The sequence below is a fragment of the Podarcis cretensis genome, assembly GCF_951804945.1.
Source record: "Podarcis cretensis genome assembly, chromosome: 15".
Taxonomy (NCBI): domain Eukaryota; kingdom Metazoa; phylum Chordata; class Lepidosauria; order Squamata; family Lacertidae; genus Podarcis; species Podarcis cretensis.
In genome coordinates this window covers 17,956,893-18,523,950 of record NC_137185.1, presented here as the reverse complement: position 1 = coordinate 18,523,950, position 567,058 = coordinate 17,956,893, and the positions used below count along the sequence as shown (strand labels likewise).

Genomic DNA, 567,058 nt, shown 5'->3' with positions numbered 1-567,058 from the left:
CCTACATTTGGGGGCCCCTGAAGCTTGCACTGTCATGGGTGGCCCTTAGCAGTCAGCAACCGAGGTCTGAGTAACCACTGTTATCTTCTTCACTGGGTTGTTCCATGACAGATCACCATACCTTTACAACACCTGTGCTACTAAAACTATGGAATTGTTGAAATACAACAAGAAATTAATCAATTTAAGACATGTGACTCAAATTGGGTGTACTAGACCAAACATTTTTAAGCAATGTGGACTAAAGTCCTCTGGTATTAGAGGCCCTGAGGCTTAAGCTTCATTAGTTTCATAGTAGATCCACTCCTGTGTAGGATCACCTATAGGAAGAATCTTAAGAATATAAGAAGAGCCCATGGAATCTGGCCAATGGCCCATCTAGTCCAACATCCTGTTCTTGCAGTGGCCAACCAGATAGCTGTCAGAAACCTACAAGCAGGACCTGAGTGCAAGAGCACTCTCCCCTAACGTGGCTCCCAGCAACTGAAAGCTTGTGAAATGTAAGTCTTAAGCCATAGGCTATTAAAAGCCAGGCGAAAATGAACAAGACAAAGGGGTGGGGTGGGGAGAGAAATGGGCTAAATCCTACTATTAGTGCCTAGGGTCTGAATCCCAAAATTCTAGGATCCAGATTTGATGAGAGTTTGCATTTGTAAGAGCCATGGAAGATGTTTCAATCCAACAGCTAGTTCAGCTACTGCTGAAATGCAAAGTCTTGGTGTATGCTTGATCTTTTTGGTAGTCCAGTACCAAGGATTCCTAGCAATGCCCTTGATTTTCTTCGTATGACTGTCTATAGAATCTGGAGGGCCATTTTCATTCCTCATTTGAGAATATCAAGAATGAAAGCAATGTCCTTTCCCAGTTGTTCTCCTCCCCACTGCTTCCCACATGGACAACACATTGGGGGTGAGGGAGGGGAGTTCTCCCAACCCCATCTTTTCCATATGAAGCTTGTGATGGCAGTAAGGAGATGTCTAATGTTCTCAGTGAATCAAGGTCTCAGTAGGAGGGCAAGTTCCCACTGAGCACCATGCTTTGGATCCTCAGCTGAATGGAAAGGAGCACACAAGGGTTGCTTTTCAGATTACTGAGTTGTCCATACAGCATAGTCGTGTCCAATATATATATGAATAATTTTTAAAAACATCAGTTCGTTTTCTCTCTCTTTTTTTTAAAAAAAATCTCATTAGCTTTATTTTTTGAAAATACATACAATCTAACAAACAATTTCCATATAACCTCACTCCCAAGAAACTTTCCATGCACATACTACATAAATAATATACAGTCAAGAGTTGGTTGCATAAGGTGTCTTCTGCTCTCCATCTTAACAGATTGTCCTAGACTGAGCCATGGGTAGTTGACAGAATATGTGCAGCTTGCAGACTTAACATATAGAATAAGAGAACAAGAAGAGCAAACGTTTAGAGAAGATTGGAAAACATTTATTGAATATATGGGAAATAACTGTGTACAGCTGAAAACGCTGGCAGCATTAATATAAATTCAACAGTGTAAACAAGTTTTCCTGGATGTAATAATGGAATACTGAATGTATAGTTTTTGTAAAATATGCAGGGATTTATGATATGCAAAATGAACCGTGGGAAGAAAAGAAGGGAAGTCATTGATATCTGAAGGATGTAAAATTAGTATTTTAAAATGTAAAACAGAAAACATAATAAAAATTATATACAAAAAGAGAGAGTTGGTTGCATAAGGTGTCTTCTACTCTCCATCTTAACAGACTGTCCTAGAATGAGCAACATTGTCCAACATGTGCCATAACACAGTTTTGAAATCGCCTTTGGGCTCCTCCATTACTTTCTCCATAATGGCTATATTCCATGTTTACTCTATCCCACCATGTCTCTGGAGCTAAGGAAACTGGGTTTCTCCCGACCATTGGTTCCCCAGCTCGTGAGGCCTTTCGTTCTCATTGTGTGGGCCGAAGCCACCCCTCCTTCCCGCTGCCCTCCGCTCCTCTCCCCACGTTCGCATTATGAGGGAGGATGTTTATAATGAAAAATAAGTAGAACACAAAAGCAGGCTAAGGGGCAGGCCCCTCCGGTGGGGGATATTAGAAGCGTTAGGCTCCAACCTCCATTTAGGTCTAGTGTCTGAAGAAAGGCAGCCATTGAAGCCACACGGAGGGCTGGTTTCATAGATACAGCAGGGCCTCCGTCAAACTTGTGACTGTATGAAGGGCCAGTCTCCCCAGCAACCATGTCTCTAATGAGTTTTGAGGCTCGCTGTCTAATCTGAAGTAAAAATGTCACCACAAGTCGGCCCCGGGCTGGCAGCTTCCAGCTATGGCCTATCTAGAAACCACATATCCAACTCACGCCTTCTGGTTGCTGGGGTGAAAAGGCCTCTTTATTCTCCACAGGGAGAGGTAGATGAGGGTTTGAGCTCAAACAAGGGGCCTGCCTTTTTTTTGTATGTGTGTCTTCCCCCCTGCCCGAAGCTACGTTTCCCCCCTCTTGTTAAAGGACCCCTTTATTATGACTTTAATCTTGGAAGTTGGAGGGAGCAATAAGCCTGGAGAAATTGGAAAGAAAGATCCCTCTCAGTGGGGAAAGGCCCCAGTCAATGGTGTGTGAAAAGAGAAGGCAGCAAAGGGGATTAGAAATGTCAGCTTCATGGGAAATACTTGATATTTAATAGCGTTAATTGATTAGCGCAAAGTCACTGACATCCACATCCTCCACGGGGTGAGCGGAGCCCCATCCAGCACGCTTGTTAGAGCACAGGTCTATACAGAGCTACATGAAAAAACCTTGCATATGGCGGTGGTTGAAGTTCTCCAAAATGTACTTGTTGGCAAAAGTGGTGTGACTAGAGATAGCAGGGTTGACATCTCTCCAGGGATGAGAGGGCAAGCAATCAACAGGGACCAGCATGCCTTAACACATCAAATATACTGTATATACAGAAACTCTTAAATTTGCTCAGAAGTTGCTAGCATTGAAGTTTATGGATGCCATAGTCCAGTGTTTCTTCCCAAGGTGTCCAGCTGTTTTTGGACTACAATTCCCATCGTCCCTGACCACTGGTCCTTCTAGCTAGGGATCATGGGAGTTGTAGTCCAACAACAGCTGGATACCCAAGTTTGGGAAACATTGTTCTAATCCATAGAAGCAAGAAACTTGCCCTCACTGAAGAAAGCATCTGTATTTCATATGATGTCCTGGATGCAGCCTAGTGCCCATAAACCAAAGGCAGAGAACCTTTTCCAGCCCTAGGGCCACATTTCATTCTGGACAACCTTTCAAGGGCCACATGCCAGTGGTGGGTGGGTCCAGAGGCAAATGTAGGCATGGCAATTAATAGAAATGTGATCTTCGTGTGGTAGGCTTGCTTCTATGCATACATACAGATCCCTCTTTATCCTGCATATAGACAAGCAAGAGGCATTCTTAGTTTAAGGGCAAGTTCAAGGCAGGCAATAAAACCCCAGGATGCAAAGGAAGGCCAGGAAAGGGTGTGGCCTGGGGAGAGTTCTAGGGGCCAGCTAGAGCCCAAAGAGCCACATTTGACCTCCAGGCCTGAGGTTCCCCACTCCTGTCATAACCAATAGTCTGATGAGGTGGTAAAACTTTATGCAGTAAACCATCATAAACTAACCGAGAGACAACATGGCTTCAGCTTCATATATTCCTCCATGTAGAAAATAAGATGTCCAGAGGAAGAGGCTAGCTTAGTCTTTTCCCTGCAACTTGGGCAAATCAAACCCGTAATGCTTTTTATTATTATTATTCTGCTGTACCTGCTCCGTTCTACAGGAATTTGAAATAAATTGTTTCCCCAGTTATAGCCCTCTAAAATGGCCATTTTCTAAAAGGGTTTCAGAATATAGCTTCCAAAGATGGTTCCATTTGATTATAAATCCTGAGAGAATAATATGTGCTGAATGAAATTGCTGGGAAATAGTTTTAGCTTATCTTTATCAAATGTCAACAGGTTAACTGTGTTGATCTGTTGCAGAAAACAGTTCAGCGGCACCTTAAAGATTTATTGGGGCAAAAGCTTTCATAACAAGAGTCCACATTGTCAGATGCATGAAGCAGATATACATGAGTATAAAGTAGTAGTAGTAGCAGTAGTAACAACAACAACAACAACAACAACAACAGCAACAATAGCAAGCAAAAGGGCTGTAAAATTATTCCACCATCGCTTCACAACTCTGACTAAATTTGATTCTTAGTACTACTTCATGAGACAGTTTTGCAATCAGCTGAACATTTTAGGAGGTGAGGTTCGCTGTAACAGAATGGGCAAAAAATGGGGAAACTGGAAAAAAAAATCACACAGAAGGACAGAGGCTAAGAAATGGAAATATTAGGTGTAGACCTCACTCATGGAACAATAATGGGATATCTGTGCTTTTGAGGTGCAAAGTTCTCATTAAGTTATCCCGGGGGTAGAGAACTCTGTTCTAAAATAATCAAATAATATAATATTATGTTAGACTAGATGGAACTCTGGCCTGATCCAGTTGGGCTCTTCTTATGAGGGGGCATTTTAGCTGTTTTAGTGAGCATTCAGTTCATTATTACATTTTTATCCTGCCCTTCCTCAGCAGAGCCCAAGGCAGCGTACATGTCTCCTGTCACCCATTTTATCCTCAGTACAAGAACCCTGTGAGGTAAGCTAGTCTGAAAATTGGTGTCCAACCCAGAGAGTAGGGTTTCGAACCACATGCTAGAAATGGAATCATACACTTGCAGGGGGGGAAAGGTTAAGAATTGACTACAAAGAAAAGTCATATTTCCACCGAATAAATTGCCTGCTTTTGTTAACTACTTAAGTAACTGCGGGCTGCAGAGATCGATTTTCTCCTCTTGGTAGGCTTGGGCCCTCATGCTAAAGATGCTTGCAGGAAGGTAAAGGTAAAGGTAAAGGTACCCCTGCCCGTACGGGCCAGTCGTGTCTGACTCTAAGGTTGTGCGCCCATCTCACTTAAGAGGCCGGGGGCCAGCGCTGTCCGGAGACACTTCTGGGTCACGTGGCCTGTGTGACTAAGCTGCTCTGGCAAGCCAGCACCAGCGCAGCACACGAAAATGCCGTTTACCTTCCCACTATAAAGCGGTACCTATTTATCTACTTGCACTTAGGGGTGCTTTCGAACTGCTAGGTGGGCAGGAGCTGGGACCGAAAGACGGGAGCTCACCCCGCCGCGGGGATTCGAACCGCTGATCATACGATTGGCAAGTCCTAGGCACTGAGGTTTTACCCACAGCGCCACCCGCGTCCCCTTGCAGGAAGGTAGAATGTAATAAATGTCTGACCGAGAACCATTTTCATTGTGCCTGCATCACTTCTGCACTCCAAGTCACTCTCAGTGTGAACCACTAGAGGGATCTGTCTGCCTCCTCATCGAAAATGCAGCGGGTAGCTGTGAAGGACACTTGGTGGTGCTGTTGCCTCAGTCATCGCAACAGCCACCCAATTTTGTTATATCCAGAAGTTATCAGGGTTAAAAACAGCAAATACGCTTCATGTTAGTGGGGCAAAAGACGGATAGTCATGGTTTACCTTAGCTTTGAATATATCTTCTACAACCTTCCAAAGAAATCAGGTAAAAAATGGTGAAGGTACTTGTGAATTAAGAAGTACCTTAAGAATTAAGGTACTTCTGACACTTAATGCTCCTATTGATTGTTATTTTTGTGTTTTTTATATTTTAAACAGCCTTATGTTCTTCAGATGAAGGATAGTATAAAAATTCTAATGATAATAAATATAAACAAATAAATCACCATCAATAATAATAAATGAATGGCCATCAATGCCAATCCACATATCTCTGCCCTGAGCCCGAGAAGCTTGCAATCAAAATCAGGAATTTTCAGACTTTCCACCCCAAGGGCCCACTTGAGATGGCTAAAAATTAAGAGAGATCTACTAATCACAAAATAGCAGTGCAAAGGAGGGGGCAGTAATAAAATGAAGGGTGATGGAAGTGGCAGAGTGACGCAGCCTCCCTTTTCAGGCAGAATTTGGAGATCCAGAACTAAGAAGTCTTTTAAAAAGTTTTGATTTCACATATTTCATACTTGTCCCATGACATATTTTTTAGCCATCTCCTGTCATTTCCTCTCCCCTTTCCCTTTCCCCTGCATCTTCACAACAACAACACCAAACCAATGGGAGCACAAAAATATATTTCTAATTTTTTCAGGCTGCAGGCTTTCAGTGACTTAAACTGGTAAATCAGTTGCCAGGACCAGTTTTAACTCCTGGGGCTGAAAGTTAAAGAACACCCCCATTGTTTATTGGAGGTTCACGTTTGTTGCAGCAAGGGGTGTGTGGATTAGCAAGGTGACTTATCTCTTACTGTTACCTTTGCAAATTCTCCGTTAATTTTTTTTTTTAAAGGAATTTATATTAAGGCTTTAGTGATATATGAATATATATGCAATTCACAAACCAAGAGGTAGATAAAAGGCAGAGAATTAGTCAACTGAAAATCCATTAATTGGTTGAAAGCCCTCTTGATTAGTCAGCATGGAGTCTCTTCAAATTATGCAGCACGCCGGAAGCTGCCATTGCGATCTGCACAGGCAGAGGGCACAAGTGGTCAGCAAAGGAATGAAGGTGAGGACTGAAGATGAAGTCAGTGCATTTGATGCACTTTCCAGAAGGAAGGCTGAACAGAAAATGCAGGAGTTTAATTGAATTGTGTGATGGGAAGTTATAAAGGCAACCCTTCAGTCCACCTGCATTTTGTTGTGGAGGACTGCACCACGTGTTTTTCTTTTTCTGAATGCCGCAACCCCAGAGTCGGCCACGACTGGACCTAATGGTCAGGGGTCCCTTTACCTTTTTATATATAGCCAAAAATGATGACTGGTCCACACATGGATGTGCATTGCATTATATTCATGGTGTTGCCAGTTACTTGACAATATGCTGTTGAATGTGGGCAGGTATCACAGATCAGATGCATAACACAGACTTTGCAGGCAAGAGGCTCAAGGTTAAATCCTGGCATCTCCAGTTCAAGGATCAGATAGCAGGTGCCTGAAAAGATCTCTGCCTGGAGAGCTGCTGTCTGTCACATTAAACAATGTTGGGCTAGATGGAGAAACAGTTTGACCTGGCTTGAAGCAGCTTCCTGTGAGTGAATCGTTTTTGCTGAGAAGGTCTGAGTGAGACAAGGTGAGATAATAATAGGAAAACTCCTCAGATTGTATAATGGCAAGCAAAGCCACCCCACTGGATATGCTGAGAGTATCTCCATCAGGTTACTCCCTTCCCTTAACTGCCCCCTGGCAGCAACCATTCCATCAGGCTGCAGAAAAGAGAGAGAAGAGGGAAGCAGGGCCACACCATTAGTCTTTTGAAGGACCAGCTCCATCAAACACCTCTTTCTCTCAACTGTCCCCTGGCAGAAGCCATTCTGTCAGGCCGCAGAAGAGACCCAGCAGGGTCCACTTCCAGATTGTCACCCTGCAGGCAGGCGTTGTCTTCTTTCTCCTGATCTTACATGAGCAGCTCTGGGAGCCCTTTTGGCAAAAGATGCTTTAAATAACTAAACAAATACGGACGTAGTGCTGCAAATGCAGCCACCGAGTTATGACTCTGTATGCACAAGCGACAGTGTCAACTTCCTTCCTGTCAACTAAAGAGCTTATATTCCTGCATGCTGTGAATGTTCGATTTACTCTCTCACCATAGCTGTCAACGTTTCCCCTTTTAAAAGGGAAATTCCCTTATTCCGAATAGGGTTCCTTGCAAGAAAAGGGAAAAGTTGACAGCTATGCTCTCTCACAGATACCCCATTTCATTTCGTGCCTTGTGTTCTTTGAGATTGACACATAGCAGCCATTATCCATCTCAGATGCAGCCTTGTAAGTGTGGAAGCTACACCTGCCGCCAGCTGTTGACAGTTTCCTCTGATTGCTGCTTGTTCCCTCTTTCTTGTCTAATCAAGCCTCAAGGGATGGGCTGCACATCACTGATGTCAGTGCTAGACCTCACACATTGCCTCTTTCTTGGTGCATTAGCATCAGTTGGGTTCACATCTTTGTAGATTGTGAGCACACATTTGCAGCGCCATCATAAAACACCCTTATTTAAAAGCATGCCCTTTTAACTCTCAAGGGTGAACCTTTGGGTGTGATCCGGCGAGGCTCCGCTTATGACTTCAGTGGCACTTTCTTCCCTGGCGGTGCAGCCGAGGCAAGAGACAGGATCATGTGTTATACATAAAGGTAAAGGGACCCCTGACCATTAGGTCCAGTTGTGGCCGACTCTGGTGTTGCGGCGCTCATCTCACTTTATTGGCCGAAGGAGCCGGCGTACAGCTTCCGGGTCACGTGGCCAGCATGACTAAGCTGCTTCTGGCGAACCAGAGCAGTGCACGGAAACGCCGTTTACCTTCCCGCTGGAGCGGTACCTATTTATCTCCTTGCACTTTGACATGCTTTCGAACTGCTAGGTTGGCAGGAGCTGGGGCCGAGCAATGGGAGCTCACCCCGTCGCGGGGATTCGAACCACCAACCTTCTGATCGGCAAGTCCTAGGCTCTGTGGTTTAACCCACAGCGCCACCCGCGTCCCTGACTCAGGTTATACATGCTGCTCTGTAAATATGGGTTACAGTGCTTGGGACTCTAGTTTAGAGAAAAGGCCAGTAAGAGGCAGCATGACAGAAGTTTATAAAATTATTCATGGCCCTGGAGAAAGTGAACAGAGGATCATTTTTATCTCCCTCTCTCATAAGAACTCGTAGTCATCCAATGGATCTGAATGTGGGAATATTCAGGACAGATAAAAGAACGTCCTTCACACCGAGCAGAGCTAAACTATGGAACTCGCTTCCACCAGAGGCAGAGATGACCACCAACTCTTATGTCTATAAAAGAGGATTAGACAAATTCACGGAGGAGAGGGCTATTGATGGCTAGGTGGCGCTGTGGGTTAAAGCCTCAGCGCCTAGGGCTTGCCGATCGAAAGGTCGGCAGTTCGAATCCCTGCGGCAGGGTGCGCTCCCGCTGCTCGGTCCCAGCGCCTGCCAACCTAGCAGTTCGAAAGCACCTCCGGGTGCAAGTAGATAAATAGGGACCGCTTACCAGCGGGAAGGTAAACGGCGTTTCCGTGTGCGGCTCTGGCTCTGGCTCTGGCCAGAGCAGCGATGTCACGCTGGCCACGTGACCCGGAAGTGTCTCCGGACAGCGCTGGCCCCTGGCCTCTTAAGTGAGATGGGCGCACAACCCCAGAGTCTGTCAAGACTGGCCCGTACGGGCAGGGGTACCTTTACCTTTACCTTTAGCCATGATGGCTATGCTCTGCCTCCTCAGTTGGTTGCTTCTGAATACCAGTTGCTGCAGACCACAGGAGGGGAGAGGGCTATTGTGCTCGAATCCTGCTTGCAAGTTTCCCACAGGCATCTGGTTGGCCACTGTGAGAACAGGATGCTGGACTGGCATTGCCTTACACTGAGTCAGACCCATGGTCTACGTAGCTCAGTATTGCCTACACTGGCTGGCAGTAGCTTTACAGGTTTCAGGCTGGGGGCAATTCCCAGCCCTATTTGGAGAAGCCATCAGGGACTGCAACTGGAACCTTCCACTTGCAGGGCAGAGACTCTACTGCTGCGCTAGGGCCCTTCCTAATGGCCACATAAACTCAGTTTGATGGCAGCCATTTTCCTCGACTCTAATGCTATTTAACAGAGCTCGTGCTAAACCACATCACCAATTAATTAGCCACTCCTTGTTGGTTTGACGGCTTCCTTGCCTTTGTCCTGGATATTTGTCGGGCTGCCTGTCTCGCCAGCGGAGCACAGCCGCTCCCTCGGAGGGTCTTGCAATCTCGGCTGTTATGTCTGGAAGGCTGCTCTGGGTTTTGGCTTCGGGGTCCCAGCCCTTTGGATCTGCATAGGCTTGTATGGGAATCTGAGTCCCCTTTTGACTCTTGTTTCCTTAAAGCTTAAATTACCCGCTGAGTTGTGGGCTCGAAAAATCCTCTGGCTGAACATCTTTCAGTGCCAAAGAAGATTAGCTGAGCGATTAGTTCCACACACCTCTCGGATCGGTTCCTGTTTCTTTTCTCTGCTTTCAAATGTAGTTTTGCATAATATACATAAAGGCTTGCAGTAGATGGCTGGAGGCGGGGTGGGGGTGGGGAGGAAAAAGAACATCCTGATAGGGCTTTGTTTTGCTTTGGATTATCTTACATGGGGTGAAACCAGAGAGGCCTTGCTATTAATTTTCATGCTTTAGGGCATCACTTAATCTCTGCAGTGGTTAGGAAGGAATCTTATCCCTTCCAAAAGAGCACTTTCAGGTGTCATTTTACTGAGGCCAGCCCACCTACTGGACAGGTGGGACTTGATCCAGAATGCTGAGCCCTGCAAGGGAAGATGTGCGAGACAGTTTGCAAACTCTGCCCCTGGGCAGCACCTTCAGTCTTCCCGTCTTGGACAGCAGAGCAGTTCACTAGTCTAACGGGGCAAGCCAGGCCCTCCGGAAATGATGGGGATATTGTAATGGGTGGAGAAGGGGTTTAGATAACACCCTGAAAGTGGATTCTGTCATTTACTCAGTGAAGGCTGGTCCATATGGGCAAATGGGACACTCTTTCACTCAGTTCAGTCTTCCGTCAATCAGCTCCCACCTAAGAACAAACGAAGAGCCTGCTGGATCAGATCAATGGCCCATCTAGCATAGCATCCTGTTCTCACAGTGTCCAACCTGTGGGAAACTTGAAAGAAGGACTAGCGCACAAAAGCACTCTCCTCTCCTCTGGTTTCCAGCAACTGGTATTCAGAAGCATTTTTTATTTTTAGGGAAGTGCACACTGTTTGGGTCTAGATTGAACACGCTGGCCCATGGCCCCACCTATCCCCCCCCCCCCGCAGTCAAATTCTACATAGTTAGTGCAACAAGCAGATTTTGGATATAGTGGTACCTCGGGTTAAGTACTTAATTCATTCCAGAGGTCCGTTCTTAACCTGAAACTGTTCTTAACCTAAAGCACCACTTTAGCTAATGGGGCCTCCTGCTGCTGCCGCGCAGCCGGAGCATGATTTCTGTTCTCATCCTGAAGCAAAGTTCTTAACCTGAAGCACTGTTTCTGGGTTACCGGAGTCTGTAACCTGAAGTGTATGTAACCTGAAGTGTATGTAACCCGAGGTACCACTGTATTATGAAGAGGCAGAATTGCTTAACTGTACACCCGCAAGTCAGACTGAGGAAAACACTGGTTGTAGTAGAGTGAAAGAGGGTGATACAAACGCTCTCAAAGATGGACACTAAATGAGAAAATGCAGAAAAGAAGAGAAATGTAACTCTCTTGTACGGATTACTGTCTAGGAATGGAAAAATTGGATATATATATATATATAGTATGTCCTCTTGAAGCTTATCCAGCAATCAAAACAAATTTCCCCAAATCAGTAGCATGCACATGCTCTACCCATGAAGACACGCACCATTTAAATGTTCTCATACTTGTTGCAAGTGTTTACATATTTCATTGCACTCAGGCACATGCAGGAAGATACAGAAGTCCCGTCATTGCCCATGTTCTAAACATACATGTGGTCTGAATCATCTCTCTTTGGGATATACACCCATTTCCTTTTTCATACATATCCATATCCTGACTTGAGTATCGCTTCTTGCCTTATCTGATAATTTTCAAAGAATTTCTAACATGAGTTCCGGAAGTGGGGTCTGGTTGGCCTGATGCAGTTTCCAGTTTCTTTTATTCATTTACACCCCTCTCCTCCTCCATATCACTTAATAAACTCCCCAACCCCCAATCTCCAAAGCATGTGATTGCATGTAAATTCTGTGTGAGAGCAGTGTTTTATTGAAGTTCTAATGAAATGAGCGTGCACTCCTGGTAATGAAATGAGCGTGCACTCCTGGTACAACATTTCCCCTTCAGGTATTTCAGAACTTAGAGATTCAGCAGAGAACTTGGATGGTGGAGGTGGGATTTTGGAAACATCTTTCTGGTGCACTGTATCCACTTATGGGCAACACAGTTTAAGATATATGGAACAAGATGGAACATGTGTAGGAGGGCTGCCAAAATGATAAAGGGACTGGAAACCAATCCTGATGAGGAACAGTTGAGGGAGCTGGGTATGTTTAGACTGAGACATGATAGAATAGCCATCTTTAAATATTTGAAGGGCTGCCACCTGGAAGATGGCGAAAGCTTGCTTTCTGTTGCTCCAGAGGGTAGGACTCAAAATGATAGATGCAAATTGCAAGAAAGGAGATTCTGTTTAAATATTAGGAAGAACTTTCTGACAGTAAAAACCATTTGATGGTGGAATGGGCTTCCTGAGAAGGTGGTGGGTAGACTCTCCTTCACTAGAGGTTTTTATGCACAGCTGTAAGTCAGAGCACTAGCCCATTAAGATCCCTGCAATCCCTTGCAGGTAAGAGTTCTTGACATCATTAGGTCCTGCCTGGGGATGTAAGAGTTCAATGGAATCTTGTTGGAGCAACATCTACTTCCCCACAAGAGCTGTCCAAGGTCCTGTAGAACTCTCTCCTGTTATCTTGAACTTATTGCCCAAAACAATGCTTCTCATGAGGGATGATTGCCTGCTCAAGTCCCAGGATTTGTTTCGTCTCCATTGAACAGCAAAGCCTTGTCAACCAAATCTTAATCACCAGAAACTTCTGTGAAAATCCTAGGAGAGTGTCCAACATTAAAAAAATTAATTACAGGTAGCTGGATTGATCTGTTAGAGAAAAGTGACCCTAATCCAGATTAGGAGCCCCACAGCTCCTTTTTGCACACAAAAAGACATGACAAATCTAAGTACATTTCTAAGCCATGTGCTTAAATTTTTCAAGTAGTTTAACCCTTGTACTCCAGAAGTAATACTTCCTAGTTAAGTATGCTTGGGGCTGCAGCTTTAGAGCAGTTTCACATGTGAGGCTTTCATATATGTAAAGCTCTCTCACTTTAAAAGTTACATGAACTTTAAGTGTTGCTAATGTTTGAGGTGTTTGTTAAGATGACACCCCTCATCTAAAAATAAAGCCAGCTGGGGATAACCTGCAATTCTTCTTACTTTGGTATGATGGGTGATTTTGTGTTTCAAAGGAAGCCACTGGTCCTCATGTGGAGTCCAGCTCTTAGCCTCTCGTCTTGCTCCACAATGGGGCCTCTGTTATTTCCCTGCGCTCTTAGGAGACAGTGTGGGACTGCTTGAAATGGTAGCTATCCATTCAGCTTATGGGGTGGAGCTTGGCTTCAATCACTTCATTATCAGATTGGAAGCCTCTGTGGGCTGAAATTAGCTTTGAAAGTGTGACCCAAGCGGAGAAGTTGGCATGAGGGGGCTGCACTCCAGTCTTCCTCCAAGACTTTCTAGGCAGTGCCAAGGAGTGTCCACCACATTATCCCCCGCCATTTCAACTTTAACACTGTTGGGAAAGATGAGTGGGATCCTAGGAGACAGAAAAACGCTTAGCAAGGTCCAGGCAGTATACTAATAACTAACCCGTTCCTTGCTCTAAAATAAAATAAGATAAAATAAAATAAAATATGGAAATAAGATTGCAAAATTCTGGAGAATGAGCAATATGTGAACATTTGTTTGTTTTTTTAAGACACATATTGCACAGAGTTGGTTCCAATTCACAGCCTCTGTTTACATTGCAAAGACTCCCACACTTTGCCCTAGTTATGAAACTATGGAAAAGATTTTCCTTTCCTCTGTGGCCCCTTTAAAGCCTCATGCAGGGCCCAGTGGAAAACAGACGTGCAGCTGGTGGAATTTAACAACAACCCACGTTTATTTGTCAGAGGGCCTTTCTGGGCTGGTGTGTTAAGGTCTGAAAAAATATCTTTAAATAAAACCCCAAGGTTATTAGCTAATCTTTAGCTTTCAATTTTACTATACCATTGTGAGTGATTTCCTATTTGATTGTTGGTTTTAAAACAGTTTGGTCGAACAGTATTTTCAATTCAAAGCTATAAGGAGGGAACGGGTTTCTGAGAATGGCTGGCAAAAAATCTAAAAGTGTGAGCAGGAAGAGACAGGAGGAACACATTTTTCTGCCATTATTATTATTATTATTATTATTATTATTATTATTATTATTTCTTACCTGCCCTTCATCATAAGATCACAGGTACTGAATAAACACACACACGCACACACACAGAGAGAGAGAGAGGGGGGGAGTTTTTTTCTGGGGGGATGCAGGGGTACGCATACACCTAAACATTTTGTGAATCGAAGTTTGGCCTCATTGAGGGGCACTATTTCAAGGGACGTGGGTGGCGCTGTGGGTAAAACCTCAGCGCCTAGGACTTGCCGATCGTCAGGTCGATGGTTCGAATCCCCGCGGAGGGGTGCGCTCCCGTTGCTCGGTCCCAGCGCCTGCCAACCTAGCAGTTCAAAACCACCCCCGGGTGCAAGTAGATAAATAGGGACCGCTTACCAGCGGGAAGGTAAACGGCGTTCCGTGTGCTGTGCTGGCTCGCCAGATGCAGCTTGTCACGCTGGCCACGTGACCAGGAAGTGTCTGCGGACAGCGCTGGCTCCCGGCCTATAGAGTGAGATGAGCGCACAACCCTAGAGTCTGTCAAGACTGGCCCGTACAGGCAGGGGTACCTTTACCTTTACCTTTTATTTCAATATGAGTAGGAAAATGAAGGTACCCCTAAACATTTTTTTAATAAAAAAAGCACTGCATGTATCTTACCAGGTAAACAGTCATGGCTCCCCTTCCCAAAGAACCCTGCGAACTTTACTTTTTGCTTGAGTTTCAGTACAAGCAGAATTTAGTACAAACATGGGGCTTGACTCTTTTATATTTATTATATGCATTTTTTATGTATAATTTTGCTTACGAATAATCAGGCTTCTTCTTTTTTTTTTTTTTTTAAAAAAAGGCAATTTATTAGTAGCTCAGACATAAGCCAGCACACGGTACAAAAGGTGGTCTAATGCCAGCACATTCTGATTGGATCAAAACCACCATATTCTGCGTATGAATTGGTTCAAAGCAGATTCCTCCTCCCTCCATAGTCAGTTTCCATTCAGCCCTCTGACTTTCTGCCGGAAACTAACTAACTTTGTATCAAGACCATCCCATTGGATCAGGACCATCCCATTGGAGTGAAGCCCCATCAATTTCGTGGGAACATACTTTCAGTGACGTCCACTTCTGAGCAGATCCTTTCCAAATCGAAGAGCTGTTATCCCACATATATTTTCCTAACAGGATCCCAACAGATGTAATTCAGGGTTTGTCTTTTCTTTTCATTAGGAACTTCTTCTTAAAAAAAAAAAAAAAAAGTCTCATTTTCAAATGTCTGTTCGGTTTTGCCCAAGAAACAAATGCCCCCCTCCCGGCAAAAAATGCCCTGTTGCAACGAGACCTGGGGCTGAATGAGATGTCATCATACCCCACATTTGTCAGCCTCAAACAGATGTTCATTGCAAAAGAAAAGCAAGGGGAAAGAAAGTGTTGGCCCTCAACAGCTGTCTTGCACTTATCACAGCCCAGATATCTGTTGGCTAAGCAGACTGCAAGGATCCCGTGCAGCCAAAATAAATATAATACAAGGGGAAGGAGGAGGATTGGAGCACAAATATGCATGACTGCCTGGGGTTTTGTTTCCTAATTTATTAGGATGTTTGTGTCTGTCTGTGAACTTCTTAGGACAGGTTCACTTACCAAGGTGGATAGGTGCATTGACAAAACACAACAAAAAAAATCATAGTATTGATAGTGACTAACAAGACAGCATCTTAAAAAGCAGAGACATCACCTTGCCAACAAAGGTCCGTATAGTTAAAGTCATGGTTTTCCCAGTAGTGATGTATGGAAGTGAAAGCTGGACCATAAAGAAGGCTGATTGCCAAAGAATGGATGCTTTTGAATTATGATGCTGGAGGAGACTCTTGAGAGTCCCATGGACTGCAAGAAAATCAAACCTCTCCATTCTTAAGGAAATCAGCCCTGAGTGCTCACTGGAAGGACAGATTCTGAAGCTGAGGCTCCAATACTTTGGCCACCTCATGAGAAGAGAAGACTCCCTGGAAAAGACCCTGATGTTGGGAAAGATGGAGGGCACAAGGAGAAGGGGACGAGAGAGGGTGAGATGGTTGGACAGTGTTCTCGAAGCTACAAACATGAGTCTGACCAAACTGCGGGAGGCAGTGGAAGACAGAAGTGCCTGGTGTGCTCTGGTCCATGGGGTCACGAAGAGTCAGACACGACTAAACGACTAAACAACAACAACAAGAAAAAGAAGACAGAAATTTTAAATTTATATAGCAAAACATTTTGGCCCTCACCTTCATCTGTTAGGAATCTAACGTTAGCAGTCATGGACATCCAGTGAAGCTGAATCTTGGAAGGTTTTGGACAGATAAAACAAAGTCCTTCATGCAGTGCATAGTTAAACTATGGAACTCGCTGCCACAAGAGGCAGTGGTGGCCACCAATTTGGATGGCGTCAAAAGAGGATTAGACAAATTCATTGAGGACAAACATGTCATCAGCTACTAGCCATGATGCCTATGCTACACCTCCACCAACAGAGGCTTTATAGCTCTGAATTAGGGTTGCCACACGTCTGGAATTTCCTGGACAAAGCCAGTATTTGGCCCTCTTAAAACAGCGTCCGGATGGAAATCGCTGAAATGTCTGGACATATGGCAGCCCATGCCGGAAGTGTAGATTTTGGCGGATTTCATTAAAAATAGCTCAACAACTTTGCCAAAAAAAGCTTTTTTGTCTGGATTTTCACTTTGTGATATGGCAACCCTATTGGAATATCAGTTGCTGGGAATCACAGGTAGGCAGAGTGTTGTTGGGCTCATGTCCAGGTTCCCATCGGCTTCCGGCTGGCCGCTGTGAGAAAAGGATGTTGGACTAGATTGGCCATGGCCTGATCCAACAGGTCTCTTCTTATGTCCCCATGTTTCTAGTGTACAGTGTAAAAGCTTAAGAAAGCTAGATATAAGAGGGCATGGCACACATCAAGGAGTAACCACCAGATATTGCCTGAAACAAAATTTCAAAGAAAATTTGGAGGTCATTCTTAAGTGCAACATCATGAGAATTGGGAAAGAATATCGGAAATTTCAGATAAGACTAGGAATTTAGGTAAATGGGTCGAAGGCAGTAAATCCTCATGCATAGGGAGGGGCAAATTCATCAGTTTTGTTTTTTCTCAGTTTCCCCATTTTAAATTCATTTCTTCATATTTCCATATAAGTTTGATAATCACTATATATATGGTCTTCATGGAAATTGATCAGCATTTTAGTGCAAACTTATTATAACATGCACATTTTTTAATTCAACTTTGCCTAGCATCTACATTTTTGCAAAGCACTTTTCCTTAATACGGTGCATTTTTATATGACATTTTCATTAACCTTTGCATTTATATTGTTGTGACTGAATGGGGGCAGGGGATGTTAGCCTTCATGAGGCCTGAGTCCCCTGCAATTCTTGGTGTCCTGGATCGAGCAAGGGTTAAAATCTAATGGATGAGTCCATTGTTGAAGTAGCTAAACCAGCTTCTTGGTGGGTTAATGGGACTAAGCATGGGCATTAATCTGAAAAAGGAATTTGCTTTTTGCCAGAGGGCAAATTGGTGGGCCTCCTCTCTCACCTGGCTGGTGATGTGTGTGAGCTGTGAGCTGGGCTAAAAGCAGGAAGAAGCCAGAGAGAGAGAGCAATTATTATTATTATTATTATTATTATTATTATTATACCACCCTATATCAGCTATGTTTGATTTCTGCTTGACTATGGAAGAAGCAATACCTTCTGGGGCATTAATGCTGTGAGCCCCTCCATCTTAGGCTCAGGTTGTATACTGGTGTAAATAAACCATATATTATAAATACACCACAGCATCTCTGTCCCTCATTCCAAGGAAACTGGAGCCTGAGCAAGTACCTCTCACTGCTCAGAGATAGGGGTGGCGTGCAGCAACATAGTATACATTACTTGGCTAGGGAATTACATTTCAAAATTCAAATTTCAAATAAGATGGCTACCTTTTGGGTTTGTATATTGTTCTGCAAAATGCAAAACAGGTACGTAGGCTTACCTTTAAATGCAAATCACATCAAATTTCTCCCACATCCCTTCCCATGCAGCAGTTTAGAATTCATAATTCACCCCAAATTCACCAATGAGTATGAACTAAAAGCACAAGGCCATTTATTCTGCCTTTTTTACTGTCTTTCTCCAGGCAAAAAGGTTTTTGTTTTGTTTTTTTAAGAGGTAGCTCTTGCAGAATCCCATTAGATAAATATAATTGCCTGCAACAGCATGCTATCAGCACTGAAAATATCTCTTCGGAGCAGTGTTGAGATGTATGGCAGGCTGTGCCATGCATGCTAAATGAGGATGCATTTATAAATGTGCAGTGGAAATCGGAGCCAAAAATCACACACAAACACATACATATAGCTAGGCATCTCCCAAAGGCAGAAACGGAGGCAGTGATTTATCAGGACAGGTAGCAAAAGGAAAAAAGAAGGATATTTCTCTGGCAAAGAGGTCCAACTGGAGCATTTCTCTGCCTTCGTTTTTGGCACTTGGAAAATGATCAGGTTCCTGGTGCTCTTTCTGATTATCATCACCTACGAGTATCCTTTCCCTCAATTTGTTTCTAACAAGGGCTTTCATCAGGTGCTAGGAGGAGAGGAAAGAGATGGGAGGCAGTAATGTTGCATTGCTATGGAAACAGAGATTATATTGTCCAGGGCAGCAGCAAAACAAAGGGGAAAGGGGGGGGGGGATAATCTTAAAAGACCTAGTGCACAAGTGGAACAATAATATTATCCCCAAATGATGTGTCCAAATTGAAATCAGCTGCAGGCCTTTGACTCAGCAGTCCCAAACAGGCAGAGGAGCTACAAGAATGAGAAGACTGGATGTTGTGGAAGAGCCGAAAGGTGATACCCTGAGAAGAAATTAACTTCTTAGCCAGGTGGCCCCCTCAAATCCCCAAACCATTGTCATCAGTTTTGTTACTGCACCTCTGAGACTTCCAGCTCACACAATATTAGTCGGGGCTAACAAGAGGCAAGGACAACACACTCTGTACATGCTTAGAGGCAATTATTTCAATAGATCATCACTCCTATGGCACAGTACAAAATAAAACTCAATAGTTTCCAGAGCCTCCTTTAGGTAATGGCAAAGTGCTAGGCTTTTGAATACAAGGTATTAAAAAATTAAAAATCAGGGTTTAGTAAAGGAATGGGGAACCTGTAGCCTTACACATGTTGTTGGGACTCCTATCAGTCACAGCTAGCATGGCCAAAGGTTGGGGATGATGGAAGCTGGGATTCAGCAACATCTGGAGGGCACCAGCTTAAGGAAGGCTGCCCTGTATGTTTGTATAACCTTCAAAATAGAATTGGAGGACTTTAAAAAAAATATTGGGCAAATTCATGGAGGAGAAGGCTATGAATGGCTGCTAGCCACAATGGCTATGTTCTGCCTACATGGTTGGAGGCAGCAATGCTCCTGAATATCAGTTGCTGGAAAATACAGGAGGGCCCTGTTTGCAGGCTCCCCACAAGCATCTGGGTAGCCACCGTAAGAAGAATAGGATGCTGGTCCAGATCAGGCTCTTCTTATGCTCTTACATTCTTCATTGCAGCTACCTTGCTAGACAGAGATTTTGTGTGTGCTATGCAAATGGACATCAACTGGGGAAGCTGTTCTCATTTTCTGTCTCTAGGCTAAGCATGTATATCCCTTTTGGATGTAACTGTGAGGTCACTGGTCGTGGGCAACGGAACTCCTTCATTATTTATTTTGATTCTTACCCCCACCCTGCTGCCAAGCACAGAGGTGCCTATACACTCCCCTAAAACAATCCTACTAAAAACATTCTTATTTAGACAAGCCTACCCAGGTGCTTAGAAAGTTGGCATGAATTTTAGCCTGTTTGGGTATTTCAACTTGTATGTTTATAACTGTGCCTGTAGATTTTCCTTGATATTGTGGAGTTTTCTTTGTAAAACACTTTGAAGTTTTTTTCCTACAGTCAAGAGGTGTATACATTTAAATAACTAAATAGGGAGTGGAGAACCTGGGCTTCTCCAGATGTTTTTGGACCCCAACTCCCATCAGTCCCAGCCAGCATGGCCAACAGATAAGAATGATGGGAGCTGGAGTTCAACAGCATTTGGAGTAGAGCGGTCCAATGTGCAGCCCAAGAGCTGCATGCAGCCCTTGAGACCTTTCTTGGTGGCCCTTGGCAACATTTTATGACCCCCTGCCCAGCCCTCACAATGCTTTCGCAAAGCTACATAAGAGAGGCACCAGGCTTTGGGAAGGAGGCATTAGGGCTCTGACATGGTCCTAGAGTCTGCCCACCTCCTTCCCAAAGCCTAGTTAGCCCTTTCCTAGCTTTGGGAAGGAGATGGGAGGGCTCTAGGACCTGCCAGAGCCTTGTGCCTCCTTCTCAATCCTGACTGCTTGCTTAGCTGGCATTGGGAAGGCAGCGCGAGGACTGGAGGGGGCTGTCAAATTTTGGCCTCACAACAAGCCAGTGTGCGGCTGGTGTCGAAAGTACTCTTGCCGCCCACTTGGTATGAAAAGTTGGACTGCCCTGATCTAGAGAGGTCCCCTGCCTTTGCATTATCAGCAATATAATTGCTCTGCTTCGTTATTACAAAATGACAGCGGAAAGGAGGTAATGTCTGGCATCCCTCATGTCCAGAAGGGAGTCTGCCAAAGGTGGAGTGGAGCGAGACAGGAAGGGAGAGCCAGGGAACCTGGGAGAGACTCGCTTCAGCTGTGAACAGATAGCAGTCAGAAGCTCTGGAGGACACTGGATTGTTGCAACATTTCCTATTCCCGTTGAAAAGTCTTTGATCTGTCTCTCTCACACACGCACACACATAGCTGCCAGATTGCAGCTGTCTAGCAAAATCCAGGAAAGGTCACTGGACAGCAAACAGGGATGGGCAACCACATCAATTTCGGTTTCTCACACTTTTCCATTTTTCTAGTATTTTCAGTTCAGCCACATCAGTTTCAATTCTTCTTTTAAAGTCCCCTTGAAAATCCACCAGCATCTTAATGTGCATTTTTCCTACCATGCACATATTTTTCTATGCTGTTTTGCCTAATGTGACATGTTTTGGGAATGCAGTTTCCCCAAATAGAACTCATTTTTTTGTATACTGTTTGCAAATATCCATGGATTTATATGCACGCTTTACCCCAGGACATGCATTTTTGTACATGTTATTTGGCTGGAGAACTGCACAGAAAAGTCTGGAGAAGGGCAAATCTTGGAGGACAGCTGTTGCATTGTTATGGAAAGAACACATTTGATAAATAAGCCTTTAAATGTGAACTGAATCAAATGTCTCCTCCATCCCTACTGGTCAGTGATAGAATATATTCTTCTCATGCATGAGTCCCCATGTTCAGTCTCCAGGACTGCAGAGAGCTGCCTTACTCCATGTCAGTTTATTTGTCCATCATTGTTGCATACTTTGACTGGCAGCCACTCCCCATGGTTGCAGGTAGTGACCTTTCCTATTGCTTGCAACCTGATTCTTTTAGCTGGAGATGTAAAGGTTTGAACCTGGGGCCTTCTGCCCACAAAGTGGAGGCTGGACAATGACAATGAACCTGTTCCTTTCACAATTCCTGAGTTCAGTTCACCCCATTTGCATGTTAGTTGGCCAAGCAGAAGAAAATGTCTACAGATTTACTGTAATCACAGAATCATAGAATTGTACAGTTGGAAGAGATCCCGTGGGCCATCTGGTCCAACTCATTGCAATACAGGGGTCTCAACTAAAGCATCCATGACAGATGGCCATCCAAGCTCTGCTTAAAAGCCTCCAATGAAGAAGAAGAAGAAGAAGAAGAAGAAGAAGAAGAAGAAGAAGAGTTTTAATTTGATATCCCACTTTATCACTACCTGAAGGAGTCTCAAAGTGGCTAATGTTCTCCTTTCCCTTCCTCCCCCACAACAAACACTCTGTGAGGTGAGTGGGGCTGAGAGACTTCAAAGAAGTGTGACTAGCCCAAGGTCACCCAGCAGCTGCATGTGGAGGAGCGGAGACACGAACCCGGTTCCCCAGATTACGAGACTACCACTCTTAACCACTACACCACGCTAGAGTCCACTACCCCCTGAGGGCAACTGTTCCACCGTTAAACCGCTCTTACCATCCTGGTGTTTAGTCGGGGTCTCCTAATGTGTGAGAGGAAGGGTGAAAGCTGTGTGGTAGAACATCTGGAGAACATCTGTGTTAGGACATCTGTAGGTTCAACCCCTGGCATCTCCAGGTAAGGGCTGGAAGAAACCCCTGCCTGAAATCTTGGAATGCAGTTGCTGGTTGGTGTGGACAATATTGAGTTATTTCTGCAAATGGAACTTGCTCCCACAGGGGCTGTAATGGCCTTAAAAGAGGATTGGACAAATTCATGGAGGAGAGGGCTGCCGATAGCTGCTAACCTTGATGGCTATGTTCTGCCTTCCCAGTCGAAGGCAGTAAGGCTTCTGAATAACAGTTGCTGGAAACCACAGGTAGGGAGAAGGCTGTTGTGCTTGAATCCTACTTGCAGGTTTTCCATAATGAACATCTGGTTGGCCACTGTAAGAACAGGATGCTGGACTAGTTGGGCCATTGGCCTGATCCAGCAGGCTCTTCTTCTGCTCTTAGGCATGCTGTAATCAGTGTGAGCTCCCTGCACCAATAAATTCCTCTGCTTCCCCCAAACACCAACCAAGTCACTTTAAAAGCTATTATGTTCTCATCATCTACAATTGTTGCAAATGTTCTGCTCAGTTGGTTGAAAGAGCGTTGCTGGGAACCGTGACGAAGAGGCCGAAGGAGTGGAGCAAAGGCCTTTCCATCACTCCACCTCTTCCTTCATCTTAGCTTTAATTGTTTTCGGCCCTGAGATGATGTCGAACAGCTGGCCCAACCAGCGCCCCGATCATGTTGCTCCGAGCTGCTTTGGCTCTCAGCAAGTCAACAGGGAGGGGCTGGAAGGGAGGGCTTGGCAAGCCGGCAGCCGCTCTGGACTCCGACCCATGAATGAGCTCAGAGAAGCAGGAGAGAGAGGAGGGGAGGCATGGAGGGCCTTGGAAAGGATCAATTCTGTTTATTTATTTTTCCGAACTGAGAAAGGCTTTAAGCTGTTGACTAGAACCAGGCCTAGGAGGAGCAGGTGCTGAGCAGGTCGGAGACAAATCTCTCAATAAACCTCTTGCACACACCTTGCAGGGCATCCTGAGAGATGCTGTTTACGTCCCTTAGCAGTAGGGGAGAGAGGACCTTTTTGTTCTCGGTTGAGGGCTGCCAGGTGGGGAAACATTTCTAGCCTGAGGGCCACATTCCCTTCTGGACAAGCTTCTGAAGGGGGTACATTCCCCGGGGGGGGGGGACCAAATGTAAAAAGGGCAGAGCAAAGAACAGACCTTGGTGTAGTGGGCTGTTCCTACACAGGTTCACAAACCACTTTTTAATCCTCCATCCAGACAAGCAAATGCTTTTTCCAGTAATGTCAGTAGATTCTTCAAGCTTGAATGGCAAATGTAGAATTCTTCATACTTTCGGAAACATGCTTTTCAATATTAGCTGACATATTAACTATTCTTCTGCAAATTGGGCCTGCTCCCGGTATGGAATTGAACGAGTCTCCTCTAGCACTCTGTTTGAGTGGTGATTCTGGATCACAACTAGGATTGTTCTCAGTATCACTTGATGCTCTTGCTCTCCTTTTGAAAGGATACCTATCCATAATCTGCAAATTAATATATATATATATATATATTGATACGATACAATACAATACTACGCTATGCTATGCTATTCTACACTGAAATGTTCAATTGTTTCTTTGATTGTCCTTGAATCTTCCTGCCACACTTGCCATTCTCTTTCCCCACACCAGTGTGGCATGCCACACCCTTTAAAAACCACTGGGCCATAGGTGCCAACTCCCTGGGGCCCTGGGTGCTGGAGCACCCACAAAATTCCCCATAAAGGGGCCAGGCACCCAGAAATTTCAGTGCCAGGGCCATGCACACTGCATGGCACCCACGCCCCCAGGCACCCATGGATGTGGGGCCAAGCTGGCACTCCTGCACTGGGCTATGAACTCTCTTTGGAGCCATGGCTATGGACTTCCTTTGGGGGTCATGGCTGTGGACTCTCCTTGGTGGGCAAGGCTTTGAGGCTGACATGATGAGCTTCTGCACTTCACAAACATAGCATCCCACCGCTGTTCTACACACAGTTAAATGTTGTTGCTTTTTAGTTGTGCATGCCAGAGGCCCCAAAAAATCCCTTGGCATAAAATGTGTTTTTGACTTGATTTATCTGGATAATGCTGCTAGCTATTAATATGTAGTAAGAAGCAACCACAGCTCATGTTCTTAAAATACACTGCCATTTCTTGCAGTTTTTACTTGAACATATCCAGCATGGGGCCTTTAAACTTTGTTGAGAATCCTACCTTCTCCCCCAACCCTAAGTCTCTCCCTAAATGAATGCACACTGAAATCTATAACCCCCAAAATTTACCCTCTCACTCATCTTTTACTGCAGCAAAACGTGAAATGTCATGGTGGGGGTGTCTGGGAAATTCAGACGACTCTGCCCTGCTTGCACAGAGAGAAGGTTGCTCTGCAGACTTTTCCTTGGATAGCGGCAAATAAAGCAGGCTACAGGATTTGACCACATTCCTTGGAGGTATTGCAAAAGCAAATGACTCCATAATAGACTTTAAGTCTCAGTCCACGTGGCGAGTGACATCTGGCAGTTTCTTATGTGCACTGATGTATCATTCCTGGAAATTATGTTGTCATGCTACGTAGCGAATGGTTCATGCCACCACAATTTGGGGCTTGATGCCAATTTTTATTTTTTTTAGTGCATGTGACCAGGGTTGTGGGGGCGGGGGAGAGGTAAAATGTAAACTGTGGGCTGGGACGAGTTGTCCTTGGCAGAGAAAAAAAAGTCCTGAGTCATTGTTATGCTAGGCTGCGCGCGCACACACACACACACACACACAAGCATCCCAGAGTAGGGACAACAGATGGGATCTCTGAAAACCACCTGGATTTGTTCTGCTAATGCAGGGGTCAGCAAACTTTTTCAGCAGGGGGCCGGTCCACTGTCCCTCAGACCTTGTGGGGGGCCGGGCTATTGGGGAGGGATGATGCAAGAGCACCACAAGCCCAGTGGCTGTTTACCTGTGTCTTGCGAGCAGCAGGGGAAGGCGGCGGTGGCGAAGGGATGATGAGTGGCACGCGAAAGGGATCTGGAGAGGGGCTGCTTAAAATGTTGGCCGCTTGAGCGCTGCTGCTGCTGCTGCTGCTGCTGGCACTAACAAAGTTCAGCCCCTTCCTCCTCTAGGCAGGGCGGGAAGAAGCCAGGAGGAGGGAGGGAGGAGGCGCCAGTGCCACCACTGCCATGTGACGGAGAGGGAGGGAGAGGGAAAGAAAGTGCGCACTGGCGATCCACGCGGTGATTCCCGGACCTAATTGAGAGCTGCATTTGCTTCTGGGTAGCCTTCCAGAGACCACATGCCTCTGTTGGGTGGGGCCAGAGGCAAAAATGTGTGGAGCAATTTATGTAAATAGGAGACATTCCAGCCAGGCAAAAATACTTGCTCAAGGATGTATTTAGATTTTACATATTCATTTCAATTGTAATTTCAGCACCTTTTAGGAATGTTTCAATTGCGCTGGAATGGCGTTGCTAATTCTGCTGTCATCTATGGACTAACTCAATAAATGCTTTTCCCGGTTTGCTCAAAGCGGAGAGGGGTGTGGCCAGGGGGAGAGTCTTGAGGACCAGACGGAGAGGTCAAGGGGGCCAGAGGTTCCTAGCAGCCATGCCCTACAATTGGGCAATCATCCCAAGAAGGAAAAAAGAAAGCTCTCCAGTTCATGGGTGGGAGGACTGCGACGGCAGAGAACTATGAGCATTTTTCAAACCCCAAAAAGTGATTTTCTCCGCTGTGTACCCACTTTCTCAACACTTGTGACTTGAACAAACAAGAATGAGCTTATGCATGTGCTGGAGGGTGTTTGTATAGGTGCAGGGACCATTCCTTCTGCTGCCCTGAGGGGACTCCAGGCACTGAGGTGACATCAGAAGACCTTCCAATGGAACTTGGGTTGCTAAGGTAAACTCAGGGTGATGTCAGCTAACAGATGTCCTGAGCTGAGGAAAGGTTTTGTAGGCTGGCTTTTACATGCGCTAGGGCAGAGTAAACACTGCCCTTTCTTAGGATAGCCAAATCTCTTAAATAACTCCCCTACCCCCTTATATTGCTGGCGTAACCAGCTTAAAGAGTTGTTTGGAGAGTTCTGGCCTCGTGGCTTTCCTTGGTGAAATCTGCCCTCTTCTGAAAATAGATCATTTCCCCCAGGGTGGGGACGATGGGCTAATTATTCATTGCCTCGGCTTGCCAAAACACCCTTTGCAAGAGCCTGGCCTGATATAAATTCGTGCTGATGTAACGTTCTGAAAACAAGCGAGCTCAGGGATTGGATGGTAGCCCTTGGAGGAGATGTGAGAGCACTGCGTTGCCCTGGCTATGGGCTCCTGATGCCCTCTCAGAATGCACCATATCTCAAGAGGGAGGTGTCACCAGCAAGATTTTAAGCAAGCAACATTCCCTCAGGCATCAATCACAAGCTAAGTCAGGGGTTGACGACTTTTGGGGGGCCCATAAGCTTGTTTGCAAACTGGAGGAGCAGTTGGTACCATGCATGTGCCAGAACTCTCCCCTCGAGTGCTGATAGGTGCCTATTGGGACTGGTAGGGTGGAAGGCAGGGAGCCCAACAGTAGATGGTGCCAAAGCCAATGAGAGCCAGAGCCAGCTAATTCTAGCTTTGTTCCCACCCTTCTCCCTGATGTGTTCTGCAAGGGCCACAACCACTAAGGACTTCTGCACATCTGCCAATGGTTGTCTCTGTTGAAGATTCATCAGCACTCTGTGGACAATGGTCACATCCATGCTATGCATTAATGCAGATTTAATGCAGATTTTAAGCATATGGCTTCCTTTTGGAACTGTGGTTGGATAAGGGTGCTGGGAGCTGTAGCTCTGTGAGGGGTAAACTGGGGTTCTTTGGAGGGATGCCATGTGCTTTAAATGCATGGTGTGGATGTGAGCAACATCAGGCTTTAACCCCCACGATGTTGGTGGGGCCTCTTGGCAGGCCCAGTTGAGGTGCTTATCTGTGACCAGCTCCCAGAACGCAGGAGCAGGTGCCTACTTGCAGGTATCTCTGCATGCCAAGAATGACTCGCAGGCTGCTGACAGAAGGAGCATTGCCTTTTGCTTACAAGAAGAAGGAACTGTGATTCGCCCCATTTATAGCCTTCATTTCACTCAGCATCTACCTTTGACTCAATCCATCCTCTAACATGGACTGCTTTGTACTCACATCAACTCAAGCCGCTGTACCACCCAGTCCGGCCAGCCAGTCTGGGCAGCGGTGTTAAGAGAAGACAACAGTGTTATGCAAGGTGCTATTTTATTTATTTCTTTTTGTCCATCTCCATAACAATGTTGGCACAAGCCTGCATCACCTGTCGATTCCCTGCCCCGTCTAACAAACTGCAAACAGAGGGCACGGAGGATGGAATCCTGCTTTTAATGGAGAGGGGTCTCTCTTGCTTTCTTTGCCCTTCCATTCCTCATCTGTCAACGATCTCGGCTAACTGAGTCCTCACGGACCTGCTCTGGCCCTTGTGTTAAGGAAAACCAACACATTAGTACAAATGTTTTTCTGTGAGCTGCTGGGATCAGTGATTTAATACCAGCCGATATTTGATAGGGGGTGCCCAGGGAATACAGACTGGAAACCAGGAAGTAATATTACATGAAAGGAAAATAGAAACATATTCCTAATGGGTTAGGTCATATATATTTTTTCACTTTCTCCGCTGTAAAATCTTAAATTAGCTTTCTCCTCTTTTTCTTTCACACTTGTTTCTTAAAGAAACTGATTGCTTTCTCTATAGGATTCCTTGTCATCAGGTGATGTGGCTGGAGCGTCCCACTTAGCAAGTAGGAACAAATCAATTCCATTACGTTCATCTCTGCTCAGATTTCAGGATTTGTTTCCCTGGCTTATTTGAAAGCGCAGCAGATTGCCTCGCCATCCTATAGCAGCCTGTACATCTGGCCCCCATTTCAAGTGCCCACCGGAAAAGTTTAGGAAAGCAAAATACAAGAAGAGTGCTCAGCATCTCGAGGTGATCACTGGATGTTGCCTAAAGCAAAATTTCAATGAAAATTTGGAAGTTCTCCTTAGGTGAAACATTGCAGGAATTGGGAAAGAAGCTCAAAATATTTAGATAAGACTAGGAGAGAAAAAATGGGGGGGGGGGAGAGAGAGCTTGAACATTGTCATGCATAGGGAGGGGCAAATCTGTTGGTTGGGGGGTCATCTAGTCCAACCCCCCGCAATGCAGGGGTCCCAACTAAAGCATCCATGACAGATGGCCATCCAACCTCTGCTTATAAACCTCCAATGAAGGAGAGTCCACAACTTCCTGAGAGAGTCCATTCCTCTGTCAAGCAGCTCCTACAGTCAGAAAGTTCTTCCTGATGTTTAGTCAGAATCTCCTTTCTTAAATTCATTGGTTTGGTTTCTACCCTCCAGAGAAGGAGAAAACAAGCTTGTTCCACCTCCCCTTTAGATATGTGAAGATGACTGTCTAGCAAATTGAGTTCAGAGAGTTCCCCTACATCTGTGTGAGGAGGAGATGGGGATTCTAGACTGGGGAGCGACAAGTCCCAGGCTGGCCTGAGCCTGTCTTGATTTATAACCTAATCACAGGGGATGACCAATTTATGCATCATCATCAGGCTGAATCCTTTTTGTTGTTTTATAATCAGAGAAGTTCCACAGAATTCCTAGTCTTTATTTCGAGGAATATAAAAGCACCCAGCATTCCCATTCTAGCCTGGTGAGGTTCTTCTCAGCTCCAGATTCATCCCCTATAATAAACCCAAAGAAACACACCGCATGCTTGAGGCTTGGCATTCCCTAATCTCTCTGTAGATGATTCCAATCAATTATTGGCACATGCTAGTCTCTTCATGCTTTCCGATGCCCAGAAGATCCTGTGCTGAGCGCATCCAGCAGAGATCAGATGGATAAATTCCATCAATGGAGAAACTGGGGGTGGGGGGCACTGAAGAGTTTAACTCAGTGGTTCCCAAACTTTCTGGGGCTGCCGCTCCCTTGGTTTCATAAACTCATCCCCAAGGCCCCCTACCCAATAAAAAGCATTATTCAGAATAGCAGCTTGCATGACCAACTTGCATGACGAATAAAATTCAGAACACTAACAATTAATTGCACATTTATTCAAAATCCAGTTAAAATTCTTTAGTTCAATTCAACAAAATTGATGAACTATGATTGCCATATCTCAAAAAGTAAACACCTGGACACAAAAGGGTTTTTTTTTGGGGGGGAGGCGCAAAGTTGTTGAGTTTCTGTGTTTTTTGCCCAAAGTTGTTGAGCTTTTTTAAATGAAATCTCAAGAAGAAGAAATCAATTTTTGAGCTTTCTTTTTCCAACGGCTAAAATGTACACCACCATGTGTCCGGACATTTCTGTGATTTCTGTATGCCAACCCTAGATGAACCAACTTTTCAAAGTCTATAGTCATTTATACCTCCAGTGGCACACCCCCACCCCCACAGGGAACCATGCACATCACCTTGAGTTCCTTGGAGGAAAATGTGGGCTATTAATGCAATAAATAAATATGTACATAAATAAATTTCCTATGTTCCTAAGTAAATGAATATACACACAGTGTTTCTAGGGTGCCGTAAAGGGGCAGAACAGTAGTTCAGTGGAAGAGTGCATGCTTGGCACTCAGAAGGTCCCAGGTCCAGTTCCCAGCATCTCCAGATATAGTTGGGGGTACCCCCTATATGAGATCCTAGTGTAAATGGGCCAATGGGTCCGACTCAGTAGAAGGCAGCTTCCCATGTTCCTGTTCATATGAAGTTTCTGCTACAATACAAAGCAAGAAACTCAATGGTAAGAATGGAGTCACTCTGCAAAAGAACGCCAACAAGAGATAGTTCGATACAGATTGCATAACACTGTGCAAAATACGTTTTGCAAGATCTCAGCATAGTGCTGACTCTGTGGGCGGCAGCCAGCAAATGATTTCATAAAGTCAGTGGATAATTTGCTAAACTGGCCCCAAGTCAATCTGCTTGTCTTTATATTAGTGAAAAACAGAATATAGCTTAATAAAAATAGCAACAAAACAACATCCTGTTTATTAAAGACAAGCACCCCCAAATTCGCCCTCCAGATGTTTTGGGACTACAATGCCCATCATCCCTGACCACTGGTCCTGTTAACTAGGGATGATGGGAGTTGTAGTCCCAAAACATCTGGAGGGCCGAGGTTGCCTATGCTTGGTTTAAGAGAACTTTTCCTGGGTCTTGATGGAACATGAGCTCTGTGCAGACGTTCTTTCAGTGGGGTTTCCAAGATGCCCCATTTGTACATTCCAGCAACATGCCGGGGGGTGTTATGTTAGAGGATGCTCACCAACCCTGACTCCAATGCCCATGTCATGTGTCCACTGTCCTGACCTTTCCACATTGAGTTTCTCAGCATACTGAGCTTACACTCATGACTCCTGCTCCCTCTTCTTGTGTTTGAATGCTGGAGGAGAGGAGGCCTCTGCTCCTGACATGCCCATACTTGGTTGAGGTTCTACATGAAGCCTGCATGCAAACAAGTGCTTGCATATGGAAGCACTCTCCATACAATCAGGAACCCTAATTTAGCAGAGCTGCTGATGGCATGCAGAAAGCCCTCTAAATGGATGTCAGGGGTCAACCAAGGGTGTGCCTTCCAGGTGCTCTCGGACTACAACTCCCATCAGCCCCAGCCAGCGTGGCTCATGGTCAGGCATGCTGGAATTTATAGTCCAACAACATCAGGAGGACACAGCCTTGGCTGCCTTGGGTGTGTGTTGTACATGCATAAGTTCTATGCTAGTGTTTGGCCACAATATCTATACTGGGAGCAGAGAACCCTAGACTTTTAGTTGGAAAGGACCCCAAGGGTCATCCAACCCCCTGCAATGCAGAAATCACAACTAAAGAATCCCTGGCAGGTGGTAATAAAACTTCTGTTTTGAAAGCCCCCAATGTAGAAGAGTCCACCAACTTCCAAGGTAATCTGTTCCATTACTGAACAGTTCTTCAGGGCATGTGATCCTGCCCTCCTCTCTGACCTTTAAAAGATTGTCTGCATAGAGTTGGAGCTCTGGATCTCAGTACAGTGGTACCTCTGGTTAAGAACTTAATTCATTCTGGAGGTCCGTTCTTAACCTGAAACTGTTCTTAACCTGAAGCACCACTTTAGCTAGTGGGGCCTCCCGCTGCTGCCGCGCTGCCAGCGGACAATTTCTGTTCTCCTCCTGAAGCAAAGTTCTTAACCCGAGGTACTATTTCTGGGTTAGCGGAGTCTGTAACCTGAAGCGTCTGTAACCTGAAGTGTCTGTAACCTGAGGTACCACTGTAGTGGCATTCTTGGGGTTTTTTTTTCCTGAGGTTGAAACAGCATTAGACTGCAGTTCTCTTTTAGATGAGAGGCCGCTGCCTTTGATTCTGCTGTGTCATCTAGTAAACAGAGTTTGGAAACATGGTCACAATAGTATGGAATAGGATACCAAAATATTGTGGAATGCACTAGTCAGTGTATTGCAAAGCGTTTTCTGGACACATCTAAGCAAAGTATATTTAAGCAGGGGTGGGTGGGATTTTTTTTGGTTTGTGTTTGGTTGAAAAAGCATTAAAAGTCTTTCCATTTTCAGTGTAATCATTTTAGGATCCCCCCCAGGGATTTTAATGATGTGTTGCAGGACAGTTTGCAGCGCTTTGTGTGCAAACTTGAGCAAAAGACGGGAATGATAAACGAGGGCTCAGACTGAGTGATGTGCTGTTTGCCACAGGTATTTCTGAAACATTTCTGGAAAGCTCTCGATGGGATTTGGAGGGGCTTCTTAGGAGATAAGGAGGATTTTGAAAAACCACTAAGGCCCCAGACATACTGTAGATAAGTAAGTTAGTAAGAGATATGCATTTAAACAGATAGTTTTACTCCACGGTCCTAAACATAGAGAGTAGCAATTTCCAGTGCAAACCCAAGTTTAGAAATTTGTGTAGGGCAAAATGAGATGTTTATCTTACAACAGGAAGCTCGGTTCCTTAACACAGTGCTTTTCCATATTCTGCTTTCAGAGAAACCCTAGCACATTGGCTTTTCTTCACAGAAACTTGCTCCCACAGGAGGCAGTGATGGCCACCAATTGGGATAGGCAAATGTATTTCTGAAGGAGTTTCTTCCCCGCTGCATAGCCCTGACCTGAGAAAGACATACAGTACTTCTCTGTTAATCTCTCTTCAAGTTATACCCTATTCTTATTCAGCTTACCTCTGTAAAGTATCCATGGTTTCTTATCTTTCTGGACTCCTGTCTACTTTATTCCATTCACTCTGCTAAAAAGTGATGGGCCCATCATGCTTTCCCTGCGCCATCCTGCTAAATTTGTATGCACATGCTCTCACCTCTGGTGCCATTGCATGCAGTTTCTCCAGCGCTAGGTTGCAATTTTAACACCCCACAATGTCAAAGAGCAACACTACACTAAGAGCATTCTGGGCAATGAAAATGGCAGCCCCGGATCTCCACTGGAGGCCGCCTGGTGATGACTGGAGCATGCCTACTGCCCAGTAACAAAGGAGGAGATCTACCAGAGAAGACTCTTCCTGAGGGGTCCCCTCAATCCTGGAGCCAGCCTTGTTACACAGCCTGGGAGCTGAAAGAGGTGGCTGTGGCAATTCATTGCATATCGTTTCAAAACAACCAGCCCAAAATCTTGGGCTGCAGGCCTGTGTCATTTGACTCTAGAAAACTTCACCAGGACAGGCTGATCCTCTAGCTGGAGGTGTAAAAGAATGTTATAATATGTGGCAGCGCTCCGAAAACAGGGAGTGAAAACAGGAAATTACTCAGCATGCCATGAGAGAAGGAAAATGTTTCCCTGCAGCAAATGGCTTCATAGCCAAAGCCTGGAAATAGCAAAAATAAATTGGATGCCACCTATAACTCAAAGATCTATGTGCTCATTGACTGTGTGTGTGTGTGTGTGTGTGTGTGTGTGTGTGCGCGCGCGCGCACGCACGCGCAGGAGAACAAATTGTACAAAAAACCCAATGTTTTTAAAAACCTTGTCACAAGTAATTATAAGCACCCATACATATTTATGCATTGCAGCCAGGCAAATGCACCCACCATGGCAACGCGTTACAGCTGCCTTGCAAATGTTGCATGTCAAATGAAGAAACCAGATTGCAGACCCAGCCTGCGCATTCTACCTGCATGCTTTCTGGTGGAATCTTGAAACCCAAGAGCTACTGAGTAACATGTTGAGGCTCATCAAGGAGAGGCTCTAGGAGATAACAGGTAAAGCCATTGCAATACATGAGGTCAATGGTAGGAGCATCTACTTTGCATGCAGAAGGTCCCAGGTTCAATCCCCAGCATCTCCAGGTAGGGTTGAGAGAGAACCCGTCCCAGTTCTGGGCCACCACCACTTAAGAAGGTTTTTGACAACCTGGAGTGTATGCAGAGGAGGATGACCAAGGCTTATGAAGAATGGTTGAAGGAAATGAGTATGTTTTCCTTGGTAAAGAGGAGACTGGGAGGAGATGTGATAGCCATCTTCAGATATCTACAGGGCTGTCACATGGATGATGGAGCAACCTTGTTTTCTGTTGCTCCAGAGGGTAGGTCCCAAACCAAAGGATTCGAATGACAAGAAAGGAGATTCTGACTAAACATTAGGAATAACATTTTGATGGTAAGAGCCATTCAACAGTGGAACAAACTTCATTGGAGGTTTCTAAACAGAGGTTGGATGGCACCTGTCAGTGATTCTTTTGCTGTGATTTCTTCATTGCAGGAGGTTGAACTAGATGACTCTCAGGGTTCCTGCAAACTCTACAGTTCTTTGGTTCTATGAAATCATTGCCAGTTGATTTGGACAATACTGAGCTTGATGAACCCAATGGTTTTACTTTCTTTATGGCTATGCTATACTCCTAACATCTGCTAACATTAAGATATGCACCGAGGGCTCATCCACACTTCTGCTTGCCCTGAATTATAGTGAGATTCTTCTTCTATTAAGCATATGCAGGAATAGGCTGCACCACTGTTTGCAAGAAGATGGAAATGAAGGTGAAAGATACAAGTGCTCCCTTCTTTCTCCCTTGCTGGGCAAAAAGCAGCTTGGGAGTAATATATAAATGACTTCACCCAAGGTCCTGCTCTTTTAAGCTGAAGGATCAAATGCTCCTTTACTATGATACCTCTAAAGTGAAAGAATGTTTTTTAAAAATCCATCCTTCTGGGGACTAAGGAAGCTGTCTTCTACTAAGGCTATTGATTCATCCAACTCAGTATTTCTCTGATGGTATTGGGCTTCAACTCCCATCATGCCCGACCATTGGCCATGCTGGCTGGGGCTGATGGGAGTTGGGGTCCCAGAGCATCTGGAAAGCATAGCATTGGCAGACCCTGACATTCATGCATAGGGCTTTCTTTGTGCGATCTGGAACACTGCTAAAGGAGGGTTCCTGGTTGTGTGGAGAACCTTCTCCATGGAAACAATTGCTTGCATGCAGTCCAATGACATCTGAAGGACCCCGTGTTGGCTCCCCCTGGTCTACACTGACTGGCAGCAGCTCTCCAGGGTTTCAGACAGAGACAGGAGATGCCAGGGGCTGAACCCACAAAGCATGTACACTATCACTGTGCTACAGTCCTTGTCCCTTTGTCAGTCTAAGACTATGAGTAAACCAGGCTAGTTCAAATTTCTTCAGGGTTGCCCATCTGCATTAAGTGATCTTGAGGACACCCCTTTATTCCTTCCAGCGACTCGATGCTGCAGGCTTTCTGGCAGGACAACCCCCTTGCTTTCCTGAAGTTTACAGTCCTCTGTGCTGTTGCCTTTGGCTCCATCACAATGGGCAGCGATGCCTTTTACTTTTCAATTTAATAATCTTTTGGCTGCTGTCAAACATTGTTTCTCGTTAGATTAGCGGTGGAGGATTAAGCAGTGTAATGTTAGGGAGGTATTTCCTTCTTCTTCGCCAATGGGAGGGAGTTGGCAGGAGGGGCTCTGCCTTCCTTTTGCATGGCGTAATGCTGGGTTTGAAAAGAGATGTTGAAGAAGGAGCCGATTTGCATGGAGAGAGGTGCTGTGACCCTAAGCAACCTCTGTGCCTGTGCAGGATTGGGCCCTTGATGGTGAACACATGCAGAGGCGGGCCTGGGGCAGTTGGATTTTTGCTTGTCCAATACAAAGGAAGTACTACCTGCCAAAACTGATCACCTATGGTTTGTATCCAAGGGTAATCATTGAAATTTATAGACATGGCTAACTTCGATCCATGAATTTCAGCAGCTAAGAGACAGCGACTGGCCCAAAGTCAACCAGTGAGCTTCATGGCCAAACCCTGGTCTTCTAGGTCCTAGTCTGCCACTCTAACCACTACACCACACTAATATCTGACTGTGATGAGATGTGTGGTCTGGAAGGACAGCAGAGGAAGGAATGCATCACATGGAATTCCTTCCTTATGGTTTACTTTTCTTTGACTCAGCTGTTGCTAAGTTCTCCTCAGAAGTCCCTGGGTGCTTCTTTCCTTCTGGAGGGCAGGTTGCAGCAACTTATTGCAATGCAAAAAGATATCATCACCTCTTAAGAGATCTGGATCGTGTATTGCTGCTGCCAGGCATCACATCTAGGTCTGACGTTGTAGAGCTGAGTTGCAAGAGAAGAAAGTATTCATCGGTTTGATCCCAAGTTCACTGGAGGGCTTTGTTTCCTGGAAAGAACAAACTCCTGCAAGCTGCAAGCACAGCAATTTCATTAAGAAATATTATCCCTCTCTTCTCAAATTGTCTTGCTTATCTGTGGGGTGATGTCTTGCCATTATCTTGGTGTTGTAAGAGTGCATCGGAGGAGTGATAGAGACAGATATGAACCCGCCAACTTTACCCCTACATCCCTGCCAGATTTGCAAAACTAGCCACACCATTACTGTTTCTCCCCAAACCCAGCTTTTTGTTTCCCTTGCATGGAAGAAAGACATCCTGGAGTCAATAGGAGTTTCCTCCTGAGAAACATATGGCAAGCACAGCACAGTCCATGAGCATTTCATTCTGACATTGTGTGTTGAAGGGATGGCATGTGGAAGATGGAGCAAGCTTGCTTTCTGCTGCTCAAGAGGTTGGGACCCAAACCAATGAATTGCAAAAGAGGAGATTCCAAATAAATATTTAAAAAAGAATTTTATGAGGATAAGAACTGTTTGACAGTGGAATGAACTCCTTTGCAAGGTGGTGGACTGTCCTTCTTCGGAAGTTTTCAAACAGAGTTTAGGTGGCCATCTGTCAGGGATTCTTTCCCTGTGATTCCTTCGTTGCAGGGGTTTGGACTGGGTGGCCCTTGTGGTCCCTTCCAGGTCTACAATTCTAAGAGTCTATAAGATGAAAGATCTGAAAGCAAACTGCGTGTCTCAGTCAAATTCAGAGGAAACAACAATGAAGAATGCTAACACACCTGTTCCATTTTGTACAGAAGACCAGGTAATTCCAAATGACACAGTGATGTGTAACATACAAGGAAGTGGTAATTTCAAAGAATGGTTGTGTTTCGGTTTGTGGATTGTTGTGGAAAGTGTGAATTAAGTAGGTTTGCATTTAAATGACAATTGAATCATGGTCCACACTCATAGTCTGGAGAACAGATGAATGTAAGATGAGCCTGCTGGATCCGACCAATGGCCTCATCTAGTCCTGCATCCTGTTCTCACAGTGGCTGTGTGAAGAACTGGAGCAAGAGTCTGGCTTCTCTGTGCTCATACCATTGACCTTTATTCAAGAAACAGAGCAGAGGCATCTTGGATCTGAGGCAACCCTTGCATGAAAACCCCTACCCTTTCATCGGTGCATCTCCATCTTGAGTTTCTGTGTATTCTGATATCCTGTGGGAAACAGCTTTTTAATATATTGTTGGGGACACTTCCAGTCCACTCTCCTGCTAAGATGCTTTGTCTCATCATAATATCATGCACCTGAAAGCATGACTTGCTGAAGGCCACCCATTCAGCTTGAGTGTTTCCCACACCTACGCTCAGTCCTAGCTTCTGCAATGCACTTCTTGCTTTTGGAAGGCTGCTCCACAAATTCCACTGCATTCCAGAGGGAGCCAAAGGTTTAAAATCCAAGGAATGCCAGGCTGTGAACCCAGAAATCTCCAAGTCTCTGCAACCAACAGATCCACCTGTCTTTCAACAAGTCTAAGACAGGAGGCCTTTTGCTGTTAGCCATTTGGTTTGTGTTGTGATGGATGGAGATATATATCAGTTCTGCATTAAGTCGAAAGGGGTTTGAGGTGTGCTGTCAACGGTGCTTGCCATAATCCACCAGGCAACCCTGTCTGACTTTCTCCTATACTAGGATGATGGAGAAATAGCAGAATCAGTTTACTGAACAACTTACAGATGCATGCCTTCTGGATAGTGTCTACAGATAAGCAGAGGAATGGCTGAGAAACTGGGGACACAAATTAGGTTACTCCAAAAATGCCAGGATCACCATAGAACAACACCATTTTATGCCCGAGAAGGGCCTGGAGAATACTACTACTACTACTACCACTATTATTATTATTATTATTATTATTATTATTATTATTATACATTTGTATACCAGCCCTCATCTGAAGTTCACTGGGCAGTTCACAACATAAAAGTACAATATAAGAACACAAAATACAAAATAAAACAAAAACAAACCAATAACCCCTGATTCAGTTGACATTTAAAGGTGAACCTACCAAATTCCGAAACAACAGGGGAACTGAATTGAAACTCACACTTCTCCAAATTTGGTAGTTGTGTGTACAAAACATGCGTTATATTAGGGGGAAACGTTTTGCAAAAAAAGGTGTACGTTAAGGAAAATTGTATACAAAAAATGTGTATATTAAGAGAAATTCACAATGAAATACTGCTGAAGTTTCAGGAGGACTTTTTATTTTTGATGCAAAATAATGTGAAAATGTGGAGAGCTGAATTTAAGATTGGGGAAAAAACCTGAAACGGAGAGACATACTGAAATGGGCAGATTTGCCCATCCAAACCAGGTAGGTCACCCTCCTAACATTGACCAAAATAATGCGAGGAAATCACATCCTGTCTTGTATTGCATATGACACTCATGTATGTCCATTTCAGCATAAATGTAAGTTTTGTGCCATTTCAAAAAAATAGATTTTATTTTGTGGTTTGGTATTGTTTTTATTTTTGAATTACATATGGAGGGGACCACAAACTTTTCAGTACTCAGAGCCTCCAAAAGGTCAAGCCCTGACCACAAGTGTTATCAGCCCCAGCCAGTCTGATCAATAGTCAGGACCGATTGGACTTGTAGACATCTAGAGGGCCACAGGTTAGCCAATACTTGAAAAATATTTTTTTTAAAAAAACAAAAAACCTAAATGAGGCCATGTCCATCTGTAGTCAACCCATTCTTTCTAGCATGTCAGGAGTGTACCAGTGCATTCCCGTCTCATTCTATTGTGTTTGTTGTAGGAGCCATAATTGTCCACCGGTGGACCCAAGATCAACCCTTTTTCTTCTTAACAGTCTCACATGATGAATTCAGGGCAGCACCATGTCTTATAATGACAAGCTCTGCATTCACAAATTCTTCCACTTGTACCTCTTCTTCAGTAAAGACATAGGATAGGAAGACCCCTGTGGGATCAGGCCAATAGCCCCATCTAGTCCAGCTTCCTGCTTGTATAGCAGCCAACCAGATGTCCCATATGTTTCCAGCAACAATTATTCAGAAGCATGACTGTCATTAGACCACCATTCTGCTCTCACAGTGGCCAACCAGATGCCTCTTCTGGGAAACTCTCAAGCAGTAACTCTCTCCACCTGCAATTCCAAGAAACTAGTGTTCCCAACTTGTACCTAGTAGATGTTCAACGTGCAATAGGATCTTCTTCAATCTCTCCCAAATCCCCTCCACCCCACCCCCAGCTGTGTTTTTGTTTGTCTCCAAGATGGCTTTCAGTTTCGCATAATGTTTTCCCATTATATGTGGCTCTGAATAATCAAATAATGAGAAGGAACAAGCATAAATCAGGAAACTGTTCGCCCATGCCAAAGGAACACAGGGGAGAGAGGGAGAGGACATATGGAGTTCATCACCAATGAGGGAAGAGGAACAAAACAATAATGAAATGACAATAATAAAAACAGGATAGTGTCAATGGAGTGTGAGCCCGGCTGGGGGCATTTGCAGAGCGATTGTCTTTTCATATATGGCTTGTAAGCACTTTTTGTGGTTTCCGTCAGATCCCTTGGGTATCCTCTTGGCCAAGCCCCACTCTCTGTTATTCTCAGCTTTTTAAATTTGCTGCCCTGGCTGTCGCTGGCTGGGTGACGCTTTAACAGTTGGGTGCAATTAGCAGTGTGCTGGCAAGAGATTAAGGGTTCCGCGAAAACCTTCCTGGAGAACAATTCCAAGAAGCTGAGCTGCAGTGACACTTTCCATCTCACGTGAACTCCAAGAGTTCTCTCTCTCTCGCCCCAAGAAAACTCCCTCTGCTAATTCCCCGGGCAGAAATTAATCAAAAAGGCCCAGGTTTGTCTTGACAGCCAAGACTTATGATGGAAAGAATGTTTCTTGGTGGAGCAAACCAACCAGGCTTTGAAATCAGAGCTCCTTTGAAACTGGTCTGAGTCGATGTGTTGACATACATGGACAGCATTGGGAGCTGGGCCACAGAGGGTACTACAAACAGGCTGTTTCATTTTTCTGCTGCCAAGTGTTTGGAAGCCACAACTGTGCCCCACAAGAGCATGTTGGCCCCATGCTTTGCTCCATTGTAGCATTGACTTTAAATATGCCCATTCAGAAATCTGATGGAAAGAGACATATCCCGCCTGCTGAGAACATGTGACTTCCCCAATGATGATGAACAGTGTTGCCTTCTCCTCCACAAGAGGGTCCACCAACTGACATCAGTGCTTTTAATGTGCGGGGAGGTAGTTAACACAATAAGAACTCTGCAGGATCAGGCCAAGGGACCATCTACTTCAATGTCTAGATCTGCTGGAAGCAGGAAGCCTCCATTGTTTGGGGAGGCTTTCCGGACAATACAGAACCTTTGAGCCTACATCAGTAGAAGCAGGCTCCCACCTCCAGCTTGAGGAGGAATCAGTACTAGTCCCCATTCCTCCGTGCTCATCATTTCCTGATTAGAAGAATGTCTAACAGGGCTGTAGAGACTTTGTTGGTAAGAGCTTTGTGGCAACCACCAGCCTATGTATAAGCAATAGATACCACCATCAGGGCAGATGTCCAGGGACCCATTCAACAAGATGAGCAGGAGCGACCCTCAAATGTACCAGGACTGACTCACCACATTTTGGAATAAGGGGTGCAATCCACATCACCATCTAAACAGGGGTGCTGGCTTAAAGACCAATGAGTCCAGAGTCTATATTTACATAAGTGCACCAGTGCAGTTGAGACTTCCTGACTGTCTAACCCAGGATTGTCTACATGGATAGTCATTGGCTAGGGAAGGTCTTATGCATACATAGGTCATTCCAGTGGAGGCTGACTCCTAGGGCTGATAGCTCAGTTGATAGAGCATGAGGGTCTTAATCTCAGGGTCATAGGTTTGAGCCTCAAGTTGGACAAAAGATTCCTGCATTGCAGGGGGTTAGACTAGGTGACCCCTGTGGTCCCTTCCAACTCTACAATTTTATTATTAAATGTTTATTATTTTATTCAAATCACCTTTTCCCCAAGGAGCTCAAGGTGGCAAATGTGATTCTCTCCTCATTTAATCCCAAGGCAGGTTAGGCTGAGAGGCAGTGACTGGTCCCCAAGTGTACAACCAGTGAGCTTCATGACTGAGTGGGGATTTGAACTCTGGTCTCCCCGGTCCTGGGACGCAGGTGGCGCTGTGGGTTAAAGCCTCAGCGCCTAGGGCTTGCCGATCGAAAGGTCGGCGGTTCGAATCCCTGCGGCAGGGTGCGCTCCCGCTGCTCGGTCCCAGCGCCTGCCAACCTAGCAGTTCGAAAGCACCTCCGGGTGCAAGTAGATAAATAGGAACCGCTTACCAGCAGGAAGGTAAACGGCGTTTCCGTGTGCGGCTCTGGCTCGCCAGAGCAGCGATGTCACGCTGGCCACGTGACCCGGAAGTGTCTCCGGACAGCGCTGGCCCCTGGCCTCTTAAGTGAGATGGGCGCACAACCCCAGAGTCTGTCAAGACTGGCCCGTACGGGCAGGGGTACCTTTACCTTTACCTTTACCTCCCCGGTCCTAATTTGACACTCTAACCACTACACCACATGCAATACGGTGGCTTTGTTTTATGATGCTGAGCATTGTTTATCAGAGATACCAATATAGAGGACTGAGTCCTATCCCAGGGCTACAAAATATATTTCTTCTAGCTGTGTTTGGTGGAAAGACGGAAAGTATTGTGCTGTGACTTATTGCATTGGGGGACAGTGAGAACATCTGGCTATGCAGGTGAGCAATTGGGCTCATTTAGCAAGCAATAAAAAAACACACATTTCCCTTCTTGTTTTGTTTTTGGACTGCCTTCTCCCTCCCTACCTCTCTCCCCAGCCACCAAAATATCCATACTGGTATAAAGCTGACAGTAATTCTGTAATTGCAGCTCATTGTAAAACAGCTTTTCTTAATCACAGAATATGCCTGGCATGCCGTTATTGATTAAAAATAATTGCACACATGGAAGCCAAGCCATGATGTATTGTTTGGGTTCTGGAAAAAATCAAGAGGCTGCAACTGCCTGGCTACATTGGTGAAATGGGAACATAGGAAGCTGCCTTATACTGAGTTAGACCCATTGGGCCATCGAGCTCAGTGCTGTCTGCACTGGCCGACAGCAGCTCTCTAGGCTTTCAGATGGGGACCAGCTTTTGTTAGTGCAAAATTTGTATTGCAAACAAAGTGCAATTTCTCTTTTAACAGCAGAGTACACACAACTTTAGGTGTCTCCTTCTTCTTGAGGAATTTGCTATTCAGATGCCATGTTCCTAGTCCTGCATAAAAAGGACTGCACATATCGTGTGCATCTGTCACCCATATCATGTGGCTCTTGTGTCCCCTAGGAGACCATCCCCTGCAGGGAACTGGCACCTGGAATTCAGTTACCCCAGGCAAATGTGTTGGCAATCCAAGTCATTTTTTTATTTAAACCCAAGGCAGTTTCCAAATCATTTAGAACCAGGTAATAAAATTTTCACTCATATAATAATAATAATAATTTTTTAAAAAGTCAGCTCAAAGAAGAAATGAATGAAAACTGCTTCCTGGCAGCACAACCTGGACAGAAAATTACTTCTTAAGGAGTCATGTCTCCACCAGATCTCTGAAAGGCAATGGAGGGAAACCCTGACAAACATCAGGGAATGAGTTCCACAAAAAGGGACAGCCACCGCTAAGGCCTTGTCTCTCCTAGCCCTTTGCCAAACTTCAGAAAGGAAGGGGGCATTGGAAAGGACTTTTCTGAGATCTCAGAGCACATGGGAACATGTCTTAGGAAAAAGCAATCTTTAAGGTAACTGTGTGATTGATTTGTTCTGCCACAGAAGGAGAAGCATGTGTTTGTTTAACACAATGTATATACTGCTTAATTGTCAATAAAATTTCTAAGTGGTTTCATAGGCTTAGGTTTGTTAAATTTGTGCATTGCTTCTGAGAAAGCTTCTAAGTTATTAGCAACCAACATTTAAAAAATTTCAAATAAAACCACATAAGCAGCACAATCCTATGGCTGGTGTTGTCCGAATGCCGGGTTGTCTTTCCCTGGCACAGGTGGAACCAGGCAGGCCTCCTCCCAAGAAGAACATTCCATAAACAGAAGGGCTACCACACAGACGTCCCTGTCTCTCTTTATCACTCTCTGAACCTCTGTCAGAAGTGTAAGAACATAGGAAGAACCAGTACTGGGTGGCCCCATCTAGTCCAGCATCCTCTTCTCACGGTGCTCATGGGAAGCCCACAAGCAGGATATGAGTGCAAGAGCCCTCTCCCCTGCTGTGGCTTCCAGCAACTGGTATTCAGAAGCATCACTGCCTACGGCCATGAAGGCAGAGCATAGCCAATGTGGCTGCTAGTCATTGATTGGCTCCTCTGTGAGTTTGGCCAGTCCTCTTTTAAAGCCATCCAAGTTGTTGGCCATCCTTGGCTCCTATGGGAGTTTAACTATGCACTGCATGATTTTATCTGTCCTGAATCATGCCACAGGTTACCATGTCAGGGTCCAGGCAGGTTCATACCAGGCAAGGAGGTCCTTTAGCTATCCACCATAGCTTTGTGTGAGGTCGGCCTTGCTCTCATTCCAGTTTGTTGCATGCTGCTGATGGAGAAAGAGAAGCTTGCAGTGTGATGGTGTCCATCATGTGTTCTACATTGTTTTACAGGGAGAAGAAGGCTGTTACCTTCAGAGGCAGTCATGCAATGGTGGTGATGTGTAGCCAAGTTCTCAAAAGCCAACAATTTGGCACCATATCCCTAAAAAGTGTGCAGATTTGTATCTTTGCATTTGTCAAAGGGAAATATGCTTGAGCTAAACATTTTGTGTGTGTGTGGTGGGGGAGGAAGACTTACATTAAGCTCTAATTTTAATTTCTGCAATTATGTTTTCCTGCCTCCAGCACTGGCTGGGCTCTTGTATCCTAGAGGCAAGCGAAAGTCATGTCATACTTTTGGCAAACGGTGCAATATTCAGTCAAGGTCAGGGGGAGAAAGGGAATTTCTTCCTGACCTCAGCTGATGATCAAGTGATTCCCTGAAGCAAAAAAGATTGATTGCTCTTGCAATGTTTATCCTAGCTAGTATAACTACGGATGCAGGGAGGAGAATGTGGTCGGAAGAGACTCTTCAGAGCCAGAATTCATGAGCTCCCTGCCCAGTTTAGTAATGTACTAAGGCTTCTCAACCTACTTACCCTAGAGTAATTCCATGGATTCATTTGCACTTGCTTAGTAGAAACTTTATTTGCAGAGTTAGTAATGGTTGGGGTTAGATCCAAAAATCCCCTTTCTCTAGGGTAGCCATGAGCCATGGGTCCAAGACATTTATCTTATGTCCCACCACTTTCCCTGGGGAATCCCATTGTTTACTGATGAATCAGTACAAATGTCAATAGGCGGAAAACCTGATTCAGCATCAAGCAGCAGGTTTTTCAGGGGAAAGCAGTGGGACAAAAGGAAAACCCTTTGGACCCGTGACTTGAAATCACAGGACAAACAAAGGTGTGGATGAGCCCTTAGGGAAATAACAGAGAAATAGAAGAAACCACCATGTGAATGCAGCCCAAGTTCTCCTTAAAGATAAGGAACTCTAACAAGGGGCCTTGAAGTTGTACATTAACACTGCGTAAATGAAAACCAGGTTGAGTAAGAACATAAATCACCTGTCACAACCTCCCCCACTATGGTGAAATGTACTACATTTACATTTAAATTATAGCAATTCTTTCAACATTTGTGTCCATGCATATGAATTAAATTTGGATTAAAACAATAATAATTACAAATTTGTAAACCGCCTCCCCTTGTCCTCTCTCTGTTTTTTGGGGTGGTGGTGATGTCTTTCCTCTGTCAATGAGTAAGGTAAGGGACCATCCTATATTTCTTTGATGGAAGAAGTGTTCCTCCAACAGAGGCACTCCTTTCATTAGACAGAACGTTTGGGTTCTAGCCATTGCTAGTCCTCTTTAGAGTAGGGCGACTGAAATTAATCGACTAGCTTAGGTTCATTAATTTCAGCGGGTCTGTTCTGAGCAGGATTCTCCTCAGAAGCAAGAAACAACCCTTTGTATTTACTGTAAACCTATGTGTCTTAATTGTCCCTTCACCTGCCTTTTTCTTTGACATATTTGCTGTCCATCATTTCATGGAGCTATTCTTCAAATCCCAAACCAACTCCTGGAAAGCACATAGTTCTACAGCCTATCCTCACAATAGCAAATGAGCTATATATGGTGAGCACAAAGATTCCACAGGAACTAAGGAAGGTAGGGATGAATGCAATCCCAAATTTCTTTATAAGAATCCAAGCTCTCCTGAAAAAGAATATGATACAGATAAAGGCAAATGGCAAGAAAAAGCATCCTCATCTCTGAGCATCTCTGAGCACCCCTTTTTCCATTGCACAGGTGTCTCTACTCTGAGCCTGGAAGAGTATGACACAGGTATGCTTTGCCTCCTGGATGGAGGTTTCTGACAGCTGCGAAAACAAGCACCCTCCTTCACGTCAGATCCTCCAGCTAAAGTAAATCCATGAGGTCATGCCAGAACTTTTGTGTCACCCCTGTAATAATTAGGATGCTTGCCCAGTTGCCTCAGCAGCCCCATCTTGCACACAGGTGTGTTGACTTTAGGCAGCTGGCATAACAAGAATGTGCCAGCACAAAATCCGAAAGCAGCTCAGGGGAGGCTGTCCAAAATTAACACAGCTAACTTGTGAAATATTGTCAGAGAGAGGCATGATTCTCCTCTTTTTTTAAAAAAAAAGGAAAAAAGAAAAGGAACACCCCCACACCCTAACAAACCAATCATGATGGAGAAAAAGCAGAAATTGAGCCTGGCAAATTGTAGAAATGAAAGGGAATCTTTGTCCATGATCTCAAGAGGGAAAGGAGCTTGCAATTAGCTACAAGGCAGTTCACACACGTGTAAAGCTTGATTTCTCATCATTAGATGACCCACAACTGAGTGTCTGAATGCTTCTGAATACGAGGTGCTAGAAAACACACAATGGGAGAGCGAGCTTGGGTTCTAATCCTGCTTACAGGTTTCTCACAGGCATCTGGGTGGCCACTGTGAGCACAGGATCCTGGACTAGATGGGCCAGTAGCTTGATACAGTAGGCATTTCTTATGATTCTGGTACAAGGCAAGATGGTGACACACCCACACTGCACCCTGTTCCACGTACAGAAGCCAACTGGACTTTCAACTCAGTATGTTTCTGAGCACAATTCAAAGTGTTGGTGCTGATGTTTAAAGCCTAAAGTGCCTTGGCCCAGTATACCTGAAGGAGCGTCTCCACCCCCATTGTTCAGCCCGGACACTGAGGTCCAGCATCAAGGGCCTTCTGGTGGCCCTCACTGCGAGAAGTGAAGCTACAGGGAACCAGGCAGAGGGTCTTCTTGGTAGTGGCGCCCGCCCTGTGGAATGCCCTCCCATCAGATGTCAAAGAAATAAACAACAACTATCTGACTTCTAGAAGACATCTGAAGGCAGCCCTGTTTAGGGAAGTTTTTAATATTTGATGAATTAGTGTAATTTAATCTTTTGTTGGAAGCCGCCCAGAGTGGCTGGGGGAACCCAGCCATATGGGTGGGGTATAAATAAATTGTTGTTGTTGTTGTTGTTGTTGTTGTTGTTGTTGTTATATTACTTCAACAATAGGAACACAAGTGATTTCGAGGGCAGTAAGTCTCAATTAGGGACGCGGGTGGCGCTGTGGGTAAAACCTCAGCGCCTACGGCTTGCCGATCGCATGGTCGGCGGTTCGAATCCCCGCGGCAGGGTGAGCTCCCGTCTTTCGGTCCCAGCTCCTGCCCACCTAGCAGTTCGAAAGCACTCCTAAGTGCAAGTAGATAAATAGGTACCACTTTATAGCGGGAAGGTAAACAGTGTTTCCGTGTGCTGCGCTGGTGCTGGCTCGCCAGAGTAGCTTAGTCACGCAGGCCACGTGACCCGGAAGTGTCTCCGGACAGCGCTGGCCCCCGGCCTCTTAAGTGAGATGGGCGCACAACCCTAGAGTCGGACACGACTGGCCCGTATGGGCAGGGGTACCCTAAGTCTCAATTGGCAAACCCAGCTCTGTCCTCCAATATTTTGCTGCTGTCACCCCATCTCATTTGTCTCACTTTGTCCAAGGGGTCAAGCCAACTCTGCATATAAAGCATTATTTTGGGGGTAAAAGTTCTAAGTGATGGTGTCTGATCTTCCTGGACAGGACAGCCCCAGCCTGACTTTCCCCTGGAAACCAATACACTCAGCTAGGTACACCTTAGCTGTACATCACAGATCAATGCACATAGCTACTATGAAAAAGTAAGCATATGGAAGCTATGCTGCTGATGGGAAACAAACAAGTTCATATATTCATTTGATTGATATCCTAACCCTTTCCTCCAAGGAAATAAGGACAGCATACATGGCTCTCCCACATCAATATTTATCCTCATGACAACTCCATAATAGAGATGTTAGACCTGGAGTAAATGACTGGTCTAAGTTTACCTTATGAGCTTGTGGCTGGGTGTAGAGTTGAACCTATGTCTCCCCACTTTATGTTCAATCTCTAACCCAAGGGTAGCCAACATGGTTCTCCCAAGATGCTGTTGGACTTCAACTCCCATCAGCTCCAACCAGCATGGCCAACAGTCAGGGGTGATGGGAGATGTATTCCAAAAACATCTAGAGGATACCATGTTGGCTGGCCTTGCTCTAACTGGCTCTCAGTGAAGTTGAGAAGGGGCTAGAGTAACACAGAAACCTCACCATAGACTCCTAAGGAGGAATGGAATAAAAGGAAAGGTCCTTTTGTGCATCACCAATTCATTAAATAACAGGAAGCAGAGAGTGAGAATAAATAATATTATTATGCTGCTGCTGCTGCTGCTGCTGCTGCTGCTGCTGCTGCTGCTGTTAGACACCATTCTCCAAATGGAGGAATGTAGAAAGTGAAGTCCCAAAAGAAACAGTATTTTGACCTGTGCTTTTTAACTTGCTCATTCATAAGCTAGAGTTAGGAGTGAGCAGGGTGGTGGCCAACTTTGTTGATGATACTAAAGTGTTCATGGTTGCTAAAGCTACAAGATATTGCAAAGAGTTTCTCCAAACTGAGTGAATGAGCATTAAAATGGCAAATGCAATTCAACGTCAACAAGCGTAAAGTGATGCGTGTTGGTCTCAGAGTAAGGGCAGGGTCTGGCTTCAAAATCATGCTGCAGCATCACGACCTTTCCACCTTTCCACAGCAATAGCATGGATGTCTATTAGATGGAATTTCAGGGGCAAGTCTAGGCCCCATTCTTGCAGTGCTGTTATAACCATCAACTCAATCAACTAAAGGCTGTATGTTGAGGCTTTATAGCAGTAACAGTTGCCTCTGAAGGTGGGGAACTGTGAAATGTATCACCCCAGTATGGTCCTTGCAATTTTGAGGGATGCCAGAGGCCTCCCAAAGGACCCCTGCATGTCTCCATACAGGTCAGAAAGCTGGTGTTTTATTTTCTGTGTAATGCACAGATAAGTTGGTCTCATCGCTCCACAAGCCAGGAAGTGAAAGGCTCTTGTAAGCCAGGCCTGTGTGATGTCATCTGGCTTCTCAAATAAGTTAACAAAAGTCTAAGCAGCAAGAGGGCCAATCAAGTGTGTCGAAAAGGCAGCTGGAGACGATGCCTTCCTAGGATTTTTTTCCTCAGCTGATTTCTCCCTTTGGCAAGATTTGCCTGCCAAAAACACACGCACATGTGATACAACGAATAAGGAGAGGCAAACATTTATGGCACTGTGGGGAAGAAGAATATGAGACACTCTGAAAAGGACTGTTACAATTATTCTTATGCAGGTACTTGGTCTTGTGTGGATGTTACTTTTATGGACATTTGCAGATGCAGGAATCATCTGCGCCTCTGCACAGCCACTAACATTGGAAGGGACACATCATTGGTACTCAGAGCTTGCCCACACTCATTTGCATCTGTTCTGAAATGGGTACAAAGACTGAAGATTCAGGACAGAGAAACAAAAATCCTTTTTCATGCAGGGCATAGTTAAACTATGGAACTCGCTCCCACAGTGATGGCCACCAACCTAGATGACTTAAAAAGAGGATTAGACAAACTCATGGAGGAGAGGGCTATTGAAGGCTACTAGCCATGATGGTCGTGTTCTGCCTCCATAGCTGAAGGTAACAATGCTTCTGAATGCTTTCCAGTTGCTGGAAAACAAAGGAAAGGGGGTGCTCTAGTGCCCAGGTCCTGCTTGTGAGAACAGGATGCTGTGCTAGATGGGCTGTTGGCCTGATCCAGCAGGTTATTATGATGTTATCAAGGATCAGATCCATTAGTCAGCCATTTGTATATTGCATTTGCAGTAAATACAATACATCTGGGTGTTGGTGTCAGAGCTGAAGGGGCTCAAGCCCAAAGGCAGAGCCAAGGATGATTGATTGTTGTTGCACAGGCAAAATCCCAGCCCAAACAGGAAACCTCTGCAGCATTTCCTCTTTACGAGAACCAATGGCAAGCCTGGAGAGGCGGAGTCACGGCAGGGTGTAGGGATGCTCTAAACCAGTGATGGCCAATGGAGGGGGATGCTCTAAACCAGTGGTGGCCAAATGTGGACCTCCAGCTGTTTTGGGACTACAGTTCCCATCATCCCTGACCACTGGTCCTGTTAGCTAGGGATGATGGGAGTTATAGTCCCAAAACAGCTAGACGGCCAAGTTTGGCCACCACTGCCTAAACCATCATCCCCATGGCTCACAGCACAGGGAATCTTTATTCAATTTTATTTCACAAGATTTATATGTTCATTGATTGCAATAAAACCTGAATGTGGTTTGTAAAAAGAATAAAGCAATAAAGGTTTGCTTTGTTTATTGTTGTTTTGACCATCATGGTCATATCAGCCACAGGAAACACACACATACAGCATTAAGGGACAGTGTCTGTCAAAATGTGAATAAAACAATTACATTATTGGGGGGAAATAGTTGCTGCACCCACTTTTACCTCTGACCCTGCCCACTGCAGGTATGTGGCCCTTGGAAAGCTCCCCAGAAGGGAATGTGGCCCCCAGACAGGAAAAGCTTCCTCACACCTGCTCTGAGTAAAAATGCTGGACTTGTTTCATAGAAATAATGTGCAGAAAATGCGAGGCAGAGGACTGTGAAATACCTGGTGCTTGCAGCCACCCCCACGTTCTCCCAGCTGCGATCCTGCCTTGCTCTAGGTTATGGCTCATGGCTTGACCTTTCATGGTCTGCTGTGTGACTCCTGCTCCACTGAATTAACACACTGATCTCTGGCGATAACAAGTTTACAAGCTGGTCTCTGGCCAAGTCGCATTCCAGTCTTATCTTGTCTTGCATGATTTACACTTTGCAGAATTAAGCCCAATATTTAGTAGAGCGCCCTGGACAAAACAGAATGCTTTCAGTTACGTAAGCGAAGATCCCCTGAGAAGTGAGGTTTCTCAAGAATCCACCCCACCTCCCACAGGATGAACTTCAGCAAAACCTGTGGTCATCTTACATGAAGGCATCTGCAGGGTTTTGTGTTCTGTCAAAGCATCCGAGGGGTATAATATCTGGAGGTCTCACTTCATTTGCTGTCGTAGTAACTCTCTGGCAATACAAACCCAGAGAGTTCTGAAGTGATTAGGCAATATCAAATATCCCATCATGAACCTAATTGCTGCTAGATAAACTCTTGAATGAGCAGCTAAACCAAAAAGTGTCCTTCTGTACAATCCAGTCAAGAGCTACAGTGCAGTGAATATGGAGGGTTTGAAAATACGGAATTTGTCAAATATGTGCTGTAGATAAAGAGAGAGAAAAGGCATGAAATAGGGGTGGCTACGGCACCCAGCATCTCTGACCAGTGGCCATGCTGGCTGGGGCTGATGGGAGTTAGAGTCTGACATCACCTGCAGGACCACAAGTCCCCCATCCTTGAGCTAAATACAAGGCTGCAACATTGCCTTCTGCAGAAGTGAAACTGGCACCCTTCTGCCCTTGCATTACACTCTTCTGCCCCCAAACAGAGGACAAAAGTGCATCCTCTGGGCAGCATGAGAGAAAGAACAGGGGCTTTCTCTGCAAATGAGGGTGGATGAACACACTGGGAGCATCTCCAAAGAACGGGGTGGCTGCCTTTATCGAAATAATCCTGGGTTGCTTGCAACTTCACGGATGCTTAAAGCTTGGCTCAAAGCAACAGGGTGTTGCCCAGCCATTTGTGAAAGAGTGTGGGGCCAGCGTTGGCAGAACTGCCGGAGGCTGCAAGCCAAGAGGTGAAGTACCCTGGCAGCAGTGCAGAGGAGCTCAGAACTGGGGAAGTGAGCAGGGCTCCCTGGCCAAGGCTTGGTTGCATTCTTCTGAAACCCAGGAGGTGAGGTTTGATGTGCAAAAGACAAGCAGGGTTCTTAGAGTGACTTCAACATCAGGGGAAGAAATAACCAGGGCTGTGAAATTGTGCCCTGCCCCACCGCACACACACATGCACACATGCTGCCAAGGGGCAGGGCAAGATTTCAGGGAGTATCAAAGCATGGTGCCTCAGGCTGGAAGGAGAGCCCATTTGTCAGTTTCAGATTATTTTATTTCATGAAATTTATAGTGTGAAAACAACCTCAAAATGGTTTACGAAAAGAATAAAATAATAAAATAATCAGTAAAAACAACTAAAGTTTTTTTTTGTTTTTTCTTTAAAAAACTAAGAACAGATCAAAACATATCAGCATTGAACATGTCTGGGTAGGCTTGTCTAAACAAACTGTTTCTCTCAGTTTCTTATTTTTCCAGCCTTAAGTTTCGTTTGCCCCACTTCCACCCACATATGTGATTTATTTTTTTAAGTGCATGAAAATTCATGCTCTTTTTTTTTTTTGCACCCTCAACCTAATATATCAGCTTTTGTGCATAGTTTTCCCTAGTGTGTGCATTTTTTGCAAGCAATTCACACTTAACCAAATGCATCTTTCATGCATTCCATGCTATTTTCATGCGTCTGGGCACACATTCTCTGGGCGTTGCATAATCCCGAGAAACACAAATTGGGAAAGAAATTTTGCTTCAGGAATTGCAAATTTCATAACTTTGCATTAAAAGGCAGCCTGGGCAAATTTCTCCCCCACTCCTGGGCGAGACGGAGCTGGGTATAAGCCGCTCCTCTACCTTCCTATGTTTGTGAACCAGCTGTCCAAAACTAACTCTGCCCTCACCCAGACCTACAGTGGTGATGCCACCCACCATGCCAGCGTTACATCACCTGCCTCTGATGGCTTGGCAGCAAAGCAACCACGTCTTAATGAGCAGCGAGGAAGACTTTAACAGCTCTGCAAGCACAAGCACAGCCAGAGATGTTCAGAGGAGGCCGGTTGTTGGCAGCGGCCAGCCGGTGGCTTATTCTCGACCCCCTTTGCACTATGTCATCTCACATCTGACTTTTCTAAATTAAGCTGAGCTGGTCCCTGCTGAGTGCAGGATGGACGGCTCTCAAGCACACTCACGATCGGTCAAGCCTGCGAGGTGGAGGCTATCGGATCACCTTAGGAGCATGCCGCCATTCGTGTTGATGCAGCGAGAAGCAACAGGATGGCAGGGCCTGAAGTCCACTTGCAGGCTTGGTGATTCACTAGGATAAATTATGTAGACCATGTCAGGAGCTCAGCCTACACTCGAATAGGACCCTGGTAGAGACACATGCCCAACTGGCATGCTCCCTCCCTCCTGGTCGATTGTTCGGGAGCTTCAAAAGCTTTCTTCCGCCTGAACATCACAGCGACCAATGCCAACAGACACCAGCACACTTAGGGATCCGCAGAGTCTTCACAACTTGCGTGACAGACCTCAGCAACTCAGCATTTTGGCTAATCTACTTTATTTCCATATAAACACACATGGAGCATTGCAACATGGCTCCCTCTCTCTCTAGCGTCAGACAGCAAAGGACAATAGTCCTACTTCATGGAACACAGTAACACAAACATCCTGTCTCCGTCACTTCCCACTCTGTGGAGTCAAAACATATACCATCATGTGATAGACAAAAATCCCATGACTGCAATCATGGAGCAGGAATTCTAACAGACCAGGCTGGTCCTGTGGGTGAAAATCATTTCTGCATTCAACTGGGACTACTTGTAGGGCTGCGGAGATCAAGTAAGACTCTGTGGGGCAAAGATGTGATTTGGCACTTCCCAAGGCGGTTGCTCTGTTGATTAAATTGGACCACTCCATGAATATTGACCCAAGCACCTGAATTCCTGCAGCGACAGAGATCCTGGCCCTGTGCAATGCTAATGACAGGAAGGGCTCTTGGCATCATCATACAAACACGGGGGGGGGGATTATTGCTTTGGAGAACTGAATTGAAGGGTGGGAAAATGAGAAACAGAGAGGGTCCAGAAACCAAGGCTTATGAGGTTGAGGAAGCCTGGAGAAAAGAAGACTGAGAAGTGATAGGATAAAGGTAAAGGGTAAAGGGACCCCTGACCATTAGGTCCAGTCATGATCGACTCTGTGGTTGCAGCACTCATCTTGTTTCATTGGCCGAGGGAGCCGACGTACAGCTTCCAGGTCATGCAGCCAGCATGACTAAGCTGCTTCTGGCAAACCAGAGCAGCACATGGAAACGCTGTTTACCTTCCCGCCGGAGCGGTACCTATTTATCTACTTGCACTTTGACGTGCTTTTGAACTGCTAGGTTGGCAGGAGCTGGGACCGAGCAACGGGAGCTCACCCTGTCACTGGGATTCAAACCGCCAACCTTCTGATCGGCAAGTCCTAGGCTCTGTGGTTTAACCCACAGCGCCACCCACGTCACCCGCAATAGGATAGCCATCTTCACATATCTGAAGGGTTGCTACATGGAAGATGGAGCAAGCTGGTTTTCTGCCGCTCCAGAAGGTGGGATTCAAACCAACAAATTCAAATGACAGGAAAGGAGACCCCAGTTTAATATTAGGAATAACTTCCCAAAGGTAAGAGCTGTCTGGACTATCTCAGAGGTTGGATGGCCATCTGCCAGGTGTCCTTTAGCTGTGATTCCTGCCTTGCAGGGACTTGGACTAGATGGTCCTTGGGGTCGCTTCCAACTCCATAATTCTGTGACTCTATTCATCCACTCTAATGCCTGCTAAGTATTCTGAAGGCTGCAGTTTGCTTTGCAATTGGATTACATTTCCGGAAACAGCTGCCTTGAAGTGAGTTGCATCAGAGACCCTTTATGTTTGGGAGTTGCTGCAGTGACTTTGTCAGCTTTTATTAATTGTAGAGCACAAGCTGTGTGCCAACACACCTCCTCCCATTGATTTATTAGTCCCTTGGGGATCCTGCAATTCTGCTTTGTTTGAGCTCTTTGAGGCTAACATATATATCCACTCTTTTATCATTCCCTTCCTGGTCCTCCTGACTGTTTATCTCCCTCCTTGCCCGTGTAATTCTCTGCCACTGAGCACAAACAATCCAAAGCCCCCTTGATGTTATAGCCAAAGCTGTCCTTATCCAGCTTATGGTTTTCAGGGCAGCCTAGAACCAGTGCAAGGAGATCAGATGGATGCTGATTTTACGGCAAGTCTCGAGACTTTATGAGACTCTCAGCCACTATCCCACGCTAGATTCCTGAGCTCTAAAAGCCTGAAACAAAAGCTATTTATCCACACAAGGGTTGAGTAAGTCTACTGAATCATATTCAGGGGGGTGGGTTGAAAGTTTTGCACCACAATAACCACACCCAGGAGCTTGGGAGAACGCAGCTCTTGCAGAATCACTGACTGACATCAAACAGTGTGTTTATGCCTCTCTCTTTTTCTTTTGATTGCCCAACATGGTTTGGTATAGCCGGCGCACAACCCTAGAGTCAGACACGACTGGCCCGTACGGGCAGGGGTACCTTTACCTAGGGACGCGGGTGGCGCTGTGGGTAAAACCTCAGTGCCTAGGACTTGCCGATCACATGGTCGGCGGTTCGAATCCCCGCGGTGGGGTGAGCTCCCGTCTTTTGGTCCCAGCTCCTGCCCACCTAGCAGTTCAAAAGCACCCCTAAGTGCAAGTAGATAAATAGGTACTGCGTTATAGCGGGAAGGTAAACGGCGTTTCTGTGTGCTGCACTGGTGCTGGCTTGCCAGAGCAGCTTCGTCACGCTGGCCACGTGACCCGGAAGTGTCTCCAGACAGCGCTGGCCCCCGGCCTCTTAAGTGAGATGGGCGCACAACCCTAGAGTCGGACACGACTGGCCCATACGGGCAGGGGTACCTTTACCTTTTACCATTAGGCAGAAGGAGGTGCAGTAGGAGATGGCATGGTGGGGCACCACCACTTGCCTGACCTCCCATCATAAGAACATAAGAAGAGATTGCTGGATCAGGCCAGTGGCCCATCTAGTCCAGCATCCTGTTCTCGCAATGGCTGACCGGATGCCTGTGGGAAAACTGCAGGAATTCGAATCTGGCATTCAGAATCATTGCTTCCACCACCTGTAGAGGCAGATATAGCCATAGCATAACAGAGGACGCCACTGAAATTTGAGGTGCCAACGTCCACCGCTAAACCACCACTGCCTAGGGCACATTTCATTGAAAATGTATTTATTGCACCCTTCTTCCGAGGAGCTCACGGTGACACACATAATGATCCTCCTTCCCACTTTATGCTCACAACAACCCTGTGAGGTAGGTTAGGCTGATAGGCAGTGACTGGCCCCCAAGGGTCACCCATTGAGCTTCATGACCAAGTGGGGGATTTGAACCCTGGTCTCTCCCAAGTCTTAGTCTGGTTCTCTAACCACTACACCACACTGACTCTAGGCAGCTCTCACAGCTATATGTTGCCTGAAACCAGTAAATTGAAAACACTGGAATGGGTTCAGACCTCTGCCTCTCTGACTTAAAAATAAAACACTAAACTTTCCTCACCACCTATAGTTAGCTCTTTGCCCTCTGAGGCCTTCCTTCAGCCTCCTCACAAAAATGTCAAGGTTTCATGCCAACTCCCGAGGCTTCAAAAGACCCCTTTGTATTTGTTCATTTTATTCACATATAAACTTTTTGTAAAAAAAAAAAATTAAAAAAAATTCCATGCTTGTATGTGTCATTCTCGGGGGGAGGGAGAGAAGGAACTTGGGTTATAGGCCTCTCTCATTTCTGCAAAGGAGTGTGCCAAAAGAATTGTGTCACTCACGAAAAGCCAGGTCTTGTTTCCACTCCCAACTCTAGAAATGGAGTATAAATTTGATTCCATTCACATTTGAAGGAAAACCTGCAGAATTCACACTTGACGAAACAATAAAGGATACACAGCTGTCCTTTGAAATTTGTACTTCTCTGAATTTTGTGATGCAGTTCTCCAGCCTAGGAACATGTACAAAGATGTAGATATACATTTTCCTCTTGCGTTACTTCTACTAAAAAGAAGAGATTATGTCTGGTCCAGGCATCCCCAACCCCATGGAAATAAATAGCTCAATGGACTCACATTGTGAAGCAATATTGGCTTTCTTTATTATTTCTTTATAGAATTGATATCCCACCTTTTCCTCCAATGAGCTCAGGGTGCCATACATGGTTTCCCCCCTCCTAGTTTAATCAACACAACCACCTTAGGTTTGTGGATTAGGCTGAGGCGAAGTGACTGGCCCAAGATCACACCCAGTGAGCTTCGTGGCTAAGTCATAGAATCATAGAATTGTAGAGTTGGAAGAGACCCAGAGGGTCATCTAGTCCAGCCCCCTGCATTGCAGGAATCTCAACTGAAAGCATCCATGACAGATGGCCATCCAACCTCTGCTTAAAAACCTCCAAGGAAGGAGAATCCACCACCTCTCATGGGAGTTTGTTCCACTGTTGAACAACACTTACTGTCAGAAAATTCTTCCTGATGTTTAGTCGGAATCTCCTTTCTTCTACAGTGGTACCTCGGGTTAAGAACTTAAGAATGGAGGTCCGTTCTTAACCTGAAACTGTTCTTAACCTGAGGTACCACTTTAGCTAATGGGGCCTCCTGATCGTGTGATTTCTGTTCTCATTCTTAGGCAAAGTTCTTAACCTGAGGTACTATTTCTGGGTTAGCGGAGTCTGTAACCTGAAGCGTATGTAACCTGAAGCCTCTGTAACCCAAGGTACCACTGTAGTTTGAATCCATTGGTACAGGTCCTACCTTCCAGAGCAGGAGAAAACAAGCTTGCACCATCTTTCGACAGCCCTATAGATATTTGAAGATGGCTCTCATATCTCCTCTAGGTCTCCTCTTTTCCAGGCTAAACATACCCAGTTCCTTCAACCGTTCCTCATAAGGCTTGGTTTCCAGAAGGCTCTTTTTATGTTCTTATGGGAATTCAAACCCTGGTCTCCCAGGTCCTAATCTGGCACTCTAACCATTATACCTCACTATTTACACAAGTGGAACTGCTGTGACACCCCCCCCCCCAAAAAAAAATGAATCCTGAAAACTGCATTCTTATGAGGAGTTTGCAAATTCTGCTGGAAATCTCTCGCTCCTGCAATCCCGCCCCCCAACTACAGTTCCCAAGAAGAGGGCAACAATTCCTCAAGCAGCTTAAATCTGTGCTGTAGATATCCCCAACGAGAAGAAACTGCTCAAGACGAAATGTGTGTCTGACCTCACAGGAAAGAAGTGTGAGTTTGTGAGCCTCTGGAGAGAAGCAGCCTACGATGTCTGCAGTCTCCACCCTGATTGTTCGAGTGAGCACCTCCATCTCTGCAACAGGCGTGACTTTGGGGGAAGGCCAACCATATGTATGTATGTTTCCATTCGCTCAGGGAGAGCGGCTCTTGGGTTTGGTCCCAGGCACCCCTAGAGGGCTGGTGCTAGGAGGGCGGCAGCTGCAGCGAGAGAGTAATGATGCTCATATATCACCTGGATGTCAGCACCAACCTGGGCAAAGGGCGGCAGCTCAGTGTTGCAGCTGCTTGCGCCTGCCTGAGCAGCAGCGAATGATGCTGTTGAAGGACTCAGCTCTGGAGGGAGAAGAGAGAGAGAGGTCTGAAAGGCCTAAGGCAGGGTTGGCAAACTTCTGTAGTCAGAGAGGTCGTCATTCTCTTGGCAGCTGCTGAGAAGAAGGAAGGATGTTGTCCCCTACAAACCGAACACCCCTCACAAGTCATAAGAACATGAGAAGAGCCTGCTGGATTAGGCCAACAGCCCATCTCGTCCAGCATCCTCTTCTCCCTGTGGCCAAGTAATGTCTGTGGGAAACTCACAAGAAGGATTCGAACACAAGAGTCCTTTCCTCTCCTGTGGCCTCTGGTGTTCGGAAACACTGCTGCCCCCAACTGGGGCTGCAGGGCATAGCCATCAATAGCCCTCTCCTCCAAGCAATGTTGTCATGTTCTGTGACATTGCTACCACTCTCTAGCAGGCCTGCCAACTCTAGGATTTCTTGTGTTTCTCATGTTTCTTGGGAAACACTGGGTTAGGCCACCAGGAGCTTTGTGGGAGAGGGTGCCACAAGTTCACTACTGCTGGGGTAAGAGACTCATTCCCTTTGCTCACTCATGCTTTTTTCCCAAGCCAACAAAACAGAGTCAAGGGGATCTCCTCAAATGAAGAAGAGTCTGATTAGGGGAGTTTAGGATTTCATCACCGTTGTGCAGCAACCACATTCTTGTGCACTGCCCTCGAATTCTGTGGTCAGACTCAGTTAAGAAATGATCCCAGCTGGTTGAGAAATCTGGGTTTTTTCCACCTCCCTCGTTCTTTGATTGGAAATTGGGAATGGTGATGGAAAGGGTGAAGAGGAAATCTCACAGCTGCAACATAGTCAGCAAATGCATCTGATTCATCACTTGGGCTGCATCAATCTAGGTGGGGTCTTGGAAGTTCAAAGGCTTCGTAGTCCAGATCTGCATTTCATCTATAGGTATATCTGGCAGATAAGGGACGTGGGTGGCACTGTGGGTTAAACCACAGAGCCTAGGACTTGCCGATCAGAAGGTCGGCAGTTTGAATCCCCGCAATGGGGTGAGCTCCCATTGCTCGGTCCCTGCTCCTGCCAACCTAGCAGTTCAAAAGCACGTCAAAGTGCAAGTAGATAAATAGGTACCGCTCCGGCAGGAAGGTAAACGGCGTTTCCGTGCGCTGCTCTGGTTCGCCAGAAGCGGCTTAGTCATGCTAGCCACATGACCTGGAAGCCGTATGCCGGCTCCCTCGGCCAATGAAACGAGATGAGCGCCGCAACCCCACAGTCGGTCACGACTGGACCTAATGGTCAGGGGTCCCTTTACCTTTACCTATATCTGGCAGATATAAATGCCATGCATGGACAAAGCAACCATGTCTGGATCTCAGGAAGCTGCCACTGGCCCATCTAACTTAGTATTGTCTGCACTGACTGGCAGCATCTCGGGGCTTCTAGCCTTCTGCAGGGCTACCTGAAGTTACCAGGGATTAAGCCTGGGGTCTTCTGCATACAAAGTAGATGCTCTACCACTGAGCTCAATCGATGCTTAAACTGGGGAAAGACATGTTAAAAATTTGGGAAATGTCTGTTTTGGGGGTTCTGAATTAAAAAGAGAAGGAGAACCATCCCATCCCTATTCTATAGGATCAACTCTTGAGGCAGGGGCTATGGAGTGCTGCTTTTGACTCCTGGAAAGTTGGAGCATCTTGGGATTGTGGAACCCCTATCAGATTCTAGGTGGAGCCTATGTCACAACTCGGGAACAAGGGAGAAAATCTGTTTGTTTTTCACAGGAGCAATACAGGAACTGAAGCACAGCTATCCATCTAAATTCAGGCACCTCCAGATTTTGTGGTGCATTTCTCACACCCCAAAATGCGTAAATGAATGCATATATTAGGGGTGTGTGGCAATAATGTACGACAATGCACATGGGGAAAATAATTGTGGCAATAATGTACAAGAACACATTTTACTAAGGGAAATTGCTTGCAAAATAAAAAAAGTGTCTATTAGGAGAAAGCCCCACTACAATGTTGTGTAAAGTTTCATAAGGATTTATTTAAAAATGTAACACAAACTGATGTGGAAATGTGGCAACCAAGACTGGAAAAATGAGAAGGTAAGTGAAACTGACATTGAAAGATTTGTCAAATCCCACCGAATGCCCCCATAAAAATTTAAGCCAGTGTTTGGGCACCCATTTTATCTTGATGGCATTTCCCAAGGCTAATTGCATCTGGGGCATGTTGAAAGTAGGTGGCAGTTGCCTTGAAGGAGATCAAAGAGCAGTCAGCTCTTGGCCTAGCAACTATAAATGACTAGCCTCGACTCAGTATACCTGAAGGAGCATCTCCACCCCCATCGTTCAGCCCAGACACTGAGGTCCAGCTCCGAGGGCCTTCTGGCAGTTCCCTCACTGTGAGATGTGAGGGAACCAGGCAGAGGGCCTTCTTGGTGGTGGTGCCTGCCCTGTAGAACTCCCTCCCACCAGATGTCAAGGAAATAAACAACTATCTGACTTTTAGAAGACATCTGAAGGCAGCCCTGTTTAGGGAAGTTTTTAACGTTTGATGTTTTATTCTGTTTTTAATCTGTTGGGAGCTGCCCAGTGTGGCTGGGGAAACCCAGCTGGATGGGCGGGGTATAAATAAATAAATTAGTAGTAGTAGTAGTATTTAGAAGAGGTACAGTTCAATGGTCAGGGGTTCCATTGCATACACACAAAGCTCCATCCACTCAGAGCTTCTCCATCCTCTCTGGTTCTACATAGGGACAAGATAACTCAGGAAACCCAAACTGGAATATGCACCAGATAAGGGCCCTGAGCACTGTAGAGGAATAGGAAACCTTGGCCATGCGAGGCTCTGAATGCAGAGCTTAGAACATGACCAGGACCATGGTTCAGTTTTCATGCTTTTCTTGAGATTATCAGTAAAAGTCAGAGTTAAAAACAAGCACCCATATAATCAGTAGTTTGGAAATAAACTAAAATCATAAATAAAGAAATGGAAATGACCAATTAAAATGCACAGCAACTTTGGGCTTGCCTAAACAAAAGGGTTTTTTAGTAGGCACCTGGAAATGTACAGTGATGGCACCTGCCAGACATCAATGGGCAGGGAGTTCCAGAGAATAAATGCCATCACACGGAAAAACTGATTCCTTAACAAGTGTGGAATGGACATCATGTGACTCGTGTGAAATTGCTAATTCTGCAGAGTCAAGAGGTTATACTTTAGGCATTTTAACATGGTCATGAAAACTTTCTAAAAAATTGAAACCTATCTCCTGCTCAGAGGGATAGGCAATTTGCACATGCTCAGAGGAATACAGCTAGGGGTCTCCAGCTCTTTTTTAAAAAAATAAAAATAAAATAAGAACAACATTAGGCAAGGGGAACTTGGCTTCAAAGGGCCCACCTTCCCAGTTATTCTTCCCCAGCCTGACTGTGATGTTGCCATGGTAACAAACAGAGAGGTGTCAGGGAAAAAAACAACCCCAGGAGACAGGAGGGGCTGTGTTTTGACATGATATGCCCCATAATATGCCCCCTGGGCTAAAAAGCACATTATGAGGCCTTATTAGACCCTAATTCAATCTTATACCTCCCCCTCCGCCCGCCTTTCCTCCAACCTCTTTGTGGCATTTTTTGTTTTTTTTATTCGTTTGGCAGCAAAAGAAACACACACACACATTCTTGTTAAAAATATTTTTTTTCCCCCTTGCATACTTGCTGCATGAGGAAAGTCGAGTGGGGGACGGAGCGGTTTGGGGAAAATCTCACACAGAGATTAGGTTACAAGGGACAGCTGAGTGTATAAATCCACTCCCCAAAGAGGGTCATTAGGAATAGTTCTGGCAGAAGTTTCTCCCCCCCCCCATCCTCAATTCATCTCCTCCCCTCCTGCCCCAGTCCCTCCAACATAATGCTTTTTGTTCAGTTGTGTGGGGGGGGCATACGGAACAGAATAGGAGCCTGCTGACTTTGAAACATGGGCTACCCCTCAGAACCCCCACTCTCCTCACAGCTCATCTTGGAGGAATAATTGTTTAACTTTTCTCCAATGCTGGAAGACACAACAATCCCCAACGTGGTATGGAAATAAATTGGGGGAGTGGGCAGGTGGACCGGTTGGCCCCAGAGAAATCTATGATGCAAATCAGAGAATCATAGCATTGGAAGGAGTCCTGAGGCTCATCTAGTCCAGCTGAAGCACAGCTGAAGAATCCCTGACTAAGGGCCCTCCAATCTTTGTTTGAAAACTGTCAAGGAAGGAAATTCCACCACCTTCCCAGATAGTCCATTCCACTCTCAAACAGCTTTATAAAATCATAGAATTTTAGAAATCATTCCAATGTTGGTCTCTGCTTATTGTCCAAGAACAGAGGCCTTCAGGGAACAAATAAATAATAATAACAAATTTTATTTATACCCCGCGTTCCCACCAATAAAATCACAGTAAAAACATAATGGGGTGCGGGGAGAGAACCAATTTAAAATACAGGTTAAAATGCAATTTAAAATGCAGCCTCATTTTAAAAGTAGCCAATAGATCAAGACCATAAGGGGAGGGAAACATAAGGGTCAGACAGAGTCCAAACCAAAGGCCAGGCGGAACAGCTCTGTCTTGCAGGCCCTGTGGAAAGATGTCAAGTCCAGCAGGGCCCTAGTCTCTTGTGACAGAGCGTTCCACCAAGTCGGGGCCAGTACTGAAAAGGCCCTGGCCCTAGTTGAGACCAATCTAACCACCTTGCGACCTGGGACCTCCAAAATGTTGTCATTTGTGGACCTTAAGGTCCTCCGCGGGGCATACCAGAAGAGGTATGAATTAGATTCAGTGTTGGCTCAGATGCATTGCTGTTGTTTGCTGCAGCATCGTTGATTTATTTACAGCATCCTCCACCCTTTTAACCTGTTATTCAAGCAAGAAGAGGGGACATGGCTTAGGGCAATCTTCACCAGCAAGGTGCCCTATGCATGTTTCAGGACTATAACTCCCATAAGGCACATGTGAGCAGAGCTGAGTGGGAGCTTAGGAGATTTTCAGAGCCTCTAATACTGGCCTCAGCTTTGAGGCATGGACTTTTTTTTAATGACCTTTGAATTTTAATCCGGCTCAGAATTTATCCTGAGCCGGAGAAGAATTCCTCTGTTCCATCCCATGAAATTTTTGGACTCCTATCAGACCCAGCTCACATGTGCGTTTCTTATTTTTGCTTTAGGCCAGCGTTCCCTTAAGGGGGAGTCTTCCGGATTCTACATGCTAGTGGTGGGCAGGGCCAGAGACAAAAGTGGGTGGTTCCATGGATGCAACTCCTACCTTTCTACGGGGTGCTACATTTCAGCCCTGCAGAAGTCATCGTTTTCTACACCTACCCCCCATGTACAGCCAGCCAGCCTCCATTCAGTGAAGTGAGAGTTCAAACACACATCTCAGTCAGGTGAAAACATTCAAAGAGGGCATAGAACAGGGCCAATGAGTGGTGTTGGGAAGGCCAATGGTCTCGTAAGACTGTTGACATCAGGCAGGCTCCTTCACTGTACCATTTCCAGCCCCTGCTAAAAACTTCTTTGTCCAGACAAACCTGCCCAGATATGCACAATGTTGACATATGTTTGAATCTGTTTTTAGCTTATCATTGATTTTTTTTTTTTTTAAGTGTTTAAATAAGTGTTTTTGGTGATACTTTCATTGTGTTATTCTTCTTGTAAACTACTTTGCGGTTTCTGTACAGCCATGTGACATACAGGTAAGAACTTAACTTGTTCCAGAGGTCTGTTCTTAACCTAAAACTGTTCTTAACCTGAAGCACCACTTTAGCTAATGGGGCCTCCTGCTGCCGTCGCACCGCCGGAGCACAATTTCTGTTCTCATCCTGAAGCAAAGTTCTTAACCTGAGGTACTATTTCTATGTTAATGGAGTCTGTAACCTGAAGCGTATGCAACCTGAAGCGTATGTAACCTGAGGTACCACTGTATAAAGTTTGTGAAATAAAATAGGAAGAAGTTCTGAGGGTCAGACAAAGAAAGCTGTCAGGCCACATTTGGCCCCTGGGTTTCTCACCCCGCTTTAATCTCCCACCCCACCACCACCCCACCATTCTAAAAATTGAGAGGAACTCACAATGGCGGTGGCAGAAGTAATGGTTCCTCACCCCATCCCTCTTCTCAGTGGTTAAATTGTTTGATGAAAAGTGCCATGTTATTGTTATGCAGCTGAGAACAGCCTGGCAGAGGCCCAATGCTTCTTCCATTCCCAATCAGTTGGCAGGATCCGCAGAGCAAAACTTTTCCAAATGCTGGTTTCATTTGCATTTCACAAGCTGTAACTATTTGGTCCTGTAAACGAATAACAAGTGGTTATTAGAAGCACATTGCTGGAGGATTAGCAGCCCCGTGTGCCTGCATCTCTTATGAAAGGGATGGAGGTGGATAGCTGCAGCTTGAGGAGCTCTGTGAGATCTTTCTTCCCGTGCCGCATGCAGCCAATGTGGTTCTAATAAGCAGCTATTAATGAACCGACAACAACTGCTTTATTAATGCCAAATAGAAGGCATATTGGAGAACGGGAATTGGCAGTGGCGTTGTGTTATGGAACACAGAAGAATTAGTCGCTCAGAGGCTGAAAGCTAAGAGATGTGAGCCCTGGTGGGTTGGATTCCCCCACCCAACACAAGATTTGGCTAAGAATTGGATAGGATCTGGAAATGGATAGGATCGAGGTGGCCATCCATCTAGTGTGTAGTCAACCCTGCATGAGTTCTGTATGCATAAGGAGTTGAACTCAGGTCTCTGGTGGCAACTGAAGGAGGACAGTGTCAAGGGGACACCAGCCAGTCATTTTTGTTGATGGCTAAGGAAGGGTTAAACCCCTCTGGGAATTTTAGCTCTGGAAGGGTCATGTGATAGCCTTCTCCTCCATGAATTTCTCCAATCCTCTTTTGAAGCCATCCAAGTTGGTGGTCATCGCTGCCTCCAAAGGGAGCTAGTTCCATAGTTTAACTTTCTTTCTTTGCTTCATGCACCAAACTCTCTTGCCATACTTGGTGCCAACATCCTCCAGTCCTCTTGCCATCTGGAACGGCCTCTCTGGACCGCACTGCCTCATTGACTCTCCGTCTATTTTTAAATTTAATTCAAAAAGATGGCATCATGCTCCAGTTTCTCTGTCTCACACTTCCCATCCACTCCCCTTAAAAGTGTGTCTTTTCATTCTTATTTCATTTGTGCAGTGCTTTGGACTGGGGGCACATACTGTCCTTATGAAAGAGGTTAAAAGCAAAGTGGAGGTGGGTGTGTCCCCTTCTACCCTCATATGACCCTCTTGGCTCTCTTCATCCATCTCTTCTACAGATAAAAACAGGAATGAATCTCTCTGTGTGTCTCTATTTCTGAAATCAGATCTGTGCACTAATGCTTTGCTGCACACCTGAAACCATGCTTTGGCTCCTACAAGGGAGACATCTTAGTGTCCCTGTACAGTTGCATCAATTTTTTATTTTTTATTTTGCAAAATGCTTCACTGATATGCAGATGTGTTTCTGTGCATTGACATACCACACACAAAGAAGCTTTATGCTTCCATGTGAACAGTCATATCAATTGCGCTTTTTAAAAAATGTGTGTGTGTGTGAGTGAGTGAGAGAGAGAGAGAGAGAGAGAGAGAGAGAACATGGACCACAAGAAAGAGGCGAGGCCAATGCGAGAGAAATGTCAAATTTCAGCAGAAAAGAATAAGCTGCGTTGGCAGGAGGGGAATACAAACAGAACCTATTTCATCGTTTCTGAGGCTTTCATCTCTCTTGGTGTTTATGTTCTTATCACCAAAAGGGATCTTTTTGTTTTCCAACATGCTGAGTTTTCAGAAGTGTGTGTGTCTGTGTGTGTGTTGTGGGGGGGGGGGGTCCCCGCTCCCCTAGCCTGGGCTGTTGATGTTTCTTTTCTGGTTGCTAAGCTTGTCTCATGCATGCTTAATGCCTGATGAGATCATGGTGCCACTTAAATATTTCACGGATAATTCAGGGTTATTCATTAACAAAATTGTGAACAAGCAGGTGTATTCATGAACTTCATGGGAAAGAAAACACACACACACCAGGAAATGACATTGAGGGGGAGCAGGGTGTGTGTCTGTGTCTCCCCTAACCAAAATTGTAAACTGCATTTAACATGAAATATATTAACCCTGAATTTTCTAACCTACACGGCTGTTATTTAACTCAAACTAGCATGCAAGGTGTTATGTTTTTCTCTTTGTAAATCCACCAAAGAACAAAATAAAATAACATTGGGATTAAGGGGTTTTCTCTGGGCAGTGGAGGGAATGTGTGATGTGCCCCATTGGTGTAGCTGTGGTAGCACTTGCCCTTCTTCTGATGGGAAATGGGGGTTGAGGAAGGTCAGTTGGCAGGGACTGATAAATGTCCCTATTTTCATCTGAGGCATGTTGTAGGGTATGTTGTCAGTGGCAAGTAAGGCCAGAGGCAAAAGTGGGAGGAGAAAAGAATGCAAATTTTACCATTGTGCATTAGTCTAGTTTCTACACAAAGTCACACCCCCAGCTCTGTCCTCAATCCAGGAGAGAGTAAGTGCTGCCGTTGGTGCTCAAGAACGCATGGCACTCGGGCAAAAAACTCTTGCAGGGGTGCAAACCTCAAGAGCACTCTCACTTTCTGAGGCTCCCCGATACTGGTATTCAGAATCACATCACCTCCAGCTGTGGAGGCAGAACTTAACCATCTATGAATTGGCTCAATTGTCTTTTAAGCAATCCAAGCCAGTGTGATGTAGTGGTTAAGAGTGGTAGTCTTGTAATCTGGTGAACCGGGTTCGCTTCCCTGCTCCTCCACATGCAGCTGCTGTGAGACCTTGGGCTAGTCACACTTCTCTGAAGTCTCTCAGCCTCACGCACCTCACAGAGTGTTTGTTGTGGGGGAGGAAGGGAAAGGAGATTGTTAGCCGCTTTGAGACTCCTTCAGGTAGTGATAAAGCGGGATATCAAATCCAAACTCCTATTCTTCTTCTTCTTCTTCTTCTTCTCCTCCTCCTCCTCCTCCTCCTCCTGTGAGAGAGAGTTCCACAGTTTAACCATGCGCTGCATGAAGAAGTCCATTCTTTAATCTGTCCTGAATCTTCCAACAAGGTGTAGCCTGGGAGAGTCTCGAGGGCCAGAGAGAGAGAGAGATAGCAAGGGCCAGAGAGAGGCCTCAGAGGGCCTCAGGTTCCCCACCCCAATGTAGGTGGTCTGAAAAGAGACTGTGTGGAGCAGGAGAGCTATAGGGTTGGCCAAGCTCTCAAAAGAATGCGTAGAATGCAACAGCAATCACCACGATCTCCCGCTAGAGTGACTGGGTCTACAGCACATGCGATTCCATGATCCTGGCCAAGAACTGCGAATCCAAGAACCGGACACCGCAGAAGAGGAGGCCAGTATGGTGGGGGAACGCCCTGCTAATCAAAGGCCTTTTGCAATTAACTAGCCTCCAAACTCAGCACCCAAGGGCTGCCAAGAATCTGCAGCCAATGCAAACACAGAAACGTGAGCGATATAGGAATATAGGTGCCCTTTTGCACACACCTCTCTCTCTCTCTCTCTCTCTCTCTCTCTCTCTCTCACACACACACACACACACACACACACACACGAAGAAAGACTCAGAGCTAAGAATATTGACCCTTCCCCCATGAAGTCTCTGCAGAGAAACACGATGAGAATGCACAAGGCCATGCATGGCTGGAGGGGAAGAGGGAGGGACGGAGGCAGTGGCGGGGAGGGTGGGAAAGTCTCACAAATTTTTAATGAAAGTGCAATCAAACCTCCTTCCAGATGTCCAGCCAGATGTGCAAACAATGGTTGCACAGAGAACCCTGGGAGGAATGGGAGAAAGTCCTCACCTAACTCTCGGGGTTCCTCCTTCTCTGCCAGGGTGAACAAAGGGCCCTTTGCTCCATAACCAAAGGGGCATTTCTCATCTGCCATCGCCCCTCTCTCCTTTTCCCCGGCAAAGGTCTTGAAGGCTGTGTGGAACCATTAAGGCTCCACAATTCAGGCTGCAACCCTGTATGTACTTAGGAACATAAGAAGAGCCTGCTAAGGGCCCATCTAGTACAGCATCCTGCTCTCATAGAGACCCACCAGATGCCTCAATGGGAAACCTGCAGGTGGGATTTGATGCTTCCATTCAGAAGCATTGCTGCCTCCACCTGTGCAGGTGGAGTATAGCCATTGCGGCTAGTACCATTGATAGCCCATCAATTTGTCTAACCCTCTTTTGAAACCATCTAGGTTGGCAGCCATCCCTGCCTCCTGTGGGAGGGAGTTCCACCGTTTAAGTATGTGCTGCAGGAAACATTGAATGAAAAAGCCACTTCCCTGTTCCGGTATAGCTACAGGTACAGATCTGCTAGAATTTCACATGCTCTGTGTCCTTGTGTTATGGGCTGCAAAATAAAGGGGTGGGAGAATGATCAAAGAAGGCTCCCATCCAGTGCTTTTTTCTGGGGCTACGCAGGGGTACACACACCCCTAAACATTTTGTGAATCCAAGTTTGGCCTCATTGAGGGGCAGTATTTCAATATGAGTAGGAAAATGAGAATATCCCCATAGGATATTTTTTTTTTTTTAAGAAAAAAAGCACTGCTATTTAAAATGAAGGCTACTGTGTAAAAGCCTCAAAGTTTCAGTTTTCTCAACAGTCTCATTTTTAGAAGCTTAAAAAGAATGTAATCTATTCCACAACCTAGAAAATAAAGAAAAGCAGAGCTACAAAAGTATATGTAATATATAAAGTCCTTAACAACCTATGGGATCGCCCTGCCCCATATATGCCCACTCAACTGCTTTGATCGGCAGATTTGTCCACATAATTCCTGTTCTACTTCTGTAAGAACTTTTAGTGTGGCAGCACCTAAACTTTGGAACTCCCTGCCTCTTGAGGCAGTCACCTTTTTATCACCTGCTAAAAACATTATTGTTTAGTCAAGCCTACCCAGGGGCTTGGAAAGCTAGTGCAAGTTTTAATCTGTTATTGTAACTTTTCCAAATTAAACTATTGTTGTTAATTCTTCCTCATTGATAATTGTATTGTTCTATCTGTTTTGTAAACCTCTTTGAGTTTTTCTTGCAATCGAGTGGTATATAAATTTTACAAAATAAACAAATAAAATAAATACAAGTTGTCAGGGGGGTGTGTGTGTGTGTGTGTGTGTGTGAGAGAGAGAGAGAGAGAGAGAGAGAGAGAGAGAGAGAGAGAGACGGGGGGGCAGAGGGAGGGAGGGGGAATCCTCTGTTTCCCAATAGGGAGTCAATAATGCATCAGTCTGGAAAATAACTCTCTCTCTCTCTCTCTCTCTCTCTCTCTCTCTCTCTCTCTCTCTGGACAGCTTTCTGTTCCCCAGCTGGTGTTGACAGCTCTGTGATCTGCCAATGAGGCCGCAGAAATCTCAGACACTCTAGCTGAGCGAGAAGGACTTGGAACTGCTGAAAGGTCAAGCAGACAATGTCCCAGAGAGCTGAGGTCTTCCCAGCACATCCTCTTGCCCAGCACACATGTACTGGCAAGAAGACGGAAGTCTCCTTTGTTTGTGCATTCCAACACATCACCAGTGAATGGGGAGCCCACTCAGAGGGACCAGGCAGCCAGCCACAAGTCTATGGAATTTGCCATTTCTCAACCACTTGTCTCAGAAGTTGTCTTGTGTTGTTTTATTTTAGATGCTAGATTGTCAACAAAGTCTGACTTGCTTTTCTGCTTCTTGGCTGGCAGTTGTGTGGCCCCCACCTGTTCCAGTTCTCTCCTCCATCCTCCTCCTTTGCAAAGAAACAGTGGTTTCATGGAGGTATTAAACAGCATGGGGGGGGGGGACACTGAACCCGGAGGAACCCCACATAGAAGGCTCACAGGGCCAGAAGGTACTCTATACATACCTGTAAGTTGTTTCAGATTGTTTTTAATCTTGCATTATGTAACCTGACCTGACGGGTGGGTAAATAATAAATAATAATAATAAAAGAAATAATAACAACTCTGTGTTTCTTTTTTTAAAATGTGGAACATCTGCTATCAAAGAGGCAAGGCATGCTTTGTTTGTTTCCACATCTCTCAAACATTTGTGATATTATATGAAATAAAATTATTAAAATTTAAGGGGGGAATGTTACTACCTCACCCCCAATACCAAGAATCATTCTTTTCAGGGATTGTGAATGGAATGACCCAAATTTGTTTTGTGTGGACAGGCGGAGTCCCCCCAAACCCTGGGCGCCCCCCCATGTTGAATAACGACTCAAGACAACGTGCTATGGGATTAAAATTGGCCACAACTTTATTACATTTCAGATGTGGGTAGACCTTGGCTCAGGCACTGGGCGTTTATCCCTCCCAGTCCCCCGCCGGGGATCTGGGGAACATCAGGGTTATCCAGTGTGGGGTGGGATGGGCTGGCTCTGGAGAACGTCTGTTCAAGCAGAGAGAGCCCGCCCCCGTTATGCCGCCGTCACAGGGGAGGTCAAAGCCTCCCCTTCAAAAACCCCTTTAACAGGGAACCCTGGTATCGCCGCCACAAAGAGGAAGGGGGTGTGAGTCACCGCTGCATGCCCCCCCCCCCATTCAGGGAAGATAGACTAAAGGATTCCGCCCAAGGCCTGATACCGTCAAAGTTGTGACGTTTTGCTACGGGAAAGGCAAAAAAACCTGCCAATGCAGGGGAATTCCTTTCTGGCCCTTCAACAGCGACCCTGACATAGTATCACCCACGTACCTGTGGAGAAATGGTTAACCTGCAAAAGAAGTCTTAACTGAGAGTGGGTAGGGTGGGAGAAGCTCTGGAGCCAACTGAAGATTCCCAGGTAAGATCCTCCCTCTATTGTGTGGGCAGGTAGTCCCTCCCCCTACCTGGCCTGGTCACCTTGGGAATGCTTCCCCAGGCGGGATTGGACAACTGACTGAGGTAGGCAGAGACCTCCAGGTATCCCACCTGGGGAAAGGCAAAGCCAAGCCTGTGCTAATGGAGCCACATAGGGTCCAGGGGCTGCATGCGACCACGCAAAGGGCGCCCCCTATTTAATGTGGTGAGCAGTCTTTGTCTGTATGTTTAACTTTAGTTTTGATTCAATTGTCTTTCTTTCTTTATTGTGTATTGTTGTTGTATGTTCTTAAATAAATAAAAATAAAAGAATAAGAATAATGAGAATAATAATAATAATGTTTCCCATTCAAATGTAAATGTAATTGAATCCTGCCCCCATGCACACTCTCAAATGAGCCTTAATCTCCCACCCTCTGCTCACATTGCTTGAGATCATGGGAACGAAACCACCACCCACCCCAATGTGGAACACCCAGCGTGGTCCTCCTGGACTGTTCTCAGGATCCCCCAAATGTAAATGAATTATCTCTGTCCACAAACTTCCTGCAACCGAAGTGTTGAAGGTTGATTCTATAACATACAGGGGAGAATTAGGGAGTGGCTGTCCCTTTGCTGAAATTGCAGAGGCATCTCTTGATTGGGCCTTCGACAACATGGCCTCACCTATCTGTTGGGAAAATAAATAAAAGAATGGAAAGAGTTGCGGTGCCGTGCTTGTGTGCATGTGTTTGCGTTTGTGTGCTCACACACACATAAACACGTAAGACCTGTGTGGGAGGGGTCTGCATTGTGTGCTTGTATGTTTAGCTGCAGATTGGAAACACATGCAGGCTGAAGGAAGCAAACAGACAGAAAAAGGGAAAGGGCTTCCTTCTTTAGGAGCTGTTATTGCTCTGCACTCAAGGAAGGAATGTCCCCCCCCAGCCCCCACCCATTTCTTTCTCAGCTTCCAAGGGGGGCTCTTGTGTCTCGTAAATAACCCCAGCGGAGGCTTATAGTACAGTGCATGGCTTTATTTTCTGAATCGAGCTGCAATGCACCTGAAGCTATAATTGTGGAGGGGGTTTCGAGAAAGGGTAAAATTAATTCCAAAGCAAAGAAAATTGGCTTTTAAAACAACTTTATTTCTCTCTCTCGATTTCTTTCCAACTGGAAAATTAATTATTTAAAAAGCAAACCATCAAGGAAGCTGAGCCCCAGCCATCCAGAGCAGGGTGTTTTCTGTTCTTTTCCCCACCCTCTCCATATGAACTGATAAACATTATAATATACAGTGGTACCTCGGGTTAAGAACTTAATTTGTTCTGGAGGTCCATTCTTAACCTGAAACTGTTCTTAAACTGAGGTACCACTTTAGCTAATGGGGCCTCCCGCTGCTGCTGCACCGGCGCCACGCAATTTCTGTTCTCATCCTGAAGCAAAGTTCTTAACCCGAGGTACTATTTCTGGGCTAGCGGAGTCTGTAACCTGAAGCGTCTGTAACTCGAGGTACCACTGTAAAGAGCTAGTGTGGTGTAGTGGTTAGAGGATCAGACTAGGACCTGGGAAACCAGGGTTCGAATTCCCACTCAGCTGTGAAGCTCTCTGGGTGTGACCTTGGACCAGTCACTCTCTTCTCTCAACCTAACCTACCTTGCAGGGGGGTTGTGGGGATTAACTGAGGAGGGGGAGAACAATGAACACAACCTTGAGTTCCGTGGGGTAACAAGTGGAATAAAGGTAAAGGGACCCCTGACCATTAGGTCCAGTCGTGGCCGACTCTGGGGTTTCGGTGCTCATCTCGCTTTATTGGCCGAGGGAGCCGGTGTACAGCTTCCGGGTCATGTGGCCAGCATGACTAAGCCGTTTCTGGTGAACCAGAGCACCGCATGGAAACGCCATTTACCTTCCCGCCAGAGTGGTACCTATTTATCTACTTGTACTTTGACATGCTTTCGAACTGCTAGGTTGGTATACAAATGCAAAAAATAAATGAATGAATAAAGGCTCAGACCATTGGTACTTTGCTGGCAGCAGCTGTCTAGGTTCTCTGATGGAGAAAGTCTTTGTCAGGCCTTTTCGAGAAGAGATGTGACTACAGTGGTACCTCAGGTTAAGAACTTAATTCGTTCTGGAGGTCCGTTCTTAACCTGAAACTGTTCTTAACTTGAGGTACCATTTTAGCTAATGGGGCCTCCTGCTGCTGTCACGCTGCCGCCGCATGATTTCTGTTCTCATCCTGAAGCAAAGTTCTTAACCCAAGGTACTATGTCTGGGTTAGCGGAGTCTGTAACCTGAAGTGCCTGTAACCTGAAGCGTCTGTAACCCGAGGTACCACTGTATACTGTACGTGAATATCAAAATTTTGTAATGCAGAGCTCTGGCCAAGTGATGTGCAACAGCTGCAATACCTAGAAAATTGCTATTTCGTGACTTACTGCTCCCAACCAACAACAGCGGCAGCTTTGTGTGCAAAGTGTAAGTGGCAAAGTAGACATGCCAACAAATTTTTGAGTGTTTGCTAATATATTTTATATTTTTGGAGGCTCTAAACATTTTAACAGCTTTAAGATTTCTTTCAAATAGCCATTAGATGTTTCCAACATGCTTCTGTTTTATCTTAAATTGCATCGTCGTAACATTTTGATGTTTGCCACTCCAGACTCCCTCTAACAAATAAGAATCCCAACTGGAGATAAGACAGTGTAAAACCAAAATCGAGAAATTCGCCCACCTTTAATTTTAATCACCACAGTGCTGGAAAGTGGCTTTCTGAGCCTGCGCTCCAAGAGCGGCCACCTAGAGGATGCTGAAATTGAGCACCACGATGTTGTGGATGCTCATTTTTATTTTTCATGGCGGGAGGGAGAAGTAATCCCCAATGAGGTGTGCAAAGCCACATGGCATTCGGTGAAATGGTGGGAAAATCCTGTGCCTGTTGTCTTCCATCAGCGGTGGATATTTCTTTATGAGCAACACCGAGGTTTACATTTTCCACCATCCAAGTGATTACCGAGGAAAGAGATTGTCTCATTTTCTCATATACATGTATCTCGTCTTGATTGCCGTGGCAACACTGTGTATGTTTTTCAGGACTGGAAGGACCGAGGGATGGAAAAGGAAGCCAGGGAGTGGACACGAAGGGAAGAGTCCAGCAGAAATTTTCCTCTGCTCCTCTGTGGCTGATCAGCTAATACTAATTTAATGTGCCCTCCCAGGATTAGTCATCGAATCCGAGATTTCCTTCTTTCTCCTTCCCCGCCTCCTTGCCAAATCAACTGTATTTATTTATTTTTCATCCCAATTTTCACATTGATAATTAACTTTGTCGTGTTCTCAAGTTTATGGGGGAATTGAGGATGGGAGCCAGACCAGAATGCAATGCAGAACCATAGAAACACAAACAAGGGATGAGGTCTCTCCCAACAAACACAGAGTATTCTTTGGGAGGGACAACATCATCACCAGTGACCTTATTCTGGGAGATGCCAAGTGTTGAAACATAGGAAGAGATCTGCTGGATTTGACCAAAGGCCTTTCTCAGGGATGGGGAACTATTGTGAGTCTGAGGGCAGCATTCCCCTCTGAGGGCCGCATATCAGTGGGCAAGAGCAGAGACAAAAATTGTGTGGAGTAATAAATGTAAATTGCATAGTAGGCTGGTTTCTACACACGCTGCTACCTGTCCTCCATTTAGGCTAAGGTTACCAGATGTCCCCGTTTCACAGGGACAGTCCCCAGATTTACAAATCAGTCCCCTGACAAAATCCATCTATTTAGTAGGAAAAGAATCTGGTGACCTTAATTTAGACAAGCAGCAAGCATCGTTGGAGTTCAAGGGCCCATTCCAGCCAAGGAAAAAACACTCAAGAAGGGAGCAGAGCAGGGCTGGGGAGGCTCCAAAGGGCTACATAGAGAGGCTTGTGGAGCCACATTTGGCCACATTTTTATTGAACGAGCATGGCAGCCATTTTGGTTGCTGTGATCTCTTGCAATTTTGCATCGTGGTCCCCCCCTCCAAAAAAACCCCACTTTTTTAGCACAGCGCCAAAAGTGTTTTGGGGCACTGCACAAGATTGCAGCCCTTTGGAGGGACACACACATTTTTTCAGGGGAAAACCGCACTGCAAAATTGCACAGGATCATGGTAACCAAAATAGCCACAAGCAAGCACACTAACACTCTCCTGCCCTATGAACTTTGATTTTGCACTAATATCAACATCATCGTAACAGGGCAATTGGCTCAGCTGTCCAGTTTGCTGTCACCATTTGAAAGAGTGGGCATCTCTTGTAGCAAGAACAAATTGTGTAATAATGAATTATGGCCCTGGTGATTGCGCATGTCTTTTTGGAAAGGATCAAAGTGGATGTCACTCTGTCTCCACAGAAAGCAATGACAAAACACGATAGGCATTATATAGGTGCCAGGACTCATGTTTCCTTCCATGCCCTTGGCTCCAATTTGCTCCAGGTATGCATGAAGTTGTTATCAGTTCAGCCAAGCGCATCTATTGTGTAAAGTCAACGGTCTCCGTCTCTTGAACAGGCTTCGAGTTTGAAAGCAGGTAGGAACACGCAGCCACGGTATCAAAAATCAGAACACACAAAAAAACAGAATTGCATTTTATATACACAAACACACCCTTGGGATTTGTCGCCTTCAGTTACGATGTGGCACTGTTTCCGTAGTTTGTCGTGGCTAGAGTACATCTCTGAATTAAGCAGAAATCATATCTGGAGTTGATTGATGAACCGATTAAGAGGAACAAGCCTCTCTTTGTTCCTTCCTGATATCTACAAAAGTAGCTGGCTGCCTGGATATATATTTCTTCCTGCTTAGATCCTTGAATTAAATTAGAGGCAGGCAATTCCACTGTTCTCAGGAGCCACTCTGCTGACCAGTGAGTGGTATGAGGAACAGAAATGACTTTTGGCACACAAACCTCCCTTTTCTTAGATCAAAGGTAGCCAACGTGGTGCCTTCCAGCTGTTGTTAAACTACAACTCCCATCCTCCCTGACCATTGGCTCTTCTGCACGGGGTTGGTGGGAGTTGGAGTCCACTGCCATCTGCGTTTGAAGGTTGTCAGTGCGCTTGTCTCAGGGGAGGCTGACCCTGATGATGAATGCTAATGAACTGAAATAAATCATAGCATTTCCATTTGAACTCCCAAGGGAGATTTTGGAAGTGGATAAAAGTGATATGGAACTGTAGAGTATCTGCACACACTTGAAAATATTTTGTCTTACTAGAGAGGTTGCAGGCAAACAACTTGATAGCGAGAAGGGAGAGTCACCAGGTCAGGATTAACATAAAACTGCTACAGGGCCTAGATCTGTGTTTCCCAAACTTGGGTCTTCAACTGTTTCTCGACTACAACTTCCATCATCCCTAGCTAGCAGGACCAGTGGTCAAGAATGACATGAATTGCAGTCCAAAAATACTGGAGACCCAAGTTTGGGTCCTCCCTTAAAGAGGGCACGTGTTGCAGTGAGACCAGGCCACCACACCCTGTGGGTGGGTATGATTGGATAGCCACAACACCCAATTGGTAGGTCCCTTGATGCAGGGTTCAATCAGGCCAATGGGACGCAGGCTAAACGGATCAAGGGACCTATTTATACCTATGCAGGTGACCCAGAGCTTTATTGCTGTAATCAATAAAGTTGTGGCCTAAATTCTTGTCTGAATTTATTTCAGGGGGAGGTTTAAAGGTCTGAACACGCAAACACTGGCCAAGATCTTGCCTACCAGCTCCCTTCTGACTTTTAAATCTTAAATCATAGATCTTATTTGTGGAGAAGAGGACACTGGATAGCTGCTAGCTCGGCCTCCACAGTTAGAGGCAGTGATGTTTCTGAATACCAGTTGCTGGAATCCACGGGAGGGAAGAGTGCCCTTGTGCTTGAGTCTTACATGCAAGTTTCCCACAGACATCTGACTGGCCACTATGAGGACAGGGTCTGCCAGACTATGTGAGTCATTGGCCTGATCCACAAGGCTCTTCTTTTATGTTCTCATCCAGTTTCAAGCAAGTATGGCCACATTCTAATGCGGTAGGCCTCTGATTATCAGTCTCTGGGAGCAGCAAGTTTGGAGAGCTGATCTTATGGTCATGCCCTGCTTGTGGGCTCCCCATAGACATCTGGGTGGCCACTGTAAGAACAGGATGTCGGAGTAGATGAGCTACTGACCTGATGTGGCAGGGATCTTCTTATGGGTGTGGCTGGTCAGCAGAGGGAACACTCCACGGTCACAGAAGAAATCATCATAGGTGGCCCAGGAAGTGGTAAATCCATCTGAAAGTGAGTCGAGAATAAACTTGTGGTTTAAGAAGTGGTGCGTGTGACTCACTGGAGAATAGGTAGTACTATTTCGGTCCTGGCGCAGCTTGAACATTAAGGATCTCTGGGGACTTTCTTTTAAAGTTACTTACCCCTGTTGTATGGAAAGGTTTCCTCCACATGGCTCAGTGTGTTGCTAGTTGTTGTTGTTGTTGCCTGAGGACCGCATTCCCCAGTGGCCAAAGCTCCCCATTTTATGGTCTCAAAGTTTGGGAGAATATAGAAAGAATGGATTCTAACACCATGAGAGCATAAGAAGCGCCTGGGTAGAATCAGGCCAATGGCCCATCTAGTCCAGCATCCTATTCTCACCCAGTGGCCAATAAGATACCTAAGGGAAGTCCAATCTTCTTTGTTTGTTTCTTATTTCATTGCATTTTATATTCCACTTTTTTCTCCAAGGAGTTCAAGGTAGTGTACATGGTTCTCCCCACTCCCCATTGACGTAGATTAAGTTGAGAGGCAGTGACTGGCCCAAGGTCACCCAGTGAGCTTCATGGCTGAGGGGGAATTTGTACCCTGGCCTCCCAAGTCCTCGTCTGGCACTCCAACCACTGCACCACCACTGGTTTGAACCACAACATCACAATGACACCAAAGCAGGGTCTGGGCGCAGGACTACTCTCCTCACCTGCGATTCCCAGCAATTGCCATTCCAAGGCATTGTGCCTCCGACAGAAGAAGTAGAATATAGCCATAGATGGCCTAATCCTTCATGATTTTTTCTACTCCTCTGTAAAAGCCATCCAGGTTGGTGGCCAATATTCCCCCTTGAACAATATATTTGAATAATTATTGCCTCCTCCCTCCTTTTCTCCATCTGTGTCAGTCACTTCCTTTTTCAAATAAACATGCTGACATGGTCACATTTTGCTAAGCAACGTTGTCGAGATTGAGCACAATTGCCTTTTACAGGCATCAGAACTTGTGGGTGTGACAAGAGGAACAGGGCAGGCAGTTTTTTTTAAAAAAAAGTATTTTCTTTTTCTTTTAATGAAATCCTTCTAAGGCACGTAAAGTTTCCCTGCCAGGAATTGTGATCCCAACATGGAGCCCTGAGGGAAGCACTTTGCCCTAACAGCTTGAGTCTAGGACCAACATTGAGGTTTTTAATATATTCTTAAGGAGGAGGTCAGTTACAGAACGCACTTGTTTTATTTATTTTTTACAGGCAAGCGAAAATGCTGTTTTTCCCAGCACTGAAAATCCTCTTTCAGCTCTTCCCCAAACCCCTCAGAAATCACTTGGGAAGTGCATAGCTTCCAAGTGTCCCGGTTTTCCAGGGACAGTCCCGGAATTACAAAAGCCAACCCAGATTCTGATCTGATCCTGGAATGCCCCTACTTTCCCTGCTGCCACTGAACTTGGGGAGGAGGATAAGCCGCTGCTTGTCCTGAGTGGTGGTGGCAGTGGCAGCAGCGAGGGAGCATCCCATTGCCTCTCCATGGCTGCTGGTGCCAGTCCCCTCCCTTGGGCTGCTTGTAGCTGCTGGAGAGCAGACAAAGAGCAGGAGAGGCTGCTGCCATTGACGCCTAGCCCCTCATGGTGCAGCGGTTTTGGAGCAGGCAGAGGGTAGGCCACCCTGGGCAGGAAGAGACCAGGGTTCAAATCCCCACTTGCTGGGTAACCTTGAGCCAGGCACTCTTAGCCTAAGATACCTCACGGGGCTGTTTTGGGGTTAAATGAGGAACAGGAAAAGCATGTATGGCACACTGAGCTCCTTGAAGAAAAAGAAATGTGCTGGGCTAGAAATACAATAAATACATAACTGAAAGGTAGAGGGAAAGAGATGGAACATGAAAACAAGACAATTTGGCCACTGTCACAATTGACATAATCATCATCATCTTAAAATATTGTTTTTAAAGGTAGTGGTAATTGATAAAGGTGTGTGTGTGTGTGTGTGTGTGTGTGTGTTCTTATTGATGTTGTTGATGATGATGTGGCCCTGCAGACATTGCTGGACTCTGATTCCCATCAACCCCAGCTGGTGTGGTCAGTGGCAAGGGATGATGGGAGTTGTAGTCCAGCAACATTTGCAAGCCCATGCATTTCCCTTCACCCTGCCTTAGATGCTAAGCCCTGGGAGAATGGAAGAAGCTAGCAGAGAAGATGGAGGAGACAAATATCCTCTGCTGCGATGGAAGAAGAGGCCTCTGCTTCTCAGCAGACTCAGCAAAGGCTGGATGAGAAAGTGAGCAATCCTGCAGAGCATGAGATTAGAGAACAATTGAGGAGGGAAAGCCTGCGGGACGGTCTGGAGATGGAATGTGAAAATCTTCTGCCGGAGTAAAACATGCTTGTTTCCTGGCCTTAATGGGCTTGTGGTCTGCTGCAGGAGCGCTGCCCAGTGCTGCTCAGATTCCAGCCAGGGAAGGGTGCCAGCTGAGCCATGAGAACCCTGATGGAGTCACACGAATGGCTTCTCAGCTGCCACGGTAAACTGTCCTGTATCCCTGTGTCTCCATGGCAACCAGCCTGCCTCTCCTCATGGAGAAGGACAAGCATCATAGTTAAAAGAGGCAGAGCCAATTGTGGTGGGTTGTCATCGTGGCAGGGGAATCATTTCAACTCTTGTTGTGGGGTGTTTTTTTCCTTCCAGAAACTTAAATGTGATCCCTATTAAGGTTGTCCCAGCAGGATCTCAAAGTCTAGGAGAAAGAGAGTATATCTACATCTCTCTGATCTTATGTTCCTCATATAATCCCAGTGCATAAAGGGATTATAAAAAGTCCATTTTATTGCACCTGACTATTCCGTCTTTCCACCCTAAAGGGGAAATACTTCATGCTCCAGATTGATGTGTGGCTTGTGGTGTGGCTGGGATGAGCCATGAAATCTGGTAATTTAATTTGTGCTGGGGAAATTTCAGGTGTTCTTCTGAGCCTCGGGAGCTAAGTGCTTGCTGTCATACCAGCTCAAGTGCACCTAATCTTCTGTGGTCTGGAAAACGCAAGACAACTAGACCTGGATAGAACTAGGACCAGAAAAAGGCATCAATGAAGCTACATCAGTATGTTGAAAGCACATGACTTCTCCCAAAGCATCCTGGGAACAACAATCTTCCCCATCACAGAACTTTTCTCTCTCCAGGCCTTTCATCATTTTATAAACTTCTATCATGTTGCTTCTCACTTGGCTTTTCTCCAAACTGAAAAGTCCCAGGTCCTGCAACCTTTCCTTCCAGGGCAGTCGCTCCATCCCCTTGATCATTTTGGTTGTCCTTTTCTGAACCTCATGTTGTGTACCCACCCTACATTTAAAGCATACACCTTCTTCCATAGAATCCTGGGAACTGTGTCTTATTAAGCTTGCTGGGAACTGTATTTTTCCCCATCTCTCATAACACTAGAACTCCTGGACATCCAATGAATCTGACAAGCTGGAAGATTCAGAACTGATAAAAGATAGTCCTTCTTTAGGCAGCAAGCTATGAAACTTGCTCCTGCAGGGGGCCATGATGACCACCAACTTAAAGGTAAAGGTAAAGGGACCCCTGACCATTAGGTTCAGTCGTGACGGACTCTGGGGTTGCGGCACTCATCTCACTTTATTGGCCGAGGGAGCCGGCGTACAGCTTCCAGGTCATGTGGCCAGCATGACTAAGCCGCTTCTGGAGAACCAGAGCAGTGCACGGAAAAGCCGTTTACCTTCCCGCCGGAGCGGTACCTATTTATCTACTTGCACTTTGACATGCTTTTGAACTGCTAGGTTGGCAGGAGCAGGGACCGAGCAATGGGAGCTCACCCCGTCGTGGGGATTCAAACCACCTCCTTCTGATCAGCAAGTCCTAGGCTCTGTGGTTTAACCCACAGCACCACCCGTGTCCCTTGGACCACCAACTTGGATGGCTTTAAAAGGCAATTAGACAAATTCATGGATGAGAGGGCTATCAAGGGCTACTAGCCATGACAACAATGTTCTCCCTCTACAGTTGGAGGCAGCCAGTGCTTTTTCTGGGGGGATGCAGGGGGACGCATACCCCTAAATAAATAGCAATAGCAATAGCAATAACAATAATTTATTATTTATACCCTGCCCATTTGGCTGGGTTTCCCCAGCCACTCTGGGCGGTTTCCAACAAAGTATTACAATACAGTGGTCTGTTAAACATTAAAAGCTTCCCTACAACAGGGCTGCCTTCAGATGTCTTCTAAAACATTGTGTGAATCTTTGTACTTTTGTCCATTTACTGTATTTATTTTTCCCAATTTGAACTATAAAATGGCGATTTTCTTGAGTCAAAATGAGAGTTTCCCTAAACATTTTTTAAGAAAAAAAGCACTGGAGGCAGCAATGCTTTTGAATACCAGTTGTTGGAAACCACAAGAGGGGAGACTTGCCCTTGTGCTCAGCTCCTGTTTGCGGGTTTCTCGCAATAGGCATTTGCTTGGCCACTGTGAGAACAGGATGCTGGGCTAGATGGGTCGTTAGACTGATCCAGCAAGCTCTACTTTTGTTCTTTAGTTCAGTGAAGAAATATGTTGTAATACAACTTCTTCACCATCCGGTCACTACCAAGGCCTCGTTTGCACAACCAAATATCAATGCAGAGTGGTTGTGCTTAATCGCCCTTCCCCAACCTGGTGCCCTGTAGATATTTTGAACTACTGTTCCCATAAGCTCCAGCCAGCATGGCCAATGGTCAAAGAAGATGGGAGTTATTCTGAAAGATGTGGGGAAGCTGTGCTAAACCAACTACTTTTGTTTAGGTGGGTGGGTAACCCAAACTCAGCCTATCTCTGCCTTCTACTATTTATAAGGTAAACCAAATAAATGAATTTGCTGCATTCTTTGCTTAAGCATTTTTACAGAGAAACAGTCAGAATGATAGCTCCTTTAACCAAGGCTGGCAATCTTTTCTCTTTTTAAAAAACTGCAGTGATATAAAATGGTTCTTAACACTTTAAAAAAAAATCTGTACCAAACTGTATTACAAAAGTAATATTAATTAAGGTATAAACATAAAGATAAATTATCCCCCTTCCCCTCATAAACAGCATTTCAGGATTCAGATTACATTTTTTAAAAAGCAGAATATGTACTCTACAAATAGGTTTAAGAATCTTCTGTTTAACATAATATTCCAGCTACTTCTCTCTCTCCCCCCCTTTACAGCATTCATTGTTCTCTAGAACCTGCTATCAAAACAAATGACTCCATTAATTAGATCCAGTCTTTCACAAATGAGGTCACTTTGGGCATCTGCTGCCCAAAGCAATGGCTCCCCATGGCTTTGTCATAAGTTGAAATCCTCCACATATTGCTAAGAACACAAGTGCCTGTTGGATCAGGCCAATGACCCATCTAGTCCAGCCTCCTATTCTCACATTGGCCAACCAGATGCCCCAGTGGGAAGCAGGCAAGCAGGATTCTAGCACAGGAACAGTCTCTCCTGGTATTCAGAAGCACTGCTGCCTCAATTAACCATCATGGCCAGCAGCCAGCCATGTTCATCTCAGGACTGGAGAAAACATGGTCCATTTGCCACATGCAGTTCCTCAAACCACAATGTTTGGATCTAGCTTGCCTGACATGGTGCGCTGACCCTGCTTTGCTGAGGTCCCTCATCTTACTAATGAGCACCCTTTTCTGGGTCAAGGGCCATGTTCACTGTTGAGCAGCCTGTATGGGGGGCATGGTAATTTTTGCTGCCACCACAATTTATTGTGCTTTTGCTGCAGCAAGATTTCCTTTCCCACCACCAAAATTTCTAGCCAAACTGTTGCCTTCCCACTGAATTATAGCCTGTTTGCCATTTCCCAATCGCTGGCACATTCCTTGCTTGACACTCTGACATCAGCTGTGTTGCCTGACCATAGAGTACTCCATGTAGAATGTTGCATAGATGCTCTACTAGTTATACTCAGTGGCTGGTCCTTCTTCCATCGATTTCCACCCTTTGCTATAGAAATTAGAGCCAGGAAGACATGTTGGCAGCAAATGCAGAGACTCCCCAACATATGTCTGCTTTGGGCCTTAAAACTGAGCCATAAAAGAAAGCTTGATTCTTTCAAGGAGGCAAAACTCCCAGACTTTTCCTTAATGATTGACTGGGCTGCATTGCTTTCCCTGCAGAAGACCTGGTTGTATATCTAAATGTATGTCAAGAATAAAATAATCATTCCCAAGAACAATGGTGGAAGCCGCCCAAAAATGTGTTAGGAGGGGAGCATGAACGTTAGCCTTGGAGTCCAAGCAAAATATCAGATGGATGAATCAGAATGAAAATGCATAATATATGGAGTTATTTTTCATTTTCATACAAATGAAAGGTTGTGTTTTTCTAGGGTTCCCTCCCTCTCTTAGTTTCGCGCCTTCAGTGCTGGAGCAAATGTGTCAAAATGAATCTTGGTGCAACCATTCTTTGGAGAGTGATAAAAAGAACTGCTTTGATTACAGAGCTAAGATGGTTTCAATCAGGCTCCATTTAGCAATCACATAAAGATGTGCCTTTATTGTGATCGTCAATAGCTTTTGGACACATCGCGCTCACTTTGCGGATCTCTTTCTTGGTGCCTGGTGGCGTATCTTTGTCAGAGTTAATTAACTTTGCTTTCCACCGATGCCAGGGATAGTATTTTTCCCCTCCTCGCTTTGTGGTATTCAGCAAAGACAGTCTTCAAATACTGGGCTTCTAAGAAGTTAGTGAGGTTGTTATCAACTTTGAAATTCCATGGTTGGCTAGTAAGTTCTGATGCTTATTATAAGGGATGTGAGAAGTTATTGTTTTCCATTGTTTGCTGCACGCGGCGCTGTTTCCATACCACTACAGTTCAGCATCCAACAAAAACTTTGCTATTTGACTTTCTGTCTGCTGTGGTGGATTTACATGTAATTAATTACACCAGTTAATTACATCATTGTTACATTTTCCCCACACAATTTATTTCAGTGTAAAGAGCATTTGTTTCAATGTATAGAATATGCAATGCAAATGGGGTGGAGTCATTGATTATGTATCATTTGCAAACTGAAAATACAGCAGCAGCCCAACTGCATTTGCTGGACTGAAATGAGAGTGGAAATTGCCAGTGTTCGCTTATTCATCTCATATCTGGGAGGAAATCAGCCCAGCAAGTGTGATCAGTATTTGCTGGTGTTATTTTCAAGCTACAAATGATATGTAATTGATTGTTTCCTTCCTCCACTTTGAATTGTGTTCCCTTTGAACTGAAATGAATGGTGTGGAATATTGTAATATTGATGCAATTGATGCAATTACATAAAATTACAATTGGTGTTCAATGTTATTGCCTTCAGTCAATTTAACTGATTACTTTCCTCCCATTTGCTTTGTGTTTCCTTTACACTGAAACGGTTGATGTGCTTCAACACAATCGTAAAGTAAGTTTCATAATTCACTGAATCAATTGCACATGCAATTTCAACGCAGTGGACAGTCTTTGGTGGAAGACAAACTGCCGCGAAACAGAAACAGTTCTGCATGTGATGAACAGAGGGAAGAATGGAAAACAATGCATTCTCACATTCTTACCTCCAAAGATTTCATGTGATTTCTGATCATGATGGCATCAGGGTGGTTATATATGAGTACTGCCTGCAAAATTTTGGGGGCAGACATACTGCTTACTTCCCAATCAGTGCATGTCCCATAACTTCCTGCTGAAATCCTTTAACTATCCAGTTCTCGTTTATTTTTTGTCCTGCTTTTGTTGCATTGTAGCACAAGACTTGCCCCTCCAGACTACAATAATGCAGCAACATTGGGGAAGCCCCGCAGAGCAACCAATAAAGTGAAATGTTATGTGGACAACCCAGGATAAATCTACCACTAATGCACTATGATGGCATCAATTTCATGTTGCAGAATGCATCAACACACACAAAAGCACAGTGGCCCCAGATTCATTGATTAGATGTTATAATAATCAAAACACTGTGGAATGTGAATTAAATTTGCAATACCCACTGGTGGTTAACCCCTTTATATAAATTTTGCCCATCAGAGATAATGACAATATATATAGATACCACATTTTTCTTGTGGGAGAACAGGATGGGGGATCTGTGGCCCTCCAGATGTTCTTGAACTCCAATTCCCATCTGCTTCAGCCAGCATGGCAGATGATAATAGATTACAGGAGTTATAGCCCAACAAGATTTGGAGGGTCCCTGGTTCCCTGCACATTTGGCAAGGAAAGAGAGGGGGAGGGAATTGTTAGGACCAAACAGGGTAGATGAACAACTTGCTCTGTGATGGGAAACAAACATTCTCCCAGCATTTATTTTAACTGCATGCTTCAGCTTTGCCTCATTATTTATCTATCTACAGGGAGCCCAAATTCATTGGCACAAAGGCAGCTCGACTGCATTCTGAGTGGACAGAAGGGGGAAGCCAAAATCATCTGCAAATAGTGGTCAGTTTCAGCCCCGTCTCATAACCCCTGGCCTTCTTTCTGTAAAAAGATTCCTTTCTGGATTAAACATCTCTTCTGCGTCAGTGAGCCCTTGGCCCAGAAACATCCTTTGAGGTCAAACTTTCACAAAGTGCGCAAGATGCACACATTTGCCGGGTAGCTTTGATTTGTAACAATAGTCATCCATCTCAAGGGGCGTCCTATATATCTCAGACCAGGACCACCCCATGTGTCTCTGTAGTAGTGAAGGACATAAGAAAATAAGAAGACCCTGCTGGTTTAGGCCAATGTCCCATCTAGTTAATAATAATAATAATACTAATACTAATAATAATAATAATAATAATAATAATAATAATAATAATAATTTATTATTTGTACCCTGCCCATCTGGCTGGGTCTCCCCAGCCACTCTGGGCGGCTTCCATAAAAACCAAAAATACACTAAAATATCACAGATTAAAAACTTCCCTGAACAGGGCTGCCTTAAGATGTCTTCTGAATGTCAGGTAGTTATTTATTGCTTTGACATCTGATGGGAGGGCGTTCCACAGGGCAGGCGCCATGACCGAGAAGGCCCTCTGCCTGGTTCCCTGTAGCTTTGCTTCTCGCAATGAGGGAACCGCCAGAAGGCCCTCGGCACTGGACCTCAGCGTCCGGGCAGAACGATGGAGGTGGAGACGCTCCTTCAGGTATACTGGGCCGAGGCCATTTAGGGCTTTAAAGGTCAACACCAGCACTTTGAATTGTGCTCGGAAACGTACTGGGAGCCAATGTAGGTCTTTCAAGACCGGTGTTATGTGGTCTCGGCGGCCGCCCCCAGTCACCAGTCTAGCTGCCGCATTCCGGATTAGTTGTAGTTTCCGAGTCACCTTCAAAGGTAGCCCCACGTAGAGCGCATTGCAGTAGTCCAAGCGGGAGATAACTAGAGCATGCACCACTCTGGCGAGACAGTCCGCAGGCAGGTAGGGTCTCAGCCTGCGTACCAGGTGGAGTTGGTAGACAGCTGCCCTGGATACAGAATTGACCTGCGCCTCCATGGACAGCTGTGAGTCCAAAATGACTCCCAGGCTGCGCACCTGGTCCTTCAGGGGCACAGTTACCCTATTCAGGACCAGGGAGTCCTCCACACCAGCCCGCCCCCTGTCCCCCAAAAACAGTACTTCTGTCTTGTCAGGATTCAACCTCAATCCATTAGCCGCCATCCATCCTCCAACCGCCTCCAGGCACTCACACAGGACCTTCACCGCCTTCACTGGTTCTGATTTGAAAGAGAGGTAGAGCTGGGTATCATCTGCATATTGATGAACACCCAGTCCAAACCCCCTGATGATCTCTCCCAGCGGCTTCATATAGATGTTAAAAAGCATGGGGGAGAGGACGGAACCTTGAGGCACCCCACAAGTGAGGGCCCAGGGGTCTGAATACTCATCCCCCACCACCACTTTCTGAACACGGCCCAGGAGGATCTTGTTCTCACAGTGGCCAATCAGATGTCTGTAGGAAACTCACAAGCAGGATCTGAGCACAAGAACACTCTCCCCTCCTGGTGTTTCCAGCAACTGGCATTCAGAAGTATCGTTGTCTCCGACTGTGGAGGCAGAGCATAGCCAGCATGGCTGGTAGCCATCAACAGCCCTCTTCTCCATGAATTTGTCCAATCGCCTTTTAAAAGTTGGTGGCCATCATTGCCTCCTGTGATGGCCTGGGATTCGGACTCAGACGCTGAACCTGAGGGATCTCAGCCTGCACAGGATTCCCCGCTTCCAGAACCAGCTGAGCCAAGGCTGGGGCATGAGCCTGAAGGATCCTCACCTGTGCTGGGTCCTCAGGTGCAGGCACCAGCTGAGTCTGCTCTGGCTCCTGAGATGATGGAGGATCCATTGCCTGCAGGTGCTCCACTCTCAGCCCCGTCAGAGGAAGCGGACGTTGCCTCTGGGTCCGGTAACCCTCCAGCCTCTCCTGAACTACAGAGGCTCAGGGCAGAGAGGAGGAGGGAACTAAGTTCCCACAGGAGGAGTGCTTGCCTCCAGGCCAGGAGAGGCGAGTCACCAGAGGATTGGGGCCGCCCTATGCCTCGGGGCAGATAAAAGCTGGCCAGCCCCAGTCCCAAGTTGTTGGAGCAACATTGTTGGTTGCTAGTTCCTGCCTGAACCCTGTCCTGCTTTCCTGCCAGAGCTCCTGACCCGTCCTGTTTGCTTGCCTGTCTGTTCCTGACTTCACCCGACTCCCTGCCCAGCACCCAGCTTCAGCTACTACGGACTGCCTCCACGTTGCACCTCTGACCAGGGACCGGACTTGGACCTTGCCTCTCGGGTAACCCACGGGACCAGCACACCTCCTGTGGAAGAGAGTTCCATTGTTTAAGCATGTGCTGCATGAATAAGTACTTCCTTTTACCAGAAAAAGACACTCTCGCCTCTCGGCTCAGCTTGAAAGTAGAGTGGGAGTTGTAAGGTGCCTCACAAAGGAAAACAGGTCCCTTCTTGGAGGAGCTTACAATCCAAAGGGACCCTAAGAAGTCCCATGCACAGCTAAAGTGATCTGAATGCAAAGGCATTGAGCAAGGTAGAAGTTCCTTTCCTGTAGGACATCTCCCTTGGGGCCATTCCGCCCCAGCTGCACACTGAACACTCTCACAAACATGCATTTAATTCCTGACTGATTAAATGGGTTCCTGTATCACTGATTAGGTACATAGCCCTGAAAGACCAATCGCTGAGGAGCAATTTTGTAGCCATTAAAAAGTCATTAATCCTCTATAAATATGTTTTTAATCATGCTCATACTTAATAGAGTGACACAGCCTTCTTATTGAAATGCCCAATTGGAAACCATGGAAAGAGACGTTTCAAGGTCTCCCCATTCCCTAAAAGCTGATTAGAGAGTTTATAAAACTTGAAAGGTAGTGGAAAGGCAGATGGAGGGAAAGAGAGAGCAACAGGGTTGCTCTATATCCAACTATGGTGCTCTTCATACATGCTCATCAATACACGCAGCTGACACACTCCTGCCTTCCGTTCATCTGACTGGAGTGTAAAGGTGGTTCTACTATCAGCATGTTCTTTACTCAAAATTTCTAATATCATATGGGGGGGTTAATAGCAGTTATTGTGACATCACGAAGGAATAAGCTGATAGCAGCATAATGCTTCTTGATGCTGCTGCAAAGACTCATCTCGTCTCCATTCTTGCCCTCACCGCCACCTCCTGAGTTGCAGAGCTGAGCTACATAAACCAGACTGGTGTCTTAAATGCCTTCAGCCTGAAATGTTGCAGAAGCCTGATTCCCATCTAAATGACAGGCTGTCCCCCAGGAGCTGCTCTTTTAAAGGAGAAGGTGTTTTGAGACAGGAAAGAATTTGCATCTCATTATTGTAGCTGAAATAACAACCCTCCCCCCCCCAAACATCTTGAATCCAAGGCTTTGCCAATCCTTCTCTGGTGCCAGGGCTTGGTAAAACAGGGTGGCAAGATCAGCCTCAAATGAGCACTGGGAATGTGAGACTTGTTTGCTCTCATGGCAGAGCCAGGGAAATGAAGCAGAAGAAGAGGGCCGGGGTGTGAAGCTGTCATGTGCAATCCTCCACCTATGTAAATTGGATTAACCTTGAGCATTCTAGGCTCTGAAGTTGAGAGCACTCTTGGCAGTCGTGGCAGGACAGGAGGACAAGAGATGAGCCTATTGAAAATAAAGTAAGCACGCTGCAGAGCAAAATTATGGAACTTGAGGGCCTCCAACCAAGATGGTTTTCAGAGAGGATTGGACAAATGCATGGAGGAGAGGGCTGCCTTGGGCTCTAGATCCATCTGTTGGTCCATCTCTTTTTATAGAAAAGCTCTATCTAGCATTACTTAGGCTTAGCATTCTTATTGTAACCGAATTTGTGTCATTGTGCGAGGGGTATTGAATTATTATTTTTTTGTCTATAATTTCAAAAATGCAATAAAAATTGTAAGCAGAATCTCTCATCCCCCCCTGGAGAAATTAAGCAAAATGCCTTCCCCCAATTTCTTTTGGGAAATGCATTGCTGTTTCCCAGGCAGTTTTATTCCTAATCCTTTGTTTGCTTGATGTGTCCAGGAGCAAATGTCCTCTGCAGGAAGAGGCAAGCGTTTGGAAGGAGAGGTGCTTGCTTTGGAAGGGGACACGGTACTCCTTGGCAGCCTGGTTTGGGTGTTCCAAGTACTGCTTTGTATAAACCTTCCTTGCTTCCCTACCCTCTGGGCTAATCACCTCAAAGAACTGGCTACCTGGTCTGTGAAGACAGCCAAGCACGTTCTTCATGATGCGGAGCTGCGTTAAGCAAAGGCCCTCCCAGCACAATGCATGAAACTTGGGTGAGATCCTTGACCCGGCAGGCAAGACTCTTTGGCTGCCTCGACAGGAGAGCCTTGGGTTGCCTCCCAAGAAGTGTCCCTTCACTGCTCACAGAGTCATCAGCCAACTAGACTTAGCCCACAATGGCTCTGGTGCAGCCAAGGGACAGGCTGCCTCCCTCAGCAAAACTCCTTCAGCATCACACACACACTGAGAAAAATCGCTAGGCTTTGGTTACTCAAAAGCATGGGTTTCTGCTCTTGGGTCAAGCACAGCTTTCCCCAACCTGGTGCCTCCTGCCCTCAACTACTGATCACACTTTCTAGGGCTGATGGAGGTTGTAGTCCCTCTAGAAGGCACCAGGTTAGGGAGGGCTGATCTAGTGGGTCCATGTGAGGTTCCACAAAAGGCTGTTGCAATAACTGACAAATTCTTGATCCATCCAGTCTTCGTCTCCTGGCTTGCAAAACCCAGAAATCTTGACCCATCAGGCATCCGAAAAGTCATCAGTCCACTCCAAGCTTGTGGTAGAAAATTCTCTTTGGGAGCTCAATACAGAGGCTCACTCCAAATTCCCAATTAGACTGTTTTCAGTAATGCATTAGAGGACAGAGTCCAAAAGAGTCTGTGTGAGTACATACCTACACAGGAGATGTACATCATCTTGGTTGTTCATTAGCCAACCACCTTCGAGCACTTTCTGACACCTTAACACCCTGCCTTGGTTGTAAGTCGCTTTGGGTTGCCCTGGGCCAGATAAAGGGACTAACAAATTTAATAAATAATAATAGCACTTCACCATCTCTCATCCCACCACAGATGTAGGAAACATTTATTCAACCCAAGTTCTTTCCTGTACATGCAGAGCTCTCCTTACACCCTATTTGGAGTCATTTCCCACTCTAGCTTGGTTCCTCCTAAACTAGTTCTAACCACTTTTGTGGTCTGGCTGCACTTTTGCATACCTGACACTGGTCTCACTGATCATAGGTTTTGCGGAATTTCTACCTCAAGCTTCAGGAAGACAAGACATGCCTTTCAATCACCGACAAATCCATGATGGCTTTGGCCATTTTCTCTCTATTTTTTAAAAAAGTGTTTATTAACAATTCAAAAAATATACAAGGAAAGGAAGAGCAAAAATAAACTGGTAACTGTCACAATGAACCAGGAAGTCTCAAGTTCAGGTGCCCACCCGAGTAACCAGCTTGAGTAACCAACTTGCCAGGTGGCCTTTGGCAAGACATGGTCCTTGAACCTCAGCATCAGTTCCAGGCTGTTATCCATCTGCCATAATGATGGCGCTGGTTGCCTGCATAGCTGGTTGCAGCAGTGATGGTTGTACTGCGGAAGGTGGTGGTTGCTGGCAGCCGTGCAGGCCTGAACTTCAGCCCAGATGCTCTGCCTGATGGGCCACCAGCATTGCAGCATTGGGAGCAATCAATCAGAAGGAACCTTTCCTTTAACAGCTCCTCTCTGTGGCTGTAAAGGCACAGCCTTGTCATCATAACAAGGTTAAAGACAGCTGGAAAGTTTGAAACCTGGGTCTCATTAGGCTTTATTAACCACCAGAGAGCTTTGTTTGGAAAGTGCTAACGGATAAGGCTGACGAGCAGCTTCGTTAATTGCAGCAGGAGGTAAGTGTTGTTGAGGAAATGCTTCATGGTTCCATAGCCAGCGGAGCCCTGGTTCGTGATGTTCCAGGAACCAGAAACTTGGTTGCATCAACTGAGAGATCTAAGATTTCCTATGGACCTCTGGAGTGGCTGTACTGGGTGGTAATTTGTTTCTTAAAAGAGGGAAGTATCCACCCCCATGTTGGAGGTAGGGGTGGGGGAAGAAATTGATTCAGTTTGCGCATAAAGGTGAGCCTATCTAATTTGCACTGCCTGAAACATGAACCAAAATGCAACCATTTTTCAAAATTCACACTTGTCTGAATTTTGCAATGCAGCCAAACATGCACACAAAAATTGCTTTGCAAAAATTTCTTTACTGGGCAAAAATGCACACAAAAATGTGTAGATTAGATTAAATTTACACTGAAACGCTGGTGCATTTTAACGATAGCTTTAAAAACAGAAACTTTGCAAAGCAATGTGGAAATGTGGAGAACTGAAGCTTTCCCCTATGCATTTTCTCCCCGTCATGCATTAATTTATAAACTTCTTTCATGTCACCCCTTACTTGCTTTTTGTCTAAATTTGAAAGCCCCAAACCTTTTCATGTAAAGGAGTCATGTGGACAAATGGATGAGGTGAGGAAAGCTAGGGCTGGAAGAGGCAAGTTCTAACCAAGTGAGATAGACAGGCAGAGAGATGCAAAGTGCTTGCACTCTGCACGAAGGGTGCTCTTCTCTGGTGAAAGTAGGTGGGGAAGGCCCCATGGTAGCGTCTGCAGTTGATCAACTCTTTGAAGCAAGCTGCCTTGAAAACACTCAGCACATGAAGTGTGAGACCTCCCTCTTATACAGAACCGGTTAATCCCTAAAGTACATATAATTGTGTTTAATTACCCATGCAGGATGGGAAAGTGGATCACCCATCCTTTCAGCCCACTCAAGCTTCCCCATCTACTAACTAGCAATGACACACACACACACACACACACACACACACACACACCACACACACACACACCAACACACCATTTGCCTGGAGTCTAGAATGTGGTCTGGACTCGCTCTGCTTCAAATTAGCAGCCTCTGGCTTTGGACCATTTGTGGCCGCCCACAAACATTACAGCTTCTCTCCCTCCCACCCCCACTCCTGTAAGCTTGGGGGTCTGATCTTCCCCATTCAGGGAATTTGGATTAAGAAGTCAAGCATTCATGGGGTGTGGAAGTGCTACTCTGCCTGTTGATTCAGGTCTTATCTGATTTCAAAGCCAGTCTGGAAAACCACTCTAGAACCTGTCTTTAAGTCCTGAGAAGGAATGGAGAAGGTAGCGTTCTGCCAAGCATTTGCAGTTACGGTATTTGAAATTCAACTCAGCTTTCGCTAACAGGGTGCCTTCCAGGTGTTGTGGACTACAACTCCCATTGTCCACGTGGTCTGGCTGTGGATGATGGGACTTGTAATCCATTGGCAGCCTCAGTAGGGCCCCATAACCTGGAAGAGGCATGATGTGTAACCAAATAATTTCTCTGAAGCTTCATCTGACCTTTTATGCTACTTGGTGCAATGTGGAAGTGATAACACTGTCAGAGCATTGGTCCCTTCACTGGCCTTGAAGCCTGAACGGATACTCAACCTTACCACCCTTCAGACCCATGAGCAAAGGAAGCAGTTCTCCAAGGTTTCAGAAAGGCACATCTCATAGTCTTGCTACCTGTGGCTCTTTTAACGAGAGATGCCAGTTCTCAAAACCTAGGTCCTTCTGCTCATAAGGCAGGTTTTCTGCTGCTCTTCTACAGGCCCCAAACCTCAGTGATTCTTCCGGCTTTTGTGAACTATTTTTGTACATAAGGAGCTGAGGCCAATTCCTGCTCTCCACCATTACACTTTTATTAAAATTTCAGAGACCAGTCAGGGGCCAAGTCAAATTGCTTCCAGCCTGCATCTTGGCCATCTCTGATTTATGATTTTAAAAGGCACCTGGCTCACACTGTGCCTGAAACAGGACTCAGGGTAAAGGTAAAGGACCCCTGGACAGTTAAGTCCAGTCAAAGGTGACTATGGGATACAGCACTCATCTTGCTTCAGGCGAAGAGAGCCAGCGTTTGTCCACAGACAGCTTTTCTGGGTCATGTGGCCAGCATGATTAAACTACTACTGGCGCATGGATGACAGTGACAAGTGCCAGAATGCACAGAAATGTTGTTTACCTTCCCGCCACAGAGGTACCTATTTATCTACTTGCACTGGTATACTTTCGAACTGTTAGGTTAGCAAAAGCTAGGACAGAGCAACGAGAGATCACCCCATCATGCAGATTTGAACCTCTGACCTTCCGATCGGCAAGCCCACGAGGCTCATTGGTTTAGACCACAGTGCCACCCACATCCCAGCACTCAACCACAGGACTCAACACAGTCACTCACAAGGGGCAGTTGCGGTTTTAGAGGAAAGGGGGGCAGTGTAGATTGTGCATCACGCAGTATTGGCCTGCCTCCCAGGTGAGGTGACCGTTCACCTTTTTTGTGCTGTTTAGCTGTTCAGAAGGACATAAGAACTTAAGGAGAGCTTCCTGCATGAGGCCAATGGCCCTTCTAGTCCAGCATCCTGTTCTCACAGTGGCCAACCAGATGCCTGTGGGAAACCTACAAGGACTTGGCCACAAGAGCCCTCTCCCCTCCTGCAGTTTCCAGCAACTGGCATTCAGAAGCATTGACCCCGGAGGCAGGACATAGTCTGCTCATAGTCAATGACAGCCTTAAATTTGTCTAAAGCCAAGAAGAGACCTCCTGGATCAGGCCAAAAGGCCATTGAGCATCCCGGCCTCACAGAAGACTGTAAGCAGGATCCAAGTGCAAAAACACTCTCCCCATTTCGATTCCTGGCAACTAGTCTTCAGAGGCATCCTTCTTCTGCATGAACCACAACGTCCCAAGATGTTTGGACACAGTTTGGGGTCATGCAACACACTGGTTTGAACCATATATTCCAGCACCCTCTGGTCTGGGATTAAGACAGATCTGCATTTAAATGGATTTAATGATCATTCCCTCTTCCCAAGGGGGTCTCAGAACTGTGGTTCTGGAATGGAGTCCGCAGATATCTGTGACCAAATGTTGGTCACTGTCAGACTACAATTCCCAGGGTTCTTGGTGGGAGCCGTGATAGTTCACTTGCCACATACATTCATGTTGGGAAACATGTGTTGATCAGGGAGGAGCAGGTGGGTAAATAACCTTCCCTGGCCACAAAGGGACTGCATAGCTTTTTAATCCATTTCAGCTGCACATGATCAGGAAAAATGCAGTTGCCTACCGCTGCCTGCTGTCCTCTATCTTCTCTTTCCAAAATATATTCCATGGGGACTCATCAGCAAAAAATCTAAGCTGCTTGCTATATTCATCCCACTCTGGGAGTTTTGACCCGTCGTCCTGGGAATCAGCCTGCTCTGTCCTTGGTTCCATTGCAGACCTATGTTTATCCTTCCCAATGCCTGGGGGGAAGAAGCAACCAGCGGAGAGAACCACCCATGCCCCCTTCCCAGTTTTCCCAGTGAAGCATATCCAACGACACAAAATGATTTCTGAGTTTTCTTGTCGGCTCATCCAAAGCCTTTCTCACGGGAAGATGTCACTTGGCTTAAACCAAGACAGCACAGAACTCTGAATTACCCCCTGCCGTTGTTTGTTATCTCTGTGCGCATTTTTTTATCTCCTCAGCATCTCCCCATTCTCTGTCTTTGTGTATACATGCTCACCCTCCCACAAGCATTTAAGTCTTTGGGCACATCTCCATCTAGGGTGGTTGTGTGTCCTAGATTGCAGAGGAGAGCGCTCTACTTTAAAGGGCGATGGGAGGGCAGTCCTAGGAACTTAAGTACAGTAGCCTTATTTTGCTGAGTCAGAACACTGGTCCATCTAACACAGCACCACCTACACTGAATGGCAGCAGCTCTCCAGGAATTCAGATAGCAGTTAGAGCAGCAGTTCTCAACCTGTGGGTCCCCAGATGTTGTTGGACTACAGCTCCCAACATCCCTGAGCTCTGGCCTTGCTAGCTAGGGGTGATGTGAGTTGTAGTTCAACAACATCTGGGGACCCACAGATTTAGAAAGGCTGAGTTAGAATGTCAGGCCAGGACCTGGGAGACCATGGTTTGTATCCCCACTTGGCCATGAAGCTCACTGAGTGACCTTGGGCCAGCTACTGCCTCTCAGCCTAACCTATCTCACAGGGTTGTTGTGGGGCGAACCATGTATGCTAACTTGTGCAACTTGGAGAGAAAAGTGGACTATACCTGCAATAAATAAATAATACTTTGACGTGCTTGGCTTGTTTGTTGCTTGCTGAGGAGCCCAGAGAACTCTTGTTATGGGGTAGCTATATAGAGGCAGAAATTAATAAATCAACTGTGTGTCCCTTGCACATATCCCTTGAATGAAGAACACACATCAGACCTCACCCTGCTACTAGTAACTGCCAATATATTGTATGCCACTTAAGAACATCAGCTGATCATCAGCAAGCAGATGAGCAGCATGTAAAAGCATCACTTAACAGTTGCTGCAATGCATTCCTACATCTGTCTCTTTGTCTGTGTCTGCTTCAATCAAAACTATGCAGGATATTTTAATTTAAGCTTAAAGCACGTGTTGGACATCTTTCCCCAAAGGACGGGGGTGTGATTTCTAAATCCAGAAGCTAGGGTAGACCCCCTGTCCAGAATGAAACATTGAGCCCCCAGAGATCATAAAGCCCATTGCAGAAAAATGGTAAACCCATTAAATGAGACATCATGCACTACATCTTTACTTTGGGATGATATTCTAGACTTTGCTGCTATTTGGGGGTCACGGGAAAAATGTAAATTTTAGAATGGGGTCATCTAAGTAAAAAGGGTTTGGGAGCCCACTATGGCTACTCTTAAGGGGAAATCTAATCCTTCGGCTGCTTTTTTGCAAGTAAACATGCTACGCATGTTTCTCCCTGAAGGTTGGAAAACTGACTTGACACTAGTCGAAAGGAGAGGTTGAAATGTTTTGCAGCTGCAGCAGTAGCAGTTAGGGCTGCACTCATGGGGTGAAATCATGGGGCAATTTTCAGGGTCCCAATCAAGCAAAACATCTGAAGAATCTTAAATGGAATCTCTATACAGTGGTACCTTGGTTTGCAACCGTTTTGGATTACAACCGTTTTGGATTACAACCATGTCAAACCCAGATGTGTGTGTTCCTTTTTTGGGATTACAACCCCCCCCCCTTTTTTTGAGGCCCCATTGGCGAAAGCGCGCCTTGGGTTACAACCTGTTTTGATTTACAACTGGACCTCCGGAATGGATTATGGTTGTAAACCAAGGTACCACTGTAATAACTAGCAATATTTCCTCACATATTCCACATATACATTCCTAGACTTCCACCAAATTCTGCCCAAAGCGGAGTGTACCTCATAAGATGGTTCTGGGGATTAGCTCCATTTACAATGAGAGGGGCTTTTTGTAAGAAGGGGAATGGAGGCTGGCCTTATTGGAGAAAATGGGACATTGCCCCCCACACCTTCTGTCCTCAGCCAGCACCCACCTCCCTGCCTCCTTGCTTACACTCAGTCCAGGGGGTGACACCGCCCATCAGCTTCCTCCTCCTCAGCATTGTCCTTGTAGAACTCATCAGGGAGGGGGAGGATGGGGACAAAACTAGGATTAATTGGTGCTGCCTCTCATTGGCTCCTTGCTTACACTCAGTCCAGGGGGTGACACCGCCCATCAGCTTCCTCCTCCTTAGTCTCAGCATTGTCCTTGTAGAACTCATCAGGGAGGGGGAGGATGGGGACAAAACTAGGATTAATTGGTGCTGCCTCTCATTGGCTCTGGTGCCACCTACTGTTGGCCTCCTTGTCTCCCAACCTAGCAGTCCCAATGAGCTGCATCCACCACCAAAGAAGGATTAAAAAGCATACTAAATGATGGCGCTAATGATGAAGAAATAAACAAGGAGACTGTTTCTTAATTATGCAGGGTTAGGGTCCCCAAGGTGGCACCTGTGAGCACCATGGTATATTTAAACACTTCCCTTGACAGCTGCCAAGAACCCCCACCCCTCACACTTTTAAAATTAGTTTTTGGGGTGCTTATGCTTGCACTTGGCTTTTGGTTTGGAGGTGTAGGTGTTTTGTCAGTCTGCCAGGTTTTGAGCACTGTCCGTTTTTCTTCTGTGGAACAGGTATTTCTTGGAGCCCACAAAAGTTCCTTAGATTTGCAAAGGTGTCCCCAGGCCCTCCCAGTTCCTCAGTCTGTCCCCGAAGCTCACTCTGATTCGTGATATCGAAAAGTGAATATCATAGATATTCACTTTTCACTCTGCACTGGTGAATATCATAGAGAGTGGAGGAGTCTTCAGTACACTGTGGGACTCCCAGTGAATAGTTACATGGGGAAGTTTATTCCTCTTTCTACCAGCACCCCCCCCCCACACACACACACAACACTCATGGACCACCTAATAATTATTTAGAGATTGGTTGCATAGGTTTCTTGTTTTTTTAAAAAAAAAAACCACACATCTGTAACCTATAGCTTTAAACTACAGACTGGGAATTCAATGTACAGGCCAGTCAATCCTAAAACCAGCTTGGAAATAGATATCCTTCTTTGTCCAGTTGGCCCCTCCCACTTATTGTTGTTGGCAGGGACACCGAAGAGGCCTCCAGATCATAACTTGTCAAAAGCACAAGTGAGAGAAAATTGTTCTCATCTGAATAAACAGGATGAGTCTATTTGCTGGGGGCCATAACTTTCCAGCTAAGAATTCATGCTGGTGTTCATGTTTGACTGGCATATTAGACTTGTTCCCGTCAACTCCTGGCGGTAATGGTGGATAGTTTACTGATCAAGCTGCCCTCTTCCTTTAATTCTGGGCTGCGGAATACAATTTGTTGCTAGTGTAATTGCACTGTCAAGGAAGAGGGAAAGTGCTTGCAGAATTTTCTGCCTCTGGTGTCCAAAATTTGACCAGCCTTGGATGCAATGCACTTTGGCAGTGGGATGGTGCCATTGGTTGCAAATGTACAAAATGGCAACTGGAACAAATTGGGCAGCCACACTTTACAGCTAGAGTCTGGTGGCTGCTATATCCTCTTTCCTGGCTGACCGGACTAAGCTCACTCCTGGTAAAGGATGTCAGAGAATTTCAACAAAAATGGAAGGGCAAGAGGAAATTGCCGGGGGTTGCTTATTCGTCCCACGTGCAGAATGGAAATTGATCCAGTGACTACAATGTTGTTTTCAGTCCACAAACAATATGCAATTGATGACTCCACAAACACGCCCTCAGTTTGCGTTGCAATGAATGGTGTGGAATAGCAGAATGCTAAAGCAATTAACTACATAAATGTCCTCCACAGCAGATGGCAAGACAAATGAAGTAGCTTTTGACAGAAGCTGAACTGCAGCATAATGGAAACAGCACAGCTTGTGATTAACATGATTTGGAACAGAGATGGTTGCCTTCTTACCTCCTTACTCCCAATTCTGCTTTGGATTGACCTTGGAATTAGGGTTGCTAGATTTTGAAGAGCAAAAAAGAGGACATATTTGCCAACTTCTACTTTTAACTATGGCTCGCTATGACTGCTCTACCCATGAAAAAAGAGGAAATGTCCTGGGAAAAGAGGGCATATGGCAACCCTACACCACGATGCAGGAGGGGTGAGGGCTCTTTTGCTCATCTGCTGTTTGATGCTTTCCCATAAAGGGCATCTGACTGGCCACTATGAGAGCAGGATGCTGGACTCGCATCATTGGTATGATCCAGCAAGCTCTTCTTATGTTCTTAAGGCCTGCTTGTGGATCTCCCTCAGCCTTCCATCCAGCTCTGGTCCAAATCTGCCCTAACTTGCATTTCAAGACCTTGGTAGCTGAACTCCTGGAAGCCCAGTGCAGATACTTCCCTAATTCAAAGCCCCACTGACAGCCCCCCACCCTGCCATCACAAACTCCTTCTCCAGAGGTGCATCAGGATCCCACACACACACTCCTTCCTAAATATTTTTCTCCCTGTATGGAATGACTGACTGTGCTGAGCTGCGAGATTCATGTCATATGTGTTAATTCCACATCAAGCTATCCAGCCAACCTAAACATGGCAACTTGGCCAAATAATATACATATATAATTCTGCCCTCCCCCAGCTTTGCAAATGCGAGCCTCTCAGCTCGGGACCCGCCTGCTTCTTTGCAAGCCTGTGCTGAAAGAATTTGGCTTCCCAAAGCAGGAGGGGGCTCCAGCCCCCAGTAAAACAAGCCAGTTGCTTTAGAAGAGATAAAGGCTTTTAGGCTGTGCCTTGTTTTCACAGGCATTTTTTGCAGGGAGGATGAAGAAGTGAATGTGTTTTTGAAGGTTGGGGGAACTGGTGGCAGCGGCTGCTAAGGAGGGTTAAATTCCAAGAAGCACTGGGTGATCTTCCTCCACACAGTCCAGACAAAGCCTGCGAATCTTGGCCAGCTTCACCTTCCCAACAACTTCTCCCTTGCATCTACTCTGCACAGATTCCCTTAACCGCTCTTCTCCAGGCACAAAACAATCTGAAGTGTTGTCAGCTGCTGCTAGAGTAGATCTATGTGTCAGTGATTTTAGGGCTCAAATGTCCAAACTTGGGCCAGAGAGACAAAGGCTGCCGACACATGACATTTTGCTCTAGAATCAATGGAGAATGAGGCTGCATTGACATGGCTCTTTATTCCACCTCCATGCCGATTCTCTCACTGATAATTTCCACATTATATCTGAGCTTTCGCGTGATGTAAAAGCTGATTCTGGAAGTATAGTGGAACATAGCAAAACTATGGTGGATTATAACGCAAGTTTAGCATTCATTTCCACATTATTTGCAAACGTGTTTTTTTAAATCAAATAACACAGAAATTAGCACAAATATATCTCTCTATAGTTCCAGACGCGGAACTATAAGGGACGCAGGTGGCACTGTGGGTAAAACCTCAGTGCCTAGGACTTGCCGATCGCATGGTCGGCGGTTCAAATCCCCGCGGCGGGGTGCGCTCCCATCGTTCGGTCCCAGCGCCTGCCAACCTAGCAGTTCGAAAGCACCCCTGGGTGCAAGTAGATAAATAGGGACTGCTTACCAGTGGGAAGGTAAACGGCGTTCCGTGTGCTGCGCTGGCTCGCCAGATGCAGCTTGTCACGCTGGCCACATGACCTGGAAGTGTCTGCAGTCAGTGCTGGCTCCCGGCCTATAGAGTGAGATGAGCGCACAACCCTAGAGTCTGTCAAGACTGGCCCGTACGGGCAGGGGTACCTTTACCTTTTTACCTTTATAGTTCCAGAATGGGCTTTTAACCTCCTTCCCATCCAAGCTGGTGGCAATCACTACATCTCAACATAGTGAATCCCATAGCTGTGTGAGCTTCTTTTCTGTCCTGAATCTTCCAACATTCAGCTTGGTTGGATAGCAGCAGATTCTAGTATTATGGGGGCATGGGACCTTCTCTAGCCATTTAGCTCCAGAGCATACATAAATCTGTACACCTCATTCATGTCACCTCTTACCCACTTTTTCTCTAAAGTAGAAGGCCCCAAATCTTGCAAAATTTCCTCATACAGGCATTTCTCTAACCCTTGAACAGTTTGGTTGCCCTTTTCTGAACCTTTTCCATCTCTACAATATCCTTTTTGAGGTGTGGCTACCCAAACTGTAAACAGTATTCTAGGTGCAATTGCACAATAGATTTGTATATGCTATGATAAATACTGGCAGTTTCATTTTTGACTCCTTTCCTAATGATCCCTTTTTGTAGCTGCCACACACTGGGTCAAACTGTTTATCACCCCATCTACTGTGACCCCAAGGTCTCACTCCTGGTCAGTCATTGCCAGTTTGGACCCCATTAGAGTACACATGAGATAGAATGTTTTGCCCCAATGGGAATCACTTTACACTTGCTTACAGGGAATTGTATTTGCTGCCTTTGTTTGTCCTCCCTGCCTTCTGCCCTACCAGCCTCAATGGGCATCAACCACCATGGTTCCGCTTCCTGTTCTTTGACTGGTTCCTAATCCATCAGGTCTTCTATGACTACAGAAAGCTCCTCACCCTAGAGAGCCACATTCCACAAGTTGGGGATGGGTCACCTGGCATTGTGATGGGGAGACAGAGCTACTGTGCTAGCCCCTGTTGCACCCGCTTCGTTGCAGGGCTGGCCCAAGACATTTTGGCACCTGAAGCAAACCACAAAATGGCATTCCGATCCCCACCAGGGAAGAAGGTCTGAGTGAAGATCTATATCAGGAACAGGGGTGGGGAAAAATAAAACTCTACGTGGATTCTGCCACCTAAGGCAGTTGCCTTACCTTGCCAGCCCTGCTTCACAGTTAGTGTCATGCATAAAGAAGGCTTTTGCAACCCTGAAATCTGTGCATTCAGAATTGAGGTTCATCCTTCCCTGCTTTTGGTTCACCAGAGTCAAAAGGCAAGAGGGGCTGGGAGGGGAGTAACATTATAAAGCTGCCAAATTTAATAGGAGTCTTTCCTCCTCAGCCTATGAAATGTGGACTGCTGTGTTCCTTCAACAAACACAGCTCTGGGTGATAAAACACACCCCCCATTGGCAAAAGGAAATAGACATCAAATGTCTTGCTGTTTTTCTGCTTGCTTGCTGTTCTCTGATTAAAATTTAAGGGGAGGTGATGGGAGAGATACAATCTTGACCCTGGCGGCAGCACAGGGGGTGGGGGGACGACAGAGAGATTATTATTTGTTCATGAATATAGCAGGAATCACAAGGCAATTTTGTTTTGTTTTTTTAAGAAGGGCAGGGCACAGCTAGGAATTTGTCAATAGAACCAATGCAAGTTCTTTCCAGATGGAACATGCATGGAATGTGATTGACAGCTTCACTTTAGTAACAATATATTGGTATCAGAGAATCATAAACCTGTAGAGTTGGAAGGGACCATAATGACCATCTAATCCAACCCCCAGCACAAAAAGCCATTCAACCTCTGCTTAAAAGGAGACTCCATCCAAGGGAATCAGTTCCACTGTTGAACAGAAATTTCTTCCTAATGTTTAGTCGGAATCTCCTTTCTTATGATATGAATCCATCGGCTTGGGTCCTCCCCTCTGGAGCAGCAGAAAACAAGCTTGCTCCATCTTCCAGTGCTTTAGATATTTGAAGATGGTTATCCTATCACCTCTCAGCGATCTCTTCTCCATATTCAACAACCTCAGCTCCCTGTAGTAATGAACGTATCGACAAGAGTTTCTGCTGTTGAATTGCAAGACACAGTTTGATGGAGAGAAAGATAATGTTCTTTGTAATTCCACATGTACATTCTTCCCATTGCTTAGTGGTGTAGTTCTGCAAGGCTTGACTCCAAGCAAACAGGATTCTTCTTCTTTGGTGGTCCCTCGTAGTCGAGTAAGATTGTCTTTCATGAACATGGTCTTAACAGTGAGTCTGTAAGTGACTGTGGAGGCCAATTCTGGATCCACACATCCTTCCACAGTGGGGACATTGGTTTCTGGGCAGGAGTTGATCACGGTGAAGATTTTCCAAATGTGCCTTCCTCTTAGCACGTTTCTCCCTTTCATCTTGAGTTTGAGCATCTTCAAAGTCCATGACACCTTTGGTAAAGGCTGTCCAGGCCAGTGTTTCCCAGTTGTCAGAGTTTATGTTACTTCTTTAAGATTTGCCCTGAGAGAGTCTTTAAACCTCTTTTGTTGACCACCAGCAATACGCTTTCCATTTTTAAGTTTGGAATAGAGTAGTTGCTTTGGAAGACAATAATCAGGCATCCGAGCAACAAACAACAAATGGATTAACAGGACTAATGCTCTTGTTAGTAGGCTCCTGGGTTTTTTTATGTAGGTTGGGTTGCTTGTGGTTGGCACCTCATTAGCTTGCCCACCTATTCAGCACATACGCATGGCTTTTTCCTTTCCATAAAATGAAAAGTGCAAAAAGCAAACCCATCCTGAGCAAAGACTGCAGGCTGAGGAGAATAAATCTGTTTCTGCCTCTTCTTGTTAAAAGGGTGTTAATGGACATCTTCCCCTTTCCCTCTTCTCCTCAGACACCTAAAGGGCACACAAACCTAGCCAGCTCCCACTTCTGCTGAGGAAACATGACCAGTTTTATTGTCTCCAACTGGTAAGTAAATAATCTGGAGGAAGCTTCGATGTTACATTTACAGCAAGCAAGCAAGCATGTGGGTTGCAGATGCGCCACTACAGCTTACACTCCATAAAATGGTGACACACTACCAACAGATAACGAAGTCCATTTCCACTTCTGTTCACTGCAGTAGTGCATTCCTGAGACCTGTAGCCAATTTCTGTTTCTTGAGTAGCCCTGATCTGCTCTAACAGTTTTTAATTTAAGAGAAAAGGCAGGGAAGAGGAAACATGATAAAAGTTTACAAAATTATTATCGAGAAAGTGCGGAGAGAATGGCTTTTCTCCCTTGCTTAGCACACTAGAACTTATGGATAACCAATGAAGATGAACACTGGGACGATTGAGGGCAAAGAAAAGTAGTTTTTTTTTCACACAGTGCATAGTTTTGGAACAACATGGATACCTTTAAAATAGGATTAGACAAACTCCTGGAGGTTAAGGCTATCAATGGCTACTACTAACCACAATGGCTATGTTCTATTTCCACAGTTGGCGGCCGTATGCCTCTTAAAGCCAGTTACTGGAAGTCACAAGTTGCGTGAGTACTGTTGCATTTGCTTGTGGGCAAATGCAACAGGGCCATCTGGGTGGCCACTATGAGAACAGGAGGGTGGCTTAGATGGGCCATTGGCCTGATCCAACAGGCTTCTTCTTCTGTTCTTAACAGCAAGAACTAATCCATGCTCTCCAACACACTGAGGCAAAAAGTCAGGATGTGCAACTTCAAGGGGCCGCACTCCTGTGAGAGTCATGTGACGCTTTTTCAGGGCTGTGCTCTTGTGGGGCCCAAAAAAGCACATTTTGGGGTGCCATGTGAGATTGTGGCCCCTTAAAAAGTGGCTTTCTTGTGTGAAAAATGGGGTGTATTGATTTTATCAGGACACTTGAGGGGTATTCTAATCACACATGACATTGTTGATCCCAGATGGCCCTGCATAGTGTCACTTCCTAGCAGCAGAGTTGGGGGTTGTTTTGGAAGTTTTCTGTTGGACAAATGGCACCCCAAAACTAGTCAGCTTCCCAGCAGCTGTCCTGGAGGGTGAAAGCTGCCATCTTTCTTTTTTACCCAGAAGTCCCCTCAGAACAATGCTACATTACAAGCTCTTGTCATCCTGACAGGAGTTCTGGGTAAAGGTAAAGGACCCCTGACCATTAGGTCCAGTCGTGGATGACTCTAGGGTTGTGGTGCTCATCTCGCTTTATTGGCCAAGGGAACCGGCGTACAGCCTCCGGGTCATGTGGCCAACATGACTAAGCCACTTCTGGTGAACCAGAGCAGCGGCCGGAAATGGCATTTACCTTCCTGCTGGAGCGGTACCTATTTATCTACTTGCATTTTGACGTGCTTTCGAACTGCTAGGTTGGCAGGAGCAGGGACCGAGCAACGGGAGCTCACCCCGTCGCGGGGATTCGAACCACCGACCTTCTGATTGGCAAGTCCTAGGCTCTGTGGTTTAACCCACAGAGCCACCTGCGTCCCTGGAGTTCTGGGTAGAATTCTTTAAAAAAAATGTTGTCCCTCAGTCATTCTGGTCCCCAGGGAAATGCCACTGTTGTGAAAACAGGCAAACAATAGTTTGAAGTGGGGAGTTGGGAGATTGGGTACACTTTTCAGGCCCCCTCTTCAACCCTCCCCTCCACTTCAATCTAGGAGTTCTCTGCGTAAAACTTTTACTATTGTTCTTTTTTTTTAATTTATAGAAATAAAAGAATCTCTCCAAGGCAACATATATAGTGTGTTCCCCACCACTGCCATTTTTACCTTATAGCAACCCTGTTGTTCACCCAATCTCCTCATTCTTGGCTGTGCTCTGAAGTGAGGTCTTTTTTGGTAAGCAGCACTAATGAGCCTGTCTGAATATTAATAGAATTGGTTTTACAGGGGAAGGAGCTTAACGGGGCAATTAGCACAACACAGGTCATGGCAGCCTTACGAAAGGCTAATGAGGTTCCTTATAGGCACCTCCATTGTAAATATTTCCATCCTGGTTGGGCCAGTCTGCCCCTCATGCCAGTAGTCCTTTAGGAATACTACAGGCCTTCTCTTTTTTTTTGTCCTTCAAAGTACCTTTGATTTTTTTTTTTCTCCCTCCCTCCTGGCACTTTGAGATTTATTGGAATGAAGTTGTGGCTGAGTTGAACATGAAATGAGAGTATGTTAACTTTTGGCTCACAGATTTCAACCCAAAAAAACAGAGTGGGGCTGCTTTGGTCATCATGGCTTACTTCCTTTTGATTGTAAGCAAGTGCTCCCTCCCACAAAACAACAACAACAACAACAACAACAACAACAACAACAACAACAACAACTGCGGGCATCATTCTCAGCCTTTCTGTGTTATAAAGAGAGTGTCACATTTTCTAGGGCCAAGAAAATGTCACATGACTTCCACAGGGATCAATTAATATAGGCCGTTAGTAAAGGAAAACATCGTACAGGGCCACATTCCTTCAGGGTTAATTGGTTGGGAGCCCTATAACGGTGGTCGGTAGCCAAAAATGAGCGAAGCAAGAGTCAAAGCGGTGTGGTACCCACCTTTTCTCAAATTCTATCTACCACACATCTCTCTCTCTCTCTCTCTCTCTCTCTCTCTCTCTCTCTCTCATACTCCTCACTCACTCTACCACCCTTCCCCTTGCCACACTCATGAAATTAGGCAAAGAGCTGCTGGAAGTTAAGATGACAGTCACAGGCTGTCCACCCTTTTCATACAGCCTGGAGACAACAAGAGCTGAGTGCTGAAGGAGTTTTAAAAAGCAGAGATTGGGCAAGACTTTGGAAGCCATACCCACGTCCTCCAAGTTGCTCAGAGCAATGTAGACTGAATGGCATTTTAGTGTTGATTTCTCCTAAGAAATATGTTCTTTATGCTTTTTGACTAATGTACATATTTTTCCAAGCAATTTCTACCAATACGCTGCATATCTGTGTGTTATTTTTCATTTTAATGCACAGTTTCCCCTGAAGTACGCCTTTTCAAAAACACTGGCTGGAGAACCACATTGCAAAATTCACAGAAGTGTGAATTTCAAAGATTGGCTCTGTTTCGGTTCACATATTGTTTTTGCAAGGTGCAAATTTGTAAGATTCACCTTTAAATGCAACCTGAGTCAAATGTCTCCCCCCATCCCTCCCTCCACGAACTATTGTTAAGGGAGATGTGGCAAGCCAAAGCAAGAATTTACCAAGAAGCAAAACCAAAACAACCCAATATTTCAAAAGTTGATTTGTGCCTTTTCAGAGGATGAAGACAGAGTGTCCTTAAGCACACTTGGCCCAGCAAGACAGACATTCCAGATCTTTTCCAAATGGAGGAGACCAGAGACCCAAAGGGTGTGCAGCAAAAGGCTTCCCTGCCGCCTGTTGGTTGTTGTTGTTTCTTTCTTTAAAAAATATATGTTTCTTAGAAACTGCTATCCAATTTGATTTTCCATTGTTTGCATTGCATATATTGGACAATGGGTCAGCTTTTTAATTGTTTCTTGCACTTTTTTCTCAGCTGGGCTTTACACGCCAACCTGGAGCAGCAGCATGAAGACGTGCTTTAGACATAGTTGATCTGCTTGCTCCCTCAAGTCTCCAGCACAGCACCTGTAGTACAAATGTTCCCACCAGTACCTTCTATGGCACTTGTGAATGTGCCCAGTAAATATTCCCTCAAAAATCCACAATGCCTGAGCAACTATTTGCTCTCCTTGCTCAATTCTTGTTTCTACTGGTTCTCCCTCTCCTCCGTGGAACACACACTCCTTAAACATGCCCACATTTCATTGGATACCAGGATTGGGCACACACCCTCCCTCCAGTCCACTCTCAAGAACCGGAAGAAGCATCTATCTGTGGGCAAGCACACTGGTGGCTGATTCCCCATTGGTGGTGGTGGGATCACACCCTGGCATAATAGAAGATAACCTTACCTGTCCAATGTGTCATAGATGGAGATGTCATATCCACACCATAAATTTAAAGCACACTCTAAGCTCATTTGAAGAACATGGCTTCCTCCCAAAGCAACCTGGGAACTGTAGTTTACCCCTCACTGAGCTATAATTCCCAGTGCCATTAATAAACTACAATTCTCATGATTCTTTGGAGACAGCCAGGGATTTTTTGAGGCGGTACACAGCGCTATACCATACTGCCACCTCTTTTCACCTCTGCTGCGTCCACTTCCCCCAGAACCATTTTGGTACAGCTGGCCAAAGTGGGTCTACCACAAAGTGGTGCAGCTAGAGCAGCCTGCATGTCAAGGAAACAGCCACTCTAGCTGTGCCACTTCATGGTAGACCTGTTTTGGTGGGTTGTGCCAAAACGCTTTCGGGGAAGTGGTGGTGGTGATGGAGGAGACAGACAAAGGGGGGGGGGCAGAGTGGTGCATACCAGCACCTCCTTTTTTTCCCAAATAAAGCACAGGAGACAGCCATATACTTCAAACTCGTGATGTGGATGTGATAATATGAATGTTCTTCATGGTCTTCTCAGTTTGTGGCTGAGGATCTTATTTATCCAGGTGATTGATTTATCATTTGAGGAATCTTGGAAGGGGAGATCTTTTTTAAAAAAATGGGACTGAGGAATTAGTATATATTAGAATAATGAGAAGTAACATCAGGAGGTAGAGGGCCACATAAAGGAGGGAAACTGTCTAGTTGTTTCACATCAAAGTCATCTGTTTAATTTCCTAGACCTTCTGATGGGTTTCGTCTGGGTGGGATAATGATACCACCAGAGCAAATGAAGAAATTTGAATGTGCAGGACTCATGTTTCTGATTAAACTCCAGTGCGGGAAAGACGAGAGTTTCTTGATCTCATATTTTTGGAGAGGTTTGCTTCCTCCTTCTCTTGCTTTGCCAGGAGGGATCAATCATTTCCCCCTCTATCAGCCGAGTGAATGATGTCGCCTTAATCTTTTAGGCAGCTCCATCACTATTGGCTGGGTGGGGTGGGGGACAGCAGAAAAACAACCAGGATGAGCCCATGTTCAGACAATGATGCAGCCTTTCCAGTGTGACAAGAATCCAGCAGCACGATAAGGGGTGTTGTTGTGCCAAGTCTGGAGATCTAGTCCAATTCCTGGCTTTGCCACTAGAGTTTGAAATGTTAAGGTTTGTTTGTCTATACTCTATAGCAGGGGTCGGCAAGGTTTACAGGCCATGGGCTGGATCATCCCCACGGAGATTATCCGTGGGCCAGACTGGTACAGCACAACACCAGAAATCACGTCTGTGCATATCCACGACGCCAGAAATTGCTCATGCGTATGCCCAGACGCTGAAACTTGTGCCTGTGCAGAAGCGATTTTCAGTGTCTAGACATGTGGAGATGCGATTTTCAGTATCTGTGTGTGCGCAAATGCAGTTTCTGGCACCACTTGGCAAGTCCCCGTGCCGCACTGCACCAGTTTAGCGCAGCATGCGGGGGACTTGCCAAGCAGGCAGCTGAGTTCAGAGGCGGCTCATGGGCTGGTAAAACGGTCTTCATGGGCAGCATCCAGCCCATGGGCTGCACGTTGCTGACCCCTGCTCTATAGGACAGAAGCAGGACCTGATCTACTATAACATGCTGGAGCAAAGGTCACCAGCACAGCATCCTTGGGTGTCAGTGCTCTCACGAGTACTTCTTATGGCACATGTGAAAGGTCTCGGTAAATATCTTCTCTAAAATCCACAATGCACTTTTTTTTTTGCTATACTCAGTTCCTGTTTTAAGGGGCCTAACCTTTCCTCCATTGAAAGTGCCCCATTAAAGATGCGCATATTTCATTCCATCTTCCCTTCCATTCTGAACAGAGGAGAGGTACAAAGGACTTCTTTCTTAGAGTGAGTGATTGATATAGGTGACTTTTTGATATGGGGGTATCTCCACACCATTTTGTGATTCCCACCCCTTTCTTTTAGATGTGGCAACCATTTCTTGCTATGTCACACCCCTCCCTGGCAGCCATTTTCTTTTATGTCACAGACAGCAGCCATTTTGGGACTTTCTTAAAAGGTCTTATTTTAACATTGGCCCCAAATGATTGCCAAACCTTGTGGAAAGACATGAGTGGTAGATGGATCATACTACTTCAATTTACAGAAGCACAACAATTTTTCAATGTTTCCCTATGCATATGTATATGTATTAATATATAGAGAGTCCCTGCAAATAGAAAAATAGCAAAACAAGGAGAGGGTTGAGATAGAACTTTTCTCTGAGATGCACTACTATCTTAGCAAGGTATTTATGTATTTGCTCAGAGGATTTCTATTCTGGTTTGCCAGAAGCAGCTAAGTCATGCTGGCCACATGACCTGGAAGCTGTCTGCGGACAAATGCCGGCTCCCTCGGCCTATAGAGCAAGATGAGTGCCGCAACCCCAGAGTCGTCTGCGACTGGACCTAATGGTCAGGGTTACCTTTATCTTTTTATTATCTATTTAAAAGGTTTTTAAAAATCTAAAAATTATTAAACTTAACTTTCCTTTTTTGTGTGTGCCAATTCAAAGCTATTGTGCCCATAATCCATTGCTGGTTCAACACCTCTTTTTGGTTAGGATTGTTTGTTGTCAACTTTCCCAGGACTTCATCTTTCTTCTTCTTTACATGAGCCCAGACAATCAGGGATCACATGGTGAAGATGACATCATGGACACTGTATGACTTGGCCACAGGGTGACATCAGTGAGGACAAAGAGAGCCACAATATCCTCTCCCAGAAGCTCAGAAGCTCCAGTCCAGCTGGAATGTGATTCTGAATGTGCATTTTGATGTGCTCCGGAATGTGCATTGAAGCAATTTCTGGTTCAAGCCAATTAGCATTTGCTTTATGAATCTCAACCATGAGCAAGCATGGATTAATTCCTGTTTGGGGCCTAAAACCACAAGGAAGGGGATAAAATGTGCTTTGGCATTCCTAGGTCCAGCTGTGCCCTACCTTCTTGATCCTTTTCTTTCTTTCCCTTATGCAGAACTGATTAAGAATGCCCCATTCATCTGCCTCATTGCAGACCTCATCCCATCCCATCAGCATTGTCTAGAAGGCAACTGTTGCCTTTACCAAAGCCTCGGGCCAAGTCTTCACAATGTCTCTGTGTCTCTTTGTTGCCATGTTAGCACATTCTGGAAGGGAAGCGCTGGGATTAAGGTCCCGTTTATAATCTGTGCAGATGTTGGAAGAAGCCAAAGAGGACTAAGCTAGAAAACCAAGTGAAGGAAGGCCGCGGTGACAGGTGAGTGAAGGGAGTCAGTGGGCAAGGCACCACCAGCAGGTGACTTAACCCCACCACCTTTAGGGATAAGCTAATGTTAGCTCAAATATGCACAGGAAGACTGTTTTGATTAAAAATGCTAAGCCAGAGAAAAATGCAAAGACTGGTTCTGCAAGTGATCAAAAACAAAAACAGCTGGCTTTGCATTAGTTTAGCATCCATTGACACTGCCTCAAGGCACCCTATAAAATAACGTAATACATGAAATGATATTTGGTCTAAAGAGTTTCCTTACAATGAGTTACATCAATGGTCCATGTAGTACAGACCTTTCTACACCAGCTTCCCACTTATTTCATACACAGTGCCCGTTTTTTTCCTCCATTAAAATTGAGAGCATAGTTTACTTTTATGCACACACATTATCTACTGTATCTGTCTGTCTGTCTACCTATCTATCATCTATCTATCTATCTATCTATCTATCTATCTATCTATCTATCATCTACTCATCCATCCATCCACTGAACCCAGAGATGGGAAACCTGTGCCCCCCACCAATACTGTTGGACCTTAACTTCCATCAACCCGAGGCAGCAGGGCCAGTAGTCAGGGCTGGTGGGAGTTGTAGCCTCTGGAGTAGGAATGGGGGATAAATGTGATTCATTTCACATTCAAAGGCAAGTGTATATAAGTCACACTTTCCAACACAATATGTGAACTGAAACACAGAACTGTCCTGTGAAATTTGCACTTCTCTGAATTTTGCAGTGCAGTTCTTCGGCCAAGGAAGGTGTGCAAAAGTGCATACAGTGGGGTAAAGCATGCATAGAAATGCAAGTATTAGTGGAAAATAATGTACAAGAAATGCATTATATTTGGGGAAATTGCTTTGCAAAAATGTGTGTATCAGGCAATTGACAGTTTCACCCATCCCTACTGGCATGTGTCTGCTCTGGGTAGAGTCAGTGTCATAAATGGAAAGGAGAATCTTCCATCCACTTCAGGATGTCCTAACAAACCCCTGAGTAGATTTTGAGCAGTTTGGGGTGGCAGGGATGAACCAGATCTCCCAGTGCTACCTTGATAGTTCCATGAAGTAAGAGACAGGAAAGCGATGAAACAACCCAGGTCAAGCATGCCAGAGAAAAGGCTGCCTGGGGTTTACGGTTTGTGTGAAAACAAATAAGCAAGCTCCAGGAAGAGCTATAAAAAGAGAAAGAATGTAACAAAGCCGTATGATGGGAGCCAAGCAGAGCTCCGTCGCAGCTGAAGGCCATCAAGTTTTTCAGTTACATGTTCTGCTGATCTGCAAATGTTGCAAACAAACAGCACCAGGAAACATCCGTAAGGTGACTGGCCTTGGAGGCGAGGAGCTCCCCGAAGGGTCCCCGAAGATTGTAATAAATCATACTCAGTGAAGGCTACCTTGATAATACAGCAGGGTCAGTAGAGGTGAAAGTGCTGCATTGCAGATGCCATTTTGCACCACATGGTAGTAATCAACTGCTAATTAAGAGTGTCATCATGACTGAGAGCCAGGAAAGTCAATAGGCAAAGGACAGAATCACCCAGGGTAAACTCAAACAGAAGGATTTATGGATAGTCAGAGGACACACAATTCACACATGATGTGGGACAAGCTGACAGCATAGAGTGAGACAACAAATGGCTCGGCAGTCGGAGCCATTCTCCTCTGTCAGACGCCAGAGTTGTGCATGCACATGGTCTGGATTTGGCCTCCTAAGCTAGTTTGCTGCCTCTGGCACAGTGCAGGATACTATAATGTCATCAGACTTCTAATGCCTGAACTGGTTCCTCCTCTCCGTTCCAGCTGGTCGTTCCAAGCAGCGGCGGAGCATATGACCGCAGTGCCCAGGGCGGGTGCGCTCCCGAGGGGGGCGTGGTGTGTAGGGTGCCCTCCCAAGCATGGGATAGCCGCTTGGGTGTCCAGAGCAGCATGTGCTCCCTGCTGCCCGGGACGGAGCGAGGCGCCATGGCGGACATTCGGCGCGCCACCCACCCGCGACTCCCAGGCCTCCCTCAAGCTGTCAAAACGAAGGGGGAAGGGGGGAATGCCGCTGGCAAAATGGCGCAGCTCTCCCCCCCTTACCCCGACGGCTCAGAGTAGGCTTGGGAGCCATGGGCAGGCATGTGACATGCCTAATGTCACCCCCTTCAGTGAGGGCACCCGAGGTAGTCCGCCCCCACCGCCCCCCTTCCTATGCCCCTGGTTCCAAGATATCTGTAAAACTAGTGCCTGAGTTTGTTTCCTTCCCTCCTCCCTCCTCCTCCCTTTTCCTTTTGTCTCATGTCTTTTAGACTGGAAGCCTGAAGGCAGGGACTGTCTTGTATGCATGTTACTGATATGCATATGTCATTCTGGGAATGTTTGGTTTGGTTGGTTTGGGTTGAAGATTGGAAGAGAGACTCTTAATCTCAGAGTGGTGGGATGGAGCCCCATGTTGGGCAAACTTAGTCTTGCATTGCAAGGGCTTGGATTAGATGACCCTCGTGATCCCTTTCCACTCTACAGTTCTATGGATCTATGAAATGAATGGTGGTAAATGTGCATGGTTGCGAATTACGTTAAGTATGCATAGGCTGCCGTCTTCGTTACATAACATCCCTTGGTTTTACGTGGCTGCCTTTGATTCCATATGCCTGCTTTAGCAAACTGGACAACGTTCCTTTTCCTTGCAGGGGCCTTTCCCCTTCCACCCGAATTATAAGCACATGGACATGTATTTTTGCACTTCGATCCTGGAAGCCTTCACAGACACAGCCAGTAGATTACAAAGAGCCAGATGCCTTGTCTCCAAAGTTGTTAACTCTCCCCCTGCTTTTCCAGACCTCTTTCTCTGGAAATCACACTCATCTGTAATATCCTGTCTTCACTCTTTTCTTGGAACCCTGCTTTCATGCACCATCTTCTCACTCCTCTCTCACTCATGAGGCCCTGACTAGCTGCTATGTGCATCTCTCTCTCCAAGAGGCTGGGAGCTCGAATAAAGCAGGGGTGCCGAACTGGTGGCCCTACAGATTTTGCTGAACTGCAACTCTCATCATCCCTGACAATTGCCCATGCTGGCTTGAGGGCTGGTGGGAGCTGGAGCCCATCAGCATTTGAAGGGCCACAGGTTCCCCATCCTTGCAATAAAGGAATCAGGGAGGGGGATTTTTATCCCTTTCCCTGTGAGCCCTTTCTTTTTTTGCTCAAGCCACCCATCCCCTACCACTTTTTCTCTTTTCAGGGAAGAGGAAATGGGTATCCATGGTGAGAAAGAACATCCACACTGAGGAGGAAAGTGAAGATATGCACATTCCCCAAGGCCTATTGATTATGCATATTGACCAGGAAATGTGCACAATTCCCTGTTCTCTCTCTCTCTTCTTTTTATTCCTTTTTTATTTAATTTTATTCCTTTTCTATTTTATTTTTATTCCCTCCACATTGGCACATTATGTGCACATTCTCCACAAGGCCTGGTGAATTTGCACAGTGACAGGTTGTTATGCACAGTAATCACTCAGCTTACAGTACCTGTAACTCATGTACTGTACCTCATCTTACTTCAAAGCGAATCATCACCCTCATAGGCTTAGAAAATTATTAAAAAGAATCACAAATAAATGCAAAACAATTTCCCTGTGTTTAGAAAAGTAGCACACTTGGGAGAAATGCTTAGCATTCCTCTCTTCTTGATATAGTTCACTCAATGCAAATAACTTTTTGCCTGGAGGAGTATTTGAAAATACATTTCCTCCCTCTCCTCCTCCCTGCAGTCTGTAGTGGTACAGTCCATAATTCTGCTATCCCTCCATCCTGCCTAACCTGTTGGTTTTGCATGTGGCTCACAAGAAGGAGCCTTTGGAGGAATCCAGATGAATGCTGCTTTGTTTTGGAGCACTATTCCTGATTTTAAAGGTAGTTTGGGCACTTACACTGTTCCTGACCATCATGCACAGGTGTTTAGTATATAAAAAGTTTTTGCAAAACAGAAAAGCACACATCTTATGCCTCCAAAACTCACTCTGTGGAAAGATGACTGTGTAAAAGGGAGTCCTTGAAACTTCCTATGACTTTGGGAAATAGAGATGGTGTATGTGGTTCTGGGCTCTTCCAGACAACCTGTTTATTGAGATTTTGTCTTGATTTACTTACACAGAGGTTAGACTATGCTTCATCATTTGCTTGTGAGATGATGATATGTCTTCCCATTAATCTTTCGTTCATTCCCCACTTATCAATACATTGCCCATCACTTTCCTAACCACTAAACAACTCTCTCTGTGTGTTTTTAAGTGCATTTGTTGTGCAAGGATGCCAGAGCCCTTTAACCCACTTTAATTGCACAAACCTGATATGCACTTGAACCCTCTTGCAAAACAGTGACAGTATGGAAACGTTCTCTGGGTCCCGTGTGAAGAAGTACCATTTTCTAGTGACATCATCACAGCATGCTGGGGCCATGGCAGCAACAAAGAGTCCTTCACTCTCCTCTTGACGTGGGTAGCCCGGATCATATGTCTCCCACATAATAACTGTGGATGGTGTGAGAATGAGGTGAGGATTCAATGAAGCCTGTCCATTTTTCTTTCTTGATGCCAGGAGCCTGGTACCACAGGCTAGCTCCCCCGAGGTCAAGTATGTTCATTGTGCGATGCTCGTACAGCATGAATGCAAAATAACTCCCATTGTTGCCAGCACAGCGAACACTTTATACAGTGCTGAGGGCTTCAGGGTGTGCCTTGGATAAAACATAAGGACATTTACAAGCCACTCTGGAGCCCCATCTCATCCAGAATTCTGTTTGCACGAATGGCCACTTGGCTGCTCCAAAGGTGCTGACAAGCCATCAACCCTCTCCTGTTCTTTCTCTCCAGCACCTGCCATTCAGGTGAGGTAGTATTTGCATCAGCTGGATGCATTTCAATCTCAGAGTCATCGTCTTTTTGTAGGCTGCAATCATCTACATATGTCCATGCGTTAGGTGCCTCTCCACCTTCCAAGCTGATAAGGGTGGGCAGCTGGATTCTGTTTGCTGACTTGAAAAATCATTTACTCTCATCTCTCAAGTTTGAATTTTCTCTGCTGGTGCCAACTTCCTTGCCGATCTCTGTTAATCTACAAAACTGGGTCAACTTCTCAAGTACGTACAGTATTGTCTTCCCTGAGTATCAACTCAGCATACAAAATAACCTTTGGGGTGTCAGTGCCTATAAGCAAATCTTTTCCCAGCTACGGGACAACTATTAAACTAGGGATCAGCACTAAGTTCTTCTCCAATTTTTTTTTTTTTTTTTGCATGAACTTGGGAGAGTTCTAAGGGGTGGGAAGCTTCATAAAATTGATCCCCCCAACCCCCTGCCCCTGGCTCACCTTTTCTTGTTGCTGCCATCAAATTTTTCATGGTCCTGAAGGTGGCAAACATAATTACAGGAATTCTGGTGACTGCTAACCACCACTCCACCCCATACCCACAGCTGACTTCAGGGTGAAGGCAGGAATCAACCACTCAGGGCAAGGGGTGTCTGAAATTTCTGATGAAAATGGAAAGTAGAGGCACTAGGCGCACAGCCCTTGTGTGAGACGGCTCTCCCTGACGCTGTCTCTAATCGCTCGGCCTGGTTGCAGGAGCTCAAAATAAACAATTAGAGAGAAGCAAATGCACATATTTCGAATGAAGATTGGGAGATAAGACTGCTAATTGAAGTGATCTCTGTGAAGTGGAGAGATGGGCTGGATTCAACAATAAATCAAGAAGAAGATATATCAAAGGTTCGGTATGTTGGAACGGGACTGAAAAGGGGGGGGGGGACTTTTCTGTTTTTATCTTATGTGAGTACCTAACAATCCTTCCCCCAAGAAGAATCGTTGCAATTACTGATTACAAGCAGGATGATTAAGAACTATGCGGAAATAAATTACTAATCAAAGACATGGCTTGTGGGAATATCTGGAAAGGAATGAAAAGTCTCTGTGACGCGGTTACAAAAAGAGATTTGTTACGGCAGGCCTGGCTACAGGATGGTCGAGGGGGAGGAGGACCATGGCTTGTTATTATATCGGACTGTAATTTGGAATTAATTTGGAATTAATGTGATGTGATTTGATTGGCTTGTTAATAAAAATTATATTAAAAAAAGAAAAGAAAATGGAAAGTAGAAATTGCTTGTGTTTGCTTATTTATCTGAAACAGAAATCATTTGAATGAATATGGTCAACATTCGCCATTGCTTTTCTCAATCCACAAGTGATACAAAAAGATATGTAATCGATGGATGGGTTCCTCCTCTAATTGCATTGTGTTTTCTTTGCACGGAAATGAATGGGCTGGAATAACATAATGACAATGTGGTTTAGATAATTAATTAAGTTACACAATTTTGCCACAGTAGACAGTGATACGAATTTTGCAGTTTTCAGTGGAAGACAAACTGCAGCAGAATGGAAGCAGCGCTGCATGTGGTGAATACAGGGCAGAATGGAAAGGGATGCCTGCTTACCTCCTCAGGGCAAGACCAAGACATTTTGCTGCCTGAGACAAAGGGCAAGATGGCACCTTCCCATTCTAAATGAAGCATCCAACAAGACCAGCATATGGATCTTACTTCAACACTAACAGTGCAGGAGGTCGTTCTCCACCACATCTGGGGCATCAGGCTATCCCAAGCAGTGTAGAGTAGGCTAGCTTAGGGGGCTCTGAGAAATGGTGCAAGAAACATAAGCTGCCTGAGGTGGCCTCACTCATCCAAATGATAGGGCTGGCCCTGCCCACACTCTGATTGGCTCCATGATGATGCAACAAGCGCAGTTCTTCCTGTACTCAGTGCACCGCCTGATTGGATGGGGCAGAAAACGCTGCCCATGCAACTCATGGGAACATGATCACCACTGGTGAATTCCAAGCATGCTTTATTCCACAATGCTCAAAATTATCAAAAGCCCCCCCCCCCCCCCCGCCAAGAAAAATGCCTCACATTTGCAACATGCATAAAGCGTGGTGAAGTATCAGGAAACATTTTGGCTCTGCCCTAGCACATGCGTGGTCATTGCACCCTCCCTAGCTCCATTTCTAAGAAGAAATATACACATCATCAACCAGGCAGGGCAAGTGATTTGTTCAGCTTTGATTTAGGTTGCTTCCAGGCACAGGCAATTTAGCAACACTCCATCATTACTATTCTGTTTGAAGTTCCAAGTGCAATAGCAACTCTAGTTCCAGACTTCTGGAATCCAAATCACATTCTGTAGCCAAGTGGGCAGTCTCCCTTTTCCCAGCTCTAAATGCTCAGGGGAGGGGGGGCCTAATTTTCATTGGGTGAAATGACCCCCACCACTGCCGCAAACACTAAACCTGCAACTATGGATGTCTTAGGGTGAGGAGAAAAGAAATACTTATAGGTAGGCATGGAGGAGATGCAATAATTCACAGCTCTCAGACTTACATGCAGATCCGTTATCAAGAAGATTTCCCATGTTTTGAAATTTTGTAATGCTGTTTCATTTCGTTCTATGGAGGAGATGCATACAAAGGGCATTAAAAAAAACCTGTTTACAAATTGCATACAATACAGGCATACTTTTTGCTGCATTAAAAAACAAACAGAATTAGCAGAAAACAGGAAAGACCTATGCAGTGTGCCCACTCCAGGAGAGCTGAGGCTGTTCCCTCTCTTCCCCTCACACTCTAGCTATGGGGCAGCTCCAAAGGTTTGACCATACATGATTTTTGCATATACATGTAACCCTTGTAACTGAACCCCTGCATAAGATGAGGGATTCCTATATATTTGTAAACATCTTAGGCAAAAGAGCATTGAGGAATGTATCAGGAGAAATTAATACTAAAAGGCGGATGGATTTTCATTAGGTTTTTAAAGGAAATTCATCAGCCAAAGTGGAAAACTGAAGTTTAGCTTTGAAGAAAGAAAGAGAAAATGAGAGAAACCTACATTGACATATTTGCCTATCCCCAGCTATGAGATATGCATATAGAATCAGTCCTCTGTTGTCAGATTGGCAGGCGATTCCCTGATATTTATTTACATATTTTAACAACCCCCGCCCAGATGATAAATTACAAGAATTTGATTCCTGGCTGCATTACAGATAAGGAATTAGATGCAGGATAAATACTGGGCTGTTTAATGCTTTGGGGGAGGGAAAATCACTAAAACAACCCCAAAACGGCTGGAGTGACTTTGCTCAAACAATAAAACGCGCTCTTGGTTTCAGTCCAAACATGGAGAACTTTTCGCCCCAGAGGAATCCGATGCAAACAGTTTATGAGCCACTTGAAAAGAGAAGGTAGTTAAGAAAAAAGCAGATGTCAAAATTTCTCACTGGCGCAAGAGAGCTCTGGAGTTTTAAATCTCATAGGCTTGCCTTGCAATCCCTGAGCCTGCTGCTATCTGCAGTGAGTGGAATATACCAGTTTTTAAGGGGGGGGTTGTAGGGGGACTTCATTCCTGAGGCTGAACCGCTAATGGTTTCCTGGGCTTCAGCCATCACTAAAGGAGGGTGTTCTGTTATCTCTTGACGTTTCTGCCATTAGCTCCTGGCATCAGAGAGATGACTGGCAACAGCAGACATTAATGCCAAGAGTCTCAAGGGCTGGGAATTCCTTTCAGGCCCCAAACAGCCAAATAAAGGCATGCTCCTATAGTCATTAAGGCCAGTAGGAAGAAGTGTTGGATTTACTAGAGACAGGGAATACAATCTGCCCATAAGCTTTCTTGTTGCAAACTTTCTGTTTCTGAATAATAGCTTTAATGGGTGATGAGAAAGGGGTCGTTTTCTTCCTGCATCTCACCCTCCCTGCACACACCTTTGTATCTGGGATGTGTTGTTCATCCTGCAGTGGCCAAGATTTATTTATTTATTGGAAATTCATTTAGAGCATTGTAAACCTGCTCCCAAAGTGCCTTATGTACAATCGGTTTAAGGCAAGGCAGCCCCACCCCCTGCCTGTCTGCAGGCCCGCACTGTAAAAGACATGGCACAAAAGGAAAAGGGATGAGGAGGGAGGAGGGAGGAGGCTGTGGGGAAAGCAACCCCAGGCACCAATTCTCAAAGTGGAATAGAAGTTCCTGTAATGACCAGCTGTGCTGGAAACAATCTCAGCAGCAAGTGGTGCCCAATAGAGCTGGACTTTTTGGGCTCTTTTCCATTGCTGCAATGGTTGCAGATGAATGACAAATACACAAGCTGCACAGTTCTGGAGGAGAAAATAGGAAGCATGTACAGAATTCCATCAAACTGTCCCATGTGGTGAATCGAAACCCAGTCATACAAAGATATATTATTATTATTATTAAAGGAGAGGAAGAGCAGGGGAGATTACTCTGTTGGTTTAACTCACTGCCCTGCCAAAATTCAGCCCATAAAGAAAAGCCTTGCAATATCAGATCATAAGAAGAGCCCTTTTGGATCAGGCCCATGGCCCATCTAGTCCAGCATCCTGTTCTCTCACTTACCAACCAGATGCCTCCATAGGAAAACCGCAAGCAGGATTTGAGTGCATGAGCCCTCTCCCCTTCTGCAGTTTCCAGCGACTGGTATTCAGAAGCACTGCTGCCTCCAACTGTGTAGCGGAGCATAGCCGTCGTGGCTAGTAGCCATTGATAGCCTTGTTTCCCATGAATTTTTCTAATCATCTTTTAAAGTCCTCCAAGTTGGTGTCCGTCACTTCTTCCTGTGAGAGCAAGTTCCATATTTTATTTTATATATAATTTTTTATTAGTTTTTTAACATATCTTTTTCAACAGGAATTAAACGTACTTTTACATCTTATACAATTTTTTTGACTTCCATCAATCACATCTGAAAATTTTCCAATCTAATCACTTAGTATACATTTCTTACTTTCTGTATTACAGTGGTACCTCGGGTTAAGTACTTAATTCGTTCCGGAAGTCGGTTCTTAACCTGAAAATGTTCTTAACCTGAAGCACCACTTTAGCTAATGGAGCCTCCTGCTGCCGCCACGCCGCCAGAGCACAAGTTCTGTTCTCATCCTGAAGCAAAGTTCTTAACCTGAGGTACTATTTCTGGGTTAGTGGAGTCTGTAACCTGAAGCGTATGTAACCTGAAGTGTATGTAACCCGAGGTACCACTGTACATTTAAATTCTCATAACTAATATCTTTATTCTTTTTCTACTTTGTAACGTTTCATATATTTCTCCTTACAAAACTTCTTGTATTTCTACTAGCGTAATTTGTTGATTACAATTGCTCTTCAAATAGTTCATATACTTCTTCCAATCTTCTGTAAATCTCTGGTCCCGCAGGTTTCAAATCCTTCCTGTCATTTTATCCAATTCTGCATAGTCCATTAATTTTGTCTGCCATTCTTCTTTCATCGGAATTTCTTCTTGCTTCCATTTCTGGGCTAAGCAAGTTCCACATTTTAACTATGTACTCTGACAAATGTTGGAGCATTGGTGTGTTACACTCCCATGTCCCCAATGTCAAGCCTTCCAGGGCACCACTGAAAAGGAATAAGGTCACTGCCCGATACTGCCAATTCCACCAACACAAGCCCCCACCTTCTGGACTTATCACAGACCCTCCAACAGTGTCTTTCAAAGGCCCCATCAACCCAGAAAGCCTGAATTTCACCTGACCTTTCCTGATGAATGGGTGCAAGGTTCTGTGCCTAGTTTTCCTTGCAATTCCCCTGCTGACCACAGCCAGGACTGCCAATCCTCAGGTCACTGATTCGATATTTGCCTCAGGCTCCGTTCCTGATAGCCCCCCCCCTTCCCATATTAGGGGCCTCCCGAGATGCTAAACGAGCAAAATTTTAAAGAACATTCTGTATCCTTAGGAAGTAAAATATACAGAAATAATAAATGGCAATAGTATGTAACCATCTGGTGCCTTTGGAAAAGAAGCAGCTCATTCAGCTGCAGGGAGCAGCCTGCTAAGATTCTTCCAGGGAAGACCTGCAAGATGCCCCACCCAGTGAACTGCTGAGATTTCTATCTCAAAATATACACTTCCCTGCAAAACAGAAAACATATTGCAACGTTTTGACACCGCCAAACATCTGTCAGCCCAGGATTTCAAAAGGCAGCACTTTAAGGTTGCCATTTTTCAAAAAGTGACAATTTTTTTGGCAAAGGGCTTTTTAGGGGTTTTTGGCCAAAGTTATGGAGCTTTTTAAAGTTTTGCCCAAAGCCCTTTTTTGCAAAAGAAGAAGAAGAAGAAGAAGAAGAAGAAGAAGAAGAAGAAGAAGAAGAAGAAGAAGAAGTTGGTGAGCTATTTTTAATGAAAATCGCCAAAATCTACACTTCCGACATGGGCTGCCATATGTCCGGGTTTTTCCAGACTTTTCAGTGATTTCCACCCGGACACTGTTTCCGACGGCCAAATCCCAGCTATGTCCAGGAAATTCCATACATATGGCAACCCTATAGCACTTTTAAGAATTAGCAATGTCTACCCAATCCCCATTGGGTTTGTTTTTTAAGGAACCTCAATACTGCCATCTATGAAGCATTTTATGCTTGGAAATGACTCCCAGCTCTAGGACTGCTTCACATGCCTGGCTTTGCACAGAGAATAATCCCTTTGATAGAAAAGAGCCAGGTGGCCCATCCTATAGATCAAGCATGTCCAACCAGTAGATCGCTATCTACCGGTAGATCCCCGACTGATCCTGGTAAATCGCAGGACCCTTATCGATCATGGGATTAAATAAAGTTTACCAAAAGTTAACAAATAAAAGCTGAAGAACTCTGGGCAATCCTACCCTGAAAAAGTTCAACAACTCTGGGCAATCCACCCACCCCACGCAAAATATTTGCCACCTTGAGCTCCTTGGAGGAAAACTGGATTTGAAAGTGGGTTATGTGTGACAAGCACACATGCAAGAAAAATATGTGCAAACTTTGTGTGATTGAGGAGGACTTTTGATCTTCAGTAGCTCCTCTGTGGTCTATAAACTGGAATAGAATGTTGTCTCATTTGTTAAGCGAACACCATGCGAATACAACAGATTTTTTGTGTGATAACACACTGTGTTGTGTTACACGTACAAGTTTAGCAAGTGCATGGTTAGTTCATGGGTGTGCTTCTATTATTGATATCCATCATTAGAATCTTAATATGATCAACGGGTACAAATATTACTGTGTTTATTATTAATGTAAAAATGAGGTCGCACATTTATTTTATATCCAAGGTAAAGATGAAAATAAGAAACCCACATGATGGTCTATTCGTGGAAGAATGGAAGGACTTTTTGGAATATCTGGTGGGGGGGGGGGAATACCATATTCAGATAAAATCGCTAACAGGATTTGAAATATGAGCAGCAATGGGAAACTGATAATATGTGAAAAAGAAGAATATGTATTAGAAGAAATGTTTATTAGAATGCAGTATGTAAATGGGATGGGATTAAGAACAGCACGGAGGGAAAAGTGGGAAGTCAAAATTTAAAGAGGAATGTATAACAAATTTGGAATGTGGAATTTACAGTATATGGGAAGATTTTAAAGGTTTTGTTTTGTTTTGTTTTAAGATTCATAAAAATATTTTTAGCCAGTCTGCCCTTGCTGAGGGGGACCACAATTTATTTATTTTTACCAGGGTTCAAAGCCACTCTAAGTAGCCCTACCCAAGTGGAACAGAAACCCCCAATCTGTATACATAGGCCATATCTCTTTCCTCATATACCTGTGGCCTCAAATAATAATAATTTTTAAAACCCACACTCTCTCTATGTGTCCAGGCCTTTGAATGTGGAAGGAGGCATTATGAATCTCTTTGCTAGTTGCCCAAATATGTTCTGAATGCAATTTCTAACAGGAAACTCTGTTCTCCTCTCTTCCTTCCGCCCCCTTCCTTCGCTGTCACAAAGGTGGCAAAACCGGTTCCCACACTGAGATCACACTGTATCAAATGCAACACTCGGGGTGATAATGCACGATTGGCAAAACGGTCTTCCCTCAGCTCTATCTGAAGGCTGGGAACAGAACTGTTGTGCCAAAAAAGCAACAGAAAGGATTTAGAGGTGGGGAGAATTTTTTATTATTATTTATGTGTGTGTGTTTTTTAAAAAAATCACAACTCCCCATTCTCTGTATCAAACTCATTCTCTGGCCTGACTTATGACTGCTTACATAATGGCGATATTATTTATTAGATGGCAATGGAATGGGTTTTGCTCTTTCTTTTTTTACAGGGAGTCGGGAATGCTGGCTTGGGGCTCATAATTGTTTTGCGATCCTTGCGCAGAGAAAGAAAGAAGGAAGCACATAGGGAAACTCCCATGGGAACCCTTCGAGCAGAGAAAGTCCTCTTTGTTCACAATCTCTGTTCGCTCCAGCAGGATCATAAAGTGGGGAACAGCCTCAGGGCTCATCCAGACTATCCCTCTCCGGTGGCAAAATTCCCTATATTCTGAGGCCATGAGAAGAGCCTTCTGGATCAGGCCCAGGGCCCATCTGATCTAGCATCCTGTTCTCACTGTGGCCAACCTGATGCCTATTGTGAGAAACCCACAAGCAGGAGCTGAGCACAAGAGCAAGCCTCTCCTCCTGTGGCTTCCAGCAACTGACATTCAGAAGCACGACTACCTCCAGTAGCCATTTTGTCTTCCCAGAAACTTGAATGTTTAGACATTTTTAAGAGACATCACCTTGCCAACAAAGGTCCGTATAGTAAAAGCTATGGTTTTCCCAGTACAGTAGTACCTCAGGTTAAGTACTTAATTTGTTCCGGAGGTCCGTACTTAACCTGAAACTGTTCTTAACCTGAAGCACCACTTTAGCTAATAGAGCCTCCTGCTGCTGCTGCTGCACCGCTGGAGCCCGATTTCTGTTCTCATCCTGAAGCAAAGTTCTTAACCTGAAGCACTATTTCTGGCTTAGCGGAGTCTGTTACCTGAAGCGTATGTAACCTGAAGTGTATGTAACCCGAGGTACCACTGTAGTGATGTATGGAAGTGAGAGCTGGACCATAAAGAAGTCTGATCGCCAAAGAATTGATGCCTTTGAATTATGGTGCTGGAGGAGACTCTTGAGAGTCCCATGGACTGCAAGAAGACCAAACCTCTCCATTCTTAAGGAAATCAGCACTGAGTGCTCACTGGAAGGACAGATCCTGAAGCTGAGGCTCCAGTACTTTGGCCACCTCATGAGAAGAGAAGCCTCCCTGGAAAAGACCGTGATGTTGGGATGCACAAGGAGAAGGGGACAACAGAGGATGAGATGGTTGGACAGTGTTCTCGAAGCTACCAGCATGAGTTTGACCAAACTGCGGGAGGCAGTGGAAGACAGGAGTGCCTGGTGTGCTCTGGTCCATGGGGTCACGAAGAGTCGGACACAACTAAACAACAAATGTCTGGAATTTTCCTGGCATTCCCAGATATGGCAGTCGGAAGCAGGGTCCGGGGGGACATTGCTGAAATGTCCTGGAAAATCAGACTGGGAACAGTGAAATAAAATAAGTTGTTTTTTTCCCCCATGGCACAGGGGAAGAGAACCTGTGAGGGCCCTCGACACACTGTTGAACTCCAGCTCCCATCAGCCTCAGGTAGCATCGTCAGTGGTCAGAGGATTATGGGAGTTGGAGTCCAACAACTTCAGGAGAGCGATAGGCTCCCCACACCTGCCATAGCAGAAGATAAGAAATTTCAGAATGGATGAATTGTGAAACATAGGCCACATCCATGAGACATTTCTTTTTAATTCAACATACAACAACGTTATACGGATAAGTAATGAAATATTGCACCCTAACTCAGAAGTTGGTATTTAGGCAATACATACACAATAACAGGCAGATAACCTAAGTTCTTATCCCAAACTTCTTTTTGTACAGCAGGCGATAAACAGTTGATGATGGCCAAAATGTTTTATCTTGGGGGGGAGTCCTCCATTTTCATTTTTAGCCACATACATAATAAAGCTGTTCCATTCCATTACAAAGAAATCTCTGTGTTTTAGGCCTTGCGACAATTTCTTTTTGTCATTTAATTTTTCTACAAGTACTATTTGTCACACTTTGTTGTACCAATTTGCCAAGGAAGCACCTTCTAAATTCTTCTGGTAAAAAGGACCCCTGACCGTTAAGTCCAGTCGCAGACGACTCTGGGGTTGTAGCGTTCATCTCACTTTACTAGCTGAGGGAGCCGGCATTTGTCCGCAGAAAGTTTTTTCCGAGTCATGTGGCCAGCATGACTAAGCCACTTCTGGCGCAACGGAACACCGAAAACAGAGCAGCGCATAGAAACACCATTTACCTCCCCGCCAGAGCAGTACCTATTTATCTACTTGCACTGGTGTGCTTTTGAACTGCTAGGTTGGCAGGAGCTGGGACCAAGCAACGGGAGCTCACCCCGTTGCGGGGATTGGAACCACCGACCTTCTGATTGGCAAGCCCAAGAGGCTCAGTAGTTTAGACCACAGCACCACCCGCGTCTCCTAATTCTTCCGGTATCTGGTTATTATGAGCCTGGCTGCTAGTAGAAGAGAACGCCACACAGTTAAAGCGCCATTCTACTACTTTAGAAGTTATGGCTTCCTTGAAAGTGCAGTTTGTTAAGGGTGCTGAGACCTCCCTATTCCCCTCACAGGGCTACAGTTCCCAAAAGAGGGATTGGTTGTTAAACCCCCTCTGATTCAAAGATTTGTGAATGCATTTATGTGTCAGGTGTTCTGGGTTGTCCCCAGCTAACCCCTACTCAAGAGTAGACCCACTGAGATTAAAGGGTGTAAGTTGGCCATGCATTTTCATGTCAATGGGTCTACTCTGAGCAGGGCTAGCATTGGAGACAACCCTCAGACCTTGCATACTGAGGCGTTCCTTCGCATTTCCTTCCCACCTGACCACATGACTGGCTGATATTGGGCGCCATGTTCCATTTCATTCAATACATTTTGCCAGTGAATGTTTTTAAGGGCAAATCTATGCCTCCCTCCTTTTCCGTCTAAGTTTCTGTCTGATGTCATTCTGTCTAGCATCCAAGAGCTCAAAAACAGAGCTGTCCCCCTGGGAACGATTTCTGAAATAAACAGCCGAAAGGGCTGGGCTGGGGGAGGCACATAATACCCTGTTAAAAATTAATAAAACATAAGACCCGCAGAGCCTTCTTAATAAACTCAAAAGCAACACACAGCCCCAAGACTTCAGAGGCATAGTACGGGACTCTGACATGCCACACCCCACCTAGGAAGTGTGTTACTTACTGCATAAAGCACCACAAGCTTCCATTTAGCAATTAGTTCAATTTTTCTATTCTTGTACTCATAACTGGGACCTGTCTTATCATTAGGCAGAGTGAGGCAGTGACCTCAGGCAGCAAATGCTGGGGTGTAGATAGGCAGTGGCTGCAGCAGCCTCCCCACCATAGCCATTTATTAAGAGCCCCCCTAAAGACTCCTTTCTGATGGAAGATGGAGTGGTGTCCACTATATGGTGATACCTCTGCTCTCTGAGATGGTGGAGCAGGCTTCCTCAAACTCAGCCCACCAGATGTTTTTGGCCTACAACTCCCATGATCCCTAGCTAGCAGGACCAGTGGTCAGGGATGATGGGAATTGTAGTCTCAAAACATCTGGAGGGCCGAGTTTGAGGAAGCCTGTTGTGGAGGATGCTGTCCCACCAGACAGAATCAATGACCAGCCCAGTTGGCTTAAGAATGTGGGATGGCAGCCACCATCTTGTCTTTCACCTCAGGCGGAAAAATACCTTAGGTCGGCCCTTACATGAAGGATCAGCTTGACAGACACGTGGCGATTTCACACTTAGTTTTACATATCCCATAATAAAACTCATCTCTTGGATGGAGAGTAGAGGGAGGTTACACCTTATTTTTGGCTATGGAACCATATTCTGAAAGAGCTTAGCCCTGGAATGGGTTAAACCTGGTTTGCCACCACAATAAAATATCAATTTATCACAAGTGTGTGAAGAACATTATTAAAAGATTCCAGTTTCGCAGGCTGAAGCAGTTTAGTCTTCCATCGTGTTTTGTTTTTACTTTAAAATGAACAATCAAACAGGAGATTCCCCCCACCCCCAGCTGAAATCTGGGGTGGTACATTCCAGCAACAGTTACTTCCAATGAGTCTGCTGATCATGAAGCTCAGCTGTGTGAATGCGTTCCAGAGAAAATGAAGGTAGGTCAAATTCTCCCCCTCCATCTATTTTTATAAATCATGCTGGAAAAAACAACAAATGATGCAACTGTAATGACTCCCCTTTTGTTCTCCTATAACTCATTGCAGCAGCATCTAGAGTTGTCCAACAACCAGAGAAGCCCCAACTGCTCCTATGCATTTATCAGCAACTTGATTTATGTGAAATGGAGAGTGAAGGTTTTTAATGGACATTAATAGGGATATAAGCAGACAATCCTCCCCACTAATTGCACTGTTCATTGCAATCAGTGCTGTTTCCATTTCACTACAGTTCAGTTTTCACTAAAACCTATATTATTTGTCTCACTATACGGTTTTCCCAGTAGTGATGTATGGAAGTGAGAGCTGGACCATAAAGAAGGCTGATCACCGAAGAATTGATGCTTTTGAATTATGGTGCTGGAGGAGACTCTTGAGAGTCCCATGGACTGCAAGAAGATCAAACCTATCCATTCTGAAGGAAATCAGCCCTGCGTGCTCACTGGAAGGACAGATACTGAAGCTGAGGCTCCAATACTTTGGCCACCTCATAAGAAGAGAAGACTCTCTGGAAAAGCCCCTGATGTTGGGAAAGATTGAGGGCACTAGGAGAAGGGGACAACAGAGGATGAGATGGTTGGACAGTGTTCTCGAAGGTACCAGCATGAGTTTGACCAAACTGCGGGAGGCAGTGGAAGACAGGAGTGCCTGGTGTGCTCTGGCCCATGGGGTCACGAAGAGTTGGACACGATTAAACGACTAAACAACAACAACAACATACACTGTGGTCAAAACTAAGCTATTCAATTACTCAGTCAATTATGTAGTCAATTTCAATGCATTTCAATAAACTGCAAATGTCAACAGCAACGTATAAAATAATGTAATTATTTATGCAACATTTTACAAACTAAAAAAAAAAGCTAATATAGTGATTTGCATATGCACTCACTTGCATGATCTCCAGACAAAGATGCAAATCTCAGCAATTTCAGCTCCTGTTTCTGTGTGACTTCCCCCGACATCTGTGCCTCCTAGTAATGTCTTGCACAAGAGTAGACATTAGTTAAGGATGTTGGCTATGCCCGCAATGTCATGTTTACAGGAGGGAATCCACTGGAGACAGGGAAACATCAGCTTGCGGGCATCGATCAAAGATAATGAAGCTGTTGTCTTTGCCCACATGAAACTGGCAATTGAAAGAGTTGGGAGGACTGTCTGCTAGACGTAAACACTGTTGAAAGCAAGGCAAACAAGAGAGTCACAAAATACTTTAAGTGAGATCCCACCCCCAGGGACACACTGGCTGTTATTCATGGCAGAAAAGTAAACGGAAAGACCTCTTCTGGATCTTAGGCAGGCTGCTTAACAACAATAGAAACAGAGTTTGCTAGTTTTCATTTATACACATGGTATAAATGAGTCCTGCACATTTCTATTAGGAAGGGCCATGCCTCAGTAGTGGAGCATCTGCTTGGCATGCAGAAGGCTCCAGGTTCAATCCCCAGTGGCATCTCCAGGTAGGGCTGGGAGAGAACCCTGCCTGAAATCCTGAAGAGCCTCTGGCAGTCAGTGTAGGCACTACTATAGAATCATAGAATTGTAGGGTTGGAAGGGACCACAAGGATCCTCTAGCTCAACCTCCTGCAGTGCAGGAATCTTTCGTTCAAGGTGGGGCTGGAGCCCAGAACCCAGAGATCAAGAGTCTCTACCAACTGAGCTGGGCTGCATTTGGATAGCACTTCGTTCCATTTTCTAAAATACCCACATTTTATGTGATTTATCACATGACGTAAAAGCCACTTCTGGAAGTCTAGATGAAAAACGAGCAGAAATGTAGTACTACAGCTATGTGGGCTAGGAACTTTCTTGACAATTTTCTACTCATGCATGGCTCTGAACTGGGCAACATGGCTACACCTATGGTCTAGAGCAGTCTTTCTCAACCTGTGGGTCCCCAGATGTTGTTGAACTACAATTCCCATCACCCCTAGCTAGCAAGGCCAGAGCTCAGGGATGATGGGAGTTGTAGTCCAACAACATTTGGGGACCCACAGGTTGAGAACTGCTGATCCAGAGGAACATCAGAATTAATATATAGTGTATCATGCCACATCTCCCTCACAGAAGTGATAAGTTGTGCCAACTGTTCATCTGTTCAGATTTCTGTTCCTGGTAAAACTGGATCTCTCTTGTTTTGCCTTTTGGGGATGCCCATTGTTGGGGTGAATAATAATAATATACCCCGCCCATCTGGCTGAATCAGATGAGTTGCAATTTGGCAGGCTCCGCCTCTCTTAGGATCTCTTGTATCTAGAATGGAAGAACAGGAAGGTCCTCATGGATCATAGAACCTGCCACATCACACCCATCCACCCTGGAATATATTGAAAACCTATTGTTAAGGCAATACTGTGTCCCTCCCTAACTGAAAGAACAGATCCCTACCTGGCTATTACTCATGGGAGACCAATTGCAAAGGAGGGGAATGCAACACATACCAGCGCTAGAATAGAGCCTTCAACAATGTGTAATAGTTGGCAGCAGAAAGCTCTGGGGGAAAGATTCTTCAGTTTGAGAACTGGGATGTTAAAAGCATGTCCTATTTTAATGAACTTACTAAGTCATGTTGGCACAGTCAACATGACACAGTGAGTTTATTAAATTTTGCTAAAACTAGGAGAAGCAAAGAGAGGTCCAATTTCAGGTAGGGACGGGGGAGGAATTTGATTCAGCACACATTTAAAGACAAACCTACATCATTCACACTTTCTGCAACAATACGCGAACACAGCAATCCTTCGTAATTCACACTTCTCCGAATTTTGCAATGCATTCTCCAGCTGAGTAACAAATGTGTATATACAGGGGCAAAATGACATGCAAAAATGTGTTATATCATTGATTAATTAATGTCATGAAAATTATACACTGCTTGAGTGTAAAAAAAAGCAACAACCTCAAAACAGTTTACAACAAAAATTTGAACCAAAAAATTATCAATGAGAAAAATTAACAACAGTAATTTAAGACTTCTGAAAAGTTAAAATAACAATAGATTAAAAAAAAAACTTGAATCACCTTTCCAAACATCTGGGAGGTATTCCTTCAGGGGAAGGAATAGGTATTATTCGGCAAAATTGTATAGAAATGTGTGTTAGGAGAACTTCACACTAAAATGCTGGTGGGTTTTCCTGAGGAATTAAAAAAAAAAAAATCACAAACTGTGGAAATGTGGAGATCTGAACCTGAGATTGGAAAAATGAGAAACTGGAGTAACCACAATAGGATTGTCTATTCCTAATCTCTGAAAAGTTCCCCTGGTCATACAACACACCATTCAGTGCTAATCGATGCAGCTTTGATAAGGAAGCAGGACGGGCAGGGTGGAGACCTCTAGAGCCATTGAGGGCCCTGCTCTGATTTCATACAGTACGAAAATGTTGATCCAGCTCAGAACTTGGCAGTTCGGCACAAACTCCAAATGCCTCCTAACACCGAGCCGTGTCACCGGATTATTCGCCACTACTGTTGCGCTGGCAGACAAGGTGTTTTGCAGCCGGTGGGCAGACTACCTCACACATAGAGATGCTAAGATGGAAAATTGGACCCCTCACCCACAGCCATAGCCCCACACAACTCTCAGGCAGTGTGAGAAATGAATTAGCTTCAGGAGGAGGAAAGTGGCCATCTGAAATCCCCATCTTCAGCAGTGCGATCTGCTTCCTTCGCAATGTCCCTCTGGACACAGTGCTCCCGTGTGAAGGCAATATCAGAGCGACATAGGTGACATCCGCCTGCCTTAAGCCAAGTTGGTGAAGGTTTCGGCAAGATGCCACCGGAATTCAAAGATGCTCCGTCATCCGCACGCCAGGTTAATCTCTGTCGCCGGGGGAGCTGGCAAGCAAAATCGTTTGGAAGAGGAGACCTCCCTTCGCCCTGTCCCTCTCCTTCTTGGGCTGCACAAATCCCTTTTCCGACACGTGCACCAAACCCGAGCTGAAACGTTAGCACAGAAAACAGGTGATAAATCATGGGGCAATTGATTCAAACCCTTCCAGGGAATGGGAAACATATGGCAAAGCGGTTCTAATTAACTGTTTGATATGGCTTCAGTCAGGCCAATGTTTCACGTTTGGCTTGTTCCAGGGGCCTTCTCCATGGCAACTGACATTTACCGGAAAGCAAGAAAATCCTTCGTTCGAGAGACTTAAAGACACCAGTTGCAGTTCAGCTAAACCACAATTTTTAAAAGAATACTTCCCTCGAGCCGGTGCTTCCTTCAAGAAAGTACTCAATTCCCCATTTGGTGGGGAAACTAAACACAGTAAACCAGTCCTTTCTTATCGGTTAAACCTCCAGAGTTTAGTTTTTCTGGCGAATTACATGGATCTATTATGGAGGCTCTGAAATCCAACTGCATTGTGGTTTGGATGGAGCAGAGGGAAGCTGAATTCGAAGCAATGGGCTGGAGGGAACGGGGGAATCCTGGATCTCTCTTTTTTTGCCTGTTGGGGATGCCCATTGTTGGGGTGAATAATAATAATATCCTGCACCCTGTTCCGACTCCAAGGAAAAACTGAGGGAATATCTATACTGTGGACTTAAATGGGGTTAATGAATGAATTTCTCCAAAGTACCCTGGGAATTGTAAGTCTTTAAGGGGTAAGTTAGAAGGATCTAACACAGGCGTAAGGAATTGTTACCCTTATCGCTGTAGAATTAGCTGTATCTGCATTGCAGCCATGAAGAAGTCAGAGATTTCCACACTCCCTATATACACTAGTGGCCAAAATGGTGGAAACTTTTTGGAAAAATTGTATTTCTGGGGTTTGATGGCTCATAACACTACTTTTTGGGGGAGTAATACCATAAAATTATATATCAATGGAAGGATAACTTTGTTTGTTGCATTACATTCTTCATTCAATTATCTATAACACACACACACACACACACACCCTCCATCTATGCTGGCAAGAGGACAAATTCCAGCCAGGCAAAAGCATTTGAGGAGGGTGTTGAGCAGAGTCAGTGAGGTGCGCGGTCTGGAGAGAGTCCCAAGGGCCTGTTGGAGAGCCGTGGAGGACCACATTCAGGCCCCAGACTTGAGGTTCCCCAGCCTTGGTCTAAAAGAAAGTTCACCACTCTGACCACTTGGCATACACCAGCTTAACCCTTAAGGTTCACCCCTCCACACACCCTAAGTGTCTTGGTAATGTTAGTTTGAGGATAGTGTTTGAAACTTTGGTCACCCCCACACCATACATTTAAAACATGTGGCTTCCCCTAAGAATCCTAGCAACCGTAGCCTAGCCTTCACAGAGCTATAATTCCCTGCCCCATTAAGAAACTACAGTTTCCAGGAACCTTGGTGCTTTAAAAGTATATACAGTGGACGTTCAGGTTGTGAATGTGATACGTGCGGGAGGCATGTTCGCAACCCGCAGCACACACGCGGGTTGCGATTCGGCGCTTCTGCGCATATGCAAAACACGATTTAGCGCTTCTGCGCATGCACGAGCACCAAAACTCGGAAGTAACCTGTTCCGGTACTTCCGGGTTCGGCGCAGTGCGCAACTTGAAAACGCACAACCCAAAGCATCTGTAACCCAAGGTATGACTGTAGTGTGGATGTGATTCCTGTTAGAGATCTGATGCAGAACTCTGCTGTCTGGGGAGGGAGAATGACCATTTGATCAGTTTACCTATGATATAGATATACCCTAGTTTTATTAAGTGCCCATCCTCTAATAAAATGTCTGTTCCATGCTCCATATTGATTTATCGGGATGAGCGCCATGCACTGATAGTGGCTAATGCCCCTTGGGACTGGTAGGGCAGAAGGCATGGAGCCCACCAGTAGATGGCGCCAGAGCCCATGACAGGCAGAGCCAACTCATTCTCATTTTGTCCCCAGCTGCTTCCTCCTTGCTGAGTTCTACAAGGGCAACACCAAGACTATGGAGGAGAAACATAAGGACATCAGAAAAGCCTGCTGGATCAGGCCAGTGGCCCATTCAGCCCAGCGCCCTATTATCGCTGTGACTGCCAGGCAGATGTCAATGGGAAGCATGCAAGCAGGACTTGGGGGCAACATTCCTCTCTCTTCCTGAGGTTTCCAGCCAATGGTGTTTAGAATCACCCTGTCTCTAACAATGGAGAAAGAAGAGCAGGCTGGCAGGCAGTGCCACACCCCAGCCGACCTAGAAGTAACCAGGCAGGTGGGTGGGGGTTGGTTGAGGGCAGGGTGAGGTTGGTGGGGCAGTGCCCACTTCACCCTCAGGCCAAGCGCGATTGCTTTCAATTATTTATTTTTTTCCAGTCTGTGCTGGCAGGATGCCCAGTTGCTCCCACAATGGGCAATTATTCCCGTAACTCAGGTCCCAAATACAGTTCCTCTAAGCTCGTGACACACCAAATGGCCAAGATTTATTCTCATCTGAATCACCGCAAACGGCGATCCAGGAAGTGAGGCAGCGTGAGCGAGCGAGGAAACACGTCTTGTTCCAACTGCCTAGGCAAATGCAATGGTGCATGCAGGTCCCTCTCAAATGGCAGATGAATGAGATGTGGCGCATAGATCTTTGGCTAGACGGATCTCCAAAGATAAACACTTGACAAATCGCAGAGCTTTGTCTGTCTGTCGGGACCGCATTGCTACATGCGCAAAGTTTTATAAATAGGTAGCAAAGATTGAATTCCGGGGGTGGAATTTTTTCTGGCCAAAGACTGTGCTCCACCATGGACAGCCTTTCAGGGGATAGGTGATAGTGGTGGGTGGGGCAAAAGCAAAAGGGGATGGGACAACAGAGGGGGAAAGAGGGTGGGGCCAGAGAAAAATGGGTGGGGTCACGGGGGCAACTGCATTTGGAATACTGTATACAGCATTCCACCTCAGAGGTGATTGTAGAGTTGGATAAGGTTCAGAAAAGGGCAATTCCTTTTCCAGAGGGAATGAATTGGCACTGGAACTAATTCCTTTTTCAAAATGAACTTTCCATGCACAGGGACAGGCCATTTCCAGCCTCCTTGGAATGTTGTCTGACTGTGGAGTGGACAGAAAATATGGGAGGGTGAGGGTGGAGGGGCTGGAACCCTGAACAGAAACACTCTGCGCTGCAAAATTTTGTTGCAGTTTCCCCTTTTGTTTCCACTAATTTTGAACATCTTGTCAAGGTGTGGGGGGGGGGGGACTGAGCAGCATTTCACTGGAAGAAGCTTGTTTCCTTCTGCAAGGAATCCTGAGGACTGCCAAGAAAATATAATTGCTCTTAACTGTTTTCCACAATGGCTTGGGAAAGTGAGGCTGTGGCGGGGGGGGGGGGCTGTTTCATTTTCTGGGGGGGGGGAACTTTGCTGATTTTTTTTTGTTTAAATTATTAACTCCTCATGGAGATTATAAATCATTATATGTTACAGGTATTTGGAGACTATAAAGTATATTATGGATATTACTGACCAGCTTCCAAGAAGGAAAAACTGCTCAGTTGCTTCAGCAATCTTTGCAGGGGCTGCTGTGCACATCACTGGGGTTAGTGGGGAGGCAACCTTAGAGGCGTGTTGGGTTTCCAGATGGGGACATCCAGCTGGGCCAGATGGATCCTTGGCCTGATCCAGCAAGCCCATGGCACTCTTGTTTCTCAGTATCTTTTTGGCTAACTTCCCAAAAAAGTGGGGGGGGCTTTGCTTCCTCTCCCCTCCCCCCTTCACTGGGAGAGCAGGTGCAGGAAGATAAGTTTCCGTAACGGGTAAGATTCTCTCTGGGAGAGGTTCCCACTGGCCTCTGGGAGGTTTTCCCTGGCACTGGCATGACGGAGGAGGCGGGAGGGAAGGAGGGAATGTGGAAGTGTGATAATGCAGGAATGTGGCCGTTTCTGCACTGCCCTCTGAGGACAAGGGTTGGGAGAGTCAACAGAGATGGAGATAGGAAGCCTGGGAATTAACTCTGCGCAGGAAACTCCACCTTCCCCATCCTTTTTCTGCCTTTAAAATTAACACAGGCATGCTGGATATGCTGGCAAAGCACAGGTGCGGTGGGGTGGAAGGGCAGAAGTGGCTTTGGAGTGGGTGTGGGTCAGGTGCCGTTGCCGGTCTCCAGAAAATCTGCCATTTGTTCAGGGCTGGTGGGAAAAAACGCCCAGCCCACTCCATTCACACACAAGCACACACAGAGACATATACCGTATTTTTCACTCCATAAGACGCACTTCTTTCCTCTTAAAATCTAAGGGGAGAGGTCTGCGCATCTTATGGAGCGAATGTGTGGTCCCTGGGGCTGGGGGGGAGGACCCGGGCTTCCCCCGCCAGCCCCGACAAGCTCCTGAGCAGCTCTGGGGTAGCCCGCGAAGCCTCCGCAGGGCAGCGGGGAGCCTTCATCCCACTGCCATGGGGAGGCTTCGCGCTGCTATCCCTGGCTTTTGCAGGAGGTGGGGGAAGGGACAAAGTGAGGCTCTCTCACTTCCCCCACCTCCCGCAAAAGCCCCCAAGAGCTGCATATTTTTTTCTTGAATTCCCCCCCCCCCCAAAAAAGGAGGTGCGCCTTATGGTCAGGTGCGCCTTATGGAGCGAAAAATACGGTACATACTATTGTGAGTTTGGAAGGGGTGTGTAAGAGTCTGCACCCCTTCCAATTATTGTGATCTTGTATCTGTGGGGGTTTTTTTGTTTGTTTGTTACCTGACCTTCGCCATAAAGTCCCAGGGTGGGTTACTGCATTAAAAACAACACTAAAAGCAATTTGAAACAACCCAGAAAAACAAGGTGGGTCCCAAAAACATACACCACAGAGTTCAAAAGCCAGGGTGGAGAGGTGTCTCTTCAGCGCTCGCCAAAAGCAGTCCAGTGAAGGCACCAGACACACTTCTGTAGGAACAGAGGTCCACAACTCAGGAGCCACCACAGAGAAGGCCCTCCCTCCCTGCATATTTACAAATATGCAGGCTGAACGTGGTTAGACATACAGCTTAGACATCCAATAGGAAATCGAAGTGTCCCCTCCCTCAAATATTTACAAAGATAGGCAGTACGCTAAGTTGCTCTCAGAGCCAAAATTCAGCTCTTTGGGTTCCTCTATTGAGTATTGACCCTGGCTTGCTTGCTCAGAGCTTACGAGGAGTTTAGACTATGGGCACTGCCAGACTGTCACTGTTTTGGGGGTGGGATATTCCATCACATGCAAAATAAGCATTGGGGGGGGGGCACCCCAGAAATTTTCCATTGGCAGATTTACCATGTATGGTATGGTGCAGCTGAACGAAAATGAACATTATTTATACAAATATAGAGAAATAAACATTATTTTCCATAATACTGTAGGTTTTTTTTCAATTTTAAAAAAAGAATAATTTTATTTTTACAGTTTATTACTGCTTATATTTTGAATTAGATAAATATGTGGACCCCAAAATCTTTTAAGTGCTTATGGCCTCTATAGGTCCCGGTAGTGATGGGGGATGTCAGCCCCCTGATTCAAGGTATTGAGGGAGCTGGAGCCCCTAGCGCCCCCTATACCTGGTGCCGGTGAGTATTCAGAAACATTGCTGTCTCCAACTGTGGCAGATTTAGGAGGCACAACTACAGTTAATGGGAGGCCTTGCACAAAACTCCCCACTTCCCTAAAAGGTTGGACTTTTTGCATGAAGGAAAAACAACAGGCAGATGCAGTGGAAAGTGTGGGATAGCACTCGTTTTGACACACCAACATCTAACCTCTCTGTAAGCAAATCAGAATAAATGCCTATTAAGTAGCCAGCGTAATTTTATATCCCAGAAAACAAAGCAGAATGAATGCTCAATCAACAGGTCCTCTGGAAGTGTCCTTTATCCAGCCTTTATTGAGGGTTTTTTTTTGGGGGGGGGGGAAGGTTATCCAACAGTGTGCATCCATTTTGATTTGCTCGTGGGGTGTTTATACGCCTTCCTGTTAATAATCTCATCTTCTCAATGAATTTCCCCATCACTTTCCTAAACACACAAAGTTACTTTCTTCTTCAAGGTGGGTTTCTGGTGCCAGAGCAGCAGAGCACTTTACCTGTGCAAACCTAAATGTCTAGCATGCACTGGAATTCCTCCTTCAAAATTCTGACCACTTTCAAGTGCCCTCTGTGTCTTTTTCTGCCTCTCTCCTTCTGCCTCAAACTGTTGTTTTGCTTCACAGAAGAGACACCTGCATCACATCCTCCAGAACTCCAATCTGAGATAAAGTATTCGGGATTAGAAGAAGCCTTTACACTTTGCAGAACTGACCCCTTAGCACCAGATTCTTCCGCTCTGGTTTTTTTTCTTTAAAAACATCATTGTCTTCTGGGAAAACATGTGTTTTCACCTCTAAGCCCCTTTCAGCCAGCGCTTCCTTTTTACACAAATACACAAACAACCTTTTTTGGGAGGGTAGGTTGTTTATGAGGAGGCTTTAGTTTGGATCATGCAGCTCAAAGCAGCTTTGAAATAACCCCGTTAAAACCTGAAGTTGACAAATACACACAAGCCTCACCCACAGAAAGGCATGGAAGATGGGAGAAATGTATGGAGGAATAAAGTTTAGCAGACACAATCATGCACCCAGTCTTCACAGTCTGCTTAAAATGTTCCTCCTCTGAAAACAAAAATCAGGGTTGGTTGGTTTCATTCACAACGCAGGTGGCGCAGTGGTCTAAACCACTGAGCCTCTTGGGCTTGCCAATCAATAGGTCAGCGGCTCAAATCCCTGCGACAGGGTGAGCTCCCGTTGCTCTGTCCCAGCTCCTGCCAACCTAGCAGTTCGAAAGCACACCAGTGCAAGTAGATAAATAGGTACCACTGTGGCAGGAAGGTAAACAGCATTTCCGTGTGCTCTGGCACTTGTCACGTGTCCCGTTGCACCAGAAGTGGTTTAGTCCTGCTGGCCACATGACCCGGAAAACTGTCTGTGGACAAACACCAGCTCCCTCGGCCTGAAAGTGAGATGAGAGCCGCAACCCCACAGTCGCCTTTGAGTGGACTTAACCGTCCAGGGGTCCTTTACCTTTACCTTTTATATTTCTTTTACACTGCCTCTTTTAGATTGTTATGTTACTGTGATAGCTTTTTATACTTGTAAAAACTTTATATGCTATTCATCCATTAGAAGCCCACTGGAGAGCCGCTATGGTGTAGTTAGTGGTTAGAGTGTCAGATTAGGACCTTGGAGAGCAGGGTTCAAATCCCCACGCTGTCATGAAGCTCGCTAGGTGACCTCGGGGCCCAGTCACTGCCACTCCACCTGACCTACCTCACAGGGTTGTTGTGGGAAAAATACAATAAGGGGAATAATTATGTACACCACTTTCAGCTCCTTGGAGAAAAAGGTGGGATATAAATGCAATGAATAAATAAAATATTTTGTTATTATTATAAATGAAAATAACAACACCTAGGGTTGCCATATTTCAAAAAGTAAAAATCCAGACATAAAAGTTTTTGAACTTTTCCCAGACATTTAAGCAATTTCCACCCAGATATTGCTTCTGACTGCTGAATCCCGTGTATGTCTGGGAAATTCCGGACGTATTGGGCAACCCTACAACACCAGCAATATTTCAGCATAGATAGGTGCCAGAAACATTGTTACTTTACAATTACATTGCTATATTTTATGACAACAGCCTTGATTCACTATACAGTGGTACCTCGGGTTAAGAACTTAATTCCTTCTGGAGGTCCATTCTTAACCTGAAACTGCTCTTAACCTGAAGCACCACTTTAGCTAATGGGGTCTCCCGCTGCTGCCACACTGCTCTTGTGCGATTTCTGTTCTCATCCTGAAGCAAAGTTCTTAACCCGAGGTACTATTTCTGGATTAGTGGAGTCTGTAACCTGAAGCGTCTGTAACCTGAAGCATATGTAACCAGAGGTAGCACTGTATTTTATTATATTCTGCTTATTTAAAATCACAGAATTGTAGAGTTAGAAGGGACCCCGAAATTCATCTCTTCCAACCTCATGGGCTTTGAAGACACTCGAACTCAGGATGAAAGGGAGAAACATGCTAAGAGGAAGGCACGCTTGGCAAACTCTCACTATGATCAACTCCTGCCCAGAAACCAATGTCCCCACTGTGGAAGGATGTGTGGATCCAGAATTGGCCTCCACAGTCACTTATCGACTCACCGTTAAGACCGTGTTTATGGAAGACAATCTTACTCGGCTACGAGTGATCGCCAAAGAAGAAATGGAGGAATCACAGCTATTGTAGTTTATTCATTGCATTCCATGTTGACTTCCTTGGGAAGAATTTTATGCTTAAAGGCAGTGTGGAAATTACTGAATTGTAGGGCAGAACATGGGGAAACCTCTTCAGGGTCAAGGGCTGCATTCCCTTTGGGGAAATGTGGTTGGAGGCGACAGACTTGTTAAGGACCCAACTCCCCTCTCTCCCATTCATATACACTCTCACCCTCTCTCTCCTTCCTCCGTTCAGCCATTTCGGATTCATTCTCCCTCCCTTCCCCCTCCTCTCCCTTGGCTTTCAGGGGCCACAAAAAAGAACCTAGAGGCTCACATGCTCCTCCTGGCCAGCAGGTTGTGCTCTCCACCCCGCTGCACCCCGTGAAGTAGGTTCACCAGCTATCAGTTCAATCAATATGAACATTGGAAGCTGTGTTCTACTGATTCAGACCACTGGCCCACTCTGCCCAGTGTACTGGCTGTCTGAATTGGCAACAGTTTTCTGGGATCTTTCCCGGACCCGAGATCCTTTTAAACTAGGGCTCCATCCACACTGTAGGTGTAAAACAGTATCAAACCACTTTAAACAGTCATGTCCCCCCCCCCCCCCGAATCTGGGTATGGTTTTTGTTTTTGTTTCCAAACAAGTCAGAGATGACAGAAGCAGCACATTTCCCCCAAGCTTTAACAATGCATTTTTGTTTTTTTATTTTGCAGCAGAAAATAAGATTAACACCACTTCTAAATCTCCCTCCAAGACTGTTTTTTTCAGCTAGCCTAATAGAATTATTCAGGGATCCTGTGGCATTATAATATCAAATGGTTTCACTAATAAGATTACATGTAGCATTCCAGAATATCTGGATTATTGGACGAGGCCAGAATGTACGCCTTCTCGGATGGTGTTACAGCTCCAACAATCGCTTTGTGCATTGCGGTACATCTGACCTGCAGCAGTCTGTGAACAGCATAGCAAGCAGAGCCCTGCTCCTCCTCGTGTGGGGAGGGGGCCCCACTCCATTTGTCAAAATATTAGCTGGAAACAGAGTGTGATTGTTTGATGTAGATTTATTGGCCAAAGGAACAAATCAGCACTTCTCGCGAACTGGGGGCTCTCCATCTCTGCCGGTGATTTACGGCGACAGCTACCCACACGCCTTACCAAGCCGCAAGCTGGATCCAGAGATCCTTAGAGGGAGTTTAAAAACATTTGGCTGATTTATAGAAGAGGAAACAGCTTTATGTCCCTCTCCAATGGACTCTCAAATTCTGGCAATAAAGGCTAACGAACCTTCTTCAAAACAATGTGGTTTTTACTTTGCATAAGAGATAGACACTCTAAGGCTGATCTGCAAATGGCGGGTAGTGGGGGAAAGGTTTGGAAGTTTTCACAGTTGTCCTCAGGTTTGTATGTGCTGGAAAGGCTGAGCATAGCTGAGCCTCCATTTATTATTTCAGTCAGGAAGTGCCTTCATGCAGACTTCATAGTGACTGGAGAACATAAGACGAGCTGTGCTGGGGCAGATGAGAAGTCCACCTTATCCAGATTCCTATTACTAACTAGAAGCTGGTATTATTATTATTTTTTTTAGTTTTTTAAAAAAACTTTTTTATTTGTTTTCAAATAATTATGGACCTACAGAGACAAGAAAACAATAACACAAATTTAATAATATATCCAGTTAAAGGCAGGGCATATAAAAACAAAACATATTAAATTATAACACCCAAACAGGGATTCTTTTGCTTCAGTTCCTGCATTGCAGGGGGTTGGTCTAGATGACCCTTGTACCACCTCCAACTCTATAGTTCTACGATTCTGTAATAGATGCAAAAAGGCACATGCTGCTTTGCATTTCATATATATATATATATATGGCGGTTGACAAGCTGAACACCCCACTTCCCCCCTCTCTTACCTATCCTGAACGGATAGCTCAGATCTAAATAATACTAATAAAGTTTATGTATTTTATTCATTAAATTTCTGCACTGCCCTTCATTCAAGGATCACAGGGCGGTTTACAATATGAAAACAAAAAATTATAAGTCAAATGAGCACTGAAATGGAGAGAGTCCCTAAGTTGCTGGTGTCAACGTAAAACGTAACATGACTATACGTTACAGAATGTGGCAGGTATGTAATACTCAGAGCCTGTTTAGCAATCTAGAAAGGCAATATACAAATTAAAAGTGAAATGAAAATGAAAGGAGAGAGAGAGAGAGAGAGAGAGAGAGAGAGAGAGAGAGAGAGTCCTGTCTTTGTTTGTCTGCTGCCCACCAGTCGACTAAAGTCCATTTCTCCTAATATGTTGCAGTTTTGTATGCTATTTCTATGAACATCTTCATTTTCAGGCACTCTTCCCCTTAACATGCATTTGGTCAACATTGTTCGGATGGAGAACGGCATTGCAAAACTTGGAACAGTGCAGATTTCAAAGATGGCCATGTGTCGGTTAGCAGTGCAATTTGGAAAGATTTGGCTTTAAATGCATACCGAATCAAATTTCTCCTCCACCCCCACTCAGAAGACATGCACCATATTGCATGGTTAATAAACCTAAACAATGAACCCTGGGACCTGGGGACATTTATCAGATTGAAAGCGCACAGTCAGCTCTCTGCCTATTAAGCTTCCATGCACAAAGAACCAGCCCATCTTGACAGTAACGAAATGTGTTTTCCTTGCTTTTTAGGGAGGGGCCAGAGCTCAGGCCAAATATTAAGTATGAAGATCAAATACAATCAGGGGCCAAACACTGACATCAGTTGTTTAATGATTATTTGGGTAACATTTGAATATCCAGAGAATATTTGATGCACGTACACACCCAAAAAAATCTGCAGACAAGAACTCGGAGGACAGTCCACATTCACACTGCCTTAGAGCCCCCATTTCAACTGGGCATCCAGTTCTAAAACCCCTACATGCCTGCACTGGCTTAATGGAGAAGAATGGTCCCTAGCACTGGTCTTCAACTTGTGGTTTGGGATGCACTGGTGGGTTGCAGCCGGATTCAAGGTGCGTCACAACAGTACCACCATGCAAATGTGTGGTAAAGATGAAGAAATAGGGTCCCTAAATGCATGTTTGGGTTAAAGGGTCCTGGATCTGAAGATACAGTCATACCTCATGTTACATTTGCTTCAGGCTGCACGTTTTCAGGTTGCATCCTGCAGCGAACTGGAAGTACCGGAAATAGTTTTGCCGCTCGCGCATGCGCAGACGCACAAAATAATGTCATACGCATGCACAGAATCACGACACGCGCACATGCAGACGCGCAGACACGGGTTGTGTTCAGCTCATGTTGCGAAAGGGGCTCCAGAACGGATCCCGTTTGCAACCAAAGGTACCACTGTACTTGGTCTTACCCTAAGAACATAAAAGCCTGCTGGAGTACCAATGGGGCTTCCCCTTCCGCCTCATTCTAACAACCAACACAGCACAGCACATGGCTACCAACATACCTGACGCCTTGCAACTACTAAAGAACCTCAGACTCGACCCTCGACCAGAATGGCAGTTGATAGACCCACCAAGGGACTGCCACGATGAAACAACAGCAAGTGACTGGACGACAGTAAAGAGGAAGGCGAAACCACAGAAACGACATGGCAATGCAAACCAGTACAGTCAAGCACCGCTCACAGAATCATCCCACCGAACATACACCACATGACGGCAAGCCAGCCTCAACCAAACCGACATACCATAGATTGACAACCCGGCAACAACACCCCCAGCTGAAGGGAGCAACTGGAAATCACCTCAAACCAATAGACTGGTGACCCCCCTTCCCCTTTTCCTCTCCCACCGCATGCCATTAAGAAGACACTGCTGGATTAGGCCGCTGGCCCACATACTCCAGCATCCTGTTCTCACAGTGGCCAGCCAGATCCCTATTGTAGGAAACTCACAAGCAGGACCTGAGCACAAAAGCAAGTCTTTCCTCCTGTGGTTTCTAATAACTGGTATTCAAAAGCATTACTGCCTCCACCTGTGGAGACAGTGTGTGCCCATCATGGCTAGTAGCCATCGCTAGCCCTTTCCCCCTCCATAAAATTCTCCAGTCCCCTTTTGAAGCCATCTCAGCTGGTGGCCAATACCGTCTCCTGTGGGAGCCAGTTCCATTGTTTATCTTTGCAAACAACCTTGAGGACGGAGAACCAAGGGCATAGCGATGCTGTAAAATGCAAGCATACGGATGTATTACCTTGCATCTAAGCCTTTTCTGCATGCTTTGTGATATGATTTGCTTTTAAGCCATGAATTCCAGAGAAAGAGAGATGGCAGGGCAGGGGAAATGATATTGCATCATATTCCATGTGGTTCGTCTTTGCCACGGCTCCCTGTGAGCTTTCAACTAAGACTTGTTAAGCAGATCACACAACATTAATGATAAAAGTATGGTCTTTGTAAACAAGAGCCCCCAGCCCAAAGCTTGGATCAAATCCCTCCCCTCCACACACACAACTGTGATTGGTTTCAGAAGAGTTTAGTTTGGACATTTATTGGGGGGAAATGTAGTTAGGATGAGGCGAATGAGCAGCAGGAGGAAACGAGCTTGAAGCATTCCCCTCAAGAGTCCCAGAAAAACCAGGGCAGTGACCAAAATGGCCACCACAATCTCACATGATTTTGGGCCGTGATCTCATCCCCCCAAAAGTCCTGGGGGGCCATGATTTTGCTCAGGTCGTGTGATTCGCATGCGGCAGTGACCCCAAAAGATGGAATCCTGGCTTTGGGCCATGTTGTGTTGGAGGGTATTGCTTGAAGATGGAGCTGCTTCGTCTTGACTGGATATGTAGGCCTCTCTGCCTTCTGCAGTCCCACCAAAGGGTGGTAAAAGAACAGAAGGGTGTGCTGTGTGGAGAATTTAACATGCAGCATCTCTTTTATTTCTTTTTTTAAAAAGTTGTCTTTAGAAAAGACCCTGATGTTGGGAAAGATGGAGGGCACAAGGAGAAGGGGATGACAGAGGACGAGATGGTTGGACAGTATTCTCGAAGCTACCAGCATGAGTTTGACCAAACTGCGGGAGGCAGTGGAAGGCAGGAGGGCCTGGCGTGCTCTGGTCCATGGGGTCACGAAGAGTCGGACATGACTAAACAACTAAATGACTAAACGACTAAACGACAACAACAACATTAATGCACTGCTTCATAGCCAAAAATGGCTCCCAGAGAGACTTGAATTGCATATTTATTCAAAATGCAACCAAAGCTATTCAGTTTCATTAATTCAAACAAAAGTGATGAACTTGATCCAGGGATACCAGTTTTTCAAAATCTGATAGCCATTCACACTGCCAGCCCCTCCCACCTTCCTGCTGCCCCATAGTGTCCCCCAGGTGATCCCATTGCCCCACAGGGGACACTGCCCATCCACTTTAAGAGCCACTGGATTCGACCAGGGATAGGGAGCCAGACATTGCTGGTCTCCCATCTCCCATCAGCCTGAGGCAGTATGTCAAATGGTCGGGGCTGATGGGAACTGCAGTCCAACAACCACCCGAAAGCCTCCGTTTATCCTGGACCTCCGATGACCCGGCTCTCTGAGGACAATTCTGCGAGGAGCGAGTTGTGAGATAAAACAGTTTTTTTAAATAAATAAAAAATAAATAAAAGCAGCTCAAGGACCAGCAAGAAAGAGGAATGTATTTTTGGAAAGAAGGCGTGCCCGGCTTGCCAGGAAAAACGATATTGTCCTGGGGGACTAGCTGCCTTTTGTGTAATTAGCTCATTTCCCATCAGCACGAGAGCCAGCCCCAATGCAAACCAAGTGTTGAGCGAGGTGCCTGCCAAGGGCTGCAGAGAGTGCAGGCCGAGGAGGAAGAAAGGGGGCAGAGCTTGGCTCACCCCACCACCCTCCTTGTGGTCTTGCTGCCACCCCTCAGTGCCTTTCCGGGGCGCACGAGCCGCCTGAGGAAGAACCAGGCTAGCAGGTGCAGGAAACTGTTTATATGGGAGTTAGGAAAAGATGAGGTTCCTGGCAGGTCCACGCAGCCTTTAGGTTTGGCTCAGAGCTCAGCAGTGTAAACTGTGGGATTAGAGGAGGGAAAACCACACACACCCCTGAATGCCGCAGCGAAAAGTTTGTGACCTGAGGCAGGGCATTTGGTTTCGGGGTTTCCCCCCTCCTTCCTTTCCCCTCCTCTCTAATGGTGGGTGGTGAGTGCGAGGGAGGGGAGACCAATTCAGTGGAGGGAAGGGACAAGTGTGCACCACCTTCTGCCTCTGAGAAAGCAGGCAGCCTCCTAGGGAGGCCTGCAGAAGCGTCACCAAAAACCAGCAACATTATGAGGGACAAGAACAGGTCTCGGAAACCTGGCAAGCACAAACATGGACACAAGCTTCAGGTACCTAAGGAAGGGGCGGAGAAGCTTTCTCAGCTTGGGGGGCCGGATTGCTTTCTAGGCAAGCGCCTGAGGGCCATGTGGCAGTGGGGGGCAGGGCCAGGAGCAGAATCAACAAATCTCCCTCTGTTTTCCACCTAGGCAAGCAAGAAGCTTTATCAGAGTTCACTGAGACATTTTAGACAGGGCAAAACCGTCAAGGTTAGTGCAAAGCAGGTGAGAGGCATGGCACGGAGAGAAGGGGGTGTCACCAGAACCAGGCAGAGAGGTCTGGAGGGTTAGGTTCTTATGGATAATGCAAGGATTCAGGATCTGGAAGGTAAAAGTTAGGAGAAAGAAAGAAAGAAAGAAAGAAAGAAAGAAAGAAAGAAAGAAAGAAAGAAAGAAAGAAAGAAGAGGGGAAGGGAAGGCAGGAAGGAAGGCAGGAAGGCAGGAAGGAAAATAATGGATATCTGATTCTGAACTAGAGGCAAAAATGGGCTGGTGAAATATGCAATGCTGAGCAACCTTATAAATTTGTCGGTTTGAGGTGCCTTAAATTCATCTCTTAGGGTCACTATTTTGGGGGGTGGGATTCAATCATACCCTGACCAATTCAGGCTGCACAGTTAAAGCCACTCTGAAGCTGTTGCAAAACAAACCTGCTTCCCCAAAAAAAGATCAAACTTTTTTTCCCAGTAAGCAAAGTGACAGGGAAATGTTTGGGATGGAAAGTGTGGGATAAGAGCCTTTGTTTTTCTGCAAAGAAGTCTGGCCTCTCCGCAAACAAATCAGAATGAGGGCTCACTACACAGATTGCCTGGACTCGATTGTGATCCTGACCCAGTTATTTCACATTTTAGCTGGAAGCGGATACTGATCTACTGGCGAAGCTGCAAAAAGCTGCAGCTGTTTGTATGATTAAGTTCCATGTTTTGGAGTGAGCATTTTTATAGAGGCATTGGAAGAATCTGGGAGATTCACCAGAGAAGGTGGTGGCCACCCCTCCATTGGAGGTTTTTAAGCAGAGGCTGGGTGGCCAACTTTCAGGGGTGCTTTAGCAAGGATACAGGGGGTTGGACTAGATGACCCTTGGTGTCCCTTCCAACTCTACGGTTCTTTGATTCTTTGGTTCAAAGCACCAGATGCTTGTCTCATCCCTCTTTTTTAGCAGCCTTCACTGCATCTTGTGGTTGTGAATTCCATAAGCTGTTTAGGGTTGCCGTACGTCCAGAATTTCCCGGACGTAACTGGAATTTGGCCGCCATGAACAGAAGTTGTTGAAATGTCCAGGAAAATCTGGGTGTATGGCAACCCATGTCAGAAGTGTAGATTTAGGCAAACTTCCTTAAAATTAGCTGAACAACCTTTTTGTGTCCAGATTTTCACTTTTGGAAATATGGCAGCCCTATATTTATGCACCTTCTGTTGTCTGTCCTTAACACACTTTCTATCAGGATCTTTGGGTGACCCCTTAGCTACATGGACATCTTTAGCAATGCCCCCAAAAGTTCTTCCATAGCACTTTTCCGCTACCCAAGGCCTTTCAGACTACAACTCCTATCATTCCTGAGAATTGGCCATTCTGGCAGGAACTGATATAAGTTGCAGTCCAAAAAAAATTGAAAGGGCATCAGGTGGGAGGAAAATCTGCCTGTGAGCCAGTGTGGTGTAGTGGTTAAGAGCGGTAGTCTGCTAATCTGGGGAACCGGGTTCGCGTCTCCGCTTCTCCACATGCAGCTGCTGGGTGACCTTGGGCCAGTCACACTTCTTTGAAGTCTCTCAGCCCCACTCACCTCACAGAGTGTTTGTTGTGGGGGAGGAAGGGAAAGGAGAATGTTAGCCGCTTTGAGACTCCTTAAAGGGAGTGAAAGGCGGGATATCAAATCCAAACTCTTCTTCTTCTTCTTATAATGTATCTAGTGGCTTGGGAGAGGGGAAACAGAGCTGAGTGACCTTCCTGTTTTGCCCTCCAACCTGCCGAGACATCTTGGGAACCCCCTCTGCCATTTTCTTTACAGGTTTTAAGGGAGAAGCACTCAAAGGCATTGGGAACAGGAAGCCAACCAGACATGGGGAACTTGCAGCCCTCCTGAGGTGCTTGGACTACAGTTCCCATCAGCATTGACCATAGCTGTCAACCTTCCCTTTTTTGCGGCCATTTCCCGCTGCTTCCCGCTGCTATCCCGGATTGTTAGATATCCCGTGGACTGTCCCCGGGACAGGTGAGGCTGCTGATCCCTTATTTTCAAATCTGAAAATTGACAGTTATGGCATTGACCATGGGTCATTCTAGCTCAGGCTGATGGGAGTCATTGTCTGAAGGCCACCTGGTTGGATAAGGCTGTCATTCTATCGCTTGCAAGACTTGATATACAGAAATGGACAGACCCATGTTTGGAATATTGTGTACAGTTCTGCTTATTATAAAGATATTGCAGTGTTGGAAAGGATTCAGAAAACAGCAAAACCAAAATTTGCAAATTCCCTGTGAGGAAAGATTGCAGCGTTCGGGACTTTTTAGTTTAGAGAAAAGGCAAGGAAGTGATGACGTGACAGGAATTTAAAAGTTTTGCATGGCATGGAGAAAGTGGAGAGAGAAAAGATTTTATTCCTCTCTCATAACATCCGAGCTCGTGGGCATCCAATGAAGCTGAAAGCTGGAAGATTCAGGACAGAGACAAGAAAGGACTTCTCCACACAGTACAGTACACAGTTCAACTGTGGAACTCGCTTCTGCAGGAGGCAGTGATGGCCACCAACCTAGATAGCTTTAAAAGAGCATTGGACAAATTCATGTGGGAGAGGGTTATCCGTGGCTAGCCTTGCTGGCTGCTTTCTGTGTCCATTGGCAGAGCTAGCATTGCTTCTGAATATCAGTTACTGGAAACAGCAGCAGAAGAGGGCTTGTGTGCCTGGGTCCTTCTTGTGGGTTTCCCAAAAGAGGCATCTAGTTGACTCCTGTGAGAATGGGACACTGGACTAGATGGGCCATTGAGCTGATCCTGCAGGCTCTTCTTATGTTCTTATGTTCACACACCAAGTGGGTTGCCCTAATTTGCCCTTTTCTCTCTGCTCATGAAGGTTTTGTTTTTTCCCTCGTCCTCCTCCCATAGCTGGTTATTTTTGTTGCTTTCATAGATTTCAATCTTGCACTGAGCTGACCTCTAGCTGTTCCCTTTTCTTCATCGTCATTATTATAGTTTGGTTTGCATTAGCTCTGCTTCGTTGTTTATGGATGTCCTCCGCTGCTACTTACCAGGGCTGGGACACTGTGGCTTTTGCAAGGAAATCTCTTCAGGAAGAACAACATGAGCGAAAGACAGAGCACAGGGTCTTCATGTTCTCTCTTATCGGGGCCCCAGCAGAATCTCAATGCTGTTGAAGCTCTGCAGATAATTTATAGCAAAATTACTCCCTATATCTCAAACAGGATTGTTAGGTAAGGGAACTGGGAGCAGCGACTTTGGTGAGCTTGGCTCAGTGGCGTAGCGTGGGTTGTCAGCACCCAGGGCAAGGCAAGTAATTTGCGCCCCTTAACCCATGGATTTGCACCCCCTAACCCATGGATTTGCGCCCCCTGACCCTAACCCCCAGATGTTGCGCCCGGTGCTCCCGGCCCCCCCTGCACCCCCCACGCTACGCCACTGGCTTGGCTGAAGCAGCCGCACAAATTCATTTAAAAATAATAGTTCCGTTCCATTTATCACCAAGTAATTATAGTTGGTTGCAAACGATGGGAGTTAGAGATATTCCAAACCATCACTACATCAAGTGTACATCTCTGTAATTTTCAGAGAGGTCTTATTTTCCTTGTGGAGAGGATTGTATGACTTCCATGATTTTACATGCAAGGAGACCCCTGACTGTGGGTATCTGCACACAAAGCAATGCCTTTCACAGTGGACACTCAGGCTGCAAACGTGATCCATGCAGGATGCATGTTTGCAACCCGCAGTGGCATGTCTGCACATGCGCGGGTTGCGATTTGGCGCTTCTGCGCATGCGCAACTTCCGAAACCCAGAAGTAACCCGTTCCGGTACTTCCGGGTTTTGGAGCATCCATAACCTGAAAAAACGCAACCTGAAGCAACCTGAAGTAACCTGAGGTATGACTGTACTGCTTTCACAATGAAGTAAGGTCAGCAGCCGGGAGGCGAAAGAACAAACTGGCTCAAGGAGGCTGACCTTGTTGCTAAAAGCACAAGATGCTTATTCCTTCAAGAACTCCGAGTCCCAGAGGTGTCTATTCCCTCTCTGGCATGTTGCAGCAACCACCCATTTGAAAGATGGTCAGATTAAAACGGAAAGCTTCAAAGATGCATCAAAGAGGCTTTGTGCAGGCAGGCCATCCTTCTACGTCAGTGGTGGTGAACCTATGGCACTCGTGCCAGGGAGGGCACTCAGAGCCCTCTCTGTGGGCACACACGCCATCGCCCCAGCACAGAGTTCTCCAGGCATTAATTGTTCAAAAGCATGCCAAATGCAAACTTTTACCTTTCAATAAAAAAAGTTTGTATCATTGAAAGCTCTGTTATTGTGTTTTTCTTTTAAGACAAAAGATGTTAATGTATGAGTTGTTTTTTCTAAACTAAAACCTCAGTATTCAGGTTAAATTGCCGTGTTGGCACTTTGCGATAAATCAGTGGGATTGGGATTGCAGTTTGGGCACTCAGTCTCTAAAAGGTTCGCAATCACTGTTCTAGGTCCACATTCTGTTGCCAAGAGAGGCTAGTCAGAGAGGCCTCCAGAGCCCACAAACTGGACAGGACACTGTAATGAGGAGGACTGCTGCATGCAGAAGGCCCTAAATTTGATCCCTGGCATCTCCAGTTAGAACTGGAGAAAACTTGAACAGAATGGCCTTAGTTTCTTATCATGCCATGAGCCATTTGAAAATCAAACCTTGCTCGTCAAGCCAGGCAGCAGAGCGGGACCATAGCTCAGTAGCAGAGGAGATGCTTTGAATGCAGAAGGTCTCCAGGCTCAATTCCCAGCATCTCCAGGTAACCCTGCATGAAACCCTAAAGAGCCACTTTTAGTTGGTGCAGACAATGCTGACTGAGAAGGACCAATGGTCTGGCTAGGTATAAAGCAGCTTCCCATGACCCTCCTTGGTTGTTTGCCTGGATAGTTGGAGGTCCAGTTCCTCTCAATAAGGCAGCACAGTCCTATGCATCTCTCTGCAGCCGTTAAGCCCCAAGAAGTTCAGTGGGCTTAATCCCAAGTCACTGCATGTGGAACTGACATTTTAGCCCACATTCACACCACACATTGAAAGCACTGTGATGCCAGCTTACACATTTATGGCTCCCCCCCCCCAAGGAATTCTGGGAGCTGTGGTTTGTTAAGGGTGGTGAGAGTTATGAGGAGGCTTTCCTATTCCCTTTGCAGGGACGCAATTCCCAGAGTTCCCTGGGGAAAGGGATGGATTGCTAAACCACTCTGGGAATTGCAGTGACTGGTCCAAGCTTCATGGCCAAGTGGAAATCTGAACCCTGGTCTCCTAGGTCCTAGATCGGTATACCCTTCAACATTTCTCCGATGGAAACAGAGACGTCCCATTCCATAATGATAATTTTACTTTTTATACCCCACACATCTTACTCGGTTGCCCCAGCCACTCTGGGCAGCTTCCAACATATACAACATAAAAAAAACTTCTCTATGCAGGATTGCCTTCAGACGGCTTGGGGGTTGGATAACTCCATACCCTGCAAGATTTCACCAATGAAAATAGGGGCGTCCGCGTCCTATGGAAAAGCAGGACATTCCAAGATCAAATCAGAAACCGGGACGGTTTCTCTAAATCAGGGACATCCCTGGATAATAGAGACACTTGGAAGGTCTGGACCATATTGGCTCTTGTCCATTAGGAAACAGGCATGGAACCATTCTATTTCACCCAGGAAATGACTTAAGTTGGCTGTTACTCAAGAGGAATTGGGCAAAGGGAAGGGGGAGAATGTGGTAAACTCTGTGGATGGTCAAAAGCTCTATTTTAAGAGACTGCCCTCGATCCTTGCTGCTTTGGGAACAACTGAGACCATTTTATAGTTTGTGGGAATTAAGTTAAATCCTTTGAGACAACCAAGCAGGATGCATTAGCCATTGTATGAGATAAGACCCTGGTTGGAAGCTTGTGAACATTTTTTCTCGTCTTTTTACAATGCCCTTGTGGGTTTTCTGTTACGTTCTGTGTTTTTGTTTTTTAAAAAATGAAGAAGAATTGGAACTCTTAAAAAAAAAAGTGAATGAATTATTGCTCTTCGATGTGGGCATGACTTGGCCCACACACCGACTGTCGTAAACATGCATGGCTGTGGTACGCTGTGACTTTTCTGTCTGGTGATGGAGAAGGTGAATTAAAGCCCACGCATCCCTTTTTGTCGTGATGACCTGTTTTGACTCTCCACTTTGTCTCACTGTATAATAGACTGCCTGCTGTTCTTTGCAGACAATGAATGATTGGCTTTGAGAAGAAGAAGAAGGGAGCTGGTAAAAGCTCCTTTTGACATAGCCTGGGGCCCTGAACCACCCATTCAAAATGCCTCTGACAATGAATTTAATTGTGTGCTTCAGATCATCCGTCCAGCAAGGCTGGAGGTCCAGGCAAGGATGAGCTCTTGGAGTCTTAATACAGAAGCAAGACAGGGGCTGCTTTCTCCTTGAGGGAGCAATCATTAACCGCCTTTGGTATTTCAGTTCAGATATTCAAAACTGGTTTGGGCTGGGTCTCGATAAAACGTCTTCACATTCTTAACTCCTCTCTCCATGAAATCTTTTGATTTCATACTCTCAAGAATGACTGGACCAGAGCTAAAACTGAAACAAAATTCTACTTGATTATTTGGGGGGAGGGGAGAGAAAATGCAGAATTTTGGCCTTGAGACCTGCCCTCAAAAGTCAAGCATGTGATCCTGGAGGTATTCTTTTTCATAATCTGGTTATTGTGTCGGCAGGTTTCAGGGGTTATAACTGATTGATTAATTGCCTTTTGGAAGACGACAAAGGCCAGAAAATCTAGGGCAAGAAAGGGGTTGGTGTCATGATTGAACAAGCGAGTCTTCATTTCTGACCGAGTTCAGCCACAAATGACATTTCTCCTTTCTGGAACTGTTCCAGATCAGCCCAGAGAAGCAAAAAAAAAAAGAGGGAAAGCCTCAAAATGGTCCAGGAAAGAGAAGGGAAGGGAATATACTGTATTTTTCGCCCCATAGGGTGCACTGGCCCATAGGGCGCACCTAGTATTTTGAGGGGGGGGAATAAAGAAAAAAATATATTTCCCCCCCCCCCCAGGTGCAGGACTGGGGCGGGGGAAGCCCGAGCTTCCCCCAACCCCAGCCCCCAGAACAGGCTGCTATCCGCAAGCCTTGGGAGCCCGGCGGGAAGTCGCACCAGTCTCCTCAGGCTTGCGGATATCTGCCCGAAGTCCAGGGTGCACTGCTCAGCGCACCCCAGGCTTCGGCATGCAGGCTGCTATCCGCAAGCCTGGGGAGACTGGCACGACTTCCCGCTGGTCTCCCCAGGCTTGCGGATATCTGCCCGAAGCCCGGGGCGCACTCCTGTGAATAAATAAATTTACAACCTACAGTTCAGACAATTATATACATAATAACTAATTATAAGTAGTAAACAACGTATTATTATTATTATTATTATTATTATTATTATTATTATTATTACACATATATCCCAGCTTTCCTTCTCTTCAAGGAGCTCATTGTGGCACCCATGATTCTCCCCTTCTTCATTTAATCCCCACAAACCTGTGGGGTGGGTTAGCCTGCGAGACAGTGACTGGCCCCTAGGGTGACCCAGTGAGCTTCATGGCTGAGTGGGGATTTGAACCCAGTTCTCCACAATGCTAATCCAAATCTCTAACCACTACACCCCACTGCTGATATGCCTAGAATAGGAGTGTGGAACCTCACAGGACTCTCTATGTGCCCTCAGGACTTAAGAGAGCCATGACCCTCCCCAGTTCCCATATTCCCTCCGCAGGCCCGTTTCTCACCCTCAAGTGCTTTTTCCTGACTAGAAGGCAACTTCGAAATGTGAATGGCTCTGGTTCTCACTTCGGCAGCACATACACTAAAATTGGAACGATACAGAGAGGATTAGCATGGCCCCTGCGCAAGGATGACACGCAAATTCGTGAAGCGTTCCATATTTTTAGGACAAGACCTGCCAAGGAAAATAAAGAACTTATTTATGTATGCAACAACAGCGGCAAGCGTCTTGATAGCACAAGGATGGAAGAATGAGGAAATCCCGACAAAAGAACAGTGGCAAGGGAAATTGATGAACTATGTAGAACTGGCTAAACTGACATACAAACTACGAGATAAGGACAACTGTGACTTCCAGGAAGAATGGGAACTTTTTACAAATTACTTTTTAAAAAAACAAAATAAATTGGACTCCTTGGCAGGTTTTGAATAAACATACACAAATTTATTGATTGTTAACATAGTAGACAGATAATATAAGGGTTTAGACAATTTCAAGGTATGCAGAGAAGAATATGTGCTGAGAAATCAGAGGGAGGAGCTGAGGGAAGACTCGGGGAGGGGAAGGCAGGAAGGTTCGATGGGGAGGTGGGGGGAAAAGGGGAGAATAATGAATATGATATATTTTGATATTTTGTTATGATGATATTGTTAATTTTTTTTAAAAAAAGGAAATGTGAATGGCTCTGGGGTTGCCTGGAAAAGAGGGGTGTTTGTGTATACAAAGGTAAAATAAAATCCATTGCTCTGCCCAGTTTGGTATCTGACCCTGCCCATCATTGACATGTGACCCTCCCCAAAAGGTTGCCCCCCCCCAAAGGACACACCTTTGTGCTGAAAAAAAGGTCTCCACCCTCCAACCTAGAATATCCTATCCTGCAAGCTGGGGTGGTCTATAAATAGGCAAAAGAAACAAACAAACCCTAAACCTCCACTAAGCATAGTACAAACCAATATCAATTACATTAAACATTAATTGTTTTTCACTACAAAACTCAAGCCCTCTACATTTCCCCATGAGAATGTCAATAATAAGCTTGCAACTTGCATGCATTCCACTTGCATTCAACTTGTGCACATTCAGCTTTACAGGTGTGATAAAAAATAAAAAGGGGGCAGAAAGGGGGCAGGGTTCTGGGGGGAAATGACATTAGCAATCCCACCTATCATCAAACCCAATGTGTTCTGACTATATGCTACTGTATTTATCGGATCTAATGTGCACCTGAATGTTTGAAACTTTGAAATCAAAAAAAGTATTTGGTGGCAAATGTCAATGCGCCATCAAATCTAATGCGCATCGTAATTTTTGCTATGTAATTTGGCCCAAAAATGTGTGCATTGTTTCTAGTAAATATGGTATCTTGGCTTTAGGCGTGATCCCTGGAACGTAACCCCCACATAAATTGTGGGATTGCTGTAATTGTGGATCCCTTTTTAGGTATGTAAAAATAGGCATATACACAATGGATAAGAAAATGTTGACTTCGTAGAACAGGGCCAAGAGACTGTGGTCCTCCAGATGTCAATGGACTACAACCCCCATCATCCATGTGGACTGTAGCTGGTGGGAGTTGGAGTACAACGCTTTAGATTCTACACTGCATACAGTGTTTATTCTGAAACCACCAAAGATCACATTATTTGGCATCCCAAGGAATCCATATCTTAATGGTGTTACTGATCATGAGCTCAGAAAGGTGGGAAACCTTCACCACAGCCCTGCAAGGTAGGTTAGGCTGAGAGAGAACATCTGGCCCAGAGGCATCCAGTGAGCTTCATGGCTGATGCAGAACTTTGTTCTCCCCAGCCAGAATCCAACATCCAAACAACTGCATTACCCCAGCCGTAAGTGTCTGTGCAAGGTTGTGATTTTGAAATGCCAGCCCAGTGATTAGTGTCCAATAGTGTTGGGGAAGAGGGCCCGGTATTCACCCTCTTCCCCAACACACACACACACACACACAGGGCCCTTCATTTTGCCTTACTTCTGCAAATCGCACATAATTTCAACCTTGCAGCCTCTCTCCTTTTAAGCAAAAACATCTGCCTAATGTATATAAATCCCTCACCCTGCAAAGTCCTGGCAATTGAGGCTCCCCCCACCCGCCCACCCCCATGTTTACTCACATCAGGCTTGTTCAAAGTCACCTTTGACAGTCGAACAAATGAATGCATTTTTCTCCCTTAGCGTTCAGGCAAATCTCACGTTTCCCCAAAGGAGACCTGGCACAGCCGATTTGAAGGTTGAGAAGCTAAAAGCCCGGTCAGCAGAGCAGGTTGACGATACCCGTTTTTGAATCAGATGAAGAGCAGGCGTTGACCTAAGCCCAGGCTAAAACCTGTAGTATTTCAGGTGAATTTTGGGGTGCTTGGTGGGGTGAACTTTGGGGAGGCAGGAGGAGAAATTCACTTACCACTTTCCCTCTGCCAGACGGCATCACCTGTTTTACAGGTTCACTAGTGGCTCCCATTCTCTTTCTTTCCCAATAATGTCCGTGTGAGCAAAACTACCTCATCACATACTGCAGGGAAGCTTTTTCTGCCTGGGGGCCATGTTTCCTTTTGGGCAACCTTGCAAGGGCCACATGTCAACAGTGGGTGGGGCCAGAAGCAAAATGGGGTGGAGCAACAAACCAAACCTTTGTTGAGCAGGCTAGTTTCTACATGCACTCATCTCTGACTTCCATCCAGACAAGGAAGAGGCATGATCAGAGCTCAGGCTTGTGGAAAAGAGATGTGGCCTAAGGACCAGACTGAGAATTCTGGAGGGCCACACTCAGTCCCCAGGTCTGATTTTAGGAACAAATGGCAGCCACCAGCAAGGATATAATTTCTTCCCCCAGAAGGCTCCAGTGAATCCTAAGAAACTTAGGTCTACAGGATCAGGGCAGAGATATAGCCACCAGCCCATTGTCCCTGACTTAGACACTGGCTCCTGGGGGGCTTGGCACTTCGGGCCCCCAATATATTTCTTCTGAGGGGGCCAGACCTTCTCAATGTCCAGAGGGAGTCACCAGGACATCGCACGACGTCAAGCAGGGCCCCCTCAATCAACTTGAGAAGCTGGCACATCTGGCCCCTGAACATCCCTGGATGCTGTTCAGTTCTCTGAGAGAAACTGAGGCACTGAATTGGAGGGGGTGCCACTGAAGTGAGAGGGGGGAAACCCTATCACCAGCACCATCTTGACTTGGCTAACATTTGAGAGGAACATCTAAAAAGAGAATGAGCTGTGTGAATGCATCTTTTGCCTAAAAACACTTAGGTTTGGCTCATACTTTGGTCAGCTCTGGGTATTTACCCTCCATTTTGCTTGCCAGAAAGCAAGGAGCCAAACCAGAGGTGGGAACACCTAAGGGACCAGCTGTAGGACCACCGAGAACACAGAGCTCAAGCTGGTCAGGCGAGGTGGTTAGTGATAGAAGCTGCCTTTCGAGGGCCTTGTTTGAGTTTCCATTTATTTACCTTTCCTGGAGTTAAGTTCTGGGCCAGAGCCATTCTCTGAACTTCTAATGAGAGGCAAGATTGGATCCAGAGATTAGGTTTCCTCAAAAGACAACCCACCTTTGGCAGGTCAAGCCTGTGCCAAGATTCAAAAGCTCAGCTGATGAGGTGAGGAAGTATTCGATTGAGCTGGGCTTCAAAAGCATGAATGAGAAACATCACTTTGAAGAGCATCTTGAAAGAGAAAGTGGCCTGCAAGTGCTACAGAAACACCTCCCCCCCCTCTCTTCCTGAACCTGGAGGGGATTCAGGTTACCCAAAGGAAGGAAGGAAGGAGACAACATCAAAAGGAAACCTTTGGACATCTTCATGTGTAAACTGGAGCCTGTAATGTTTTGATTCAGATCCATAGTGAGGCGCCTGACGTGTCATGAACTTCAGCCATAACCTGGGCTGAAAGCGATTGGGAGATTTTTTTGCTGCTCTCAGTGAAAATAAATTTCCTTTCTCACATTGTGTTATATGCAGGGAAGGTAATTGTAATCCCAAGGGATTTATTAATTACAACCCCCATCACAAAAGTAGTCTACATAGACTCACAAAGATTAGGAATAATAATAATAATAATAATAATAATAATAATAATAATAATAATAATATTATACAGGACTCTTTTTCAGCCGGAAATCACAGGAACTCAGTTCTGGCACCTCTTGGTTGGGCGCCATTGCCATTATAAGAGAACCAGCGAGGTATTCATGGTGACTTCCAGCACCTTTTTTTCTAGAAAAATAGTGCTTGATAGGGACGCGGGTGGTGCTGTGGGTTAAATCACAGAGCCTAGGACTTGCCAATCAGAAGGTCGGTGGTTCGAATCCCCGCAGTGGGGTGAGCTGTCTTCGCTTGGTCCCAGCTCCTGCCAACCTAGCAGTTCGAAAGTACCTCAAAGTGCAAGTAGATAAATAGGTACCACTCTGGCGGGAAGGTAAATGGCATTTCTGTGCACTGCTCTGGTTTGCCAGAAGCGGCTTAGTCATGCTGGCCACATGACCCGGAAGCTGTACGCCAGCTCCCTCGGCCTGAAAGTGAGATGAGCACCGCAACCCCAGAGTCGGTCACGACTGGACCTAATGGTCAGGGGTCCCTTTACCTTTACCTTAGTGCTAATACAGTATTACATTCATTCATTCATCCCCACCCCTTCACCCTAAAGTCCTGGGGTAGATTACAGCATTCAAACAAAATATAAAAACAATTGAAAACAACTAACACCAGAAGAGCCCTGCTGGATCGTTTCTTTGTGACTGCAATGGGAGCCCACTGTTTGAAAAGGAACTTGCAAAAAAAAAATGCCAGTGAGATCCCCATTCCAGAAATGCACATATCTGTCATTTTCCAAGCTTCGAAGCTTAGTTGTGTTGAACCTCTTTCCACTGCTGGGACTTGGATGTGCTTCCCCTCACCCCAACCCTCCTCCTTGCTTGTAGTCTAGGCCCCTGGCTGCCTTGCTATATAAGGCAATGAAAAACGAAACGGGAACTGCATTTTCACAAATAAACACACCAAATGATGGTTCTCAGGGAGCAAGATCACTGACCGGGGGGATGCTGACATTTCCCAGAATCCTTTGTGCCTGGAACTTGGACCGTTCTTCTGTGTCTGCTCTGTCTATTAGGAGAAGGTTTTCCGTTACTTCTTACCGCATGCTTAGGACTGGTCCAAGTGTGTACATAAGGGAGAAATGTTTGGTTTGGTGTCACTCAGAACCTTTTAACTTTTGGGGGAGCGGGGAGCTTCAAAAAAAAAAAAGCAGCTTTCGGAAAAATACTTTGATGTAAAAATAAATATCTTTATTTATTTTTTAAAAAAAAAATACCGTTGAAAACACAGCTTTCCCAAGGACTGGTAAATATAACCCATTCAGAGAATGCATTGCAACAAAATGTAGCGATGGTCATTAGCAAATACCCCTTTGAGAAATGGGATCCATGAAGGATAGCCTTCCATGGGTGATCAAAGTTTTTCTGCAGGGAGGCGGCTTTGGGCAAAATGTCCTCAGTGAGATCCCTTCCCTGCCCCCTGCCCCCACCTTAGCATGGACCCATATCCTTCTCAACACTGTCTCCATTACCCTGTCTGTCTGTCTGTCTCTCAGAGGAAGAGTAAGCCACGCAAGAGGCACCGTATTTTTTGCTCTATAAGACTCACTTTTTCCCTCCTAAAAAGTAAGGGGGGATGTGTCTGCGTCTTATGGAGCAAATGCAGGCTGCGCAGCTATCCCAGAAGCCAGAACAGCAAGAGGGATCGCTGCTTTCGCTGCGCAGCGATCCCTCTTGTTGTTCTGGCTTCTGAGATTCAGAATATTTTTTTTTTCTTGCTTTCCTCCTCCAAAAACTAGGTGCGTCTTATGGTCTGGTGCGTCTTATAGAGCGAAAAATACGGTACATGCTGCATTATTTCCTCACTCTTCTCACCAAATTTTGTAGTGCAAGGCCTCCAGCCGAGTAATGTGATCGCAAATGTATACACCAGGGCAAAGTACACCTAGAGATTGCCTGCGTTAGTGAAAACGGCATACAATTGCCTCATATACGAGAAAATTGCTTTGCAAAAATGCACATGTAAGTCAAGATTCCCTACAAAAATATGAATGTGAGTAGAAATGCCTGTTAAAAGACTGCTGAATTTTCATGAGGCCTTAAAAAAAGGAAACCACACACACAGACCGATGTGGAAATGTGGAGAGCTGAACTTAACATAGGAAAAAATGAGACAAAGAAGCCAAAACTGCCAAGTTCACGCATCCCTACTCATTGGCCGTTAACTTAGCTGTGTGTCCCTTCCGACTCTAGAATCCCAAGAGTCTATGAACTTAATTGAATTTGCTAGCATGAGGCCTGGTGATGGTCACTAGACAACAGGTTGAGTTGTATCACACCACTTCAACAGTCATGTCTTCCCCCAAAGAATCCTGGGAACTGTAGTTTGCTAAGGGTGATGAGGGTTCTCTCAGAGCTACATTTCCCTTAACAGACTACCAAAGGGGAAGCTATGGCTGTCCAAGTGGTATAAGAGTACTTTAAATGTATGGTGCGGACAGGACCATGGTTAGCATCGGGTCTTTCCTGGTCCTTGTTGGAGCTATGAAGAATTGACATTCTGTATGACCTTCTGTATTCAGGGACTTGGACTAGATGACTCTTAGTGGTCCCTCCCAATGCTACAATTCTAAGAGTGGCAGCCCCTACCACTTCAAGTCTTCACTTTCCAACAAAAATCCTATACAACTGATTTACACATTACCTTGCAACCATTCTGGCTTTACCCCTGAATGCGGCTGCAGCTAATTCCTGTTCTTTGATGGGCAAACCCATTCTATAACCCAAGGATGGGAGACCTGCACCCCCAAGCAACCACTTTCTGGACTCTCACCTCCCATCAGCCCTGACCAGCATTGCCAACAGTCAAGGAGGATGGGAGCTGTAATCCAACTTCTCCAGTGCCACAGATCCCCCCCCCCATGCCTGCCACAACCTAAACTGGAATTCGTATGGACTTCTTCGCAACTTTATGCATTTGAGGTGTAACAAACTGGTGAGTCAGACACTTGCTTGTCACCCTTTTAAAAGCGTAGAGTGGGAAGTCTCAAACAGCGCCTGAGATGATGGGAACCATCCACAGAGTGCTGAGGTTTGGGTGCATTTACAGAGTTAAAGTCAGCAAGGCCAATTTTTGTATTGTGACTCATGCAGAGTTTATTATTATTGTTGTTTATTTATTTAGGTCAGGTGGAGCGCTGAACAACAGCCAAAAAGACTGGATAGAAATTGCAAATCAGAATGGAAAAATAATTACATCTTGCATGATCCATAAAGTTACAGGAGAAGCCTCCTAGCTACCACTTCCTTTAAAGTCTTTTTTTATTATTTCCTTTTATTGTGAGGAGTATTTGTTTCCTGGCAGGGGATCAAGCTAGCCAGTTTCATCCTTCTGCAGAATTGTGCCGGATTTCCAATGAGAAGACACCCTGCCTCCCTTTTCCCAAACGGCTGAGTGTTTCACCCAAAAGGGAGGCTAGATTTCCTCCCAAATTACATTTCATTAATAACTGCCATTGTTATTGCAAACTGGGATTCCGCGAGGGATTATTTCTAAATCTGGAAAAGCAACATTTCAGAAGCAGTGGAAAATTTCCCCATTATCAGCCCTGAGGAGGTTCAGAGAGGAGAGATTAGCCTGAACAACACAGAGATCTTTTGCTCGGGAAAGAAAAATAGAGAATCGCTAGACTGGAGTTATGTGAAACGGGCCCTGGAGGGGACAAAAAGAAAACAGTTGCATCTGGTTGAAAGATCAACAACAGTCAGGTGTTTATCTTGTAGTCAGTCTTGATATACTTTCATGTGAATTCTTAAAAAGAAATCAGCTGAATCTTTTTCTCAACAAGCCATCATTGGACTAGCACATATTTACATCTAAATATGATGTGCATCAGTCTACAAGGCAGAACTCTTTCCTAAAGTTTGGAATCCAAGCAAAACACTGAAAAAAAGAGGAATGTGGGGGTGGGCAGGCCGCAGAATTACTGGGGGAAGGTATTGCTCTCATTGTTTTGCATGCAGGAGGTCCCAGATTCAGTCCCTGGCAGCTCCAGGTAGGACTGGGTGAAATCTCTCTCTGAAACCCTGAAGAGTCACCTCCAATAATGATGCCCAATTTTCAGCTAGATGGACCAACAAATAGACACAGTTGCTAGCTGACTGCTGGAGGGAGGAAACCCAAAAAAGTGTGCGGGAAGGCAATGGCGGAGCTTCATGCTCTGGCACCGGGGGGGCAGAGAGCAGGCGGGGGCAGGGCTGTTGCGTGTCCTGGGGACAGGGCACGCCGTCTGCAGTGGCATGGCGCCCAGCACGGGCAGGGGGGGGCAGCCACGATGACACCCTACTGGGATCGCGCTGCCGGGGGCAGTGCGCTCCCTCCACATTCCTCTTCCTCCACCAGTGTGGGAAGGAGGCATGGAGCGGAGGACTCTCCGAGGAGGCGCAGCTGAACAGGAGTGTTCCACGCTGCAACATTTTGTTGCTGGTTTCACTTGCGTCAATAACAACTCGTTTCAAGATGTAATCCCAAGCACTTCAGTAACATTTCAGTTCCAGTTTCTTGGCGGTGGGGGGGGGGGGGACATCAAGCTGAAAATGTTATAGGGTATCCAGCCAGCCAGCACTTTACTGGCACAGCCGAAATGTTATCCTCTTGGCCGGTTGCCAGATTTAGAGAATGGAAAGAATGGCTGCAATTTCAAGCCGGGCCATTCTTGAACATGTGCGCGCTACGCTCTAGCTGAGCATGCTTCTGCTCTGAGACATCGCCTGGGCTGAGGGGGATGCACAGTGCATTCATGTAACCCAATGGTTCCCAAATTAGCAGTACTGCCCCCTGGGAGGGCTGGGTTACCTAGGTGGACTCTTAAGAGGCAAGGGGGCAGCATGGGGGCACTGAAGATGCAAATGACAACCAGACCCTGAAAAGTTGGTATCACTGCATCAAGTTCACCCATTTTAGTTTTAATTGGATTTTGAATAAATGTGCAAATAATTGTTACTGGTTCCTCACCCCACCCAAATAATTTTTATTGATTTTCATGTAAACACAAGAGCAATATATAACTACAATAACTTGTCCCATCTTATTCAGTTTCATATGCAGTACACAGTACACAAGAAATATATTTATTTATGCTTTATCAATTCAGCTACCCTCTCCGTTATTGGTTTTTCTGTTATTGGTGGAATAAAAGTACAGTGGTACCACAGGTTACAGATGCTTCAGGTTACAGAACCCAGAAATATTACCTCGGGTTAAGAACTTTGCTTCAGGATGAGAACAGAAATTGCACAGCGGTGTTGTGGCGGCAGTGGGAGGCCCCATTAGCTAAAGTGTGATACCTCAGGTTAAGAACAATTTCAGGTTAAGAACAGACCCCCAGAACGAATTAAGTTCTTAACCTGAGGTACCACTGTATCTTCTGTCTCGTTTCTAAAGGAAAAGACAGGAAGCCAAGTCTTGCCAAAAGTGTCTATCCTTCAATTACCCATCTGTGGCGAATAAGGCATTCCAATGGAGCCATATTCCAAATATTATTCAACCAGATTTCAATGGGGATTCCTATAGGTTGTTTCCAGTATTGGGCTATTGTTAATTGGGCTGCTGATAATAAAAGAAATACTAAATCTCTGCATTTAAGGTAATTGTTTAAATTTGAGTCTAATGATAACAAGGCAAGAGCCAAACTGGGATTGCTGTGGAACTTTAGAAATAATGTGAAACACCTTTTTCCCAAAAGGAGTATATTTTTACAGTTTTGAATCTTGCTGTGTTTTTTAGATTTAAAGAATCTTCTTTAACCACAATTCTGAATGGTAGTTTTGATAAGGTAGGAGGCACTTGGGATGAATTCATGGAACCAATGGGGGAAATGCCCTGAAAAGGCCTGGGAACCAATGAGCTCATGGCCTGCCATCCCATTCCCTCCCCTCCCACCTCCTGACAGCAGCTACTGGAAAAGATGTGGTACAGACACTTAGGCCACAAGCACACCATGCATTTAAAGCACTACAATCCACTTACAATAGACTTAGCAGGCCCACAGGTCACTTGGTCACAGTCTTCCCCACTATGGTGAAATGTATCAGATTTCTACTTAATTCTGCACCTAGGAATTAGGATGTGCAAATATTATGCCATTCTGTTTTGACCTATTTTGGGGCAATGCAGACTGGGATGCGGGTGGCGCTGTGGGTTAAACCACAGAGCCCAGGGCTTGCAGATCAGAAGGTCGGCGGTTTGAATCCCCGCAACGGGGTGAGCTCCCATTGCTCGGTCCCAGCTCCTGCCAATCTAGCAGTTCGAAAGCACGTCAAAGTGCAAGTAGATAAATAGGTACTGCTCCAGCAGGAAGATAAACGGTGTTTCTGTGCACTGCTCTGGTTCGCCAGAAGCAGCTTAGTCATGCTGGCCACATGACCCGGAAGCTGTACGCCGGCTCCCTCGGCCAATAAAGGAAGATGAGTGCCACAACCCCAGAGTTGTCCATGACTGGACCTAATGGTCAGGAGTCCCTTTACCTTTACCTTTTAGGACAATGCAGAAGAGCTTGCCCAGGATGCTCTGCTTGGGTCCATCAGTATTTTTTGTAGCAATTTCTTTCCCTTTGAGCAAAGCAACTCTGCAAATGCTCAGAGGCCCTTTGTCCTAGGTGTGCAAGTTTCTTTAAAGCAAGAGGGCAGGTGACAGATAGTTGAATCTTCAGAAAAAGAGAGAGGGAAGGCCAAGTCTCATGCATCTTTGTAGATCACACATCATAGGTGTCCTTACAGTTTCTGCTTCCTGTTCTCCCCGAGACATTCACCACCATCTCCATCTGCCTTTCCTTGACTTTGCCATACCCAAGGACGGAGGAAGGGGGGCCTGTGGGGGCGGTGTCACCACTGGGGGGGGTGACATAATAATAATAATAATAATAATAATAATAATAATAATAATAACAACAACAACAACAACAACAATAATAATTTTATTTATATCCCGCCCTCCCCAGCCGAAGCCGGGCTCAGGGCGGCTAACAACACTAAAACAGTACAACATTATAAAAACATTATAAAAATTAATTAAAATCAAAATTGATGGCAACCATAAACTAAATTTTTGTAAAGATTGCCAAAGGAGGGAGTCAGGCTGCGCCCTGACCAAAGGCCAGGTGGAACAGCTCTGTCTTGCAGGCCCTGCGGAAAGATGTCAAGTCCTGCAGGGCCCTTGTCTCTTGTGACAGAGTGTTCATCATGGGCACTCATCATGGGGCCTGCAGTGCACCCAAGCCACACATCTCTCCTGGGAGAGACGCAGTGGCTTGGGTGCGTGTAAGCTCCACACTGCCCAAACGGTCCACCCACTGCCTCCCCCCACAGCTGTAGGGCGGCTGAGTGGGAGGAGGCAGGCAGACTCCAGAGGCCCTGTGGTGCGCCCCACCCCATGGCTTCCTTCGAATGGCTTCCTCTGGAAGCACCCAGCTTCTTCTTGCTTGCAACACTATGACGCAGCACGAGACGAGTGTTTTTGCAGATGCTAAGAGGCAAATCTGTTCAAGTGGCAGAAAAAGATTGCATTTGGGCACTGTGCAAAGTGCGGAGACTCCCTTACATACCCAGCCTGCCTCCTCTACTTTCCCCAACGCCTCACCAGTCCTTTCCAATCTGCTAAACCACTGAATTGCACTTGATAGCTATTACATGTGTAGCCCTGCCAAAACTAGCTCCCGAGGGTGAGCAATTACACACACTTTCTCAGACTCGCAGAAACTTTTTATCTGTTTGACCTCGCTTTAACAGGCCTGGCCCAACCTTTTCCTTGATTCTCCAGAGTTTTCCACAACCTCCTGTATCCCCTTTCCCCCAGACCTACATGTTCCTCCTCTCAACAAGCCTCCCAGTTTGGGCCCCCTTCAGCCCCCGAGAAAAGCCTGCGCCTTTGGCCCGCTGAACGCATGAAGGGTCTCTCCTCCCTTGTAAAACAGCTTCCTCCACCCTCTCATTACTCATTTCGAGCTGTCACAGGCGTCACCAGTGAGGCCATTTAACTGCTCCCAGTTGAAAGCAAATTAGTCAACCCAAAGTAGCTGGACTTTCTGACACCCACAACAAGGTCAGCACAGCCTAGAAATCCTTAGATGTGAGACACTCTTCCTGGAGCTTAGATTTTGGAGAGGGGTTTTGTTTTTGTTTTAAAAAGGTGGGTCTCACCTTTCATGGGGTGGTCGTGTGTCCTGCTTTGCAGGGGACAGTCCTCTGTCTGAAGGGCTGCCCAGTGTCCAAGTCCAGTTTAAGGTTAATGAGCCCTGTTAGGAAGAGAGAGAAAAGGTAGGAGCCTTGAAGTTGCCCAGGTGAGCAGCACCTGGGCAGCAGACCCAGCATGTTTCCTAGGGACAGATGTGTTTGCTACTATGGCAAGATGCATTTTTATTTAAATGGCAGTCATTATTTCCAAAAACTGGCATCTATTTAATAGATTTGCATCTCAGCCTTCGTCCCAAAGGAGACCAGAACAGAACTTCTAGACCTGGTTGCATCTGTACAATTTCCAGAGTGGTTTAACAATCAATCTCTCTTCTCAAGAAACTCTGGGAAATTTAGCTCTGTGAGAGGGGAATCAGCATCTCCTAGCCATTCTCAGCATGCTTAACAAACTACAATGCCCAAGATTCTTTTGGGGGCAGGGAATCATAGCTGTTGATAATGGTATGGTACTGCTTTAAGCATATAGTGGATCAGGCTACCAGTGGCTCCCAACCACAATGGCTATGTTCTAAAGTGGTATAATAGTCTTGTTTTGTTTTTAATATTTTTTATTTGCTTCTCAAAAAGAAATAACAGAAAAAAGAAAAAAGATTTTATATATATATATATATATATATATATATATATATATATATACATACACACACACACATCCAAAACCATATCAAATCCAAAAAAAATGAGATTCTATGAATCTCATGACTTCCCTCCATCTCGTCCCTGGGTCCTTCAGATTTTATTTTCAACTGCATATCAATAGTATTCCAGTTTTTCACAACCCATATTATCTATAAATCCTCCTTAAATTACAAGTGTTCCTAAAATCCTACTAATGTTTTAACCTGTTTACAATAATTTTGTGAATACATAATAAACATTTCCCATTCTTTTTTGTACAGTATTTGTTGTCATCTTGATTTCTGAGCTTCCCAATTAATTTTGCCATTTCAGCATAGTCCATTAACTTTGCCATTCTTCTTTTGTCTAGACTGCTTCTTCCTTCCGTTTATAGGCTAACAGTATCCGGGCGGCTGTTGTAACATAAATAAACAGCTTCCTTTGATCTTTTGGGATTTCTGTACCTATAATTCCTAACAGAAAACCTTCTGGGTTTTTTTAATAAAAGTTACTTTAAGCATCCCCCCCCCCCATTTCATTATAAATAATTTCCCAGAATGTTTTGGCTACTTTACATTTCCACCACATGTGGTAAAAGGTACCTTCTGTCTCTTTACATTTCCAACATATATTCTATATATTTTTGCTAACTTAACTGGGGTCAAGTGTCACTGGCACATCATGTAATTTTCTTTCAGTAAAGTACATGCCATAAATTTCAGATCTGTCTTCCCTAGCCTTTCCTATTTGAATATCTAAAGTGGTATAATAGTGATTTACATCTATGGTGCAGATGTGGCCAGATCTGAGCTTTCTGGATGCATCCCATATCATAAACTCCCATTGCTTTGCTGGTTGTTCTGGCCTTTTCCCCTTCTGGTATCTGTCACAGGAGTCTGAAAGATTTCTGTTTGCCTCATTGATCATGCCTGGATTTTTGCTTTATTCTCTTTATCACCGGTTCCTTTGTGTGTTGCACAGGCCATGTGGGAAACCATGGCTTTGAGTCTTATCTGCTCCCTGAATTCACTTGTGTTTGCTGAGATAGTTGCCAGATGGATATGGGATGCCAGTGCCGAGATTCCTGCAGGTCACTTCCGGGAGGTGTTGTGTGCTCCCATACGGCAACAGGCGAGCAGAGCCCCTCACGTGTGCACTGCAAACATGCAGTGAAAAGCTTCTCCATAGAGAAATCCATCTCTGTTAAGTGTCCGGAGCTGTATATAAGCCAGCCTTCATAGCAAGGTGATATGAGGTCAATGCACTTTTACAGGAATCATATAGCATTGTATGACCTCCCTATTTCCTTCAGGCAGGTAGTTAATGCATTTCTACAATCGTTTCCCTCACAATTCTTTTCCTATCAGCCAGGCAACAGGCAAGCATCCAGAACAGGTTCAGAAAAGGTCAACCCAAATGATGAAAGAGATGGAGCAGTTCCCCAGAAGGAAAGGTTGCTGTTTCTGGGACCTAGGGGGGGGCGAGTAAGAGGTCAACCAGGCCATCTGCTTGGCCACTGTGAGAACAGGATGCTGGACTAGGTGGGCCATTGGCCTGATCCAGAAGGCTCTTCATATGTTCAGTCCATGCAGACAGTACTCGTCAAGGAAGACCAATAGTCTGACTCGGTAAAAGGTGGCTTCCTGTGGCTTTTTAAGGTTTGTGTCTATGTTGCAATTAGACCATCCCAACTGCAGAGCAGAGAGCTATTGTGTTAACTCGGTGGTACAAAAGCAAGACTTTGTCCTCCTCTTCCTATCTTTTTCTTTTCTAAACAATTGACAACGTGGGGGGCTATTTCAGTGGCATGGGGGGGGGCTGGTGCAAATTTATGAGGTGGAGCAACCAGGTGCTCCCATGACAGGCTCCCTCACTGAGACCAGAACCGCAGGGAAGTAAGCTGCATCTGGGCCAGGCCTTTGGGGCTGGGGAGCTACCACCTCCTTCTTCTCTTTGTGGCCAGCGAAGGGATGCCCACATGTGCCCCTCCCCTGGGCTGGCTGAGAGGGAGGGAGGCTGAGGCCATTGCCCCCCCCCCCATGGACAGAGGGAGGAAGAAGGCAGGAAAACACTGCTGGAGCCACATGCATTGCCAAAACACCTTGCTGTAAGGACAGGAAGCTGAGGCAACACCATGGCGCTCCTGGCTTGGTGTTTCCCTGTTTTATCTCTGCTCCCAAGTTTGAGCTGTTTTGGAAGGAGAGACTTCCTTGATTAGATGCTGGTCCCAGTGAAAGGAATGACTACTGTGCCCTGGGCACAGGCAACCCACGCTATGCCCCTGAGCTATTCAGAGCTGGCTGCTTGCTGGTGCAGATGCCCATCTACCATCAAAGTTTCCAGGTCTCATTTATGCTCCAGGCCTCTTTGTAGCCTTCCGTCTGACACCTCTTGGGAGTGCTGAATTCATTTACACTCCCTCTCTTTATCTTCCCCCTCTCAATATCAAACATTTCAAAAATAAATGGCTGAACCAAAATTAAATTACTCTCACGCCGCCTTTACATGCATTTAACAGCCTCGAGGGTTCGGCATCTCTCTGCTGAGGTCAGTGTTAATTACACTAAATGGAAACCCCCGGCAACCACATGGCAATGGGGGCGTCCATCAAAAAACCTACCACAGTCAGCCTTGACCACAACAGCAGAGAGATTTACCTAGCTAAAAGAGTTATAATCTTTAACAGCTGCTTGCTTTTCTCCAGTCCTTTGATTCCCCCAATATGTAGAGATTGAGACATAAACTTCGGAAGCATGTAATAATCTCTTATCATGTCAACAGTCACTTGTTGATCTGGTCAACAAACAGGTAGTTTAGTAATAGAGCACGTGTTTTGCATGTAGAAGGTAACCTTTCAACAGTTTGTTTTCAGCCCCAAAGGCACATTCCTCCATTGTCTCCCGAGACAGGCAGATGCCAGCAGTAGACCAAAAGGATCACAGGATCATAGGACTGTAGAGTTGGAAGGTACCATGAGAATCATCTAGTCTAACCCCCTGCAATGCAGGAATCTTTTCACCCTACATGGGACTCGAACCCACAATCCTGAGATTAAGAGTCTCATGCTTTATCATCTGAGCTATCCATAGACCACTTGATTGTAATAAAAACTTCAAAGAGGTTTACATAAAAAATAAAACAATAAAATTATTGGTAAAAACAGTTAAAACAACTACAGTGGACCCTCTAGGTACGTACCACTCTGTATATGTAACTTTCAGGTTATGAACGTGTGTACGTCTGGGTTTTGCAGCGCGCTCGTGCGCAGAAGCACTCAATCGCACCATGCACATACACAGAAGCAGCGCCTCTGCCTACAGACTTTTCAGGTTGCGGACGGACCCCCGGAATGAATATAATTCATATCAGGAGGGTCCACTGTATTTAAAACATGCTGAATACTTAAAATCAGCAATAAACAAAAAAAACATCAACACAACATCATCAGGCTTAGGAAAAATACATATCATTTAAACACGATATCATTTAAAATACACACATAAATATTCATATTACAAGACAAGGATGGAGCAAAGTCTCCAAGAGTGAGAAAGAAGATGTTAAAGACTGGTCCTCTGAAACAAACTTTGCAGGATCTAGCATTGTCCAAAAGATGACGGTCAAATTACTTAAACATTCCAGAGTGACCAGCCAAGGGGTGGTGGTAATAAATGAGAATAGGAAATGAGAGTTGAGGGGGAGCTGGGGGCACTCAGCATCTTGGTGACTCCTATGAATCGGGCCCAGTTTGCTCCCCATTTCAACTTGAAGTGTTTTCTCCTCCTTACAGCTCAGCAGGGATTACATTGGACGGATCCTGTTGTGACATTCCCCCTTCAAACACCACCACAATTGCCAACCATTAATAGCTTTCTTGGCTGCTTCAAGGCCAAGCCTTGTGCAGGCCAAGAAGAGGTCATCTTTCTTGCCCAACGTCAGGTTTTTCCAGGTCATGAACTAAGCTGCCTTGTATGTAGGGACATCCAACTCACTATTGTCTACTACATTGACCAGCAGCATATCTCCAGGGTTTCAGAAAGGGCGTCTCTCACAGCCCTACCAGGAGATACAGGAACCTGGGGCCTTCTACGTGTGAAACAGATGCTCCCCCACTGAGGAAATGCAAAACTCCCCCTGAGGAAAGTAATGGGGTTGATTTTGGAACTCTTTTGGCTTCAGTTATTCCATATTTGTGTCAGTGATTCACTTGATGCAAAAACCATTGACAACCTGAGACTTTGTGGACAATCCTTCTCTAATCACCCAGGAAATTTCACCAGGCAAGTGGAAACTCTTTCAACTGCCCTTGAAGTTCCTCACATGCTTCCCTTACAGTGCACTTCCTTAAACTTCCTCCTTCTATGAGGCTCATCTTTTAGTGTTGTGGGTGGGACTTGTCCTTATTCATACTCTGTTTTACTGAATGAGCATTGTTTTCCATTTTTTCTGGTTTTAAATTGCTTCGGTTTCTTGCATTTTACCTTGTCAAGTCACTATAATACTTTTTCTTTCATAAATGGTAAATGTAATCAGTATTAATACTTTTATTTTTTTTTAAAAAAAAATCCAGTACATATACGATTGCAATCTGAATTTTCACATTTTGCTTTGAAATTCGTGTTAAGCGAACTTTCAGTGACAATTCTTTGATCCTTACAGGAAGGTTTCCTGTCATGGATGAGAACACAACTGGAAGGTATGAGGCTGTGCAAGGGGATAGATCTGAATATATTCTGTAGCATAGGGTTACTTGGGCCAATGTTTTATTTTTTGGTGTGTGAAATTTAGAATAAGTGCGCAGAAATTCTCTGCATCTGGTTGTGCCATGTGGAAATCATGGCAAGGGGGAGATCAGCCTGGCTTCATCCATTGACCAGTGAAGGAGTAGCTGCTCCTCTGCTTGCTTTCCTCTTCCCTCCTCAGTCCCCTTTTCTTTTTGTGTCATGTCTAATTGATTGCAAGCCTGCGTGTCAACAAGAAATGACTAAATTTGTACTTCTTGAACCAATGTGAGAACTAAAACACAGCTGCCCTTTGAAATTTTTATTTTTTTAAAAATGCAGTGCAGTTCTGCAACCAGTATGCACTAAAATAAATATATTAGGGGAACGTGTACATAGAAATGCATATATAAGTGAAAATAATGTACAAAGCTGCATCATATTGGGGGGAAAACCCTTGCAAAAATGTGTTTATTATTCAACATTGCATTAAAAATGTGCTGCTTTGATGAAATCAGTTCTAAAATGCTGGTGAGTTTTCATAGGGATTTTAAAACCGGTGGAAAATTGCTGCAGAACTGTGGAGAACTGAATTTAAGATTTTTATTAAAAAAGGAAGAGAAAAGTGAAATTGACGGATCATCGCTCCCTAGTCTATTGACAGCCCATTTGACTCTCACGGCATCCATTCCCATTTTTTGAGATGCCTGAAGGCCTAATGTGCAAAATAATCAAATTATGGTGCCGTAAATAAATAAATAAATAAATAAATTATTATTTATACCCTGCCCATCTGGCTGGGTTTCCCCAGCCACTCTGGGCGACTTCTGACTGAATATTAAAAACACAGTCCAGCATTCAACATTAAAAACTTCCCTAAACAGGGACATCATATCTTTTATTTTAAAAATTGTTTAAATAGAAGGGTTTATAGCTGGCAACAGCAGCCTCTCCCTGCTGTGTTTTGCCTCCAGTTTGCTGAACTATTGTGAAATAAAACAGCAGAATAAGAAAGCTGGCCAGACAAATATGGCCTCTTGAGCTTGGCCTGGGTAACAGCACCACAAACCTTTGGGGTTACTCTGACCTTGGAATGGAAGAGCGGTAGAAGAGATTCTGCTTTTTATGATAAACAGATTGCATTTGCAAAATTTTCTCCACTGCAGCAACAAGCTTGACTCTGGGAGAGAGAGGGGTGAGAGATAAGGCTTTCCTACTTATACTTTGAGCTGCTTTCGAACTGCTAGGTTGGCAGGAGCAGGGACCGAGCAACGGGAGCTCACCCCGTCACGGGGATTTGAACCGCCAACCTTCTGATCGGCAAGTCCTAGGCTCTGTGGTTTAACCCACAGCGTCACCCACGTCAATAAACTAGAAGCCAGTTGAAGATCAACCTCTATGCATGTTCCAAGACAAAGTGATCAGACTGGGGGTGGAAGGAAGCTCCACTCCTGACCCCATCACCTTTGTCACTTGTCATTCCCTCTGTTCATTCCTTATCCCAAGGCCCCTTTCCCCATCCCTCATATGTAAGGCTGTGAGACCACCCCCATGGCTCAACTGAAGTCTCCCAATTTCCAGCCCCTCTCCTAGGTGGCAGGGGGAGGGTTTAAATCTGCAGGTAGGTGAGTTAACCTTACAATTATTGGTTGTGGTGGTGAGGATGATGATGCCTGCAGCTTGCAGGTCCCTGACTGTGGTTAATGCTTATTGTGTCGTGATTAATAACGTCAATGGGAACTAGCCCTGTGACATCACCAAAGGCCACTTTTAGGTCTCAGGTTTGGGCCCTGAAATCCTTGGGATGCTCCTGACCTGGGAACTCTATACCTAACCTCAGACCCCCATCATCCTACGCCCTCTCCCATCCTGCAAACAGCCCCACCCCCCACAATGTTCCATGAAAATATACTTTCTCTTACACCTCTCTCATCGCTCTCTCAGATACTTATACTGTTTGAGCCTCAACAAATAGAATAAAATACAAAACTCCAACCTGTAACAACAGTCAAATTCTGCTGCTAGAGGCCTCTGCCTCACATTGCCTCTTGTTAGGGCCGGCCACCGTACAAGAAAGCTCAAAAGGCACAATGCAGAAGCACTGACACAGTCTCCTGCTGATACATGATCACAGCCAAGTTGGCAATCAGTGAAACAGGGAAAATTCTCAGCCGGAGGAAATGGCAGTTTGGGGACCACATCACCTGCTTCATCTATTGACAACAATGCCTACCGAAAATAGCCACTCTCACTTGAGCCATTCATAATCCCCATTGTTTCACAGGAACACTGAGCACACCAGCTTCCCCAAACCATGGGCAGCTGAGTCACATGTGCCACACACAGGCAATCCGTTCTCCTTGCTCTTGCTGGTAAATTTCCTCATTGGCACCATCCTTTTCCTTGACCCACAACCTCTGTGGAGATTCAGGATTCCTGTACATGATTGTTTATTATCCTTGCAGCCCACCCTTCCTCTAAGGAGTTCTGCCTGGCACAAAACAATTTCTCCCTTTCCATTTCTGGATTGTTCCCCAGCTTGCTTTGCCCAGTGTCTTCCAACATCATCCTTCTGGTTTAACTAGGAGAATTATTCCAAATTCCAAATTCACTTTGAAAGTGGAGCATTTCACTCCTGCCAGTTTGTTTGCAACTTTGCTTTTCCCTGCAATGAAATGCTGCAAAAGGAGGCATTCTTTGGTGACTGTACAGAAGAGTGCACCAAGATTCTTTCAGTGCAATGTTTTCTCAGATTGCAAATGCTCACCGCTCCCCTCCCTGTGTGTTGGTAAAACACCACACAAAAGGCATCTTATTTAGGATGACATTGCAAGGAAGCCGTATTCAAACTGTCTTCAGGGGCACCCCTTACAAAGCGCATTTTTGTTTAGTCGTTTAGTCATGTCCGACTCTTCGTGACCCCCTGGACCAGAGCACGCCAGGCACTCCTGTCTTCCACTGCCTCCTGCAGTTTGGTCAAACTCATGCTGGTAGCTTCGAGAACACTGTCCAACCATCTCGTCCTCTGTCGTCCCCTTCTCCTTGTGCCCTCCATCTTTCCCAACATCAGGGGCTTTTCCAGGGAGTCTTCTCTTCTCATGAGGTGGCCAAAGTATTGGAGCCTCAGCTTCACAATCTGTCCTTCCAGTGAGCACTCAGGGCTGATTTCCTTCAGAATGGAGAGGTTTGATCTTCTTGCAGTCCATGGGACTCTCAAGAGTCTCCTCCAGCACCATAATTCAAAAGCATCAATTCTTTGGCGATCAGCCTTCTTGATGGACCAGCTCTCACTTCCATACCTCACTACTGGGAAAACCATAGCTTTAACTATACAGACCTTTGTTGGCAAGGTGATGTCTCTGCTTTTTAAGATGCTGTTTAAGATGCTGTTAAGCGCATTACAGTAATGAAACCTGTAATCAAGACACATATCACTTGCAATCATAAGTACAATCACACCAGATGTTGCCTAGCAACCACTCAGATTGGCATGATCCTTGTGAGTAACTCAAGCGCTATTGGCTGTGTGGTTCTGAGGGAGTTTCCCCCATATGTTTAGTTGTTTAATATCTTCTTGCAATTTTTTTCTCCTCGCATTATGTCCCAATTTTGTTCAGCCTATCCAGTATTATCCTTTCCTCTCTGGACTCCACCTGCATTGTTTAAGTGAATACAAATGATCCCATAGGCTTGTGAAAAAGTCAGCTCATTGTTATTTGGAACCTCGCAGAAAAAAGGTGGGAAACTACCCATGGATATTCTCGTGACACGAAGAAGTGCAGAAACCACCGGAGATTGGCTGAGCTGCTCTGATGTCATGGAAAAGAAGGCAGCAGTGCCTCTTGTGTCATTGGCTGAGCTACATACGTCCCTTTGTGGGCTGGACGCGGGTGGCGCTGTGGGTTAAACCACAGAGCCTAGGACTTGCCGGTCAGAAGGTCAGCAGTTCAAATCCCCACAACGGGGTGAGCTCCCGTTGCTCGGTCCCAGCTCCTGCCAACCTAGCAGTTCGAAAGCACATCAAAGTGCAAGTAGATAAATAGGTACCGCTCCAGCGGGAAGGTAAACGGCATTTCTGTGCACTGCTCTGGTTCGCCAGAAGCGGCTTAGTCGTGCTGGCCACATGACCCGGAAGCTGTACACCAGCTCCCTTGGCCAATAAAGCGAGATGAGCGCCGCAACCCCAGAGCTGGTCATGACTGGACCTAATGGTCAGGGGTCCCTTTACCTTTACCTAAGCCTAGGAAAGATGGGGCAAACAAAGTCCAAGCACAAGAAGGCGGACAGAAAAAAAGAAACAAACTGAAAGACTTAAGAAATTAGTAGTGGGGATTTGAAAAGCAAAAACTCCAGGGGGGAAAGCTGGAAAGAAGGGTCTGGGAAAAGAAGGAATACAGAGAGGAGAGTTGTGCATGGCCAGGACAGCTGCTGAAGAACTGAGGAATGTTCAGGTTCCATACTGACTAGGGATGGTAGCCAACTATCACACCCCATCAGCGCAAGGATTTCTGATCGTGCAACAGGACCTCCCCCTGCGCACTCCCCACACCCTTCCCATATCTTCTCCAGAGGATTGGGGGAACCCCAGAACAGATAAAGGGGACATACAGGGGAGGAGAGGGGCAGGCAGCCCCACTGTGCAAGTAGAAAGCCATGTACTCTAGTGCTCCTTCAGAGACAACCCTCAAGAACACAGCTAAATCTTTGACTGCAAGGCCTCTGCTGATATATATTATGCTGCCTGAGGATGAATTCCAGTGTCACATTTTTCCCACCACAGAGGAACACCCGTGGAGGAATGCATGGGAAGAAACAATGTTGACAAATGCAGAAATCCATGTGCTCAACCACACACACAACAGGGTGCAGACATCTAATCTCCTGCCCACAGATCTTTCCGTCCCTGTCTTGATGTTGCATCTGAATGTAAGATTTCTCCATGAAGGGACAGGAAAACATCTCATTAGATCCAGCTTTGGAATAGTTAGAACCAAGCTTGCATTTTTCTTGCTGAACTTTGCTCAGCAGAAAAATGAGGGCTGCTTTTGAGAGTCTCCTCATCCAAATTTCTCATCTCACTGTCCTTTTGAATTACCTGGTCTTCTTTCCAAAATGGAACAGATGCATCAGCAGTCTCCATTGTTGTTTTTCCTGACCTATGCTGACAGGTGCAGTTTGCTTTCAGATTTTTACAGAATTGTAGAGTTGGAATGATCCCAAGGGTCATCTAGTCTAACCCCTTGCAGTGCAGGAACCACAGCTAAAGAATCCCAACAGATGGCCATCCAACCTCTGTTTAAAAGCCTCCAGCAAAGTCCACCACCATCCGAGTTAGTCCGTTCCGCTGTTTAACAGTTCTTACCATCAAAGAGTTGTTCCTAATGTTTCATCAGAATCTCCTTTCTTGCAACTTGAACACATTGGCTCAGGTCCTATCCTCTGGAGCAGCAGAAAAGATATTTGCTCCATTTTCCAGTTGACATATTTGAAGATGGCTGACTATCATATCGCCTCTCAGTCTCCTCTTCTTCAGGCTAAATATTCCCAACTCCCTCAAATATTCCTCATAAGGCTTGGCTTCCAGACCCTTGATCATCTTGGTCTCTCTCCTCTGCATACGTTCCAGCTTGTCAATATCCTTCTTAAATTGTGGTGCCTAGAACTGGACACAATATTCCAAGTGTGGGCTGACCAAGGCAAAACAGAGTGGCACTGTTACTTCCCTTGACCTGGACCCTATTCTGTTGATGCAACCTAGAATTATGTTAGCAATTTTAAAAAGATCTGTTTCTTTATTCACTGCCTTTCTTATGCAGTGAATAAAACAATCAATGTATGCATTGATAAAACACTGCAGAAAAAGGTAATCCTGATGCAGTTGTACATACATTGAGGCTATTTTTGAGAGACATTTCACTCTCAGCTGCCTCATCTGACTAACATTGGCCCTCCACAGACTTTCCAAGCCTTGTAATGGGCAATACCAGGGCCTTCTACATGCAAGGCACATGTCCTGTCACCATGCAGCGGCCTTCTGCCTAATGGTTTGCTAGAAGAGAAGGCAATATGTTCTTAATAAAGTTTGTTTGTCACAGCAAAATGGAACATATGTGTCAGAGCTGCCCCTAGGTCCCAGCTCACAGAGGACCAACGCCAGGCTGTCGTTATGTACAAAAGTCTTTATTGAAGTTTGGTTTCCATTTCAAAACCACAGCGTGCAACTCTACGTCTTAAACCCTAGACCGGCGAAGTCCCGTCTGACTCTCCTCCCCTCTGACACCAGTTTAAGATCCTAGCCCTGCTCCACCTTTTCCGCTGCTCTCTCCTCCTCTGGGTCCTCCTGCCCACTGGGGCATTGCCCTTTCTGGACTCTTCCGACGCTGAGTCGCTTAGCTCCTCCCCCTGCCTCCTGCGGGCTTTAGGACCCGGTTCCCAATCCTCATTCTCTGCTGTCCCGCGCTCCTGTACATTTGAACTTGCCTCTCGTGCCAACCCAGTGACCTTTCTCCTAACCGTTACACTACTTCGGTCACTGCTTCCCTCTTCCGGGATACTGGCCGGATCTGACCTCCCCTCCGTTGTCCGACTTTCTGATGGAGGCGTGGTCAGCTCTGCCTCGTCTTCTCTCCCTGGTGGGGAATGCACTGGCCCCGATACTTGGGACTCTTCCCCCCCCCACTCTGCTCTGGTGGGGAAGCTGGTCCTGATTTCCAACTATTGCTCTGGGAGTCCCTGCTGCCCCCTTGCTCCTGGGGCGTTCCCCTTGGGAACCCCCTACCCCTGGCCACTGGCGCCCCCTTCTGTGAATCTTCCGATTCGCTGGAGAGGCTCATGGAATCCCTCGGTCCACTGTCCTCTTCTCCTACGCTCCCCTCGGATTCTTCCCCTTCGCTCTCCATCTCCTCTCTTCCCTGTGCCTCTGCTCCTGAGCCCCTGACAAGGCGCAAGACCTTTTTTGCCTGGAGACAAAATTATCAATCATTTTCCGTGAATGGTTTAAATAGGATTTTGGTAGAGGGTGTTGCTATTGAAAAAGAATAGTGGTTTTCCCACCCCCATCTTTACGCAAGTAGACCTTTCTGTCTCTGCCACAAAATTGAGAGGCCCTCTACATTTGCCAAATTTTGCAATAAAAAAAGAGAGAGTCTCATTTATTTTGGAGCGGAGTACTTTTTCTCTAAGAGAGAGCAGGATGGTGTGGCCTAGAACAGACTCCCCCTCCCCTTGTTCTGTTTCAGATAAACCTCTCATCACAAACACATTCTGAAGAGAAATGTGATGGGAATAAAGCCCTTATCACAAGGCTGGAGCCAATTTTGTTTCCCAAGAATAGACTGTTTCATCCAGGATGTGCTGGGGGAAAAGGTGGCAAGAAGCTCGTTGAGTCATCTTCCATACCTTCCAAGTGTCATGATTTTCCAGAGACTATCCCAGAATTACAGAAGCCATCCCAGTTTCTGATTTGATCTCAGAATGTCCTGCTTTTCCTTTTTCCTCCCCTCAACGTTTCAGGGAACAATTAAAAGTGATGTGTGTGTGTGTGTGTGAGAGAGAGAGAGAGAGAGAGAGAGAGAGAGAGAGAGAGCAGGTGCAAAAATGGAGCCCTATTTATACTAAAGGTAAAGGTAAAGGTAAAGGTAAAGGTACCCCTGCCCGTACGGGCCAGTCTTGACAGACTCTGGGGTTGTGCGCCCATCTCACTTAAGAGGCCAGGGGCCAGCGCTGTCCGGAGACACTTCCGGGTCACGTGGCCAGCGTGACATCGCTGCTCTGGCGAGCCAGAGCCGCACACGGAAACGCCGTTTACCTTCCCGCTGGTAAGCGGTCCCTATTTATCTACTTGCACCCGGAGGTGCTTTCGAACTGCTAGGTTGGCAGGCGCTGGGACCGAGCAGCGGGAGCGCACCCCGCCGCAGGGATTCGAACCGCCGACCTTTCGATCGGCAAGCCCTAGGCGCTGAGGCTTTAACCCACAGCGCCACCTGCGTCCCAATTTATACTAAACTTGCCACCAATCCGCTTTCATTGCAATGCTTTTGCCTGGCTAGAATGTATCCTCAAAGCATAATGATGTCACCTTGATTATCTGACGGGAAAAACATGGCTGGGTGGGTAGGTGGGGCTGGCACCTTCATTCTGCAGTTTCTGTTATTTGCTGAAGGCACATCGGTTTACATTGGCCTTTGCCACTTGACAGAGATTTTTTTGGACCTACCTTATTCTTGCGACTAACTGGTTTGCAACTGCTTTTAATATTGTATTTTAATCTGATGTGGGCTGCCATGGGGCCTTATGGTGGCGGAAGAATGAATGATGGCCTCCAATGACATTTCAAATGTTGCATGTCTGAGATAACATTCAAATCTCTGAATCTTGCATGGCTAGCAAATCGTCTGCAAAGTTAAGAGCAGCATCCATTGATCCAGCCAGTTGCCAGTGGCCTCCAGAATGTTATGCAGCAGGGAGCGAGGGAATCTTGCTCTTGCATGGAAAAAGGTTTCTCACCCCAGCATGTAAAGACCACAGGGCTAATGTTTATGGGGACAGAATTATGCCAGCATGTAACTCCAGTGCTTCAAAGACTGTGCAGGCTGCCCACACTACTGGGACAGATTCAAGGTTCTTGTATTGATTTGTAAGACCCTTAACAATTTGGGCTCAGTATACCTCAAGGGCCACCTAATCCCTTATATTCCTTCCTGGTCACTGTTAGTGGTCCCACAGTAGGGACGAGGATGGCACTGTGGTTTAAACCACTGAGCCTCTTGGGCTTGACGATCAGAAGGTCATTGGTTCTAATCCACATGTTGATGGTGAGCTCCCATTGCTCTGTCCCAACTCCTGCCAACCTAGTGGTTTGAAAGCATACCAGTGTAAGTAGATAAAGAGGTACCACTGCGGGGGGAAGGTAAATGGTGTTTCTGTGTGCTCTTGTTTCCGTCACAGTGTCCCATTGCGCCAGAAGCCACATGACTCAGAAAAGCCTGTCTATGGACAATCTCTGGTTCCCTCAGCCTTTGACTGGACTTAACCATCCAGGGGTCCTTTACCTTTTATTTAGTGGTCCCCCATGGCTCAGACGCACAACCCATATCCACCGGAAGCCATGCACGTTCAGTCTTGTGGGTCCAATTTAGTGCAACTCCCAGCCAGCTCAAGCTGTTGAACTTCCAGTGCCCACTGAAGACATATCTTATTCCACCAAACATTTTAATTGAAGTTACAGTGTTGGACTAGGATCTAGGTGAGACCAAGGTTCAAATCCTCACCCCTTTGGCCATGATGGTCACTGGCTGACCCGGGGCCAATCCTTGCCTCCCAGCCTTACCCTACCTCATAGGGTTGTTGTGGAGATTTAAAAAGGGGGGAGTGCTGCACCTTGAACCCCTTGGAGGAAAAGGTGGGGTAGAAATGTAATGAATAAATAAATAACTGGGTCTGATTTTAGAGTTCTGACCGATTTTTACCGTTTCTGTAGTGCGTGTCATGCACACCGCTTGTAGGGTATCAGAATATAAACAGTATAGATAAATAGAATATAAACCTTTTGAAATCTGAAAGTTCGTAATATAGATTATAGAAGAATCAATGTGCCCTTCAGTGATTATATGTGCACCAGGACCCAAAAAACTGTGCAACAGCCAGATTGTTTAAATACTTAACAGTTTTATTTTAGGTTTGCTATCCACACACAAACAGCAGAGACCAACACATAGTATACATGGTATACACAAAGCAGCCAGTACAATAGGCATTTCCATCCTTTTGCTGTATATCTTGCAAAAGAATCATATCTTTAACAAAAATTAAAAGCCCCTCCCTTCCCAAACACACTGCAATGGGCAAGGATGTCAGTGCTACATAGTTGATGGAAACCAACCGTTTTGATAAAGGGAAGCCTCTGAAGCCATCAAAGGCTGGATTACTGGGCATGGCAGAAGACAACAGTTTAAAAAAAAAACCAACACAAATTAAAATGCATTTTCAGAGAAGTCAGAAAGTCAGTTTGAAGTCTGTACAAGTCACAGATGTGATATCTGCATTACAGAATTAAGAGGACATCCTTCTGTCTCCCCCAGAGAGCTGTAGTTCTGCAAAAGGGTGAGATTTCTATTCGAGACTCCTCCACGCCAAACTACACCATTGCAAGTAAATTTGCAAGGTGTACTAACCCATCATACCACATGTATCTCTGCTACTCCTTTGTGGTTCTTTTCCTTACTCTTCACTGGCAGACAGGCAAGCAACTACTTGCAAGCCTGGTAAAACTGATATAAATGCAATGTACACCTGTGGTGTACAAAGACCTAAAGCCTAAGGTAAGGTACATGTGGCCTCTCAATGTTATTGGCCCCATATCTGTGATTATCCTTGGCCACTGGCTAAGCTGGCTGGGACTGATAGAGTCCATCAACATCTGGAGTACTACAGGTTCCCCATCTCTGTCATCTAGAGCTGTACTAATATGTTTTGACAGGTGTAACTGGTTGCCCACAGGGACAGCCAGGTCTAGAATTTTGAGGGCCTAGCTCTAGAACTTTGGCCACATGGTGCTTTTAGAGAAGAATGTCAACTGAAACCATTTTGCCCCACCCAGTGACTTTCCCAATGTCCTCCATGTTGTAAATATATATATACCTGATACTTCCACAATTTTTTTCTTCTCAGCATCTATAGAAGAAAATAAATAAACCCAGAAGTTCTGATCCCATTCTCAAGTTCTTTGTCTATCGCTGCAGATCTCTTAGTTTCAATGGAACACACCAAGCGTGTGAGGACAAGCAGAATATCAGGCCCAGCGACCTGAATTCACAACCTCTCTTAATATATAATTCCATTTTACAACCTTGTAAACAATCAGTTAAGGAAGAAGTGGAAATGCCACTGTTTTTAGTCAACAGAAATCCCCATCCCCAAATACCATAGAATCAGCACCATTTTGGAATCAAGAGTGCCTCTATTTGCTACATGTGGCAGAGAAACAAACAAAGTGGAAGGGACTCTATCAAGATGATGAAGGGTTTGGAAACGAAGCCTTATGAGGAACACTCCCATAAGGGAGTTGGGCATGTTTAACTTGGAGGTAACTGAGAGGTGATATGATAGCCATTTAGATATTTGAAGATGGCTGACTATCACATGGGAGAGGGAGCCAGCTAATTTTCTGCTGCTCCAGAGAAGAGGACCTGAACCAATTGATTCAAATGATAAGAAAGGTGATTCCAACTAAACCTCTGGTGCTAAGAGCTGTTCAGCAGTGGAATGGGCCACCTGGGAACATGGTGGATTCTCCTTCATTGAAGGTTCTTAAACAGAAGTGGATGTGGAGCTATCTGTCAGGGATCCTTTCACTGTGGTTGCTGCATTGCAGCAGGCTGGACTAGATGAACCTTGGGGGTACCTTCCAACTCTACAATGCTATGAAAGCTATTGACCACCTTACATCCAATGAAAATAACTTGGAGAGAAAGGTGGTGTTGATTCACCCATTTGCAGACACATGAAAAGGTACTAGCAGAGTTGAACTGAAGGGCATAGGGGCACTAAGACATGGATGGGCAAAAGGCAGGTTGACTGGGAGATCTCTGGCTGATTTGCTGTTTAACAGCAGCAACAATTTTTTATTGGGGGGGGGGGGACTGCCATTCCCTAGAATTTCAAACCAGGGCTTCTCCCAGTCCAATTTGGAGTTGCCAGGGATTGAACCTGGGACCTTCCACATGCCAAGCAGATGCTCTACCACTAAGCTATGGCCTCTCGTCTCATGGTGGGAACAAGCATGCGATTCTCACTATAAGGGAACAACCATAGCATTACTGCCTGGAGAGTTAAAGACGAAAACCTTAAGGTGCAATATCACACTAATAAGCTCCAGATATCAGAAGTGGAGTAATGGGGACCACCTCTTCAGTATATCCTTAGTATAATGGTTGACTTAGCCCCAGGCATCAAAGCAGCTGTAAATATCCACCTGACCATATGATTTCCCCCTTCCCTGCAAATTGTTCAAGTAGCACACAAGGATGGCTGCAGGAAACTCAGTTTGGCCCTTAAAGATTTTTCATGCACAGTACAAAGTCAGCTTGGCAAATATCCAGAGCACTTCAGAGAAAGAGGCATTCAGATTCACAGGTATTTTGCAGAGGCTTACTGCAATCTCTGGAAATACTCATAATACAGCAATGAATTTGGAAGAGGTGTGGCTTATGAATAACTCCTAAGAAGAGAAGAATCTGGGTTTTCTCACTTCATTGTGCATGTGTTGGAGAGATAAAATGCCCCCTCAAACTGCTATAGGGGTTGTTCCAAGGGAAATAGGCAACAAACAAATGGTTTACTTCAACCAAGAAAGACAAAAAAGAATAGAAAAAGAGGTCAAGCACCATTTAAACCTACACGTTTGGCCCGTAAACATGAACAGAAGTAAAGCAACCCATCCATCGTCAGCCCTGCACAGAAGCCGGAAAGCAACAAGGGGGTGGGAATTTCTAGAGACCCACAATGCATCAGGGCTGGTCGGCCTTGGAGGTACCTTACTGTACCGGTTGGAAAGCCTTGCATTTTGCTGTGGGTGCAATGGTAATCCCTTATGGTCCTTTACAATGGGAGGGTGATGGGTCCCTAATAGGAGATGACCCGTTTGTATTTCGGAATAGGCTGGGGCCATGACTCTAAGGAACGGCCGCCATTGTCTCTGGTCCATCTTGGACGGCAATTTCTCTCAATCTCTGATCTTGCCTTTCTACTTCATGACTGCAGGTTGTGCCATGCGAGGCAGAGATTGGGTGGTTTGGCAGCTTCGAGGTAGTTGTTTATTCCTGCTTCACCACTGAGCACCCAGATCGTCAAACCCTCCTACTCAGCCCCTTCTCATTGGCACTCTCCCTTGCTTGCTCTCATTCTCTCTCTCTTTCGGCCCATTCAGAATCCTTTAGTTCGTCCAAATGCACTATGTAACAGATCCCACTCCACTCAATCAACTCCCTTTTCCCTCCTTCCCTCCCCCCGGAGGCTATTTTTTTCTTTTTTTTACACTTTCAGCCACTTGATCATCAAGAGCCAGAATTATGCTCATTAGGCCTTGGTCAATACGAGGGTCCAGCCCAGTCAGCACGGCCTCAGGGTGCAAAAGTCCAGCTCCTGGGGCTTCTTCCTGAGGTTGCAGCGGTCGCGGGGCAGCAGGACAGCCCCCCTGCCCATGCACTTCAGCATGCGTCGCTTGAAACCCCGGCCACATGTTTTTGAGCACGGCGACCAGGAGGAGGCCTCCCACACCGGGCAGGGGTCCCCACATATCCTGATGTCAGTGGGCCGCTGAGTGGCATCACACGCAGAGGCCGCCTGGCCAAGGGCATCGCGACACTGCACCATGCGCTTCTGCAGCCCATTGCCACAGGTGACCGAGCAGTCTTCCCAGCTGGTGGTGGCCCACTTGTAAGAGGGGCGTTTGTAATCCGGTCTGCCAGGATCAAGGCGGTTGGAGAGGGTGAGGATGCTGTTGGTGAGGACCGGCGGGCGCTTCCCATCTTTGCGGTATGAGGACTTGTCCTCCCTACTTTCTTTGGGCAAGTAGAAAGAGTAGCGGACCCGAGGCGGGGTCATCTTCCCCACGGACAACACTTCCACCGTCAACGGTTCCTGGATGGGCATAAAGGCTTGGAGGCTCTCCACAGCTGTCCCGGTTCCACTGTAGCGCAACACACTCCCCTTGACCATCAGGTCCCTCTCTACCGCCGAGACAATGAAATGCCCATTCAGGAGGTATTTGCCGTGCCCGTTTTTCACAGCCAGGTAGTTGTCATCACTGACCAAGCCCTTGTAGCCCCGCTGCCGGATGTCAATGCTGGAAGCTCCTGCTGGGATGAGCACCACAAAGTTGTAGCCATGCCTGGATGAGAAGGGGGGGGGGAGAGATTAGATGTGATACAAGTTAGCAAGTTCGCGCAGCATAGGGCTTGCATGGAGTGCAGAATTCAGTCTCAGAACATCTCAGGATGGAAGCTTTTGAGCTAGTTGGGCCCAGAATTAGCAACAGCATCCTCAAGCAGTTGATGGGAAGCCTACTGTGAGCCTTTGGTGTCAGGAGGGTGACACCACACATTTAGAGCACTATGATACTACTTTAAACAGTCATGGCTCCTTCCCACTCAAAGTATCCTGAGAACTGTCCTTAGTTAATGGTGCTGAGAGTTGTTCGGAGACCCCATCACAGAGCTGCCATTCCCAGAATGGTTTAACAGTCAATCCCTCTTTGCAGGGAACTCTGGGAACTGCAACTCTGGGAGGGAAATAGGGGTTTCATAACAATGCCTACCAAACCACATCTCCCAGAATTCCTTGAGGGAAGCCATGACTGTTTAAAGTAGTATCATAGCACATTAAATGTATAGTATGACTGTCATTCTAGGGCATTGTGGGAAATTTAAATCGAGTCTCACCTTCCAGTGCTAATCAGAGGACCACTGCCTGCCCTCCAAGAGCCCCATAAGAGGGCATCAGCTGAACTGGCCTTGAAACCAGCACTTCCCTTCTAAACTAAATGTCGATAGTCATTTTGCAACATAAATTGCGCCCTCTCTAAGAAAGCTTAAAATAAACATACAGAAGATGTCTTGAGCTGGGCAGCAATAGTAGCTGCAACTCCCACCATCCCTGACTGGATGCAGCTGGTGGGAGTCCAACAGCATCTCCCCACCACCCCTAACTCTAAATGTTGATGCGTATTCTCCATTATTCAAATCTAGCCTCCTATGGACTGAATCAGACATTTGTTGGGAGTTGCTCTGTAATGTCTACAGAAAGCCCCCCAGGATCTCAAGCAGGGCTCTTTCCCAACACTTTCCCACAGCTCAGGAGCAGAGCATCTGCTTTGCATGCAGAAGGTCTCAGATTCAATCCCTGGCATCTCTGGGTAGGGCTTGGAGAGCTGCTGCCAGTCAGTGTTGACATCCCTGAGCTAGATGGACCTATGGTGAGACGTGACATAAGGTGGTTTTCTACACTGCATGACAGAGATCTGACCTCAGTCTATCTGCACGCAAACTGGGTGCTGGCCCACTTAGCTGTGTCTGCATTCCTCTCTCTGGAAGCAGGCAGAGGTTTTTAAAAAAGAAGCTCACTCACATGGGTTTGGTGAACAAGCCGGAGACCTTCTTGCAGGTCTTGTTGTCTCCACCACACACGCCGCATTTGTCATACTTCTTTTTGGAGCCCAGTCTCCCATCGCATCCAGCCTTGATACATTTGCCCTGGACGCACAGCGAGGTGGAATCTGGAGAACATGGCGTGCCATCCACCACCTGGGCAGATAAAAGTACGTACTTATTCGTGCAACACATAGTTAAACAGGAGGCAGTAGAGGCCACCAACCTAGTTACTACCTAGTACTAGCCATGCTCTGCTTCCTGGTTGGGGCACCAATGCTTCTGAAGACCAGTTGCTGGAAATCACAGGAGGGGAGAAAGCTCTTGTACTATGGTCCTACATGTGGGTTTCCCACAGACATCTGGTTGGAAGGCAGGTATGCTATTATACTCCCCTTGAAAGAATGGCACCATGACCAGAACTAGTCCTGAACAATAGCAGAGCCCAATGCACACTTGTACTGGAATGCAGAATGCCGATTTTCCACCCATGAAGATGGAATGGTTTGGGACACACCTTTTATGTTGTGTTTGCATTCCAGTACAGCTGTACCAAATGTGTGGGGTTAAGGGCAAGTGAAGCATCGCTAGGTTGTGGGTAAGGTAAAGGTAAAGGGACCCCTGACCATTAGGTCCAGTCGTGACCGACTCTGGGGTTGCGGCGCTCATATTGCTTTATTGACTGAGGGAGCCGGCGTACAGCTTCCGGGTCATGTGGCCAGCATGACTAAGCCGCTTCTGGCGGACCAGAGCAGTGCACGGAAACGCCATTTACCTTCCTGCCGGAGTGGTACTTATTTATTTACTTGCACTTTGGCATGCTTTCAAACTGCTAGGTGGGCAGGAGCTGGGACCAAACAACGGGAGCTCACCCCGTTGTGGGGATTCGAACTGCCGACCTTCTGATCAGCAAGCTCTAGGCTCTGTGGTTTAGACCACAGTGTATGAGTGTATGATTCACGCAAATCCAGATTACAATCCACATCATTCAGGTGATTCCAGAACACCTCCATTTAGCTCAACAGGGGGAAGTTTATTTATATTTCAAGTAACATTTAATCAAAACAACCTCATATGTTCTTTCTCTGGCAATGGTTCTTTCCAGTTATTAATTCTCATTGGTTCGTAGTTGAAGGTTTGCAGAAACACATTATCACTGATTAAATTTTGCACTGCATATCATTCCCCTTCCCTCCCTGCTCAAGCCAACTCTGCAAACAGCCTTTGCCCTCACATCGGCCTTCCTCTCCCAATTTACCAAAGAGACCACGTTTTGGGATCCCAGCTCACCTTTGGAGCCAAGACGTAGAAGTACCCCGTTCCATTCGCTCTGCAGATCAGCTTACATTTGTCGCGAGGAGACACTCCGGAATACTTGGGGACCCAAGAGACTGTGGCCGTGAGCCGGTTTGTGCTGTGGTTGTAGCCATTGAAAGCCTCGCACTGCTCTTCCCGAAAGCTCTTCCCAGGGACTGTGTGAAAACAATTTCATGCAGTTAAAAAAAAGAAAAGAAACAACCCTTTGGGGCTCATTCACACATACAAACAAGTTATCAGGTTATGCCATCATGTAGCAACTCTCCACTGAGTGTCAGAGCCATCCCCAGTGTTTGATGTGCTATTTCACCTGCCATGTCTATTTCACACATGCTCATGATTGCAGACAGTGGTTGAGAAAACTCTTTGAGGCCTGTGGCCCTCCAGATGTGGTTGAACTACAATACCCATCATCTCTGGCTATTGCTATTGCTTGCTTGGGCTGATGGGAGCTGGAGTTGTCCAAAGGAACAAAGGAAGCTTGCCTTATATTAACTCAGACTGTTGGTCTATTGGGTTTAGTATTGCCTACACAGCTCTTTCAGGCAGAAGTGTTTCCAGCCCAGCCTGGAGTCTCCAGGGGTTGAACCTGGGTCCTTCTGCACGCAAAGGAGATGCTCCGTCACCTCCCTGCCCTTGATTTAGGGTCTCCTCCAAGTGATCATTGTTTTGAAGAAGGCAGGTCATTTTGCTGCATGCATTATATGGTGCAGGTTACATTTGAAGGAGGGCCAAAGTCTCATAAAAGAAGCATGTTGTATAAATGAGTTTACATAGGGAGAGCAGGGATACAAGAACCTGTTGCCCTCCAGGTGAAGTTGGATTCCAGCTCCCATCAGGCCCGGACAGCGTGGCCCAATGGTCAGAGTCTGGTATTTAAAGTACAGTTTGGAATGACTGCAGGGGACCAACAAAGTACTGAGTTTTGATATTGTTATTATTCAGCTACTATTAGGGGAATATTGGAAAACTAATAAAAATTTATTTGGAAAAAATAGCACTGAGTTTCATTTCCCATATATTTTTAATATGAGAAATCATATACTATATGTTTGCTTTTACTATATCCTGTTCTTGTGATTTATTTCCCCCCAGAAGTCTCTCATCCAGGATTTGCCTGTCTCGTCATCTGCTTAGATTCATCGGTGCTTCAGCCTCAGATATTTATTAATTATTACTATTATTACTGAATCACTCTTCTTCAAACATAGTGCAGGGCAATGTACAACAAAATTAAATAAGTAATTAAAACAACTGCAAATTGAAAATATGCATATAGCAACAGTCACAAAAAGTTCAGTCCACACATTGCTGCCCAGTGACAGGCATTGTCAATCATCAGGTGGTGGTGGCAGCAGAAGCTGGTGCAGGTGGCAAGAAGATGCTCCGAAACCAATCACTGGCTCCACCCAAGCTGCAGCCTCAGATGGTCTCAGACCATTCGCTGGCTCTCAGCCAGGCCCACCCCTTTGCAAAGTTCACCTGAATCAGAGCAGGGGTCCAGACTGCAGGAGCGGTACTTCACTCTCACTCCTTCACAGTACTTCCCTTCATTGGCAGGGGGCGGGTTGTTGCATTCCCGCTTTGCCAGCTGGACTCCTCCGCCACAGGTCCGAGAGCACTGGCCGTAGGGTGCCCATTTCCCCCAGTTGCCATCCACCTGCCAAGGCACACCGCAGAGAGGCAGACGTGAAACCCACAGCCAACGCCGCAGCTTAATTATACTCATCACATTTCTACTTAGGATTTATCACTAGCCTTGATAAAAACAACAACAACAACAACAACATGAACTTTGTATGCCATGGTTTGCTCAAGGCATGTTAGGCAAGAAAAGGCTATCTTTTGAGCATGTGCAAAACACCCTTCTCTGAAGTCAGTAGCTTCAATAATATTATCTCCTGCTCTACAAGCAAAGGACAAGAGAGAGAAGCCAGCAAGCAATTAATCAAATCAGTTGTGCATGCAGTGCCCAACAATTCAGTCTTGCATTGTATTGATGGGTAACATGTGGCCCCCTTCAGATGTCAGACTCCAACTCCCAACAGATGCAGCCAGCACAACCAATGACCAGGGGGTGATGGGAGTTGTAGTCTAGCAACACCTGGAGAGCCACAAGTTCCCCATCCCTGGTCCAGATATGGCCACACTTGTGGATGACATGACATGCAGTGCTATTTTTCTTGAAAAAGAGGTGCCAGAACTTATCATGAACACCTGACAGGTGCCAGAACTGAGTGAAAAAGCCCTGATGGCATGCAATTATGAAAATTCATTATGTAATTAAATCAATATGTAATTAATTTAAACCCTTGCGATGGGCTAAAATAGTACTCTGGTACTCTGGATGATGGTGCTGGTGCAATCATTGTACAGTGGTATGTTGGTTTGCGAACTTAAACCGTTCCGGAAGTCCGTTCTTAAACCAAAGCGTTCTTAAATCAAGGCATGCTTTCCCATAGCAGTGGGGGACTCAATTTACAAATGGAACACACTTAACAGGAAGGAGAACATGTTCTGCTTCCAAGGCAAAGTTCACAAACCAAAATACCTACTTCCAGGTTTGCAGTGTTCTTAATCCAAGTTGTTCATAAACCAAGCTGTTCTTAAACCAAGTACCACTGTAAAAGTCTGTAGATGGCAAGCGTCCTCTCCAGTAGCATCCCTTCTTCCTCACACAAGAAGCAATGCCTCTTCTGATGCCTGCCTGCTAAGGCACAAGCATGCAACACTGCTTTCTGCTCGGAAGCTGTTTTTATTCCAATGCAAATGTGACCAATTGATCCATCAACCAATCTGCTTCAACCTTAACTGTGTGCCCCTCCAACAAAAATAAGGCACATGCAATGTGGAGCAAGGATAGAGATCAGCACTGCACAAATTGCAATCTGCTCTCGCTGCTAAGCATCCCAAACATATAATGGCAAAAAAATAAAAAAATCCGTGGAAAGAAAAGGGATAGGTTTCTAGCATCACTACCTCTGGGGAACCCCTTCATGCAGAACTCGTGAACTCCTTGATTCTGTGCAAGCATGCAGTTAATACTGGGTGGAGAATTCAGCGCTTTGAGAAGCTCAGCTTTTAGGGTTTGTTTGTTTTTGTTTGTTTGTTTAAAGCAAGTTTCTAGCTGTTACGCCTGTAAAAGAGGAAGCGTGTCAGTGATGGCCGGTGAAATCTCAGAAGGCTGTCAAAGATTCAAATTCTCTAAAGCCCTCGGCTTAGTCAATGGAAGAGGTTAAGATGCGTTTCACACATCTGTTTCGTTTACATGATTTGGAGCTTTGTAACGCATAAGTCTAGACCAGGGGTCAGCAAACTTTTTCAGCAGGGGGCCGGTCCACTGTCCCTCAGACCTTGTGGGGGGCCGGACTATATTTTGAAGGAAAAAAATGAATTCCTATGCCCCGTAAATAACCTAGAGATGCATTTTAAATAAAAAGGACACATTCTACTCATGTAAAAACACACTGATTCCTGGACCATCTGTGGGCCGGATTAAGATGGCGATTGGGCCAGATCTGGCCCCCGGGCCTTAGTTTGCTTACCCATGGTCTAGACCTCCACAGATATCAGCCCTCCCCAAGCCACATCCTCAGTACGGAGCCAACAGGTACTCACCCGGTACTTACTGATGTTATGCCTCTCGACACAGACACCCTTCAGGCAGAACCTCCCTTCTCCACAGCTGGTGCCATCCGCCCAAGGGAAATGGCGCGTCTGGCACATGATGTGTCCCCGTGCCTTCCCTGTGCACCACAGCTTGGTGCAGTACTGCATGTATGGGCAGGGCTTGGAGCCCATGCCAAAGGCCAGCTCACACTGCTGGTTGAGGTTGTAGTTGGAACCAGGGAGGTCTTCGGGCAGTGGGATGGGCTTGGTGGGTTCATCCAAGAGGCAGTCACCTGGAAGAGGGAGGGAGAGGAGGGGAACGGGGAGGGAGTCAGCAAAAGAGAGAGTTCATAGATTTTGACTGCTTCCCCAAGTAAGTTACCACATTCCTAAACACTTTGGCTTCCTGCCGAACTCTGCTAACGCCTGCACACAGCTCCATTGGATGTGTGTCACAGATGTCGTACAGAACGGCTCCCAGAGAGACTGTACAGAAAATCAGATGCACTTTCAACATAATCATGAGACCTGCGGGTATATGGCGGTATATAAATTCAACAAATGATGATAATGATGATGATCAAGGGCTCTATTCCGCCTTGGTCAGAATACCTGAAGACCTGAAATACTATGTCCTGTTCTGGCGCCACAGTTTAAGAAGGATGTTGACAAGCTGGAAGCTGTACAGAGGAGGGTGACCAAGATGGTCAAGGGTCTGGGAACCAAGCCTTATGAGGAACGTTTGAGGGAATTGGGTATGTTTAGCCTGGATGAGAGGAGAAATGCATAGCCATATTCCGATGAAGCAAGCTTGTTTTCTCCTGCTCTGGAGGCTAGGACCTGAAGCAATGTATTCAAGTTACAAGAAAGGAGATTCTGGCTAAACATCAGGAAGAACTTTCTGACAGTAAGAGCTGTTCAGCAGCAGAATGGACTCCCTCAGAAGGTTGTGGACTTTCCTTCCTTGGAGGCTGATAAGCAGACTCTGCAATTCTATGAAAAGAAGCCAGTGAGACATTCAAGACCAGTGAATGTAAGTCAAAGGCTTCGTATCCAAATATGACAAGAGTGGCTAATCTGTGGTCCTCCAGATGCTGTTGGACTCCAACTCCCATCAACCCCAGCCAGCCTGGCCAGTGGCCAGGAGTGGTGGGAACTGCATCTGGAGGTTCCCCAGCTCTGCTCTGTGGGTGTCATTCCAGGATGTGGTCTCAAGTGACATGAAACTAAGGTGGAGGTTCCTGCATGAGGAACCGCCTGAGAACTCTAGGAACCTCTCCTTGAATTCCATTAAAGATGAGCTACAAAGGAAATAAATCAAGTGCATTTTAAAGGTGACAGTCCATATGGAACTTGCAGTCTCAGTCAAGGGAACTCTGCCCTAAATTGCAATTCTAGCTCAAATAAATAGATTGCCCAATCCAGAGACAGCCAGTTCCATCTTGGGATGAGTCTGTTTCTAAAAAAAAAATGTCCCTGATTTGTTTTTATTTTTTTAAATGGCAAACCTCGCATCGTCAAGAAGAAGTTTTGGGATTATATGTCTCTCTGATGCAACAAAATCTCATGTTTTGAATCATCATCTACAAAATGGAGATGGTACAGACCTCGAAGGACTATACCATCTTACACCTACAAACATGAATTGGAGCTGGCAGAAAAAGAGTCAGGGGAGCCACCTCCCCATTCCCACTCACATGCACAGTCACCAAAGGCCAGACTGAGTTTTGTAAGGACAAGCCCAGCAAGGCCTTCCTTCCAGGAAGAGGTAAGACCTTCCTTTACTGCAGCGCTTTCAACCAACTGGGTCTGCTAATACGCTTTCCCCCATCTGCTGATTGCTTACTTGTCCATTTTACTTTTATAACATTTTAAAAAATAAATAAATAGATTATTATTTGATCTGGTGTTTTCTGACTTGCAGTACAGTGGTACCTTGGGTTACATACGCTTCAGGTGACATACGCTTCAGGTTACAGACTCCGCTAACCCAGAAATAGTACCTCAGGTTAAGAACTTTACTTCAGGATGAGAACAGAAATCGTGCGGCGGCAGCAGGAGGCCCCATTAGCTAAAGTGGTGCTTCAGGTTAAGAACAGTTTCAGGTTAAGAACGGACCTCCGAAACGAATTAAGTACTTAACCTGAGGTACCACTGTATTATATAGTATACTGCTTTGGACATCTGTATTGGAAGGGGATATAAAAATCTCACAAATTAAATTAATGTAGGAAGGCTTCAAAAACCAGTGAAACAGAGCTGTCGTAACACAGTTCGGGGGGTAGGGCATAACACAGCTGTTTCACGCAACATCCAGGTTTTGCATTTTTTAAGACTTGCAGCCCTCCCGGTATAAATTGTTTAACAAAACCGGAGGAGCAGGCCAAGTCATCTGGGTCAGTTCTTGATGACTCCAACCTTGGAGGCAGTTGGACTGAAGCCTCTCTAACATCCCTTGTTCTCTAGGCCCATCATTTGCTGAGGCCTCATGCCTCACACTCATTAAAAGCAGAGCCACACCACCATTTTGACCATACAATAACATGGTAGTGATGTACAGAACTCACTGGAGAAGTTCCCCTAGCCTTGATAAAAGGTTTTGATTGACCGGCAATGTCTCAAATGTTTTTTCTCAAGCAAGAACCTTCAGATTCACTTTAGGCAAAATCCTTTGGCAATTCTAATCCCAGGTCCCAGCAACTTTGCTCAATAAATAAAGGCTTCCTTCACCAGCTCTGAGATTCCCAGCAGTGCTGGCAAGGAACAAAGGATGGCACGCAAAGTGTACAGTTTGACCAACAATATGCACTCATATTTTCTGTGGGCCAAAGTCTGTAGAGATCTGCAGAACCCCTCTGGGAAATTTTGTTTGTCTTACTGAAATGGTTGGGTGCTTCACCTGAGCAGGAGACTCCAAAATCCATTGGGGGCTTTATCTGAGGAGGAACCTCCAATATCCACCTTAAAATTACACTTCGGGCAAAATTCAGCGGCAGCTCTATAGAGAGGTGGTGCCTTATATGTCAATCTTTCCGGCAGCTTCTGGCCAAACGGTGGTCTGGAGGCAGGAGGCAGAGAGAGACTTGCACTCATATCAAATGCCATGACTGGATGACAACCAAGAGGCTGGTAGGACTCAGTTCACTAGTGGTGGAACAAATGCTGCACTCGGAGGCCTCCATATGTTTTCTCTTCATAAGCTCCAGCCTTCATCATTGCCAGGGAGAAGAATGGGAACTGCGGAGCAGAAGCTTTGGCCTAACCAATCTCCTTGGTCTTCCAGACATGCCATTCCACTGCTATCCTTCAGGCCTGGAAGAACGCTCCTATAAGCTCCCCTTTGCCTCCTTCTTTGTGACTGAAACTATTCAGCATTCACTGCTATGGACGCCCAGCAAATTTCAAAGTAAGGTACCTCCTAATTCTGGCTAGCTTTGACAACAAAGCAATACACAGGGTGGCACCCGGTCCTGGCACCCAAATGCCTCCTTCACTCACCCCTTTTCACCTACCTACTCCCTATCCCCTGCTCACCATGTCCGCTGTCCAGGAAGTCGGTGATGATGGCAGCGCTGCAAGCCGACCAAGGGCTGATGCGGTCAATCTGGATAAGAGTGGGCGACATCATGTGGTTGGTCCTCAGCCTTCCAAAGACCTCCTCACAGACCTTCACGTTGTCATGGGGCATGTTGAACACATGTCCTAGAAGGAGAAACAGTTGTCATTTGAAAACCACGGAGAGTATCTCCAGCAGCCTTTGGGCCATGAATTTCACAGTGAACCAAGGTGTCCAACCAATCACCTCTCCAGTGATTTCATGGGGGAATCTAAATTATTTGGTCAGCCACAGGGATGGAAGGATCTGACAATTTCAATTCTCTCCGTTTCTCATGTTTCCATTCTTAAATTCCCACGCTTCTACGGCAAGTTGCATTTTTTTAAACTTAAAAAAATATTCTTACATATTAGTGCAAATGTCTCCTTATCAACATTCATTCATTCATTCATTCATTCATTCATTCATTTATTTATATTTTTAATAAAAATGTCAAAGCAGGGTACAGCATGTTAAAATCAATCAATCAATAAAACATTAGCCGGGTGATGTTAGCTCCGGTCTCATGAGTGGGGCTGGTGAGTGTGGGCCCAGCCCCCTAGGTCAGGTGGAAAGGCCCTTGCAGGGAACGGCCTTCATTCCTCACAGCTGGGCAATGTTCCTCCGGCCTCAAACATATTTGTGTATGCAATTTTGAACATATTTTGCCTGCATTTTTGCATGCTATTTTCACTAATATATTCCTATTTAGGCACACTTCCTTGAAATATATGCATTTTGGTAAACACTGTTTGGTTGGGGAACTGCATCATAAAATCCAGACGAGTGCATATTTTGAAGGATGTCTGTGTTTCGGTTTTCATATTGTTTCAGAGCATGTGGACTGAATAGATTTGGCTTCAAATGCAAACTGTATCAATTACTCCCCCATACCTAGTCAGTCACCAAAGTCCATACAGAAATTCTCTGTGGGTTTGCACTTCAGATTGATGATAGCAGACATTGGAGAGGCACCCAACACATTCCAGGGCCACTGCCATCCTAAACCCAGGAGTGGAAGGAGACCAAGTTATTGACACAGCATCTTCCAGGGGCATTATATGCAAAGAAGATATGGCTGTCATGGCAGCAAAAACCCTTTAGGAAAAGAAACAGGGAGGATAGATGCCTCATCAGTTTCTCATCATATAATGCTTTTCACTAATGTATGCATTTATATGGACACTTTACAGCAATATATGCATTTTGAATGTATTGCTTTCCTGGCGAGCTGCATTGCAAGATTCAGAGAAGTGCAAGTGTCAAAGGATGGCTCTGTTTCGGTTTGTGTATGGATTGGGACAATGCAGATCAGGTAGGGTCATCTTTTGCTTGGAGCTGAATCCAATTTCTCTCCAGCCTGACCAAAGGTGGGCCACAACAGCAGCCCTATAACCATAAAGATAGACGGTAAAAAAATAAGAAGTGGGTCCCCAAACACATGCATGGGCAAAAGGTGAGTCCTGGGTCTGCAAAGGTTGAGCACAAATAGACTACACTAGTCTACACTGTGGGATATTTACAGTACACTGCAGTCAAGCCAACAATACATGTTTGCTAGATAGGCATGATAGGAGCTGAAGCTCAGAGTTTTCCTATAAGACTGCTAGAGAGGACTCTGAGAGCCACTCTCACTGTGCCCTGACAGCAGGAGGGTGTAGCCGTGTAGCCACATATTAAAGGTAAAGGGACCCCTGACCATTAGGTCCAGTCGTGGCCGACTCTGGGGTTGTGGTGCTCATCTCGCTTTACTGGCCGAGGGAGTCGGCGTACAGCTTCCAGGTCATGTGGCCAGCATGACTAAGCCGCTTCTGGCAAACCAGAGCAGCACACGGAAATGCCGTTTACCTTCCCGCTGGAGCGGTACCTATTTATCTACTTGCACTTGACGTGCTTTCGAATTGCTAGGTTGGACTGAGCAACGGGAGCTCACCCTGTCGCGGGGATTCGAACCACCATCCTTCTGATCGGCAAGTCCTAGGCTCTGTGGTTTAACCCACAGCGTCACCTGCGTCCCTAGCCACATATTACACATCCTTAATATTTCATGCAGGGGTCTCTGCCAACCCTACTGGAAATTGCCCCTGGCACCTTCTGCATGCAAGGCTGATGCTGTACCATTGAGCTATGATCCTTAGACACAAGAGATGCCAGAAAGCCACTGCCCATCATAGTAAACAATACTAGGTTAATATAACGTTCAGAACAAGGCAGCTTCAGGTGTTCATTGACATTCCTTGAAGCTTCCCATCACACACCCCAGATCAGATTTCCCCAAGCCTGTCCGGGATGCTCATTGCACAACCCCTTTTGACTTGCATCTTGCGGCAGATGCCTGCACAATGTCTGGTCAAACACAGCTCATCAACAGCGTTCTGCGGCCCACGAGGGGCTTGATAAACCTCTCCTCTTTGTCCTAGATGCGTGGGCTAGCAGAAAACAGTCTGAAGAGCAGCGCCAATGGCTTGGCAGGCCCCCGAACACACAGCTGGTAGACTGTGGCTTGGCCTGGTGGGTCACAAGTGGTGTCTTCGCTTCTTCCGTCACCCTCCCTGCATAATCCATAAAAGAGGCATCTCGGTCGCTCCTGGGACTCCCGGCTCTCTGCAAAAGCCTGCAAGTAAAGCCTTTGCTCCGTTGGATCCGCTTCCTGGCTCTGCGTTGTTTCTCGCTTCTCGCATTCTAATCAGATTGCCCCCCAAAGGCAGGGGGAAAGCTACACCAGATGCGTGTAACCCTGCCAGGGTCGAGCCTGCAAGCCAACCACATCCTGGCCAAGGTTCACACCATCTGCTTTGTGTGTGGACACTCGCCCTTGCAGAAGGCAGGAGGAGGAAACCTGAGAATCCGAGGGAGGAGAGGGGGAGACAAGAAATGATTTCCTCCTTCCAACTCCCCAGCTACCCGGAGAGGAAGGTCCTGCCACAACTGCCCATTTCCCCTGGACGTCTGAAAGCAGATGCCTCCTATGATTGGGAAAGCTGTTAAAATCAGGGCTACATGTTTTGTTTTGTTTTGTTTTGTTTAAAAAAAAACCCCACAAACCCCTCTAAATCTGACACTTGCCAAAACCTTAACATTAAAACCAGGCAGCAAACTTGAAATGTGAAGATTTGATTCATCCTGCAGGCACCTGCATCCCTGGGCATCTGTGTTAAGCATACAAATATGTTCATGGGGAAGGACCAGAACTCAGTGGCAGAGCATCTGCTGGGCATGCTTAAGGTTCCAGGTTTGGTCCTCAATGGCACCTCCAGGTAAAGGTGGGAGAGACTCCCCTGCTTGAAGAGCTGCTTGCAATACTAAGCTAGATGGACCAATAGTCTGACTCAGTATAAGGCAGATTCCTGTGCCTTACTGGACCAACATCCTGTTTTCTGCAGTAGGTGAATTGATGGCTTTGGTAACACCATGAGCAGGGCCTGAAGGCAATAGCCCCTTCCTGTTGTCAGTGGCATAACACGGGTTGCCAGTGCCAGGGGCATGGCAGGGGTGAGTAGCAGGGAACAAAACAGAGCACGCATGTGCATTCAACTGCGCATCACCCAGGAGATTGCAGCCACAGAGATAAGAAAATAAGAGTAATTCTGTTGTCTGGGGAGGTCACTTGCTGGTTCACTGGTTTTCAACGGAGTTCTTGAAGTGCACAGCTGTATTGAGGCAGCACCGGCTGATGAAATTGTGCACCCCTAAGAATTTTGTGCCTGAGGCAACTGCTCTTGTGCCCCCTCACTATGTCACTGCCTGCTGTTGCTCCCCATCAACTGATATTCTGTGGCCCCTGATCTGGGAGGACTGCATACTGCCATCATGGCAACCAGCCACTGGCAGGCTTTCCCTCCATGATTTTCCTCCCTAATCCCTCTTTTAAGCCACCCAGACAACTGGGCATCACCACCCACAACCTTGTGGGCAGCAGATTCCACAAATGAGTTATGCACTGTAGTGGGAAGATGAACTTCCTTTTGCCTGCTTCTGCATCTCCCGCTGTTCAGCTTTATTAGGTGACTCCCAGTTCTAGCATTCTGAGAGAGGGAGGAAAACTGCCTCTCAGTCCTCCAGACTAGAGATAGGGAACCCTTTTTCAGCCTGAGGGTCACAACCCCTCATGGGGAAACTTCCAAGGACCACATGCCCTTAGATGACCACCAACCTGCATAGATTTAAGAGAGAATTGGACAAATTAATGCAGGAGGAGAGGGCTATTGATGATTACTAGCCACTATGGCTGTGTCCTGCCTCTACAGTTGGAGAAAGCAATGCTTCTGTGTACTTGCTGCTGGAAACCACAGGAGAGGAGAGTTCTCTTGTGCTCAAGTCCTGCTTGTGGGTTTCCCTTTATGGCATCTGGTTGGCCACTGTGAGAAACAGGCTGCTATTATACGTAGATGGGTCACTGGCCTGAACCAGCCCAGGCTCTTCTTATGCCCATGGTGTCCAGAGACAAAAATGGGCAGGGCAATAGATGTGGCTTTTCCCCTTTGTACAATATGCTCCAGTATGCACAAGAAACTGAGGTTTCTATAGAGCAAACAGTCAGGCAATGTGACTTCATGCATCCAGGCTTCCAGCAGGAGCATCACTTCCACTTATCAGAACAGAGCAGGGTGGTGAGATCCAGGCAACGAAGTGTGCCACTCCATCCTGACTGCCACCCTGCCCCACCCCATCCTGCTGAGTATCAGCACTGCTGCTTCAGGGAGGCTGGCTCTGTCACGGCATCATGCCAGCTACTCCTGATCCTCAGACATGTCACTCCATCCTCCATCGAGGCAACAAAGAGGCGTTATCACCAGCCAGGTGCTGTTAAGAACACAAGAAGAGCCTGCTGGATCGGACCAATGGCCCTTCTCTAGGTGTGGCTCAGAGACAGTCCCAAGACCAGGTGGAGAAGCCTGGAGGGCCCACAGCCAAATCCCTGCTCTAAACCATACATAATTTTATAAACTTTGATACAACCCATGGCCGGGAGGCAACCTGAACCGGGGGCTGCTCATTTGCACAGCTGAACGTGTGTGAACCAGCCCATTCCCACCAGGGAAATCTGATTCCTGGCAGTTCCATTTCCGGCTGTACAGCAGAGTCCAAATCAAAATTGCAGATGCAGAATTTGTTGTGGCACTAATTAAAAAAAAGTAAAGAAAAATAGCAGAGCCTTTTCCTGTTATCCAAATGAGAGTCTAGCAATTTGGCCACGAATCCTGTTGACAATCTGGCATTCCACTTCTCCGGATCTAGGTGTGTGTCGAATGCGTCCTGGCCATGAGATGTTATTTCAGGATTTCTAAAGCCTGGGAAATGAGGTAGTGACCAAGCCAGAGCAGGCGAATTTGTGGCTTGGGCTCCCTTGTCTTCCCAACAGCTGCTTTCCCAACAGTTTAACTCAAACCTCCCTGCCCCTTTGGGAATAAACTTGGTGTTTCTCCGTCTCTCTCTCTCTCTCTCTCTCTCTCTCTCTCTCTCTCTCTCTCTCTTTCTGACACACACAGGGAACAAGGCTGCAGTCTCACTCGCTTTCTTTTTCTCTCTCACACACACATGTGGAGTTTCCCAAGAAAATTGGAGATATGAAAGGAACATTTCGTACAAAGATTTCCATAATAAAGGACAAAAGTGGAAAGGACCTAACAGAAGCAGAAGACATCAAGAAGAGGTGGCAAGAATACACAGAGGAATTATACCAGAAAGAAACGGATGTCTCATATACCCCAGGTAGTGTGGTTGCTGACCTTGAGCCAGACATCCTGGAGAGTGAAGTCAAATGGGCCTTAGAAAGCACTGCAAATAACAAGGCCAGTGGAAGTGATGGTATTCCAGCTGAACTATTTAAAATTTTAAAAGATGATGCTGTTAAGGTGCTACACTCAATATGCCAGCAAGTTTGGAAAACTCAGCAGTGGCCAGAAGATTGGAGAAGATCAGTCTACATCCCAATCCCAAAGAAGGGCAGTGCCAAAGAATGCTCCAACTATCGCACAATTGCACTAATTTCTCACGCTAGCAAGGTTATGCTTAAAATTCTACAAGGAAGGCTCAAGCAGTATGTGGACCGAGAACTCCCAGAAGTGCAAGCTGGATTTAGAAGAGGCAGAGGAACCAGAGACCAAATTGCAAACATGCGCTGTATTATGGAGAAAGCTAGAGAGTTCCAGAAAGACATTTACTTCTGCTTCATTGACTATGCAAAAGCCTTTGACTGTGTTGACCATGGCAAACTATGGCAAGTTCTTAAAGAAATGGGAGTGCCTGATCACCTCATCTGTCTCCTGAGAAATCTCTATGTGGGACAAGAAGCTACAGTTAGAACTGGATATGGAACAACTGACTGGTTCAAAATTGGGAAAGGAGTACGACAAGGCTGCATTTTGTCTCCCTGCTTATTTAACTTATATGCAGAATTCATCATGCGAAAGGCTGGGCTGGATGAATCCCTAGCCGGAATTAAGATTGCCGGAAGAAATATCAACAACCTCAGATATGCAGATGACACAACCTTGATGGCAGAAAGTGAGGAGGAATTAAAGAACCTTTTATTGAGGGTGAAAGAGGAGAGTGCAAAATATGGTCTGAAGCTCAACATCAAAAAAACGAAGATCATGGCTACTGGTCCCATCACCTCCTGGCAAATAGAAGGGGAAGAAATGGAGGCAGTGAGAGATTTTACTTTCTTGGGCTCCATGATCACTGCAGATGGTGACAGCAGTCACGAAATTAAAAGACGCCTGCTTCCTGGGAGAAAGGCAATGACAAACCTAGACAGCATCTTAAAAAGCAGAGACATCACCTTGCCAACAAAGGTCCGTATAGTTAAAGCTATGGTTTTCCCAGTAGTGATGTATGGAAGTGAGAGCTGGACCATAAAGAAGGCTGATCGCCAAAGAATTGATGCTTTTGAATTATGGTGCTGGAGGAGACTCTTGAGAGTCCCATGGACTGCAAGAAGATCAAACCTCTCCATTCTGAAGGAAATCAGCCCTGAGTGCTCACTGGAAGGACAGATTGTGAAGCTGAGGCTCCAGTACTTTGGCCACCTCATGAGAAGAGAAGACTCCCTGGAAAAGCCCCTGATGTTGGGAAAGATGGAGGGCACAAGGAGAAGGGGGCAACAGAGGACGAGATGGTTGGACAGTGTTTTCGAGGTTACCAGCATGAGTCTGACCAAGCTGCGGGGGGCAGTGGAGGACAGGAGTGCCTGGCGTTCTCTGGTCCATGGGGTCACGAAGAGTCGGACACGACTAAACGACTAAACAACAACAACAAACTTCCTGAGCAAAGTAGTCATAGTTTTTTTGTTTTTTGTTTTTAAAATCAGGCTCATCTCCAAATTATGGATTAAGACTGACTCTGACTGTCTCTCTCTCTCTCTCTCTCCATGCATACGCGTGCACACATGCGCGCACGCACGCACACACACATATATATATATATACATAAATGGGTCCAATCCTGTGTCTCCACTTCCCCCTGGTCTAAATCTGCTTCCCAGGTGGAAACCACAGACAGGGGCTCTGCCTCTTTGCTGTGGCTTTGGTTTAAGTGGCCACTTCCTAAGCCACAGGATGATGAATGGAGGCTTCGAGCCAAGAACGGTCTGGCGAACATTTGAAGGAGAGCCGGCAAAACCAGACAGATGCAATAGCTCAGGCAGCAAAAGACTCTACGCTGTTCTGTGGCGCTGGATTGATAGCAATATTCTGGGGGATCCCAGCTCTGAGCATGTTTATGCGTGTGCGCCCCCTTCCTGGCACCTGAGTTTGCTTTCTTCTTCCTCTGCCCTCCTCCCTTTTTCCATGTGTGTTGGTTGTGTCTTTTAGATAGAAAGCCTAAGGGCATCAGTTATCTTGTGTGCTTGTTTCTATTGAACTGCAAGCTGCTCTGGGAACCCTTTTGGCAGAAGAGTGTGGGGTCAATAGTATAATTATATCATATAAGAAATGGCAATAAGTAAATGATGTTGAATGCATTTTCAGACCAAATCTCATACTTTGCCAAAGCTACTACTTACCTAGCTCGTGAGCTGTAGTAAAAGCAGAGGGGAGGCCATCGTCCTCAATGACAGAGCAGCTACGTTTGGGGTCACACATGGTGCCGACATCTGCCATGCCCAAGGTGTCGCAGGTGGTAGCACCACACAAATCCTGCCAAGAACAAAAGGATGCTCTTTAATCTCATGGCAAGAAAGGTACCCGGGGTTGTTGGCTGCTGAAGCCAAGGTGGTTACAAAAGAGAAACTTTGCTTGGGTTGAGTTTGGCCCAGAACATGCACTTTCAAGGCAACCACAATTTATCTCTATTATTTGTGTATACCCCCCCCTTCGAAATACAATCTTTCCAAGGCGGTTTACAACAGGAGAAATAGTTGTGATTTCTGCATCGCTAGGGGTTGGACTAGACGACCCTTTGAGTCGCTTCCAACTCCACAGTTCCATGAAATAAAAACAACAGCAAAGAACGAAAAGGTATGTCGGCAAACATTTCTGCAGAAGAACCTAAAAACTGAATCAGCATACAGTCAGGAAGCCTTGCACACAGAAAGCCTTGTGGAACACAGAGACCTTCAATGCATGTCTAGAGAAGGTGAAAAGATGGAGTCCATTGGGAAGGGAGTTCCACAGCTGTGGAGACACCACTGAGCAGGCCTTGCAGCTGCCAAGTCTATACTAACTAATAATAGCAACAAGCAAGACAGCAGGGTCTCTGAAGCTGATCACAGGCACAGGGATCAATGGTAGGTCCAACTGTCCATACCAAAGCTCTGCATCCATAGAAGGGAAATGTTTTGCCAATAAGAGTCATAACTAGGGATGGGAGGATCAGTCTATTTTGGGTCTGTGTCGTTCTCACACACGTTGACTCAAATGCCCATTCTCTTGTGTTTTCTGCCATTGCTTTTAAAACACATAAAGTCTGCATTTAAGTGGTACGCCTTTCCTCCAAGTATATACATTTTTGCATGTGTGTCCCCCCCCCCCCATAACGCACAATCATTTACGCATTTTTGCAAAATTCTGAGAAATGCTCTGTCTGCAGGATAACTGCATTCCAATCCACATATTAGTCTGGGAAGTAAAAAAATTAGACCAGTTCACTTTAAAATGCAATCCAGATGAAATTCTACAGCACCTCGCATCTTAACTTCCTCTATCGGCCTATTATTGTGAGTAGAAAAATAATATCCCTGAGCCAACCGACTCTCAAACTTTGGGATTGTTAAAATAGATACAGAGGAAAATTAATCAAATTGAGATGTGTGATTCAAATTTGGTCTACTAGATGCAAAAAAAAATTAAAGCAATGTGGACTAAAGTCTGGGGATTAGGAGCCCCAAATCTTAAGCTTATTAGTTTCATAATAGATCTGACCCTGACTACAGCAGTCAGGCTATCCCTGTCCAGGAACAGCCATTGTTGGTGAACCAGACAAGCTGGGAAAAGGCACGCCAAGCCACGGAGGACACCTGCGATTGCTAACCCCTGCATGTCACATTCACACTTTAAAATCCAAACCTGGGTGTATGCCTTGTGGAGCAGCTCAGGTTAGTAAACCTGCCATTCTGAGAATCCCTTGTACCTGTGGAAAAGTTGGGAAATGGGGCTCTCAGTGTCTGGACATGACTACCTTCTGTAGCATAGGAGCCAAGTCTTAGGGGCCAAGGTTCCTTCAGGCCCCCAAATAAAATATTTGAAGTTGCTGGGGCCTCCCAAAATTGATGGGCATTGCCCATTCAAAGGGTGTGTGCATGCTGTATCTTGTGATCAATTATGCAAGGTGGGGCTTACCTCCCCCCCCCCCCCAATATTTTATTCAAGTTGGCACCCCTGTTCTGTAGCACAAGAGCAGGGCAGGAAGGAATAATCAAGGCGTGGAAGCAGGAGATAGGCCTCAAAAAGCATCGGAAGAACTGGGCAAGGGATGGAAAACCCCCAGGGCCAAAAAGGGAAGCGAGATGGTTTGGCTTTCAAAGCTTGGAAGCGCTCCTTCCTCAGTAGAGGAGGCCGTCCCTCCTGCTCTTGACAAGGTGCTGCTGATAGACTTTCCAGCTTTCTTTGCAGCCAAGGAAGCAGGCGAATAAAGGCCTCCGTGCTGCGCACATGTGTGCGAGAGATGCTCTCTCGATCGGCAAAGGGCAAGCAAAGAGGAAAGGGTTTTGGCTCCCCAGCTAAAAGCCTGGAGGTTAGCTACTTCCTTGCAGCTCTTGTCCTCTCATCTCGCAAGCATGAAAGCCCCAGGCCGTGACCCGCCCAGCTGGAAAAGACAAGAGCATCAGCCTCCAGCGTCAGAGGCACCGTGGGGGATTTCTGCCACATCCTCATCTTAAGCGATAAGCCCCCTTGCTGCTGTCAGGAGCCAGGGCTGACATCATGGCTTGCAGATGTTGCCTGCCGAGGCCAGCGCATGAGCTTCAGTTAGGGCAGTGCCGGCATGAGCATTCTTACAAATTGCTTCCATATCCTCTGGTCGCAAGAGCAGAGCGAACAGATTCAAGGCATGCCCTCAGGAACAATGTTAAACTAAAACAACAATGGGAACGTGTGCTGTCATGTTGATCACAGTGTGGAGCCCGAAGGAGAGGGTGCAGAGTGCAGCAGGTTATGGCAGGGTGGAGAACACCTTACCCAAACGTAGCATAGCATATTCTCTTGGGGTTACACCAAGGGCATGGATCCCACCTCCTCTTGTGATCATTTTGGATTTTTTGGGGTGCTCCCTGGGGACAGCAAGGAGCTCTGGGAGTGGGGGGAAATGAAAGAAAAACCTTGCTGGATCAGGCCAATGGCCCAGCCGGTCCAGCATCCTATTCTCACAGTGGCTGACCAGCTGCCCACAAGCAAGGCCTGAGGCCCAAAAGGCCTCTCCCCTCCTGTGGTTTCCAGTAACTGGCATTCAGAAGCATTGCTGCCTCCATCTGTGGCCGCCATGGCAAGTAGCGCTGATAATCCTTCTCCTCTACAAATTTGTCTAATCCTCTTTTAAAGCCATCTAGATCAGGCACAGGCAAACTCAGCCCTCCAGATGTTTTGGGACTACAACTCCCATCATCCCTGACCACTGGTCCTGTTAGCTAGGGATGATGGGAGTTGTAATCCCAAAACATCTAGAGGGCCTAGTTTGCCTGTGCCTGATCTAGGTTGTCATCCTTGTCTCCCGAGAGAGCAAGCTTCGCAGTTTAACTCAATGCTGCCTGAAGAAGGCCTTTCTATTATCTGTCCCAAACCTTCCAACATTCACTGAGTCCCTGTGTTACGAGAGGAGAAAAAAACTTTCCTCTAGTCATCGTTTCGGTTGCCCTTTTTCAACTCCATCGCTTCCTTTTTGAGGTGAGGCAACCAGAACTGTACACTGTATTCCAAATGCGGCCGCAGCACAGATTTGTCATAATGATACTGGCAGTTTTGTTTTCGTTTTCTGAAAACAGGTGACCTAACTCTACATCACCACGTCTTTTTGGCAATTTTGCCTATCTGTGAAGAGGGCCTTTCTTCTGTCAAGTCCTGAACGCCCTGAGAATCAGCGCCATGCCTCTGCACCAGCAGCGCAGTCAGCTGACGGGATGATCCCACCAGGAGAGCATTCCTTTCCAAACATCATAGAGGTGGCTGACCTCCAGGACTGGGCTTGCATCCTGAGTCATCCAATCCCACTCAGGTCCCTGCGTGTGCTTCTCCTTCTCAGAGGCAAATGCAGCCTCCTCCTTTCCTGTGTGGATCATTTCCTTTGAAGTGCGCCCACACAAGAGAGTGAGGTAGGGAGAGAGAGGAGGAAGATAAATGGCTGCATGGAATTCACACATGGGCATTCTTCAACCTTTGGGGAAGATGCATCGTATTTCAACGCTATCGTCTTCTGCAATCTCGCCGACAACTGAAGGAATCCAGGATGAAGATGCTCGGGATGTGAGCCACCAGGAGCCGGCCGTGATAAGTCATAAATATTACACAAAAGAATCAGAACTGGAGGAGTTGGGATACCAGTAGGCTAACTAATGCTCGTGGGGAATGATTGGGTGGGAAAGCAGGGAGCTCAACAGTAGGTGGCACCAGAGCCAATAACAGGCAGGGCCAATTAATTAGAGCAGGCATAGGCAAACTCGGCCCTCCATATGTTTTGGGACTACAACTCCCATCATCCCTAGCTAACAGGATCAGTGGTGAGGGATAATGGGAGTTGTAGTCCCAAAACATCTGGAGGGCTGAGTTTGCCTATGCCAGAATTAGCGCTTCATTCCTATCCTCTAACTTGCTGAGATCTACAAGGGCAACACCAAAATCAGGCATCTCCAAGCCCTCCAGATGTTTTGGATTACAATTCCCATCATCCCTGACCACTGGTCCTGTTAGCTAGGGATCATGGGAGTTGTAGGCCAAAACATCTGGAGGGCAGCAGGTTGGGGATGCCTGACCAAGACTAAGGTGGAAGAAGATGGAACCAGGCAGAGGGCCTTCTCGGTAGTGCCGCCCGCCCTGTGGAATGCCCTCCCATCAGATGTCAAGGAAATAAACAACTACCTGACTTTTAGAAGACATCTGAAGGCAGCCCTGTTTAGGGAAGTTTTTTATGTTTGATATTTTATCATGTTTTGGGAGCCACCAAGAGTGGCTGGGGAAACTCAGTCCAGGGGGCTAGCATGGGCTGCAATTATTAATTGTTGTTGTTGTTGTTGTTGTTGTTTATACCCCACCCATCTGGCTGGGTTGGTGGGATGGTGGGATGGTGCCCCCATTCACCCAAATGGTTAGCATCCACTGGGATACTAGTGCACAAACAATACAGCTGTTTATCTTCAGGGTGCCATAAGACACTCCCTCTCTCTCTCTCTCTCTCTCTCTCTCTCTCTCTCTCTCTCTCTCTGGAATATGCTTCTGCCAAGGTAGCCAAGATTCCTCTCCATGCTGGATGCTAACCAGAGAAGCCCTTTGTCATTGTGACCCAGAGAGAGCTTTCCATTGTCTCTGCGCAAACTCTCCCTAGCCAGCTCACGCTCCTCTCTGTGGCAGATGATGGTCAACGGAGCAGATAATCTGGCATTGGCTTTAACCAAAAAAATAAAATAAAGGGAAAAGTGAAAGTGAACGGAGAGCAATGAGCCAAAAACTCTCTCTCCTGTTAGGCAATCACTGGTCCTTAACAGCAATCTGTTAATGCAGCTCACTGGTGGGTCTAGAGCCACTGCATGTAACTTTTGGCCCTTATGCAAGAGAGGGACATGAGATTTCTTGCCCCAGTAAGAGCCTCAAGCTGACTGCAGGGCTGGCTCTAAAGGCCACATCCACACCATGCAGCCAAAGCATGATGATCCCACCCTGAACAGTCAGAGTGCCTTCCCCCAAGGAATCCTGGGAGCTGTAGTTCAAGGGTCCTGAGAGTTGTTAGGAGACTCCTATTCCTCTTGGTGGGACGTGGGTGGCGCTGCGGGTTAAACCACAGAGCCTAGGACTTGCTGATCAGAAAGGTCGCGGTTTGAATCCCCGCGACGGGGTGAGCTCCAGTTGCTTGGTCCCTGCTCCTGCCAACCTAGCAGTTCGAAAGCACGTCTAAGTGCAAGTAGATCAATGGGTACCGCTCCGGCAGGAAGGTAAATGGCATTTCCGTGCGCTGCTCTGGTTCGCCAGAAGTGGCTTAGTCATGCTGGCCTCATGACCCGGAAGCTGTACGCCGGCTCCCTCGGCCAATAAAGCGAGATGAGCACCACAACCCCAGAGTTGGCCACAACTGGACCTAATGGTCAGGGGTACCTTTACCCTTTACCTTTTTATTCCTCTTGGAGAGCTCTAATTCCCAAAGGTGTTTCACAATCAAGTCCTTTTCCCAGGGAACTGTGGGAATTGCAGCTCAGGGAAGGGAAACAAGGAATCTCCCTAACAACTCTCAGCACCCTTAACAAATCACAGCTCCCAGAATTATTTGCGGTGGAGCTTAAAGTGAAATTGCAGTGGTTTCAATGTATGGTGTGAATGTGGCCCTGGTACCCCTCAAGGCACAATGGAGCCCCAGGGCTTTTTCTGCTGAGTCCCAGGACTCAGCTACATTAGTCAAGAAACAGTGTTTTGAATGCATTATAAACATGCAACACCAGATGGCACCAGAGAGCAAAAATAAATTTCTAAGCAATTTTCCATATTGTTTCTTTTTTCTTTTGTTACCTTGATTTAATTTCTGGCTTATTTTAGCTCCCAGGGGCTAAAAGGGATCACATGAGGTCAAGGTCTGGCAGGACCCCTGCTGGCACATCTTTGCAGAGTATGAGGAGTATCAATTGCATCTTGATGGCAGGCCACTTACAGGCTTGCACTAAGGAGCTTTGACAGGCATTTTGAAGCAAGAGATTGGAGGGGGGTGTTCCCCAGGGGCTGTTTTTTGCAGCCACAGGGGATGGGAATCACATTCATCTCACTGTGGTAGATGGACTTCAGGAGGAAGCTAAGTTCATCCATCAGCAAGATTGTCATGTCCTGATTCTCAGAAGATCAAGATGAGAATCTACCAAATTCCTTGGTCAGCACCCATCTGTGCCCATTTTCTGGAACGATTCAGGCAGGGTGGCAGCTAGCAGAAGAGGAACATGAGTGGGTGGGAATAAACTTTCAGCTCACAAGACAGCTCTGTTGATCACTTATCACACTTTGCAATGACCCATGTTAATATAATTTCCAAGTCAACCTGCCAACTCCACAGAAGGTTCACAGCCAAGGCCATCATGCTGAATACATCCCCTTGCACAGTGATGAGTGTTGTTGCACTCCAGCTCCCATCAGCCCTGACCATCATAGCCAATTGTCAGAGATGTTGGGAGTTCAGCAACATCTGGAGAACCACAGATGTCCCCCACTCCTGACATACTGCTTAAAAGCATGGTTGTTTGTGGTTATTTTGGAATCTCACGCTGAAGAATCTAAGCTTTTGAGATTTTGTTAGTTTAAGGACAATGTTCAAGCCCTTGCACATGCAAAGATAACATCTGAGAACACACAGTAACTTCCTGTGAGAGGCTCGAAGTGCAGGGTCACTGGACCTGTGCCCTGCGTGGCTAGCAGGCTAGCCATTCCTCCCTCATGGTATCCAGCTACGCTGCGCTCTCTGTTCATCCTCTAGTCGCTTTCACCATTTACCCCCACTCTGAAATACAACATGCCTTGCCAGAGAAACTCCAAACCCTGCAAAATAACTTAGCCACCAGATTCAGACTGAAAGTCAATCTTTACGTTTCAGAAAAAACGTATGCAACAACATTCTTTAGGGACTATCGGTGTAAGATTGCTTGCTTGGGGTTATAAGGCACACTTACCTAGGAGTAAGCCCCACTGAACACAGTGGGAGTCACTGCTGAGTAAACATGCATAAGATTGCAATGCAAATATCACCCCATTTTAAAAAAAATAAAAAGGTGTCTTTGCATGCAGAAATCTAGCACACGAGAGAAAGGACCAAGGCAGAAACTTCCTTCTGTAAGTTTTAGCTTTCTAAGTGCAGGGAGTTTGGGCTTGTTTGCTTGTCAGTTTTCTATAAAGGGGGGCATTTTAAACATGTCGTTACCCCCTCTCTCAGGCTGATGTGGCCACCTCATTATGCTGAATGTATAAATAGGTTTGTAAGCAGGACCCAGAAAGGTTGGGGTTGGCTGTCTCAAGCATCATGTCCTGCTTGTGGCCGCCTCAAAGGAATATGGATAGCTTCAGCTGAGAACATAAGGAAAAGCTAGCTGGACCCCCTTGGTCTGATCCAGGAAGGCAGATCTTAATGCTCACAGATCTTCCCTGCAAGGTCTATGCAGATTCTCACCAATCTCCAGAAACATTTTCTGCATATACTCTTCCACATCTCTTCTTCTGTTGGAGAAATGCAGTCCACAACAATGAAGCCAAGGCTGGTGGAGCTGTGGACCCACAGGTGCTGTGGGATGATAATTCCCATCACCCCTGGCCATTGGCTATGTTGCTTGGGGCTGGTGGGAGCTGGAGTCCAGCGGCATCTGCAGGGCAGCCCAGCTTAGTGTTGAGGCAAAGCTGCCAACTGTGGACACAATCCTAGCTTGCCCCTGCTCCTTGTCCAAACATGCAGCCCAGAGGAAGCAGAGCATGATGGGTCTTTAGTTCCTGAAAAGCTTCTAGGTTCAGAAAGTACAGTCTATAAGTCGTACCTTAGTTAAGTGGAGAGGGAGAAATGTTGCTTTATGGGAACAGCAGAAGAGCTCCGCTGACAGTGGCCCATCTATGACAGGCATCCTGTTCTCAGGTGCCCCAATGGGGAAGCCCTCATTCAGGACACCCAAACACAAGAGCAGCCCCCCTTCCCTGTGGTTTCATCAACTGATATTCAGAAGCATTACTGCCTCTGACCAAAAAATGGAAGTTGGTTGTTTCTTTTGCCTTACTCATTCCTTTTTTCTTCATTTTAGTTCTCCTTGCCTTGCAAGCTGAAAGGATCTCTTGGCTTTTTGCCTAAGACTTGCACTGACATACTGACCCACTTTCTCTAGTGAGCCTTGCCTCCTGGTTGCAGACAGAGATTAACAAGGAGCTTTTAACAGGCCCTCCTTTAATGCCCCCTTGCCCCATCCCAGACATGGGTCACCCAAAGTCATTTTTCCTTGAAGATCGTACAACCCTCATTGACCTAGCATGCAGCTTATGAGGACAGGCCCTGGATCCTGTCTAATAGCATCGCTTGAGGTCGCTGATGTTAAAGGTAAGAGGTTAAAGGAAAGTCTTTTTTTTTTTACAGGAAAGGTGCCTTTCTGTAAACAAATTGCAAGTGAATCATGTAGTGCTATGACAGAAGGTGCCTATAGTAGCTAATAAGTCAGCCACTGTTTTCAGCCAGACCACATTTGCAGTATGGAAAGAATAAGACTGCCCTGCCTTACAGGACTGTTGTAAGCAGAGAGATGGGCAGATCACTCTATTTCCTGGCCACGTCTGTTTTGCACATGTTCATTCATAGGTTTTCCCCATCCCATTTCCGCATCAACCTGCCCATTTGAAGATGTAAATCAGGTCAATGTGCATCAGAATTTATGAATGCAGAGTTCCTCAGGCATCCCAAGCTAGGAGGCATCCTGGGATAATGTATATGAAGCATGATCTACCGGTCGATCGCATGATGTCCCTGGTTGATTGCAGGATCCCCCCCAAAAAAGCTCAACAACTTTGGCTCACAGCTTACCCTCCCTAAAGAAAGCTGAAAAACTTTGATCAATACAATGGGTAGATTACTGCCAGTGTGAGTGGATCACAGTCTCTTGGAAGTTGGATGTGCTGTGCCTGCCCTATATAAATGCTAAATATTGTTGATTGCATTTATACCGTGTTTTCTTCTGTTCTCCAAGAGAACAAACCACAGAACTGGACCTCACCGAGACGGCATTCTGATGTGGTCCCCATGTGGTCCTGCACATGGGGATCTTTCCAATATCACTTTAAAAGTCACTGTTGGTGCATTCTCCCAAGTATCATCATGCAACCAAGCACCTTCTAATTAGAGCAGCGCATCATATGGATCGGTTCCCTCTTTTGAGTGAACTGAGTGTTTTGCAAACATTATCTTGCTGCAATCCTAGCAACCATCCTGTAAAGTAGGCTCAGTATTATTATCCCCAAACTGCAGATATGGAAGGGTGGCTTAAGATCACCCAGAGAGATCCGGGAGATTTCTGCAGGAGAGGACTGTTGTGCTTACATCCTACTTGTGAGTTTCCCATGGGCACATGGTTGGGCAGTGTGTGAAACAGGATGCTGGACTCTGTTCTAATCTGGCAGGGCTCATCCTATGGGACAGAGTTGCAGTTGCTGGGCTACACCATTACCACCAAAGAATGAGACTTCCAATTCATACCTGCTTAGAAGATCAGGATGAAACAGCTGGAGCATAAAGTCAATTACAGCTGCCTCAACAGTAATGCAATAAGCTGCCTAACCCTGAGTCAAACTATTGGTCCATCTAGCTCTGCACTGTTTACACTGACTGGCAGCAGCTGCCTCCAGGATTTTAGACAAGCTGTCTCTCCCAGTCCTAGTTGCAGATTCCAGAGATTGAACCAGAGATCTTCCGCCTGCAAAACAGATGTTCCGCTACTGAAGTGCAGCCATTCTCAAGTTTGGGGCCACTCCTGAACCTGCCTTTCCCAGAATGAGAAAGCAAAACACCCCAACCCACCCGCCAGCTGCTCTGCACGGGACTTGTCGACTGCCACTGCAAACTGCCTATCAATTAGCTTGTCGCCCTCCCTCCTTTTTTAATGAAACAAGAGCTCGGGGTTTACGCAACAGCCTTTTTGGCAGGCAGATACATTTTGCGGTATCAAGAGACCACAGATGGAGGAGTTCAAGAAAGGCAGATGTCTCCATTGATCCAGTGCCCTCACATTGGGGTTTGAGGAATGCACAGCTCAGTAATGCGCAAAAAATGCAAGCTGGCTATTATTCGGAAGATGGGACAAGGCCCCAGGAACGCTGCAGCACAAACTCTCCCCAAACATAACCCCATAGGCTGCCTTTTTCATACTTGTGAGCTGCGTACCCGCTACACCTTTAAGGCACATTCAAGGGACATTCATTCCCTCAAAGAATCCTGGGCACTGTAGTTCGCCCTTCGCAGTGTTACAGTTCCCAACAGCACTTATCAAACTACAGTGCCCAGAATTCGTTGAGGCAGAAAATGTGCTCCAGATGTGCACAGAGCCAGTGTGGTGTAGTGGTTAAGAGTGGTAGTCTTGTAATCTGGGGAACCAGGTTCACATCTCCGCTCCTCCACATGCAGCTGCTGGGTGACCTTGGGCCAGTCACACTTCTTTGAAGTCTCTCAGCCCCGCTCACCTCACAGAGTGCTTGTTATGGGGGAGGAAGGGAAAGGAGAATGTTAGCCGCTTTGAGACTCCTTAAAGGGAGTGAAAGGCGGGATATCAAATCCAAACAACTCTTCTTCTTCTTCTTCTTCTTCTTCTTCTTCCTCCTCCTCCTCCTTAAAGGGACAAGTGTGCACACAATCTACATCTTCTTAAATCAGACAGGTTCCGATCCATAAAACTGTAACCCCATCCCTGGGAAGCATCCCCAATAGATACAAGGTATTTGGTTGCCTCCTTCTGAGAGGAGACCTGCTGAAGTTAGCAGACATGGCTCATTCATTTCAAAGGGTCTGCTCTTGAGTAGGACTAGCATTGGACACAACCCACAGATGCAAAGAGGAGAAGCCGCCCACTTTTTTGTTGCCATTGCTCACAACCGACCCAGAAGGAGGGCCTCGGATTCAATGGCACACAACTCAAACCCAACAGAGTAGAAATGGTTCTGGATTCTACCATTGTAGTCTGCAGTGTGAGGTGGAGAGAATCACAAAGCCAAAAGCTCCTGCTTCTGGAAAAACAAAAAACAAAAAAACAGATATCAAGGGAGGAAGCGTTCTAGTCACACCTTCTCCCTGACATGTTAGTTTTCTGGATGCAATGATTTTTGTTTTATTTAAGTCTGGCTTAAATAAATCTTGCATTGCAGGGGGTGGACTAGATGACCAGTGGTACCCCTTCCAACTCTACAAATTCTATCCTATGATTCTGTGTTTCCTTCCAGCCTCCCTCCCCCACCAGTCTGAAGTCGCATGACTCTGCACCCACGTTTATCTTCTCCATCTGATGTTTGTAAGGATCAGGACACGCAGCTCAGGTTGAACTGAAGGTCAACACTAAATCCGAGCCTTGTAGTCATCACATTGCCTAAATAGCTACAAACTCGTGGAGCCCAATTTCCTGCGATTCCAAAAAAGTGTTTTGTTTTGGAACCTACTCAGTGGAAACCCTCATCCTGAAAAGGAAAGGGGAAAGGGAGTTACTCATCTGCTCCAGGATAGAATTCCGCAGAATCGGGAGGAAAATGAAAATCTAAGACACCTTGCTTTATCTATTAAAAATATGTATTCTTCCTCTCTCCCCTCCCACCCTTTTTTTCTTTTTCTTTTTACTGTTCCCTTGGCAGTTGCAAGGCTGAATCACTCTTTCGCATTCCTAACATGCAGAAACTGTTCTTTTCTCTCCCCTTTTCCATAATGGCAGCTTTTTGACAATCCAGCAAATAATATCACATTTGTCACATTCACTTCCGTCGCCACACTGCTGGGATACAGCAGCTGGGGGAAGCCTTGGCTCCCTCCTCCCAAAGTCGGTGGAAAAGTTCCAGGTCTCGTTTTCAACAAGGCAAGGGTCTCATGCGCCCGAGCCACATCCTGCTCTAATGCATTCCATCTGAGGCTCCTGCAGTCCCAACTCAATAGACCAGCAGGGAAGGAGCAGCCAAACCTGGCTTGTTCCAGCCTGATATCATGGGAGGAATTGAGGGGACAAGAGAAGGAGGGTTCGTCACAGGGCGGAGTCCCATGATCACTCACCGCCTCAAAGTCTGCGTCTCTTTCTAGGAGTTTTACAGTCCTATCCCACATGTTTACTCCCAGTGGTGCAGCAGAGGGAGGATGTGAGGGAGCACAGTTTGGGGACCTTTTTCAAAGTATGAGCGATGACATCATCCACTGCAACACCAGAGGAATTGATTGACTCTATTTTCTCCAGCAACTGAATGAGGTTTCAAGGTTGTCGTTTCCCCCACCTCCAGGATTTGTAGGATGTTAGCATTGAGGAAGTCAGAGAACAAGAAAAAATAATCAAGGCTAGGTACTTCCTTCCATTTCTTTGATGAGGTACCTGCTTCACACCAGTCAGATAGGAGCATTGTTGTTGTCATCGTCCTCAACATGTCTTTGCAAGATAGTAGCATTTCTAATTGAAAAGGCTGCCATTGCAGTTGGCAGAAAAACTTGTTCTTGAAGCTCAATGTGTTTTCCAAGTTGAACCTCTACAGTCAGAAGTACCACGGAACTCAGCTTACTCCCAGAAAGTGATGCACGGGGTTGCAGTCAATGCCATGAACGATGGTCTAACTTGTGAGTATGTCTTTGGTCTGGCTAGGGACTAAAGGAACACACAGTCCCTATAGCTGCGCTGCAGTGGTGGCGCATGCAGGGGCCAGATACAAAATTGGGCGGAACAATGGATGTGACTCTTACTTTTTCACAATAAGCTGCATACTAGCCAGACAGAAATCAGAGGTTTGACACACCTGCACCTTTCCTGTCCTCCATCCAGGCAAGCAAGGAGCAGAATCGCAGTTCAAATCCAACCAGGCAAAAGCACTCAAAGATGCCATAGAACAGGCTCGTTTTGTGCTTCGGAAGGGGAGATCCTTAGGGGCCAAACAGAAAGACCTGGGCGGGGGCGAATTTAGCACCCAGGCCTGAGGTTCCCCATCCCTGCCATAGGAGTTGCCATCACGATGCATTCCTGCACTTCAGAATTTGCCATCGCACCAATGTCTCCTCTCAAACAAGTCTCACTGAATCACGTGGGACCCTTCTCCAGGTGAGAGTGCAAACGATTGCAGTCTCTGCCATGTGTTATGAGGACCATGCCTGTGACATGAGTAAAAGCAACAGGCCACCCCAAAACACCTCTGGATCTGCTTCTCCGTCCCCCTTGTCCTCGACCCCTTCTCTGAGATTTGCACAAACAGAAGTGCCTATGGAAGTTCGCAGAATAGCTCAAAGCTCTGGAGGGGCTGCGCCTACCCAAAAAAACCAACCACCCAAGTCTAGGTGTGAGTCATGCAGGTAGCTGCGGTCATTTAGCTGTAGTCATGGAAGGGATGAAGAGGGATGGAGTAGTCTCTGAGATATTTCACACACGAGTGGTCGTGTGTGTTGTGCTGGTTCCTTACACACACAAATACACAATCACGATGCCTTTCATTCCTACCAAAAGGTTTGTTCTAATCTTTCTCCGTCAGCAAATAGAGATGTGGCCTTCCCTATATTCATTGCATCACTGCGATCATTGAGTCATCTAGTCCAATGCCTTGCAATGGAGGAATCGCAGCTATTGTTGGAAATAATGGGAGCTGTTGTCCCACAGCAATTCAAGGGCCAGACTATGGCCATGTATCCAGGGTTAAGATGGTGAGGCATTCTTTTGCCTGAGACCCAAGGGAAGAAGCACCTCCTTAATCTTGCCTATCACAGCAGCCGGCCGCACAAACACAGAGGAGGAAGCCTTCACTTAGGCAACAGAGCCCTGGAAGAGGAGGAGGAGGAAGGCGACGAGCAAATGGTAGAGATGGAAACAGAACGGTCAGAACGTTTCCCGGTACAAGTTTGGCCAAAGCTCCTGCCGTGTCAAATGAGAAATCCCAGTTGGATGCATACAAATGTTTCCTGCGAGCAAAACTGGGAAGGCTGCCATGGATCAGAACAGTGTGTGTAGCCAAGGTTCAGCCCGAGGATGACAAGGGATTCCTTGAGGAGATTTCCAAGTCAATCACCTGCCTGAAGCCCGTCCAGGTGTATGGGAAGCAAAAACCACTCGTTCTTAGGCGATGATGGCTGCTGAGCGACCGGGTCTAGAGGGAGCAGTTGCATTCCTGTCCGGCACGAAGCCCACAGCATCAAGGAGCAATTGCAGAGGATGCTCAGGCTGTCAGCATCAACATGGAGATGCAGGAGCCCAGGGGCTACAGAGGGGAGGAGTTAGGAACAGGCCCAGCCTGGTTTCAGGATGAGAGCCAGTGTGGTGCAGCGGAAAGAGTGCCTGGCTAGGACCTCGGAGACCAGGGATCTAATCCCCACTTGGTCACAAAGCTCACTGGGCTATCTTGAGGGCCAGGCATTGCCACTCCGCCTGACCTACCTCACAGGGTTGTTGTGAAGATGAAATGGGAACTAGAACCTTGGAAGTTGAGAGAGAGAGAGAGAGAGAGAGAGAGAGAGAGAACACAGGCACGCACACACAGAGATATAAAATATTGGAAGATCAGGGTTCCAGTGTAGTGGTTAGAGTTTTGGACTAGCATTGTGGAGAACTGGGTTCAAATCCCCACTCAGCCACGAAGTTTACTGGGTGACCCTAGGGGCCAGTCCCTGCCTCTCATCCTAACCTACCCTGTAGGGTTGTTTTGAGGATCAAATGAGGATGGGGAGAACCTTGAGCCCCCTGGAGAACAAAGTGAGAAATAAATGCAATAAGTAATAGATTCCAGAAGGAAATGCATGATGGATGTCAGCAGAGATTGGTCCATTAGGGCAAATTGGGCATTGTCTGCCAACGTTAGGCTGCCCCCACCTGCCTGCCTTCCCACTTACACCCAGTCCGGGGGTGGCACTGCCTGTCATCTTCCTCCTCTCAGAGTTGCCCTTGTGTAACTCAGCAGCGAGGAGGAGGAGGACGACGACGACAAGGACCAAGTTAAAATGAATTGGCTCTGTCTGTCATTGGCTTTGGCGCCACCTACTGTTGGGCTCCCGGACTTCTACCCCACCAGTCTCCACGGACAGCAGCCGCCACTGATCTGACATCCCTGACTGCCATGAGATTTCCACTGACAAACTAAGGACTTAACTTTGCTCTCTCCGCTGGATTTCACAAACACCACCCCAAACAAAAAAGGAACAGCAGGAAAGGAAGTAGCAAATCCTTCTAATTAAGCGGGGAAATCGCAGGAATGTTTATTTAAGGGCAAAGTCGTGCAGCCAGACAAACTTAACTTGTTTACGTCCACTGTAAACGGATGTTGACATGAAAAATTACTCTGGGGGAATAAATCCCACTTCACACATGAGGCGAGTGAGAGTTAACAATTTCTAAAGAAAGACAGTAGATTAGTGGTGGGGGAGACACCCCAATTGGTCTCAGTTTTCCCAAACCTCATGCAATAGAGGGTTCTGCAAGAGATTTCAGAAAGAGATTGGTGCTCTGCCCAGCTGTTTGGGGGGAGGGGGAGTTCAGAAAACAAAGCAAATCCCTGGCTTTGTGTGACCAACAAGAACATGAGAAGAGCTGGATGAAACCAAGAGTCCATTGATCCTAACTTCCTTTTCATAGGGCGTCCCTTACAGCAGAGATAGGCGTTTATGGCCCTCAATATGTTTTTGGATTACAGTTCCTATCATCCCTGACCAATAGGCCATGCCAGCTTGGGTGGAAAGAAGCTGGAATACAACAGCATCAAAGGTTCCCACCACAACCACATCCCACAACAACAGCTATACTGTAGGTAGACTGCCTCTAAATATGAAGGGTCTCCATTTAGCTATAAGGACTTATGTCAGCAGCCATAACCATTTTATGGTGCAAGGAAAACCTATGAATTCACTATGCAGGGAAGGAGGAAAGATTTTTTCTCTTCTGTCTGCTGAATCCGCTGCCAGTTAATTTCAGAGGGTGATCCCAAGTCAGGAGCAGAACTTCTGATGCTCCAGGGGCAATTGGACTTCCAGGTTCCTCACCCCTGCTCTACATTTTAGCATCCTAAGGGTCAGGGGAGGGCAGTGGATGCATCTCTATCCACCTTCTCCACAAGTTTTCCTACAATTTATGTATCTCCTACTATGTAAAAAAATGATAAGGTTTGAAGCTGAACGTTGGAAGATTTAGGACGGATTTTAAAAAGTACTTCTTTATGGAGTGCAGACTTAAACTGTGGAACTCCCTCCCACAAGAGGCAGTGGTGACCACCAATTTGGATGGCTTGAAAAGAGGACTGGATAAATTCATGGAGGAGGAGGAGAGGGCTATCAGTGACTATGAGCCAGGATGGTTACGCTCTCCCTCCACAGTTGGCGGCAGCAATTATTCTGAGTACCAGCTGCTGAAAACCTCAGGGCTCTTGTGCTCAAATCTTGCTTACAGGTGTTCCATAAGGGGCATCTGGTTAGCCACTGTGAGAACAGGATACTGGACTAGATGGGCCATTGGCCTGATCCAGCAGGCTCTTCTTATATTCTTAATCGCCTCTATTAATTGCCTTTTTCCTCTTGAAGTTTTTTTTATTACTCTTAAGGTGCAACTACAAATGCACCCTGCAATGGTTTTCTCAGCCACATCATGGCAGGCAAACCGAGACACTGCATTGGGTAATTGGCAGCTCTGGCCCAGATGGCAAAGGCAGGAAGGAGAGAAGGAGGGAGAGACAGAAGGAGGAGAAAGGAGGAGAATCGTGGCTCCGCCCCGCCCAGCGAGAAGCTCCACTGGCAAAGGGCAGCTTCTTGTCACAAATGACTCTTCCTGAAGAATGTCTCTCTCTTGACCCATTTACTGGCCTCGCAAAAAACTGTGCCAACGGGTGTTTTTTCTCTACCCTCTTTTTTTATTTCTTTCTGGGCTGCTGTTCAAAAGGAATTCCATGTATGCCAAGCTCACAACCCACGTGCTTCCCTCAGAGCTGCAACCAAGCAATTGGGGTGGTGGTGGCAGAGAGCAAGGCTGGACTGTATACATCCCACGCAGAAGGACCCAAACCCACGTCCCCCTGGCAGCTTCAGCAAAAAGATCAGAACATAAAAAGTGAGCCCTGCTGGCTCAGGGAACATGCCAATCTAGTCCAGCATCTGGTTCAGTGGTCAGCGGGATTCTTCTCTAGGGAAACCTGAACACTGGAGGCAGAGTGCAGCCATCATAACTAGGAGCTTCCTTAAGACATCAGGGCTGGACCTGCCAAGGACCTACAAAAGACACTGCCAATCCAAGCAGGCAGCAGTGTAGTGGGCTAAACAAAGGAGAACAACATCAAAGCAGCTTCCCTGGTTCCCTGGAAAAATCAGCAGAGCCGAAAGTGACCAGCCAAGTAACCGCTGTTGCTTTTAATTTGGGCAGGCACCTTCTCATGGCTCATAGGGGGCAGGTGCAACCTAATCCTGAATTAATTTGGGAAGAAGTCTCCACCCGTTGACAACAAATGGGGCTTATTCCTAAGTAAGTGTGTACTGGACGTGGTAGCCTGAAGGTTACTGAGGCCACAGCAGCCTTCCTCGACGTGATGCCCTAGAAACACTGGACTAAAACTCCTATCAGCCCCTGCCCTGCATGGCCAAGGGTGAGGAGGGGATGAAAGCTGTAATCTGACAACATCTGAAGGGCCCCAGACTGGACTAAGGGAAATGGGATTAATGGGGCTTCGGGAGGAGTCAAGAGTGGTGCAGTGGTTAGTGTGTCAAACCAGCACCTTGGGAGATCAGGGTTCAAATTCTCACTCAGCACATGAAGCTCACTGGGAGACCGTAGGCCAGTCACTGCCTCTCAGCCTAACCTACCTCATGGCATTGTGAAGATTACAATTTCAGAGTAGGACCTGGGACAGATCAGGATTCAACCACGCATTTACACATGCGCACATACACAAGTCATGAAGCTCAGTGCCTGACCTTGGGCCAGTCACCTCACAGCAACTCTACCTCGCAGGGTGGTTGTGGGGATTAAATGATGGATGGGAGAACCACACTCGCCACCTTGAGCTCCTTGGAGGAAAAGGCCGGATACAGATGCAATAAACCAGAACCCCGTACCATACACACAGAGAATGTTGGATTAGTAAAAACCATCATCGTTACAGCGCCTCCTGCTGGCCAGGGAGGGGAATCAGCCTCACCCGCGCTGCCGCCCAACCTCAAGGCTCTTCCCTCGAAGGACCCATTCGACGCCCCTGCAGGGACCATTAGGGGAGAGGCGAGACGCACCCACCCCGCCTGGCGGCACCTCGTGGTCCTCCTGCCCTGGGGGACGAGCCGGAGGAGCCCTGAGGCAACCCGTCAACCCACCCCGTCAGATCGCCCCCACCCACCTGCTTCGTGAAGAGGATGGCGGTGTCCCAGTACTCGGGGTGCTTGTCGTTGCCCTTGTTCAGTTTCTTCTGCCAGGCGCAGAAGTTGCGCAGGCTGAGGGCGGCGTTGCTCGTCACCTTGGGCCCCTTGTCGTCCTGCCCGATGACCAGGAACTTGACCACGGCCAGCTGGATGGGGTTCTGGATGCTGGGGTGCCGGTAGAGGCGCGCCGCCGTGGCCATGAGGGTCAGAAGGTAGTGTTGCAGGTCGCCGCCATGGAACTTGGCCATGGACTCGTCCGCCACCACCAGCGTCTCCACGTAGCGCGGAATGGAGACGAAGCGCTTGGCCCTGGGCGGTGGAGGCTGCGGCGCGTGGCCCGTCCCGTTGCGGGGGCCCCGTCGGGCCCCGGAGGCCCCCTTGTACTTCTCCAGGGCTTGCAGGATGGCCGGGTTCCAGCCCGAGCCCACGCCGCAGCGGGAAGTCGGGACGGCGGGACCTGGCGCGCTCCGGCGCTGCAGCAGGTGCTCCCCGGGGCCGCTCCACAGCGCCCGGTTCCCGCCGCTGTTCTCGACGGGGCGGATGAGGTATTCGGCGCCGCGGTAGCCGAAAGCCCCCGTCAGCCCCCCGCAGAGGCTCAGAGCCGCGAAAGAGTCCGCGTCCGCATTGACGTCCCCGGAGTAGAAGCAGCGGCGCAGGTCTCCCTCCTGCTCGGCCGCCCCCGCCGTCGGGGCGCTGCCCAGGTACTGCGTGGCGAAGGCGGGCGCCAGGAACTGGGCGTCGGGGCGCAGGTGCAGGTAGAAATCCTGGTGGAAAGCCGTGATCTGGAAGGTGGCTCCTTGCCCGACAGGGGTGCCCTCGGGGGGGCCATGGAAATACGGCCGGCCGCCCTCCGGGGACGGGTCCAGGCGGATGGGGGTGACCAGCTCCGTCTCCGCCGGGGCGCACAACCCTCGCGGGACGGTCAGGCAGAGCAAGAGGGCACCCTGACGGAGGAGGAGCAGGAGGAGCGGCATGGCGCGGCGGGGAGGGCGCGGACCGGGCTGGCCGGGGCAACTGCAGGTCCACTGCGTCGGGGAGCAGCCCGCTGCCCGCTCGCTCACTCACTCAGCGAGGCATCGCGGCCGGCGCGCTCCTGCTACCACCCCCCTCGACGGTGCCTGGCTTTGCAAACAGGCAGCGCGCTTGCTAGGAGAGCTTTATATACATCGCCGCCGTGTGCCAATTTCTGTCCCTTTTCCTTTCTTTTTTTTTTTTATCAAGGCTTCGGAGCCAGAGTTGCTTTTCCTTCGCTTGCTGCTTTTTTCTCCGAGGGGAGGTGCTGAAGGCGCTTATTGGGCCTGCCCTCAGCCACTTGCAGCTCGCCCGCTGCCTCCTAGTAGCGCGCTGCGGCGCGCTCGCCTCGCGTTTTAAAGAGCCAGAGCGAGTTTAGCTGACTTTTGCAATTATGGAGCTTCCTCTCTCGCTCAGAGAGTGAGACCATCTGCAGCGTTTGCTGTTCTTTTTCCTGCCTCCTCTGCAGCCCCTTCGCCCCTCTTCAACGCAGCCCCTCTCTCATTGAAGTTCCTCAGTTCCACTGACTCTGCTTTTTTTCACAGGGCTGTTGTGTTGTGTTTGTGGCCAGATCTTCTGCGTTTTCCTGAACCCCAGGAAAGCCTTGACAAGCCAAAACAGCCAGCCAAAAGGATGTTTGTGTGTGTGTGTGTATGTGTTTTTCTAAAGAAAGATGCACTCTGAATGTGCCAAAAAGTGCCTTGGGCTGCTGCATTCCGTCTCCCTTCTCTTCATTAGCCTTCGCCTTATCATTTCCTACTTGGAAAGCACTCTGTGTGCCCTTCTGAGCACCGCCTGTTACAATTGAACAAATAACCTTTTCCATTGCCCTCCTTCCTTCGTCCGCAGATATTCCTTCTTTATTTTCACACTCCTGTTCGCACACACCTTGCAGCCTGGAGACCAAAGACCTTGCAGGTGTAGCTCAGAACAGTGTGACCACCATGGACCTGTCAGAGAGCAGGGTTCAAATCCCCCATGTGGCCACGAAGCTGACTTGGGAGACCTTGGGCCAGTCACTGCCTCTCAGCCTAACCTACCTCACAGGGTTGTTGTGGGGATTAAATGAGGGGGAAGAATCACTTTGTACCCCACCTTGAGCTCCTTGGAGAAGAAGGTGGGTTAACAACAGCCAGTGTGGAGTCACAAAGAAATAGGCAAACTCTTGAGTCTCAAAGGCCTGGGTCTTGACTGTCTCCTCGCCTACAAAGTCAAGATGGACTTAGAAAAACCTCTCTTGCTCACACAGCCTCAGCCCCTCATCAGAAAAATGGGCGTAATTTTCTGCTGATCAGACTTTCATGGACTGTTGTGAGGATTGTGACAATATTCCTGTCTGTCAGGGTTTGGAGGGTGCTTCCCGATGGGGGTTGATGATGGAATTCCCTCGCCAAAGAGGTGTATCCAGCACCTTCATGAGGCAGTGTATAAATTTTATAAAACAAAAAAATCTGGTACACACTATGTGATAATGTGCATTCAGTGCTGCAGGCAAGTGCCTTTCGGGGGTGCTGCAAACACAATGTCATTCCCTATGTTGTCCATGTCCCACACTGTTTTGTCAACCTAAATCGCATTCCGCTGAGAAGTTATAATCCATTTTGTGCTAATGAGAATGCATTTCTCAAGCACTTGTTGCCTTCGTGTGGACACAGAAAGTGCTTTGTCAGGTCCCCTCCGATTGGGACAGACCCACTGACGTTGCAGGACTGTGCTGCTCACCCCCCCCCCCCACACACACACCCCATGTTAAACTTGTGCATGAATGAAACAGCTTGTATTTCTCCTCCATTTCACCCAATGTTCTCTTCCTGGGGGAAATCCAATTGGAAAAACCTGCTGTTGCCAGTGCCACATCTGCAATATCTCAAGGACCCATTTGCAGTAAGAAACCCTCTCCCCACCTGAAAGCACCCCCAGAACACTTGGGAACTAGTGCTATATGAATGCTCAGTATTATTTTCAAGTTGTCTGCAACGAATTGTAAGGGAAGCGTCCATGTGGATGTGAAAAAGTCTCCATGGGATTCGCAACCCTCCAGTAACCTCTTCTTATCACTAGCAACATCATATGAGCTTTGTATGCTGACATCAGCAGAGGAATGAGAGGATGCTGTCTGTTGCTTTTCCTTGCAAAACAGAGCAGAGAGAGCTGGCCAAAGCATAAACAGAAAGAAATGCAAGACTGAAAATGGTTAACTCCCATCCATAGTTGAAACAGACACAAAGGTCAGCCATTTGAAAACTGCAGAGGAGGCGTTTATTAAGCAATCTGAAATAATTAAGAACGTCCCTTCAAAAAATACAAGACGTCTGCATCTTGGGATTATACCATGTGATGCAATCCTATATATAAACCATATTGAGTTCAGTGGCACAAACCCCCATGTTGTTTGTAGGACTGCAACCTTTTCGGAAGATGTAAAGTATTTCCTAAACACTGACAACAGCTGATTATAGATCAGGCTTATTTAGTGTTTTTAAATTGTTTGTCTCTGCACTCAGGACAGTTAAAGACATGATAAAAAGAGGGTCTGGTTAATAGGTATTGTTTTATTGGTAGTTGATGTCTTATTGTGTGTATTGCTGTACAGTGATAGTTTATCTGAGCTGGTGTGCATGGTCAATTAAATAAAGTTTATGGATATGCAGCAGAGAGCAGGGAGGAGGAAAAGGCAGGTTTTGACAGTCTGCTGGACAGGCATGCAAGATGGAAGAGGAGACTATAAGGTTCCATCATCAAAGGGATGTAAACATGACCGCTTTGGGCACTGCATCCTGCCCAGGTCTCCCCTGTGACTTGCTGTTCCATCCCTGTGCCCTGATCAAAGCAGGATTATTCCTTCGTGAAGATGAATCATTCATTCATCTTAAATATTATTCTAGTCACGTGGTTAAAAGGCTTTCTGCTAGGAGAGGTGATTTGTTTTTATTGATTTATTTTCAAAAGTTCCATCCCACCTACTTTACCAAAGAGACTTGAGGCGCTAATGAAAAGTAATAAAAACAGAATAAAACATACACAGTCCCCTTATATGATGATGATGATGATGATGATGATTATTATTATTATTATTATTATTATTATTATCATCATCAAATATTTATTTACACTCCACCTTTTTCCTGGACAAGGACTCAAAGTGGCTTACAGATCAAATAAGAACAGCTAAAAATACAGGGAAATAACAAAAGGTCCTTTACCTTTAACAGATTTTAATGTATTTATGTAGCTTTAATTCTATCTGTGTTTTATTGTTTTTAAAAACTACATAAATACATTAAAATCTATTACAGGTAAAGGTAAAGGACCCCTGAACAGTTAAGTCCAGTCAAAGGAGACTATGGGGTTGCTGTGCTCATCTCACTTTTCAGGCTGAGGGAGTTGACGTTTGTCCACAGACAGCTTTCCGGGTCATGTCTAAACTGCTATTGGCACACGGAGAACCATGATGAGTGCCAGAGCAAACGGAAATGCCATTTACTTTCCCACCACAGTGGTACCTATTTATCTATTTGTGCTGGTATGCCATCAAACTGCTAGGTTGGCAGAAGCTGGGACAGAGCAATGGGAGCTCGCCCCATCATGCAGATTCGAACTGCCGACCTTAAAATCTATTAAAAGCATACCAGTAATTGCAATAAAAACAGCACAGCACCAACCATTTCATTAAAAGTACAGTGGTACCTTGAGTTACAAATGCCTCAGGTTACAAATGCTTCAGGTTGCAAACTACGCTAACCTGGAAGAGTTACCTCAAGTTGAGAACTTTACCCCAGAATGAGAATGGAAATTGTGTGCTAGCGGTGCAGCAGCAGCAAGAGGCCCCATTAGCAAAAGCACGCCTCTAGTTAAGAACAGCTTCAGGTTAAGAACGGACCTCCGGAACGAATTCAATTTGTAACTAGAGGTAAAGGTAAAGGGACCCCTGACCATTAGGTCCAGTCGTGGCCGACTCTGGGGTTGTGGCGCTCATCTCGCTTTATTGGCCGAGGGGGCTGGCGTACAGCTTCCGGGTCATGTGGCCAGCATGACTAAGCCGCTTCTGGTGAACCAGAGCAGCGCACGGAAACGCCGTTTACCTTCCCGCCATAGTGGTACCTATTTATCTACTTGCACTTTGACATGCTTTTGAACTGCTAGGTTGGCAGGAGCTGGGACCGAGCAACAGGAGCTCACCCCATCGTGGGGATTCGAATCACCGACCTTCTGATCAGCAAGTCCTAGGCTCTGTGGTTTAACCCACAGCACCACCCGCGTCCGTAACTAGAGGTACCACTGTAGTTATTTTCCAAAAGCCTGTTGGAAGAAGAATATATTCACCTGCCAGCAGGAGGACAAGGAGGGGGCCCGTCTAGTTTCTCTAGGGAAGGAGTTCCATTATATTGCCCTCTGATGAACAGTGCATTTTAGCAAATTTCAGTAGCACAGAAAGAACATAATTAACAAAATATCTTTTTTATAAAAAGAAAAAGGAAAATGCCAGGCCTTCTCTGATCACCTGAAGCAGCATAGCGATGGAGCCTGAGAAACCCAACTTGGCAAGATAGGTGCCACAACACAAAAGGCCCTGCCACTGGTTGCTAACATCAGCCTTGCACCTGAGGCCAAGAGATTTGAAGCAGGGGCTCAGATGGCAATCAGAACATGCAAGGGAAAACATATGGGGAAAGCAGAACTGATCCATAAGCTGTCTGGACAGGCGGTTCAATGTGCCTTCAGGACTTGAGGTGGCACAGTGTCCTCTGTTGCATCGGAAGGACCAGCATTGGGCTGTGTGGCAAACCCAGCTCTGTCCCCCAATAGAAACTACGGCCAGGGAGCTGTCCCTCAGCATCTGCCACCTGAGGCACTTGCCTCACTCTGCCTAATGGTGGCAAAAGCACTGGGGGAAAGATGCCCCAGGTCCCAAGCCATTAAGGATTTTCAAGGTGAACCACAGCACCTTGAATTGAGCGCAGAAATTAACTGGCAGCCATTGCAAATCACATGGGAATAGTTTGATAAAATCAAGTTGGCCAGTTTCTGGCAGCAATCTGTGCCCCTTGACACCTGACCCACTCTAACACACACACCCTGGGGTGCCCGCCTTCCCCGCCCCTGTGCAACACGTTTGCACATAAGTCACGTAGTCAAAACCAATGCTTGTTTTTATTGCCCTGAAATGGTTTAATGGTAAATGAAGCCGTCCTTGCAGACAAGCTGGTTTCTGCTTTGATTTAAAGATTTGGCAGGGAGACAGCTGCAGCTGAAGAATTTTATGCATTTCTGAAATCTAAACCAACGGGGCTGTCTACCAGGAGGTTGAGAGAGAGCTTTCCCTCCACCCCACAAGCCTGTCTTGCTAGCGCATAAAATTAGAGATCTGTTGCTAGCGCTCACATCAGCCATCATCAAGGCCTCTTTTGGGCCAAACCTGTGACCCACAAAAGCTTTCTGAGCAACTCAGAGCGAGTGAATGGGTGAATTTAGCTAATGAGCTCAGTTACTTGAATGAACAGTACTTTGCTTGCGGGGGGGAAAGAGGGAATTTTATTCAGCTGCACTTACAGGGCTCAAGGACTTCAGAGACTTAACAGAACTTCCCCACCCAGAAGCACCTCACTCACTTAGAGAAAGTCAGATGTTCCTTGTTTGAAAAGATTCTCCTTGATTCTGGGACGTGACAGTTTATTGCTGGAAAAGGAAAAGGGGGAAAAAACGAATGAGTATAGCTGAATGGGCTGATTCAGTAATTGCATATTTGACGTGTGGTTTTTTTAATTAGAACTGTCTCCTCCGAAAGAGTGCTGGGCCCTAATTGTGTGTACCTCTTGAGATGCATGTCAGATGATCCTTCAGAGACAAAAATGACGTTCCCATCATTGGTGGAAGGGAGGGAGAATGCAGGCAAGTGGGGCTCCACCGGGACCTTTCTCAGAGCAAGAGTGATGATGTCATCTGCTAGAGCACCGGGGTCATTGAGGGATCCTCGTGGCTCCAGCAAGTGAATGAGGGGATAACATGGCTTTCAAGTTTTATTATTTTGGGGTGGGAGGTTAGCACAGAGGAAAGCAGAGAATGAGGAGGTGAATGAGGCAGAGGCTGGGCCTTTCTTTCTTTTGATGTAGAAAGGGATACACAGTTTTGAATGAAGAGTTTCAGTGGTGGCACTTGTCAATACAGTGGTACCTCGGGTTAAGAACTTAATTCGTTCTGCAGGTCTGTTCTTAACCTTAAACTGTTCTTAATCTGAGACACCACTTTAGCTAATGGGGCCTCCTGCTGCCGCCGCGCCACCGCCAAGCGATTTCTGTTCTCATCCGGAAGCAAAGTTCTTCACCCGAGGTACTATTTCTGGGTTAGCGGAGTCTGTAACCTGAAGCGTCTGTAACCCAAGGTACCACTGTATTTCTAATTAAAGGCCAAAGGTGAGAGCTCAGGGCGTTTAACATACGAGGTCAGAAGGAAGCTCAACTGAGCTCAATGAAATTTACACCCAGAAAACTCTGCACACGGTTGTAGTTATGCTGATCCCAGACCAGGGATCAGCAAACTTTTTCAGCAGGGAGCCGGTCCACTGTCCCTCAGACCTTGTGGGGGGCTGCACTATATTTTGAAGGGGAAAAAATGAACGAATTCCTATGCCCCACAATTAACCCAGAGATGCATTTTAAATAAAAGCACACATTCTACTCATGTAAAAACACGAGGCAGGCCCCACAAATAACTCAGAGATGCATTTTAAATAAAAGGACACATTCTACTCATGTAAAAACACGCTGATTCCCAGACCGTCCAAGGACCGGATTTAGAAGACAATTGGGCCAGATCCGGACCCCGGGCCTTATTTTGCCTACCCATGTCCCAAACCCTCCAAGTGTCCCTATTTTTCAGAGACGTCCCTGATTTAGAGAAACCGTCCCGGTTTCTGATTTGATCCCAGATTTGATCCCGTTTTTCCTTAGGATGTCCCTATTTTCATTGAAGAAATGTTGGAGGGTCTGGAGTTATCCAACCCCCAAGGCAATCCTGTATAGGGCAGTTTATTAATGTTTAATGTTTTATTATGTTGTTATATATGTTGGAAGCTGCCCAGAGTGGCTGGGGCAACCGAGTAAGATATGTGGGGTATAAATAGTAAAGTTATCATTATAGAATTGGACGTCTTGATTTTCATTGGAGAAACGCTGGAGGGTATGTGATCCTATTAATGGGTATTATGCACTGGTGTGTGTGTTGCAGGGAAAGTCAACATGATACATTTCAGATTTTTTAGACTACGATTCCCATCATCCCTGACCATTGGCCACACTGGCTGCGGGTGATAGGAGTTGTAGTCCTAAAATCTGTTTACCCATCCCTGATGCCATTGGATCAACATACCTACAGCAGGCTGGACCTTCCCCACTCTGGCCTAGTGGGTCATGTTCAGACTGTGAGCTGGAGGTTCTGCACCTCTACCCTAAGCCCCCGCTCCTTTTAAAAACATTTATGACTGGGTGCTTCAAGCAGTGCAAGGAATGTGGGTCTTGCCACCATTTAAACGTCCCCAAATAGCTGCAAGTAACCCTGCACCAAGTGCATTGTGGGTAACTGCTTGGAGCACCACTGTTGCCACAGTTGCCTATTACTGGAAAGCCAACCAGGGCCCAGTGACAGAAGAGGGGGGAGGAATCTGCTAAAATACACTTTCATACTGTCCAGCATGTGCTCTCATGGTGCCCCAAAATGCACATTTTTGGCTGCCGCAAATGAGTGCAGCCAGGAAAGGTTGTTGTTTTTTCAGGACAAGAACTTGGCCCCAAATCACATTATTTCAGGGCACCCAAAACAGCCTGAATCTTCCAGCCTTAAGCTCCATTGGATGTTCACTAATTAGTGGGTTGCCATATGTCTAGATTTTCCATAAAACTAGCTCAAAGATGGTAACCCTAAGTTACAGTGTTATGTGAGAGGGGGGAAAACTTCAGAAAAAGCCTCCGGAGAAATCCTGGCCCTCCCCTTGTGTGCAGTCAACTTACCCCCACTGTAGCATTTGCACAGATCTCTTTTCGCCACCCCTTACTTTTTGTATTTGTGTTTCGAGTACGGAAGGGTAAAGAGGAAGGAGAGGGGAGCAGTCGAGGAAAAGGTCATTAATTGCTAAGTCAACAGGAAACGCCTCCCCTTAATGGGCACTTGGAGACTTTTTGGCAAAGGTTGAATGAGGACTTTGCAGAAGGAGGGACACAGAAACACAATGGGCAGGTCAACTCCATCCGGTAGAGCACCGACTCTCGAAAGGCACCTGATAACGGGCAGACCCATGAAAGCAAAGCGCTTTTTAATTGTATCATTAAGGGCAGAAATACACACTTCAGCTGAAGAGCACATAAAGAACATTTCCTCCTCCACCCCAAAAAGGGAAATCCTGGGAACTGTAGTTTGTGAGGGAATGTGAGGGGTAAACTAAAGTTCCCAGGATTCTTTATGGGGGTGAGAAATGTGCTTTCAAGTTACGGGGTGTGCACAGCCACAGTACATCAAGAAGACGAATGGTTTATGATGCAGAAGGTGAGGTCCTATGGCCAGAAGATTTCATGTGGACTGTCTTAGATGTTGGTGGTTGTGGCGCATTATGATGACGTGTGAACATGTTCTTCTTCTGTGCCGATTCATGGAAAAATATCAAGAGCCGGGTGGAAGGTGAGAGGACTGAAACTACATTTCCTGCTTTGGTTACATTTTTTGAGCCAATATTTATGATGAGGTGTGTGGACCAGCTTCTGATGGAGAGGAACATCTGGAGAAGGATTCAAGGACCCATGGCAAAATGCCACTTTTGCCACCTAAATCTGATTTCAGCTTGTGGGGTGCGGCAAACTATGATAGATTAAAATTACACTCCAGCATTACTGTGCCATTTTCTTCATTCTGAATCATCAAACCACCTCCAGTTCACAAGGGACTGTTTAAATCAGTTGACTCATCAGTCAAAACCATGAAAGTTAGTTCTAAACCAATTTTTGACCAATCATTTTGGTTGAGTGCCTTGTGACGTAGTATATACCCTTTAACATTACATCTCCAAACAATTTTTTTTCATAACAAAGCAAACTTCCATAATTTTGGGGTACCTTTGCCAGGGACCACCAGATAAAGAGACCAGGCACAAGGCCATTGGATAAACTAAAGTTAAATGTATTGACATAAATACATAAATACATCAAGATCTGCAACTCAAAGTCTGTGTGGGCTTAACTAATCTGAGGAGTAGGGAAGAGGGGGAAATTTGATTCAGTTCCCATTTAAAAGTGAACTGAAGCAAATTTGCATTTTCCAAACACAGCTATCCTTTGAAATTCACATTTCTCCAAAAAATTGCAATGGAGTTTTCTGGCTAAGTAAATCCAAATTACCCTGATCTGCAAATCAGAGCACTTATTCTTGTTGCACATTCACCCTCTTCTTTCTCTGACTGCACCCATCTTCCCCTACTACAAAGGCACATTTCTGTCTCTTCTGGAAGCCTTGTGTGAAATGTCAGTAATTTAAAGCCAGAAGAAAGATGAGAAAAACCCAGAGATCTCACCCTATATTCTGCTTTGAAAACAACAATCACTCTGGTTTAATATAGCCCTTTCAAGAGTTCCAAGCCAAAGATAGACTGGAAAGGGCTTGAGGAGCTGAGGAAATATTCTCTTTGTCTCTCCACTCCACTTGCCTTCACTTGAAAGGCTGGCAGCAGCAAGAGGCTGGATACCGGCCCAAGAGTGTGCAAGGGACGTTCTTCCTGTTGCCTGGGCCAACAGCTCTCAGGCTGACCAAGAAGGATGGCTTCTTGCGATGGAACAAGATCAAGCCCAACCTAAATGTAATCAGATGCTTGTGGGAAAGCTGCATCATGGGACTTATGGCCATTTCATTCATCCCAAAGTGGTAAACTTTGTCTTGCTAGCCAGCGAGGTAAAAAAAGGTAAAGAGGTAAAGGACCCCTGGATAGTAAAGTCCAGTCAATGGGGTTGCGCTGCTCATCTCACTTTCAGGCTGAGGGAGTCGGGGTGTGATGGCCTGGGATTCCGATTCAGAGGCTGAACCAGAGGAATCCCAGCCTGCACAGGAGTCCCCGCCTTCAGGGCTGTCTGAACTGGGCCAGGGCCTTGATTCTGAAGCGCTTGCACCTGTGCCGGATCCTCAGGAGCAGGCACCAGGTGATCCCACTCTGGCTCCAGAGGTGGTTGAGAACTCAGTGCCTACAGGTGAGTCTCCCCCTGGGCCCAGTAACCCTTTAGCCTCTCCTGAACTGCAGAGGCTCAGGGCAGAGAGGCGAAGGGAACTGGTTTCTCCCAGGAGGAGTGCTCGCCTTAAGGCCAAGAGAGGCGGGTCTCCTAGGGGCCGGGACCACCCCTGGCCTCAGAACAGATAAAGGCCAGTCGGCCCGGTCCCAGGTTGTGGGAGCAACGTCGTTGTTGAGTACCTGTTCCTGCCCGGACCCAGACCTGACTCTCCAGTGCTCCTGTCCCCGCCCGGCTTCCTGCTTCGGACCTCGCCCCGCTCCTTGTGGACTGATTCCAGGCTAGTGACCCAGGACCGGACTTTGACTACGCCAACGGTAACCTTCCCCCCGGGATCAGCACACGGTGTTTGTCCACAGACAGCTTTCCAGGTCATGTGGACAGCATTACTAAACCGCTTCTGGCACAATGGAGCACCGTGACAGAAACGAGAGCTCACGGAAACACCTTTTACCTTCCCGCCAAAGTGGTACCTCCTTATCTACTTGCACTGGTATGCTTTCGAACTACTAGGTTGGCAGGAGCTGGGACAGAGCAACGGGAGCTCACTTCATTTCAGGGATTCGAACTGCCAACCTTCTGATCGGCAAGCCCAAGAGGCTCAGTGGTTTAGACCGCAATGCCACCTGCTGTGCCAGCAGACACACCCAAATCAGGCTCCCTAGTGAGCACTTTTGTATGAAGCTGTAGCCTGAAAAGGCAGAGGGATTATCCGTTGCACTGAGTTTTAAAGTCTGGGACATGGAGAGATGGTTTGACATAGAGGGAGTTGCATTCCCCTGGAAAAAGCAGTTCTGTATATCCTGGGTTGAACTTTGTCCTTGGAGGCTCAGGTGGCCTTAATGGCAAGGAGAGTTGGTTTTTTTCCAGCTACAGCTGCTCCACCAGTTTTGGCCTTTTTGGACAGCGTGACTTGGTCACAAGGGCTGCCCTTGAGGACAACTTGGAAATTTCAACTGGTCCAATATGCAGAGGCCGGTTTACCAGCTGGGGTTCCCTTTAGAACTCATACCACCCGTTTTATTTTTTTTAAAGTCATGTTGTCTGACATTTTGTTTCCGGATCCAGTTCAAGGTGCTCACATTAGTGTTTAAATCCCTAAATGTCCTAGGTCCCAAATAAATAAGAAATGGCATCCTTCCTTACAGATCCTCTTGGGTGTTGTGATCAGCGGTGGGTGGGTGGGCTCTTGTTGTTTCCACTATCTTCAGAGCTTCACAGGGGTGAGCCCTAACCTTTGGAATTCCCTCTCCACAGAGGTGCATCCACCACCTTCATTGGGCAGCTATTGTTTTATGCTGAAGACACACCTCTTTGTCATGACCTTTGGCTACACCCCCCAACACACACACACGGAGCCATTCTAGATACATTTATAATTTGTCTAAAACTGTGTTTAATGTTGCATTTTTTATTGCTGTAACCCACCCTGGGAACTTCTGGTGAAGGACAGGTAATAAATATTACAGTGGTACCTCGGGTTACAGGCGCTTCAGGTTACAGACTCCACTAACCCAGAAATAGTATCTCGGATTAAGAACTTTGCTTCAGGATGAGAACAGAAATCATGCAGCAGTGGGAGGCCCCATTAGCTAAAGTGGTGCTTCAGGTTAAGAACAGTTTCAGGTTAAGAACGGACCTCCGGAACGAATTAAGTTCTTAACCCGAGGTACCACTGTATTCTTATTCTTTGGTAGCCAGCCCACCCCCCATAGCTGCAACCCAGAAAGAATTAGGTTCCCTACTCCTCCCACCTCTGTCATCTAGCCAGCTCTCTTCCTACCCACCCTTGCTCCTTCCTGATAACAGACCCTGGGTTTGCCACCTAGTGTGCTTTCAGTCCAGGCTCCCTGACTGGTAAACGAGTACGGCCCAAGCTTTTTCAAACACCTGTTTGCCATGTTCATTTTGAATTTTTAAAAGCTACACTTAACACATCCTCACTACATCTAAAACCACATGGTTACTGCTGCCTCTCCCCACGACATGGCTGCCTGTGGCATTCTCCAGCTTCACCTTTGCAAATCTAGCCAGCCACTCTGCCAGGTCCAACAAACAGGGAGAGCATGTCATGGTTACTAAGCAACCATAGGAGATGCTCCTCAGTCACCTATGTAGCTGGAAAGCACATCCTGGTGTTTCCTAGCAACCGCAACACACAGTCCTCCATTTTCTGGAGTCATCAAAATGGTCGCCAAATAAGGCAGCGGCAACGGTGTCAGCCCTGGCTATGCCAACAGAGCCCCAAAAGGGCTTATATTAGAAAAGCAACAGGATGCCCATCAGATTGGCTGGTGTTTTTGTTTTTGTTTTTTTACTACTTTCCAAATCTGTACCCTAGAACATCTGGGGAGACACCCTATTAGACTGAACTGTAGTGGGTCATCTCTAGCAATTGCAAAGGGATTGCTTGCATTTGGGGAATTTAAACAACTCCAGGTGATGGATTTAGAGTCTTGAAGGTTCTTCCCCTGCAGCCAAATAACACTGATGTTGGGTTTTTAACATACCTTGAAAACCACAGGCTTGTACTGCATTAGGGACTTACAGTTTAGCATGTTTTGCCAACAAATAAATCAATAAGCAACACTTGGGATGAAGAATCTAAGGAGGGTGCAGGTTTTTCTTACATCAGCGTCTAGCCAGTCTGTCGATTTTTTATTTCATTGGCCCCAAACTGAGACAGTGGCATTTCATCAATAGTACTGTGCAGTTTCCTTCAACAGCCTTTGAGAACACATTTGAGCAATGAAACGGCGAATGTCAAAAGTAATTCATATTGGCTCTTACACCATGGACATTGATTGCATGCAAAGGTTCCTGGTGGATAACTGAGATGTTCTTACAGAATGAGCTAGCCAAGTGATGTTGGTGTATCCCATCCCATCAAGCCCCACCCACCAATGTGGATGAGAAGCATCATGTTTCAAGATGCATAAAACAGAATAAGCTCGTGTGTGGATGATGGCACATAAGCACACACCAATTGATCCAGGTGTGTGCTTAAATGCTCTGGTGTGGACATGACCTTTGTATGAAATCGCCAAGTGCATCGAAGCCTTGTGAACCACAGAAATCCATACTCTAAATAAGATAAATGCAAAATTCAGGGTCATTGCTAGTGTCAGCTTCTTCTGATTCATCCCCTGAACATGTTAAAAAGTGCTGAGTGTGAGCCACCGCACTGGGAGCATCCCACCAACCACAAATAGTTGACTCATCCACCAGCAACTCAAGATGTTGCTTTATTTTGCTGCCTGCTTGGGATTGCAGAAGCAGTATTTATGAAGTACCTGGCAGGGCACAATAGAATAACAAAATTGCAGAAGGCACCCCCAAAGGTCATCTAGCCCAGCCCCCCCCCTGCAGTGCAGCAATCACAGCTAAAGAATCCCCTGACAGATTACCTCCTAACCTCCGTTCAAAAACCTTCAATGAAGGAGAGTCCACCACCTTCCAAGGGAGTCCATTCCACTGTCATATAGCTCTCAGCAGCAGCAAGTTCTTCCAAATGTTTAGTCAGAATCTCTTCTTGTATTTTATTTTATTTTTTACTAATAATTTGTTTACAACATAGTCCACATCAACTCACACATACATACATACATACATACATACATACATACATACATACAAACCCACCATCATTGACAATTTAATTATCAAAATTAAACTCCTATTACTTTACATAAAGAAAACATAACAGAAAAATAAAACAAAATAAAAAAATTCCTTCCAGTAGCACCTTAAAGACCAACTAAGTTAGTTCTTGGTATGAGAAAGCTCATACCAAGAACTAACTTAGTTGGTCTTTAAGGTGCTACTGGAAGGAATTTTTTTATTTTTTTTATTTTGTTTTGACTATGGCAGACCAACACGGCTACCTATCTGTAACTAGAAAAATAAAAGACTTCCTTTATCCTGTAAATGGCCTCCTTATTTACTTCTTGTTTTTTATATGTGATTATTACAATTTTTCCTAGTTATGACTTTTTTTAAAAAAGCAAAGTCTCCTGTAGAAATTACCGTAATCGAAACAAGTCCAGGTATATATTTTGGGGCACTGTTTGGTAAATTATTTTCTGCATTTCCCCCATTTTTTTGGAAATTCTTGTCTGGGTTGTCCCCTAATTGTCTCTGTTAATCTTGTATTTTAAATCCATTGGTTCAGATCCCACCCTCTGGAGCAACAGAAAACAAGCTTGCTCCCTCTTTTGTGTGACAGATATTTGAAGATGTCTATCATGTCACCTCTGTGTCTTCTCTTCTGGCAGTCTGCACTCAGTTCAATAGGTCACAAGATATTCAGATCTGATGCAGAAAAAAACCACAGAAGTCAAAATAGAGTAGAGCTGTTATTCTAGGTTAACTGACTGCATCCAAATATGTGCTGTACTGATGAGAGCCCACAGCTCCCAGACAATCAAATGCCGGGCTGCTTCTTCCCATTTAACAGTGCGTGCATCTAAAAGTGTAACTGATTGATGAAACAAAAGCGTGTTGAAAGGACAATGCATTAAGGCCGCAATTATGTGTTTGCAGACACATTGTAGCACATGACAAAATGAGTGGTAGCCTTCTGCTTTGTGCAAACTCAGCAGCACACCTGGGTTAGTGGCCTACAGTTTAGCCTGGGGAGAGGAAGCATGCAGTATTTGGTGGGAGGGGAGCAGATCTCCTACCCCTGGGATGGGAAAAAGTGCTTAGAGCTGGGTGTGAACCTCTGAGAGGTGAGCTGGGCCAAAAGACAGATTGGAAATGTTTGGCAAGACTGTTCTGTTTTTGCAGCAAAACAGTCTCCCACACATTAGGCCTGGGACTGAGGTTTAATAGACAACCCCGGAGCGTCCAGCCAATATTGATATAGCATTATATTGCACACACTTGTTCGGCACAGGGTTCATTCCAGATTAATAAGCCTCGTGCTGAGTGTCCCTGTTGGAAGTGCGTAGGCAGAGCCCTAGCTTGGGTTGGAGGAAAGCTTGCCTCTCCAGTATTGCAAAGCAACAGACCACAAGAGGTTGCTCAAAGTTTACACATCTGGAATAAACCTGGCTCTCAGCATGTTTGCAACCCAAATACCAAGGATGTACACTTATGGGCCAGGCCAATGGTTTTACAGTTCATTCCTTTTTCTGAACAGCCTGTAAACACAGCAACCACACAACCCTCCAACTTTCGGAGCGGGCTGAGGATCATTAGGGCTGCTCCAGCTGCTCACGCCCATAGAACATCTTGGATGTCTGAAAATGAGAGCAGGCCTTTGCACAGACAGAAGGCTTCAGTGAGTGGTCCCTGGATGACTCTGCTGTGAATGTAAGGTTGGTCCAGTGTCACCTGGTGCCTGTTGGACTGGTGGGGTGGAAGGCTGGAGGCCCAACAGTAGGTGGCGCCAGAGCCAATGACAGGCAAAACCCACAAATTCTAGTTTTGTCCCCATCCTCCTTGCTGTTCCCTACAATGAAAACCATGAAGTTAAGGAGGAAGAAGAAGCTAGCAGGCAGGCAGGGCCACCTGCTGGGCTGGTTCTAAAAAAGAAGGCAAACAGGTGGCAGCGGGCTGGGGCATGGGGGCAGCACCCTACCATACCGCCCAACATTTGAAGACCCAAAACTGGTACAAACATCTTCCAAGGTGTGCTTCCGTGTGAGTCATGTGACTTGAGCGTCACTCTCGCCCCCCCCAAAAAACCACTTTTTCAGGGCAAGAGCACAGAGCAAGAGTGTGCGAGATCACAACACCCAAAATAGCCACGAAAAATTGGATGTGCCACTTTTACCAGGGCACTTAGCACACGTGCCCCACATGCCCTAATGGACCAGCCTTAACTGGGTTTGCCAGAGGTGATCAAGGAATGTGCAGCAGTACTACAACCAGAACACACATTTCCTGTATTTTAGGATGAGGATTGGCAGCTGACAGCCCTGGGGCTTAATCTGTTCCATGCCCTAGCATAGACACCTCTGATCTAAAGGTGAATCCCTTATTTTGGACATCAGAATAACAAGAATGTGGAGAAAGGTGGTCCAGTAACCATTGTATAACTGGTTCTTTAAACCAGATTTTGACAAGATCCTTCATCAAAGGCTCCTGAGTAACTTAGCAGACAGGGATAAGAGGATGAGTTCTCCTAAAGATTCCTGTCTAGTTAAACAACAGGAAGCAGAGAATAGGAGTAAACAAGTCTTGAAATAGAAGGAAGTAAGGAGTGGGGTCTGTGTTGGTTATTGGTGCTTTTTAACTTGTTCATTTGGAATAAAGTGTGAGCCATGAGACAGCCAGATTTGTGGATGACACCCAATTATTCAAGATGGTGAAAGCCTAAACAGACTGTGAACTTTCCAGACTGGATAAATAGGCAAAAAAAATACAAGTGGTAAGAGATGCACATTGGGACAATAATAACAACAATCCTGATTTCGCAACACTGATGGGGTTTGAACTGCTAGGGAATATGCAAGGCAACTGGTGACATTTTGACTCGGCAGGACTGCAATTTTTAACCTTGTTGTTTTGATCGCAATAGGACTTGTGCAACATTTATTTAGGGAAGTGTGCTGTTACATATGCACAGAATGTCTTTGTCTCCTGGCTCAACAAAATATATTTTTCTTTGCACATCTATGGGCAGGTGAAGAACTTCCATATAAGAGAATCCAATAAAGATTTTCACGAAAAGATTGACTCCATACCTCTTATTTTTAAATTAAGCCATACCATGTGACCTAAGTTTTTGAATTCATGTTCCACCTACACATCCATTGCATTAAAACTAAGCCTACAAAAACGCACAATGTCAGGGACATTTGCTCCTAGTTGGATGCAGTTTTCTTCCCCTCCCCCCCCAAAAAAAATCAATTTAATACTTCCTTATCCAAAACATTATTTTCTCTAAACTGACAAAAAAGTATTCCAACCAACAGACCAAAAAAAAGTAGAAGTTTATAAAACAGTGCACAGTGTGGAGATATATGGAAATAACTTTTTTCCTCTTGCTTTCACAATGAGAAGGGGTAGTCCGGTAGAGGACTCCCAGGGGGGGGGCATGGCCTTGTCCGAAGCCTGGAGAGGTAGGGCCTCCGGCACGCCCCTGAGCGGTGACACCCGTGGGACCCTAGTTGGCGTACTTCAACAGGACTCCTGCGGTGTGTTCAACCCTTCCCGGTCACCATGCCGGGTAGTCGATAGAAGCCAATGCCTAAGGCCAATACCTTCAATTCCGTAATCAATAAAGTTGTGGCCTTTCACGCCCATTAACCTTAAAGCAACGTGTCCGTGTCTTCATTTCAACTGGGGGAGGAAACTTGCCACGCAATGCAAAAACTCTGGGCTCATCTGATACACTCACACAGTGGCAGGAGATAGCAGGCAGGAAAAAAAGCACTTCTGTGCACATTGCCGTATTTTTCGCTCTATAAGATGCACCAGACCACCAGACACACCTAGTTTTTGGAGGAGGAAAACAAGGGAAAAAAATATTCTGAATCTCAGAAGCCAGAACAGCAAGAGGGATCGCTGCGCAGTGAAAGCAGCAATCCCTCTTGCTGTTCTGGCTTCTGGGATAGCTGCGCAGCCTGCATTCGCTCCATAAGACACACACACATTTCCCCTTACTATTTAGGAGGGAAAAGGTGAGTCTTATAGAGCAAAAAATACGGTACATAATTCAGTTACAGCGGGAGTGGGGAATTGCATCCAGCCAGTCAGATCCATAACTGGTCTGGGGGCCATTTTTGACAGGTGGGCATCTGCAGGTAGGTCTGGGAGGGACCCCTGTTGAAGAGCCACTGCTGGTCAGTATATGCTGCACCATGGTCTGGCTTGGGATAAGGCAGCTTCCTATGTTGACCATGAAACTGACTGCCTAAGAAGGAGGTGCTTTGCAGGGGGGTTGGACTTTGGGTCCCTTCTAACTGTACAATTCTCCAAGGTGGGCTCTCCTTCGCTGGAGGAATTTTTCATCAATGTTGGGTGGTCATTCTGCAGGGATGCTGTCATTCCAAGATTCCTGGGATGATCTCCGAGGACACTTCCCAGCTCTGATAATCTGTGTCCTTTACACTTGCACACTTTAGCCTAGGCAGGGCAAAGGGAGAAGCATCCACTTTGCTGCGTTAACAGTGCAAACGTTTGACAGTTTTCATCCCTTTTGCGTTTCAACGTTCGGCTTTGTTGCGGAAGCTGAACCAGTGGTGAATGAGGGGGCAGTAGCCAAGGGCCACGATAACTGGAAGACTCTTCCAAAGCATGTGGCTGTGCCCACCAGGAAGGAGGAGGTTAAAGAGCCCTTTTGCTTGTCTCTCCTGAGTGTGAGTCACTGGGCTAAGCAGGTGTTGCTATGGTCCTCTTCATTTCAAAGACCCTCTTAAAAATTAGTTGCAGTTGTAAGTCGAGGGATCCCACCAGGATTTCCGTTTTTAAAGGAACATCAAACCACATTCTACTAAACTGGAATAAAACAAGAGTGCCCCCTGGTGTTTACTTAAATATAAGTTTATTGATTAATTTCTTCTTCTTCTTCTTATTGTTATGACCCACCTTTCCTGCAAGGAGCTCAAGGTGACTTACCCAGTTCTCTCCCGGCAACAAGGCTGCAAGGTGGGTTAGGCTGAGGCAGTGTGGACCAAGCCCATGAGCTTGAGGACTGGGTGGGGATTTGAGCCCTGGTCTCTCCCAAGTCTTAGCCCAACCCCATAACCACTGCACTACACTGGCTCTGTTAATTGTGCAATTGAGGCTGAACCTCTATGCACACTCATTTAAGGAGTCAGCACCATCAAACACAGCGGGTCTTACTTCAACAGAGACTTGCATAGGTTGTCCTACGAGTTGCTTTAAGGTCACATCTCTGTATCTGCAGCAAAGCAAGTGAGAGCAAGGAGAAACACCCCAGCTGTTACAACTGGGGAGAGTGCTGCGTTGCATATCTGCAATTCAGCTCACCATGAGAAATTAAAATTCTGGGTGTTTGCATGCCATTCTCCTACCCCCTGCCCCATTCCTAGCAAAATGTCCATCTTTGTGGCAGATTGGGTCCCTGGAGAGCTGCTACTCCATCAGTTAGAGCCAGAGCACACTACCTGTTGCAGTGGGGTGGGGGGCCATGTTCTGCTCTTCCATTATATTTTATATTTTATATTTTATATTTTATATTTTATATTTTATATTTTATATTTTATATTTTATATTTTATATTTTATATATTTTATATATTTTATATATTTTATATATTTTATATATTTTATATTTTATATTTTATATTTTATATTTTAACAAAACTTAGATGCTGCTTGATTGTAGTAAAACCTCTAAGCAGCTTACAAGAAATACTACAATTATCAACAAAGCAGTTAAAAACAATAAAGATAGTAAGATAATTCAGATTAACAGTATATATATATATATATATATATATATATATATATATATATATATATATATAAAGAATCAGATCAACATCTGCATGTTTGGATACACTCACCAAAGCAAAAAATGTATTAAGCGGGCACTGAAAAAACAACGGCAAAGGCGCCTGCCTCATGTTAATAGGCAGGGAGTTCCAAAGTGTAGGTGCTGCCACACTAAAAGGCTGATTTCTTACAATTGTGAAGCAAACCTTACATGGCCCCCATAACACCATCAGTTTTGCAGATCAGCTGTGGGCCCATGTGCTGCACCTACATTTCACAACAAAACAGAGAGACAACACTGACATCTGGTGGTGGCTTTATGAAAGGGCAACAACACATGGGCTCTGTTATCAACGGGCGAAGTTGTTTAAACATTAAAAAAAAATTGTAACAGTCACTGGACAGGGAAGGGATTAAGTTAAGGTCTTAAAAATCTGGGTGTTTTAGGAACTGTCTTGCCAGAACATTTGGCAGGCTTCTGTGACAGGGGAGAGCTGTTCTGTTCCTACTGACATTTGCATTCCAGGCTGAGAGTGCCATCAATACAGGAACAGCCAACTTCCTGCGACTGGGGATTTCAGACATCTGTGTGCATGTTCAATGTATCTCGGCCGCTTTGCGAGTGCAGGTCCTGGATGACTTTGTGCACCTGGAAGGAAAAGAGCTCACATGGTAATAAGCTAATGAGACTCTAAGCCAGCTAGTTTGGACTCATTTGAGAAAGAGGTGAATATAAGGAGAGACCCACAGTGGAGCAGGCCAAATACACATCTAGTCCACTGTTTTTGCAGTGGCTGCTCAGATGCCTCCAGGAAGTCCACAAAGAGGATCTCAGTGCAATAGTGTTATCCCATCAGTAACCTCCAACAACGTATACAGAGGCATATTGCTTCTGGTATTGATGATAATATAGCCATCATGCATCCTCCCTGAAGGGGGCGCGGGTGGCGCTGTGGGTTAAACCACAGAGCCTAGGATTTGCTGATCAGAAGGTCAGCGGTTTGAATCCTCGCGACGGGGTGAGCTCCCGTTGCTCAGTCCCTGCTCCTGCCAACCTAGCAGTTCGAAAGCACATAAAAGTGCAAGTAGATAAATAGGAACCGCTCCGGCAGGAAGGTAAACGGTGTTTCTGTGTGTTGCTCTGGTTCACCAGAAGCGGCTTAGTCATGCTGGCCACATGACCCGGAAGCTGTACGCCCGCTCTCTAGGACATTAAATCAATATGAGCGCCGCAACCCCAGAGTCGGTCACGACTGGACCTAATGGTCAGGGGTCCCTATACCTATCCTCCCTGAATTTGGCTAATCCCCATTTATTGCTGTCCAAAATGGCAGCTGTCATTCAACTTTGTGCCAGCAAAATCCATAGTTTAGCTGTGCGGTACATGAAGAAGTATTTCTTTTTGTCTGTCCTGAATCTCCCACTGTTCAGTGTCCTTGGTGAATAAGGCAATGTCTATGGGGAGAAAGCCCATCTGGCCTGAAGGTTTCTTGTTCTCAATTCCACTCTATGGGGATACGGCACATCTTCTCATCTACTGCTACACGGGGGTTGTTTTCATTTCCCAGTGCTACAAAACTTCTTTTTTAAATAATAATAAGAAGAAGCTATTTGAATTTGATTTTTAATGGTCTTATATTTTTAAGTTCTGCATTAACAGAAATAACTTAGTGACAATTACTAACAGTAATTTGGAGTACATGGAAGACCTTTACAAATAATAAAAACATGAGTTCCAACATCAAAGGAGTACATTTTGGGCAAAATGCAGATATTGTCATTCTCAAGTGTATTACTTTTCTATTTTGTTTTTGCAAAAAGGTTTGTAGAATGTACCGGTACTTTGTACACAGGGCTCAGTAGAAAGCAACCAGAATGTTATCACAAAGACCCTGCAAGCTGATGTCTTAATGAGAGCTTCCTGTGCAACTATGTTTTCATATTGAAATGCAATGGCCTAATGTCTGGTTCCCAAGTTACATTAGGGTATGATTTTTTGCGTGAGGGAGGCAGCTGGTGTGCTGGCAGATAGCAGCTGTCAGAAGCATCAACTTTTAGCATGGGTTGTTTGTTTGTTCAGAGACTCATATCATTCAATATGTCAAAGTTGACATTTGCGAGAACCTGGCCACCTTGCTTCTTGCTTCCATGGGTGTGGGTGCAGGAGAATGGCACCAATGTGTGCAAAATCCCATTGCAGAAAAATGTGGGAACTAACCTCAGAAGCAACGTTCAGTGTAGCATAGATTAACCCAAGGATGGTTGTGCTGCATTCTACAAAATGCAAAGCAGTGAATCAATGCGCACAGGGCACTTTGTGTGAATCACTCCCTGTGATTTCAGGAGCATAACAGGGATAGGATATTTGAAAGAGCAGGAAGGACAGTGTGGTGTAGTGGTTAAGAGCAGTGAACTCGTAATCTGGTGAACCAGGTTCGAGTCCCTGCTCCTCCACCTGCAGCTGCTGGGTGACCTTGGGCTAGTCACACTTCTCTGAAGTCTCTCAGCCCCACTCACCTCTTGGAGTGTTTGTTGTGGGGGAGGAAGGAAAAGGAGAATGTTGGCCACTTTGAGACTCCTTCGGGTAGTGATAAAACGGGATATCAAATCCAAACCCTTCTTCTTCCAGAAGGGGCAAGTCAATTCGCCCTTCCAGTTCAGCTTATCTCAACAAGGATCTGCAGGGGAAAGGCGAAACGAGTGGTTTTCTGAACACAGTGGGGAAACCATGAGTTCTTCAGGGTTAGACTTAAATTAACTTACATTAGCTAGGACCCTTTTAAAATATGATCTCTAATGATGACAGGTGAAAGTAGACTAGACCCAACCCTTACATCCTTGGAACTTTTCCCATTCACGTCTTCTGCTCTTCTGATTAAAGGAGATCCTGGAAAGGTGGAAATCTTGATTGCCTGGGATGCCTTAACATAATTCTTCCAAACTTGCTTTAATAAGCCCTTGGAAGGCTGGCTGAAGCTATGAGAAATTCCAGGTTTCCTTTTATTCAACCAGGAACACTTAATGAAAACCAGGACGACCTAGAATCAACAACTACCAAAAAGTGTCTTTCTTCTAAGGTCAAAGGTAAAGGTAAAGGGAAGGCATGGGAATGAAGTGTGTCTCATTCCAAAGTATTGTCTTTGGACTATTACAGGCAGCATTCTGTACTTGGTGATGCTTTCAAGAGCCAACAAACTTATTTACTCACTTGCAAATAGTCCGGTGGCTGCAGAATCTGTACAGGCAAATCTCTGCCTTGACAAGTTACAGCAATATCATTGCTGCTGTTACAGCAGGGAAAAGGGCTCAGTCCAGCAGGCAGAGGCTTCCCATCTGGTGCTTAGGACAATCCTCAGTCCCAAGGACCTCTCCCTTCTTAATGTACTTCTACCATATCTTTCTGCAAAAGGTGGTGCAGACAAAGGAGTCTGAAAGAGGTTCTGGTAGAACCCTTTGCCTTGCAGATAAGTGAGTATTGTTGACCCTTCAGCACTTGCAAAGTTCATGATACAGCTCCACTGAAAATGAGTGGCCATCTAGAAACTGATGGTGCTGTCCCAAAGGAAAGCTGTTTCTATTCTACCTAAGAGTTTTGCAGAGAGGCTAGTGTTCCTCAAGAGAAAGTTCCCCCATTTCTGCCATAAGAAGAGGCCAGTTCACTGTAGTAGAAGGAAAAGCTCTGCCACCTTGCTAGATCTATGATCCTTACATTTAGGGTGCTTGGGTTACAATTCCAGACTGCCATGCTGGAACCACAATGGCCATGCTCAGTTCCACCTCCACTGCTGGAGGCAGGATTCTTTCGAATATCAGTTGCTGGAAATTGCAAGCAAAAGGCATCTGGCACCCTGGTCTCCTTCAAGTGGAATGGTGGGATATAAGGCAAACATGCCCTCAATGGCAACATCACCATTAGGTTGGTCACTGTGAGAATGCTGGACTAGATGGGCCATTGTCTTGATCCACCAGGCTCTTCCCATGTCCATATGTGCTTAAGAAGAGGTTACAAGGAGCACAGCATTCCCTGCTGTGGAATTCCACACCTAAGACCTCTGCCGAGTAGCTGCTTTGGGTTTTAGGGAGACAGGAAAGGTAACAAATCCCGTAGCTGTGCTAGGTTGCTTTGACACTCGCCCATTTATCTGGAACCGCCATGCTTGCTCCATTCTTATTTTACAGACAATGCCCAATTGTTAGGTTTCCTCATTGCAGGTTCCACCCATTTTATTTCCTGTTCAGAATGTCTGGGGCAGTGTGGGGTGTAATGAATTGGTGCCTGGACTAGTAAGCTTACGTTTCTGGTGGAGGGGTTGGGGTGGGCTCTAATTGCTGGCTTCCTTGCATAAGTTAAAACTGTCTCCTCCCAGAGCAGATGCTGACTTAACTAAGGGGAAATTCATCACTAACCTCCAGCAAATCCAAACAGGGAGTGATAGCGCAGCCAGAACCTGCAAAAGGGAAACTTGCAATTAACATTGCAGGGGGCTTAGAGGTAAGTTTTATGACTGCCTTCAAAGGAGACCGGGGCAGTTTTATGTTTTCGACTGAGACTGAATTCTATGTAAAAACTGTAGGAGGATCCTGGCTGTAGGGAAGGGTACTGCTGAACTGCATAGCACTATATTAAATGCTGTGTGGAACTTCTGTTTTAATTCAATCCCAGGCATCTGCAGGTAGGATTGGGAGACACCTCTGCCTGAAATCCTGGGCAGCCACTTCCAGTCAGTGTAGACGATGCTAAGCTGGATGGACCAAAAGTCTGACTAAAGTATAAGACAGCTTCCTATGCTCCTTTGTTAAGGACAAGTCCCTTCACTTTACAAACTGAACATCTGATAGGACTGAGTAAGGACCTTTGCTGCCCTATGAACAGCAATCAGAATTTCCACAAATCCTCTTGTTAAAAACACCAGCAGAGGGCCTCTTTCCTTGGCATCATCAGACCACAAACCAGCTTCAGGACTGGTTCTCTCTAACTTCTGCTGGTTCAGCTCCCAGGTCAATCCTCCTGGCCCTCTCCCCTCATAAATGGTTCTTCACTAAGCGATCTGCTCCTGATTCAGCCCCGAGCTCCTGCTCTGTCCATTCAGATCTTCTGCCCGTCTCCAATCTTATTCTCTTTCCCTGTACCAAAAAACCATCTCTGGCCATGGACCAGTTTTTCTCTGCAACAGTTTATGCTCGGCTGCTGACCGTCACACCCCATGGATCTTATCCTGCCATCACTTATTGCATCACTGGAGCCTCTGCCGACAGCATATTTAATATGGGACTGTTTAGAACACGCATCAGCAAATGCTCATCACGCTTCATTTCTTTACAGTCAAAAGAATCACACTTTATAAAAAGAAATTCGGTAATAAGAAACTTTGCCCACCCCCCCCAACCCCTGGAAAAGATGCAGTTATTTAGAGACACAGCTAGTGTGTGTCTGAGTAGAAGGAGGTGGCTTTTCAACAGAGCCAAGCAGATGTAAATAATCCCCCTCAAACGGACGCACAGATATTTGTCCAGAGTAAACAGCCTTTAAACACTGACCCTCGTCCTCAATCATTTACCATAAAGCTGATTTCCCAGGTTCCCGGGAGGAAGGTATCTGGAACCTCAAAACACTGCTTACATTATCCTTTCAAATAGTTTGAGGATTAAAGCTTTCGAACAGCACGTTTTAAGGGGGAGGAAAGGGGATTCCTCTGTGGCGCTTTGAGAAAAAGGAAATTACTCTGATCCCTGATAACCTACAACTCCCCTAAGAACTAATGGGGCAACTGTGGGTCCCTTTCCACCATGCAAAATACATCACTTTTGGTGTGTGGGACTTGGACGAGGCTTGGCAGAATTCCATTGTGGAAGTTACTTCCAGTGTGCATGGCATATGGACCTTTTAAAAAGATTTCTCCTTTCCCCACAATTAGCTGTTCCTTATTCAAAGATTTTTCTCCATTATCAATTGGTTCCTTTTGGTCAAGCACAATGGGATTTCCAGAATCTAGACCAATCATGGTGAGTGTAATGCATCATATGTCCTCTACAGTTAAGAAGAGATACCAGCTCAAATGTTTCCAAACTGTCTGCATCCATACATATAAGCCTGCCCAGTTTAAGCTGGGCCTCAGAGGCCCTTGTTCTCTGTTTGTGCTGCTGTCATGATCTATTATATCGACAGTTATCACAGACAGGGACTTTTTAGTGATGGCCCCACATCATTAGACTTCTCTCCCCTAGGGAATAATAGGCACGGCCCCATCAATATTGGCTTTTAAAAGAACCCTGTACTTGGCTAAGGTGCTAATTCTTGAACTTTCTTTGTTGTTGCTGCTCATTAATTAGAGGATAGTTTAGAAAGTTTGTTTTATGCGATTTTTATAAACAAGTTCATTGTAAACTGCCTTGAGGGGCCTATGCATGGGGAAGTTCAGAAAGTTTTTTTTTGGGGGGGGGGGTTGAAGAATATTTACTAAAATGAAATGAAGGGATGGAGGGTTATACACATGACTATTTCATTCTGCCCAGAGCTGAAGTGTTTGGAATGTGGAGAGCTATGTAGAGAAGCAAAAGTCCACTGAATGAAATGAAAGGCCACTCTTGGTGTTCTGCAGTGTCATGATGTATACAGGAAGCGAGGCTGCTTAAAATAAAGCGTATCCAGCAGCTACATCAGCAATACACCAGAATAAAAAATGGATACTTTTGTGCAGTGGGTGGTTTGTGAGTAATAAAAGGTATGCTGTAAATAAAGACAGTCATAAGACAAAAAATGGTTTATGTTTGGGGTGCTTGCTTTTTGTTTTTAAAAAACCAAATAAGCACAAAATCCATTCTCTATGTTTCCTTTTATTTTTATTTTTCCTTTCCAAGTTTATCACGTACTTGGAGAAGGGGGACGGAGCTGAATTCCGATTAAAACATTCCTTTTTTAAAAAAAGGAAAGAAAACATGACCAGCTATACTTGTGTGGAAGAACTGAATGCATTGCTTTTCTAATTTTCCAAATGGCCCTGTTAATGCTTTCAATTAGGAAACCTCCCTATGCTTCCTTCTGTATTCTCTGAAGAACATTCTCAGATGAAACGCCCAACTCCCTGGCACAATGATAAGATTCCTGATTTTAGATAGCAGCAGCTCCTTTAGGGATGATGAAGATCTCGTTTGGGAGGACCCAGATGTATGCTAGCATCTGATAAAATGGAGTTTTATCTATTTAGTATTTGGAACTTTTTCCCATGGCAGACTTATTCCCCCTCCCCAGGAGCCCCCGAAAAAGGAAGGAACAAGTGGAAGTCCTCCTCTTCTTCTTTCACCCCGTACAGTGCAGAATTAATGCAAATGATGACCAATCTCTTGGATTGCAGCCTTTAAAAAGTAAATTTTAAAAAGAATGTCTGATTGCCAAAGGGTGATCAAAATCCTGGAAAGAGTTAACACAAAGAGAATAAGAAGGGGGGGGGCATGTTTGAGTTGACACTTAAACAAGAGAGGCGTGTCCTCCTAGCTCCTGATTGGCTTCAAGTTCTATCCAAAAACCTCCCCTCCCCCCCCCCTTTTCATTCCTCCTCCTCCTCTTGCTCTCTAGGTCCCAGGGGAGAATGTGGAATAGTGAGAGAGATCAAAAATAAACCTCTTATGTCAAAGCAAGGGGGGAAGAAAAGTATAAATACCGAGGACTCTGCAGCCAGATTTGGTGCTTCAAAGGCTTGGGAAGAAGCAGCCCAGGGAGAGAGCGCAGCAGCCTAGGGAGAGAGCTAGAGAGCTTCTTAGGAAGGGAAGGGAGGGAAACTCAGAGAGGCAGAGAGAAAGAGAGAAATCAGGATTCCAACACCCACCCAGTCCCAGCCTCTTTCAACTCGACACACTTTTTTCCAAGTGGACAGCCCGCTTTGTTGCTGCATCTTTTGCCCGGAAAGGTGCAAGAGCTACTTTGGAAGCTGGTAACAGAAGGAACCCCACAAAGCAACCTTTGGGGAGAAAAAGGATTTTCCCGCCCGCTCCCCCCCCCTCAATTCTCCCTCTACGCTGGGCAAGTTGCTGCTAACTAAACCTGGCATTAAAACCCCAAATTTGTTCACTCTCTCCTATCAATTTCAAGCCACAAGTTTTTCCCTGGGGATCGTGGCTTGCCAATTTGCAGCATACACAGCTGGGGACTTTGCTGTTTCTTCAACCGAGCCTGCTCTTCCCATCCCGTCACTGGCTCCCTGATAGCATCAATGCCCCTTTCTCTGCAAGCACCGCAGCCCTCGGCTGGCAGGCTGGCCGCTGCCCGCACGCTCTTCTTCCCTCTGCTGCTGGTCTTGCGACTGCTTGGCAATGCCTGGGCACTGCCCACCCAGGACAGCGACTCCCAGGGGGTGGTGCCAGTCTGGATGGTCCCTCCGGGAAGCGAAGGGCAGGTTTCCTTCTCCATCCGTGCCTTCAGGAAGGAGTTTGTCCTGCAGTTGAAGCCAGATGCCAGCTTCTTGGCACCTGGGCTGAAGATCCAGCACGTGGGTAGGAAGGAGCTCCTTGCTAAGGAGGACGTGGGGCTCCGGAGCTGCTTCTACTCGGGGACTGTGAACTCCCAGCCAGACTCCCTGGTGGCTGTCAGCCTGTGCCAGGGCATCCGTGGCTCCTTCTTGGTGGATGGAGACAAATATGTCATCCACCCACAAGGTCATGAGAATGGAGATCCTCTGCTGCAGGCCCACCAGCTCCAGAAGAGGGGGTGGGCAAAAGAAGCTGGAGAGGACATCCCAGAAGAGGAATCCCGGGTAGCAGAGTCCAACAGCACCAGCAGAACCAAGAGGTTCATCTCAGAAGCCCGCTATGTGGAGACCCTGCTGGTGGCTGATGCCTCCATGCTCCAGTTCTATGGGGAAGACCTGACGGTAAGCAGTGCTTCAACTCTCCTTCTCTTCCTTTTAGATGCTCAGAGCAGGTGCAGGTTGGGCGGTGCATGCCAATAGTGGGAATCTTTGAGCTGTGGGTGGGGTGGTAGATCTGGGGTGATGCAGTCAGGGGCAGGTTATGGTAAAAGCATGAGCCTTGAGCAGTACTTCTCCAAATCTCGCTTGCCTTCAACTTCTGGCTGCGTAGACACCATACATTTAATGCACATTAACTTCTGGTTGCGTTCACACAACACATACAAAGCACATTTAAAGCACACACATACCCTAAGAATCTTGAGAACTGTAGTTCACCCCACACAGCTACAATCCCCAGCAAACTACCCTTCCCAGAATTCTTATGGGGTGTGCATGATGTGCTTTAAATGTGTGGTTTGTTCATTGCTGTCTTTCAGCCTCCTGTCTGTAATTTTATGGGGTAAGGGCCATAATAATTCTGATCCACTTTGCAGGGCTACTTACTGGGAAGAACACTTGTGAAGCACTGTGAACACTTTAAGGCACATGATAGCAAAAATGATCATAGTGGAAAACATCTGGGGGAATGATGCTCCATGCTGGGGTGTGCAAGGGGTCGTTGTGGGACAACGCACTTCTTTGAGACTGCTAAAGAAGGGCAGACTTGTTAACAAGGAACTTCCACTAAACAGCATCTCTGGGTAGAGTTATCCCCTGCTCACCACCCCACACCCATAACACACAATTAACACATCCCTCGCAATGTGATGTCATCACGTTCTGCATTTCCCCGCCCCAGCTTCACATCATCGAATATTGCACAGTGTGATGAAGTCATATATCTGATGGATGTTCCTAGATGTTATGGGTTTGGGGTAGGGAACTCGACACCCAGATGACATTTCTGGCAGCTGCCTGAGTCTGCAGTAACATGTAGTTGCACCTTGTCTGGTGGAGATGAAACGTCTGTATTTTAACTCATTGTTTTCTTTGTACCTGGTAAAGTGCGCTGCAGAACTTGAAAGCTTGAAAAATTATTTTTCAAAGCATAATTTTGCCCAGAGAGAGGCAAAATTGAACTACATATTTTGTGGGTTTTTAAAAAAAAATATTGTGGGAAACAAGCACAGCATATTTTGCCTATGCTCAGGTGATGACATGAGAACTGTAAAGCAATTTGATATTACAGCCGTTAAGCTAATCTGTGTTCCTCATTATTGTAAGGTCTGCCTCTTTGGTATACTAATTTGGTACCTGATACTACCTTTTGGAGACTAATGGGGGGGGGGTTGGGGCTTTGTTTAGTAGGAGAAGGGGAAGAGGCACAGTCTCTATTAGTAGCCACATAAGATTAGTAAAAGTTCTAGAAGTCATGTTTTGATGGGAGCCTCCCTCTCTCTTGGGCTGCATCCCCACACCCACCCCCAAGCCGTGGTTGAAGAGAACCACTTGAACCAGGAGACCCACAGGTTTCACAAGTACCATTTACATCAGTAAATTTATGTTCACCGTGTGAAAGTCTTACTCAGCTTTGTTAGCTCTAAAAGGGAAGTTTCTATCCTGGAACTTGTGTGCAAGGAAAATCCTAACTTCTGCTAGGACAGCGGCTTTCACAGTGGTGAAATTAAGCAGAAATTATATGAAGGACATTCTATTAAAATGAGAGGGGAACAGAGGTGCATGGGCCATTACAAGTGGTTCTGCTAACAGAGTATTTGTGGGGGCGCATGTTCATCATCAGTCCCTGCATTTCTAGTGGGGAAGTTACAGTATTTTATCTGAGGTGCTAATAGCAGGAATGGGCTCAGTACAAGTCAGGTTTATTCGGGAGACCTCTTTCTTTCAGCACATAGCAGGTGGAACTTCAGAAATGTTAAATGAGAATATTTATTACGCAGTAAGATGTATGAAACGTTTCCATGATAGGCAGGATGCATGTGGAATCGCACTTTGGTCTCTTCCAGACTTTTGCTCTTTTGGGGTGGGATTCAACCACATGCCAGCAAACTCAGATTGCACAAATAAAGCTGGTTATTGCTCTGTGCAACAAACCACCCTCCCCACTCAAATCAGACGTTTTGTGATGAGGGAAATGATTGGGAAACGCACCCTTGGAAAGCAAGGGATAATAGTTGCTTGGCACAGGTCGATATACCCTTCCAACAAACAAATCTGAATGTGTGCTCAATGAACAGCTGGCAGAAATGACATGGAACTGCTGAACTAAGGAAACCTCGGCTCTTGGGGCAGGAAGAGAGAAAAGTTTGTAACAGAGACTTTGCTTCCTATGGTGTCCACACACACACACAATATACATACAAGTGTAACTTTCCTTTTATCCCACTTTTGCTCTCAATCAAACAGATTTTGCAGATTTTTTAAGCAATGCAAAAACTTTCCAGCTCTATTTACCTGACGTGAAAATCGGATGGCTGTACGTATGCCACAAGCAGCTATCACTTTTTCAAAACGATTTCAATTCTGTGGGAATAAAAATAACACTCTAGTCCTTTGTCTCGAGAAAGACTGGAGCTGAGTCAATTACATCCATCATCTCCCTATAGAAAAGATTTATTTCAAGCCTTTGGCTTAACCCTTTAATCCTTATCCCCAATTGCAAAGAAGGCTATGTACACAGAACTGCATTTTCTTCAGTCGTCCTGCTGCTCTTGCTTCTTCACCTTCTCCCTCCTTTTCCCTCTGCTGTGTTCTCCATTACTGGAGTTAAAATTGCAGGATCCTTAAGGGTAGGGACCTATATTATTATTATTATTATTATTATTATTACTACTACTACTACTACTACTACTACTTTTTACTCATGTAATCGCTTTACCCCCTATGTGCCTACTCGACAGTTTCAATCTGTAGAACTGGCAGTCTTACGCACAATACCCATTCCAAACATTTCAGAAATTCTTCCTTTAGCTTGCCATAACTTGCACTTTGGAACTCCCTGCCTATTGATATCAGGCAGACACTTCTACTATTTTTCCTTTGTTTGTGTGCCTGCTTAACACATTTTTTATTAGGCCTATCGAGATGTGTATATGTTGCTGTGCTTTTAATCAGTTTTTAGTTAACTGCTGGTTTAATTTTTTTTACGTTTTACTTATTTTATCTGTTTTCATTGCTTATTTTAATATTTTTTGTCAACCACTGGGAGGTTTCGTGGCAAACGAAAGCAGTATATTAATTTTGTAAAGTAAGTAAGTAAATAAATATATAAAATTGCCATGTCGCTTTGAAAAATGGTAGACGTTGGATGGTGCTATACGAATACATAATGCTTCAGTAGACATCTCACTAGGCTGAACTCTGGCTCAGACGATAGACTCCCTGCTACAGTGCCAAACCTCTGTAATACTAATAACCCCCTTATATCCAGACGTCATGCGGATCTGGGAATCTCGCCAACAGCAGTAGAATGTCTAAACTGGGTAAAATATGAATCGTAAATCTGTACAGTATTCAAGAAATACTATTTTGGATTTCCCAAAATAGGAAGACATTGAGCGACAATTGTTGTTTTTCCCTAGAAGTGATTTATTTTGGATAGTTGTTTGTCTGTTTGCTATGCCTTTAGACACTTCTTAAGATATTGTAACCATATTTGGATGATGACTGCTGAGAACAAGCATCAGGTTTTTGTCTCTGTTTGGGTACAGTTGTTTGCCATTTTGAATCAAGATGGCGGGCTGAACCTTTCAAAGCTGCACTGATTTAAACTTCTGGTTTCGAAACTGCACTTGTTTTTGTTTTGTTTCTTAGAATCCCTGAGCAGGGCTGGGCACAAGTGTGCTGATTTCTTAAATTTCTTAACAGTATTGCCTTCATAGCTGTCAACTTTTCCCTTTGCTTGTGAGGAATTCTATTCGGAATAAAGGAATTTCCCTTATAAAAAGAGGAACGTTGACAGCTATGATTGCCTTTCAGAGCAGCATACATCAGGTCCCATGCAGCCACACATCCAAGCAGTGGCCAAACCCATGTGCTTCACAGTATTCCTAGCCTGGGATTCTGACCTCAAAGCAACAAATGGGAATAGTATGTCCATCTGGAAGCTCCCCCCACCCTTACAGTCCTTCACAGTCCATGCATAGTCATAGGAATCCTCTGCACACTGGGAATTTTGGATCTTGCTCAGGTGTGTTTCCCCCTGTTGGACCTTAAAGACTTGGGATGATGTTAGAGACAGCCTTGGGGCAGATCTACATCACACTCTTAAAGACACACATTTAAAACACATGACTTCCCCCCAATGAACCCTGGGAACTATAGTTTGTTAAGGGTGCTGGGAATTGTAGCCCTGTGAGGTTGGAATAGCAGCTCCCAGGTTTCTTTGGAGGAAGTCATGTGTTTTAGATGTGCATTGGATCTTGGGCACCTAGGGCGGCATGCCCAGGGGTGCAGAGAACCATCCATAGGAGCAGGGTGAACCACCCATAGGGACAGCATGGCCTGTGCCTTCCCTATGGGCACCACATGCCCTGTCCCTATGGGTGCCACGCAACATCCATTGGGACGGTACAGAGCGTGGGGTGCCCTTAGGGAGGGACTGGGCATGCTGTGGGGCCTCAGCCACCCTACAGATGGGAGAGTGTTAAGTTGTGGGTGAACATATCAGACTACACAGCGATTCTTCAAACAGCTCTTATTTATTCACAGGCCAGAACTGAGCTGAAGGGTTCAGCCAGCCTGCTGAACTTTCTGTAACTATCCAATCACTGAACGTCACTTTCAATCCCTTATTTGCATATGTGGACTTGAGTGAAAACTATCTACAGTATCCCCCTGCTGGCCCAGGGTGAGAACTTCAGTACATAACAGGGGGAGGCAGCCAGTAGACAGTGTGGAGCCTGCAGGTGCCAACACACATGGCTCATGCGCACTGCAGGCCCCGTGGTGAGTGCCGCTGGCCATTTTGTCACCCCTCCATCAGGGTGGCACCCAGGGCGTACTGCACCCCCCCCTTCCTACACCCCTGCACTGGATGTGCTTTAACTTAATAGTGTGGATTGGTTAGGCATTTGCAACAGGTGCTGGGTACCTGTCCCCAGTCTTGCTCCCTCTACCACCGAACTGACACTCAAAAACTGTGCTAAGCAGCTGACCTATGGAGTGCAGGTCTGCAGGGCCTGATGCTCTCCAGATGCCTGGGACTATTATTCTCATCAGCCGCTGCTGGGTGGCATCTGGAAAGCATCAGGTCAGGGAAGGCTGTTCCAGGCTACAGATGTCTAATGGAGAATGCTTATCTCTCTCTCAAACTACAATTTCCAAAATTGCTTTGTGGAGAAGTCATGACAGATGAGAATGCAATGCTGTGTAGATCCCCATCAGGCTGTGGAGGGCTAGCCTACAATAGCTAGGTAAAGGTAAAGGGACCCCTGACCATTAGGTCCAGTCGTGACCGACTCTGGGGTTGCATCGCTCATCTTGCTTTATTGGCTGAGGGAGCCAGCGTACAGCTTCCGGGTCATGTGGCCAGCATGACTAAGCCGCTTCTGGCGAACCAGAGCAGCGCACGGAAATGTCGTTTACCTTCCCACCGGAGCAGTACCCATTTATCTACTTGCACTTTGATGTGCTTTCAAACTGCTAGGTTGGCAGGAACAGGGACCGAGCAATGGGAGCTCACCCTGTTGCGGGTATTCGAACCGCCAACCTTCTGATCGGCAAGTCCTAGGCTCTGTGGTTTAACCTGCAGTGCCACCCACGTCTCAGCCTACAATAGTTACAGAGCTCTATTTCCCAGACTTCCATGAAGGGAATCCATGATAGCTAAGCTCATTTAAAGCTAAGCAGGAATAGCCAATGCTGTGCCCTTCAGATGCTGGGCTCTATCTCTCATCAGCCCCAGCCGACATGGCCGGTGGTCAGGGATGAGGGGAGCTGAAATGCAGCAAACATCTGAAAGGCTCCAAGTTGGCTTCCCCTAGTCTATAGTGTTCAATGAAAGCCCTTTACCATCTTCCTCACATTTCAGAAAGCCTACATTAGCAGCAGTACATCGTTCCAATCTCCTGTGGAAGACTAACCAAACAAAAGCATCCATGTATATCACTTGCCCACAGCTGTTTCTGAAGGCACTGGTGGTGGGGTTAGATGGAGGGGAAATACGTGTGTGTCGGTCTGGTCTGCCTGAAAAGGTACACACATGTCGCAGAAACATTGAGTCAGAAGGGTCCATGTTTACTTGGCTTCCTTACAATCCTTGCAGGCGCATTTTCATCACTAAACATTAAAAGGTCAGGCGCGTCCTTTGCAAGTTGTTTTCCGACATTAATTGTGGTAGAGGAGGCCCCCGAAATAGATTCACACAGATGGACAAAGAGGGAGTGGCTTCTGTTTTACCTCCCAAACAAGCATCACAAGATACTGTATTTTTTTGCTCTATAAGACTCACTTTTCCCCTCCTAAAAAGTAAGGGGAAATGTGTGTGCATCCTATGGAGCGAATGCAGGCTGTGCAGCTATCCCAGAAGCCAGAACAGCAAGAGGGATCGCTGCTTTCGCTGCGCAGCGATCCCTCTTGCTGTTCTGGCTTCTGGGATTCAGAATATTTTTTTTCTTGTTTTCCTCCTCCAAAAACTAGGTGCATCTTATGGTCTGGTGCATCTTATAGAGCGAAAAATATGGTGTCTTCCTGCTCTGTATCGTTGCCTAGGCTGCTCTGTCCCCTGCTCTGGATGGAGTGAGTCATACGCTAGCTACACTCAGAGAGGACCCAATAATCCATTGCACAAAGGGAAAACGTATCTTTGTCATTGCCCCCACTTTGGCTTCTGGCCCTGCCCACCACTGACATGTGGCTCCCAGAGGGGTCAAGCTGCTTAGACAGATAATGGGGAGGGGCACAATCTGCAAGGCTCAGCTCAGGCTGCATCTGGATTCTGACTACATCCTTGGAAGAAACCCAAAGGATAAGCAAAATGAGGGTCTAGTTCCATTTGGTCAGGGGTGGGGAACCTTTTCCGAACCACTCCCTCCTGGGCAACCTTCTGCCATCATCAAGGTGCCAGGAGTGGGCGGAACAATGGATATACATTTCACCTTTGTGCAGTAGGCTGCTTTCTACACACACCCCTCTCTGTCCCAATCTGGCAAGAAAGAGGCATCATCAGAGTTCAAGGACAGCGGCAGAAACACTCCAGGAAGGAAACGGAAGGAAGAAACAGGGGAAGAGAGTGTGACCTGAGGAGAGTCCCAAGGGCCAAACAGAGAAGTCAGGGGGCACATTTTGCCCCTAGGTCTCAAGTTCTGCAATTCTGATTTAGGTATTTGCCCTTCTCTCTTCCAAAGCACCTGACTAGATGTTTGCTCTCATGCAAAGCAGCTTGAACTGTGTTTGGTATCTGCTTGGAGCCGTAAGCCTGAGGAGTTAATATGCAGATTCTGAAACGTATCTCCACACAAAAGCTGTAGGGCTCTTTCCAAGTCTGCAACACACACACACACACACACACACACACACACACACACACACACAGTGGACTGCAGGATTCTTCTCCACTTCCTCCTCTACCTTCTATGTAATGCTAAACAGCTGCCACAGTCCTCCTCTAGAGCAAACATTGGCAAAACAACTGCTGATTATGAAGCACTCTGGTATGAAAAACGCGCCACACAAGTGAACATTGTTATTCTGGAGGCGATGGCTGAGGACCCAGCGTGAGTAGCTTCCAAGGGCTGGGAGGAAAGCAGGCCAGCCCTGGAATAGTATTATGGTTATCAGGTTGTCAAACAATTGCTCATGTCCCACGCTGAAAAGAAACAGGTGACGTTGCTTCAGAATTCATTGTGAAATGTCCCCTGTGTGTCAGTGTTTCCTAAGACTTTGATGGAGGACACACACTCCTTCCCCCAACTCCCATAAAAATTGAACCTCTCAAAAAGGATACTCAAAAAGGGGGCAGGAAAGGGGAAACTGAGATTATCAAGGGGGCTGCAGTGTCTGGCCTATGAAGAGAGGCTACAGTAATTGGGACATTTTAGTTCAGAAAAAGAAAGGTAAGAAGCAGGTGATGTAATCAATCTAGTAGAATTATGCATGTGCATTAGAGAGCTTTTTCTCATTCTGCCATAATACCAGAACTCAGAATCACCCAGTGAGATTGATAGGTGGAAGAGATATGTTCAATGAGGAGGTACGTCCAACTAAACACAATTATGGAACTCCCTGCCATCCATTAGTTTGAAAAAGTGATCAGACAAATTCATAGAAGGCGAGTCTGGCAGCTCTAGTCAGCCCCAAGGGGTAAACCAGTTGTTGGAAGTGGGGATACCGCTTTCCATTTTTACTTGTGGGTTTCCCAGAGACATCTGGTTGGCCATTGTGGGGAAAAGATGCTGGATGTAGACAGACCTTTGATTTGATGCATCAAGGTGCTGCATAAGGTCTAATGATGCATGCCTCATTCTTACCCCAAAACGGCATACGAGTAAGGGCTCATCCAGACTTCCTTTTGCACTGTGCTTTCCAGACACAGTTCGGTGCCTGACGCATGCATATACACACACAGCACACAGCCCCATCTGGGGCTACCTAATATTGTTTCGAGTGACTGAATACACCGGTCTCCTCCTAGTGGGACAGAATTGCCCGCTCCCAACAAATGGCAGGAGGCAAATCCCAAGCAATGGATAGTGCAGAGATAAATCAGGCAGCCGCCCTGTGGGGAAGAGGGTTGTACTTTTTTACGCCATACTAGCAACTGGAGGGCATCCAGCTTACAAATAGCTGGTCTACATATTTTAAATGGACAGAGTCAGGGACTCCAGGATTCTGCTTGTGGCAGGAAACATGATCTAGAGGAAGGATGCCTAAGTGGAGGGTCAGGACAGAATCCCCAAATGAGTTATGGGGAGCAGCTTCTGTATGTGGCTCACGGGATATGGCAAAGGTCCACTGGACCATGTTGCATACAATGCAGATAGGCAAATAAGGGTAGAGTCCAGATTTAGGTCAGGGAGAATGATGGACAGGTATGCCCCAGTTTCTGAAGACTCACTGGTGATTTCCAGCGAGATTTTTTGAGGAACCAGGGAACCATCGTTGCAGCAAAAAGTTTTGGAACTGGTCCTCCTCTCGCCTGCTCAGCGGGAGATTTTTGCCAAGATATGCTTCCCATTTTGTGCCTCCCTTTATTCCTGCTGTAATAAGATAGCTTTAAATTCCCTTCTAGGACTCTGGGCCAAGCTCAGGCACTGCAGAAGGAAAACACGTAACATTCTCCCAACACTTTTTTAAAAAAATGAAATCCAATCGCAGGGGACAGACACCGGAAATGGAAAAGCAGCCATAGGGATGGATGCTACTTTCCTCCCACAAGTGGGGAATTGGCTTATGAGGAGGTCTATGTTTGAGCCGAAATACTACAAGATGGAATGAGGGCTCAATCCATACTGTTGTTTGACACCTGAGACGTGTTTTAAGGACCCACCCTATACCTGTCACCTGTTTTAACTGTTTTTAATTCTAAATTTTAAATTGCTAAAAGCCATGGTGAAGGGCAGGTGTTAAATTTAATTATTTGATTGCTTTCCTCCCCCACAAACAAAGTCTCAAAGTGACACACAGAAAAGAAGATTTATATGAGACTACTGAAGCAAATTAGAATCAATTAAGTTTTTGTTCTAGTGATGTATGGAAGTGAGAGCTGGACCATAAAGAAGGCTGATCGCCGAAGAATTGATGCTTTTGAATTATGGTGCTGGAGGAGACTCTTGAGAGTCCCATGGACTGCAAGAAGATCAAACGCATCCATTCTTAAGGAAATTAGGCCTGAGTGCTCACTGGAAGGACAGATAGTGAAGCTGAGGCTCCAATACTTTGGCCACCTCATGAGAAGAGAAGACTCCCTGGAAAAGACCCTGATGTTGGGAAAGATGGAGGGCACAAGGAGAAGGGGACGACAGAAGACGAGATGGTTGGACAGTGTTCTCGAAGCTACAAACATGAGTCTGTCCAAACTGCGGGAGGCAGTAGAAGACAGGAGTGCCTGGCGTGCTCTGGTCCATGGGGTCACGAAGAGTCGGACACGACTAAACGACTAAACAACAACAAAGTTACTCAGTGATTGCAGACAAGCCACTCTCCCTTGGTCTTACTCCTCTTGCCCTAATCTGCAACCTGAGAGATAACAATGCTGACATATTCTACAGGGTTGTTGTTTGGATTACAACTGGGCATTGGCCACAATCATGGCATACATTTAAAGCACTGTGATACCAAATCAAAACAAAATTACAAAAAAAAGACCAATTATCAAAACTAAATGCAGCAAATGCTCCTAGAAATCCATTACTTTCCTGCAATTGAACTTTGAACATATCAAAGAGTGTGACTTTGGACCTTGCTAAATCTTACCTTTTCTCCCTCCACTTCTTTCTTCCTAGTAACTTGTCATGGAAAGCTGATCCAGTGCTTCCAGGCACTTGCCCAGGGTTCAGCTTCCTTGGAATAAGGGACAGTGGGGACTTAGGGTAAATGGCTTATTTACACATATATACAACCTGAGCCAAAGATGGAGGGGCTCACAGCATCAACACCCTAGAAGGTTCAGTATTGCTTCTTCCATAGCTACAGCCTTGGCTTCAAGCAGAAATCAAGCATTACTCTCCTTCTCAGGCTTCTGCCTGCAGTCTGCTTAGAGCCCAGCTCTCTCTCACACACTGGCTATTGACCTTCTCACTACCAGCCAAGAGGGGGAAAGGGCCCACCCAGAAGCTTTCTAGCTTTCTTATGCTAGCAACTCACACGCAGGGGTCATCATGGCCTTTGCCTGGCTCCTTCAATAATGATTTAAACCCTTTTGATTTTAACCTTTGCAGGATCCAGGAATTAGAAGGGACTTGGGCATTGTACAGCCTAATCTACAGCCCAAACTCACGACAATGGAAATCTATCTTATACCATGTAAGACCAGTGGTCCATCTAACTCAGCACTATCTACACCAGGGGTTGTCGACCTGGTCCCTACCACCCACTAGTGGGCGTTTCAGGATTCTAGGTGGGCAGCAGGGAGTTCTAGGGCACAAGCTGAATCCTCCTTCCATTGAGCACTGGTGGGCAGTAAGGAAATTTTACCATCCAGAAAGATGCATTAGTGGGCGGAAGGTATAAAAAGTTTGACTATCCCTGGTCTACACTGACTATCAGTGGCGCTCCAGGACTTATGACAAGGAGTCTCTCTCCCAGTCCTAGCTGAAGAAGCCAAGGACTGAACCTGGGACCTTTTGCATGCAAAGCTACAGCCCCTCAGTGCAGGTCTGAAATGGTTGAAGTTGTAAAGATGAAATGAGAAGGTGAAAGAATGCAGGAGAGAAAGGGAGAAGGGATTTGTTTTAAGAGGTAAGACAAAGAGGTGGAGAAAGATCTTGGGGAAATGAAATGTGGGTGCAGTCCCAATGGGGGAGAAGGGAAGGAGGAAGCCAAGGAGTGGGGTGATTCAGCCCCTCTCCAGCTATCCAATGCCCAAACACTGCCTGCAGCATCCTTTGACTGCCACTTGGCTTTGTGCAAGGAAATTCCTGGCTCGCACTTTAAACCGCCAACGGAGGTGCTATATTTGAGATGGGAGCCAAGGCCCTTGCAGAAACTACCAGGAATTCTGCTGATAGTCTGGTAAACAGCACAGGCTGCCGGCTTCACTCCCCTTTCCCCAAGGCAAATGATTCCCAACAAGCTGACTCTTATTAGCTTTGCACCACTAGCTCCCGGACGGTGCCTCTTGAGTCTGTTCTGTGTGGTCAGCTACTGTGGTCAGGCCTTCCCTCAGACACAAGCTGACCTGATAGTGTCTCCACCGCAAGGCACCAGCGGAGCGTTGATTCTTCCTCCTTGGAGCTGATTCTTCTCACTTTGCTTTTCTTATTTGTGCGCTTACAATGCATTTGTTGTACACTCCAAAAATGCAATGTGTAGCACAGTGCACTCAGTGGGGAGCCAGGATTGGCTGCAGTTCCCAATTGAGCGTGCACCTGATGGCAAACCTGGATTTGATACTGTGTAAGTTGTGAAATGGTTCTGAGTGTACACACAATGGAGCTGCAGCCAGTTCTGACTCCCTAATGAGCTTAGATAGGTTTGAAAATATGTTGACACAGCCACACTTTGGAAGTGTACACTGAACATGCTTGACATGTACTGACACAAGCCTGTGTTTTCAGTCAAGGGTAGACTCAACTGGGTTTCTCCTACTAGGTTTTGTTCAATTTCTTCTTTCCCCTTTCTCTTCTTCCTTGAGAAACTACTCTAGAGAATCGTGCGTGGGGAGAGATGGCTCCATGACATCAGAAAAACTAATCAGTCAGCATATGCTAGCTCCATGATGTCACAAAAGCTGGCCATTGTGTGTTGTGTCATAAAGTCTAGCCAATCAGTTCTGCAGGATGGAAATTAATAGAACCAATTTCCTCCTCAGCTTTATCCAGGATTGACACCTCTGATTATGTCTGTCTGTACACACCAACAAAAGTGTTTCCTAGCTCAGCTTCTTCCCTAGCTACTTTAGACTCTTTAATTGGAGTTATCAGAGGCTGAACCTGGCACCTTATTCATGCTAAATATTTGCCCTCTGACTGGACCAAAACAATAGACATATTTAACTGAATATTTCAACCAAGAGTCATCAGCAAGCTCTAAGCTACACAGAAGTGCCAAGTGGATTATTTCCACTCTGTTTTACACAGGGGTCCAAGTGAATGCCAAGGATATGAATACAGTTCAGTGAGTCATGTTTTGTGGAGAATCTCTGCACTGTAGATTGTTAATCAGGTGCAACTGAGTCACTATAATAGTTCCGTTATTATTGTTACAAGTGGATTTCTGTTAAAAGAATCAAATGGTGATATTTTAAATTAGACTCTGACCCAAAGTTCGAGGTCAAACGCAGCTCAAACACTCTTTGGGTGGTCCTGAGGAAGCTGCAATTCCTTTGCCTCCATCATCTTTTAAGTGGTTTCAGTGAAGAGCTGCAATTGTTTGAACACATGGGAAGCTGAGGGACAACTGAGGAAGGAAAGCGGTAAAACATACGCTTTGCAGGTAGGAAGTCCCAGGTTCAAATTCTGGCACCTCCAACTAAAAGTAGCAGGTGGTGGCAAAAAGCTCTACTCCATCAGTTGAAACAGACAATAGTAGCCTAGATAGGTTCCCTACCCACAATATTTCTCATCCTGAAAGCCATGTTCCCTTCTGGGCAACTTTCCTGGGCCCACATGCCAGTGGTGGGTGGGGCAGAAGCAAAGTCTATGCACACTCACACACCCCTCTATGTCCTCCATCCAGGGAAGCAAGAGTTTGAGGATACATTCTAGGCAGGAAAAACACTTAAGGGTGTGTGGCTTGGGAAGAGAGACAGAGGGTTCATCCAGACTTCCATTTGTGCCATGATTTGTAAGCATAGGTCCATGCTTTCCAGACATGGGTCTGAGCGGGGTTTCTTGTTTTTGTTTGGTTGTTGTTCTGCCAAACACTGCCACTGTTTACCACTGAATTGGAACAAACACTGATCCACAGAAAAACTGATTGACGTTTGTTCTGATTCAACAGTGAACAGCAGGTTTTCTTGAGGAGACCAAAAAACAAAAACCCCACTCAGACCTGTGCCTGGAAATCACGGACTTGTGCTTACAAAATATGACACAAATCAAAGTTTGGATGAGCCCATAGATGTTTGCCTGCAGGCCTGAGCAACTACCTTAAATCCTGGCAGGATCAACCTGGAGGTCTATGAATCTGGAAAAGTCAGCTCAAAAGGGTTGGGAAGAAGGATGCAGCAAAGAGTTTGGGAAGCTGGCAGGCAGGCAGGGAAGTGGTAAGGAGCAAGACAGATGAAGAATACCTGGAACAAGACTAGCAAGCAGAATGAGAACCTGGCTGATGTCATGACTATTAATAACCAGCTTTGGAGAAGTTGCTGGAGACAGAGTTAGGGCTTGTCTACACTGCCCCTTGTCCTATGCCTAGAAAGCATGGGGGCTGAGCAGTTTTCTGCTTGACCCATGCTTTCTAGGCACGGGTCCAAGCTGTTTTCCCCTCACCCTGCTCCTTTCCCAAGGGAAAACCCACTCTTTAGCTCTAAATCGGAACAAATGGCAATCCACAGAAAACCCTATTGCCGTCTGCTCCAACTGAGTGCTAAAGAGTGGCTTTCCCCTGTGGAAAGCAAGAGGAATTCTGCCTGCCTTTGGTGAAGCTCAAAGCCTGTGCAACAGATTTGTCTTCAGTTGAGAAAAGAGGGCCAACCTGTCTTGAATCCAACTCCTCAAGAGTCCAGCCTAGTGAAATGTCCCTTCCATCACCAGCCCAAGGGGCTTCTTTACCCAGGTGGCTGTTGTTTACCCCAGAGCAGCCAGGTTCTCTCACTCTGGGGCCAGCCAAACTTCTTTGTTCCTCTCCTGAAAGAGAAAAGAGCTGAGGGAAAGGGTGTAAATAGACACCAGATGGTGGAACAAGTGAACCTAACCTCATAATCTTCATCAAATAGCTGTTTGCTCAGTTTAGTTTACATCTTTGCTTTCCAGCTTTTTTATTTGTTTGTGGATTCAAGGCAGGGATAAGGAGCCAGAACATTTGTATACAGGGCTGCTGAATGGGTGGAGGACAGGGGATAAGAAGAGGAGAGAAAAATTAAAGGATCTGTGCTGAGAAAAGGGGCCTCAGATTGTGTAACGAGACATCAGTGACGTGATTGCTATCCACTGTCAGCCTGGAAAAAGCAGGAAGGACATAACCAGCAACCACACCAGTGGCCTGTGTGGACACTTGCCCTTTCTCTACTGCTGTGCACACACCATACATTTAAAGCACATTTAAAGCACATGAGTTCCCCCAAATAATCCTGTCTGCCATAGTTTATCTCTTACATAGCTACAATTCCCAGCATCCCTAACAAATTAAGAGTCCCCAGGATTATTTGGGAGAAGACATGTGATTTAAATGCACGTTGTGTACACAGCCTGAGTATATGTTGTATTGTCTTCTGCTCCATACATTAGGGACCTTGGGCCAGCTTCATACAATATTAGGGGTGGGTTCTGGTTGCTTATGGGAAATCAAACCATGCAGCTGCTAAACTGGCTCTTCGTGTGTAGCAAGAGCCATACATTTCAGGTCCATTTTAACGATGCAAAGTTTCATAGGCATAGTCAGCATTGCACAAGCAGCCCATCACATGGAGAGGCCCCACATGGTCTGGGTTCCTCCAGATGGTATCCACATTCAGACTGCCATAACCTCTGAAAAGGGCCTGATGAAATACATGGTAGGACTTTTTCAGACCAGGAGCCTCCAGATCAGACACTGGCTTTCCTCCTGTTTTACCAGGTTAGTGAAAGGAATAACAGGCATTTGGGCCACAGACCGTAATCCTCTTGGCCTGGCAAACCAGGGCTAATCTGTTGCCATGTGTTGATGTCAAGTTCTCAGACTTCCCGCCTTCCCTTCATCTGGACATGATGTCACTGAGGGAGGCTGTCAGGGCCTTCCTCTGAACACCTTCAGCTTGCCTCCTGACCAAAAGACCCAGCTGCACTTGAACTTCAGAGGAGTAAAAGTCATTCATCCGCAGTCCACATCAGGTCTGGCTAACCTTTGGCTCTCCAACTCCTTGTTAGATTTCTGTTATGCCACTGTGCAGTTTTTGGAGTCACAAGACTCTGTTGACATTCCAGACTGCTGGAAGTCTCACGGGAGACGGGAGACGGATGTTGAAGTTACTGGTTTCCTGTTTCTTTGTTCCTGTTGTTCACTGTCTCTCACAGAGAACAGATGCATATTCTTTTCTGTCCTGCGTAGATAGAAATAAAGATAGCAATGTAGCACATATTTCCTGGCTCCGTCTGCTGTCCAGGTACTCTGCGTAATGGGGAGCATGCCTGAAGCCTCATTAAAGTCTTAGGTTGTTAATCACTGTCGGAGCAGAGGTCAATGGATTCCAAAGATACGACGAGGAGGAGAGCTATTATAGCTCGGTTGTATGGAAGCTCCGACACTCCTATCATCTCTGACTGTTGGCTGTGCTGATGGGGGTTGGAGTCCAACAACAGCTGGATGGCCACAGGTTCCCCATCCCTGGCCTACCACAATCATAATCCACTGACTGGTAGCAGATACCATTCATTCAAAAGCAAGGCTGGCTATTTAAGAACTGGGCCCAATGTTCTAATCTCTTCTGTTTTGGTGTTAACTTCCCCGGCTTCAGTTGGCAGAGAAGGTGCATGGAGTAGGGAGTAGAACACAGTCTGCACAGTTGCTTCTAAGTATTATTGGTGTGCCTTAATTGAACAATTATGGTGAAGTCACAAAGGCAAGAAGCTGACACAGGGAAGCACGTCTGGGAATGCAGGGACCGTTTGCTGTTTCTCAATAGCCGCGTCGTTGTGTAACGCTTGCATTTTTCTATCATGAAGACGGTTCCGTGAGCCAGTGCCAAAAGAAGCCAGAATTCTGATAAGATGTTAACATCTGACTTAAACATAGCTGGAGTGTCTGATATATGAGGTCATCTCCCCACTGTCTCGTTTACCCGAGCAGGAGGTACTGCAGGGTGAAGTCTCAAGAGCATACGCAAATGGTCTGTGTAGGAAGACATCCCATTCACAAATGTGTCATTGGTGTGTATCGCCTACATCTCACAAAGGCAAGGCTTGCCATAGTACTCATTGGAGTCAGCCTTGCTGGGCCTCTTTGAAAAAGTTGCAGAAGAAAAGATCTGACCAAAGGTCCATCTGATCCATTGGCCAACCAGATAGGAGCATAGGAAGCTGCCTTATAGATGGTCCTTCTAGATAAGTATTGTCACTCTATACAAAGATGTGCTCTCCCACATTCTCCTACATTCCCAGCATGTTTACACTCCTGTCTCAGTGACATCTACACTGGCTTGGTCGTGTCCTCAGAATGGAATATGGCAGGATCCCCAAGGACATGACCTTAGGAGAGCTGGCTTCAGGCACCAGGACCGTTGGCAGATCAACTCTGTGTTACAAAGATGTCTGCAAACATAACATGAAGGCTGGCAACATCAACCCCGCCATGTGGGAATCCCTTGCACATGACTGCAGTGCCTGGAGACAGGCAGTCAGGTTGTGCATCCATAGCAGTGACCAGAGGAGGAATGACTACAAGGAGAAGTGCAGAGAGAAGAAATGCTGTGGTGCATCTGCAGCTTCATCTGTCCCAGCTGCAACAAAACCTATCTCTCCCACATCAGTCTCTACCAGGGTCGGCAAGCTTTTCGGGGGGTGGGCCGGTTCACTTCACCACAAACCTCCTGGTGGGCTGGAGTGCATGTGTGTGCACACACGCACACGACAGGGGGGGCTTCTCTCTCCCCCCCCCAGTCCCTCCTTGTCCCCCTGCCTACCTAGTGTTCTGCCAAGAGGCAGAGGCTGGTGGCAGCAGTGGCGGAGGAAGAATGAGCAGCCTGAAAGGGCTGCTTTCAGGTTGCTCGTTCCTCCGCCGCCACCGCCGCCACCGCCAACAGCAGCAAAGGTGGCGGAGGAGGAAGGAACAGCCTGAAAGGGCTGCTTTAGGGCTGCTCGTTCCTCCAGCGATGGCAACAACAGCCTCTGCCACTCGCAAGGGCAGGCACAGGAGCCGCACTTGGCAGAAACAGTGGGGGCACAAGCAGTGGGGGCAAACAGCTTGCTCCCACAAGGCGCTGCTGGAAATGCGGTCAGCCAGCTCAGCCCAGCCCCCTTCCTCCTTCCTCCTCTTGGCCACGCTCAGCCGCTGCTCACCCATTGGCCAGGGTCTCAAACCTTAGCAGGCGATTGGCCAGCGATTTGCTACACCTGGAGGAGGGGGAGGTTCCGCCACAATGAGGGAACAGGGGGGAAATGTCAGCAGGGGGGAACGGTGCCCGTGCCATTAGAAAAAAACCACAGATTCCCCTCATATCCAGCCCGTGGGCCTTAGGTTGCAGACCTCTGGTTTCTACAGCCACAACAGACGCTGTGACCTTCCAACAGTTTGATTTCACCCCCAAAGGCACACACCTCCATTGTCTCCCAAGACAAATGGATGCCAACCAACACCATGGGTAGCCAACATGGTGTCCTCCAGATGGACTACAACGCCCATCAGCCCAAGCCACCAGTGGGCAGGAATGATGGGAATTGTAGACTGTGATATCTTCAGAACACGTGGGCAATCTCGAGCTTTTTAAATTTTTTATTAAATTTTTCCATAAAATCTCCAATCATACAAATTTTCACATCACATATTTTAACTTATTGGACCTCCCTCAACTCCTCTGACAATCATCCGTAGTTAAATTTCTATCTTCGCATTCCTTAATTTTAGTATCGCCTTTAAATACAATTTTTCTATCCTCATTTGCATTCTTACAATATTCCTTATTTTTTCACAAAGCTTCTTTAAAACACACTAGCGTTGTATATTCCTCACATACAGTTTTCAAATATTCTCTAAATTTTCCCCAGTCCTCTAAAAACTTATGATCTCTTTGCAATCTAATTTTTCCAGTTAATTTATCCAGTTCTGCATAGTCTGTCAGTTTTGTTCTCCATTCTTCCAAAGTCGGTACTTCTTCTTGTTTCCATTTTTGAGCCATCAATATTCTCGCTGCTGTTATCACATACTGAAAGAGTTTACAGTCCCTCTTATTTATTTCCTTTCTAGTTATTCCCAGTAGGAAGGTTTCTGGTTTCTTTACAAAGCTATATTTCAGCATTTTCTTTAACTCATTATATATCATTTCCCAGAACCCCTTCACTTTCTTACATTCTTACATTCCCACCACATATGAATAAATGTACCCTCTTTCTCTTTACATTTCCAACATTTGTTACAAGTTTTGTACATTTTTGCTAATTTAACAGGTGTCATGTACCATCTATATACCATTTTCATAACATTTTCTTTTAACGTAGTACATGCTGTAAACTTCAGATTTTCATTCCATATTTTTTGCCAATCTTCCATATCTATATTATACCCTAAGTCTCTGGCCCATTGAATCATTACCACTTTTACTTCCTCATCTAACGTGTGCCATTCCAGTAAAATTTTGTACATTTTTGAAATTATCTTACAATCATTATTAACAATTTCTATTTGAAATTTTGAATCTTTTTCTTAATACCCTTTTTCTTTCACATCCTTTTTAAACATATCGCTTATCTGATAGTAGTGCAGCCAGTCATATACATGCTCGTATGGTTTCAATCTCCATTTCTCTCCTTCTTTCACCACCAACTCTCCATAAGTAATCCATTCGCTCCTCATGTTAGTTTTTTTAACTCCTATAACCTCTAATGGGGATAACCCGTTTCTAATATATTTTTATATCTGTCCCAAACTTCAGTTAACGATTTCCGGAAGATATGGTTTTCAAACGATTTGTAACCCTTTTTCTTTTCTTTCCATAGATGCACATGCCACCCAAATCTGTTATCAAATCCTTCTAAATCCAGAAGTTTTGTGTTTTTAAGTTTTATCCATTCTTTTAACCAGCAAAGACATGATGCCTCATAGTATAACTTCAAATCTGGCAGGGCAAAGCCTCCTCTTTCTTTTGCGTCTGTTAGTAATTTATATTTAATTCTCGGCTTTTTGCCCTGCCAGATATATCTTGACACGTGGGCAATCTCTGGTCTACAATGCCAGACAGCAAGTCTCCAGAGTTTCAGGCAGGGTTCTCTCCCAATCCTACCTTGAGATGCCAAGGACTGAACCAGGGAGCTTCTGCATGCTAAGCTGATGCTCTGCCCCTGGTGCCTCTGGAAAACTCACAAGCAGGGTATGAAGGCAACAGCCTTCTTCTGCTGTGCTGTGATTATTCTTTGGCAAGTGAAGCTTGTATTTCTCACTGTTTAAGTTTGGCACCAAAGGCAATCCTGCTGAGATTGCTTCCACTTGGGAGTTCTTAAGTGGAGCCTGTCCCTGCTGAATGTGGGGCTTTAAGTCAGCACCAATCAAGCCCCATTTTTGGCAGAGATCAGCTACGCTCCAGAGTTCCTGACTGGAAACTCTGGAGTGTAGCTAATCCCATGCTGGCTTGAAGTCAACACCAATCAATAAGAGCCCCTCCCACACAATGAAATTAGACTCAAATGAAGCATTCTATTGCAGCAAATAGGACAGGTTGCAGTGTGTGTGTGTGTGTGTGTGTGTGTGTGTGTGTGTGGTGCCCTCAACAGTTTCCCAGCTTTGCAAATATGTCCACAGCCCCCCAATATTGGCAACCCTTATAACCATCTCTCTTTTTGAACTGCTTCTGATCTCTTGCTTGTGGTACATTGCAGTTCAGACAGTAGAATTATCAGTATCAGGGGGGGATTAGGGGTGTCAATTATCTTTTGATGCCTTCCATTTCTCTTGCTGTGTTCAACTGTATTTCCCAAGCTAGGGAAAACCATGTCACTAGTAGCTAGAGATGAAGGAGAAATTCAATTCGGTTCACATGCAAGACTCACCTGAAACAATGTATGGACCAACCCAACACACAGACATCCTTCAAAGTTTGCACTTCTGAATTTTGCAATGCAGTTCTCCAGCCAAGCAGCATATATTTGAGTAAAATGTCATGAAATGCACAAATTAGTGAATATATTGTACCAAAATGCATATTAGGGAGAATGGCTTTGCAAAAATACAGTTAGGCAAAATTGCATTGAAAATGTGTATATTCAGAGAAATTTGCCCCTAAATAGATTAATTTTCAGGAGGACATTATTCTTATTCTTCTTCTTCTTATTATTATTATTATTATTATTATTATTATTATTGCAAACCAACATAAAAATGTGGAGAACTAAGCTTAAGATTGGAAAAGCGAGAAAGGAAGAGAACTGAAATTGCCAGATTTTCCCATCGCAACTAGTATCAGACACAAAGTTTCAGGGATGTGGGTGGCACTGTGGTCTAAACCACTGAGCCTCTTGGGCTTGCCGATTGGAAGGTTGGTGGTTTGAATCCATGTGAGCTCCCATTGTTCTGTCCCAGCTTCTGCCAACCTAGCACTTCAAAAGCACACCAGTACAAGTATATAAATAGGTACCACTGTGGCGGGAAGGTAAATGGTGTTTCCGTGTGCTCTGGCATTCATCACAGCCCTCCGTGTGCCAGTAGCTGTTTTAGTCATGCTGGCCACGACCCAGAAAGTTGTCTGTGAACAAACGCCGGCTCCCTCAGCCAGAAAAGTGAGATGAGTGCCACACCCCATCCATTCAGGGATCCTTTACCTTATGAAGTTTCCACAGGTTATCTTAGGCTAGACAATGCATCTTGTTGAGTCATTAAAGAAGAGAGCATCTCGCTGGGGGGTCGCCATACAAAGGCTTCTGGAAAGTGAATAGTCCTCTTTACTGAAGGCAAATTGATCCTGTAAGGCAAACATTTGCTGTAGGTGCCTCTGCAAAGCAAACAATCCTATGCAGATTGTTTTGGAGTGGTGGGAAGGAAGTCACAAAAAGAAGGGTGGCTTAAATTATTTGCACCCAAGATTAAGCTGTCTGTTACATGTCTCTGGACATATTTTCTTTGACAGCTCAGTACGCACGTTCTTTGAAACTTTAAATTACCTTTCAGTTAGAGTGAAGGCAAAAATGGCTTGGAATCAATATTTTAAATACGATCTGTGTGGTAACTCCTTCACCCCCTATTCATTGTGTAAAGCACAATTCGTACTCCAGATATGGCTGACTCCAACTCCCATCAGCAGCTGTCATGACTGTCCATGGTCAGGGATGATGGGAGTTACAGTCCAGCAACATCTGGAGTGCCACAGGTTCCCAGTCCCTGCTCTAAGGAATATTTAAGAGCAACCAAAAACACAACTTGCCCCTCTCCTTTTTGTAATGCATTTTGGAGACTTCTGTACCAGCTCATGGCTTCCAAACCAAACCCTCAAAATAGATCCCTCTGTTGTTAAGAAGCCTTAAGAAGCCTTTCTACTTGGAAAAATTGGATTGGAATTGCCCCAAAAAGATGTTAAATTGTTTTTGTATGCCACTACAGCAGCAAGACTGCTATTAGCTAAAAACTGGAAATCTCAAGAAATACCAACAGTAGAAGATTGGCAGATGAAGATGTTGGACTTTTTGGAGCTAGCCAACCTGACTGGAAGAATCCGTGACCAGAAAGGAGTATCAAGAAGATTGCATGAAATTTAAAGACTATTTAGCCAAATATTGTAATATAAGATAATTTCAAGTCACTTGAAAATATTAAATAGGCTTAGGAATAAAATAAGAATGGTTTGTTAAGCATTATGGATTTTGAACATCAAGAAAAGACTAGAAGATAGTAAATTGAGAGTTAATTTTATTTTTAGAAAGAAGAGGAGTGCTGTTACAAGGGATATAATGAAATTCAGTTAGGGGGGATTCGAGGAAGTCATTTAACAATGGAAATTAAAATGAACTTTAGAAGGAATATGTGTTTATATATTTTTTATTTTCTTTTTTTAGTATTGTAATGTGTTTTCTTTTGTATGTTTTATGTTATATTTGTCAAAATCAATTAAAAAAATTGAAAAAAACAAAGAACAAAATAGATCCCTCTGTAGAATGCAGAGTATCACCCCCTGAATGAAGAATGAGATATCATCCCCTGCCTTGACCCCCTTGGCTGCTTCTATGTTTCAGAATCACATCCTCACCTTGATGTCTGTGGCTGCTCAGATCTACAAGCACCCCAGCCTGAAGAACTCCATCAGTTTGGTGGTGGTGAAGGTGGTGGTGGTGGAAGATGAGAAGGTTGGGCCAGAAGTGTCTGACAACGGAGGGCTCATGCTACGGAACTTCTGCGAGTGGCAGCAGCAGTTCAACCCTGCAAGTGACCGTCTCCCGGAGCACTATGACACGGCAGTCTTGTTAACGAGACAGGTGTGTAGACGCTTGCAGTCAGGTGTGTAGGCAGAATTGCTCAGAGGCCAACGTTGTCTAATCTCCCTGCAAACAAACCAGGGTGAAGGTTCAATAAAGAGGTCATCTGGAAGCACCCTTTGTTACATTGCCATTTTTTCCTCTTTGCAATAGGCAACCAGAAAAATGACCGTTAGAAGTCTGAACTGTATGCAGAGTGGGAAACAGCATCTGCATTCATATCAAAATGTTTGAGATAAGAGTACACTTGCAGTAAATATCTACTGTCATACCTTGGGTTGAATATGCTTCAGGTTGAGCGTTTTCAGGTTATGCTCCGCAGTGACCCGGAAGTAACAGAACGTGTTACTTCCGTGTTTCACCACTCGCACATGCCCGATGCTCAAAATGACATCATGCGCATGTGCAGAAGCAACGAATCACGACATGCGCAGACGCAGGTTGCATTTGCTTCAGGATGCAAACGGGGCTCCAGAACAGATCCCGTTTGCATCCAGTGGTACCACTGTATTAGGGATGACACACACACACCAAATACATAAGGCACGCATCCCCAAACTCGGCCCTCCAGCTGTTTTGGGACTACAACTCCCATCATCCCCAGCTAACAGGACCAGTGGTCAGGGATGATGGGAATTGTAGTCCCAAAACAGCTGGAGGGCCGAGTTTGGGGATGCCTGACACATGGGTTTGTTTAGAAGGCTGGACTAAGAGGAAGATTGAAAACAATACAATTTGATAAAATAATATAGCAAAGCCAGCAACTGAAACACACAACAAATCGCTAAGAGAGGAAGGGAGAGAGTGGTGGACTCTCCTTCTGCTAGGAACTCTTGAGCTACGATTCCTGCATTCCAGGCAGTTGGACTCGATGACCCTTGGGGGTACCGTCCAAATCTAAAATTCTGCAATTCTACGAAAAAAAACCCTCACAATAGCTTAAAAGAATTAACGAATTCCAAGAAGTTCAAAAAGCCCTGGGAGAATGGCGAGGCCTTTCCCTGGCACTAAAAAGATAACAGAATAGCTATTAGGTGGCCTCCTCACTATTTGCTTTTAAAAAACAGGGTTTGTATACCGCTTAATTGATGTGGGGTTTTTTAAAAAAACAAAACTCTCAGTGGTTTACATGAAAAATACCTTAAAATTATTGGTAAAAACCAGAAGCTAAAAAACAAGTTGACCTAAGAAAAACCTCAGGGCTATAACTTTTTTAAAAAATCCCAATCTGGGATTCAAGGCAACTTACAATTTTAAAAACAGTTTTAAAACACAAAGTAATAAAAACAACGTAGTTAAAAACAATAGTTATAATACAATAAAAACACATTTAGAACCAGCATTAAAATACTGATTGCCTTGATGGTGAGGGGAAGGCAGTTCCAGAAGGCAGGTGCTGTCCCACTGAAGCATCAGTTCCTTTCAAGTGTGGAACGATCTGTTTGTTTACATTGTTGTGTGCGAGGTCCATTGGGGGTGATGGTGGCTCTGTTTCCTTTGTGTACTAGTTTCTGTTTCATTTTCTCACTCACAGGATTTCTGTGGGCACCAGGGTTGCAGGACCCTTGGAGTGGCTGAGACAGGCACCATGTGCAACCCAAACAAGAGCTGTTCTGTGATCGAAGATGAAGGTCTCCAGGCAGCCTACACCTTGGCCCATGAACTAGGTAGTTACCATGCCCATATTGATGTGCACAGCAGGCGGGAGGAAGCCCATCATAGTGCCATTCTTAAAAAAAAAACACACCACCACCCTTTTCTAGCCCTCATAGTTGGAAATATTAACTTGCATATATTTAAACAATGACTGCCGAAATTTAGGAAGCCAATGGAATCTCAGAAGCTGTCTTTTACGGAGTCTGAACACTGGTCATCTGCTTCAATATTGTCTGCACTGACTGGCACTGGCTGCCAAAATATTCCCCCAGGCCTGTGATGAGAATTGAACCTGAATTGAACATGTCTGCCTGCATGACATGTTCTCAATCATGTTTCCCAAGTAGTTGCTGGACAAGTTTTTCATTGCCATGTGCGCTGTTGCAAAAATAGAAAACCTGCAGCTTTGCAAAACGCAGGTTTCAAAATTCAGCTTTTCTTATTGCATAATGGGGATAATAGGGACGTGGTGGTGCTGTGGGTTAAACCACAGAACCTAGGACTTGCCGATCAGAAGGTCAGCAGTTCAAATCCCCGCGACGGGGTGAGCTCCCGTTGCTCGGTCCCTGCTCCTGCCAACCTAGCAGTTCAAAAGCACATAAAAGTGCAAGTAGATAAATAGGAACCGCTCCGGCGGGAAGGTAAACGCTGTTTCCGTGCGCTGCTCTGGTTCGCCAGAAGCGGCTTAGTCATGCTGGCCACATGACCTGGAAGCTGTACGCCGGCTCCCTCGGCCAATAAAGCGAGATGAGCGCCGCAACCCCAGAGTTGGTCATGACTGGACCTAATGGTCAGGGGTCCATTTACCATTTAATGGGGATCATGGCACTGAAAATCGAAGCTTTGTTTTAGGGTAACTTTTTATTTTCAGTGGCTTTTTTTGTACAGGGTGAGCACAGCTTTCAGATGGCAGACTTGGAAAAAAGCTTAGCAGGGTATTACAGCACTTTGTTTGGGGATGGAAGAGACAGTTTCAAAGGAATTTAGGGCAATGAAGCCATCTCCAAGGACCATTATCAGTTCAAAAAGGCAGGAATAGCTCATTCACCTCCTGTTTCTATGCTCTTTCATTCCAGGGCATGTACTCAGCATGCCTCATGACGATTCCAAGGCCTGTGAGAAGAACTTTGGGACCTTAGGGAAGCATCACATGATGGCCCCTCTGTTCATCCACTTAAACAAGACTCTGCCATGGTCCCCTTGCAGTGCCATGCACATCACAGAATTTCTGGATGGAGGGCACGGTAGGTATCAAACTTGCTATCCTTTTCAGATGTCTGCTGGGACAGTCCCATTGATGCCTATCAATCTTTTGAGAATGGCTATTAGAAACTCCTTGGTAATGTCAAGATTACATCTCAGGGTACACCCTCCTCTGACAATATTGTGGTTTCTCCCTCTTCAGTTGCACAAGGCATTTAGTCAATGCCAAACTCAAGATCGGCCATGTGTCAGAATCTGAACACTTTTGCAACTTTTCATGTGCTACAGTTTTGTGGTTTTAGGATAGGTAAAGCAAAGTACTTCTTCATGCAGTGCATAGTTAAACAGTGATGGTTGCTCCCACAGGAGGTAGAGATGGCCTCCAGCATGGATGGTTTTAAAAGAGGATTGGGCATTCCCCCCCCCCCATCAATAAAAAAATCCCATCAGTAAAAGAATGGCAAATTAAATTTTGTGAATATATAAATTTGGCAAGATTCACAGCATTCTTAAGCATAGCTGTCAACATTTCCCTTTTTTTAAGGGAAATTCCCTTATTCCAAATAGGATTCCTCGCAAGAAAAGGGAAAGGTTGACAGCTATGTTCTTAAGGGGACAATCAGACCAAAAATTAGCAAAAGAATGGGATTGTGTTAAAGAATATATGAAAAAAACATTGTTCTGGAGTAAGTATATCAGTATGTAACGAATTAAGCTTTGCAGGGTTAAAGAAATTGAAAAACGGTGCAAAGGGTATAAAGACAGAGGTAATTTACATTAGACACAACAATTCAGAAAGATTAAAAATTTGGAGGCCTCAAAACATAGGAAGGAAGTCAATATGTGTATATGTACAGAAGTAAATATGTGTATATGTACGTAAAGATTATTATGATGATGGTTTTCTCTGTAGGTTTGTGTGTGTGCGCGCGTTTGTTTCTGTTTGTTTTGTTTTGCTTTATTTTTGTTTGTTTTTTCTGGATTTTATCTTTGTAATTTTTGTTGTAATTTTGCATTGAAAATTAAAAATTAAAAAACAGAGGATTGGGCAAATTTATGGAGGAGAGTAGGTGGCTATTAGCCATTATGGCTGGAGGCATCAATGCTTCTGAACACAGTTACTGGAAAGCACAGGAGGGGCAAGTGCCCTTGTGCTCAAGTCCTGCTTGTGAGTTTCCCACAGGCATCTATCTGCTTGGCCACTGTGAGAACAGAATGCTGGACTCATTGGGTCATTGGCCTGATCCAGCAGGTTGTTCTTATGCAAGGAAATCCTTAGCTTCTCTAGATTTGGTGATATTTCCAATTGGAATACAGACTTTGTTATGTATGCGATTTGACTTTGGCTGTGCAGTAGCTGGGAAGCTGATTCCGTACACATTTAAAGGCATACCTACCTGATTCACACTTTCCTAAACAATATGCAAGCCAAAATACAACCATCCTTTGAAATTATTCATTATTGAAATGAATAAAAAGCAGCCTTTGGTGTGACCTTCTTTACCTCTCTCCCTCACCAGGTGACTGCCTGCTTGACAAACCTGCCGAACCCATTGCCCTCCCCACAGACCTTCCAGGCCAAGTCCCCCTATACAACCTTGATCATCAGTGCCAGCAGATCTTTGGCAAGGAGTTTCGACACTGCCCAAACACCACGCAGGAGGACATCTGTTCCCAGCTCTGGTGTAAGCTGGAGGCAGGAGAGCGCCTGTGCCACACCAGGAATGGCAGCTTGCCCTGGGCAGATGGGACACCCTGTGGGGCAGAGAAGATGTGTTTGGATGGACACTGTGTGGCCCAAGACACAGTGATGCCTGAGGTAATCATCTAGTGAGAAGCAGGCAGCCCACCTCTTACTAAAGACCAAATAACACTTGAATAACACAGTTTCTATGACCTCTCCTCCAAACAGGGTGTGTACCCCTTTCTCTTCCTGCCATTTCAAAATTATAAACACAGGAACACCTTCCCACTCACATGGAAAAATATACAGGGATCGTGTATCTTCCCTTCATGCCTGATATTATCATCATCATCATCATCTTATATAAAGCATGCAAAAATTTCTAATTGCTATACAAATCCAGTAGACATGATACAAAAGGAAAGAGGACCAGGGAGGGAAGAGGGAAAGCCAGCATTGGAGCAACTTCCCCATTGCTGGCCAATGGATGGGGGCAAGCTGGTCTTCTGTCTGCCATGATGATGGGGGCTGGGGCAGCCTCCCAATGGCAAATCAGCTGGAATCAGGGCCTTAACTCTGGGATTTGTATTTTGCAGCCGGCAGTGGATGGAAACTGGGGGCCCTGGAGCCCATGGAGGCCATGTTCCAGGACATGTGGTGGAGGAGTGCATTTCTCCGAAAGAGGCTGTGACAACCCCACACCTAAGAATGGAGGCAAATACTGCGAAGGCCAAAGAGTCAAGTATGAATCATGCCACACTGAGGAATGCCCACCGAATGGTAATCAGCTGTTTCCCGGCAAACCTTAATTCCCACTGACTCCAGAAGGAAGAAGCAGAGCTGACCCCACCCCAACCAAAGGGAAATAGCTTGTGACAAGAATGCAACCATTGTAAGGATGGGCAGGAAGCCGTTAAGATATCAGCTAATATATTGTAAGGGTTAACTACACTGCAGACATTTGTCAGTTTTATATTGCTTTATCTGTCATCAATCCTGGGATTTTTAGTCTAGTCAGGATGCAGAGAATGACCTGTTAGAGATCATTAATATTGCCCCCCCCCCCCGAAAACTACAATACTTGGGGTTCCTGGAATGACAGAATGACTATTAACTTAGTTTAAGGCCAAATTCACACTATACAATTAAAGCAGTATGGTATCACTTTAAACAATCATGGTTTCTCCCAAAGAATTCTGGGAGCTGTAGTCTGCTATTGACTGCTAAGAGTTGCTAGGAGATCCCTATTGCCTTCCCAGAACTACAGTTCCCAAAGTTCCCTGGGAGGAGGGATTGCTTTTTAAGCCACTCTGAGGATTGTAGCTCTGGGAGGAGAATAGGAGTCTCCGAATAACACTCAACACACTTAACAAACTGCAGCTCCCAGAATTCCTTGGGGGAAGCTGCGACTGTCCAACACAGAGCTTTCCAAACTGTGTGTAGCGATGCATTAGTGTGTTGGCTGCAGTGTGAAGGTGTGTCGGGCAAGCGCTCCCCGTCCTCCTCCTGGGGCTGGAAAGGGGTTAGTTTAAGCTCTGGTTTGCTAGTAAAACTGAATTACTGTGTCGTGAAATGATGCATGTCTAAAATGTGTGTCACCAACATGAAAAGTTTGGAAAGCTCTGGTCTAACGTGATAGCATAGAGCTTCCAATGTATGATGTGAACATGACCGATGGCTGCAGTCTAGCTATGCCCTTTAACACGAACAAGATCAGGACTTGCTTCAGAAGCATGTCACAGAGAACCCTAGATGGCTTTAAAAGAGGATTAGGAAAATTCATGGAGGAGAAAGCTATCAATGGCTACTAGCCAGGATGGCTATGGCTGTTTTTCTGTGCTTCGTGTGCAATCAGATGCCTTTCCTTTCCTTTGCAGGCAAGAGTTTTCGAGAGCAACAGTGCGAAAAGTATGACAGTTACAACTATACAGACACAAACGGGAATCTGCTGGAGTGGGTCCCCATGTACACAGGCGTGTCACCTCGAGACCGCTGCAAGCTGTTCTGCCGGGCTAAAGGGGGAACCCGTCAATTCAAAGTGTTTGAGTCCAAAGTAAGACTTGCTCTTTGCTCTGAGAGTAACCTCAAAATCCCTTCGAGCAGTTACAGCACTTTAAAAAAAAATATATTATTCGACTTTCCACAATTATAACAAAAAACACAAAGCAGAATGACACACAAAAACAGGGAAAAAACGGGGGGGAATACATCAATGAACGAAAAAAGAAAAAAGGAACAATAAACAAATAAACAATAACAACAAACTTAATTCTTTACAAATCCAACCTTTTAAACATCTTGGTTGACTTCCTCTAGTCCCTCCCTTCTGAGTTTCCTTGTAGTTGAAAGTAACAGCTTTCCAATATCATTATTAAACTAAAACAATTTCCAATTATGATCCATCTTATTCACTTTTCTTAATATTCTAGTTACAGCACATTTGAGCTTCTTTTTGCAACTAAACGAAAAAGCAAAAAAAAAAAGAATTATGTCCAAACTGTATGTACATTTTAGCAGACTGGGGTTATCCTAAATCAGGCATCCCCAAACTCAGCCCTCCAGATGTTTTGGGACTACAACTCCCATCATCCCTAGTTAACAGGACCAGTGGTCAGGGATGATGGGAGTTGTAGTCCCAAAACATCTAGAGGGCCGAGTTTGGGAATGCCTGTTCTAAATCATGGTATCACAGAGAAGGGCAACGGAACCTCACTTTGCTCTCACTTTGTTTTTGTTTCAGGTAGCTGATGGGACCCTCTGTGCACCCGACACCCTCTCTGTTTGTGTGAGTGGGCAGTGCATCAAGGCTGGCTGTGACCACATCATTGGCTCGCCCAAGAAGTTAGACAAGTGTGGGATTTGCGGTGGCAACGGCTCAACTTGCAAGAAAATATCTGGCTCACTCAACAAATCTAAGTACGAGGCAGACCAGGGCAGCTTGAGCCAATCCTAGTATTGCGAAGGAGGGAGATGGTTGGGCGAGGGCGGGGTAGACCAGAGGAAGACTGCATAGGAGGCGATGGCTGACCTGATTCCTTGTTTATTATGGTTCTGGAGCTGGATTTAAAGATGGTGCTGCAAAAGCACAAAAATCATAGATCAAAGGGGAAAGCTCATAGCTTTGCATGTAGAAGGCCCTAGTTTCAGTTCCTGGTGTCTTCAGGCACAGCTAGGAATGTTCCCTGTCTGTATCCCTCGAGAGGCACTGCCCATCAATGCAAACAGTAATAAGATAGATCAACCGATGTATAAAGCACTTTCCTTGCTGAGGACAGGGGAGGGTCTCTTTGCAGAAGGGGCCATGCTCCTTTATGGAATATCAATTTTGTAGCTGAAGAAATTTGTTGTGCTGTTTCTGGAGTTTGTAGGAATGGTGTTATTGTTTTGAGAGCTTGTGTATTATTCCACTTTTATTTTGTATGCTATTTGATGGCTTTCTGCTGTGAAGTAGGTTATTATTATTATTATTATTATTAATAATAATAATAATGCTCAGTGACAGCATCTGCTTTGCATGCAGAAGATTCCAGGTTCACTTCCCAGTATCTCCAGGTAGGGCTGGGAGAGAACCCTACCATTGTTAAGGATATGTCAGCCTAGTTCTCTAGTGAGATACAAACCTTCAAGTTCAGGCAGATAGCAATACAGTATTCTTTCAATACTTCACCCAGGCATTTGAGATAGGAATATATAAAGGAATTGTTTTAAAAAAAGGCATTGCATTTATGATCAAAACACATTGTTTTTGCCCTATCTGTTCAATTCCCTCTTTTCTTGGGAAATGAAGTGTCTCTCTAGCTTCTGCTACATTTCTAGGATGCTGCACCTGATGCAGCAACAGCCCTAACTGCTTCTGAATTATCACCTCTCTCTCCCCCACCTCCACGAATCCTGGGACTTACAGATTTGGTGAGGGTGCTAGGCATTCCCTTAGCGGTCCTTGTCCCCTGACATAGCCACAGTGTCTAGGGGTAGCTTGGGAGAGATGACAACTTAAGCCAATTTCATTCTGTGGTAGATAGAATACATATTCATGATCTATTTTATTATTTATTTGGAAATATTTATTTCATGCCCCTTAATTTTTAAAAGCATTTGCATAAAATGGTATGAAATAATTATTTAAAATTTGAAATAAAAACAAGTCTTTAAAAACCACGGACATAACAAAATTATCTGACCATGGAGGAATGAATGAATGAAACTTTTTATTGTTTAAAGCCAGAGGCCACCACAGTATTAATATATCAAACAAACACGTCTCTTTGGTCTCCACAGATTTGGATATAACGACATTGTCACAATCCCCGCAGGAGCAACCAATATTGACATCAAGCAACACGGTCGCCGAGGGGTGTGGCCTGACCAAAACTATTTAGCCCTGAAAACCCTGGATGGCAAATACCTCTTGAATGGAAACCTTGCCATTTCAGCTATGGAAGAAGACATTTTCATCAAGGGGACTGTACTGAGATATAGTGGCTCTCTTACCACCCTGGAACGCATCCAAAGTTTCCAGAAGCTCCCGGAGCCACTTACTGTCCAGGTGTTGACCGTTTCCGCTGAGCTGTTCCCCCCAAGGGTGAGATACACCTTCTTTATCCCCAAGGACGTCCACTTCAGCAAACAGAAGAGCAAGGAGAAGAACTTGGCCAACGTAATCAAGCCCATGCTAACGTCACAGTGGGTCCTGGGAGACTGGTCCGAGTGCTCGAAATCGTGCGGCTCTGGCTGGCAGAGACGAGCGGTGGAGTGTCTGGATGTGGAAGGGCAGGTCTCCTCAGCCTGCAACAAATCCCTCAAGCCTGAGGACATCAAGCCCTGCAGTGACTTCCCGTGCCCCATCTGGCAGATGGGGCCTTGGTCCCCCTGTTCTCAAACGTGTGGAGAGGGAATGCGGACACGAAGCCCCTTGTGCGTTGACTACACAGGGAAACCTATCACCTCAGAGAAATGTGGTTCGCCGCGGCCGCCAGCAGCTACCACCGCCTGCATGCTTCAAGAGTGCTGAGGGCAGAGGGATGGCCGACACATGATCAGAGGCATGTGTAACATAGGCTACTATCCTGACCCGAACCAGGCTTGGCATGGCCAAGCAAGGATGTAGGTTTAAAGGCAAATGTGCACTATTTGACCTGAACAGGCCCTGCTGGGTAGACCTGTTTGAAAGAATAGCAGGCATTGAATACCAACCACTTTCTTTCTCTCTCTCTCTTGCATTGTCTTCCTCCAAATTGGCATCTACCTCAGGGGCGCGAGCGCGGAATAGCATGGGATTTTGGATGAATAATGGTAATTATTTTTGGGAAAATATTCTTTTTTTCGCCCAGGCCACTGTTTTACACCTAGGAGAATTTATAAACCGGTCCTAAGCTGGACCTGAATTTTGCTCACACTTTCCCCAAGCTTTTTTGTGGGTCTTATCACAGAAATGGCATCTAAGAACTTATCACTCTTCAAATACAGGGATACCCTCAATCCGTTTTTCAGTAGTATGCAGCTCCCATAATCAGTATAGCAACTATCTACTGTGGGCCCCTAACCCAGCCCCCATGTTGAATATCTGTATATAAATGAGCAGGCCACTTAATCCCACGCTGGCCATGATACTCGTAGCTCCTAATCAGAAGGATTCTGCTGGAGTAACTGACCTTCCGACCGTTGTCTCAGCTGCAAAACAAGGTACACAATTCAAACCTGTTCTGCAGGCTTTCATCAGGATTAGTCGAAGGCTTATTATATACAGTGTTTATTATATGGTGATGTTTTTCTTGCAGTGATTTGTTGGCCATGGTCTACAATAGACTGGTTCTCCATTAGATCAAACTTCTGCAGCTGACTGATCTGATGCCTGCACTCTCGTGTCATTGGGAGCAGCAGCATGAGGGACATAGAAACCCTGGGAAGAGTTGTAGCTCAGTGGTAGAACATCTCCTTTGCATGCAAGAGGCCCCAGGCTCAATCAAATGCAAGCTTATCTGAAACCCTGGAGGGCCAGTCAGTGTGGATAAGACTCAGCTAGATGGCTCAAGGATCTAGCTCAGTATAAGGCGGCTTCTTTCACCTCTCTTTTCACCTGCTCTCTGACTAGAGCATCATGTCATGGTTAAAAGCAGTGTGAGCAGAATGACACTGACATGCAGCATTCAATCCCCACCCCTGGCTTTTAGGGATTGAAAATGGCAGGTGTGGCTCATCCTCCTTTTCGTTGCCATGCAACAACATCTGCCAATTTGGAAGCTTTGTTAAGCTTAATAATAATGCTGTGAACCAAAGAAAGATGATATAGGTTTAACTCTATGAAAGGTATACCACCACTCCTTATTTTAGGGAAGGGAGACACAATTGGGCTTCACTGAAGTGCTAGTCCTATTCAAAGCAGACCCACTGAAGTTAAAGGACATGACTAACTTGGGTTAATTGATTTCAACTGATCTACTCTGAGTATTGTCCTTGAAAACAGTTCCTTGGTGATAACGTCACCAAGCAATGTCCCGCCATGGCCTAAAAATAAAACTCCCTTCCCAGTTGGATCCAGGCTTTGTAAATCAGGAAGTGAGTTCAGCAAACAAACTCTATAAACCGAGACACAACAAAATACGTTGAAAATTGACACAGGCTCATTGATCCAAAACATTTGGATGCCTTTGCTCAGTTGCGTAATACAGTCTAAGAAAGGAACCTCAGCCGTCTCTTGGGTTGAGCACAGTTTAGCATTTCCTTTTCTATGGAAACCTTTGTTGTTTCCAGACCATTATGTGTTTGTCAGCTACATGTTTGGATAAGGCGATTATTCAGAAAAAGAAAGCGGAATACCTACTGTGTATTTCATTACTTGTAAATAGTTGGCTCAGTTTCAGTGTATATAATAATATGGATGTGATTATATTTACGCATATTTCCCCAGTACCTCTCCCCACCCAACAGCTTGCTTTACTTGTGGATTTATTATATGTACCATGGCTTCATACTGGCTTTCATGCTAAGGTGACTCAAGGTTCATGCACATGAAACAGGGAAACAGTGATTAAATATCACATTACAGCTATTGGATCAAGGAACTAGGCATCAAAGCTAAAGCAATTTCTACTGTCTCTGCTTTAAGTGTATGGCATCATGCTCATAGACAGTGTTAACATTCCCAAAGCTGATAAGGTCATATCCACACCACACATTTAAAGCATTATGAAACCACTTTAACAATCATTACTTCCCCCAGAGGAACCTGGGAACCTTAGTATGTTAAAGATGCTGAACTCATAGAGCTACAATTCCCAACCCTCTTAATAAACTACAGTTCCCAGGATTGTCCATGACTGTTAAAAGTGGTATGTGAGTATGGTATGAATGTATGATCTACTGTATTTTTCGCTCTATAAGACGCACCAGACCACAAGACGCACCTAGTTTTTGGAGGAGGAAAACAAGAAGAAAAAAAAATTCTGAATCTCAGAAGCCAGAACAGCAAGAGGGATTGCTGCGCAGTGAAAGCAGCAATCCCTCTTGCTGTTCTGGCTTCTGGGATAGCTGACCAGCCTGCATTCGCTCCATAAGATGCACACACATTTCCCCTTACTTTTTAGGAGGGAAAAAGTGAGTCTTATAGAGCAAAAAATATGGTATATATTCTACAAAGCTATTGGTGGCTTTCACATGCTTAGGCTACTCAGTTTCTATAAGCACTTTTGGAAAAGCTGAAAAACATCTCCCCTATGGTATTTTTTTGGCATTCCTTGTGAAAAAGAATGCAAGAATATTGACAGGCCTTTGATTTGATCCAGCAGGGCCTCTTCTTATGTTCCATTTGCCCTTCGTCTCTCAGTTGCCATCAATCTGATTGGATACATGACATTCTAGTGCCATCCTCTTCACCATGTGATCCCTTAAAAACCATGTGTTACCTAGGAAGAAAGGAAAAGTAGCAACTCGGAGAGTGGGGAGGACAGGAATGGTGCTGAAGCTATAGCAACCAGGGGAAATAATGGCAGTATGTAGAACTTCAGAAAATATTTCCGCTGAATCAAAATTGCAACTTTCCATCCCAAAAAACTAAGAGAATATCCAGCAGATGTTGTTATTTTGCTAAATCTTTCATATCACCCTTGTATTCCAATTCTGCCCAAGACTTTGTGCTTAGGATTGTAGCTCTAATTACTGTGCACCAATTAAAAGCCCTACATTCTTCATAATGGCTTATCCATCCTTAAAGTTCAAATCACTATATAGTTTATAAAAAGCACTGGAGAGGCCTCAAGCTTAGGCCCCAGTACTATTCTTGCCACTGGGACGCATGGAAAATGGAGTTCCCAGACCTTGCTTGTCTCAGTGAATTGAACTGGAATGCATCATAATCAATATTTCCCATGCTCCCTGGCAAAGGAGATGCTCGGGAACATAGATTGCTGTCGAAAGCAGAAGGAATCTAGTTCCCCATGCTACCTGGTAGTAAGAGGTGAGCGCCCAAGCCTTAAGCTTGACACCTTCCCATCTCTCACTAGGGCACGCTTGCACTGAGCCGTACCAGGATAGCAGAGAATATGCTTTAATGGGGAAGGTTCTGAGTTCAATCTCTGGCATTTCCAGGGACAGTGAGAAGAGAACTAGGATGGCCAGAAGCAAAAAAGGACAGGACTCCTGCACCTTTAATAGTTGTGCAGAAGAGATTTCAGCAGGTGGAGCTTGCGTGACAAACTGCTTCAGAAAGCAAACCTCAGCTCTATAGAATAGAGTTGCAGGGAGGAAGGGAGGTTGAAGGATGCAGCATTGCTAGTGGATACTCTAGTCAACTGTTCCTGTTCAAGAGGACAGAAATACTTAAATACTTACACTGAGTTCCAGGAACTATCCTCGCTATCCATTGTAATGCGCACGTTGCTCCAATGCTTGGCAGTAACACTATCCGGCAGCCCTAACTGTATATCACATTTCATTCTGAATCTTACACCAGCGGGCATGATCCTGCTAGTTGTTCCAGTGGTTAAATACTGGAAGCCAAAGAACAAGTTAGTGCAGGAGGCACATGTAAACTTACACCCCCGTCTCCTAAGCAGTGAGAGTTGGATTCCTCTGAAATTAATGGGATTCAGCATGTAGTAGGAGAAGCATGTGTGTTGGGGAGCAAAGATTGGGTTCTCGGACCTCTGGGGAAGGGCCATAGCTCAATGGTAGAATGCATTCTTTGCATGTGAACAGTCCCAGGGTTCAGTTTCCAGGTATGTCTGAAGAAGACTCCCACCTGAAACCCTGGAGAGCTGCCCTCAGCTAGTGCAGACAGGGCTATGCTAGTTGGACCAGTACTATAAAGCAGCTTCTTATGTTGATCACACATGCTAATATTCCAGGGGTTGGAAGCAGATGATAGTGGAGAGCTAGTAGGTGTGGAGAGTTATGCACCCCTCCAAGCTGCCACTTCTTTCCTGCACATGCTCCTCCTCAACCTTGCATTTGTGATAACTGGAGTGTACATATTTGTGAAACAAGGGTGTGCCTCCATAACATGTGGTTCCTTCCTCACTTCTGCTTAATCAGGACCATCCTGAGATATACTGTCTATCAACTGAACATTTTATCTCCCAGTAAAATACTTTTATATAGAGAAGGCTTTAACATACAACATACTTTCCTCTTTCCACCCCTGTATGCACTCAGAAAAACACACAAGCAGTAGTTGCAAGGAGTGATGTGGTACTGACAACAAAATCCTGGGCTTAATATGTGCTTAAAGGTAAAGGTAAAGGGACCCCTGACGGTTAGGTCCAGTTGTGGCCAACTCTGGGGTTGCGGTGCTCATCTCGCTTTATTGGCCGAGGGAGCCGGCATACAGCTTCTGGGTCATGTGGCCAGCATGACTAAGCCGCTTCTGGTGAACCAGAGCAGCGCACGGAAACACTGTTTACCTTCCCGCCGGAGCGGTTTCTATTTATCTACTTGCACTTTGATGTGCTTTCAAACTGCTAGGTTGGCAGGAGCTGGGACCGAGCAACGGGAGCTCACCCCGTTGCAGGGATTCGAACCGCCAACCTTCTGATCGGCAAGCCCTAGGCTCCGTGGTTTAACCCACAGCGCCACCTGCGTCACAATATAGGGGCACCCTATTCCTTTATCCACCTATGGACTCAAAAACCCAGTCTCTATTTTAGTGGAACCTTCAAGTCCTGGAGCCTGCTCATTTCTACTGTAAGAATTAGTACTCCAAGGGTAGTCAACATGGTGTTGGTTACCCATGTAGTAGTCTGTACACCATTAGGTCAGTCCTGGTTTGTCTAATGCACCTTTGACAATCAAGTGCCCTCCAGATGTTTCAGACTACAACTCCCATCAGCACCATCCAGTGCATCAGTTTAGTGAAGGCTGGCCCAACACCTTCCTTTACACTTAGTGCACAACGGGCTTATAACAAGCTTCCTCCTGCATCAAAACCTGTGTGGTCCTCAAATTTCTTTTCTAAGGCCCCCAATGTCCAAATGACTCAGAATTATATCCTGAATTAACTTGGTGTTGAGGAGGGGGAATAGCTTGTTACTTAAGAATTCACTTGTATGAGAAACTAGGCTGGATTCAACCTTAAGAAAAGCAGATTCACTTTGTTAAAGTTCCATCTTGACACGTCTGGCAAAAGGGTCAGCATGGAGTCTCCCCACAATTAAATGCCACCACCTTGTAACTTAACATGGCATTTGGCATCCTTGCTCAAAGTAAGGCCCCGTGCTGCTCTTCATGTAAACAGACCAAGGAAAGCACTGGGCATTTGGGGACAAAAATAGGATAGTTTGGCTCTTCCTGCTTTGGAAATGTAATGCCCATGCCCATCTGTACTATACACTGAAAGCAGTATCAAACCACTTTAAACAGGCATGGATTCCCCCAAGAATCCTTTGAACTGCGGTTTGTTAAGCTCACTGAGGCTTGTTATGAGATCCCAACTCCTCTGAGTTATAATTCTTAAGAGTGGTTCAGTAGTCAATTCCTTTTCCCAGGGAACTCTGGGAACTATAACCCTGTGAGGGAACAAGGGCCTCCTAACAACTCTCAGCACCCTTAAAATTAACTATAGTTCCCAGGAGTCTTTAGGGGAATATGTTTCAAGTGCTATGATACGGATTTAAATGTATAATGCAGATGGAGGCCAAAGAGTTAGAGACATTCTACTGATTGCAAATCTTGAGGTGGTAGAATGCTAGACTGAATCACATCAGACTGTTGATGATGGGGTCATATTTTCCTAAAATGCTTCACTTGGAAAGCTTCCTGGATCCCAGAGAGGGCTGCCCTACTCTTTTCTCCCTGACGTGCTAGTTCATGGTGTACAGAGAGTTTCTTTACATGAGGGAACATTGGCAATGACCCCATCTACTGTTCAATGGTACAGTCCAGAAGTCTGCCAACTCGTTCTGCGTAACGCATGGAACAACTCTTTGCTGCTGCTGGGCAACATCCATCAGCAGAAGGTTGGTGTGATCAAAGCTGCTGCATGTTTCCTCTTTGCTTTTTCTTGTGGAAACAAGGCACAGGCAGATTTCTGTATCTAGCACATGCAGGATTTTTGATGCCAGCGCTGAAGGTCATTCAGCATCTGGCTGTTGGGAGATTGGGAGATGTGGTGCATTCTTGGGAAAAAGCAATGGAATTCCGTGGTGCTACTTGGCTGCTCCCTCTCAGGGCTGAAACAGTGCGGAATGTACTCTGGCAGCTTTGAGACGGGTGAGTCCAAGGCAAGGATGACCCTGTTTCCTGCAGATGGCAACCTTTCAAACAAAGCCACTCTGCACAGTGGGTGCAGGTTTTAAGATGGGCTCTTCAGCTGTTGCTGCTTCGGCTTTGTGTGAAGGCTGCATGAAAAGGAAAAGAACTTTTCTCAGAGGATCCACAATTACGCAAGGGCTCTGACCCTCAGCACCTTTTTGACAATAAAGGGGAAGCTGTTTTTGTTCCCCTTGAACAGAGCCAGTTAATGACTGCTTAAAAGCTATCCCGCTGGAACGGCCAGAGGGAGAGAACAGCTGCAGCCTGAAACAGATATAGTTGGTAGTGATCAGGGATGGGTGAATCTGCCAATTTAGGTTTCTCTCACTTTCTCACTTTTCCAATTTTAAGTTCAGATCTCCACATTCCACATCTGTTTGTGTTCTCTCTCTCTAATCCTGAAACTTCAGCAGTATTTTAGTGCAAGTTTCTCCTAATATACACATAAAGGTAAAGGTAAAGGTACCCCTGCCCGTATGGGCCAGCCGTGTCTATGACTCTAGGGTTGTGCGCCCATCTCACTTAAGAGGCCGGGAGCCAGCGCTGTCCGGAGACACTTCCGGATCGCGTGGCCAGCGTGACGAAGCTGCTCTGGCGAGCCAGCACCAGCGCAGCACACAGAAACGCCGTTTACCTTCCGGCTATAAAGCGGTACCTATTTATCTACTTGCACTTAGGAGTGCTTTCGAACTGCTAGGTGGGCAGGAGCTGGGACCGAAAGACGGGAGCCCACCCCGCCGCGGGGATTCGAACCGCCGACCATACGATGGGCAAGTCCTAGGCACTGAGGTTTTACCCACAGCGCCACCCGCGTCCCTTAATATACACATAACTGTATACAATTAATATACCTAATTATCTAATATGCATAGTAACTAAGCATCTTATGTTTTCAGTGTTTCTAAATGTTTATCTTTGAAGTACACAGTGACTAAAAAAGCTCTCCTTTCATCCTGAATAGGGTGGCTGTAGAATACTAGGACTCTGCTACAGAAATACGGTAGTAAGGGGTCTCTGACTTCCCACCATGACCCTGGACTACTGCACCAATGCTCCCAGCCCTGCTTTTTTAACAGGATATGCCAGGCGTTGAACCTAGGACTGCCTGCACACAAAAACCCCATGCTACAGCCCTTCTCCATAAAAGGCAGTTCCAAATCCTCTGGAGGGACAAAAAAGGAGAAGAGGGTATATTTAAACCAGGGAGTAAGCTCTGGAGTTTTAGATCCCACTTTTGATAGGAAAGAAAAAAGGTTGCCTCAGTCTTTAACCACCAATTTGAACTTTGTCTGGTCAAAAAACCCTGGATGCTCCCACTGCATTTCAAGGTTCTGGGTGCAACCAGAAACAGAAATTCCTAAACACCAGGAAGACAAAAAGTAGTTTGAGAGACCTGACCAGTACAGGAAATACTGGAACTCTTAGCCAGAAAGCTTTTCCTTGCCAAACAGCTATCTTAATTTTGTAGACACAAGACATTTGGCAACAACAGTCCCACTCTCCCTTTTTGCAGGATGCAGAGAGCTCCTATAGAAGCCAAGAACATTTATTACCCTATGAAGAAGGTTGAAGAGAAGATAGGGTTCCTTATGACTGAAGGTTAGTTTCCTGAGCCAAACCACAAGTCTTGCACTTCACATTCTTTCAGATATCTGGGATAATCCCTGGATGTTCTCCTTTGTTTGTAAGAAATAATACCTATATTCCTCTCACTATTTTTTGTTCTTGTTTCACATTAAACTGCAGGTTTTTTTTTAAAAAAAAAATAGTATAAATCGTTTTACTGGTATAATACATCCCCCATTAAACAAAAGATGAATCCAAGCCATACACTATTTCTTCTGGGATGTGTATACCAGGGAGTTGTATGCAACTAAATTCTACTCAGAGTAGGCTCACTTAAGTTAATGAACCTAAGTTAGTCATGCCCATTAACTTTAATGTGTCTACTATATGTAGGACTAGCCCCAGATTTTTTAATGTGCCCTTTAAAAAAAAAAGTCAAGGCCAGCTGCAAAATTTGGTATAGTGCTAAATTCTACCCCTGCTGTATGCAAATCAGACCTATCTCTAATAACTGCAGGAAGACTTCATTTATCAGGGGGAATATCTGGACTTTTTTGAGAAATAGAATGGGTAGATAAGAAAGGAGAGATTACCTGCTATTTATATTTACATACTGTATGATGCTACCTGGAGATCAGGCAAAAGCAGGAGCACTGTGAAAATGAGTTGTGCTGTATTCTGAAGAGAGAATCTTAGAATTGGAAGGGACCCTGAAAATCATATAATCTAACCCCCTGCAATGCAGGTATATGCAGCTATCCCATATGGAGATCAAACCTGCAACCTTGCTGTTAGCAGCACCACACTCTAACTGAGCTATCCAGTTAGTCAAAACATTCTTAACATCTGTGAGTTCTTTGTTAGCCAACCAAACTTTGCATCTTGTCTTGCCTGGTAAGTCAAATGCTAGATCAAAGCAGCACATGCATATTTGTTCTTCCATGCATCCATCCTTTGCCTTACAAAAAAATAATGAACTCCCAGCAGATTGGGAGAAAGGGAAGAGGTACGCGGCCAGTGTCACAGGCCCAGGCTAATGGGGCACTTGTCAAGAGGTACCCACTTAAGCCAGCGTTTCTCCAATACATCAGAAACTTGCAAAACCGTTCCCTCCCCAACTCACTGGAACAAGTGACATGTTTTTCCAAGGCAGGAAAAGTGCATTCATACCACATGCTTAAAATCCTCTGTGTGTCTTCACCCCATGTATGAGGTCATCTACCGGAAGTGAAATTCCAGTCACTCTAACATGATGCTGGATGCTGTCCTTTCCCCAATTCATTCTTCTCTCTCGCAATGCACTTCCAAAAACTCAAAAGGTCACTGTGTGCGTCTTTTCTGTCGGGCTGTAAGTAACACTTCTTTGGAATATGCCCGGCATTTTAGCCTGACATTTTCCTGAGGCTGTGTTAGAGATATGTACGCTGTCATAAAGCCTGTGCTAGTCTTGGAATTGGGGAGAGCAACATCTCATCTATCAGTACTGTCAGTGCAGCCCGCTGTTTGGTTTTCCCTTATACAGAAAAATAGACCATACTCAGTAAGCTGCTCCTTTTAAAGCCCAATTTGGTTCTTCGTACTGTTATGCTTTGCTGAAAAAAAGAAAGAAACAGTAAGATGTATACCTGGGAGAGTCAACATATGCCTGAGGTTATTGCTGGATTTCAACTGAAGTGACGTTCACAGCAAATTTGGAGGTTCCTTCTTAGGTGAAACAACTAAGAAACCTCAGAGGATACACACACCCCAACAAACTGGATAAGATTAAATATTTCTCAAAAGGGTTTCACACAATCCCAATTTAAACTAGTTTAGGGACCCCTCTAGAGTCCTTTTTTATTGTGCATTTATGGTCATTTGTGCTTGTGGTGGTGGTATCTGTGGTGGTATACATGATTCTGCTTTCAATAGAGGGCCAAAAGAGAGCCAGTGTGGTGTAGTGGTTAAGAGCGGTAGACTTGTAATCTGGTGAACCGGATTCGGGTCTCCGCTCCTCTACATGCAGCTGCTGGGTGACCTTGGGCTAGTCACACTTCTCTGAAGTCTCTCAGCCCCACTCACCTCACAGAGTGTTTGTTGTGGGGGAGGAAGGGAAAGGAGAATGTTAGCTGCTTTGAGGCTCCTTCTGGTAGTGATAAAGCGGGATATCAAATCCAAATCCAATACTGTTCGTGCCTATAAAGGTTTTGGGGCAGACATAACTGCTTTGCTTCCAATCAGTGCATGTCCCATAGCTTTCTGCTGAAATCTTGTAACTTTTCACACCACAAATTTTATGTGGGGGTAGAATGTCCCGCCTTTGGTGCGCTACAGCACAAGGGTGCTCCTCCAGAAGTCAGTAATGCTGTAACATTGGGGAAGTATCACAAAACAATGAAGCAAAATAATGTGTGGACTGCCCAGTATAATTCCACCACTCATGCACTGTTATTGTGTCAATGACATGTTGCAGAATACATGTCTGCACCCACCCACCCACGCAAACAAACTTAACACCAGTCTGGAAGGGCCCTAAGTCTGTAGCATAAAGATGCTTCCTTGGGGATCATTCCACTCAAATTCTGCTGTTTGTCTTCAGCCCCATCCTCCTGACTCTGCACTGCCCACTCCTGTAATGCTACTATCTTCTTTGCATTTGGAATGCCTGCCTGAATTAGCCCTTCTTTTTTCAAATAAAAACAAACAAACGAACATGTAGCATTGATGGTGATGTACGTAAAATAAGTTATATACAGGATTTATATGTATATATGTTTCCCTTCAGTGAAGGACTGTAGCATTGTACTGAGCCTCTTGTAAAAGGTATTTATTTTGTGTACAGTAACTGTCTTTGGAGGGGTGGGAGAGAAAGGGTGACTGCGTTACACAATGCTGCTGCCTCTCCCACCTTCTCAATTGCATTTTATGCATGGGGAGGGAAATCTCACTCTTTTCTCTCAACTGCTTACTTGCTCAGCTAGAATACCCAGTAAGCTGGTTCTAGTCAAGCTTTGCAAAAAAAAAAAAAAACCTTTCTAATTTTTTAATAAATGTTTTGTTTTAACCTTCTTCTCCCCTCCCCTTTAATCTTCTAAAAACAGATAGCCAGATTGTAATGCTAGCATTTAGCTGTGAATAAAAGACTTCCTCAGTTAAGATCCCTTTGTTTGATTTCCTTTTTCTTGTTTTGCATTTGGGATTCATTCCAAATTTCCACAGCTATAAAACCTCAGGGTTATGCATACACCTTTCCTGTTTAAGGTGGAACCCGAAATTGTATAGTGGACACAGGTCAGGGAAACCCAGCTAATTATCAACAGCTTAAAAGTGTCTGTGTGAGAGCATGCAACCAGGGACAAGCAGCTAACTCTCATCACAACTGCTACCACCCTCCTTCCCAAGTTGCTTCTCTCACAGAATCTTTAAATTATTTTGTAACACTTGAGATAAAGCACAAGCTACGACCATAGCCGGCGAAGGTTGGTTCATTTGGGCAAAAGGAGCACAGCTCCACCAACCTCAGTCAGCCTTCATCCAGCCTCCACCTCAGCTTGCCATCTTCCTTACAACCAGCCCAAACAATGGCACTGGTTGTAATCCTGAAAAAAAGTGACAAGCAGAGTGCCACAGGATTCTGTCCTGGGCCCATTATTGTTCAATACCTTTCAAAGGGAATGAGGAGATGCTTAGCAGTGTTGCAGTTGACACCAAACTGAGAGGGGTAGAAGACAGAATTGGGATTCAATATGACCTCAACAGATTGGAGAACCAGGCCCAAACTAACAAAATGAATTTCAATAGGGACAAATATCAGGTTTCTGCACATAGGCAGGAAGAACGAGCTACACAAATATAAGATGGGGGCCACCTGGCTTGTGAAAAGGATCTAAGGGCCTTAGTGGACCACAAGCTTAACCTGAGAAATCCAGTGTTGTTAAGTTGTGGGTGAACATCAGACGACACAGCAATTCTTCCAAAGCAGCTCTTTATTTGTAAGCTGGAACAGAACTGAACAGCAAACAGCTCAACCAACCTGCTTTTATAGGCAGCCGGCTATCAACATTGTAGCAACAACAACCCAGGGTTTCCCGCCTAAAGTAACTGACGTGGACCTGAGTGAAAACTATATACACAATACCCCTGGTGGCCAGGGTGAGAACTTCAATACATAACAAGTGTGGTGTAGTGGTTAAGAGCGGTAGACTCGTAATCTGGTGAACAGGGTTCGCGTCTCCGCTCCTCCACATGCAGCTGCTGGGTGACCTTGGACTAGTCACACTTCTCTGAAGTCTCTCAGCCTCACTCACCTCACAGAGTGTTTGTTGTGGGGGAGGAAGGGAAAGGAGAATGTTGGCCGCTTTGAGACTCCTTCGGGTAGTGATAAAGCGGGATATCAAATCCAAACGCTTCTTCTTCTTCTGAGTTAAGGTAGAGAGACCAACCTTTTGGCACCATCTCTTGCAATCTACTAACCATTGACATGGTACAAAGAGTGATGTATGCAACAAGCCGTGGAAAATGCTGCCAGCTTCCTCAACTTAGCAAGAATTGTAGCCTCATACACTTCTCTCCTGTGTGTTCTGATGTATATCCTCTCTACCTATATCCATAGCCAAAATTTAGTTTATTTGCAACATTGTTTTATCAATGTGGGCATTTCAGATCACATGAGCTCTGTGTCTATAATGCAGCACCTCTGCAAATGCCCCACACTTAGGTCACATCATGGCTACGTTTTATTTTCAGAGCATGACATGATCGCCGATTTATTATTCTATTTATACACAGAGGCTGAGCCAAATACGTGTCTAGCATTCCACTTGAGGAAGGTAAAAATATAACTGGTGTATACAATACAAGGAAATGTATTTGTTCCTGAAAAACAGTTTCCTGTCTTCTTCAGAGAATAGAGAGCAATGGGGCTGGAAAATCAAAAGAGAATGTGAGCAGCATATTCTGTTTCCAAAACAGAAGGAACCTATGTGAGATACAGCTGCACACTGTGGCCACTAAATTTCCTCACATCATGTGACTCCCATGCTTAAATCCCTTCACTGTCTTCCTTTCTACTCTCAGATCTTGCACAGACCATTTATTAGAGATGTGCATCAATAAATCTTCCAAATGAATTTTATCTATAAAATCTCCAGAGAGCCATTTAAAAAACGGATTACAAGATGAGATACTGCATTGATTGCAGGGTCCAGTGGCAACTTTCTGTATCAAGCTTTGAGCACCACAGGACTGTTTCTCAGACTGGAAATTAAATTAGTCACAAGCGGTACTTGACAAATGTATCAGATTCATCAGTCCGCAAATGCTTCTCAAAACTTTGCACATCTCTTTGTGAGCACTGGTTGGTTCAAATAAAGGCATCATTTATCACTTCCCTTATCATTTTCGGTCATTCACATTTTGAAAATTCTAATAATCAGCAACACACCTTTTTTCATTGCTACCTATGGACCACATCCTGCCAACCACCAGAGGACTAGGACTTGAAGTGTTGGATGCAGCATCGAAATCTTCAGGGTAGCTTTCATAGCAGACCACCATTGAGTGAAATGATAATTCCCGGTGGCATATTTACACAGTATACTTCACTAGGGCGTGATCCACTACACACAAGGATGAATTTTAGAGGATGGCTGCTAAGAAAGCCCAACAGAGTCTCCTTCTCCTCAGAGTATTGCGGAAGCACGATGTCAATCAACATTTGATGATCTCCTTCTACGGGTCAACAATAGAAAGTGTCCTTTCATACTGCATCACGGTGTGGTAAGCTGGTTTGACATCATCTGACAGGAAGTGCCTACAGAGGGTGGTGAATACAGCACAAGATATTATGGGCTGTCCCGTGAATCCACTGGATGAAATAGCGGAAGAACGTTGCCTCAGGAGAGTGAGGAAAATTCTCAGGGATGATTCACACCTTGGCCGGCACTTTCTTGATCTCCTGCCCTCACGCAGAAGATATAGAAGCATGATTAGTTGCACCAACAGGGTAAAGAACAGCTTCTATCCGTGGGCTGTTAGGCTGCTGAATAAAAAGATAACAACAGGGCAACTGACTTTCAGGTTTGGTGTGCGTGCGTCAGTAAATGGGGGGAATTAAGACTAAGAGAGCTGAGTGGGGGGTTGCTCGTGTATACAAGTTGTACAAATGACAATAAAGTATTTCAATTTCAGTTTCAATTTGGATATAACATTGTTTTGGAAAGTGGCAATTAGTTAGGTTCACCTTTAAATGTGAATGGAATTTAAATTCTCCCCCATCCCTAATACCGGTAGAGGGCTTCCATTTCTAAAGAGCTACTACCAGCAGCTGTATGTGTCAACTGAAAAACATTGTCTTTGGAATGATAGGAAAGCACTGTCCACGCCTGCTTTTCCCATCTTGTACTCTTGGGCAGCTGATGGGCCCCAGTACTTGCGTAGGACCTGCCAATGCACTGACACCTGTCCTGAACCCACATGCCAGGTGAATGGTGAGCCACCATTTAAATTTTCTGCAATGCTCCAGAACAGCACTCCTGCAGGGGCATTATGGGAAATTTAAATGGAAACTCAGAACCAGTGGTTTGAGTGTCAAACTAGAATCTGGGAGACTAGTGTTCAAATCTCCACTTGGCAATGAAGCTCACTGGGTGACCTTGGGCCATCGCTGTCTTTTCACCTAACCTACCTCACAGGGTTGTTGTGTAGATTAAATGAGGAAGGGGAGAACCATGTATGCCACCTTCAGCTCCTTAGCTCTGGGACTTAAGTTCAATAAATAAAATAATAAATAGTCACCTAGTGATGATCACAGTGCTACCACCACCGCTGATAAGCCATTAACACATGTAGGCAGGGTGCCCGCTTCTTTGCCAAGCTTCAGACTAGTGTCTGCTTTGTCTCTGGTGTTAAATCTGTGATGACACATTCACACATGACAATAACGCTTGCATTCATCAAGTGATAACAGTGGCGACCAGTCCAAATGCACCTAGAGCTGTGGTTTAAAGTTAGGAAACCCTCCATTGAGAAGGGGACTTGGAGGATAAGGACTAAACCTTTTAAGTTTTCAGAATAAATCAAGGAATGGCATAGTGGTCCTCTAGGGAGACAATAAAAAGCTGCAATCTTTGCTGTGAACTCTGATGTGGGAGATTGTTAACTTGGAAAAGCTGAAGCGGCACAAAACAAGTCAGTCTATTTTCTGGCCATGGATGATGCACCGTCTAACAGATTCCAAAGCCCCAAACTGGAACAGAACTTCATCTCTCATGTTAACAGGTTTTGTTCCATTTTAAATTCTTATTAACTTTTCAAATTTTATATTTCAAATTAAACATCTTCTATTAAACCATACATTCATTGACTTCCCTTCCTCCCCTTCCTAGGTTCATTTAATATATCCATCACTCCTGCATATTTTAATGACAGGCTTTGACTTTAATGGCTGCTTGATCAGAGTCATAATGCCAAGATTTCAGAGACAGTAAAGTATGTTATCAGAAAAGGAATGGTGTATTTCAATGCTGTAATGTTGCCAATCATCCCAGGAAGAGGCAATGCCATACAGGGTGAAGCAGGGAAGGCACAGGGAAGAAATATGCCAGTTGCTTTCCTGGCAATGGAATGAGCAGCAATATGCATGCCAGATATAAAAAGAGCAAAAACAAACAAGACTATGATCAGGGCACCAAAGATTACTGTCATCACTGCTATAATTAATTGTTCTATTATATTATCATTATTTATTGTTATATTAGATTGCTGCTGTTGTTGTTATAGTAAAGGCTCGTTTCTGTGTTATTTGATTCCAGAGGGGGGAAATGTTTCCAGCCCCCTTAACCCCAAAAAATGTGGGAGTAAAGTGACGGAATTTGTTGTGGTATACTGGCTTACAGTACTTTCCTGCTGTTTTCATTGGGGAACAGATATAACATGTGCAGAAAGAGAGTGGGAGCAGCGATGTCCAATGATATTCATTGTTGTGCCCCCGATGTGAATGGAATTTAGCACAACATGCCTGTATAGCAGTCAAAAAGCCACAATTCCACAATGCAACAGGTACAGCAGTGTGAAAGGAACATTAAAACGGGGCAAAAGTGCTAGCAATATAATCAGGAAAACTAATGCAATATTCCCGATGTCTGAAAGCACCCTTTAAAATAATGAAGAGTTGGCTAGTTTGCAACATCCCTGTGTTACATTCCCCCCCTCTTCTGTGCAACAGCACAGCTGATATATACCACTATGAGCTATGCAAGTGGATGTACAGTTTGGATGTACATCCTAGGGCATGTCCCAGAACTCTCTGCAGCACACAATGGTTCCACTGCAGGTATGCAAGTTCTGCTTGGCAGAGAAGTTGATGCAGAAAGAGTTCCCTTACTCTGGACATTTTGGGGGGAAACATACTTTGGAAGGAAAGAAGACACAGCAGGAGCAGAGACAAAGATAAGGAAAATGACTTTCTGGCTAAGGGATGGTTCCTGTCATTGTCCCTGGGCGTCTGCTTTAAAGAATGAAGGCTCTACATGCTCAAGTCAAAAATAAATCCCAGTCTTGATGGCAGGAAGAACTAAAACTGCCATGAAAGGAAACAGCCTGGGTGGGGAGCGGAATGATGAGAATGGATGGGGTCAATCAATCACAGATCTAGGTTGTCAACAATTATCATGAGAATATTAGTCATCTCCTCCATGGTGATATCAGAAAGGCAATTGTGCCACAAGGGCTATCGTGGAGCCAGAAGATACAAATGGTTGTCCACCTTGTGCAGACAGGAAGCTCAAGATTTTGCATCCAGATTTCCCCAGTTCAGGGCTGGTGGACTGCTTTGATGGGAATCATTAATTGAATGATTCCCTATGCTGTGAGGGTTTTTAAATAAAATATGGAGGGGTTGTTTCCTGGAGTTGTGATAACACAAAGCATTCCATCGCAAGGCAAAGCTTAGAGTGTTTCACAGGAAGCCATCATCAAGTGCTACAAGCTGTGAAGAGTGATACAAAACAGTTCTGATAAGCAATGGTGAGCTCCGGGCAATGGCTTCAAAGATGCGGCCAACAAATGTTCTTGCAACTGAGACTTTTGAGAGCAACAACTTGTGATAAAGGCTCTGAGAGGGAGCATGATAAGGACTTTCCAACTAAACAGAGGAAAGCGTGCAGCTGAAAACCTCGGCAGCAGTGGCATTTTCATGGGAAGTCTCAGTTAAAATAATAAGCATTCTGCAAGTCTATATGTTTCCAATACACTGTCACACTCCAGTGTGACCAAGAAATAGAACTCAGAAAGGGAATGTGCAAATGAATTGACAATTTTCAAATGCTGGATCACCAAGGCAGAAGATAAGTTTAACCTGGCTTTCATTGTTGCTCACAAGCTGACAAAGTGTGTATAGAATGTACCCCTAGGGATCATTGCAATGTACAACCTTTTATATACAAGAATTGAAACAACAGGTATTTTTCTAGATCTGCACATGCTCAAAACTCTATTTCCAATCAATGGAACTTAAAAATCCTTCGCTTTGGCTGGATGATGCCCACAGTTTGCATAATAGATCCTTGCTGGAATGATAAAAGATGATCCCGTATCTAAGGAAACAGGAACTCAAAATCCCAGCTGGCATAAAGAAGCACAGCCGCTCCAAGCTCTATCAATTGTTATTATGCCAGTTCAGGCTAGCTTGCTAAGAAATCTTTATTTGAAGCATTCAGAGGATATTAATTCTAGATGCCACCTTCCGCTGTGATGGGTTTTAAGAGGGAATAAGGGGAGGCTTACATCAAGGGGCCTCACAATTAAAAGTTCTTGGATGCAAAGATGACAAGCTCAGCTGGAACATATGCAGTGCAGCTGCAGTGTTTTCTTGCAATTACTGGGCAAGGGTTATACAACTCTTCCCTTCAAGTACCACACAGTGATGTATAATACGCAGAGAAAAGAGCACCATGGAGTACGCCTCATTAGCCATTTTCTTTCCTAAGTTTCAAACCAAAAATCATCTATTGTATGTGAGCAACCTAATGAGGCAAGCAGAGACTTCAGCCAGGATTTGGGGAACAGGTGTGCCATTCAAGTGTCACTAAGAACAAGAGATAAAACTGAAAAGATTAAAATAAAAAAACCAACAAAAACCTAATAGCTTTTCATAGGACAGATCAAAAGTATAGTAAGGAGGATGTAAATTCTTTGCATCCACATCGTTCCAATCTGCCTTAATAGAAGAAACCATGCAAAAGGATGGGATGCAGACAGGAGAAATGCAAATGTTAGATTTTTGAACCAAACTCTGGGTTAGTGTAGGCTGAGGACAGAGATTACATATTACAGCAGCATGGATCATTGGGGCAGGGGGAAGTGCACACACAACAGCTGTGTTCAAATGTACAATTTTCAATCCAGGCAAAATGTGAAAAATGTTTTTGCTTGCCGACAGTGTTAATTAGAGAAATGTTACCTGTGGAGGGTGGCCGCTGGCGAGTTTCCAAGAGTTCAAAAACTCAATGGAAGTTTAGCCCAATGGGGTGGTGGTTGTTTTTTGAAGTTTATGATTGTTATGGGGGAGTGAATGATGGCCATATAATTGAATAGATTTATCCAGTGCTTTTTGGTGTATGTATATGTGCTAGCACTCACATCTCAATAGAAAGTGCTGTGGGTGCCAGCACGAAATGGCTGCCATGGGCAGCAAAAAAGAAAAGGGGGCCAGTACTTTGTACCAGCGAATAAAGGTAAAGGGACCCCTGACCATTGGGTCCAGTCATGGCCGACTCTGGGGTTGCGGCGCTCATCTCACTTTATTGGCTAAGGTAGCCAGCGTACAGCTTCCAGGTCATGTGGCCAGCATAACTAAACCACTTCTGGCGAACCAGAGCAGTGCATGGAAACGCTGTTTACCTTCCCGCCGGAGCGGTACCTATTTATCTACTTGCACTTTGACGTGCTTTCGAACTGCTAAGTTGGCAGGAACAGGGACCGAGCAACGGGAGCTCACCCCGTCGCAGGGATTCGAACCGCCGACCTTCTGATCGGCAAGTCCTAGGCTCAAAGCCCTTGATACATTTCAGTTGCTCTAAAAGTATTGTAACAGATGGATAGTCCATCTGGTGAATGTAACAGGTCCATGGGAGTTATTTCTAGTGGGGCCCCTGCTCGGATGTAGGCCCTCTTGCAGATGCCACTCATGCCAACCCTTGGCACCAACCTTTAGGGAAATGGTGGGTCTGACAGCTGATCTGATGTTTAACTTGAAATATATATCTAGAATTAACAGGCTTCAGCAACGGTTCGACCCAGGCAGCTGGGTTCCAAGACTTGGGAAGGAGAGAACTTGCTGTCAACCCAAGTGGGCCAGTAAAAGATACATAGTCAAAAACAGGTAAGGGTTGAGTTCCATGGCAACAACGGAGCATCACAAAGATCAGGAGTATCATCCCACTCAGACAGGAGTGGTCAAGATCCAAGGCAGCAATCAGGGAAAGAGAGCAGGAGCTTAAGCAGTGTCTTCATACCAAGAGGGCTAGGGAGCAAGCTCTAAAGCTAGAGCCACACAAAATTTGGTAGATATGGAACTCAGTCTTCCAAACTTATGGTGAAAAGAGAGCAACAGCTGTGCAGGAAACAAGTATCAGAGCCTGAGCACTAGAAGCCCTATCTCAATATAACCCCCACCCTGTTATCTACATGAATTCATATTGCAAAAGAGGATCATGCAGCTGACACAGAACCTGTTGTGGCTGCTTTTAAAATCTTGCATCTGTTTTTACCCTCACTTGACAATAAGAATTATCTTACGTTCCAGCTGAAGTGATTGCTTGATTATTCTGCTATGCTGTTCTCCAATCTACCCAGTGATTTTTTTCTAAGTCAAAGCAACCATGGATCCCTGTTGCAAAGTGGATGTTCTCATACACTAGTCATGTGAATTGGCTCTCACTATAGGAGCTTTAGGTACATCTGTCTACGAGGAAACGGGACACATAAATGACTACATAGAACAAACACTGCAATGTCAACTGCCTCTTTCTGCCGAATCTGTGCAGAATGGAATCCACATACATAGTCAACTATTGACTTCACTCCGAAGCAGCTGCCAAAATCTCAGCAAATGAAACAGTACTGGATGAGAAAACAGAAATGGGAATGCAAGTTGAGAAATGTAACAGAAATGAGTGGGGCAGTTCACAGAACTGGCAGATCCTTCTCAACGGCACTGAATCAATGGGCCAGTGAAATCGACTTGGCATCATTCAAAGAGCTGTCACCATGGGCTGAGTTAATCCAGCTGCTGGCCCAACACACATGTGCATACAGAAACAAAATCAGATTCCTAGAGGAGTGGAACATGTCCCTTGAAACTAAAACATCTCCCTTCTAGGAGAGGCAGATTTGAAATGGGGAAGATGCTGGCTTTGACCTTTATGGCCTAGGACCAACATACCTTGGAGACCACCTGTTCCCATATGAACTCACTCCCTCAAAAACCTATTATAATTCTGCTATATATTCCTTCATTATGGGAAGCTGGAACATGTGCAGTAAACAGCAGCACCTTCACAGCTTTGGCACCAAAATTAGGGAGCTTATATTTGATCTTAGCACTATGGTGCTTAGCATGTATAGATAAAAATATACTTATCTTAGTGCTTAGATTGAAAATAACTAACCTTGATCTGATTCCATATGATGTTAGATGTTAGACAGGAGGGTATTGTTGGTCCAGAATGGCCTTGCAGGCCAAATTCCAAGATCTGCTACTGGACCATAGGGCTATCTTAAAGAGATGATTTTGGGGTTGCTAACTTGGCTTTTGACTGTTTGACTTCAGCTTTTAGTATTTTTGCTGCAGTAATTTAATCTGCTGTAAAATTAGTATTAGTTTTATTATTTTTATTGATTACATAAGCTGTCATGAACACATAGCTTTAAAGAATAAATTGAGCTTTAAAGAATAAATTAAGGATACAATCCTGACCATAAAAATACTAGGCATAAATCCTACTGAACTCAGTGGAATTTTTTATGGGTAAACATCCTTGGGCAGGCTAGCACATGAATTCTCCACATTTTTACTCCTATGCCTCTTTTACTTGGTTAAGATTTTTACAGAAATTGAATTTTTGAAGTTGGCTCTTTAATAAATCTCTCTTGGCATTCCTAGCAAAAAATGAACTAGAGACCAGTACTTTCTAAGTGATGATCTGGCTTGGTAGCAGAGGCATAACACGTGGTTCATCAAGCCAGCCGTGACATCATCTTCTCAGTAGACTGGACATGAGGAAGCTAAGCAAAATTTTTGAATATTTAATTTAAAACAAGACCAGCTTGTAGCTATCTTAGGGTGCAATCCAAAACCAAGAACCACCAGGATGAGAGGAGGTTGGAACGAGCTGAGCCTGGGTTCAGGTGGGACTGCACTAGCTTAAGTGCCACATTCTAGCTCAGCCAAAGGCAACCTAGGTTGAGGTAAGTCTCAAAAAGGGAAAATGGGAAGGGAAGTTGTACTCCTATTCCAAACTGTCTTTTACATTGTAAATCTGCACGTAAAGACTGTCTTGCTTTAACTGATTATACAAAACCATTCTGTAAGCCTTTGGTATTGAACTGTGGGGTACAAATGCCCTAAATAAATAAAGACAGGGCTTTTTTCCAGTTGGAACTCAGTTCCAGCACCTCTCAGGTGGGCGCCATTGCCTTTATAAAAGAACAAGGGAGGCATTCATGGTGAGTTCCGGCCCCTTTTTCTAGAAAAATAACATTGAATAAAGACATGAACTTCTTTCAACATAAAGGAAAGCACACAAGGTAATCACATTGACCTAAATCCCAGTGACTTAAATTTCAATGGGATTTACTGCTCTATATTTACACTTTTCTTAGGGACGCATGTGGCACTGTGGGTTAAACCACAGAGCCTAGGACTTGCCAATGAGAAGGTCAGCGGTTCAAATCCCCGCGACAGGGTGAGCTCCCGTTGCTCGGCCCCTGCTCCTGCCAACCTAGTAGTTCGAAAGCACGTCAAAGTGCAAGTAGATAAATAGGTACCGCTCCGGTAGGAAGGTAAACAGCGTTTCCATGTGCTGCTCTGGTTCACCAGAAGCGGCTTAGTCATGCATTTGGAACTGGTACAAATTGGACACAAGAGCAGATTTATCAGTAAAGTTGTGCATTGGTACATTGGGACTTACACAACTGAAGCTATAAAAATTTCCTATGAGGGAAATTAGAAATAGATTTTGCTTGCCAGAATTTAACTAAATATCAATATGTAAATCAATAGCCACAGACACTCGTGTATATTACTAAATCTGTTCCATGTTCGACAAGTACACTTTTATATACACCTTGTACTTTCTTCATCATGGAAGATTTTAGTTTCTCCTGGTCTTTGCTTGTTACTTTAACCACAATCACTTATAGTCTAGACTACCATGTTGTGGTGGTGAGAAGGAAGATTGGTCAAGGGAGATCATTTTTCATAGAAGAGCCATTGAACAACATTACTTGACAACCGCTCTATAATCAGATTTTATTCGGATTGTGAATAAAAAAATTGTGTTCATAAGGAATGTGGCGAAGCACATGTGTCCGCAACTGGAATGTTCTACTTTGACAACTGTGGACAGAATGGACATGCCCAATGGTTCTGAGGCAGTTGGTCATAATGGGGAGCTGGTTTATGATGGGATCTGACAAAGAGCAGTCAACCACTAGCAGGACAAGAAACTTCTGGAAGTGTGTGACTGCCTCTTCTGAATGTTAGAAAACACTGGCCAGGCAAGTTAGGAATTGTGGCAAGTGAACTTTATAAGGCTTAATACTTACAGAAAGAGGTAACGAAACCAAGAGAATTAAAAGGCCAGGAGCCCTCTCAAAGAAAAACAAAGAAGTCAGGAAAAAAATATTGGTAAGTCATTTATTTACTTTCCTCTCCCTTCAAAACAGACCTGTAATGTTTGCATAATGCACAGCTAAAAGATGTGGTGCCCAAATTATGGTGATGGCAACCAGTTTAGATGGCTTTAAACACTTGGGCATCTTGAAATGGGCAGAAGCTGTGCCGTTCTGTTTCCTAAAGAGTTAATGACTCTTGTTACTTTATTTAAATTAATTGCTATCACTGAACTGAATTGCTATTTAACTGATTTATTGTAAGTTTTTAATAAGTATATACTGCAGTATTGCTTTGAGGTTTTAGTCTATATTGGTGTTGTACAATTATGTTACTGGCATGCGTTATATATTTTTTCTCCAGAAGCATGGCCAGATTAGCCTTTACAACAAAAACAGCAAAAAGTCTTGCCAAATCTTGGAAACCAATGTATTTATTATGGCATAAGCATTTGTGGATCAGGGGCTATGTCAGCAGATACATGTGTGAAGAGATAAATAAATGTATATAAAAACCTTTAAAATTCATAAAGAAAAAGGAGCTGAACATAATTCATCTCTCCATCACAAACTGACACAAATTCTTTCTTCTTTTAAATCACAATTCATTTCCAAAAACTCCTGAAATTGCACCCAATATTATGAAATTGCACCCAATAGGACAAGCTCCTGAAACTTTCAAAACTTGAATGCATTATTAAGTATGTTACGTTTCAACAAACCCATTATCTGTCTGCTTACATTCTTCAACTCTTCACACTGTTGTTAATCATATCTACCCAACTGATCTCAGATTTTTAGCAGCCAATCTAACATCAAAATGAAGCATTATTTCTTCATTGTGCTTTGGTTTTACATGCATCTGTTGCCGTCGTGGTGGGTTTTGATCTTATGTATTTATTCTTGTACTGTGGTTAGAAAATCCTCTCCCCGCCCCCATGTTTCCAAACATAATTCCTCTTCTGAGTTGACATGCTCAGGATTGCAGTTAAACAGATATTTATTATTTATATGTTGTTTATGTTTAGGGTGAAGGGTGGTTAACAAAAAATAATAATAAATAATAAATAATGTGAGTTTTAATTTGTTTTCTATTATTATTTTATCTTTTTAACTTTCAAGTTATTTTTGTTAATTGTTCAGTGACAATTTTATTGTTATAGCTTTTCTTTAAACTGCTTTGACAGTGTTTACAATCAACCAGTGGGACCAGTTTACCTGCAAGATCACCTTGCCCTACATGTGCCCACTTGGCCATTTCAATCAGCACAATTGGCTACTACATGTGCCACATAAATACCCGGTCCACATTTGTAACATCTTACAAATGCAGAACTCAATTGTTTAACGTGGCAGCACCTACACTTTGGAACTCCCTGCATATTGAGATTAAGCAGGCGCCTTCACTATACTCTTTCCTTGTGTGTGGGCCTGCTAAAAATATTCCTCTTCAGGCAAGCCTACCCAGATGCTTAGGAAGTTGAAGTAATTTTATTCTGTTTTGTATCCTTTAAAACAATGTGGCATTTTTTCCTTGATTTTACCGTTTTGTCTTTCGTAAACAGTTTTGGGGTTTTCTACAATCTAACGGTGTATAAATTTTATGAAGTAATAAATCACAAAGCTTATGAAACAAACAAACAAACCATTTGAGGGTTTATAACCACGATCTCCACCCCAAAAACCCTCCTAAAGACTTGCCTACTCTGGGTTGCCCAACGTGTATTGTGGGTTCCTTGTTAAATAAATTTTGAATTAGGATTGTCAACCTGCCATCCTCTCATCCCTCCCCGGGCTTCGCCGTGAAACCCTGAAGTTGGCCCCGCCGTTCCCAATGCAGTTTACCCCCCTCCCTACCGAGATAAAAATGATTTTAGGCTCGCAGTGATTTGAAATCACCTCAGAGCGAAGCTTTAAGAGGGAGGCAGAAGGGCCTCCTATTACCACAGCCGAGGAGCGCTGTGGTAAAACTTAAAAATAATATATATATATAAATAAATACATAAAATAATGACACCGCAAACATTTCTCAGGGGATACGCCGAAAGATAAGCTTTATAGCGACTCCCCCTCAGGAGGCCCGGTACTCGCGGCTCGCCCCCGCCGCGCGAAACACGGAGCGCGCGCCCCAGCTCACTGCGCGCGCCGACGCGACGCCAGACGCTTTTCCCTCCGCCGCCTCCCCCCTCCCCAACCTGCAGTTTTGGCCCCGCCCTCTCCGACCACCGCTCGTGGCCCCGCCCACTGCTCTCCGCCAACCCTCCCTCCCGCTTCACAACAGCCGCCGCCACCGCGTTGCATTGTGGGACACAAACAAAGTGCCCGGCTAGGCTAGGCTGGCTGGCTGGCTGGCGTGGAGGGAGGGAGGGAGGCAGGAGGGCGGGAGGAGGAGGAGGAGGAGAGCTGTTCGAGCGCCTGGGCCCCGCGCGCGCGCCAGCCGCCCAGCCAGCGCGTGAGTGGCCCCGCGACGCCGCCTCCTCTAAGATTAAACCCCCCCTCCCCTCCGCCGCTTCACCCCCGGCCACCTGAGAGCGCCTGCGTAAGGGCGCGCGGGCCTCGCTTGCTCTCCCCCCTCCCCCTCCCGTTTTATTATTTTGACGCCCGCAGCGCGAGCCCAGAAGAACCAACGGCTGAGGGGGCTAGTGGCGGCGACGGTGGCCGCCATGGCCCAGCACGGGCCTAGACGCGGGCCCAGATAAGGGGGCGGAGGAGGAGGCGCCGCCGCCGCCGCCGCCTCTGGGCCCGGGGAGGGGTACGGAAAAGAAAAGCTCGGCCTCTCACACATATATTTATATATACAGAAAGTCGTATATATTTATATATATATCTACATATATACACACACCGACTGGGCCAGGAGGAGAGGGCCTCGCCAATTGCAGGTAATGGGGACTTAAAAGAGGTTGGCGGGGGTCTGTGGGTGGGTTTGGGATTCGGGAGGAGGAGGGGCGGATGGAGGGAAACACAGAAGCAAGCCCCGCCCCTCGTTGCACTTGCCCCGCCCCTTCTTTAACCCCCCCCCCCCCGCGCTCTCTGTGACCCTCCTTGGCTGGTACCCCTCGGCATCCCCCTGTCCCCGCTCGCCTCCTTCCTGCGTGAGATTTTCCCGCCCTGTCGCTTTCCCTCAGCTGTTTGTGATTTATTTACTTGGGTTTTAGGTAAGGGGAAGGCCCCCCTACCCCGCCAGAATGTAATGGGAAACAAAAAGAAAGGAGCCACGTGGGGGGGATTGGATAAGGGGGATAAACAAATTTGGATACATTCATGTATTGCATGGTTGCACGCAAACACAGCCTATAAGTATGACTGCTTCACCAGCATTTATTCACCTGTTTACTATTATTATTATTATTATTAAAAATGCATACAAGCTTCTTCCATGCCAATCATTCCCAACAATAACAATAAGTCTACTCACCATTTCCTAAAACGAGGCATCTGCTCAATTCATTCCTGATAGTGGCTTTGCCTTTCTCTTGCTCCCCCTTAGTTCCTTACCCATTAACTGTTGAATAGACCAGCCTTGCTCAACCTGGTGCTCTCCAGTTGTAGTTGGATTTCTGATCCTGTCAGCCCTGGCCAGCAACACCAATGGTCAAGGATGATGGGAATTGGAGTCCAGTAACATCTGGAGGGCAACAGGTTAGGGAAGGCTGTAATAGACTGTCTTGGCATTGCTTTAGGTTTTTATCTATTTTAAATATCATTGTCAATTCCCTGAGGTTTGCCTTGCTGTCTGTCATTTATCCACCCTGCTTTCCTTTCTCAGATTTTACAGCGGTAGCAGTCCATAGTTTAGCCATCCTTTCCTTGTGTCACCCCTTAACAGATTTCCCATTGGGCCCTATTGCACTTACGCTTCTATTTTTAAAAGTTGATCTTATGCCTCTTTCTACCTCATATCTTTTCTTAATGGCTAATTTTATTTACACTGTGATGTAGATCACATTTGCTAATCCACAACATAGGCATCTGTCACCTGTTGACAATGTAAGACTTTTTAAAATACATTTTCTGTTCTTAAAACCTCACTCTTTGTGCAGCAATTCTTACATAATTCCTTCAAACTCCATTTCCTTTACATATTGACTTCTATCACTTTCCTTAAATATGCCACAGTGCCCAGCAGACCTTTAGGCAGACATTTTGGGGTAATGGAAGGTTACAGAATATAAGGGAAAGGCAACATAAGATTTTTTAAAAACTGGGACACTGGAAGCTAATAGAAGATTTTCACTTACTTATTTAGTAGAATAGTGACTGGACAGACATTTGTTTAAAAACAAGCAAGTAAAAGCCCAGAAGATTCTGGGAAATATCTAATCTGTTGCTCCTGTACAATCATTTCCTATGTAACTCTCCACCTCATTCCCTTCAAGTTACTTCTTTCCCTGTCTTTTCTTAACACCATCTCAATTCTCTCCTTCATCAACATTACTCTATTAAGGTATAGCTTTGTTTCCTTTTTTTCTCTCTTTGTACAAACTGGGACATCTCACTACAGAAAGTTGATTGTTATTATTTTGGTCAGTGACTCTTTGTTGTAAGGTGTTTAATTTTTGCATGTACCTCTAGATAAACTACCATAGCCCTGCTGACAGTATTGAACTTGTTGTAGAGATAGCTTGGAATCAAATCCCAACTCTGACTGGGGATGGTCTTGGATGAGATTCTGTTTCTGCTCACCTGTAGTCTGTTTTACAAGATTATAGTGAGAAAGTAAAGATTCTAATCTATGCAGCATTATCCTTTGTGAAGTTAGGCATGTGGATTCTCATTAAAATCAGTAGGTATAAGGTTGTCAAACTGCATTGGATTTTAGCCTTGATTTATCAGAGGAGGGTGACCAACATAATAAAGGAACAGTTGAAGGAGTTGGCTATGTTTAACCTGGAGAAGAGAAGACTGAGGAGATATAGGACAGCCACCTTCAAATATCTAAAGGGCTGTCACATGGAAGATGGAGAAAGCTTGGTTTTTTCCCTGTTTCAGATGGTAGGACCTGAACCAATGCATTCAAGTTACAAGAAAAGAGATCCTGACTAAACATCAGGAATAATTTTCTGACAGTAAGAGCTGTTTGGCGGTGGAACAGACTGCCTTGGAAAGTGGTGGACACTCCTTCATTGGAGATTTTAAGCAAAGGAGAGATGGCCATCTCTCATGGGTGCTTTAGTTCCTGCATTGCAGGGGGTTAGACTAGATTGGCTGATTGAAGTAAAATCTGAATTTATTTCACCAGATGCTAACAAGCCCACATTAGAACCATTATTGTGTTTAAATGATCTTTCATCCAAGGAGAAAGCACAGGTGGACTAAGAAATGGTGTACAGTGGTACTTCCAGTTGTGGACAGGATCCGTTCCAGAGGTCCGGCCATATCCTGAAGTTTCTGCAACCAGAGGCACTGCTTCTGCGCATGTGCATGGCATGTAGAGCACTTCTGTGCATGCGCAAGCGACGAAACCTGGAAGAATACTTCCGGGTTTGCTGCTTTCGCAGCCCAAAGTTTACATAAGCCAAGGGTCTACTGTATAGGCTTTTCTTCCTAAAGATGACTGCAAATATGACTGGCCACATTGTGGTAATTGATAAAAAATAGGGGCTTGCTTTCTCCTCTGTAGTTTACACCTTTGCCAGTGAACACATTTTGTTGCCCAGTACCAAATTGGTAATTCACAAGGAAAGAAATGTGCATGTGCGGTTTTTGTTACTTTTGTTACATGTGCGGTACTTTTGTTACATGTGCGGTAATAAGATAATGGAGCCTACATTCTGGAGAAATCTGCTGGTAAACAGGAGAAAGTTTTGACCATAGTGTTGCAGGTTAAAAATTCAAATCATACTTATTCTCAGGGTTTCCCTATGTCTAGGCTTGCCTCCAGGTTGGGAAAGGTATAGAATGCTCAACTTGCTCAAGGTAGCATATGTGTTTACATGTAACATTGTATGGATAAGCCTCTGTGTGCTTGAGTGAAACATTGATTTTGTATCTCCACTCACCCTCTTCATCCTCCCACATGCCCAGGATGGTTTACCACAAACTGCGGTTAGTTAAGCAAGCCAGTTTTATAATTCATTATTTGAAGCAGGTTGTCTAGCAACTAACCAGTGCTTGTTGTAAACCACAGTTCCCAATTTGTGTGCAATGCTAAGCCAAATTAACTTGGTAGAAGCCCTCCTCCCAGCCACATGAGAGGAGAAGGGCTCAAGCTCAAGCTTGGCTCAAATTTGTAAAGGCTTGTCCTCATAGCACTCAACTATGGTTTAGCATTATGTGCATATTGGGCCAGCTGTGAGCATTTGATATGACTGCTTAACATTCTGGGGCGCATTTGCATCAGGAAATGTCCTAATGAGAGATAAATTTCAAGGTTGGAGCTAAAGTGGGAAAAGGTTACTTTAATCCACACCTGACTTTGTTTCACAAACCAAATATTTCTCTTCCTATATGCCTGTTCATTTGTGTTCTTCCTCCAAGAAGGAAGCAGGGGTGATATTCTTGGTCTCACAACAAACCTGTGCAGTAAGTTGGACTGAGAAATGGAAATTAGATACTGGCAGCTCAATGAGTTTCACAATTAACAAGTATTTAATTCAAGATAAGAAACTCAGATGCCATTGTTTATTTTCAAACCACTACATCACACTGGCTTAAAATTATCATGGAAGCAAGGGAAATAGTGTACATAGTGTAGTGGCTATAGAGATGAGTTACAAATCAGGAGGTCCCTGGTTCATTTATACCCTCTGCCATGAAATGGTTAGGTGGCATAAATGCATAGATTCAGTCTTCCCATCTGTAATATCGAGAGGGAGAATATATTGATCTACCTTGCAGGGTTGTTGTAAAAACTAGATAATGCATGCGAAGCATTTTGAACGATTAAAAGGGCTATACAAATCTACTGGTGGTATAACTCTGAAGCTTATCGTGGTAGAAACAATTCAGGTAGTAGTAGTATTTTGGGATGCATGCCTTGTTAGTTGGTAGTAAACTGAAGTGGACAGCTCTCTTCTGCTTATCTTGCTGTGGCCTTGTGTGGCAGGCCTGTTGTCTGTGCCAAACAGTTCCCAAAGCAGACAGGTGTGTAAAACTGCAAACCTCAGAATGTTTACCAGGAGTCCCACTGGTCTTGGTAAGAATAACCTTTTCCTAAACGCATTTACCTGAAAGTAGGTTTCCATGTGATGAAATTAGAGCAGGTACTGCTTGAGCAGAAATAGGCAGCTTGCTCAGCTATTTAAAGTGGACCCAATCTGCTTATTTCAGGTATTAATCTAATTTGAATATGAAAGCTATTATTCTCAGCAACAAGCTACAGTTGGTAGAGGTGTTTCCTTTAATCATTCAGTTGTTCCCATTAGATAGCAGCATCCCAGTTGGTTTTTGCAAAACCTCAACACAGTGCACTAAAATCAGTTCAGTGTCTAGCAGCCAGCAATTATAGCACAGGTTTTCAGACTGCTCGGCAGCTACAGAAGGAAGAAGAGCAAGTGAAAGGGATTTGGGGAGCTCATGCCAAGTTGATTGTCCTCGTTTGAAGTATCATATCACATTTGAAGGCTTTTATAATTTGACATTCAAGAAACTTCTGTTTAAGATAGTAACATGAAGTAAAGGTAAAGGTACCCCTGCCCGTACGGGCCAGTCTTGACAGACTCTAGGGTTGTGCACTCATCTCACTCTATAGGCCGGGAGCCAGCGCTGTCCGCAGACACTTCCGGGTCACGTGTCCAGCGTGACAAGCTGCATCTGGCGAGCCAGCGCAGCACATGGAACGCCGTTTACCTTCCCGCTGGTAAGCGGTCCCTATTTATCTACTTGCACCCGGGGGTGCTTTCGAACTGCTAGGTTGGCAGGCGCTGGGACCGAACAACGGGAGCGCACCCCGCCGCGGGGATTCGAACCGCTGACCATGCGATCGGCAAGTCCTAGGCGCTGAGGTTTTACCCATGAAGTAGCTGCCATATTAATGATCAAATGAAATTTACCAGCCTGTTGTCCTTCAAAACAAGTTACCCAATTTTGGATCTTATAAGATGCTTCTCCCTATACTACCCTCCACCCCTAGGTTAGAGATAGACAAAGCTGGATCTAGTTTTTGGAAAGTTAAATATCTAGCCTGCTTTAGTCATTCTGTTTGGGTGAAATAACAAAAGCCACATTTTTTGAAGGAATCTAATCTTAAACTTTATAATACATAGGTTTATTCTGGGTTTGCAAAGTTAAGAAAAAAGTTCCATAGTGGGAGGAGGGCATGTGGGGCCTTTTCACCATAATAAACTTCAAATAAACTTACTTTGCATAGGAGGCCACAGTTACCTGGATGCCTTCCGCAGATTCTAATTGACAAAAAACACAACAGTAATTCTTTTTGTGCAAACTGGCAGTTACATGCAGTAAAATGTATGACTTCACAGATGAACATCTTACCTTCTCTTCCCTGGTTCCATTTAATTTGAACCAGGGTTTTCTACCATTGAGACCAGAAGATATTTGCCGTGCTAGAGCTTAGCCCATGTACATTGAAGTAATACGTTGATGTCTCTGAGCATTAGTAAACTGTCTTTTTCTTCTATGGTTCTTTTTCCCCCCACTGCCATTCTGTGCTTTACCATAAGCAGTCTTGCACAGCCCTCAGATAAGTTACATGCAAAAGCAGTTCCTAGGCTATTTCTTTTAAGGCGTCTGCAGCAAATGCAAATAGCTAATTAAAACTTACTTGTCACCTTTCCCTATGGCTCAGGGCAACAAAAGGTAAATAGATGGAAGAGCTCCTTCCAGAGACAAATACACACCCAAAACTGCAGCCAAATCTGCCAACTCAGCCATTATCTTCATTTGCCAGGTCTTGATTCACACATAAAAAACAAACACAGCAGAGCAACACATCTGAACTCAGCAGTTTTTCTAAGACAGTCTAGTTATGTTGCTGTGTCCATCAGTTCTGCAGTAGTAGGGGGACAAAACTTGGGGGGGGGGGGTCCTATAAAGATACTGTTTTGTTCAGACAATTGACTAAAAATTGACTTGATTTAGAAAGGGTGAGGACAATGCCAGGTACTTGTCTTGTTTAAACTTGAGCAAGATTCCTGAAAGTCATTTCCTTTCACAGAAGTGGCTTACATAAGTTGAATGGATGGGTTAACTAATGCATACACACCTTGAACATCTGAGCACAGAAGCACAAAAACAGGTAACAGTAGGAAGCTGCAGGGGAGAAAAACCACTTTTGGGAAGGTAACTTTTCAGAGGCACAAATAAGAAAAGTGAAAAGTTTTGGGGGGAAATTAAAAGCTTCATAAGAAAAAATTAAGTCAAACAACTGCTGCAGTTTACAGGTCAATAGATAATTTTAGAGGCTGGACTTAATGGTCTCACTAGGGGAGATGGAGATCCTTATATGTTGCTCCACTTGTGAAGAAGACAAGTGATATATTCATTCTCTCCTATTGTAAATCCATGCTTTACAACTATTTCTTGATTTCTGATATGTTAGCTCAAAAACAAAACTCATACTTGCCAAGCTTGTTTGTTTGTTTTTATTTTAAAAAAGAAAATTCTATAGAGCATGAATTTTCATTTTAAACTCGCTTAAATCATAACACCATCTAGAGTAGACCAATAGTCGCAAACTTTTTCAGACTCAAGAGCCGCCTTTAACCCAAATGTGCATTTGGGGATCCATTTCTTAGTCTTCTACCAGCAGTACTGGTAGAATAAAATGAGCATCTGTAACCTTCCCATGCTTGGCTGGCTACCTCCTGAGTATAAACATATTATAGAAATAATATGATAGGAAGTTTGGCAACCAGCATCAGTCCTGGTGGGGCACAAGTTCTAACATGGGGGTCGTCCCCCAAAATTTTTCTGGTCGTTTTCCTTCTTCCCCCCTCCCCCCAGCTGTTGGACCCTAGACTTTGACCTCGGGTTCCAGCCATAGCTGCATGATAACAGAGCTACTGCGAAATTACTACCCAAGTAATCCACTTGAAATGAAAATGCACACTGTCTTTATGTATTTCATACAGGAGTGAATCTGGGCGTCTGCCACACATATTGTTTCTGCAATATAGTAGCAAGGTTACACTGATAACAGCCTCTTACTCTTCTCACTTGCATTAAGTAAAAAATGAATGTTTGAAAATATAGTTGTGGAACATACTTTTAAAAAGTTGGAGCTTGTCTCAGTTGAAGCAACCCTTCAGTTTTCTAACGTCTGTGAAGCTTAAAGTGAAAGCTCACAGTTGAAAGGTGCAGATCTTTCAGTCACAGGTTTTCAAATAAATCAAATAAATGGAATCAAATAAATGCAAATGAAGGATAGCTAACTTTACCATTACTACCAGACTTGCTACTGAATAAGTATGCTCATATTCTATTGAGCTCAATTGGGGCTTACCTCCAGGTAAGCAAGCATAGGATTGCAGCTTCTCATGATACTGTTGAAGAGTTAAGTGTTTTTATAAGGTTTAACTGAATATCCTAATGTATTGGTGCTGTTTAACCTACTTACATTTAGGGATATTTATTTTGGAACTTGTCTTTGAAAATGAACTGGTTCTATTTGCAACCTGAAGAGGTAAACAGGATTCTTGGAGAGGTACAGCCATCGACTTACATGCTTGAGCCTTGCCCTTCTTGCATAATAGCAGCTAGCCATAGGGGATAGACTGTCTGGGTTCAGGAAAACATTGTCGTAAGAGGAAGTGCTTATGCCTGCCTTGAAGGAGGCAGTTGGGACAACTGCTCCTCTAAGAATTATAACAGCTCTGGACCCCAAGGGGTATAACACTGTCAGCCCATCACAAATAATCCCCTTTGGGGGTAAAGTGCTTGAGTGAGTGAAGACTGTCTCTTGGATGAAACTGATCTTCTGGTTCAGGAGTGTGAAACCTAATTCAGCTTTATGACCATAGTCCCTTGTGATGCAACTTTCTGAGGTGTAGCAAAGGTGGATGCAGTCAGACACCACTCTCAATCTGACAACCAAGAGTTATTGCCACAAATCAAGGACATATTCTAGCCAGGCAAAAGCACTAGAGGAGGACCAGTGAATGAGTGGGAGAGTGTGACTTGGGCAGAGTTCTGAGCACTGGGTAGACAGGGCTGAGGTTCCACACCCCTGTTCTAGGCCCAGTTCAGTATGATTTCAGGCCTGGTTTTGATATGGAAACTGCTTTTGTCACTTAATGGATGACTTAAACTGCAAGATAGGGAGAGTGCGACCATATTGATTCTTCTCAACGTCTTAGCAGCTTTTTATACCATCAACCATGGTATCTTCCTGGACTGACTAGGCAGGGTAGGAGCATAGTGATGTAGTATTCCAATCCAATCTGCATGGCTTGTACCAAAGGTCTTGCAAGTTGCCACTTATCCACCATGTTATTTAACACCTTTTTGAAACCAGTGTGAGAGGGGTTTGCAGTTAGGTGTCTTCAGTATGCTGATGTCTGTGTTTCCTAAGTTGGTCTAAATCAGGTGGGGCAGTAGAAGAGAGCTGATTCATCTGGTTATAGTAATCAACTAGGTGAGAGCAAATAAAGACAATAACTTCCTTGCTGTATCAGATCAAAGGCACATTTGGTCCAGTATTTTCCCAGTGGCCAATCAGCCCCCTCAGAAAAGCACAAAATTGGGACATGAATGAGCACCCTAGCTTTCACTTGCTGTTGTTCCCCGGCACCTAGTATTTAGAGGAATATTGCCTCTCTGTTGTAGAGGTAAAACATAGTAGCCATGGCTAGTCATGAGTTTATCTAACCCTCTTTTAAAGCCATCCAAGTTTGTGAGTATCACCACATCTTGTAGGGGCAAATTCCCAAGTTAAACTGTACAGTGTGTGAAAATGGGATGGCCTCAGGTTCTAGTACTGTATGAGAGAGAGAAACTTCTTGCTATTTACTTTTTCTACATCATGCATAATTTTATACCCTGCTATCATGTGTCCCCACAACCACCAACTCAATTTCCCCACCAAGCTTTAAAGCTTCAGACATTCTGACAGTTCCTCATAAGAGAGTAGCATATTTTGTTTTCCCTGCTCTGCACCTTTTCCAACTCTGCAATTTTTTTTTTTTTTAAGGTGTGGAGGCCAGAAGTGTACACCAATGAGGGTGCATAGATTTGTATAAAGGCATTTTTAAAATTCCTTTCTTAATGATCCCCTTTTTGAAATTCACCCTTTTCACTTCAACCACATGTAAGACAACTGATAGTAATAGTAGTAGTAGTAGTAATGATAATGATAATAAATTACAATAAGACAAAGGCTCTGGGGCTGGGCAGCTCCCTTATTTGAGAAAGAACTCTGAAAATCAGATTCACAGCTTAGAAGTACTCCTTGATCAAGCCTTTTCAGGTTTACTTTAGGGTCCTTGTGGTGGCGCAGTGCTTTCTAGCAGCTGAGGCTGGTACTTCAGCTGTGACCTCTCCTGGACAGGGATTTTGGGGAGGTGCTGATTCACACTAGTGACATCTCATTTAAGCCACTACAATGTGTTAGGCAGAACTGCCCTTTGAGACTCTTAATAAGATACAGTTATTTGAGAATAGAGGAGCAGAATTTAGCTGAGACAATCCATTGGGAACATATTACTAGTTCTGAGAAACGTATGCTACTTGTTTGTTCTCATGTTCAATTCAGGATGCTAGTGTTAATCCTTTAAAGCACTTCATGGCATGAAACCCAGGTACCTTACAGACCAGTATTGAAAGAAGGTTGTACTTTACTGGATATTGAAGTTTATTGCTATGTTGTTTTAATTGTGTTATTTGTTAAGGTAAAGGTAAAGGTACCCCTGCCCGTACGGGCCAGTCTTGACAGACTCTGGGGTTGTGCGCCCATCTCACTTAAGAGGCCAGGGGCCAGCGCTGTCCGGAGACACTTCCGGGTCACGTGGCCAGCGTGACATCGCTGCTCTGGCGAGCCAGAGCCGCACATGGAAACGCTGTTTACCTTCCCGCTGGTAAGCGGTCCCTATTTATCTACTTGCACCCGGAGGTGCTTTCGAACTGCTAGGTTGGCAGGCGCTGGGACCGAGCAGCGGGAGCGCACCCCGCCGCAGGGATTCGAACCGCCGACCTTTCGATCGGCAAGTCCTAGGCGCTGAGGCTTTAACCCACAGCACCACCTGCGTCCCGTGTTATTTGTTACATTGGTTTTAATTGTTATGTTTTGTTTCCATTGTAAACTGTCTTGGGATAATTATTTGAAGAGCAATATCCACATGCCTTAAATAAAGTAAATCCTTCTAACTTCTGTAGGACATTGTGCAGGGTTGCATATAAGCTACCAGGAGCTATTGAGCTTTATTTTGGATAGCACAGTGTTGGAAAGTTCATACTTATAAGTTATCTTTCAGATAAGACTGTCTTAAGAAGTTGACCTGAGATGCCCATTCCAGTATAAGGAGCCTGTTGTGCTATATTTAGAATTCCATGAGTATTATTGAAAGCAGCAAGATTTGAAAAACGGTTGTAGCCCATTCTCTTGTGATTTGTTCACTTGGTCTAGAAATACTACTGGAGTGATAGCCATTTTGCCGTGCTAAAGTTTCTGAAGAGTAGTTAGATGCAACTATCATAATCATCCTGCCAAGTTGCAGTGAGTGGGCAGGATTATTCTTTTCTGCTAGGTTAGAGTCTAAAAGCTGTGGCTAATTAAAGAGCCAAGGATGTGGACCTCCAGTTGGATTTGCAAGTTTCTGACATGGGATTAAGGCAGAAAGTCAAAGGTTGAATATACTTCAGTAGGGTTAAAGGCTCTGCTTACTAGCGCGTTCAAGTGCTGTGCACCTCAGCATTTATTTATTAAAACCACTAGCCTCACAGGAGTGTACCAATGTCCCACAAAATCATAACCATTCTATAGTAATTAGATGCCTTAAACTTAACACAACTTAATAGATTACGGCAAGAAAGTTGGGAAGGGAAGATTGGGTTACTATTTAGGCTAAGAATGATGAGAAGACCCATCATGTTGGAAGAATAAAGAAAAGCCATTGGCCACATGCAGCCACTCAGGTGTACTAGGGCTAGTTTGATTAAATTGCTGTTGAGGTTTAAAGCCACTGCCGCATCATTCCCATGACTACAGGTGCATTTCAGACCCTGATTTGTGCCAGGGTGTGTGTGTGTTGGACTGGGCAGAGATTTCCCTCGGGCCAGTCCTGCTAGACACTGCAGAGTGCTATCAGTGTCACTCCGCCAGTGTGGAGCTCCCGGTACACCTGTCAAAAGGGGAGATTGGTAGAAGTGCTTCCAGTGGGTTTCCAGGTAGCAGAAACCCCTAAAATGAGGAATTCAGAGGAGTCCAGGACCCATTGTATCCCCATCCAGCATTGGGCCTGATAGGGAAATTAGAAGGAAGGATTTTTTAAAGATCAGTTTATAATCAGTAATATTTTGGACTTATTGAAGTCGATTTTATGTTGGCTAATAGATATTCAGAACCTTTGTCTTCTTGCAGACACTTTCATTCAAAAGATGTGTTGTGCTTAATTCTTTTTTTCTAAATGGGGCACAATTTCATTCTAAATCCATGTATAGCCAATCTAGTAGGTCTTTGCCTTGTTATATTGTTAGTGTTTCCTTCATAATTTTCAGCTATTGAAGTAGATGAACCATGTGATCTCCATAATGCTAGTCAGTTGATTTTGTGCTCCAGAAGACAAATTATTTTCTCTTGAAGTAATTTGCAATATGATGAGCGAGAAAGCAGGAACAAGACAGGAAAATGAGGTCAAAATTGGCTGTTTTTCAACAGAGTGATGAGTAATTTACCAGGACAACTAAACTGCTACTAAAATGAAGTTTTAGTTGTTATCCTGTAAAATGCATGGTAGATGCCAGCCTTCCTTAAACATGCATGATCTTTTATTTCCTTCCATAACTTTATACTTTTAGCCACACTGGTGCTAGTCTTGCATGTAGATGCAGATTTTTGCTTTGTTGATACAGTAATTAATCTTTTTTTAAAAAAACCCTGCAATGATAATGCAATTCTATGCTTTACTTAGAAGTAAACCCTTTTGTGTTCAGGTGGGTTTAAGCCCAGGAAAGTGTACATTTTATTGCAACCTGAGTCACCAAACATCCTTGTCTGTCACACTCTTATGAGCTAAACTATCATAGATCCTGATACCTTGGTGCTCCTTTTGCCCTGTCCAGCTCCTATTCCAACCCTAACCCAATTATCAGTGAATGACCAAAATGAAACTTCTCAGTTTTTCAGAACTTGCTGTTAAGAACAATCCTTACTCTGTACTGCCAAAGTTAATGGCCCAGCTTGGATGTACAACTAAACCATAGGCTTCTTTTCAATAAACTTCAGTAACCTCAGCCTATGGATTCCAGTTGCCTTCTTGCAACCACACCCAAGAAAAGAATGGGGAGCACTTGAACCTGAAGCTCAGGCAGGCTTGTTTCCATAACATATTAAACTATGGTCAGTAATTTATCCTCTCTCAACCAACAGTAATATAGAATTTCAGCCTCATACTGTCATTTGAGGTGGGCAGCAAACTAGCAGAATAGTTTCTCCTTTGTAGCAGCATAGAAATAAATTACTGACTGGGGCATTCCTACGGAGTTGGACTTGAATACATACCAGTAGTGATGGCAGATTTTCTGATGAATTCCCAAGCACTGAACTTTTTTCATAGTAACTGTGAGACAGTATTAATTTCACAGTTGACTTTTTATTTATTTTCTAGGCACATTTTGATCTCTTGCATTGTGGATCCTAGCAAACATCGGAGGAAAATGGGCGTCAAAACATTTACCCACAATTCCCCTGCACACAGCCAGGAGATGCTTGGGAAGCTTAACATGCTGCGTAATGACGGACACTTCTGCGACATCACCATTCGTGTCCAAGACAAAATCTTCAGAGCACACAAGGTGGTACTGGCTGCCTGCAGTGACTTCTTCCGTTCCAAGTTGGTTGGCCAAGCAGAGGATGACGGCAAAAGTGTACTTGACCTGCATCACGTGACAGTGACTGGGTTCATGCCTCTTCTGGAATATGCGTACACAGCAACATTGTCTATTAACACAGAAAATATTATTGATGTCTTGGCCGCGGCCAGCTATATGCAAATGTTCAGTGTTGCTAGCACATGTTCCGAGTTCATGAAGTCGAGCATTTTGTGGAACACTCCTAGTAGCCAGCAAGAAAAGGTGCTAGATACAGGACAGGAAAACAGTGCAAATTGCAACTTTACCTCTCGAGATGGCAGCCTTTCTCCAGTTTCCTCTGAATGCAGTGTGGTGGAAAGAACCATTCCTGTTTGCAGAGAGTCACGACGGAAACGTAAAAGCTACATAGTCATGTCACCAGAAAGTCCACTTAAATGTAGCACTCAGACAAACTCACCACAGGTTCTGAATCCTTCAGCTTCCTATGCAGAGTCTAGAAGTCACCCTGTAGACTCTTCTTTAGCTTTTCCTTGGACTTTCCCTTTTGGAATCGACCGAAGACTTCAGTCAGAGAAGGTGAAGCAAGTAGAAAATTCTCGGACTCTAGAAGTGCCTGGTCCATCTGAAGCAGCTAGAAGAATTGCTGATTATGTGACTTGTGAGAGCACAAAGGCCAGCTCACCTCTGGTCATTGAAGAAGATGTGCGTGTTAAAGTGGAAAGGTTAAGCGACGAGGAAGTCCATGAGGAAGTATCGCAGCCTGTCAGTGCATCCCAAAGTTCTCTGAGTGATCAGCAGACGGTTCCAGGAAGCGAACAAGTTCAGGAGGACCTCTTGATCAGCCCACAGTCATCATCTATAGGTACAATCACTCTACATGTTTTGTTGTGATTTTATTGGATATTGTTGGATACTGTCTATAAAGGCTTCACCTTGTTATGTAAATATTTCAAATAATAGAGTGACACTTTTTTTCAAACAAGCTCTATAGGCTTTTCTATAAATGCTATCTAATAGCGCTGATTGCTTTTCATTGCTCCTCAACCATTTTGTTTGGTCTAAATAGTGTGAAGTGCCTTTGATGGGCTTTGCAACTCAATGTTGAATCTTCTGTCTTGCAACCTAAACATCTCATTTATAGTTTCATTCTAAGCTCATTTACCCAGAAGTAAATGCTTTTTGTGGGAATTTTTTATCCTCTAGAAAAGTGGGATAAAAATAAACCAGAGTGGACTCAACTAGAAGTAAATCCCATTGAGTTCTATGGGTCTTACACCCTAGGAAGTGTGCTTATGATTATGGCCTGAGGGGTGGGGGGTGACTAGTCTCTCTGACTTGATCCTTTCAGGGAGGAAATGTGTGAGCCGTCCAGTCATGCTACCTCAGCTGCATTGTTGCTTTGAGGAAGCAGGAACAGTTTTCCAGTGGCACATGCCTCAACATATTTCTGTTGCTATTTTTGCATCATGCTTTGAATAGCTCTTATGTTGACATTCTATATTGGTAGTATTTCTGCTCAAATTAAATTGCTTCACCTACTAGAGCTTTTGCAGACTTTAGCAGTTGTGAATCTTCTTTGAATTGAAGGCACACAAATGTGAATGTGTTATTCATTATCTTGCTAGACGCTTTATAACTAATCTGCCAGAAATGTGAGAATGTGGTTTATAAATTAATGGGGGAGACAGTGTTCTTTCTCCCTTGGCAGCTTTCCTTTAGCAAGAAGTTGGTTCACTTGACTGATGTAATCTGACCCATGCCCTTAAACACATGGAAGTGGGAGTTCAGGGAAGAAGTTGCCAGTGACATGCGATCAGTTATGAAAAATCATCACATGGAAAGCGTGGAATATAGTTTATGGCATCATTTAAAGTAAAACAGAAGCTTCAGCAGACAAAAAAAACCCCCACCTGAAATCAGCATCAAGGGGAAACAGCAACTTGCCAGCCTAAAAGATCTGTGATCTGATCTAAAACTCTGCAGGTGCTCTGGATACATATAAGCCCACAAGGGTACCAGCATCTAAAGGGTTTCTCCTGTCTGGTGTCACAGGCAGTTCTTCATGTCCCCAGAATCTGTCCCACATTGAAATGAATGGGGAAGTCCTTGTTGATGCTGGAACTCCATTGGCACAGCAAGTAGCTGCTATAGCAGATGGTCAAACTTTATTCAGTTTTCTTGGGAATTTGGAGGCATAATTCCATACATTTGGGTGGGGGGAAGCAATACTAGCCATGGCCACTTCAAAAATCAACATGTATCTAACTTAAGGTATGGCATGAGGCATACTTGTTTGCCTCATCAGTTTCAGTGATGGACTGTGTATCAGGTGTGTACTTGCGTTTCGTTTGTTATAGTTTATTCCTGCATTGGGGGGCCCCCGCGGTAATGTCTGCTTTGTGACTTCTTTTCTTCAATTGCTCCTTTTTTTTCTTACCAGTCCTGTAAAATGGGATTTCAAGAAGATGCTGGTTGTCTGGGGCACTGTTCAAGGTTCAGGCCCTCAGGATTTTCTTCTGATGTTCTTCACAACAGGCTCCTTGCTGGCTGCCGTTAGTAACTACACAAGGCACCAGCAAACAGAGTGTTCTCTGCAGGGTGGCTGTCTTTGGAGTCCTTGAAGATGAGGGTTGCAGTCCACTAGGAGGTTCACTATCTCCTATGAAATAAATACTGTTTAAGCATCTTGCATAACTTCATTTCGGTGGGTTTCTTGCTCAAGAAGTAGATTGCATTTTGATGATTCTTGCTTGACTGCACTGCTCTCTGTTCCTTACTTGAGCTTCCCCACTTCTAAAATAAAGATCATCAGAGAGAGGCAGGCAGCAGTCCTAAGAGAGCACATGTCTCTGATGCTTCTCTGGTTAATCTATTTACTCATCCATAATCCACATCATGCATTGTGGTTTACTGGGGGTAGAGGGCATACAGAAATTATATTTGTCAAATATTTTCAGTAAAATATCATTTAAAAACACAATTTTAGAATAGCATTGTGTCACCAAACTAAAAGTTTAAGCGTACGATCATTTCCTTTTTTGGCTGGGATATTATTGCATGCTTGGCACAGAAGTAACTAGATGCCTTCTGTGACGGTGCAACAGTACTTTTCCCCCTCGCACCGTTGGGCCCGCCCTCACTTAAATATAGTGCACCCACCTGACAGAACACCCAATTCCACGAATTCCTACAAACTACCCCAGATTATCTTGTGGACTTGTGTGAGGGAAAACTTAATAATTTGGAGTCTCAGGCATGATTTGACCAAAGAAACAAGAAAGATTTTATTTAACAAAGGAAGTTTATGACACAAAGTGGGTAAAACATAAGAAACTTCAGATTGTAATGTTATTTCACTTCAGTTCTTTCTCAGTTGTTGCACAGCTGTTGCCGCTTAATACTTTGGTTCTTAAACAAGGTGGTACTTCCTGTCAGTTACACACCCCTTTGACAACCCTATTCCAAGGTACTCCAAGTAATAGACCCAAGGCATCACCACACCCATCTTAAATGGTTTGGGAGTCTTCTCTTTTTGTAGAAGAATCTCTCCCCTCCTGACCTAAGTGAGACCTAAGAAGACTGTATCTTTCCAGCTTCTACTTCTCCTGGCTCAGTCTCAGCCTCCCAGTTAATTCCTGGCTTATTACTCTTACAGGACACCACACACTGTCCTTCACACTAAGCGCAGAGACTCTTTTCTCCAACTCCCTCTCCTCTCCTCTCCTCTCCTCTCCTCTCCTCTCCTCTCCCTCCCTATCTCCCAACCTCTATCCCAATCTCCAAACTGTCTCTCCAAAACCTCTCCTTTTCAGCTCCCTCTCCTTGAACCCCGGCCAATCCGAAGCTGCCATTCATTAACCATTTGGTGGCAGGGAAAAAAGAAAAAGAAAACACTTGGTGAACCAACCTGCCCAGCAAAATCAAACTTTTCCGTCACACCTTCCTGACCAGCATTTGCAGGCACATTCATATAAATCCATATCTTACATCTTTTCTGGAGACTACTGCACACCGCAGTTGTTCTGTAAATACCAAAATTGCTTTGCTTATTTGGGGGAAATTAGCAGAAACCAATAGATGCCAATATTATTTTGCCTGCTTTGGGGAAAGAGCAAGAAGCACTCAATTTATTATGATTAGAATATTTATACAAAATAACTGGTAGTGAGTAAAATGGCCTTGAAGCTTTAAACACAGCTGATACAGTGTTACAGAATGGGAAATATAATTGGTTTAATGCAAAACAAAACATAGGCCACCCCAGCCCATTTTGCCTTGGCCATAAGCTTAATTAATAGTATTGAGATAGCAGAGGAAGGCCAAAGGTTGAGGAATTACCTTTATATTGTGGTTTGAGGCAGACATTTAGAGACCCAGCTGAACAGTTAGTATTTTTCATAGCTGGTTTATAGGAAGGAAGACAATATGAGGAAAGATTTTGCAGAGTTCAGAGAAAAGGAGAAGGAAACAATATTGGGGACCTAATTTCCTGATCCATTTAAGTAGATCTGGGTGCATAATCAGACTTAACACAGACATATCCCTCACTAGATTGAGAATAGTAGACATAATTCTGCTATGTATCAAAGTGAAGATACAGTCCAGTATCGTTTTGGATGGCATGAACATTTTATTGTGTATTTGAATGGTAATCCCCATCCACATTATTGTGCAACTTACTGCATATGTATATTTTATTCGCATGTGATTAGAGCTGGAAGGGGGCCATTGGCAGCATCTGCCAGATTTTTCACTTATAATTGTGAAGATGACTACAGAGATAATCTGTGTTGCCTAATAGTTTCAATTTTGTTTAATAAATGGATTTAAAAATCAAGCAAATGTCTACATACACGCAGACATTTTCAATATATAAAGTACATACTGTACAGTGGACCCTCCGGATACGAACTTAATTCGTCCCGGGGGTCCGTACTTACCCCGAAAAGTCCGCATCCGGAGGCACCACTTCTGCACATGCGCTCGGCACAATAGAGCGCTACTGCACATGCGCACATGACAAAACCCAAAAGTATAAACTTCTGGGTTTGCCGAGTTTGTAACTCGAAATAACGTTACCCGAAGGCAACGTGACCTGAGGTACCACTGTGTAATTAACATTTATGTTGTTTTTATTTGTTTATGCCTGCAGCCTGGAGCTTACTCTATGAATCTGCTGTTTTATATAATCACAATCTGAATAAGTTGTTAAAACTATGCTAACTATATGAGTGTACAAAGCCATTGTTTTTATTTTCTTAACAAGTTACAATTCTTAACATAATTAAACAATAGATCTTCACTTAGGGATCTTGTACAATTTAAATGGCTTTGTAGACTTAAGTGCTGACTAAGAAATAAGCCCCGCAGAGTTTGATGGGCCTTCCTGGTATTTTTAGGATCACAGCCTCAGATTAATAATGAGCCAGCCAGGAGCTGACGCTTTAAGAATGGTGAGCAAGGTCTGGCCAAGAAAAGTAGGCATACACAATTTATCAACCTCAGTAATCAATGTCTAAGCATCGTCTTTCCAAAGCCACACTTGCTGTCAACAGTGATGCTCTCCAAGAAGTGTTTTCCGTAAAAGAACATTAAATTACATAATTTCTAATACGATTTAATAAAATTGCTGTTCCTTTTTTCTGTTTTGAATATTTATGATATGCTACAATTATGATTTGGGAGATACAAAGAATTAAATGTAGACTGAGTAAAACAAGTATTTGCCTCTGTGCATAGTAGTGTTCTAAACTTACTGCATAGAAAACAGGTCATTGTGTTCACTTTGCTTGGGAACGTATTGTGCACACGACAAATCATGTTTGGGGGGCCACAGAAGAGGGAGCTTGTGAGAAAAATATGTGGACTTCAGAGACTACTTTTTAGTTGGGCACTTGGTCTTTGCATCTTTCTGCATGCATTGCACCATTTAACATGTCAGTTTGATATCCCTCTCAAGGTATTTTCTACTTAAATATGAGTTGATAGATTAATTTACAGCTAAATAAAAAGTATAATTTTTTATTTTTCAGAAAAATACTTTTAACTTGCTTTCATTTTGGACCTACTTGTAGAAAGAGAGTAAGATAGAAAGCTTAATACAAGTCCAACCATATCAGTACCTAGGGCAAATAAAAATAACAGGTGGATAGGTAGTTCCCAGACCCATGGGCCCTAAATCAAACAGATTGTGATTTTAGTCGCTTATTTTGAGACACACATTCTTATTATTGAACTATTTATTAAGCCATCCTTGCGATCATTGGCTTTTGAAATGTGTAATCAAAGTAGTAAAGTTCTTACGGAGCTGATTATATATCTTGGTACATACATGCTTCTATTAAACTGAAGATTAATGTGTGTTGTTTCTTTAACTTCCTAGGTTCAATAGATGAAGGGGTCACTGAGGGATTGCCAACACTCCAGAGTACCTCTGGTGGTAACGTTCATGCAGATGATGATGACCGGTACGTACACACACAGTGTGAGAAGTGTTCTGCAGGGCCTAGAATGCTGTGAGACTGCACACATGTATGCAATTTCTGTGCAGAGTAAGATACAGTTCATATCTAATGGATCACATGATTTAGAAAGGCTGTAAATGTTAGTGCTTGATTATGTGCTGAAATGGTTCTGAGGTTGAGATTTTAACTAAAGAATAGAGGAGGGGCATTGTTATTATTTATTGTTGTAGTAGTAGTAGTAGTATCCTGCCTCTTCTCCAGACTGGGACATAAGGCAGCTTACAGAATTTAAAACAACACAGATAAAATACAAAAAGCTAAAAACATAAAAGATAATTGTTAAAAAGTTATTAAACTATAATAGAATTAAAGCCATGTTAAAAAAAAACAAATTTATTAAAATACAGATAATAAAAACAGCACGGCACTGTTAAAAGCCTTTCCTTTAGGGAAAAAAAAGTTCCCAAAAGCCTTCCAGAATAAAACAGCCAGTGTGGTAGTAGTTTTGGACCCAGAAGGTCAAATTTCTTTTAGTCAGAAAGCTTGCTGGGTACCCTTGGATCAGTCACCAATTTTCAGCCTAACTTTGTTATACCACGGAGGAAAGGTGATTGAATACCAAAGTCATAACCAGTTGCATGTACTAAATACCATTATCATTGTATCAACAGTTCTTATGCCAATCTTAAACCTTGGTTGAGGCTGGCAGGAAAACCTTGAGCTGGGGTATGGGGAAGGAGTGTGCAGTCTCAGAACTATCAGTCTCTTATTGTATAATCGTCTGCTTTTGGTTTTATTTGGTAGTTTATTTTATTTTGTACTGCATTGATTCTATATAAAATCAGTGGGTACAAATTCATAAATAATTTTAACAGCATGGTGAGGTAAGTCACTGCTGTTGTGACTTGTACAAGGCCACCCGAGCAATTCAGATGAGAGGTGGGATTTAAGCCTGGTTCTCGGTCCAGACACTGCAGCCGCACTTTTGATTTTACTAGCCCATCACAAATGTAACCAGTTTTCTGAAAGGCTTACTTTAGCAATGATTCAGTTGCAAATTCACTGTGACAGTATTTTAATGCAAATTATTCATTTTCATGCATTGACTACCAGCATGCTGTTCATCAGTTTCCATAAGAATTCCACTGCAGCCAAAACAGTCTTTTAGGAGATTGATGGATTTAATACAGTTTAGCAGAATGAACTTCAGTTTTGCTTCTGAATTTGTTGTTGAGGTTTCATTGTTGTTTCATATTTGCGTTTAGGTATTTCACATTTTTTTCCTTGATCTCCCTCTAAAAGAGTGATTGCTTGCCTCTTCAGATTGGAGAATGTCCAGTATCCTTACCAGCTCTATATTGCTCCTTCAACCAGTAGCACAGAGAGACCCAGCCCAAATGGCCCTGATAGACCTTTTCAGTGTCCCACCTGTGGTGTTCGATTCACCCGTATTCAGAACTTAAAACAGCACATGCTCATCCACTCAGGTAAGGACCTTCCACATTGTGCTTCTGAAATGCATTGTTTGATCGCAACCCGCATGTGACTTGAAGAGCATGCAACATCTTTTTTCACTCAGCAGCCATATCCTTGCTGGTGCTGGCCCTTGAAAATATTATTATTAATAATAATAAATAATAACAATAGCTAGGCTAACATTCTTCCACATTGGAGCCTTATCTCTAGGAATTCAAAGCCTTCCTAGGAAAAATAAATTAAAATGATGCACAGAGATGCTTTCATAAGGGTTTGGACCTGTGTAAAACAATAAAACTGAACAACACAATCCTCTGCATTGCGTGGGGTTCAATTAAGTTGTTGGGTGCGCAGAACAAGGTCTGCTTATGCAACAGGACTTCTCCCATGTCCTCCCGTGCCCCTTAAATCAACTCTAGGGGGTTCACGGAACAGGTTTGGGAGCTCTGCAGAGGGGAGAAGTGATCGGAACTTGTCCCCTCTGCACATACCACACATGGAGTTCAGTAGGACTTGCTCCTAGCTGGTGTGCATAGGATTGCAACTTCAGAGTGCATTTTCAGTCAACCTGTATAATCAAGAGCAGAGAGGAAAGACTGCTTAGTCTTAACATCTGTCTACCATGAGGAGAAGAGTGCAAAGAATGTTGCACTGTGGCCGACCGAAAGCATTCTTGCAAGCATAACAAAATTACCAAGCATGTGATACAGGCATTATTGCTCCAACACTGTACATCAGATTTAAGTTATGTATCCTGCAGCTGATTGATATCTAATTGAAAGATTCATATTCCCAGCTTTTTGAAAAACCACTGCTATTACTTCCAGCCTTTGACAGCTCTTAGAAGCTTCAGAAAGCAGTTTCCGTGTTAATAGGTAGAGCTTCTGCCCTTACAGTCTGTGAAGAATGGAGTTTGCCCTCATTGGCTTAAGTTGGGGAGAGTCAATTTCCTTCTTCTCTGTCTTCCCACAGGCATTAAACCATTTCAGTGTGACCGTTGTGGGAAAAAGTTCACCCGGGCTTATTCGCTAAAGATGCATCGCCTGAAGCACGAAGGTAAACGCTGTTTCCGGTGCCAGATATGTAGTGCCACTTTCACTTCCTTCGGGGAATATAAACACCACATGCGGGTTTCCCGGCACATTATCCGCAAGCCTCGGATTTACGAGTGCAAAACATGTGGCGCCATGTTCACCAACTCTGGAAATTTAATCGTTCATCTGAGGAGTCTGAACCATGAAGCGTCAGAGCTAGCAAACTACTTCCAGAGCAGGTGAGGTGCACCGCAAAAAACCTATCAGGGAAACATGCCTTTTTTTTTTATTCCTGAACCATCTCTTCCTGTGTTTGGGGCAGCCTGTAGTATCTTTTTCCACCGGGTTGCCAGTTTATTGCAATCCGGTGGGCTACTGCATCCTTGTCACCAATAATCTCTATTCTGCTTTTGGGGTTGTAAAAAACTGTATATATTCTATATATCACATAATCAGGGCAGGATGTTGCCTTTAGACTGCCTCACATTAATATTCCCTTCTGTTTACTGACCAGGAGTATCCATGAGGAGGTTAGCAGTGTTGAATAGGGTATTCCCATCTTCTTGCCTTTGTTTTCATAACTGCTTTAACAGCTGCATCCAAATGTGGCTGATCTGGTTTGCAATGTCTAGTTATGTTTCAATACTACTTTTTGACGGGGAATTAATTTCAGCTGACATGAAATGGATAGCCGCCCCAGTTTCAGAAAGGAAGGGCACTAACCAAAGTTGATTACGCCGGACATTCAGCAAATACTTAAATAAATCTCCTATTGAAAATAATTGAATTGATACAGCTTTATATTGACTGGCTTGTACTTGGTAGGGCACCCTTTAAAACCTACCACACAGAAATGTTTATTACAACCCTTTATTCTTTACTTCTAATATCAGTTTTCTCTAATATGTAATTGACCACAAAACAGTAAACTTAAGGAACCTTTTGTTTCAAAACTTTTTTTTTAATGTATGCCATTTTGGTTTTTGATTTTGTCACAGATCAAAATGCTGGTATGTATTTTTGTTTAACTTTTGTTTTCTCAGAGCCTTTTTATGATTAATTTTCTTGGGTAGCAGATACATTTCAGTGTCTCTTTAAGTTTCCCACTCCCACTTCAAAAAAATTGAATTGTCCAAACCTCTGAATATTATTTTTAAATTTTGAAATCCTAGTCCAACAAAAATATTTTTCATTGGGTTTCACCCATTAAGGTTTATCCACACTTACCTTTTGCCCTGCTCTTTTCAGGCAGAAGCCTGTGCTTTAATGTTTTGTTTTGTTTTGTTTTGTTTTGTTTTGTTTTGTTTTGTTTTGTTTTGTTTTGTTTTGTTTTGTTTTGTTTTGTTTTGTTTGCCCCGAGCTTTCCCCATGAAAACCTGCTCTTTAAAGCTGAATCGGAGCAAATGTCAATTCAGGTTTTCTGTAGATTTTCAGGGCTTTGAAAAGTGAGTTTTCATGGGAACAACTCCAGAGTAAAAATAGGGTGCTCAGACATGGAACAGAGGAAAATTAAGTGTGGATAAGCCCTGACTTTGCAATACAAGACCACCCAGTGTCATGGGAAAGTAAAACAATCAGGTTGAGAACTGAGGGTTTCATGCCCACCATGGCTTTTTCCCTGGCAAAATTCTCCACAACCACCTTTTCCCCACGCTGCAGGTTCCCCCAGAGTAGAGGCAGCTAGTGTGGTGCCCTCCAGATGTTATGGTTTACAACTCCCATCATCCTCAACTCATGGCCATTGGCCCCAGAGCAGCTAGCTTAGTATGGGGCTATCTCTGCCAGGGGCAAGGGTGGGGTGAATACGATTCATAGGCCTGATACTTGTTTTGTTTTCTATATTATTTTATTTAGGTCTGCTTCCTTACTGGTTCCTCTTTTTTCAAAGCAGACAAACACTAAATCTTTTCCCATCTTTTTGGGGCATGATTGCACTTTGATTGTACTGTGTTTTTCATATGTCTTGATGGGTGGCCAGGTTTGAACCTATGCCCAGATAACGAAATTACCACCGGGGAGTGGGGAGTGGAATACAAAATAGACCTTCTGCTGTAGTTTTGCATGATATCACTGCAATTTGGGGGCAGTTCACAAGTTTCAGCTTAAATGCAGAAAGCTTGTGGGACTGCTGCATGTTGGAATTCTCCATGCTAGCACAGACATTTGAAAAGAAAGCTTTGTGGTAGCATGAAGACAATAACCATGCTAGAGTCACGGGACAAGCTGCTCTAAAGGAGTGACCTAGCATGTTATATAACACAGGTGTCACACAGCACCTTTGAAAGGCATGAGAGCCATAAAATAGAGATTTAGTTCTTAATGGCAGCTTTTCCTGAGGCCATGCTGTGAAGTTAGCTTGATCGTTGCCTTACGACATGCTGTAGCTAGCACAAGCATGTTGAATGTTTCACTAACAAGTAACTGTCTCTCTTAACCTTTGACCTCCCTTCTAGTGATTTCCTAGTACCGGACTACTTAAACCAAGAACAGGAAGAGACCCTTGGCCAGTATGAGCTAGGAGAGCATGGATTTGAAAGCAGCTCCTCTGTCCAAATGCCTGTCATTTCACAGGTTTCATCAACTCAGAATTGTGAAAGCACTTTCCCCTTGGGGCCTTTGGGTGGGTTGGCAGAAAAGGAAGAAGACATGCCAGAGCAGCCAAAGACGACTGCAAGTGCCGACGTGAGCCGGGATGACCCCCCGAAACCAGGGCTCTCGTCTATCACTATTGAATAAGTCCGCAGTTCTGTTTCATTTTTGTCTTTTTGGAAAGTGCCTGTGTTTGGTCTTGTACATTTTAATTTAATTTTCAGAAAAGGGGGGGCGAGAATGTACCCCTTTTTAATTTTGTAAGCTATGCTGTTAAAACCATAAACTGCAAAAGATATTACACTATTCTTCACAGCCAAACGCGCACTTCTGTGGAAACATTTTAAGACTGAAATGCACAGTAAGGTTCTATCAGAACATCACATGCACTTCTAAAGGAAAGCTAAGCACACTCAAACTACATTTGTGGTTTCTCATTCTGCAGTTTAGACCTAATTGTTAATGGATTGCTTCGCTCACCCCATTTTTGCAGGATTTCTGGTGCAGGAAGAAAAATTAATGGTGCTTAAAATGATGAGTTTTGAGTACACACGTGCACACACACACAAAAAAAAAACAAGTATGGAAGAGAAAAAATTGCCTGCGTTGGTAGACCTTCATGTATTGTTTAGAAGGAATAATTTCGGTCTGTGCTTTTCTTTAAGGCATGCTTACTATACTTGTTTCTAAAGCTTACAAGACCTCTGTTTTTAGAAGCGGATGATTGATTGGCTTTGGCAAAGCAAAGGGGAACATGCCTAGGTATGCTCACCTCTGACATGCCACTCCTTTTTAGAAACTGCTCATGCAGATGGCCTTATCTGGATTTCATTCTCCGAAGTGGTACATAAAAAAACTCTGTAGTCAAGAAGTCCTAGTTGTATTAAACACCATGGAGTAGTATGAATATATGACAAGGAGAGAGTTTACAAAAGGCAAAAGAGCTTTTGTGCATTAATGTACTCTTTTGCAGTTACACATCTATGTATGCACTTCGGTTTTATTATACTGTTTTTAGATAATGCAAGCAATTTATTTTCTTTTAGAGGCCAAGTTTCTAACCCAACAGGGGTTGTTTACAGAAGGCCTATTAGCAATGATAAAATCTTCCTGTTTTAAAACATTTTTATACCCTTGCCAAGCTGGTTTCATAAAAGCCATTACTCTGGCTACATACACAGATCCAGCAAGCAATAATCAGAAAGACTTGCCATTTCATTTCTCCCTGCAAAGTTTATAAAAGGTTGTAAACACATGATAGGGCATTTTCAGGCCGGCAGTTTTTGGGGTTTTTGCCAACATCTTCTGTTGTTGGTAAGGCTTGGAAATTTAATTTGGACTACATTTTTTAATCTGTCTTTCTCATTTGTTTGGTTTTGAGCATCCTGACACATCGAAGCTTCACAATTCACCAAATGTTGTTGTTTTTTTAGTGAAATTTATCTGAGGGAGGTACCAATGAAATGAATTTCACATTATCATCAAACTAAGAATATTTTTTTTTAAGTGGGGGGCTGATAGGGGAAAAAATAATTGAGTCACTGCAGAGGTTAATTAGCAGGGCTGATACTTTATGCAGCAATAGTTGGAAATCATAGTTTTGAAGAAATTTGATGTTCTACTAATACAAAAAACTAAGGAGGCATCTCTTTGTACAAGTGTTCTGTTAATTAGATTTAGGTTTTTCTTCCCATGATTTTCAAATAGAATAAAAAATCACACTTCCACTATTTTCAGCAAAAGACGCCCCCTCTGAGGCTCTGTCCCTCTTCTCAGGTTGAACCTGTATGAAGTTTGACGGTTCCATCATATAACAAAAATCAACAAAAGAGAATCGTTTGTACCGCAGTTTTAATTAGTCCTCTGGATGCATTGGACTGTCCATTTATTTTATCCCATAAATGCAGGATGAAACTGACTTGAAGTAGCAAATTCCAATAGGTAAATGTTTTGTTTTGTCTTATCACAAATCATATTAAGGCAACGAGTCTAAATGATGCAGGAAGCACATCGGTTGCATGCAAATTCATTACCTGGCAGACCATCCATCAGGTGTGCTTTGCAGTTGTTTAACCTCTTTTCCAGAGGATGGAGGGGGGTCTGCCTACACAGTACATCTTATCTCTATAAGGTCAGTTATGAGTCATAATTCGCAAGTGCAACTTGCATATTTGATATGTGCAAATGTAGAGCAGGTGATCTACATTTAGGAGGTGTGAAACTTCATATCAGAAGTAATACTAAGGAAAACACTAAATGAAGAAATTCATAAAAAGTGTGTTCAACCTCAAGTTTATTCTTTCATAAGTAAAATTGAGCATAGTTACTGTTTATGTGAATTACGGGCTACTGTGTTGTGTCACAGTACAAAAAACCCATACCTTGTTGTATTTATTCAGTATTTTTAAATCCCAGCCCAGTAAAGGATCAGTTGAAAGTTCTGTCTTCCACAGAAAGAAACATTTTTGTAATACATAAATGTTTCCTGGTGAAGGAATACCCCCTCTCCACTGAGCTACCTATCTGTGAAAAAGAGTCCTTGTTTTTGTACCTTGACATTTGGAAATCTTAACTTGCTGAGTCAGATGTCTGTTAGAAGCATTTAAAATGAAATCGCGTAGGTGAATTTGGGGTCTTAACCATGTTGAACTTGAAAACATAACCCCACTTATTTAAATTAAACTTTACTTCCAATTAAAGTGTGCCTAGTTTAAATAAGCTATATGCATAGCATATTTTATTCGGGGGTTGCAAACAGTCAGCCCCATGGGGTATTTATAGGCTTCTTGAAAGTTTGGCCAGTGCTGTGGAGAAATAATTTCCTCCTGCAGCACCAGTCTCTTTACCCAAGAGTGACTGGTCTTCATCTATCCATCCCAATCTGGACTCTCAAAGAGAATGACTCCAGGTTGCTGCCACAGTCTTCTATTTCAAAGAGCTTCAGTGAACTAATCTAAAAGCCACCAGCTGGATGTACAACCCTTCTTAAGGCTTAATAACCTTTGCCCATCCCTGTTTTAAATCCCACTGAGCTTGTGTCTTTTCCATCTTTTCCAAGGCATCATCATAAGAATCGCACTGGGGGAGCTCAATGATGTTTCCAACCCAAGATAATAAAATTGAGTTTCTTTGGTGATGCTTTTGTAGTGTTGGGATTTACAGTTAACCATCCCAAGTTATTCCAGCAGTCGTTCAGTGAGACCTACACATTTGATGTAGCACTCAAAGAATCTGGATATACTGTACAGCCTTTCCATGATTTGTGTGTGAGAGAGATTGTTATCCAGAGGAAAAGCGTCTGTTATCACACACAGAATTTGGAAAGGGCGCAGGTGGGAGTTAGGATCTACACCTGACATGTTCCTCATCTCTCAGAAGTTGCACACTAGTGAGGCTGGTTTCAATGTGCCAACAGGTGAAACCCACAAACACCTATGAAGAGGGTATGTGTATGTGGGAAATGAGACCATTTTCCCCAAAGTGCAACATGGAACGTCAGTTTCATATAGCAAACCTCTTGTCACCAGCTTAGGGCTAATTTTGCCTTTTATGCATCTTTTGGAAGACCGTTCAGCCTCTTCTCAGACTGACCAATTTTTTTGCTCCCCATTCTAACAGAGAACATGGTATCTGTGTCCTTAGTTCTAGTTTTGGCACTTATCCTTAGTCTGAAAAGTGTAAATGTGAAAAAGTGTTGTTTTTAAGCAACCAGTGCCAGTGTAGCAAAATATATGAATATATATATATTATATATTTTATAAAATGAAAGTCCCTAGGCCCCAGTTCCCAAAAGAGATTAAAACTGTATTTTTTTAACAGTGCATTTGCAAATTTTAAAATAGTGGCTTTGGTCAGATTTTTGGGGGGAGGGATTGTTACTAATTTTTCTTCACCAGCCTTAAGGTAGAAGATGGCAGAGGGTTAGATCCTGTTCCTCTGCCTTTTTCTTAAAAGTCTGCAGAACGTAGTGCACCAGGAATGGTTTGGATGAGGATCACTATAACAGAGGCAATTTTTGCTCCTAAGTTGCCTTTCTGCAGAAAATAAAGGCTTGCTTTTCTTATCCCAGAAACAAACAGAACAAACAAACAAAGTTAACAGTCCTTGCCCTAAGTTTCTTTAGGAACAAGTGTTTCCTGATTGGATTCAGGGGTATACTCTGCCATTCAAGGCTTTTGGGGGTCACATTTGGCTGGGAAGCGGAGTAATATTAGAAATAAATAAATACTAGAGCTCATCATAGAATAAAAGCTGGTAATTTTAAAAGAAATGATGCAAATATTTTTAAATGCAAGATAACTGGTTTTAAAGCTCTGTGGTGTGTTGTTGTTTTTATTTTAATTTCTCTGTGTGGTATCAAGAGTACTTCAGCGGGTCTCGTGAAGCTCTCCCAGGGGCCTGGCCACCTCGATGATGCTCTCCAGCAGCACTCTTGTGACCTCCTTTCTGGACGGGGTTAGAGAGACCTCAGAAGGGTGGTGCAGTTTGGTTTGGTTTGGTTTCGGCTGCCCGCATGCTGACAGCTTTATTCTGACTTCCACCCCACCCCCCAACGGAAGCTGGAGAGTGCTTCCAGGCCCCACCTTTGCAGTGCTGTCTTGTCTCTGGGCCTTTGTAGAATCCTTAAAGGGAAGGGAGTAAAGATGGATCTGGGAATGTGAACTGAACTCTCAAGGGGCTCCCCAGCCACTGTGTGTGTGACTCCCTCCCCTTTCTAACTGTGCCAGTCTTCAGTCACCAGCTGCCCATCTCATACAGCTTTTCTCATCCGTGCCGACCACAGCTAGGCTACTTGGCATGTTTATTGAACTTAATGGAGGAAAAAAAATGTTTTTTGGGTTTGGTTTTATTTTTAATGTTGAAATACACTTTGCATTTTATATACTATATCTGGCTATTAGTATTTTTCAGGAACCCATAGTTCTTGGTGGCTATATATATATTTTTGTGACTTTTTGTAAACTAAAGTGCCGTTTCACTGTTACAATCATTTTTAGAGTTCTTGTAATCAATGTGAATATCATGGTTTTTTCAAAATCTGTTCTGAGCCTGTAGTGTTCGCTTTTGTGATTCTCTGTGTGATGTATATATTATGTATAGTTACCTTGTACTGAAATATTAGCTTGTTTGATATAAGAAGAATATGTATTGGGTACCTTTTTTGCTAGCCTGGTTGTTTAATCTTTAAAAAAAAGTTCAAAAACAAAAAAAATCTCCAGACTGGTCCCATTAATAAGTCAAAATTGAGAGGGAAGAAAAACTAGTTTTGAGTGTCTTTGGATAGAAACATGATAAGATTTTTCATTAAAATATTAATGTTTTATGGAGTAAGCACCTACTTTTGTGTTGTTATTTCTCCATGTCTGTGTGCATGTGATTTTCAGACACCAGGCGGGATCCAAAGGGCACATTGGCCTTATCGTTTATAAGGGAAATGCTTCCCATGCTCATGAGGAACTTTCTGCGCACATGGATGAAGGCCAACTTGCAGTCCCGTAGACTAAGTGCTGTAATAGAGAGACTGTCTGGAATGTAAACTACCATCCTAGCTGTGCAAGCTTTCAGGGTGAACAGGAGGTGAAATCATATAGCTAAGGCCTATTTTAAGAACCAAAGTGAGTCATTCTGCTGTACTGGGTTTCATGCATCCTACGCTATCTATGACCTGATACCCTTGCAAACGGGTTTGCAGCCAATAGAACACAATATGTTGTGCTCAGTTCCTGGACTAGATGGGCCCCTGGCCTGATCCAGCAGGACTCTTAAGTTCTTAAATCAACTTGTTGGAGCAAACATATAGCCCTCTGCAAGGTTTCTGTCCTTTGGGCTGAAATCTTGCATTCTCACCAGGGGTGAAAGGCTCCACGCAGTCAGGTGTCATTGGCATTTAAGAGACTGCGCCTAGTGACTAGGTTCTGGTTTGCTAAAGAAGGCTGGCAAACAACCTTTAATTGTTGGGGGACCCTCTTCTGTATGATCCAGTGAAGTTAGGTGTGAAAACCATTAGTTTCACTACGTATGCAAGAAAGTGCTACAGATGAGTTGTCAGGCACTTATTTTAAACTTAGTGCAACTTGACTTATCATTTTCTCAAGTGATGGTTTGCTAACCAGGAGAGAGAGGGACTAGTTCCCGTCCCTTTCTCAGTTCTTATCCCAGCTGGCTCCCATCAAAGGGAGCTGCTGGAGAGTTTACCAGAAGTGTGTTGGACTGTAGTTTTTGGGGGTTTTTAATAGCTTGAGATTTAGTTATGCATTTGGCAAGTCTCAAAGTGGAAGTTGCTCAACATATTAGAAATCTGGACAGGAGCTGAGCATGTGTGGGTTACCCCATGAGACTGGTAAAAGCTGGGGGAACTTTTTCAGCCCAAGGGTTACGTTCCTTTCTGGGGGGAGGGGGTCACATGCCAGTGGTGGGTGGGGCCAGAGGAAAAGTGGGAGGGGCAAAGAGATTAACTTTGTACAGTGGACTAGTTTGTACACACTACTTAATTCCATCCAGACATGCAATAGGCATTGGAGTTCAAGGGCACATCTCAGCAAGGCAAAAACACTCAAGGAAGGTACAATGGCGGACCAATGGGGGTGTGGCAGAGGGAGGATGCTGAGGGCCAGATAGGGGAACCTGGAGAGCTACATTTGCCTTTCCTTGGCTAGGGAAACATCTGTAGGTAATGGAATTGTGAGTGCTCCTAGGGGATAAGATGCTGTGGAAGATACATGCATCACCTTTTTCACTAGGATGAGCAAACACTTCAGCCAATAGGCTTTCAAATGACAGCTCTGGTTCTCCCCTACTTTGGGAAAGAAATTTGGTTTTTCGGTTCAGGTTCAGTTGGGAGTCAAAACAGCTTTAAAACAAAAGCAGACCTTCCTACTCAAGAGCTGTCCATACTGGTTTAACTTTGCCGCGGACAGCCTTACATGTTACTGCTTCTGCATCTGAGAAATAGTGTTGTGTTCTACAACCATGTAGGGTGTTTTCCCCCTCGCAGGACATATTGGAAAGCCAAAATCCACAGCAAGAAAACAAACCCTAAAGTCCAAACTGGATTTTCGAGTTTTGCTTCTTCTAACCTTCCATTTTTGAAGGATCCATTTAAAGCTATGCTTACAACAGTGTAAACAAGCTCATGTGTTATGTAAGAAAATCTAGGCGTGGGGGAGTCGCCATTGCATAATGGGCAACAGAGTATTTTTAAAAGAGCGTCTTCCAAGCATAGACCCCCATCTCCTTCCCCAATTCAGGGGACTTTCCCCCCCTTTACGTAACGTTGGCAAGCTACAGATTTATTTCAGGGCTGACGTGACAGAAATTATAAACAACTTACATAACCACCAGTTGATTAATTTGAAATTAGTACAGTTAAAAGAGCACATGGGGGTATGGAGAACCAGTTAACTTTTTTAAAAGAGTGCTTTAAGGTTGACATTTTCCTCCACAAATTCACAAAAAGCTGAAGGGTTGTGTCAAATAAATGTTCTAAAGGGGAGGGGGGTTAAATCCCTATGGTGATGTTCAGAAGCAAATTCATGTTTATGCTATACTTCAGAGAAGCCCAGTGGCGTGATTTAAGAGTTTAAACTTATTTTGGATCTGGTTTCCTTTGAAAACACTAGGAGAATCTTAAATGTTCTTCGGGAGAGGGGAGTGTTTGTCAGAGATGATACTCTTCTTCCCATGAGACAGCCATTTGGGACTGAGCACTAGGACTGCGTACATTTGGGGTGGTTTCAAGGGACGCGGGTGGCGCTGTGGGTTAAACCACAGAGCCAAGGACTTGCCGATCAGAAGGTTGGCGGTTCGAATCCCCGCAATGGGGTGAGCTCCCGTTGCTCTGTTCCTGCTCATGCCAACCTAGCAGTTTGAAAGCACATCAAAGTGCAAGTAGATAAATAGGTACCGCTCCGGCGGGAAGGTAAACGGCGTTTCCGTGCGCTGCTCTGGTTCGCCAGAAGCAGCTTAGTCATGCTGGCCACATGACCTGGAAGCTGTACGCTGGCTCCCTCGGCCAGTAAAGCGAGATGAACGCCGCAACCCCAGAGTCGGCCACCTTTACCTTTACAAGGGTTAGCATTGTTGCAGTTTGTTATTTATTGATTTACTCATTACATTTATATACCACCTTTTCTTCCAAGGAGCTCAAGATGGTGTTCCCCTTCTCCCCAGCCGATCATCACAACAACCCTGTGAGGTAGGTTAGGGTGCCCCAAGGATCACCCACCAAGTGGGTATCTGCACCCTGGTCTCTTCCAGGTCAAAGTCCAACACTCTCTTAACCACTACACCATTCTGGCTGGAATCGGAGAATTGTAGAGTTGGAAGGGACCTTGAAGCAACCCCTGATATTTCCCAGCAAATGCATTACAAAACAGTAATGAAGCGCCTTCAGATACATGTATTGCCACCTCTCCCTTTCCCTGCCCATGGGTGCCTTGTATTGATGTGATGACCTGTGGCTTTTAGCAAATAAATTTGACAGACGGACAGGTGCTGCTACAGAAAAGCCCACATATGGGAAGTGGGCCGAGTTGTCTGCCTGCCTTTGTCTTTGAGTTGGGGCCTGGATTTGATCTTTTGAGCCAGTTTTGCTGCCACTGCAATTTGCTGGAACGCTGCTTCCTAAACTACAGGAACTCGGGTTGCCAAATGGCTAGATAAAGCAGCCCATCTTACATGCAGAGCTGTTGTGTGTGCAGAAATTGGCAGGTGGGTCTATCCCCCGGCGTGAACATAAGCACCATCAGCTGCTAAAATTGCCACTGTCTGTTAAAAGATAGCCATGGGGGCCAGGTTAAAATTTGGCTGCTCCAGCTGATACCTGCAGCTCCGGTTAATTTTTCATTGTCTCCACAGTATTTTGCATGTTAAGTTCTGCCAGTGAGTCAACTGCCCCACTTTGCATACTCCTCCCCCTGCCCTCTTTGCTTGGCCTATGAGAAACTAACGTTGCCATACGTCCGGGAAAACCCGGACGTGTCCTCTTGGGGGCCAACATGCCCATCCAGGCAGATATTTACATTTTAAAGGACTTGGGTGGCTCGGGCTGTTCTGCACACTGTGTCTGCTGCCAGCCTGAGCTGGGGAAAAGAGGCACATGGGCGCAGCAGCGGTGGCCCCCCATGTCCATGCCTGCATGCCTCTTTCCCCAGCTCAGGCTGGCAGCGGCTTGGGCTGTCCTCTTTTTTGCTTTTCAAGATACGGCAGCACTAGAGAAACCTTGCTGCAGACCTGTGTTAAGCTGCAGAGAAACCTGGGCTGGATCTAGACACATCAAAGAGGCACTTCAGTTAAAACACGTAAATTTAAACAGGGTAAACGGGTAGAGAAAAACAGTACTCCACAGCCCCATCTGGTGGCACAATGTTATATCACACATAAAGGTAAAGGACCCCTGACCATTAGGTCCAGCCGTGACCGACTCTGGGGTTGCGGCACTCATCTCGCTTTATTGGCTGAGGGAGCCGGTGTACAGCTTCCTGGCCATGTGGCCAGCATGACCAAGCCACTTCTGGCGAACCAGAGCAGCACATGGAAACGCCATTTACCTTCCTGCCGGAGCAGTACCTATTTATCTACTTGCACTTTGACGTGCTTTCGAACTGCTAGGTTGGCAGGAGCTGGAACCGAGCAACAGGAGCTCACCCCGTCATGGGGATTTGAACCGCCAACTTTCTGATCAGCAAGCCCTAGGCTCTGTGGTTTAACCCACAGCGCCACCCGCGTCCCTTATATCACACATACAACACATATAAACCGCTTTTTCTTTACCAATCTAGCTGAGTCCCTGTTAAGTTACCCTTGACATGTGTGTATCTCTTGAAATCAAGGCTCAAGATTTAGTAGCTGGCTTCTTTCGTCTATAACCAAGCTTCAGGATATTGTCAGTCATCCCAATTCATTTGTTAGAAACCATTGGTCGGTGCAAAAGTGCAAACACTATAGATGTACATTTTTGCATAGGTAGTCCCCAGTACACAGCACACATGACATTTTGTAGGAACCATTAGGCTGTTAAGAAAAGCATAGAGACCTTACATTTAGTGTGTGTATCCCCATCCGCTAGAAAATTAACATTCCCCCCCCCTTACTATTCAAGAAGGAAACTCTGAAAAGCTCCTTTGGGAATTCTATCCCTGGGATAGTTACACAGGGAGCAATGTAATACATAAAGAACAATGTTTTCCACCTCTCCCTGACCACGCATACTTGTATAATAATTTCCATCTAAATGTGGGCACGGTTTGGGATCTCAAGAGCTGTAATTCCTTAACACATCAACTGGCAATTATAATAATAAAAGTAAAAAGAACTTAAGAAGAGTCTGCTGGATCAAGCCAGTAGCTCAGCTAATGCAGCTTCCTTTTCTCACAATGACCAACCAACCAGATCCCTGTGGGAAACTTGAGTTCAGCAGCCCTCTGGCCACCTGCAACTCCCATCAACTTGTAGTCAGAGGCATACTGCCTCCACCAGTGTAGGTGGAAAACCATCACAGAACTTCACAAAATAATAAAACAGTGAAAATTGCAAAATATGGAGAGGACATCTAGCTAACGAAAAATCCCACAATTTAATACATTGCTTTGCGACTCTACTGGCTCATGTTTTAAAGGTGCAATTAAAGAGGCATTTTACAATCAAAATGGGGGGGGGGGAGAGATTATATCAGAATACATAGTTGGTTTTCCAGTCCTTTCCCAATCAATCCTAGCCCCCTCCTTACTTCAAAAAAGAATCATAATAACAAGGAAGATTTTTTACATTTGTTGTAATGTGTTTTTGTATATTATTTTCAATTTTTCTAACATATGCATTTAGACGCGCTCTGTACTCTGATAGATGTACTTTGGTATGCATTACTTGGCTGGAGAACTGCACTGCAAAATTCAGAGAGGTGCAAATTTCAAAAGGAGGAGGCCTGGCTTTCCCTTTGCATATTCTTTCTGAAAGTGCAAAGTAGGTACCTTTGTCTTTAAATGCGAACTGGGTCAAAAGTCTGCCCCATCCCTAATCTCGATTTTCAGAAGCAAAACCAAAAAAAGAAGACAGGTTTGTTTAAAATATATGTATCTCTCTCACACAAACTCCTGGCTCTTAATCTGCAGCCAGCTCTGTCGTCTTCTTCCTCAGCCTGCCCTGGGCATGGATGAGTTTGTTCTGTTCTGAGACAGCAAAGCAGGCAAAGCCACACGTAAATCATAATGGGGTTATCTCTCCCCCCCACCACCTTCCCTGGACGCCTTTCTCCCTCCGCCACAATTTTTAATAACAGTTTACTATTCTGTGAGTGCATATAAAGCACATGCCCTGTTCATCTAGCCAAGGAGTTTGAAAGCCTGTCAGCAAGAGCAACCATCAGACCCGAGTGGCTGATTTATGCAAGCAGAGATACTTGTGCCAAGTCCTAGCCACATAATGGTTTCGATTCTGCACACACACACACACACACACACACCCTTCCAATAACTTGGCAAACCTTCCGCAATCACCTTCGTCCAAACTTTTGCCTTTTATAGCCTTTGAACAACACTTCTTAATTCTCTCCCTGTCTCGCTCTCTCTCAAAATGCATAAGGTAATAACAATATTATCCAACTATTTCCTGCTTCTTATCTCAGCTGTTTGCAGTTGGGATTTAGTTTGGGAAACATACAGCCTGGAACACACACGTTTGCAAGACCCATGTTCCCAGTTCATGCTTAAACATGGGAAGTGTGCTGGGCCTGGGGGTAACCCGTGCAATGCAGTCCAGGATCGGTCCAGAATCCGAAGGTTCCACTAGGAGTCAGTCCAACTGGGCCAAGGCAGGACACGAGGCAGGAAACCAGGCAAGGACAGGACAGGTACAGGCTCTCAGGCAGGATCTAGCATACAGCAATGTTGCTCCTGCAACCTGGGGCAGGGTCCGACAGCCTTTTATCTTTGTCGGGGTAGCGGCCGGTCCTCATCCCCCGGCGAGTCACCTCCCTGTTTCACCCAAAGGTGAACACTCCTCCTGTGAGTACTCAGGTCTCTCCTTCTCTCAGACCTTAGTCTCTGCAGCTCGGGAGATGTCAGTGGGTTACTAGACCCAGGGGCCGCCTCAGCCTCCCCTGACCAAACCAGTAGTGGAGCAGGTATAAGCGATGGCCCAGCTGAAGGCAACAAGGTAATCCCCACATCTGGAGCCAGGGCAGGTTCAGGCCCCTGACTCGGCCCAGCTGCTGTTTGTTGCAGGGGAACCTGTGCAGACTGGGACTCTTCAGGATCAGGCCCCAGACTTGGTTCAGGTGATGCCTGAGGCAAAGGATCTGGTGCAGACTGAGTCTCCTCTGGTTTCGAGTCTGAGCTCAAGTCCCAGGCCATCACAGGAATCCAGTTTTGCATTACAAATCCATTGCAAGGGGTTAGACTAGATGACATATTGGGACACACACACACACACAGAGAGAGAGAGAGAGAGAGAGAGAGAGAGAGAGAGAGACAGACAGACAGACAGACAGACAGACAGACAGACAGACAGACAGACATTTACTATAGGTAATGCACAGGAACAGAGACAGATGTGACAGTATCAGATCAACTCCCAAAGCTTTGCATTTACAGCTCCTGCCTTTGTTGTGGCTTTACTTAAGTTTGTTGGCTTGTTTTGCATTTCTATCCCGTCTTTTCCTCCAAGGAGCTCGAGGTGGTATACATTGTTCTCTCCCTACCTATTTCATCATCACAGTGAGGTAGGTTAGGCTGAGAGGCATTGGCTGGTCTAGGGTCACCCAGGCTGGATGGGGGTTCAAACCCTTGTCTTTCAGGTCCTATTAACCATGTGCATTGTCTGACGTACCTTAAGGCAGCAATTTGCTTGTGTGATCTAATTATTACAGCCTTTGGAAAGAGCTCCTCCTCCAGGCTTTGCAACTGGGAGCCAGGATAGACCCCTGCCTCTGCCTGAGTTCCTTGCTCTTCAGAGGATTCAGGCTACAGTGGTGGCTGGTGCTGATCGAGGGGCAGGATGCAAGGCAGGGAGCCCAACAGTAGGGGGTGCCAGAGTCAATGATCAGGCAGAGCCAACTATCTTTGTCCCCCATCCCGCTGAGTTCTAAAAAGGTCAACAAGGAAACAGGCAGTGTCCTCATCCTGGAACAGTTAAATGTGGAGAGGTAGGCAGATGGGGGCTGGACAACGGGCAGGTTGAGCTTGGTGGGAGAGTGACCCATTTGCCTTAAAAGATCAGCTTCCACTAGGACTAGGGATTGAAAACCTCATTCCTGGGGGCCCAAAGAAAGGAATGCATCCCTCTGGCTGAAAAGGGTTCCTCATCCCTAGACTAGATGGTCCTCCCAACTCTATGATAAAGGTAAAGGTAAAGGTACCCCTGCCCATACGGGCCAGTCTTGACAGACTCTGGGGTTGTGCGCCCATCTCACTTAAGAGGCCAGGGGCCAGCGCTGTCCGGAGACACTTCCGGGTCACGTGGCCAGCGTGACATCGCTGCTCTGGCCAGAGCCAGAGCCAAAGCCAGAGCCGCACACGGAAACGCCGTTTACCTTCCCGCTGGTAAGCGGTCCCTATTTATCTACTTGCACCCGGAGGTGCTTTCGAACTGCTAGGTTGGCAGGCGCTGGGACCGAGCAGCGGGAGCGCACCCCGCCGCAGGGATTCGAACCGCCGACCTTTCGATCGGCAAGTCCTAGGCGCTGAGGCTTTAACCCACAGCGCCACCTGCGTCCCACCAACTCTATGATAGTTTCTGCCAACTCTATTGTGATTCTGTGACTTAGGACCAAAGGACAAAGGCATCATTAGGGACCAATTCATAGGTCCCTCCCCAAATGCTAGCAGTTGCAGGGGTGTCATTTTCACTGGGAACCCAGAAAGAGAGCAGGGCATTTTAACCCTTTCCTTGGCACCAACAGGAGCTTCCCCCCCACATGTCATATGAATGGAGGAAGAAGGAAGAAACTCTTGATATTGGCAAGGCTGAATTTTCACCACCACACACACAATGCAACGCAACACACACAGTCACCCAGTCTCTCAGACTTGCACACATTCTCAGACACAGACACTCTCTCACACACAAGCTCCTAGATTTATGCTTGTTGTCCAAGTGGAAAAACAGCTGGGGCGGGTTAATCAAATACAGCAGAAGATTTAAAGCAAAATCCTGGAAGGCAGCGTCTGGTGGTGGTGGTAGCAAGCGAAAACTCTTCCAAACATGAGGGCCTCCGTGGCTCTGCTCCAGAGCAAGAAGATTTGCACCTGGCCATGATAAACATCAGCCAGAGATGCAGACTGGGCAATCCTGAGAGCCATTCCAGGCAGAAACCAAACCAAAAAACCAAAAACAAAACCGCGGGGCAGGATGCACAGGGTTTGAAAAAGTCAACATCTCAAAGCGATACGCACTGACCCCACATATCTGTGGCCAAATGCTAGAAAGGGCTTTGAGGCATTTCTGGATATTGCTGGCCAAAAGAGTCCATTAACCTCCACATGGCCTCCGTCAGATTTAGGGCTACTGCACTCAGTCAGCCAGGGGTGGCCCAATATATTTTGCTGCCTGAGGCAAAGGGTAAAACGCTCCCTCCCACATTCCACCAGCCAGAATGACAACACATAGGCTCCACACATGGTATTCTCTTAAAGCACCATGGAAGTGTGTGTGCGTGCCTCCAAAGAATTCTGGGCAGTGTAGTTTGCTCAGGGTTGTTGAGAATTGTAAGTATCTGATGGCTAGACTCGAGTTCCCAGAATTCTCTGAGGAAAAGAACGTGCTCTGAAGGTGCTTTGAAAGTATCCTTCCTTAAGCACTGAGAGCCAGTGTGGTGTAGTGGTTAAGAGTGGTAGTCTTGTAATCTGGGAAACTGGGTTTGATTCCCCGCTCCTCCACATGCAGCTGCTGGGTGACCTTGGGCCAGTCACACTTCTTTGAAGTCTCTCAGCCCCACTCACCTCACAGAGTGTTGTGGGGGAGGAAGGGAAAGGAGAATGTTAGCCGCTTTGAGACTCCTTAAAGGGAGTGAAAGGCGGGATATCAAATCCAAACTCTTCTTCTTCTCTTCTTCTTCAGCACTGGTGACAGAACAACATCCACCACACCTGAGGGCAGTGAACTAACTTAGGGGGCTGCAGAGCACAGGAAGCTCTGTCCCCCAACACCTCGCCACCACCCAGCCTCTGCCACCTCAGGCATCCACCTCACTCTGCCTAATGTGTAGGGCCAACTCTGCTGCCACCGTTTGTTCTTGTTGATCACTCCTCTACCAAGCTCTCTCGTAGGGAAGCTCACGCCCCAAAGAAGCACCTACAAAGAACCAATGAGCAAGTAGACAGTGCAGTCTGCTGCTCCTCCTTCCTCTCCACCACTGATGCCTGGGCCAGAGTGAGGGGCAAGTGAGCAAGCACAAAGAGCAGGTGAGAAAGCTCTTGCTGGTGGCTCCCCTGCTGGGGTGTAGGCCATCAGCAGATGCCCAACCATTCCAAACCTTGATGGTACCCTTAGTTGGGAGCTGGAGGCCAGCCATTATCTGGAAACCTCCGGGTTCCCCAGCCTTGGCTTCAACACCAGCAGGCAGCCAAAGCCCATTGTTCCAACCTCAGGTCTCCAGACAGACAGTCCTCTAAGATGTTTAACAGAACTCTTTGCTCTAGTCTCGTCTTGACTATTTTGCAGGGGTTTATCCAAGTGCATACTGGAAATTTAGGTTTGCGCAATTAAAGTTTATCAGTGCACTCTGGTAAAATAAATTTGCTAGATTGGGTCTCATTTCTCTCTTTCTATACACACATGTGCACTGGGGGGGCAGATCTGTTAAGGCTGGTGGGGCACAGGCCCACTAGTCTCATTCTGCCCTCAGCTGGCCCCCACCTGCCTGCCTTCTTACTTACAGTGGTACCTCGGGTTAAAACACCTCGGATTACAAACACTTCAGGTTACAAACTCCGCTAACCTGGAAGTAGTACCTCGGGTTAAGAACTTTACCTCAGAATGAGAACAGAAATCGTGCAGCGGTGGCACGGCGGCAGCAGGAGGCCCCATTAGCTAAAGTGGTACCTCAGTTTAAGAATGGTTTCAGGTTAAGAACGGAATTAAGTTCGTAACCAGAGGTACCCAAAGGGTCGTTGAGTCCAACTGCCTGTGATGCAGGAAACACAGCTCAACTTATCAAAGAGCATTGGTCCACCTGCACCTTTCTTACGATGTCCTCCCCCCAACCCCACCTCTGGAGGGCGAAGGGGTGCTGCTTTAGTCTGGGAGTTTTTGTTCCGCCTCTTTGTCAGGAGATGAGCACTGGCAGGCATGTGCTGAAATGTACTCTCCATGGCTATTAAAACCATCTGCTCCTTCCAGATGTTTGGTCCTCTGTTTGTTCAAAATCCCTGGACAGCAGCCTCTGCTTTGGATAAATTGGACACTAGAAGGTCTGGGGAAGACAGGAGGAGAGGGAAGCAAAGTGGAAGGGGGGCAACTTCATCTGCTACAACCCCAGTCAGCAGCTATTTTTTCTTTAAATATATAGGGCCCATGTTTTTCAACATAGCAAGACTTGGAGGGTCCTCAGGAGAGCCAAAGGACGCTCTCGCTTTCCTGCAACATGAACAGCACCAGACAGTTTGGCAGAGCCTTTCCTTGAAGGCACCTCAGCCTCTTGCCACCATTGGCTTCTGCCTCTTGGATGGTGTGCAAGAGTGAGCAGCTGGTGTTCCCAAGGGGAGATCCAGAGATCCAGAGCATCTGGATGCATGCAGACGCATGAGAGAGAGACACAGAGAGAGAGATGTCAGTGAGCATATTGTTGATAAACAGACTTATTCCTCTCCAGGATCCAGTGGTGATTGGCGCCCATTGGGAGTAGAGGGGCGGAAGGCTGGGAGGCCAACAGTAGGTGGCGCCAGAGCCAATGACAGACAGAGCCAGCTAATTCTAGTTTCATCCCCCACCCTCCTCCCTGCTCAGTGGTCCAAGGGCAAGTGTCTGAGACCATGGAGGAGGCAGCTGACAGGGAAGGCCACTTCCTGGACTGGTTGTGAATAAGAAGGCAGGCAGGCAGGCTTTTCCTTAGGATGTCCCTAATTTCATCCAATTAATGTTGGAAGGTATGGAGTTACGCGACACCCGAGCCAAGGTGATAAGTAACTATACAGCTTTTAGAAGACATCTGGAGGCAGCCCTGTATAGGGAAGTTTTTAAAAATGTTTTATTTTGTTTCTATTTATGTTGAAAGCTGCCTAGAGTGGCTGGAGCAACCCAGTCAGATGGGTGAGGTATAAATATTATTATTATTATTATTATTATTATTATTATTATTATTACAGAATAGGACGTCCCTATTTTTATCGGAGAAATATTGGAGGGTATATGAGCAACTGGTTAGACTAGGTGACCTGCTGCTTCAGGTGTCTAAGTAGTAGATCCAGCCCCAAGCCGGTGGGCTGCAAGCAGCGCGGGGGGGGATGCAATAATCCCGGAATAACTGGGCTGCCATCCTTTTTCCCTCCCACATTCCCAGTGCGAGAACAGCCTGCCTCTGCCAAAGCCACTCGCCCACCCAACAGAGCTTGATTGGGAAGAGGCGTTTCTGTTGTCAGTGTTTAAACACTATGTTCCTTCAGCCGGCAATTCTGTTTTCCAGGCCTTCTTCCCCCACAATAAACAATGGGTAGACGGAGTGTGGTCCAGAGGAAAATGTGACTCGGGATCCTGGCCATGTGCTTCCCCCAATACCCAATGATAACCATATGCAGGTTGTCTTGGACCTCCAATTCCCAGGCGGGAGAAGGATTTGCAAAGGGGCAGGAAGGGACAGGGCAGGGTAAACATTGTCTGAAACCGACTCTATGTGCACATGTGTGTTGGAACACACGTCTGTGCATGCACCAAAAATGCCACCCTGATCTCAAGTCAACACAACCACAATGTTATTGAATCACATCAAGCTAAACAGGATTGAAGAAGCCTGACACCCTGACACTCTCTCTCTCTCTCTCTCTCTCTCTCTCTCTCTCTTTCTCTCTTTCTCTCTTTCTCTCTTTCTCTCTTTCTCTCTTTCTCTTTCTTTCTTTCTTTCTTTCTTTCTTTCATATCAAGCTGCAATCCATCAGCTCACTGCTGTTTACTCTGTATCCCACACTGCCACAATTACATCATGCCAGCAGGGAGTTTGGTTCCAAGCACACAATTCTAGCATCGTGTGAATCTCGGGGTTTCAATGCAACCGTTAGTTTAAAAGGCAAGTTTCTAGACCTTATGGTGGTAGAGGGGCATTCCTTGAAGGAACGTAAGAAGTCAGGAGAGGTTTGAGCAGAACAGAGGCAGGGATTTCCTCTAAGGAGCTCTGGCCAGAGCCTGTGATCTCACTCTTGCCACAATATCTCCTGGGACATAGATTAGACTGAGTGGCAATGGTCCCACCAGGCCACCCTGAGGAAGGATCTGAATCCAGAACTCTCCAGTCTAAAGGCTAAACTAGACAGCATCATGGATGCTTTCTGGCTGGTGTTGTGCTGTAGAGCAAGACTGACCCTCCAGACAGTGATATTGTGGAAAAACTGGTGAGACATAACAGAACAATGTGTGGGTTGTCTAGCAGAAATTTACAACCAATACACCATTATTGCATCAATGTCATGTTGAAGGATAAGTCACCAAAACAACCAGTCTGGAGGGGTCCTTATGTCCTCTTCCACCAATCTGTTGGTAGGGAAGGCAGTAACAGCAGCAGACTGAGTTTCTGTGATTATGGAGGAGGCAGATTCTCTTTCCCACCACCACAGCCAGCACAGACACCCAGGCTACTAGACTCTTAGTAGGCTGGTAATTTATATTTGTATATTTTTTTGCAGGTCAGCAACCTTTGTTGCTCCAGCCATTGCACGCTGTCCACTCGTCCTTCCAACATGTATCACCAAACTGATCGTGAAACCCCAGATGGATCTAGACACATCAAAAAAGGGTTCCAGGAAAACTTCAAAGTGGGGAATCACATTGGCGAAAGACAGCACTATCTGGTGTCACAGTGTCATAACGCATATAAAACACTTTTTTATTATTAATGTAGCTGAGTCCCCTGAACAGTCCCCAACTTTATTGCACGCCTTTTAATCCTTTCAAAGGCGATTGGAGGTCTGGCCTTTCTAGAACTTGCAATTCGAATGGCTGGTCGCACATGCCTTCATTTCAAAGTTCACAAAAGGCAACGAAGAGGAAAGGTCACTCTACCCCCAAGCCCTCTTCCTAGTTTTATAAGCGTTAAAAAGTACAAGCTGGCAAAGGTTGATTTTAAAAGGCACAAAACCCAACAGCTGAACACCAGCTTACTCAGGCACCAGGCCATAAGGACTTGGCAAAGGCCCATCTGTGTTTGAGAAACCAACATCCTCTGCGTAGATGAAAGGCCCCGAGGAAGGATTTTTCTCTTCTTTTTTTCAGGCCAAACGCAAGCCAACTTGGTGATTTCATCGCCAGGACAGGCTGTGTCAAGCTGGCGGGAGTCAAAGACGCAGGAAATCAGCCTTGGACCCCGTTCAGAAGAGGAAGGGAGCGTGGCAGCACATACCCAGAATGCAAAGCAAAACAGGAAAGGGTGCCTTCTGGCAGAGCAAAGCTTGGACACCTTTCCTTTCAAGAGATTAAGCTGTCTTGAGTCTCAGATAACACACCTTAATCCCCCCTTAATCTGAAAAAGCAATTTTATCCCTGTGTTTCTAAATGCAGCCAAGGGACAACTGCGTCCTAGGACACATGACTCACCCCAAACATGGCGGCTGTTTTGTTTTCTCACAGGCAAGACGGCGGCTCCCTGCTCACAGCCAATGGGTCACCTGACAAGATGCTTGCACCACACCTGCCACCCATCAACCCACACTGAGATCATTGGTGCAGGTGTGCAAATGGAGAAGTTCTGTCAGTGGCAAAATAGTGTGAGGAGGGACAGGCCAGCTGTCACTGTACTGATCCCTTGGGGATTTCTTGGCCGAATATACTGTACATAGACTGGGCTCTCTGCTGTGGTCACCAACAAAGACAAAGATGTGCATAAAACGTTCATACATTTTATGTCCCATGCGCACTGGTATCCTATTTGGCAGGTAATAAGATGTCTGTCAAGACTGGCCCGTACGGGCAGGGGTACCTTTACCTTTACCTTTAAGATGTCTGACAGACGCAATATCAACAAGTGAAGCTTTTCCTCACAGTTATAGTTTCATGCTACAAAATACTTACTCTGTTTTAATATCTCCCTGCCACATCACTGTTAAGGGCACAAGAGCCCTGCTCTTCTCCAACGTCAACCCCAAACCATGCAAAAAACTCAAGTTTCATGAGTTGTGCTAATGTAGATCTTTCACCTGCTGGTCTTAGGCTAGCAATACTACAGTCAGTGCAAGACCAGTCTTCGTATTTCAGATGAAGGGGTGTCAAAATGGAGTTAAGAGTTACAGCCGTTCTGTTCAAGTGCTCATGTTTGGATGACATGGTTTACTTTAAAACAAAAACTGACAGCTAAGAGTCTGAGGCCCCTGCTGGCCTAGTACAAATGGGGCCACTGGACCTGCCCCCAAAGCAACCCTGTTGCCCCTTTGAGCAAATTCATCCCCACCCCAGCTTCTTCTATGTCATAAGGGAGGGAGGAGGGAGGAGGCGCTGAGTTTCTTGAGCTCCCCCTGATTGTTGCCCATATTCACACACTGTACCAAACACTGGTACAAGCTGTGTCTACACACGTGCAGGAATTCTCTTGGGCCGTCCTCAGAGAGGAGTGTTTTTCATGGGACAGTATTGATAGCTGCAGGATTTGGAGCACCTAACCTTTTCCTCATAGAGCAAAACAGTTGGCTAGTTCAGCCGTGTCATACTTAAACAAAACCTCCTGCTCCTTTACTTCCTGGAAAAGAGTGTGGGATTCCCCTCACAAAACACGTGGGAAGGTTGGGAAATGAATGCCAAAGGTGAGTAATCCTACCAGGAACAATTAAAGCAGGAAGACAAAAGGAGGGAGAATTGGGGTGAAGAGAGCTGGAGTTTGAAGAAATGGCATGCTTTGCCTTCCCAAGCAAAAAGTTCCAGGCTACAACTTTATTTAAAATACATTGGGGAAACCCTCCATTAAACAATCGGCACGCAGATGAACAAGCCGGGTCCATGAAGAGAAAACTCAGTGGTGGGAAATCTTTTGCAACCTAAAGGCCACAGACCTTTCCTGCTTTGCATACAGAAGGTCCTGGGTTCAATATTCAACATCTCCAGGAAGCCATGGAAGAGACTCTGGCTGAAACCCTGGAGACTTGCTACCAGTCAGTGTCGACAATACTGAGCTAGACGGCCCAATGGTTTGGCACTCTGTTTAAGGTAGGTTCCTATGTTCCTGAGAAGCACCCTTTGCTTTTGGAGAACATAGGACAATCCTCAAGAAGCATCCTTCCTCCTCTCACAGGAAGGGATGCTTCTTCTGAGATGAAGCCTGCCACCTGCAGGTCTTATAAGGACTTAAAATAATAAGAGCAAAGCCCATCCGAAAGGGGCCCAGAATGCACCGGTGAGGCCCAGCCTGCTGTTTGAGAAACATAGTGCCACTCGACACTGGGGTATACTTCCAGTTCAGGTCAATACCAGATTCTGCCATTGGAGGGTGTCCTAGGAGGGGAATAAAGGAAATCTCTCCTAGCTCACTGCATTTTTGCCATCAATTTCAGGGGAAAGTTGAAACTCTTATTTCCTAAACCACCTTCTGCAAGATCTGCTTTCCATTCACTAAGAAGCGCCGTAGAAGGGGAGACTTGTCCGGCAAAATGCAGTTCAACTGCAATCCATGGGGAAGAGGTTCTGTTCCTCCGTGGAATCCAAGTCCTCCTATCCAGGTTGCTCTGGGGATGGAACAACTCAGCCACTTCCTTTAACCTTTATTTTCCTTGGCGTTTCAGTCGGCCCCGTGTGGGACATCTGGCGCAGAGTTTATATGACAGTTTGCTTTGGCCTTGGATTGAGTTTGGCTCGCTCCGTGTTTAAATAGGATTACATGAATTGAACAGTCACCTTCCTTCTATTTTTATTTTCGGGGGTAACGCTTCAAATTAAGGCCTCCACATATGCATTTAATAGATTCACCAACACATTCATTACATGTTAAATAAATATCAGCTGAAGAAATGAAAACCCCTTCGCCAAGGGTTAACCAACATATAATCCAGGGGATCCAAAGGCAGCTGCTAAACCTCAATAAAACCTTAATGCTGTAATCGTGCATTTTATTAAGGTAATAACTGCCCTATTTTGTGATGATAACTTGACTCAAGACTGGTTCACACAAGAGAACAACCCCTGCACAATCTTTCCTTCCCCTGATACAGGAATTGTGTGGGTCGTAGAAATTTGCCTTATAAGACATCAGACTTTCTGACTCTTTGGCCTATTATTGTCCACTCTGGCAAGCCGGGAGACTTCCAGATTGCCACCCTTCCCTGGTAGGATTTGGTCTCATACCTGCAAATGCTTTTATTTATATATGTTTACAGCCCACCCTTCACTCTAAGGTCCCAGAACAGCTTACAACAATTACAGTGGTACCTCTGGATGAGAACGGGATCTGTTCCGGAGCCCTGTTCGCATCCAGAAGCGAACACAACCCGCGTCTGTGTGTGCACGGGTCGCGATTTGGCACTTCCACACATGCGCGTGATGTCATTTTGACCGTCTGTGCATGCGCGAGCGGCGAAACCCGGAGGTAACACGCTCCGTTACTTCCGGGTCGCCGCAGCACGCAACCCGAAAATACTTATCCTGAAGCTACTTCAAGGTATGGCTGTAAATGCAATGTGAAAAACAGTTTTAAACAACTTACAATCACGAAAACAAAGCAGATCCTATAAAATACACACCTCAATTGCCACCAAAAGCCAGGGCAAAGAGGTGTGTCTTCAGCATCCTCCGGAACGCTTAAAGGTGCTCAAGTAAAACACAGAGCTGTTTCCTCCCTCCTCCATGTGACAGCCCTTGAGATATCAGTCTCCTCTTTTCCAGGCTAAACATACTCAGCTCCTTCAACTGTTCCTCATAAGGCCTGGTTTCCAGACCCTTAATCGTTTTAGTTGCCCTCCTCTGCACATGTTCCAGCTTGCCAACATCCTTCTTGAATTGTGGTGCCCAGGATTGGACACCGGACTCCAGGTGTGGTCTGGTCACGTGAAGTGAGCATCACCACAGGTAACAGGCTGGGGGGAGAGAACTTGCAATGGAAACAGGAACTGAGGGTACTGCCTTATACCAAGTCAGGCCATTGGTCCATTGAGCGCAGTATTGCCCACACTGACTGGCAGCAGCTCTATGAGGCTTTGGGCAGGGGATTGAACCCAGGATGTTCCTCACGCAAAGCAGATGCTCTGCCCTTTAGCTGCAGCCCTTCGTGTTTCCTGCAGCATCTCTGTGTGATGGGTAATTCTGCCCGAGATGGGCCACGTCTCGCAGAAATGTTTGAACAGGCAGGCCACACCAGAGATAACAAAGGAAGCGGTGAGGCCAGCCAACAGCCTTTCCCTCCCTCAGGCTAGGCACTGGTCCTGCCAAGGACAGGCATGTGCCAGCTAAGGATCTTCTGGTGAGGCAAGAGGCCTCTTCAGCCTTTCTTGCCCTGCAGGCACAGTCAGGGGAAGAGAGGAACAAGGGCTTACAGAGGGCAGAGCAGGACTGGCCTCCATATGCTCCCTCACAAAGAGGGCGAAGCGTGAACTAGGATAGCCAGAATGACCAAGGGGTTGAAGAAAGTCCTGCAAGCACTGGGGGATTTTCAGTTTAAAGGATAGGTGAGCAATGGGAGACATTGCACAGAATTACGCCTGGTGCAGAGAGAGTGGCCCAGGAGAATCGTCTCTCTCTGTCTCTCACCACTAGAATTGGGCAACTTCTAATGGTGTGTGGTTTGGGAGCTGCACGGCCAGGGGGAAAACAATGCTGTCCAGGGTTGTAAAGACTGCGGAGAGAATAATTGGGTGCACTCTTCCCACCTTAGATCAAATCTATGCTGTCAGGTGCCATAAGAAAGCTGCAGAGATAGCGCAGGATAGTACGCACCCCAGAAATGATCTCTTTCAGCTTCTGCCTTCTGGAACAAGGTACAGGGTTATAAAGACCAGGACTAGCCGCCTGAGAAACAGTTTTCTACCCAAATGCAATTCTGGTTTTAAACACAGTATAAGGAGTCTCTGTATTATAATGTATTTTAAAATGGGGTTTCAGAGTTTTTAGGGGTTTTTGAATGTCTTATGTAGATTTTTCAATTTCATTGTTCTATATGGGACAATGACAATAATCAATCAATCAATCAATCAATCAATCAATCTTTATTACGGTCCAGAGACCCAGCAAATCATTACAAATCAATACACAATTCATACAGCCTACCTCCAGGTTAATCAAGCATTTTGTTTAGAATATAGGGCTCATTTGTTCTTGCAACCACCGATAAAAACTTTGCCACTGCTAATGTTCTAGCATTTGTCCGGTCTTCCAGTAGGAACCTGACATAGTGAGCCTCTGATTTTCCCAGGAAAGATACCAGCAAGTGTAGTATCAGTTCAGCCCTGTTCTGCTCATATTTTGCACAATGCAACAAAATATGCTTTATGGAATCAATGTCTTGAGCACACAAGCAAAGTCTGTCCTGGTAGGGAACTCCTCTCAACCTGCCATCCAACATTGCAGAGGGAAAGACATTTAGTCTGGCTTTGGTGAAAAGCCTTCGGTAGTTTGGTACTGTCAGGTTTTTGATGTAAGATGTTAACTTAAAGACATACCCATATTGAACTCCTACTGCCAGCGGACTACAGACTGCGTGTGATCGAGATTACAAGTCACTGTGTGCATTATCCCATAATCTTTGCTTTAAAATCTTTTGGGCGCCTTCATAACCCAGGTAATACAGTTGGGGGGGGGGAGACAGACCAATAGAGGTGGCTTTTTTAGCCATGGTTTTCTGCCATTTGCTGACAAATTCCTCATTGGTCAGGTGTTGGTACAAGCCCTTCCCTAAATTAAACACTGAAATCCTGAGCCAATGTTTTAGGGCAGCCCACCATGCTTTAGTTGAAATTGGGCATTCACCAGCTTCTAACAGAAGTACGGAGTTGGGGACGCAGTTAGGTACCTGCAGCAGAGATCGTAGAAATTTTGCCTGGAAGCCATCTAGCTTTGGCAGGTCCCCATTATGCCAGACATTTGCTGCATACAGAAGTCGGGAAACGGGCTTTGCATTGAAAGCCCTTAAGGCTGCTGGAACGTATTTGCCGCCCTTTGTGAAGAAGAATCTAAGTATGGCTAGCTTTGTAATCTCCGCCTTTTGAAGGGAGGTTTGCCAATGGTGCTTCCAAGATCAATGACAATGACAATAAAGATATTGTATTGTATCGTAATGAAGCTGGATGTCCAGGACAGGCAAAGGAGAATCCTCCTTCACGCAGCGCATATTTAAACTATGGCGCTCGCTTGGACAAGAGGCAGCAATGGCCACCACCTTGGATGCCTTTAAAGGAGGATTAGACAAATTCATGGGGGGAAACAAGGCCGTCTGTGGCTACTGAGCCTTATGGCTCAGCCCCCTTTGCTGGAAATCACAGGTGGGGAGAGCTCTGTTGCACCCAGGTGCTGCTTTGGGGCTTCTCATTGGGGCACCTGACTGAGGACAGGATAGGTGAAAGTTAAGGCATCTTATCTGATACACCAACCACCTTAATCCTTGAAAAGACAGGTGTCCAACCTCCAGAGTTTCTGATAGCCTTTTAAGACATATATTTTCACTCAGGCATTTGGGAGAGAGCAATGGGTTTAGTTCAGACATACTGCTTCTCCCTTTTCTTGTACTTTGAATACAGTGGTACCTTGGGTTACAGACGCTTCAGGTTACAGACACTTCAGGTTACAGACTCCGCTAACCCAGAAATAGTAACTCAGGTTGAGAACTTTACCTCAGGATGAGAACGGAAATCGTGCGGCGGCAGCAGGAGGCCCCACTAGCTAAAGTGGTACCTCAGGTTAAGAACAGTTTCAGGTTAAGAACAGACCTCCAGAACGAATTAAGTTATTAACCCGAGGTACCACTGTATGGCTTAAAATAATGGTTGAGGTTTCAAGTGGGGTTTCTTTTTTAGCCAAACGTACCGTTTTCACAGAATTTTGCTTTATAAACTGCCCTGAAATCAGAGTTTTAAAAAACAAAACAAGCAAGCATCCAAGCAAAGAAAGAAAGAAAGAAACGGTGTGAATTCAAGTGGCGAGTTCAAGCCAGGTTCAATCCACAAGTGACAGCGTTGAGCCCTGATGAGTTGTAACTCACCACCATCAGCAGGGATGGCTATTCTGACTGGAGGTCACCAAGGACAACGGGGCTGATTTCCATAGAAATGGTTTCTGCAACAAACGACCTCACCTCACCTCTTCCCTCTTCCATTACACCGTTGTTTCCTATGTTCCCCGTTGCTTTCCTGAGTTTAATTTTAGATGCGCCGATGGGTGAACTTCTCCTCACATCCCTTGGGGAGATTATGCCACACTTTAATCAATCTTCCCATTAAGGGTTCTCCTCTCCACCCTCTCCCCTTTGATTCAGCCTCAATTTTTCCGTTGAGGGTTTGTTTTTTTTTATCTTCCACCTCATGCTAGCCTAGATAAAGGCCACTTTTCTTAGTAACATTGCACTTCGTCTATTCGCTCATTTCTACAGCCTTTTGGGCCTTAGCTAATCTCTCTGCTGCTTCCATTCTATGTAGAGCAGGTTTTTGTTCTGGTGCAAGAGATCATTCATAAATAAGAGCCCCCCAATTGCAATCTGAAGATGTACAGCCCAAGAAGTCTATCATCTCAGAAAGAACTGGGCAATTATTTTCTGCTAGGGTAAGGTAAAGGAAAGGGACCCCTGACCATTAGGTCCAGACGTGACCGACTCTGGGGTTGCGGTGCTCATCTCGCTTTATTGGCCGAGGGAGCCGGTGTATAGCTTCCTGGTCATGTGGCCAGCATGACTAAGCCGCTTCTGGTGAACCACAGCAGAGCACAGGAACACCGTTTACCTTCCCGCCAGAGCAGTATCTATTTATCTACTTGCACTGTGACATGCTTTCGAACCGCTAGGTTGGCAGGAGCAGGGACCAAGCAACAGGAGCTCACCCCGTTGCGGGGATTTGAACCGCCGACCTTCTGATCAGCAAGTCCTAGGCTCTGTGGTTTAACCCACAGCGCCACCCGCGTCCCTTCTCTGCTAGGGTATGTACCTGTTAAAACATGTATATCCCGCCTCATAAACCAAGGCAGCTAAATGCTCCTATAAAAACATTAACTAAAAAAAAAAAAGCATAAAACAGCTGATCAGCAACAGTATTATAATCCAACGCTATTAAATTACTGCTATAATAAAAGAACGCATAGCCACTAACAGAGGATGTGGTGATGTTGGGTGAGGCCTGACTTTACCACAGTATATCCATATTTGCAGACATTGCTCACACACATTGCAAAACAATTTCCCCTAATTAATTAATATTTTTACATTGTTTATGCTAATATATGCATCTTTATGCCCACTTTGCCCCGTTATTCTGCATTTTTGTACACGTTACTTGGCTGGAGAACTGCGCTGCAAAATTCCAAGAAATGCAAATTTCATTGGCTGGCTTTGTTTCAGTTTGAATATTGTTTCAGAAAGTGCAAATCAGGTGCATTTGCCTTTCAACACAAAATGAATTGCATTTCTCTTCCCCCACCACCAAATTCTCCTCCACACAAAATAACAACAAGAAGTATCTTATTTCCCACAGAAAAGCAGGTGCCAGGAAGGAGGGTTCCAGCCTAGCAACACATCTCCCCAGTTTTCTGTCTGCAGAGATTTGTTTAGCTTTAATATGAGGAAAAAGCAAATTATGTGATTCTTCCCACCCCCAAACACACACACCTGCTGCCTGGTATTGCCCAGAGGCAGGCTAGCCTGCAGCTGCCAGGTGAAATGAGGGCTCCAAATTGCATTCTCCATTGCTGCCCTATAGCAACAGGGCAGAAATTCAATTCAGCTTGTTCTCAGAAGTGAACCTACCTAACGAACAGCACTATTTTTCTAGAAAAATAGAGGTGCCAGAACTCACCATGAACACCTCCCTTGTTCTCTGATAATGGCAATGGCTCCCACCTGAGGTGTGCCAGAACTGAGTTCCGGAGATTTCCGGCTGTAAAAAAAGCTCTGCCAATGACCACTTTGTGTAGTGATGTAGAAGAACCGAAACAGAGCCATTCTTTGAAATTCACACTTCTCTGAATTTTGCAAAGCAGTTCTCCAGCCAAGTGATGAAAATATTATTTTAAGAGGGGGGCCCATTGCAGAAAGAAAGAAAGAAAGAAAGAAAGAAAGAAAGAAAGAAAGAAAGAAAGAAAGAAAGAGTATGTGAGGCAAAATTGCATACAAAAATCTGTATATTAGGAAAATAATCTGGTGAATTTTCATGAAAACTTTAAAAAAAACTGATAAGGAAATGAGAAGTGAACAGAAAAGATAAGAAAGTGAGAGAAACTTAAATGGACATATTTCCCCATTCCTCCAGCACGTTGGAGACACCTTTGTACAGAGAACAGGCAGCGATGCAGCACCCTCTAGACTAGAGCCACACAGTGAAGTGAAACATTTCTGTTTCCAGGGATGGCTTCCATGCTGGGAGACACTTGAGAAATCTCGTTGTTTTTCTCAATGAAATAAGGGGTGAGTAGGGAGGCATGTGAGGAATTTAACAAGCTTCTGCCGAAAACATGCAACCCAGGCCAAGAGAGATGTCACGGCAGAAGCATCCGTCTGCTTTAACGGCAATTGCGGTCTCCCTTGGGGGGTTGCAAAAGTTTGGCCGGAGCTTCAAGCCAGCCAAAGGCCTCTGTTTTATCTGTCCGGTCCCCTCCGTTATTGCTATAGAGAATTAGATAAATGTGTCTGCAGCAGCTGAGAAGAATTTTTTTTGTTTCGAAAGCAGACGCTTCCACACGCCAGGGTACAATTGTTTAATTAGTGTGCTTTAATTTATTTTTTAGCAGTGGCTCAACTATATGGGCGAAGGGGAAATGATTTTTAGATGGGGGGAGGAAGAGAGAGAGAGAGAGAGAGAGAAATGGGACGGATTCACAGTTCTGCCATTTGTGATCGTTCATTTGACGGTACAACAGTGAGCCAAAACAATATTTCATATTTATTTAGCAACTCCTTCTAGAGGTAACTTCGATGAAATGATGATTGCATTGTTGAGCGGAGATTCGCTGAAACACAGTGCTATTCAGGTTCACAGAATCATAGCATTGTAGAGTCGGAAGTGACCCCACAGTCATCTAGTCTGACCCCCTGCAATGCAGGGATCGCAGCCAAAGAATCCCTGACAGGTGGCCATCCAATCTCTGTTTAAAACCTTCCAGTGAAGGACTACCACCTTCCACAGTAGTCTGTTTCTACTGTCAGTTTACACATTTAGTTGCCAGTCAGGGCTTCCCTCAGGGAAGTATAGTTTGACAAGGGTGCCGAGAGGGGGCTCCCATTCACCTCAGAAAACTACAATTCCACAAGTGGCTTCACAATCGACCCTCCTTCCCAGGAACTCTGGGAATTGTAGCTCTCTGAGGGGAATAAGAGGCCCTTCTCTCAGCCTTGCCACCCTCACAGGCACGCCTGGTGGGGACACGGGAGAGGGCCTTCTCGGTGGCTGCTCCCAGACTTTGCAACTCCCTCCCTAGAGATGTCCGACTGGCTCCCTCCTTATTGTCCTTCAAATGGCAGGTGAATACCTTCTCATTCCAAAAGGCTTTAGAGAACTGAATGTTTTTAATGAAAGGGCTAGTGCCGTGATGTTTTTATTGTAATTATTTGTATGTTTTTAAGAGCTCTGACAGATGGAGTTTTAATTCCCTTGTTTAATTATTTAATGTTTAATTATTATTTTCCCTGTGCTTTTTAGCTGTTCCTATTTTATCTGCAAGCTGCCGAAAGTTCCTGTCAGCGAAAAAGGCAGGGAATAAATTAGTAGTAGTAGTAGTAGTAGTAGTAGTAGTAGTAGTAGTATTACAGTGGTACCTCGGGTTAAGAACTTAATTCGTTCTGGAGGTCCGTTCTTAACCTGAAACTGTTCTTAACCTGAAGCACGACTTTAGCTAATTGGGCCTCCCGCTGCCACCGGAGCACGATTTCTGTTCTCATCCTGAAGCAAAGTTCTTAACCCGAGGTAATATTTCCGGGTTAGCGGAGTCTGTAACCTGAAGTGTATGTAACCTGAAGTGTATGTAACCCGAGGTACCACTGTATTATTATTATTATTATTATTATTATTATTATTATTATTAACAACTCTCAGCACCCTTGACAAATTACACTTCCCAGGATTCCGTGGGGAATCCATGACTATTTAAAGTGGTAGGATACTGTGCAGATAGGACCCAAACGTCACCTTGTCCTGTAACGCTACCAACTCTGGCCTGGATCCTCAGTCAGCTGGTTGTGGCACAGTCCTAGCTGCTCCTCAGCTGCCTATCCCAGCCAGCTTGCAGATCGAACGGCAGCCAATGGGCAGATCTGCTGGAACCTCATGGAACTCCCTAGGGAGACCATTCCCACACTCTGAGCATTTGGCCTAGTTTGAGGGAGGCAGCCCAACCCTCCTTTCAAATGTGTCAAAAAGCAGACAGGACCCACTTGGTTAACACACCATTTGCACACACAGGGCAACAGGCCAGCTGTTCTCATCTGTTCTCCACCGTCTGGCAAGAGCCAGATATTTTTTTTTCAGTGTTTCTTTCTTCACCAGCCCTTCCCCATTGTTATTCTGAGACATCACCGCCTTACTGAAATATTTTGGTTTCTCATTTTTCCAGTCTTCAGGGGAGTTCAGTTCAGTTCCCCACATGTCTGCATCAGTTTGCAAATAATAATAATAATAATAATAATAATAATAATAATAATAATGCTATTGTTTGTACTCCGTCCATCTGTCCGTGTTGCCCCAGCCACTCTGGGTAGCTTCCAGCATATACAAAAACATAATAAAACAATAAACTTTAAAAACTTCCTTACTATACAGGACTGCCTTCAGATGTCTTCTGGAGGTTGCATAGTTACTTATCTCCTTGACATCTGATGGGCAATGGCTTCTCCAAACAATAAAGTATTCAAGGGGTGCCTGAATGAGAGGGGTAGGGTCCTGCCGCACCCCTGCAGGTAGGAAGTTCCGCTGGGCAGAAATTACCAGCCCTATCAGCTCCGGCCAAGAGTCTAGAACAGAGGTCAGCAACCTAAGGCCCATGGGCCAAACGTGCCCCATGGGGGTTGTTTAACCAGCCCATGGACCCCCGCCGCCCGCTCAGAGACCCCCGCTGCCTGCTTGGTCGGCTCCCGTGCACCGCACTAAACTGGCACGGAGCAGAGTAGTGACCACCTTCCTCAACGCTGGCTGGCTTCCCATTGGCTGCAGGAAACTTCTTTCATGCCATGCATAATTTTCTAAGCTTCCGTCACGCTGCCTCTTACTCAGAAGTCCCAAACGCTGCAACCTTTGCTTGTAGGATAATCTCTCCACCCACCCCCTGACATGCATCCTGACCCCGATTTCAAAACTGCTCTCACAACTCTCCGCATTGTGGTCCTTTGAATCTTGCAGCTGCCTCTGATCAGGCCAAGGCATCTGCTATTTACCACTCACACTCCCTTAAAGTCATCCATCTTTCTGGCCTGCATGCAGACCATCCTATTAGAACTGGAAAAGACGATCAGGATGGAAAACGCTTGGGTCATTTGGCCCAACACCCCTACTCTTCCACTGCCATTGATTTGTTCCTTGATTCTGGATTTTCCTGTGCTCTGTCCAGTTTTAAGTTACTTAAACTATGAGGTTTCTGTCCTTCCTTTCTGAAGGACAGTTCTGTTCCCTGACAGAGTTTATGCTCCAATGGCCAACTCATTGCTCCCGAGTTGTTTTAGAAAGTTGGTAGATTCGGGATTCGTTTATCTAGAAATCAGACCATTACAAAACAAAGGTTTGAGAGAATGACGTTAACTAATGTGCCCACTCACTTACTTAAGTCTGTAAAACTGGCGTTTTTTATTTTATTTTATTTTATTTTTACAAATACCACATGTTTGTTTCACACTTACAAGAAATCGATCCATTAGTGTGGCAGCACCTACACATCGAGTACTTTAAAAGAAAAGAAAAAGTACCCCTCTTAGAGTGATTTTGCATGGGTGGGGGCAGAGCCTGCTTCACAAAATCTAGAGATTGGAGGAAGCGTTTGATTTTTGCCTCAATCCATTATGCAATGCAAAACACAGCTACCCTTTGAAAGCTGCGCCTCTCTGATTTTTGCAAGTGAGTTTTCCAACCAAACTCCATGTACACAAATTAGTCTATTGGGGGAAATGAGCAAAGAACAACAGCACCCTGCATATGCCAGCGAATATAAGGTATGAAAATTTGCTTGCAAAAAAAAAAAGTGCAATGGTCAAAATTACATACACAAATGTGCTTCTTAGAAGAAATTTGCCCTTAAAATGCTGGGAATTTTTCATGAGCATTTAAAAAAAAAAAAACAATGACCGCTCACCCCCTCCCAAGAGGTGGATGGAGTTTGCCTTACCTGGCTAGGTGCCACCCATCTTGCTGCAGGGTGGCCGTCGCCCCGTCCCCATCTTGGCAGGACAATGGGCTGCCGGTTGGGGGTGGGGTGAGGGCCAGGTAAAGAGCTGGTGCTCTTCTGCCCATTCTCACTTTGTTGGTTTGGGGGCCTTGGTCAGTATTCTATAGTCTATTTTTGAGATGGGGGGGGTAACATCCTTGTGCACCCCCACACAGCGGCATTTGCAGGGCCCATTAAAGGGTTGATTGCGGGAGTCACTGCCCTAGAGTGATGGCAAGTAGGTCAAACTCCAAGTTTTGGTGAGGTGGGAGGGCACGCTGTATAAGTACACGCTTTACAGTCCCCTCCCACTACACCTGACTGCCCTGTGCATCCTCAGTCCCTGTTGGATGGAGAGGGATACCTTCCAGGGCCTAATCCTACACCTGAAATTCAATAAAGTTGTGGCCTAATTTAAACCTATACATTGTTGTCATGTCTCATTTCGGGGGGGGGGGGTAAGTTATGGAGACAGGTTTTAGCACGTGGGCTCGCAAACCTAACTTGCAGATTGATGCAGAGATGTAGAGAACTGAATGTAAGATTGCAAAAATTAGACGTTGACATAGTCGTCCCTACTTTATACAGAGTGGGGCCGCTGCACATACAACGTGGTGTGCATCTCGGGTGATCCCACCCCTCCACCATGCAAAATCCTCAGCCAGCTCGTGCCATTGCCACTGCGTCACCAACTAGGACCCTTCGCCATCTCCACTCTGACCCTGTGCACCCTTTCCTGTGCTGCTTTGCCTTACCCAAAGAGCATCCTCTCCAGGGCTTCGTGCTAGTGGTGGGCGGGGCCAGAGGCAAAAGTGGGTGGAGCAATTGATGCAAATTTTACCTGTTACATTAGCCTAGCTTCTATACACACCTCTCTATCCTCTGTCCAAGCGAGCAAGAAATCCAAGAGGTGTGCATATATAAATGAGACACAAGGGAAAGGATTCCTCTGAAAGCCAGGGCTTGGGGAAGTTTTGTTCAATCTAGAGCATCAGGTCCTCCGATTGCCCTTCTGCTCCTGTGTGGCATTATACACACACTCCAAAAACGCCACTGAGACAGGAGGGAGAGAGACTGCTCTGGCCGCCCGAGAGATCCTGAAAAAGACCACTGACCTTTTGCACCGCTGTGAGTTTATAGAGAGATACCAGCCTCTCAACAGCATCAGTATAAATAGGCTGCCTTCTAAATCGGACTCTATCAACTGTTTCTACCTTGGCACATGCTTAATCCCACTGTACATACTGTCAACAGCACCCCCCGCCTTCCCGTAATCAACATATCGCTCCTGCCACTACCAGGGACGTCAATAGCGCTATAGTTCAAGCCTGGGTTGTGAATTCAAGCCCATTTATTCCCTCCAAGATTAGAAAACAATCTGAGCCACTGGGACGACAGCCTCGGGCCTCGATTGTTCCCACCTGTCAGCAGGAAGAGGAGGAGAAGAGCAGTGCGGGAATGGGAGGGAGAAGGAAGGTGGAAAGACAGCCAGACAGGAATGTGAAGGAGGGGAGTCTCCATCCTTGACAGAAGTAGCTCGTAACCTCATCTCGCGTGATCGAGGAATGTTGGGCTTGCAGAGTTCATACTTGGGCAAGAGGCCAGGGGTAGACGGTTGCACAAGAGATATGCAATGGAAAGAAAGAAAGAAAGAAAGAAAGAAAGAAAGAAAGAAAGAAAGAAAGAAAGAATCTATAATCACCTCCAGAGTCTAGACTGTCAATATTTGTGGGAGGGAGTGCAAAATTAAAGAGCAGTGTCACCCTAACACAACAAATCCACTCCCCCCATTTGCAGTTAGGAAAGTGATGGGGAAATACACTGAAAAATGTGGGGTGAAGAAATTATTAATCGGAATACATATAAACAGAGCACAAGGAAATCAGGATGGATGTAGGATGTAGGATGAATGCTCATTAACACACAACCACCCCGCAAACAAATCTGAACAAATGGGCAAAAAAGACCTGGACGTAGTTTGACTTCTGGATAAGCTTTGTGCAAGTGAATCATGGTGAATACTCAATAAACAGGTTGTCTGGAGGAGCCCAAGCTGAAGTCATTTGGAAGTTTGGGCTATCATCTCCTAAGGAGAGGAGCAAATTCATATACTGTATGCATATATATATTCCTATAGACATAGAAGTGTAAGGCTGTCATCACACTGCAATTTATGTGGTTGCCCACAGGTCCACACGCCAACTGCAGAATGGCAAACAGCAGGCAGGCGATCTGAGGGCAAACAGGCGAGGGGGTGGGCGAAGTATAAAGGAAGAGGAGTTGGTCAGGTTTGCGGAAAGGGTAGAAGCAGCTGGTGAGCAATGAGCAGTAATGGCAGATAGATAGCTGGATAGATAGATAGATGATAGATGATAGATAGATAGATAGATAGATAGATAGATAGATAGATAGATGATAGATATAGATAGATGATAGATAGATAGATAGATAGATAGATAGATAGATAGATAGATAGATGATAGATAGATGATAGATAGATAGATAGATATAGATAGATGATATAGATAGATAGATAGATAGATAGATAGATAGATGATAGATAGATAGATAGATACATAGATAGATAGATAGATAGATAGATAGATAGATAGATAGATGATAGATAGATAGATAGATAGATAGATAGATAGATATAGATAGATAGATATAGATAGATAGATGATAGATAGATATAGATAGATAGATAGATAGATAGATGATAGATAGATAGATAGATAGATAGATGATAGATAGATAGATGATAGATAAATAGATAGATGATAGATGATATAGAGATAGATAGATATAGATAGATAGATAGATAGATATAGATAGATAGATAGATATAGATAGATGATAGATAGATAGATAGATAGATAGATAGATAGATAGATAGATAGATGATAGATAGATAGATAGATAGATAGATAGATAGATAGATAGATATAGATAGATGATAGATGATATAGATAGATAGATGATAGATGATAGATGATAGATGATAGATGATATGATATAGATAGATAGATGATAGATGATAGATAGATAGATGATAGATAGATAGATAGATAGATAGATAGATAGATAGATAGATAGATGATAGACAGACAGATTGCTGAGCCAGTATCCATGCACACAAGGACCTTCAGCAGCCACCCTCTCTGTCTTCAGTGAATATTGCAAGCTTGAAACGCTGCCCTATTTTGGAATTTTGGAAGTCAAAGGGAGCTGCTGAAACTGGCAGCTGCAGCTTTGCCTGACCATTCTGCTCTGAGGGGCGGAATGGGATTTATTTCAGATATTATTTATTTCAGGTATTCTATTATCTGTTCCCTGTGCAGCTGCCCAGCGATCTCTTGATTGTGCCGTGGCTCACATGCCCATGTAAGGGAGCGAGAAGGAGAGGAGGCTGGAGACTCCTTGCGCATTCCACCTCCACAGGCTCCCCAGACCTCAGGTCGGAGTGCACCCGAGGAAGCCTTTCTCTCTCCTGGAATACATCTTCCCAGAAGGCAGCAGTGGGGGGGGGGAGGGCTGGGAGGGACCTGGGCCCTGTTCCCCTGCTTGTGAACTTTCACAAGATAAACAAGCCCGGAGGTGGGCAGGCCTTGAGTAGGGCTGGGGGAGAGATTCAATTCCATTTGCATTTAAAAAGTGAGCCTATCCAATTTGCACTTTCTGGAATAATACAACGACTGAAGCACAGCCAGCCTTTGAAATTCACACCCCTCCGAATTTCGCAAAGCAGGTTCTCCAACCACTGTTTACAAAAGCAGATAGACAGAGGAAAGCATGAAAGAAAGTGAAAATGTGAGTGTAAAATAACATACGAAACAGCATTATATCAGAGCTCTTTGCATGTAAAAATGTGTACATTGTTAGAACTGCATAATTCAGATGACCGCCCACTTTTTAAAACTGTTTTTAAAATAAATGAACGTTGTGGATATGTTTAGCTTGGAAGTAAGGAGTTGGAAAGGTGACATGAGAATTGTCTTCAGATATCTCAAGGGCTGTCTTGTGAAAGATGGAAGAAGGTCGTTTTCTCCTGCTCCGAACGGTAGGATCCAAACCAACAAATACAAATTACAACAAAGGAGATTCCGACTAAACATTAGGAATAACTTTTTGACAGTAAGAGCTGTTCGACAGTGGAACTGACTGCCTCGGAAGATGGTGGACTCTCCTCCCTTGGAGGTTTTTAAGCAGAGGTTTTGAATGGCCATTTGTCGGGAATTCTTTAGCTGTATTTCAGGGGGGTTGGACTAGATGGCCCTTGGGGAGCCCTTTCCAATTCTACGATTCTAACACATGATGGTAAAGAGGATTCATTGGGCCATGTAAATTAGTCTTTTCCCAGAGCCACCAACACTCTCTGTACCTCTATATACATCTATTGTCCTGTTATGAATCTTTCTGATTTACAGGAAGCCTTGGAACAGACTAGAAGAAACACTTCCCCCAAAGCGATCCAAATAACCTTGTTATTGTTGTTGTTCTTTAAAAAAACACTATTTCTCAAAATAGCTCATTTCAAAAGAAGAATGTTTAGGGGATTCTTCTGGTGAAAATATTTCAGACTTCCTAGTGCAGAGTTCCAGAACTTTTCGTTATGCCGTGTTTTTGACTGGGAGAGGAACAGAGTACATGGACCCCTGCCATCCCAACCCCAAATCAACCCCAAATGGATTGCAGGAGATGGCAAGAAACACACAAACACACACACACACACACACACACACACACACAGGGCCTCTGGCGCAATGACACACAATGACTCAAATAGCGTCGAGTACCCAACATGTGACTTTGCATTTGGAAGCAATTTGCAGTGACCTGGGAAATGGAGACAGGAGTCTGGAATCCTGGAATGGGATTGTCCTTTCCTGGATAAACTGAGAAATCAGTTCTCTAGAATCCCTCCCACTCCTGCATCGAAATATGGAAATGTGCATTTGTTGCCACAGTGAAGGTGTCAGTCTTTTGGCACTAATGTGTGTGTGTGCGTGCGTGCCGCAAGGCTCATTAGGTTGCACCCAGTCCTAGCCCTACTCAGAGTAGACCCCCTCACTTAGATCCATTGATTTCAGTGGGTCTGCTCTATGCAGAAGTTATCTGGCCATGACCCCTCTGTGGTTTTGGAATGTAGACTCACTCCCCCCAGGAAGCAGAGATGGCCACCAACTTGGACGGCTTTTTGAAAAGGACTAGACGAATTCTTGGAGGAGAGGGCTATTCAGGAGCAAATTTGGGGCTTTCAGATTTCAGCAGCGCCCAGTGTGAGGCCAAAATTCGCCCCACCCCTGCCTCTTGCTTTCTGTTATTCTCAATTCACTACGTCATTGTTGCAACGCCCTGCAGCACCCGCTAAGGCTCAGCGCCCAGTGTGGGGGAATGTTCATGCTGCCCTAAATCCATCTCAGGGGCTATCAATGGCTACTAGCCACAGTTGGAGGCAGCAATGCTCTTGAATACCAGTTGCTGGAAACCGCAAGAAGAGAGGGCTCTCGCCACTGCCTCGCCTCCTACTTTGCAGGGAAATCCCTCCAGCCACCACATGTTCTGAACTGTGCCAGGGGTCCAGCATGCTCCTGGGAGGCCCCTAATTTAATTTGTTTGACACTACAGGGGCCACTACTTGGCTTTGGGGGAATGGAAGCATGAGCAGTAATAGGCAGGCTAACCCTTTCGCTCCAGATGTTCTGCAGCTGGAAGACAGGAGACCACCATCACCTATCAAAGGGTGACATCTAGTGGTGCCCAGAGGGTGCTGGACCATTTTATACATGCCACTGGTTGCACTAAACAGAGGCGTCTGGATCTTGCAATATTCATTAGCTTTCTCAAAAAGTGAGTTGCAAAACTTGGGTCTACAACTGAGTAGCTTCAGGTTACAGACTCCGCTAACCCGGAAATATTACCTCGGGTTAAGAACTTTGCTTCAGGATGAGAACAGAAATCGTGCTCTGGTGGCAGCGGGAGGCCCAATTAGCTAAAGTCGCACTTCAGGTTAAGAACAGTTTCAGGTTAAGAACGGACCTCCAGAACGAATTAAGTTCTTAACCCGAGGTACCACTGTACTGAAAATATTGCTGATCCCTTCACTGTAGCCACAAAAACAAGGCCACAATGAGTTCCAGGTAGAGGTGGGGAATAAATTCAATTCGGTTTGCATCTAAAGGCAGATTCGTACTTCTGGAAACAATGCACACAGCCATCCTTTGAAATTCACACTTCTCTGAATTTTGCAATGCAGCCCTCCAGCCAAGGAATGGTACAAACAGGCCTATCCTAGTGTGCATTTTTAAAAATGCACACATAAGCTAAAATAAGGTACAGAAATGCATTTTATAGTTGGGGAAACCACTGTGCAAAAACATGCATGTTGAGCAAAATTGCGGGGGGAAAGGTGTACAGTGGTACCTCGGGTTAAGTACTTAATTAGTTCCGGAGGTCCGTTCTTAACCTGAAACTGTTCTTAACCTGAGGTACCACTTTAGCTAATGGGGCCTTCTGCTACCACCGCGTGATTTCTGTTCTCATCCTGACGTAAAGTTCTTAACCCGAGGTACTATTTCTGGATTAGCGGAGTCTGTAACCTGAAGCATATGTAACCTGAAGTGTATGTAACCCGAGGTACCACTGTACCTATAATGGAGAAATTTGGCGAAAATCCTGAAGAGGACTTCTTTAAAAAACAAAAACGATTTGTTAACTGATGTGAAGAGAGAACTGAACTTAAGGTTGGAAAAAAAGAGAAACAGAGAAATTGGGAGAGTCACCCATCCCTAGTTCCAAGTCAAAAGTGTCTATTAACATTTGTTTATTATTATTGCCAATGGATTTCGTTATACTCTTATTTTAAAACGGGGCTATTCTGTAAGAGAGGGAATTGATACGTCTACTTGTGGCGATGGGGGGGGGGGTGATTTGTGATATTAGAAGCAGCTTATGATAATACACAGACTCTGCTTGTTTGACACAAGTACCAGCACAGACCCCCACCTGTAATCTCCTGGCTCTCCAGAGGCAGAGACTAATCTTTAGATTTAATGTTTGTCTGTTGCTGAAATCCCACTCTTGGCATAGCAAACCCCTTCGCCAACAAGCTGCACACAGGCTGATTCGCAGACCAAGGGCTGTATGGCCAAGGGGGTGCGGGGGGAGACATTCTTTTCTCCTCAACGGAGCTGCAGGACGAAGAGTCTGCAGGATATGTGGGATAAACAACAATTCCCAGGCCTGGATTTCAGCTCTGTCCCAAGAGAACCTGGGTATATTTCATTGCCTTGAGCCAGACCAGGGTTTCTGGGGTCCTCTCCACATTCATTAGCTTGCCTTGACCATGGAGCGCTTGCATGTTTGCAGAGCATTCTGGGACATATCCCAGAATGCATTTGGCATCTACCCAGTTGTGTTCCTGCACCTATCTGAACTTGGAACTGGATTTGCAAGTTACCATTTTCTCCAATACTAATGCAAAATACAAAGACTGTGTCTGGGCCCAGATATCCCAGTGTCCAGCATGAAGCAACAGGTCGCTGATGTGCTGGTTTTGAAAATCTGTTTGAGGAACACTAAATGGGTGACAAATCTGCTCCTGGTGACCAGTCTTAGTGGTGGTGAGCTGTGGTTCCTTCAGGGCAGGATTTGTGTGGAACGGAAGGGAGTCTGGGGTCTCATTTATCAGAGCGAATGAACTGGGAGTTAAAGCTTTAAAAGAATCTGAAGGGGAAGCAAGCATATTTTTGCTTCCCAAGGACCTACAAAAACCTGGTGCCAGCTCTGCACATTTCTGTATGTAAATATATATATTTAATTTCATTTAAACCCCACTTTTTTCTCCTCCAAGGACCTCAGGGTGGCATCCATGGTTCTCCCCTTCCTCATGTAATCCCCCCAACAAACAACCCTGCGAGGTAGTTGAGACTGAGAGGCAGTGATGGGCCCAAAGTCACACCCAGTGAGAGATTCGTGGTCAAGTGAGTGTTTCAACTTTGGTCTCTGACCCGCACAAGGAGAGGGCCTTGTTAAGCCATTAAGTTCTGTCCAAACATACCTTACTGCACCACAGTTGAGGAGTGGTGTCCCCCCCCTTCCCAAATAGCCCTAGAGGCCCTCCAGAGTCTCTTTTATTGTACATTAATTATTATTAGTACTTATGATAGTATCTGGGCAGAGACTATCCCAATTTCAATACTGTCTGCATCTACAAAGCTTTTCAGGGTGATATTCAAGCAGCATTTCCAATCCATGCAGGTCTTGTAATTTTCTGTGGAAAGCTGTGTTTTTCTTACTACAAAGCTTTGTGTGTGCCCCTCCAGACACCAATAATATGGTAACACCAGAGAAGCATCACACAACAACGGAAAAAGGAAATTATGTGTGGACGTCCCAGTACAAAACCATCACTAATGCTCTATTATTGCATCCATGACATGTTGCAGAATAATACATACACCTGCCCCCTGCAAAAATAAAATACAAAGCCCCAGTCTGGAAGGGCCTGTCTCAAGCACAGTCTCCCATAGACAACTTGGGGGGTTCTGAGCATCCAACCTGCTCTCTCACCCGCGTGACCCCCACTGTGAGGACTGTTTCTTGGTCACACTAGAATGTGATGGAATGCAGAGACCGGCTTTCATGTATGTGACTCATGATTCAAGACCTGAATTTCCCTTCTGGACTGTCAGTTATGCTTAAGGTCTGTTTTCCTGGCAGCATCTGCTACTCTTTGCTACTTCCCAACCCCTTCCAAGCATCTAGAGCTTGCTTTAAGTGAGAAGGGGATGTTGCGGGTGGTGAAAAAGCAAGCTTGGCAGTGAAAGGAATAAATCTCCAGTTGCCTTTAAGGGCTTCTCCGTGTTTACAGCTTCCTCTCAGGGACAGCAAGGTACTCACTGAAACCTTAATGGCCTTCGTCGTGACGCTCCAGAGGCCAGCGGCTCTGAAGATTGCGCGGTTAACCTTGCAAAATCCCAGAAAGCGATGCAATTTAAGACCCGGCGTAACATAGGAAAATGGGTAGAGTAAATCAGAGCAGCTCACTCTATCAAAGATGTGTCAATGTGTGATTATCTACGGGGGCAGCACATTCATACCCACATCGTAGAACCTCCAGCATAGGGCTTTTTTTTTTTTTGGCAATAGAAGATGCAGGTTCCTGCAAGGCTTCTGGGAACATCCAGTTTCAAAGTTGAAAGATACAGCTTCTAGGAAACAGAACTGCACGCATGGAGGCCAAATGCAGCCCTCCAGTCCTCTCTGTGGCCCTCAGAATGCTGCCCAGGCCACACCCCCTTTGCCCAGGCCACACCCCACAAGGGCTCCTCTTTGCACCCCAAGAATTTGTGCCTGGCTGGACTGCATGCCTGAACACTGAGAATGCCTCCTGCTTATTTGAATGGACACTAAAGAGCAGCATGTGAGTACATGTGGAAACTACTATTAATTATTACTAATTAAATTTATAAGTAGCTTATTTGCAACTCAGGCAACTTGCAAGTAAAAGCAAACACATACCGTATTTTTCCCTCTATAAGACGCACCAGACCATAAGACGCACCTAGTTTTTGCAGGAGGAAAACACGAAAAAGAAAATATTCTGAATCCCAGAAGCCAGAACAGCAAGAGGAATCGCTGTGCAGCGATCTCTCTTGCTGTTCTGGCTTCACCGAAAGCAAGGCAAAACCTCTTCAGGGCAGCAGGAGGAAGGCTCCCCCTACCCTGAAGAGGCTTCGTGCAGCTATCCTAGAAGCCAGAACAGCAAGAGGGATCGCTGCGCAGCGACCCCTCTCTCTTGCTGTTCTGACTTCTGGTATAGCCGTGCGAAGCCTGCATTTGCTCCATAAGACGCACACACATTTCCCCTTACTTTTTAGGAGGGAAAAGTGTGTCTTATAGAGCGAAAAATACGGTACATAAATTAAAATGGCACAAGAGAGAACCAGTATGTTATGCAAAGGTGGAATTTACATGTGTTACTCTGCGTGGTTTTCCCTCTGCCCTCGCCCGCCACTGGGCACATGGCCTCTGGAATGTTGCCCAGAAGGGAATTTGGCCCCCTAGGCTGCAAAAAACCTTCCCCACACCTGCTTTATGGTCAGGACAGCTCCAGCTTTCAGCCTGGGTGCAAGGCACACCAGCACTTGGCTGTCTTAATCAAAATTGCCTCCAAGGGCTAAGCAGCTCCAATAATCCTTCCTAGCAGTGGCAGGGCCTCCATTACTCCGAGCCAATTAAAGGGGATGGATTGCATTTGGATTTGTCTACATTTAATTGCTGCTGCATCAGATTTGTGGGACCTTGGCGGGTGGACCACGGGGGGAGAGGGGGTGTTGTTAAAACTTTACCTAAGATTAGCTTGATTCTCTTGTGCCAATCATAAGATCCGCTGCTTTCTTTTCGGGGACCGAGGGGATGGGGGAAAGACCCGAGGAGGGGAAGCCTGCAAGTCACAAAGGGAGAGATTAAGGCAGCAGCTCTCGCGGCCTCGTTCCAAGCAGGTTAAGGAGGAATAAATTAGGGAGAATTTCCACCAGGGGTGGGGGAACCACTGCTGCTTATAACAAATAGGAATCAGGTGCAAATAGGACAAATAGGAATCAGGTGCAGTCCATCAGCTTTGCTGGATTTCCAGTTCCATCAGGCACCTCCTGCCCCTGAACTGTGCCAGCTGGTCATTATAAAAAAACAACTGCTTAGAAATTGGTGCCTGAGTTTTGGTTTTTCCTCTTCCCTCCCTATCCCCCTTTCCCTTTGTGTCTCTTTTTAAAGATTGTAATCCAGCGCACACAGGGGCTGCCTTGTTTTAAATTGATTATACGCAAGCCACTCCTGGAGCCTTTTTGCCTGGAGAGCAGGGTACAAAAAATGCTCTGTTTTTGGTCATCCACCCCCATTAAATTCAGTCCGTTTTGTTCCCGACTTGTCTCTCTGGGGTAATTTGAAGGGTGCCTTTTAAGATTACAAAGTACCATATTTTTCGCTCTATAAGACGCACCAGACCACAAGATGCACCCAGGGGCGCCGACTTATAAAAAATATTGGGGGGGCCCATACCGGGGTCCTGCCCCGGGAAGTTTTCTAAGAGCCGCTCCCGGCCCGTTGCTGCTGCTGCCGCCCGCCTCGTGGCCCCCTCGCCAGCTGAGGGAGAGAGACCGAGAAGGAGAGAGATGCGTGGTGGGCAAGGCAAGTGCCCGCCGCGCCTCGCCTCCCACCGCCCCTCGTGCCGGCCGCCCCCTCCCCTCCCCTCCCTTCCCCTGCTCGCCCTCCTCACCCCAGCTCTTGGCCGTTCGCCCCAGGAACTCGCCGCTGTTGGGGTTGTAGATGAACCTCCGCCACTCGGCCATAGACTGGCTGAAGGGCTTCTTCTCCTCCTTGGCCATAGCGAGAGAGAGAGAGAGAGAGAGAGAGAGAGAGAGAGAGAGGCTGGAAAGAGAGAGGGAGCTCGGCGGTTCGCGGGAGGCGGTTTTTCCCCTGCCGAAACAACAGCGGCTCCTCAGAACCGCTAAGTAACTCTCCCTCAGGCGCCCGGCGGGAGAGCAGAAGAGAGGAAAAGGAAAGAAGGGCTGGGCCAGTCACACGCACCGAGCAAAACTACTCGCGCCGCCTCTTTTACTACCGTAATAATTATTTGTTTTAACTCATTACTGAATGTATTTTAAAAGGTAACTATCGTCAAACAAGGAAAATAAAAAATACCAACATAATTTTGTGATTTTACAAAGCATAATATAACTAATAATTTTCTTAAATTATTGGGGGGGCAGAGCCCCCCCAAACGAATTTTTGAGGGGGCTCGGGCCCCCTCAGGCCCCATGGAGTCGGCGCCTTTGGATGTACCTAGTTTTTGGAGGAGGAAAACAAGAAAAAATATATTCTGAATCTCAGAAGCCAGAACAGCAAGAGGGATCGCTGCACAGAGAAAGCAACAATCCCTCTTGCTGTTCTGGCTTCTGGGATAGCAGCGCAGCCTGCATTCACTCCATAAGACGCACACACATTTCCCCTTACTTTTTAGGAGGGGAAAAGTGAGTCTTATAGGGCAAAAAAAATGGTAGCTTGGTGTCCTTTTCAAGCTTCCTGCCTCTGGTCCTCTCAAAATGTGTGCCTGTGTGCGGGGAGGGTCATGCATGCATCTTTTGAGAACATGGCTCTAAACTGATGCACCTGAACCCTAAAGCACAACACAATCCACAGCCTTCCATTTCAAACACAACCCACAGCCCTCCATTTCACCTGCTGCAGCAACCATGGCTCATTTTGTACTCTGCATAATCAGAACACAACACAACAATGATTTTCTAGCATTTTCCAATTCTCTCGTACACAGGACCTGGTTTTTAAACCACTGGGAACTGTAGCTCTGGGAGAGGAATAGGGGCCTCCTAATTACTCTCTGCACCTTTACCTGCACTAAAATTCCCAGAAGTCTTCTGTTTAAAGTGGCAGACTACTGCTTTATATCTGCCTCTATTCTTCCCTCCCCACCCCTTAAATGTTTTTAACATCTAGCCAGCTAAAGAGCTTTGAGGATCTTAAAAAGCTCATTCATTTGCTTGTGACATTTTACTTGGGCCCTAATAAAGCTTTTAGTGTATTGCCCCTTTGGAGCATCGCTCTAGTGAAGACTGAACACAGGTACCTGCTATTTTTCTCCATTTGCAGCGGCAGTGAGCGTGTCATCTTCCAGGCGCTGCTGAACTACACTTCCCTGGCCACTGGTCCATGCTGGCTGGGTCTGCTGGGACTACCACAGCAGCATCTGGAAAGTTGTAGGTTCTCCACCACCTGCTAATTCACAGGGCAGCTCAGCTATCTCCATGATGGGTCTCTCATGCAGAAACAGTTTGCCTGAATCCTTATTATATCCTTAATATAACAAGCTGTGGTGGTTTTCTAGCTTTGTGCAAGACCACAGCGCCATCTGCTGGAGGGGGAAGCACCAGCAGCATATATTATTGCTTTTTCCCCTTAACATTTAATCACTACTCTTGTACAGTGGTACCTCGGGTTAGATACACTTCAGGTTACAGACTTCACTAACCCAGAAATTGTACCTCAGGTTAAGAACTTTGCTTCAGGATGAGAACAGAAATCGTGCTCCGGCGGCGCAGCAGTAGCGGGAGGCCCCATTAGCTAAAGTGGTGCTTCAAGTTAAGAACAGTTTCAGGTTAAGAATGGACCTCCGGAACAAATTAAGTACTTAACCTGAGGTACTACTGTATGATCATAAAAATAGCCTGCTGGATCAGGCCAAATCCCCACCTGGTCCAGCACTCCGTCCTCACAGTGACAAACCAGCATGGTCAATAAATATAGGTCCCTAAATTATATCAGGGGGTTGACGTAAATGACCTTTGAGTTTTCTCTCCCACCTCTCTGATTCCCATTCTCACACCAATGAAGTTCTGCTTTAAAAAAAAAGGAAAGGAAAGGAAAACGTATTGAGATCATTTTTGTTACAAACAGTTCAGGACGTTGCGATGTTATCAAACGAGACTAACATTCTGTACAAAAAAATCGGTTTTAATGCAGATTAAAAATCACCAGACGTAACAATCTCAATTCAGACCTTCAACAGCAAAAATGGGTTTCACGGTTTCCATTTAGATGTATTTACAGTGTTATTTTCTTTTTAAAAGGTACAATATATACATAAACAACAGAAAGTTGAAAGTCAACTCGTTTAAAAATAATTTTGCAACATTTTCTTTTAAAAAAATAAAAAAGATAAATTACTGGGGGGGGGTCCCCTTATCTGTCCCTTCTTGTGGCTTCATTTTGCAAAAATGGAAATCACCGGCACATTTCCTAGATTATTAAATACCCTTTTGAAAATGCAAATAGACACTTTTCCTGTTTTAGAAAACTACTTATTTTTTGTTCCCTGCTTATTTTCTCCACATCTATAAACTAGACCAACAACACGGGAAATAGAAGATATCTGGAGCAAGTGTAGCAGAGCTTCATAAAGAAAACATTTTATTGTTATAAAAACAAAACGAAAACACAATTAGGCACAAAAAACAGGAAATCTGCCTAGGGAGTCTAGAGAAAGAGGGTCTCTCCCTATAACGTCCTCCTTATTCCCCATCCCATATCCATCTCTACTTTGGTGTGCTTATTACCCAAGGCCCCACCTGCCCCATACATTCAAGGAACTATGTACCACTTTAAACAGTCATGGCTTCTTCCCCATAAAAATTGGGAACTGCCATTTTTTCAGGGGGCTTAGCTGTTATTCCCCAAGGGATGTAGTTCTGGAGGGAGAACAGGGGGGTCTCCAAACAGCTCGCTGCCCCCTTAACAAACTACAGCTCCCAGGATTCTTTGCGGGCAGCCATGAATGTTCGAAGTGGAAAGACGCTGCTTTAAATGTGCAGGGCACATGCCCCCCCCCCATATGCTCACCAGCATCCTTTGCTCCGTACTGCCGCTACACAATCAGGGGTTCCACCGTGTTAAAAGGTGTCCTCTGCATTCCTATACAGCACCCCCAGACAGAAAAAGGGACCCCCTATAGTCACCTACCACTGACACCGAAAACAGAAACAAAACTTCAGCATCACATGCCGAGATCCATACATTAAACAAGGATATACAATTAAGGCACATATTGGCAATGCCAATCTGACCTGTAACGGGCCAGAAAAATCTCATTCATGCACACATACAAATGGGTTCTCTGTCTCATTTTCGCACACACTCTATGGCTCTACTGACATCTACCCTATTTTAAAAGGAAAACAGAGCAGGGAGGTGAACTGAAAAGTGAAGCCAGTATCCCCCCCACCCCCCACCCTTCACAAAACCCAGACCCAGAATGTTCTCCTAAGGCGGAGGTGAAGAAGGTATGTCTGTCGGGGGTGCTGATGGATCAACTCCCATCATCCCTGACCACTGGCCCTGCTGGGGCTGAGTTGGAGTCCTTCAACAACATCTGAAAGGCCACAGCTTCCACACAAAACTAGAGGGTCTGAGTGTATTACACCAGCTGGATCCTTGAGAATAACCCAGTGAAAGGAGACTACAAGTCCCAGAAGGCCATTCTTGGGATCCAGCAGTGCAGGATCAGGACACCTGGAAATTGCTGCATGTCGTTTTGTTCTTCCCAGCAGTCCCCTGTTTAGAATCCTCCTTGCTCAAGGGGAGATACAGGATTCTGAGACACAGACTACAATGCCCCTCGGTTCTTAAAAAAGCCAATATCTGCAATATTGAGGTCTGAGACTCCTTTCGATTCGCTCTCAAGACCTGTACCCTCAGTTGGAACAGAGATGTATTTAACCTTTGCAAAAGCAACTGCTTTGCAAGGGAGGATTCCCCTTTTGATATTTTCAGAGCTACTGCTGCCCGACAGAGTGAAATCCTGAAGCCACTTAGGTGTGCACAGGCCGCAGATGTTCCAACAGGTCTTCTGTAGGAGCACAACAGCCTCATCTTTCGTTTTAGGCTTTTCACATCAAAGTCATCAGTGCAGGTTTAGACAAGGTAGAAGTCAAGGCGGTGTCAGTTACATAAATTTGCAAAGAGAAGCAACAGTATTGCAGGATGTTGGGAAAATATAGTACTGACCCAAGGATATACACCTTTTAACTAGCCCATGGGCAGAGACATCTGCAGCCAGAGCCATTATCCCAGGTGAGGAAAGAGACACAATGAGCTCAAGGAAGGGAGGCGGGGAATGAAGTCTAAGGTGTGCCCCAGGTAGGCAAAGTTTAATGGGGCAGATGCTGGATACCCTAACCCTAATCCTAATCCTAACCCCCCAAACACATTTTATGGGACCTGTGATGGAGCTTCAGGTGCTGAAGGCAGCCTGCCTGGATAGACAACCTGCTGCAACAAGGAAATTAACATTTGGCAGATGGGAAAGGGCAAGAGCACTCATTTATAACTTGGTTACCTTTATAACTGCAGAACTTTGCAGTTAACTCTGCATTTAATACCGTACTATCAAGCACACCTTTTCGGGGGAGGTGACACAATACCAAGATGAAATAGCAGATTTGATCCTATTAGCCAAGGCATTTCCATCAATATTAATATCTCTCTGTGTTTGTAGTCTGGCAACACAGAAGACAGGCAACCTCTCCGGTCTATGAGCTGCTTTGAAAAACAAACAATGTTCTGGGAACTATCCTATTCACATGGGGAATCCTGGGGGGGGTTTTGGAAGGGAGGGGGAGAAGAGAAAATAGAAGACGTCACACATGCTACAGCAGACCAGATGAGTCCTAAAAACACAGAACGATGCGTCATTTCATCCTCTCTCTCTCTCTCTCTCTCTCTCTCTCACACACACACACACACACAAAAGTGGCCACTTGGTGTTCACTTAAGGCTACTTGGCCCTCATGCTACCAACTAGTGGTCATTTAGGGGTACCGCACCTTCCGGGCCCCTGCCTCAGGCAGCCTGCACAGGAGGTACCAGCTCCCTTGCAGATTTAAAGCAGGTTCACATTGAACATATTTCAGAAAGTCTCTGGAGACAGAGAGCATGAGCAGCAGAGGGGCGCTCTCAAAGGGGCAACTGCCCATCCAATCGGCCACATACAATGAATCCAGGAGTGTCGCTGGTTTCATTTTTGGAGGGAAAAAACCGAGAAGGAATTAGAGGAGCGAACAAAATTTGCAGAACCCCCTTCCTATCACAGGGGAATGTCTTCAGCTGCAAGCTTGATAGACCCAGAGACAGAAGAAGGGAGAGTCGTATGAACCGTCCCAGTCGCCGCAGCCACCTACACGCCGGTTTGCTCTTTGATCCAGGCCCGCAGCGCCGAAACACGAGTGTACATTCCCGGCTTGTTCCTCTGGGCACAGCCTTCCCCCCAGCTGACCACACCAGCCAGGAACAATGTGTTGTTGGCTTCAAGGCTGACCAGTGGCCCACCAGAGTCTCCCTGCAAAGAGACAAGAACACACATACTCAGAAAGGGGACCTGTTTTCGTGACCCTTTGTCCACCAGCCCAATGAGCCGTTTCGTTCTCAGGAGAGACCAGCATTTGCACCAAACGGCCTCCCTGGTGCACTGTGGTTCTGGTGGGGTTCCCATGCCCTTCGGCTGGGTTCGGGCACCTCCAAGGGAAGAAGCTGGGATTGCAAGGCGAGGCAATGATGGAGCGCCACCGCGAACAGCAGAGCCTGTGGGCTGCAGACAACCAAGTTCTACTCAAGAGTAGATGCACTGATATCACAGTGCAGTTCTTCTTATTAAGAAGAGTTTGGATTTGGATTTGATATCACTACCCTAAGGAGTCTCACAGCAGCTAACATTCTCCTTTCCCTTTCTCCCCACAACAAACACTCTGTGAGGTGAGTGGGGCTGAGAGACTTCAAAAAAGCATGACTAGCCCAAGGTCACCCAGCAGCTGCATGTGGAGGAGCAGGGAAGCGAACCCGGTTCACCAGATTACGAGTCTACCGCTCTTAACCACTACACCACACTGGCTAGCTAATATGTTGCCAGTGCAGCACACTGCATGTTTTGTGTTGCCCGTTTTTAAGCTTTTCTGGTTTTATACGGTGCTGCATTTTGTTTCGTCGAGTCGCCTTGAGACTTTTACTGCAACCCCCCTCAATTTGTTAATGAAGTAAGTAAGAAGTCGGCAGGGCTGTATTCTGAGCTCACCACAGCCATGGCCCCCCTCTCTCCCTGCGGAAAATTCCTACCTGACAGGCATCTTTGCCGCCTGTGAGGACCCCGACACACATCATGCGGTCCGTCACGTCATTGGGCACCATCAGGGACCTGCACACGGTCTGGTTGATAACACGGATTTCAAGCTTCTGCAAGATGCTGGCACCGTTGCCTGCAGAGGACCACAGAGAAGTTGCATGGGAGTAGGGATATAGTTTATTTTTTAAAAAAAAAATATAATATTTATTAATAGGTTTTTTTTTATATTATAACATAATAAACGAAACATACAAAAAACATCACATTTCATAACATATTTTCTTATCCTTTTTGGACTTCCTCACATCTCCCTCTCCTACGTTCCAAAATGTAAAAATTAATTCAGCAATTTATCACCTTGTCCCCACCTTATCTAATTTTCCAATGTTATATCTTAAATTTTAGATATATTCATTTGACTTTTTAAAACTTTTTAGTTTAGCCTAATCATTATCTAAAAGTTGATTTTTTCCTAAATTTAGCTTATCTTCATAGTTCAGTTTATCTAATTCAATGGTGCCAAGTTGTTTGTGATCAAGCATCCTCCTTAACATTCATACAGTTTACAATATTTTTGCAAATAGTCCTTAGTAGGGATATAGTTTATTCAGGATGCTCTTTTAAGCATTTAAAAAATAAAACCAGCCCTGCTAAGCGTGCAATGGATTCTCCGATTACAAGTCACCCAGATGCACAACCCCCACAAAAACTCTTAAATGCCTTAAGAGATGCCATTGGTTCCTGCCCTCTAGTTGAATCAGGGTAGAAGCTGCTGCTTCCTTTTAATGTAAAATGTTGCCTACGATAACTTTTACATCGTCTGGAGAAACTTTATAAGATTATACAAACAATGAGGCGTACGGCGGAATGGTGCCTATGGTCTCCAGCAGGGTCTCCCAAATGTGGGTCTCCAGCTGTTTTTGGACTACAACTCCCATCATCCCTAGCTAGCAAAGACCAGTGGTCAGAGATGATGGGAACTGTAGTCCGAAAATAGCTGCAAACCCAAGTTTGGGGGGAACTCTGGTCCACAGCATAGTTTGGCGTGCATGAAACACATATTTTAATTAGCATTTTGTTCTTCTTTCCTCCTGTCTTTACATAAACCCTGCAAGACCAGTACTGCTGCTGACACAATATATATTTTCGTTAGTGGACAACAGTCCAAGCGACGGAGGTTATCGTTTTGTGCTTGTTAAGATTGTCCTATATATATATATATATATATATAACATTTTATTGCAAGACAACTTACATAAGAAATAAAAAAGAAAAAGAACAATTAGGACAGACAGACAACAGATTGTCATGATTTTAGCATATGCACTCTTGATAAAGTCTTGTGGTGGATTAAGAGAAGACTCTCTCGTTTTATCTTTGTGATATATATTTTAAATGTTGCCTCCTTCCACCAAACTGCAGATCTGCCCTTGTTTTACTCCCCTCGTCACTGCCTCTGAGTCGGAATCACAGAACTGTGGGCACCAAGAGTCGTCCAGACCAAAGGCCTACGACGCCCCCTTCACATCCCCACCCAACTCACCTGATTCTTGAGTGGCTCCCCATCCCGTCACCCACAGGGATTTGCCAACGGGGAAGTCATGGGTGACATCAGGCAGGCAGATAGGCTGGATGTATTTGTTGAATTCGACCGGGCTGGACAGCTCTGCCACAGCAATGTCGTTGTCGTAGCTGGCGTCATTGAAGTACGGATGGCGGATGACCCTCTTCAGGCCCCGCTGCTGAACGTTGCTGTTGCTCCTGTCGCCCTGGTCAAGAAGCCCCATGTAGGCTGTTATCGTCCTGTGGTCCAAATGCCTGCGGAGGAATTGGCAGGTGAGAAGATCAGGGGATGCTCTGTTCTTTTAGAGGGGGTAACCATTGCACCATGCACCCTGCGGCACTCAAGTTTGAGTTACACCCTCGACTCCCAAGGAAAGTCGTTTTGGAACAGCTGCCCATGCCTCCCCCAAATGTGCCCACTGGCCCAAAAAGGCAAGCAGTGCCAAAACTCATCTAAAGAATCCCTAGCACAGGGGTCAGCAAACTTTTTCAGCAGGGGGCCAGTCCACTGTCCCACAAACCTTGTGGGGGGTCGGATTATATTTTGAAGTGGGGGGGGGGAATCAACGAATTCCTATGCCCCACAAATAACCTAGAGATGCATTTTAAATAAAAGGGCACTCATGTAAAAACACGCTGATTCCCGGACTGTCCACGGGCTGGATTTAGAAGGCGATTGGGCCGGATCCGGCCTGGGTCTTAGTTTGCCTACCCATGCCCTAGCATCTCATCTATGTATGGCCTTTTGGTAATTACTACAATGCCAATGGTAAAAAGTATAGTCAGTCTGGTAAAGCACAATCTCATCTACCACGCCATTAAGTTGTGCGACTTCAACTATACACGGCTGGTTGAAGTCGCAGAAATTTGATCCAATGAAGGTGGAGAGCTTAGAAGCTCTATCTATGCTGGGTCTGCTTGGGTTGCCAAGTGCAAAAAGAGCTTAGAAGCTCTTCGCCTTGCTTGCTGGACGAGGTCCCCTCGGAACAGGGATTCTTGGTGTGCTGAGAATTCTCTCTCCCCCTCTATCCATTGCAGGGGAGGGGGTGGGTGGCTCCAATTATTTGGGTATACATGATTTCGTATCTATGCTGAACCCTTAGAACCGAAGCCCTGCATGAGATGCATCCATGATGCATTGCAGAAGAAGCTTTGTCTTAAGAGAATGGTAGCTTTCCAAAATTATTTGCAAAGCCCACGATGGAGGGGAAACTGGAACCAGACAATCTCCTGGGTCACAGTTTGTTCTGGTTCAGGCGTGCCAGCTCCTAGGGTGCAGGTGTCTTCAGCCTCCTCAGTATGCGCTAGCAGGAGGCTGGGCCCCCTTGATGTGGAAGGGGCAGAGGATGTGGGGCAGTGTGCTTCAGTGGCTGGCTCCTCCTGAGCGCGAGAGAGGAAGTTGCACTGAGCTCCACGTTCCGCCTCCTCCCAGCATCAGGAGAGCAACATGTGCATGACGTCACACATGCGCAACATGCACCAGGTGCATGACATTGTGTGATTGCGACATGTGTCACACTCATAATGGCACATGCGCCTCAATGCACGCTGCCCCCCCCCTCGATCTTGGGTGCAAGACAGCTCCTGTTCTGGTTTATGCGAAATTAAAACGGCAGCATCCCATGCTCCACTGGACTCAATGCACTCCCAGCACGCTACAAGATGGACCCAGAAGGCTCACCCTCAGGTTCAAGCATATATGCAGAACATAAGCCAGTCCATTACTGGAGAAATCCTAGATCTCTACCCACCTCCTCCAGTCATCCTGGAAGCAATGCGCTGCAGACACCACCCAATTCTGAGATATCAAGGAGGCCCCGCAGAAGTGACCGGTGTCCTTGGTGTGGAAGCTGACCTGCCACGGCCACTCGCCCTCTTCGGAGTCCTCCCCACCGATAATCCGGGACTGCTTGCTGTAGAAGCGCTTGCCGCAGTCTGGAAGGAGCAAGAGTCAGAACACCAACGCATGAGTAAATTTGCCCTCCTGCGATCCCCAAGCAACATCACACATCACTCCTGCTTCTAGACCCTTACAGACGGCTTCTAAACCCCCTTCCAGGTGCTGCTGAACTAAAACTCCCAGCATCCCTGTTCACTGGCCACACTGGCTGGAAGTTGTAACCCAGCAATATCCAGAAGGCCACAGGTTTCCCAGCCCTGCCTCCAAATGCTTCTGCAAAATTAACTACAAGAAAAAAGATTCCACCTAAACATTAGGAAGAACTTCCTGACAGTAAGAGCTGTTCGACAGTGGAATTTGCTGCCAAGGAGTGTGGTGGAGTCTCCTTCTTTGGAGGTCTTTAAGCAGAGGCTTGACAACCATATGTCAGGAGTGCTCTGATGGTGTTTCCTGCTTGGCAGGGGGTTGGACTCGATGGCCCTTGTGGTCTCTTCCAACTCTATGATTCTATGATTCTATGATTCTAACTGGCAGCTAGAGAGGGGTGTCATTGCAGGCATTTGCAAAACAGGCGAAATAGGCTTGTAGTAGGAACGCTTAGCATTTATATACTGCCTGAACCCTTGAAAGGGTTTCACATGCATTATCATACTGTTACAACAACCCTAGAAGCAGCCTATTGTTGCTCCTGAAGGAGCATCTCCACCCCCAACATTTAGCCCAGACACTGAGGTCCAACTCCAAGGGCCTTCTGGCAGTTCCCTCATTGCAAGAAGTAAGGTTACAGAGAACCAGACAGAGGGCTTTCTCGGTAGTAGAATGCCTTCCCATCTGATGTCAAGGAAATAAATAACTACCTGACTTTTAGAAGACATCTGAAGGCAGCCCTGTTTAGGGAAGTTTTTAATGTTTGAATGTTTTTAATATTCTGTTGGGAGTTGCCCAGAGTTGCTGGGAAAACCCAACCAGATGGGCAGGGTATAAATAGTAAATTATTGTTCTTGTTCTCTTTTACGTTTGAGACGTGAGTGACATTTCGGTCAAGTGCTCTTGGGCTGCTGACCCTCTGCTAGCCGTGCAAGAGTGCATCTCAGGTCATCGGCTTCCCAAAAGGTGACAGCTAGAACCATAACTCACTGCAATTGTCCTCGTCCGAGTTATCACTGCAGTCCTTATTCCCATCGCATTCCGGGTTCTTCTTGCTCAAGCACTGGTTATTGCGGCACTTGTAGGTGTACGTTTTGCAGGAGACGGTGTCCACTGCAAGCAAACCACAGGCAAGGAGGCTCAGCGCCAGGAAACATTTAGCACAGCAGCATTCCCTATGCTAAGCACAGAGAAATCCATGTCCATAGAGGATCTTGCTTGCGTTCAGTAAGAATCTCCCTGCTGGGGAAATTCAGAGCAGAGCAGAGAGGGACTCCAGGACCGCTGCACATCCTGGTCCCTGGAAACCATCATCCTCGTGGGGAAAGGCTGTTTGCTGCTATGCATGTCTCTATTGTTATTCGTTTCACAAAATTTATGCAATGCTTGACTGTTTTGTTTTTAAACACCCTCAAAGCGATTTACAAAAAAAAAAAAAAAAAAGGACAGAAAAATTTACAGCCCTAGTTTGCAACATACAAACATTGAAATGCTAAAACAGATTATGCCAACTTTATAAGCATATCTGGGTAGGCTTGTTTAAACAAGAATGTTTTTAGCAAGCACCGGAAAGAGCACAGTGAAGGAACCTGCTTGATATCAATAGGCAGGGAGTTCCAAGGGTAAGTGCTGCCCCCTACACAGCTAAGGCACTGAGATTTCAGGAAACCAGAACAAATACTGGGACATTGGTGTGTGTGTGGGGGGGGGGTTGTTTATCTGTCTCCCCTGCTGCCAATGAAACCTCCTCAAATTGCAGGAAGGCTGTGCTCTGCTTCTGGATTCTAAAACCAGACCTGAACTATTCAAGTGCACAAAGTGAGTTCCCCCCAGTTTTCTGGTTATTTCCTTTCATTTATTTACTAACTTTTCCTCTGTGGTGGCGTACACAGTTCTTTCCCCCTCCCTGTTGTATTCCCACAACAACCCTGGGAGGTAGGTTAGGCTGAGAGATGCTGAATGGCCCACGGTCACACCCAGGGAGTTTCATGGCCAAGTGGGGGAGATTTGAAGCCTGCTCCCTCCCAGGCCGTAGCCTGACACTCCAACCATTACCCCACAGCGGTGCCGTCCCTAGCAACTGACTGCAAGTCCCGTTCTGAGGGCCTTGGCGTAGCAGGGGTTGCTGGTGCCCCCTGAGACTGGCAGGGTGCAAGGCAAAGAAGCCAACAGTAGGGGAGGCAGCAGAGCTGATGGTGGGCAGAGCCAACTAATTTGAGTTTTGTCTCCCTCCTTCTCCTCCCTGCCAAGTTCTACAAGAGCAAGAGTGAAGCTGACAGGCAGGGACTCGCACCCTGGACTGGCTGGGAGAAGGCAGGCATCTGGGGGCTGGCATAGGGCAGACAGGGCAACAGACCCTCCCAACCCAATGATTCCTTATGGCTCCCCATTGTGCTAAGAGTCGTACCACGGCCACAGCTCCCCTCGTCACTGCCGTCGCCGCAGTCATCCTTGCCGTCGCATTTCTTGCTCTCTGGGATGCAGTTGCCATTGCTGCACCGGATGTTATTTGCCGGACATTCTGCCCAACGGAAAGAGAAGCCACAGGTCAAAATTGCAAAAAAAGAAGAAGCAAAAAGGCACCCACACAGATCCCTGGCACAGCAGAGGCAGCGGGAGGGGACAGCCCGCTCCCCCCCCCCCGCAGCCTCACATCGCTTTGACCAAGACCCCCTTTCCCAGTCCACACTCACTGCACTCAGCCTCATCGCTGCCGTCCCCACAGTCGTCCATGCCGTCGCAGAACCACAATTTCGGCTTGCAATAACCGTTCCGGCATCTGAACTGCTTCTCGGTGCAAGCTGGGAGGAAGGAGGCAGAGAAGCAGTTAAGAGAGGCAGCACAACCTGGTAATTTACAGAACAACAGGGCCCCACAGAGCGTCAGATATGGGATGGCTGAAGTAGAGTTTGGGAGAACCCAACGCTTGCACAACGAGGCACCGATCCTGACCTGGAATCTGCGAGTCATGAAGGGAAGCGTGCAAAAAGCAGGAAAAATACACTGGTGCTGGTCCAGTGCTTGTCCTACTCAGAGTAGTCCCATTGAAATCAATGAGCATGAGTAGTTATTTTATGTCTGGTTTTTTGTTTTGTTTTTACAATAATCTATAATTGCATATGGACTATGTAGATTGTCCTCACATCCTGTTTTGCAGAATTTTGTATAGCTTGCTTTTAAAAAGAAAACTTTTTTTGTAATCCATTGACTTCAGTGAGTCTACTCTGAGCAGGACCAGCATTGGAGACAACCCTCTTGGGTTTTTTCCTCAACAGGCACACGTTTCTGGAGCCTTTTAATTTATTTATCACATATTTATCCCACCTTTTCCTCCAAGGAGCTCGAGGTGGTGTACATGGTTCCTCCCCACATTTAATTCCCCACAAATGAACTTGTGAGGATGGTTAGGCTGAGAGGCAGTGACAGGCACAACAAGATCACACTCAGTGAGCTTCATGGCTGAGTGGAGATTCAAACCCTGGTCTCCCAGGTCCCAGATGAAAGGCAGTGCCCTCTCTATGCTCTTTCTATGGCAGGTCAGGACTTGCCCTTCAGCGAAGCTATGCCATTCATCTTTTGTGCCAAAAGGTCTGGAAACTACCCTTCACCACAGCAGCTGCGTTTGGTGCTGGCCACAGAATTCACCACCCAGAGAATCATGGCTTTTATTTGTGTGTTTTTAAAAGCAAGTTTCTAGACCATATGATGGCAAACATATGCATCAAATGATGTAGAAGACATTGCCTGCCAAAACCTCCTAGGCCGGAGGGTAGGTTGGGGTGTGGAAATTGGGATTTCCAGGAGTTTTATAAAGGAACATATATATATTTTTTGGCACTCCCAACAGCTCATCTTTGGAACGGTTTTTCAAACCGTATGAGGCATAGTCAAATTTGCACACTTTCACTTGGTGGCAGAAACCAGATCTGCTATAATGCAAGATCAAGGCACAAAACATACGTAGCCCCGTTCCATATCCACATTTCCAAATTCTCTCAAGGGAGCTGAGCAGAGGAGAAGGACTCACTGCAGTTTTTCTCGTCGCTGGCATCCGTGCAATCGTTGTAGCCATCGCAACGCAGGGTCTTGGCGATACAGCGGCCGGTGTTGCAGGCGAATTTGCCTGGACAGGCTGCAAGTCAGAAATTGGGGTGAAGGGAGAGAGGAGAGGTATGTTAACTCTTGCAAACAGTGCAGAGTACCAATTCCCTGCCTCCTTTTTCAATGGGGTGTTTTCAGTCTGCCCCACTGGAAGTCTCTTTCCCCTGGGAAAAGTCTCTTCCCCTTGCAACTGCTAAGGCCACCCTTGGATGCTAGAGGCCAGAAAAGGAATATCAGAAATTACTTCTGAAGGTGCAAAGGGAATGTGGTCAATAACATTTCTTTTCTCCTTCCTCCAAGCTGTGCACCAGGCGATGAACCTCTTCCATGCCCTCCTTCATCGTTTAAAAGGTCCAAATGCTTTAAGTCTCCCCCCCACATCTGACCCATCCGACCCACTCCCAGCACCTCACCCCCAACCTCACAGCATTCCCACTTACGGTCGTTGGATTGGTAGGACATGAACTCTGCCGAAAAGCCGCTGTCTACCAATGAAAGATCCGAATGGAAACGGACGGAAATCTTGTTGGTTTTGCTCAATATTACAAATTGCTTCTTCTCACCGCAGTACCTGAAGGGATCACACGGAGGCAGGGAGCCAATGAGAGGAGAGACAGTCCTTTTTTTAAGACAACATCATTCCAAACACAGACACTGAGGTGGACAAGGGTTTCCCCATTCCTCCCCACCATAAGAGAGCAAGCCCATTGCACAAGACAGTATATACAAGACTAGTCCTGCCCAGTCACTGAATTGCTGCACTAAGGAGCTGGTTTCCCTGAACAGTATGGGAACCTAAGGCTCTCTCCAGAACCTCCTTGTCCCATCTGAGCCTGCCTGTGCATTGAGCTCAGCCTCAGATGCTCTGCTCTCCACCCTGTCACCATTAGAGGTTCAATGGAGAGCATAGCAGACGGGAGCTTTTTAGTGGTAGCACCACAGTCAGGTTTTCTGAAAACCTATTTGTATATATGCCTTTGCCAACTCTCACTATGACTCCCATCATCTCTGACAGCTATGCCGTCTGGGGCTTTTTAAATGAAAACAGTGCTCTTTATGTTAAACGATTTGCCGTTTTAAGCTGTTTTAATATAGTGCTTGCCATTCCTCTTTAAAACTGTACATTTTGTTTTGTTTTTCTAATTATTTTTATTAAACACTTTCTTGGGTTACAAAAGCACACACAGCGTCTCTGCTTTCAGTTCTTAAGAGTCCCTTTTGGAACTGGTGTCTTTAATGCCCATTTATTTCAGAGCTGCAGTACTCTGCAGATATTTTCCGATTTAAGGCTGCAAACCCGGTCCAGCCCCACTGCCAGCAGCAGCAGCAGCTGGCAAGAGATGTGCCACTACAGCATCCCCGGGGATGCCAAGGCCATGTGGAGGAGCGGTGCCCCTGAGCTACGCTGACTTTGACCCTGTCCTGGCCCAGGATGGGACCCTGAAGCCTTTGGGCAGGGAGCCAGGTCTCTTTCCTGCCAACATTCACATTCCAGCTCCTTCTAAGAAATCACAGCCTCAGTGGGTTGGGGGTCCCCAGATCCAATAGTTAGCTCTAACTTTAAAAAAAAACCAATAACACTTGAGCTTATTTATAACATAACCAAGTAGAACAACAGGTGCCAAATAAAACAAAAGCAGAAACCAGACCTAAGCACATCGGAACAAATTTCCATACCAAAACCCAATGTGATAAATTAATACAATAAATTGCAAATTGGGTTTACATTATCCTTTTCTTTCCACCCCAAAATATTATATAAAGGCTCCGTTTCTCCATAAAGCCATCGCCTTGTTGTCTGCCATCTCTATTTCTCACCATCTGTGTAAACCTAGCCAGGCAGACCACATCCCAGATTTTAGTTTCACCCCTTATCTCACGCCCAGTTTTGGCACTTAGCTCTCTTACTTGACGTTGTTGACTTCCACATAGTCTTTGGGGCAGGAATTGAGTGGGATGCCAGGCTCTGCAAGAAAGAAGTTGTTGAAGCGCACCTTCGCTCTCTTCTCCGTGGGGACCTGAGGACAAGATGTGGGTGGTGGGAAAAGAGATGAGGGACTCAGCTACACCCAGTCAACTATGTCATTGTAACTGCATTACAAACATGTGACACCAGAGGGCGCTGTAGAGCAGCCCACATCAACTATGGGATTTTTCATTGAGTTTTAGAACGCATTTTTTTCTTTCTATTTTAACTTTACAAAGTTGTTGTTGTACTTCACCAGATCTTAACCTATTACAGTATTTGTAAGAACAGATTCTAAATATCGTTGAATTTGTCCATGGCAAGTCTGCATTATTATGCAAGTTCTTGATATGTTGCGAGTTTATATAAGTCTTTGATCCAATTGTAGAAGGGAGCCTCAACCTCGCCCCTCCAGATGTTTTTGGCCTACAACTCCCATGATCCCTAGCTAGCAGGACCAGTGGTGAGTGATGATGGGAACTATAGTCTCAAAACATCTGGAGGGCCTGGTTTAGGGCTTTAAAGTCAACACCAACACTTTGAATTGTGCTGGGAAATATACCTCCAAGCTACTTTGGTAACAGAGCATCAGATTAAAAAGAACAACCACCACCATGTATCTTTCTTGGGAGCAACCAGAGGCTAAGAGCAGCCTGACAGACCAGGACAATGGTGCACAAACTCCTCTTGTTTCCCCACAGCAGCCAACCTGAGCACATGCTTTGAAAACTGGAAGCCAGTAATACGGAAACAAGTGCTAACACGGCGTGGAATTCCACTGTATTTCCGAAAGTGGCTTTTACGTCGTATGGGAGCTCAAATATAACACGGAAATCAACAGTAAGTGAAACGTTGGGGTAATAGAATGGGCTGCCCATGGGAATGCAGCCGTCTTCTGTTTGTTAAATTGTTTTGGGTGGTTTTCAAAATTTATTGATACGGCGTGCAAGCTGCTTTCTTCCCCCAACACACACACACAAGCGCACACACAGCTGCATGTTGCAATATGCTTTGGCCCCAGCTCACTGTGCAAAGGCAGCAGTTAAACTAAGTCAGGTCCAAGTAAGAAAGGAGCTGCTCTTACCACTATATTCCAGACACAATCCATACCAGGAGGATAGTGGGCTGGGTAATAAGGAGAGGAGAAGGTTCCGGATATTGCCGTCAAATCTGCGCCACAATCTAGAATAAGCGGGATGGAAGCAAACAAAGGAAGTGAGCCCTACTTCTGAAGCTGCAAGGACAAGCCGACAGGAAGAGAGACGTGGGCAGAATGTCCTTAATGAGGGTAAGCCGGTCTCCGGAGGTACCAGATAGGCCTGGATAGGACTCAGGAGACCAATTACGCCTCACCTGTTCACATCTGTCCTCTGACTCAGCCCCATGCGCATCTCTTGTTAGAAGGCATCGTTAGAGCAGAAGCAAGATGCTATTTATTGCCCAGTTGTTCCAAGACAAAAAAAGGGAAAATTATGCCCCAGCTTCCCTCTTACAAAAGGATGGATTACCCACAAGATGATTTTCGGCCGTAGATGCTTTTTAACCCAACCTTCTCCTCTATAACTCAATCTTCCATAATCAGGGGTGGGGAGCCTCAGGCCGCAGGGGCAGAATGTGGCCCCTCCAGGCTTCTGCATCCGGCCCCCTGAAGTTTCCCCAGGTCAAACCCCTCACTGCCCCTGCCCACACCAGGAGTTTTCACCTGGCAGGACTGTGCCCTCGGAGCGTGACTCTTGCGCAAGGGCAGGGAGATGTGGGAGCACAGAAACTAGCCTACTGCACAAAGGTAAAATTCGCATTCATTGCTCTGCCTGCTTTTGCCTCTAGACCCTCCCACCAACAGCATGCGGCCCTTGGTAAGTTTCCCAGAAGGGAATGTGGCCCTTGGGTTAGAAATAGACTATATATGTTCGTGAATGTAAGTGGCCTTTGCTTTTTAGCAGGGATTCCTGCATTGCAGGGGTTGGACTAGTTTGTTATTGTTTAGTCGTGTCTGACTCTTCATGACCCCATGGACCAGAGCACGCCAGGCACTTCTGTCTTCCACTGCCTCCCGCAGAGGACTAGTTAAGTGTTTCCCAAACTTAGGTCTCCGGCTGTTTTGGGACTACAGTTCCCATCATCCCTGACCACTGGTCTTGCTAGCTAGGGATGATGGAAGTTGTAGTACCAAAACAGCTGGAGACCCAAGTTTGGGAAACACTGAACTAGAGGATCCTTAAGGCTCCTTCCAACTCTACAATGTTATGAATGGACAGGCAGACAGATAGACAAGAAGTGGCTGCCAAGGGCTCTTACGTTTTTTCTTTGGCATCTGGAAGAACTCTGCCTTGAACCCGGGATACCGCTCTGTGGCATCTGTGATCAGCATGACCAGGAGAACATTTGTAGAGGAGACAAAGGTCAGGTTGTAGGATGGTCCGTAGCTGCCACACAGCCTGGGAGGGAGGAAAACACCAAGTGGTGGGTGAGGGGAAGAGAAAAGAGAGTCTACCACCCAACAGCCACTCTTTGCAGCTGCTCCTCTTCCTCCATATTGGAAGTGGGCTTAAGAACCACAAAGTTCATTCGGGAGATGAGCAACGAGAGCTACGGTTGCTCCCAATGAATCCAAAGCCCACCACAATACCATATCCTTGCGATTGGCCCCTCCACCTCTTGACACTGGATCTGGGGGGCACCAGGAAAAAGCTGCTCTTTAGCATTGCAACCATTTTCATTTTAACTATTAGAAGGATGCCGCGTAAAAAAACCAAAGATGTTAATGTTAGCTGATTTTAATCGAGCCATTGGCACATTGCATTGTAATTTGTTTGCAAGGAGAAAGAAAAACTCTGATCCTAAACCTCCACTGCCTTGCGGGACATCTTCAGAATAATAGTAATAAATAGTATTAAATAAATAAATAAATAAATAAAACCCTTGCTGGTACCTTTCCTGGGAAAATCAGAGGCTCACTATGTCAGGTTCCTACTGGAAGACTGGACAAACGCTAGAACATTAGCAGTGGCGAAGTTTTTATCGGTGGTTGCAAGAACCAATGATCCCTATCTTTAAGTCTGAACAAAATGCTTGTTTAACCTGGAAGTAGGCTGTCTGAATTGTGCATTGCTTTGTAACGATTTGTTGGGTCTCTGGACCGTAATAAAGATTGATTGACTTATACCCTGCCCACCTGGCTGGGCCTCCCCAACCACTGGGTGGCTTCCAACAGGATATTAAAAACACAATAAAAGATCAAACATTAAAACTTCCCTAAGCAGGGCTGCCTTCAGAGGATAAGGCCCAAGAGTGAACCCTATACAACTCCAGAGTGGAGACCCTGAGATGGTTGGATGGCACCTTGTACCCTTCCTTCGGGCATTTCCTGCAGGCAAGCTGGTGCCAGGCTGGTACTGCTCTGCTTTTGAACCTTGTACCTTCTCTGCTCCTGAGCTATGGGCCCTTCTCTCTGTACCGCAAAGAGCCTTTGAAACTTAAAAGCGGCCAGCAAGAGCAGAAGCTGAGCCCACCGTCTCCTTCCAGGCGTGCCACGAATGCTTGCTGCCCCTGCACTTCAGAGGATTCATTCAACGGGGAAGGGCAGCCGACTTACTTTACCAGCGCGTGGGCTTCGACGGGGCTCAGCGTGTCGTACACCTTGACAAAGTCGTTCCCCACGTTGCAGGGCTCCAAGTCGAACGTCGTGAAGGTCAGGCTGATGACGGAATCGGCGTCGGCTCTCAGGACCCAGAGGCATCGCGCATTGGACGGGTAGGCGCTGTTTGGGAACCCGGGCGTGGTGAAGCTGGTGACCACGCCCTCTTTCGCATGCAAGGCATAGCTGCAGCTGTCTGAGAAGGTGGGGAGAGAGGGAGGGAGGAGGAGGAGGAGGAGGGGGTCTCAATAGGGAGAATGCAAAAGCAATGAAGGACCAGGCGGTCCATTTCAAACAAAGTCCCAAGAAAGAGTTCAACAGGGCAGGATACTAAATTGAGGCCAAATGGTTAAAAAAACCCACCATGTTCACCAATATGCTTGGCTATTATAGGGGGAAATAAACGCTCCTAAAACCTGCATGATTTTTGGTCATGCAATTTAAACTCTTTCCCCTCATGTTAAGAAGAGGACATTTTCACAATGCTTGGGGCATGCTTTTGGTCCCCCCCTCCCCAATTTTTGCTTGCTAAATAAACCAGGTTGGGTGGGCAAGGAAGAATAGGTAAGAGTTGGTCGTGCAAGGCTGAAGTCTGTCCAGCTCTGTTTGCACCTCTAAAACCCCCAAATGTCAAAAACAAGGCATTAAGAAGCGGCTTCTCTGTCTCCAAAGCAAATTCATCTTAGGAAGCTTCGCTTGAGGAAACCAACCCAGCCACAAAACTGATTTGGACTCTGCAGAGGCTGTTCTGAGTGGGTTGCCCTTCATAACTTAGCAGAGCCTTGTTCCCCAGACTCGGACGCTCCTGTCTCTCCCAGACGGAGAGGAGGAAAAGGCCCCCTTGTACAGACGACGCAATGAGTCTTGTATGGCTACAAAACCAATCACAGTACTTACTGTCCCGTTTTGCCTTAATGATATCTGGATCAGAAGCTAGGAGTTAAAGAGAGAGAGAGAGAAAATACATTAATTGTGCAGGCCCCGTTGTAGGGGGAACCCAGCCTGTCTGCATTCCCTGGAGACACAAAGGTTGGCTCATCTCTCCCCCTACTTTGATGGACTCAAATGCAAGGATCCTTTGTGAGAATGTAGAAGTGGATGAGTCACCATGACTCAGCCAAAAAGATGTATTTCATTTCATTGTTGTGGATTTCCCTCCCCAAAAATCCACCCGACACCGCAGTCTGTACTGCAGACCCATAAATAAACTTCTGAAGTACGAATGAAGTAACATTCTTATAGCTCCTCAGTTAGCAAGTTTTGCTGCAGGAACATTTTTAATTAGGATGGTTTTGGCAGGGGGCAGGGAGATATTACCATCAGAATCGGTGCACAGGGTGGGGGGGGCAGTGGGGGTAGGGGAGGCAATCTTTACATTCCTTATTCTGAAGAGAAAATTCAAATGTCCTCTGGACCTTTAATATGCCAGCCCCAGGCCTCTCTCCCCCACCGGAACCCCTCATTATAAGGGTGCAATATTTAAATTTACTCATTCCATAAAATGTATACGCTGCTTGATTGTTAAAAAACAACAACTCCTCCTTGAAGGGGTTTACAGCAAAAGATAAAACAATAACATTATCAATAAGAAAAGTGAGTTAAAATAAAAATAAGACTAAAAACAGATTAAAACTCACATCAACTTTCTTAACATGTGGGTAGGCTTGTCTAAAGAAGAACGTTTTTAGCAGACGCCAGAAAGACGACTGCAAAGGCACCTGCCTGGATCAATAGGCAGGGCGTTCCAAAGTGCGAGTGCCACGACACAGGAAGAATGAGTTCTTACAAACATGGAACAGGTATTATGGGGCACCTATAATAGTGTAGCCTTTAAACAAAACAACATTTTTGAAACAAAAGAAAAGCCTTTGTGTCTTACCCTAAATAAAAGAAACCTCTTAAAGTTCCCTGATAAAGCTCAGAAATGCACAAGCACCTCGGCCGTTTTGTACCTGACCATTGACCAAATCTGTCGGAAGCCCCAATAAACCCTTGCCCTGAGTCCTAACTTTTTGCAGATGTTGAGCAGTTAGGAAAAGTTTGGAGAACCGATCTTTTAAAAGGGAAAGTTCTCCAAACTGTTCCTAACCACTCAGCAACTGCAGAATGTTAGGACTTAGGGCATGGGTGAATTGGGCCTTCCGAATGGCTGAGTCTCCAACCCATAACAGCCCAAGGACTCAGCTACATTAGTCAAAATACAGCGTTATAAATGCGTTATAACACTGTGACACCAGATGGCGGTGTAGAGCTGAAATGACCTTTTCAATTGTGAGCTTTACAATGGTTTTTAGCAGATCGTTTTCAGAGCGTTTGTTTGATAGCCGTGCAGATCTAGCCCTAGTCAGCCACTATGTCTTCCCCACACATATTTGGCTCTCATTTTCCAAAGCCAAATAGGCAGCTGAAATTTCCTATGGGATGAAACACTCAGGTTCTCACAATCAAGGCTGAGGTGACTGAACAGGAGGTGGGGAGAAGAGAAAAGAGACTTACGGAAAGCGACGACCGTCTCAACTCGCATTTCATAGCTCCCCCTCTGTTTCATCCCTGCCTCATTTGAAGCCTGGATGTTGGCCATGGCCCTGTCAAGCGCTTCCACATTGTGTTTAGGGACACTGAACTCTGACCAGTAGTAGGCTATAATGCTGCCCTCGCTGCTCGGAGAGGAGGAAAAAGAGGCAGATTAGGAATCTGGACCAAACCATCAGGGTTGCAAAGAAAATCACAGAATTGTAGAGTCGGAAGGGACCCAAAGGGTTGCAGAAAGCCTTGGCCAACCCTGACTGCCCCAATCACTATAATCCAGAGCTTTCCAAACTGTGCGTCACGACACGTCAGTGTGTCTGCTGCAGTGTGTAGGTGTGTCGCGCAAACGCTCCCCACACTCCTCCCAGGGCTGGAAAGGGGTTAGTTTGACCTCCGGTTTGCTAGGAAAACTGAATCACTATGTCACGAAATGATGCACGTCCGAAAGGTTTGGAAAGGTCTGCTATAATCTATTGTGAATATTGGTTTCCCTAAGGCCTGGCTCTCTCAAACACACTAGCAGGACAACAGAGGCCATGTTGCAAAGGAGTCTCATTTAAGGGATTTTTGCCCCATTACTGTGGCAAACCCATGTTTGGAAGAGCAAGTATGAGTTTGCAGACACTGTGTTTTCCACACAGCTGGGGGTTTTTCCTGCCTTATTAGAAATTATTTTAAATGACATTTTAAACAACAATTCTGAGTGGTTTTTCTTAAACTTGGTCATTACCCACCTGAACGCGACGATCTGAGTTTCCTTGTGAAAAGGACTGACATCCTGATTATTTTTATAGATGTTTATAAGCTAAAGATGAGAAAAAAGGTTACAGTTTAGTGTAAATAAAGGAACAGGTAGATGACTAGCAAATTCAGAGGTCAGTAGGGAACCACACTTTCTGGCTATAACTGTTTTGTCACCGTCGTCAGATTCTATAGGCCAACCAAATACAGGTTATAGCTCAGAACAAACAAAAACGGACAGGTCTCAAAAACGTATCATAGCACGTATGATTAAAACATTATAAAACACTTCACAGATATACATAAATGGAGGGAAATGGCGGGAAACTCCAGACGCAAGACTCTAGGGTTTTCCTGAGTTGCGAGGTTTTTAGCGCAAACTTCTCTGTGTCAAACGTAACTGGTTTGTTTGAGCTAGATAGCAGGTAATTGATTCTATTGATGTCACTAAAGCTGGCAATCAACTTGAGGGGTTTCTTTAAGTATTTAGCCCTCGGAATTTCATATACAGTACAACATATAATGAATAGTGTCCTCAACTGACAGACATACACAGCTGCAGAGGCACTGTTCTCGGGGTGTTTTTATATTGTCCTTCCAGGAAGTTGCTTTGGGCTGCAAGTTGAGCTTGTCTCTAGGAATCCAAGGGTCGTCATCTCAGCGGATTCCAAAACGTGGAATCCACTGATTGGAAAAGCATGGGGGGGGGGAGTGGCTTTATTACATTTAAGTAATAAGAGCATTTAAGTCAATTGAGCTTCTCTTGGGTACGTCTCACAATAAAGCAGTTCAAGTGAGAAAGCATCAAACCAGAACCATCTTTGGTTTGAAAGGATGTATACAGAAGTAAGATTTAAGGTTGAAAAGAGGGAGGGTGGGGTTCACCTTGCTTGAGCCCAGAAGCATGCAAACCCTGCAGCCCTCCAAACATTGTCAAACTACAACTCCTCGGCCCCTGGCCATGCTGGGTGGGGCTGATGGGAGCTGGCGTCATTTAGTTCAGTCCTGTGTCTCCAGCCCAACACACCAGAGATGCCCATGCAGATGGGCGGGGTATAAATAATAAATATTATTATTATGCTACACAATCAGTGACATTTCGCCAAGTTTGCCCTATGAGTTCAGGAGCTGCTTACCATTTTCTTCACCTCCCTGGCCAAGTCAGCGAATTCAGGGGAGTTGGAATTCTCGTAAGCATCGATGAAGTTGCGCCCCACGAGTCTCAGGTGGCCATTGTAGACTTTCTGCACAGGGGCATTCCTGTCTAAGAGAAGCCATATTGCGGGTGAAAGATAAGAACAGTGTTTAATGGAGCCTGCTCTACACCTACAGGTCTAGAGGTGCCTGGAACAAATGGGCTCCAGTTATTATTATTTTTATTTGGACAGTTCTGCCTCAGTCCAATTGCTCCAAATCCAGAGAAGCCTTTATTTCCTGGGTGCCCATTAACAGAACCAAGCAACACACTCCTTTGACTTCCGTTCTTGCAGCTCTGCAATCTGGTTTTCAAGGAGGCATTTTCAACACATACTATCCGGCAGGTTTTGTGAGTGGTTCCCAATATATAGAGATCTGCACTCAGGGTTCTACGTTTTTATTATCATTCTTCCCCAAAGACCCCACTGGATCAAGTTCACCCCTTTTGGTGAATTAATTAAACCATGGGATTTCAAATAAATGTGCAATTAATTGCTACTGTTTTTAATTTCAATGCGCTATTCTCTTTTTTAGTGGGTCACGCAAACCACTACAGTCATACCTTGGATCCTGAACGCCTTGTGAGTCAAACGTTTTGGCTCCCGAACGCCGCAAACCAGGAAGTGACTGTTCCAGTTTGTGAACGTTTTTTGGAACCCAAATGTCCGACGCAGCTTCCGATTGGCTAAAGGAGCTTCCTGCAGCCAATCGGAAGCTGTGCCTTGGTTTCCAAACATTTTGGGAAGTCGAGCGGTCTTCCGGAACGGATTCTGTTCGACTTCCAAGGTATCACTGTATTCTGAATCATGCTTTTGATAGGGTAGAGTAGAGGGCATTGGGGATGAATTTCTGAAACCCAGGTGGCAGGGCCCTGGAAAAGGTTGGGAAACACTAATCTAAAGTGTAAGCTCCTTGGGGCGAAGACCACTATTAGCTTATGCACATTGCTGGTGCTTATGAATAATAAAATCAATAGTCTTCTTCAAGTTGTGGTGTGTTTAGCATCTTGGTTATACAACTTCTGCCACATGCAGCCAACAGTTATTTAATTTTGTGCAACACACACACACGCCTGGTGACTGAATCTACATTCTTCTGTTTTGGCTGGTATGGTTTTACTTGTTTTTACAACTGTAATTGTTTTTAGAACTAACTGTATATCAGATAGACAATGGACGTATAAACCTGAATCCCACTCTGAAGGGTTGGGGAAAACTCCATAGCAGGCTTGGGGGTCTGGGGGGCACACAAGGGGGTGGAGGTTCCACAGCATGAGCAGCTGTCATTCAGCTCACGCAGTGATTCGGCTGGATTTTAAGTTTAAATTGGCTTAGTCAGCAGGTCAATAAACTAAAGCTTTGGCCAACTGATCCACCAAGGGAAATGTTTTAATTGGTGGGGTTGCCTATTGAGGACAGATGATATTCCCAGCCTGCTCCAATGTGTCCTTGTAACAGAGAATAAAAATTTTAAAGGTGGCAAAAAACTTTATTTATTGAACTGCGGTTTCTCCCCTGCTTCTTCCAATATCTTTAAAAGGCAGGAGGTTTTCATAACTGATGATTTTTACAAGGAAAGGGCTTTTAATAGTGCTGCACTGGTTTGTTTTTTTATTATGACCTGTATTTCAGTAGATTAGTTTTTTATATTGTTTTGATTCTATCAGCGCCAAATTGTTTTTTTTCCTTAATGATGATCTTTTATATGTTTTTAGCTTTCTGCATTTTAGCTGTCTTGCTTAATTTGTGTAAGCCTGCCTTGAATCCCAGTCTGGGCAGAAAGGCGAGATCTAAATAATCATAATCATAATACCATGCGGCAACCCCACAACTTGCAAACTTGGGCTCACTTACATCTAAAGTGCCAAACCAGGAACCCAGCAAGCAGGGAGAGGAGGAGACAGACCAGGACGATGGCTATCGCCGCTATGCAGCGCTTGGGACCCCTCTTCTCCACCTTCTTGGCGTTCATGGTGGGGAGGAACTCCAACCCTTCTTCCAGGCCGTTCATATCCTAGGGCGAAGCAAACACAGAATCAGGCTGCCATCCCAACAAGGCGCCCATGTACTCCTCCCTCCTGCAGATCCCCAACCCCAACGACAGGGCCGGCCCAAGATATTTTGCTGCTGAAACAGGGGAGCTCAGCCAATGACAGTCATACCTCAGGTTAAATATGCTTCAGGTTGAGCGTTTTCAGGTTACACTCTGCGGCGACCAGGAAGTAGCAGAATGCGTTACTTCTGGGTTTTGCTGCTTGCGCATGCACAGACGCTCAAAATGACGTCACGCGCATGCACGGAAGCGGCAAATTGCGACCCGCAGATGCGGGTTGCGTTTGCTTCAGGATGCGAACGGGGCTCTGGAACGGATCCTGTTCACATCCAGAGGTACCGCTGTATTACTGTTTATTGAATTTATGAATCACTCTACATGCAACGAATACCCAAGAGAATCTGTTTCCGCAGCTGAGGAAAGAAAGCCCACAAGCACCTCTTTAAAAAACAGAAATTGAACAGCCAATGCAGCTCTCTTTTCACAGCGCCCCAAAATTAGCCGTGTTGGAGTCAGCTGCCTCACCGTGCCCAATGGGAGGATGGCCCTCTCCCAGAGTGTGGATTCTGTTCCGTGGATCAGCGTGACAATATTGGAGCGCTCTGCTCTACACGGCCTTGTGGCATCAGGCTAAAAGGTCTCTCCCCAAATCCAGAGCCATCCAGTTGTTTTGAACCGCAGCTCCCAGGAGATCCAGACAAAACATCTGGAGGTTGAGGAGAGGGCCGGGGACTAGTCGAAATTCCTTTTCCTAGCATAATTCTTGAGGCTCCCAAGCAAGGCAAGAAGGCAACAAAAGTGCCTTGAAGTGGAGCAGGGAGGAAACCATAAGGTATACAGCCCTTGCCCATGGGAGTTCCATTTTTTAAAAAATTGTATTTGATTCGATTCATGAATCGTTGTCCACAGAATTCCTAGGAGACATGTCAGAGTAAAGAACTGTAAAAGAACAATTACATCTAGCTACCATACAAACAGTGACAAATCTATTTTCCTTTCATTCCCCTCCCCCCCCAAATAATTAAAACAAGAAATAGAAAACGATGTAAGACAGCACCCGTCACATCAAATGGCAGGGAGTTCCGCAGGTTATTCATGCGCTGCTTGAAAAATGACTTCCTCCCTTTTGTCTGCCCTAAAGCTAAAGCCAGCCCTCAAACCGGCTGAAGTTCTAGCTTTACAACAGAGGGAAGGCAGATAAAGAGGGAGTAATGCCACCTCTGTATAGTGAATAGGAAGCTGAAAAACAGTCCAATTTTTTGAAATGCATTAGAAATAACTGAGGTTGTTCCATTAGAGTGCTCAGTCTGCTATCAGCCAAGCTTTACCTGCCTGCCTTTTTTACAACCAGCCCGAGGGAGGGGACCCTTTTCAGGGATCACTATTAGAAAACTAGAAACCGCTAGCCCCTATTCCTTTCACAGACCTAAGTCCCCGGAAAGAAGGATTGATTGTTCAACCACACTGGCTGGAATGTGTCCCTAAACTTCTGGCTTGTGCCAGAAAAAAATGCGTGCGATAGAGAAGCCGTCAGCCCAGCGCACAAAAGGCAAAATGCACACCAATTGCTCCACCCATTTTTGCTTCTGGCCCTGCCATGTGGCCCCCAAGAGGTTCCCAGAAGGGAATGTGGCCCTCAAGCTGCAAAGACCACCCCGCCCCATGCCTGTTGCAAAGGGAAGGAGGACAGAGAGAGACCCCACATCCGTTTGTCCAAGGCCACATTAAACTCGAGAGAAATAAGCAAAAACCGAACTGGGGGCTTGCCAATTCTTCATTCCTCCCTTAGGCCATACAGTGGTACCTCGGGTTACAGATGCTTCAGGTTACAGACTCCGCTATCTCAGAAATATTACCCTGGGTTAAGAACTTTACCTCAGGATGAGAACAGAAATCGTGCTCCGGTAGTGCAGCGGCAGCAGGAGGCCCCATTAGCTAAAGTGGTGCTTCAGGTTAAGAACAGTTTCAGGTTAAGAACGGACCTCCAGAACGAATTAAGTTCTTAACCTGAGGTACCACTGTACCAGCTTAAAAAGCAGCAACTCTACAGGAAAACAGCCGTCAAATGAGGGGATGGGGGAAGCCACTTCCCTTTCACCTCTACAACCCTGAAACTGTGAACGAAGGATCTGCCCCCAGAAGGCACACACACACTCATCCCCAGAAAGTGCGGCGGAACAAAACGTGTTGCTCACACACTTTCTGCAAGAGTTTCGGGGACTTCCGTGTTCCTTTCTGGGCTGCCCATCCCTGCTCAGGCAGCACCTGCGGAGCAGAACCAAGCCGGGCCGGCTCAGCCAGGCCACGCCTCACTCGTGGTTTGCGCTTTTGGCGTCCACAGCTCCAAGGTGACAGACTTCCGCCTGTGAAGTCAGCAACTTTCAGCTGACTGGAAAAGATCAGAGTGTCTCTCATCCCCCCCCCCTTTTGCCCGGTACACTTTCTTAGAAGTAAGACACAACCCTACATTCTCATTTCTAAGAACATCCAAAGAGCCTGCTGGAACAAGTCCATGGCCCATCTAGTCCAGCATCCCTGCTCTCACAGAGGCCAAACCAGATGCCTCCAGGGGAAACGCACAAGCAGAATTCGAACCCAAGAGCCTTCTCCCCTCCTCTGCCTGTGGTTCCAGCATTCAGAGTTATTTACTGCCTCTGGCCTTGGAGGCAGAGCATAGCTCTCATGGCAGGTTCCCATTTCTCTCTCTCCTTTTAAATCCATTCTCAAATCCCACCTTTTTCCTCCAAGGACTCGGATTCGAACGTCTTAATCCTCACTCGGAGCTGTGTGACTGAGCCGAAGGACTAGAAACGTGGCTCACATCCGCCTCTCGGCACCCTGGTCTCTCCCCACCACCGCCTGTTCTTTCAGAACGTAGTGCCTTAGTGAACCAAGACCTCTGCTGCTCACGCAAAACCAAGACATTCAGCGCCGGATGAGCAAGAACGGCAGCCAGGCCTTGCACAATGACTTTATTTTCGGCTGCTCTGTCTGTCCGCAGCTTGTGACTGACGGACTTGAATACAAGGCAAGCCGCCAGGGTTCTGCAGCCGTGACCAAGCAATGGTACAGGAAATGGTTGATTTACAGGTCAATCTGCAGCCCACCAGATGCTTCACCGTGCTGTTTTTATTGTAATCATCTGTACGCTTTTAATCAATCATTTATACTTAGACATCGTTTTAGTTCTATAAAGGTATCGTTGTCGTTTTCCTATGTTTTTAACTGTTTCTATTTGATCCGTAAGCCGCCTCAAGTCCCTGGAAAAGGCTATAAATAATAACAATGCGGTTGGACTCCCCCAGCAGCCCAAGGAAGCGTGATCAGTCGCTGGGGATGGTGTGGGTTGTGGTTCAAAAGCATACGGAGGGCCGTGTGTGTCTTCCACCGCCAAGAAACCAGAGGAGGAAGCATGCAGGAATCAAGGAGGAACTGGGCATCCAAACCACAGCTGCGTAACTGTCCTCTGTGGCAAAGCCATTCTGAGCACAGAACCGCTCTTGGGAGCCACTGAAAGGGGAGAGCAGCCTTCCCCCTCCACACACACCTGGTGCCCTCCAGATGTTTTGTACTGCATCGCCCATCATCCCAGCTGTGCTGCCTGAAGCTGATGGGAAATGCGGTCCACAACAGCTGGAAGGAACCAGGCTGGGGAAAGTTGCAAGAGAGCAAACCAGAACTCTCGGTTTGCTTTGTTGTTTATATACTTGAGCCTAAATTTTTTTACTTATCTTGCAATATTGAATTTATTCAGTTTCTGCCAAATGGTTGATTTTTTTAATTTACCGACATCGTTTGTTTCAGCCTTCACTACACTGTACAAAAAATCCTGGAAGCACGGCCAATTATTATTTTTAATTATTTATTGAAAGCACTACCAGCCTGTAAGGTTGGATTTGGCTTAGAGAGAATATAATCCACCTGGGAACCATCACAATTTATATGTGGGGGAAGACAATACTGTACTTGGCTAGGTGCATCAATGGACTCATTCGGTGTAAGGCATTTTCCTGTCGGCAGGAAAGCAGAAGGGAAACAGGCCCTGGACTCTGCTCTGCCACTGGCCAGAGTCCACTGGGAGACTATATCCCCTGCCTAAATCAAAGTATCAGGGAAGAGCTTTGCATGAAGTAAAGTCTCAGGTTCAATCCCTGACAACTGCAGGAGGTGCTGGGATAAAAAGCCTGCCTGAAATCCTGGCTGGCTGCTGCCAATCAGAGCAGACAACACTAAGCTAGATGGGGACAGAGGGTTTAACTTGGCATAAGCCTCTTCTCCTCTTTCACTGCCTCTAATCATTTACTCAGGGCTCACTTCCTTCTCCAAGAGAGAGAGTCCTCTCACGCCGCTGTTGCGTAAGTCTGGTTTCATTCAACCCTGTTTGTTACTTATCCCTTTGATGACTCAGACCTCAAATGAAACACAGAGGAAATAAGTCCAAGTTAGGCCATATGTGAAGCAGTTGGTCAGCGAGAGCCATTCCAGACAAGTTTAGAGGCTTAGCCAGAAGGGAGAAACTGCCCTTTCCTTCTTCCAAGCTGCTCCCAGGATCTGATTCAGTGACACCCACGGCCAACTGAAGGTCTCCGGCCACAGAGAGTCACCCAGCTGATATTGCTTGAATTAGAACAGGGTCTCCCAAACCATTTCCCCACCCACCCCCACCCCATGGACCACTTGAAAATGACTGGAGGTCTTGACAGACCACTGAATGGGTTTCCTGCCTTCTGTAGTGATTGCAACGTGCCACGCTAGGTGCAGCAAGATTTTAAATTGTGTAGCCGCGTCTTTTGTTCCTTATGCTGCATGACAATTTGCATTACAAAGAATTCAAACTGTAATACAATGAAATGCAACGTAAGAATGAGAAGACAATTAAAAATCATTAGGAACAGAGCCTAGGACTTGCTGATCACAAGGTCGGCGGTTCGAATCCCTGCAATGGGGTGAGCTCCCGTTGCTCGGTCCCTGCTCCTGCCAAACTAGCAGTTCGAAAGCACACCAGTGCAAGTAGATAAATAGGTACCGCTCCGGCAGGAAGGTAAACGGCGTTTCCGTGGGCTGCTCTGTTCGCCAGAAGCGGCTTAGTCATGCTGGCCACATGACCCGGAAGCTGTACGCCGGCTCCCTCGGCCAATAAAGCGAGATGAGCGCCGCAACCCCAGAGTCAGCCACGACTGGACCTAACGGTCAGGGGTCCCTTTACCTTTAACTTAGGAACATTGAATAAGATGGGCGAGCTGTCTTCCGTACTCAGCCACAAATGCACAGACACCTCGCTCGGCAGAGCATGAGACTCTTGATCTCAGGGTTGTGAGTTCGAGCCCCACGTTGGGCGAATAAGATTCCTGCATTGCAGTGGGCTGGATTAGATGATCCAACAATTCTAGGATTTTATGTCATGGGCTAAGTGAATGAAGCTCACAGGCCGCTCGTGGTCCACAGACAACAGTTTCGGATCCTCTAGCTTAGAAAAAAGCATGAGAGTAGCTCAGTGGTGTAACACCTGTTGTCAGAGCCCGAGACCACAACCCCCTGGTACCCTGCCATGCTACGCCCCTTGGGTAACCACCCACAAAGGGCTAGCCAGAATGGCAACTCAGTACCTAAAGGGGTGAGAGTCAAAATAATCAACATGGTGCCTCGGCAGATGTTGATGAACTACAACTCCCATCAGCCCCAGCCAGCATAGCCAATGGTCGGGGACGATGGGAGATGCAGGCTAACCATACCTGGAGGGAACCATTTTGGCTATCCCTGCTTTCATTTCTCTAGGTCCTGGGATAGAGCAAAGGCTCTTTAATTCTGACTTTTCAGATCGTTTGAATGTTGCATAAGGGGTGGAAGACCCTGCCCTGCACCCTGCCTTGTCACTGTGGCTCGTATTCTCCCCTCTCGCATCCTCCTGCTCAGCTAGGTGCTGATGGGGAGCCAATAAGCAGGACTGTGAGAGTAACAGCCGTCTCTCACTCAGGAACTGGTATTCGGAAGCATCCTGCCTCCAATTCTGGATACAGTGGTACCTCGGGTTACATACGCTTCAGGTTACATACGCTTCAGGTTACAGACTCCACTAACCTAGAAATAGTGCTTCAGTTTAAGAACTTTGCTTCAGGATGAGAACAGAAATCGTGCTCCGGCGGTGTGGCAGCAGCAGGAGGCCCCATTAGCTAAAGTGGTGCTTCAGATTAAGAACAGTTTCAGGTTAAGTACAGACCTCCGGAACGAATTAAGTACTTAACCCGAGGTACCACTGTACTATGTACAACCAGCATGACTAAGCAGCCACTGGTTGCCTTATCCCCCATGAATTCGTCTTAAGCTGTCTGAGTTGGTGACCATCGCCAGATTGTGCAGTAGCTAATTCGATAATTTGACTATGTGCTGAATAAGTAAGTATTTTCTCTTGCCTGTTCTGAATATCTCACCATTCAGCTTCATTGGATGACCATGGGTAGAAAGGGAGAAAAACTTTCTATTTGCTTTTTTTTTTTTTTTTGGCTGGGGGGAAGAGGCCAGAGGAGGAAGGAACCAAAGAATTTAGGAGATTCCAACTACAGTCAGAGAGGGGTGAAGATGACAGATCATCTGCATAACATGTTTGGGCTGGACTAGTCCTTCTCAAGCAAACTGAGGAGTAAAGTTTGCTCAACTCCTTCCTAAAGGGGAAAAGGGAAACGGCACAAGCAGAAGTCAGTTTCTGATCTATCCAGCGTGTGACTGTGCCAGCCTCTTTGCAGGCATCACGAACCAAGGGGCAGGGGGTGTCGCAATCAATACACACAACCATGAGGAATGCTGACATCACTGTTTCTATATGCAGTCAGCAAGTTTATTTCGAGTATTATGACAATCATAATGGAGTCCCTGCCCTTGGGAAGACAATCTAAAAAGGCACGACACAAAAGGAAAAGGAGTTGGGAGGGAGGAGGAACAGAGCAAGTTCAGAGAAACGAAAGTCTGTCCATCACCTTTTCATAGAAATCCCCATGGCAGCATTGGGTTATCATGCTAGGAATTTGGAGTTTTTGGCAGGGGCGGCGGGGGGAGGAGAACAGGGGGACAGAAAGAGAGTCAAAAATGCCAGCTGCCCAGTTCAAATCTCACTGCAGGTTTATGACCTGCCATGTTGTTTTTATTCTGGTTTTGCATTGCTCTGTTTTTATTCCATGCTAAAATGGACAGCTTAGTCAGCAGATAACGAGGCTCTTAATCTCAGGGTTGTGAGTTCAAGCTCCACCTTGGGCAAAAGATTCCTGCATTGCAGGGGTTGGACTAGATGACCTACGTGGTCCCTTCCATCTCTTACGATTCTAATATTTTTAACCTTTACTGGCATCTGTCAACAGAGATTCGGTTATTATTGGGCAGTAAAGAAGTGAAGTTCTGGAAATTGAATAAATAAATTGATTACTGTCAGACTCTGCACCACCCAACCTGCAATACAAAGAGTGCAATCTTGATCGATCATAAACCTGGTTTGTTGTAAAGATTAACCAAAATAATCCTACTTCAGGGACTGTGCCAGCAGCAAAAGGCTTGTTGTACTCTGGACCAGGAAGTCCTCACCTCCAAGACAAGCTCATCAGGCCTGCAGCCCGCAGCTCCCTATGTACACTTACCTGGGAGTAAGCCCCACTGAGCGTAGTGGGGCTTACTTTCTAAGTAAACATGTATAGAACTGCATTGTCAGGGAAGCTGTGTTAGTCTCAGAGCCCTCTCCCTGTAGCCATAAAACACTGATCTGCCTGGTTTATTCCAAGGATTGTTGAAATTGATTTTGGTTTTAAGAAATGAATGCATTTGTACTGTTCAGCCAAAAGGGTTCCCAGATTGGATAACAAATATAAAGACAGAGAGGAGAAGCAAACAGGCAGGTTCTGAGTCAGAATTCCTACAAACTAGGCTTTTTTTTTTTCTTAAAAAATATGTTTAGGGGTACTCTCATTTTCCTACTCATATTGAAATACTGCCCCTCAATGAGGCCGAACTTATATTCACAAAATGTTTAGGCGCAGGCATGGCCAAACTTGGCCCTCCAGCTGCTTTGGGACTACAACTCCCATCATCCCTAGCTAACAGGACCAGTGGTCAGGGGTGATGGGAAGTGTAGTCCCAAAACAGCTGGAGGGCCAAGTTTGGCCATGCCTGATAGGGGGTATGTATACCCCTGCGTCCCCACAGAAAAAAAGCACTGCCTACAAACAACAAGCTACGGTGGTAGTAGTTCAAGCGGAGGAGAAGCCATAAAGGAGCTAATATTTCTATAGGACCGATGTAGTGGCCCTGCTCCCTTTCTCTCCCTCTGCTCTGTAGCCTGATGGGAAGGATGGGAGCAGCCTGGTGGAGCTGTTATTTCATGGGAGCATGCACATTCGTTCTAGATAAGGGCAGTCAGACCTTGGAGACCGGTGCCTATCAATAAAGTCCTTCCTCCAATTCTTTGCTGCACTTAGCATGTGGGTTTGCCCACTCTCGACACCCAGCTAGATGAGCAGAGTATAAATAATAAAATTATTATTACTATTATTTTTCATTTTCATTTTTTTCCCTTAAAAAAAAATTCCTCTATTTTCTTTAAAGGAACAAGACTAAACCAAACACAGAATTAGCTTTATAGCAGCTTTCCAACCACTGCACCCAAAGCAAGTTTGGGGGGGGGGGGAACAATCCCTTGTTCCATCAAATGCTCCTTAAATCTTCCGAATATGTCACAAGCGATGTCTGCTAGTGACAGGTTACGAAGGGCTATGGTCCAATTTTGAAACAGGAAGCACCCAAAGATTTATGGTCAGTGGATCAGGGCCATTTCACACTTTACATAGCAAATAACCCAGGTTTACCACTGCAAGTACACTCAATAGGAAGTCAGGGGCCAGTCCTAGCTATCTGGAAAGCATGCAAATCAACTCATGGTTTTTTAAACACCCATTTGTCACATTCACACATTATATTTGATGGTGTACACTTTAACGCAACAACACATTAAAAGATGTCCAGGCACCAACAGGAGATTTTGATCCTAACCAGTAGTTAATGCATATTATTATTATTACTTAACCCAAACCCAATGAGATTATATATATACTGTATATTTATAAATAACGGGTTAAAGAGCCCCAAACAAACCTGATGGCAATCCATATCCATCTTCTGCAAACAAACAATCCTCCCCGCCCCCCTACTTTGCAGCAGAGTCTGTTTACATTCTGGGTGTGCAAGTTACAATGCGGAACTAAGCAAAGGCTGCCTCCCTTCCCCATGGCAGACAAGATGAGGCAGGTCAGGGAGGAACAACATTGACACCATCAAGGCTCTCCATCTATGCATCTGAAAGCTCTTCCCTTCCAGGGAAGCGCTGTGTTTTTGGACAGTGTGTAGGAGGTCAAAGGACTCTGCAGAATGCGCTGTAAGAGTGTGCGGGGAGATCTGGAGGGCTGTGTGCTGCACGCAGAACGATCTTAAACCCAGCCAGATGGGTGGGGTATAAATAACAAGTTGTTGTTGTTGTTGCTGCTGCTGCTGCTGCTGCTGTTGTTGTTGATGATGATCATCATCTTCTTCTTCTTCTCTCCGGAAATCCCACTTAGTCCAATGAGGTTTACTTCCAGGTAACCGGGCATGGGGCTACAGCTGTAAACAATGTGCTTCCACTGACCACAAAGTCCCTGGTTAGACTGCTGCCTAAGGTCTCCATTGATTAGGTGATCACCAACATGCTGCTGGTTTGCAGACACAGCTCTGCATTTGCAACACAAGCCCAGTAATAATACTGGCCTTCCTTACATGGTGGCTGTATGAATTTCTGAGAAGACAGACGCTCCGTAGTATTGTAAAGGTATTTAACTAACAGCCACAGCCATGGCACCACTTTGGCCAGCCGACTGCCTGTTCTTTCAGCTTTGAAAAAGGCAGAGTTTGTGCAGCTGGGTCACAGCCCTGCCCAGGATGAGACCCAGAATCTCTGGCCTGAGCATGATGTTCACTGGGTAGCCTCATCTAAGCCTAGGCTACCTCCCAGGATTGTTGAGAAGACGAGGAGGGCAATCTGTATTTATTTAATTATTGCATTTATATCTCACCTTTCCTCCAAGGAGCTCAAGGTGGCATACATATATCTCTTCCTCTCAATTTTATCCTCACCACGCCCCCAGGTGAGATAGGTCAGGCTAAGAGTGGGTGGGTGGCCAAAGTTCATCCAGTGAGCTTTTTGGTTGAGTGGGGATTCAAACCCTGCTCTCAGAGGTCCTAGTCCAGATCTCTAACCACTACACCACACTGGCTCCTATGTATATAGGTTGTGTATCTTGGAAGAAGGGAAGGATATAAAGGTGAATAATTAACAACACAGGGCAATGTAAAAAAAAAACACAGAAGGAAAGTGCTTCAAGTTATTTGCCACTTGGTGTGGTTTTTTTTTTTTGGGGGGGGGGGGAGAGATGTTCACTCAGGCAAGTGGCAAAGCACCGTGTGGCTATTTTAAAAGACTTCTTCTTTGTTACTGCTCATTTTGCAATAACTAAGCAATTTTGAAATGTAAAGGTAGAGTAAAAAAAAAAAGAAAAAATCTTTTAAAACATTAAAATAAGCGTGGTAAACATGGGAAGAGGTGAAATCTGTCCTTTTCTGTTCCATGACACATTTCTTCCTCCCAAAGACTTCTGGGAACTGTAGCTTGTTAAAAGTCCTGGGAACTGTAGCTCTGCAGGGGCCAAATCACAGTCCCCAGGATTCTTGAAGTGGGCATATTTTAAATGTATGATGCATATGCAACCTTGGCCTGTTTTTAACCCCATAATTCTGTTCTGTTTTCACCATGATCTACCAATCTAAAATGCCCCTCAAAATATGTGTTTTGATACTTTAGGATGGATAGCCAAATCCCAGTCCTTACCCCATTCAGAAGTGAGCGAATCAGGTAATTTCTGCACACGTATTTGCAATGATCAAATCCCTTGAGCATCACTAGGTCAAGTAAAACTGAGATCTTACTGAGATGCTGTTGAAAACTAAAATTCCCTGCCGGCTTTCATAAGGGAAGGGGAATTTTGTATGAACCCAGTTTGTAAAAAAGAAAGTGTCAACATCCCTAGTCATTAAGCTGAAGGATCTACGTCACTGCTTCTTCAGTGACTCACCATCACAGAGCACAAACTGGAGAGTGGGTGAAAGAGAGGCAGAGAGATCTCTCTCAATATTCTGAAGCCTGAAGGATATTTTTACCAAGTTTTTCTTTTTCCTTTTTAAAAATCGACTGGCCACAGCACCAGGAAATTCATCAGGTGACTTCAGCAAAATCTCAAGCTGAATTTATTCATCATGTTATAATATAAATTATGCTGTAGAGATGAGACCCTTCCTGGTTTTATGCTGGAATGCAGAACAACATTTTGAGCTGCATTTAATGTTACATTTTTTTAAAAAAATAACAGAACCTAATTCCAAGTTTATAATGAAAGCGGAGTCAGGAATGAGACAGGAAATAAGATCAAAGCAAAGGAACAGCTTCTAGCCTCTTCCTAAAGTATGGGGGGAAGTAGCATGGGAAATAAGTTTGTATTCCTATTGGACGAAGGGCTACAGCTAAGGGGGAGGGGAAGTGTAGCTCAGTGGTAGAGGATCTGACCTGCATGCAGAAGCCCCAGGGTTCAATCCCCAGCATCTACAGTTAAGGCTGGGGAAAGACTCCCTTGCCTAAAACCCTGGTGGGCTACTGCCCGTCAGTGCAGACACTACTGAGCTAGATTAACCACTGGTCTGACTCAGTATAAAGCCACTTCATACATTTCATATGCAATCCTAAACCTGCTTGCCTGGCAGTAAGCTTCATTGAGCTCAGCAAGGCTTACATCTGAGTAAAACACATTTAGGATTGTGCAATAAGGCTGCACACTTATCTAGGAGCAAGCCCCCTAGAATGCTGTAGGGTTTACTACTGCGTAAATATGACGCGGGTGGCGCTGTGATCTAAACCACTGAGCCTAGGGCTTGCTAATCGGAAGGTCGGTGGTTCGAATCCCCGCGACGGGGTGAGCTCCTGATGCTTGGTCCCTGTTCCTGCCAACCTAGCAGTTCGAAAGCACGTCAAAGTGCAAGTAGATAAATAGGTACCGCTCCGGTGGGAAGGTAAACAGCGTTTCTGTGCACTGCTCTGGTTCACCAGAAGCGGCTTAGTCATGCTGGCCACATAACCCGGAAAAACTGTCTGCTGACAAATGTCGGCTCCCTCGGCCAGTAAAGCGAGATGAGCGCCTCAACCCCAGAGTCGTTCACGACTGGACTTAACTGTCAGGGGTCCTTTACCTTTAAATATGCATAGCATTTGATTGTAGGTTATGCCAAAACAGCAAGCCATTGACACAAGTTTGCTTCAGGTACACAATTCATTCAGGCCACAGGGATTGACTTTATTTGGAGAGGTGTGTCGCTTGCTTTTAAGAAAGAAGAAACAGAGATGATGTACCCTCAGCTGCTGCAGTCCTCTGGGATGCTTTTATGTAGTGGAGGGGAGTATGCCAACAGCAACAGGAGTCTTGAGGAAGGGAGAGGAGAAAGGAAACCAGAGGCATCCAGTGAGGCTTCTGCAAAGATGATCTGTTCCCTCCCACTGTTGGGGGGGCGGATCCAGTGTAAAGGGATATTGATCGTGGTGATGCCAAGATGGCAGCTCCGCATTTTTGAAAGGTATCTTCCCTGCTGCTGTTGCTGCTGCCACCACCTCCCACCATTAGGTTGGGCAGCTGCCATTTTGAGTTCCCCCAGCAGCCCCTCACAGGTGTTAAGATCAGCAGATGGTAGTTTCTGCTTGGTATTTTATCAGGCATCAGAAATTGGGGGGGGGGGAGGCATTATTTATAGTTGCCCCTGCACTTTGCAATCTCCTCCCTAAAGATACAACCCTTTCTTCTGGCCTTGACACGGTGTATATATAAGGACCTACCCATGTATATTGACTGCAATTTGTTTTAATCACTTTTAAGACTGTATGTTTAAATAGTTGAAACTGGGCCTGGGACTGTGCAATGAAGAGAAGGAAGAATATAATTGATGATGATGATTATGATTATGATAGAATTGCAAGGTTGTAAGGGATTTCCAAAGGTCATGTATTCCGACTCCTTGCAATGCAGGAATCACAGCTAAATAATAATATGTACGTGGATTTTCTCCAATGTAGCTTCTCTCCATGGCACTGTGTGAAATTTTAAATGGTGGTTTATCAACCCAGTCGTTGTCCCCAGGAAAGCCTGAAAGGCGGGGGACCTTACATAAGATGGCATCCAGAAGTGGGCGCTTTTACTGAGCTCCACCCCCTGAAAGAAAAAACCCACCTGGAACTGGCCCTGCATGCTTGTCTTGCAGTTCTAAGCTAGGAGAGATATGAGCTTCCACATTTATCATCCACAATAATCTTTAAAAGGGATCAAATGGAAAGAGTACATTTCATCTCCTCCAGATCATCGCAGCACATTTTAAGAGCAAGGTTGAATGGAGCCAAGTTCAAGTTTTAATTTTAAAAAATTACACATTTAAAAACAGGATTGGCTTTAATTAAGGAAAGCCCACACTCTTCCCACATAATAGAGAGGCCTCCACAGACCTCACCCACGGGGAGGCAGCAGCTACCCAGCTGGTGTCCTCAGTTCACTGGCTCAACTGGAAAGTCTACTTGAGTAAGAACAGCCAGGCCTCTGACCTTAACAAGAGACGGTGAATTAACCCTTTTCCTTTTCGGCACTACACAAAAGGGCATAACAGGAAATAAATCCTCAGCAGAGACCTTGACTTTTAATCTACAGCACCTACACTTTAAAACCACCCTGAAAAACTGACCAAGAAAGGAGGACACTCCACTAAAATGGAATCCAAGGCTGAGCACACAGCCTCTGACGTCAAGTTTTGCCTTTCAAAATCTGCAGCACAAAAACAAAACACCTCTTTGCATTTGGGGAAATTTGGCCACTCAACATGGGGGAACCCAAGATGGTCCACTGCCAAACTGCTTATTTCAAAACAAGATGTCAGGTACCAGGATGAGCTCAAAGTGTGGCACCTCAGTATCTTTTGCAAGGCCATAGAATGGCTTTCTTTCTTCATCATAAAAGTTGTTCTGCCAGCTGGGATGAACGCAATTGCCTTACTCTGTTCCAAAACATGCATAGGCTGAGGCTTTAGCAGTTCTTGGAGAGAGATGATTTCAAGGCTGAGGGACAGACACAGAAATGGCCGGTCCCTTCCAGCTGACTCCTGCCATGCAGGCTCAAGGCAGTTCATCCTCCGAACTTAATACAAGCCTAGCCCTAAAGGAGGGATCTTTCTTTTCTTCCCTTCTAGTGAAACGCTGCCATCCTAATACATACACGCGCACACCCCTCCTCGCAAGTAAGCCCCACTGAAACACGCGCGCCTTAAACCAGAGTTTAAGGGCCCCGATCCTGACCCGGTCATTAACTCTTAAACGTCCTCACTTTTCATGATACAGCTTGGGGGAAAGGTAAGAACAGCAGCAAAGAGATTGGCCACCAAAGACTCCTGTCCCGGACAATTTTCTGAGAATGATCCACAAGATCTGGAAAGGGAGCACAGATGATCCACTCCAATCTCCCCCCCCCCCCCCGAAATCTCCCAAACAAGCACTTACCTCCAATTTATTGCTGTACTTTAGGCCTGAAACATACGCCTTCGATGTAGCCCCGGAAGGTGGGTGGTAAATGTTCATTTTTCCTTCGCTGGGAAGCCGGTAATCCTTCATATTTAGATTTCCACGCCCCCGCTTTATATCTCTTTTATACAGAAAGTTTACGATGAAGTGCGATGGAGCGGGGGGGGGGAGGGAGAAGAGAGCGAGAGGAAAGCAAGGCAGGAAAAGTTTCCAGAGAATCCCCACTTTGGAGATGTCCAAAGCAATTCCTGGCTAGATCAGGGAAACAGAAAAGAAGAATCACGGCGGGAAGGGGGGGGGGGGGGCTTTAGCCAGAAGCCATGGCCGGAGCAATCCTCGTCGGCGAGTCGAAAGCAGAGAGCAACTTTCTTGGAAAAGAGAAGGCGTCGCGTTCTTCTTCCTCCCTTGCAGCCTCGAGGGCGACTCCTTCTCCCCTGAGAACTAGGGCTTTCCTCCGGGGCGCTGGGCGACTCGCTTCCCCTCCTCCTCCTCCTCTCCCGCTCAGCAACTTCCTTGTGGGGCGCCCCTTCCGCCGCAGGTAGCCAGTTTCAAGGGTGGGGCCGCAGGGAGAGCGCGCACTCGCTCGCTCGCACGCGCGCTCCAGGTTTACCTGGGCCTCTTGGCCCCGCCTTCCCAGCAGGTGAACTGAGCAGGAAGTCAGTCTCTCTCTCTCTCTCTCCCGCCCCCCGGTTTCTCTCGGCATCCTTGCGGGGCAGGCGATTGGCTGGCGGCGTGAGGAAGCGCACCTGTTTGGCATGCAGAAGGCTCCGGGTTCAAGCCCCCAAACAGCATCTCCATTCCCCGCCTGGAACTGTGGAGAGGCGCTGCCAGCCAGTGTAGGCAACCGAGATGGGCCAGTGGGGTCTGGCTCGGGGTAAAGCAGGTATGCTGGGAAGAAAGTCCGTTTTACAACTTGGTGCTAACAGTGGCAGGCCTGCTGCCTGATCCTATGCAGGAGAGCCAAACAAGCTATAGCTTAGGGCCCCAGTCTCTTGGGGGCCCCAAAAAAATTAAAGGGGGAAAAACTGGATGTACATTTCCAAAATATAGATTAAAAACAAACAAAAGAAAAGAAAATAAACCTACATACGTTTTGTGTTGTGTAGGCTCTTATGATGTAAGTAATGGGCCCCGCATATAGCATATAAGGTAAAGGGACCCCTGACCATTAGGTCCAGTCGTGACCAACTCTGGGGTTGCGGCGCTCATCTCGCTTTATTGGCCGAGGCAGCCGGTGTACAGCCTCCAGGTCATGTGGCCAGCAGGACTAAGCTGCTTCTGGTGAACCAGAGCAGTGCACGGAAACGCCATTTACCTTCCCGCTGGAGCGGTACCTATTTATCTCCTTGCACTTTGACATGCTTTCGAACTGCTAGGTTGGCAGAAGCAGGGACCGAGCAATGGGAGCTCACCCCGTCGCGGGGATTCGAACCGCCGACCTTCTAATCAGCAAGTCCTAGGCTCTGTGGTTTAACCCACAGCGCCACCCAAAACAGTGACAATTTGTTGTTGACAAAGGACAGCTGGACATATAAAGGGCCCCATTACCTTCAGTAGCTTAGGGCCTCATCAAACCTCAATCCAGCCTTGAGGAGAGCCTTTCTGGATCAGAGCAAAGGTCCTACTGCTGCAGTTAAATAGTAAATCCCCTCTTCTCGGAGAACTCTGGGAACTGTAGCTCTGCAAGGAGACAAGGGAGTCTCCTAACAGCTCTCAGTTCCCAGGATGCTTTGGGAGAAGCCTTGGCTGTTTAAAGCGCTTTAAATATATAGTGCATATGGGGACAGTTTCTTCTGGCTTTGCTCACACCAGCACGTAAATAGGTTTTGTTCCTGAACTTGGCCTGCGATAAAGACTGTGACCAATGTATCTTGCTGCCTTTCGGGGCTTTTACAAGCTACAGTTTCCCAGGATTCTTTGGAGGAAGCCATGACTGTTCAAAGTGGTATGAAACTGCTTTAGATGTTTATAGTGCAGATGTGGCTTATGTGGCACGCACTTCAGAATAAAGGCCCCACATTCTCAGTGCAGATCTCAGATGTCTGTTGATGGGACCAACCCCACAGCCCACCTACGACCGCGTGCCTCTTGCAAAGAGTAATTCCACAACAGTGTCAAAATCCCAGTGGGATCTTAGCGAGGCAGTGTGCTAGCCAGCAAGTTGGCTTCAGGTTCAAAGAGCACACGAAAGAGTGAATCATTGGGAGCGGCAGCCCCAAACAACAACAATCAAGAATTACCCTGCACAGTGAGAATACGCAACAAAGAAATGTGTTACAGAGCAAAAGAGCATGGTCAAAAAAAAGCCAAGGCTGTTGAAGAGCTGGCACTCTGGAAAAGGTAGCAGTTGCTACAGGAGACAGGTGTATGTCTCATTTCCTTTTAGGTGTTCAGTATTTGTGCATTAATACATTCAGGAGGTCTCTGGTACACTGCTAGGCCCAGTTCATTCCTTCTCTGGCCTCCATAACAGCTAGGAGACACAGGAAAATTTGTACGGACAAAGTGCTATTAAAGGCATCCAGTTCCTGCTCCCTGCTATATATAATGGTTTTGCTTATGTGCACAGCAGAGTGGGATGACTGAGAGTGGCCGTTTTCACCTGTAGAGCCTGTAAACCTCCCCTGTGTTTTGTAGATATTAAGTGCAAATGGTGTTTTGGGGTGGCACAAATGGAAGTGCCGCTCACTAGCAGTGAAAGTCAATCACAACTTCCAATCACAAGCCAAATTAGTGAGTCAGATTTTTTTAAATTGTCTGAAGTCAACAGCCATCACAAGGGCCAAGTTAAGTTATCTTAGTTCACCCACGTATCGTTCTCGTTAACCATATCTGAATTAATACAGTCCCACCCCCACAGCAAATAGTGATATATAAACAGCTGTAGCTAAGAAAAAGTGGCCAGTTCTGATCTCTGCCATGCAAACACACAGCAGATAAATTTAGATAAGCTCTATAGATTCTCTCAGCCTCCCTTCCGCAATACTGAAGAAAAAATAAAATGAAGATCTGGCCTGGCTTCCAGGATGGTTGTGCAGATCACTGAAACCATAGGAAGTTCTTTGAACACTTGAAATATTCTCTATCAGATGCTGGATACTACTAACAGCAGGTGATTGCGGCTGCATTTCAGGTTTACAAGGTCTTCCTTAGGTTTTGGTTCCTTTTCACTAGGAAACCAAGGTCACTGGACCGTCTTGGCTGAGAGTCCTGGAAGACCTGCTCTCTGCATTGCAAACATTTCCCACCAGGCCTGGGAGGGCAGGGCCCTGACTCCAGCTACAAAAGCTGAGGCTGCTGAACAGAATCCTGGGATGGGGTATTGTTTAGGGGCGGGCAGGTTGTTGCTATTAATTTCTTGAATCTTTATTTGGCACTTACGATTTATGTAGAAAGTTTTCAGTTTGGTTGCATACTTTTGATGTTTATTTTCTATGACTGCTTTATGTTTGTAGTTATGTAATTTTTTATGCTGTAAAGCCATCTTGTACATGGTTTTAACTTTGGAAAGGCAGCATACAAATAAAATTGATGATGATGGATGATGATGATGGATAATAATACCAGAGCCAGGTAGCAAATAATGACTAGATGTTGAAGTCAAATGCGTAACGATGGCTCAGGGATGGAGTCAATTACCAGTTGCATGCCTGAGCCATGCACTGGAGGGACCTGCATGTATGCGAGTACAGATGTACTGCGACTTAGAAATCCCAATACAAAAGCACCTGGGGCAGAGCAATTCAAACCCCCAATCCACCATGCTGGGTAGGGCTTAAATAGAGCCAAGGCACCCAGCTCTGCCAGCTTCCGCCATCAAAGTCTCACTAGGCTTGTCCATACTGCAGGAGGGCAGGCAGAAGCTTCCACAGGCATCAGTCCAATTGGCAGTAGCCAGCAGAATCAGGTCAGCACAGAATCCACTGGATTCTGTGAATGTCCCACTGCAATAAGGTGACAGCAACCATCCTGACTCAGGCCTCTTCACTGTGACAGCCTAGAAGCTGGCAATGCTCAGGGGCAGTTATCCTGCTCCGTCTACTGGCATGTGCCTGGGTATGCCTAGCTACTGCTGGCCAGGGGTTGGAGTTATACCCCAGAACAGGCTACACAAAGACTTGGCTAACGGTAACCGAACAATATTCCTCTCAATGGCGAGGAACACCAAGACTAAGAAACAAGCAATTAGCAGAGGAATTAAAGGAGAGGAGGGAGTTTGACAGAGGTGTTGGGGACAGCTTGTATTTCAAGCTTTAACCTTTAGAAGTTTAAGGAAATGATGGCGGGATGCCTAATAGAAGGCTGCACTCGCCCCCTATGCAGCTGCGTGAGGTTTAAAATCAGCTTTAGGGGCCTGTGTCCTGTTTCTGTACGAAATCAAAGGAGCAGAGAAAGAGAAAAAGAAAGCCTGCTTTGGAGATGGGCAATAGGAATTAAATGAAGGAAAAGGGCAGTAAAAAAAGCTAGCAAGTCAGAAGCTGCAAGACTACACAAGCCACAAACTGTGGGAGGAGACAGGAAGGAGCGAGACATCTAACCATAAGCAAGTGTGCAAGGTGGTCCCTAGAAGCTAAACCATTGAAAACCTCTGCAGATGGGGCTGCAAAACTCTCCCCCCACACATCCCATTCCACAATCAGGTAGGTAGCCGTGTTGGTCTGATGCAGTCGAAATATGTTAAAAAAATAAAAAAAATGTCTAGTAGCACCTTAGAGACCAACTAAGCTTTTGTGTGCATGCACACTTCCTCATGCACACAAAAACTTATACCAAGAATAAACTTAGTTGGTCTCTAAGGTGCTACTGGACATTTTTTTTATTTTTTAATATATTTCAATCCCATTCCACAAGGTCACTTACTTGCAATATTTTCACTCCACTTTTCCACTTCAGCCTCAATGCAGCTTAAATATTAAGGGCTGTATCCAACTAAGTCCCATCTAGAGTAGACACATGGGAATTAATATATTAGTCATGTCAAGGGTCTACCCTGAGTAGGATTAGCACTGGATGCAACCCCCATTGTAATATGTGTGTGTCCTTGCAAGTAACCAGCTAGGCAGTATACAGGGTTCAATCGGGGGCCTGGTCCAGTCAAGTATTGTAGTCTGAAATACATCATGGAAAGAAGCGATTCCAGTCTCATTCTGCACCTCAACCACCAGATTTCTCTTCCAAGCAACTGGACAGAAGTGCTTTCTGATATTATGCATACACCGTGTGGCAAAGGAAGTTGCAGCCTTCAACAGATCTCACATGACTGATTTACATATGGGACATTTATGAGGAAATGCTTGTATGCACTGCTTTGGCAAGAGAGAAGAAATACATACACACTTGGAAGCCACGGGTGAGGTGGGTGGGTGAAAGCATAGAAAAAATTGAGGCAGGGGGAAATTTACATGAAGGGTACCAGGAAACGGGAAACATTTTGTATTTCCCCATAATATAAAAAGGAACATCAATGTTGTAGAGAGGTGATCATATTATCAACAGAAGCAATTGTGAAGGTTCCAAAGCAGACATACACACAGGAAGTTAATTTTGATTTCAAACAAGAAAACAATTCAGTTTTCATCAATGTAATCTAGAAATAAAGGCCTCTTCCCACACTATTATTTATTCAGCATATATAAAGTAAGAAGTTTGTAGTACCGCACTGAAAGTGGGGAAAACTCAAAAATTCTCTCCGTCAGTGCCCTCCAAACAATAGTTACCTTTTATTCACAAAAGCAGTTTTCCAGTAATCAATGTTCTGGACTAGCCTACCAAGTCCTCTGCACGGGACTGCCTTCAAAGAGTCTAGGAACATTCTATTGGTCCAGACTGCAGCAGCTGGGCTTTGGGCAGGTGCTTATCCTTGGTAACAGAGCTCCCTTTCTACATCCACTGCATGGACTTCCAGTCCATTTCCATCAAGGTGCTAGTGATTTACCTTTGCAGCCCTACAGGACTTAGGTCCAGGATATCTGGAGGACTGTCCCCTGCCCACTTCCTGATTTGCAGGAGAGGCTCTTCTCCAAATCCTGAAGGTGAGCAAATGGAAATTGGGAGAAGGCCTGCTCCTTGGCAACTCCTAGAACCCTGCCTCTAGGGAGGTACAGAGTTGACACTTTCTCTTTTAGTTTTCTGCCACCTGCTGGAAGACAGTTTTCATCCCAAGAAGCATTTACCTTATTTACCTGATGGGAGTTTTACTGCACTGATCCACTTCTAATTTTACCTGCCAACTGTTCTCTGTTTGATTTATTTTTTTTAAGTTACCCACAGCACTTAAGAACAGTGGAAAGGCAGGGGTATAAATGCACCTGACAAATAAATGTGGGTTTAAAAAGACAGCAAAAAACCACAGAGGAAAGGACTAAGTTTGTCCACTTTTGCTTTAGGCAGTTGGACTGGAAGAGATAAGCCAAGTTATGCCCAGTCAGGTTCCAGTGAAAAATATCCTTTTCTGAATGTAGCAGATGCTGTTAATCAAGAGAGCTATAAACTTAGCTAGCTGGCCTTAAAAACAATAAATGGCAGGTGTTTGTCAAATTTATTTGGGGGGGGGAGGCGGACACCCAAGAGTAGCTACCTCAACAACTGAAAGGCCTTACCAAATAACGGGTTTAATCTCCTTTAATATTATTCTGTATTTTTCCCCCGTTGTCTCAAAATGATCATTTTGTGCATCAATAGCAGCCCTGGAATCTTGCCTCTACTTTGTTCTAATAAGCACAATTTGCTCACTTTTAAAAAGGGAAAAACTGAAACTGACAATCTGTTTATTATTCCAATGCTGTAGAGATAGCATATAAAGAGTATGTGGGTGTGTTGAGCAATATTTTTCCCCCGTTAGTGTGTAAATGTTCCTAATTGGATAAAATGCATTTTGATAAGAGATTCAGTTAACAATAGAAAAGACAATAGTGATAATCAACATCAGTAAAATGAATTTATATGAAGAGAGCTTGGTACACAGTGTCAAGCTTTCTTTAGCTTTTCATTCCAAAAGGTGACTACCCCATCCCATAAAGTCCAAGGTGTTAAGCTTCTCCGGGGGAGGGGTTTGCTTTTGGCTCTTTTTCACAACCAGTTTAGAATACCCTCTTCTCTTTCTCTCTAGGCCTTCTTCCGAGTATCTCACATAATGTTGAGCATTTCACATAAGGTCAATTTTATAACACCTTATATAAATGCTTAGTTTGATGAGGATAAAACAGTATAGGTGAAGTTTATGCACAGAGAGGGAAGGAAAGTTGCCAAGAAACTCTTCGTTTTTTAAAAAAACTGAATGAAATTATCAAATAAACAGGTGAAAGCTTAGGCACCAAATATTAAAAATCCAGCATCAGAACGTCCATAAGAACCACCCTGGAAATGATAAAACTGAAGTCCGGCACAATATAACTTGTCCATTTCTTCTAAGACCTTCTTGCCTTAATTCAGCAGGTTTCTTTGAAACTTACATTCTGTTAGGTTGAAAATTAAAAGAGACCAGCCTTTCTGAGAGGATGGCTGGGTCCAGCAACTTAACATGAAGGTGTTAAGGTTATTAAAATACAGCACTCCAGGAGGCTTGTGTTAGGGGTTCTGCTTATTCTAACAGAATCCAAACGACGGGCATTTCCCACAAGTGCTTCCAAAATATCAGGAACCAACTTGTGGGTAAGTAGAGTCTGACTCTAGCAAGCCCTAGTTGGGTGGAAAAAGAATAAGAGGGCTGGAGTAACACTTGCAAAATTACAGCTTGCCGTTGAATTTACTGATCTGGTGGCTGTTTTGGAGACGGCGCTGCTGTCACGACAACAGTGGAGACTGCTTTTGTAGAGCCAGACACTGTTCCCTGCTGGAGATGGGAGGCTGGGAGTGTCTGAATTCGCACCTGTGCAAAACGGCATGCAGAAGGAAAGAAAATACATTTAATCATTCAGTTCAGCCTCTGCCACGTTGCAGAAACATAAATACTACTGGGAACTGAACTGTAATCAAGCAAAGCCCTCCACTCCCATCTTGCCCTTGTCTTCAAGTTACCAGTTCCAATGTTTCAGCAAGTGTATTCGCAGGACCCACACACACCCCACACCAAATTTCAGCTGCTTACTGGAATTTCAAAAATGAAAAATAATCAGAACATTTGTGTGGTACAATGATGTTGGGACGGTGCCATGTCAAGGCAAAGTCCTGATGCAACAGAGATAAGGGGGAAATGAGATACGGGCCTTACCTGTGTGGCCTGGCCTTGTTGCTGCAGCTGTTGTAGCTGCTGTGCAGTCAGGAAGCTCACTGGCTTGTTCCCAGCAATCAGTTTCGTCCCAGCTGGCATGGTGGTGAGAATGATGTTTCTACCCAGTCCGCTGATACTATTGGAAGAAACCCATTAAGAAGTTAGTGGTGACACAGTGGGGCTGGATCTTGCTGAGGTGCCTCTTGCATAATAGCAGAACTTAGAAAGTGTGTTTATACCACATTGGCCTTTCAGTCCTGGTCAGAACCACCCTCAGGCTCTGAATATGCTACAAGAATGTGTCTAAACGCAATCCTGAGCTCAGGATTAACCACCAGCTGCACTTTTTACCCTTCCCCTTCCATGGGGTGGCTGCAGAATATCTGCACAATTCCATGCTGCTTTAGAGGGGAACTGCCTAATGAGTAGGAAAAGCAACCAAGCCTTCTTTTGAGCTTTTAAAAGGGCAGCTTGAATTTGTGTAAAAAACCAGCAGGGACAGATTTTCCATGCTTAGAAACGAAATGCTCCCACCTGCCAACATCTGTAAACCAAGCAACTGTCAAAGCCACAGCTAAAAGGGCAGGCTGAAAAGTTGGCAACCCCAGAAGATGAGTATGTGAAGTATCCAAATCGAAACACCACCAACACTGGTAAACTCATCTGACACTAGTTGGATTTGTGAAGCAAGACTCAGTAGTGTCCATTAGCACTTCCTACAGGCAGAATTTGTTTGACTCATTTTCTGTGACTAAGAGGAAATTTGCAAATTTGAGTGCTTTCAAGTCCTTTTGGCTAGGCCTTCCATTAATCTAATTGTGATCTGCAATAGTGGCTCATCATACACAAATGCAGTCCTGAAGATTGAACAGAATCCTCCTATGTTACTCACTTGGCCCCAAGGTTGCCTTTGATAATGGGGGTCGTCATTACACTCTTGCCTTTCACAGGCTGGCTTATGACGGAGAGGGGCACTGTGATACGGGCAGGCAGCTTCCCCTGGGAAAAGAAGCATCAGACACAGAAATTATAGAGGTTCAGCAACCATCTCTCTGCCACACAGTTACCAAGAAAGGGGGGAAAGGCCCTCCCCCAAATTAAAGTTTTCAGGATGCTGAGGGATTCCCAGAACACATACACAGTTGTTGCTAATGGCATTCAATGCTCTTCCATAAGTCAAAGCCAACTTAAGACAGACAAGGTGGCATCCCCACTTAGAAACGGATGCTTGTCAATCAAGCTTATCCTACCAAAAAACAACATGGATCAAAGAATTGTAGTGTTGGAAGGGACCCAAAGGGTTATATATCTCCTCCAGGGATGACTTACTGCCTGGGAGGTGGAGACGACTGTGGTGCTCACTGGAACCTGTCGCATAGTTGTGGTCCCTGTTCCTATTGTTATGGGCGTCCCTGCCCCCCCTGACACAACAGCAACCGCCTTGGACACAGAAGCAGTCATGGTTGGCAGAGAAACAGCAGAGGTGTGGACTGTGCCAGGGACGCTCACAGACGAGGCAGCGGTCATCTGCTTGGCATGAGTGGCCACTGTAATGGTCTGCCCAGCTTTTGGTGGCATCACCCCCATCCCCTGCACAATCCTTATCGTGGCAGCTGGCTTGGCTTCAGTGGATGCCACCGTAGTGATGGCCTTGCCCTTCTGATCTGCCACAGTCATGCCCAGAGCAGGCATCAGCCGGAATGCAGAGCCAGTGGACTCCACAGTCTTCAAGTCAGGAGTAACTTTGACCACTGTGGGCCCAGCTGGGCCCGGTGAGGCAGAGGTGGGCGTGCTGGTCTTGGCGGGAGAGTCAGAAGACTGGATGGGGCTGGAAGTCACACGCAGAGTGGCCGAGATGCCCTTGCCGGCAGAAGTGTTGCCAGTGGCTGCAGCAGTGAAGAGGTCTTGCGTCAGTTTGACAGTGGTGACTTGGGACTTGGCCAAGGTGGCCATCATGTCAGGAGTAATGCGGAGAACTGTCTGTCCCTTTGCATCAGTGGTGATCGAGGAGGGAGGCAGGCGCAGAACGTCCTTGCCTTGGATGCGGAAGTTGGAGGCGGTAAGCGGGATGCTGCTCCCAGACTGGCTTTTCATCCCTAGCTGTCCGGTAATAGCCACCTGTAAGGAAAAATGTATTGTGCTGAATATCTCTCTTGCAGACAGACACAGACACATACCATTTCTGCAGCAGAATGCTATACAGCACTGGGTGCATGGATGAATGCCAAGCTCCATTAAAGAGAAACAAGGCACGCCAAACTAAGCTTACTAGGAAAGGGCAAGATTTTCAGCAGGTGCTCACATGCCCATGTATATTTTGCCAGCCACAGCATTTTGGGAAGGGACCCGTTGGTATTTTATAAGCACAAAGTCATCGTGCTCAGCTTGTCAGCTTCTCAAGGGCATCTGGCTGGCCACAGCTGGAGTCAGAACACTGAACTCACTGGACTCAAATCCGATCAGCATAGGCTGGCTTTTATACTCCAAAACCATTTCTCAGTATGGTACAGCTCCTCACCTGTTTGATGATATTTTGGCCAGCTACGTTCTGGAGGACTGTGGTGGATGAAGAGGAGGAAGTCGAGGAGGAGGAGGATGATGACGACAGAGACACAGAGGAGGAGTTGGGGGCAGAGCTGCCTGGAGAACTGGTCACTGGCTTTGGGGCAGGGCTGAGGGCTGCCGAGATCCCTGTCCCAGCAACACTGACTGGTCCTGTGACAGAAACTGCTGGCCTTTGCACCTGGACTGGGCTGGTCTGAGCTTTCACCGTGACAGTGTTGACAGCCTAGGAACAAGAAAAAGTAGATGTCGTCAAGGTGGTTGTCTTTTTGCCTATTCAGTGCAACACCCTTCTATTCAGTTTCATGATGCCCTAACATTATTAGAAATCCTGAGGCAACAGTCCTCACCCTTGAAGAATTAACTACTGGGGATACTCTTTCCAAACGCTTCTCTTCCAAATGCCCTTTAAAACCTATTTTATTCAGGAATGCTCTCTCTTCCAATCACGCTCTCTCTGTACACTTGCATGGCTTTCCTTCAGTTCTAAACCGCCCCTGGGATTTACTTGCTTGCAAAAAGTATGATGTGTCTTAAGAGATGACCATAGGCCATAATTCACATAATTCAGATGACAATTGGGGAAGAAGACTGCTAATCCTTACTTCTGGCTAACTCCACAGAGATATCCCTCACCTGAGGCAGTGCTTTGGTTTGTGCAGAAGTGGAAGGGGCATGGACCTGAGGAACAGGTGCTGGTGGGGGCTGTTGCTGCTGCTGGATCACTGGTGGGGCTGGCTGAGACACAGGTGGGTGGCTGGACTGTGTTGTAACCACTCGAACCTGTGGGAGTCCTGAGGAAGATGTATGGCTGGCCACACGAGGAGGGGGGGTTTGCTGAGGCCCAGTTTGTGCTTGGGTACTCTGTGCCGTGGAGAGCAAAGTCCCCAGCTGCGGCATGGTGGGAGAAGACACCAGAAGGATGCTGTGAATAAGTTGAAAAGAGTAAGTTGATTAACTTAAAAGCACAAGTTTGTTCTAGAACAGGCCAGCAATCAGCAAAGTTTTCACTATTTTGCTTTAAGCTGCCAAAATCAATCAAGGATTTAAAACGTGTATTGACAGGTAATAATTTTAGCTGCAACCAAACAATAACTAGCTCACTGAACAGATAATTCATTGCAAGACTACATAAACAGATTTTTACAACTGATTAGCAATATCTATGTGATTTTCACCTTCCCTGCCCCACTCAGGCAAGTAATCCAAGTTGAATGGTTTTGCTAATATAGTCTTCCTTTTTTGTACCACTTGGGGAAGGTTCACTTGCGGAAGATTCTGCTTAGGGTTTTTTGCAAAGACAGGGAAAGGATTTACCTTTGGTTGGGTTTAGCTTGCTCTGATGCAACGTTTGGCAGACTCTTGTTAACCACGGAGACTGGCGGTGGTGAGATGGGCATTGCTGGCAGCGGAGGGGCAGTGGGTGTCACTGGAGTCACAGGGGTTGGTGGCATGCTGGAATCACTAAGGCTCAGCTGGCTAGGCTCAGAGGTGCCACTAGTAGCCACTTTCACTGAACTCTCCTTGCTACTGGACTTCTGCAAAGGCAACAAAATAGTGGGCATCAATGGGGGTAGGATGGGGTGGAAATGCACTAAGCCCAGACAACCCTGTGCAAGTGGGAAGAGGGCTGTTTAGGGATAGACTAAAGCTTTCCTGGAGTCTATTGGTGATATTATCGTATTTTTCACTTTATAGGATGCACCTTGTTTTAGAGGGGGAGAACAAGAAAAAAAAATTCTCCCCCTCTCTGCTCAGTGCCCCTTCAGCGAAGCGGCAGGAGAAACAGAGCCCCTTCCATTTCTCCTCCCGCTTTGCTGAAGGGGCACCGCGCAGCTCTCCCTCTCTGCTGAAGCCAGGAGAGTCTTGCTCTCCCGGCTTCAGCAAAAGGAACCCGAAGCCTTTGGAGCGCAGCTGCACTCTAAAGGTTTCATGGATAAGCACCTGAAACAGTGGACAGTCTAAAAATCTGTGCCCCATGTATTTACATTGAGCAACTTACTATCTTTGCAGGAGGTTTAGACTTCTGCTGAAGGGCTTTTCTAGCTTTAGCTGCAGCCGCCTGAGCCTGATGAATCAGCTCTGCAAGGAAGAATAAGGAAGGGTTCTCAAACAGATGCTAAGAGTGAGACTGCCCACCTATGTAGCCAGCTTCTCTTTTTCCTTGAAGTACACTTCTTCTTCTTCCAAGAATTCCTACTCTGTGATCAATAGAAAACATACCAAACTAGATAATTTGCCAGACAGGAAGAGGCAGGTCTTACATGAAATGCATGTTTATGACATTTTCTGTAAATGTGTCCCCTGAAGGAGGCTTTTATGCCTTTCAATTTGAATGATGAATAAGAGAAAGTGATTGCTGTTTGGTCAGGAACAAGAGGCAAATTACATGTTCCACCTCCATAATGGCAAAATTTACAGTAAACAGGACAAAACTTGTTTATATCTCATTTTTACTAGCTGGCAAGGATTTTACTTAAATACACCTTTAGGGGGAAAAATACGTACTAAAATTGGATATGTTTCTGTGTGTGTATGTGGGTACCCTAAAGCATGAACAACACCCTATATCCTTGCACAATCAGGTTAGCCCAAGTAACACATGTGGGGATATAGGATCGTTCTCCAGGACTGGGAGTTGGAGCTACACCTCACCCCCACCCTGTTCCTGAATTTGTAGAATGCTGTGAGTTTTTGAAATGGGATTTTAAAAATTCAGCACCAGTTTTCTTCTTCATTTAAGGCAAGGCCACCTCTATCCAGTATATTGCAATCTGGTTGCTGTAAGGCCCTCCAGCGAACACCCACCAAACTCCTCTTCGCTCCTGTCTCGATGTAGGTATATCCATAGCTTACGTCCAATATCATATTTCACACAGGGATCCTTCTCATAATGCAATCGATCCAGTGCACCACTCACCACAGTGTTAACCTGAGAACAATTAAAAGGAGGATGCAAAACTGATCAGCTCAGAATCATCATAGCAAATATGTTTTGCACATGCAGGAAGGAAGAAAAGGGGCATGACAATTAGAAGCAAAATGGATGTCTAAAATAGCCCCATACTGAGATGGTAAATCGTCTGAGAAACATACATCAAGCCCTCAGTCTATCTAGATCAAAACAGGCCTCCACTCGTTACCATGTATAGCTTCCTCGAGTGCTGTAGTTCTACAACAAAGATGACAGCACCTGCAAGGTGGAGTGTATTATACACATCACTACCAAAAACTGTTGTTTCAGTGTTTAGACTTCATTACAAAACTGCACTGCCAACTCCATAAGTTGGTCTACAGCTTTATCACTCTCGTAAGCTATGGAATTGTATGCCTTAAAAATCAATCACAAGGTGCTTCTCCATTCAATAGGAGCAATTCTCATCAGAGAGGAACGCTGAAAAGAAAATGCCTCTGTGCTCTCCCAGTTTACCTGAGCACTGGTGACATCAGGAGCGAGGAATTGAGAGTCTTTAAGCAGCTCACAAATCTCAGCACGAGTTCCCTCTCCATTAGGAAGACGGGCAGCAGCATCCCTAACTGAGACAGCAAAAAAGATCAAAGCATTGTGAAGACCTCAACTGACACAAAGACTGAAGTAACACTTGAACCATTCAGGTTCCACTCACTGTGTGGGTTCCTAACTTTAACTTAAGGCTTTATACCAATTGAACACTTGCTCTGGATAGCAGTCCCACACCCTGAAGAAATAATCAAGGTCATTGGCTACTTATAACATAGAAAAGCAGGTGGATTTAAGAATAAATCTGGGCTTCCTTGCTGCTCATCTTCAGCCAGTGTTCTCATTTCATCTTGGGCTACAGCCCCAAACCCTGCAATATAGCTCTCTAACAGAACAATAAGAATGTCTCCTGTTTCTGTTTCTCTTCCCCTCTCTTTCTTCCACATATTTTTTATTATTATTATTATTATTATTATTATTATTATTATTATTAATAACCCACCCATCTGGCTGGTTTTCCCCAACCACTCTGGGCGGCTTACAGTACATATAAAAACATAGTAAAACATCGAACATTAAAAACTTTCTGATATAGGGCTGCCTTCAAAGCTCTTCTAAAAGTTGTGTAGTTCTTTATCTCCTTGACATCTGATGGGAGGGCACACACACTGTGTGTAATCGTTCCCTCAAACAGACTGAAAGGTTTCTGCCTATTTTAAGCAAGTTTAACAAACTTTTCTTACTTGCAGGCTTTCCAAGGACATGCTTATTCCGCACCACAGGTTGTTCCTCCCTCTGTTCCCTTCCTGTGTTATGCTGTAACTTGGTCCCTTGTTAATCCTGGCTACAGAAATTCCTCATGGACTGTGCTTCCTACATGGAACAACCAGGCTGAATCCCTGGCATCTCCCATTCCAAAAAGGCAGCAGGAGAGGGGACAGGCCTCCAAGAAGCCACTGGCATTCAAAGTAGGCAATACCAGGTTACAGGGACAAATGTTCTGACCTGGTATAAGGGAGCTTCGTATCTCCAGCTTTTTCACTGCAATCTTTTTCTCTAAACCGTGAAGCTGCCCTATGCAGTGTCAGAACATAAGAAGAGCCCTGCTGGATCAGACCAAAGACCTATCTAGCATTCTGTTCTCAGTGTCCAGATGCCTATGAGAAGCACAGAGCAACACATGAGTGCAACAATATCCTTCTGCAAGCACCTGGCAGCCAGAGGCATCTCGCCCAATACTAGGGATATATATAGTCATCGTGATTAGCACCCACTGAACATGGTGGCTATGTCTTAATTACCTCCAGTATCAGAGGCAACAGGCCTTTGTATACCAGTTGCCAGGGATCAGAGTGCTATTACCTGTCTCGGTCACTATTGCCAGCAGCGGCCACAAAGGTCTTGGGTGGAAGTCTTCCTAGTCCTACTTCCAAGGGTCTTTTAAATGGAAACACCATTAATTGAACCTGGGACCTTCCTTTATTTAGGATAGTTTTTTCCCCTCGTCAGTGTCTAATTCTCAAGGTGACTAACATAACAGTTTATCATTGTGAACAATTAAAGCGTGACCCCGCTGCACTGCTGTTTCCTCTCTTCTTACAATCTATTGTCACCTAAAAAAGACTGTAACGTGTTGAAATCTCTCTCTCTCTCTCTCTCTCTCTCTCTCACACACACACACACACAGAGAGAGAGAGAGAGAGAGAGAATATGAATGAATGAATGAATGTCAACTTACCAAGAGACAAGATGGTGACATATGCAGGCCTGTCTGATCGCAACAGAGAATGTTCTCGGGCTTTGTTCAGAGAAGTTTCCTTGTCAAATACACCCTTCACAGGGCCGACCACCGACTCAAAGCCATGCATGCGGAAGGTGAAGGCCTTGTGGGGCTGGCTGTACCTGTAACGTTCCTGCACATGTCAGAGAAAGAGAAGTGCTCAGATGAGCAAGAGATTGAAAGGGCAAAAGAACAGAGCAGGTTTCTAGATCAGCATCTATGGCTAACACGTAATGTGAACTGAGTTAATAACAAATGCTTAGGGGAAGGCAAAGATTAGGAAGGGCAACTGCTTATATTTCAGTCATGTATACTGAGGAGCATATAGGCAGCAAACCTCTTTATACTAAGCATTAATCCCTTAGTCTCGAGTATCTCTCAGTTTTGCATTTTCAAAGATTAATGCTGGTCAGATATAATACTGATAATATTGGTAAAGACAATTGGAGGAGAAATGTGTATATCTTTCAGCCCAATTATTATTATCCCCCCCCAAGCCTCCACATCTCTAGTTACAAGCCAGTATTATCTAATGTCTACATAAGAGGTTATAAAGCCCAACAGCTCATGTGGAATCTCTTATTGCTGCAAAGATCGGGGCTTAGCCTACAGTAAAGAACAAGACTCAGCTAGGTGATATAACGTAGCCAGCACATACAATGCAACTACTAGGACATTAGTATTTGACACCTTAATGCTACGAAGCAAAGCAATGTACATAAGAACATAAAACACAATCTGTGTGTGTTTTTAGGGTTCTCTAAATGTTTATATGCTTTTCTGCTAGCTAATTTTTAAGCACCCTCTTGTCAAATGGTGTGCTGGTTCCTTTCTTTTTGAACATTTAAGAAGACACGTTGAAAAAAGGTGAGAAAGTGAAATGAAATAAAGTTATTTGTCATTAGGAATTTCTGTTTCTTTTGACTGTTACTGATGCAGGTGAATATTTTAGTCAAAAAATGGACTACTTAAGCTGAAAAGCAAAATATGTATAAATTGGAAGGCAGGCATTTTAAATGATTTTATAGGTTTAAATGTTTTCCACCCACCCCGTTGTATCTTTGTAAACTACTTAGAGACTGTTGCAGTTAAGCAGTGTATCAATTGTTTAAATAAATAATAAAATAAAACTTCCCCATCCAATCCTGGCAAAGCATAGGCATGCATGGGACAAAATGTGCGTCATCCTCACCTGTTCCTGGAAAACACGTTTCTCTTCCCCAGTGCTAGGCCGGACTACATAGTCAGTCCTTCTGAAACAAACAACAACATGAGGTTGGAGTGCATACATCCACCTTCCCCAACATGGTTCACTCCAAACCTGATCAGAACCCTTCAGAGTCAGATCCCCAAACCAACTAAAAAGACGGTTGTGAGGGAGAAAGGGGAAGGAAGGAAAATTGTATCCAGAAGGTATATACTTTTGAGTGTTGGCGCTGTCCAAGTAACAGAAGAAGAAAAAGAGAATCTAGCAACCTGGATTACCTCACAAGTTCTGCTAGAGAATTTTTGCGGCACTTCTTTAAAAAATTACCATTCTAGGATTTACTTTTTGTCATTATAAGACAAAAGGTCATGATGCAAGGAGCAGCATGTTATTCAAACCTGAGCAAGATAAAATGTAATGTAGAAAGGAGATTAATACTTCTTGGCAAGTATGCATTCATTTGCTGCTAAATGCTGAAATTCTTTTGGTGAAAGCTTTTAAAAGCAAAGTACAGCTAGCTACTCTATGCAGCAGTTAATATTTGGAAATAAAAGGCAGCCCAACACTGAAATTATAGGGAGAATATATGGGAAGAGTGTAATTTGTCCAATGCACACTCAGTATTCCTGCCAACTTCCTCCTGCTTCTGGCATGATCAGTGCAAGCCAAGATTTTACAGTCAGAAATAAACTAATACAGATGCAAGAGAAAGGAGCAGAATCCAGCTCATTTCTCAATATTTATTGACTGGAAAAATGAACCACACTTCAGAACAATGTAATTCACACATTTGAGTAACAGTTAATGTTGAGCTTTCTTTTTAGACAACTTGTTTGTTTCACATTAACTGATGTAATAATCTTTGCAATAAAATTCAAAATAGGAAAAAATAAGTGTAACCCTAACTAACACTTGAGCAGATTTCTGAACTGAATATATACTTACACTCGGGGATTAGGTGTGGTGGCATCTGAGCTGTCTTCATTGTCCTACCAATGAAAGAAAGATTTTTGTCAGCACATTGGACAAGCCATCTGGGATGCTGCCACATTCCTACAAATATCCTCTCTCACCTTGAAGAAGATTTGGTCTTTTGTCTCCAGCCAGAGCTGGAAGAGCGCTGCCAGCTCCTTCTCATGGTCTTGTGAAGAGCCTAAGGTGAGAACCGAAAAAGAGGAAAGGAGAGTTGTTACCAACTGCTGATATCTGCGCTACAGTAGTGGTACTAAAGATGACGTAGGGTGCACCCACCTTAGCCAGGGCCTTTATGCAAAAGGACATGAAGCAAAGGCCTTTCAATGCATTCCCTCTTGCAATGTTCCAATTGTGACAGGGGGGCATAGTGTGACTCACTTGCTGTGCTGCATCCCAGTTACCTTCCACTTATTGGAGGGCTGAATGTCTGCAGCACAGAGCTTGTTTGACTCCTGGAAGCCCCCTGTACTGCACAGTCCTATGCTGTACAGGGAGCCTCCACCAGCAGAACTGATAGCCCAGCATAGACATAACTCCAGTGCACTGAGGCAGCCAGGAGCACAGTGGAGTGGTCAGCAAGTGTGTCTTTGCTCTCCCTTGTCATACAATTGGAATTGGGATTGCACTGATACATCTCAAAGAAGTCTCTCAGTCCTTGAAGCTGATTTAAAGCCTCGGCTGTGACCGAGAAGGAGGTGTAAAAATAGGGAAAGCAACATTTATTTGCCTCTTAGTAGACAACTGGGATGATAACATAATGCAAGATCCATGCAAGAGAAGTTTTTTAAACACACACACACACTATGATTTTACATAGTCAAAAGTCTACTATACACATAGGACTATACAGCTATAAAGGTAGTAATAGAGGATGAAGCAGAAGATGTTCAGCCACTCCAGCTCCAAATGGAAGCTAAATGCCTCAAGAGAACAGCAGGCAACACTTATTAACAGGAGGGGACAGAGAAGCAAAGTTACTTTACCTATCAGTTTCCACTGCTGAGTTTTCTCTTTGAATTCAACAAATGGAGAAAAACTGGAAGGAGCATCTGTAATAAAAGATACCGTAATGTTTCATATGTTTAGACATTACTGGGATACCCTTTGTCCCCAATTGTCTCCTGTAGGATGAGATAGTCAACTGTTGGCTATTGGTACACCTTATTCTAAAGTATGAGACAGTTTCAGTGGAATCAGTTTGTTCATTAGTGCTGGTGATAAACACCACCAGAAGGCTCTGTGCAGCTAGGTACCTAGAACTCTGTCACATCCATCCATGAGGTGTCTGCATTCCCCTCTGCAGAAGCAGTCTGGGCGTGGAAGAGCAAATGCTCTTGTGCAAAGCTTTGTACAAGGGTTTGAATGAAATCATCACCTCTGGATTTCAGTTCACTTTTCTTATGCAATGCTCTTTTGCTAAGATGGAAATAGCCCTTCCATGTACAGAAGTGGCTGGGCATATCTGAACCCAAGTTGTCGTCTCCAAGAGCCACCTTGCCATGACAGTACAAAGGATGTGGGGCTGCAATCAATGTAGTCACTGTGCAAGTGGAACAACTTTCACTTGTGCAATGGAACTTTCCCCCCTCCTTCGCCCATGCACCCACACAATCTGTTCTGAGGGCTCCCCATACCATTTGGAGCTGGTGGTGGGAAGGAATTCTGTTGTGCAAGCAGAACTCATTCCGTTCAAGCAATTACTTCACTGGATTCAACTCAAAGATACAACAGGTTGCTGGCTATCTTTGCTTACTAAGCAGTTTTGAATTAAGTTTTTCAGGAACAGAATCAGATGTTGCCTCAAGGTTAAAGGGAACAAATTTGGAAGATAACAATTTGGATATCAAGAAATGTATCCCTTCTGCAAAAAATTATCATTTCACATCAAGTGGCTACCATCATAAATAAGGAGAACAGGAAGAAAGGGCTGGATCTAAGCCATCTATGACACAATGCAATTTTATAAGCAATAGCTGTTCACAGGCCATGACAGATAGCTAACTTACTTCATTCTTGGCACAGCTCAAGAAGAAAAAACCCTGGAAAAAAGTGGGACTTACCTCTGCTGTCACCTGTGAGATACTGCAGTGCAGGCAAAACGAGTTCTGACCAGTTGGGGGCGAAGGAGAACCAACTATTTAATGTGCTGGCAGGGGAAGACTGCCAATCCATGACTTTATCCTCAAGCTGAGCAAAAGAAGGGAGGGATGGTGATAATGAGAAATACTAGTGAAATCCCAAACCATCTTGGAAATCACAACTGAGACAGAAATACTTTAATCAATAAATATAAATAAAGCAGTTTCAAATCACAGCACAGCAGATGGAATCAAAAAGACTGCAAATCCACAGAAATGAACTATCTAATGATGTTTGAAAACCATAGTTTTGGAAGGATCTCTTGGTGGGGACAAAAGGAAGGACAACAAATACAAAAAAGAAACAACAGATTGTTTTAACGAATAGGCACCAATCTAAACACTCTTAGGCTAAACGTGTCAACTTAGAAGTAAGGCCCACTGAATTTGATGGCACTTACTCCCACTTAAAGGGACGCAGGTGGCGCTGTGGGTTAAAGCCTCAGCGCCTAGGACTTGCCGATCGAAAGGTCGGCGGTTCGAATCCCTGCGGCGGGGTGCGCTCCCGCTGCTCGGTCCCAGCGCCTGCCAACCTAGCAGTTCGAAAGCACCTCCGGGTGCAAGTAGATAAATAGGGACCGCTTACCAGCGGGAAGGTAAACAGCGTTTCCGTGTGCGACTCTGGCTCGCCAGAGCAGCGATGTCACGCTGGCCACGTGACCCGGAAGTGTCTCCGGACAGCGCTGGCCCCTGGCCTCTTAAGTGAGATGGGCGCACAACCCCAGAGTCTGTCAAGACTGGTCCGTATGGGCAGGGGTACCTTTACCTTTACCTTTTTTACTCCCACTTAAGTGTATAAATAGGGTTACATCCTAAACCACCCAACTACCAACACAAGAACGATGTCCAGGAAAAACTCTTACCACTGAGAGACTAGCAGGGCCTTCTAGAAGCAGAATCTCCAGAAGCAGAGAAAAGAAGCTGAAGGATATTTCATTTACTCCAAGACACGGCTTGATATCTTCAAGAGGCCTTTGAGAGAAGATGAATTGGCTTTAACTGAATTGGCTTAACTGAATTTTGAGAATGAGGAGGCTTAGCATATCTACCTGTTTCTTTCTTTGTATTCAAAGTACTTTCATGTACAATATTTCAGCAATCTTACAAACAAACCAGTAAGACAAGAGTGGGGAACCTGTGGCCTGCCTCCAGATGTTGCTGAACTCCCATCATCCCGGACCACTGGCCATGGTGTCTGGAGCTGATGGGAGTTGGAGTCCAACAACATTTGGAGGGCCACAGGTTCCCCACGCCTGCTGTAAGAGATAGTAATACTGAACTATTTTCATGAAACAATTTTTTAAAGGGGAGGTTTAAAGCCAATATGATATGAAGTTGATAAGCTTAAGGTTATCTAATGTATTTACAGCTTAGGCAAATTATGACTGTCTCGTGCATGGACAGTCAAAATGATGTCACACGCATGCGCGGAAGCAGCGAATCATGACCCTCGCACGCGCAAATTGCATTCGCTTCTGGATGCGAACAGGGCTCCGGAACGGATCCCGTTCGTATCCAGAGGTACCACTGTATTTTCAAATTACACTCTCTCTCCTACCATCTTTCATGTGCCAGTGTGCCCTGCAGGCTGACTTTAAATTACACTGCTGCATTACTGCACACCATGCATTTTATTTTCAACCACTATGCAACACAGAATATAGACAGACACCTTATTCATACTTGCAGTTTATATGGGCTGTATTAACTATGCTGCATCACTTCTACCAGGACAAAAAAAGCTTCTTTGTGCTGAACTTTTCTATTTTGATTCATTCCAGTGTGACTAGAACTGGCTTCGTTGTAAATATGCCTCATTATGCAATTCATGGACCACATCCATTGTGTGCATTCTCTTCTGGAAGGAACTTACTCTTCTTTAACAGATGAGAGAGATGGGGGATCCCAGATAGGCGGGATGGGGGATGGATTCTGAGACATTGAAGGCATCCCTTCAGTGTTGCCAAGGGACTCAGAGAAATCCTCTGCTTCTGATTTAATCACTTTTAGCTTCTTCTTCTTCTTCTCTTCCTTTTCCTTCACCTTCTTTTTAAGGACAGCAAGGTCAAACAAAGCTTCAGTTTAAAAAGAGAGGAAGGATTTGTAAGTTGCACATTACAAATTAAGCAGGGTGTCAAATATCATCCAAGAGGTACAGTTGCCCAGACTTTAGCTTATGGAAGAATGCAGAAGTGCAAGTGTGACCGCCTCTCCCGCCATGTCAGAGTAACAAAAAGCTCTCAGTGCAAAAGATGTAATACCCCATTTTACAAGTTACAGCTGCCGACACTGTTTCAAGAGCTGCTGCTAAAGGAATTCAGAAATGGTTTGGTCACATTACAGGAAATAGCTAAAAAGCAAACTAGGCACACGGTTTTAAAAACATATACCTCTGTGAATCACAGCCAATATCATTTATAATCAGAGCATTTCTTGCATGAATTGAAATGAAATAGAACCCAGTTGTAGGATGTGGCAGGCAAGTATAATTAACCAAAAGAGCAAATATGATCAAGCCAACCCAATGTTCTTCGCATTTACATAAATACAAACATAGTATTTTGATTCCTAGACACATTTTCAAGAGATATACAAGCAAGCCTCCTTTTGAAACAAAAATGAGATATGGAGAGCTCAAAAAAAGGGACCCCAAGGGTCATCTAATTCAACCCTCTGCAATGCAGGAATAATATTTCAACCAAATTTATTTTGTCTGAGAAATGGTTGCTTAAAAGCAAAGGGCATCCCCAACATGGAAAGCATCATATTATTGTGGACTCTTCCTGATTATCACCAAGTGACACTGCAAATCTTGCCACATTTTATTTGCTTATAGTTTTAGCTCCCATCGGTAGTAAAACCTGAACGATACAGTAACAGATGTTCATCTGCTAACAACTCCAGCTAAAGAAAATAGTAAATATGCAGTCATGTAGCAGCCTTGAACTTGATTCACATACCTGCCAAGGATCCCTTCCTACCAGCATTCACGCGTGTCATGATATCATTCAGAGTCAGATCCCCAGTCATGAGGTCAGGATGGCTCTATAAAAGACAAAGAGACATTCAACAAGGAGAACGGCAACCATAAAACAAAACTGGAGAATGAAAGACACCTGTTGAGACTGAACTATCATACATTGCTTTTTCTGTTGTTTGCCAATAAAAATTATTATTTATAACAGATATACCTAGAGAAAATCTCCACTTAAAACTACAGTTCAAGCAAAATTGAACACAAGCACCTCCCCACTCGTGTACGACCACTGAAACGTGCATTGTTTTTGGTGTCGAAAGGGGGCAGGGTGGGCCAGAACGGACCTGCACACATCCCACCGATGTGCACAGCGATCCAGAATGGAACCCAAACATAAGCAGAGATTCCCCTGTACTCAGAAATCACAACACCAAGTGTCTTTGGGCTATAATCCCAAACTCTCTTCAGTGGGAGTAAGCCTCATTTAATGAAACTTACTTCTAAGTAAATATGCTTAGGCTTGTGCGACATCATATTTAAACCAGGGATGGGGAAGCTTTGCCCCCCCCCCAGATGTTGTTGAATTACAACTCCTTAATCTTCCTTGACCACTGGCCATATTGGTTGGGGCTGATGGGAACTGGATTCCAACAACAACTGGTGTGCCACAGGTTCCCCACCCCTTGCTTAAACTTTCTTGCTTTCTGTATGGCAGAATAAAAACCAAATTACACCGTCATGCAGCTAAGGTACATCATTCCAGCAGGTTCCAAATTGTCTCAAGTATCCCAAGCCCTGTCCAGGATATAGGCTGGATTCCCAACTTGCCACTACAACCTCTTCCACCTGAGCACCCCAAACTTAACCTACAAATGAAAAGCAGCTGAAATCTCAACAGAATCCTTTTGCTCCCATACTGTACTGAGTCTGCAGTGTAAGATCAGCTTGCAAATATTACTGTGGCTGCAGGGGAAAGAGGATCAAATTTTCTCTCAAGCTCCCTGGACTTTGTTTTATAAAACTGAAAATCTGTTTCTCATGACATATTCATGCTGTGATCCAATGCACACTTACCTGGGAGTAAGCCCCACTACACACAGTGGAATGTACTTCCAAGTAAACATGCTTTAGGATAGGACTGCTAGCAAGGAAGAAGGAGGGCCTTATTCTCTAGGGCCCTTGCTGCAGAAAGAGGCACTAGCAAAAGAGTACTAAGAAGTAGTGGCCTCCTTATGGTTTGCTTACAGGTTGGCGCTTGCGTTTTTCATGATGTTTTTTCAGTATCATCTTCAGGTCATTCTCACCAAACTCCAGTTTATCTAGGGGAAAACGAAGTCAATACTATCAAAAGTTTGCTGTAAATCTATTTACATGACACATTTAACTGAAATGCTTCCATCTTCAACAAGCTTTAGGTGCTTACAACCAATTTTTCTCAATTGACTATAAATTCCTACTAGTTACAACCTATGGCTTGCGAAATCTACTACTATAAGATTGAGGGGAAAAACAGGGTCTTATACTTTTTCTTTCAAAGCAAAAAGCCTTTATAAATCAGCATCTCACATTAGACCGCCATAAATCTAATTTAAAACACATTTTATTTTGTAAAACAAAGTCATTTTCACTTGGTGGCATAATGCAGATGAATGGTTAATTAAGAAGATATAAAATGAGCCTTGACACTTCAAAAAAAAAAAAAAGCATGTCAATGTGCATTAATATAGTGGCAGCTACTACATGAAAAATGCCAATACATTTGTGTATTGTTGGCAATACATGTTAATACATGTCAATCAGTTATAACAGTACAATTTTAATTGTATTTTAGTATTGTTTAATGTATTTTATATGTACCTCTTTTGTTGCTCTCTTTATTGTTTGTGTATGTGAATGGCCTAACTGGCTAACAAGCAATAAACCTGGCTGGAAAACTAGGTTGGATCATGGATTGAGAGCAATAATGCCCAATACAGGAGGAAAAGAAAATGGCCTTTAACAGTCTTTAAAAATTGGAAGGTGGTCTCTAAATTCTAAAACAAAGGAGGAAAATCCTGTGAGAAAACATCTTTTTAATGTATAAAGTTTTCAAGATGAGTCAGACTGAGATACCACTTGAGCTTACCTGCTGTTTTCATGTCTTGGGTTGATAATGTGGGGATTACTCTGAGAGGAACAGTGGGGCTTGGGCAATGGGCTGGAGAATTTGGAATCCAGGAGCTCAGATCTGAAATGCAACACAATAGTGAGGTTTCTACAGGAATAGTAGCAGAACAGAAGCAACAAACCTGAACACATTTCTCTAGGCAGCAGATGCACTCATACATCCAAGTTATTTAGTAATTTTGCTTTTTCAATCAACTGAGTTGGAAAAGTATGGCTCTATTTGAAAGGCTATAGAAAGGGGAAGTACTGTTAATCAGGATATTTTCCTAATTGTAGCTCTAAAACTTATAAAGCCAGCCATGATGTTTTAGTATGTTAATCTGACTTAGAAAAATATTTAGGTTTTTTAGAAAGCACCCAAAATAAAGAGCTCTGTGAGCACGATTTTAGTTAAAGGATAGTAAAAATGTTGAGAAAGGCAAACTGGAAGTAAGATCTGCTCACTTCTCAAGCAGAACAGGGTTTAAGAAGAGGGCACCAGGGGAATCAAGAGGAGGACTACATTGATAGAAAAGATCACCCAGAAGATACACACATACTTAGAAGGACATTAGTCCTACAGATGTTAGCATGAAGTTTTCCCTGTATCAGCAAATGCACATTCAGCCTAGCATTTATAAACCATCTTCCATTAAAGTCATGCTACAGTATTAAATGGTACAAATAAAAATATCCATGACACTGCACCATTTTTATAGGGACACATGTCCTTATAAACCCACTGTTAAGGGCATAGTAATAGTCTCTTGGATCAAGCCAATGGCCCATCTAGTCCGGCATCCTGTTCTCACAGTGGCCAACAAGATTCCTGTGGGAAACCAGCGAGCAGAACATAAGCACTCTCCCCTCCCATGGTTCCCATCAACTGGTATATATGCAAGTTTATATCATCACTGATTTCCATGTTCAGGTTTTCAGATGATACAGCATTAAGGACTTCTCCATCCACACTTCACTTAAGAAGCTTTTGTTTATTCTAAAGAATACCTTGCCATTACCTTCTTCATCTGAGGATAAGGTGGTGTCTCCACATTCCTCTTTCACTTCCCTGAGGATTTTCAGGAACCGCCGATGTGTTCGCCGGTCCCGTTCCTCAGCAGCACAAGCAGCTGCTGAGTATTTCCTCTTCAGGGCCAAATCTGGACCACCTTTCCTAGCAAGCTCCAACAGATGCTGAAACAGACATATGCATAGCAACATACTGAATTCCATCTAAGCTCCTGTGACTTACAAGAAACATATACATTAATTTTTTAACGTTTAAACAAAAGCCCATCATGTAAGTCACCATGACAGCCAAGTGGATGGGGCAAGATACACATCTTCTTAATGAGTAATATGCAAGGATGGAGGAGTTCTAATATTCAGGGACCAAAATCAAAGCCTTAGGAATCAACATGACTTCATTTAGGCACTGGTCCCTGCACAATATATGCCACTACAAAGGCTGGGATCCAAAAAGCTAATAATTGTATGCAGAAAGGAGTGAACATTCCCAAAAGGTTTAAGCAAATCAAAACTTTTAAAAGGAGACTCCCATGCTGCATCATAAACAGCTTTCAGAAGTCCCTTTATTTTCTAATATTATTTACTTTGGTATGTGGCATAGGGGAGGGGTCACTGCTCAGACTTAGAACACATGGTTTGCATGCACATGCTTTAACTCCTGGCAGCACCTCCAATGAAATGGTCTCAGAGTGCTCTGTACCCCAGACAGCTGCCACCAAAGGAAACCACGCCAAGCTAGATGGCAGAATGACCGTATGCATTAAAGGCAGCTTCTATGTTCATAGCTACAATAGCACTCTTTAAGAAACCCTCAAGCATATAGACCCCTTAAGCGCCAAGAGCTTCATTGTTCTTCGAATCCCAGCCTTGTGTGAAGACACCTGGGCAACCAAATGAGAGATTTCTCCAGTCTTAGCGACAAATACTGCACTAAAGCTTATATTCTACGGAATATTTATTCAAATGCTTACATTCCGGGAGGAAAGGATCTGTTTCAGCAACCGGTAGAAGTACTGCTGTTGGGAACTGAGGTAGCGCTTGTACTGAGACTTGAAGCAAAGCTGTCGATACTTCACCACTTCAGGATTGAAGTGTCCATCTGTAACAAGAACATGTACCATGGTTACTGCTGTTTTGGTGTCCTGCTGCCTGAAAGTTATTTTTTATTTTTTACCCAAAAGCTGCCACTTGTCAGATCTCAAGAGAAGGAAGGCACTTACCCCACCAAAAAAACCCGGTTATGCAATAATCATGTGTATTTGGGTAGAGTAGAAGGCACTTTACTAAGCATCAAGAAGAAATTGAATATCTAACTTTTACCCTGTCAATGGGACCCTGACCACATAGAAAGGGGAACTGGGATAATGCAAATTGCTGATGCTGGACTTACAAATGACTAATTTCAACACACACAAGGAAAGAAGGAAATGGGATAGACTTCCCCTTCCTCTCCCTTCTCCCCGCCCCCTCAAACTGCAGGACAGGACAGAGATTGGATGAGACACAGAGTGCAAATGTACTGCATATGGGAGCACTTACAAATGTGCAGCACTACAACACACACAGCAGCACATAATTAGGGGGGCGAAGTGACTTCCACTTTCAGGACCTACAACTTGTCACCTTACATAGCAAAGTCAAGAAGCCAGGTAAAAATACAGACAAATCTGCCACTGACCGCGGAAGAGTTTCTGGGCAATGTGCAGGGGGTTTCCAAACCGAAAATTCTCTCCACTGAACAGGGACAGGATAAGATTATTCTGATGTTCAGTGTTGCTTTCTGGGAAGTGAGGCAAAAACTTTTTCAGGTGTTCTCTTTGCGAATCCGTCAGCACTTCCTGCCATGTTGAAAGACTGACAACTTCAAAAAAGATTTCAGGCTACAGAAGGGTGGGGGGAGAGGGAGAGAGATATGAATGAAATAAAATCCTTCAAATGTGATCCAAAAATTCCACTTTTGAGAAATGCAACAGTATCATATAAAGCTCCTCAATTTTGTATTTATACAAAAAAAGAACAAAATGAAAATTGTTATGGACTAATAAGATAAACTAAGAAAACCTGTTCTTTAGCAGGAAAAGCTGTTAAGTTACAGTATGTTCCATTAAACTCTGTTGAAAGGCTCTGAGGAGTTTATAGACCCAATGGCGTAGTTTGCACATCAAGGTTAGCTATGTATAATGACTTACTGTGAACAGGCAGCATCTTATGCATGCTGCACAATCACTCATGCTTCATTGAAGCTTGGCTTGTCATTAGATCTGAACCTAAGATCTATGATTCTCCTGAACAAACTATGATGAACGAGCATTGTTTGCTTGGGAGAAAATACCATGATCCCAGGTATAGATATAATGATAATCCATGTTTCATAACTTGTTGCTCCTGCTTGCTGCAAGGGAGGAACTAAGCAGGCAGCGATAAGGTAGCATGCCTGGACACTAACATGTCACTCAATCACTGTTATGTCCAGGGTCAGGAACCTTGGCCCTCTAAATGTTGTTGCACGCCAACTACCATCAGCCCCAGCCAACACAACCAATGGTCAAGGATGATGAGAACTGAGATGCGCAATTAACTTTGGCTTATCAGGACATGCAAATTGGGTTACTTAATGGTTTTTTACAGACAATGAAAACAAAGAAACATTATTTGGGTTTCCTTTACTAAGTCTTCACAATTGCTATATACCCAAGGACTGGATGCTGCCCAAGTAACAAAACCCTGCTGCCTCTCTCATGCCCTACTTGCGAGCTTTTCAGAGGTATCTGTTTCTGAAGCTGTTCCTGTCTAATTTAGTTATCAAATGTTTGCTGAGATGCCACCACTTTTGAATTATTCCTCCAAAAGATAGTAATGGTTCCTTCTCAGATCACACTGTTGTTTTACACTATATGGAAGAAAAAAGGTTACTCCAGTTCTACTTACATCTTCCAAGAGATCTTCTGGCAAGCTAATTCGAATGGATCCCAGCATGCAATCCTCCATAATCTGTGTGCCATTTCCTTCTCCAGATGGCCCCAACTCTAATGGGTCGGTGAGCATGTGATCCAAAGAATCCATTGTTCATGCCCTAATGAAACTCTAGAACAAAAAGAAACTTACTGTAACCAAGAAGCTATTTTCACAATTCCACTATAAGCAGATTTAATATTAAACAAAGTATATTTAATTATTATTACAGACCAAATCAGTTGACACTTATTTTAAAATCATGTTTGTGTGTGTAGCTCTTACTGCTCTTGGAAAATAAAAGCCCAGTTTAACACTTCACACTTTAAAACATACTGTTCTACTACAGTATAGTATAGTTTGTTCTCTGTCCCTCTCTACAAAAGCTCTTGCAAAAAAAGCTCATATGTGCTTACCAGGAAGCAGAAAAAGAAGCCTTGCTGAATTCCTCAGGATTTGTGTGTGGTGGAAGGAAAGTAAAAACATAATAGACAAAGTGTGAACTGCTGCCAGAGAATGCCTGGTCAACAGGAGGTCTTTCTTAGTTACAGGTAACCATGGGAGATGTGTTTTTTGCAAGCCTGTTCTATGATTGAGTAAATAAAAGGTGTAACTATTTATTATAGAACAGCTTCTAAAGAATTATGTCTATGCATACAGAACAATTTCAGTGTCACAACAACAACATTTAACCGAAATAATAAAAATACATTACTATTTGGCAAAAGAATGTAATTCATGTTCGAAAATAATTATAGTGCCATGTCTTGAGGAATTACTAAAAAGGAAAGTTCATTACTTGCAACTGGTGATATTTACCTTTTATTTGAAGAACACACAGCTTCTCCAGCTAGGGACTTCGAACATCAGTTACAGAGGATGGAAGCAGACATATAGCTGCCATCTGAAATATATTGGTCCTGAGAAAAAGATTTATTCTCAAATGAACAAGAGTCACATTTAAAACAGTGTATTTTATTAATTGAATACTGCCAAACCAAACAAATTTCCACTGAGTGGTGGGGTTTTTTAGTGCTCCGTTACAAAAACAATTTATCAAAATGAGTACACCTCACTTATCTTTTGATAGAAATTCAGACAATAAAAAATGAAGTCTCTGTCTTCACCAATGTTTTGAAGAAAAAAGGGAGGGGGAACCAGAAGTTTATCTGCTATGCCAGCAATAAAAATTGCAACACACTTCTAGTCAAACAGAGAATTTGCACTTGAGCCCCAGAAGAACATTTGGTTGCCCACATTGCTGGGGTTCTTGTTGCCATTTGGCTAGTCTTGGATAACATTGGTCAGTCTAGGTTAACGTTCATTAACATGGTAAATTTCTGGTAATTTATTTATTACATTTATGTACCACCTTCTCCTTCAATGAGCTCGAGATTGTGTGCATGGTTCTCCCCCTTCCCATTTTATGCTCACAAAATCCCTGTGTGCTACATTAGGCTGAGAGACAGTAACAGGACCAAGGTCACTCAATGAACTGCATGGCCAAGTGGAGATTCAAACCCTAGGCTCCCATGTCCTGGTCCAACACTCTAAATGTCATACAATCTGGGGTGGAAATTTTTTCAGAGTTGTATTTCTCCAAATAATGCTTTCCACTTCTTAAGTTCATTAGTAACAATGAATGGAGCTTTGTTTATTTAATACAAATAAAACAGACATGCTAAATTAGATCACTCTTCAAAACATTCCAAAATGTTCTGATGAAAAAATTACCCCAATTTTGCCACAATTTTTGTCTGGAAAACAGTCGCCACTGCAAATTTCATCTTAGAAGAGGCATTCCCTCCTTCATGGGAGAGAGAACTGGGGATTGCCACTTCTAAGATGATGCTAGGAAGATCTACATGCATGCATCGTACAAGGCACCCCACTTCCACGGATTCTACTGTAACCCTTCCACCAGCAGTTGAAGACTGCTTTATTTTGGCAGGCTCTTGGGAACAGACTGTTTTTAAAGGAAAGGGCTTTTAGTAGTACTGTTTCGACAATCTGCATTTTAATATATAAAAATATAAAAAATTGTGCAGTAGCACCTTAGAGACCAACTTTCACGTGCATTTTAACAGACTTTGTTTTATATTGTTTTAATTCTCCCATAGTTTAACCACTTTTGAACCGTTACCTTTTTTTAGCTTTCCGTATTTCACCTGCCCTGCTTTAATTTGTGTAAACCAACTTGAGCCCTGGTCTAGGAAAAAGACAGGCTATAAATAATAACAACAATAATCCTTCATCTATGTTATAACCCCATCCTGTTTTGGAAGGTCATCTGACGCTCATAGGAGCAGCTTTTGGGAGCTGCATGGCTGGACAGTGAGAAGTGGACACCCCAATTTTGCACGAATAGATGCATCTTCAGTCAGCGCAAAAAAAAAAAAACAACCCCTAATATATATATATATATATATATATATATATATATATATAATAAAACCCCCTAAAACACATGCTTCCTCATCCATCCACCCACCCACCTTTGGGAGAATTTCCCTCATGATACAAGATTAGCCTGTCAACTACACTGTTAATCCATTCCCACTGCCAACAATTTGATGAAGCAACAGCCTTTATTGTCTGCAAAGCCAGGTTAGGCTGTGCACCTTACGGGCTTGCCCAGGCAAGAGCAGAGGAAGCCCCCTGCCCCCGAGGAACTTGCACTCTTAAAAAAAAGGCGAGGAGGGGAGGCAAGGGGAGGGCCCACGAGCAAAGACAGTTCCCCCCCCCATGCACCTCATTCTTGCCCCCCACAAACCCGCCTCCCTACCTTCCCCACATCCCCCCAGGTATATCTATTCGCGCCCCCTCCCCAAAGTTCTCAATGCCCCCCTCAAACTTTGACCCACAGGAGACCTTCAGCACCACACGCGCCTGCCCCGTTTGTTACCTCAGAGGCCTCTCAGGTGAGTAAGAGGATCCGGCCCCTCCGCGTTCCAAACAGACGCAACCCCCCCCCCCCGAACCCCCGCTCACCTGCACCCGGCTCAGGCATTCCGTTTCCAGGTCGAGGTGGTGGTAGTGGTGGTTGAGAGCGCATGCGCCGACGCACGCGAGGCCTCCCTTTCCAGGCACGCGCGCCGTGGGCGCGCCCAAGCTTGATCCTTCCCTGCCTCCCGCGGAAGGAAGGAAAGGAACGAAGAAACAAAACGTCGCGCATGCGCACCACCACCACCTCCTCCTCCTCCTCCTCCAGACGGGCGAAAGCGCGCAGCCGCACTCGTCGTCGTCGTCTTCGCATGCGCGGCGGCGGTACGGTGCGCCTCGTGTCCCCTGTTTGTGTCTCCAGCGGCTGGAATGATTGAGAGCCCACTGATTGATTGGCAGCAGGGGGCTATTTCTGGGTCAGCGTGTCAGGTTGCAGCATATATGATCTATTCGGCTATTTTATTTCGAGCATTTCTTTTAGAGCATGTCGAATTCTTAGTGCATTTATGATTTTAATTTTTGTTTTAAACAGTTGTTTTTAGTGTTTTAACTGATAAGTTTATTATTTTGTTGTAAACCGCTTTGAGGTTTCTGTTTTTACAGTCAATTTTATGATTGTAAAATTTTATACGCTTATGAACACACAGTGCTTTTTTTCTGAGGTACACAGGGGTATGCATATCCCTAAACATTTTGTGAATCTTTATACTTTTGTTCATTTACTATATTTTTCCTGATTTGAACTATAAAATGGTGATTTTCTTGAGTCAAAATGAGAGTACCCCTAAACATTTTTTTTTGGGGGGGGGAGCACACTGCTCTTCAAGGGACGCAGGTTAAAGCCTCAGCGCCTAGGACTTGCCGATTGAAAGGTCGGCGGTTCGAATCCCTGCGGCGGGGTGTGCTCCCGCTGCTCGGTCCCAGCGCCTGCCAACCTAGCAGTTCGAAAGCACCTCCGGGTGCAAGTAGATAAATAGGGACCGCTTACCAGCGGGAAGGTAAACGGCGTTTCCGTGTGCGGCTCTGGCTCGCCAGATGCAGCTTTGTCACGCTGGCCACGTGACCCGGAAGTGTCTCCGGACAGCGCTGGCCCCTGGCCTCTTAAGTGAGATGGGCGCACAACCCCAGAGTCTGTCAAGACTGGCCCGTACGGGCAGGGGTACCTTTACCTTTACCTTTACCAGCGGGAAGGTAAACGGCGTTTCCGTGTGCAGCTCTGGCTCGCCAGATGCAGCTTTGTCACGCTGGCCACGTGACCCGGAAGTGTCTCCGGACAGCGCTGGCCCCTGGCCTCTTAAGTGAGATGGGCGCACAACCCCAGAGTCTGTCAAGACTGGCCCGTACGGGCAGGGGTACCTTTACCTTTTACACTGCTCTTCAGCCTAAAAGGCTCCCAGAGTGGCTGACATCAATTAGAACAAAATGGTCCTGGGGGGTGGAATCAAACTCAGATGCTAGTTCTTCAACAGTTCTAAAAATGACTAGCTTGCATAGTTCAGAGGCAGGAGGTGCCTGTTGGAATGAGCCTTGCTTCCCATCTCCCCCACTGTGGTAGGCTGGTGGGATGGCTGCTGCCAGGTGACAGTTGAAGGAAAGGAGGCCTCATGGAGCTGGCCAGCCAATCCTATGATGGGAAGTCTGATGAACACTTTGCAGAGGGGTTTAGTCAAGTGCTGCTGGTCTTAACAGCAAAAGCAGCTTGTAGCACCTTGAAGTCGGGCTCCAGTCTAAAGGCTGATGGCTGTGCTATGTAATGATTTGTTAACATGTTACAAGGCTCTTTGGAGCTTGATGGAGCTTTCTTCTGGGTAAGGGCATACAACGGCAGCCTCAACCCAAGATGCGCACATATTTAGAAGTAAGGCTTTTTTCTCCATCTGGGTAGCTGTTATTCAGCAGTAGAATGGTTCTGAAAATGGAGGTTCCAAACAGGTGTAACTCTGAAGATACATTTAGTCAAATCTGCATTTGGTATGTTTTGCTTTCTGGGGGGTGGGATGAGGGAACAGAAGTTGTAGTTTTATTTTTATGTGTATTCTAGCCTTGTAAGCAGCATTGTGTTGTTAGAGTATGTGGTATAGTGGTTAGAGTGCTGGACTAGGACCTGAAGGAAAGGTTGGATATGAATGTAATAAAATTAAGTCCCATAGAGTTCAGTGGGGATTACTTTTGAATGAACATCAAATGTGTCATGGGATGAGATTGAATACAGTACCTTCCTGTTGTACTAGGATGTATTTTATTTGATGCCTAGCTTATCCTTATCTGCTCTTGGAAGAAGTTTTTTATGTTTCTAGGCCAGAATGTAGCAGTGGAATGAAGCCTTTTCGTTTTGCAAAAGAGGCAGAAATTCAAAAGATGTAGGAAGTGTTTCCAGAGATATTTCAAAAAGCTCTATACTCAAGGGCCACAAGAGGAGAAGGAGATAGACCAATTTTTGAAAACAAATGGTTTACCAAAATTTGCCCAGGAAAAGAGAACAATCCTGAATCATAAAATAACACAACAAGAAATAGAGAGTGCCATCCAGAATATGCAACTAGGCAAATCTCCAGGTCCGGATGGGCTTACCTCCAAGTATTATAAGATATTGAAAGATTATTTGATACAACCATTAATGGAGGTATGCAATCAGATTTTGGAGGGGAAGAAGGCACCGGAATCGTGGAAAGAAGCCTTCATCACATTGATCCCTAAAGTGGAAACTGAAAAGACTCAACTTAAGAACTACCGTCCCATCTCACTCCTAAATGTGGATTACAAATTTTTTGCAGATATTTTGGCAAGTAGATTTAAAAAAGTATTAAATGAAGTAATTCACAAGGACCAGGCAGGCTTTCTCCCAGGAAGACATTTGTCTGATAATACTAGGAATATTATTGATATTTTGGAACTTTTGCAAACCAACATTAATACAAAATCAGTGTTAATTTTTGTTGATGCGGAGAAGGCCTTTGATAACATTTCTTGGAGGTTTATGAAGAAAAGATGTAGGTTTCTCCAGTATGGAGATCCAGTGGGCAAAGCTTGCCTTGCTGAATTTCTGCCTGTCACAAAGGTACAGGAGGAGCTCGTGAGCTGTGGCCAATGTTAGCCCTACACAGAGTAGACCCATTGAAATTAATGAAACTAACTAAGCCCATTAACTTCAGTTTTAAAAAAAAAGGTAAAGGACCCCTGAATGGTTAAGTCCAGTCAAAGGCGACTATGGGGTTGCGGCACTCATCTCGCTTTCAGGCTGAGGGAGCTGGTGTTTGTCCGCAGACAGCTTTCCGGGTCATGTAGCCAGCATGACTAAACCGTTTCTGGAGCAACGGAACACTGTGACGGAAACCAGAGCACACGGAAACGCCACTTACCTTCCCGCTGCAGCGGTACCTACTTATCTACTTGCACTGGTGTGCTTTTGAACTGCTAGGTTGGCAGGAGCTGGGACAGAGCAACGGGAGCTCACCGCATCGCGAGGATTTGAACCAAGGACCTTCCGATCGGTGAGCCCAAGTGGCTCAGTGGTTTAGACCACAGCGCCACCTGCGTCCCTAGAAAACTTTTGCCATGACTCGGATTCGAACTGAGGTGGAGGGCCGTGATTGTATAGTGGTTAGTACTCTGTGTTGTAACTTCAGTAGATCAACTCTGAGTGGAACAAACAACTCTATATATTTTTGCATCAAGTAAAATGGTGGAGGGGCTCCTGACTGTTTCCTCCCCAACACACAATTTATTATTTGTATAGCCCTATCTGCAAATTACAATGCATACAAATGAACAGGAGCCAAGGCTGATTTTTCTTTTCTGGCACTCTTCGTGTTCTTTTTGACAACTGCAGAGCACCGAGAAAAGCAGCAGTTAAGGCTTGTTACATCGCTGAATGTTTATACTGAAACATGTTTTGCCTGCTGATTCTGCCGATTTATGCAGCTGTGCCAATAAAGGCACAGGAATCCTCCTATTGAATTCTACTCTGAAATACACAGGTTCAAACACAGCTCTGAAACTACTAGACTGCTTTAACACATTTCCCATGCATAAAATGGTAGCTGTTCTAATTCCTGTCATGAGGGAATGTATGCATGAACAAAATAAGCGAAAAGACCGTGCGGACGGATCCTCTGTTTACTTAGAAGTAAGTCCTACTGAGTTCAGCTGGGGCTTACTTCCAAGAAATCAAGTGCAGCACTGCAGTCTCATGAAGAGTGAGCACCGATGTCTGCAGTGCATGGGGCATCCCCAAACTATAACCCCCAGATTCCCAGGTATATCAAAAAGAGGTGAAGGTTTAAAAAATCACACTGTTAACCCAGGGCAGATAAAGTTCGTTATTACAACCATATTGCAGCAGGCATGACTGGTGAGAGTGTGGGTTATGCTAGCCCTGCAAAGTAACACTAGCAACGAATCAATATAGTTTATATGTAAAGGGGCGGGGATTTCTTTTTATACCTGGGAAGGTAGTGCAATAATATTAGCATGCTACATCAGTCACTGAGTGTACAATGAACATAACACTACTAAACAAGACTAGACCAGCACATTGTAGTAACTTGTGCTAGCTTCTTCTTTCATTAAATGATGTGATTTTAGCAGTTTTAAAAAAAAGAAAAGGACTTTGGGTTGTATCTAACAAAGTTGGTCCCTGTTTGTACAAGAATTTCCACTCGTGTAATGGATCTTCCACCTCTCCCTCTGTTTGCCCCTTGCACATCCGATTCACATATCTGTTCATATCATAACATATCTGTTACATTGGTCACCACCATCCTTCTTACTTGGTGGCCTAGTGGGGTAGGTGAGAAGACAAAGAACAAGAAGCTTCTGCCCTGCAGTAATGTAACATTGTTCTGCTTTTAGCAACATCTTTGAAGAGCCTTGCGTTCCCTTTCTTTTTAGGATTTATAATTTTGTATGTTTGTGAGGTCTAGTGAACACATTCTGCTTTGCTAAATCACAGAGCACCTACTTGACCGATGTGGTGATTGCTGTACATCCATCTTTCCAGGGTGGCTTACCTCGAACTAATAAAGGTAGCCATGTGGATTTTTTAAAGACAATATTGTATTATCACGGAATCAGGCTGTGGAGCATTTGCCATTTATTGAGGAAGGCATCTCCCTTCTTCCCTGCTCCTGTCTGCATTATATGTACAGTATGTCCATTTCACTGGAATTAATTGGATTTTCTTCCAAGTAATAGGTTTATGACTGAGGTGCCAGGCTGATTTTGTGATGGCTGAGATAGCCCAAACAACTTCTGTTCCTATTTAAATGACTTAACACTTCAAAACGAAAGGATGAAGGTGCTCCATATACAATTCATCACAGCACCAGAGGGTTGAAGAGGCCTGGAATAAAAGCAGTGTATTACACAGCGGCACTCCAGGGTAGTATATATCACCCAACAGTAGTAAAAAGAAATCTGTAGCTTCTGTTTGCCCTAATATTGCTGTTGAAATTATGGCTCCCAATTGGTCTCAAAAGCAGACAGACTCCTGAATGGGGCCAGCACACAAATATAGTGCCATAAAGAAACAGCTTCTCCTTTATCTGGTCCCAAACTTTATCCTTGTCTCACCTGGAATGCCTCTTGTAGCACAAGCAGCAGTGAAATGAAAGTGGAGGGGGACCCACAAGATCAGAACAGCTCTCTTGCACAACCCCATGAATCTCAATAATATGCCTTTCATGAGGGATGTTCCCATTGGATGCCCCAGACGTATTCAGTCAGGCAGTTGTTGTTTTTAATGTCTTTTGTTGCTGCCCTGAAATAGCGGTTTGCTGTCTTCGTGTCCATTTTCCTGAGTGCAAGGCTGGTCATTTTATGAAACGGCCCAGTTATTTGCAATTTTTATACAGCGCCTAGCAAGGGTGGGAGAGGAATGAATGAAATATTTCAGGCAGCAGAAATACAAGATCTCCAGCTACGCTGAACTGAAGGTTGGGGATTTATCATCCAATACTGTGAAGTAAAGGGGTCCCTCCAACAGCAACTGTATAAAAGGAACAAAGTTCAAAGCAGTTCTTTTAATAAAATGCACTTAGGTTTCAAACCCCAGCCCTGATACAAGTTAGTAACGTATACAATGAAAGCTGCTGGACACATTAAAACATAACTGAGCCTTTTTATTCTTGTTTACTAGGGGAAAGGAATCTTCCCCCTTGTACAGAAGGAACACAGTCAACAAGGTGAAGGTTGAAACTCGGTGTTACCTTAAATGCTCCTGTGATTTGAATAGGTTTGAGACTTGGGAGGGCTCCAAGATAGCTTCCTTCATACTCTCCAGAACTGAGTACCAGGACAGTGCAGACGGCATGTAAACAGTTCACAAGGTTCCAAAAATAAAATTTTAAAAAAAGAAAAGAAAAATAACTTAACTGCTTCTGCACAGCTTCACAGTTTCACTGTCCCAACTGTCCCAAACACTGTGGGAAACAATGGTCAGTAATTGCTCCTTTACTTTCAGGCAATTTTCCTATTTATTTCTCTCCCCCCCCCCTTTCCTATGCTGGTATATTCCTTTCGTCCATGGCTACTTAAGAAATTAAGCCAAAAGAAATGTAATTAGCTACTGAGACAGACTGCTTTTTAAAACTGCAGGTATGGTTTCATACATGAGACATATTCTGCCAGCAGTTACGTGTTCAGCAAACCTTTCATTGTTGTGAAGGCTTCAACAAATGAAAAATAAGGGTTCCCCTGGAATAAATTAAAAAAAGGGGGGTCCAGAAGAATCTTAGTTTCCATTTTGTTTTACACCATTCTTTGTTCTAGAGCTCCGGGAATTGCTGGCATCCTAACAGGGCTGTGAGCAGCTTTAGGTATCATTTAAACCTGAAATTCTGCGAATTCACCATGAGACGAGGAACTTCAAGTTATACAAACAAACTTGTTAAAACATCTCTTAGTGCCTCAAATATTCAGGATTATGAATCTAAAAAGGCAGCAGATTCCGCTGGATCTCCTCCTTTCTCTGCCACAAAGGAGAATTCACGGCTTTTCCGTGTGCACATCACTGCTTCCATTGCCATTGGTTGTAGTGGTTATGATGTATTGCGTCGTTTGCTGCTGATTCGCCGTTTGTGATTCCAAGGAGTCAGAATGTGTTGATGGCTGAGACAGACCCACTTCTATGCTACTGGAAAGTGAGAGGTTTGGCTTTACATCCAAGTCAGATTGACCTTCAGCTAATACGTAATGTGTCTACAGGAAAAGAAACCAACATAGGTTATCCTGTTTTTAATATTTTTCTCTCATATTCTCAACAACTTATTTTTGCCTCAACTTTGGTTGTTGTATGTTATGAATACACAAAAAATATAGGTTAAGTCAATAAAAGTAGGAACTGTAAAATAACCTGGTGTTTGCTGCACCCTGTGGCACACAGGTGATTTATTATTTAGAGCAGGTCTTCGAGCTGGGTTAGTTATTCCTTAAATGTTCCTTGATACAGTAATCCCTCATCTTACATGCATCCGACTTGCCTGATTTCAACCATAAGTAGCTGAAGGTGAGCTGGCTGAAACTGCACAAGTCCCAAGCAAGGCGGAGAGCCGAAAAGCTCGTTTCACACCAGGTCCACTAGGGGCTACCTGGTGTGAAAATGGTTTTTAAGTGCTCCACCTTGCTTGCTGGGCAAGGCCCACTCAGCACACTGACTGCGAAGGCTCTGGGATGCTCTCACAAGTTAATGTGAGCATCCCCAGACTTCCAGGGCCAGTGTGCTGAGAGGGCCTTGCCCGCAAACAAACCCAAGAGCTAAAAAGTACACCTGGTGCTAAAAGAACTGTTAAGTTCTTGACCTTGCTTGCTGGGCAAGGTCTGCTTGGTGCGCCAGCTCTGGGAGTGCCGGGGATGTTTTAACTATACGCCATTTTCACAAACACATAAACCTTTGAACCAAGATGAGGGATTAGCATATATAAAAGGGACGAATTAAGATTTCTAAAATAACAGATTTCTAAAATAACTGACTCATTCTGCTAAGCATATATGTGATCTGACTTTGCCAGAATAAGATGCAATTTTACTCTTAGGCACTCTCAGTCCCCACATCCATAATATGGGATTAATCCTGGAACATTTAGAAAAAGCCCTGTGCAATAGCTTCCAGTTGTTATTATTACCAAGAATTTTGAATGTTTCTTTGACCACCCATAATAATGCTGCTTAGGATGTATGCAACATATTTCAAATGTTCAAAGTGCTTTCCTTATATTTCCTCAGTCATCTTACCTGGGCGACTGTTTTCACTTGCCCTGTGTTCACTGTAGTGACAGGAGTTCCTACGGCTGCCTCCGCAATCACATACTGGCCCTGTGGGAGGGTCATCATCTGAATATCAGAGGCTAGAGGGGAAAATTCAGAAGATAAAGAAATAGAGTTAAGATGTAGTCCTAACCCCACTGAATTTAACCCAAGGCCTACTCCCATATAAGGAGGGCAGGACCCTCACTTAAACACCATCAATACAAAAAAAACATTCAGAAGGTCAAAGTAAGCCTTGTGAGTTTTCCTGAAGCTTGCTGAAGTCTACATTTCAGCCTGTGGCTTTTAAATATAAATATATTGAGAATATCAAGTCTGAAAACACATGGCCCTAGCATCTGTATGCTACAAGTACATTTAAAAAACAAAAGGTGCCTTCTATGGATCCTGTGGGGGACTTCCGGGTTGGCGCCATCGCCGAATGGCGGACTCCCTCCGAGCTCCGGAGGGAGCCTGCTCGGCAGGGGCTGGGTTCTACCGCGTCGGCGTCGCAGGGACCCTCAAAAACCATGGGCGCTGAAACCCATGGGCATGGTGACTCGGCGGGCACCGTTTGCGCCCCCCCGACTCGCGAAGGAGCCTTTTTAAAGGCTACGGAGCGGGTGCCGGGGGGGGTGCTATGAGTCCCCCGCTTCCCCTGCCAAGCGAAGCCGCATGCCATTTGGCGGAGAGCGCTGACTTCTTCTATTGAAAATTCGGATTAAAGAACAACCCGTGAGTAATTGGAAACTGGACTTAAAAAGGGGGGAAAAATTAAATCCGGAGCGAGCGGGGGAGGTGCAAAAAGGAAGTCCGTCTCCCCCCTGTCATAGAGGATTTAAAGCAAAGGATTTAACAACTAAGATCGAGTGCTACCTTGGTTTGATAAAGTTACTAATTTCACGATGGAAAATTATAAGACTGGGCTGGAGGAGAAAAGTAGAACGTGAGCTAAAATGCAACCCCCCCCCCCCCGGGGAACCGGGAGCGATTTGCGAGAGCGCCGGGAGAGGAGAAATAGAGGCTTTGACAGCTGTCAAAGGAGCTGTCAAAGCTGAAGAATAAAAAGAGAACTTTGTTATGAGGACTTTGCCGGTTATATTTGTTACAAATTAGATATAAATTGTTTAAAACAAGGAATAACAAGTTATTTTGACTGTTGGGTACAATCTGGAAGGAAACTGAGTTACTATAATCCCTCTAGAGGAGCTGTGGGACACTACAAGTATTGCTGGCATGGAATTTGAATTGGACTTTTTATCTCCTGGGAAACTGCAGAAATGGAACACTATTTTGTCTACAGAGGTCTCTACACTAAAGGAGACAATAGATTTATCTATTGAAGAATGGAAGGGACTTGATGTGAAGTTTTGTTCCTGAATAACAAAGCCTCTGTGGGGGATTTAGAAGCTTTTGGAATAGGAACATTTTTGCAGTGGAGCAGGAAAAGAAACCAGAGGAAAGTGAGGAGAGAGAATAATAAGAACAACATGAATAACAAGAATTGGATAAAGCAGGAAGTGGGAACATTTGGGACATCCAGATTTGAAAGGCTTAAAGAAACAAAATTGGAGTTTTTACTCTTAAATATAGAGATCTGGATGGGAAAAAAATGGACCTTTTTGAGACAGAGTTTTTCCAAGATTGGATGCTCAAAATTAAAGATGATTAAAAAGATGGCAAAGACTATTAAAAAGACGGCAAAGTGGACTTGTGAAGGATTTCGACCTAGATGTGGGATCTCCAGGATGACAACAGGCACTGATGGACATTGGGGAACGCAACCGGGAAAGGGGGGAGGGAAATTTGGAATCCAAAGGGTGTTAAACTATATTTTATTCTTTTTTCTATTTTCTTTTATTTTAATCTGATCTGCATATTAAAAAGGGGAACTCGTGGAAGGGAGCGGGGTCGATCTTAGGGGAGGGGAAAATATTTTTAACATTGGGATAATTATAATAAGTTTAAAATTTGGGGCAAGAACTTGTTGAATCTATTTGAAGGAATTGGAATACAAGAGGGGGTGGGGTGGGGAAGTCCTGGAAAGATGTTAATGAATATAAGGTTACAAAATGGATGTTTTATTTTTTTTATTTTTTCTGTCATATTTGAAAATGTTCAATAAATATTATTAAAAAAAAAGCTGCCTTCTGAGATCTCTGTAAACTCTTTTTGTGACTTGTCAGAGCTAAACCTGGGACCTCCTAGCATAATCCCTCCAGCCCTAATTGTGATTTTTTTACAATTTATGGATGAAATTGAAGTATCATTGGCCTTCTAATAAAGGAAGCAAGGAAAATGTGCCTCCCTACCTTCTCTTGTAGTGGTGTATTAACATAAGCATCTTGTGATGCTTACAAAATTTTATCAGCTGCGTGATGCTATGAACATTGTTTTCAGTTTACACAACACCCTACTCAAAGCAATGCAATTAGAACAAGAAGTTGGCCTGCTTGTATAAGACGTCAGAAAATGTATGGCTTGTAGCTCAACCTGGAAAATAAAAGACTTGGATATGTAATACAAAGAAGCCTTACAGCTGTTGTTCTTCTTTAAGGGGCTTCTCAACCATTATTTATTAAATCACAGCTTGGAAACTGCGAATGAGGTGCAGGCGCTTTTCTAACACTTCTGAGAGCAAGCGGTAGCAGAGCCTTTTTGCATACTTACGATAGCTGCGGAATGAGTTCCATGAACTGGGAAGATATGCTTGCTGGACCGAAGAACCTTGCTGTGATTGGAGAGTTTGGCTTTGTGACGAGCTGGTTGCCTGCATCTGGGAAGGGCTGAGCTCCTGCTGAGATGGTTGGGATGAAGGACTCAAGGGCTGACTTCCCACCTGGAATAACAGAAGTGTCCGTTGCAGCATAGATATTCAGGATCACAATACTGTATTACTTACACTTGAAAGGTCCTGTCACTAAGTTATGAATATCACACTTTTCACCTACAGCAAGTTACAGCAACAACTTTCCCATAAGCGGTGACTAAATCTACTTTCACAACTGAGCTACGAACACCACCTGTTGTTTCAGAGCTTTTGCCTTCAGAGCAATTTAGGCCAATACATGCATACCTCATATTGTGCTTTGCTTTACCACACTTCACAGGTGCTGTCCCTTACAAGGGCGCAGGTGTAGCTGTAGGCAGCCTGGCCCCCTGCTACCACCACTGCCCCTCTTCTGGCCATAAGAATAGAGCTTGCTAGGGCTGGAGATGGGTTTTCCACTCCCACCTCTGCAGCCAGGGGGTGCTGGCTTAATAGACTACAGTATAATGTGCCTTTTATATGAACTGGGAAGCAAAAATTTAAAAAGGGTGATTTGCTTTATTGCAATACTTGCTTTATTGCAGTGGTCTGGAATTGAACCTGCAATATCTGCGAGGTATGCCTCTACACAGTTCTAATTTATAAACACTGGTTTGGGGTATAAAGCGGGGGGGGGGGGGACAACCTCAGCGAAAGCAGCATTTAAAGGCTTTTCCTTATTTTTCTCACAACAAGGGTGATAAAAAGCAACTACAGCCTGTCCTACTTATCAATAATTGCAACAGATTTAGCAAAAAGGGAGAGTGTCTGTATGTACACACTGAACGCATTAACACAGCATGGCTTCAGCCTGGAGGATAGGACCAGCGTTGCTTTGCTTCAGTGAATGGAGCCCTTCTGAGCATTATTACATCCTCAAACCTCTATAACAGCTGCCCTCCCCCCCCCCCATTTTCATCAGACAGACCGAGGAAGGCAGAAGCTAAAATAAAGAATTTAACATGAGAAATAACTAAATAATGTATATATATGGCTGACCTGTGAAGATGATGGGGCTGTTGGGCTTGATTCTGTGACCTGGATGTGCTGGACTTGGATGGCATGCTGGGCGTATGTCTGAGTGTCCTGCAACTGCCCGACGTCCACTGTGGAATGTTGAGACTGGTGGGGTGAGGTAGCCTGGGAGGAAAGAAACATAAAAGCACAACTCCGTCCTGTAAATGTTTGGTGTCCTATTGTGTTCTAATTTGCTGGAAGCTGCCCAGAGTGGCTGGGGTAACCCAGCCAGATGAGTGGCATCATCGTCATCATCATATATGATGGGGCTGTGGCTGCATTTAGTTCAGAATTGCTACTCCTTTTACTCTAGGGTCTGGATTCACATGTTATTGGGGCTGGGGCACAACTATAGCTTCCCTGTAGCTTTATCCCACACTGGTCTGGTAATGTAAGAACACAGAAACTATTTGAAAGATGCAGGAGTGAACAATACAGTGGTACCTCAGGTTAAGAACTTAATTTGTTCTGGAGGTCCGTTCTTAACCTGAAACTGTTCTTAACCTGAGGTACCACTTTAGCTAATGGGGCCTCCTGCTGCTGCCGCACGATTTCTGTTCTCATCCTGAAGCAAAGTTCTTAACCCAAGGTACTACTTCTGGGTTAGCAGAGTCTGTAACCTGAAGCGTCTGTAACCAGAGGTACCACTGTACATTGAGGATTAGGGTTCCTTCTGCATAAGTCTATTGGCCCACCATGGCAGGTAGCCAAAAAGAATGAAATAAAAGCCTCCCAGATGGTAATATTTAGTCTTGTTTCCCAAAAGTAGTCAGCAAGATGGGAAGGAACTACAGCGTAATGACAGAGCACACCCTTTGCCTGCAGATGGGCTGAGGTCTAATCCCTGGAATCTCTGGTTAGAAGGGTGTAATACTGCATAGCAGGACTGGGAAACTTCTGCTCAAGACATTGGAGGGATGTTACCAAGCAGAGCGGACAGCACTGGGATACATGGCTCGCTTCAGTATAACCCAGGTTGACAAGCCACTGAGTATCTCACAAACGGCCCCCAAAATTGTAGTGCCTGGGGCTGAAAATCCAAATGATGGCAAAATTAAACTAAATAACAATTTGCTGACCTTGAGAGTACTTCCTAAACCAGCCACCTAAGCAGGCCACATCGCCCTGCCTAATGCTAGGGCTGCCCTTACTGTCCTCTTGTGATTCTCATGTGCTTTCTCATTCATCTGTTATGGGAACAGTGTGCAATCTTGTCTTGAGGCAGCAGCAACCACACTGCTACCATAATGTAACTAATGTCAGGCCTAATGCCTTGGACATAGTGCCTCTAGAGGCTAACATGATATGAATATATCAAGTAATAATGAGCCATCACTGGTCTAGCAGGGCAGGGTTGCTGATTAATAAACATTTTTTAAAAAAAATCAAACTCTCCACTTAAAGCTAAACAAGAAATTTACCACCAACAGGAGGTAATTATCTTGATTTGTTCATGTATCTGAAAATGCTTTTAACATTTTGATTAGGTGTAGAATCTTACACCAGGGAAACAGAAAACATTTCTAGAATATTACTTGCTAAACAAAGCCTAATTAATTTTAGCCATTTAATGAGAAATAACCACAAAGGAAATGCAAGACTGCAATAAGATGGACTCAATCAATGTTCAGATTGATTCAACAACAGCACTGTTTAGCCAGTTATCAGCGGCAACTAAAATTATAGTGCTGAAAAGATTGTTTGCTCTGCATTTTCAAATCTATACATCTCATGCCTTTTGCAGCCTACCTGAAAGGCTGACAAGTAATTATAATTTATTTCATAGTTCACTCTCCCATTAACCATGCAAGGTGATTTTTCCCCTGCCTAATAGTCACTGAGTATTTTGTTTTTACATTGTCAATTCCATCCCTCCAAAGCAGAGGCCAAACTTTACCTCCTAACGTGCACTATGCTCAGTGCTCACTGCCACCATTAATCTAATCTGATCTGTCTCCCACCCTTTTGCCAAGGAGCTTGTGCATGGCATTTTCCTTGCATTTTAAAAAAAATCTTCACTAGAAGCCTGTTAGGCCGAGAGAGAGCGATAGGTTCAAGTACACTTGGGGAGTTTCATGACTGAGCAAATATTTGAATCCAGATCTCCCTGGCCCAAGTCCAATACGGTATCGATTACACCCAACTGGTGGGCAATTCATGCATCTTCCCCAACCCTCTCTGGTGGACCTTTCTTCCCTAGTTCATCTTCAGGTGATGGTCAGTTTTCTCAAGAGTGCCTCTGAGACAGAGGCACAGTAGAGGCGTCCATGACGCTGAGAAAGACAAAAGCAAACCAGACAGAACACTCACCGGAGCCACTTGCACAACCTGTAGTATGTGTTGAGGCTGCTGCAAGCCGGGGATGTACTGGATTCGCTGGAAATCGCCCTGCGGAGTTCTGTAGTCGGTGGTCAGTGTCTGCGACAGTTCTGTCATGGCTTGGGTCAGTAAATCTGTTGTCTGAAGAAGGGGAAGATAGGCAGAGGGATAGACAGGTGAACACTTGGCAACCTGGTAATTATTTCATAGAATCATAGAATCATAGAGTTGGAAAAGACCACAAGGGCCATCGAGTCCAACCCCCTGCCAAGCAGGAAACACCATCAGAGCACTCCTGACATATGGTTGTCAAACCTCTGCTTAAAGACCTCCAAAGAAGGAGACTCCACCACACTCCTTGGCAGCAAATTCCACTGTTGAACAGCTCTTACTGTCAGGAAGTTCTTCCTAATGTTTAGGTGGAATCTTCTTTCTTGTAGTTTGGAACCATTGCTCCGTGTCCGCTTCTCTGGAGCAGCAGAAAACAACCTTTCTCCCTCCTCTATGTGACATCCTTTTATATATTTGAACATGGCTATCATATCACCCCTTAACCTCCTCTTCTCCAGGCTAAACATGCCCAGCTCCCTTAGCCGTTCCTCATAAGGCATCGTTTCCAGGCCTTTGACCATTTTGGTTGCCCTCCTCTGGACACGTTCCAGTTTGTCAGTATCCTTCTTGAACTGTGGTGCCCAGAACTGGACACAGTACTCCAGGTGAGGTCTGACCAGAGCAGAATACATTGCACAGGACATAACTAACAGAAACCTATAACTGAATAGTTAAAAGAAAACCTTACACACAGCTTCCATCTACCCCAATGGTGAGGCCTAGGCTATGCGGATGACAGTGTGCCACAATCAGAAGAGGTATGCTAGAAAAATTGGCCAACTCAGCAAACATCTCCAGGTGTCTTCTGCAAAAGACCCTTAGCCACATTCTGTAGGGCATGGGTGAGGAACCTCAGGCCTGTGGGTCAAATGTGGCCCTCCAGGACTTTGTCTAAATCAGCCTTTTTTGGCCATGCCCCACCTAAGCATCTCTAAAATCCTGATGTCCTCCCCCCCCCATGACATATAATTCTTATTCAAAAAATGAATTCCTATTTATGTGGAGGAAGCCTAAAAGGCTATTAACTGTTAATAACTCATTCTCGAATTGACCCCCTTAAAAATCAAATTGCCCCCCTGTGGGGGGATGCCGCACATTGGGAACCACAGATCTAAATCCTTTACACTCTCCACAGGCCACCCCCTTACAGTCCCAGCTTCTCGCACTCTTAAGACATTTGCTTGTCTGGATGGAAAACAGAGAGGGGTGTGTGGGTAGAAACAAGCTTACTGTACAAAGGTTAATTTTACATCTGTTGCTCTGCCCGCTTTCGCACCTGGTCCTGCCCTCCACTAGCATGTGGCACTCAGGAGGCTGCCCAGAAGGGAATGTGAGTAAAGTTCCATCTGCAGGGCAATGGTTTCCAAATTTCCTGCTCTCAAGGAACCACTTTTCACATTCATCAGTCTGCTAAGAAACATCTGATGTGGGAGAGCCTAATTCATACTTTGTGGGAGACTGGATTACTGTATCACACTCCACTTCAGGCAGCCTTTAGAGTTCTCAGAAAACCCAACATGGGACTAGTGCACTCCCCTGCTCCTCCTTCTTCATGCATGAGAGGAGGCTGAAAGCTTCAACTTTCATTTTTGAAGTAACTATGGTTTCCCATTATGTCAGACTCAGGGAACTGTGGTTTGTTCTGACTGTGCTTAATTAAAGCAAACCAGGATGTCACACTGTGATATGATACCTTGGTTTGTTTTAACAAGTCACAAGGAACCAAGGTTTGCCATTTGGTCGGAATTGGGCCATAATCTTCTGGAATTTCCCAATGGTTCTATGATAGCTCTACTTCTTTACATAATTTTGTTATGTACCTTCAAATACTTACCACAACGGTCTCCCCAGCAGTGCTGTCAGAAGTTAATACTGCAGGGGTAGCACTGATTACAGCTGTTGTCAACGGCACATGTATTGTGTTAGTTGGAATCTGAGCAAACTCAGGGTGTTTCTTGCGAATGTGTTGAACCATCTTGGTCTGTGGAGAGGTGGAAAGTAGATAGGGACAGGATAGTTTGATGGTGATGATAATGAATTAAATTCCTATACCACCTTCAAATCAGTACTGACCACCAAGTGGTCATTTTGCACAAGTGGCTTGGCTAGTAGCACAAAACCACAGCCTTTCATTGTTTTTTATTTATGGGATTTATGGGATTTATAAACCCGCTCTTCGCCAGATGGTACCTGGGTGGCATACAACTGAAAATGATTAGCTATTCAGCACTGTGAATAAAAAGCTATGGCACCTCGGTACAAGGACAGTCTCTATAATCTAGCCATTAAACCATTCCTGAAAAGGAACAATACGGCTGCAGCGCAACCTACTAATTGCAGGTGCATCATTGCATAGAACAGCTATGTGTGTGACAACTCTTCCTTAGTGCCTGGATGCGTGACTTGCTCTGGAAGGATGCAAATGGGATGCTCTTAAGAGGTGCCTATCTAAGGAGGGCACTTGTTTAGGCACTTAGCTAATGCCTAAACAGGATCCTTAGTAGTAAAAGCACTAGTTAGTAAGGTGAGCATCACAATCGCGATGCAAAACCAAGGAAGTATCTGATCTGAGAGTCACGACTACCAATCCCCTAGTCCAGTCCACCGTTTAATGAATGAGGTACATTTAGGCATCTCTAGTGCTTGATAACATGTGATACGAGAATAGACATACTGCATCTATACATTAAAACCTGTTATTGCTGAAAACACCCACGAGCAGGACACACATTTGGATGGAGTGATAGTCCCACAGTACCTTGCTGCTGTACTGCTTGGAACAGTGAGGACAGCAAACTGGCGGCGTTGCTATTGTGCCCGTCAGCTGGGTGTGTGTGCTTAGCATGGGATCTGGCTCTCCTGGGCCTGCTGGACGTAGCTTTCGGATGCTCGGAGGGAGCTCAGCACCTGGGTGGTTTTTCAGGATGTGGGCTTTGCGTTTGCTGGCGCTCTTGTAAACCTGTGAGATGAAGACTTGGACCATGAATAAATAACGCTCTGCTGAAAGCAGGCATCTATCTCCAACCACACAATATGCAATCCTCTGTAATAAACATTCTCAGCAGCTGAGTGCTGTAGATGCATGGTTTTCTTATATGCATACAACTCACATATGCAGGTTTTGATTGTTAACCGTGTTACAGAGCTATAAAGCCCAGGGATGGGAAACCTGTGGAGGCTCTCCAGATGTTGCTGGACTACAACTCCCACCATTCCTGACCATTGGCCGTGCTGGCTGGGGCTGATGGGAGCTGAAGTCCAGCAACATCCAAGGGCCACAGGTGTCCCATCACTGAGCCTTTCGTCTGGCGTTCTGCATCACTATGCAAGATCACACATTTCTATGCCATATTAATGAATATAGAACAACTACCACATCAGCATGAAAAAGTCAGTTAGCAAGCACTTGAAATCTAGTGTTCAAGCCCTGCTCAGGGAAGTTTTTAATATTGTATTGTGTTTTGATTTGGCTCGGGTAACCCAGTCAGATGGGCAGCATATAGATTACCATAATCATCAATCTACCCATCTACTATTCTTTCACCATCCAGATTCTAAATACAACAGTTAAATGACATATTTGATAAATCTCTAGTATGCACTGATGCAGACTTTAGTTCTAGGATCCTACACAATATTTACTGACACAATATTTACAAACTTTATGGAGTACCTTACAGAACAGAGCTTAGGTCCGTGACTGGTATTCTAAGCTTATTTGAATCCAATTCAGTTTTAGGAAATACTATGCTAGGGAAATACTTTCTCCTTAGTTCTCTCAGTTTTCCTGATTGTGCTCCCCTGCCCGACACTAGGTCAATCTTTCTGATTAACATGGATCGACTTTGACAAACATAGGCATTCAGTGTGAAACTACAGCTCATTCAAATCCTACAAATTTCAAGTGGGAAAATGACTTGTTGCTTGTTAAGAGTGAGACCCTTCTACACCACCTAACAGCACAATACAATAAACCTCCCAATTTGTAAAGCACCTTGGAACCTCTTCTATGGAAATGTTCTATTTAGATCCCTGGAAGTAGTCTGTGAGCTCAGACCCAAACTTCTCTTCTTCAAGTGCTTTCCATTTAATTTATTAGAGTGGCAGAAATATTTTTTGGTCCTCTCCTCAACAGGAAAAGAAATGAATCAGAAAAGGGGGAAATTGCAAGATCTGTTACAGTTTTATACATGGAGTATGATTCCATGCACGCACCAAGGGATAGGTGGGTTCATTTCATACCTTATCACAGTACTGACAGAAATAATCTCTGTTGGGCTTGATGATGGGCAATGTTAGCTCTGGCACCTCCTCTATTTTCATGTCTGGATGTCTCTTTGATAAATGATTCACCTAAGATGAAAAAGCAGCGGAATAAAAAATATGTTACAGCAAACAGCTTAACAGCTGGCTCATGTGGCCGTGAGGAACAGGAACAGGAAGGCCTGTGCTTCAAGCCACTGAAATGTTGAGAACAAGTGTGGCCAGAGGGTCAGACTAGACCAAGGAGTCCCAGGTTCAAAACCCCACTCGGGTCATGAAGCTCACTGTGTGACTTGGGCCAAGCACCTCCCAGCTTAATCTACTGTTATAAAGATAAAATGTGTGTGTGTAGAACAATGCACATCACTGTTAAGCTTTCTGGAGGGAAGGGAGAGCAACAATGACATGAATAAATACATTTGGCTCAGTGCTACAGACCTATTCAGAAGTGCTAGATCAGTGTTTCCCAAACTTGGGTCTCCAGCTGTTTTCACCACTGGTCTTGCTAGCTAGGGATGATGGGAGTTGTAGTCCAAAAACAGCTGAAGACCCAAGTTTGGGAAATACTGTGCCAGATCTATCTGTTGTTTAAGATGGTTAGCACTCATTTGCAGATAATATCAGCAATGAAACCAAGCTATCAAGCAGCCATTTAATAGACCTATTTTTATATCAGCAGGTTATGGAAAGGCAAACAAAATGGCACTAGAAGATATGTGCCATGGTGAATGATCATGTTTTATTTTTTGCAGTCTTAAATTGTAAAACTGGAAGTCCCCTGGTTTAAATCTCACCTCCCTCGCGAGAAAGCCTGAAGCCAAGCAGCCCTCTCTCATCTTCAGTCTCCCTCCTGACCTGATTTCCAAGGCTCTTGTAAAGATCATTGTGATTATGCATGTGAATCACTGTTAACTCCTTGGAAGGAACTGTATAAAAGCTAAGTGTTATTATCGCTAGTATGGGGACTGGAAAATGCTGGAAGCCTAGTCTGATTTACTTAAGTGCCTAAGAAAGATGTCATGTGCCTCAGGGCCAACTCACACCACCAAACAGGAGCATTGTGAATAGAACTTGAGTGAATCAGTATGCTTAGCACATGCCCAAGCATGTGCTCAGCTTGTAACTCATCCTGCACTGTGCCACTGCAAAGCGTCTGAAAGCAAGTGGGTGCTGGCACAGTAAGTTGTACGAGCTGAGCTGTCAGGTGGGTGCTTGCTGATGCAGCCATAGATCTGCTTCAGGCACCTACCAAAGCCACACAAGCCAGATTCACACTGCTCCAGCTTATCCACACAGGTGTAATGTAATGTCTACACGCTGCTCTGCCATATCAAATCCACTGAGTTAGGGAAACACAAGTTCCCTGGCAGCATTTCCAAATAGTTCCAAACCAGCTAATAAGCTAAGCATGTGCTGGCAAAATGTACAGGGCCATAGAATGGTATCGGCCTGTCCAGAGAGGGCAAACACTTTTCCTGGACTTGTGGCAGCTGCTATATCTTTCTCTGCAAACTGTGGGGGCTCATATCACTCACTTGCTGCTGCTACTACTAATAGTAGCTTTACAGACCACTGCATGCTGAATTTGCTGCCTAGTATTCATGCAAAGAGGCCCAAGACTGGACAACCACTCTGACGAATGGGGAGAGTGTAGCACCTGAATCTGGGAGACCAGATCCTACTCAGCTGAATGGATAAGTCTTTGAGCAGCCACCCACCGTTTCACAGGATAACATAGCATAGAATCACACATGCTAAACTGAGAGTACTTCCAGACGGTTGCTATTTTCAGCAAATTTAGGTTGCTCAATGAAAGGGGATCTGGTGCTATAGCGCAACAAAGCCATTTCCCCAAAAGATCAGACTTTTTGTGATAAGGGAAGTGGCAGGAAAATGCATTGGAAAGCATGGAATAAAAGCACTTGCTTGGGCACATCTTCTAAGCGCCACACAAACAAATCAGAATGAATGCTTGTTAAATAGCTGGTGTTGCCTAAGGTCCCTGAAAACAAATCAAGATGGTTGCTCAATAAAAAGGTTATTTGGAAGTGCCCTGAGTTCCTTGGAGGACAGGAATGTGATAAATGATATGGGCAAGACTGAAGAACTGAAAGAAGAAAAGAACTTTCTCTGACAGTACAACGGTGAGGAGTTGTCTCTGCACCAGTGTGTTCCCTGCTCTAAATTTGCATATGTATCTTAAGAAATAACACAAGCTCACAGAGAAGGTTTCTTGCCTAGTGAAACCAATTCCCAATAGGCAGAGATTGACTGGCTAAGATAGGCTTCCTCAAAAACATCTGGAGGGCCAAGTTTGAGGAAGCCTGGGCTAAGATTTCAAGGGAAGCTGGGGCGTAGTATTATAGAATTGTAGTATTGGAAGGGACCCTAACCATCATCTAGTCCAGGCTTCCTCAAACTCGGCCCTCCATATGTTTTTGGCCTACAACTCCCATGATCCCTAGCTAGAAGGACCAGTGGTCAGGGATGATGGGAATTGTAGTCTCAAAACATCTGGAAGGCCAAGTTTGAGGAAGCCTGATCTAGTCCATTCCCCTACAATGCAAGAACATGCAGCTGTCCCATACAAGGTTCAAACCTGCAACCATGCTCTAACCCAGTGGTTTTCAACCAGTGTGCCATGGCACCTAGGGGTGCCTTGAATGCTGGTCAGGGGTGCCGTGGCCAATACTGGCCTCTGTCTCTCTTTCCTTCTCTCCCTCCTCTGATGCCCTTTCACACCTCTGCCTTCCAAAGCCTTGTGCAGCTGTTTGTTGCAGCAGCCCTGGCTACAAACTCTGCAAGCAAATGGTGCCTCTGGGGCTGGCCAGGGGGTGCTGGTTACCAGGAGCCGAGGCTGCCTCGGAGTAAGCAAGCAAGTGGGCAAGGAAGCCCAGCCAGCCAGTCCACCAGCCCTTGCTGTTGGGAATGGACATACAAGTCCCAGGCCCCCGTGGGGCAGTGTGGGGAGGCACCTCTCTTTGACGCAGGGGGTGCAGCTCAAGAGACCAGGGGTGGAAGCAGCAGCTGCCCAGAGGACTCCCAAGGAGAGGGGAGAGGAAAGAAGGCTGAGGGAACACTCCCCAAGGTGTGAGAGGCTGCCAGCTCTGCAGAGAAGGGGTGACATAACTGGGCTCCTGAGCCCCACAGGGGTGGTTGCAGAAAGAATGTGGTTGGCCCAGGGAACTGTGGACTCAAAAATGTTGAAAACCTCTGCTCTAACCAACTGAGCTATCCATGCAGCCCTTCCAGCATCCTCACACTAACCAGCATGCCTCGCCTCCGGAACCCCATCATGCACAGGCGGCACTTGAACATGAAGCTCTCGTAGTCTGTGGAGGCTATCCGGGGCTTGAATGTTTTGGAGCGGCTAATTCGGTCGGCTTTCTTTGCTTCTCTTTCCGGATTGTGCATTCTCTGCATGTGCTCCCGAAGTTTGTCCTTTCTCTGAAAGGTGAGGGATGGAAAAGGAAAATCACAATAATCAGATGGGGGAAATACTTACGCTTCCGAGTTACCTACACGTTACTGTAAGATGACAGAATGCTGGGCAAATCACAGGGTCAAAAAATAAGGTCAGCAAAGCAAAGAAAGCACTTTGGCACTTGAGGGAAGGTTTTCTAATGCAGAAAATGGAAAACCTTTCCGGGAGTCACTGAAGTTGCTTGTTAACAGCACTGCTCACAACAAAAGAGAAGGAATTTTTCACCACTGTGGTCCTACCAGCATTTAGGCCCATTACAATAGGTCAACCTGATGCATCATGTACATTAAATTAATATTTTTCTTCCATGTTACTTGTGTGGCTTAGCACTAGTAAGTGCAAACTGAGATTCTTACTGTTATTACACAGCTCTATCAAGGTATCCCCTTCATGGATCACTGCCTTGTCGTGGCGAAGGGGCTTGAATAACTCCAAGAAGCTATGAGTTATGCCATGCAGGGCCACCCGAGATGGACAGGTCATAGCCAAGAGTTTAGACTAAATGTGATCCACCTGGAGAAGGAACTGGCAATCCACTCCAGTATTTTGCCAAGAAAACTCCATGGACATAAAAAAGGAGAAGCTTTGAGAAGTGAGAGTTTCCAAGGCATGCTCTGGTTCATGGGGTCACAGAGAGTTGAACACAACTAAGCTGACTAAACAAATCAAGGTATAGGGTGCTTTGCAGAGTGCCACAAGCTGAAAAGACACATTCCAGGCCCAAGGAATTTACAATTTAATGTTGATAACAAATGGACATATTCCAGATTTCAGTTCACTGCCAGCAGGCCTAATTTCACACCAGAAAATCTCATCCTGGGTTGTAAACAGCCACTTACCCAGTCACTTGTGGCATTTAAGAAAAACCTCCAAGTTACCGGGCAGAAAAGATTTACAAAACTTGGTTCTTTTTCTTTCCTAGCATAGGCACGCGATGGCACGAGAGCATATAAAAATTTGTGTGGTATAGTGATTGCTACAGATTTGTTTGGAAGGCTGGTCTGATCTCATAAGCAGAAATTGTAACAGAAATATTACGTCGACTTGTGTACTACGCTGGAATAAAAAGGAAGGCATTTGTGACTCATTAGTTTGCAATATATTTCTAAGGTGACTTTTCATGAGCCACTTGCTCACAAGTTGCTGAGGTAAAGCACTACCCACATGCTTTCATATGTGCACATTGCAAAAAATTGTTCACAGTGTGGGTTGGTGTGTGCCAAATTCAGCATGACTCTGTGTGCTGGCAGATTATGTCTGTTTGTGAAAAATCAGTTCTGGCGAGGAGAGAGAGAAAGCTGTCGCTCTGTCCCTGCCTGTAACAGCACATGCCAAACCTGTTGACCACATTACCTTGAACTGCTTGCCACACGTAGAGCACAGGAAGTCTTTGCGGTCCGAGTGCCGCAGCATGTGGAGTCGCAACTTGTCAGGGCGGCAGAAAGCCTTGTCGCATTCGGTGCACTGGTAAATCTTTTCTGAATGGAAGCTGCGTACATGTTTCTTCACCTGTGAGAGATTATCAATGGGGAAAACCAAAACGTTATCCCTCAAACATAACAGCAAATGGACCAACAGACAATTCCACTTAGTGGCACTAGTGGGAGACTCTACTGCTGTTATTGCTCAAGTTTCTTCCTTTGCTAAGTATCCATCTGCACAGAGTACTGTAAAAGAAACCTTGAACCATTCAAGAAAACACAACGCTAATTGATTTCTTTGCAATCCAGTTCTAAAGAATTCTAAGCATCCAAGAGACAAAGGACAACTGTGAAGAGGTCTTTGGCCTTTTCTGGCAAAACACTGTATCTTTAAGTGGCAGGGTAGGGGTTGCTCACAGCACCCACAGGGAAGGGAAAGGAGCAATGTGAATGAATATTCACCTGTTTATTTGGGAAACAATGTGACCTTGCTCAGAATAGTTTTTGACAGCATCCAAAGTGTTGTGTCTGCTACTGTAAGCAGAACAGCATCCAATAAAAGGAAAGAATTTTACCAAACCAGCATCTTGGAATTATCATAATTAACAGAACAGGAATAGCCAAATATGGTCCCCAGATGAACTTTATCTAGCTGTCACATTTTAATCCAGATGTGTAAAAAAAGTGCTCAAACTTTCATTTATTATGAAAACAAATGAGACACTGTGTACTTCATGCAACTACTAGGCTGCAACATATTCTTTGCACATTGTTAGAAAGGCACAGAGCAAATCAAATCCCCGAGGGGCTCTTTTCAGAAGCATATTTGCTCCTCAATCCCATCCCACTGATGACCTCATACCATCTCAACGCACAAGTTCTCTTCCTATTAAGTCCTGTCTGCTAGGTAATGCCATTTTTAAAAACAGTAAGTCTGCAGGCATGACCTGTTTTATTTTAAATTTAGTACTGTGGTTAGTGATTTTAGGTGGTTTATGATTATTATTATTAGTAGTAATATATAACTTGTTCATCTGTTAGTGGCATGGATTATTCTGGCCTACAGAGTAGTGGATAATACTGTGGCCTTAGGAAGAGAGGAACTGGCAATTGGCAAATGCTGCTATCTAGGATATATCCAGTTAATCTGGGCCAATGATGAGCATGAAAAATGCTGGCTGTGGATAGCTGCATTACTGGCCAAAAGACCGAGTTTTGAAGCTTTGGGGAAATGATCCTCCATTGCACTTTCATCAGTAATTATTGGGATTGATGACACTGCATGACTGAGTTGTCTTTTTAAAAAGATACAATGATTAGGGAACTATAATCGGATCCAGAGATCTATCAAGAGTTTATGATTCAGAGAATGGACAAAACGAGTGATGAGCTATTTGAGAGAAATGGGAAGTAGAAAGAATATTTATTTTGTACGATGACAAAAGTAATTGTGTCTGTGATCTTTGGTCACTGAAATAAAATAATTTGAATGTGTTCATTTGTTCCCCTTCCTGTCACTTGCAAGAGGTCTTGATCTGAACGGCTGGCCATGATGGTTGATAATAATAATAATAATAATAATAATAATAATAATAATAATTTATTATTTGTACCCCGCCCATCTGGCTGGGTTTCCCCAGCCACTCTGGGCGGCTTCCAACAAAGATGAAAAATACACTAAAATGTCACATATTAAAAACTTCCCTGAACAGGGCTGCCTTCAGATGTCTTCTGAATGTCAGGTAGTTGTTTATCGCTTTGACATCTGATGGGAGGGCATTCCACAGGGTGGGCGCCACTACCGAGAAGGCCCTCTGCCTGCTTCCCTGTAACTTGGCCTCTCGCAGTGAGGGAACCGCCAGAAGGCCCTCGGAGCTGGACCTCAGTGTCCGGGCAGAACGATGGGGGAGGAGACGCTCCTTCAGATATACTGGACCGAGGCCATTTAGGGCTTTAAAGGTCAGCACCAACACTTTGAATTGTGCTCGGAAACGTACTGGGAGCCAATGTAGGTCTTTCAAGACCGGTGTTATATGGTCTCGGCGGCCGCCCCCAGTCACCAGTCTAGCTGCCGCATTCTGGATTAGTTGTAGTTTCTGGGTAGCCCCATGTAGAGCGCATTGCAGTAGTCCAAGCGGTGTCCATGATGTCATGGACTGGCTGGATGCAGAGGAGTGGGGGGGGGGGAGGCACCAGTTGGAACCCCATGGGGAAGCAGGCTCAGAGCCAGGTGGTAGGGTGACGATGAGTAGTGAGAGGGAGAAGAGGGAGCAGACTGGGAGGAGATGTTGGAAGCTGAAGAGGCAACAGGGTTTAGTGAGCATGAAGAGGTTTTGGCAGAGAGGAGTCCAGAATCAGAGCCAGGAGCAGAGGCTGGAGAGGAAGGGGGCCAAGAGCCAGAGAAGAAGCAGGCTGGTGAGGTAGCCAGGCTGTCTCCCCCTCCTGCTGCAACCAGCTCCTCTCCCCCCTGGTCTCCCAGAACTCACAGAGAAATGAAGAAGGTGGAGCAATGAGAGGCAAGACAGTGAAGCCTTAGACTGCTGGGGAAGGAACTGGGGAGCAGTGGGAAGGTGGGAACCTTCAGTCCTTGCAGCTCTTTCATTGGGGCAAGACCTACTGGGAAGAGTTGCTGTGACCACTCGGACTGAGCTGTTTTGTCAAGTGCTTTATTGTCTTATTGCTGCCCCCATGCCTGATTCCCATTCCTCACTGATAGCTATCAGTGTGCTCTGCCTCCACAATTGGGAGGAAGCAATGCTTTGGAATACCAGTTTGCTGGAAATCACAGGAGGAGAGAGTGCTCAAATCCTGCTTGCTAATTTCGCACAGGCAGCTGGGCCAGACTAGAGGAGCCATTGGCCTGATCCAGGAGAGCTCTTCTTATGTACTTAACTACGCAAATCAAGAGTGGCATTCATTCATTTCAAGTACTTTCCAGAATCAAGAAATCGGCTTACCTGTGTACTCTCCTCCTACTTTGTTTGCCAGACAATGGCCCAGACATTGGAAATATGCCTGAGATACCATATATACTCCAGAGCCCTGGGCTGTGGGGAACAGAGGCTGACCTTGCCTTTGCCAGTGCACATTCTGCCCCAGGGAACTTCCCTGCCCCTCCCCCTGGACCCTCAGGTGCAAGATTATCACATTCATCCAGGGTCCTCTCAAGTGAATGCAATAAGCAAACAACTACATAACAGAGCTGTGATTGAGAATTGTATCCAGCTCTGTTCAGCGTTTGGGGGGTAGAGAAGTCTCCCCCACACCTCTCCCCCCAAAAAAGTACTAAGTGGTACCAAGAAAGAATCCTGCCTTTGTTTCATCTGAGTCGCAACAGGATCTCTGATAAAACATCCAGTGAAACCTCAACATCTGAGCACTAAAGATAAAACAGATCCTACTTTTTTTTCCAGCGCTAATGACACCGCAGAGGGATTTTGTTACTTTATCTTTTCAAAGCAAGCACTTAGGGAGTTGAAAAGTAATAGCCACTTCACAGATAAAACATATTTAATTATGCACACAAAACTGCATTGAATGGGGTAGTAAAAAATTCCAAAACAGAAACAAAAAATGTAGCGGCTCGGATCATATATGTACAGCGCTGTAGCACCATAAACGTTCCCACAGCAAACCAGCAGCATGTGGAGGATGTGTAGGCATGTCTTGAAAATTAGCTGATGGTTAACCAGTTTCTTGGGCCAAAAGAGTCTGAAGATGCTGGCTGTTTTGAATCCAAGGCTCTCTCTAGCTTCAATGCCAAAGAAGCGGTTGCCTCGTTGTGAGGGAGGCTGGCTTAGCCTAACCACCAGTTGGGTGGGGAGCAGATTCCTGGTCCTTGGATCCATGGGCCTCCAAAGAGGAACCTCTTCCTTCAATGATGGCACAACAGGAGCTGAAGGCTCAGCCTTCAACACAGCTGAAGCCAGACCTGTCTTGGAATACGTCTTAAACCTTTTTGAGATCTTAGGCTGGACCCTGTCAGAAGGGCCTTCTCCAACAATGAGGCTCAGTTTCTTCTGTGCCCTCCTTGTAAACATCTGGCAGCGATGGCAAGTGTCTACTTGTGACAACCAGCATGGTGTAATGGTTAGAGTGTCAGACTATGGACCTGGAAGACCAGGGTTTGAAACCCCCCGATCACTCTCTCCAGGATCAAATTTTAATTTGCAAGATGGAGTGAAGGGCACAGTTTGTCTGTTTTTGAAGCTATTTTGTTTCTAAAGTGCTACTGTAATGAAGAATAAAATAAAAAGTATCAGAATCAGAGAACTGCAGAGGTGGAAAGGAGCCCAAAGGCCACCCAGTCCAACCCCTTCAGTGGAGGAATTAAAGACTTCCTTTCCAGTAACAATGAATAGCTTCTGTCTGTTAAATTGTGTTTTCGCATTTTTGTAAATATCCCTAAATGCATTCAATTTGTTATTCAATTAATTGCTATGAAGGCAGATGATTAATCAGTTAAAACGTTGTAACTGGTTTCGAGCCATTGTTTTAATTAGTAAGTCAAGCTGTCAAACCCTAGCACCGAAAGCAGAGTAAACTCTCAAAATGCATTTCATAAATGACTGTGTGCACATTTTTTCCTACACAGAAATTACTGTGCAAAGCAAAGATCTCAATTAATCTTGTAGCTTGGGACTCCTTACAAACTCTCAGTTGTGAGAAAACAAAACAACAAAGAGGCTCAGCTAAGAACAAAGCTGTCAAAAGCTTTAGAAGTCAGTGCTTTTGATTCACCTACTACTCACCTGGATAAAATCTGGAAAGCGCTTTTTACAGGTAGGGCAGGTGAAACAACCATCGTTAATGTGGATCGCCACGTGATCTTTCAACAGATCCAAGCGGTCAAAGGACTCGGGGCAGAAAATGCAGGAATAGGTCTTCTGGTCCAAGTGGAACTTCATGTGACTCTCCAGGGCACTGGTATTAATGAAGCCTTTGTTGCAGATGTCACAGGTCAGAGGACAATTTCCTTCCCGCCCGTGGAACCGTAAGTGCTGATCTAACTTTTCCTTATCACGGAACGCCTTCCCACAGTGCAAGCATTTGAAGGGACGGAATGACTTTCGGATGAACAAGTGCTGGAGAGCTGCGTTCTGAAAAGATACATTAAAAAAAAATAAGCCATGTCAACTAGCTAAGATTTTAGCTAGCTGTGTTTCCATAAAAAGCACTTAGGACCTATCTGCAGTCTGCACACGGAGAAACAGAAAGAGAGGTAAATGGATTTGCCTAAGGACACAACGGTGAGTCGGCAGCAGAGCCTAGGAAGACACAGGGCTTTAGTGCTTGAATTATGACTTCCCATCATTTGCACCAAGACACATTTTGACAGATTCTTGCCCTGATCTAGCAGTTTGTGGCACCACACATAGATCACTGGGTTGCTGCCCAAAGCGACTCTCCTGTGTCAGGTCCCCCCTCCTATTTCTGTTAAGGAAACACATGACAGGGCACCGTCATGTTAAGCGTTTCCTCCTCACCTAGCAAACCCCCTGCTTGCAAGCAATAATGTGAAACTGGGTAAGGGAAACCCCAGATGTGTGAAGACATCACATCAGAGGAACACTTTATGCCAGGTCAGATTAATTTGTCCATCTAGCCCAATAGCTTCTGCTCTGACTGGCAGTGACACTCGAGGATCTCAATCAAAAGAAAGAAAGAGAACCCCCAGGTATTTGAAATGCAATTTATTCCAGGCCCATTGCATTATGGAAGAAAGCCTTCCATGGCAGAAAAACAAATGGCAGTAATTCTCAGCAAATACATGGTGACTCCTGTTCCATGCGAGCTGCCAGGGACTGAATCTGTGACCTTCTATGAGCATTGCTACCACTTGAGCTATAGTCTCCTTAACTACAGATTAACAGGAGGGGAGGAGAGGCTCTCCAACCAGCATAAGCTGTCCTAGCACGGGGGGGGGGGGGGGGACTGTGGCTCTTCCCATCAGCCCTAGTCCACATGGTTAATAATAAAATAATAATAAATTTTTATTTATACCCCACCCTTCCCGGTTTAAAAACCGGGCTCAGGGCGGCTAACAGCAAATATAAAGCATTGATTAAAATGCGACTTAAAAACAGCATAAAACAGCATAAAATACAACATAAAATGCAGCATCAATATCAATAAAATTCAAAAATCCAGGGGTCATTTTTTTGGGGTGGGGGGGAAACCCCAGTCAGTAGACACCCCTCCCCCCCGTGCTAGGACAGCTTGTGCTGGTTGGAGAGCCTGAAGGAGCGTCTCCACCCCCAGCGTTCTGCCCGGACGCTGAGGTCCAGTGCCGAGGGCCTTCTGACGGTTCCCTCATTGCGAGAAGCAAAGCTACAGGGAACCAGGCAGAGGGCCTTCTCGGTAGTGGCGCCCGCCCTGTGGAACACCCTTCCAGCAGATGTCAAAGCAATAAACAACTACCTGACATTCAGAAGACATCTGAAGGCAGCCCTGTTCAGGGAAGTTTTTAACGTGTGATATTTTACTGTATTTTTGGTTTCTATGGAAGCCGCCCAGAGTGGCTGGGGAGGCCCAGCCAGATGGGTGGGATATAAATAATAAATTATTATTATTATTATTATTATTATTATTATTATTATTATCACCAGGGGTAACTGGTCCTACTAGGGCCAGCAAGGAAACCAGGGAAGAATTTAAATGTGGGGTCTCAGAAAGGGTTTCTTCATAGAAGAGGAAAAGGAAAAGGGAATAGAGAATCAGGATATTTCAAACTGAAGGCCAAGTGGAAATAGCTCTGTCTTACAGGCCCTGCGGAAGGAGATTAAGTCCTGCAGGGCCCTAGTCTCGTGGGACAGAGCATTCCACCAGGTCGGAGCCGTCACTGAAAAAGCCCTGGCCCTGGTGGAGGATAGTCTGGCTTCCTTAGGGTCCGGGACCTTTCAGCTATTATTATTCATGGACCTTAGGGTCCTCTGCGGGACATACCAGGAGAGGCAGTCCCGTTAAGTACAAAGGTCCTAGTGATCACAGCTGGTTGGAGTTGTAGGACAACGATATCTGGAGACCCAAAGCCACCCCACCCCAAGCTTGACAGCTTCTGGTCCAAGAATTGCAAGAAGCAAGCAAGTTACTCATCCTTTTTGCCAGACAACGAAAGCAATGCTTCAGCTAACTGTTACGAAGGTTTCACAAGACTCCAGCTGAATCTAACAAAGGTTCATGTTGAGAATTAAATGCTTGCCTCCCCCACATTGCTTTTTCCCCAGGGGGTACTCAAGGATACGCAGTACCGGAACCTCTTTTTTGTTGTTAAAAAGTGTGGCACTTCTTGTAACAACTTAATGGTGAGTACTGGTACCTATTTTTCTACGGGGGAAAGCACTCGTCTCCCAGATTATTCAAAATCTGAGGCATCCAATAGATTAGGCACTAGAGCTGTAGCTCCTTAGATGCTAACTTGAATGCTCTGGGACTGCTTCTTTCCTTCTCAATGTTTTGTATAGCTGAGCAAAAAGAAAAATTCAGTTTTCATTCTGTTAATTAGACGTACATTAGAAAACCCATCATTTTCTTTTAAGTATGACTCATGATCTCTGGAAACCAAATGAATCTTAACAATGATAGTGTGAGGCAAAATATTAACCACAAACAAAACATTACTTACTCAGACTTGGGAAAACACAGGCTAATCAAACTTAGTCACAGAGAACAAAATGTGTTTAGTAGTAGAGAAACTAACGATAATTGGCTGTCATTAATACATGTGACAAAAACTCATTTAAGTAATTATGGAGTTTTTTGTCTGTAGCTTTCTCCTTTCTTGGAGCCATTTTGTCCTTTTTCTTTCTCTTTAAATACAATTACAAATACATGCTATACTTAATCTGTATGCAGGTTGTAACATCTACTCTTCATTATAGCAATAAAGGGAGATTTTACTGTACCAAGCCTTGAATCACAATTAAAAAAGGGCAACAGGTAAAAATTAATGCCTCCAGTATAATATTCAGGGTTGATTTAGAGTCACTAAACGCAAGGGGAATTTTTACATGAACTTAATGGGATATAGATTGAACTGAGCCACAATAGTCTTCTTCCCACCCTGTGAAGAAATTTTTAGGGTACATGCATGATTTCACATCACAAATGAGTTAATCTAGAACAACTAACCTCTACTTTATCTATGCTCACAAACAACACTGCAGATTTGGACTTAACCATTTATCCACACTGGGGAGAAATGCATCTTGTTTTCTGCTAGTGCAAGATCTCAATTATGTACGCTTCAGAAAAGATAGATGTAACATTAGGATAGTCAACGTTAATTCTTCTAAAGTCTTTCGGTTACCATGGCTCCTATTCAGTCTCAAAACTGAAACAGCCAACCAAAAGGTAAATTGGAACCTTGCTGCTAAGGTGTTAGCTTTGTTGCTGCAATAAAAGCCTCAGTGCTCTTTTAATAAAATAATATTCAGATGTTTGCTACATGGTGGAAAACAGAAATGCACTCCATCCACTGCAAAAAGGTTGGTGGGTTGTTTTTTTTAGATGGAAGAAGAAAACAAGTCACTTTCTATATCACAGGGCAATTCTGTGTGGGCAAGCACACAACCTTGCAAGTTTTTTGTTTGTTTAATTGAGAGGCACATGTGTCTGTCTTTTGCATTCCAAAGATTATCAGAATAATTTCAAGAATGGCTGACTTCTCTGAGATGCAGGAAGGGAAAGGGAGAGAAGCATATTTGTGATGTCATGGGTGCAAACCAATAGGCACCCACCACAATTAGCATTTGTTTCCCTAAAACAAAGGAAATGACTTTCACTTGATTCAACCTTTCCTATACCCAAAACGTGTAGAACCATTTCATTATTTCTTCACAGCTCAGTCTAGGACAAAAAATAATAATAAAGCATGTGTTTGAAGGGCAGTGAAGATGCTATCACACCACCTCTGTTGCTCTTCAAATGCTATGTGTACCTTCACTCTTAGTATCCACTTACATTCATGTTAAATAGCACTAAACAAAAAATCCAACACACACACACTTATGTCCTTCCAGATTAACCCATTGCAACAGAGTCATCTCTCTTAATCTCTGCTTTGGCTTCAGTGGGAACAGTTCACAGCTGGTTTTGCAGCCTTGCTTCCAAGTGTCCTGCGTGCTTCAGTAATTAAAGAGGAATTTTGATGCTGGCAGGTAGCTGGCGTGGGAGCCATTTCTATGTTTTTGTACATGTGATCTCCAATTACAAGACACCAGCCCAGCAAAAGATTGAAAAGGCAGCAGGACTCCATATACCCCCACCGAGTGGGAGAAAACAGCCAAGAAAATTTGCACTCTTGGGCTGCAATTTCTCTTCTATTATTAACCATTGTCTGTTTTCCACTCTACTTCTCAGACATTAAATATTAATTCTGATCCATACCAACAAGAAGGGGGGTGGGGAATCGCAGGGCGAGACAGAGGAAGCAACTGTATTTAACCATGTAAGTTATTAGCATGCACCGCACATCCCCACACATCAGGCTTGTGGAAACACTTTCACATTCCTAAGTTAGCAGTGCAACTGAACTGTGGCGAAGGAAAGTTTAATGCCACATGGACAGAAACTCTGTTTGGAATTGGAAAGTGCCTGTCAGGTGCATAGAGCTGGGGCTTGAGAAACACCTGCCAGGGTCTCTCCTTCAGGTGTCCTACCCAGCTTCTTAAAGAAGGTGCAGGGCAGCACAGGGCACTGTAACATTCCCCAGGGTCATAAATGTTTGTTGAAATCAGTTTAGGCTCCTTCAGTTCTGGCTGCAAAAAGAAAGAGAGTATTTACCTCTGCTGCTATACAGTGGTACCTTGGGTTACATACGCTTCAGGTTACATATGCTTCAGGTTACAGACTCCGCTAACCCAGAAACAGTGCTTCAGGTTAAGAACTTTGCTTCAGGATGAGAACAGAAATTGTGCTCCGGCGGTGCGACAGCAGCAGGAGGCCCCATTAGCTAAAGTGGTGCTTCAGGTTAAGTACAGACCTCCAGAACGAATTAAGTACTTAACCTGAGGTACCACTGTATGAGGGACAGCTGTTGCACAGCATACTATAGCTGCAATCCAAAAGGCTACATGGAAACTGGTTTTCCCCCTCTCATTCTTACACATCTGTCTCCTCGCACTGCTCTCAATGGTTAGAGCACCGTCCGGAGTAGCAATTGATGATGCCCAAGGGGATATGGTCAGAAGGAGAATTTAGACTCCCTTTGGGTTACCTATAGAAGCACCCAAGCCGTACAAGGGAGTCTATGAGCTCACGGTCCCATCTGCACTATGCATTTAAGCCCTGTGATGCTGCTTTCAGCAGCTGTGTCTTTCCCCAAAGAATCCTGGGAACTGTAGTTTTTCAAGAGTGTTGAGAGTCGTTAGGAGACCCCTGCTTCCCTCCCAAGGCTACAATTTCCAGACTGGTTAAACCAGTGATGGCCAAACTTGGCCCTCCAGCTGTTTTGGGACTACAACTCCCATGATTCCTATCTAGCAGGACCAGTGGTCAAGGATGATGGGAATTGTAATTTGGGGGCAAAACTAAATTTGAGGGCGCTGGGTGGATCATTGCACCCCGGCGGCACATGTGCTAAAGACTTCGCTGGGTCTACTCTAGGTAAAGGTTAGCCGAATGCAACCCCATAGGGCCCCAAGAGAAGTGTTTTTCTAGAATGGGGCCTTTCAGAACTAAGGAGCAGGTGGCTGCTGTTGTTTTCCTGTGCCTCTGCTGTGTCCCATAGGTATCTCTGTAATTTCAGCCCGAAGAGCCTCGGCAGGGTACAGCAGCACTCTCCCCTCCTGAAGTTTCCAGCAAAAGGTATTCAGAAGCATACATACAATGGAGGAATAATTTGTCCGTCAGGGTTGGTGGACCTTGCTAGCCTTCTCCTCCATGAATTTGTCTAATCTTCTTATAACACCATCCAAATTGGTGCCCATCACAACATCTTGTGGGAGCAAATTCCATAGTTTAGACTATGCACTGTGTGGATAATGCTTTCTTTTGTCTGCCCTGAATCTTCTAACATGAATGACGAGGAAGCATGGCCAGGATTCAGCAAGAAGACAGCGAGATGTGGCATGCCAAAACTGCCAAAGAAAAAACTCAGCAGAGAGGCTCAAGCAAATGAGCCTCAACTAACACAGCAGAAGATGGAAACTGCAGACAGCAAAGTGTAATCATGCTGCAATGCGAAATACACAAGCAGACTACAGATGCCTATATAATGTAGTCCTCCAAAATGTTTTCACATAAATGATGCATTTTAAAATGACACCCGGCCATGAATACTCAGATACTTCTCACAACATTCCATTAGAGATTCTAACCCAATGCATTTGAAGGTGAAGTCAAAAGATTTTCAGGGAATGTTGATAAACAGTTCTTGTCCATGGTTATGCAAAAAAAGTGAGTGATTTTTTAAAATACACTTTTGTATGCGAGAAAGCTTATTGTAAAACAAATTATATTTTAAAAACCTATTTGATATGCATTGCTATTTCTGTATTGGGGGAGGTGAATGTTCTTCGGCCAATAAGGAAGCATTGCCAAGGTGTACTCTTAACATGCCATCTTGCATGTGGAGCAAGTTCTTTGATGGTGTTGAATTCACCCCGGTGCAATTAACTTGCTCAATCTATTTTGTTAAGGCATCCACACACTTTTTGAAAAAGAAAGAAACGCCAGCCCTCTGAAGCTACAAGTGAATGAAAACTCAACCTGTTTGCAGCTGTTTCTTTTTGCAACCAAAATCTTACGCACAGAAAGAAGGATGGGGAAAGAAGTATTTAAGTTGCACAAACTGATCTTCCAACTGAACAGTTTGGAGGATTATTTGTCTGAATAATTTCCCTCTTAAACTTGACAGAAGAGTAGCACACAGCTGCCAGAAAGCATGGGCTCAGAGTATTTGTTTTTGGTATACAGAGTTCTCAATGCAGGCTTTAATATCGCAAAGGTCTGCAGCCCCCCGCAAAAGAACTTTGTCATTAAACGAAATCTTTGCCTTTGAAGGAAAAATGGATATGGGCCAAGGTCATGGTGCCTCTTTGCCAATGTCTTCCAACAGCAAGAGCACAGCAACATACACACAGATGGTGCTGCGAGCAGCCCACTAGTCCACCCCACTTCATGCGGCAGATTGGAATACGCCTGCCAGCCAGACTGGATGCACTAGATTCCCAGGAAGGACTAGCTGAGCATCATGAATCTAATCAACTTCAGTTGCTGCCCAGTTCCTCCTAGCATCAGGAGAGGCACCGAGCAATTTGTGTGAAGTTTGTCTTTGCAGCGGCAGTGGGATGTGCTCAGCCTGAAATGTCACACAAGAAGTTTAGAGATTGACACCAATTTAAGGTAAAAAGGTCAGCAGTAACCAGCAGGCAAATCAAGCATACGCAAAGAGGCAACCATCTCTTAGCGCAAAGTCTGTCTTCTTTTTATGAGCAATGAGATGTTCTCTGCCTGAAATGTCGGGTGTAGGAAGTTTAGAATCTGATACCAATTTCGGGTAAAAGGTCAGCAGTAACTAAGAGGCAAATCAAACTTCGAGTGGAAAATAGCAAATGAGGGGCTGTGCATACTTTACAGCAAACCACCCTTCCCCAATTTTGAACAAAGGACACTAATTCTATACCCCATATAAATTAAGCATGAATATTAAATATGTATGTCTTATCCAGCAAAAGTTACTGTTTAGAAGACACAGATTTTCATACAATTTCTTTTTGGAGCAGGAGAGCAAGAGAAGGCAAATAATGAAAGGAATAGCGAGGAAAGGTATGATAAATAAACCAACATAGATGGCTATGGAAGTTATTTGGGGCACTGAAATTCCAGCCACTGACTGCTAGGTCTATCAACTTCTACCTTCTGGTGTCTGAGTCTGTGCCCCAAAATGGCTAAAGCTCTTTGTTTTACAACATGAAATCTGAGGTTCTCGGGGCATCAGTTTTTCCACAAAATGCCGGACTCCACACTTACAAATAAGGCTACCAATTATTTTGACTAGCCCTGCTTCTGAGCCTTAGAGCAGGGGTAGTCAATATGGTGCCCTACAGATGTTGTTGGACTACAACTCCCATCAGCCCCAGCCAGAATGGCCATGGTGTTTATTAGACTGCAAGCCTGCGGGAAGGGACTGTCTGGTTTTAATAGACTGTATGTATGCCGTTCTGGGAAACTTTTTTGGCTGAAGAGTGGTGTACAAATGATCTAAATAAATAAATCATCAGCACAGATGATGAGAGCTGAAGTCCAGCAACATCTGGAGCACAGCACATTGGCAACCCTTTCTTTAAGAGATTAGCTTGACATGCATTAATTAAGGAGACAAAACCTTTTAAGCCTGGAAATATAATTATGGGGTGGGTTGTGGGGGACATTGCCGGCTTAACTTCTGCATATCAGTCTACTGTCTAAAGGGGTTCGAACAGAGCCAGTAAAAATGGTGATGACCTTAACAGTAAACCCACAGACACGCAGGGAGCACACACAGCCCCAGCCAGCTGCTGAGTTCTTCGCTTACCCGGATACGCTTAGCTCTCCGCATGTCGTCTGCTGTCATTGTGCTCTGGGTAGCCACCACAGTCTGTTCATGCGGCTGGAGCTGTAAAGGGTGGCTCTCAGGCTGCTGATCCAAGGATGATGGCGTCTCTTGTGGCACTGGTGTTTGTTCCTGTTGGTCCAATCCATTCAGCGTGGCTTGCCCAGCCTCATCAAACTGCCCCTTGCTGGAGAAATGCAGCAAGTCCTGAAATTGCAAATCAAATGGATGGTGGTCATATCGCTGCCCGTCGTATTATGGTAATTATTATTATTATTATTATTATTATTATTATTATTATTATTATTAATTTGTACTGCGCCCATCTGGCTGGGTTTCCCCAGCCACTCTGGGCGGCTTCTACAAAGACCAAGAATACACTAAGATGTCACACATTAAAAACTTCCCTGAACAGGGCTGCCTTAAGATGTCTTCTGAATGTCAGGTAGTTGTTTATCTCTTTGACATCCAATGGGAGGGCGTTCCACGGGGCGGGCGCCACTACCGAGAAGGCCCTCTGCCTGGTTCCCTGTAGCTTGCTTCTCGCAGTGAGGGAACCGCCAGAAGGCCCTCGGCGCTGGACCTCAGCGTCCGGGCAGAACGTTGCGGGTGGAGACGCTCCTTCAGGTATACTGGGCCGAGGCCGTTTAGGGCTTTAAAGGTCAACACCAACACTTTGAATTGTGCTCAGAAACATACTGGGAGCCAATGTAGGTCTTTCAAGACCGATGTTATGTGGTCTCGGTGGCCGCCCCGTCACCAGTCTAGCTGCTGCTGGTACAGCAATGACGGTTAGGCTATGCTGGTTTTGCAGAACAAGGTCCATTTCATATCAGAAAAAGAAGGGGCATGGTTTTTTATTTTATTTATTAAATTTGTATACTGCGTGACAATTTAAGATAGTTCTCCTTGTTTTGCTAATTTTTTGCAGCACAGAATTGCCGATGGGCAAATGCTGCTGAGGATATTTCTGATGCAACTTCAACATCCCTTGTATGTGTTCAGCACTGGAAATTCATTGATGACAGAGGCTACTGAGATACCCCTTCCCAGGCTAGTTCTGAGTCAACTTTATATGGACTGGGGGAATGATCAGGAAAGCAGTTAAGCAAACTCATGCTCCCAATTTCATTGGAAACTCCTTTGCCTGCTGCTACCAAACAATACCTGTGTCCCTTCTGCACATTTTCCTCCATTTTCACTTGTTACTTCTAAGCGCATAAATTTAGGAGGGCGACCTGGTCGCCTGCCTGGTCCAAATCTTCGTTTTCCTCTTCCACGACCTCTGCCTCTTGCTCTGCAAAATATATAGGAAACTGAGTTAGAGAGGGGAGCGATCTGTATTCCTAAGTCTCATGGGTCCAGTCAATTTAGCAAAAGTCTTTCAGACTTCTATCAGTTGCCAAAGACGCATATTCCTGTGGTGAAACATGGGAACAGGCTGTACAATGGGGCTTTCAGAAATGAACAGCCAGAGGCTTCCAGGTAGCATGCCACAAAGACAATAGCCCTCCCTTCTTGTTTGCCCTCAGCATCTGGTATCCAGGGATATGCCCTGGAACATAGTCCAGATCACTGTTGTAAACATGAAAATGTCAGTTTAGATCACGGGTGAGCAACTTGTAGCCCCAGGGTCACATCCTCATTTAATGTGGCCCCAAATATCTCCTGAAATTGCCCCATTCTTCCATTCCATCAAAGGGTTGTATCCAATTTGGCTTTACTCGGAGTAGTCCCACTGGAATGAATGTGCCTAACTTAGCCATGTTCATTTATTTCAATGGGGCTACTCTGAATATGACCAGCACTGGAGGCAACTGGAGGCTATACAGTCGTACCTCAAAAGTCGAACGGAATCCGTTCTGGAAGCCTATTCGACTTCCAAAATATTTGAAAACCAAAGTGGAGCTTCCTGCAGCCAATAAGAAGTCGTGGAAGCCCAGTTGAACATTCGGCTTCCAAAAGAACGTTCGAAAGCCGGAACACTCACTTCTGGGTTTCGATCGTTCGGGACATGGGTCGACTTAATGAAACCCTAGAATGATCCCTGAGCGCATCCTCTATCTCCCGCTATGCAGCATGGGAGATTCCAGAGGTGAGCGGCAACATACTAGCCTCCCAGTCCCAAATGGACCTTGGGCAAAGGGGAGAGGCCTGAAAGAAGGAAACAAATACAATAGCACTCCTGCAGTCAAGGAGGGCACACACTCCATGTGGACATTAAAGGCCATTCTGCCGTTTAGTTAACTGGTTGGGGTCCTGACCTTTTGAACTTCTGCAATACATAAATGTGCCCCACTCGCTTCTACGTGGCACAAGAGCAATCCAGCCCATTACTGGAGAAAGGGGCTCTCACCTTTGAGCTCAGGAGATTGTGGCACACAACCTTCAGGAGAAAATAGTCTCTGTACATTCTTCTTAGGAAATCAAACTCTCTCTCTCTCTCTCTCTCTCTCTCTCTCTCTCTGTATGTGCTTTCAAACAAGAACCTGCAGGGAACAACTCAGCTTTGAAAAGCTGAGCTTCTGCACACTTATAAATACCTGCTGAAGAAATCCAGCTTTTCATCATGGGAGTTCAGGTGCTGCTGGAGCTGCTCTGAGCTCATGAACCGTCGGTTGCACTCATAACATGGCCAGTTTTTTTCTTGCTCTCGGAGAACTGCATTTTCAAGTTAGACCAATCGATAAGGAAAACTTCAGATGCCACCAAGCTTTTCAGATTTCTACTAAAGACTCCCCCCTCCATCCTCTGTACTTTCAGGGGGCCACAGAGATCAGAATGACTAAGGAATATGCTCTACACACCTTTTGCTCATAGTCTGTATTTTATTCCCCTCTAAATATGGGTTAGGCACACAGAAGGACAGAGAAGATTATAAGAAGACAGGGAATACTACATCCCCATTCCCTCTTGTTCTTACACCTTACAGAAGTGCTCAGCTGCTCTGTAGTTTACCTACTAGAAAAAGCCTTTCTGGCTGTTGCTATAACTTAAATTCTGCACTCCAAATAAATTATTCACTCCTACAACATTTATTTTGCATAAACTCAGTTTGAATATTTTACTCTGAATTCAATGGTGGTTTGGGGTTTTTTTTTTGCATAACATGGGATTTTTGGTGAAGAGAGGACAGGAATTAAATGTATAAGACTACCAAGGGCAGGAGGGATGGGAATGGATGGGAGGACATGCCTGGAATGAAAGAAGGAAAGTTGGGAAATCAAGCAGGGTCTTTGCTCCTGTCTATTGCAGCTTTGGAAAATACTAGCAGCCAATTGAATATGGTTACTGCACATATTGCTTGAAATATACATGAACTGCATAGACTGAACCCAGGATCAGCACATTTTCAAACCTATCTCAATCATGAGAACTAGATGCTTGAATTTTTGTTTTAAAGTAAGTGCAAATTCTGCACCACAGTGAATCACAGACAGTGAAGAGCTCAGTCTGTAGATCAGACTAGATTTCTGAGGTTTCGTTTCTATCAATCTTTCCATGAAGCAACTAGAACTTATATTTGTTTTCAAGCTCCGTTTTTGCATAAGGACTCGATCTGATAGTGTCTGTGCACCATCCATCATAGTGATGGGAACGAAAAGGGGGATTTTGGGAGGTACTTCAATTGCAGGCCATGTTTGCCAACAGCAGCTATTACCATGTGCATCAATAAAAGGCAGCCTCTTTTAATGTGTACCATTAATGATGCAGAAGCATATTTAACAACAAACAAAACTTGGCAATGAAGCCTTAACCTAGATCCAATTATTATTTGAGTCTAGCTGGAGCTAGGCATGCAAATTCCACCTGCTAGTGCTAATTCAGTGCTGCAATATACTCTATGATTTAAACAATCAACTGGAAAAGTAAAAAGGAGATAGATACCTTTTCTTTCCTCTTCAGATACATCATGGATTTTCTGATTGACAAATTCAGCATACGAAGCAGCATACCACACCTGCAGCAAATTCACATGGGATTAATTAGAATTTTCACTGGAGAATCTAAAAAATTAACTGCTTGTCTATCTCAGCTATATCCTGCTCTTCCACCAAGGAACTGAGGGCAGCATACGCAGAGGCCATCCTGTCCGGGAGATAGTGACCTCCCAGCATTGCTAAGAAAGCTTCTTCGGTGAGCAGTGACTCCAAGCCTTGTCATCCTGGTCCAAGTATGACACTCAGTTCACTAAGGTAAAGGACCCCTGGACAGTTAAGTCCAGTCAAAGGTGATTATGGGGTGTGGCACTCATCTCGCTTTACAGGCCGAGGGAGCTGGTGTCTGTCCACAGACAGATTTCCGGGTCCTGTGGCCAGCATGACTAAACCGCTTCTGGCACATGAAACACTGTGACGAGTGCCAGAAGGCACGGAAATGCCGTTTACCTTCCCGCCACAGCGGTACCTATTTATCTACTTGCGCTGGCATGCTTTCGAACTGCTATGTTGGCAGGAGGTGGGACAGAGCAACGTGAGCTCATCCTTCGCAGGGATTTGAACCACCAACCTTCCGATCGACAAGCCCAAGAGACCACAGCACCACCCGTGTCCCACCTCAATTCACTACAACACATCTGGGCAGACGGTGGAATAGGATCTACTGGTAGATCTGCAAAGATTTCAGACTCCCAATTGTTTAACAATGACAACAACAAAATGATTCCACCCACCCCCGCTGCCCAAACTATACAGCTGAAATAAAATGAAAAGCTGGGATGAGGGTAAGCAAGAGTAATTTTTTTGTGCAAAAGGACTGTGAGTTCAATTGTGGTACTCAAAGAAAATCCACAGGCTCAAGATTATATAATTCCAAATATGCTGTTTGCACTAGGCTCCAGTGAGTGGATCTTGGGGAGTTCTAGTAACAAACAAAGTCTACCCACTACACCACACTGGCTCTCACTTGAATCAGCTAGCATTTTATCATTCATTTTATACATGGGTGACACTGACATGAAAGAGAAAGAGATAAATTCAAGTACACATGTCTTTAGTAGCTCCAAAGTGATTTTTTTTTTTTTTTGTACTGTACAAGTGTCAAGAGGCCTTTTAAGTGTGCCGAGCCATGAATATTCTGAAGAGGCTGTTACTATAGCAATTTATTTCATCTTATTGCACAGACAGTGTGGCTGAGTGGTTCGACTCAATCACAAATCCTTATTCACTGATTGTCACAATAGTGAAAGTATGGCAGGAGGTGCAAGCACTTTCCGAAATGCCATAAGTTATACTGTGGGGAGGAAGGGGGAATAATACATGACTCTCTTTTGTGTCTTGGATTACATCTTTCATGTGTTCTCCAGTAAAACCATTAAAAACAGTTGGAAGCAATAAAACACTACTAACTGTAATTCTAGTGGCTGCACTTGCGTAATGCATTACAGGGTTCAAAACGAGATAAAGGCATGTCCAGAACATGTCCACAAGGACAATTCACATGGGGGGTGTAGTCCACAGCATCATCTCCAGCATCCTGTGGACCAGGGGTGCCAACCTGAATAAAATATTGGGGGAGGGGAGGCAGATAAACCCTGCCCCATATAATAGGTCACATGACATGACACATGCACACTATTTGAATGGCAATGCCAATTAACTTTTTTTTTGGGGGGTACAGGGCCCTCAAATATTTCACCCCTAGGAGTTGGCTCGTATTCTGTGGACAGAGGGAGGGGGTGGGCAAGTCAAGAGCCGATGCTGGATCACACACTACAGATTCCTTCTCGGTCCTGTCAAGATCTTGCACATTTCAAGGACTTGCAGGATTAAGGCACAAGGCAGAAAAGGAAGTGGAGAAGGCAAGAAACAGGAAAAGCCCAGATGGCAGCACTCATCTTTTGACTGCCCTCCAGATCTCAAGCTGTAAGCTTAATATAAAAAGCTATTCTCCCAACTGTTCCAAGTTCCACTTGATTTGTTCTAAGCATGGGATAAAAATAACTTCGTGGTGATTGGAATCACAAGCAGAAAAGTCAGATTATCACACGCACAGGCCAAACTGCAAACCTCGGAGGTACGCTGATTGAAGTAAATGGTGCCTCATTAGTTGAGAAAAGCCAATCCCATTCATGGGCAGGCAGGGGAAAGTGCCACAAAGGGGGAATGGGAGAGACAATTAAAAGTAAACCAAGATGCTTCAGTGCATACAGGAGGTGCATGATATCAGACTCATCTCAACCTCCAATTTGCTTACACGTTCAAGGTGAATCAGTGGTTGGAGTGAACCAACAGTCAACAGACCCAAGAAAGAACAAGAATTCTTGACCCACATTTCCAGCATAAGTGATCAAATGGCCTGTTATTTCCGGTAGGTTCATTATCCTATAGTGATTCAGTACAGACAACTAAACATGTCGCCCATACCCCCTGGAATGCCATGGTTGTACAGATAGGTTGTACAGAACAAGAACCATGGGAATTATGAATGAATAAATCAAGCCCTAAGGCTTTATCTCTCTGCTGAGTAGTAGGGAACCCTTCTAGCAGGTTGGGAAGCTGTGCCGTTTGACTCAGCAAAAAGAAGCTATATAATGCAGGTTGTCCCATACCTTGAGTTCCTGTTTGGGCTCCACGTTCTTAATCGTTGTGTAATAAATATGGTGGCCATACTGGTAGGCGACCAGATTCTGCTCCAGGTGATTCTGGGCTGGCCGCACAAACATCATCCAGTTGCAAAGAGCCTCGCTAGACAGTTCAAACCAGAGATCCTCCTGCAGACCCCGGTCTTTTCTGTCACCTTTGTCAAGGGACACCTAAGGCAAGATAAAATATATTATCTATAAACGTACACACACAAACAGAGGATGTCGGTGAGATGTGGCTGATGTGTCCACAACGGAAGAAACAGTTTGCATCATGAATCCAGGTAATTAGAAGAAGAAAAAAGGTTTACAGGGCAGACAGAGCATGAAGCTGCTCAAGACTGGCAGATTTGTCAGCAGCTTTTGTTAGCTTGCATCATAGTCTAGGTTGGTGAAGTCATTACAAAGAGTTATTATCTCACAGGTGAAGTTGTGTTAACCTGCAGGACTGAGTATACCTGAACCCATTTACATCTGTGGGCTTAGCATAGATTACTTTATCTCAAGTCATTTATTTCAGCTGATTGATTCAAGAATGCAATCTATGCTTTCAACTTTTTGAAGTCATCTTGCGAAACAGTCATTTTTTAAGTGCACTGGGCCTCTGCTTGTGTGAGCACACATGCATATATGTCTGTCTGTTTGTTTGTCTGTCTGTCTGTCTGTCTGTGTATCTATCTATCTATCTATCCATCTATTCATCTATCCACACACAAACACACAATTTTGGCAAGTTAGCACATACAAATTAATAATAATAATAATAATATGTATGTGCATTTACACACACACAACACACAAACACTTTCAAGGGTGCCATGACCCAAGGGACAACCATGGAAGGCCTGATGGAGGCTGCTTGACCAGTCCTCCCCAAGTTTAAGTCATGGATGGGGTCAGCTGTGGTGAGGAGGCAAAAATGAATGCGAGTTGAGGTGGCCCCTAATTCTGGAAGGGGCTGGCCCTGACCTGACATAAGCTTTGCAGGGGAGGTGTTTTTGAACAGCTGGAATTTGAAGCCCCTTGATTTGAAGTTCAGTCCCATCACTAACATTTCCTGTTAAATGAAACTTGAATTCCGTCTGCAGGGATCTATGCTTCCTGCTGTCACTGCGAGTCGTTCCCCCCCCCGAAAATTAGAACCCAAAGAGGCTATAGAACTCTTACTTCCAAGTACCAGAGCGATTTCAATACCTCTGTGAGTCAGTGACCCATGCATCTACGTATAGACAGAAATTTATGCCCATTGTTTTCACTTTGTGTATCTCATGAAGTAGGCTCTTGTCTTCAAAAGCTCATGCCACAACAATCAGTCTTTTATTTAGCACAAGATTTATTGTTGCTCCTGATCGTTATGAGCTAGTTCTCCATAAGGAAGTGGGATTCCTGCATAATGAACGCCAAGATGCTTCTGGAACTACATGAAATGTATTGCCTCTCCTCTATTTGCACTGCGTACTGGATGTGTATGATCACATAGTCATGTTGATCCCATTTCTTGTGAGTCCCTGGAGTTCCTTCCAGGGAAACTACTATACTGCACAAAATGTGTGTCTCGAAACGTGTCGGTCGCACAGCAAATGTGTGGTGCCTCTTTACCTTTAGATGGATATAGCAGTCTTTAAGCTCTGACTGCCTGACCAGGGGTCCTTCCACAGGGCCAAACTGTGTGCGCTTGGGAATGCGCCGCTTGGAAAACACTCCTCCCAGGAATCGGTCTATGTGAAGCACTAAGGGAAGGCTGGCTCTTGCTCTGGTCAGTACAGGCCGGTTTGGGATCGGGTGCAAGGGTCCATGCTTTGGGCAAACTGAGGGGTGTGCATTATTACACTCTTCACACCCTGAAAGACATAATTGGACAGGAGAAGAATACATGACACAGTCCCACATCCCATTTATATTAAGGTTACCAGATTTTTTTTTCAATGAATCCAGAGACACTTTTCAACTTCAATGGGTTCTGTATGGGGACTGATTTGTAAATCCGGGGACTGTCGATGGGAAACGGGGACGTCTGGTAACCTTAATTTATATACTAGAAGCCGGAGGCACAGAACCTGGAAACTCTCAACCAAATTCTAGCAACGAAGACCTCCACATTCAGAGTAGCTAAAGGACACCTATTGTTTGAAAGGGTTGTCCCTACTGCACAAATCCTCAACCTCATGGGCTTAGTTGGAATAATTCCATGTCCAGATCAGTTGGATCTATGGGATAGTGGAGGAAAGATTCTCTTCCTCTCCTGAGAAGCAGCAGCACCTGGTTGTTGACTTTTAATGCTGAGAGCTTTGCCCTAAAGATTCCAACAGGGAAAGGTTGTAGAAAAGCTCAGAGGAAAGTACCCCAGTCCACTTGGCTTGTTCAACTGCCTTCCACTCCCCTCTGCCCTCCACAACCCCCCTGCACAATTCAGATGAATAAACGGTTCTTGGCTCACCCACCCACTGGTACTGAGGAGGCAACTTGTGCCAGCACTAGTAGCATTGCACTAGATCCTGACTTAGGCCACTGCGAGCAGCTGACTAAGTAGACAGGATCTATTTGTAGATCTCTGGATAATTTGTAGTAGATTGCCACGGTTTTCTTGATTCCCAATAGTTTAACAACAGTAGCAACTAAACAACCATCCCCATCTTTATTGGGCTGCTAAAATGCAGAAAGCTAACCAGGAGTAAGTGGACTGGACTGTGAGCTCGGTTCCAGTACCGAAAATCTATTTCTAGAGTCAGAAGGTGCTCAGAAACAACTTGCCATAGGAGCATAAGATGTCTCACACCAAATCAGATCGTTAGTCCACCAAGCTCAGTATTGTCAGCACTGATTGGCAGTTTCTCTCGGAGGGTCTCTGACATGGATCTGTGTCCAGTCCTACCTGGAGATGTCAGAGACCGAACCTGGGACTTCTGCAAATGCCCTGCCATGCAGCTATGGCCCTTCCCATATTCTCTAATTCCAAATGTTTGTCTTTGGTGCCCGGCACTGGTTGATAAGATTTCAGGGTTCAACTAAAAACAAAGTAAATCCAACAAGAGTGCCCCTACTTTTCTGGCTCAGTGATGCTAGTTTCACACTCCCCTTGCTTCCAAGTACCGATTCCTGGAGTGCAATTCAAATGAAATGGCTTTGGTTTCATTCCCATATTGCAGTGGTAAGCCAATGAAAGGGAGAAGACGCGTAGCAAAAACAAGACACCCTCGAATGCTTACACAGGTCATTTGGGTCAAAGGGATGAGGTGGATCTGGATCCCATTCATCCATGTCGGTATCTTCTCCCTCTTCTTCCTCATCTTCCTCATCCTCGTCGTCATCATCATCCTCATCATCCTCATCGTTTTCCTCTTTCGCTTCCGTATCACTTATTGGGTTGTGCAAAGGTTCTAGAGGACCAGACTCATCCACGGCCTCCATAGGAGGCAAAACTTGGCTGTGCACTGGTATTGATACCTAGGGAGGGGAAATCAGCAAAAATGTGCTGTGATCCAGAACAGCAAACCAGAAAATAATAGTGATCATATCTCAGCTAATACCAGTGGCATCTGGGGTTGTACCCCTTGCTAGCCCTGCTCAGAATAGACCCAGGGAAGTCAAACTGCTTTGAGTTTTGTTTTGTTTTTGTTTTTACAATCAAGCGGTGTGCTAAATTTATGAAACAAATAAACAACAAGCATGGCTAACTCAGGTTCATTCATTTAAATGGATCTGTTCTCAGGAGAAGTTAGTTGGAGATGATCCAAATTTGGAGAAGACGAGGTATACCTAAGCAGGGCTTTAATTGTGGCAGGCAGCAAGGCAGCTGAATCCTCTACTGCCACACTGAATGTTGAAAGGGATGCATGCTGGGCCGGCCCTACCATCAGGGCGATGGAGGCAGCTGCCTTGGGGAGTGGACACTAGGGGAAGAAAAGAAGTGTTGGAGGATAGCACAGGGTGGATCACACAGGCTTTACTTTGCTCTTTAAGCTGCCCTGCTGCCATTGGATACTGCCACATTTCTGAGTACAGGTGGGCTCAGATCTCATGTAGTTCACTCTCCACATTGTTCAGGCATAGGAGACAATTGCCAGGTGGGGAACTTTACTAAGTGTGTGAAAATATATCTCAGAACTATTAAGGGTCTGGTGGACAGTGTTACACTTGATTCTAGAACAGCTGGCTTCAAATGCTTTTGCAACCGTGAACACAGTAGGCATCTTGAGCCAAGTCACCATCTCAGGTCTATTTGCTGTAAAGTGAGAGAACAGCAAGAAGCTGCTTTCACGAGACCAACGTCTTATTAAGCCTTGCAAAAAGTATTCAGCGCACTAATAATGATGGAGCCCGGCAAGAAGGCGGCATTAAATCAGAAAAACCTTTGGCTCCCCAGAAAGGCTTTTTGCAACTCAGCTTACGCCTTTCCTTATTCCGTCTCCAAGTGAAGCCACCCAGGGTCTCCATTTTCTGCTTTAATCAGTTTGACATTAAAATATGCCCTCAAAATGGTCCTGGCTATAATTTTCTCACTCCATGAAAGCAGGAGAAAACAACACCAATGCACTCAAAACACAGGGTTCGGTTAAGAGACTAGCTAATTAAAATCTAAAACCTTTGTAACAAAAAGCAACCTCCTAACTGCTTAAGGGCAATGGGTGCTCTAATTTTAAAGAGTGTTATATTTTATTTTCTATGAAGAGAAGAGTTAAATGCCCATAGTGCACTGCAGATGAGGCAGAAATCGGTATAATAGGTGTGTGTGTAGGGGGAAGGGAATTGCTGTAAGAGAGCTTAAGGAACAGGCTACACACACACACACACACACACACACACACACACACACACACACACCACAAAGCATTACAGTCTTTCAATAAGTTAGAAGTGAAACCTCAGTGCTAGGCATGCTTAGAGCTATGTATATTTGGTATTTAAATAAAATGAACCCAAATTCTGGGTCAAGGTAGCCAAAATGCTGCTTTTTCAAATAAACAAACAAATAAATTTGTGAGCTGAATAAATTATGCTAAATTCTTCAATCCGAAACATGGTGCGAATAAAAATCTGCCTATGCTGGTTGATTATACTTCTTCTAGGCCTAGCTGGAGAATAAAGTGGAACGCAGATGAATGAAGTCCCCACAGACTAGCTGCAGGAATGCTGGCTTCTGAGATTCCACAAGGCATTGCCAGATGTCTATTTAAGCTTATCTTCACAGTCAACAATAAGGACTAGACTTTTGTAAATCAAGAAAATCTTTAATAAAAATACATTTAAAAAAAAACACTAAGGACTAGAAACCTGCAGGGTTTGCTGTTATTGCTTTTTATAACAGCTTATTGGAATGCTGAATTTTGCACTAAATAACAGAACTCCCTGAGGGTGCGGCATGACTGCAAAAGTATAGAATGCACATCAGCATTTTCCAAACCATGTTCTGAGAACGCTTATAGTTTCAAAAATGCTTTAATGTTTCAATTTTTCATTATTTTTTTTTAATGCTGTATTTTAATTTTGTTTTTAAGTTGTAATCATTCAACTTGTTTTTATTATTGCTTGTAAGCCGCTCTGAGTCCGGCCTTGGCTGGTGAGGGCGGGGTATAAATAAAAAATTATTATATTATTATTATTATTATTATAGGAATTCCTCAATGGCAGATAGGCAATCTGTAATCCAGCTTGCCTACCACTGTCAATCCTTTCTGTACTGACACAGGTAAATGTTCAAAAGACAGTTGAGCATAATTTACCAGGTGAGAATTTCTGGTTAAATTATCAGTTGTGGTTTTTTTTTTTAAAAAAAAAATCTACCATGACTGGCCATGAATGAATCAGTTATCTCTTATCGTCATTATTATTTAATTGTAAAAAATTAATATTACTTGGTTGCTTTTGACCTGATCTTAGTGTAACTCTGCTGAGCAGTTTTAGAGTTTCTGCTAAATTCCCTGATCCGTAGCCACTCAGAGGTAGATTTTTACTGTATATGCAGCTTATTTTATCTAGTCCTATGAATTACACAAGTTTGATTGTTTTTAAATTATATCCACCTTTACAAACAAGTTCCCCCGAGGGGGCTAACTACAAAAAAGGAAAGAAATAAAACAGTAATACAGCACACAAAAGATGCAGCAGACAGTTTTTTTAAAAAGGAGAGTCAAATTAAAACCAAACCACAAGGACCTTGGGAAATAAAACAGTTTTCAAGCCACATCCAAAAGGTGATAAAAAGGGGACTGGCAGGGCACTGGGAAAGGGATTTTGCAAAACTGGAGCCACCACAGAGGAAGCCACGTTCTAATCCCTGCTAATCTAATCTCTACCAGTTGTAGGTGAGAGAGCAGAGCCATTGAGGCAGATAGTAACACTCCAGTAGGGTGATGTGGGTTATCCTAATATATGGTTCACTGCTGATGTGATGCAGTGCGTAACTGGTGCTGCCCTTGCAGCCATTATTTTACCTCTGTTCTAATCCCCTTACCCCTGCTATTTTACACCTGGCTCCAGGTGGCTTCTGAATGAACACAACAAAAGCTGACCCTCAAATTTCTATTGGTTTTGTTGGGTCCTGGTTTCTTTTAATGGGGGCATGAAATGGAGAATTCAAATGTAAAAGCAATGGGGCACCTGGCAACTTACTCTGTCTGCTTGAGGGTCCTGCTCCAGAGCCGCTGAGGGGTCGGCAACGCTGCCAAGCACAGAGAGGTGGGTGGGATTCATGCTCTGAGCAGCAGCAGCAGCAGCAGCAGGAGGAGGAGGAGGAGTAGCAGGCAAGAGCACAGTTACCTAAAATCACAGGCACTCGTTTTAGTCCTGTGGCATCTCCATCATTCAGATTTGTCTGGCTGCAGCAAGTCCTGCAAGCCAGGTCTTTTAGGTTGCAAAATACAGTATCCGAAAGGTGTCTGAATGGGTAGAGGCAGGTGTCAGTAATTATTTAAAACTTCGAGAAACAATGCAGATATAACATCCCCCCCTCCCTATGCGAGTTTCCTTTCTGCTATAAAAATACAGTGGAGCTGCCTGTGTAACTGCTGTAAGTTAGGAACTAGAGAAAGTGGCCTTATCCTGAGTCAGTCCTCTGGTCCATCTAGATCAGCACTGTTGGCACTGACAGTGGCTCTCCATCACTACCTGGAAATACCAGGGATCAAACCTGCGACCTTCTGTATGCAGAGCAGATTCTCTACCACTGAGCTACAGCCCTTCCCCAAGTTAATGTGGGCCTTTACAAATGATCCAGTACAGGTCAGAAACAAGTTATATTTATTTATTTTATTAAATGTACACCCTGCGTTTCTTCCCAAAGCAGCCCAGGGTGGCATGCTTTGTAGGAGATGCCAGTTTGAGAAGGGCGTGGGAGTTGCCCGAGGCGTGCACAATGGCATGTTGCCAAAACTCATATTCCACAAATCCTCCTTTCCCTCTGGGTTGATAACTGGGGAAGGGCGATGGCAACCCCCCCAAAAAAGAGCCTGATTTCGACTAGAAGAAACCTTGTGCTGCTGTTGAACCCCATTCCAGAGGATGGTACCAGTGTGTCTCCCCTGGAAAATTATTATTACAAGATATATATTTAATCCTTCCAATATGCCAACCCTTAAAGCATCAAATAGCTGTTCTCCCTTAGCCTTTTCAGCTTTATCTCCAGAATAGCTGGAAATCATGGCCGCAAAAGGCTTTATGGGATAAAGTGACCACAAATAAGGGGGGAGAGAGAGAGAAGTAGAAAGGGGCTGACGTGAACAGAGTGATTTTTCCCTGTCGCCAGGCACACACCCACAAGGCATCATTAGCACACTTCCAGGCGTGCTGGCAGGGAGGAGTCAGCACAAAACCTGCCACTGCAGGGTATCAAAACAGCTTACAAGCAAAAACACCCTTAGTGAACTCTTGTTTCATCCCGGTTACATATGTTGGGAGAAATCAAGAGATGAATACACTAAGGCTTTTGAAGCGCTAAGATTTCAATAAGTCTTTCCAAAAAACAGCAGGGACCTTGATTATTATTTTAGCAGCTAAAGTAGTTCAGGGAATTCTCACAGGAAGAGGGTACATGCAACACCTGCAGGGCTAGCAGCTGCTCTAATAAAATGATAACCACTCACAAACAAACTGGAAATCTCTCCATGGGAACATTTGGTTTGCCAAGAGTGCTGCTGTCTAAGCTGCACAGGGCCTTTAGCAAGAGGACTTAGGATACAGCGATAACGCACTCGTGACACTTGCATGCTTTTCCTATTATCATCAGTCAGCATAAGGAATGCATGCACCATTGTTAAATATACATGACCTGCATCGCATACGAGGGGATGTGTGTGTTTAGGTTGTTGCTGCTCTTGACCACTGCAAGCCTGCTTGAAATAACACACGCGCACAGAAAGAGGCAGGGTGCAATTTGTTTCTTCTGGCCTAAAGAAAAGGAACTGAGGGAAAGACTTGGATGCCATCCTGTTTTTACCACAGAACAGGAATGTAGCATGTTGCAGCCTTCACGTCATGCTGGTTAATGTCAAATATGTGGCATTGGACTCTGTCGTCTGTGGACTCCTGTGTCTTGACTTCGAAAGGTTTGAGAGATGTTCATTCCTTTGGCCCACTCATTATGCATCTCGCTTTCCACAGTGAAATTCAGAGTTACTGTATTTTTCCAAGTTCTTTTGGTTATACTGCTCTGTAAAGCACCATATACAATGATGATACTAATAACAATAGGTTTAGGGGAAATGTGGGAAAATGGGCCTGTTTGTATATTCTATCCCTACCGTTTGTGTTGAATCCACCCCATCACTATTTACTTCAAATTAAATGCAACATTCTTTTGATCCTGAATATTGTTTTTTATTCTTGTTTCTAGTGAACATTTTATGCAATTTTTTTTTTACAAAAAAACTTCATAGAAGCATAGAGTTGGAGGGGATAATAATAATAATAATAATAATAATAATAATAATAATAATTTATTTTCTCAAGGGCCATCTAGCAGTGCAGGAATCCTGCTCACAGCCATCCCTGCATGAGCTCGAACCACCAACCTTCTGGTTAACAGAAGAAAGAGCTATCAATCTGTCAATCCTTTCCATGTCCAAGCCAGGTGTTTATTACGTGCCCCCTTTCTCTTTTTCCATAAATTAATTCTTCTATTTTTGACCAAAAAAACATTCTAAACTTACATTAACATTTTTAAGAAATGCAAGCTTTATCAAACATTGATACAGCAGGTGTATGTTGCCAGTAATTCACATGTATTCCTTCCCACCATCTTTTCTTCCTTTAAAACATCATTCATAGTTTTCAGCTTACTGTTCAGTCCTTCCACTGCTTCCATTTGCCTTTTTAGTGTTTGAAGCAAAAAGGATTCAAATTCAAAATGATTCTTCATGACACTTGCCTTAATAAACCCTGTCATGCTGCAGTTCTCTAAATTTGTCTTTCTTATTGCTGCTCAATGAACACGCATCTGTTAAGCATGTTTTTCTTTGTTGTTCTTTTTCCAAAATAAACCTGTATTTTTTGTTTGTTTGTTTTACTATGCTCCTAAACAGTTTGCTAACGTACATCCTCTCTTCTTCACTGCTGGGGTTTTCCTATTGTTTTTATAGCTAACCTTGCATTATATGTTTCGTAGGATGCAATCCTGTACAGTACTTGAGATCTGCTTGCTGATGGGCTCTGGCAGAAGCCCCACAGCACCAGTAGCACTTAAGATGCTTTTTAGGGTATACTTGAAGCTTTTGCTAGAAACTACTTTGGAAACCAAAAGAGCCACCTGGGACTAGCAGGGAGATGGAACAGGGTGACAGGAACGAACACACACACACAAACCCTCTCTGGGATCCTAATCCTGGACCCCCCTAACCCAGGCAAGGACCTTCCCAGCCCACTAGATCTCTCCCAGAATCATTGGCTAACCACTCCCTTCCTCCACCCTGACTTGGCCAGGGCACTCCCTGCAGGGCCCATGAAAATGAACCTGATCTGAAACAGAGATTGGGTCCATTCAATTGACCAAAGGTCTTGTTCACTGCCCACAAGTGAGCTCTGGGCTTTACTGGATATGAGGTAGAGATACAATATTCCATTAAAAATAAAAAATGCCTGTGCTTCTCATATTTTTGTCTTTGGACCAACAGCCTGGCTACACATTACACTCACCAAATAGAAAACTGCCAGGCTATAGAGAGCTCTGAAGGCTTCCTCCCAACAGCTGGCAGTCAAGGAAAGCTGAAGGCACCTCACTTGAAGTCATACTAAAAAGGAAAGAGACATTCTAGTTATCTCATTCAGCTAATCACCCCAGCTGGTTGGGGAGCAGGGGAGATTAGATGAGAGAGATGAGAAAGAACCACAAAAGCCCACCAGGTAGCTACCTCTCTTTCTCTCTCAGTATGAATACAGTACGTATAAGCTAAAAACCCTCCCTTAACTGTCAGGAGGGAGGCTGGAAAATTCAGAGCCACCAGAATCCGGCTGCTTTTTGCTTGGTGAGGGTAGCATGAGGCCAAGCACTAAAGCATCAAACCATTTATTTGGGGAAATCCCTTCCAAAAAAACACCCCAGTATCTTCTAATCAGTGGTGGGTTCACACCTATAGTACCAGAGGTTTCCAGAATATTAACTGAAATGTATCGTCTCACTTTATAAGACGCTAACACAGCTATCAAATCATTTCGAGTGGCTATTCCACAAACCTGTGTTGTACACAGTGGTTTAGGACTGAAAGGATCTCAACTCTTGGATCTTAACCATCCCATTTTCTGTGCCATGGGAGATTAAATGAGAAGCTAGTCCTTTTCAAATACAGGGTCCCCCCCTCCCTTTTGCATCCTCGAATCCTCACATCCCCAGTCCTCAATTTCATGCTACTCCTAGTCAATTTCACACTAGTGAACACATCAAGCACAAAACTAGGACTATATACATCAAACACAGCAGCAAGTAATTGGAATTTTTAGCTTTTACAGTTATATCCCAAATAAAAACTCGAAAAAGCTTCTGCCTGTATAAACGAGGAAATGCTGTTATCTCCCAATTATGTGGATGTACAAACAAAACAATAAAACAGGTTGGGGGTTTGTTCGTTTTTTGATAACTTAAATGAAAGATATAGCAGAATGTTTTCAGAACAGGAAATCTTAGTTAAGCAGTCCTCTTAACATTCTTAAAACTGACCTTACAGGACATCCTTTACACCAGGGGTTGTCAAACCTGGTCCCTACCACCCACTAGTGGGCGTTTGAGGATTCTAGGTAGGCGGTAGGGGGTTCTATGGCACGAGCTGAATCCTCCTTCCATCGAGCACTGGTGGGCGGTAAGGAAATTTTACCATCCAGAAAGATGCATTAGTGGGCGGTAGGCATAAAAAGGATGACTACCCCTGTTTTAGACACTAGGTGGCCTTTTGTCATGTTAGCTGGCTCAAGAGCACCTTAACAATTTAAGAAGACATCTGCTGGATTAAGCCAAAGGCCCACCTATTAACCCAGCATCCTATTCTCACAGTAGCCAACCCAATGCCTGTGGGAAGTCCCTGAGCAGGACCTGAGTGCGGCAGCAACTCTTCCCACTTAGGATTGCCAGTAACTGGCATTCAGAGGCATATGACAGCCATTGATAGCCTTATCCTCTATGAATTGGTCCAACCTTTTAAAGCCATCCAAGTTGGTGGTCATCTCTAATCTTGCGGGAGGGAGTAAAATTCGTAGTTTAGCTGTGCCCTATGTGAAGAAGTAGAGTGGTACCTCGGTTTGCAAATGCTTCAGGTTACAATCACTCCGCTAACCCAGAAGTAGTTCCTCGGGTTGCAAACTTTGCCCCAGAATGAGAACGGAAATTGCGCGCTGGCGGCACGGCGGCAGCGGGAGGCCCCATTAGCGATAGCACACCTCAGGTTAAGAACGGTTTTGGGTTAAGAACGGACCCCCGGAACAAATTATGTTCGTAACCCAAGGTACCACTGTACTTTTATTTTGTCTGTTCTGAATCTTCCAACATTCAGCTCCACTAGCTTTCTCCACACCTTCTATACAGAGCTATCATAGAACTGCAGAGTTGGAAGGGACCCTGAGGATCATCTAAGTCCACCCCCCCCCTGCAGTGCAGGAATATGCAGTTGTCCCAGAAGGGGATCAAACCTGCAACCTTGGCATTATCAGCACCATGCTCTAACCACCTGAGCTATCCACTCACTTACCATTTAACTGAAAATTTAGGTTTTTCTGTGATTGCCACCATGCTAGAACTGCATGACTATGGCAGGAAACAAATGAGTCCCTTCCGAAAGGTGAATGTACAATCGCGCCAATCCCACTATAATCTCTCGTTGAACAGGTTTTGCTGAGACAAGGACAGGACTAAATAAATGCATAGCCCATCAACAGACACATGTAAAGCTCAACCGAAAAGCCTGAACCTTACCTGCTGTGTCGCTGCATCCTGCTGGACGTACGCCACTTGGGACGGGTCTGTAAACAAAGTCTGAACAAAATAATAAAGAATGATTAAGAGGGTCTTGGTAACGCTTGGTTATGCAAAGCTCACAGTGACAGAATAAACTTGCTGAAAGGAAAGTGGCATTGGACAAATGGCTGATTTCATTCAATTTCCATAAGGCCAGTTACCTTGGCCACTACAGTGTATTTATGAAATGCACTCTTAGTGCCAACAGTCCACCTATAAAGTGTGAGGTGGACTTCTGAAGGTTGTAAGCAAAGCACGAAGCACTTGCAATTGAAGCTGCAACACGCTAGGGAATGTGTTCAGAAAGGACTCGTAACGGTGTCCTACATGCCAGGTAATGAAATTCCTGCTGATTTATTGTCCAAGGTTGTTCCAAGGGATCAACACTGTACCTATATACCAAAGTTGGGTTTGTACTGAGATTGTACTAACACGCTGTCCAGTGGTGTTCACAAAAAGGAGGAGGATGTTAGTTTCTGTTTCCTCACTGTGCAGCTGCATGCAGTCACAGGACTCTGTTTACATTCCACAGAGTCCAGATACTGTTGGATTCTCACGGGAAAGGGAGACGGGATGTGACGTTACTGGTTTCCTGTTTCCTTTGTTCCTTTGCATTCTTTGTTCAGTTGCTCTCTGCTTCTCACAGATAGGAGATGTATATTTCTTTGCTCTCTGTATAGCTTAGTAATGAAGTATGGCAACGTAGCCCATACTATCTCATCCTTCCGTTGTGGACTTTGTTGTTTTAATGCTCTGCTGGGAGGGCTCGGAGGAAGATGAGCCTTATCAGCTCGGACGACCGAAGATAAAATCCCAATAGTGGTGGTGTTACATTGACAGAGCAGCTTCCATCTCGAAAGCACTTAACACAAATTCCAAATTGTAGCAGGTTGTTTGCACGTGCTTTCTCTCTCTCTCTCTACGTCAAGACTCAAGAGCGCGCACATTAAAGCTTAAAAGCAAAATCCTGCTTGACAATTTAAGCCAAGGGGTAAAGAAGTAGAAGGACCTGATTAAAACAGGAACAGTAAAGCACCCAAATGGAGTGCAATTAAGATTGGGGGGGGGGGGGACAGGAATGGGCAGCATAAGGATATAGAGGATGGACTGGGATTTGGGAATTTAGTAAGCTACCGTTACCAGCAGCTATATGGTTTGTCTAAATTAGAACAGTGGTTTTCAAACCAAGTTCCTGGGGTTCGTTAACAGCTTTTTAGAGGTCTCCCAATGAGAAGATCAGTAACAAGAGATACGCTCTCCTGAAAGACAGCTTTCCAACCACTACTGATCTTCCTCAGCAATGTGCAAACACAGAAGGGTTGAGTGTGATGTTGCATTTCCATCTAGAAAGTACTAACACAAATTCCAAAGTGTACCAAGTTGTTTGCGGTTTCTCGCTCACATGAGCCACTGGAGAATCCAAACAAGTCTGATCAGTAAAGATGCAAAGTGCTGTTGCTCAGCAGCACTGCAATGCCTTGCATGCAAAAGGTCCAAGGTTCGATTGGTGGCATCTCTAGCCAAGACCGCTATCTGAAACTCTGCAGAGCTGCTGCCAGTCAGTGTAGGCAGTACTGAATTAGCTAACCAGTGGTCTGACTTGTTGTCAAGGCAGCTATCTCCCTGTGTTCTCCCCCCCCCATAAATGTGCACCCTAGAACAGGGTCCAAGGTCCTCCGCAATGCACAAGTAATGCATACAGCATGCAAACAAATCATTGTTTCAAATATTTCCTAAAGGCACCAAGTTGGAAAACCTATCAATAGATTTGTCCAGTTCAAGTCTACGGACTAGTACAATTGTTAGAAAAATACAAGTTCCAATGCCCAAATTATTAGTAGTTACCTAAACTTGGCTATGCAAATAAGGAATCTGAAAAGAATGGATTAGCAACCCCCTTGTTTTACAGAACACTGTGATGGCTGATATTGTTGCGCTGATTACTCGTGTCATCTTTTGAAGGGGAAAAAAGGCTAAATTATTCCAGTTTCAGAGAAGCGACATGGACAGGGCTTCATACTCAATAGCCTCCCAGCATTTTTTGATTACAACATCTGCACTCCCATTTAGCATGAAAAGTCCAAACTCCCCCTTCGCCAATGGCTAGATGATTATGCACAGCTGAGGACTATTAGGCATTCACACAGCTTTGCAGGCAGCTGGCCCAAGTTCTGAATGAAATTATTGCTCTTTGCAGCCGCGAGTAGACAAGAGACAGGGGATGTGAGATGTCACATGCCTGAGTGGCTTCCACGGGGTGGATGTACACCAGTGTATGCTCCGAGGTGTCCACAGAGGTGTAAGATGTGCCGTCGGCAGTGTAGACCACCTGCTGCGAAGGACGGTCCTGATCATCGCTGTACACAATCTGAGCCACAGTTCCACCTTCAGGGACAAAGTGGACCTGGAGAAAGGGAAGGGGAACAGGGACAGAGAAGAAATGTCAGGAACTGTCCAAACACAAAGCTGTGCATAAGAATGTACAGTAACACTTAGATACATACAGGCTACTCCCAGTTCACGTGGGGTTTACATTTCAAGGTACTGTGTGTGTCAGTGAAATCATGTATATCTGAAACACCATTGAAAAAGCCTGCAAACACACACTAAACCTCTGAAAACCCCTGGGAAAACAACCTTAAAAACCAGTAGCACTTACCAGACTGGTCAAACTCCACAATCACTCCTTCCAAACCTCCCTGTTCAAACAGCAACTCTCCACAGGCCTCAACAGTCAGTGCAAGGGCTCCTGGTTTTGCTAGGCACTGTTTGCGCGCCTTTTTTGCCCCTTCTGGGCTCTTCTAGTGCCGTTTTTGCACTTTTATATTCACTTCTCGGTTCAGCACAATGCACACTTGTGTGGTTCCGTGTCAGCTGCATGCACATACAGTAAATGGGGAGTTGCCTGTGTATCCCTAGTAATATTCCAGACTACACTGGCAACTCATACAGAATCAGCTCATAAAAAAACCAAAACTAGGTGAATAAGAAAGCCTAACCTAAAAGGCCACTTTTGTTGTAAATTTGGTACCGAAATCACTAACAGTTCAATCCAAGACCCAGTTCAACCGGGATATTTTGAACGAAATCAGCTTAGTACAGTACCATTGAGATCAATTACAGCTGTCTTGTTTCCTAAAAGGCTGTGCACCTCTATCAGCTTCATAGTACATAAAAATCCAATGCATATAATACTTGCAGGCATGTAGGTGAAGGGAAAGAAACTAGGCCTGTTGGATATCTACCTGTTATGCAGCTGTTAAAAGCACAAATCCTGTATCAAGGGAAAAGGGGACAACCCTAAGGATATCTGGACCAAATGAAATTTGAGCCTAATTGTTAATCTTCAATGGCCAATACAAAACAGTCATCAACAACTATTTTGTGAAGTACAGCTATCAAGTTATAAATGACAGAATGTGCTATCCTCAAACCCTCTGGTTCCTCTCTTATCTAAGTATGTACAGTTTTACATTATATATGTATAAGAAATACAACGTAACTCTTTTAAAGTAATGTGGACTGATAAGATTTATGGGAAAGGTGATATTTCTAATAAGCTGGAACACAAATGATAATGTCTCTTTTCTTTCTTGTGTTATAGCCACTTTAAAAAAAAAACATTTTTTTAAAAAAACCCAACATATTTTATTTGGTGTATCTGAAACCTTAGGAGAACAAAATCTATAGCCAGGGAAATTTCTGTATCATGCAAAAATCGAACCCTCAAGACAGCTTCACATATATCCAATAACAATCTACACACACAAATCCCTTTAAGAAGCAGGCTGAGCTACTGCAAGGATGCCCTATTCATATACACCGACTGCGTGAACATCAGCAGTTAGAAAATGCAATAAGCACTAGTCACCTGAGCAGTATTCTGTTCCTGCTCAGCTGATTCAGACCACACCTGTGCGGTTTCCTCTTTCAAGTCGATGTCGTCCCTGCTGTCGGGCTCCATAGTGTGATAACTAATTATCGAAACTGAGCTTGGCTGAAAAGATTCATCTGGCTGTTTTGTCTCGAGACAAGGTAACCTTCTGTACCATAGCTATACAGAAAGAGAGGGGAAGAGAATATATATATATATATATCAAAGAACTGCATACTTTACAGTAATACAAAGGGAACCATGAAACTTGACCACCCACTATACAAATAAAAAATCCAGCTCCCTAGGCTTCATTGGGCTCTAGAGTGGAGCTATACAGAAAGGGAATAGCTCAGTTGTCCATGGTTCCCATTTATTTCTATGGGACAAAATGAACATGCAATCTGGGTCACAGCAGAGACAGAGAGAGAGAGAGAGAGAGAGAGAGAGAGAGAGAGAGAGAGCACAAAAGTAGATGCTGCAATCAGTCGCCATGAGCAGCTGGGCAGGTTTAGCTGCCACTGCAGTAGTGTCTCCAAGTTCACCCTGAGAATTTCTGAAAATATACAGGCACTTTTCCACACACACAACCTTTGGCGGGCACAGTGATGGGCATCTTGCTTCTACCATAACAATACAAATCCTTATTTATGTACCGGTAAATATAATCAGAGCTTTGACACCTTTCCCAAGAGATGCTCATACCAGTGTCAGTTTCCTATATCAGTAGTGAGCAGGGATCAGGATAGATCCATAGTACATCTCTGGGTGATTTGATCAGCAAGGGTTTTGACTTTCAAACACTCAATAATAGCAGCAACAAAATAACTTGACACCACCAAATATTGCTGAAATAAATAAATACTGGGGTAACTGCATGTAAATAAATACTGGGGTAACTGGGGTTTTGCATGTAAGGACTGTGAGCTCCACTCAGTTCTGGTACTCAGAAAAAATGCCAGGGTTTAGGATTCTTTAATTTTCAGTGTAGTGTATGCATTTTGCACCTGGCACTAGGTAATGGACTCAGAGTGTGTGTGTTTGTGTAATGAATGAGTGAAAACTAAAGCAGATCCTTCAAGCCTGATGTCTGCCCATCCCTGTCCTAGATCTCGAATACGGTGTCACGCAAACCCAAGCTGAACATGTTCTAATGTTCATGTTTTTGTGTTCTTAGAAATACATACCCTCCAACATTTCTCTGATGAAAATAGGGACCTCCCATCCCATAATGATAATTTTACTATTTATACCACCCCACATCTTACTGGATTGCCCCAGCCACTCTGGGTGGCTTCCAGCATATATAAAACCATAATAAAACATTTTTAAAAACCCTTCCCTATACTGTACAGGATTGCCTTCAGACGGCTCGGGGGTCGGATAACTACATACCCTCCAACATTTCTCCAATGAAAATAGGGGCATCCTAAGGAAAAGGGGGACATTCAAGGATCAAATCAGAAACTGGGACGGCTTGTCTAAATCAGGGACGTCCCTGAAAAATAGGGACACCTGAAGGGTCTGGAAATATCAACCACCTTCTGGTATGTGAAGGCCACAGTGCTGTTTTCCTGTGGCCAGTTATGATGATTGGCAATTGACAGCAAGCATCCAATGCTGGCTAGTCCCAAGAACAGAAACAAAAATACATCCCTGGTGTCACTTGCGAAAGTATACTCCGTTATTCAATCCTGAAGCATTTAGAATGCAGCATACATTTAAGAGGAGCACAAACTGTTGTATTGAACAGTGATGTTAGGCCTGGCAGAGACAGACACCCGATTCAATTATTTGCCCTGATCGATGCTGCACTCCCCTAACAGGGAGGTAACAGAGTTTGCAAACAAGTTGTTCCTACTGATTTGCATTCCCCAAATCAAAGCGAATCTCCAGCAGAAAGCCAGATTTGCATGGAAAGTCAAGACGCAGTACTGTACAGTACTTGCTTTCATGCTGTCCAGGAGGGGGTGCTCCATAGCAACAAAGTTTGCAGCTTATTTGCAGGGAGGAAACAACCAGTGGACTTGTTCACACGGTGCTATTTCACTGAGCAAATTATCTGATTATAACTAGCGTTATCCTGTTTCAAATGAGCTCATTCGATGCAACATTTCACATTCATGAATGACATTTGGAAGTTATGCAGATTACCGTTCCAAAATAACTACCTCTCGTATGTGCTCATTAGATGATGTTGAAGAGTCATCATGTAAGCATGAAATGTTACATTGAAACTGGCCTGTTGTTGTTGTTTGTTGTTGTTGTTTAAAAAAAACCTTCAGTCCCTAATTGACTTGTTTTTATTTTTCTAGTTCAGTGTTTAACCAGCCCCTCCGCTCAGGGGCTGCTCTTCCTCCTGATCCCAATTGTGCAGTCCCTCTTGGCAGCTGAAATGCTGAGAAAGAGAGAGAATTAAAAATGAAGCTTAAATTCCAGTTTACGTAAGCTCGGGAATCTTGACAAATTGCTTCCATGTACGGCTTTATCCACCCCTTGCGATTTCAACCGCACGTCTCAATCTGCCACTGGGAATCTCAGAAGTGTAATTTACAGCTCTGCTGATTGGTTTAGACAGTCATTCAGCACCTTTCCAGTCCTTCGTCTCCAGTGTCATTATTAAATCACAGACTTAGGAATTAGTGCAAGGCTGAGGCCATTTGATTTTCGGCAAGTCCAATTAACTTTATTTTATACTAACTGGCTGGCTGAGCTGATCTAATAGTTAGCAACCCTTGCCAATGCACAAGAAAGAAAGCAAAACGCTCCTGGGTGACTGCTCCACCCATTTCAATTTTAAATGCAAATCATTTTTAGACATAATTTATGCCCATATAATGGCATTTGGCTTGTAAATGAAGCACGGGGGGGGGGGAATACCACCCCTTCCATTCATCTTGCTTGCTAGCATTTTAGAACTCTTGCAGGCTCTGAGTCGATACATTTCCCCCTCCCCCTCCCGCGTGACTTTTTACAGAAGACTCAAATCAATAATACAGGAAAGGCGAACAATAATGTCCCTCAGTGGAACAGTAGAAAAATCAACACGGTCTCAGCATCTGAACGCAACACGACACTGCATTCTCTACATTTATCGGACTGCGTATAACGCTCTAGATGCCAAACAGTGCCTCCCTCTCCGGCTTAGCGCAAGATCCCAGCCTGCCAAATCTCGCCCCTACCACCACACCATGACAATAAAGAGACACTGCAAAAATAGGGCACTCTGTGCTATGAAGTTCAGGAGAGCTGCAGCGGTGGTAAATAAGAAACATCCATTGTAATTTATTGCAGTTGGAACACCCCCTTGAAACAAGGAACACCTGGCAAGTTTACATGCATCAGAAGCAAACCCCAGGATAACCGATCTTAATATGCCAATACATTATTATTACATGGCGAGGAGGAAACATCCGCAAGTGTTCCTATGGCTAGGATCCAAAGAACTATTTTACGTGTGCCTAAGGAAATCCACATACCCTCGAGAATGTTTACTTTAATCCTCTGACCAAAAGCCCCCTGTGTTGTATCACAGACTACATGAGAAATGCTCTTGAGTTTCCAAACCATTTTTTTTTATACAGCAGCTGAGAAACAGTCTCCATGGGCATATATTGATAAGTGAATGATGAAACAGAGATAGATTTAACACTCTTTAGCAAGCTAAATGTTTCGACTCCTGCCTTCCTCAGTAACGCAGCTGGGATTTCAACTGAGCAATGTATGCCAAGAACCCAATTCAGTCATCCCCCCCACCTGCCCCATGGCAAAAAAATAGCATGAAGGTAAGATGCCAGCTTCACCCAGCCATCTACAGCCCGTCTGATGTAATGGTTACAGTGTCTAGCTAGGAGCTGAGAGACCAGAGTTCAAATCCCTACTCAGCCATGAAACTCACTGGGTGGGTGGCCTTGGGACAGTCAATGCTTCTCAGCCTAACCTGCCTCACAGGGTTGTTGTGGGGGTTAAATGAGGATGGGGAAGAACCCTGTATGCTCCCTTGAGCTCCTTGGAGAAAGCGGTGGGATAGAAATGCAATAAACGGATAAGTCTGCAAGCCTGTTCTCTGTATGTAGGCTCCAGGAGCATGTTGCAGAGCTTATCTGTGTAGAGCAGGTGCCCTCTATGCATCCCGCTTCCTGCGCATGGACACCTGACAGGTGTGCAGTCGGAAATATCAGGCACAACCCTGCTTTTCCAACCATGCAATTGTGTGAGGGGGAATGAAGAGGACTAATGGGATAGTTTTAAGATCTCTCAGGATAGAATTGTTTCTAAGGCATGTGGCTTGTCCAAGTAAGGGGTGTGTTTGTGTGTTAAAAAAGAATAGCTCAGTCAGTAGAGTATGAGGCTCTTAATTGCAGGGTCATGGGTTCGAGCCCCACATTGGGCAAAAGATTCCTGCAGTTCAGGGGGGTTGGACTAGATGGCGCTCATGGTCCCTTCCAATTCTACAAGTCTATGATTCTATAAAGGTAGGGAAGAAGATCAAAGGCTAAGTCAGGAAGTGTTGTCTTCCCAATTGAGTCTTTGGAGTGTTACAGTATTCAATTTATACATCCAGAAAACAGTCCAACAGACAAATGCACAACCAAACATTGAGAGGAGAAAACGACAAAAAACTATGTTGGATGCATAAAGGTAAAGGTAAAGGGACCCCTGACCATTAGGTCCAGTCGTAACCGACTCTGGGGTTGCAGCGCTCATCCTGCTTTATTGGCCAAGGGAGCTGGCTTTTTTACAGCTTCCGGGTCATGTGGCCAGCATGACTAAGCCGCTTCTGGCGAACCAGAGCAGCGTACAGAAACGCCGTTTACCTTCCCGCCGGAGCGGTACCTATTTATCTACTTGCACTTCGTGCTTTCAAACTGCTAGATTGGCAGGAGCAGGGACCGAGCAATGGGAGCTCACCCCATCACGGGGATTCAAACTGCCGACCTTCTGATCGGCAAGTTCTAGGCTCTGTGGTTTAACCCACAGCGCCACCCGCGCCCCTATGTTGGATTCATAACAAGCAATAATAATAACAGCAGCTACTACTTTGTTCAATATCTGAGCTGAGCTCTGCTCAGTGCAGCAATTATGTTAGGACTGTAATTTCAGGGGCATCTTTGAGGTGCTGGTGGTCCTAAACAGAGGACGTGTTCAAGGGTTTCAGCTGTGGATGGGGAACCTGTGTCCCTCCAGATGTTGTTGGACTTCAGCTCCCATCAGCTCCAGCCAACCCTGCCAATGGTCATGGAAAATGGGAGTTGGAGTCCAGCAACAAGATGTCCCCAGGTTTCTCATACCTGTTCCAGGCATTTTATTTCCTCTGTCACTTTGGCAGCTTGCAGGTAGTATGGAGGAAGCAGCTCACCTCATCTCTGCTGGTGCTGCAGCACTACTTCACGTGGCTGGAGGCTGGCACTGCCACTACTAGCCCAAGAAGGATCAGATGAGACACAGAGCCAATAGAGTGCCCTCTTGGATCCTATAAAGCTTCCATGTCTGATCTGGCTCTTCCATCTGAACAACCTGTCAGGCTGGTGCAGACGGAGCTGCCTGCTGAACCACCTCCTTGCCCCTGGGTCTCCACCTCTGACTGCATCTGAGCAAAGCTATGAAAAGGATGTCATAGCAAAGCTATGAAAAGCTATAAAAGGATGTCAAATAGAGGAGGGAGAAAGGTTGTTTTCTGCTGCTCCAGAGAAGCGGACGCAGAGCAATGGTTCCAAACTACAATAAAAAAGATTCCACCTAAACATTAGGAAGAACTTCCTGACAGTAAGAGCTGTTCAACAGTGGAATTTGCTGCCAAGGAGTGTGGTGGAGTCTCCTTCTTTGGAGGTCTTTAAGCAGAGGCTTGACAACCATATGTCAGGAGTGCTCTGATGGTGTTTCCTGCTTGGCAGGGGGTTGGACTCGATGGCCCTTGTGGTCTCTTCCAACTCTGTGATTCTATGATTCTATGAGAGAAACATCTTCATAATGCAAGCTCTTCTACTGCAACTCTGGGCCAATAAGCTTAGAAATGTATTGAAAAAGACTTGAAATAATTTCCAAAGAAAAGGCCATGCAGAATACACAGCACTGGACACAGCATGGAGCTCTGGCACAGAACCAGAATTAATTATGCCAAACAAGCCAAAAGCGTGTGTGTGTGTGTGTGTTCGTAACTGATTTTTATCAAGTTTTATTATATTATTCCTTATTATCTTTATATGGATTGGTTATTTTCAATTGCAAATTCTATTGTTAGCCACCTTCGGTATTTTTATAATGGACAAGTGGCGTAAACTTATAAGCACTAACTAAATATGCATACTTTGTTCAAGCTGAAAAATCCAGGGTTGTATCCAACTAAGTTCTACTCAGAGTAGACTCATCCAAATAAATGAACCTAAGTTAGTCATGTCCATCTACAGTGGTAACTCAGGTTACATAAGCTTCAGGTTACAGACTTCGCTAACCCAGAAATAGTACCTCGGGTTAAGAACTTTGCTTCAGGATGAGAACAGAAATTGTGCTCCGGCGGCGCGGCGGCAGCAGCAGGAGGTCCCATTAGCTAAAGTGGTGCTTCAGGTTAAGAACAGTTTCAGGTTAAGAACGGACCTCCAGAACGAATTGAGTACTTAACCCGAGGTACCACTGTATTTCAATAGACCTACTTTGTATAAGTTTAGCACAAGATACAGCCTCTAGAACAGGCTTCCTCAACCTTGGCCCTCCAGATGTTTTGGGACTACAATTCCCATCATCCCTAACCACTGGTCCTGCTAGCTAGGGAAGATGGGAGTTGTAGGCCTAAAACATCTGGAGGGCCAAGGTTGAGGAAGCCTGCTCTAGAATATGGATAATTTTTGTGCACACAATTCTGGTGTTCTTTTTTCTTTTTTAAATAACTGGTGTGTCAGTTCTACTCATCTCATACGTAGCTACCAGAGTGTGGCTCTTCCCCTCACTGCCACCTACCCATTGTAGGTTTCCAGGGAGATGACAGCACACAGAAACAAAATTTATTTCACAGAGTGATAGTGTTAAGAAAGGACATTGATCTCAGCCTTGTTTTCATTCTGTGGCATGACGCTATAGAGTTGAAGGGAAGTCCACGCAAACAATTATTAGAAGAAATTAACAATTACATTATTTCTTCATAAGCTGAAACACCTTACTATTATTATTATTATTATTATTATTATTATTATTATGCAAAAAAAAAATCATTTCCTTGGGCTTCTAAAATCGTTAGAATTTGTCTCTTCCTCCCCACAGCGGGCACAGTGGAAGAACTCCCCCTCCCCATCACCACACTGCCCCTGTATAAAACATTTGTGTTTCTTTCCCTTGTTATTTTCACATAGCATATAGACACTTGACAGCTACCACTGCAAAACAGGGAATGCCAACAGCATGTCTGTGGCAGCCTGTGTTGGAGGGGTGGAGGGAGTGAATGCAGTCTGCTGCATTGCGAGGCTGATGCAAGGACATGAGCCAATCCCTTGCATGTCTGCAGCATCCCCCAGGCTAGCATCTTACGGCAAGGTAGCAGTGTGGGTATGACGAGAGCAAGCAGCTATGCCGGAATGAAAGGAGGCTATGCCACTAAGAGCAGCTGCAAAGAAAGCCAGGCGAGTGGCAGGAGGATATAAATGCATTGTGTCATCATCCTAGAGTGGGAAAGCAATGCAACGCTGACAGAAGGCAGTGCAAACAGTACATCAGGGCACCAGAGGAAGCCCACACAGTTCCCTTGCGTCAAGAAAAATATTTGTTTTAAATTCAACGCAATGCCATATCGGGAGCATTCCCTAACATCCCTTTCAGTGATTAATGACATTTGTATCCGGCCCTTCTTCCAAAGAATTCAGAGTAGTATTTTTGGCCTCGCAGTGCGATGTAGGTAGTGACTTTCCCAAACCCACAGAATGAACTTCATAGCCAAGGGAAAGAAAAGGAAGGAAGGGAACTAAATATGTGTTTTCTCCATCCAAATCTAAAACTCTTGTCGTTGCACTATATTGTGTGTAATGTAATATGCAAGCAGAGTTTGGATTTGATGTCCCGCTTTATCACTACCCGAAGAAGTTTCAAAGCGGCTGACAATCTCCTTTTCCCTTCCTCCCCCACAACAAACACTCTGTGAGGTGAGTGGGGCTGAGAGACTTCAGAGAAGTGTGACTAGCTCAAGGTCACCAGCAGCTGCATGTGGAGGAGCAGAGATGCGGACCTGGTTCCCCAGATTACGAGTCTATCGCTCTTAACCACTACACCACGCTGGTTCTCAGTACAGTACAGTATTCACATTATTATGTTACGGCTTCAATATTAAGCCTAATGATCTCTCACACGAGTAAGCTTCACTAAATGAAATATGGTGGGATGTAGGGGTTAAGAGCAGGAACACTTCAAATCTCACCTCAGTCATTAACTCACTAGGTCGTCTTAGAGAGCCCCAAGTCTGAATACTGGTCTGCCTTACAGGGCTATATTGTTAACAGCTACTAAGGTAGTATATATATGATTTTTTTTGGAGCACTTACGAGGGGGAAACCCCTTTGAAACAGATATCATCATCAACATTCAATACTGTACATGATGTTGTGATACGAGAACATGTAATCACTGGCTCTCTGTTGTGTCAGAATATAGAGCAAACTATGCTTCTTTCTTAAACCAACCCAAGGATTAAAATAATTATTATTCTCACACTCTAACCTCCCACCCACTTTTTTTTTTAAATGTTGGCAGAATGTTCTCCCCTATAAAACTCTCTTTAATCTATCCTCCCTTCTCCTTCCAAATTATGCGAGAAGGTCATCTTTTCTCTTTTGATGTTTCCCCATCTTCTATTTTCACACACACACTCTGTGCTGTGATTCTACTTTTAACCAGATCCCATATTACCAGCTCCAAGGGCTTGCTTAAGGAAAAACCATGTTACTAAATTCTTCAAATTCGGTTAAAAGGAAGAAGCATGTGTAATAATACCAAGATTCCGAACTTGAAAAATTGAAGTGCAAAATACAGAACCTACTACTACTACCACTCTGCCTTCAGATAGTTGCTCAGAAGGAAATGTGGCCCTCAGTTTGAAAAAGGTTTTCTGCCCCCGTATTACAGTATCACAATGCAAAAATGGACCAAGATGTCAAGCACAGTGGAGATACAGCTACCCGTTTCCAGAAACAACACGGGCATCTCCATGTTCATTGCCAATGATCCTACATAGTTTACACTGCTATCTCTGGGCCACCTCACATATAACAAAATTCCAACACAAGCATTAATTTCCATAATGGAAACAACATATGTCCTGATCAACCAACACACGCAAGTGTTTCATCACAGCTTCACGCCATAGGAGACCTCCACCAGTCAGGACTTCCTGCTGCAAAATGACACATGTATCTCACAGTATACATGTGAGATGCAGTTTCTACTCTGGAAATGACACATGTGCAAGATACTGGACATATGTGATATGGCCCTCATTAAGATTCTACACCCAATAGAAGCATCCAAAACCACCCTTCCAGACAAACTCTAGCACTAGGTACAAACATCTCAAGATAATATACTGCCCAAAACTGGTTGCATCCAAAGACACAAAAAGTGAATAGAAATTTCTCCTCGTCTTTCCAAAAAGAGCATCTCAAAGTTGAGAAGTACCGGTGAGGCAGTGCTTGAACTGATCTGGGGCTTGGACCTAGCTTTGTGAGCCATCTCAGACTGTGTATGCTCTGCCCTCAGGCCCTTCTTTAGACACAGAAGGTGTGTGTCATCTTGATTTGGCCAGGTTTGATAGAGTAATAGGAGTTTGTCTTTGCCTTTGCCTTTGCCTTGTGGAACAGCTTCTGCCTACTGAACTGCAGGTGTAAGCTTGGGACCCTAGAATAAGACACAGCCCTAGTCTAGCTCTGGCAGAAAATCTCTGTAGAGTTCTAGGCTTTATACTGTAAAATTACCAGCAGTTATCTGTTTTGTGTCATGCTAATCCAAAGCTTTAATTATCACTGGATACCTACCCAGCAAATGGGATGTGGATGCTGGGACTGAAAGAGTGCGGAATAAGCGTTAAGACTTAATTTTGATACAGGACTTTGCAATTTCGTTTTTCTCTTTCTTTCTTTATTGTCTTCATTTCTTCATCTTTTTCTATTTTTCTTTTTTAGATTAGTGTGATTTTTATTGTATCTTATGTGGAAAACTTTTAATAAAAATTGATTATACACGTGGGGGGTGGAAAGCTGCATTAGGGTGGTAGGAAAATGTTAATACAGTAGTACAGTAGTGTGAGGGTGATAAAAGCAGCAATATCTCCCTTCCTTGGGTTTAACCACTTTTCCTGGCATTTCCAGTGGTATAGAACACCTTCTACAAATGGCCAGGTAGGCTGCCATGTTCTCCTAAAATACCTGTCCCAAAGGTACTATTGGGAGGCAAAAGATGTTGCCCCTCCCTTTTCAAGATGACTTCTTTCAGTGTCAACTTACATTGTGAATGGCAAGACAGGTTGGCTTTTGAAGTTGGTCTATTACAGAACATTGAAATTAAGGAACAGCAGAAGCTTTGCTACATCGCAGTGGATGACAATGAAGTCCTACAGTTCACTTTTGATGTAGTAAACAAAGATCCGTCTATGTCTTCAAAAACTGAAGTGTACTATCTGTTTCAGTGATAAATAAACTAGGACCACTGAAAGAAAAGACCTCTCTCTCCAGTGCAGATACTGGTGAACAGATAAATGCATTAGGCAGCTCCTTTTCAAAAGCACCTACTAGGCAATAAACTGCTTTTATAGTGATTCAGGTGCAGGCTTAACCAATCTTCTATTTTTGTGAAATTTTGTTGGAAAATAAATCTGCTCAGACATATATTGAACTGATGAGAGTCTGAATTGGAGAATGAAAAATGAACCTTTTGCCACACCAAATAGCAATTATACAGAAACACCATTTCTCTTTCAAAGAGTCACAGCTCAGAAGTGATAAATAAAGAAACCTTCACTGTGAGCTTAGACCTCTAAACCTAATCTCAGTGGGAACTAGAAAACCAGTACTATGGTGAGTCTATTTGATTCATGTTAAAATATTCTTGAGTGGATAATTCTGCTTTTAAAAAATAAATAAATCTGTAATTGAAAGGATGTAATGCTTTGCACAGGGATAAGGATGATGCAGTAAAAAATAAATTAAAAATCCCGCTATCCTTAATAGAAAACTGTGTCTTTTATTACAACTTAGGGATAACTCAGAATTCTGTATGCAGCAGTATGGTATGATATTGCATGCTAGTACATGCAGTGGGCATGTTCATGGGGCCACAGCCAATGGACTCTCCGGTATACATATATCCACTTAATTTCCCTACCTGGAAATTACTTTTATAGGGTTGTTGGTGACTTTGTTCTGATGCCATACAAGTATCAAAGAAAGAACCTTTCAGAAGCTGGGCCAACAACCAAGAACTCCCCAAAGATTCAGCAGTTGGCAGTTGGGGTGGTCTCGGTGGGATCCACACAATGATGATGAGGCAGTCCAGTGGTATGGTGAAGAATAAACAAGGGAGGATAGGGCTAGAGAGGGCAATCAAATTGTCGCAGGATTTATTTTCCTGCGTGCTAGCTAGTTCTGCTCACAGAGAGAATGCTATTAGGGGCTCTCAGTCATTAAGGGCCATGAAGATTCCATAACCATCATAAGAATCTGGGCACTGATCCCTTATCATGCCTTCCAAGTTGGCCACGAGGTGGAGGCTTCTGCCTCTAGTCTAGGCCTTGATCCAATCCCACAGTGGGTAGCCCTTGGCAAAACCACTTTTGGTAGCTAGGTGTAATATATGAAGACCTGCTTCACAATTTGTCTGGAAATGTTTTTGGAATATTTTCCTAGGCAATTCCCTAAGAAAATATAATTTCCTTTGCATTAATCATAGAAAAGACAAGACATGTAACCACATAGCCCTAAACTCGGTATTCCCAGGACACAGAGAGTATCACCAAAGAACATTAACAAGAAAGCATATGGAATATTAAAGGCATGGGCTATCTGTATGAGGGAAAGCAATGTGCACCTCTGCACATCACCATATATGAAAATCATGTTGGTACATCTGGTGCATGCAGATACGTTTGGAAAATCACTTTACAATGCAGATCATCAAGTCTTCTGCCCAGTGTCATAAAGCCACTGTTTCATGTCAAAGCCTGTTCACAATATCCGCACAGTGAAGGATTTACCGTAATTGATTTAGCCCCGGGATACAGAGGAGCAGGCACCCAGGTTGGAGATCCCTGAAGCAACTTCAGCAATTGCTATTCGTTTTATGTCCCTGCTGCCAAGCCCTGAATGCTCTTTCACCACAAGCCATATGCAAAGGCTGCAAGATTACCGCGAGAGGCAAGTTTTGTATAGAATTATGCTCCAGGTCATTGTGCAGACTTTCAGATCAAAGTGGTTCATTGTTCTTAGAAGCAGCACCACGAACGCCTGCAAAAAGCTACATCCCACACTTAGCTTAATTATCACAGTATGTACAGGAGGGGAAGTCAGTGTACTTCCTGAGAGCCTTTGACAAGGATATGGCAGCAAAGTGCTATAGGTTTATAGCCTCATTGACTAGTGGGTCATGACTGCTGTCTCCTTTCTGCATTGTCATTCATCAAGCACACCTATTATTTCAAGAAACTGGCGGTGGTGGTTTTTGGCTGGATAGCTGAAATCAGGCATTTACGACCACAGAAATTATATATCATTAGTGGGGCAGAAAGAGAATTTGGACACAAGATTGAAACAGGAGAGGCTGGCTGTAGCAGGAAATGGCTTCAGGTAGTTAAGCCAATTGTTATCCATATGTGTTTAGCAGATTAGTGGGACAAAACCCTCCTTTGTCATGCAGAGATTATTTTTGAACTATTAACCATTAGCAAAATTCTTTTTCCATCCCACCCCTCAAATACTAACAGTTACTAGCAAAATTATGCCAGGTAAGGTACAGATAAGAGTCGTTGGTGGCACCACAGGGGGGCAAATACTTCCCCAAACAAGGAGCTCACACTCACCCTGCCCACCCATTGCTGGACTCATTACTGATAGATTCTTTTCTTTCCGAGATCTTAACATGTGGGACACAACTTGTGCACCTAGAAATGTACTTTGCACCTTCTGTGCCTCCCATTATTTTTTTTCTGGTGCTGTCACAGGATGGGTGTTCATAGTGTACATACTTGCAGAGAGCACTATATAGTACATATATTTATAGTGTACAGTATGGTGTATGTATTTGAAGGAGCAATATGTGAACTGCGTACCAATTTGCACTGAAACTTCCCAGGCAACTTCCTTGCTTAAGTGTCCAGGCCATTCAGTATCAGGTGTGGTGGGCAGGTTTCAGACCCATTGCTATTGTCACCCAATGCAGAACTTTGCATTTCTGCATAAGAACAATTGGCAGCTATTAATTTATATGTCATAAATAAAGTATGCATTTGAATCATCAGGAGATGGTCCGCTGTCCTAAAAGATATTCCACGCCAATCAGATCAGATCTGCATAGTCCGACTTGCATTCGGTTGGGATGGAATGCTAGGGAACTGGCAATTATAGATGCAGAGCACTACTATGATGTTGAAGCATATTGCTCATATCAGTATTATAAAAGTGCCTAAATAATTATTCTACAGGAGGGGAGAGAAGCACCTACACTAATAGCAAACTCAGGTGCTATGACTTCTATGTAATCAAAATGGGGCTCCTGAAGAAAAAAAGAGGAATGTATCAGTGTGCCTAGGGGAAAGCCAAAGTTTGCAGAAGAAGAAGAAAATATTTAAGAATGAAAATCTAAGTGGGGGTGGAAATCATCCCCAAATAGTACAGTCATGACTGAGCATGCTCAGTGGCTACAGAATGTTGAGTATCTTTGGTGAGATGGAATGAAGTATTTTGAAAGAAGGAATGGTAGGCTGGCTAACACCACACTGGTGTTATCATTACATAAGATGGACCAAATGACTAAGATTTTCCAAGCTCTGTACAGACTGCACCACAACATTTCTTTTATTGTTGTAGGTCTCACTTGTTTTCTCTAATTCACTTCAAGATGACAAGGAAAAGGTACCAACTTCTGTTGAGCTTCCCTTAAAATCAATGAAGAGAGAGGGAAGTCCATTTTTCTATCCAAGCAAACTTTAGGACTGCTGCTAGAGTTATATAACAATATATTATACAATAAAAGCCTTCAAATCCAATAATGCAATGCATGATTAGGACATTCATACTTCTGCTCTGCTCAGTTCCATTGAAAAGCAAATTGCTAGTCACTTCTTCCCACCTCTCCAATCCCCTCATTACTTTCACACAATTTCATGATTGCAAGAGATTCAGCTCATGTCATTTGAACATCTAGAACAGGCAATGATGGGAACAATTTCCCTTCAAGAAGCAGACACACTCAATGATTCCAAAATAATTACATCTGCTAAACTATCTCATTTGCACAGGATTTGCCAAAGAAGAAAGGTAACTATTTAGTACAGAAAGCTACATTTTTAATTTACTCTCCAACAATTTCTTTCTTCTTTTATTACTTATTCAGCACACAAAATTGGTAAGCAGATCTATTAACATTCTCCACAGATAAAAATAAATAAACCCCTGGTCTTAAAAGTGGCTTGCACTGTAGCTGCCTTTGCAAGTTCGTTACAATTTGGTTTGCACAGCTGGCAATGACTGCAGGTGGCCAGAAACACATTAGAAATGTGCTTGACTACTACCGGGTAAGTTAATGTGAAGGAAATCATAATGGGTTTATTTTGCATGGATCCAAACAACAGCCAGCAGGTTTACACAATTTAATATAAAGCATATACCTGGCGAAATACAGACATGTCACCACCCACCTGCGTTATGTAAATGACATATATTTTTGCCCTAGTCATTCTGTTTTCAAACGTGCTACAACAGCAAATCAGTGCTTAGCGGTGCAATCTATAGGTGTCAATTCAGAGGTTATCCCCACGGAGTTCAGTATGTTTGCAACCAGGTATGAGTTTTGAAGCATGTGTGTATAGGACTGCAGCCCAACTCAGGGTAAAACTACATAGCAACAGCACAATAGCAAAAAAATGTGTGTGTGTTTGTGTGCGTGTGTAATAGCAGCAACATAAAAGCCCCTGACCAAAATATTTTCATTTATAAGTGTTGGCCATTCAATGGCTTTCCCATAGGATCCTATACACTTGCTAAGCACCCCTTGTTATCCAGGTTTTTGTAAATTCCATTCATATGTATAACTGCATCACAGTATATGGCATGTGGACAGTTATGTCTGCTGTCCTTTTCTTTTTAGTACACTTCTACACATTATGGCTGCAGAAATCCAAATCAAGCAGCAAGTGACTATTAAAATCCAAGAAACTCACAGAAGGGCTAAGGGGGACTTCCAGGGGTGAGAAATTAGTTCCTCGGTGTCTTGAACAGATCATTGGCCTTCATCTATACCTACCCATTCTTAGATACTATCCAGAGATAAACTATTGAAGGAAATGAAGGCCTCAGGTTAAGCTACAATTTCGGGGCCCACGTCTCTGCTATGTTATTGCCACTCTCTTGACAATAAGTACTGTTCTGTTTGCTTATATATAACTTTTTTTAAAACTGTGTGTGCTCAATGAGTATATATTAGCCTGAACACAGCCCATAAGGCGAAGAAGAAGAAGAAGAAGAAGAAGAAGAAGAAGAAGAAGAAGAAGAAGAAGAAGAAGAAGAATCTATGTGGTACTAGACTGGGTGTAGTTCTTTAGGGTCTTAGGTAGACGTCTCTCCCTGTTCTGCTGAAGTCTTTCAGCCAGAGGTGCCAAATCGCTCCTGAATACAGATACTGTACTCAGTGCCTCAAATACTGTATAGCTGTTTCTCTGGTCGTCTGCGACTGAACCCAACGGTCAGGGTTACCTTTACCTTGAGAGCCAGTGTGGTGTAGTGGTTAAGAGCGGTAGTCTCGTAATCTGGGGAACCGGGTTCGCGTCTCCGCTCCTCCACATGCAGCTGCTGGATGACCTTGGGCCAGTCACACTTCTCTGAAGTCTCTCAGCCCCACTCACCTCACAGAGTGTTTGTTGTGGGGGATGAAGGGAAAGGAGAATGTTAGCCGCTTTGAGACTCCTGAAGGGGAGTGAAAGGCGGGATATCAAATCCAAACTCCTCCTCCTCTTCTTCTTCTTCTTCTTCTTCTTCTTCTTCTTCTTCTTCTTCTTCTTCTACCTTTTTACATTGACTTCTGTTCCTACAGCTCTCCTATTGCATTCCCCCATTGTACTTCCTATAGTACTCATCACTATTCCAAATTCTTGAAAAATCTAGAATCTTGATAGCAAAATAAATGCTGCAGTATTTGTAGCTATTTGCATGTTTGCTTAATTTGTATAATATTGTTGCACGCCACCAGAATCTCTGCACAGTGTGAGATTCCAGGGATTCCAGGTGCTTAACAGGCTTCATTTTTCCTTTAGGAATGAGGCACAGCGGAGGCTGTGGGGTATCTTTATGACATGATTTATTTACAAAGATATACAACCTGTGCCTGTGATGGAGGGGTTAACACTCCAAAAGGGTCTTGTTTCTCCCACAGCTGCAGTCTTGGGTTAAAACCAAAATCAAACATTGCTCTCAAATGTTGCTCTGACTCTCTCTAGCTTGCTACTTTCCTTCTGCGTCGCATCACTGCAACTCAACTCTAAACTCAAGCTTTGTCCTATCTTCCACCCCATATACTCTAGATCAGTGTTTCCCAACCTTTTTCCAACCCTGGCCCCCTTCCGACCTTGTTTCCTTCCAGTGGCCGCCCACTCCGTCATACTGGTAGAAAGGAAACTATTTAAATGTTTTGTTTGTAAACGGAACATGTTTTATTCTTAATTTTTATCATTTATACAAAATGCAATTACATAAAATGATAGGAACATAATGAAATATTGTTAAAGCAGAAAAACATAGAATCATAGAGCTGGAAGGGTCATCTTTCTAGTGCAAACCCCCCCCCCCTTGCAATGTAGGAAACTCTTCTAAAGCATCCATGACAGATGGCCATCCAACCTCTGTTTAGAAACCTCCAAGGAAGGAGTATCCAGAACCTCCTAAGGGAGATCTATCTTCCATGTATTATAAAAAGTAAACACCACTTAATTGACCCCATTTATTTTACACAGAGGGGGAAACCTACAGATACAGTCCAAAAGGCTCACAAGGAGTTCTACATATATGGGAGAATTTTAAAAAGCAAGTTGTCCTCACTGACCTGGTACTAAAAGATCTTGTCATCCAAAGGAGCCCTGGCTGCCTAGATAAAACACTATAGTCCAGTGGCGTAGCGTGGGGGGTGCAGGGGGGGCAGGCCACACCGGGCGCAACATCTGGGGGTTAGGGTTAGGGGTAGGGTTAGGGGGCGCAAATCCACGGGTTAGGGGGCGCAAATTACTTGCCTTGCCCCGGGTGCTGACAACCCACGCTACGCCACTGCTATAGTCCCACACCTAGGAGTAAGACCCACAGAACTCAGTGCAGCTTTCTTCTGAATAGTTAGCTATTAGATGCAAGTCAGCAGCACCCAACAACCCCACTCAGCTAGACGCTGGGGTGTATTTCACCCCGCGACTTGCAGAGCCAAGCTGACGCTACTGATGGGCCCTGTGCCCCCTGGCAACATCCAAGGGGCCTGATCCACTGGGCGCTGGGGTGGATTGCAGTGCCTAGTGAATCAGATCCAGGCTGCCACCAGGCCCAGCTCTCGTGGCAGCAACAAGCAGCTCTGGCTCACCCAGCCCTACCCCTTTGCCACACCACCACTACACTTACTTGACTTAGGGGTTCTGGATCGTGGGCTCTACTGGTCAAAATGGGAGTCTCAGCAATCGCCCACTCCCTCCAGAAACAAACCAGGAACTCAAATAAAATGCACGTGGCAAAAAGGAGCGGTAGGCCCTGGTGGGCCACCCCCTTACCCACTTGTGATTGGCAAAGCGGATAACCAGTCAGTCAGGATATCTTTTAATTAAAAAAACGATTCCCCTCCCCGGTCACTTCCCTCTGTGGCCCCCTAGCCTTGTGCTGTGGCCTCCCATTTACATGATTTTCACCTCTGGCCCCCTTGGAATATCCTGGGGGTCCCCAGGGACCATAGATGTGACACATGGGTTTGCTTGACTCAATTTTTGTTACATTGATGCATAATTTAGTACACAGAGTCTTGCTTCTTGCAGTGTATTGGTACAAATTCATGTAATCCTACATAAGAGGGGATTAGAATGAGCAAGAACCTTGATCACTGCCATTTGTAGCAAACAGATACTGTTTTTTGTAACTAAAAGAAACCGACTGTAGTGAACATGTACTTTTTTATACAGTATTAATCGTGATGCATCTTCCGCATTCAGCACCCAGGGAGAAATGTCCTATCTATATGTTTCAATTGTGGCAATTTATGGTTCACTTTCCCCCTCTCAAGATAATTCTATGAAAAGCATTCAACCTATCCCAAAAGACAGCAGATCCAATAATGGCTTTATTTTCCCCAAATGAACAAAAATATCCAAAAAGTAAAATGACACAGAACAATTCTGAGTATATCCACTATGTGCAGGTTAATACGTGGTGGCAGCTAGTGATTGAAACTGAGATGCTGAAATCAATGTAATTTCTCTTTCCATTAAAGAGACTTGGAACTAAGAACATAATGGGGTACTTAACATGGATAGATGGCATAGGCCATCACTCACTTTCTGAATGCACTTATAAAATTATTTAATAGCCAGGTGTTTAGAAAGCATCATATCACTTTAAAATAAAGGAAACTAGAATGAGAAAGTTACAGGTAGGTAGCCGTGCTGGTCTGCTGTAGTCAAAACAAAATTTAAAAAATCCTTCCTGTAGCACCTTAGAGACCTACTAAGTTTGTTATTGGTATGAAGAAGCGTGCATGCACACGAAAGCTCATACCAATAACAAACTTAGTTGGCTTCTAAAGTGCTACTGGAAGGATTTTTTTTAATTTTGTTTGGAATAAGAAAGATAAGCCCACTGGGGCAATGGCAGGGGTAGGACATGAACAAATCAGGGGTGGTGGAGGAATTTATGGTAAAAACATACCAAGTATCACTACAGCCCAACACAAACTGGTAAATCATGTGACTAACACCACTCCAGTGACACATAACCTGGGCTTCAGGTACTGAACAGAAAGCAATCATTGGCTATGATGATCTATGGATGAATCTATAACTCACAACTGTACAGTTCTTTGGCACAAGCCATATACAGCTAGTATTGGAATCAAAGTAGAAAACAAATTCAGTGTCAATCACAATGACATTCAGAATGGACCCTATGGGTAAAACTGCATCTTGCACTGCAAACATGGTTTATATTTAAAAAAAATGGCCTGTTGTATCTGCCATCTTAGCTCTGCCTTTTTATCATAAGCTCTTCCCCAACTCCCCAAATTGCATTGTGCAACTGAATCACACACTTGCATGGAAGAGCCACAACTCATGCCACCCTGCTGCAGCTTCTAAGGACCACCTGCTCTCCCACTTCCCAAGATGACTTGTATCCGTTTGTGGGTGGTGACACACCCAGTTTATGTCAATACTACAGGGACTGCAGTAAAATGTGCAAGTACTAACGAGCCGATATTGAATTACGGTATTGGAATATTTGAACAAAATAGCTAATGTTAGCAATTCCATACTGCCATTGACTTGAATGCCCCCATTTCTGCTGTGGAAGTTGTCAGGTGGTTGCCATGGGGTAGCACAGTTGCTGTAGCAACCATACATCACAGAAGCTGACATCATCTGGTCAAAAAATCAACCTGTTCATTATCAACAGGTTATATTTATACACAGTGAGTGACTAAGCTCTGCATGCCAATGTTTTGTTTTATACTCCCTGCTTCCTGTGTCACAGAGAGGATTACTATGTTGCCTGCCAACTACCATCAAGGTAAGATGGCTTTCAGCACAGGTGGAGTGAGATCCAGATATGTACAGTACTCAGGCCCAATCAGTTTTGGTGGGAGCTGCTTCCTGGCATGAACAAGGATGAAAACAATAAATGCTGAGTGAATTATCCTGGTTCTATATGATTTGGACACCATGTCAATTCTGTTCCTGTCCTAGATTTGAGTGAGATTTTGGGAAAGTTTTGGGTGCTGCTTTGAGCAGTTTCTTCTTCACGCAGCACACAATTAAAACTACAGAATTTGCTCCCACAAGTAGTGATGGCTATCAAACTGGGTGGTTTTAAAAGATTGGACAAATTCATGGAGGAGAAGGCCACCAGTGGCTACTAACCATGATGGCTATCTTCTACCTCCACAGTCAGAAGACAAGATGGCGACCACTACCTTTAAGTTTTATGGTTTTAGCTCCATTTTTAAAAATGCTTTTAAATGTTTAAGGCTTAGGCTTATTGCTGCACCGCCCTTCCCACCTGATTTTACTTTTTAAAAATCTCCACAGTTGGAGGAAGTACAGCTCCATTAGTTGCTGGAATTGTGGGTTCAAGAGCACTTGTTTCACTCAGGTTCTGCTTATGGGTTTCCAATAGGCATCTGTGTCTGGCCCCTGTGAGAACATGATGCTGAACTAGACAGGAATTTGAATTGAACCAACAGGCTTTTATGTTCTTTTATGTGCATCTTGGGGCTATAGGGCAGAATTTAAGTATTCTAAAGGAGCACGTATGACTTAATGTATTTACAGACATGCGTCCCCCATTCAGATTTTACAGCATTCATCACATAGCACTACTGGAAGCAGGTATTCTGCAGAAACACTAAGAGAACCATTGGCAATGAGAAATGGAAACAAGCAGCTCAAGCAGCAGGAAACTCATATGATAATAGGCAATGTGGGGTAAAGTGTAGTAAAATACTGAGGAAAGTTTGACCACCTGCATTAACCCTGACAGAATGGTAAGGAAATTTTTTCCAACTATCCAAATAAAATGCCTTTATGCAATTCAAAGGTTTGGTCATCTGCACCATCCTTTTAAAACACATACCAACTGCCACATCAGATGAAAGCCAAAGGAGTTGTTGAAGAACAGCTAATTTATACTATGGACCAACAAGCATGGCATATTCCTGATCACTTGTGTGAGCTACCCTAAGAGACTTGTATTGTGTAAACACTTTAAAATAAACAAATAAAAGAATGGGAGCAAGTCAGACGTCCAATTCATCCTTAACAAATGGGAAGAAAATTTGTTGCCACGTGCAGTGGAAATGTGTGGTAAAATGGTTGCCTCATTCAAATTCGGGAGGGAAGCTTTTACCACGTGCCAACTGCCAACGTGTGAAAGCAATGGAACAGTAAAATGGGATTTGTATCAATTCTGTCAGATGGTATGACCACAGCCAATGTGTGTGAAGAGATGTGTGGTAAAACAGTCATCACTTTCAACCCTATTGGATAGCAAGAAAAGGTTTTAATGGGCCGATTTACCAACCACACAGGTGGCAGGGAAACTTTTTACCACAACCCGGCCTCCAACAATTGCTTAGAACTGTGGTAAAATGGGTGCCATATAGCTGACCACTTTTTAACACCAATACCACCCCTGTCATATAGAGACGAAATGGACGTCGTCATTCAACCAGCATTAAACGTGAGGGGCATTTTTTTTAACCACACATCAACAGCCAATGAGTGGCAAAAAAAAAAAAAAGCGGGAAGAGGACACTGAGCGAGAGGCCTTTTTGCCCATCCCCCCCCCTTGCCCCGCGCAGCCTGAGGCGCGAGAGGCGCGCAAAAGTCTGCAGCCAATCAAAGGGAAGAATCAGTTCCGCGCCTCGGGCGCCTCCGGCTACCCCCCTCGCCTGCCCCCAGAGCGAGGGCGTCAGTAAGGCCCATCCGCTCGCGCCCAACGGCCACCCGCGGCCGTCCCAACCACTCTGGGCGATAGGAGGGGAGAGAGATAGAGAGGAGATCGAGCCTGCACCGGGCGGAGGTGTTTAAGTGGGGGACGAGTTGCACAAGCCGCCGAGAAGAATGATCCAACCGCAGGGGAGGGGAAAAGAGCTGCCTCGGGTGGGGTGGGTGGAAGTGTTGGGGAGGGAAGGGGGCATTAAAATGGCTTCGACACCCCCCCTGCTCCAGTGAGGTGCTGGGGCCCGGACTATACCAAGCGGGGAGGGGGGAGAGGCGCAGACGGGGGCAGCCCTTCCTCCCCTCGTCCGGGGCGGATGGGGTATCCCGATCAGGGCGGGGAGGGGGGAGCGGACTGTACCTCTCCGGCAGGGAGGGGGGAATGGCAGCGCCCTAACCCTTATCCCCCACCCGCGGGAGCGAACGGTTTGTCCCGGTCCCGGCGCCATCTTGGGTGCGACTAAAACAACAACCCCCAAAACCCTTGCCGGAGCCCTGCGGGAGACCCGGCACGCGCTCCCTACTCGGGCCGTCCCATCGCATTACCTGAGGGGGTTCAGTGGCGGTGTCGTGTCCGGACCGTCTCCCAGGGCCCGCCGCAAACCAAACCCGCCCACCTGTCCTCACCTCACAATGGTAGCTGCAGAGCGGGAGGGGGGGAGAGGTTGCCCAGACTTATTACCATAATCTGCCTAGCAACCGCAGCCTGGGCCGCGAGCTGATTGGTACGCCGCCACGCTTATTTTAAGGGATGACGCCGAAAACATCTCCGGGATGACTACGCAGGCTACATAATAAAACGGAAAATTCAGGGAGGGGGGCTTCAGATCTGTGGGGAGAAAGACCCCACACACTATATGCCTTTGGGCCATCAGAACTCGGGGACCTCGGTCTGCCAATCACGACAAAGCTCTCATCCTGCCGCATCGTTGCAAGGGGGCCGCCCACCAATCGCGAACGTCGTCTTAATTCGAGCGTTTCTAGCTGGGCGGAAAACGTGACACGGGCCAGCGCCCCCTGTAGGAAAAAGGGAGCGACGGGAGCGCGTTTAGCAGCGCCCCCTGCAGGTGGGGTGGCGAAAAGAGGGTTGTGACTGCTTGCAGGGGGTGGGAAGCGACACCTGCTGGAGAGGAATAAGAAAACCCTCATTGCTTCCCGAATGACGACTCCCATTGGGATCTAACCTAGAAGACATTAAAAGAGGATTAGGCGCATTAAGGGAGGAGAGGGCTATCGGCGGGTACTAGCCATGATGGCAGGGTTTTACAGAGGCATCTCGTTGGCCAATGTGAAAACAAGATGCTGGTCTAGGTGGGCCATAGGCCTGATCCAGCAGGCTGTTGCTATGGCCTTACCTCTTCTATTTGAAAGGCTCCCACACCTAAGTCCTATCCAAACCTATAAAACCTTAAGAAGGGAGAGCAGCAGGGGCTCTAAAGGTGCACATCTGGGCAGCAGAGGCTCTAAAGGTGCACATCTGGGCAGCAGACTGAGCAGATACACAGGTCACTTGTTCAGAGTCTTGTTCCACACAGAGACGTACTAAATTTGCATGTTTTAGCTCATGGAGATCAATTTCCCCGTTTGGTTGCGCCTTTTTTTGGCAATGCCTGTGGCCACCCTAATAAGGAGGTGTCGTCTCATCCCCCTCCCCATGTGATATTTAGGAGCACCTGTACCGGTCGGCAGCACACTAGTTCTGCACACTGACTAATGTTCTAAGTAACTGAATGAGCTCACGTACTCAGTACACTTGTCAGAGGTACATAGCCTAGGACTGCAACTCCCACCAGCCCCAGCCAGCATGTCCAGTTGTCAGGGATTATATCTGAAGGGTGCCACACTGGCAATCCCAAAGAGAACCTGCAACCATGTGCTAAAAAAGGGAAAGGAAATTTCTTCCTTTGCAAGTAACAACTGAAGAGCAGGCCTTTAAATGTTGGGACTCTAGTTGTGAGGGGAATAGTGCTGTGTGCGCATGCGTGCGCCAAAACAGCACTTTACACATCTCTGGTTTTCCTCAGAACTGGAAGCAGAGGCTGCTCCTTTGCCCATCCTCTGCTGCAAACGGTATCATCAGGATTCAGGAAAGCTACACCCCAGACCACCACATTCATGTGAACAGTTATCTCTGGTTTAGCAAACACAGCTATGAGTTACGTAGGCTGTCACAGATGTTGCTGTTATCGTGCAGAAAAACTTGAGGGTTGCGTTAATCAATCTGGCATAACTGCTTCCCTTTGGTCCAGTCCATCTTCAAGGGTAACTCCATATAATGTGCATTACAGTAAACTGGGAGGTTGGCAGGGCATGGATTACTGTGGCTGGGCTATCCTGGTCCAGGAGTAGCTAGTGAACCAGCTAGAGCTCCTAGCCACTTGAACTTCTAATGACAACACTGGATTCAGGATTACCACCAAGCTACGCACGTCCTGCTTCAAAGCCATTGCAACCCTATCACAAAGAGGTTGCCCACTCCCAATTCCCAAACAGAAGACACACTCACCCTTCCACCTTGTCAGCATTCAGTTTCTGTTGGTCCTGCTAAAAATCAACCACCTTTGGCATGTCTGCCGAAGCCCAGCTGAAATGGGTCAAGCTAATGTTTCCTCCATGCACATCTCCAGTTGGACAACCACCACCCTCTCAAGAGCATTGCACCTGAAAGGAATATTTGTGAAATGGGTGGTAGCTGTCACACTCTGGATCTGGGAAGGGCTTCTTAAGAAGCAGCTGCATCACCTCATCCATGACAACCTGTACCACATATTTCTCCCCCAAAGCAGCATAAACCATTCCCCACAGCCACTCAGGCAGCTTCTTCCCGCTAACGTAGAAGTCAGTGCTCCAGTGCAGAATAAATGAAGTCGCATATGGAGAGGGATATGGGCTGTTGGGAGTTCCATTATCCCTCTCCTGTTTCCACTGGGAACCCTTGTGTTTCTGACAGCAGCCAGGAACATCCATCTATGCTTTCAAAATGTAAGCTGAATTTACCAGCACTTAATAACGTATTTCTGTCTTGGTATCAGATGATATGTGTGTCAGTGATTTCTTGGGTCTACCATCTGCTCACATGCTTTTATCAATTAGAGAGCACTAAGCAGAAAACAAACACCTTGGCAAGGATACGGATTTGATATTAAAAACCACTTCTTTTTCTGTACTGGGAATTGTATATAATGAAACCCCAGCATGAGTTCTAGCAGAATCCTGGCCTTGAATTTGTAAGTGGAGTGGGTGGGTGGGGTAAATATTTCCTGAAAGAAATGGTATGTCTGATCCTGCAGGTCCTTAAATGAATAATTGCACAATGAAAAATTTAACTTTACTGGGACTATTCATGTACGTAATGGCTATTTGTATGAAGGAAGTTCTGGAGTTTGAGCATTAAAATTGTATAATCCATCATCAGTTTGTCATTTTCCTTCGGTGACATTCAGTCTTGTTTCTTAACATTTGAAACAAAAAACATATTTAACTCTGCCAGAACCATCTTGCTTGCTACGCTTGCCCTCTGGGTTCAGTTAAACACACTGCATCTCTGTTGCAACCAAAGTGGAGATGGGGCACTCTAAGGTCACATGATGCACACCAGATGAAATGCTTGTCTGTTTAGCCCAATATTGTCTACCCTTCACTAGCCAAGGCTTTCTGGTGTCTTAAGCAAACGACTTTCTATTTGATCATCTTATAGACAACAGGGAACAAACTAAATCAGACCCAAGTTCCATTTATCCCAGTATTCTGTTTCCTGCAGTGACTGACAGATGCTTTGAGGAAGCTGGACTTAAGGCAGTTGCCTTTTCTTGCTGTTGCTGCCAAGTGACTGATGTTCAGTGGTATAAGGTAAAGGTAAAGGGACCCCTGGCCATTAGGTCCAGTCGTGACCGACTCTGGGGTTACGGCGCTCATCTCGCTTTATTGGCTGAGGGAGCCGGCGTACAGCTTCTGGGTCATGTGGCCAGCATGACTAAGCCACTTCTGGAAAACCAGAGCAATGCACGGAAATGTTGTTTACCTTTCCGCAGCAGCGGTACCTATTTATCTACTTGCACTCTGACGTGCTTTTGAACTGCTAGGTTGGCAGGAGCTGGGACCGAGCAACGGGAGCTCACCCCATCGCAGGGATTCGAACTGATGACCTTCTGATCGGCAAGTCCTAGGCTCTGTGGTTTAACCCACAGCGCCACCCACATCCCCTGTTCACTGGCATACTGACTCCAAAACTTGTTTCCATTAAGACCATGAGTTTTGATCAGACCTGTATCTGGCCAACGGCCCATTCAACCAGAATGCTGTTCCTACAGTGCCCAACCAGCTGCCTATGGGCAGCAAGCAATCGGAACATGTTTCACTTGTGTTCCACAGCAACCAGTGTTTGGAGACATGCCACCTTTGATGCTGGAGCTGGTGCACAGCCATCATGGCCAGTAGCCACCAATAGCCCTATCCCTCCATGAATTTGTATAATCCCCTCTGAAAGCCAACCCAATTGTTGGCCAACACTAAAACTTGTGGTAGCAAATTCTGTAGTGTAATTCTGTACTGCTTGAAAAAAAAAGTGTTTCCTTTTGTCTGTCTTGGGTCACCCCCAGCTTCTAGTATTTTATTTATTTTTATTTAGATTTATGTACGGCCCTTCATCACAAGATCTCAGGGTGGTTCGCAAGTTGAAAATACAAGGTTGAAACACCAGTAAATAGTTCAAAACAACAAAACAACAACCTCCCCCCCACAAACCTATTTAAAAGGCTGTAGAATATTAAATCAGCCTTACAAAACAAGACAAAAATTGAAATACAAATTCAAAATACAAATTAGCATAACAGTTAAGAACAATTTAAAACAACCCTGCCCCAAATAGGCAACCCCCCCAAATTTTTTTTTAATAAAGTGGGAATGTGTAGGCAGGTAGGAGAGGATATATTGATTAAATATGATCCCTGCTCACTCAGCTCGTGAGCAAACAGCAGAGCACATTCCCTTGCAGCTTGTAGGGAGCTGTTGATGGTTTCAGTCTTTTACGTAAGCAATCCAGGATTCCTTTGTGCAGACTGGGATTCTTCCTGGCGATTTCCCCTTTATTTCCCCTCTTACTCAGTTCACAGCAGTAATCTGAAGGCAGGCTTCATCTTGTGGTTACAGTTACATTTGTAGGGTAAAACATGTAGAGAAAACATGTCTGAGCCAAATCTCAGACTCGCAAGACGTGTGGCTTGCCTCCTCTGTAATGGATGAGCCCAGGGGTTGGCTAAGAGCCAGGAGATGTAGAGTTCAAGTCCAAAAAGAGAAAATTGAGGAAAAGGGATAGATAGTATGAGATCTATCCACTTTCTCTGAACCATGCATAATTTGATACTCCTCTGTCATGCCCCCCCTTGTTTTGCCTTTTTTCTAAATTAAAAAAACACCCGTGTTGTAGCCTTTCCTCCCTTACTAATTACCGTAAAATGTTATAGCTTCATCTCCTTCATGCCATCTCAGCTGTAGTCATCACTGCACCAGTTATCATTTAGACTAAGTTTAGACAGCAACACAAGAGGGTGCCTTATACCACGAAACATGGCACAATATCCAACCAAGCAGCTCCATTAGCACAAGGGCTTGCACAATGGAACTTCTTTTCCTTCTCGTCTCCCCACACACCCGCCCCATAGCTGGTGTAAGAGAAAAATAATGTATATAATTCAGGTCAGTGTATCTCAAGCTTGAATCGCCAGCTGTTTTTGGACTACAACTCCCATCATTCCTAGTTAGCCAGACCAGTGGTCAGGGATGATGGGAATTGTAGTCTAAAGGCAGCTGGAGACTCAAGTTTGGGAAACACTGATATAGGTGATGGATAATTTTATGATTAAGGGAAAATCGAGAGGGTTCAAGATTATGGGGACATGGAATCGTGAAATTAGCATCAAGTTTCAGCTAAAAGCAAATAGGAATTTAGGACAAAAGCAGAAGTATACCAAGGAACATGCAAAACATTTTTCTAACATTCCAGTTGTATAAACTGATGAACACAGGATTTCAATAGCTAATATGCTTACATTACAGATTTCAGCAATAAACTGCTTAGCTAAGGCGTTCTAGCGTGATAACTATCTCAGAGAGAATAGTGGAACGAGGCCAGATCATGTGTATTGCAAGACAGGATGAAGTCATGTTCTTGCCCAGGACTGTAATAAGCAATGAACTGTGTTCAGGAGACGAATGGCAGGTTTGGGAACCAATCAGAAAGAGACACCCTGAGTTGGATGGAAATAGGGCAAGTAATATCTGAAATAGATGCAAGTAATATCTGAAATGGAGGAACTAAGTAAGCAAGAAGGACTTCGCCTCAGACATGCGAGAACATTTGTATGAATTGTACATTACAGTTTTAGCTTAACAAATCTTTAAAATCATTTGAGCTTGTCCGAACCATCACTGCTTAGTTCAGAAGGTTGGAGACTCCAATTAGCTCCAAGTTTGTATCTTCAAGGAGGGTAGCAGGATCCCTGTGGGAGCATGTTGGGGGTCACATTCTAAAATATCTAATAAAGAAAAATTCCTATAAGGGTTGGGGAAACCCAGAATAGATGTAGGGTATGTGCGGAGAAATCATAGAAATTATAGAAGTGTTGAGTTGGAAGGGAGAAGAAGAGTTTGGATTTGATATCCCGCCTTTCACTCCCTTTAAGGAGTCTCAAAGCGGCTAACATTCTCCTTTCCCTTCCTCCCCCACAACAAACACTCTGTGAGGTGAGTGGGGCTGAGAGACTTCAGAGAAGTGTGACTGGCCCAAGGTCACCCAGCAGCTGCATGTGGAGGAGCGGAGACGCGAACCCGGTTCCCCAGATTACGAGACTACTGCTCTTAACCACTACACCACACTGGCTCTCAGAGAGGGAGGTGAAGTTCCATTTTGCTACTAGAAGATGGAGATGCCATTAGGGACTGAACCTGGGACCTTCTGCATGCAAAGCAGCTGCTCTGTCTCTCAGCTGCAGCCTTCCCCTAAAGTGCTTTTGTTATGTACTGAGTTTAATAGGATCCAAAATGCAGCAGTCTGACTGGTCCTAGAACAATAGGATTCAGAATGCAGCAGTCTGATTGGTCCTAGAACAATAGGATTCAGAATGCAGCAGTCTGATTGGTCGACTGGAGCCACCCAATCCAGCTTCAGGTGGAAGTGAATCCGCAACCTGATTGGCCTACAGGTGAATCCCGGAATTAGCCAATCACGTGGGGCCCATTGTGTAAATAATGTATATAAAGCAGATATTCTCGGGAAACTTCCATTCCTCCTCACCACTATGAGCTGAATAAAGAGCATGAAACCCACTCTCAACTCCGAGTATATTTCAGCTTTATAAATGATAAATATTATCAAGATATTAGAGGAATGAATTGGAAACAAGCTGTTGCAGCGAAAGGCTTGCTTGCACCTCCCCACTCTTTTTGTTGCAGTGCCAGGAACTTCAGCTGGAGAGAGAGGTTCATCATACTTTTCAAATAAAAAGAACATTATGACAAAAGACTATAAAAACAAATGAAGCCTTTCTCCTAGATCGGTTCTCAAATTTTCTCTAAAGTACTTATCTTTCCTCTTGGCAAGGAATATTAATTATATTAGTGTTATCAATCAGAAAACATCATTAAAGGAGTTACGGCTGAATGTGCAGTTTAATAGTCCCCAGCTAATTCCCTCAAAACTCTTACCTTGCTTAAACAAAAGTCCCTCTAGGTTTACATACGAAAAGTCAGTTTGGGGAAATAACTGCGTTCCGATCAGTTCATTTTTCTTTGCCATAAACCCTTAGATGGCACAACATTTATTTATAACAAACTTTGTTTTTAAAAGCTGACAAAATTATGTGCAGAGGTGGGAGCCATAAAAAAGTCGCCCACATCAGACTACTGCCCCAAATAAGGCTTGTCACTTGCTACATAACTACACGTAGGGGTCAGATTCTGGATGCACAGGGTCAGATTCAGCTACAGCGTAAGGACTCCCACCAGCCCAGTGGGGCTTTCCTGCCTCTCCTCCCCACACAGGCCCCCCAAAATCTGCAAGCACCAATTCTTGTGCTGATGAAACAATCTCTTTAGTGCTACACTGAACTCCACTCATAGCTCGTGAAGAAGGCTGCAACGTTTAGCTGATGAATTGGTTCCATTAATCAGTTAAAACCCTATTAATCAATTTTAAAAGATGCTCTCAACTCAGGTTTCTTTTTTTCTTCTTATTTTTTTTAAAGTATTGTTAGAGATTCGGGGCAAACCCTTGAAATGAACAAATCCCAGGGTTTTGATTCATTGGGGAATGGATTAAAACATGAACTGCAGGGCTGTGCCAGGCAGGGAACTCCTGGGCTGCCTTATGCAAACCAGCCTGGCTGGCTTAGGGAAGAGCGGACCTGTTAGCATTACAGTACAGTAGAAAACCATTCAGTGTAGTCCACAAGACAAGGGTAACTTCTTGCCCAGGTGTGACCAGAGACTGGAGATTTGGAAGGCTGCCGAGCTAACTGCTCTGGGGGAGGGCAAGGGTCTTCTGGTGTTGTAAGAATGTTAAGGTCTCAAATATAGAATAAATATTCATAAATGTTCACATATCTAAATATATGAACCATGTGTCTGAAATAGTATGGGAGAGCAATCCTGAAGCCATTTTGACTCTCCCAGTGACCTCAGATATTCCTCTGCAGTAAGGGAGGCAAATGGAGAAAGCTTTGCCATTGTCTGTTTGCTTGCAAATCCTGTTTTAAGGGCCTATTTGTGTATGAATAGGGTGAGCCTGTGACCTGGATTCAGGAACTAGCGTATTAACCATCACAAAAGAATGGTCAGGCTGCTCAGGTAATGCAATCAGTGACCATTTTTAGGTATCCTAGCAGAAAGGCTTTCTGCTGTAGACCACCACCTTCTGTGATGTATGTATCATTTGGGGGGGGGGTCTTCGGCTACAGGGGGGTCTTCCATATCAGTGGGCAATTTCAAGAGTCAATATATGGGCTTGTGCGCCATTGTTCAGGGCGCTCCTCCCTCCTGTGTGTGGTGACTGGGGACCTTGTTGCAACAGTTTATTTTCCTTTAATAAAGATCAGGCTTACTAGCTGCTTTGCTTCTCAAATATACTCTGGTTGGCCCTTGTTATTTCCTCCAACCAATAGGGAACCGTCAAAGCCTCTATACGGGCTCCAGAATACCCCATAAGGGAAAGGGAGCAGTTTTTTCTAATAACACTGGGAAGAAGAAAGGAGGGAGATTTCTCTTGGCAAGGGAGCAGGAAGGGCTGCCTGCAATGCTTTGGGCCATGCTGTAAGATCTGGACTCACTCCATGCAGACTGAGGGTGTAAATAGGTGAATAAACCCTATTTCTTAAAGCTATGACTGTCTCCACTGCTCCTTCTATTCTCCAAAGGGATACAGACCCTGTGTGGGCGCCTGAGACCCCATGCACTCTTGCCACTGCTTGGCAGAGAGAGGGGGCAGGCAACAGGCTTTTGTAACCGTATTTTCAATATGAGCACTCACAACAAACACGGCAGGCAGGAGCCATCTTAGGAGAGGCATTCCCATACCTTCCAACATTTCTCCAACAAAAATAGGGACGTCCTATCCCATAACAGCAACAAGAAGAACAACATTTATACCCCACCCATAGGAGTGGGTTGCCCCAGCCACTTTGAGCAGCTTCCAACATATATAAAAACATAATAAAACATTAAATATTTTTTTAAAAACCCACTTCCCTATACATGGCTGCTTTCAGATGGCTCGGCTGTTGCATAACTCCATACCCTCTAATATTTGTCTGATGAAAATAGGGATGTCCTAAAGTGGGACATTCCAGGATCAAATCAGAAACCGGAATGGCTTGTGTAAATCTGGGACTGTCCCTGGAAAATAGGGATGCTTGGGAGCGTCTGCCTTCCTGCTTTTTACACAGAAAGGGATGCTTCTTCTAAGATGATGTCTTGACTGGCTGAATGAATTGATGCTATTTAGTAGACACTTTAAACACATTTTACTTACCAAGCAAAACTAAATTATATTTATTTAACCAAAATACCTTTTTGAATTCTCAAGTCGTGTTACAACTTTTTAGCACCTCTCATTTTTGGAATTTGGAAAAAATTTTGACACGCCCTACTAGAGCAGAACAGGAAAACTAGAATAGGATGAAAGGAAGTAACTTGAAAAGGGCACACTGCAGCGTTTTGTGGCAAGAAGGCCTGTTCGTTCTATTAATATGCAAATGTATGCAGATATAATCAATTAAAACTCCAGCAACACAGATTTTTGAGATCAGACAACAACCCTATTTATAAATACAGTCGCATTTGGTTGGAAGAGGGCTGCACTCAGACTGACTGAAGCAAACAAAATGTACACTTGCACATTCAGGCCTCCCCTGTTTGACATGTACGTGCCGTGCAAAGTAAATGGGATTTGTGCTTCTGAGTGGCTTAGGTGCTTTAAAAAATCCCAGCTTTAGCTCTCACTAGAAGGTTTTCATTTTCTATTATATTCAGATTACTTCTCTTCTTTGTTAAGTCAGTTAGTTATGGTCTTTAGAAGGCTGCTGTCGGCAGAGGTAGCTCTTCTAGGGACATGCAGATGTACGCAGACTCTTAGGTCTCATTCACACCATACACACAAAGTACCTTTATACCACTTTAACAGACATGGGGACTCGCTTAACAAACAACAGTTCCCAGGGTTTTGGGACAGGACAGCCATGACTGTTAATAAGGTAAAGGGACCCCTGATCATTAGGTCCAGTCGTGACCGACTCTGGAGTTGCGGTGCTCATCTCGCTTTATTGGCCAAGGGAGCTGGCATACAGCTTTCGGATCATGTGGCCAGCATGACTTAAGCCGCTTCTGGCGAACCAGAGCAGCACATGGAAACGCCGTTTACCTTCCCGCCGGAGCGGTTCCTATTTATCTACTTGCACTTTGACATGCTTTCAAACTGCTAGGTTGGCAGGAGCAGGGACCGAGCAACGGGAGCTCACCCCATGGTGGGGATTCGAACCGCTGACCTTCTGGTCGGCAAGTCCTAGGCCAGTGGCGTAGCGTGGGTTATCAGCACCCGGGGCAAGGCAAGTAATTTGCGCCCCCTAACCCATGGATTTGCGCCCCCTAACCCGTGGATTTGCGCCCCCTAACCCGTGGATTTCCCTAACCCCCAGATGTTGCACCCGGTGCAGCTGGCCCCCCCTGCACCCCCCACGCTACGCCACTGTCCTAGGCTCTGTGGTTTAACCCACAGTGCCACCCATATCCCTGACTGTTAGTAGTGGTATATAAAAGTGCTGTGAATGCATGGGGTGGCATGCAACTAAGTTTGATTCCAAGTAGACCCACCCACACTTGATGCTAGTACACACTACTTGGCTGGAGTACTGCACTGAAAAATTGGCTGTGTTTTGCTTCAGGGATTGTTTCACAAAGTTGATTTTCCTTAAGTTTGTAGATGCTTTTGAATTATGGTGCTGGAGGAGACTCTTGAGAGTCCCATGGACTGCAAGAAGATCAAACCAATCCATTCTTCAGGAAATCAGCCCTGAGTGCTCACTGGAAGGACAGATCGTGAAGCTGAGGCTCCAATACTTTGGCCACCTCGTGAGAAGAGAAGACTCCCTGGAAAAGACCCTGATGTTGGGAAAGATGGAGGCACAAGGAGAAGGGGACGACAGAGGACGAGATGGCTGGACAGTGTTCTCGAAGCTACCAGCATGAGTTTGACCAAACTGCAGGAGGCAGTGGAAGACAGGAGTGTCTGGCGTGCTCTGGTTCATGGGGTGATGAAGAGTCGGACACGACTAAATGACTAAACAACAACAAGTTTGTAGAGGTTAGCATGTCAGATTAGGAGCTAGGAAGCAGGATTCAAATGCTCACTCAGCCATGAACTTCACTGGGTGTCATTGGGGGCCACTCACTGCCTCTCAGCCTAGCCTACTATAGCACCCTGCTTGTGGTTAACGCTTAGCTGGAATGAAATATTCAACGCAGCAATAGAGAAATTAAAATAATAATTTATTTGTCAGACAAATAAATGAGAGGCACAGTGGTATATGGTTACCAAGCTCTGGCCTGCCCTCCTACCATTCTGGCCAGCACTTATATTTCCTTAATCCAGCCCCCTTGCTCCTCCTGTGGCTGCCTCTGTCCAATCAGCCTGGTTGAAATTCCTATTGGCTGTTTGTTAGAACCAATCACAAAAGATACACCCATTTCCTTTTGCCCTTTTATGGGAAACAAAAAGCTATATATTCTTCTATCTATAAATGACAAATAAGTAGTAATATATCTTACATGTGTCTCAACAAGGAACCTTAATTACCAGCTCACCTCTTGCCCTCCTTGCCCTATTGCCCTCCAAAACAAATGGTTAATCTTAAATTTTTATATTAAACAGATGTCAAGGATCTTGAGTTCACATCATCATTGAAAGATCTCCTTCTCTTGGAGGTCTTTAAACAAAGGCCTGACAACCATATGTGTGCTCTAATGATGTTTCCTGCTTGGCAGGGGGGCTGGGCTGATGGCCCCTGTGATCTCTTCCAACTATATGAAATAAGAATCTAGCATAAGGATTTAACATTTCTTTCTTTCTAAATCCTTTGCATAATTACATTTAAGCCAATATATTTAATACATAACATAGATAGCTTTTTAGAAGAATAAACCTTTTCAAAGTAAAAAAGGAAGGAACAGTTTCCAGCCTCAAAATAAGATAGGAAGAAACCTATCTTCTCCAGCCAAGCCAGTTGCCTTTTTCACTGCTCTTGACCTTTCAACCTTAGGAAAATATGGCTCAAGTTTAATGGGAGGCACATGGTTTTATTTTACTATTTATCAACTCTTAATTATGTTTATCTCTTTTTTTATCTTCTGTAATATGTAGGGTCAGTGTAACCTTGGCTGTCAGCCTGTAATTCCCTTTTTACGACTTTGAGAATTGTTTTCTGCTATAAATCAGGGGGCCCCCTTGTCCAGGAGAATAAACATCTTGCCAAGGTTCTTAGGCAGCTGGTCTTCTGCCTGGCATAAACATTTGAAAATCTTTAAGCTCATTTTAAAATACAGGCCTTAATCAAAAATATAAGCTTTGATAAAAATGCAGGCTTATGATTAGATGCCTCACTACCTCACAGAGTTGCTGTGGGGATTAAATGAGGTGGGGGAGAACCATGGATGCCCCCTTGAGCTCCTTAGAGGAAAAGAGTGAGATGGATGAAGTAAGTAAGTAAATAAGTAAGTAAGTAAACTGCCCTATACCCATAGATCTCAGGATGGTTCACATCGTAAAATCACAACATAAAAACCACAATACATAATAGAAGTAAGAACAACAACAAACCAATAACCACCTCCCACAACACATTTAAAAGGGCATCAGATGTCAATCAGCCAAAGTCCTGGTCAAAGAGGAACGTTTTTGCCTGGCGCCTAAAGGTGTACAATGAAGGCGCCAGTCGAACCTCCCTGGAGAGGGCAGTCCACAAATGGGGAGTCACTGCAGAAAAGGCCTGTTTTCATGTTGCCACCCTCCAGACCTCTCACGGATGAGGCACACGAAGAAATTATGTAATAAATACAGTCAACTCACTGAAGTGTCCATTAATTTCAATAGGTCTCCTAGGGAGTAGGACAAGCATTGGAGCCAATACTTTGTCTCCATTGTCAGTGCATGTGCAGGAGCACTAAGGTAGCATCCAGCACATGGCCATTAAGGCAGGATCACACACTGCAGCTGGGCAGGTATCTCTGATAACCAGCTTCAGAGCAACTGTGTTTTCCTAGCACATGTCTGATGATCAGAGCAAGGGGAAGGTGGAGAAGAGCTATCAGCGATGTGTAAAAGCGATGCTGGGGTGTACTGTAATTTGAAGTGCAAGCAATTAGTCAAGATATTTTCTTATCAGCAATAATGCATGAGAGTCTTGAATGCAAGTGATTCCTTGCAAGAAAAGGCAGACCAGTGCAAGGAAAACTCCATCAGGTTCAGAGCTGCCAAATCCTATGTATAAATTCATTTGAAACATATTCTTCTTCCTCCTCCATTATCATGGGCAGTTATTTCCTTGCATATCATTTCCCAGACTAAATACTGATGTTGTAATGCAGCACCCCTGGAGTCTGGTGGGAGCAAAACATAACCTCCACCTGCAACTTGGTCCAGAATTCTCCTTTCAGGATGTGGTGTGAGGTGATGCAACACTCAAGTTGGGTCCAAAGCAAAGTTCAGGCATGGTATAGATCAGACTGAAGCAAGACGAGGGTCACATTCACACCATGAATACAAAGTGCTACGATACTGCTTTAAACAGTCATTGCTTCCCCCAAAGAATTCTGGGAGGTGTGGTTATTTTTTTAAGGGTTCTGAGAGTTTTCACGAGACACCTGTTCTCCTTCCAAAGTGGTTTAGCCATGAATCCGTCTCGATGGTTCACACCACATATTTAAATCACACACACCCCCCAATAACCCTGGGGACTGTACTTTGCTAAGTGCCATGGGAATAATAGTTCTGGAGGGATAAACTACAATTCCCAGGATTTTTTGGGTGTTTGTGTGTGTGTGTGTTCCAGAGCTTTCCATACAGCCCTGGACTTTTTCTGTGTGTCTTTCAGCAAGAACCATGGGTTCATCTGGGGTTGTGGTGCCTGATGCCCTCTTCATATCTTTTGTCTCATCTGTCAGATAGAAATAATCTTTCCATAAATGACGCCCAAAGAACACACCGTAAATAGTCACGAAGTATCTGACATTCGCCAGCTAAAAAGGCCTGGGTGAATCATTCACTTGCACAGCAGGTGTGGAATTCATTACTTCTTTTTTTAAAAAAAGCTTTTTAATGGGTTTGTTATGAAACGCAAGCCTGGCGACGAGAGCGACCCGGAGCCGGGAGGAGCCAGTAGCCTCTTAGCTGCCTAAGCCGAACCAGCGACTCGGCAATTCAGGACACAAACAGTTACCATCTTCTCCTTTTCTTCAGTTGCTATTAAAAGGTCAGGAGAACAGGACAGACTGAGCTCGGTGCCTCTAAGATGGCAATAATGGCTCCAGGCAAATCTTCTCAGGGAAGGAATTCCAGTGTTTGAGCAAAATGAGAGCTCAAATGTTTGGGGTAAGGAACCCTTCATGGCACTGGAAGTAAAGTAACAATACTTGTAATAAGTTACCTGTACCAGTGGGGGCGACAGAGAGAAAGGCAGCCTATTCTTCTCTCACCGATTCATTTTTAGGAACAACCTGTAGGCTGTTTTTCTCTCAGCCTTTATTTCCTTCCGACTTACTTTTCAATTAGTGTTAGATCTTCCTTTCAGTAACTGCAGGTGGAAAAAATTCTGCATACACCCTTCTTGAAAGAAGAGTAGATGTGGTTCTGTGAGAATTAGCAAGCTGAAATCCCGTTTGTTCTTTTCTTTTCCTCCACAACAAAGATGTCTTGACCTGACAGCGTTTGTGGGGTCTTTTGACCAATTGAAGCTACAGAGAAGTTGTGAAAGCGGTTAAAATCCCTGCGCTCTCCATCTCTCCAGGGATCACGTTGCAAGTGACTTGCCTTCGCCTCTTTGCCTCCAGGAACTCTCTGTCTCCAGTGGGAGAGCCCGTTTGTGTTCTGAGGAGACAGTTCGGCGCGGCAATAAAAGCAGACAAAACAATTTCCTTTTCCTTGCCGTCCACCAATTTTTCAAGCTCTCCCCATGTGAGAACAATATGAATTTTTCATCCGTTTATAATAGGTTATTTTTTAAAATGGTGGATGAACACCTTAGGCCAAAAAGCACCCCTGGGCCTTTCTAGAAGTGACTGCGCCATATTTGAATGTAGTCATGTTAATAAAGTGTGTGAGAGAGACCACAGCAGAAGTGTAAGTGGGCTCTGGAGGCCTTGCATTTGTGTTCCAAAATTGTTTTTAATCTTCCCATCTAGGCCACAGAATACTTGAGTATCCTATGGGGACTTATTTCATTTCTAGCCCACCTTCCTTCCTCCAAGGAGCTTGAGGTAGTGTACATGGTTCTCTTCGTCCCCATTTTATCCTCACAACAACCCTGTGAGGTTTCCTTAAATGAATTACATAGGTTTTTAATCAACTGATTAAATCAACCTCTTGCTGGCCTTTTAATCAACCTCTTGCTGGCCTTGCCCCCATCCCCACCTCAGGTACTTTTGCCTGGCTGGAATATGCCGTTGAGCTGCATCAAATGCCTCTCGCAAGCCTAGCAGGAGGGTGTGTGTGTGTGTGTGTGTGTGCGCGCGCAGAAACCAGAGGCGGTTTTAGGGTGGCGTAGTTACAGGGGACAGCAAAAGCATGCCGTAGAATGGAGCGAGAGAGGCAGTGGGTACACAAATTTAGTGTTGCACAGGCCGCTGCTGAAATTTGAGAGTCCAAGGTCCGCCACTGCAGAAACCTCTGACTACATGTGAAAGCTGCTGTACAGAGGGAAAGAGCTGTGCTCCTTGCTCCACCCACATTTGCCTCTGGCCCCTCCCACCACTGGCATGACACTCCCCTCCCCTACAAAGGCCCCCCATGAAAAAATCCAACCCTCAGGCTGAAAAATGTCGCCCAGCACTGATCTAACTGATGTGCAGTGCAGTGCATGTTTACTTTGAAGGAAATCCCGCTCTGCTCAATAGGACTCACCTCTGTCCACCCCAGTTGTATGCACAGAAAATTGTAGGTCTTCTTGCCAAGTAAATATGCGCTCCTGTCAAGATTGGAGCGTTGCTCAGGATAATGTGCAATTGGTGTGCCCTCATCCCGCAGGTGGCGCTGTGGGTTAAAGCCTCAGCGCCTAGGACTTGCCGATCGAAAGGTCGGCGGTTCGAATCCCTGCGGCGGGGTGCGCTCCCGCTGCTCGGTCCCAGCGCCTGCCAACCTAGCAGTTCGAAAGCACCTCCGGGTGCAAGTAGATAAATAGGGACCGCTTACCAGCGGGAAGGTAAACGGCGTTTCCGTGTGCGACTCTGGCTCGCCAGAGCAGCGATGTCACGCTGGCCACGTGACCCGGAAGTGTCTCCGGACAGCGCTGGCCCCTGGCCTCTTAAGTGAGATGGGCGCACAACCCCAGAGTCTGTCAAGACTGGCCCATACGGGCAGGGGTACCTTTACCTTTTTACATCCCTAACCATGCTACCTGGGGCTTGTAGGAACTGTATTTCCCCAAAAGACCTAGAGAGCAGTAGGTTGGTATGTACAGCAGAGTCTTTCCCCTTATCTTCCCAATAACCCTGTAAGGTAGCTCAATGCTGAGAGACAAATAAGCGGCCCAAGATCACCCAGGAAATGATGTGGCTGAGAAAGGATTTAGACCTCTCCAGTCTTCAGCCCAGACATCATCCACCACACCACAGCCGAACTTTCCACTGTCTCTAATCTTGCATGGTGGTGAATCAATAGGTGGAGTTGCCACCCCATTCATAATATGTTTAGAACGCTGCAACTGGTTTCCCTTTGCCCAGAATATTTTAACTGCTGTAGAATGTTTTTGCTTTGTTTTTAAAATGTGCATCAGTTTGCAACTCTGGGCTCCTTTGGGAGAAAGGGAGGGATATAGATAGTGATGCTGGTGATGACAACAACAACAACAACAACAACAACAACAACAACAACAGTTAGTTGCAGCCAGAACTGGTGTGCCAGTCACGGGTAAAGTACCTTGATGCTTCCTGAATCAAAAGTCAGTGTTTTGTTCCCGCACATGGTTTATTCTTTTGCAGAACTCTCTCCTCCCTTCAAACTCCAATGAAGAATTAACCACCAGCAATTTGCATTCTAAAGGAAACTTGAACATCTCCACAGGCCTCTATATATACCCAGCAGCTATCTCCATCTCTGCTTGTAAACCTTTGGGGTGCTGACAAATGACTGAGACAAGCCTGTGAAATTTAGAATCAGCTGCCTTGCCATTCATGCCTTAAAAAGAGAGTCATCTCACTGATGCCACATGTGCCTCTTTGAGCTGTGGCTTTTCCTTCCTGGCTTGTTTCTGTGTCCTGCTATATCCCCTGCTGCTGTTGCTGCTGCTCTGACTGGTGTTCTTGACTTGGAGCCCAAATATCTAGTAGTGAATTGTTCCTGAAGACCCCGAGGCAGAAGCTTCTTTCATAATTGGAAGTGCTCAGCTGCAAAGCACTCAGCCTGCACACAACACACACACACACACACACGGCTCATAGTTTTTAACACAAGCGGTTTCAAAGCAGATGTTTCAGCAGCGGGAAGCGGATACTAGAGAGGGTGTTGTGCACTCTGGCGGAGCTCAGGTGCTGTCTTTTGAGGAACTTTGCATTGCTGGAGAACAGGAATAATAATAATAATAATAATAATAATAATAATAATAAGGCCTTGTTTTCCCTTGGAGAAAAGCTCCTTTGTGGAAGGTGAAATAAAAAATTTAAGGTCTTATAAATATAATAAATGTTCATAATTGTACCAACCAAGCGCAGACATAGATGTGTGGACCACATGTCTGGAGCAGCACAGGAGGACCGCCCTGAAACCATTTTCAAATGTTTCCTCTGCAAGGAGGGAGGAGGTGGGGGAGCCTCCCCATTGTCTTTTTGTTCACAAATCCTGTCTTAAGGGTATGTCTGTGTATAAATAGGGTGAGCCTGTGACCTGGCTCAGAAGCTAAGTATTTGTCATTAATACAGACTGGTCAGCCTCCCCAGGGTATCCAATCAAGTCAGCATTAACAGGTAACCTGCCAGACAGGAGGTAAACAACTCACTCAGATTTCTGTTGTAGACCGCCTTTTCTGTGATGTAGGTATGATGTATGGGGGGGTCTTGAGCTACACCCCTTATGTGATGTAGGTATGATGTTTCTGGGGGTGGTCTTGGACTCCAAGGTGGGCAATTTAAAATGTCCATATAAGGGCAGACACACCTTTGTTCTGGGTCCTTCTCCTTTCCTGCATGTGAGGGGAGCACCCTGTTGAAACAGTTCAGTAAAGATCAGGCTTACTAGCTGCTTTGCTTCTCAATATTCTCTGATTAGCCTCTGTTATTTTCTCCGACCAATGGAGAACCTGCAAAGGACTCTATAAGGGAATAAGGGCAGATTTAACATTTATTACAAAGGAGTTCCACCCCGCCACCGACAACCTTCAGCCTGGAGACATGAAAAACGTCCTCCTTGCCAGAGCCTCAGTCTCTCTTTCTATATAGCTGTATAGCTCAGCGGCAGAACATCTGCTGCACATGCATAAAGTCCTAGGTCCAATCACTGGCAACATCTCCAGGTAGGGCTAGGATGGTCCCTTGCCTGAACTCCTGGAGAGGTGCGGCAGTTCCTGTAGGCAACCCTGAGTCAAATCAATCAACCTGTGACTCAGGATAAGGCAGATTCTTGTGGCCCCAAAAAACCACAGGAATGGGGTCTATATAACTGGTGGATTTGTGGCCTGAACTACAGAGGGGGTTGGCGTCTGGCCACAAATCCTCAGGTAGTCATTCTTCTCGGCATCTGTCCCAGGAATGGGTTGGCCCTGTTGTGACACTGTTGTTCCCTGATGGACTTAGATAATCTCTGGGGGGAATTTTTACTCATAGCACTCTATACCTTACAAAGCCCACTTGCTGCTGAGCCAGGTTCAAGCTTCTTGAATTAATTCACAACGTGGTTCTGCGGTACTTCACGGATCACTTGAACTCTTCTATCTTTGCTCGAGCACTGAGATAATCTGCAAGAGCGTCGCTGGGCGTCCTCTGAGTTAGCAAGGCTCATTTGACAACAAAAAGGAACCAAGCCTTTGGTGTCATTGGCCCAGCCCTGTGGAACTAGAGATTCAGCAAGAACCCGCATTTAAACACCCGCTGAAAACTTTACTGTTCTGCCAGGCAATTAAGAACACATCGCCCACAGTGGTTAACTGATGTCTGCTTTTAGCCTTTTAATATGAATTTGTATTGTACATGTCAGGGAACTGCCATTGGAGCCAGAGGGAGAGGGAGGGCTCCAGAGGGATTCCGGAGAGCGTACCGGGAGGGAGAGAAGCAGCCCATCTTCTGGGGAAGGAAATCAGCGTAACACTAGTGGAGAAGGGGGGCAGATGGGGGAATCGGTGAGATGGCTCCATGACTCCTCGCCGGAGACCAGCGGGGAGAGCACGGGTCCTCCGCTGCCCACACCCTCCCTGCGCAGAAGGCTTCCGCGCAGGGAGAGTAGGCGGAGACTAGGCGTCAAAGAGCTTCTTTGCTGGAAGAAGTTCAAGAAACGCCCACTGACGGATTCTGCCAGCGATTGAGACAGCCACGGGTGAGTGGTTGTCCGGACAGAAAGGGTTCACCCAGGTAACTCAGCCAAGCGTGGCGCCGATTTACGCACGAGCAACCCCTAGAACCATTACAGCACGGTTTTAAGTTTTTATTGCTGTAAACCAGTTTGATATATATTTCTAATGATGCAACAGTATACGGATATTTTTATAAACATCAGGGTGGTGCCCTGAAAATGGATGTTTTCTGCCGTTGCCTGGGTGGCATTCTAGGATGCTGTTCCTCTGCCTTCTGTGAAAGATCATCCATCAGTTGTTTCAGAGGTCTTGTAAAGACATTCCTTTTTGTGCAGGCTCCATGACCCATAAGATCAGACCTTGCTACTACCGAATCTCTGTGTTTATAATAACGTTTTGTTGCTTTTTTTTGTCTGCATCCCTGTTTTTATGGCCCTCTCCCTCTTCTTGTAACAGTAATTTGTTTTAAACACTTTTTAATACTGTGTTCTTAAATTGCCCCAGGACCTCATGCTGGAAATCAAAACAAACAAACAAACAACAATAATATGTTGCATCCCACTGAAATTAATGGATGTAAGCTAGCCATGTCTACTAATTTCAATGGGTCAACTGCAAATAGGGCTATTAATGGATGATGGTGACTTGGAGGCATTAAAATATTAGGTGGTTTTAAAAATACTTATAAATGGAACGGTTTGGGGAACAGTAGCAGGGGAAGATCAGGGAAAGCAAGGAAGAAAAAATGCTTTTGATGATATGGCCTACATATAGAGATGAATCCCTTGTATCTACGATAAAAACTGCCTTACAAATGCTGCCTACTGGATGGGTGGCAACGATTAAGTTTCTTCGGGAGGCAACGTTTGTGCGTCATACATTCTCAGTTGTCACAGCCTTGCCGCTCATGAAATGAGTAACCACAACAAACAAGTGATGAGGAACAATAAAAAGGTGACTTCAGGATGCCTTAAGAAAAAGGCCTGTCGGCACAGGTTCATTTCATAGTGTCTGGATGAACAGCCGGTGAATCAGGCCCCAAAGGACTTGGTTTTCCGGAAAGAGGGTAGAAAGAGAACAAAACAAACTCCCCCCAAACCTGGACTTGTACGACTGCGCCTCCGAGTTCTGTGGCCTATGGGGTAACTTTCTGGTTGCAGGAACCTTGGGTTTTATTGATCTATCATGATGCATGGCTCAAGACCCCAGCAAGCGATGGCCCAGGGATTCCAGTGCTGTATTACCAGGGTTCAGTTTCTTGCAGAATGCACTCACTGCAGACTGGCTAATCTCTGCTAATATTTGCATTTATTTACAAGTATGCTGTCTGAGCATGGGTGGAGGCTCACAGCTTAAACCAGACACTCCAGACATCTTGCATAGCTCCATTGAGCTCTCTGCCCCTCACCCTGATCTTGAGAAGTTTGCAGTGCTTACCACGTTCCTTAGAGGAGAGGACTGCCCTAATATATTTTGCAGCTTGAGGAAGGGTGGCCATCTTTGCAGAGGATCTCTGTTTGTAGGGCTGCCTGGTCCCACGTCCTGTTTCAACAAAAATAACCCTGAGAAAAGAGAGTAAGGGCTGGCAAACAGCTAAGTGGGTCGCAGGCACCCCCACTTTGGTGAAATGCAGTGTATTTTTGTTTGTTTGTTTGTTTATAGGCTAGATTCAACTAATCCCGTGCACTAGCAGAAGCCAGAGCAAGGATGCTGCTAAAACAACAGGGATTTCCTCTGCTCCCCTCATGCACAACCCCCCAAAACTGCTCTGGAGTGCCAGGAGAACCCCCAGAACAGCACGCAAGGGAGATCATTCTGTTTGGCAAGCAGAAATTGATGGAATGATTCCATGATGCCATATTGAATTTCACCCAAGCTTTCTAAACATGCACCTATGCATATAAATCAGCAAAGGGAAATGTTATATAAATCTGTGCCCTCTTTCGGAGGGCTGCAAAAACCAAGATGGCGTCCCTCAGCTTCCCATGTTCAGAAGCTGACTAGACTGGCTGTTGAATCACTGCTGGAGATGGTGACAGGGCATCATCTTGCCACCCTGGACTCCTTTTGGAGGGAGGGAGGCACATAAACTGGATAAATAAGTAAATAAATCTTCCATTGCACCTGAGAGCAGCAGGCTAGTTCAGGAGGCGAAGGTTCAGTCCTTGTGTGGCACAGACATCTCTGGTCTCCAACACCTCACAGCCGCTTCTTAGACTCTGCCACCCGAGGCAGCCAGCTCACTCTACCCAATAGTAGGGCCCTGCCCAACCCTAGCCCCGGAGCAAAGCCTCCCACTTTATTTGGATAGAGCCGCCAATTCACATTGTTCTCTGCAGGATGACACAAACAGGAAGGCAAGGGTTTGCCTGCAGGAGCTTACAGTTAAAAATGTGTTGACAATGCAGGAAGGCAAAATTGTGCACGACGTGGAGAAAGTTGACAGAGGAATGTTTTTTTCTCCCTGTCTCGGAACACTCATGGACGTCCAATGAAGCTGAATGTTGGAAGATTCGGGGCAGATAAACGCAAGGACTTCTTTGTGCAGCGCCTAGTTGAACTATGGAACTCCTTCCTACAGGAGGCCGTGATGGCCACCAAACCTAGATGACTTTAAAAGGGAACTGGACAAATTCTGGCAGGAGAGAGCTATCGAGGGCAACTAGCCACAATGGCTACGCCCTGCTTCCACGGGAGGGGAGAGGGCTCTTGTGCTCGAATCCTGCTTGTGGGTTTGCCACAGGCATCTGGTTGGACAGTGTCAGAACAGGTTGCTAGACCAGAGGGGCCATTGGCCTGATCCAGCGAGCATTATGTTCTGATGTGTGTGTGCGTCAGCAGGGTAGGGAAGAGATAAGAGGATAGAGGGAAGGGTGGGGAAAGGCAGAGGCTGCGAGGGTGAGCTCTTTCCACAGGTGTGTCCGTCGCTGTTCCATGTACAGTGGTACCTCGGGTTACATATGCTTCAGGTTACATCCGCTTCAGGTTACAGACTCCGCTAACCCAGAAATAATACCTCAGGTTAAGAACTTTGCTTCAGGATGAGAACAGAAATTGCGCGGCGGCAGCGGGAGGCCCCATTAGCTAAAGTGGTGCTTCAGGTTAAGAACAGTTTCAGGTTAAGAACGGACCTCCAGAACGAATTAAGTACGTAACCAGAGGTACCACTGTACTATTACTCCTTCGGTTACTTCCATGCATTGTATTCCTCGTGAGCAGGGCTGCTGAACTGCTAGGCAGCGAGAAGAGTGGCCTCACAGAGAAAACCAGGCCGAACAAAGAGAACTCCTCCCGTCTCATTAAGAAGCGAGTCATGATTTTGCTGGCTAAGTGCTATTTTTCATGTGGCATACATTATGGCCCACTTTGAAGGCCAGACCACGGTCGCTTCTGCTAGGGAGCTGGCCCAGACTCAATTTCCCTTCTCCCCCTCGTGCGTCCGTCGTTGTCGGTGAGCTCTTTGTGCTTCTGCAAAAGTATCACGGATTCCGCACGGGAAGTGATACGTAGAAAATAAGGAGGCAGCACTTGTCGGCTTTAAGGAGCCTGCTCCCCACGACAGGATCATCGTAATCCATCAGCATAATAGATAACATAAGCCACTATTAGCCTTTAAAAAAATATTTTAATTAAAATACCTGCCTGGCGTTGCCAGCTTGAAAGCCAGATTAATGGTGCGCTTTAGAGTGAGAATGCAAAATAGAAGGAAAGAGGTCTTCAGATGTCAGGGGGCCCAGAGGATTCTCAGCACTGCGCCCCGTTCTGTTCTCCACTTACAGACCTGCCCTACAGGGCAAATGGGGAGTTGCCCCACCAACCCCAAAATTCCAGGCACATCTGCCTTCTTATTTGCAACCTGGCCAGGGGGTCTCACTCCTGCCTGCGAGCTTCCTCTTCGGTCTCAATGATGCTTTTGCAAAACCCATCAGGCCAGAGAACAGGGACAAAACTAGACTCAGTTGACTCTGGCGCCCCCTACAGTTGGGCTCCCTGCCGTCCATCCTACCAGTTGCAACGGGCACAAGACACCACTGCCTAGGGCAGTGCTACATGGAGAATGGATTTATTGACTGCATTGAAATCCCGCCTTTTTATCCAAGGAACCCAAGGTAGTGCACACAGTTCTTCCCCTGCTCATTTAATCCCCACAACAACCCTGTGAGGTAGGTGAAGGTGAGAGGAAGCGACTGGCCCAAGGTCACCCAGTGAGCTTCATGGCTGAGTAGGGATTTGAACTCTGACCTTCTGGGTTCTAGTCTGACGCTGTTGGGCTACAACTCCCATCATTCCTAGCCAGCATGGGCAGTGGTCAGGGATGATGGGAGTTGTAGTTTGAGAACATCTGGGGAGCTAAGGTTGAGATATAGACTCCTCTACCTACTATGCCACATTGGCTATAAAGTGAAACAGTGGTGATGTGGAGAGGGAATGTAGGAAGGAACAGCTACAGAACTATTTTTTTGGAGCAAAAGCAAATGCTATCATCTGCTGTATCACCAGGGAAATTGATGGTCCTTCCTTGCTCTGGCAAGTGAATGAGGCGATAATGAGTCTTTCAAGTTTTACTATCATTTGCGACAGATAGCATACAGGAAGTCAGAGAATGGGGGAAAGAATCTAAGAGAGGCTGAATACTTTTTCTTTCCTGCGATGGGGTTCCAAGCAGCTTAAATGGTAACACTTCTGTGCAAGATGCCTTGCAGGTCTAATTAAATACTCAAGATTGCATTAAAGCTGGCTGAAGACCTTTCGTTAAAGGTCCATAGGCTTTATTACAACATGGACAAAGGAAGCTGCCTTGTGCAGAGTCAGACCACTCGCCCACCCAGCTTAGTCTTGTCCACACTGACCGGCCGTGGATCCTTCCTAGTCCTACCTGAAGATGCTGAGATTCGAACCCGGGTCCTGTGCAGCCAGACGTAAGCTCTGCTGAGTTATATGGAGCATAGCCCCAGGAAGGTACGCCCTGGATCACAGTTACCCTGATCCTCAGAAATCTGTTATTACACTGTGTGGTGCTATTTGATGTGTGCATGTAAAAAATAATAATGGCTCAACACGGCCACCTGCATTTCTGACTCTCCCTGGGGATGCGGCGGTGTGGGTTGTCATGGTGAGAGCCTGCTCTTCAAAATTTAACTGCACCCAGAAAATATATATATACCCAGGGTTCCCAGTGCTGCATGTCCCTCCTAAGGAAAACACGAGAGGAGGTTTGACAGAGGAAAATTGGGAACTGGGCAGGGCTTGACTTTTCCTCACCAGCTTGTGGTCCTCTGTAAATATCCCTGGAGCTGCTTTAAAGCTGCCTCTTACCTACCCATCTCAGGCTGGATTTTGTAATCCTGAGGACATTGGATGCGGGTGGGGCTGTGGGTTAAACCACAGAGCCTAGGACTTGCCAATCAGAAGGTCGGCAGTTCGAATCCCCGTGATGGGGTGAGCTCCCATTGCTCGGTCCCTGCTCCTGCCAACCTAGCAGTTCGAAAGCATGTCAAAGTGCAAGCAGATAAATAGGTACCGCTCCGGCGGGAAGGTAAACGGTGTTTCCGTGCGCTGTTCTGGTTCGCCGGAAGCGGCTTAGTCATGCTGGCCACATGACCCGGAAGTTGTATGCTGGCTCCCTCGGCCAGTAAAGTGAGATGAGCGCTGCAACCCCAGAGTTGGTCACGGCTGGACCTAATGGTCAGGGGTCCCATTACCTTTACCTTTACCCACCAACCCATCTCAGGCTGCGTCCTGTAATCCTGAGGACATTGTAGGCAGGTCATACTCTTTTAAGGGAAAATCAACAGGCAGGGGGGAGAGGGAGGTGTTAAGGCCCCCTCCCCCTGCCAATCATCTTCTGCAAATGGGCTGTTTTGAAACTGTGTCCCCACAGCGGATGGTAGGCAGGGAGTCTGTTATGTACTGCAGCTCTCCAGATGTGGCCAGGTCCCAGGCAGCATGGCAAGTGGGTCAGGGATGGTGGGACTTGGAAGTTGTTGTAAACAAAAATTGCCCTTTTCCCTTATCCAAGAGCCCATATAGAGTCCTTACATAGCTTCCCTATTGGCAGGAGAAAATAACAGAGGCCAACCAGAGAATATTGAGAAGCAAAGCAGCTAGTAAGCTTGATCTTTATTGATGTTGCAACAGGGTGCTCCCCTCACACGCAGGAAAGGAGGAGGAACCCAGAACAATGGTGCGCAAGGCCTTATAAAGACTTTTGAAATTGCCACCCTGTAGATCAAGACCGGTGGCGCTGTGGGTAAAAGCCTCAGCGCCTAGGGCTTGCCGATTGAAAGGTCGGCGGTTCGAATCCCCGCGGCGGGGTGCGCTCCCGCTGCTCGGTCCCAGCGCCTGCCAACCTAGCAGTTCGAAAGCACCCCCGGGTGCAAGTAGATAAATAGGGACCGCTTACCAGCGGGAAGGTAAACGGCGTTTCCGTGTGCGGCTCTGGCTCGCCAGAGCAGCAATGTCACGCTGGCCACGTGACCCGCAAGTGTCTCCGGACAGCGCTGGCCCCCGGCCTCTTGAGTGAGATGGGCGCACAACCCCAGAGTCTGTCAAGACTGGCCCATACGGGCAGGGGTACCTTTACCTTTACCTTTTTAGATCAAGACCACCCCCAGAAACATCATACATACATCACAGAAGGGGTGTAACCTAAGACCACCCCTCAGATACATCATACCTACATCACAGAAAAGGGGGTCTAAAACAGAAATTTGAATGTTGTTTTTCTCCTGTCATTGTTTATCTCCTGTCTGGCAGGTTACTTGATTAGATTGCCTGGGGAGCCTGGCCAGTCTTTTGTAATGATAAATACTTAGTTCCTGGGCCAGGTCACAGGCTCACACCATATTCATATCTTAAACGTGCCCTTAAGACAGGATTTGTGAGGAAAGAGACAATGGGGAGGTTCCCACTTTGACCTTGCAGAGAAAACATTTGCTCAGTTTAGGAGTCAAAATGGTTCCAGGTTGGTCTTCTTGTGCTGATCTATGTACGTGCTTGGTTGGTACACTTATGAACATTTAACATATATCTAAGACCTCAAAATTCCTATCACAAAGTCCAGCAACACCTGGAAGAGATGAGAGGCAGTGTGGTACAGTGGTTGGAGTGCTGGACTAGGGATCTTGGAGAACAGGGTTCAAACCTCTTGCACTCAGCCTCGAAGCTTTGGGCGCTTCACCGAACCTACCTCACAGGGTTGTTGTGAGGATAAAATGGGGAGGAATCGAACAAAGTATGCCACTTTGTGCATCCTGGAGGAAAGGTGAGATATAAATGCAAGCAATAGATAAATAACATGGGAGGGCCACAGGTTCCCCCCGTCCCTGGATTCCTCCATCAGTTCCCCCTTTACAAATATCTCATCATCAAATGTGGATAGGGGTCCACACACATTTCCTATGGCGAGGCTTACTTTCCTCAAAGGATCCTACTTAGAACTGCCGTGCTGGGCTCCGTTGGGCTTGTTCTCCAGCAAGCAGAACTACTTAGAAAGCAAAGTCTACTTGTTACAATGGCTGTGGGTTAATCTGCCAGATCCAGAGGTATCGTGCGTCTTCAGTTGCAGTGGGAGAGGGTCTCTCACTGCCCTGACATCCTGCTTGCAGACTTCCCAGGGGCATCTGCTTGGCTACCGTAGGAAGATGGCTGCTGGACTAGAGAGGGCTCTGGTCTGAACTGCAGGACTTTTCTTAGGTTTTGGTTTCCAGTAGGACTGAGGCCAGCCTGAGTCGAGGGGAGCTGGCTGGCTATAGCTCAATGGCAGAGCATCTTCTCCACATGCAGAAGGTCTCAGGTTCAGTCCCCCATGGCATCTGCAGGTAGGATTGCGAAAGACCCCCATCTGAAACCCTGGAGAGCCACAGCGTCTTAGATAATACTAAACAAGATGGACCAATGGTCTGACTCAGAGGAAAGCAGTTTCCAAAAATAGCTCCCCCCCCCCCAGTGATACAGATTCGCTCAGAAGGTGGTGGGCTCTCCTACATTGGAGGTTTTTCGGCAGAGGTTGGGTGTCCATCTGCCAGGACTCCTTCCGCTGTGTTTCCTGCATTGCAGGGGGTTGAACTAGATGACCACTGGTGACCCATCCAACTCTATGATTCTGTGATGGAAACGTTCCACTGCCTCACCTCTCCCTCTGATGAAACCGGGTTGCATGACTGCTGTGAGGGACAGTTCTGGTGTGGAAACTTTCCGCTCAACGTCTTACACTTTTATTACAACCTTGCATATAGTTGGATTCCTTTTATTATCTTGCCTTGCCATTGAATCATCACTTTTAATTGGAATTATCCCTCTGACCTCGCAGTCAGTGGCCTGTCTCCTATGAACCAAGTGTCCTTATCTCCAAATTATCCCCCAGAACCAGAACTGAAATTAAGCTTTCAAGGGTAATTCAGGTGGTGAGGATCCTGTCCAAACATCTGCTCCAGGGGGGCACCTTTCCCAAGCACAGATCTCACAGGTAGTTCTCATTGGAAGTGACCAATGATATAACATGGCAATTCTTCATGGCTGCATCATTGGTAAATATATTGCAGTTGGGTATGGAAAGAAAAGAGTCTGGTAGGAAGGAAAACTTCAGATTTACGTATTAGTCGTGGCAAGCAAAGCCATTCTGCATACAGACTTCTTTTTGTTTTTTTGTCTATATCCAAATGGAAGATTCAGCAACCATCTCCCTGCTTAGGTCATATCCTCCAATTGTCAGCAAAGTCAACTTTGTTCTCAAGCCTCGCAGATAAACCTCCCGTTACTCCTGTGCCCCCCCCCCAGGTTGCTTTCAAACTCCTGGAGTCAATTTTGGCTCCATCTCTGAACTGTCTCGCCTGCACGGATTATTACAAATGATCTCACCTTCCGTTTCAATATTCAATCAGGGGCCTAATTAAAGTACTCCTACTTTAAAAAAAAAATGTACTGAAGGCTGACCTGATTACATCCTTTCAACTGAAGTGCTTAAAAAGAGAATGGAGGGATTTTTTTTTTTTTTTTAATTTCACACTCACAGACCTCCCTACAAGCAGCAGCCTGAGTCTGAAAAGAACATAAGAAGAGCCTGCTGGATCAGGTGAGTGGTCCAGCATCCTGTTCTGAACAACTGCCTGTGGGAAACTAGCAAGTAGGATTGGTAGTTTGTGGTTTCCAGCAACTGGTATTCAGAAGCATCGCTGGCGCTGACTGGGAAGAAAAATTCACAATTGAGGAGCCACCACCGAGAAGACTCCATCCTTGGTCATCTTCACCAATGGTGGGCCAAAGATTAGGACCTCTGAGGCAGATCTTAACACTCAGGGAGATGCACATGGGTTCTGGTATTCCTTCAGAGAATCTGGTCCTACCCAGTTTAAGGCAGAGGCGGGGAACTTGTGGACCTCCAGATGTTGTTGGACTCCAATTCCCACCAGCCCCAGCCAGCATGGCCTATGGTCAAGGATGATGGGAGTTGTAGTTCAGCAACCAGCCCTGCCCTATGGCTTTAAAGATCAGCACTCCTTCTGCTTTGGAAGATGTTGGGAACAGATGCTGCACAGCACAACAACCCCATGCTGCCTTATTAGCAAAAACTTGATTCACTGTCAGATGCGGGCTCTCAAACAAGTCGCGCCTGAGCTACTTACACATGACACCCTTTGGAAACACCCCAAGCTTTGCAGTTCCAGCTCTGTTCCAGCTCCACCTTTGCAGTCTTGACTCTGAATTCAAACAATTGTGGCTATAGGTGTTTCCTGTCTGCGTCATACCAAGGGCTCCTCCTTGAACTTTGGCTGCCATGATCATAAAAGGAGCCATTCTGAGTTTTAAGTAACCAGCACCATCAGTTAGTTATTGATTAACTCGGCAAAGATCATCTTAAAAACTGCATCTGGAGAAAAATCCATGGATAATTATATTACAAGTTGCTTGGGAAAGCCAAAATGCCTTCCTCACTTTGGATCAATGTTCTTAAGCCACAGCTTCATTTTTCCTTTACTTTCATAATGGGCCCTGGTCTTCTGTGAATTCCAAACAGCGTTTTTACACTACAGCTCTATAGTACTATATAGCATGTTTGCTCACAAATAAGTCCCACCTGGTTCAAGGGAGTTTACCCCAAGTGTGTGTAGGATTGCAACCTTAAGCACTTGACACTATCATGCCCTCCCAACATTTCTCCAATAGAAATAGGGGCATCCTATCCATACTCTCCAACTTTTTTTCTGATGAAAATAGGGATGTCCTAAGAAAAACGCAGGTGGCTCTGTGGGTTAAACCACAGAGCCTAGGACTTGCCAATCAGAAGATCGGCGGTTCGAATCCCTGCGACGGAGTGAGCTCCCGTTGCTCAGTCCCTGCTCCTGCCAACCTAGCAGTTTGAAAGCACGCCAGTGCAAGTAGATAAATAGGTACTGCTCTGGTGGGAAGGTAAATGGCATTTCCGTGCGCTGCTCTGGTTCGCCAGAAGCGGCTTAGTCATGCTGGCCACATGACCTGGAAGGTGTACACCGGCTCCCTCGGCCAATAAAGCGAGATGAGCGCCGCAACCCCAGAGTCGGTCACGACTGGACCTAATGGTCAGGGGTCCCTTTACCTTTAAGAAAAAGCGGGACATTCCTGGATCAAATCAGAAACCAGGCTGGCTTCTGTAAATCTGGGACTCTCCCTGGAAAATAGGGACATTGGAGAGTCTGCACTTTATATATAATTTCTTTATACAGTGGTACCTTGGTTGTCTAACTTAATCAATTCTGGGAGTCCGTTCGACTCCCAAAATGGTTCGAAAACCAAGGCGTGGCTTTTGATTGACTGCAGGAGCTTCCTGCACTCAACCGGAAGCTGCAGAAGCCGCGTCGGACGTTCGGTTTCTGAAAAACGGTCGCAAACCAGAACACTGACTTCCAGGTTTGTGGCATTTGGGAGCAAAAAGATCCGAGTACCAAGGCGTTCGACAGCCAAGGTATGACTGTACAATCTCCTTCACAGGGATGCATGAACCCTTATCCTATTCATGCTTACTTAAAAATAAGTTCCACTTAAGATCATAGGCTCTTACCCCCAAGTAAAGGTGCCCAGGACTGCAGCCTTAGCAATGTGACTTTTTCACCTGCAAACTTCCTGCATTACATCTCACAACAACCACAAATTGGGTATGCAGCCAGTGTGGATAATAACTGCAGGCCTACCTCAAACCACAAATGCTGTGATGATTACTGGCATAATGAGTCTCAAATGCTTTTAAATTTCAAATGTGCTATATATAAAGCATGTAAATACTATTAAGCACCAGCTTATCATACCTGCTGTAAAATTCTAGATACGCCTTAATAGGTTTACAGCTAAAAGCAACATCCCTCCAGAAGCATAAGGCTGTTGCAACAAGTGACAGACTGAGGCGGAAAGAGGGTGGCCAACTTTTTAGCAAACCTTGCTCCTGTGCTTTTCATAACAGCTGAATCTGCAGGCATTGCCTAGTCATTGAAGGAAGGCAAGTGCTTTTGCTTGCTAATGTTTGCAAATCAAGTTGCTGTTACAGGTGCATTTGCAGGCCAGTGTGCTGCTCAGATGCAAACCTGCACCTTTCAAACCTTGTTTCTTAGGACTAGGAGCACCAAGAAATTAATGTCTAGTTTTGGGTGTACCAAGGGCTGTGCCAGGGCAGTGTTGCAAAGCATGACGAGAGCTTGGCATTTGAGCGACATTCTAGTGGTGCTGCAGGCTCGCACACTGGCATAAACGCTGAGGATTAGGGTGCCAGTGGCTTGTATAATAGAGCTGCAGAGCTGGAAGAGACACAATGGTCCATTTACTCCCAACTGCTGGTTGTAGCAAAATAGTTTGTTCCGAAAGCAGATGCCCTGGAAATCTCCAATGAAAAAGATCCTCCGGCCTCCTTTGGCAGCTTTTTTATTATTACCAAACCGCTTTTACAGTTAGAAAGTGTCCTAGACCACACACAATTCCTCTAGCCTAGAAGGACGATAGCAATGGGGAAGAAGCATAGCGGAGTGGTAGAACATCTCCTTTCCATGCAGAAGGTCCCTGGTGCTGGGACAGCTCTGTTGCTAGAACATGAAACTCTTTATCTCGGGGTCATGGAATTGGGCCCACATTGGGCAAAATATTCCTGTAGCCCCTTCCAAGTCTACAATTGTATGATTCTATGATTCAATCCCTTGTAGCATCTCTGCGGTGGAGGCTGGAGAAAAACCCCTATCTGAGGACTTGAAGAGCTGCTGCCAGTCAGTGTGGAACAATACTGAGCTCAGATAAACCTACAAGCTGACACTATATAAGGCAGCTTCTTATGTTCCTATGTCTGGATTAGAAAGGTGATTCTTTAGTGGTCTCATTGCCCTTTTTTGTTCAGAAGCACCACTGTTTCCAGTGAGGCCTGCTCCCCTAGTAAGCATGTTTAGTGTCGCGCAGCAGCCCTAAGCCAGGGTCTCCATTCATCCTCAGGAATCATGCAGCTGTGTTGATTCCCTTTAATGGGGTAAGTGCCCTGGCCAGGCCTAATGGCAGTTGCCATTAGAGCTGCAGGTCTTAGCTAAGCCATCCTCCTGAGAACCCTATGAGCTAGGTTGTCACAAGAACATAATAACATAAAAAGTGCCTGTTGGATCAGGTCAGCGGCCCACCTAGTCCAGCATCATGCTCTTAACAGTAGTTGAACA

General features: G+C 45.2%; 6 protein-coding genes and 3 long non-coding RNA genes across 20 annotated transcripts; 4 read left to right on the top strand and 5 right to left on the bottom strand.

The window, feature by feature from the left end:
* Window positions 1–144,985: 144,985 nt before the first annotated feature.
* LOC307203680 lies at window positions 144,986–543,521 on the top strand. Its single transcript, XR_013833329.1, has 2 exons — window positions 144,986–145,097; window positions 543,419–543,521. It is a non-coding gene; the product is annotated as an uncharacterized lncRNA (long non-coding RNA).
* ADAMTS15 (ADAM metallopeptidase with thrombospondin type 1 motif 15) lies at window positions 181,681–223,778 on the bottom strand. Its single transcript, XM_079954509.1, has 8 exons — window positions 222,341–223,778; window positions 203,704–203,836; window positions 195,638–195,805; window positions 192,113–192,396; window positions 189,977–190,154; window positions 188,468–188,649; window positions 187,158–187,333; window positions 181,681–185,922 (listed from the first exon to the last, which is right to left on the bottom strand). Exons 1-8 carry the CDS (start codon window positions 223,334–223,336, stop codon window positions 185,142–185,144), a joined length of 2,898 nt encoding a protein of 965 aa, XP_079810635.1. The 5' UTR covers window positions 223,337–223,778; the 3' UTR covers window positions 181,681–185,141.
* On the bottom strand, window positions 243,339–262,027 carry LOC307203681. Its single transcript, XR_013833330.1, has 3 exons — window positions 261,957–262,027; window positions 254,300–254,363; window positions 243,339–243,688 (listed from the first exon to the last, which is right to left on the bottom strand). It is a non-coding gene; the product is annotated as an uncharacterized lncRNA (long non-coding RNA).
* On the top strand, window positions 250,712–292,778 carry ADAMTS8 (ADAM metallopeptidase with thrombospondin type 1 motif 8). Its single transcript, XM_079954511.1, has 9 exons — window positions 250,712–251,903; window positions 274,505–274,744; window positions 276,279–276,411; window positions 277,477–277,644; window positions 279,124–279,422; window positions 279,884–280,067; window positions 281,165–281,340; window positions 282,028–282,203; window positions 283,566–292,778. Exons 1-9 carry the CDS (start codon window positions 251,247–251,249, stop codon window positions 284,296–284,298), a joined length of 2,766 nt encoding a protein of 921 aa, XP_079810637.1. The 5' UTR covers window positions 250,712–251,246; the 3' UTR covers window positions 284,299–292,778.
* On the top strand, window positions 307,271–340,287 carry ZBTB44 (zinc finger and BTB domain containing 44). 5 transcript variants are annotated; one of them, XM_079954541.1, is made up of 7 exons: window positions 309,841–310,348; window positions 316,585–316,665; window positions 323,189–324,255; window positions 329,776–329,860; window positions 331,181–331,344; window positions 332,306–332,606; window positions 334,821–340,287. In XM_079954541.1, the coding sequence occupies exons 3-7, from the start codon at window positions 323,238–323,240 to the stop codon at window positions 335,101–335,103; spliced, it is 1,851 nt and encodes a 616-aa protein (XP_079810667.1). In that variant the 5' UTR covers window positions 309,841–310,348; window positions 316,585–316,665; window positions 323,189–323,237; the 3' UTR covers window positions 335,104–340,287. The 5 variants fall into 5 exon arrangements, with proteins under 5 accessions (XP_079810668.1, XP_079810667.1, XP_079810666.1 ...); XM_079954542.1 differs by lacking the exons at window positions 309,841–310,348; window positions 316,585–316,665 and adding an exon at window positions 307,271–307,482; XM_079954540.1 differs by lacking the exon at window positions 316,585–316,665.
* Window positions 381,112–420,347, bottom strand: ST14 (ST14 transmembrane serine protease matriptase). Of its 2 annotated transcripts, none has more exons than XM_079954512.1 (19): window positions 419,763–420,347; window positions 404,923–405,082; window positions 403,009–403,136; window positions 401,866–401,936; window positions 401,099–401,259; window positions 399,500–399,535; window positions 398,561–398,798; window positions 397,264–397,403; window positions 396,050–396,147; window positions 394,908–395,017; window positions 393,440–393,570; window positions 392,926–393,030; window positions 391,592–391,699; window positions 391,306–391,419; window positions 389,889–390,011; window positions 388,603–388,786; window positions 386,832–387,106; window positions 385,282–385,421; window positions 381,112–384,511 (listed from the first exon to the last, which is right to left on the bottom strand). In XM_079954512.1, exons 1-19 carry the CDS (start codon window positions 419,871–419,873, stop codon window positions 384,350–384,352), a joined length of 2,595 nt encoding a protein of 864 aa, XP_079810638.1. In that variant the 5' UTR covers window positions 419,874–420,347; the 3' UTR covers window positions 381,112–384,349. The 2 variants fall into 2 exon arrangements, with proteins under 2 accessions (XP_079810638.1, XP_079810639.1); XM_079954513.1 differs by lacking the exon at window positions 419,763–420,347 and adding an exon at window positions 407,856–407,997.
* On the bottom strand, window positions 426,708–452,357 carry NFRKB (nuclear factor related to kappaB binding protein). Of its 3 annotated transcripts, none has more exons than XM_079956120.1 (27): window positions 452,209–452,357; window positions 450,037–450,137; window positions 449,194–449,349; window positions 447,944–448,145; window positions 447,237–447,364; window positions 446,256–446,430; window positions 445,217–445,318; window positions 444,337–444,410; window positions 443,075–443,159; window positions 441,988–442,189; window positions 440,978–441,086; window positions 440,037–440,163; window positions 438,960–439,025; window positions 438,075–438,154; window positions 437,947–437,990; window positions 436,987–437,047; window positions 435,753–435,927; window positions 433,985–434,091; window positions 433,363–433,486; window positions 432,557–432,636; window positions 431,872–432,092; window positions 431,191–431,479; window positions 430,511–430,780; window positions 429,322–430,110; window positions 428,885–428,991; window positions 427,993–428,128; window positions 426,708–427,650 (listed from the first exon to the last, which is right to left on the bottom strand). In XM_079956120.1, the coding sequence occupies exons 3-27, from the start codon at window positions 449,326–449,328 to the stop codon at window positions 427,528–427,530; spliced, it is 4,011 nt and encodes a 1,336-aa protein (XP_079812246.1). In that variant the 5' UTR covers window positions 449,329–449,349; window positions 450,037–450,137; window positions 452,209–452,357; the 3' UTR covers window positions 426,708–427,527. The 3 variants fall into 3 exon arrangements, with proteins under 3 accessions (XP_079812246.1, XP_079812248.1, XP_079812247.1); XM_079956122.1 differs by having other exon boundaries at window positions 436,987–437,044; XM_079956121.1 differs by lacking the exon at window positions 452,209–452,357 and adding an exon at window positions 452,123–452,146.
* Window positions 452,460–459,036, top strand: LOC307203668. The gene is made up of 3 exons (XR_013833315.1): window positions 452,460–452,589; window positions 457,354–457,540; window positions 458,297–459,036. It is a non-coding gene; the product is annotated as an uncharacterized lncRNA (long non-coding RNA).
* Window positions 458,259–535,107, bottom strand: PRDM10 (PR/SET domain 10). 5 transcript variants are annotated; one of them, XM_079954491.1, is made up of 23 exons: window positions 534,697–534,834; window positions 512,244–512,426; window positions 510,612–510,776; window positions 508,331–508,390; window positions 502,552–502,698; window positions 499,149–499,386; window positions 497,542–497,783; window positions 495,910–496,113; window positions 493,248–493,320; window positions 491,903–492,020; window positions 490,527–490,656; window positions 489,342–489,566; window positions 480,577–480,924; window positions 475,758–475,913; window positions 474,188–474,367; window positions 470,900–471,010; window positions 469,416–469,616; window positions 468,492–468,638; window positions 466,538–466,687; window positions 464,210–464,350; window positions 463,072–463,240; window positions 460,390–460,502; window positions 458,259–459,357 (listed from the first exon to the last, which is right to left on the bottom strand). In XM_079954491.1, exons 2-23 carry the CDS (start codon window positions 512,334–512,336, stop codon window positions 459,145–459,147), a joined length of 3,624 nt encoding a protein of 1,207 aa, XP_079810617.1. In that variant the 5' UTR covers window positions 512,337–512,426; window positions 534,697–534,834; the 3' UTR covers window positions 458,259–459,144. The 5 variants fall into 5 exon arrangements, with proteins under 5 accessions (XP_079810617.1, XP_079810618.1, XP_079810619.1 ...); XM_079954492.1 differs by lacking the exon at window positions 534,697–534,834 and adding an exon at window positions 514,418–514,784; XM_079954493.1 differs by lacking the exon at window positions 502,552–502,698 and having other exon boundaries at window positions 534,833–535,107.
* Window positions 543,522–567,058: the final 23,537 nt, after the last annotated feature.

Bases quoted from the DNA above. Each gene is read 5' to 3' on its own strand.
- ADAMTS15 (XM_079954509.1), bottom strand. From the start codon at position 223,336: ATGCCGCTCCTCCTGCTCCTCCTCCGTCAGGGTGCCCTCTTGCTCTGC. The intron at 203,837-222,340 runs GTGGGTGGGGGC...TGTTCTTGGCAG, and splicing joins CCATCCTCTTCACGAAGCAG to GATTTGTGTGGTGCTACCAC. The intron at 190,155-192,112 runs GTGAGTACCTGT...GTGCCTTGGCAG, and splicing joins ATAACATCAGTAAGTACCGG to GTGGATGGCAACTGGGGGAA.
- ADAMTS8 (XM_079954511.1), top strand. From the start codon at position 251,247: ATGCCCCTTTCTCTGCAAGCACCGCAGCCCTCGGCTGGCAGGCTGGCC. The intron at 279,423-279,883 runs GTAATCATCTAG...TGTATTTTGCAG, and splicing joins AAGACACAGTGATGCCTGAG to CCGGCAGTGGATGGAAACTG. The intron at 281,341-282,027 runs GTAAGACTTGCT...TTTTTGTTTCAG, and splicing joins TCAAAGTGTTTGAGTCCAAA to GTAGCTGATGGGACCCTCTG.
- ZBTB44 (XM_079954542.1), top strand. From the start codon at position 323,238: ATGGGCGTCAAAACATTTACCCACAATTCCCCTGCACACAGCCAGGAG. The intron at 324,256-329,775 runs GTACAATCACTC...TTAACTTCCTAG, and splicing joins CCCACAGTCATCATCTATAG to GTTCAATAGATGAAGGGGTC. The intron at 331,345-332,305 runs GTAAGGACCTTC...GTCTTCCCACAG, and splicing joins GCACATGCTCATCCACTCAG to GCATTAAACCATTTCAGTGT.
- ST14 (XM_079954512.1), bottom strand. From the start codon at position 419,873: ATGAAGGATTACCGGCTTCCCAGCGAAGGAAAAATGAACATTTACCAC. The intron at 399,536-401,098 runs GTAAGTCTCTTT...TTTAACTCCTAG, and splicing joins TGAGACGGTCGTCGCTTTCC to CTTCTGATCCAGATATCATT. The intron at 396,148-397,263 runs GTAAGAGCCCTT...CGCTTATTCTAG, and splicing joins CCAGATGCCAAAGAAAAAAC to ATTGTGGCGCAGATTTGACG.
- NFRKB (XM_079956120.1), bottom strand. From the start codon at position 449,328: ATGGATTCTTTGGATCACATGCTCACCGACCCATTAGAGTTGGGGCCA. The intron at 442,190-443,074 runs GTATGTGAATCA...TTTAAACTGAAG, and splicing joins TAGGAAGGGATCCTTGGCAG to CTTTGTTTGACCTTGCTGTC. The intron at 430,111-430,510 runs GTGAGGAGCTGT...TTTTCCTTACAG, and splicing joins GCCAAAATATCATCAAACAG to GTGGCTATTACCGGACAGCT.
- PRDM10 (XM_079954491.1), bottom strand. From the start codon at position 512,336: ATGGAGCCCGACAGCAGGGACGACATCGACTTGAAAGAGGAAACCGCA. The intron at 492,021-493,247 runs GTATCTATCTCC...TTGAAAATGCAG, and splicing joins ATCTGAAGAGGAAAGAAAAG to TTCTCCGAGAGCAAGAAAAA. The intron at 466,688-468,491 runs GTAAGTATTTGA...CCCCTTCTTCAG, and splicing joins CTGCTGGGGAGACCGTTGTG to ACAACAGATTTACTGACCCA.